At 38.9% G+C, this 576,716-nt stretch overlaps 2 protein-coding genes and 1 pseudogene across 5 annotated transcripts; 1 reads left to right on the top strand and 2 right to left on the bottom strand.

The window, feature by feature from the left end:
- Positions 1 to 44,259: 44,259 nt before the first annotated feature.
- Positions 44,260 to 96,944, bottom strand: LOC136857010 (acid sphingomyelinase-like phosphodiesterase 3b). The gene is made up of 5 exons (XM_067135351.2): positions 96,720 to 96,944; positions 63,417 to 63,602; positions 58,274 to 58,463; positions 52,525 to 52,652; positions 44,260 to 44,637 (listed from the first exon to the last, which is right to left on the bottom strand). Exons 1-5 carry the CDS (start codon positions 96,942 to 96,944, stop codon positions 44,260 to 44,262), a joined length of 1,107 nt encoding a protein of 368 aa, XP_066991452.2.
- A 186,449-nt stretch (positions 96,945 to 283,393) lies between these two features.
- On the top strand, positions 283,394 to 551,434 carry Prp5 (pre-mRNA processing factor 5). Of its 4 annotated transcripts, none has more exons than XM_067136315.2 (19): positions 283,394 to 283,529; positions 283,891 to 283,974; positions 298,964 to 299,023; positions 306,518 to 306,613; positions 317,739 to 317,892; positions 334,437 to 334,563; positions 358,310 to 358,446; positions 365,792 to 365,971; positions 396,516 to 396,701; positions 412,753 to 413,029; positions 417,887 to 418,087; positions 436,501 to 436,703; positions 469,310 to 469,698; positions 498,170 to 498,320; positions 498,811 to 498,922; positions 509,278 to 509,406; positions 529,013 to 529,179; positions 534,932 to 535,105; positions 550,925 to 551,434. In XM_067136315.2, exons 1-19 carry the CDS (start codon positions 283,513 to 283,515, stop codon positions 551,165 to 551,167), a joined length of 3,087 nt encoding a protein of 1,028 aa, XP_066992416.2. In that variant the 5' UTR covers positions 283,394 to 283,512; the 3' UTR covers positions 551,168 to 551,434. The 4 variants fall into 4 exon arrangements, with proteins under 4 accessions (XP_066992416.2, XP_066992415.2, XP_066992414.2 ...); XM_067136314.2 differs by having other exon boundaries at positions 509,278 to 509,415; positions 529,016 to 529,179; XM_067136313.2 differs by having other exon boundaries at positions 509,278 to 509,415.
- LOC136858480 (transcription initiation factor TFIID subunit 5 pseudogene) lies at positions 537,095 to 541,301 on the bottom strand (annotated as a pseudogene).
- Positions 551,435 to 576,716: the final 25,282 nt, after the last annotated feature.

Below are 576,716 nucleotides of genomic sequence, written 5' to 3'. Positions count from 1 at the left end.
TAGTAATTTACATGGAAATATGTCCTCAAGGATTTTCAGTTATAATTTGGCAGTATCGTGTTGAGATCACCGGGTGAAAAATATAATTAGAAAGACGTGAAACGATACCGGAGTAGCTTAGAGGAGAGATCCGTCTTTTATGCTCGCAAAGGACCCACCAAGCTGGCCCTAGCAGTATAATTACTTATATAGAAGAATGAAAACGGAGGCATTTTAAATCTCAGATTTGTGAACATTTTATTTGTTTCTATTCGCCGGCTTGGTCAGCCGGGTCAGCTGTCATGAAGACTATTTTCTCTTGCCTGCAATAGATTCCGCACCATGTGTGCCCACAAGGCCACCACCCTCGTTGAAAATTAAAAACAGCGTAATTTGAAATTGTCGTGACATGCGACCATAACCTTATTTTTGTCGCAATTTAGCAAAACTCTAGAGACCTGTGTTTCGCGAAGGCTTAGCGGAAGTGTAATAGAATGCACGATTTTAAAGGAAGTTTTAAAAATTGCATTTCAGTTGTAAATCTCTAGTTTTAAAGGAAATGAATCACAGTTCAAAATACCGATTTAATTTTCATCCATTCTGTGAGAAGAGACCACTGGCGTTCTAACTTCTCGCTCAGTAATTTCATGATTATTTATATTTTAGCAATATAAATTATTGATAGTATTTTCACGACTAATACAACATTACAACAAAACAACTTGCCACAATCCATGAATTAATAGGCCTATATATGTGCTACAATGAAATGCGTTCATAGTTCTAAAAGATACAAGGAACAAACGAACTTACCTCCTTCCAGCAAGCTTGACAGACTACCCTTTCCATCCGTAGTGAAATTGGGATCCCCTGTGATCCAGTTCTTCAGCCAGTAGGACTTCGACGGTTTTTCTTTGGGCATTGCCGCCAACACACTTCTTCTTCTTCTTCTTTCACTTCGCAATAAATCACTACACGTTCTGAACATAAAGCGTGCACGTACAACAGTTCGCATCGAAAGGGAGGTTCAAGGCATATAGGTTGTGCAACATAGTTTGACGTTGACTGGTTCTCGCATATATCTTAGGAGATTGGAGGGGTTGAAGGCTTCAAAGTCAAATTGTTCCTTGTTTCTCCTGGTAGAAATTTCCGTAGAACTGTTTCTGGTGACTTCTGAGAATTTCCATTTTTGTTCGTAGGGTAAATAGATATTGAGAAAGGAGCAGATAATTCTGTCGAGCACACCTACAACATAATGCACTGGAAGAAAATCATTATTTTTAAATACAGCCAAAAGGCATCAAATAGGCAATTATACTCCAAATAGGCACAAATCCCTGCAATAGGCATTTATAGGCACAATAAAACCAACGAAATATAGCAAAAACCTAAAACAGATATGTCAAAAGCCTGCGTTTCTGAACACAGGAATAAAATAGGCAAATAGGCAAATTCCCGTTTCTAGTTATGATATATGAAAAGTGATTATGTTGTTGATATAATGGAATTGATTAAGCGATATATATTTGAGAATGGATTTATATGAAGCGATTGGAGTAAAGTAATAATAAGATATGTTGCAATAAGACGTAATAAGGGAAGGTAAATGTTTATATATTCAGATATGAATCAAATAGGTGAAGCAAGTACATTGAAAGAGATACATCGAGGGAATGACGTAAGACAAGGTATGCATGACAAACCCATATGCGTTGATGAGTATAAATTGTTTCTGCAATGTCAAATACAGCTGTTGTTGTAGGGAAATACTTATAGCAAATGGCATTGTGGTAATGCACGTAACGGGAGATGAAATGAGTGTGTAGCGGTATTGAATAACGTAGATAGATAATATCGAGGTATCATAATTGCAATTTGTAGGAGTCACTTAGATAAACTTGTCATGATAATATAAGCTTCGTGAAAGATCAAACGCATATCGAAAGGAAATTAATAAGGTTAATTAAGAACTACTTTAGTTAGAAATGTGATATAGATTATTTTATATTTTGAAATATGATTCATGATTATTTTTATATACGTAAATAAGTAGTATAATAGGAGAGTTCGGCCGCCACCACCTCCTCCGGGCTCCCAGGGCTCCCTCCACCACCCGCGGGAAATTTGAATTTTGGCGCGAGATTTGAATTTGTAAACAAAGCCACGTGCTTTTTGACAGCTGTCATCGACAACAACGCATCGCTAACCTCACTGCTGCCATCTTGACGGGCCTAAAGCTCAGTAGTGCCAACTTAACCTAACTAGCGTGAGGTAAACAAAGCCACGTGTTTTTTAACAGCCACGTGCTTTTTGACAGCTGTCATCGACAACAACGCATCGCTAACCTCAGTACTGCCATCTTGACGGGCCTAAATCTCCGTAGTGCCAACTTAACCTAACTAGCGCGAGGTAAACAAAGCCACGTGTTTTTGACAGCCACGTGATTTTGACAGATAACAACGCATCGCTAACCTCAGTACTGACATCTTGACGGGCCTAAACCTCAGTAGTACCAACTTAACCTAACTAGCGCGTGGTAAACAAAGCCACGTGCTTTTTGACAACCACGTGCTTTTTTGACAGCTGTCATCCGCCATCTTTAAACCACAGAGCACTGTGCTGCCCTCTTTATCGTAGTAGATGTAAAATTCGTCACCTGTCATCGGCAGTGCTGCCATCTTGGCGGGCCTAAACCTTAGTGCTACCAACTTAACCTCACTAGCGTGAGATAAACAAATCCACGTGCAGCTGCCATCCGCCATCTTTAATCTATAGAGCACAGTGCTGCCCTCTTTAGCTACTTACCTTTGAAATGTGGTACGTCACAGCTGTCATTCGCCATCTTGCATCCGAAACATCAGTGCTGCACTCTTTAGCTAGATACCTTTGAAATGTAGTGGTGGTGATTTGAAAAATTCTTTATGCTCTTGTTTGGAAACAAAGCCACGTGCTTTTTTGACAGCTGTCATCCGCCATCTTTAATCCAGAGAGCACCGTGCTGCCCTCTTTAGCTACTTACCTTTGAAATGTGGTACGTCACAGCTGTCATCCACCATCTTGCATCTAATGCAATAGTCTGTGCTATTTTCAACAGTTTTCTTCGTACTAATCAGGCCCGCTAATTTCCACCCATGTCTATATGACAAACGGAAGCGCGGTAAACATTCCTCATTGTAGATCAATGACATGAGTTTGATAATATTGTTACGCTGTTGCAAGATCACATCGATATTATTTAAGACAACGAAATCTTAGATATGTCGGTCCATAGTTTTGAAGATTCGGAAAAAATATACCTGTCTAACGGTTTTTATTCAGAAGTTGTTTTTACTGGAATGATTTGCACTTTTAACTTTTTAGGTTCATAGTTATTTAACGAAAGTACTTCATGTATTAAATTATTATCTTTGTGAGGCGCCCAGAAATCCAACAGTAAACAGTTAGATGGACCAGTGTGAGGTAAAAATGTCAAATCCAGAAATATACGGAAAAGGTCTTTTGTCATTTTTCCATATTTTGACCACTGCACAATTAAATTAGGAGCTTTAAATACACTCTGCTTGACAGCTTGACCTGGTACGATAAACAGATAGGGAAGGAGATATCCCATGAATGATGAAATTGACATAACTTTGAATGAATGTGTCTGTGAGCTTTGTGATTGTGTAACACCACACACTATCTTCTTACCACGGCGATGAAGTGTTCTCCCGGAATGCGATTCTTTATTGATGCCAGAATGATCTGCATTATACACGCTGTCAGCACCATACAGCTCTATAAGCAACATTGTCTCTTATCTCCAGGAATGCACTACGGTATATTGTTAGTAGTTTAATCTTCTTATTATGCCTTTTCTCTTGTGACAAAGTGCGTAATTTTTTCATGATCCTATGTGAAAACGCTGCTTGAAATTCCATACCCATGCTGCACTTGCTGTAATATATATGTACTAAATACTAAAAGGGTGTCTCAACTTCCTTGATTAAAACGGAGACCTGGAAATTTTTTTCTTTAAAGTTATTATATAAAGCATTCACTACGCTAAGGGGTTCATTTTTATAGGTAGAAGCTTACTTCGGAGAAACCTCTACACGATGCCTCACTGCACTCACAGTGTTGTCTCCCTCTCCACTCTCTCCACCTCTCACTCTCTCACCCATTCTCCTTACATCGCACCAGCAGTTCATAATAACTTCACTCCGATTGGACATTGACAACCCCACCCGCACATTGTTACTGCCCTGTAACTCGTATATACATGCACGATATGATATAATATTCGAGGGTTTTACATATTTCAATGTGCTCATTCGGATGGTGTGTAAATCGGTTTCAAGTTTTCTTAACATTGATAGTCCCTTGTTAGTAGAATCGGGGAACCTCCGTTGGATATACGGCACCAAATACTGGCCAAAAATATCTCCTAAAAAATTAGCACTCGCTGCCAACACGCTTGTCCCCAAGTTGCAGCTACTTTATGAACATCACTTAACACGACATCATAGATCCCGCCGAATGCCAGCATTATATTACGCCTATGACTCGCTGCATTTGTATAGAGACTCCTTACTGAGAAGTCTAACAATAATTCCTTATATATTTTCTTTTCCCATCCTATTTCACAAGCCTCACATCATTATTCCGTCTGCTACTAACTACAGCAGTGCAAGAAGCGCTCCAGATAGTACAGAGATCGTTACGAAAAATGAGGTTTACCGTTTCAGAGGGCGGCGTCGATATATATACGGATGGCTAAAAGACCAAGCATAGTTTTGGAGCATTATTTGTGTCAAACTTACATGTCACTGCGCAATACAGATTACCCAATAAGTTTTCTATTTTCACTGCTGAATTATTTGCCATTTGGCAAGCCCTCCGCTTTACCAAAGGACATGCTTTCCCTAAAGCTACGATTTATACAGATGCACTGAGTGTCTTACAATTCCTATCTTCCCTAACCCTATCACCAAATTGGTTCATTTATAATGTCGGGGTTTATCTTTTTTTGCTAGGGGCTTTACGTCGCACCGACACATATAGGTCTTATGGCGACGATGGGACAGGAAAGGCCTAGGAGTTGGAAGGAAGCGGCCGTGGCCTTAATTAAGGTACAGCCCCAGCATTTGCCTGGTGTGAAAATGGGAAACCACGGAAAACCATCTTCAGGGCTGCCGATAGTGGGATTCGAACCTACTCTCTCCCGGATGCAAGCTCACAGCCGCGCGCCTCTACGCGCACGGCCAACTCGCCCGGTCGGGGTTTATCTAAGCTTAGTTTGGGTGCCTGGACATACTGGTATACTTGGCAATTTAAAGGAATATTGTTTAGCAACGCATGCTGCTAGGCTATCTACACTTTCCCTTCTCGTGGCAACTCCCCCAAAAGATCATATTGCAATCACAAAAGATGCAGCATATAATGCTTGGCAATAGGAGTGGCAAAATACACTCAAAATCAAAGGACTATTTTATTATAATTTACAACCCCATATCCCTCAGAAATCTTGGTTCATGAGAGGATCTTATTCCCGCCGACATATTACCAATATCATTCGCTTACGTTTAAATCATGCTCTCACACCCAATATAAGTACAGTTTTCATATTACTAACTGCACATGTGGTGAGAGTGATGGAGATACCGATCATTTTCTTTTTCAATGTCCATTGACCCCTTCCGCTCGCCAGAAAATTTTTCAATGTCTCGTGCATCTTAAACACCCTTTCCCTACCCGAGTTTCCTGTTTGTTACTTAATCCTACCCCTGATATGATTGCTGTGATCAATGCGTTTCTTAATGATTCTAAACTTGCTTTATGACAAGATGTGGCGTTATAACCTTTTAGTACGACCATACACTCATGCGTCCACTGGTGTTTTCTGTACAAGATTTGTTTGTCCGATACACAAATTGTAGTGCTATGCGTGAGTGACCACCATGGTTAATAAGTGTCGAGTAGATATTCGTATATTCATATCGAGTGTTTTTCTTATAAACCATGATTTTTACTGGACAAAGTATTAGAGCCCATAACCATCAAGAAGAAAAAGAAAATCGGACATCCGTTTTTCAAACTTCGCCAGACGTTCGTTCACGGCCATCAGGGTCACAGCACTTCACTACTGTTCAACCTGACAATTAAAATGATACACTGGCTTACCCTTGTAATATAATATGATGGTTTACCTGCTGATTTGAAAGGTGGATTGCGGAGCTCGTTTACTCGTGCTGTGAAGCACGCGCCATCGTAGGCTGAGCATATAAACACACACAATATATGAACTATGTACATCATCAATATAGGATTACAGAGAATTATTTCTGACTGTATTTACAGAGTACTTACATTTACATAAGCTTTTACATATTGTATTAACCCTTTTGGCACCAGGCAATAAACACACTTCGTTCTACATCAGCTCCAAATATATGTTGGCAGAATAGTTACTTTCGGTCATGCATACACAATAATTAATAAACATATAAATTTTCAAATGTGAGAAGTATTTGGTATACAAGTATCTATTTAAATAACTCCACCATTGTCCAGTCCCAAATCCGGAATGGGAAAACAGGAGGGTTAACTGGCTTGGCAACCAGCTGTAAAAATGACTAACGCCGAGTGTCGAGCGGCGGTAAATAACTCCGTCCCCCAATGGGACCAATGGCTTCAGGCGGATGAGCCTCTTTGGGTGGGATGATTGTCCCCTCAGTGTAGGAAATGACACTGGAACCCATCATCTGTGTTTTTGGCCCAACGGCACATCGGACGGAGGAACGTTTTTTTGTGGTTCTCAGGGGTCGTGGAGGTAGATGAGGTCATGCCAGATGGACTGGCTGTGAAGGCGGAACTCAGTGGTATTTTGAGTCTGTGGTAGTCCGTTGCAGTCGTGGTATAAGAACCTGCACGTCGCATTTCATTTGTGCCGCAGGGTATGCTTCCGAGATCGCAGTGTGTGGGTCACTTCCTTGCAAGCTGCGATCCACCTTAACAAAACACCGCTTGTGGCAATTTTTCCTGCTGTCACTTCCTTCAACTCAAGTCCAACGGCGATGGGATAATGATGGTGGAGGCAGACTTTCGATTGTTTAAAATTATTAGGGAGATGTCCTGTTGCTTGAGGTAATATAGGTTTTTACTGGTACCGATAATAATAACTTGAGTTTTATTTGGGTTTATTAGTAAGCTGTTTTTATTTGCATAGTCAATAAGATGTTGAAGGTCGGAATTTATTTTAGTAATTGCAGTATCAATATCACTCGGTTTTGAATGATAGTAAGTCTGTACATCATCCGCGTACGGTACACTTGCAATTTTCAGAATTTGACCTTTTTTGATATAACATTAATTTGGATGATGAATAACAGTGGTCCGGGGACCGACTGCTGAGGGACACTTTTAGGGCCTTGCTTTGCCATCCTGAACTCACATGTCCAACTGTACCACGTTCCCGGCGATTTTCAAGGTAAGGGGAAAGAAACCGAAGTGACACACTTATAAAATTTAACTCTCGAAGTTTCTGCAGTAGTAACTGAGGGTTGACAGTGTTGAAGGCACTACTGAGATCCAATAATGTCATTACAGTCACGTCCCTTTGGTCCATTGCACGTCTTAATACATCTTTATTGAATTTTTACAATTTTACCCCTGCAATACAAGGCTATCAACAAGAATAACACCGACATCCTCTACTTTAATTGATCATATATACTGAAACTTTACCACTAATAATAACTATTTATATAATGTAATAAGTGACCTTAGTAATCATAATATTCTAATTCTAGAAGTAACAACTCAAATTAAAGAGTGTACTTCATTCAGTAGTGACGCAAATGTACAAACAAACATGAAAATAAATTACACTACCGGTAAGCTAAATTACTTTTTTCACAAAAAAATACATGCACAAATCTATCTACTGGCGTGAACGAAGCATACGACCAGCTTTGAGCTTTTATTAGTAAGGGACTTAGAGTAGCTAGTTCAAATATTGGGCAGAAACCACGACGAAAACATACACATAAGCGATGGGTAACACAAAAATTCCTAGAAGTGGTAAAAAGAAGAAATATCCGATACGCAAAAACTAAAGCTACCGGTATAAATCCTTCGGCTGAAACAATAGAAGACTACACAAGAGGATTTATGGACGTAATTAAAATGAAAATATTGCTACAAATGTCATATTATAATCATGTAATTAGAAAAGAGGATACTATTAAAGAAATGTGGAAGGCAGTAAACCAGATACTGTACTTAGTAGAACTAATAATAAACCAAAAGTTATAGAACTTGTGTATGAAAATGATCAACACACTTCTAGTCAAGATATTTGTAAATCTTTACAACACACTTTTTGTTATTGTAGTTGAAAACTTGGTTAAAATTCTTGGTCCATGTAACCCATCTATGCTGTCTAATCATACGATCTGCAACTCTCTATACTTAAGGTCAACAACTGAAGGAAGTTGCAGAAATCATAAAAGCACTAGCCGACAAGAATAACTACACGGATTATGGAATAAATAATATCCTCCTCAAGAGGTATGTAAATCGTCTGGCCCCCTTGCTTAATGAGATACGGTAATTAATTTGTCATTGCAAACAGGGGTAATACCAGATAAATGTAAAATTGCAAGAATGGTACCAGTTCTTAAGAAAGGAACACAATCTGATCCCAGTAATTACAGGGCGCTGAATAGTATCTTCACTAGCAAAAGTACTTGAAGTAGTAATAATAAAACAAGTCTTGAATTTCCTAATAAAAACACATTTCTTCTTCAGATTTCAGTATGGCTTCCTACCTAAACATAGTACACTTTCAATTGCTTTTGACATAGTGTCCCTTATACAGAATGTGTTAGATAATAATAAAATAGCAGCTGGAATGTTCATCTAAGTTCATCTAAGTCCACCTAAGTTTAGTTTATTTTGTATATCTTCTTTTTTCATATAAAATAATGATATCATGTAAATCAATATTTGTAAAACATTCCATGGTATATATATCTTATCTGTTAACTGAAACTGAAAGCTGCCAAGGTGTGGTTGTAAAGGGCAGAGCCACTAGCCCACTGGGACATTCTGTAACCAAAAAATGAATAAATGAATAAATAAATAAATAAATAAATAAATAAATAAATAAATAAATAAATAAATAAATAAATATGTAAAGCTACCTTTCCTAAAGCCGAATTGAAAGGGGTTGAGGAGGGAATGCTTGGAAAATTATTCAATAAGTTGTATATGAACTAGACGTTCAAGCACGTTGAATAAGGGTGGTAGGATAGACACTGGACGATCATCTGAAGGAGAACCTAATTTGAAGCTCTTCGGGACGGGTCTAATCAGTGCATCTTTCCAAACATCTGGGAACACTCCGTTTGTCAGGCAATAGTTAAATATATGGGTTAATATTGGCAGAACAGCGCCTAAGATATCCTTAATCAGCGATATAGGAATACCATCATCACCTGTGGCATTAGATGTTATAGAGTATACCACAGTTTTATCATCATTCGAGCTGACATTTCTAAAAGAGAATTGCTCATACACAGACAGATGTTGAAACAAGGTTAGTGAATTTTTCGGGAAGGAGGTAGAGGCTATTCTATTTTTTTTTTGCCAATTGCTTTACGTCGCACCGACACAGATAGGTCTTATGGCGACGATGGAATAGGAAAGGCTTAGGAATGGGAAGTAAGCGGCTGTGGCCTTAATTAAAGTACAGCCCCAGCATTTGCCTGGTGAGAAAATGGGAAACTACGAAAAACCATCTTCAGGGCTGCCGACAGTGGGGTTCGAACCCACTGTCTCCGGATGCAAGCTCACAGCTGCGCGCTCCTAACCGCACGGCCAACTCGCCCGGTGAGGTTATTCTTGGCCGTGTGAAGTGATCATTTAAAGCCTCTAGTGATATGCTTGGTACCTGTTGCTCTACGGATTTACCTATACCTACCATACTCAACTTACTCCATTTTCGACGTGGGCTGTTATTATTCACCATTTTCTGAAAATTTTTATATTTAGAATTCCTGATTAACTGCTTGGTTCTTTTCTTCAGAATCTTGTACCGCTCGAAATCATCTGTGCTATGCGTCTGTCTGTATTGTCTGTACAGTTTGTCACGACTGGCAAAAACAGATCTCATCTCGGTCGTTAGCTTAACGGAGGAATGTCGGGTAGTTCTTACCTGTTTCTTTGGTGCGAGCTTGTCAAACATTTCCAGTGCCAGTGAATTGAATTTGTTTACTTTAGAGTTAATGTTCTAAAATTACGTATACTATCCCAAGGCAAGTTGTATTCATCGTGACGTAGTTTATTCCGGTCCATATGTTGTACCCTAAGTCTCGTATTGCAATGTAGCGTGGTTTGTACTTGAGTATTCGTGTAGAACAACACATGTACAATAGATCATGTGGAGAGATGCCAGGAGCAGGGATCTGTCCGTGCTTAATTACTTTTTGAGATTCATTTGTCAAAAGAAGATCAATCAAGAGTAATGAACGGATTATTAGAGTTAATGGGTAAAATCGTCATATTTGTAACGAGAAATAAATACAGTAATTTAGATTGTTCACGTCACTAGTCTGCTTTAAAAGGTCAGTGTTAAAGTCACCCATGATTATAATGTCATCATATGCCAATATATGAGATTTGCTAATGCCTCTTAAAAATCATCGGTCCGTCTTATTTCAGGTGGCTTGTATACAATCCCTATTAATATATTTTTATGTCAGTCTAATTCTACAAACATAAATTCCGGTCGCAATGTAAGTCCTGGGTAAGAAGTGGAAATTATCTTTCATTTTAGGTCTTGGCGTAATATTGAGCATCCGTCAAGGTTAGCTGCCGACAACGGCAAGTCTTTACGCATCCACCTTTCACTGATTCCAATAATATGTACATTGTTCACTTCAACAATAGCCTGTACCTCTTCCATATGAGCTAATAATGACTGGTCTATTTAGGTGGCAATAATGTAACGACCGCGGGTGGTTACTGAGCTGCTCTTGCAACACAAGTCCTGTTAAAGGTGGTAGGGACGAATGTGAAGAGGAGGGTAAGGGCTGTGGAGCAATGGCGTATACTGAGGGCTACGAAGGCTATCGGTTAGGCCCAAACCTCCATTGAGAACGATGGAAGTCTAAAGCACATTATAATGTAAGCATCTGACACATGGTTCCATTTTCAAAACTTGAAAACAGTGAGAAAAACGTCACACGTATTTCTGGGAGCTAAGCATCGGAGACTGATATCGCAACTCAGACTCTCGTCCCTCTCCAATCTACTACCCATAGCGGCTTGCTTCTGTATATTGGATAGGAGCATGGGCCGGGGGATAGGTGTGCTAGGCTTCGGTCCATCAGATCGCCACTACTAACTATCAACTATGCGTTACTCATCGTATATACAGTACTTCCTCATCTCATACTTCTGACTTATCATATAGATAACCGAGTGCTGGTATTTTACTCCCGTTTCCTTCTAGATCCTTGTAGGAAGACACTGCAGGGCTGCTGTTATAGGAGCAATACAGTTTTATTTTTATAGGTCCAACTGCTAAAATGAAATACAATCTTTCAGGTTCTCTTTTGTTGGTTGGAATCGAACCCGTGATCATGGGTCAGACAGCACCACTGATCTCCCGAGGAAGCTAATAAACCAGTGAACGATGGGTAAGACCGCTGTAAAATTCAGCATTTGTATTTAATAATAATAATAATAATAATAATAATAATAATAATAATAATAATAATAATAATAATAATGTGCCAGTGCATTTTACGTCATGTAAAAAAATGTCGCCTAATGGTTGAATGAAGTTACGCGAAATGCATTTAGGCAGAGCGAAGGTGAACACGAGTATGATTTAGAAGCTAATTCGGGCCTAACTTCGAGAAGAAGAGCGTGATCAATGTGGCAGTGGAGAAAAAGACAAAAAAGCAAGCTAGATTGTTGAAAAAACGGATTGCAAGACTACAACATCGACAAGATATTGTGACCGTACGCTTTGTGCCAGCTAGTCGAATGTAGGGCACTGTGTCATGAGTCTGATTCTTTGGCGGCATCGCACGTGCTTGTTCTTGGGGAAGGCGGCGAGCAGTTTCTAACCTGAGGTTGAGCTCTAGCTAGCTCAGAAAATAAAAATAGAAATAAAAGAGGAAGAGAGAACAAAATAGCTGGAATATGTTCGTGTGCAGTTGTACTGGATTAAAATTAATGCAAAAATTATTAATAACATCGACGGCGTGATATGTGTATTTATGAAGGTGTATGAAAGTGAAAATGTACTGAACAGTGTTAATGATATCACGTGTGAATTGCAATATTTAGTAACTGAATTTATATTTAATTCGAATGGTATACTGGCAGAAAGTAATCTGAATTCAATTAAAGGAACTGACAGGAATTCAGTACTTGAATTGGCTCGTACTTCCTACGATCAGTGGAGCACTGCCTTACTTAAAGCGAGTCATACACACGCTCATTCTTACTTCATTGCAGTTATTCTTCGACTACACTTGGGACATCGATCTACGTGAACGTCAGTGGAGATACAGTCATCGCCAGGGATAGTGGACGCAGATCCAGTGCTAAGCCTATGCTGAAATTGTGCCAGCCTATACGACCACCATTAGAATTCAACCAACAGACGTCGAAAAGATATAATTAAATAATTAAAGTACGTGATTTTCTATAACAACTTGCAGGATTGAGCCTAGGACATTTTCTAATTTATTCTATACAAGTTTAAGCAAAATCATCGGGAAATGTAAAGCGGAAGAGGACCTCAACAGCATTCATCGTAAGAAGATGGGAGCTCGTGCCGGATTCTACATGAATTACTAAGTCAACGGACCGTCGCCAACAGCGGAGAGATGCAAAGATTTCAACCCTAGAATGTTCGATTGAGGAAGCCAGGGGCTCAACATGAAGACTACAGTATAAGTTAAGTCCACAACGTCTTATTTATATCTGTTCTTTGTAGCACTTTAGTTCTATTTTATTCTTTTGATGTGGTCTTGTAGCCTAGTAGTTGATTTCTTTCTTATGAAATTTCATTGATTGTTTCCTAATATTTGAATTAGGACATGAAATCTAATTCGTGTACTTGATTCAGATTCCTGACCACGTGTTACTGAGTTCTGAAATGATAGATCAGTTGAAGTTATCCATGTGTTATCTTAACCATCCTTTCTTATTGTACGGATTTCATTGCATTAGTGAGTTAATCTGAGTCGTAGGAATTTATTGAGATAATATTTTTCCAATATATTTCGTTAATTTCCGTGATATTTGGACTTACATTCGTACCTCGTGGTAATTGTAGTATGTCATCTGGATAAGAATTCCGGAATGAGATTATGGATTTATTAGGAGTACGTGAGCAGTGATATATAATTCCTAATGGTTTATTTAATCATCGAGACGAATTTAATGGGAGTAAGGCTTGTTCTTGGACGATAACATGTTTTTACGTAATTTTCTGACTACACATTTTGATATACGGTTGTGATGAATATTAGTCGTCGTGATAATGTTGTAATTGTACTGCGAATTTGTGTGGAATTAGTACATGTGATGTGACTATTCTGATAGTGTATTGTCACGTGTTTGTGCGACGATATTTTTAATACATGGTATTGATCATGGTAAGAAATAGATAATGGTTCTTCGAGATTATATAAGGTGTAGTCGCTTTGATAAAGTCTTCTGATGTTGATAATAACAAGTATATGTCGACAGATGTACTCCAGAATTCCGTCTTAATATTTCTGGGAATAAGCTTATCCTGATATAACTTCTGGAAATCATTAATTCAAAGCTTCAAATGTTTGTGTGAATCTTACTGGAAAGGTGATAAACATGGAAGTATATTCTCAAATAAATATCCAGATTGTTAACTGTAGTTCGATACCAGGCGAGCTCACTTTAATCGCCAGAATCCGTCCTCACGTGGAAACTTCGCATTTTCAATGATACTTCTAAATGGATCTAATGGAGAGTGATAACGTTAATTAGTACATGGACGCGATGTAAATATTGTAAATATTTATTCTTTAGAAATGTTTCTGTAGATAGTTGGTAGAAATTTTCAATGATACTTCTAAATGGATCTAATGGAGAGTGATAACGTTAATTAGTACATGGACGCGATGTAAATATTGTAAATATTTCTTCTTTAGAAATTTTTCTGTAGATAGTTGGTAGAAATAGTCAGATTTTCTAGTGATAAGTTATTTCTTGTGTATTTCAGATGGATGTTTTATGTTAACAGAGGGGAAAATCTGTGACATTTTAGTTACATTTAATTTACAATTTTTACAGCATTCCAACGTCGATGAATTATTTTGATTTAATGATTTTGTTTTGAGGATTAATAATTTCGATTTCTTATTAGATGACCACGTAATAATAACGTTAGATTTTAGTTCTCACGAGGAGATGAGTGATAAAGACTTTGAGCAGACATACTCGACGTCTCGAATTAATTTTTACTTAATTTAAAACACATTCAAGATACATTTAATGATAAATATTTAAAAAACGTAACTTCATTAACATTTTTATATGAGAAGCAATAGACTTTATAAAATTTGAATATTTATATCTCACACATTCCATTAAACATTAATGTGTTTTTCAGACTGTTCGAGGAATTTGATACACCACCCTCATTTTTCAAGATTCAAAAATGTCAAATAATTAAATTATATGATTAACCAACGAAACATGTAAAATACTGAAAATAACTCTGTTAGAATTGTAGGGCAAAAAAGGGTCACGTGTACCACCCCATTTGTTTGAATTATTTTTATGTCACGTCAAGAATCATCAGTAATTTCACTTAAAGTTTCCCATAATCATAGATTATCAGGATGGCAAAAGTTTTATTTTGAATAAATTATGTTATAATATTCATTGAATATCAACTATTCTTATTTCCGAACCTCATGTTAAATCCTGCCACTTGGATTTATTCAGTCAGTAATCTTGTCGAACTGAACACCCCTGGGGTGTCTCTTGTTCACCGGCTAGACCTAGTTACGGGCCCAATATATTCAAGAAGAACAGAAAATAGACATTTATCACGGAAAAACAAGCAGATTGTTAAAAACTGATCATCTTGGAAATAAAATACAGATAGGGAACAATACCAAGATTCCCATGATAAAATTCAGAGCAGTCTTATGTAGAACATCAGAGTCAGAAAAGCAATATATCATACATATGTTGTACAAGGATATCGATATGAATTCCCGTATTTCATCTGTATATTTATTTTTTTAACATCACTTCAAGCACGACGATCGTCATGGATTCCAGTTAAATGTGCAGTGGGTGGCCCTAGAGATGTGTTCGACACCGCAGGTTCGGTTCCGCCTGAGAGGGAAGGAGAAGACAACGGGTCGTTGGTTTACCGAGCGGCCGAGAGAATAACAGCCCAGGTATGAATGGCAGCTGAGTTGCCCCAAACCGGAGAATGATTGAGCTAGGTTCCCATAAATTACAATTCTTACTTGAAATAAAACATATAAAAATATCTAACCTAAACATATAAAAAATATCTAACCTAAAAACAGAATATGTAGTTGTAGTATGGATATATTTCAATGTAAAGTAAATTTAAATTAAGCTCTCGCATATTAACCTAAATCAGAGTCTATTAATAAGAATGGAGCAGTTTTCAATGTCTATAGAATGCATACGATGCTGTAGATATGCACATGTCGCCTTGATAATATTGAATAGGTAAAGTTCACTACGTCAAAAAACCGCAGTGTTTGAGAACAAGATATTATAATGTATAAGACAACCTAATGCTTAGCATGAAAAGCATATGTATGGTTAAGTATGGATATGCAGGCAGATATGTGTTTTCGTTGTCATTGAAAAGCAAGGGGTAATGTGTTGGTAAACTCGGGAGTTAGATGTCCTCGGAATGGAATAATATATGACCCAGTGTAAATTAAATAGCTATAGTTATGTATGCCTCGTCGAGTGAGATGTATTATGAGAAGAGATTGAGACATTTAAGAAGAAATGAGCATATACAGAGAGGATTAAAATTGAAATATGTAAGCCGTGAGTTGTACTAAATCAAGTGAACAATCGTCGAAGAGAATTAGCATTAGCAATGCACAGAAGAAATAGTTTGGGATACGAGATGTAAGTAGCTTAAGATTGGGTCATGTACAGACTACATTGAAGTACTAAGGAATTTCATCGAGGGAACGTAGAAGTACATGAGGACATATCTGACCGAGCATAGTGAATGCTAAGCCCGTTCCAACTTATATTGTGGGCATTTCTATGCAATAAATATTAACATGTTAGGTGCACCTATATCGAACATCTCATGTGTGTCTAATATTATAATATACTGAGAAAAAGGTTGAAATAATTTAATGTTGTTGTGCGATAGTCGTAGTCAAGCTGTTCATTGAATTTAAAGAGCTGTATACAGGCAACGGAGTTTTATACTACATTGATGTTGGATCACGATTTTAAAATAAAAGCTGTAATCAAATAAGAATTGGTAGACTTAGAAGTCAGTTAGAAATTTTCATTTTTGGAGAATATGATATGATTGAAATATCCCAGTAAATTAAGATCAGGTTAGTATATGCAATATTTTGCTGTTTAGGGAAGAAGTGGAACGTAGCACGACATTTCAAAGGTAGTCATAAGGAATAGTTATGAGGACAGGAAGATAAGTTATGGTCTAGTATACTGAATCAAATTAGGGAATGTTCAAACAGTTTTGTTTCGAATAATCTACATATTAGTGGATACATGTCGGAAAGGAAGTGAAGCTAATCATTACGAAATAGGTATTGTATGTTGGTTGGCTAATCTTAAAGAAAGTGGATGGTCATACTACTGTATTGTAAATAATATTTCCCATGAAATTTATTTGACCATTAAGTATTATGAAATGATTTTATATCACAGTAAATTTTCTCTTTCCAAGATATTCTAGTTATTTAATAAACCATTTTAGTTAAAATTTACCATGTGGCAAGGTTATTTCTTGATAGATATTGTAAGTTAAGGATGTAGATTGCGTTTTCTTTTTATCTGTCGCATCGTATGGTACATGAGTGGAGACGGTCCACCCGAGATATTGATAGGTCACAGTTGTGCAACACCGTACCCTTTCTCTGACTCCACGTTAAGCTTAGATTCGTCAAGATATACTCTGAGATCACCATGAGTAGTCGGAGTTTTCTTTCACTCTCCTACTGGACGCGGTAGTCGGATGCAATAATAATAATAATAATAATAATAATAATAATAATAATAATAATAATAATAATAATAATAATAATAATTGCATGGCATCTGTGTAGGGTTGGTGGTCTCCTAATGAGGATAAAATGAATGGCGAAGACGTCATAAACACCCAGTCTCCAAGCCAGGGGAATTAACAATATGATGAGGTTGATTCTGAAAATTGATCCGGAACCATCGGACCAAAGGCAAGTATTCTATCCATTTAGCCACAAAGCCGGACTTTAATTTGCTAAACCTTCAGCTACCATCTCCACTGATCAGGGGTTGAGCATTGGCAGCAGCAGAGGCCAGGGCAATAGCTTGTGAAGTAGATTTCATAACACAGCAGGCTTCTCCGTTGGCTATTGGCTGCAGCTCAAAACGCTGAAGGCTTGACGTTCACCAAGGTAGTTAGAGTAAGAGGTAGGGATCACGCGCAGGTCTCCCCACCAAGCTTGGCCGTCGATGACGTCACTTGAACCCTCAGCGCCTTGTCCTCTATATGAGGTAGGCTAATACACAGCTGTAAGCTATTCTGTTTTAGCCACAAGTTAGAGATAACTTCATTGATATTTTAACATCACCTAAGAAAATGCATTCCACGTCACTATTACAGTAGAGTAATAATAGGAGATAATAATAGGAGATCAAATACAGTGTGAATCCAGCAACGTTTGTGAAGTATTTCGATCTGTATAAAAGGATGTACCAATGCTAAGACTGTGATAGCAGTGGAATGGCCATTCCATATGTTCATGTTCTCAACACCTATGATAACAATAATAAGGGGCTCTAATTGTTACAGACTCGAACATAAAGCTTGATGACTGCAAGAAATACGTCCGTTGTTACAAGCAGTATTGGGAAACTATATACACCGTCAACAACACAAACAGCAAATGTTAGGAAACTGTCCACAATACAAACAGTACAGTAAATGTTTTCCTGCAAGTGCCAAGAAATGACAAATTCCACGTTAACATTAGATAGGCCATATTCATGAGCCTGTATATCAACATTCTTAGCACTGGTTTCATATACAACATAATAAATTGCCTTTCATAAAAAAAAATAACGGGTATGTTATACACAAAGAATAATGCTGATATTAAAAAAATATATAACAAAACACACTTATCCATAGCATCAGTGGAATTTCTTTGCTTTTCTTCTTTCTTTATCGGTGTTGTATTAACAGAAACCCGGTCTCTTCAATGTCTTACTTTTGTTTAAAGCGTCCATTCGAATAAAAGAACGGCTTCTCACGAAGCAACTTGCAAGCTCATAAATTTCGGAGAATTTCTTTTTCAGGATATCCGTAAGGTTTGTGATGATGTTAGAACCCTCTTTCAGTTCTTTCCCGTGGTAAAATTGAAACTACCGAGCTCGATAGCTGTAGTCGCTTAAGTGCGGCCAGTATCCGGTATTCGGGAAATTGGGTTCGAACCCCACTGTCGGCAGCCCTGAAGATGGTTTTCCGTGGTTTCCCATTTTCACACCAGGCAAATGCTGGGGCTGTATCTTAATTAAGGCCACGGACGCTTCCTTCCCATATCTAGCCCTTTCCTGTCACATCGTCTCTATAGGACCTATCTGTGTCGGTGCGACGTAAAGCAACTTGCAAAAAAAAAAAAAGATCTTTTTGAAATTTAATTTCCACCCCTTGTAGTTTGACCTGTTTTCTCTCCGCAATTACTTTCTATATCGAGGTTCTTCTTTATCCTAAAAGCTATATAGCCAGTGAAGTCTTCAAGCAGATCCTTGGTTTCACGACTCCCCTCGAGCTGTTTTACTAGATCTTCAAGGGCTTTAACGAACCTTTGCTCATCCTCCGATAAAAAATAGGATGTTGTGGGCTCAACGCTGGCTTTAGACTGGCACACGATATCCGAGTTTTGATCGAGTTCATCAGTACATATTTGGGCGTAATATTTCATAATCTTCCGGAGAACAGTTGGAATTTCTTATCGCCTTGGAAGCATTGAGGCTAGAAGCAATGATTTCACCTTTCGCGTCACAGCTGTCGGAAGAGGATCGTCATAAAGCCTTCCGAACCCTCGAAGCTGAGAAAGATAGCTTTCGATAATGTCTTGATTACTTCTGTCACCATTTATTTACGTCAGTGGTTTTAGGGAATTCATGAAAGTGTATGTTTCGTTCCTTCGCGTGCCTGCTATGACTTGTGCAGCCTGCAATGGCATGACAAAGCATACTGAAAAGTGTACATTATTACTGCTTTTTACGTTTTATCTCATAAAATAAACACACACGGTTTCTTATACACCACAGATATGTTACTATCGTGTATTATTAGCACCTAGCATCTGCGTGCACAGCAATTCTTACTCGAACTACCTCTACCTCACTCAGAGCAGATTCAACGCGAGGGTCCTGCGTGACGTCACAGCTCTGCTTTGCCACTGCGCACCTCTCTCGTGATCCCTACCTTGTATTCTACGTACCTTGGACGTTCACTAAACCTACCGTCGAAAAGGGTAGCTAAGTCTACTGGTAGCCCACGTCTTGATCCCAGCATAAACCACTGACAATCAATCAATCAATCAATCAATCAATCAATCAATCAATCAATCAATCAATCAATCAATCAATCAATCAATCAATCAATCAATCAATCAATCAATCAATCAATCAATCAATCAATCAATCAATCAATCAATTTATCACAACTGATCTACCTTTAGGATAGTGGTCCAGGTGGCACATCCCCTAGTCGTTTCTTAAATAATTGCAATTAATTTGGAAATTTATTGAGCATCTCCCTTGGTAAATTATTCCAATCGCCAACACCTCTTTCTATAAACGAATATTTGCCCCAATTTTTCCTCTTGAATTCCAACTTTATCTTCATACTTGTTTCCTCCTTTAAAAACACCACTCAAGCTCATTCGTCTGCTTATATCATTCCACGCCATCTCTCTACTGACAGCTCAAAACATACCACGTAGTCGAGCATCTCGTCTTCTTACTCCCAAGTCTTCCCAGCCCGAAGTTTGTAACATTTTCGTAACACTACACCTTTGTCGGAAAACACCCAGAATGAATCGTGCTGTTTTCCTTTGAATCATTTCCAGTTCTCGTATCAGGTAGTCCTGGTGAGGATCCCATACACTGGGGTCTTGCCAGAGACTTACACGTCTTCTCCTTACATCCCTACTACACCCCCTAAATACTTTCATAACCACGTGGAGAGATCTGTAACCTTTCGTGACAACTTCCTAAATATGATTTCGCAATATCCCTTGCCCTGTACTATTCCTTAGCATCTAGTCAAACAATCAGCAGTAACAACGTTAATGTTACGGGGAATTACCTCCAGGAGACCCAATATGAATGCTAGTCCAGATGTGATGCTCGCCATGTCAGTAAAGTTTGTAGGAGCTTTAATATACTTTAACATGCCTTGTGGGTGAGGGCAGTAAAATAACACCCACGATATCTCCTGCCTGTCGCAAGAGGCGCCTGAAAAGGGCTCCAGAGACTCTTAACTTGGGAGCGTGGGTTGGCGACCACGGGGTCTTAAACTGAGCCTTGGCATGGCTTGTGCCAGGCTCTTCCACTTTCATCTGTCCTACCAGACCTCAGTTGATCAACTCTTGTTCATTTCAGACCCCGACGGTATTGGGTCACGAGGCCTAGGGAGTCTTTCGTCTTTCATTTTCATGCCCGTAGTGGACTTGTCTTTCTTTGGTCGATACCTTCCTTCTTATAATTGTCGGTTCCCTTCTACTCCCCTCCCCCCCCTCTGATTAGTGTTATCGGAGGATGATTGCCCAGTTGTACGTCCTCTTAAAACAACATTCACCACCACCGCTGTGACAACAATGGTGCGGCACCACGTTCTCTATGCGGTCCGTCCTTAATGTTATAAGTGGCGGCTGCAATAATATCCTACTTTGAAGGGGGTATGCGAAGTAGCTCCTTTGGGAAGAGCTTTCGCATTACTGGCCATCCGCATGGGCGTTTGCAAGACTACTTTTTATTTCTTTATTTTCTCTCGACCGCGCGTCAACATTTCTTTTTTATTATCTTCTCCATTTTCTACCTTCGGGGGTGACAGTGGCTCTTGAGTGGCAGTGGTCTAGTGCCGGGGATGTCTTGGTACGACCACGACAGAGTAACCAGTGCCGAAAGGAGATATGGGATTGCCTGGTGGGTTTAGGGAGGTTTCTCAGAACTTCTCCTTTACGGAGGGGTGGAAGTAGCTGGCAGAAGTCTAGCCTTTGCACCTCAAGTTATTCTATACTCTTGTATTAGGCTATGTTCCTGTGTTTGTACTCGCTTGTCGGTCATTTGTCCAAACAGGTAGGTCACCATGGGCTGTGAGGCAGGGCTGAGCCTCACGGCACACCCCCCACCCCCGCTCAAAATAAAGACACATACTAACACAGCTCTATTCTATTTATCTCAACTAGAAAAAGGCAAACCTTGTCGAGCTGGGCTGAGCGATGATCGTCCGACCAAGCTTCCAGTGATTTCCATCTCTTCGGATCGTTGATGAAGCACGAGGATGAACGTCATGACGTGGCTTCAGAAACTGGAAGCAGATTTCTATCTTGCCAAGAGGAACAAGAGCTTGGATAAGAATAGTGAGTAAGTTGAATAGCAATGTGTACTACTATGTATTCTTTTATCTTCCTGTAAAATAAAGTTTCTCCGTGCAAGATCTTGTTTCCTTTTGTAAAGGTACATTGTAGGCCTACTTATAACACATGGTGCCCGTCATCATTGAAGGGTCTGCCTTACAAAGGCTGCACCACTCTTAGTAATAAGCCATACAAAATACACCCGGGGGTGTACAAAATTTCCTGTACTTGCGGCAAGGTATACATTGGGCGGTTACGTAGCGCATTCCTATCTACGAAATATCACTGTAATATTTGTCCCAAATGGAACATAATAATTGCTTCTACACAAATAAAGTTGAAAGTCTGCGGTGAAAATAAGAAATATCACGAAATATTTTACTTGCAGAGAATGATATAGATACATACTTTACTACCTTACAACTGTTTTTTTCTGCTACGTCGCAGCGCTTCCGTATGTGTTTTGTTTGTCTAACACTTTCATGTGAGATGTATTTGCTCAATGAAGTTGTTTGCGTTAATTAGGTGTCGTTTTCTTCATGTTACTCATTCGTTTTGTGCCCTAACTCATTCATTAAATGGTATATTTATTGGTCCAGGGATCGTGCTATTTTGCTGTTTGAACTGCCCGTGCATGTCATATGGACAAAGATAATGAGAATTCACAGACATAGCACTGCTATTCATCGGTGATAACCCTGGACCTCAAGAAGGAAACAAAAGACGGCACGAGCAGCGGAATACAACATAAAGGAGTCCTGTCTACATTCCTTAAGTATGTATACGTATTTCTCTAGATATCTCTCTAGTAACGACGATGTTTCTTAATTTAACGCAGGTTTTTCACTTCATTTGTGTAAAAAGAATTATTATGTTCCATTTGGGACAAATATTCCAGTGACATTTCGTAGATAGGTATGCGCTACATGAACCATTGGCCATACATTCCGGTTCCATTGATACTCGTATCAAGGAACACCAACGTAATATCCGTCTCAACCAGCCAGACAAATCAGCAAATAGCTGAGCGCGCCCTATCAACGGGTCATGATGTCACGTTCCAAGATGTTCGACTACTAATAACATGTTTTCATTCCTTCCTTGAAGAAGGAGGTGAGCCTCTTAGACGGTCACGCCGTCTCTCAGACCAGGAGATGCTTGGAGAAAGTGAGGGGGGTAGGCGTTCGTTGCTTATACCAGGAACTGTCTCGGCATTCACCTTAGTGCAGGAGAATGGAAAACCACGGAAAACAATTTTCAAGACAGCCGAAGGTGGGGACCAGCCCTTCTCCATCTCCCGAATTCATAGGCGTAGAGCCGTGGACATCCCTCCTCTGCTCAGTTGGCCGGTCGGAGTGCAGAGTTGTCGGACCACGGACCAGCCGTGGCCACTTGTGGGCCATGACTCACCCTGCATACGCCGACCAGATGTTCGAGCTCTTACCCACACTAAACACTACAGGTCTGGGATTATACAGGAAACTGTGGAAATACGTAAAAGTCCTGACAATTTCAACAGGGACACTCTCTGTCACTTAAGTAATACGTGGTTGCCAGCCATTAAGGATTCTTATAGGTAGTTCTCTTCCCTGTCCTTTCACTATTATTTCTTTCCGATTTTTTTCCAAATTCGTATTCTCTTCATCACGAGATGGTTCACACTGCGCACAGGGAGCCATCTAGTGGCGAACGAGAGTACCACTTACTATACATACGGTGAAGCATTCTTAACTTCAAGTGATTCAAGCCTTCATTCATTTTTAGAGAAGTCTTGCTCGTAAACAGACGAGAGTATCTTTTGAAGACGTAGAGCAAAGTTTCTTTTTTTTTTTTTTTGCCAGTGGCTTTACGTCGCACCGACACAGATAGGTCTTATGGCGACGATGGGATAGGAAAGGCCTAGGAGTTGGAAGGAAGCGGCCGTGGCCTTAATTAAGGTACAGCCCCAGCATTTGCCTGGTGTGAAAATAGGAAACCACGGAAAACCATCTTCAGGGCTGCCGACAGTGAGATTCGAACCCACTATCTCCCGGATGCAAGCTCACAGCCGCGCGCCTTTAACCGCACGGCTAACTCGCCCGGTAGAGCAAAGTTCTCTGTGAGAAAAAGCTTATTATCGTATCTACATACAAACTATTATTATCTATGTAATATCATCATCATCATTCATTGTGTAAAATTTGAATCACCAGTATACTGTATTTCTAGGAAAGTGTGTATTTGGTGTTTACTTACACTAATGCCTGTATTTCATGTACATCATCCTTTAACTGGTCAGTTTCATTTGTAAATGGTCTGAAGTTTCTATTGACTCAAGAGAAAGTATAACTTGGCAACCACCCTAGGCAAAATTTGAAAAGTTCCAACAATGCTTAGAATTAATGTATTGTCCAAAGAAATACAAGCACCATAAAGGGTTTGACAATGAAAGTCTCCCCAGGCCTCGGAAACCTAACACCGTCGGGACAGAAAAAGAACAACAGTTGACCATGGGAGGTCGGATAAGAAATATGAAAGTGAGTAGCCTGACAAAAATAACCGAAAGCAATGTCAGGCTCAAAAATGCTACAGAGATGAAAGCCTCTGGGACCCCTTTTAGTCACCTTTTACGCCAGGCTAGAGATACCGTGAGTGTATTCTACCGGCCCCATCCACAGGGGGAAGTAACAGTATTAATGCTATTATTATTCCTGTCCTATTGCTAAATGCATTAGTCAGCCCGTACCGTAGTTATGTCTAGTTTTACAGCTGAATATCCTGCCTGACGCCAACGCTGTGTGGTGGGACGTCATCAGTATTACGTGTTTCTGTGGTGGATGGTAGTGTGATGTGTTTAGTGCATATGAAGATAATAATAATAATAATAATAATAATAATAATAATAATAATAATAATAATAATAATAATAATAATAATAATAATAATACCAGGGGTTCCTCGGCTATTTAAACTACGCGCCTTCTCTAAGGCCATCTATGCCAACGGACTTGATTTTGTAAACTCACAAAGAATTTCGTCTTCTACAGTTAGATGGCTCGAACATCGATTTGCTAGCTCATTCTCACGCGCAAAGAAAAACGAACCTAGAACTTAGGAAATTTCATTTTTGTTATTAGTAAACCTTTTTCTGAAGACTGTTTTTTTTAATGTACCGAAGTTGTCAACACTTCAGCTGGTTCCTCCTCTACTGTAATCTAACAATCAGATGCTTGTAAATATGTTCTCTAGCCAATCAAAACCGGGGTTGTGTACAGGAATCCAGCTTATCAGCAAAGTGTAGTTCAATTTAATCGAGAAGCTTCCCCTTACAGAAGTACATAAGAAGGGCACTTTAGGGCCGTCTTGTCTGAATTGCTTCAGTGCCTGGGAGTGTGACTTGACGGAGGCCTAGGTGGCAGCATGAAGAATATCCAGCAATACAAGGTAATGGCAGAATTTTCCTAAACATTTGATAGCGCCTGCGGGTAGTTTGAGGGGAAGGTTTTTTATCCGTTTTCTTTTAATGTAATTTTGTGAACTGGTGGTTTAAATGTAGGATTTTCGGCGAAGTCTGAGGACTCTGTTTCTATTCCCTACCGGGAAATATGTAATGTAAGGGAAAGAAGAGTGGTGACTCTCTGCCGTCTCCCATTCAACCTTGCAATTGGGTGACCTAAGTTTTCAAACTCTAAATTTTGTAAATCTCGTCTTGGCCTTAAAGGTTCCTCCTTTAGTCACCCTCTTGTAGTATGGGATTAACCTCTGTATCTTTGGGCCGTAAGCCCACTTAGGTTTTTAGTAATTTCTATAAAGAGTGTTGGAGTTTCACCTCTTTGCCTTTTGTTAATGGCCAGTTATGTGCAACCTTTTCTCGTTTACTCTTAAGGCCATGTAGTATGGGTAATTGTGCCCCTGTTTATCCTGTATTATCCATAAGGCAACTGTTCTTCGTTACAGCTCAAAACGCTTAAAAGGCTTGACATTCACAAAACCAACCATCGCAAAGGGATAACCTAAGTCTAGTGGTAGCCCACGTCTTGGACTCAGCATACGCCACTGCTGTGGAGGGGAATGCAAGTCAATGGTATTACCGTTGTACCGATCAGGAAACATATGAAACTATGCATTAGGAGAACGTGCTCTTATGACAGAACCAGTAGTTCTCAGGTCCACCCGCTAGAGAGAGCTGTAATAGCTGTCCCTCGATATCTCGCTGAGTGTCGCGTATTGTCTCTACTGTATTTGGTCTAGGCAAATATTTGTGTATTTGTGTGTGAAGTTTTTGGTGTCATTTATGCGTTTTTAGTGAGTTGCCATAATTAAATAGTAGCGTGCCGGTATGTCATTCCTTGATATCTCCTCTCAACATGAGGGGAAAGGTATGTGCTGTGTTTGACTGCAGTAACTATGAAGTAGAGAAGAATGCGCGGTCTTTCTTCCGTTTCCCTCGTGACAAGAACATGTAAGTAATATTATGTTTGCATATATATTCCTCCGGTGACAAAGAGATGTTTATAGTACTTCATAACCTTCTGACCTGCTCGACCCATATTTTAACTGGCTTAAAATATAATACGCATATTTTATTTTATAGTGCAGCAGTTAACCTTCAAGACCGATGTGTTGTAGGTGTGATCTGTGGGTTTGATTTCATTCAGGAAAATACATATCCATATGAGTGTGGCTGGTTGTGTTCCAAGTTACCCCATTTGGAATGCCGTAATGCGTTGTCAAGCACTGAAGAAAATATGGGTGATTTAAGAAATGTACATATTTTGTTGAAACAATATGATGATGCAAATTTGCTTTACCCTAATGTAATGGCCTTATGGCAAGTATTGCTTATAGGGAAAGTTTGAATGTTTTTCAGGCTAAATTTATAGATTTTCTTTCTGTTAGTAGGCTTCAAGTTAAAAGGAAAATTGTCCAGCTCTTAAATGTAAATTCATGGAATCATGTGTGTAAGGAATGTGCCGATATTTTTGTTGACAAGTGTTTTAATATGATGATACAATGCTTTTAAATAAGAAAAAAAGAAAAATCTAGCCGTGAACGTTCAAGCAGGAATTCTAAAGCTAAAAATAATGCATAAATGAAAGATCAAGCCCTTTCACAGCAGTCCATTTCACATCTTGATGATATGTCTAATTTCAGTCTTTAAGTAATAACCTGTTAAATAATTCTTCATTCATTTATCCAGAATTGCTTTAGCAACTTTGAAGTTAATATCTGAGTAACACTTGCTTTCTCGACGTAATTTATTTATCCATTTCCGTATATATATTTCCATTGATATTTGAATTTAGCGCGAATTTTCAAGTCAAGCCACTAGGAGTGCCACTTGCGACTTTTCTCCCATTTTAACAAGGCTAAATCCGGAAGTGTCACGTAGTGTCTCTACTGTATTTGGTCTAGGCGAGCTTGAAAGTCTTTCATGCAATCTTCGAAAGCCGATATATTCTTCGCTACTTCCTTCACAGACATAATGGTTACTTTTTAAAGAAGATGGCACTTAAATGTACAACTTTGTTCACACGGATTAGCACATTTAGCTAATTAACTTGCAGTTTAAACAGGGTGTAGCAAGAGCAACTTTACTCTACCGTCTCATTTGCCGCCATCTTGAGCAGCAGGAGTGGATGAGGTAACTGCGGAAATGATAAAAGCAGCAGGACAGTGGCTGTATAGATTATTTAACTTAGAATAATCTGGAGGAAGAAAGAGATCCCAGAAGAGTGGGGAAAGGGTTTCATTATCCCGATATTTAAAAAAGGTGATAAAAAGGAATGTAATAACTACCGGTACAGAGGAATCACCCTTATTGTCCATGTAGCAGTGGCGGCTCGTTTGGGAGGCGCTAAGGCGCGCGCCCCCCACGGGGTTCCATTAAATTCGGGAATTTTAATCTTAAATGTTAACAAGATAAATATTTTATATTTTACTATAAGATTCTAATCAAGGACGCGAGTTGTACTGTACTGCGGCCCGATACGCTGCTGGCCCTACGCAGGAGGGCGCACTCTCATAGCGGACCAAATACTCCGAGTCTCGCTTGACTGGCCTTGAGGGAGCCAATCAGAGCCAGAGTGGAGATGTGCTGTTCCAGCGGAGATTCCGGCGCATTTCTGCCGCGGCCTATCGTTGTAGCCAACCTACCCGAAACATTGGTGATTTTATTTCTATTTAACAGGGGTCAGTTTGTGCCATTTTTCTCCTAAAAATAGGAAAACTATATAACAAGAACCCGCGGATATGTGGAAGTGATATCTCAGAAACCTTTTACTGCTTTCCTTGCCTGCTATTCTCCCGTTCTAGGAAAGGAGATAAATGGATCACCACAGGGGTGATATCAATAGTACCATGGACTTTGAAATGCTTGGTAAAGTCAATGTCGTGTCTTGTTTAAGTGATCACTACAGTGAAACTATTCGTAAACATTATTCGATAGTGGACAAGAACAGACAGATAATAATAATAATAATAATAATAATAATAATAATAATAATAATAATAATAATAATAATAATAATAATAATAATAATAATCAACATCATAATCAAAACAATTGCTTATGCATTGCGCCGTATAGTGTTCGAAGTGTGTATCTTGATAACATGGTTTGAAGAACTTGAGATATTTGTGGAATTATGAAAGTAAGGCGCGCCCCCCACTGCTGATATCCACGAGCCGCCACTGCCATGTAGCTAAGATATTTAAGAGGGTATTGGAAGGAAGACTGAGGAGAAAGCTAGAAGGAGAAATGGAAGAAGAACAGTATGGTTTTAGGAAAGACACATCAACGTTTGACCTGTTCTTTACATTAAGACATATGATGGAGAAAAGATGGGAGTTTGGAAAAGACATAGTACCATAGTGATGACATTTATTTTCTCCCACTTCAACAAGGCAATCCGGAAGTGTCGCGTATTGTCTCTACTGTATTTGGTCTAGGCTAGCTTGAAAGTCTTTCATGCAATCTTTGAAAGCCGATATCTTCTTCGCTACTTCCATAATCTCATCAGCCGGGCTGAGTGGCTCAGACGGTTAAGGCGCTGGCCTTCTGACCCCAACTTGGCAGGTTCGATCCTGGCTCAGTCCGGTGGTATTTGAAAGTGCTCAAATACGTCAGCCTCGTGTCGGTAGATTTACGGGCACGTAAAAGAACTCCTGCGGGACTAAATTCCGGCACCTCGGCGTCTCAGAAAACCGTAAAAGAGTAGTTAGTGGGACGTAAAACAAATATTATTATTATTATTATAATCTCATCCATACACATTCACATCCTACCTGGGCCTGATATTTCAATAGATCGCTTGTGATAAACACCAATAATGAAACATACAACTATCAAACGACTAAAAGTAGTAGATTTATATAGTGATGGGCAGTCTGAGACGAGATCTCGAGATTTCTCGGAATTTCTCGAGACTAGCGCAGGCATTATTTCTCGCGAGAAATCTCGAGAGCGTTGTCCCCACAATGTGCGACGAGCAGCGTGTCGTAAGCCTGCAGGTAGTCGGAGCTGAATGTTGTTTGTTCCGTATATGCGAATAACCAACCACGGACCTTCTCATTTTCGTAAATACATGTCAGCAAGCGACTAGGGCGTTCATTTATACCTAGGTCTATTTTGACGAAGTATAACATAATTATAAAGGATACGCATTCGGGCATTGTATGCACTGGTAGGTACACGAATGAGTGGTTTAAGCACTGAACCTGACGGCTACTGTAGGTACACGTACCTGGATACTGGAGGCGTGTATTATTCGAACTCGAGACGAGGCAAGATGCGCCTTGCTGCATATGCAACCACTATTACGCATGAGTGGAACGTGCAATCTAAATTGCAATAGAGTATTCGCGTCATAAATAGCTAGGTACTTCGATATATGACTGTGAACTGTATAGAATTGTACGCGACAACTTGAAGGCGGTGTCCGAAACGCAACGTAAGTCGTGGATGTCGGTTATTTTTAAGAGATGTCACATAGCACAGCCCACTGCGTTGCTTATTCAAAAGAAGTAAAATACATTGGCAGAAATACTTCTGGGATGATCCGGCACTTACGCATAATATCGATGAAGAGGAATCGTCACAGAACACCTCCGGCCTGGTCTGAATCACAAGAAACTACCCTGCCGACAACGATTGTGAGGCATCCAGGCAGGATTACAACCTAATAACAATTATTAACAAATTATATGGATCATTCAGCTAAGAAGTCAACCTGACATAACTCGTGAACAGTTTAAGATACTGGCAATCTGTATTCACTTTCGTTAATGGTAAGGAGCTCATAGTTCAACATGCAGTGCTTTCCTAGGATTTTGACAAAATTTATCATCACACACGTTTCCATGTGAAAACTGCTGATGATAACTATCAAACTTATACTCGTAGTTACTGGGACGTCGCACAGCTCGCAGCACACGAGAATCGGTCTCGAGAGCGTTTGCCCATCACCCCTGTTACACGTTCCACTCATGTGTAATGGGGGTTGCGTACGTAGCAAAGCACATCATCCCCGTCTCAAGTTCGAATAATGCACGCCTCTAATATCCAAGTAGGTGTACATCCTATCTACAGTTATTCACAAATTATGCATTGTTATTCACCTAAAATGTCCACCCCAAATAAGTCGTGAACAGTTTAAGATACTGACATTCTGTTTCCACTTTAGTTAACGGTATTAAGGGGTTCATAGTTGAACATGCAGTACTTTTCCAGGCTTTTGACAAAATGTATTGGCTCACACGTTTTCATAAGAGAACGTTATTTCACGCAATAACTGCCAATGATATACTATCAAGTTTACAGTCGTAGTTACTGGTACGTCGCACAGCTTGCGCTACAGGAGGATCGGTCTCGGGATTCTCGCGAGAGTCTCGAGATCTGCGACGTCAGTCTCGAGAGTCTCGAGCGAGAGCGTTGCCCATCACTAGATTTATACTGCACATGGATATAACTAAAGCTTTCTATGAGAAGACTGCAGTATAAGAAATAACCAATGACATAATAAGGTGGTAAAATTAATATATTCCTTGTGTGGTTGATACCCGACACAGGAGTGCAATAGATTTATTTAACTGTCTGGCTGCTCCTGGTACAGGAGCACAAAGGGTTAAATCTTCTATCTCCTCATATGTTCTTTTGATTTCTTCATCATCCGCTGAACTAGTAGGCATATAGATCTGCACTATTGTGGTGGGCATTGGCTTGGTGTCTATCTTGACAACAATAATCCTTTCACTATGCTGGTCGTAGTAACTTACCCACTGCTTTATTTTCTTATTCATTATTAAACAAACTACTGCATTTCACCTTTTTGGTTTTTGTGTTGATAATTCTGCAGTCAGCTGACTAAAAATCCTGCTTCTCCTGCCAACGTACTTCACTTATAACAACTACATCTAACTTTAGTCTATCCATCTCCCTTTTCAGATTCTCTAACTTGCCACAATAATTCAAATCTCTAACACTCCACGCTCCAACTTACAGAATGTCAGCATCCATCTTGCTGATGATTACCCCCTCTCATGTATTCCCCACCCAGAAATCCGAATAAGGGAATATTTTACCTGGAAGGAAGCCATCATCACTACATCATTCATACAGAGAGAGCTGCATGTCCTCGGGAGTTAGTTATGGTTGAAGTTTCCCATTGCTTTCAGCCATATAGCAGAATCAACAAAGCTAAGCCATGTTAATTATTATAACAAGGCCATATCAATCACCCTTGCAATTTCTGAAAGGCTGCTACCCCCATTTCGATAAACCATTCATTAGTCTGGTGTCTCAACAGATAGCCATCCGATATGGTTGCACCTGCAGCTCAGATGTTTATTTCACTGGGGCACATAAGCCTCTTCACCATGGCAAGGTTGCATAGTTCGCAGAGTAGAACATTTTAATATGACTTGTTATTTTTAGTGATTCAGTATATCATGATTTGTATTGAAAGGTGGATCTTCGGGAGACAATAGGTTCGAACCCCACTGTTGGCAGCCGTGAAAATGGTTTTCCGTGGTTTCCCATTTTCATACCAGGCAAATGCTGGGGCTGTACCTTAATTAAGGCCATGGCCGCTTCCTTCCCACTCCTAGCCCTTCCCTATCCCATCGTCGCCATAAGACCTATCTGTGTCGGTGCAACGTAAAGCAACTAGCAAAAAAAAAAATTTTAAAAATGAAAGGTGGATCTAATATGTCTCTTAAAAAGTGTTTCCACTGTTTCCCTGGGTTTCGCAGTATCAGAGTAAGATAATGAAAGACAATCTACCGTTAATCAAAACTATTTGAATTTATACTTGCTCTCGACTTTTTTTTTTTTCGATCTTCTATTTGGTGTTTCTCCTTCTGTCTTAGAATGAAGTAAAAAAAAAAAAAGTAGCCTTAAAGAGAACAGCTATATACTTATGGACAGTACAACATAACTGGTGTAGCTGCTTGAGTTTCCTTTCATAATGTATCACAGGAACAATAAACATCTTTGTGGGAATATTTATATTGGTTTCTTTGAATTTCCATAATTGGGGGACGTGATTAGCTCAGCAGCTTAGTTGCTTGCTTACCACTCAGAAGGCTGAGGCTCAAATTCCGGTCAACCCTGGGTTGAGATTTTCATCTTGAATATCACGTGGCATTGAGAAGGGCATCCGACCTTTATCTCCCAGCCCAGAAATAACTGGAATAAGCTGAAGAAAGGTTTTGAATTTCAATAATTATAAAAACCTATATACTTCTAAAAGTATGGTTCACCTGGAAGAACATGGGTTCATTTTCCCATCAGGAAGTCTACAAATTTCCACTTCCAGAGGAGTACATAGCCGTGAGGTTCACTCAGCCAACACCAAAACAAGTACCAGGTTAATTCCTGGGACAAAAGCAGCCAGGCATAGAACTAACTACTCTACCTCACCAAGCACTGATGTTACGGATAGTGGAAACCTTTACCTTCCATCCCTTTCAGGACCTTCATAGCCTGTACGGAGATGACTTTACTTTTGCTTTTATACTTCTGAAAATAATTACTTTTGGTGTTGAATATTAGGAAATACTCATAATCTTCCCCATCTGTCACCCCACATCTCTAATTTTGATGTGTGTTGGCCATGCAAAACTTTATTTGCTCACATTGGTCTATAGAAATGCACATGAAATGGGAGGAAACATCAGAAAACACATCACAGGACAAGAAAATGTAATGTAAAATCATTAGCTGCTGTTGTACTTCTGCAAATAAGTTTTGTATGCCATAACTAAAAAATATGTAATAAGAATTCATTCTAAGAACCAACGTCCCCATTTGGGATAATGCTGGTATTTTTTTTATAGTTCCTTCTTTTAAATGCTTGGGTTACAATCATCTCTTAATAAGGCCTAAACATGAATGGAAAGAGAGAAGAGTTGGAAATCTTGAGATGGAAGTGAATTCGGCTGGTAGAAAATATGATAACAAAGGGGCTTCATCACTGATTGGGTAGAGGGGGGACGGGCCACCATTTTCATCATTTGGCAAAGGAGTAGGATTTGGAATATTCACTTGACCATGTTATAACGATTGGCCTATTGTTGACTTGCAGAATACAGCACCATCACTGTTTCTTCCAAAGTCGCCCCCACATCATTTATAGCAAAAAGACCATTTGCATTTGACATAGCCATAAGCACAAAAGAAAAATATCCTTTGTAACTTAATTGAAATGAATGTATCCTGTTATTGTCGAAACACTTCACACAGATTTGTTTAAGATCGATAGATCCTAGAGTCCTGTTTTTGGTTTGACCATAAACAATGGTTGCATATAATGTTGTGTTATGTTGGCTACTATGCAGATTAGGTGCTAATCTGTAACAGTAACTAAAGGCAGCCTTACTTGCATGTTGGGTTCAAGAAGAATATTAATGTGTGGGAGCATTGTAAGAAAGAAAATCCACAGCCTGTTTCCAGTCATTCGGCTGGGTCAGGAATGGAATGAATGAAGCCCCAATCTAGCAGCAAGGATAGGAATTATGTTGGCTGCCGCATCCTGTCACACTCCTCTGGGGCAATGATTAATGAATGACAGGTGAGATGAAATGATATTGGAGAATGTTGCTGGAATGAAATATGAAAGGGTAAACCAGAGTACCCGGAGAAAAACCTGTCCCACCTCCGCTTTGTCCAGCACAAATCTCACATGGAGTGACCGGGATTTGAACCACGGAACCCAGTGGTAAGAGGCAATGCTACCTAAGCCACAGAGGCTTTATGGGAGCATTGTAAAGGGAGCCAAAAGAGACAAAAGAAGGAAAAGAATGCACAACAGCTAAAATCCATGGCAAGATACGGATGAAGTGCAAAAATCATGGTAGATTTGTTTTATAATACATGCCTATAATACTGAAGTGCATTATTTCAATCCGGGTTATATCAGTTAGTGGTATTTAAATGGAGATGCAATGTTTATTCTTATATTGGTATTTCCTTTTATTTTACACAAATTGTGATACTCTTACATGACCACATTTAAACCACCTTGTCAGTACAGAGACGGTCAAGTTATTTGCTGTAGCAAACCACCACCTTTTCTAAACAAGGCTATTAGAGAGTATATGCAGCTCAGAATAAAGCTGAGTAAGATAGGCAACTTTCACTGATTGTAGCAGTTTCACTGCCTGAGAGGAGATGACAAGAGGAGGCCTACATCTGTGGCAGTAACTTACAAGCTTCCAGTGAATGATTTCATGAGGCCAGTGTGTGCTAAATTTTTAGGGTTTGGGCAGAGCAGACTAAATACTATTGCTAAATCACTTCAGTCTGGTGAAGGATGTAGAGAGCAAAGACGTGGTGATCCCACAAAAGACAAATTTGCAGCAAAGAGGGCAAAAGTAATTGCCTTCATTTCTAATCTAAAGGTCAAAGAAAGTCACTATTCAAGGAAGAAAAGCCAACAACTGTATCTTTTATTGGAACTAACCATTAAAAAACTGTTCAGAATGTACAATACAAGTGTGCTGCAGAAATTACAAGTGAAGAAGTGTTTTTTTTCAGCAGATATTTAATACGAAAATTCAACCTAGGGTTTGGAACTCCTTCCAAAGATACTTGTAATTACTGTCTTCAAATGTGGCACAAATTAGTTACTGCAACAGTGAAGGAGAAATATAATTTCATTGCCAAGCTGGGCGGTCACAAACTCAGAGCTAAAACATTCCACATACTAATGCGTGATGATCCAGAAGGATCCATTGGCATATGTTCTGACATGCAGCAAGTACAGCCCCTTCCAAAATTGGCCATCAATGAAGCTTATTATTCATGGCAAATAAGTTGCTACGTGTTTTGCATTACAGATGTTAAAAACAAAACCCATCATTCTTATGTCTGGACAGATAATGATGATGATGATGATGATGCTAGTTATTTAAAGGGTCCTAATATCTAGGTCATCAGCCCCATGTCTGGACAGAGAATGAGGCCAGTAGGGGTGCAGTTGAGGTTGCTTCATGTCTTTACAGTTTCCTTGGAAAGTACACATTTCCTTTCACCAAGGAAAAATGGACACTGAGACTTTTTCAGATGGCTGTGGCGGCCAAAATAAAAATATGCATGTTATTCATGCTCTAGCATTTTACCTACTTAGGAAAGCTTCTCAGCAGTTAAAGAATGTCACATTTTTCTTCCCTATCAGGGGTCATTGATTCCTACTTGCAGATACAGTTTTTGATGTTGTTGAGAAAGAGCTCAATGAATACTCTGAGCTGTCGACACCTCAGGATTATCAAAATATTTATCAGTCAGTGGGAAAAGTTCTTTATCTACAAGAAGACTGAGATGTGAAAAATTCCAAGTCACTGAGTGAATATTTCAAGTAATTAGATGACATTAATGAAATGAAATGGGTTATGCTTAAGTATGAGAAAGATGTGAGACTTAAAATAGAGCCCACCTATCGGTTTGATGATCCTTCAAAGAAATTCATGCCATCCTGAAATGAGGGAAAATGATGGACATTGTGTCAGATCCATTAAAAATTGCATCCATGAGCAGAGTGAATGAAGCAAAGATTAATGATGTGAAAAACATCTTGAAGAAATGGTTTGGAGGCAACTGGAGACACAAAAAGTTTTACTCGCATCCAGGAACTGTTGTTGGTGACAATGAGCAAGATGTCAACAGAGAGGAATGTGACTGCTTGGAGCCAGACAAACTAGTCCATTTGTCATGGCTTTTGTAATATTGAACTTTCCGATAGCAATGGGACACCAGTATTAAAATATTACTACAACATGATAGAAACTTGAGACACGTTTCGGCATGATAGATGTCAACAGAGATGCACTGGGCATTGTAGTCAAGCTGGCTAACAAAATACTATGTATTCTATTCAAGGGCTTGCCAACATTTTATAGAATAATCTATCGGTTTCATTATATTTCACTTATTTGCTAACTGGAAAGCAGGTGGCAAAATTTACATTAGATGCCAATGACGAAGTTGCAGAATATGGTTTTCAAGTCTTTTTGTGGTGCACTGACACAGATAGGACTTATGGTGATGATGGGATAGCAAAGACACAATGAAATAAATTAAGTTTAAAGGTTCCACCTTTTCAATACAATACTATTCTGTTGGGCAAAATTATGTCACAACATATTTATTACAGTACCGGTTTTGACACATTCTTAGTGTCATCATCAGCCAATCTGATAAATCCAACAAAAGAGTAGCATTACAAAAATGTTGCAAAGGTTGGGCTGGGAAGACTTGGGAGAAAGGAGACGAGCTGCTCGATTAAGTGGTATGTATGTCTCGAATATTATTACAATATTTTTAAGTCCACCTGTTCAATACAATACAATATAATCAGCTATTTCATATGGTTAAAATTTTATACACAATACATAAAAGTCAATGGTACATGTTTCACCCTCCTTTATGGGCATCATCAGCCTATATCAATCTTAAAAATAATACATATGGAGTCTTCTAATCTTATAAATTATGAATAATGATTTTGTAAAACATTTAGTTTTAAACTCTCAAATATTCATGTTTAACCACGTTTTAATCTTAAAATACTGTTAATTTATTCTTTTTTTTAACACACTTTGGTGCATTATCGTTGTTTTAGATGTTATTGTATAATGTTTTACGAAATCATTATTCATAATTTATAAGATTAGAAGACTCCATATGTATTATTTTTAAGATTGATATAGGCTAATGATGCCCGTAAAGGAGGGTGAAACATGTACCATTGACTTTTATGTATTATGTATAAAATTTTAACCATATGAAATAGTGGATTATATTGTATTGTATTGAACAGGTGGACTTAAAAGTATTGTAATAATATTCAAGACATACGTCATCTTCAATACGGAACCAAAATGAGAATAGTTACTTGTAAGTGGTATGTTCCGAGCTGTCAGTGGAGGGATGGCGTGGAAGGACATCAGTAGATGAATAAGTTTGAGTGGTGTCTCTAAAAGTAGGAAAGATCACAATATGAAGATAAAATTGGAATTCAAGAGGACAAATTGGGGCAAATATTCGTTTATAGGAAGGGGAGTTAGGGATTGGAATAACTTACCAAGGGAAATGTTCAATAAATTTCCAATTTCTTTGCAATCATTTAAGAAAAGGCTAGGAAAACAACAGATAGAGAATCGGCCACCTGGGCAACTGCCCTAAATGCAGATCAGTAGTGATTGATTGTGTGAACACAATAAATATGACAATATGCACACACATGGTACAAGAACATATGATATAGATGTTGATTCCCATAGGGATAGCCAAGCAGGCATCAATTTTTGGTAAAGAGACAAAGTCTCTCATAGTGCATTGGCACTGCCGGTGGCTCCAAGTAGCCTATGCAGTGGCCTCCACGGTATACACTAGCCAGCGTCTTGGTAGGTGTGCTAGGTACCAACTGATGAGCCCAACCTAGCATATGAGGAATGAGTTAGCTGGAAAATTTACAATGTCCGATAATGGATCATTTATATTGGTATTAAGTATTCTACTTAAAAGAAAGTTCTAGAAAAAAAGAAAAAAAAGCAACAAAGTTTAAAAACATGAAACTTCTAGTTGTGAGATAATTTTGTGCAACAGAATTGTATTGTATTGAAAAGGTGGAACCTTTAAACTTAATATATTTCATTGTGATTCTCAGTTCAATACTGCTGCATGCCCCTAACTGCATGGCCAACTCGCTCGATGGTTTTCAAGTTTTTCAAATCGTAACTGATAATTACCAGGTTAATATTTCAATGTTTGAAACATTATGTGGGGGACATAGTACTTTTGAAGCATGAAATAATACCCTAGTCACCTTTTATATCACTTCTGACAATTGTCTCTGATTTTCTTATTGCAGCTGTGCATAAACTTCCTCGAAATGAATTACTAAACTGCTCCAATCTCATGAAAGACAAATTCACAAGAGAAATAAAATATGACACTTGTAATGATGGGCTTCCACAGCTCTTTTTAGAAATATGTCTATCGCAATTTTTAAGTAACAGTGTCACAAATCATTTACAGAATTGCAAGCGATTTATAAAACTCAGTAAGAAACCTCTCAACAGGAAGGTTTTAAAACTTCAGTGAAATCTTAACGGCGAAACCAAGAAAGCGGCTTAATTTCTATCTGTGAAACATATGCAGCCTTCATGTGGCAACTATTCATTTATTTACTTACTTTCAAAAACCTCAGCATACTGGAGTTGCATGTTCCATTTTAAGAAGGTAGTGTAGAAATTAAGATTTGTAATTATCGGTGTGAGGTATGAGGGGATTTAAGATGAAAATACTTAATTTCTATGAACTGTGCACTTTTGAAAGTTGAGGAAGTAGGGAGCTTAACTGCGAACCTGGTGAGTGATTGTCAAACAATTAGCTTGCCGACTACGGTCATCTGCTTATCCGCTGGCCATATTGTATTTTTCAGGTGAAGGACTGAACTTAGCCGAGTTGCTCCGAGTGGCTGCATATTGTCAGGAGGTAGACATAAGTGGAAGACTGTACCCTCAACCTACTGTTAATAATGACGGTGTGATTTTGCACTTTGAAAACCTTATAAACCTACATTATGAAAATGCACATAGCAACAATAATAGTTTCTTTTTAATTACATAGTATTTTGACAAATTAGATGTCTCATTATTGTTAGAACCTGATTACCAAATTGTGTGGTTCATACCATCCCACGTCCAGAATTTTTTTCCAATTTTCATGAAAACAAATTTGTACCTGAGAAGCAAAAATGCTTATGTCCAGTGTATTAAAGTAGGACATAAGCCCTTTTGCTTCTCAGGTATGGAAATTTTGAAGTGATTTGATTTTCAGTGGACTCTTGATACTCATCTAACATAGTTAATCTTCCATTTCAGTGTTTAGAGATAACTTTCATTGTTTGCTCGCAATCAGTTTTTTGCTGTTCCTGTAAAATTCTTTTCTGTGGACATAATATGGTTTTCAACAACGACTTAATAGTGCATCTTCATGAATTATAACGGGCTGTTGGACCACTGTGTAAGCCTGTATACGGTACTGTATGCACGACTACAAACTTAATATATGAAGAAAATATTTCTTCCACTTTCAACAACAACGAATAGCAACTTACCGACTTAAGGCTCTTAACAAAACTCAGTCTCAAACAGAAGTACTGCCTGAGTTTAGCACAACTACTACATCTCTTATGCTAAGCATTGCAGAAACAGGAAGTCTTTATACTTTCCTAATCCATTTGTCATGTCTCCATAAAGGAAGTTGTTGTTAAATATTTGCAGAATTTAAATAGACCTATGCAGCATTTTGGTGAAATAGGACATCAACAGAAGAGAAACAGAATCATATACTCTACTGGGGTATAATATAAAACCACTCAAAAACAAGAAAATAAAACATAAATGATTTAAAATATTTTAAATTCCACTGTGAATTTCTTTAAATGAGCCAATTAAGGAGAAAATAAAAGTCTAAGTAAACTGGGTTGGCTAAACCATCATCAAATGCAAGATGTAATTTTCCAAAGGTTTTGAAAGATAAAACATAAAATATTATCAGTACTTTCCTCATTTTTTTGGATTGGATAACTTTCTAGTCTGGACGGCTCTCTGTGTAGCATATCATCATTGCACCTGTGAAAACCACTATGTGATAATGTTGTGGGAGAAATTCTGACCCGCAGCACATAATTATAAAGAGTGAGAATTCTTTGAAATTATTTGCATAATATTGGACCTTAGACGACAAAAATTACTGGCCAAAGTTCTAAGCTGAAATGCTTTACATAGCTGTTTTAGCAGGCATAACAACTGAATATGATGTGTAATAGTGTACACCCATCGTAAAGTTGAGTGAGAAAACATCATTTATCTTGATGTTCTACCAAATGTCACAATGAAATGAACAGTAGCTTAGAGACCAATTGTCAACTGTCAAAATAAAATTGATTGTCTGTTAAGACTAAAGATCCCCCTCATTGAGTGTGACTGCCTGCCTGCTGAGAAGAATTGGGATTGATAACAAGAGTGCTCTTTTATACATTCATGTTTATACTTTTCTCTCCTTTCTGTAATTTTCTGTTACCACATATGTTTATACTCATCTTCCTATCCTCATTCTTAGTTCTATCGCAGAACATGGAACATATGTTTGTTTGCTATTTTTGCAAAACTTCATCCCGGTAAAATTACATGGATCTGATTAAAGGTCACTTCGAATTGATCAGCATTAATTTTAAAATGAAGGAAAGGAAATCTTTGAGTTGGTCACCTAGGAGCAATAGTTGATCATAGTGGACATGTAGAAGGGATCATCATCATCATCATCATCATTTTACAGTTCCAGTTTCCTGGGTACTGTTGGCGAGCATCTTCCATTCTGTCTTATTGAGATACGTTCTGTTGTTAATGACTTCCTCCACTGTCCTTGCCCAATCTGCAACGTCCATTTTCATGATGTCCATCCCATGGTTTCTTGGTCTTCCCACCATCCGTTTTCATGCCACATATCTCTCCAAGTTAACATAAGGTGTCCTCGTCGACTTCATCCTCATTACATGACCCAACCACCTCAATCTGAACTTGCTGACTTAATCTAACAATGATGTAACAATCCTAACTTCCTTTCTAACAATGTCATTCCTTAACTTGTCCAGTTTTGTTGTTTGAATTAAAGACCTCAGGAACTTTATCTCAGATGCCTGCAACCTTGATGAGTCCTTCTTAGTGAGGGTGCAGGTTTTGATACTATAGGTTAAGATTTGTATGAAGTACTGATTGAACATTACCAGCTTTGATCTTATTGGTACTTTGGGATCCCAGAAGAGTGTTTGTACTTGCTGGTAAAAGTTAGAGCTCTTCTGCGCTCTATTTGCCACCTCCTTTGTGGCTAGTGTATCTCGAGATATTACACTGCCAAGGTATGTAAAGTTTTTCACACTTTTCTAGTGGATGGTTTCCTAGCATGATGTTTGCTGGTCGTCCATCTCGGTTTATTGCCATCACGACTGTTTTGAGTTCGCTTATCTTAAGATTTAGGTAATTCCTGGAACTTAACTTTCCATTCATTGAGTCTCAACTGTACTTGTTCCTCAGTTTCTCCCCAGATCATAACATCATCAGCAAAAGCCACTGCATTTAGTTCACCACAGGTTTTCTTGATGTTCTTCATTATGTCATCCATGATGGTGATAAACAATAATGGGATAGTGTACTGTCTTGCTGGACTCCACTTTTAGTCTGGAACCAGGATGAGTGTCCGTCACCCAATCGCACACAGCTGGTACCATAGAGTGTTCATACAGCATCTGAACTTTCTCACCAGTCCCTCTGACACATTCCTTTTTCTCAGGCATTCCCATATCTTCTCTCTTGCAATGCTGTCATATGCCTTCTCAATATCAAAGAAAACCATAAAAAGATCTTTGCCTTTTTCCCAATATTTCTCCATTAACATACAGACACTGAAGATTAGGTCTGCTGTGGACCTGTTAGGCCTGAAGCCATACTCTTCCTCTTCTAACGGTGGCTCTAAGATGATATAAGGGATATAAGATAAATTGTGTTAAACTGATGGATGACAGTGATCCTGTAGCCATTACATTGAAACTGCAGTAAAATATTTTACTTGCAGTTGTAAATAGCACCATGTTGATAACAACTGAAGTTCTTTGTATAAGTCATTGTGCTTACAAAATAGCTTTTTACAGGAGCATCTTCCTTTCCATTATGACCATCTTCAGTTACAAACTGGCTACTCTGACTGAATACAGTAGTGGCAGTAACTTGACCATCTTAATCCTTCAACTTAATAATCATAGGATTTTTTCTGTGCGGGATTATTTTTTCATTACTTCAACTATGGATGATCATAGTTATAGAAATGGGAGCACTCAAGAGATATAAATGCTTGCCCCAAGATTGAGGGTGTACCAAAAATAAAACTTGAAACTAGAGTATAATACTGCATATTACACTGAATGTTCATTTTTTACATAAAGATCATCCTCAGTTTTAAATACCCTAATTAATTTTAAAAATGCATACATACATAAATACATATTTCTTATGGAGTTGAAATAGTGAAGATCTTTTAAAAAATGCCTAGTCCTGAGTTATGTAATAGTATTAAAATATTCTATAATTCTAAATGTAGGTTTTATTCAAACTTAGTGAATCAATATTATGAAAACACTTCTTTATGCATAGCTGCTTACCTGCATGGAAACATATGAAGATTCGCTGGAAGAAGTATTAGATATGGTATGCCACATTTGTCTTGGTGAGTTAGAAAGGAGAAAAGATGACAATTTAAATGATATCTTCCATGAAAGTGTTACTAACTAACTACAATATTCGGTACCAAGTCTCTCATTCTCAGGCCATGTATGACTTCATGGTATGGATGAGTGTGTTTGGGATACTAAGATTTTCCCATCCCTATGCATTCTAAATTCCCATTTATTTGTTGACAAGTGTTTCACTGTCAGAAACATCTGTAGACTATTTTTGTGCATTACCAAAATAAGTAAGATTGGCATTTCTAATATAGTAAGTGAGATTGAATCAAGGTGTAGTAAAGCTAATGCAGTGAGCTCGCAGTTGCGATCGGCAGTATTCTGTAAGAAGGAAGTCAGCTCCCAGATGAAACTATCTTTACATCGGTCTGTTTTCAGACCAACTTTGCTTTACAGGAGCGAAAGCTGGGTAGTCTCAGGATATCTTATTCATAAGTTAGAAGTAACAGACATGAAAGTAGCAAGAATGATTGCTGGTACAAACAGGTGGGAACAATGGCAGGATGGTACTTGGAATGAGGAGATAAAGGCTAATTTAGGAATGAACTCGATGGATGAAGCTGCACGCATAAACCGGCTTCAGTGGTGGGGTCATGTGAGGCGAATGGAGGAGGATAGGTTACCTAGGAGAATAATGGACTCTGTTATAGAGGGTAAGAGAAGTAGAGGGAGACCAAGACGACGATGGTTAGACTCGGTTTTTAACGATTTAAAGATAAGAGGTATAGAACTAAATGAGGCCACAACACTAGTTGCAAATCGAGGATTGTGGTGACGTTAAGTAAATTCTCAGAGGCTTGCAGACTGAACGCTGAAAGGCATAACAGTCTATAATGATAATGTATGTATGTATAATAATAATAATAATAATAATATAATATAATATAATATAATATAATATAATATAATATAATATAATATAATATAATATTTTATTATTATTATTTAATAAGTTAGAAGTAATAGGCATGAAAATAGCAAGAATGATTGCTGGTACAAACAGGTGGGAACCATGGCAGGAGGGTACTCGGAATGAGGAGATAAAGGCTAATTTAGGAATGAACTCGATGGATGAAGCTGTGCGCATAAACCGGCTTCGGTGGTGGGGTCATGTGAGGCGAATGGAGGAGGATAGGTTACCTAGGAGAATAATGGACTCTGCTATGGAGGGTAAGAGAAGTAGAGGGTGACCAAGACGACGATGGTTAGACTCAGTTTCTATCGATTTAAAGATAAGAGGTATAGAACTAAATGAGGCCACACCGCTAGTTGCAAATCGAGGATTATGGCGACGTTTAGTAAATTCACAGAGGCTTGCAGACTGAACGCTGAAAGGCATAACAGTCTATAATGATAATGTATGTATGTATGTATGTATGGCATTTCTTCAAATATAAGGTTTTGGAAGTTAAAAAATAAATAAATAATAAACACTTGCTTCACATACCTTAACCACTTCTTGATTATATACCATACCAATACATACATATCCTGCATTTCATTCACATGTGGTTGTTGTGTAAAATATTGTATATTTCTTATGGAGTTGAAATAGTGAAGATCTTTTAAAAAATGCCTAGTCCTGAGTTATGTAATAGTATTAAAATATTCTATAATTCTAAATGTAGGCTTGCTGCACTCGACTTCAGTGGGGTTCCTCTCCACTTGTATGATGAACTTGTAACATGTTTGGCTGAGATGCATTCAAAAAAACTGCTGTAATCCATATTCTGAAGGGCACAAGCATGATAGCGTGCGCACAGATGGTCACACTCCTTCTCCTTGTGAACATACATAGAGTTAGCCTCATAGTACCTTGCAAACAACTGCTCATTATCATTAAGACGAGACATGAGTAAGGTGAATGAATATAAAGAAATATTTGGAACGTTGTAGAAGGTGGTGAAAGTATAAGCGTTCTTCCATTCAGCATTCTGACGAATATTAGCAGAAGTTAGATTCAAGTAGAATTGGACATAGTCAAGAACCTAAAACAAAATTAAATTCAAGATTAGGGTAATTAGAACAAGCAATATTATACTACTACTTCTACTACTTGGTGGTTCATAACACTGGAATCTTACCAACTTTTTTCAGAGGGAGCTCAGTCTTTCATAGACGTCACCTGCTCAATGCAGGGTATAGCATCATGCACTGTTAACTGGCAGGTTATGGAAGATGAATCTCTCAGCAACCATCGTTTCATATATTTTCAAGTTAAGGGATCGAAGAAGCTTAATGATATCACGAAAACGGTGTGGAATTACAACTGGGAAATTTTTAAAATTGCAATCGAATGGATGTTACAAACTGTAGATATAGCACAACATGCTCTAAAAGATGTAATTTCTGTTCTTAAAGATGCTTATAGGACCAGCCGATTGAGGGGATCAACAAAATATAAAACACATGTCCCTTACTGGTGGAACAATGAAATAGACATGCAAAGGAAAGATTGCAATAGCAGGACGCAAATCCTTACAAGATCTAGGAAAAGAATCAGCCAGGTCAACTTAATACAATTAGAAGATGACTATAAGGCATCAAAGAGGCAACTAATGAAGCTAATAAAGGAATCTAAGAGAAATCTCTGGCAAAAGCTATGTGAAGATCTGGACAGTGATATCTGGGGGGGGATATAAGATAGTGACTGGTCGATTAATCAACAGGGTACCAGTTCAGCTCCCAGCTGATAGAAGGAAAGCCATAGCAATGGAGTTGTTTCCTTATACTAATGACATACTTGAAATGGAATCAGAAGAAGTAGCATGCAATATGAAGACTGGTAAGGCACCAAGTTTAGATGGCATCCCACCAGAAGCCATCAAGTATGCAGTTGAGGTGGCACCTGGTTGGATCTTATCAGTCTTCAATGATTTACTGAAAAGGCGTGAATTCCCCAATGAGTGGAAAGTAGCCAAGCTAGTGCTGTTATTGGAGGCAGGGAAACTATCATTAGATCCATCAGCGTACAGGCCATTTTGCTTATTAAACACCTTGAGCAAGCTTTACGAAGGATTGATTAAAACGAGACTGAAGAAAGAAATTGAACAATAGGGAGGACTTTCTTTGAACCAGTTTGGATTTAGAAAAGGCAGAACCACAACCCAAGCTATTGAGAGGGTGATTCAAATACAGGCAGAAAACAGTGAGAAATGGGCTGTTTTGATAACTTTGTAGGAAAAACATTTCTCGGTATCTACAACAAATAATTGCTAAGTACTTCAAAGGACGAAGAATACAACACAATGATTTAGAAAACCTTGAAATGAGTGGTGGCGTTCCACAGCGATCTCTCCTAGGACCCACCTTGTGGAACATTCTATATGATGGCGTCCTACACCTGCAGCAGACAAAAGGGACAACATCTATCAGTTATGCAGATGACCTTGAAATAGTGGTAATAGCAGAGAATGTAGAGGAACTGACCTTCTGAGTAAATGAATCACTGAGATGAGTTAACCTTTCGATGGTAAATAATAAATTGAGACTGGTTCCACATAAGACTGAGGCTGTAATTTTGAAAGGTTCCAGGAATTGGAAGAATGTTCGCTTCTTATTAAATGATACAGCTTGCATCCGGGAGATAGTAGGTTCGAATCCCACTATTGGCAGCCCAGAAGTTGGTTTTCCGTGGTTTCCCATTTTCACACCAGGCAAATGTTGGGGCTGTACCTTAATTAAGGCCACGGCCGCTTCCTTCCAACTCCTAGGCCTTTCCTATCCCATCGTCGCCATAAGACCTATCTGTGTCGGTGCGACGTAAAGCCCCTAGCAAAAAAAAAATAAATGATACAGTGATTATCCCAGGGAAGTCTGTACGATACCTTAGGGTTCTTATTGACAGGAATTGCACATTTGGTGCACATGTGAAGGCAGTAACTCAAAAGGCAGAGAAGAAGAAGGCATCGGCATTAGCTAGATTTATGCCTAACGTCGGGGGACCAAGAACAGTTAAGAGGTACCGGGCGAGTTGGCCGTGCGCGTAGAGGCGCGCGGCTGTGAGCTTGCATCCGGGAGATAGTAGGTTCGAATCCCACTATCGGCAGCCCTGAAAATGGTTTTCCGTGGTTTCCCATTTTCACACCAGGCAAATGCTGGGGCTGTACCTTAATTAAGGCCACGGCCGCTTCCTTCCAACTCCTAGGCCTTTCCTATCCCATCGTCGCCATAAGACCTATCTGTGTCGGTGCGACGTAAAGCCCATAGCAAAAAAAAAAAACAGTTAAGAGGCAGATTATGTGTTCTGCAGTATATTCCATTTTGCTTTATGCTGCACCTATCTGGCACAATGCACTCAGGAGGAAGATTCACCAAAGAGCTATGGAAAGAGTACAGAGGAAAATGCTGCTCAGAGTTATCTGTGCATATCGAACTGTTTCGACAGCAGCATTACAAGTTGTAGCTGCCAGTATTCCCATTGACCTCCTCATAATAGAGAGAAAACTTTGGCATGAAAGGGGTGTGGCTATATCTGCTGAAGAAAAGAAAGCCTTGAGGAACCAGCTCTTACTAACTGGCAAGGCCAATGGGATGGCACAACCAATGTTGGCCAATGGACATAAAAGCTAATACCCGACATAGGAGGCTGGCTTAAATGTAGACATCGGCAGGTAGATTACTATCTGTCGCAGATCCTGACAGAACATGGAAGATTTGGTGTATACGTCATGAAGATGGGAAAGACGCAGGGAGATGGTTGTTGGTACTGTTCTGAAAGGGATACAGTAGAACATACTTTCTTCTACTGTGTCCGATGGGAAGAAGAACGAAGGAAAGTCTGCCAACAACTTGGCTGACGACTCACGCCAGGGAATCTGGTTCAGATCATGTTGGAGAGCCCGCTTGCCTGGAACACAGTAAAGGTAATGGCAACATGCATTATGGGGACGAAGGAGAAAGAAGAGAAAGGAAGAACTTAATAATATAGATCACTCCATTCTGATGGTACTACCATGGTACTAATGTTGCATGAGATGGACTGAAGTTTTAATGTACGGGTGTACTAATCGGAGTAATAAAATCAAGGATATATCGTATTTTAAATAAGTATTATTGAATGATAGCCGAGATCACTTTTTTAATTTCTGTTTCTAATTAAATCCATTTCAATGCTTACACAGTGGACGTACTGATAGACACGGTAATTATTTATCGGATTATATTTCAGATTTCCTTTAAAGAACAAGGAATTGAAGGAACAATGGGTTGTGAAGACGAAAAGGTATAAATGGTATTCCAACAAATACAGTCGCTTACACTCTGTACATTTCGAAGATAAGTACATGTATGAAACAAATGACCAACGGCGGTTACTGGCAAATGCCGTTCTAAACCTATTCAATTTTCCTTGACGTTTAACAAAGAAAATGGTGCGCCTACTGCCAAGGAAACGTAACCACGAAAAGTTACCTATTTCGGTCAAACGTACACCAAGCATGGTAAATACAGCATTTTACTGCTATTTGTGAAATTTATGCAGCCTTTATTGTAGATGCCAGTTGCATTGGTATTTAAAACTAGGCTACACTTCATAACGGACAACTTTCAAGTTTAGCTTTCAGCTAGTAATCCCAGTATGATACGGTAATCGGAAAAAATGATATGCACCCTATATTGTAATAAACAATTACATAAAACAGTTATAGTGGTACAGTACTCATGGACCGCCTCTGTGGTGTAGTGATTAGCGTGAGTATAGCTGCCACCCCCGGAGGCCTGGGTTCGATTCCCGGCTCTGCCACGAAATTTGAAAAGTGGTACGAAGGCTGGAACGGGCTCCACTCAGCTTCGGGAGGTCAACTGAGTAGAGGTGGATTCGACTCCCAGCTCAGCTGTCCTAGAAATGGTTTTCCGTGGTTTACCACTTCTCCTCCAAGTAAATGCCGGGATGGTACCTAACTTAAGGCCACGGCCTTGCCTCTTCGTTGTCTGTCCCTTCCAAACTTCCCATCAATCCACATGGTTCCTGTTCAGCATAGCAGGTGTGGCCGGCTGGACGAGTTAGTGGTCGTCCCCCACCCCTCGCAGTTTTATCCCCGACCCAAAGTCGCACGCTGCAGGGTACTGTAGAAGTGGGATCCCTCGCTGAGTCTGAGGGAAAACCAACCCTGGATAGTAAACAGATAAATAAATACATAAATACAGTACTCACGGGGAAGCAATACCTTTTAAAGTATGATCAGAATGAGGGTGTAGACTATTGTTGGTCCCTTTCATTTTAAGGATTTCTGCCACAGTTTTTATTGTAATTTACACTTAACCACAACAACCAAGCAGAGTAACGCTCTTGTTCCGATTTCGAGGCCTATTCGTATGTAAAATGCAACGATTTCGAACTACCCTACGATCAGCTGATCGTGATGTTGGCCTCGTGCCGCAATGTGATAACGCAGTCTATGATTTTTAATGCTTTAAAGCTTTTGGCTAACGGTCTTTAATTCAGCCCAAGTGATCCTATAATACGTATTTTCTACACTTTTCTCTATTCAAGAGCCATGCTCCTTTGCTTGTGTGACCACAGGAACCACGGCGGATGTTTGTTCTATTAGCTTCATCCAGGCAGTGCTTCCGCCTCTCTATGGTATTCTAGCTCGTTGACATGGCATCATCAGTGACTGTCAGGAATTGATTAACTGCCTAGACGATAATACCTTTTTGAATCAGGTATGAAAATAAGGTTTCTGAATTTTGGTAAATTTGATCGATTTTACTTGAAACCTTTTGTGTTAGCACCGGTGTATATTATTCTAACATTTATTGGTGTATTTAAATTGAGATTTTTATCGGCCGATTTCTTCCGTATTTTCTAACATCGCGATAATAAGTACTTCGTAGTATATTTATCTCGTATCATTTTGTGTGATGAATAATCGGTGAGTTGTAAGTTCGATTTTTGTCTGCGGATTTCATTTGTATTGTGTATCATCGCATTGACATTAAAAACATTTCTTCCATGTTTTTAAAAACTCACGTGTCGTGCAATCAGCTGTTGTTGCGGCAGCAACATCGCTTCGTGCGCCATTGCAGTGTGACCAACATTGTGTGCAGCTGTCATGTGCAACAAACGAGCTAGAACAGCGCCTCCTAGAGAACAAGGCCTGGCAATACGAATGAGAGTACCTGATGACGTATGTTGAAAGAGGCCCATGCAGTGCCTCTAGGAGGTGCTGGTGAAGCTAATTGAACGAGCATCGCCATGTTTCCTGTGGTCACACAAGCAAGCGGTCGTTGCTCTCGAATGACGAAAAGCGTAGAAAATACGCATTTTAAAATCAGAATTAAAGACCGTTAGCCAAAAACTTAAAGCATTAACAATCACAGACTGCGAATACTGCCACTTCATCATGTTGCGGCACGAGGCCAACATCACGATCAGCTGTTTGTAGGGTTGTTCGAAATCGTCGAACTGTGCCGTACGAATTGGCCCCGAAACCGAACCAAGAGCGTTACCCTGCTTGGCTGCTGTGGTTAAGCGTAAATTACAATATAAACCGTGGACATACATATTTATGAGAGAAATCCTTAAAATGATAGGGACGTACAATCGGTTACAACCTCATTCTGATCATACTTTTAAAAAGTATTGCATGCCCTATGAGTACTGTATCTCTGCAGTATAATTGTTAATGTAATTATTTATTATAATATAAGGGACATATCATTTTTCCCATTACGCTGTGCGCGTAGAGGCGCGCGGCTGTGAACTTGCATCCGGGAGATAGTAGGTTCGAATCCCACTATCGGCAGCCCTGAAGATGGTTTTCCGTGGTTTCCCATTTTCACACCAGGCAAATGCTGGGGCTGTACCTTAATTAAGGCCACGGCCGCTTCCTTCCAACTCCTAGGCCTTTCCTTTCCCATCGTCGCCATAAGACCTATCTGTGTCGGTGCGACGTAAAGCCCCTAGCAAAAAAAAAAAAAAATTTTTCCCATTACCATATCATACTGGAATTACTAGCTGAAAGGTAACCTTGAAAGTTATCCATTATGAGGAGTAGCCTAATTTTAAATACCAATCCAACTGACATCTACAATAAGGGCTGCATAAATTTCACAAACAGCATTAAAATACTGTATTTACCATGCTTGGTGTAAGTTTGACCGAAATAGGCCTACTTCAAACCAATGACAAAGCACAAGAAGAGAGTAACACATAGCCTTCAGGACCACAATGGAAGGGGGCAGGGAGAAAGAACCTAAATATCAAACTTCAGTGATTTATATACTACGGTACCAATGGCATATGGCAACAAAAAAACTATCAAGGTCAAAAGATAAACAGGTACCAAGAAATCCTCACTTATCATAAGTCTGTAAAAAGCGAACATTATCAAGCACCATACTCAACAATTTGGTGACAAAATAATAATAATAATAATAATAATAATAATAATAATAATAATAATAATAATAATAATAATAATAATAATAATAATAATAATAATAATAATAATTTTTGTTTGTGGCTTAGTGTTGCACCGACACAGATAGGTTTCATGGCAACGATGGGAGAGGAAAGGCCTACGAGTTGGAAGGAAGCGGCTGTGGCCTTAATTAAGATACAGCCACAGCATTTGCCTAGTGTGAAAGTGGGAAACCATGGAAAACCATCCTCAGGGCTGCCAACAGTAGGATTCGAACCAACTATCTCACGGATGCAGGCTCACAGCCGCGCGCCTCTAACCGTACATTTAAAGTTAAGAACTTCAGAACTTAAGAACTTAAGAACCGTACAGCCAACTTCCCCAGTATAATAATAATAATAGTAATAATAATAATAATAATAACAACAACAACAACAACAATAAATGCCTGGCGGAGTGGCTCAGACGGCTGAGGAGCTGGCCTCTGGCCCCAACTTGGCAGGTTCTATCGTAGCTCAGTCCGGTGGATTTACTAGCACATAAAAGAACTCCTGCGGGACTATTTTCTGGCACCTCTGAGTCTCCGAAAACCGTAAGAGAGTAGTTAGTGGGACGTAAAGCCAATAACATGAATAATAATAATAAAGAAATGTTTGCGTAAAAATCAACAAAGGTAATATTTCACTACACTGCCATCTACTACATTAGTCTCAGTCTGAAGCACATCATAAAATGCACATATCACATTTGAAGTACAAATCACAGGAGGTTCCTCATCCATCACCTCAGGTGACGTTTCCTGGTTACGTTTCCTTGGAGGTGGGGGCTCTATTTTATTTGTTTGTAAATGTGAAGAAAATGAAATAGGGTTCGAATGGCATTTGCCAGTAATCGCCATTGGTCATTTGTTTCATACATGTACTTATCTTCGAAATGTACAGAGCATAAATGACTGTATTGAGTAGGATACCATTTATTTATTTCCGTCCTCACAATGCACTGTTGCGCTAATCCCTTGTTCTTAAAAGGAAATCTGAAATATAATCCGAAAATAGTTACCATGGCCATCAGTACCTTCGATGTGTAACCACTAAAATAGGTTTAATTACAAACAGAAATTACAAAAAGTGATCTCGGCTATCGTTCAGTAATGCTTGGGTACTTAAAATACGACATATCCTTTGTTTTATTACTCCAATTGGTAAAGCCATATGCTGAGCATACGGCTGGCATTTTTGAAAGCAAGAATCTATCTTTTGACTTCTTAAAACTTACGAAATTAAATTTCCATGCACAATCTCCGTGTCACCTCAACATATGTTCTCACGCGAACTTGCTTTGTTTTGACAACCGTTAACGTGGCTGCCCTTTATCAACTTGCTTCCGCAGGGAGCACTGATGTCAGGCATACAGCCCCTCTATGTTATTCTAGCTCGTTGTGTGCAAACGTACGCCGGCCCACTTTGATCCATGGAGTATTTTCTGCAGTAGATTAACCATAATACTTACCTCAAGAGTATCCCTGTCGTACATATACAGTCTCATTGCTGGGTTATTGTAAGTAGTAACGTCAGGAGCTAATTCTGTATTTCGTGGACCAACACTGGGAGCCAGAAATAACCATGACACTGGTCTCTCTAGAAACAAGGTAAGTATGTATTTAGTTACACTGAATAAGTGTAAAATAAACATTTGATTTTCAAATTTTAAATAATTAACGTACTTTGTGCCTGTAACCTATGAATAGCATTTTATGTATATTTGAAGTGAAGTAAATACTGCTAAACAAACCTTATATTTCAGAATTCTATTTTCATTTTTAAAATACGCAAGATTTAAAATGTAAACTCACTGCTATTTATTAAATTGACCTTCTAAATTGGAATAAGCTGTTCAGTGTTATGGTTATCAGTCTGCTCAAGAATCTTTTTTTCTATATCTAAGTTTATTAATACTGTAGTCAATAAATCATAATCTTAAAAAACGTTGATACACTACTGATTAATTAGAGGACTTATAAAGTTGTTTGTTGAGGTAGCATAGTATGTAGAGCCCAGCTTGATCCTACTTGATCATATAGCATAATACAACAATACCATGTTGATGGGTAGTAAGTGATGTGGCTCTTCACCAATTATTTTTATCAGATTTATTTTAGGTTCTTTTACCGAGCGAGTTGGTCGTGCGGTTAGAGGCACGCAGCTCTGAGTTTGGATTTGGGAGATAGTGGGTTTGAACCCTGCTGTCAGCACCCCTGAAGATTGATTTCCATGGTTTCCCATTTTCACACCAGGCAAATGTGTGAGCTGTACCTTAATTAAGATCACGACCACGTCCTTCCCACTCCAAGCCCTTTCCTGTCCCATTATTGCCATATGTTGCCAGGTATGTTGGTTTTACTATAAACATATTTCTGCACAGTGCCTGGCTTTTACTGTTATGGCAGTGAGCGCTGTGTGATTTCGGCCATGGTGACTGTAGAAATGAAGCAGTCTTCCTCTCACACTGCTGCTGCTAGCTCGATGCTTTCTATGACAACAGTGATGTCACCTGCTACAGTTCATGCTGCTGAGAGGCATGCAGTGAAACTGGTAAAGTAAATAATAATAATAATAATAATAATAATAATAATAATAATAATAATAATAATAATAATAATAATAATAATAATAATAATAATAATAATAATAATAATAATAATAATAATAATAATAATAATAATAATAATAATAATAATAATAATAATAATAATAATAATAATAATAATAATAATAATAATAATAATAATAATAATAATAATAATGTGTGGCTATTTCTAGCTGAGTGCAGCCCTTGTAAGGCAAACCCTCTGATGAGGGTGGGCGGCATCTGCCATTTGTAGGTAACTGAGTATTATTGTGGTGGAGGATAGTACGTGTGATGTGTGAGTTGCAGGGATGTTGGGGACAGCACAAACAGCCAGCCCCCGGGGCACTGGAATTAACCAATGGAGGTTAAAATCCCCAACCCAGCCAGAAATCAAACTCAGGGCCCTCTTAACCGAAGGCCAGTACGCTGACCATTCAGCCAATGAGTTGGGGTAAAGTAAATGAGAGAGATATGTTTCTTTATCTGGTGTGAGCTGGAACATGCTTCTTTCTGTTGTGAATATGATCCTGTTTATGATATAGTGTGTTTTATTACAAATAACATTTTCACACTGGAAAGATGAGGATAAGAAGGAATTAGGGGTTGGAATAAGTTATCGCAGGAAATGTTTGATATATTTCCAAGTTCTTTGAAATCACTTAAAAAGAAAAAAAAAAAGACTAGGTACATAACTTTTGTGGGCATTAGAGAAGTTAAGGGAGACCAAAAGAGGAGGGACTCTAACGAGGAGGGTGGTCTTGCGGCCCTGGTCATGGGCGACTCAATTCTTAGGTATGTGGGAAAAGTGTGAGGAGGAAAGGGGACCACGGTAGAGTGTTATCCAGGAATTAGGTAAATCAGATGTTGAGGAAAATGGAACGGATGGAGGGGGTAATTAGAAGGTGGTAATTTTCCACGATGGTACCAATAACATAAGGCAGGCAGAAATAGGTACTAACATAGACAGGGATATGTGAAATCTAGTTATGGCAGCATGGAAGTAGTTTAAGGAAGCAGAGATTGTTATCAGTGGAATACTGTGTAGGAGGGATACTGACTGGAGAGTGATTGGAGATTTAAATGACTATGGAATGGGTATATGGGAAATTTGGAGTGAGATTTGTGGATCCTAATTAGTGAGTAGGAGATAGGGATCTACGTTCAGATGGCATTCAGTTGAACCAAAAAAATAAATGGTACGAGGGCAGATTGGGAAGTAACGCATAATAATTTTTTTCCCAAACAGTTTAATATGTTCCAAAACCAAACAAATCACAAATGAACTCACATCTTTGACCTACTTTTCTACACAGTCACCAAGTTTCTCAACATGTTTCTTCCATCATAGTACCAGTTTCAATATGCCCTGTTCATAGAAGTCCAATTGGTTGAAGTATAGCCATCTGTGGACTGCTGATTTCACTTCCCCATCTGTCACAAAGTGTTGGCCAGCCAGGAATTTCTTCATGAGACCAAAGAGATGAAAGTCCGATGGTGCCAGGTCCGGACTGTATGGTGGATGTTGGAGACCTCCCACTCAAATTTGGCGAGTTTCTCACAAACAGGAGCAGCAACATGAGGACGGACATTATCATGAAGAAGTTTGACACCATCAGCATTAATGTTGGGCGTTTGTCACAAAGGGTTCGACACAACGTAACCAAAGCTTTAATATAGGCTGCAGTATTCACAGTGGTCCCATGTTCAGTGAAGTCCACCAATAACACACCAAACTGTCACAAATATCTTCAATCAATTTCAGTCGGTTGCCCTTTTTGAACAGTGGGATGATGACTCCTTTACTCCAATCTTCTGGAATTTTGATACTTTCCCAAATCACTGATAACACTCTATATAGCCAATTCAAGCCTGGTATTCCAGCTGCCTTTATCATGTCTGAGCTGAGATCATCAAAGCCTGCGGACTTCCCATTTCGCATGCTCTTTAGTGCTGTTTCTACCTCAAGCCATCATGTCAAACACAAATAAAGGATAGGAAATCGGAACCATAGTTTGACAAAGAATGCTATGATTAATGGAAGAAGACTGAAAGCACTACATCAAACCAAAATCACAATTAAAAAACATGATTTATCATGATACGCCCAAAAAAGAAAGTTATACAAAATTTTAATTAAACAGAAATAAGCAAACCACATAGATCTAGATGCCAGAAGACAAGCAGAAAACACTCACAAAGATCCTTTCATAGCACTCAGAAAACCAAGATCACCTACAATAAAAGGAATCTCCATGGACACATGGGAAAATCTTTTTGACACCATTCTAGACTTAAGTTATTGAAGACATGTATTGTAACAACAATTTAAATATGCTTTTATTTTTACTATTTAACTTTCATTCCTTACAAGGCTGAAGATGTCCCAAAGAAGGATGACATTTTTTATTGTATTTTTATAATTTGCTTTACGTCCCACCGACACAGATAGGTCTTATGGTGATGATGGGATATGAAGGGCTAGGAGTGGGAAGGAAGCAGCTGTGGCCTTACTTAAGGTACAGCCCCAATGTTTGCCTAGTGTGAAAATAGGAAACCATGGAAAACCATCTTCAGGGCTGCCGACAGTGGGGTTTGAACCTACTCTCTCTGTATGCAAGCTCACAGCTGCGTGCCCCTAACCGCAAGGCTAACTCACCTGGTGATGAAACATGTACCTGTAACTTTGTTTTAAGATTAAACTTTGTGTCTATTATAAAGGTAGAACTTTTTACTGATAATATCATAAAACTGTTCAAAGTTCAAAATTTCCTATGGTGCAGTGTACGACATTGTTCATGACACGCTGAAATTTCGTAAAGTTCAAGCTCGCTGGGTGCCTATGAACCGGACAGACAACCACAAGGGCCAGTGAATGATGACAAGTATGGATCACTTAATGCATTACGCTGCAGAAGAGTATGACTTTCTGAAAGGAATCATCATGGGTGATAAGCCATGGGCATACCAATACAAGCTCAAAACCAAGCAGGCCTCTAGGGAGTGGAAACATGCTGGTTCCCCAGTAAAAAAAAAAAAAAAAAAAAAAAAAAAAAGCCCAAACAACTCAGTCTGCTAGGAAAGTGTCGGATCAATAAAATTATTAGAACAGTCAATTTCTTATGCACCCCCCTGTGGGTGGGGGATACAGACAAAGAATACACCCCCGGTATCCCCTGCCTGTCATGAGAGGCAACTAAAAGGGGCAACCAAAGGATGATTGAATTAGAACCATGAGACTACTTGTATTTAGTACCATCACGCAGGAAACACCACGGGTCGCTTTTACTTGCGCGTAGTACCACTATGTTAGATACACAATACGTTTGTGATTAGTAGCAACAGTGTGTGCTGTCACCTTTTACAGTACCGGTACCTGTGATTAGTGCCACTATATGAGTGACACCATGGGTGAGCAACATCATGGTTTTGCCTTACCTATGTTTAGTACCCACTATATGAGGAACACCGCGGAATAGTACGAGTCCCTGTGGTTGCTACACTTATGTGATGAACACTATAGGTTTGCGTTGCCTGTAAATGGTAGACGAAACCCCTTTAGACTACAAGCATCACCGATTCAGTATTGTGCTTTAGAAGCAGTCCCTTGGTCAGTAATACTATTATTTAATGCTAGTTTCTGGGAATGTGGGACATTGCGGGTCGGATCCACTGATTGTTTTAACTTCATATCCATCCATACATTCTTTGTTCTCACGTTTTGAATTCTGGTCAGAGGAGGATTTTGGACTTTTAAATTGTCAGTTCATTTCGTCTCATATTTTACCATTAGGGGCTGATGACCTAGATGTTAGGCCCCTTTAAACAACAATCATCATCATCATCATTGTCATCAATTTCTTATGCAGTTGAAGTGAGCACAATTTTTATCTAGATCATCACGAATTTCACAGTACATGAAGTAAGAGGACACAAAGTCCGGCCCCACAGAGTAGGGGGCAACGCGTCCGCCTGTCACCCGGCCGCCCCGGGTTCGATTCCCGGCTGGGTCAGGGGTTTTTAATTGTAAATGATTAATATCCCTGGCCTGGGGACTGGGTGTTTGTGTCATCCTTAACGTTCCTTTCCTCACATTCAATACTCTACACTTCCTCCATTCCAATTACACGCAGGTTCAAATCACATGCTGCAAGTAGGGGCAAGAGATCTCTATAGGTCGACACCCCGAACAAATAGCATTAATTGTACAAAAAAAAAGAAAGAAAGTTCATGGGAAGAAGAACAATGCTGGTAATAAAATTATGCTTGAGGGATTGGAGGGGATGATAAATAAACTAGTGTCATAAAGCAGCTGGCATAGACAAAATTAGACCTGAAATGTGAAATATAGTAGTGGGAAGGCAAGGATGAAATGTTTTCATGGAGTAATAGGATTAACATATGCTGCAGAAATTAATATATGAAAATGACACTTTATGTGTATGTTTAAAAAAGAGTTGTAGGAGGTGTAATTAGCGAGGGATAAGCTGAAGAAAGATTTATACACAGCCCACTTCATTGAGGGAATAACACAAGGAAGAAGTTTAATATTGACTTGTGTGCTTCCGCTTTCCACCTGGCATTTTATCCTGCTTTCTTAACAAGATTTGTATGAGAGAGATAATGTACATACCATGTTTGCTAAAAAAAATCCGGAATGCATCGGAGTGGTGATGTCCTCCAAATTGACCTCTGATCACATCCTTATACTTTCGCACCATGTTGATGTAAACTCTGTTATGACGTGGATGAAACCAGTGCACACCTGGTACACGATATGCATTTTCAAACACTCCAGGTGGAGTTGACATTACAAGGTACACCTAGGCACAGATATATATACATTTTTGAGAAATTTTTCTCAGCTGGCTCTACAGAATTACATTTATAAACACACATCTATATATATAAAATAAGAGTTTTGTCTGTACATTGCTCAGAATTTGAAAATAATGGTATTTCTGTATCGGTCATGTCCATAGTAACAAGAAAATGCACTTTTTACTTTTCCGTAATTCCTGTCTGTCTGTCTGTCTGTCTGTCTGTCTGTCTGTCTGTCTGTCTGTCTGTCTGTCTGTCTGTCTGTCTGTCTGTACATGCATCACGAGAAAACGGTTGAAGATAATTTAATGAAAATCGGTATGTGAAGTCGGGGGACGAGCCTCTACAATCTAGGCTATAAATCATTTTACTCACGCTGAGTGAAATGGTAGTTTAGGGGAAGGCCTAAAATTGAATTCTCAACTATTTATGTTATTAGTGGTCTAATGAAAATCGGTATTGAAGTCGAGAGATGAGCCTCTACAATGTAGGCTATAAATCATTTTACTCACGCTCAGTGAAATGGTAGTTTAGGGGAAGTCCTAAAATTGAATTCTCAACTATTTTTATTAGTGATCGTATTTTAAAGAAAATGGGTGTGCAAAGTTGGGGAATAAGTTGCTACAATCTAGGCTATCAATAATTGTATTTACACTGAGAAAAATGGTAGTTTAGGGGAAGGCCTAAAATGTAATTCTCAAATATCTCTTATTAGAGATGTAACCAATGAATGCTACATAACTAAGGTTATATAGTGTTAAATTTCCTATTGTTCATGTCTTATACATTGTTACCGTACTGGCTATGATCACAAAGATATTCATGAATTTGGATTTTTGTTACTAAGTCCATATCAGCGCCGCGTAACGAGAAAATGGGTAAAAAGTATTTAATGAAAATCGGTATGTAAAGTCGGAGAATAAGAAACCACAGTTTACGGTATAAAATATTTCACAAATCACAGAGTCGAAAGAAAACTAAATGTGAAGGCCTACAATATATAAAGCTCATAACATTGATCAACAATAACATTACATTGACCATTGTTTTTCGTGATGTGCTTTGTGTCTTTTGTTGCCCCTCATCTCCGGTAGATAGGATTACTGCTGCATACAGAGTATTTTTTATTTGATTTACGTCGCACCGACATAGATAGGTTTTATGGCGACGATGGGATAGGAAAGGGCTCGGAGTGCCTTAGGCCTTAATTAAGGTACAGGCCCAGCATTTGACTGGTGTGAAAGTGGTAAACCACGGAATACCATCTTCAGTGCTGCCGACAGTGGGGTTCGAATCCACTATCTCTCGGATGCAAGTTCACAGCTGTGCACCACTAACCACACGGTCAACTCGCTCAGTCGTACAGAGTGTAACAGCCTGCCTGAATATTGATGGGAAGTAGCTGGGGAGTTAGATAACTTTCTTCTTTAGCATGCCTTTCCCTGGTTTATACATTTTCTGATACTACTGGCACGTAGCGCAATCAATCGCTACTCTGAGGCACTGATTGGAATTAACAGTGTGCATATTTAGCGGAATAATGGCAGATGAGTGTTCATGGCAATCTGCGGCCTGGTCATCCCAGCTCTGGAACTTTGGACTATTAGATTGGCACCACAATCTAACCGCAGCACTGTTCGTTAAAAGTGATAAAACGTGCGGCTTTCCATTTGATCAAGTATTTTATATGATAGCATTGCTTTTAATCGCTACATTCATACTTACGTTTTTGTAATGACCTATGTTGATTTCAGTTAGGAAAACCACAAAGTCAGTCTTTTTGAGAGTCCCATCGCGAAGCACGGGTACATCAGCTAGTATTGATATATTATTCTGTTGCAGAGCTGCTCATCAACACGATCTGACCTCAAATAAATGAGATACCCCCTTCTCCTCGTAGTAATTTGGAACTTTATCCTCCTTATAAAATGGCTCATGGGGGCTCTTTTTAGCACAGATAAAAGGAATTGGTGGAAATTGGTGGTTAATGTACAACAATATTATCAGCCTTCATAGAACAAGAACAGTGAATGTTTGATATTATTAGTGTTTCTTTTCTTTTATTGGATCTGCCTTGTCAGTACCTAAATATACGATCACAAATTGTTGTCTACATTAATTCTAAGAGTAAGTTACATGTTCCAAGAACTTTCAGTTCTCTTCATCAGCTCACATATTATAAAACCTCTTGACATATCTAGACCTTAAAAATGATATAATCATGAAATGTGCTTAACCCGCGAGGGATCGCGTCAAAAAAGTTACGTGATGGGTCGTGCACGGTCGATTTGACTGGGGAGTATAAAATACCAGTTTTTCTAGCAAAACACATTGTATTATTGAAGAGAAATATATCTATGAAACTCACAAAACACTTCTATACTGACAATAAAGACAGCAGACGGCGAACATGAGGAGTAGTGCACGGTGTAAAGGACCATGTAATAAGGCAATGCCAGGAGTTGCGCACAGTGGAAACAACCAGGCTTACAGAAAAAGCTTTCCACTGACTGACTGGTGATGAAAGTGGGGAACAGTGAACGTAAGCACATGTAGTGGACGAGTTCACTGAGAAGTACAGGAAGGGACGAAGCTTTATAACGTGAAACTATTTTGAAAGAATAAAAAATGTATGCACCTGGTCTAATAGACTGTGACATAACCCCTCGCTGGTTAAAATATAATCTAAAAACTATGGTTTTAAGATTCTTAAACCCCTGTAGATGGGGGATGCACATGAAGAATACATCCACGGTATCGCCTGCCAGTCGTAAGAGGTGACTAAAGGGGAGACCAAGGAATGATTGAATTTGAACCATGAAACTGCTTGTGATTAGTACCATCATGCGGGGACAGCCATGGGTCGCCTTTACTTGCGAGTAGTACCACTATGTTAGGTATACAATAGGTTTGTGATTAATAGCAACAGAGAGTGGTTCACTGTGGGTTTCCAGTACCTGTGATTAGTACCACTATATGCAGAATGTAATGGGCTTACATTGCCTGTGATTTGTACCCACTATGTGAGGAACACCACGGGATGGTACGAGTCCCTGTGTTTAGTACACCTATGTAAGGTGCACCATGGCTTTGCGTTGCCAACGAGTGGCGCCATTATGTGAGTAACACCATAGGTCTGCGTTTCCTGTACGACGTACAATACTTGTAAGTAGTACCTTAATGTTTGGAACACCGTGAGTTTACACCACCTTTCATTAGTACTGCAACTTGAGAAATACCATGGTTCCACTTTACTAGCAATAAGTGCCATTATGAGGGACCGTTGACTTGGATATTGAACGCTTTAGACGATGAGCATCATCGATTCAGGATTGTGCTTTGGAAGCAGTCCCTTGGTCAGTAATATAGTTTCTGGGGAGGTGAGGCATTGTGGGTTGGATCCACTGTTTTTTAAAATTCATATTCATCAATTCATTTTTCATCATCACGTTTTGAATTCTGGTCAGTGGATGAATTTCAGACTTTTAAATTGTCATTGCATTTAGACTCATTTCGTACCATTAGGGGCCAATGACCTGCATGTTAGGCCCCTTTAAACAACAAGCATCATCATCTAAGATTCTTAGGCTTCACAAACACAATGAATCAAGAATGTGATGAATGGTTTGTGATGACCTTATAGAACATTATTATAGTTGTTATGTTACATATTTGATTATATCACAAATTAAAATTGTAAAAAACACAGGTAGGTCTGTTCACAAACAATGAATCACCAGTTTGATGTACAATATAATGTGATGAACTTCAGGCAAGTTCTGTTGGTTATCTATATTCCATTTACATTTGGCTTTACAATAAAAAACAAACAAGTCTATTGACGAAGTCTAAAAACATCCATCTTAACCATATTTAAATCATATAGTGCCTCAAAAGTCCATTATCAATTGATGCAACATACTGACTAATTTGTCTAATGACCTTGTTTTTACTGGTAACAAACAAAGCATGTCCAGTAGTGTTTCAGTTTGCACTTATTTTTAATGCTTGTCAGGATGTATGAAATTCCTCTGTACATTCAAATGAGGCAGCTGTTGTGAGTTGTGTGAAACTAACAGCCATCACTGAGAGATATCCTCCAAAAAAAATGCTTGAGAAATGTAGACAACAATTTGTGATTTACTGATAGAGTGCCGTAAAGTCTGTCATACGACTCACAACAGCCACAAATTTCATACACCACCTAACTTCTGCCTTAATTGCCCTAATTCCACCTAAATGGTACTGTTATATTGGATATAAGATTCTATATTCAATGATACACTTATCATGGTTTGGAATTTAATTCAGAAGTTGATATGAAGCAAATTATAAAATTTGTACATATTCGATCCCCACATAACTTTTTCCTTGGGGATCATAGGGCAACCTTCTTTGTGGAACCATCATCTCGATACTGCATGCAAGCTATCTGAGTTGATATTTATATGGTCTTTAATGTAATTTTATTTCAGACACTTAATTTAGAGGAAATTCATAAATAAATAGAATGTATGAAAGTTTAAAAGTAATTTATTAAATGTTGAAACTTGTATAACTTCAAATTTTGCCATCTCTGACACCTTGCCCAATGATAAAAGAAATACAGACAATAAAAAATGGTGGTTGAGATTTACCAACATGTGAGCAGAACCTCATTTCTGTAAACTTTAAACAATGGTTGACATAATGCCATTTGGTGGATTGAGTTAACTGGCTCCTACAATTTTTTTTTTTTTTTGACCACCATGAAAGTTCAGAATATGAAACTTACAGGAAGCACTTCACAAGTTCTGAACAGTCATTTACTATTTTCAATTGTGATGTAGTTCAGTTTTTCAGTAAAGTATCATCAAAAGTATGCAAAAGAGAAACCAACACTAAACATTTAATGGTTCTAGAGTCTTAGGCATACATAAATCAGTGATGATGGTAATAGCACTAGCATAGCTTACCTTCTGGTCTTGTTTGCGGGCATTTATTAGCTGATATTCTAACCAGGTCCATTGATCTCCAGGATCTAGTTGCTGAGAAGCAATGTGACTTTCCAAGAAGAAAATAGTATTAAGCACAATAATACGCAATTTGTAAGGAGCATGAACCCGTGAGTAATATCCAGTTTGTGAAAAGCTGTTATGGGCCTGCAAAAACGGACAGAAAAGTTTTGAGATTATCCAGCTAAAGAGAGATGTTTAACATACTCATGTTACTGCCTGAATACTGTATTTGTATTTTAGTTATGTTGAAAAATATTTTACTCTTGAGGTTAACACTTGGAAAATGTCTTTCAGTTAATGGTTTTATGCCTGTTCAGTGATACTTAAAGTAAACATCAGACTTTGATTACAAATAGTAGATCTACAATATAGGATTTCATCTCCAAGTTTAATATTAGAAACAAAGTGACTCAAGATTCAGGGGACATGGTGGTGGTGGAGGTTGTTATATTAAGAGGCCAAACAACAGCACAGATGGTGGAGTATGCTATTGAAACATAGGGAATGTCATTTGTTACTACCAAGTCTCATGCTCATCCATACCATGGCCCCTGGAAAATATCTTTTTGCAAAGTCTGATAAGAAATTAACTGGAATGACCTATTGCAGTCATTGAAAGAATTTGATTATGGAATGTGTTGACAATGTAGCTAGGACACTGGGTGATGCCATGAAGAACAAGACATTGGTGAATAGAGGAGACTAGAAGAGGCTTAACAACAGTACTCGGAAAACTGACACTGATGATGATTATAATGTTGAATGTGTTAAATTTATACCAGTCTGAAACTTTAACAAACCTTTTAGATCAGTTCAACATTTGCAGACTAGACATTACAGCAATCCAAGAAAAGAATAGATAAAGTTGCTTTAGAAAGGAAAGATTACACATGTGTCACATCTGTCAGAACAACTCACGTTTGGGACAAGATTTATTGTCAGTAAGAAAATAAAGCACTTTATCATGGTTTTTCAGGTCAAATATCAGAGATTGTGCAGAATGTGAATTAGAGGGAAGTTTTCCAATTATAGCTTTGTCTGCATGCTTACTCCAATGGAAGAAAAAAAGCGAATGAAGACTATTTTTTGTGGTAAGTTGGATGAAAGAGATGCAGTGAACACACAAGAGGGGACTGCAAAGTAACTGTTGAATATATGAATGCTAAGATTGGAAAGAAAGGCATCTATAAACCTGCCTGCAGAGTCCAATGATAATGGGATTTGCTTCATTAAGTAACATAGTAGTGGGTATTACAATGTTTGTTCTCAATATAGAAAAGTCCAGGTAGAAATGTTTTAAAATAAATTGATCATGTCCTTATAAATACCAGGCACTTCCCTAACTTGATGGATGTTAGCAGTTACAAGGGGTCCATTGTAACTCTGACCAGAAGTATATATCATTAGAAAGGTACTACAGGCCCCAGGAAAGAGGTTCAGTTGCAACAGACTGAAGAAGCCATATGTTTCCCTCAGATACGTTGGTGTATTTAATCAAAGCATGATAGGCCCCTCTCACAGTGAGAATGGTAGCAAGGCCTGGAAGATTCACAAGGATGTACAAGTAAGCCCCGTTATCCGCGATTTCGCATATACGCTATTTTGGTTTTAAGTCTGGTGCTGCCATCGTTAACAGTACATGGAAGCTGTAATGCCTTAAGGCGGGTACAGATATGCGTGCCGAACTCTGTAACGTACACTACGTTGCGCGCCAAGGTTAAACGGAGCAAGCGCATCTCTACGCGTATGTTCTGTCGTATTTGTCGAGACGTGAATCGTCAGTTTTGGTCAGTAGAGCTGTGAAGTTACACTTGACAGGTTTCCTATTTTAAAATGCTGGGTAAAAGGAAAGAAAGTGTACCTGTCAAAGGAAAGAAATGTGTACCAAAGTTGTATTCGTTACAAACGAAGTTAAAAGTTTTGGATCGCTATGAGAAAGGAGAGCGTATTGTTGATATTCAGCGTGCTTTGGGACTTACTGAACCCACTGTGAGAACTATTCGTGACAATGCGAAATCAATTCAAAAAACTGCTCAATCTTCTACTAACTTAAGTGTGACTAGAATGACCAAATCTCGCTCGGAAGTGATGGAAATAATGGATTGGATTGAGCATCACAACCTACCCCAACCAACACATGCCTCTCTCTGGAGCTGCTATTGAAGCTAAAGCCAAGAGCTTGTATGCAGAATTTAGTTTATTATTGTGTTTCAGTGTTAAAAAATTAAGTTTATGTAAAATTTGCATTAAAATGCATTTCAGAAACATAATGGCTATTGTTTCTTTGCAAAAATAGTAAGAATCTCTGCTATTTTAAACTTAACATGCGAATAAACAGAAACCTAACCCTATATTTACATATAAAATGACTCTCGATTTACGCGAATTCAGTATGCGTGACAATTCCGCGGAACGTAACTATCGCGTATAACGAGGTCTACCTGTACCAAAAAATGCTGCAGATACAACCCTAGGAAGAAAAGACAGGCAGAACTACAATAACTGGTTCGATGAGAAATTTGAGCAGGTGACAGTTTTTAAAATTATTGCCTAAATGAGAATGTAACAGAAGAACCAACATAGGAAGTTGTAGAAGTATACCATGTGGTTCGAAGGGAAACAAAGGAGATTACATAAGATGAAAAAGAGGGAGTATGAAAAGACTGAACTGGATGAGCTGAAGCAGATGAGAGTCCATAATGAAACTTGAGCTTTCTGTCAGAAATTAAACAAGAGCTGTAAGGACTTTCAGCCAAAACAATCTTGTGTAGAGATATAAAAGGCAGGATTCTAGCAGTGATGAAATTATAGTTCAAAAGTTGGGCCCATCTGATCTGTTGTCAAATATCAATTTGTCAGACCCTCAAGAGACTCTGCAGCCTCTGTAAGGCTTTCAGAAAACCCAGAAGTAGAAGTGCCAGTGTCAATCGTCAAGGATCCGATGAAGCAGTTCCTGAATGGTAAAATGTGGATTTTATATGTACAACTCATAAGAAAGGTGATATCATAGTCTGAGGGGGCAACAGGCTGCTAATGGACAACTATAGACCCATTAACCTTACGTTCATTGTATGCAAACAAATGGAACACCTCATTTCATAATATCTAAGGAAAAAATAGGAGAAGGCTGGGAACATGGTTTTAGAAAAAGTTTCTCCTGCGAGAGCCAGATGTTGTCGCTCTTTCAAGATTTTAGTGATTGATGGTTATGAATTTCATGTTTTTGGTCCGTATTGAACTGAGAATAATATATAAGTAATAATAATAACAACGTAAACGTTTCCACCTTTTCAATACTACAATATATTCACAAAATTATAAATTACACGGTACTAGTTTCGACCCATCTAGGGGTCATCATCAGGCGTATTGGAGCAAAGATCATTTGTGGCGAAATCCTAAGAAAATGTTTTTTTTTTTGATCCTATAAACAAATGATCTTTGCTCCAATACGGCTGATGATGACCCCTAGATGGGTCGAAACTAGTACCGTGTAATTTATAATTTTGTGAATATATTGTAGTATTGAAAAGGTGGAAACGTTTACGTTGTTATTATTATTACTTATATAAGATTTTAGTGAGTCATTAGACAAAGGTGTGCAAGTTGATGCTATTGTAATTGATTTTGCTAAAGCATTTGATGTAGTGCCGCATGACATTCTGATCCGAAAATTGGTGGAAACAAACATAAAAGGGTGGTTCTGTGAATCCGGGAATTTTTGACAGCCTGCTCTCGAAAATGCAGTCTCATAAGAATGAGCAAGGGGACTTTCAATACTGTCTTGGATCGGACGGTCTGGTAGAGAGTGAGTCATGCAAGTACCTAGGAATCTACGTAAAGAGAGATCTAAAATGAAAAACCCATGTAGGAAGTGTAAATACTGCGTACAAGTCCTTACACTTAGTGATGAGGGTGTTAAAGGCCAGCAGTTTCCAGGCAAAGGTGCAGGGCTATATAACACTCATTAGGCCAGTCCTGGAATATGGAGCAGCTGTATAGGATCCATACCAAACTAGGACTCGTTAAAGAACTTGAGATCGTACAGCGAAAGGCTGCAAGATTCGTGCTTAACGATTTCAATCCTAGAAGTAGTATGATAAAAAAACTTGGGTGGGAGACACTGGAGATTTTTAAAATATTTTCTTTAGATATTTGTTCGTGGTGTCGACCTCTGTAGATATTTTGCCATTACATTGGAGATTAGAAGGAAACAAACATAGTTGTGTGCCATGTATAATATCTACATGAATAAGCCAGCTTGGGGAGAGTTGAACAGTTGACTAGAAGAGCCCTGTTACATAAACAGGACAGATCATGCACATAAAGTAAAAGATAGATCACAGAAAACTAATTATGGTAAATATTTGTTTGTAAATCGGGTAATTAATGAATGGAATGCATTACCTGCAGCTGTCTTAGAGCCTTTTCCCAAACATGTAAGAAGATTCAATTATAGACTCTAGCATTCTGTAAATTGTGTGTAAATTTCTATGTGATGTTGTCACATACTGTAAACTATAGTATTAAGGCATCTGAATTATTTAAGATATGTGTGAATTTTTATATGAACGTGCTGTATTTACAAAGATAAGATGACAGTAATTGAACTGCTCAGTCTACTGTAAAATTTTGAAATACTTAAGGTACATGTGAATTTGTATATGACTGTGTTCTAATGTAAAGCTAGTAGTAAGCTGTAGTGTTAAACACTGAAAATACTTAAGTTGTGTGTGAATCTGTATATGATGATGCTGGATTTAGAATGTTAAACTAGTACGGTAGTATTTCTTGTAATATTTTCTTTCCATGGAATTGCTTGTTGTACTTCTGTTGTTGTTGTGTAATAATGTTTAAACTTTACTTTATTATCATACTACTGTAAGTGATCGTTGACACTGGGATATTTCCTAATTGCGATGTATTTTTAAATAATAATAATTTTTTTAATTTACTGGTATTTATTTCTTAATTTTACATTTTATGGCATATAGTGGACCACTCTAGTCAATTATACAAAGGATTTCTTGATTTCCTATCAGCCCAATATTTTTTCATTCATAATAATAATCTTCTTCTTCTTTACCTGCCACTTTTTCTCGGACCTGTGGGGTCGCGGGTGCGAACTGCGTCGCACATGTGAATTTGGCCCTGTTTAATGGCCAGATGCCCTTCCTGATGCCAACCCTATATGGAGGGAGGTAATCACTATTGCAAATTTCTGTGGTGGTTGGTAGTGTGGTATATTGTCTGAATATGATGAGGAGAGTGTTGAGATGGACATATACACCCAGTCCCCAAGCCAGAAGAATTAATCAGAAGCGATTAAAATCCCTGACCCGGCCGGGAATCGAGCCGAGGACCCTCTGAACCGAAGGCCAGTACGCTGACCATTCAGCAATGAGTTGGACAATAATGATGATAATAATAATAAATGGATATAAATTATAGAGGAATAAGTTAGTTATGCATTGCCTATAAAATTTTCCAACATTCTGTTGTGCTATTTGTAGAAGATGCAACTGAAGACTATCAGTGAGGTGGTGGTGGTGGTAGTGGTGGTGGTGGTGGTAGTGATTTTGTCAAGGAAGAATAACAGTTGATCAATTGATCAGATTTTCACAGATACCAGTACTTGTGAAATGCAACGCATCTCTTTACTGATTTTTTTATCAGCCTATGCCATGACAGAATAGATACCGTAGAAGTCACCTGTACACAGCAATGGAAGAATTGCAGATTCCAAGACAATTGATTCCATTATAAAGAGTTTTCATGAAAAATATCCAGCATCAGATTAAGATTCAGAATTTATTGTCAAGCCCTATCTATAAACGTAGGAAATGGAGTTTGACTATGGAATTCCTTGACTTGCCTTCTGTTCAACATTGCTTTTGTGAAGGTCCATAGAGATACTGGCACTAAATACCAGAGGAACAATTCTATACATCTGTTTAGCATATTCAGATGGTATTCATAAGAAGAAAACAAGTCATGCAAGAAGCCTATTTATTAAGAAATGACAGCAAGAAAGATGCATCTACAAATTAATGAAGCTAATACCAGGTATATGACCATAACCAAAAAGTATTGTATGAATGAAATTGGTTCCTATAGGTTTGAAGTTGTATATAGTTTCACCTACCTTGAATTAGAAGTTAACGCAAAATGTCAGTACTGAGAAGCAGATACTCTCTGTGAATAGAGGCCTTCATAGTATTGGGAAACATCTGAAGTACCGATTATTAACCAGGAGAACTAATACAGTCATCATCACCAGTATCTAAAGGCTGTGCCTTGTCTAGGCAACCATTCTTTCCTGTCCTCAGCTCCTCGTTTCATTTTATAATAAGAACCATAATGGAGACTCTGTGCCAAGTCTTGAAGGAATTTTTCCTTGATCATCCTCGGCCTTTCCTCCCCATGATTTTTCCTTCCAGCAGATAGGTGAGAAAGGTAGGCCTATTGTGTCACAAGAAGTATCGTTAACATCATTTCTCTCTTCCATTGAATTTTTTGTAGAACGCTTTTGATTGTTCTCTGTTCAATCCATTTAATCCTTAGCATTCGTCTCCAGACCCACATCTCAAACGCTTCCAGTCGTTTTCAATCCTGATCTCTGATTGTCCAAGATTCACAATCATACAAAAAGAAATCACAAATTTCTTCCTAATTCCAACATCTAAATTTGCACTGATTAAAAGATTTCTCTCATTACTAAACACCTGTTTGGCAAGTGCTATTCACCTTTTGATCTAATACAGTAAATGTATAATATTCTTGTGAGACCAGTGTTATCCTATACTTCTGAGACTCAAATATTGAGAAAATCTGATGAGACACACTATGAATAGTTCAAAGAATCAGACATTTTACAACCATAAAAGTCCAAAAGCTGGAATGGTCTGGTAGTTGTTGGGTGTGAACAGCAACAAATTGATTAAGAAGATCTTCAATATAACATGCCAGAAGGTACTAGGAAAGTTGGGAGACCTAAACTCAACAGTGTGTGTGTGTGGCATGACATACGGCTCTTGGAAGTTTGTAATTTGAAGAATTGTGCTGTACATAGAGATAGAGTGAAATGGCAGAAACAAGTGAAGAAGGTCAGGACCCATACAAGGCTGTTGAGCTAATGATGGTGATGATGAAACAGTAGCATTGTCAGTGTCTGGGCATTAGGATCACATTTGATAACATTTCTTATGCTTATGTGGTATTTGAAAATCCACAGCCTATTTCCAGTCATTTGACCGGGTCAGGAATGGAATGAATGAAGCCCCCATCTAGCGACGAGGATAGGAATTCTGCCAGGTACCGAAGCCTGTCGCACTGCTCTGGGGCAATGATTAATGACTGACAGATGAAATGTAATGATATTGGAGAGCATTGCTGGAATGAAAAATGACAGGCAAAACCAAAGTACCCAAGAAAAAACTGTCCCGCCTCTGCTTTGTTGAGCACAAATCTCACATGGAGTGACTGGGATTTGAACCAAAGAACCCAGCGACGTGGAGCCTGCGCACTGCCACCTGAGCCACGGAGGCTTCAGTGGTACTTACTGTTGTTAATTCTTATGTAAAAAATATAAATATGTACACATAGCTGTGAATAAAATGTTTACTATTACTAATTATGATGAAGCAAATATTTAAAAAATATTTATCTGATGTACTTTGTAAGTATGACTTGATATGGAATTCAAATCATTACAGAAAAATAAATATTGAGCAAATAGCTGTGTGGTTGGGTCATGTAGCTAGCTATCAGCTTGTGTTCGGGAGCGGATTCGAACCCTGCTCTCAGCAGCCCTAAAAATGATTTTCCGTGGTTTCCCATTTTCTCACCAGGCAAATGCCAGGGTTGTACCTTAATTAAGTCCATGGTCACTTCCTTCCCACTCCTAGCCCTTTCCTATCCCATTGTTGCCAAAGGACCTATCTGTGTTGGTGCTGCATAAAAAAATGTACTCCTCAATAGAAAAAGAAGTCATAACAATAGTGTCTTGTTTTAGGATACTGAATAAAAATATGGAGGTAATTTACCAACTTCTCAAAAACCTTTTCTTTTTATCAAACCTTACCCATCTAATAACAGGTCATCTTTATTTTCCCTTTTCAGATGCACTGGTTTAGGATAAACAAGATTCTTGCCATTCTACACTATTTCTTTACCACCTGTAATCTACAACTGTATTCCAGTCTTTGTACTGTTGTTTTGTGCTCTTCATAACCAAATTCATCCATCATAATCTGGATCTTCCTTGGCCTCTCATTTCCTTAATTTGTAATTCCACCGTTCCTTCACTCATCTGTTTATTATGTCTATAACATCTGAGTACAATTTTTCATTTTATCATCCCTCCCTCTCATCTACAGTGAAATATTTCTTAAAAATTTCATTTTTGCAGTCTGTGTTTTCATCTGTCAGTTCTTAGCTGCATATACAGTTGAACCTGACTTGTACATATATCAAGGGGAAGAGAAAAAACTACTTGTAACTCAGAATTACTTAGAAATCAGACTTAAACAATACATCACATATTTACTGAAAAACCAATGGAATAGACCTACATGTGTAAATCCTTGCAAATAATAAATACATTAAAACAGAAAATATTATTTTGAACTTGGTCCAGCCTTAAAGAAATCAGATAGTTTGGCTTGTTTCACTTTTCTCGCATTAAGAGTATAAACCTCCTTTTGCAAACTTAATAATGATTTCAAAGCATCTTCACTACAAATTTTCGCACTGATGTAACGCCTACACACATCGATTGCACTTAACACTTCACTCAGTTCAGGTGTTTTAAGATGCAAGTCATTATCTGCATCTCCATCACTGTCACTGTCGCTTGTAGCTGGTCCAATCACCACAGCGTTGTTGGCGTACCTCATCAATAATCTCTTCATCCGGTAGTTCTCCACATACAACCAGATTATCATCGAAATGCACAAAAGTATCGAATTCTACACCCTCCGGTAGCGTTAGCTCATTGCCAGACAAAACTTCGTCCCCATAATCATCATTAAAGGCAGCCTCTTCTAGTAAGACACCAGCTTTGTGGAAATAGTTGCTGATTGTGGAGGATGACACCTGCTTCCAGGCAGCCGAAATAAAGTCAATGGCTTGTAGCAAATTAATGGAGGGAGGTTCATTTCCTGCATCAGTCAGTGTTATTAAATGTTGAACCAGCATTTTTCTATAATGAACTTTGAAATTTTCAGTGATGCCCATATCAAGTGGTTGTAGAACACTGGTACAGTCAGGAGGGAAAAATTCCACTCAGACATTCTCTAGAACGATTTGAGTCGGATCTGCTGCACATCGATCCATAATAAGAAGGATCTTCTTCTGTTTCTTTTTCATTTTAATGACCAGGTTTTTCAACCACTGTTCCATTAGAAGCATAGTCATCCAAGGATTTCTGTTGAATTCATATTCCATAGGTTTTGTTTTTGCACCCTTCTTCGATTTTCCTATCAAAAGTGGAGGAAGTTTGTCAGATCCATCTGCATTGGTGGCGAATTTTACTTTTCTTCCCTCCATGGCATGAGTCACCTTTTTCAGCTAATGTTTTATTAGGAAGGAGATTGTAGAATAGGCCAGTCTCATCACAATTGTAGATGTTTGGAGGCTGATAATCGCTTATGATACCCGGCAGAACCTCTTCTTTCCAGTGTTGCACCGTGACGTCATCCACAGCTTTTGAGTCAGCACAAATTTTTCTCCCTGTGATTCCATGACGATCTTTAAATCCTTGCAATCATCCTGATGAAGCCTTGAAATCAGCAGTGATACTCATCATTTTAGCTAAATTATCTCCTTTGCCTTCATCATGTCTCCCATAAGTGGTAGATCTGCAGCCCGCTTTTGCTGGAACCATATGAAAAGTGCTTTCTCCAAATCTATGCACCTTCCTTCTTGCTGACGGCTGCGCTTTGCTGATTTTGAACTCATCCAAAATAGCGTTTCTTTTACTGATAACTGTACATAGCACGGTATAAGTGATCCCTAAGTCTGAAGCAATTTCAGTTTTTGTTTTGTGTATAAATTTTACTTTTTCAGAGTAAACACCAGACACTGGCACCGTGGACATTTTACTTCTCCGTTGTTCCCACAAAAGAAATTCTCACATTCAAACAAATTTACTGTATTTTTTTCTTTCCGCACTGAAACCGCCCACATTGCTTGTAATGTATCTTATCTTTGGCAGAATTGTGAAGGTCAAAAATGACGAATGTAGAGAAGGAGCAAGGTAGAGAGCGAAGGGGCCTCGCTCTGTTCACCTTTATTAAGCTGCCTGTAAGTAAAAGTCAACAATGTCACTTGGCGAAATCCTTTGTGTTCTGTTTCAGCACCGAAACCCGACCGCTCTACTTCCACCTACGCCGACAAAGAGGAAAGGGGAAAATTTGTAAATACAGTAGTTTCTTTAAAAAAAGCACGTGCTCATCACAATTATGCAAAACTCAGTTATATTTTACTGACACTTAATACGTATAACAACGAATTATGTTTAAACGGATTACGTATAAATAAGGATTAATTAACACGCTTTTAAATCACATTTTGCCGGGACCTAAAGGAAATTACGTTCAAATACGAATCACTCAGAACAGAGTTACGTATAAAACAGGTTCAACTGTATCATCATAGTATGCAACAGGCCTTGTACATACACTGTAATGGAGAATATTTCCAAGTAATATTCTTCTGGTGATTTCCATAGGCAGACTTCAAATCTCCCTTAATTCTCTACCCAAATACTTGACATTCTCAATTTAGGATAGTCTGCTTTTGTGGGTCCTGTACTTCACTCTTCCTTCCTTTTTGTCCCTATTGTCTAGCTTTTATTTTAATTCTCATCTCTCAATATTCAATCAGTCTATTTATTTACTACTAGCTGCAGTACCCATTGTTGATGGGACAGTCATATAAAATGTGCGAAGTTATCTAACTTCCCAGCTACTTTCTGCCAATATTCAGACATGCTGTTTTACTCGGGGCGCAGCCGTAATCCCATCTATCGGAGATGAGTGGCAGGAGAAGAGACAAATCACATCACAATAATGGTCAATGTAATGTTATTGTTGATCAGTTTTATGAACTTTCAATATTATAGGCCTTCATATTTAGTTTTCTTCTGACTCTGGGATATTAGGGCATCTAATATAAAGGAACTCCTTCCGTCCTTCCTTCTTTCATGACCCCTTGTTTTATTCTTCAAACGATAGTTCTTTTACGCTTTTTTCTCATTTTTTATAATCATCTTCACATTTTTTCTTGTCAATATGAACCGATGACCACACAATTTTACAACTTAAGGCAATCATGACAAAAACCATCACCAGTTAACACGATCACACAGTATCACAGTATTTCCATGTTAACAATACTTGGTGTTCATATGAACTAAGCAACAAAAGTCTCAATTCATTATTCTATTATCATAGTCAGTACAGTAAAACTGTATGACATACATGATTGGAACTTCTATTCTCTATAACTTTATAGGTATTTAAAATATTAAATATCAGGCACCTTCCCCTAAACTACCATTTCACCCAGCGTGAATAAATATTATTTATAACCTAGACCGTATCATCTTATTTCCAGACTTTACATACCGAATTTAATTAAATTCTATTCACCCATTTTCTTGTGGTTTGGCTTTGATATGGACTTAGCAAAAAAAAATCTAAGTGTTCATGAATATCTTTGTTATCATAGCCAGTATGGTAAAAATAATAGCATAAATGATCAGAAATTTAATTCTGTATAACTTTAGTTATGTAGTATTTATCGATAAGTCATTATTAATCAATTTATTGATTTATTAATATTAAGTGGGAGGACTATGTGACCAACACGGCAGTTTTTGACAAAGCGTAGCTAAATAGCATTGAGGCAACAATCATCGCTCATCAACTGAGATGGTTAGGCCATGTTCACCACATGCGTGATACCAGGCTTCCCCGCCAAATTCTTTATGGTGAACTTTGCTCTGGCAGTAGACCTAATGGAGCTGAAACACATCATGAAGACAACTGGTATAGATATACAGACATGAGAAGAATGTGCTGTGGACCATTCACTGTGGCAGAACACTACATCCACTGCTGTCAACTTGTTTGAAAGAGAACACCGCAGACATCAAGAAGCCAATCAAAATAACAATTAAGTGAAAGGTTCCACCTGATCGATACTTTTTATTATTTAGCCTTTGGCTAAATTTTATGTCATTAAAAACTTACAGTACATGTTTCGATTGCTTAGCAATCATCATCAGCTGTTTTACTTAAAGCTTAGGTGAAAAAACATAAAACATTTCATAATTAAAATTAAAATGTGTTGGTAAGGGACACTTAATTGGTGAGGGAGGGGGGGTGGGATGGGGTGGGGGGTTGTGTTTGTTAGTTAAGATTAAAATTATACAAATTAAAAACTATTTCTAAACTAAAACATCTTTAATTTCATTCTTTGTCACTTCACTGGGTTCTTTATTAAGTTCGACAGTTTTCCGCTTAAGCTCTTGCACACTTGTCTTCATTGTATAGTGTTCCTTCTTTTTCTAGACCTTTCTTACTGTCCAGTGAAGAAGATTATGTAGATTGTTGTCGAATTGTTCAGTTTTCATTTAGTTGGATAGTTTGGAGTACGACCCTTGTCCAATTATTCGTTGTACGAATTTAATTTGGAATCATTAAGTTGGAAAGTTTGGTGTGCAACCCCTGTCCAATGTTTACGAGTTTGTATCTGTCTCCACCATCCTCGACCTTGCAATTACTATGGTCTGTCTAGCACTTCCATACTTGTCCTACTTACAAGGGAACATCACCAACTGTAATATTCTGATTGGATTCAAATTTGATAGACACATTGTAATACACTCTCCATTCATATCAACAAAATATTAGGTGTAGACCCTCTTTTGTTTCTCATAAAAGGCCTTCTTTACTTGGCATATAAACTGTAAACTCTTTATTTGTCATATAATATATAAACAGGCTGGTAATTTGCATCTATAGTTTATCATGGTTTGGGTCACTTGCAGTCGGTTCTTTTAAAAAAGTTATTAAGTTTGTAAGTCAGGTTGTATTCTCTGACAGAGTATGAACTCCAAAATATGAACGCAGTAAGCAGGCATTCATTTATTGTAGTCGGGCTGAGTGGCTCAGACGTTGGCAGGTTCGATCCTGGCTCAGTTCGGTGCTATTTGAAGGTGCTCAAATATGTCAGCTTTGTGTTGGTAGATTTACTGGCACATTAAAGAACTCCTGCAGGACTAAATTCTGGCACCTCAGCGTCTCCACAAACCTAAAAGTAGTTAGTGGGTCATAAAGCAAATAACATTATCATTTGATTGTATGTATAATAAATATCACCCACAATCTTGTAAATATCATGATCCAATACAGTTAAATACAACCTGTGTCTGAAAAGTCTGGTGAATGGTCTCGTGAAATAAAGACAACGTAAGTTACACACAAAACTCCTTTACTGGCCTTCAAAGTAATCTCCGTCAGCTATAACACACTTTTGACATCGACTGTAAAGCTGCTGGAAGCTGGCAGCAAACACTTCTTTTGGAATCTCACGGCCCTTGTCACGCGTTGTTGGATACCTGCTACACTGTCGAACCGGTGGCCTTTCAGGGCTAATTTAAGATAGGGGAACAAAAAAATCTGCCGGCGCCAAATCCGGACAATACAGAGGGCATGGAAGAACAGTCACCTGGCGTTCAGTGAGAAACTGGGTCACGCAGATTGCGGTGTGTGGACGGGCATTGCCGTAGAGGAGCTTCCACTGTCCACTCCGGTATAGTTCAGGCCGAACCCATCTGATGTGTTGCAGCAGCCATTTCAAAACTTCCTCGTAGAATTCTGTGTTGACAGGTGTACCCTGGGCTACAAATTCATGATGAATGACACCATTGCTGTAGAAAAAGATGTTCAGCATTTTCTTAATCTTGGACTTTGTGCGCCGACTTTTCTTGGGAGGCGGAGAAGTTGCTGAAAACCACGCCATTGACTGTCTCTTGGTCTCTGAATCATACTGGTAGCACCACGACTCGTCTCATGTAATGATGGATTTCAACATCTCTGGATTTTGGTCACAAACATCAATGAAATCTCTGGACGTTTCCATCCGAGTTTGCTTCTGCTCGTCTGTCAGGTTGTGCGATACAAACTGGGCACAAATCTTCCACTTTTTCAAATGTTCGTGAACATCACTTTGCGGGTGAATTCAAATGAGTTTTGCACGGCAGTGTTGCTAAATCTGCATGTGACTTCAGATAGGCTTGAGAGCCATGTCAAGAAAACAGCATCCTTGCCTACACCCACTTCATCTGCTATCATTTGTAAGGACAGTCGCCGATCATTCGCAAGCATCTGTCGCACTCGTTCGATGTTGTCTGAAGATGTGCTTGTGGTTGGTTGACCCGAATGCGCCTCATCCTCAACACCTTCCTTTCCATCTCGAAAGCATTTAAACCAGTCTAAAGTGCACTTTTTACTTACTGCTTGAGCATGGTAAACTTGCACTAACATTGCATGCGTTTCTGTTGCCGTTCATGTTAACACATTGCTAGATTTTGCACTCCATTGTGCAATGACATGAGTTCTCACACTGACTCCGTGCAATGTGTTGCAGCGTTCAACTCCGTTTAACTGTGTTGAGTTGACTGGTAGGGGGCACTTGGTGTCATGTCTCGCAATGCATATGCACGAGCGCATTGTCCGAACTGACACAGTGTACAACCTAGGCGATCATTCACCAAACTTTTCAGACACAGGTTGTATACAGGATGGTCGGAAACGACATGAACCATGTATATGAGTGTTAGGGGGTTGGTCGTACTGATAAATAATATGAAAGAAATATTCGGTATCTCACACCGTTGTCATTTTATCAACTACCAATCACATCACTTTGTGGGTGAATTCAAATGAGTTTTGCACGGCAGCGTTGCACGTGACTTCAAGAAAACAGCATCAAACACACCCTTGCTTTCTGCCAGTGTCACTGCAGCATACTTGCTTTGGAGCGATCCTGTCAGCTCGTAAGTCTGTACTCAAATTTCTTCCCTGGCGAAGTTTTATTCTTTGACCTGTGCTCTCGTGCCTGTCTTAAGCCACGTACAGATTTAGCAACACTGCCGTGCAAAGCCCATTTCAATTCGCCTGTGAAGTGATCTGATTGGCTAACTTCAGCAGCTGATAAAATGACGATGGTGCGAGATATGGAATTATTTATTTCAAATCATTTATCAGTATGACCATCCCTCTAATGCTCATGTACCTTGTTCACGTTGTTTCCGACCGCTTCATATGTAGGAATGCAAATAATTTGTATACAAATATGTTAACTATTGCTATCCCTTGGGCCTGTTTCCTGATATAGGGTTGGGGATGAGGTGAGATGAAATTATATAGCATGTTTATTTTACAGCCGGATGCCCTTCCTGATGCCAATCTCACTTGAGGAGCTAATGCAGGTGAAATTAATGGTGGTGAATGAAACTGAAAAGGAGATGGAAGAAACTGATTGTGGTCGACAAATTGGAACTGTCAAGTCATTTGCCTGGAAGTGAAAATGGGACAGCTGACGGTAGGGTTTGAACCCATCGTCTTCCAAATGCAAAACTTGGCTTCATGGCCATAGCGCATTAACGCTGCACTCTGTGCAAATGTAAATATCTTGCATAAAAGCTGCTTTGTAAATTTATATGGTGGTAGTGGAAGTAGTGTCTACTGATGTTGGATTAATACAGTTTCCATTGTATCAGTTTGAAATTAATATGGCCTAGCTAATGATAAAAATACAGTATAACCAATGAGGCAAAGTTAATAAAACTAAAAAAAAGAAAGATTGAAACATAAAAACAAAATATAATAAAAAGCAAAACTGAAATAAAACAAACTTACAGAATAATAAAATTTAAAAAAAAAACCAGCCAATCACTGTACTGACTGTGCTACAACAACACGCTTGGAATTGTCATTTACTTTGTGGTATACACACTACAGACAGTTTGTCTACCAAATAAAGATGGCCTTTAATAGGAACTGAAGAGAGTCTACACCTAATATTCGGTTAATTATGAGTGGATGGAGTATAACAATGTACATATCCAGTTCGAATCGAATTGGTGGGTCACAGTGTGATGTTTCCTTGTCAGCTACTGAAAGAAAGGGTAAAGGGCTTTTGTTGAGGATATCTAGCAAGCAATTCTTCCTCATTTCACTGTATCATGTCACAGTATTGAAGTTTTAAGCATTAATAGCACATTTTAAGACAGAGAATTTCCTGGCTTAAAGACCTACACTGTTGGTCCATAGAAATCTTTTGAGTCACTGTCTAGCGAGTTATCACAATCAATTGGAACGCCAATCTTTGTAGGGAGATGGCATCCTAAGAAAAAGGAGAAGAAGAACATTTTACTATACCAGTACTTAATCAATGGGATACAACCTAAAATATCATTTGTTGGATGGTACAACTGATTCAATGTCATATATTTGGAGTGGTCTTGTTTTTTTACTTTTTATTTTTACAATCTGTATTGCATCGCACCGAGACACAGATAGGTCTTATAGTGACGTGGAATAGGAAAGGGCTAGGAGTGCGAAGGAAGCAGCCATGATATTTATTAAGGTATAGCCCCAGCATTTGCCTGGTGTGAAAATGGGAAACCACGGAAAACCCTCTTCAAGGCTGCCAACAGTGGGGCTCGAATCCACTATCTCCTGGATGCAAGCTCACAGCTGTGCGGCCCCAAACTGCACAGCCAACTCGCCCGGTAAAGAGTGGTCTTGTTCTCATGATGTAAAAAGGTTAATACAGTCCATGTGTTTCGCAGGATATGCTTTCTGTGTATCATTATAATATAGGAGGCAGATAGAGGAATATCAACCATCACAACTAATGCATATTACTGGATTGCATTTATCTTCTAAAATTATGAGGGGCGATGGTTCACCTGCTATAGAATAAAGAGAATTATGATTTTAATGTTAACATTGATGCTTTCACACCTCATACGTATAGACATGATATTGGCTTTTGGGCTTATGCCATGTCAAGAAAACCAGGTGAAACTCTTTACGTTTCACAGAGAACTTTGTTCTGTGTCTTCAAAGGAAAATCTTGACTGTTCACATCTGAAGATGCGGAATGAAGTTCTGTGCGATGTAAAGTGTTTCACCTTGTTTTCTTGATACAACATAAGCCCAAAAGCCAATTTCATGTCTACAGAATTATGATTTGTTTCATATTTAAAATATCTGATATTTTCACTAAGAGAAATAAGAATACAATATTGAAATTTTTCTTTATTACCTCCTCAAAAAGCCATGACCCAAAGAGATCAGCTAGTTGTGCATAGAAAGAGGGCTGCTTAGGGTTTGTAGGGTGATGTCCAAATGGCCAGTAGTCATTGAAGCCTAGGCAAGGATATACCATCATGTCAGGCAGGTTTTGCTTTAACTCTGAGACAACATATTCGAAGGCTTTATAAATGGATTGCAATGATGTTCCAGCTTTGTTGAAACAATGGTTGCTCCTGAAATCAAGAGTTTTTATGTACACTACCTCTTAAATAAATGTAATCAATTCGTAGAGATTTAAATTTTATAATACTGATGTAGATTTTCATAGTAGCATCTATGCAATACTGCTTAGGATCATTTTTTGTTTTCAAAATTTTACGAATAGTTCATTTCAAGGAACATCTTGACTGATTGGATGTAAGACAGACCTAAATTAAAGTTAACTAAATTATAAATTAATGATGCATTGCTCATCTTGGAGAAAGTTAACTAAAGCACCTTCTTCAATTGGTCTATATCAGGAATATATGAACTCCCTCTCACAGAAGATTTGTGTCTGAATTTATGAGAAGGCTTCCCAGTTCATTTGGAATTCTCTACATTGACAGATCTTTGACATGGTTTAAATTTCTTTAAATTAACTTTTTTTTTCATGGCCATTTTTATGTACTTAAAATGCGATCTCTCTGAATTGTAAATTTATTTTTATTCAGCATATGGCACATCACTATTTCCAAAATGAAAGAAAGGCCTCTGGAGAGGCCTTATGCAGGACTTTCAAGTTGATGCCAAGAATCCAGGATCCCTTGGACCAAAGGCCAGCATGCTAACCAGTTAGCCATGGAGTAGGTACTCAGAATTAATGTAATAATATTAAAATAAATGATTAAATAATCATACCCACATACTCACTTGAGATATATTGTAGTCAATTGTATCAACCAGCGAGTTCAGTAAAGCATCCTTTATAGCAGGACCTTAGGGTGTATGCACCATTGCATTGCACTGTGCAAAAGACGACTTCACTTGGTTGACCAGAGTGCAGACCCCCTCTCCTCGATTTGGAGCAATAGCGCTGTCTCTCTCTTTCCCCACGCCTGTCTCCCTCTTCCTCACATGCTCCGTAGCGCTCCAAATCCGAGCCGAGTTGAGCCGAGCTTAGCCCAGAGACGAAGCGTTGGTCCGAGCTGAGCCGAGCCGAGTGGGATCGATGCACTTTGCACAGGAACTCTGCGCCTCAGTTTGCACGCGTGAGATTTTGGGTGTTTGAGAGGCCATGCTTTATAGGATCTCAGGGAAACTCTTGGACAGTGTGACAGATGGTTCGTCTTTCATTCCACAATCACACGCTGAAGAAGGCACCCCAAATTGAAAGCACATTGGCTCATCTGCCATGGCTGGTGCAAATCCTGTTTGTTTTAATCCTAAACTTGCAAGGTACGGTAAGTCATAATCACATAATCAGGTGGTTTCTCCACATTGCATTTGAGTGTTCTGCAACCATATTCCTTCCATTTCTCTTTTAATAATAATAGTTTTACGTCCCACTAACTACATACACAGTTTTCAGAGATAATGAGGTGCCAGAATTTTGTCCCACAGGAGTTCATGTATGTACCAGTAAATCTGTGAACACGAGGCTGACATATTTGAGCACCTTCAAATACCACCGGTCTGAGCCGGGATTGAAACACCAACTTGAGCTCAGAAGGCCAGTTCTCTACTGCCTGAATTACTCAGCCCAGCCCATTTCTCTTTTAGATCAATGCTTCGATCAGATAGAAATTTGGCTGATGCCAGTGGAGGTTGCCATGACTGGAGCCTATCTCTATTGAGATCTGCTATGTCCAAATAACATGTGAATTGAGAAAGCTACATGATTTTGCAATGTTCTGAAATTAAAACTTGTTCTCTTCAAACCAGTAGTGGAATATGATGTAGTATTGGAAGCCAATAGGAATAGGTTTATTTTTATCATACTCATAGCCCTATTTAATTGGACATCCACCAAACTCGAGTAGGGGGTATTCAGCCATATAGGGGCATAGTATTCCACAATGGAGTAAACCAAACCAAGTGTGGATCATCTTAATGTTGAAGCTGAGGACCCCCATGTCGTGCTGCACATTGTCAAGATGATGATGTTCATTGTATTTACTTTAGTTGCAGCCCTGGTGAGGTGTTCGACTAAATGACTAGGTGACTCCTAAATACTGTATGTTGGATGTTTGTTATGAGCAAGTAATAATAATAGTTTTACGTCCCACTAACTATATTCACAGTTTTCAGAGATGATGAGGTGCCAGAATTTTGTCCCATAGGAGTTTATTTATGTACCGGTAAATTGTCAAATCATATTTCTAGTTCCCTATTGATATTTTTGTTATTAAAATGAAAGTAGAGTACTTTGGTTTTTGAGGGACTAGACTGCAGTCTCCATTTCTGAAAATACTTACCGTACTCATGACAGCTAGCATGGTTTCATTTTTGCTAGTTGCTTTACGTTGCACCGACACAGATAGGTCTTATGGCGACGATGGGACAAGGAAGGGCTAGGAGTGGGAAGGAAGCGGCCATGGCCTTAATTAAGGTACAGCCCCAGCATTTTCCTGGTGTGAAAATGGGAAACCATTTTCAGGGCTGCCAACAGTGGGGTTCGAACCTACTATACGCAAGTACTGGATACTAGCCACACTTAAGCGACTGAAGCTATCGAGCTTGGTAGCATGGTTTCATTGACCTCACATGTTTGAAGCCAACTGGCTAAGGTACAATCATCTGTAAACAAAATTTGCTTGATGTGGTTGCAGGCATATTAGCGATGTACAGGGTAAACAGTAATGGGGCAAGAACAGAATTGTGTGGGAGTCCACTATTACTTTTCTTCAGTGTATTCATGCTGATATCTAGGATGACCTAGAAAGTTCTATTGCTCAACATATCATCTATGAGGGTTGCCATCTTCAGTCAGGAAACTCAATAAAGAAATTTTTGGATATCCCCTTGCCATAAACTGTATCATAACCAACAGAAAGGTCGATGAAAACAACCGGTTTTGAGTTTATTTTGGAACCCAGCTTCTATACATGTTGTCAGGATGAGGACTTGGCCCTAATTGATTGAAATCCTTCTTGCTCAATTAGTTCTGCCTCAAGTACTGCAGAGTCAGTTCTGTTTATATACCAATCTTTCAAAGAGCTTGTAAACCATACTCAGTAGAGTGGTATCTTTGATTTTCCAGGTTTAATGATGGCTATAATTTTGGCTTTCTTCAATGCATTTGGTATGCAGCCAGACTGGATTAATAATGAAGTCATCTGATGGCATAAACTCTCGGTGTACACCATGAATCCCAGAAGCCTTGTCAAGATGTTAGTTCCTTAATGGCACAGGTAACTTCATGATAAGTAAGAGATTTTGCTAGATGTGTTCACAATCTATGATTCTATGCTGTTTGTTGTGATGCAGTGGATCACAGCAATAGGTTTTGAACCAGTTCCACCCAACCTGTGTAGGAGACTCCATGCTTTTCTGCTAGATTTTTTAAAATCCAAGTTTTCAGCTGTCCACCAGTGGCGTATACTGAGGGCTACCAAGGCTATAAGTGAAGCCCAAACCTCAAATGTGAGCGATGGAAATCTAAAGCACATTATATTGTAAGCATCTGACACACTGTTCCATTTGCAAACCTTGAAAGCAATGAGAAAACACGTCGCACGTATTTCTGAGAACAAGGCTTCGGAGACTGATATTGCAGCCCAGACTCTTGTCCCTTCCCATCAACTCGCCTCACGTGGCTTGCTGCTGTCTGCCTACTGGTGCGGGGACCGGCGGAGGATAGCTGTGCTAGGCTTCGGTCCGTCAAATCGCCACTGCTAACTATCACCATGCGTTACTCATCGTATATACTTCCTCACCTCATCCTTCTGTCTTAAATATATAGATAACGGAGTGCTGGTATTTCACTCCCATTTACTTCTACATCCTTGTAGGAAGACTCTGCAGGGCTGCTGTTATAGGAATAATATAGTTTTCTTTTTATTGGTAGATCTGCTAAAATGAAACGCAATCTTTCAGCTTTAGTGTTCTCTTTTGTTGGTTGGAATCAAACCCGTGATCATGGGTCGGACACCACCACTGATCTTCCGAGGAAGATAATTAACTATTGAACGATGGGTATGACCGCTGTAAAATTCAACATTGTTATTTAACGATTATGATGATGATGTTAATAATAATAATAATAATAATAATAGTGCACGGCATCTACATAGGCTTGGTGGTGACCTAATAAGGATAAAATGAATGGCGAAGACGTCATAAACACCCAGTTCCCAAGCCAGGGGAATTAACAGTATGGGGGGGGGGTTGATTCTGAAAACTGAACCGGGGCCGTCGGACCAAAGGCAAGCATTCTATCCATTTGGCCTCAAAGCTGGACTTCAATTTCCTAAACCTTAGGCTACCAACTCGATTGATCAGGTGTTGAGTATTGGCGGTGGCAGAGGCCAGGGCAGTAGCTTGTGAAGCAGCCTTGACAACACAGCGGGCAGCTCCGTTGGCTGTTGGATGCAGCTCAAAATGCTTAAGGCTTGATGTTCCCTAAACCAACTATCGCAAAGGGGTAGCCTAAGTCTAGTGGTAGCCCACGTCTTGATACCAGCATACGCCACTGCTGTCCACATTGAACTCATATCTGTCAGCATGTAAACTGTGCAGCAGCTCATCTGCTATATCCTTCTCAGCTTTCAAGCAATTGATTGTAAGGCTCCTCGCTCTATTCATTCCATCCAGGGATGTACTTCATACTGATAACTGTACCAAAATATCTCTCATAATTATGAGGAGTCAGAAGAATCCAACCCAGTATGTTGAACAGCTCCATAGAACACTTGGTCCAGTCTGCCATCTTAAAGTTTCATTGTGGCCACAGAGTAGAGGTGAAAAAGTATACATGCATTCATATTTCAACTACAGTAATACAGGTCAGTGCTGTATATGAGGAAGTCTGTCAGAACTTTGCGAGTAGCTGGTAGTGTTAAATTGTTTTTATTTGGAGTGACTCAATATAGGACAGGATTATAATCCCGATTCTAAGTAGCCAGTCTAAATTGTAATACTACTTACTCACCGTTCATCTGCCAGTAAACTACAAAATTCTCTACATCATATTACATCGCTTCATTCTACTCTACATAAACCATATTTCTCTCTGGCTGCAAGCCAACTAACTGCTTCATACTCCACATGGTCTCGGCTGTGATGTCATAATGCCTTGCGCATTGTCTGTGCCCAAAGAGATCCAGTATCTTCTATCAAGTGGTAATTGGTTTAGTGGAAGTGTGTCCTTCCTTTCTTCTGCGATGAAATGTACAACTGAAGCCCAGCAATATGACCTTAGAATTAAGTCACATTCCTACAGCTGGAGAGAGAGGAGGTTACACTGTATTTCTCTGAGTGCATTCTGGACTTTGCCATGCTAGCACCTGAACTTAATTTTTTTGCTGACCATGAGACATGGGGACTCCTTTGAAGTCTCTTAATTTTTCATTATTTTAAAAATTTTTGTTGAACAATTTTCATTCCTTGTCCTGAAGGGGGTGAGGCAGGCCACCTAAAGGCCAGGTGATCTGGGCTGGTGAAGGAAGAAGTGTGGATAGAAGGAAATGGATGAGGGAGTGTGAGAGTTTTTGATTGTATTTTATTTATTTATTATTTCTCTTTTTATCGGCAGTGGGGGGGAGGAGTTGGATATTACACTGAATGTTACGTTTGTTACAATGTACATTATTTTTGACTGGTTATGTTCAGCATGCATAATGTGCCATTTCACTGTTCTATAGTTGCTGTATTTGGAACAAAAATGGCGCTTCGGCTATTAACGGATCAGTATAAAAGCAATTAACAGCGGTACGAGCTAAAGAGACAATAAATTCAACCGGCAATCACGGAAAGAACCACTTTTAGAAGGCGGTGCGAAAGAATGACGAGAGCGGATTATTTAAATTGATTATTGAAAAAAAGTCTTCCATTAGAAAAAAAATATCAATTGAGCACTGCATCGTAGAAAGACGGAATCGCGTAAAGAAACCAACTATTTAATCGGAGTCTTTAATCAACTGTTGGAGATAAGATCAAATTTACGATAACCCGCAAGACATCAGCTGTGATTGACATATACGTGAGATTAAAGACCAGCTGATAAGAAACGTCAAGTTGGAGCTGTACTACGTCACGGTTGGGCTCGGAACATTTTATTTGCCCGATACTGCACAACGTCAAGAGAGCTGAATTAAACGGAAAATAGAGTGCAATTCTAAAAGCACGTAAATTTCACGACGTTTCGGCGAGCAAGGCAGTTTGAAATAAGACAATATTTAGAGTCTTGTAGGCAAATTAGACGGACCAGAAAACAAATATATTGACCACATTAGCATTACTAAGCAAATTACCATGTATAAATCAACTAATGCCTTGTGTTATTCTGTCCTTGACGCAATGAAGACCAACATGATGTTCTAAGAAGCTGAGGCAAAGACTACTCTGGCTATGGTGACGCTTGACGAGATGGATGATCCAGGAGGACAGTAGTCAGCTGTGATGACGAGATGAACCCTTATTACTTAAGCCGAACCATGGAGCGAGGCCTGTCATCCCATGACGATCAACAGCGAGATGGAAGTCAAAAATCCAATAAGCAAAGATAAGTCCCCATTTGAGTCGTGTCGTAAGTAGAAAACCTTATTCTTTTGGTTAATATATAATGTGCGTAGTTAATATACGAGTGTGCTCTCAAGGAAATAGGTATTCATCCAAAGTTACCGTAAATTCCAAACATAGGCGTTAAAATACCAGTGAATGCCGTTCGTAAGTTTGTCAATATGATAGTGGAGAAGTGATTGATATTTTTCATAATTCGTTGTCAGTGAAGTGCTAGAGTATTAAGAGGAAGCTAATATTTATATGCGTGATGGCTTTAACAAATAGCAAGCGTAAAGATCGTATTTAGGGAGTGTTACAATGAAATATAGTGGCACAATTTTAAGGTTACGATGTGCTGTTTCTTTGATACTATGACAGTAATAATAATGATTTATATACGTGTTGGTTATGGCACATATGTTGCTTTTTGATGAAACAAGTGCTTTGAATATAAATGCTACGCGATAATGGTAGAGTAAAATGGTGAATGTAATTAGCATATGAGTTGCTAGTGTATTTTGATGGTGATAGTTACTGTTATTTAGGAAGTTGGTCATAGTATTTCTTCGAGAGATGGTAGTATGTGTAGGTTGCACATGCTAAGGTATAGGTATTGAAACGTACTGTTTCTGATTGCTATTTTATTCCCTAATATATATATGATACAGATTAGGATACGATCTTAATGCCATCACTATAGAATTAATTGAGTAAGTAGGATCTTCAGAAGAGCCGAGAGGTCACTTACGTCAATATTTAGGCCTTCACTGACATATCTACGACTGTTTTCATATATTCTCACTTACGGCAATTCAACTTATGATTTTATGGGAGCAATGTAAGATATCACTGGTAACTTAGACTTTCATATGTGGATTTTAGATGAGGATAGAGTCTTCCTATGTGTCAATTTTTCCACCCATGGTATTATTCGTTGGAATATTAATTGTAATACACTTGGTAATGTTATGTTAAGTCATATACGCACTTTAACTGAATTTTAACCATGAATTAAAATAATAATTGAATGATTTAGCCATATAAGCCTTACGATGGAATTAATTTGAGAATGCTTACGACTTAAAGTGGACTTAGATTTGCTTATATGGAGGCCAACTAGCACGAAATATGAAACGTTGAATAATTTGGAACCTCAAATAGAGAAAATCCCTAATGATCAGACATTAATCTTTTCACACGAATTTTCTACTGTGCGTGGGCATTGATGTGAAGTGTTTTAACCGAATGATATGCATTTCTGTAACTGCATGTGAATTTAGGTTCAGAAGAGTGAATTTTGATAATTTTGAGAAGCAACTTAGCTTAATATTGAGAGATTCCAAATCTTAATTAATTAATTAATTAATTAATTGAATAATTATTGACCATTTTCTTTGCGTTTTCCGCATTTTTAATTGCAATTTGAACATTGTATATAGTAGGTATATAGCTTATTTTACTTAAATCTTTTGGATGCATCCAATCATTACAATCGTTCTAATTATTACAATTATTACAATTATCCAAGTTTCACAATTATGTTGAATAATTTTACTTGATTATATGATTTATTTATTTTTCTTTTCATTTGAATCCCTTGGATACTACTTAATTATAATACAAATCTTTGACAGGCCAGAACTAGGATACAGATGAATGAGGCCTAATTTCATTTATTTGTTTGAGATTTTCCTAAACCTATTTTCTTCAAGGCAACGTCATTATAGTATTTAGATGCTGATTGCATAGGAAACCAGTCATAATGTAAATTATTTTTCAAGATAATCTACGTTTATTTCAACTCATACGTAGACAAATTTATGAATAAAAACTGAGTAGTGGAAACATTAAATTCTTTCAATGTCTACTTAGAATAAGTACTAGATATAAGCTTATAATGACTAATTTGATTGCGATTATGATGATGACATGTACTGAATTCTTGACAAGCCACGAGAATCTGAATTTTACGATAAATTCCGGTATCATACATGTACGGTAACCGACTAATAGCGAGTTGAAGACGTTCATCTACGTAGGTTGGGATTTACCGTAGGTCATCGGTGTTCTTTCTCACGCGGAACTCACAACCCAGGAATATTTGGCAGATGAAATTATTATTAAGAGCTAGTCTGGATACTCGTGTATCCCACCTGGACGCGGCTTGGTGCAATACATACATATAACTTAATAACTATAACTACGTTATTCACCAAATCAAGATGAAACAAGATTCTTGCAAGTAACAAGTGGAAAATTGAGTTACCTGGATTAAGGCTCATGCTGGGAACTACGGTACCTTAACGAACTTGCGGATCATCTGGCCAAGGAAGCAGCGCACGACAGTGGAATTAGTGAGTGTTACAGTAAATTTTTTTTTTTGCTAGGGGCTTTACGTCGCACCGACACAGATAGGTCTTATGGCGACGATACAGCAAAATTCCTAGAAGTGTTTTTATTAAGAAATTGAGAGATAAGAGCTTAAGAAAATGGCAGAGTGAATGGGATCAAACGACAAAGGCTTCAGTAACAAAATCATATTTTCCCAGTGTAACAGACTTTTCCAACATATTTATTTAACGCCAAATTTCACTGCAATGGTAACAGGTCGAAAAATTAAAAGCTTATTTTCATCATTTTAAAATTTTAGATACTCCCATATGTCCATGTAATAATGATCGAACTGTTGACCATTTATTATTTCATTGTGAATTACTTAAGAGAGAAAGAAGCGTTTTAATTAAAGATATTTCAGGTATGTACAGGGTCATGGCCAGTGAGCAAATTTACAAGAGGTTAGTCAAAAAATATTTTAAACAGTTCTTACATTTCACAAACTCAATAGTATTTGAACAACTGTGAATAAAAGGATGTATTTTTGTTTACTTATGTACAACGTAACAGCCATCGAATTAAGAATGTCTTGTCTTGTCTTGAGGATATTTATTTGGGATTCAATATATTATTTCCCAGTCACAAGTCCAAGGTAATATTTCACTTGTATCACATCAGGCCGGTCTCCACTGTTTAACATTTAACACCAACATGTTAAATTTAACATGCTACAGTTGACATGTATATTGTGATTGTGTCTTCCAATTGACTTTGCATGTTAACTCAGAATGTTGAGTTAACACTTTTAACATGTTGGCGTGTTTTCCGCTCCAAGTGGAAAACATGTCAAGTCAATTCGTTGTTCGTGCGATGTCGGCACAGCTTCGGCAACTTCCATGATGTTTCCATGCCAACACATAACGTAAACGACACAAACGACGTGCTCCTCATATAGTAGGATTATAATTACAATACTCCGCAACACTCCTTCTCTTTGTTATAAGCTACAAATACAGTACACGCACGTGTGTCGTTCTCTCTGCACTATACTAAAATGTAGAGTCAGAAATGGAGTAGAGCAAGGAGATTACTCTGGACTTAATTAATGATATAATAGGAAGGCCTTATTTGTGGGATGTCTCATCAGAGGAATACAGATATAAAGCGAAGAAAGCCGACAGTTTCCTGGAACTCGAAAATATCTATAATTGTTCCCGCGAGTAAATCGAAAAAAAATTAGCGTCCCTCCGCTCCCAGTACAGTCGAGAATTGCAGAAAGTTCAGAAAATTCGGTAGTCGGGAGCGGACGAAGTTTATACTTCAAAGTGGTTTGCTTTTGAAGCAATGAGCAGAGTGAGGGGAGAAAATGTGCCTAATAAAACTGCATTTCTAAATCATAAGAAGAAGCAACAGTGGCAATAACAAAGGCCAATTCCTCTTCATCTGAGTCCATTGTCCTTATTTAAAAATACTAGACACCATCTAAATGTATTACCATAAACTGATATGATGAACTACCTGTATATAAACAAAGGATGTCAAGTTTAACATGTTTATTAAGTGTGGACACAATGTTAAATGAAACAGTTTTTGACATTTAACATTTAACATGCTAATGGTGTCACCAGTTAACATTTAACACTTTTAACATTTAACATGTTGTTGTTAAATGTTAATCAGTGGAGACCGGCCTATCAACACACATTTACATAATTAATTATCGTTTTAGACACAAATACACTTAGATAGACAAACTGAAAAAGGTACTATTGTGTCTTTTGTGTGTAGATCCATGAAAGTATGACACTATATACGCAGTTCGAATACACAGATATTTTATGGTTCTTTAGCAGCATTAACGTAATACACTGTACAAGATTAGGACTAAGGAAAACTCTTGGGGCGAGATACACTCACCAGGAACGTATAGAAATGCCACTTCGCAAACATGTCGGAAAAAACAACTGAAAATCTAGAGCGTAACTACAATTTGATATGAGTGTTATCAAGGTACTCGTTTAAAATAGCAATAATAATAGGTGAAGGTTGAGACAGCAAGACTGATAGTCGTGTAGGTAAAGGTACGTGTTCTTTAATTAATGTCTGCATTAAAATTGCCTGGTGGTGTGCATATTGGGGGCATTGGAAAAATAAATGGTCGGTGTCGCCATAATGTTCTCCACAGGAACAAGTTGGGTCATTCGTAATGTGAAATCGAGATAAGTATACAGGGGTTAATGAATGATTAAAGCGTAATCTAATTATATTAGTGATGTGACGTCGTGTGTACTTACCGTTTGCAAACCACAGGAGTGTGGGAATATTCGGTTGAATTTGGTAATAATATTGGCCTATCGTACCAGCTGATATACGCCATTGTGTGTACCATGCGTGTTGAGCTTCATGTTTAATACATGGAAGGAAATCTGAGACTGGAATTTTGATTTGTAATAAGTTCGTGGTATCTCCACTAGCCTCTTTGGCTGCTATATCGGCCATGTCGTTGCCTACGTGCTGACTTTAATCCATAATCATGTTATAACAAAGCCAGATGTTTCCAGTTGATAAAGGAGATGTTTAACTTCGTAGACATATGTATTTTGACTGTGGGAGAAAGATTATAGAGCTTGTAGCACACTTTGAGAATCGCTAAATATATTTATTTTTCTGGAATGCAATTGTTGGACATATAATAGAGCTTGATATATGGCATATACCGTAGTTCTGCTGTAAAGATAGTTAAATTATTAGGCAACGGATATTTAAAGCTAGTTTGTGTTTGTGGATCAAAAAATGCTGCTCCAACTCCAGTACATGACTTTGACCCATCGGTAAAAATGTGATAATCTGGTGAAGTAATTAAACTTTTAAATTTCTTATGAGGGTATGGTATGAGGTTAGGTGCATGCATTGTTTGATTCGAAGAATCAAAAGGTACAATGATAATTGATGGACGGAATGTTTGAATATCGTAGCTATATGAGTACATATTTAAGCGTGGTGTTCGTAATATAATCTCAGCAATATGGTGCATTTCAGCATATGCCATATATATGGCGGGGTACTGATGAATAGGTGGAGGTCGCTGTTGATAGTATTCATATAATAATTTTAATTTGGGGACGATAAGAGAGTTCGATCTGCTAATATGTTTAAGTAGAAATTTTTTCGAAATTTTTATCCTTCGAATGGGCAGCGGTTCTTCTGTATTTTCCACTAATAAAGCGTTAGTAGGTGTTGTTCGGAGGGTACCCACGCTGATACGTAATGCAGAAAATTGTAAATGATCTAAGGCTAATAAACTGTTTTTAGAGGCTAAATCGATAATATGTGCACTATAATCAAGTGTGGAACGGATAGTTGCACGATATAATTGTAATGCTGACAAGGGGTCAGCTCCCCATGTACGTTTCGTTACCGTTCGTAATATGGTGATATAGTGATCAGATTTCCTAATTAAAGACTGTATTTGGGGTTGCCATGTAAGTCTTTGGTCTCTATAGACGCCTAAATATAAGTGTTGTGGGACAAAGGGGATGCTATAAGTATCAAAAGTAATAGGACTTCTATCAAAGGTTCGTTTATTAGTAAAAATCATCGCTGCACACTTAGATAAAGAAAGAGAAAGTCCGTGGGTCGTTAACCATCGAAAAACTAAACTCAAAACATGATATATTGTGGCTCTACAATTGTCAGTGTTTGGGTGGGAATAATAAATGATATAGTCATCCGCAAAGGCTAGAATTCGAGCATGCGGTGTCACAATAGATTTTAGATCTTTCATATAAAGAGCAAACAAAATTCCACTTAATATCGATCCATGTGGTAATCCCTGTGATGTATATCGGCTTTCAATTGTGTGTTGAATTGATTTGATGGTTAACCGACGGTTGGTGAATAGTTGATTTAAAATAGAAAGAAATCTGATGGGGAATCCATAAATAATTAATTTCTCCCAGAGGATATGCAATAACACAGCATCATAGGTGCCTTTAATATCTAAAAAGACTGCAACGGTAGATTGTCTCCTCCATTTTGCGAATAAAATATCGAGTAGGAAAATAATGATAGGTTCCTGTGTACTATGAACACGTCTAAAAGCGAATTGATACTTAGGTAATAACGAGTGATGTTCTAATAACCATGCCATTCGTTTCATGAGGATTTTACAGAAAACTTTTCGTATACATGATCCCAGTACAATGCCACGAAAATTTTCAGGGTCTGTAGGTCGTTTTGTGGGTTTCAAAATAGGGGTTATGAAAAAATCGTTCCATGTTATTGGTACTTGTAACGACTCAAGAATACCATTGTAATATTGTAGTAAATAAAGTTGGACGTGGGGGGGGAAGGGCCTTTAGCATAAGATAAGTAATGGCGTCAGGTCCTGGTGATGAACTATTAACGGTGCATAATACAGATTGAAGTTCATTATATGTAATTGGGTTTAATAATGAAGTAAATTGACGAGAATTGTCCATTGAGTTAGGTAGAAAGGGAGGATTTACTGATACTGGGGTGAGGGGATATAGAAAGTCTTCTCAAACTTGTCGCGGATATGAAAAATGAGTTTGGTATTGGAATGTTCTAGTTATTATGCGGATAACGTTCCAGAATTTCGCGGCTGGTAACTGGGGAGTTAGAGTAGAAATAAAGGATTGCCAAGCTTTTCGTTTTTTGGCATTAAAGACAAGCTTTGTTTTTGCTATATGATTTCGTAACTGGAAATAATGATGCTGGGTCATGGATTGGCGATATTGTTTAAATAATTGTTTTCTCTTATGAATGAGATCGTGGCATTCTTTATCCCACCATTTTATTTCGTACTCCTGTTCGTTATCTTAAGCGGTCTACACGGATGAAACATATTTAAATATTGGGTTAAATAAGGGAGTAATAGGTGACTCGTGTTCCTGCTGTAGAATGTGATTGAGATAGGATTGATAATTTAAAATATTGAAATTTTTATAGGACCGGACATTACTTGTGAAGGAAGGTGGCGTATACTGGGAAGTTATTGGCCGATTACCATATGTTATAACAATTGGGAAGTGGTCACTGGTGTAGGTGTCGGATAATGTGTGCCAGGTGGTTATAGGAACCATATTTGTACGGCATAATGTAAGGTCCACGGCACTGGGTGGGGATCCAGGCGGAGTTAAACGGGTTGGGGAACCATCATTTAAAATAAACAGATTCTGATGATTGGAGGTAATAAGTAAATTGGAGCCTTTTATCGTGTGAATTGTACACCCCCACTCGGTGTGGTGGCAATTGAAATCACCGAGAATAAAAAGGTGTTGGAATTGTGCGAATTGCTGGAAAAATTGCGTCCATTGATTTTGAGTAACGTAAATGCGAGGGGGGGGGGCAATAAATATTTATAAAACAAGTATTATGGTGAATGATCCCTACTGCATACGTGTGTGGAATAATATATTGCAAAGATAGTTGTGTGAAGTGTAGTGAATCTTGTACACATGTGGCTACTCCATCAAAACAATTACCATCGTATCGGAATACTTGATAACCTCTTATTAATCTGGAAGAAAAATATGGTTGAAACCACGTTTCTTGTAAGAAAACAATATTAGCTTGCGTTTCATTTATGAGAATTTGTAATTCATGTCGTTTAGAGGTGGCACTTCGACAATTCCATTGTAATAATTGAATCATACTAGAATGTTCATTATATGATCTCTGAGTTTATATAGAACATGGTGTATCTGTGGCTCATGGCTCATACTTTGGAGTAACATTACCAGCAATTGCTGGATTTCCTGATGAAGTCGTTCCTTCGTAGGAGGATGGTTTATGCCTTGTGGGGCTGCAGAAAGTGGCTGCCCATTAGATTGTGACGAACTTGATGGGTCTGGTAATTGCATAGGTTGCTGCATTGTACTTGTTGATGGGATAGAATTGACTGGAACCAAATGCTCATTTCGCAGTATGGCCAAATATCCCTGCTTATCAAAGCCGGGCTCAGGTGCAGAAGGGGAGATTGCATGATGACTTGAGTAAACTTACGTTTACGGGGATTAGATGTCGGGGGGGATGGAGGATGCGATGGCAACGGAGGGAATTGATTTTCCTGTTGCTCAGAATGATAAATTGGAAGGGCGGTTCGAGCTTTAGCTTCGGTAAAAGACAGATATTCGGTGCTCATTAACCGTTTAATTTGAACCTGATACTTGTGTTCAGGACAGATTGAGGAACCCGTTACATGATTTTTCTTACAGTAAACACATTGCGTGAATTGCTCAGTACAAGCCTGGGTTTCATGCTGCTGAGAACATTTTCCACAACGTGCATTTTTGGCCTGACATTGTCGTATTACATGTCCATAGCGCTGGCATTTGCGGCAGCGGATTGGCGAAAACATATAGGGTTCAACTTCCACATAAACCTTATACAAGGCAACATGGGATGGAAGCGTTTGTGCCCTGAAAACTATTTTAATAGAACCCGTGGGGATGTATTGGGTTTCTCCATCTTGAATTGCGCGACAATTAAGTCGTTGAACGCTCTTAACTGGTACTTCAGATACCAAGTATTGTAGAATTTCTTCATTAGTTAAACCTTTTTCTACTCCCCGAATTATTCCTACTCGCAACACTTGCGAAGATGGAATATAGGCTTTAATTTTTAGGGTTTCAAGAATAGGGCTGCTCAAAAAGTCATTGGCTTGAGAAGCCGTATGGAAAGTGACTTGAAGTCTATTTCGTCCCTTACGTTGGATCGATTTGACGTTTAACTTAGTTTCATAGAATCGACGACCAAGTGCCATAGGGTGTAAACTACCGGTGTTTTGTTCGTTACTGGATTCCACGAATACAACATATGGTCCATGGTGAAAGCGATTATAATATTCCCGGGGGGGGGGAACTACTTTTGCCACCTCGGGTTGTTTGTTAAGTTGTTCTGTATTAGGACGATCTGACACTTCCATATTACGACGCTGAGAATCAGTCTCAGTTGACTGAGAGCCTTGCATTTGTCTCATATTACTAGGTGAATCAGTTATGGATTCCTCATCCATGGGTATGACAATCTTACGTTCCACTCGTAATTTAGACCCGGACAATACTAACGTTCCTCCACTGTCGGCCTCCATGGTTCACCACTGCTTCACTACACATAAGCGAACACAATTGATTACCACTGCCGCGCACAACTGACCCGCACAAACAAGGTAGTATACCGCACGACGATTCAAGTAGAACTGATGAAATTAAGAATGTAATTACATTTGTAATATGATTACTCAGGCCGTTGCCTACGAGATACACAAGGCCGGGAAATACAGCACTCTAGAGGCGGAAAACTATCGATAGTGCTAGTTTGCCGCCTCTACACCACTCTAAACTTGTCCTCGAGATACTTCCGACAAGCGCCGCTAGAGTTCTCTTTACTATTCTGTCTCGCCCGCTCATTGCAACACGTTGGTTTGCGAAAAACTATAAAATTTAATTAAAACTAGTAATTTCAGAGGACACCAAACTGATATAAGATAAAAAATAGACTAAGAGCAATGGTATGACGTATTTTTCTAGAACGTAGGCCTTTGTCTCACACTATTGTACCATTACGTTACAATTGACATCAGTTGACATGAAGATAGATCGGAAGAAAAATGGCGCAGATCAGTTTCAAGCGTTAAGAATGCACGGAATAACTTTCTGTGACAAGTTGACCGCAACTAGGAGGCAGTCCCTGGCGAGATGGAAAGGAAACTATGAGAAATGAACCATTGTACGTAAAAAAATTGGAAAAACGTTCTATTATTATCTACCTTGGCAATAAGATTTCATCAGAAACGAACTGTGAATTGCAATTACCTAACCAGAAGAACAACTATTATAATCAATACAACCATATTAGAGTCCATACGAAGGAAGAATCTAGAAACAAACTACTGAAAAATACGTAAAAACGGCAGGGAAGCACTTATAATACATTTCAAATACTGTGCCGAAGAAGAGGTATCGGAATGCGGCAATCGTGAATAAGGCCTAAACTGCCTTAGTAAACGGCCAGAGTTCCTCAAATAATCCGTATAACCCATCTATAAGATTCAAAAAACATTATTCAGGCAACAGATTTTACCAAGAAAGAACCAATTTATAAGAATATAATTAATTCTGAGCTTAAGCTAGAGAGGATAAGAAATATAAATACAATTAGACAAAGTCCTTGGAAGAGCTATATATACGGAGAATTAAGATGTATTCTGTTAAATTAATAATATCTTTTCGTTGCATGGAAATTGGATACGAAATGGAGCGAGCGTAAAGCGATGGAGGAAGGCTGACCAGATCATCGTAAGCTGAAGCCTGGCGACCTAGAGATCCAGAATGGCGTAATCCAGTGGAAGGCTAGACGTTCCGAGATGCCGTGAGGAGGAAGAAGAAACCAACATCGGACATAAAATGGCTTGAGATAAGTAACATTTTAAGAAATTTAACTATAAATTATTTCATTTAGTGTAGTATAATTGTAGGAATGCTGAAGTGCCAAAGATATGACCTGTTTGTGCCAATATGTGAATTCTAAGGCATATGCCGGAGAAAATAACCACAGATACTTATTATTTATGTGAAGTAATATACTGCCGTGCTCATAAGTTTGATCTGAGGTTAATGTGAGCAGTATCGGGAAGTGAATAAGGATGTTTTTGAACCAATATGTTTAAGAGTACGTCGTATATTAAGCTAGGCAAGGCTAAGATATGAAAGTGCAGTGTAATAATAATAAACCTAGGCTACCCAATGACCAGATTGAATAACTAGGCCAATATCGTCCATATTTACGATGAGTTGGAATAAACAGTAGCAGCTTGCGATGTTATGAAAAGATATTAAGGTAAAAGAAGTGTTTTACTGCGACGTAGTAGTCATTATGAAGAAGTTGAGTAGAGATATTGATTGAATGCGGAGGAATCGCAGTAATTAGAAGCATGAATGATAATATGTTGTTGGAGATTTGAGATGTTGAATAGTAAATGATTGAAGGAAATAGGTGCGAATTTATGCTTAGCCACAGTTATGTTGTGATTGAAAATGAGGCAAGCAGAGGAATTAAGGCCTAGATACGTGAATATTAAGTGTAGTAAAGAGGTTAGATGGTCGATTGGTCGAACGTAAATGAAATATGGAGATAGGTTAAGCGTAATTTACATGTATTTGAAGTGTATATGGGAAAGAGATACAGTCGCCTAGTAATATATTTGTCTCACATAGTGAATATACAGTATTGGAGCACGCGTTAACCTGAAAATGGTAAAATTGGTAGGCAGTAGAAAGAGTCATTTTAATTGAAAATACACATAATATTTAATTGATCTGTACGATTCTGGCAGGTTATGATGATTGAAGAACATGGAGATGGCACTCGTAAATGAAGATATATCATTTTATTTTGGCACATATTTTTAATATATAAGGATGTTGGAATTAATATTAATGGTTAGGATTAATTTTCTTTTAGATACTTGAAGCCATAATTGGAAAGAGTTACTTATCTCATGCCATAAACAAGTCAAAGACGCAATTCCCAAACCAATCCCAAAGAATACTGCAAATAGACCTAAAGGAAAGAAAGACCACTCCCTCCTTTAATAAAGAGTAAATCCTAATTGTCCCCATGATGAAATAAAATGATGAAATGTGGTCACGCAGCAAAATAATAATTGCCTAAATGAATTAAAGATACCTGCCCAATTTTAATTATGTCAATTCATTAATTTGAGCTGTCAAAAAAGGTAATATGTGATATTCGAATTTATTTTCCTCTATTACCAGAGATGGTCATTATTTTGTTAGTTATAGTATTGGCATGCTAATAAATTAGTTTTAAAATCATTCAAGCGTTTATTTTCAAAGGTAGAGATAGGAAGATTAGTTGTAAGGATATATTTAGACTGGTATTTCGGAAATCATGATATTCAGAGGCTCATATTGATTCTACGGTAGGATTTTGGAGAAAAATGAGTGACTTATTGAAATATACACCCTCTTCAACGGAACTTGCGAAAGTAAATAGCATTCTTGAATATGTATAGATGTTTTTACCCTGAGATATTGACTTAATATTGACATGCAACCACCACGCTTGATCTGTATATCCATCCCCAATTTTGGATAGTTAATTAGTACCAATTAAGTGGGAATATTGCGCGGGCAACATCATATTAATTTAGTACCACGACATGAGGTGAGTTGAATGGAAGTACAGCGCGATGGTTATACCTATACTTTTATCAGTCCAATGTGGAACTTGGTAAGAATTAGGGCTGCGATACCACCAAAGGTTGCACTATGTTATGACGAAATAAGTAATTCACGAAAACTTAGTGATCAATTAAGACAAATACATATAAGCAGCATTAATGTTCAAATGATCACAAGGAACGATTCATTTAATCTCATAGAATATTATCTATAATGTATGACGTACCGATACATAAGATTAGCTTACCTGAGATGCAGAAATTTATCACAATTTCAGCACTTTGCGGTTCAGGGGTTTCCTTCTGAAATTCTTGAACGCATCATCCTGATCGAAAATTTTTGGTGAAGTTCAGATATCTTAAAACGTTTTTCTGATTTCATTGCCCGTATCCTACTTCTCAATTTAAATATTGTTTCCCTTAACCTGGTATTTGACTTTCTCGTCAATAAATATTTCGATTTAAAAGAGCTACTCGTAGCCTTTCCCTTACATAGAAACGAGACTTGTACCCCTTTTTCGTTTGTGACTGGTGCAGAACCGTTATTTGTTGAAGATATATCATTATCTGAATCAGAAATTCTACTGAATTTTGATGGTACGTCATTTCTGGGAGCTGGATCCTTCCTGCGCTTGTTACTTTTGAACAAGTTACTTTTGACACACAAAAAACAGAAGGAACTTTGTTGGGAAGGATTCGCTTGATTGGTGTGCTTACACTAAAATCTGACTTATTAAAATGCAAGCTACACACTCGAGAAGAATTGTTAGGTACCCAAAGAGATCCTACTTTATCACCTTGCCTGAAAATAGCTTGCCTCCACTTCTCTCTTAAACCGCGCTCCGAAGGGAAACTATGAAACGTCACATTTTCTTGCTTTTTAGCAGTATCGGAAGTACACATAGGTACACAACAGTTCACCATCTTCTCAACCTCACATACACACACCGACAGAAAAAATACTGACAATAAATTGCACAAAATCAACACAACGTCACTATTAGTCCGCACATCACAATGTTAAAAGTCCACCAAGAACAGAACGGAAACCTGACATCTAGCGGCCAAGCCGTGAACACGGTCGGGCCGCTTTTTCAGCGGCAAATTGCTTCCTATTTCCCGGCCTTGTGTATCTCGTAGGCAACGCTCAGGCATGTATTACCAAAAGCCTACTAGATACTATAAGGCCTGGACAGAGAGCCAATTTCTTGGATTAAAAGCGGGGTAATAGTTTTTCTCTTTTCCGCCGTTAGGTTCGCGTTTATGTTCTGTTGTTTGGCGCGAATTTTATGATTACGTGTGTTACTGCAACATGTTTTATGAGAAGAAATAACATATTAAACTTCATTTTATAAGGAAAGGCCTTACCTAACATGAAATATAAAGAGTTTTGTCGTGTTCTAATTTGTTTGGTCTCATGATTTGCATTATATGGATGGTTGCTGAGATGCACATAACATTTGTTTAGTTGTGTGCTTCCAAATTACCGTGAAGGTGGTGGTGATTATTGTTTTAAGAGGAAGTACAACTAGGCAACAATCCTCTATATAACACTAATCAGAGAGAGAAACTGGAAGGGACCAGACACTTCGAAAAATGAAAGTATCGGCCAGAGGAAAACAAGGGCTCAGAGCGTGAAAATGAAAGACTCCCTAGCCCTCGGAAACCTAATAGCGTCGGGATAGGCAAAGAACCAGAGTTGACCAGAGTTGAGGAGCCTGGCACAAGTAAGTGGAAGAAATGCAAGGACTCAGCTAAGGGCCCCGTGGTCGCCAACCCACGATCCAAATTTCAGGGCCCCTAGGTCCAATTGCCGACAAATTTCTCTTTCCATTCTGTAGGTTAAGGTGGTTTATTGTTGCGTGTCTAACTACACATCTGACACAGCGAAGAAATATACACAAATGTAAATTTTCATCTTTTTCCTAAAGATCCGAGTTTAGGGGACAGATGGAGGCTTGCTATTTCTCGACAGGGCAGCAGAAAAGGATCTCTTTGGGTTCCTAATGACAACTCCAGAATATGTAGCTTGCACTTAGTCGAATCAGATTACAGTGTAAGTACAGTGAGCGGAATTCTGCTCCCCGACAAGGTGCCGGCGCAAATTCGTCTTCTTCTTAAAAATGTATCAATATTTACAACGCGGGCGTTAGGATATCTCGGAAAATGTAACCTTGTCCGAAAGCTGAAATTCCTTACCGCTCCAAAGTTTAAAGAGACGTTTCAGTGCCGCGACTGTGATCAAGCACACATCACATACGTTATACTTAACAAAATTTTTCAGGCTTGTTCTTGACACTAATGCAAAGAAAGTGACTGAAGACTGTGATTTATTAAACAAATTCAACAGTAAGCCTCGTAGCAGAAAAGTGTTGAAATTATAGAAATAGGGAAAAATCGTGTGAGTACTTCTATTTAGGCCTATTTCCCTATTCTTTATTCTTGTGTAATAATCAAGGGCTAAATGAAAGAAATATATGAAGTGTAGTGTGTTCTAAGTTGTATTCTATATTTATATCTGATTCACACCGGGCATAATGATAATAAAATGTATTATTTCGCGTTATTGTATGAATCTTCAGTATAAGGATATAGACAGAACATGAGAACAACAGAACATAAACGCGATCCAAGTGGCCATTGCATGAACTACTTTGTTCGCGCAGAAATGTGTCGGCTTGTCCAGGCCTTCTATTATAGCGTAGGCAACGGTAATACTGTCATGTAATGGGGCATGCTGAGAACAAATTGTAAAAACACCATACGTACATACATACATACATACATACATACATACATACATACATACATACATACATACATACATACATACATACATACATACATACATACATACATACCGGTACTGTACCAGGAAAAGTTGTAGGAATAAGGAGCATGAGAATGGTCTTAAGTAATGTTCAGTTCTTAGGAGCCGGTATAGAGAAAGGAGTTCGCAGACTGAAATAATAGATGTCATTTTGCAAAATTTAAATCAAATACAGTAGAGACAATACGCGTCACTGAGCGAGATATCGAGGGACAGCTATTGGAGCTCTCTCTAGCGAGTAGACCTGAAAACTACTGATTCTGTCATAAGAGTGGTGGTGGTGATTATTGTTTTAAGAGGAAGTACAACTGGGCAACCATCCTCTATATAACACTAATCAGAGGGAAAAAATGGAAGGGATCCGGCACTTCGAAAAAATGATGATATCGGCCAAAGGAAGACAAGGCACACGAAGGGCGTGAAAATGAAAGACTCCCTAGCCCTCGCAAACCTAATAGCGTCGGGGTCGGAAAAGAACAAGAGTTGACCAAGAGAGGTCGGATAGGATAGATGAAAGTGAGGAGCCTGGCACAAGTAAGTGGAAGCAATACCAGGACTCAGCTGAGGGCCCCGTGGTCGCCAAACCACGCTCCAAAATTCAGAGCCCCTGAGGCCCATTCATTCGCCTCTTACGACAGGCAGGGGTTACAGTGGGTGTTATTCTACCGCCCCCACCCACAAGGGGAAGCACGTGTATTTTTGAGTGAAGTTTTTGGTGTTATTTATGCGTTTTCAGTGAGTTGACATAATTAAATAGTAGCGTGTGTCATTCCTTGATATCTCCTCTCAACATGAGGGGAAAGGTATGTGCTGTGTTTGGCTGCTGTAACTATGAAGTAGAAAATAATGCGCGGTCGTTCTTCAGGTTCCCTCGTGTCAAGAAAATATAAGTAATATTGTGTTTGCATATATATTCTTCCAGTGACAGAGATCTTTATAGTACTTCATAATCTTCTGACCTGCTCGACCCATATTTTAACTGGCTTAAAATGTAACACGCATATTTTATTGTATAGTGCAGCAGTTAACCTTCAATACCGATGTGTTGTTGTAGGTGTGATCTGTGGGATTTGAAATGTCACAGACGTGATTTGGATAAGGTGTACAAGAAAGAAGGGACGTTACGCTTATGTAAGAATTATAAGATGTATTCAGATCATTTCTAGGCCAGCGACTTTAAAAATCCTCGACTATACAGCCAAGGGTATGTTACATTTTTACTCTAATTGTACGTAAATATGCCTCAGAGCATCACTATCGACAACATTTTCATACTTTTCTTTATCCCTCTTCTCAGATTAAAGCCTGGATTTTATAGATTTTCTTTCTCTTAGTAGGCTTCATGTTAAGAGGAAAATTGTCCAGCTATTAAATGTTAATTCATTGCATCATATGTGTAAGGAATGTGCCGATATTTTTTATTGACAAGTGTCATAATGTGATGATACAATGTTTTTAAATTAAAAAACCCAATCCAATCGTAAGAGTTCAGGCAGGAATGCTAAAGCAAAAAAAGTAATGCATAAATGAAAGATCAAGCCATTTCACAGCAGTTCATTTCACATCTTGTTTATATGTCTAATTTCAGTCTTTGAATAATAACCTTTTAAACAATTCTTCATTCATTTATCCAGAATTGCTTTAGCAACTTCGAAGTTAATATCTCAATAACACTTTCTTATCCATTTCCGTATATACATTTCCATTGATATTTGAATTTAGCGCGATTTTTTCAGGTCAAGTCACTAGGATAGCCACCGTCGAATTGTCTCCCATTTTAGCAAGGCTAAATCCGTAAGTGTCGCGTATTGTCTCTACTGTATTTGCTTAAACAACTTCACTATTATCTCGCAGTGAAAATTAGAAATTAATTGTAAATCTCCTCTGTTAGATTTATTCTTGAATGTTTCAATAAATATTGTGAATCATAATAAATTCTTGCGATGAATGAAAGTTGAAAATAAACTAATTTCTTCCATTAATTTTGTAAAGTAAATATCGCTTCGTAATTCTCTAGAATTTTCGAGAATAATCACTTGTAGTGCCTAAGGTCTTTCTAGAACAATCACTTGTAATGCCTGCAGTCTTTCTAAATTAATCACTTCACATCGTTATTTGAAATACCGTACCTACAGTCTTTCTAAAATATTACTTTAAATTTCCTAAAGTCTTTTTAACTTAGTTCTTGAAATTAAATTAGCACTTGAAGTTAAATTAGCACTTGAAAAGAATAAAGTGACTTTTCATGAAGTTCGTAACAGGCTAGTGTTATTTAGCATATGTGAATGATCTCAAAGTAATCACTGTCTTTAACGGTTCAAAAAGTGTAATGTTAAATGCACTCATATCCCCTGAATATTCATGACGCTGGAACTGGGAATGCAGTTCTATGAACAGCATCTGGAACTCCTTAGATGTCGTGAGCACCACGTCGTACCATGTTCCATCTCCCACGCTGTACCACGGTCAAACCCACACTGTACCACGTTCAATCTCGCGCTGTACCACGTACCATCTCCCACGTCGAGTCAGGTGTTAGGTTGATATGAGGGTTAAACACTAGGTCAAGATTTCTGGTGTCACTTATTAATTGTGAAGACATGAGAATTTTCAATTGACGGTAAATAGTGAGTGTTAAAATAGCACGATCTGATCAAGTGAATATTAGTAAATCACTCGTAAATAGTACTTAGAATTGCACTTTCAATCACAGCCTGTCATGTAAGAATTCGAAATAATAATCACACTTTGAGGTAATTATGGCTTTGAGTAAAAGTAAAGCACAGTTTGAAACAATCATGGTTTCGAAACGTATAACACTGTTCGAAAGATTCTACCTTTAGAAGCACAGTTTAAGGTAATCACAATTTCGAAGCACAATTCAAGTCGCAATAGTTTCGAAACACTATTCAAGTAATTCATACTATTTACACATGAGAATAATGTTATTATCAGTCAAAAACACATTGTACTTGCTTTAAAATTAAACCTGAAGATTAAAGCTTATCGGAATATCAAGTGCCAGTTCAGACCATTTACTACACACGTAAGGTGTATTCAAATGTTCCTAATTAGGCATAACACAAATACTAAGGGTATAATATGTGTTATTTCCCGTCATTCGAGGTAATATTTCATGAAATTGCCACAAAATGTCCTTAAGATTCACTAGTTTATTTGATACCACTGTTCAAAAACAAGTAATATTGGGAAAAAGTTGTCCACTCTCGGATACGAAAAATGCTAAGTTCCGAGTTCCGAAATATCCTAAGTTCCGATATATCACTGTCAAATGTTAAACACTCATTCTAGCATACGCTGACATTTTATAGGTTCTGAGATATTAACGAGAAATATTAGAGTTCGTCTTGGCACACGCCGGATTTTTCTAAGTCCTTAGCACTGCAGAAATTTTCTAAGTACGACGACTACTTTCGCGTAACGCGACTAAGTTCTCAGGTTCGACACCTGCACAGGGGGACCGTACAATGACCCGTCATAGTTGAGTTGCAAATTGCAACTGATTGTATCTCTTCTTCTTGAGAATTTTTCAATCCCCGCCCGAAGGGCGAAGCGGGCCCCCTAGAGAGTTACGCTCTCTCTCGGGCCGGGAGATTTGAAGAGAGTAGGTCGGTGTGGTAGATGAGAAAGATGGGTAATGGGGCTACGTTGTTAGGAATGAGCTTGGCTGCGGAGATGAAAGAAAGCGAGGAGTTACACAGGAGTACAGAGAGGGAAGTTGCGAGAGGGGACAAGGTGGTGTAGTGTAGAAACCATGTGTGAAAGGTCAGTCGTGAGTTGTCGTAGATGGTCTAGTGCAGATGGGAAGACTGAGAATGAACAAAGGGCGTAAGTGGACGTACGTGTTGTGTACGGTGAAAAGGAGGTGTGGAATGATGATTTCTAGCGTAGGGAAGGGAACGAGAAGGTTCGACAGTATGGCGACGACCGTAGAGGATGACTCTACGGGAGACAAGGGGGTCAACTGCTGGTGAGCTGGAGACGGATTAGGTAGGTTGGGCCGTGGGTGTTAAAGATGCGAAACGCCATCCAGATGGGTATGGCATGGCGACGAAATTGATGGTGAACTTCCGCGGGCGAGATGAAGGCGTCGACGCCGCGAACGACGCAACTGAACAGTGCTGGTGGAGTTGATGTCGATGGCGTTGGGAGGTCGGCGGCTGCTGCAAGTGCGATTGAAGATGGCGGTAACACTGTTGATGGCGGTAACGGAGGTTGACGGACTGTTGTTGGTGACACCGTGGATGGCGGCAACGAAGGTTGACTAGCTGCTGCTGGTGTGGTTGAAGATGGTGATGACATAGTTGATGCCGATACAGATGAGGCTGGCGTAGACAGGAGGTAGATGCGATGGGGTTCGTGGAGGATTGATGTTGAAAGGAAGGTTGACATAACAAGCGATGGATGGGACGATGTAGTAGTGGTGATAGAATGGGAAGAGTAGGTGTGATAATAGGACGCTATGGTGGTGGTGACGGTGGTGGTAGGCATGGTGCGGGAAAGTACTACGTAGGCTAACGTCCAACGAGGATTCAGCCTATATGCTTTGTTGTGTTCGCGGGAGCAGATAGTAAAGATGTGTAGCCACCCGGCCGATCAAAAATAGCAGGAGAGTATTCTGCGACGAGTTGTGAAGTCCACTTGAGAGACGTCGATGAAAGACTGTTGTATCTCTCCAGTCTCCGCTCTTTTATACTCGAAGTCGAGGCTGGCTGCCTGCTCCTCATGGAAAATGTGTTTTCTTTCCAACTCAATATCTTGAGAATCCGTACGCCGATTTACTTGAAGCTTTGGCAAGGTTACATTTAAATTATGGGCTTCACATTGATGTACTTTATTACTTTGTATCTGAAAGGGTTTAGAAGATATAACAACATTCTAGTACATTCTAGACTAGTGAGCCGGCTGCACGTGGAGATTACGTCATCCTGAATGCTTCCTGCCTGTGACGTAGCGCGCTCCCTCTCTCTCACGCATAGCTTGCAGCTCCTCGAACCTTTACCTCGCACACTGTATGCATGCTCGCTTGTTGTTTAAAAGGGCCTAACATCGAAAGTCATCGGCCCACGCTGTATTCAAGTGTTTGCGCCTTCACGTCGCAAATAATTTGCGAATTAAGTACACAATGTTCCAGGCCGTAGGCATTCCTGGTACAATACATAATACATATTTTATACAAGAAGCTTGGTGTTGCCAATTTTACATATTTGTTATTATTATTTTAATTTTTTTAGCCAGCATAAGACTACTTAGTCAGGCTTATGGAGGTTTTTCTTCTTTTCGTCAGCCCAATACTGTTTCGTCCTTTCTGAATGTAATTTTCTTTCTGCTTCTGAAATCACTCTTCCTATTCTCTGCTTGTTGATTTTTGTCTGTAGTCTAGTGTGTTTAACTTTCAATATATTGAGTGTAATTGTTTTGTATTTTAAATCTTCTATTGTAGTATGCAACTCTCTCATGTCTTCTTTACGTTCTGTAATCTTACTCTTACCCTTCCATAATTTTTCTATTATTTTTCTACTGATTCAATTTTCTGGAAACCGTATTAGATGGCCTAAGAATGATACTCGTTTCTATTTTATTGTGCTAGTCACAGGTCCCATCTCTTTATAAACAGTCTCATTGGAAGCTAGCCTCCAGACTACGTTTACTTGATAATTTTTATTTAAACATGTTCTCACTATTCTCCTCTAACTTGAGTACTCTATCTATTGCAATTGTGTTTGTTGTTTTGAATAATGTTTCACTTGCGTATGTAATTTGTGGCTGGGTGACTCTTTTGTAGTGTTTCAATTTGTTTGCTATTGAGAGACACTTCTTATTATATGTATCGTATTCTTGGTAACATGCTGTTCTGTAACCAGTTTATCTATTCTATTTTGCCATGCTGGTTTCTCGTTTAGGTTATATGTGATTATTTCACCTAAATATTTTAATTTTTCTACAATTTTTATTTCTTGGTCTCGCAGCTTAATTTTGTTTGCAAGCTGAAGTTGAGTTAGCATAATTTCGGTTTTTTCAAATGAAATTTTCAAACCAATATTTTTAGCTAATTCCTGTAAAGATTTTATTTGTTGTTTTGTTTCCTGAGTATCATTGGCCAGAAGAGCTAGATCATCACCAAATCCTAGACAGTTCAAATGTATATTACCCTTCTGGGTTTCAATTTTAATATTTTTCGAGTTGTTCTTGTACCATTCCCTCACAACGAACTCTAGTGCAAGTTAGAAAGAAGAGGTGACAATCCGTCACTCTGCCTTAAACCAGTTGTTATCAAGAATGGTTCAGAAAGTTTTCCTCTGAACTTAATTTTAGAAACTGTATTACTTAGAGTAAGTTCAGTCAATTTGGTTAGCTTTGGGCGAAGTCCGAAATGTCTTAAAATTTTTAATAATGATGATCTGTGGATGGAGTCGTAAGCTTTCTTGAAATCTATAAACGTTATTGAAAGGGGCTTGTTTCGTTTTCTCTAATATGCCATGACTAGCTTCAAAGTTATTATTTGTTCAGAGCAGCTTCTCCAAGATGTGAAGCCTCCCCGGTATTCACCTAACTGTTCATCAAGTTGTTCTTTAATCAGATTATATAGCATCTTAGAGAAAATCTTATACTTGCAGTCAAGGATGGAAATGCCTCTATAGAGGGGTTCTCAAATTACCTACTTCAGTTTGTAACACAGTGTTATTTTAATTATGTGTAATTCAGTGATGTAAATCTGTGTAACTAAAGATGTCCCGTAGAAGGACGAAACATGTACTACAGTTTTAATGTGTTTTAATAAGTCTGTTGAATTCGTGTTCCTATGTATAAATAATAATTTCATGTGGCTGTTTCTAGCCGGATGCAGCCCTTGTAAGGCAGACCCTCCAATGAGGGTGGGCGGCATCTGCCATGTGTAGGTAAATGCGTGTTATTGTGGTGGAGGATAGAGTTGTGTGTGGTGTGTGAGTTACAGGGACCTTGGGGACAGCACAAACACCCAGTCCCTGGGCCATTGTATTTAACCAATGAAGGTTATCGAACCCGGAACCTGGACCATCTAAACCAAAGCCAGTACGCTGAACATTCAGCCAATGAATCTGTTAGGATTTGTATTGAAAAGGTGGTTATAATACATCTCTTAATAAGTGAATAGCAAAAGGTTGTCTAATACAGATTCTGTTCTATGTTTGAGTGCTATGGTAAGTTCTTGTTTTGAAATATAGATCTGCACTGACGGGAAGAAAATACCTAAGACATTATAAATACGGTATTGAAGAAATTATGTTCAGCTGTCCATTTAATGCAGCTTCGGCACTTTATCTTATCTTTCTTAACGGGAATGATTGTCTCTTATATTTTTGTAAGAAAATAATGCACTAAAAGTGGTTCGTGGCACTGGCCCTGTGATCTTCACTGTCTAATCTTTCTGATAGGCTGGAAATTACAGGACCCAAGGACTGGGAGCTGGGACTGATGAGGAGAGAGCCTATTTATCTGAAGACAGCAGTGTGTGAAGATGTTTTCATGTTTTTCCTCATCTTCTGTACCTGTTGCTCCCTCTTCCGGTGCCTACCTGTCATAGTGTTTATCTGGTTATTTGTTCATCTTCATGCTCCTATCTTTCTGTACACAACTTAAGTTGTTGCTTGTTTGTTCCAATTCAATAGTTATAACTGGGGCTTGGAAGTTGAAGACCTATAAATTGCCAAAAAAAAACCTGTAAAAAGACTTAAAAGTATACACAAACGGGTCTAAACACTGGCAAAAAGGACGTAAATATGCGATCCAAATTTATTCATAATCTTCGAATTAATTACATATTTAATGAAGAATATAATATTTCAAAATGTAAAATGTGAGTGAAATATTTCTTCTTTCAGACAATATATATTTTAGAATAACATTAATTTAGAAAGGAATTTCACCTTTGTTAAACAAAGTACTTGTAGAATTTACAATGAAATATTTTTTCCACCTGGAATGAATTCAGCGAACCTGCAATGAACATCCTGTAGAAAGAATTTGAAATAAGTATACCATAACCGGAATCATATTTGGCTAAACCACACTAGGGTTACATAAATTGGAATTCGGAAACCATACCTCAGTTGGCTCTTCAGTATAGCACAATAATCATCTCCAGGTTCTTAGGGGTAAAGAATCGCCGGTTTCAGACAGCACGTTGCGAAACATCGAGAAACTTCTGTCCTCATCTGGATGTTAAGGATTCATACTTGAATCATGTGGGATCTTCTACTTCAGAAACACTCATAAAAATGTTCTCCTTTCAGTATTTCACTTATCTTGCACATAATTTGATACCCCTTGTTGGAAATTGATAGGCACTACTCGAAAGCCTTCTTTGGACTGTGTTATGTGTTATATCTTTATTTTATTATCATTGTGTCACAAGTGTTGTTATCTTACGTTCTTAGATATTTTGATAATAAGAAAAGGAACGAGTTACTAGTTATGTTTTCTCACTGCCTGCTCGATCTGCATCCGATGGCTGCTTATACTGCCTGCTCATTCCATATTCAAACGTGTAACACGACTTACAAACAATCTGCCGCTAGATCGCAGCACCAGACGTCCCCAGTTATCGCGTGAATACAGCTAGATAAGCATACAAGCAAAATTTATAATCTGAAAGTAACAGAAAAATTAAAGAATTGTACGCATAAAGTGGTGCTCTAGAGAGTGATAGCTTCATGACTTTTCGAGAAAGAGATTTCGACGAAAAAGAAAACATGGAAACTTTGTCTGTATGGTACTTCCCTACATTACTAAGTAGAGGTTTCACGAATTTGGCCACCACAGTTTCTGACACAAGTTCCTGGTGCTTATTGTTACTACAACACTTTAAAATCTTACAGAGGCACAAAGAGGATACGGTAGAACATAATTTTTTATAGTCTGGAGCAGACTTGCAGATTTCTTGCAGTACAGTAGAGCCGCCTCAACAAATTTCTGTAGCCCCATAATTAGGCCAATAAATCGTTGCTGGGGATAGCGGAGGCCTCCTCTATCGACTGTCTTATTAAGTTCATCAATGGGGATGCATTAAGTGAGGTGGAATCATTACTCAAGCAAGTGCTGCATTGTTTTTTCTTCGATTTCGCGCACTAAATAACCATACACTAATGCATGGGAAGCGGTTTCCAAAGTGACACACACTGACTCAGGGTGCTCACGAACATTTTCCAGTAAATCAAGTACATACTCAGCGGTCATCAGTGGTTCTGTTTTGTCAAGTCCGGGAGAGGATATTGAGGCAGAAAATTTTGAATTTTGCTTGTGGTTAACGTTAGCACCACCGGTGGGCAGTAAAATACCGGATTTTAGAATTATCTTTATGGAATTCTGAGTTGCCCGGGAGTCAGTCATGTCATTGCACCCTCCTCCCATTCTTATAGAACTAAATATGGCTTCAACTGGATCTCCTGAAAAAGCCCGTGTTATGGAATGAAATACCACGGCATTCTGGCTTCCCTTTCTTTGATTTGCAGAAAGGCACGCAGCAGTGCACCATTTTCACTGTAAACAAATACAGTACTACCCTATTTTCCGCTGATTTCATTCCGACAGTTCAGGAGCCGGTTGGTGCTGCCACCTGCTGTGGGTATTTGTAAACGGAGTGTTTCATTTACTGCCATGTTGAAATGTTGTAATGAGCAGGCAGTATAGGCTCCGTGCGTATAGCACTGTGCTGCTGCGGGTGGATACTACGTGAACTACTTAGAGTCATCTTCATCAAGAGCTCGCCATAAGAAGCTGGAATGTGTGTGACGTTTACATGCATTTATTCAATTATTTTCCAGTGCTGTCTTCAGATGATAATTTTAATGTCACAACATTACGAGAGAATGATGTGCTTGTTCTGGGCTGCATTAATAGATACAGTAATACAGAGCTTTCATTCACGACCTCACGAAAATGATTTGAAAATACGGTGGATGTTAGTAAATCGCAGGAAGTGATTCCGGATTTGTACATTTACAGTATTTAATACACAGTTACTCTTAACACAATGCAAAGGTTAACAATTACAAACAAATTATTGAAGAAGTTGGATGTCAACACCAACATCTACAAGACTATGCAGAAGACGGTGGTCATTGCCACGACTGGAACTGTACGGAAATTTATGGGTTCAAATTCTACGTAGAACTGTAGTTTACATTAAGGTTTATTCAGCTTTGATTTCCTAAAATCTGTACAATTGCTTGAATATCATTACCACGAAAGTGTACAAAATAATAATAATAATAATAATAATAATAATAATAATAATAATAATAATAATAATAATAATAATAATAATAATAATAATAATAATAATAATAATAATAACGTACCGTACTACAGATCACAATGTGAAATTTTAGAGTATTCTGTCACAACCTCACGAAATGGATTTAAAAAGGCAGTGGACAAATATACTGTAATTATAGAAATTGGCCTCCCTTACACAATATCAATAGCTCACAGAAATACCGCATTTTACATAAGTAAAGTTCTGTTTTCGCCTCAAGGTGGTGCAACTCTTTTCAAGCAACCCCTAATGAACATGTGCTGCATGTACCCTCATGTCAATCTTAAATTTCTGTCTGTATCGGGAATCAAACCCGGGCCCCTGACGTTATATTGCAGAGGTGGTCGCGATCATATTATAAATACAGATACAATCATTTATTGGCAACGTTAAGATATTCTGATATTTTCAACTGGTCCAGCATCAAACCTGTGCCTTTTTATCGGAAAAAGTTCCTCTATAAGCTCTTCTCCTTGTTGTATTTCTCTTTCCGCGCTTTTTAGATGAGAGGTCCAGACAATTCACAGGGTTCATCGGTACACAAGGTGACATGTTCTGAGTAAACTGTATAAATAACAGCAGAAGTATGCTTGCATTTCATGGAAATATTTTTATTATTTTACCAAGGCCTCCCTCTCAACTTTAACCTACGCTAACATGATATCGTATTAGAGATGGGCCAAATATATTTTTCTGAAGACAGCATTATTGAATGTGTACATGAAAATTAATTTCGTTATCACCACAAATAATACATAAAATACTATGTTGCCACTATCGTGAAATGGTACTCTCTCTAGTGAACTAACGTTTTTCTCCTATCATATTTGCAGTTATTCGCTCTATTGCCATTTCCTGCGAACAGTTTTTCTTGTAAATTTAATACATGACCACTTTCTTGAAGTTTGGAATAATTTGGCCGATTGTTGTTGCATAAAACACTCTGTAATCCCACTGTTATTATTTAGTCGGCAACGACAGAGATATGTGCGCGGTGATCGCATTAACTTACAATGTTCGCCACTCGCAGCGTAGCGATGCATTTTTCCCGGCAGCGCACGGAGCCTAGAAGCAGCCATCGGATGCAGATCGAGCAGGCAGTGGTTTTCTTGACTGCTGTCCCCGGTGCTGTCCCATTATCACGACATAAAATGGTGCCGGAAACACGGGAAGAACTACACTCCAGCACGAATGGGCAATATACGTCGTGGACTAGAGAATAAATACCGGTAGTAATTGGTTTACTACACGTTCCATAAATAGAATACGGGAAAATTGTTGCCGTGGAGATAAAACATATCACGCCAAGTCATCACCGTACGGTAACATTTGTCAGATGAGTATTTATGTTCCTGTTAATATCTGAGATTCTTAAGGAACTTGCAAAATATCGCATAAGGCATAGTAAGATAAAAAAGGGAGCATAGATAGCATGTGTAGTGCAAACGCGTAGATGGTTTATTGGTTAAGGTCGAAAGGTAGCCATATTGTTTATTTACGTCACTTGGATAAGACAACACACGACTGAGTGACCAGTGCTGCCATCTCCTGGCTTTCCTTGAACTACGTCACAATACCTCAGAGTACGATCAATAATAGATGAAGTAACGAAATATTTCCCACGTTATCACGAAGTCCCTATCAATTACACGATTTTACTGTAGCAAGTTCACGTCTAGAGGCCCAGTATGAAAGGCGCTAACGCAAACACACGACTACACCAATGAGAAAAGAAAACGTGCTAGGGAAAGGGCAAACATCACACGTCTCGTGGAGGAAGCACGGGAGTTTACTGAGTCTACCTCTCCCGAGGATTACGTGTACTGTAAGGATAGGTTACAAGAGACTTTGGATAAATTAAGGGTCCTGGACGATAAAGTTCACGACCTCCTGGATGACACCGCGTATGCCGATGACATAAGTACATGTGAGGAATACATAGAGAACGCCAAGCGCGCTATCATTCGCATTTCACTTGGGTTGGAGAAAAGACTTGAAAGCGCGATGTCGAATCTTATACTCACGAACTCACAGACGGTACCAACACGTGCCTCAGCGGTTCCCTCAAGCACGTTAAGACTCCCCCAATAAGACTAGAACCCTTCTCAGGTAATATGAAAACATGGGCACGTTTTTGGGAACAGTTAGAACAGTCAATCGGTAAGGGCACGTCACTCTCTACTATTAATAAACATATATTTCTGCGGGGTTATTTAGAGGGGGAACCGAAGCACTTGATTGAGGGCATCGCAGTAACGGCCGAGACATATGAAGAGACTAAGAAAATTCTTGAAGCTCGCTACGGCGACAAGAATAGTATCATACAGGCCCACTTGGACTACATAGAATGTATTAAGCCCATCGAGTTTGCCACACCGGACGCACTTAATTCTACGTTTATTGACTGCAATCCCCGCATTCAAGCTCTGCGCGCTCTCGGGGAAGATGTGAACGCCTATGGCCGAGTACTTACCCCGAAGATTATCCGAGCATTTCCAGACGATATATGCCGTCGCTAGATCATTCACGCAAAGCGAAAAGAACTTTCGGAGGGTAATATCCTCAAACTAATGGAGTTTCTCGGTGAGGAAGTTGACGGGGCGCTTACTACACAAAAGATTCGCGGTGAAACCTCCATATCATCAAGCTACCCCCTACTTCTGCAGCTCTTCACGTCCGTGCCGATCCTAAAGGCTTAACAGGAAAAGAGGTTAAGGGGCCGGAACCATTTTGCGCTTTTTGTGAATCAAGAGATCACTGGGCTCAGGACTGTAAGAAAATCACAAACGTTACGGAGCGAAAGGAGAGACTGAAGAGAGCTCACCGATGCTTCCTGTGCCTCAATCGAGGGCATACAGCGTTCAATTGTCGAAAGAAAGTAAAGGCACAATGTGCTAACCGCGAGAAGTTGCACCGTAAGTCCTTTTGCTACAACGGGAGGAGTCACAAGACCTCAGAAGATCAGGCCAACACAGCCTCTGTAGGAAAAAATAGATATCACCACACGAGGTTTCACATTCTTGCAGACAGCTCAAGTAAGAATCACTGGACCTACAGGGCTAAGCCGACATACTCGATGCATTCTAGACAGTGGAAGTCAGACAACATTTATATCAAGATCACTGAGAGACGACCTACAGCTACTAACCACCGACAAAAGAGAACTGACTGTTTGCACATTTGAGTCCAAGACTAACACATCTTGTAAGCGCAGAGTCGTCAGGTTCAGTATGTAAGGATTCTACACCAACTTTACGGTTTCCATCAACGCTTACGAAAGTGCACACTCACTCTCACCTCAACCAGCAGCTCCATAAGACATCAAAACTTGAGCGCACGTACGCAAATTGCAGTTAGCAGACCCTAGGTCTGATTCGAAAGAAAACCTGCCCGTGGAGATCTTAATTGGCAGTGACCAATGTTGGAAAATAGTGACGGACGTTTCACCGATTCGAATATCTGAATCGATCGTTCTGATTCCGACAATTTTTGGATGGATCTTAAATGGAAGCCGATCAGGGACTTGTGTGAATTCTACTGTTGTGAACTTCATTCGACAAGTTAGCTCACCTTTGGATGATGAACTAAGAAAATTCTGGGATCTAAAGACAATGGGAATAGTAGCAAAACAAAATCGAGACATAACTGAGAAAGACTCTGCTATTCTTCAAGAATTCAAGGCAACCTATCGCGTTGAAGGTCGCCGGAGAGTGGTATGCCTACCAAGAAAGCAGGATGTTCTTCCTTCAAGTAACAAGATAACTGCGGAAATTCGATTTGATACCTTGATCAAAAGACTTCAAAACAATGACACTCTAAAGAGGTGTACTACAACCAAATGCGGATCATATCATGAAAGGACAAATAGAAGTCACACCTACTGGAGATCCAAAGAACACCACGTTTTATCTCCCCCACCAAGCTGTAAAAAAGGAGAAACTGGGAAAAACAAAATGGATAATAGTGTTTGACGCGTCTTCTCACGAAACCAACTCGCCGTCTCTCAACGACGCTTCAGAGGCAGGTCCAAATCTGCTACCGGAGACATGGGCTATTCTACTACGATTCAGGCTACAACCCATGGCCATCATTACTGATATTACGCAGGCATTTCTTCAGCTGGTCTTGCACGAGGATGACAGGGACTTGACCAGATTCTTGTGGTACAGGGTCACCCAGGATAGTAACGGAAGTTACCATATGACAGACGAGGTAGTGACCTATCGGTTCACTAGGCTCCCATTCGGCCTGACTTGCAGTCCGTTCTTGCTTTCTTCAACACCGAGGGAACTCGCTGACAGATACAAGACGACATTTCCTATTGAAGCACCCCTCATAGATGACAATACCTTTACGGATGACTTCGCATCCGGCGCAGAGAATTATAATGTTGTGATTGCCCTGTATTACGAACTTACTGCACTGATGAAATTGATGAACTTCCACCTAGCGAAATGGGCCACTAATTCAGACTCGCTAAAGGCCATCTGGAGAGCCGAAGGTCAAGAGGTCAACGTAGAGACGCAGATACTAGGGGTGTACTGGAATACAGAAACGAATAACCTTTACATTAACCCAGAGGAGATCACAAAGGCTTTCCTGAAGGACTAATCACCAACAGGAAGTTATTACAGATTACGGCTAGATTCTATGATCCACTCGGACTGTTATCTCCCGTATCCCTTCTCGCTAAGCTGTTATTCCAGGATACGTGGAGCAGGGGAAATGAGTGGGACGAGTTGCTACCTCTTGATATCGGAGCATCATGGAACACTTGGGCATCCTTCTTATCCTCTCTTTCACGGGTACAAATTCCGCGGTGGCTAGCTACTTCAACGGAGCGCAACGTTCAGATCCACGTATTTTGTGATGCTTCAGAAAGGGCATATGGGACGGTTTTGTACATTCGCACGAACGCGGGAAGCAACGTACTCGTCCATCTAGCCCGTAGCAAGAACAGGCTCACACCTGTCAAGAAGGTAACCTTGCCACGGCTCGAACTACTAGCAGCGCTAGTGGGAGCGCAATTGCTGTCCTATATCTGCGCAGACACAGGCCACGATATCTCTCAGGCAATACTATGGACGGATTCTACTGTCACCTTGGGTTGGATTCACAGTGACCCAAACAAATGGAAAACCTTCGTTTGCAACAATGTAATGGAGATCCAGTCGTACTCAACTCCAAGTCAGTGAAGGCATTGCCCTGGACATGAGAACCCGGCTGACCACCTTACACGAGGACTTCGTGGTGACCAGATACGGAATGAGAGCAAGTGGTATGGACCCACATGGCTTGCACATCGTGAGGAATGTTGGACATCCGATGCTCAAACTCCAAGCGAGCAACTTCCCGAGGAGAAGAAGAGAAACATAAAACATATAATGACAACGACCACATATTCCAGCGTTATCGACAGTTCCAAGTTCAGTTCCTACTGGAAACTGATGCGTATTACTGGTTGGATTCTTCCATTTACACACAACACCCGCAATCGAGAGAAGCGTACAGGAGAACTAACATCGGTGGAGCTCGCAAAGGCAGGTACAAACTGCATAGGACCTGTTCAACCAGAATGATTTTCATTAGAACTTCAAGCACTCCAAGACGGTCGACCAATTCCTGAAGAATCCAAAATAGGACCCTTCAACCCCTTCATTGAAGGCGGACTCCTCCGCCTCGGGGGTCGATTGCACTGTGCGGATCTCCCTAAGGAGCGACGGCATCCGAAACTTCTAGACGGCTCTCATCGATTCACGCATCTACTCATTCGGCAAACACATATCAGATTACATCATTTGGAGTTAGGGTAATACTACCGGAGCTCCGGAAAGAGTCCTGGATCCTTAGAGATCGTCAAACTGTTAAGAGGGTCTTGCACGCCTGCCTCCCATGCAGAATCATGAAGAACCCTAGAGGGCAGCAAATCGAAGCTCCGCTACCTGCGGATAGGGTGAGACCGTCAAAACCCTTTGCAATTACTGAGATAGACTTCGCCGGTCCCCTCTACATCAAAGTTGGCATGACGATGGAAAAGGTTTACATAGCACTATTCACTTATGCTGTTACACGTGTGGTGCATTTAGAGTTATGCTCCAGTATGATCACTGACACATTCCTTATGACCCTTCAAAGGTTTGCTGGTAGGCGTGGACTGCCATATACCATATACACGGACAATGCAAGGACATTTCATGGCACCAATGCAGAACTGTCGGAACTATGGAAGGCACTGTCATCCTCGGAGACCTATCGATTCCTCGCCAAAGACGTGATAACTGGGAAGTTTATCGCCCCACGGGCCGCTTGGTGGGGAGGATGGTGGGAGAGAATGGTAGGCACAGTTAAGTTATGCCTAGGAAATGTACTGGGACTATCAAGACTTACAGAAGAACAGCTTAACACCACTCTAGTCAACATTGAAGCTGCGGTAAATTCAAGACCGATCTCCCATGGAGATGACGCTGAACCCCTGACGCCGGCACACTTTCTTGTTGGTGAAGGACTCATGACCGTGCCCACAGGACCAGAACCGACTGCAAGACTTGACTTGATAAGAGAATTCAGACTGAGACAAAAGCTGTCAGACGATTTCTGGAGAAGATGGACTCAAGAGCTTTTTTTTTTGCTAGGGGCTTTACGTCGCACCGACACAGATAGGTCTTATGGCGACGATGGGATAGGAAAGGCCTAGGAGTTGGAAGGAAGTGGCCGTGGCCTTAATTAAGGTACAGCCCCAGCATTTGCCTGGTGTGAAAATGGGAAACCACGGAAAACCATCTTCAGGGCTGCCGATAGTGGGATTCGAACCTACTATCTCCTGGATGCAAGCTCACAGCCGCGCGCCTCTACGCGCACGGCCAACTCGCCCGGTCAAGAGCTTTCATGAAGCTCGAGGTGTATCTGGGCGATCCACTGAGTTCCATCCCGGAGATCTGGCATTGTTTCAAGAAGATGGACGATCACGCCAATTATGGAAAAGGGCAAGAATATAGAAGTTATTAGAAGGAAGGGACCAGAAGATAAGGACTGTGATTCTTCGAACCCCACAGGGACACAAAATAGCCCGACCAATTAAGCTGGTCACCCCCCTAGAGGTTGACCAGGGTGGGGATAATGTTGGAAATTGATAGACACTACTCGAGAAAATTCTTTGGACTGTGTTATGTGTTATATCTTTATTTTATAATCATTGTGTCACAAGTGTTGTATCTTAGGTTCTTAGATATTTTGATAATAAGAAAAGGAACGAGTTACTAGTTATGTTTTCTTGACTGCTCTCCCAATATCACGACAACCCTGGTTTTTTTAACACTAGTTTCTTCATTTCATTTTCTCTTTTTAGATGTGGTTCAAATATGTATTTATTAGAGAAAGGCTGTTTAAGAGGTGAAGGATGAACTAACGATGATTCAGATTGAGAATGGGCAGCAAAAATGTAGTCAAAGGAAGGTGAAGTTGCAAAAATGCCTTTAAGACCTAAAAAGGCTAAAAAAAGGGCCAATGGCAAAAAGGTAAAAAGGACAATTAAAACCCACCATTTTATTGCCTATTATGGCCCAGATCAGAGATGCCAACTATTACGATTCATTCGTAATAATTACGAATTACCCATCGTAATTACGCCTTTACGAATGACACACCACAAATTAAAATTTGTTGTTGATTTTTCAATGTTAAGAGTATGAAGTGTTAAAAAATCTACACAAGGAATGCCATTTCAGCTTGAATTCTCAGATTATTATTTTCGGATTTCTCAGTAATCATTTGTACCCTGCCCTTTCCTGTCCCTCATTTAAGAATACTTCGAGTTTTCACGCGCCGAACGCAGTGCGTGCTTCCAGTATGGGTAAAAAACCACATGTGAAGTGGTGTATCTTGCTGAGTTGTCTTTTTTTCGTCACATGCTCAGACTTCCATGCAAGAATATAAGTTCTTTTGTCTTTGTTTTGGTGGCAAAGTGGTGGAGGTGGTGACAAACTCCGTTTCATTGTGAATACTGTGTTCGTGACCGTTGAAGAAGTATTCATTGCGATTTTGGTTACCAAATTTGCATATATTGCTCTTCTAGGATATAAGCTAATCGCGTGTTAACGAAATGCGAATAGTTTTAAATAAACAATGAAGCGATTTCTCGTGAAGGAAATTACGTGTGGTGACGTTACCGTGACTAGTGACGCTAGTAAGAAACCAAACATTTAGGGAGGAATACTCGAAAGAATGGCCCTGTTTACTGCGTTCCTCGAAATCTCCTTCACACATGTTTTGTAGTGTGTGTAACCGCGATTTTTCATGGTGGGCGAGACGACTGTCATAAACACGTGGCTAGCAAAATTCATACGGATACAATTAAGCTGAGAGACACAAACAAGAATTTAACCATTCTTTCTAAATCCTCGGAAAATGAAAGCTCAGTAATAAACGCAGAGTTGTTGTTTACGACTTTTCTTGTTGAACACAACTTGCCTTTAGCCTGCAGTGACCATGCGGGACTTTTGTTCAAGAAAATGTTTCCCGATTCGAAAATAGCTTCGAAGTACGGTTGTGCGAGAACAAAAACGGGAGCGCTAGTTAAAACTTTGGCTTCAACAGTTGAGGGAACGGTAACAGAGTTAGTGAAGCCCTTTGCCCTTGTAAGTAGTATAATTGGATGGTTCGGGCGCCTCCGCCGCCGCCCGCCTCCTCCTCCGCCGCCTCCGCCGCCGCCGCCGCCCGCGGGAAATTTGAATTTTGGCGGGCAATTTGAATTTTGGCGCGAGATTTGAATTTGTAAACAAAGCCACGTGCTTTTTGACAGCTGTCATCGACAACAACGCATCGCTAACCTCACTGCTGCCATCTTGACGGGCCTAAACCTCACTAGTGCCAACTTAACCTAACTAGCATGTGGTAAACAAAGCCACGTGTTTTTTGACAGCCACGTGCTTTTTGACAGACAACAACGCATCGCTAACCTCAGTACTGCCATCTTGACGGGCCTAAACCTCAGTAGTGCCAACTTAACCTAACTAGCGCGAGGTAAACAAAGCCACGTGCTTTTTGACAGCCACGTGCTTTTCGACAGATTTGTAAACAAACCCACGTGCTTTTTGACAGCTGTCATCGACAACAACGCATCGCTAACCTCAGTACTGCCATCTTGACGGACCTAAACCTTAGTGGTACCAACTTAACCTAACTAGCGCGAGGTAAACAAAGCCACGTGCTTTTTGACAGCCACGTGCTTTTTTGACAGCTGTCATCCGCCATCTTTAAACTACAGAGCACCGTGCTGCCCTCTTTCGTCACCTTTCATCGGCAGTGCTGCCATCTTGACGGGCCTAAACCTTAGTGCTACCAACTTAACCTCACTAGCTCGAGATAAACAAATCCACGTGCTTTTTGACAGCCACGTGCTTTTTTGATAGCTGTCATCCGCCATCTTTAATCTATAGAGCACAGTGCTGCCCTCTTTAGCTACTTACCTTTGAAATGTGGTGGCGGATAATTTGAAAAATGCTTTTCGACAAGCAGCCATCATTAATCCAGAGAGAACAGTGCTGCCCTCTATGTGGTGGCGGCAAATTGAAAAATTCTACGTGCTCTTGTTTGAAAACAAACTCACGTGCTTTTTTGACAGCTGTCATCCGCCATCTTTAATCTATAGAGCACAGTGCTGCCCTCTTTAGCTACTTACCTTTGAAATGTGGTGGCGGATAATTTGAAAAATGCTTTTTGACAGCAGCCATCTTTGTGCACCGTGCTGCCCTCTTTAGCTAGATACCTTTGAAATGTCGTGGCAGACAATTCCACGTGACAGCAGCCATCTTTAATCAAGAGAGCACCGTGCTGCCCTCTATGTGGTGGTGGTAATTTGAAAAATTCTACATTCTCTTGTTTGGAAACAAACCCATGCGCTTTTTTGACAGCTGTCATCCGCCATCTTTAATCCAGAGAGCACCGTGCTGCCCTCTTTAGCTACTTACCTTTGAAATGTGGTGGCGACAAATTCCACGTGCTCTTGTTTGGAAACAAAGCCATGTGCTTTCTTGACAGCTGACATCCGCCATCTTTAATCTGTAGAGCACAGTGCTGCCCTCTTTATCGCAGTAGATGTAAATTCGTCACAGCTGTCATCCGCAGTGCTGCCATCTTAACGGGCTTAAACCTTAGTGCTACCAACTTAACCTTACTAGCGCGAGATAAACAAATCCACGTGCTTTCTGACAGCTGTCATCCACCATCTTTAATCCATAGAGCACAGTGGTGCCCTCTTTAGCTACTTACCTTTGAAATGTGGTGGCGGATAATTTGAAAAATGCTTTTTGATAGCAGCCATCTTTGAGCACCGTGCTGCCCTCTTTGTGGTGGCAGGCAATTCCACGTGACAGCAGTCATCTTTAATCATGAGAGCACCGTGCTGCCCTCTATGTGGTGGCGGCAATTTGAAAAATTCTACATGCTCTTGTTTGGAAACAAACTCACGTGCTTTTTTTCTGACAGCTGTCATCCGCCATCTTGCATCACAAACCTCAGTGCTGCGCTCTTTAGCTAGATATCTTTGAAATGTGGTGGCGGCAATTTGAAAAAATCTATGTGCTCTTGTTTAGTAAACAAAGCCACGTGCTTTTTATAACAGCTGTCATCCACCATCTTTAATCAATAGAGCACTGTGCTGCTATCATGCAGGCAATTTCATCACCTGTCATCCGCCATCTTTAATCTACAGAGCACCGTGCTGCTCTCTGTAGTAGCGGGCAATTTGAAAAGTTCTGTTAGCTGTCATCCGCCATCTTTAATCAAGAGAGCACCGTGCTGCCATCTATGTGGTGGCGGCAAATTCTACGTGCTCTTGTTTAGTAAACAAACTCACGTGCTTTTTGTCAGCTGTCATCCGCCATCTTTAATCTATAGAGCTCAGTGCTACACTCTTTAGTTGAAATATGGTGGCGGATAATTTAAAAAGAAAAATTCTACATCAGTCCTCTCTCGACGCTAATTGCACAAGATGGTGGCTATACATGACTCCTTAAAGGTGCTTATGCAAGATGATCGCTATACATAGACGCCCTTGGGATGCTTGCGCAAGATGGCGGTTATACAAGGCTCCTTATGAGGGATGCTTGCGCGAGATGGTGGTTGCTCTTATGAGGCGGCTTAAGGATCCATGACTAGAGACGCCCTAAGGATGCTTGCGCAAGATGGCGGATGCAAGATGGCGGCTATACATAGCTCCTTATGAGACAGCCAGTACAACATGTGATCAGAACATTGATTGATGTGTTCAGAACACAAAATAAGTAGAATCGAACACTGTACTCGATACAACATGTGATTAAAACATTGTGTGGTGTGTTCAGAACACTACATAAGTAGAATCGAACGCTGTATTAGGGGATACCTTTGTTTAGATTGAAACATAACAAGACTAGAATTGAACACTGCACATTGATTGATGTATTCAGAACACAAAATAAGTAGAATCGAACACTGTACTCGATGTCGTTACATGTGATTAAAACATTGGCTGGTGTGTTCAGAACACTACATAAGTAGAATCGAACGCTGTACAACATGTTAGGGGGTACCTTTGTTTAGATTGAAACATAACAAGACTAGAATTGAACACTGCACTCGATGTCGGAAGATCAGATTGAAACATAACAAGACTAGAATTGAACACTGCACATTGATTGATGTGTTCAGAACACAAAATAAGTAGAATCGAACACTGTACTCGATGTCGTTACATGTGATTAAAACATTGTCTGGTGTGTTCAGAACACTACATAAGTAGAATCGAACGCTGTACAACATGTTAGGGGATACCTTTGTTCTAAGAAGATCAGATTGAAACATAACAAGACTAGAATTGAACACTGCACTCGATGTCGTTACATGCGATCAGAACAATGATTGATGTGTTCAGATCACTAAACAAGTAGAACCGAACACTGCACAACATGTTAGGGGATACCTTTGTTCTAAGAAGATCAGCTTGAAACATAACAAGACTAGAATTGAACACTGCACTCGATACAACATGTAATCAGAACATTGATTGATGTGTTCAGATCACTAAACAAGTAGAACCGAACACTGTACAACATGTTAGGGGATACCTTTGTTCTAAGAAGATCAGCTTGAAACATAACAAGACTAGAATTGAACACTGCACTCGATACAACATGTAATCAGAACATTGATTGTTGTGTTCAGATCACGAAACAAGTAGAACCGAACACTGTACAACATGTTAGGGGATACCTTTGTTTAGATTGAAACTAACAAGACTAGAATCGAACACTGCACTCGATGTCGTTACATGTGATCCGATACAACATGTTAGGGGATACCTTTGTTTAGATTGAAACATAGCAAGCCTAGACTCGAACATTGTTTGATGTGTTCAGTACAACTTCAATGATTAACACACACTGTGCACATAACGCATAGCTAAAAACACACTGTGCACATATCGCATACCTAACACTTCAAATGATTTGCTTAGTACGAAAATAAAAAATCTATACCACGTAGCTAACTCGTTCATCACACTGCTAAGACGCTTAGTAATTGTGAATACACTCATACGAAAATCAAGAAAGCACACTGCGTAGCCAACTCGCTCGGCTCACTCGCTTAGTAATTGCAACACACACGGATAAGAATGTTCCGAGATACTTACATGTTTTTTAAGGGGGGGTGAAAGATCATAAATTATATGTACACATGTTGTCCCCTCCAAGTTGTAAGATGAAATAGACGCAGTACTGCGAGTTTCCGCTCTAGCTGGCGGACGGAAGTAGCATGATATCTCAGCAAAAAATAATACGCGTGAGCTTGCAAGTCAGACACAATGATGGATACCGCGATTCAAATCCTGGTAACTTATGCCGTCGGGAAGGGTATCCGGCGAGCATCTAGCTGTAAATCCCCGATTCTCGACAGATTCTTAATCCCAGTTCTTTGACGTCAGGAAGGGCAACCGGTCGAAAACAATAGTGTATGATGTAAGAGGTTAGATACTACCAGTTTTGTGTCAGGAAGGACAACTAGTCTTAAAACAAAACGGATTCTTAATCCGAGTTCTTTGACGTCAGGAAGGGCAACCGGTCGAAAACTATAGTGTATGATGTAAGAGGCTAGATACTACCAGTTTTGCGTCAGGAAGGGCAACTCAACAAATTCTTGCGATTTAAAATCTTAGTCAGGAAGGGCATCCGGCTGTAGTGATACAGCGATTTACAATCTAGCTGTAAAACCCCCGATTCTCGACAGATTCTTAATCCGAGTTCTTTGACGTCAGGAAGGGCAACCGATCGAAAACAATAGTGTATGATGTAAGAGGTTAGATACTACCAGTTTTGTGTCAGGAAGGGCAACTCAACAAATTCTTGCGATTTAAAATCTCAGTCAGGAAGGGCATCCGGCTGTAGTGATACTGCGATTTAAAATCTAGCTGTAAAACCCCCGATTCTCGACAGATTCTTAATCCGAGTTCTTTGACGTCAGGAAGGGCAACCGGTCGAAAACAATTATCGAACACGCATCGCGAAGGCAAGAGTGTGCAGCGATATGCTTGTTTAGACTTACAGATTACGAAAGAAACATAACAAGACTTGAGTCTTAAAACAAATTCTTGCGATTTAAAATCTTAGTCAGGATGGGCATCCGGTTGTAAAACAATAGTTCGTGATACTGCGATTTAAAATCTAGCAGTAAAACCCCCGATTCTCGACAGATTCTTAATCCGAGTTCTTTGACGTCAGGAAGGGCAACCGGTTGAAAACAATTATCGAACACGCATCGTAAAGGCACGAGTGTGCAGCGATATGCTTGTTTAGACTTGCAGATTACGAAAGAAACATAACAAGACTTGAGTCTTAAAACAAATTCTTGCGATTTAAAATCTTAGTCAGGAAGGGCATCCAGCAGTAAAACAATAGTTCGTGATTTAAAATCTAAGAAGTGAATCTAGCTGTAAAACCCCCGATTCTCGACAGATTCTTAATCCGAGTTCTTTGACGTCGGGAAGGGCAACCGGTCGAAAACAATTATCGAACACGCATCGCGAAGGCAAGAGTGTGCAGCGATATGCTTGTTTAGACTTGCAGATTACGAAAGAAACATAACAAGACTTGAGTCTTAAAATAAATTCTTGCGATTTAAAATCTTAGTCAGGAAGGGCATCCGGTAGTAAAACAATAGTTCGTGATACTGCGATTTAAAATCTAGCAGTAAAACCCCCGATTCTCGACAGATTCTTAATCCGAGTTCTTTGACGACAGGAAGGGCAACTAGTTGAAAACAATTATCGAACACGCATCGTGAAGGCAAGAGTGTGCAGCGATATGCTTGTTTAGACTTGCAGATTACGAAAGAAACATAACAAGACTTGAGTCTTAAAACAAATTCTTGTGATTTAAAATCTTATTCAGGAAGGGCATCCAGCAGTAAAACAATAGTTCGTGATTTAAAATCTAAGAAGTGAATCTAGCTGTAAAACCCCCGATTCTCGACAGATTCTTAATCCGAGTTCTTTGACGTCGGGAAGGGCAACCGGTCGAAAACAATTATCGAACACGCATCGCGAAGGCAAGAGTGAGCAGCGATATGCTTGTTTAGACTTGCAGATTACGAAAGAAACATAACAAGACTTGAGTCTTAAAATAAATTCTTGCGATTTAAAATCTTAGTCAGGAAGGGCATCCGGTAGTAAAACAATAGTTCGTGATACTGCGATTTAAAATCTAGCAGTAAAACCCCCGATTCTCGACAGATTCTTAATCCGAGTTCTTTGACGTCAGGAAGGGCAACTAGTTGAAAACAATTATCGAACACGCATCGTGAAGGCAAGAGTGTGCAGCGATATGCTTGTTTAGACTTTCAGATTACGAAAGAAACATAACAAGACTTGAGTCTTAAAACAAATTCTTGCGATTTAAAATCTTAGTCAGGAAGGGCATCCAGCAGTAAAACAATAGTTCGTGATTTAAAATCTAAGAAGTGCATCTAGCTGTATATCCCCCGACTCTCGACAGATTCTTAATCCGAGTTCTTTGACGTCAGGAAGGGCAACTAGTTGAAAACAATTATCGAACACGCATCGTGAAGGCAAGAGTGTGCAGCGATATGCTTGTTTAGACTTGCAGATTACGAAAGAAACATAACAAGACTTGAGTCTTAAAACAAATTCTTGCGATTTAAAATCTTAGTCAGGAAGGGCATCCGGTAGTAAAACAATAGTTCGTGATACTGCGATTTAAAATCTAGCTGTAAATCCCCCGATTCTCGACAGATTCTTAATCCGAGTTCTTTGACGTCAGGAAGGGCAACCGGTTGAAAACAATTATCGAACACGCATCGCGAAGGCAAGAGTGTGCAGCGATATGCTTGTTTAGACTTGCAGATTACGAAAGAAACATAACAAGACTTGAGTCTTAAAACAAATTCTTGCGATTTAAAATCTTAGTCAGGAAGGGCATCCAGCAGTAAAACAATAGTTCGTGATTTTAAATCTAAGAAGTGCATCTAGCTGAAAATCCCCCGATTCTCGACAGATCCTTAATCCGAGTTCTTTGACGTCAGGAAGGGCAACCGGTCGAAAACAATTATCGAACACGCATCGCGAAGGCAAGAGTGTGCAGCGATATGCTTGTTTAGACTTGCAGATTACGAAAGAAACATAACAAGACTTGAGTCTTAAAACAAATTCTTGCGATTTAAAATCTTAGTCAGGAAGGGCATCCGGTAGTAAAACAATAGTTCGTGATACTGCGAATTAAAATCTAGCTGTAAAACCCCCGATTCTCGACAGATTCTAAATCCGAGTTGTCAGGAATGGCAACCGGTCGAAAACAATAGCGTATGATGTAAGAGCTTAGATACTGCCAATTTTGCATCAGGAAGGACAACTAGTCTTAAAACAAAACAGATTCTTAATCCGAGTTGTCAGGAAGGGCAACCGTTTGAAAACTATAGTGTAAGAGGTTAGATACTGCTAGTTTTGTGTCAGGAAGGACAACTCAACAAATTCTTGCGATTTAAACACATTTTTATTCCCAAGAGAATCGAACCCGAGACTACCGGGTGAGAGGCATGCATACTGTAGGCTATGGGTTTGTTCTACTGTCCATGAAGTCGTATCAGCGCAGAGCGAGCAGCGGAATGCATGTGTTGGCTGAAATTGTACACGTATCTTCCGGCTCGACCTTGAACGAGGACACTGCGTGCTGATAAGCGATTTGTAACTCACGAACGTCTTCTTAGCTGAGTACCATTCAGCCCATGTAAGCTCTTAACATATTATGATTGTACGGAGAGGTTAAAACACAGTACCAATTAAGGTTGTAAAATATTCTGTTCTGTAAAACTGAAATAGTCCTCCTCTGTGGTGTAGTAGTTAGTGTGATTAGCTGCTACCACCCGGAGGTCCGAGTTCGATTCCCGGCTCTGCCACGGAATGTGTAGCATTTAGCCTACGTAAGTTCCTAACGTAAACTATCATGATTGTACGGAGAGGTTAAAACACACACACACACACACAGTACGAGCATATAGCACACCCCTATCGAAAGAGCCTGCACGGTGCCGGCATGTAGGCTTCTCCTGATGAAGGAGCCTGCACAAGGTTTAACGCCCCCTATCAACAGCCCTTACTTAATGCTGGCTTTCTTGCACACCCCGCCTCTTAGATCATACACCATAGTTTTACGACCGGCTGCCCTTTCTGACTGAGATTTTAAATCGCAAGAATTTGTTGAGTTGCCCTTCCTGACACAAAACTGGTAGTATCTAACCTCTTACGTCATACACTGTTGTTTTCGACCGGTTGCCCTTCCTGACGTCAAAGAACTCGGATTAAGTTTCGACCGGTTGCATTTCCTGACGTCAAAGAACTCGGATTAAGAATCTGTCGAGAATCGGGGGTTTTACAGCTAGATTGTAAATCGCTGTATCACTACAGCCGGATGCCCTTCCTGACTAAGATTTTAAATCGCAAGAATTTGTTGAGTTGCCCTTCCTGACGCAAAACTAGTAGTATCTAGCCTCTTACATCATACACTATAGTTTTCGACCGGTTGCCCTTCCTGACGTCAAAGAACTCGGATTAAGAATCTGTTTTGTTTTAAGACTAGTTGTCCTTCCTGACACAAAACTGGTAGTATCTAACCTCTTACATCATACACTATTGTTTTCGACCGGTTGCCCTTCCTGACGTCAAAGAACTGGGATTAAGAATCTGTCGAGAATCGGGGATTTACAGCTAGATGCTCGCCGGATACCCTTCCCGACGGCATAAGTTACCAGGATTTGAATCGCGGTATCCATCATTGTGTCTGACTTGCAAGCTCACGCGTATTATTTTTTGCTGAGATATCATGCTACTTCCGTTCGCCAGCTAGAGCGGAAACTCGCAGTACTGCGTCTATTTCATCTTACAACTTGGAGGAGACAACATGTGTACATATAATTTATGATCTTTCACCCCCCTTAAAAAACATGTAAGTATCTCGGAACATTCTTATCCGTGTGTGTTGCAATTAAGCGAGTGAGCCGAGCGAGTTGGCTACGCAGTGTGCTTTCTTGATTTTCGTATGAGTGTATTCACAATTACTAAGCGTCTTAGCAGTGTGATGAACGAGTTAGCTACGCGGTATAGATTTTTTTATTTTCGTACTAAGCAAATCATTTGAAGTGTTAGGTATGCGATATGTGCACAGTGTGTTTTTAGCTATGCGATATGTGCACAGTGTGTGTTAATCATTGAAGTTGTACTGAACACATCAAACAATGTTCGATTCTAGGCTTGCTATGTTTCAATCTAAACAAAGGTATCCCCTAACATGTTGTATCGGATCACATGTAACGACATCGAGTGCAGTGTTCGATTCTAGTCTTGTTAGTTTCAATCTAAACAAAGGTATCCCCTAACATGTTGTACAGTGTTCGGTTCTTAGGATAAAGGTATCCCCTAACATGTTGTATCGGATCACATGTAACGACATCGAGTGCAGTGTTCGATTCTAGTCTTGTTAGTTTCAATCTAAACAAAGGTATCCCCTAACATGTTGTACAGTGTTCGGTTCTACTTGTTTCGTGACCTGAACACATCAATCAATGTTCTGATTACATGTTGTATCGAGTGCAGTGTTCAATTCTAGTCTTGTTATGTTTCAAGCTGATCTTCTTAGAACAAAGGTATCCCCTAACATGTTGTACAGTGTTCGGTTCTACTTGTTTAGTGATCTGAACACATCAATCAATGTTCTGATTACATGTTGTATCGAGTGCAGTGTTCAATTCTAGTCTTGTTATGTTTCAAGCTGATCTTCTTAGAACAAAGGTATCCCCTAACATGTTGTGCAGTGTTCGGTTCTACTTGTTTAGTGATCTGTACACATCAATCATTGTTCTGATCGCATGTAACGACATCGAGTGCAGTGTTCAATTCTAGTCTTGTTATGTTTCAATCTGATCTTCTTAGAACAAAGGTATCCCCTAACATGTTGTACAGCGTTCGATTCTACTTATGTAGTGTTCTGAACACACCAGACAATGTTTTAATCACATGTAACGACATCGAGTACAGTGTTCGATTCTACTTATTTTGTGTTCTGAACACATCAATCAATGTGCAGTGTTCAATTCTAGTCTTGTTATGTTTCAATCTGATCTTCCGACATCGAGTGCAGTGTTCAATTCTAGTCTTGTTATGTTTCAATCTAAACAAAGGTACCCCCTAACATGTTGTACAGCGTTCGATTCTACTTATGTAGTGTTCTGAACACACCAGCCAATGTTTTAATCACATGTAACGACATCGAGTACAGTGTTCGATTCTACTTATTTTGTGTTCTGAACACATCAATCAATGTGCAGTGTTCAATTCTAGTCTTGTTATGTTTCAATCTAAACAAAGGTATCCCCTAATACAGCGTTCGATTCTACTTATGTAGTGTTCTGAACACACCACACAATGTTTTAATCACATGTTGTATCGAGTACAGTGTTCGATTCTACTTATTTTGTGTTCTGAACACATCAATCAATGTTCTGATCACATGTTGTACTGGCTGTCTCATAAGGAGCTATGTATAGCCGCCATCTTGCATCCGCCATCTTGCGCAAGCATCCTTAGGGCGTCTCTAGTCATGGATCCTTAAGCCGCCTCATAAGAGCAACCACCATCTCGCGCAAGCATCCCTCATAAGGAGCCTTGTATAACCGCCATCTTGCGCAAGCATCCCAAGGGCGTCTATGTATAGCGATCATCTTGCATAAGCACCTTTAAGGAGTCATGTATAGCCACCATCTTGTGCAATTAGCGTCGAGAGAGGACTGATGTAGAATTTTTCTTTTTAAATTATCCGCCACCATATTTCAACTAAAGAGTGTAGCACTGAGCTCTATAGATTAAAGATGGCGGATGACAGCTGACAAAAGGCACGTGAGTTTGTTTACTAAACAAGAGCACGTAGAATTTGCCGCCACCACATAGATGGCAGCACGGTGCTCTCTTGATTAAAGATGGCGGATGACAGCTAACAGAACTTTTCAAATTGCCCGCTACTACAGAGAGCAGCACGGTGCTCTGTAGATTAAAGATGGCGGATGACAGGTGATGAAATTGCCTGCATGATAGCAGCACAGTGCTCTATTGATTAAAGATGGTGGATGACAGCTGTCATAAAAAGCACGTGGCTTTGTTTACTAAACAAGAGCACATAGATTTTTTCAAATTGCCGCCACCACATTTCAAGGGTATCTAGCTAAAGAGCGCAGCACTGAGGTTTGTGATGCAAGATGGCGGATGACAGCTGTCAGAAAAAAAGCACGTGAGTTTGTTTCCAAACAAGAGCATGTAGAATTTTTCAAATTGCCGCCACCACATAGAGGGCAGCACGGTGCTCTCATGATTAAAGATGGCTGCTGTCACGTGGAATTGCCTGCCACCACAAAGAGGGCAGCACGGTGCTCAAAGATGGCTGCTATCAAAAAGCATTTTTCAAATTATCCGCCACCACATTTCAAAGGTAAGTAGCTAAAGAGGGCACCACTGTGCTCTATGGATTAAAGATGGTGGATGACAGCTGTCAAAAAGCACGTGGATTTGTTTATCTCGCGCTAGTAAGGTTAAGTTGGTAGCACTAAGGTTTAAGCCCGTTAAGATGGCAGCACTGCGGATGACAGCTGTGACGAATTTACATCTACTGCGATAAAGAGAGCAGCACTGTGCTCTATAGATTAAAGATGGCGGATGTCAGCTGTCAAGAAAGCACATGGCTTTGTTTCCAAACAAGAGCACGTGGAATTTGTCGCCACCACATTTCAAAGGTAAGTAGCTAAAGAGGGCAGCACGGTGCTCTCTGGATTAAAGATGGCGGATGACAGCTGTCAAAAAAGCGCATGGGTTTGTTTCCAAACAAGAGAATGTAGAATTTTTCAAATTACCACCACCACATAGAGGGCAGCACGGTGCTCTCTTGATTAAAGATGGCTGCTGTCACGTGGAATTGTCTGCCACGACATTTCAAAGGTATCTAGCTAAAGAGGGCAGCACGGTGCACAAAGATGGCTGCTGTCAAAAAGCATTTTTCAAATTATCCGCCACCCACATTTTAAAGGTAAGTAGCTAAAGAGGGCAGCACTGTGCTCTATAGATTAAAGATGGCGGATGACAGCTGTCAAAAAAGCACGTGAGTTTGTTTTCAAACAAGAGCACGTAGAATTTTTCAATTTGCCGCCACCACATAGAGGGCAGCACTGTTCTCTCTGGATTAAAGATGGCTGCTTGTCGAAAAGCATTTTTCAAATTATCCGCCACCACATTTCAAAGGTAAGTAGCTAAAGAGGGCAGCACTGTGCTCTATAGATTAAAGATGGCGGATGACAGCTATCAAAAAAGCACGTGGCTGTCAAAAAGCACGTGGATTTGTTTATCTCGAGCTAGTGAGGTTAAGTTGGTAGCACTAAGGTTTAGGCCCGTCAAGATGGCAGCACTGCCGATGAAAGGTGACGAAAGAGGGCAGCACGGTGCTCTGTAGTTTAAAGATGGCGGATGACAGCTGTCAAAAAAGCACGTGGCTGTCAAAAAGCACGTGGCTTTGTTTACCTCGCGCTAGTTAGGTTAAGTTGGTACCACTAAGGTTTAGGTCCGTCAAGATGGCAGTACTGAGGTTAGCGATGCGTTGTTGTCGATGACAGCTGTCAAAAAGCACGTGGGTTTGTTTACAAATCTGTCGAAAAGCACGTGGCTGTCAAAAAGCACGTGGCTTTGTTTACCTCGCGCTAGTTAGGTTAAGTTGGCACTACTGAGGTTTAGGCCCGTCAAGATGGCAGTACTGAGGTTAGCGATGCGTTGTTGTCTGTCAAAAAGCACGTGGCTGTCAAAAAACACGTGGCTTTGTTTACCACATGCTAGTTAGGTTAAGTTGGCACTAGTGAGGTTTAGGCCCGTCAAGATGGCAGCAGTGAGGTTAGCGATGCGTTGTTGTCGATGACAGCTGTCAAAAAGCACGTGGCTTTGTTTACAAATTCAAATCTCGCGCCAAAATTCAAATTGCCCGCCAAAATTCAAATTTCCCGCGGGCGGCGGCGGCGGCGGAGGCGGCGGAGGAGGAGGAGGCGGGCGGCGGCGGAGGCGCCCGAACCATCCAATTATACTACTCTTGTATTTATTTATTTATTTATTTAATCGCGTCATAATCATACATTATATATTACAATGAAAATGAATGTCGTACGGCTTTTAGTGTCGGGATATTCCAAGACGGGTTCGGCTCGCCAGGTGCAGGTCCTTCTATTTGACTCCCTTAGGCGACCTGCGCGTCGTGATGAGGATGAAATGATGAAGACCACACATACACCCAGCCCCCGTGCCATAGAAATTAACCAATTAAGGTTAAAATCCCCGACCCGGCCGGGAATCGAACCCGGAACCCTCTGAACCGAAGGCCAGTACGCTGACCGTTCAGCCAACGATTATCTTTCAATAATATCAGGACAATAACAAATCTGGTACTATAACCATTAGTCATTTCTGATGATGGCAGGTAACGATGTGATTAAGCTCTACGTAAATACAAATGTAATTAAATGTGGTGTGACCAATATGCGACTAATTCACATACTTCCTTGGTAGCGTCTATCACATTCTGGAGAGAGCTAGTAGTTGGACACAAGTTACAAACAAGGAGATGGCTCATTGTCTGTTCTTCACCACATTCACATAGAGTGGAGTCACAGACAAAATCCCACCTTCTCATGTTGGTCTTTGTTCTTCCAACTCCTGAACGCAACCTGTTGAGCACCTTCCATGTTGACCAGCTCTGCTCGTGGTCTAGAGAAAGTCTTTCGGAAGGCGTCATCCATCCTGAAAGGTGGCTGGAACTGGAATGCCATGAATTCACTCTGAAATTCGATGATGGTTCAGTGAGGCTTTCAGTCGTATGGAGAAAGCTTTACCTTGACTTGAGGCGTTGGGTTGTTGGGTGGTACCCATATAAAGTATGGGTCGTCAGGTTCAGTGCTTTAGATTTATCCAGTCTGGATGCACACTCACAGCGAATATCTGGAGGTGGAATACCTGCTAGACAATGAACTTTACCAAGTGGTGCAGATCTTAAACATCCTGTAATGAGCCTGCAGGTCTCATTTAAGGCAACATTCACTTGATTAACATGACTAGATCTACACCAGACAGGGCAAGCGTATTCTGCTGCTGAATAACAAAGAGCTATTGCCGAAGTTCTTAAAAGGCCAGGATGCGCCCCCCAGGTTGAATCCGGTAATTTCCGGATAATATTGTTCCTTGCAAATACCTTCTTTTTGTGTTTGGACAGTGTGTTCTATAGGTTAGTGCTAGGTCAAGAGTTACTCCTAGATAATCGGTTGAGGAGCAATGTCCTAATGTTTTACCTTCCCAAATTACTTGCAATTTTCTTGCTATCTGTCGATTTTTCAGGTGGAAGGCACAGACTTGTGTTTTTGATGAGTTTGGCTTTAGTTGGTTCTCTTGGTAATAACCACTTAGAATTTGTAGAGCATGGGAGAGCTTCTCTTCAGCAAGTTCAAACGTTTCCTCTTGAGCTGCCAGAGCGATATCATCTGCATAAATAAAGCTCTTTGTCCCTTATGGGCGAGGCTTATCATTGGTGTAGATGTTGAAGAGCTAGCACACTCACTTGTGGAAGGCCATTCTTTAATTTCCTCCATCTACTCCTCTGGCCTTGGAATTCAACAAAAACGTTCTGTTCTGTAGAAAGCACTCAATCATTTGGGCGAGTTTATAGTCCTTAGTTATACTATGCACTTTACGAAGCAGTATATGGTATCGTAGGCTGATGTCATGTCAACAAAAACTACTCCAGTGACTTTGTTGTTTTCATAGCCGTCTTCGATATATTGTGTGAGGTGCAGTACTTGGGAAGTACAACTTCTCGCTGGTCGAAAGCCGACTTGTTCTTGTAAGAGTAATGGGTCTATCACTTCAGATAGTACAATGTCCAGAATCATTCTTTCTAAGATTTTATATAAATGGCACCACAAAGAGATTGGTCGCTAGTTCTTCGGATCACTTGCGTTCTTGCCCGGTTAAAGTATTGCTATAACTCTTGCTTTTCTCTACAGTTTAGGAATTTTGCAACATTTGATGCAGTTGTTGAATAAGTCCGAGAGCCATTGCTTACTGACAGGACCAAATCTTTTGAGTTGCTCAATACAAATGTCATCAGGACCTGCCGCCTTACCATTTTTTCGTTTATTCAGCGCTCTATGTAGATCTTCCATAGCAAACCCGTTAGATAGATTGCTGTTTCCTTGATTAGTCGGCTTTTCTTCTTTTTGTTTTGATCCTCTCCAAGATTTATTTGATTTGCCGCTCTCCACGAGCTGACTAGCTATTTGATTTGCAGAAACGTTACTATGTACTAAGGTCTTAGTTGTATCATTACTGAGGTGTCTAAGTAACCTCCACGAGTTGTAACTTTTTTTTCCATATCCAGCTCTTCCATTAATTTAATCCGTTGGTTGCATTTGGATTCTGAAATGGAGGAAATAACACGCTGTCCGCTGTGGATAGTTTCGTCACTGAAAGGGTCTTTTCTGAAAAGGTCTTGATATTCCTTCAGCAAAGTCGATGTTTCAGAGATAAGACCTCAAGGTAACTGGTCCTACATCCTCTAGGATTAGTTTTTCTGGAGCAATACGGGACTACTTCCAAGAACTCTTCATATGCCTCTGGAACGGGATTAATTGTTGTAATCCTCTCATCAAGCATTGTGGTGAATTTTTTCCAGTCTGCCTTCTTGAAGTGCATGGTGTGTGGGCGGATTTCTGGTACCAAATGACACATAACTGGGCGGTGTTGTGTGTGAGGAATCGGTGTATGATTTTATGCTTTGATTAGCTAATTTCTCGGTCACAAACATAAGAATAGGGTTGTATCCACGTTGCCATCTACCACTATTAAAAGATGGAGGAAGTTTATTATCATGGATCAAGGATAGTCGATGCAGTTCTGCCCACTCTAATACGGCAACTCCACTTGAATCATATTTAGAATAGCCCCAAACACTGCTATGACTATTGAAATCGTCAACAATAACAGATGGTTTCCGACTGCTGAAATTCGCAGGAGGATTAAAAGAGAATACCTCATTTGGAGGCTTGTAAACAGAGGAAATTAAAAGGTTACGAACTTCTACAGTAATTATTTCAACGTTATTTTGTTCTGTGATGAAAGTCGTAAGAATCTTAATATCTAGTTTGGCAAACATAGCACTACCATACTGGCCGTGAGGTCTTTCGGCCACTAATTTCATTCCTCGGATCTTAAGGCGCCGTTGATGAATGACCATATGTGTTTCCTGAACACATAATAAATCACATTTGTGGGTATAACAAATATTGTGCAATAGCTCTTCTTTAGGCGTTGATAATCCTTCTATGTTTACAGAAATAATTGTAACGATTGGCTCTGATACGAGCCTTTTCCGATTGTTGGAAAACGTCTTACTCATCTTATATGAATTGCATTGTTTCTGGAATGCTGACGTTCAGTTAGGTAACGGAAATTTAATTCCGACTACCTATGCAGGGGCAACACGGGCAGGAATCAGCTTCACCCCCACCCTTTGCCCTGGCAACAGACGACAGTAACGATGTGAATAATGAAAAGCTCTACCCATTAGTTGTGACGTTTTTCGATGGGGAATCTACGCAAATTTCAACGATAATTCTTAAGATTCGGGAATCCAATGACATTACAGGCAAGAGAATATTCAATATTTTGGATGATGAAATGAAAAAGAGAGGGATTCCGTGGGATAACTGCGTAGGTTTTGCATGTGATAATGCAACTACTTTGACTGGTGTTTCCAAAGGTGTGAGCTCCTTTATTACATACATATATTACATACATTATCATTATAGACTGTTATGCCTTTCAGCGTTCAGTCTGCAAGCCTCTGTGAATTTACTAACCGTCGCCACAACCCTCGATTTGCAGCTAGTGTTGTGGCCTCATATAGTTCTATACCTCTTATCTTTAAATCATTAGAAACCGAGTCTAACCATCGTCGTCTTGGTCTCCCTTTACTTCTCTTACCCTCCATAGCAGAGTCATTATTCTTCTAGGTAACCTATCCTCCTCCATTCGCCTCACATGACCCCACCACCGAAGCCGGTTTATGCGTACAGATTCATCCATCGAGTTCATTCCTAAATTAGCCTTTATCTCCTCATTCCGAGTACCCTCCTGCCATTGTTCCCACCTGTTTATACCAGCAATCATTCTTGCTACTTTCATGTCTGTTACTTCTAACTTATGAATAAGATATCCTGAGTCCACCCAGCTTTCGCTCCCGTAAGGCAAAGTTGGTCTGAAAACAGACCGATGTAAAGATAGTTTCGTCTGGGAGCTGACTTCCTTCTTACAGAATACTGTTGATCGCAACTGCGAGCTCACTGCATTAAATTTACTACACCTTGATTCAATCTCACTTACTATATTACCATCCTGGGAGAACACACAACTTAAATACTTGAAATTATCGACCTGTTCTAGCTTTGTATCACCAATCTGACATTCAGTTCTGTTGAATTTCTTACCTACTGACATCAATTTAGTCTTCGAGAGGCTAATTTTCATACCATACTCATTGCAACTATTTTCAAGTTCCAAGATATTAGACTGCAGGCTTTCGGCACAATCTGCCATTAAGACAAGGTCATCAGCATAGGCCAAACTGCTTAGGTACTACATTTCCACCTAACTCAATCCCTTCCTGCCACTTTATACCTTACAGCAGATGATCCATGTAAACTACGAACAGCAAAGGTGAAAGATTACAGCCTTGTCTAACCCCTGTAAGTACCCTGAACTGGAACTCATTCTACCATCAATTCTCACTGAAGCGCAATTGTCAACTTAAATACCTTTGATTGATTTTAATAATCTACCTTTAATTTCATAGTCCCCCAGTATAGTGAACATCTTTTCCCTCGGTACCCTGTCGTATGCTTTCTCTAGGTCTCCTCTAAACCCAACTGCCTGTTCCTCCCGTAGCATTTTTCAATTACCTGGCGCATACTGTAAATCTGATCCTAACAGCCTCTCTGTGGTCTGAACCACACTGGATTTCATCCAACTTCCTCTCAATGACTGATCGCACCCTCCCTTCCAAGATGCCAGTGAATACTTTGGCTAGTATACTAATCAATGAGATACCTCAATAGTTGTTGCAATCTTTCCTGTTCCCTTGCTTATAGAGAGGTGCAATTACTGCTTTTGTCCAATCTGAAGGTACCTTACCAACACTCCACGCTAATTTTACTACTCTATGAAGCCATTTCAACCCTGCCTTCCCACTATACTTCACCATTTCAGGTCTAATTTCACCTATTCCTGCTGCCTTATGACAATGAATTTTATTTACCATTCTTTCCACTTCCTCAAGCATAATTTCACCAACATCATTTAACTCCTCCCCATAAGCTTGGCTGTTTGAAACACCACCAGAATGATTTCCTTTTGCATTGAGAAGATGTTCAAAATATTCCCTCCACCTCTCCAGTGACTCCCTGGGATCTATTATGAGTTCACCTGAATTACTCAAAACACTGTTCATTTCCTTTTTCCCTCCCTTCCTAAGATTCTTTATTACTGTCCAGAAAGGTTTCCCTGCGGCTTGACCTAGCCTTTCCAGGTTATTACCAAAATCTTCCCATGACTTCTTTTTGGATTCAACAACTATTTGTTTCGCTTTGTTCCTTTCATCTACGTACAAATCCCTGTCTGCCTCGGCCCTTGTTTGGAGCCATTTCTGATAAGCCTTCTTTTTACGTTTACAGGCTGCTCTCACTTCATCATTCCACCAAGATGTTCGCGTTTCCCTATCTTTACACACAGTTGTTCATAGGAATTCCCATGCTGTTTCTACTACAGCATCCCTGTATACCACCCATTCACTTTCTATATCCTGAACCTGCTTACTGTCTACTGTTCGAAACTTCTCACTAATCATATCCATGTACTTCTGTCTAATTTCCTCGTCCTGGATATTTTCTACCCTTATTCGTTTGCAGACAGATTTCACTTTCTCTACCCTAGGCCTAGAGATACTTAGTTCACTACAGATCAGATAGTGGTCTGTATCATCGAAAAATCCGCAAAAAACTCGTACATTCCTAACAGATTTCCTGAATTCAAAGTCTGTTAAGATATAGTCTATTATGGATCTGGTACCCCTAGCCTCCCATGTGTAGCGGTGAATAGCCTTATGCTTGAAGAATGTATTCGTAACAGCTAAACCCATACTAGCACAGAAGTCCAGCAAACGCTTCCAATTCCCATTAGCTTCCTTATCTTCCTTACATTTATCAATCACCCTTTCGTATCCTTCAGTTCTATTCCCAACTCTCGCATTGAAATCACCCATTAGCACTATTGTACCCTTGCTGTTGACCCTGACCACGATGTCACTCAATGCTTCATAAAACTTGTCAACTTCATCATCATCTGCACCCTCACATGGTGAATACACGGACACAATACTTGTCCTAATTCCTCCAATTGTCAAATCTACCCACATCATTCGCTCATTTACGTGCCTAACAGAAACTATGTCGCGTGCAATGGTATTCCTGATAAAGAGCCCTACCCCAGACTCTGCCCTTCCCTTTCTAATACCCGTAAAGTACACTTTATAATCTCCTATCTCTTCCTTGTTATCTCCCCTTACCCGAATATCACTTACTCCTAGCACATCCAGATGATCCTCTTTGCTGACTCAGCCAGTTGTACCCTCCTTCTTCCATAAGCCCCATTAATATTGATAGCTCCCCATCGAATTCCATTTCGTTCGCCAAGTTGTTTCCAAGGAGTCCCTCGCCTGTCAAATAGGTGTGGGACTCCATTACTTCCATAGGTCCGAGGCTTGCTTAAAATGTTCTGAGCTCGGTAAATTCATGAAGCAGGATGCTACCCTACTTGCACATAGTCCAAGTGAGGATCTCTCCTCTAACGTGTTATGGACCACTGGTGAATTGTATAGTCCTAGCCGCCTGAGCACAAAGAGGGCCATGACTCAGAATATGTCCGAGATGCCCACTCTCATTCCATAGCAACTGGTATCCCGACTCTCAGGACCACTTTTTTTTTTTTTTCAAAATGGCGCCCGGTAATGACGACGTAGTGTTTTATTCTCCGAGTAAATTAACCGTAAAATGTGACGAAAAGTGCGGAAAATGTCGAAAATTAGTGAAAAATGGAATGTTGTGTGATTCATGTGATCGATGGTGGCATTATAAGTGCGGAAATTGCCCTAGAGACGTAAAAACTAATGAAAATGTTGACTGGATTTGTGAGCAGTGTGTTCGGAATGTTGTTGGGGACGGCGTTGACGAAGCACCGAAAACAGTCGATGAGGAATATAAAAGTGCATTAGAAATTATAAACATTCTAAAAAAGGACAATGAGACTCTTAAAGTTGAAAATCAAGAATTAAAAGAAAGACTGCGATCGCTAGAATTTGGGACTGACCATTCTTCGAGTGATATACCGGTACAAGTAACAAACTCGAGCACGTGGTGTCAAGTAGTTCGTGGATGGCCGGCTAAGAAGAAATCTACAACTGAATTTCCGGAAATAAACATTAGAAATAGGTTTTCTGCCCTAAATAATTTAATCCTGGAAGAAAGTGATCGCGCGCGTGAAACCAAATCATCGCGATCCGTTGCCGTGCCGAGTTTGAAATTTAGGCCTAGAATTCAGATTCAAGACTCAGTTAGGCCTAAATCAGCGAAGGTAGCTGTGTTTGGTGATAGCCAAGGAAGGGGAATTGCGGGAGTGATTAACGACGAGAATATAGCAGCAACCGGAGAAATATATCCAGGAGCTTCTATCAGCAGGGTTGTGGAAAACGTAGAAGCAGCAACTAGGAACTTCGGGAGCGGCGATGCAGTGCTTATCATCGGTGGGACGAACGACGTAGCTCGCGACGACGCCAAGAATGTAAGATCACAACTTAAACATACACTAGGGAAGCTGACCCACACTAACGTTTTTGTAGTGAATGTGCCCCACAGGCATGATTTGAGTAGAGATTCGTGTGTGAACATTGAAGTGGACAAGGTCAATACAGATATTGTTAAAATTTGTAAACATTTTCGGAATACTCAGGTTATTGAATGCAGCAGTTTTGAGAGATACTGTTATACAAAACATGGCCTCCATCTAAACAATTCAGGTAAACGAAAGATAGGAAATATTGTTCTAGATTTTATTAATCTTAAGATATGTACTGTAAAACAGGCAACTCCCTTGAGTTATAATACTGACCAGGAAAACTAGCAGAAAGAGCCAGCTATACTTCAAGCTGGCTCAGTCAACTAGAAAAAGAAACTCAGGATAGTAAGGAATTTCAAGTTACCCAATTGCAACAGTCAAGTTTTAGGGAGGAAGGGGTTCTGAGATTGCTCTTGGTAAACTGTCAAAGTGTAGTAAATAAACAATTAAAATTCGGTACATTGATGGAATCTTATGAGACTGATGTGGTGATAGGAGTGGAATCGTGGTTGAAAGAAGGGGTGGGTAATAGAGAAGTATTTCCAGAAGGGTACACAGTCTATCGTAGAGACCGAGGAGATAAAAAGGGAGGGGGGGGTGTTTATTCTGGTGAAGGAAACTTACTGTTCACATGAATGGTTTACCGATGAAAGGGATGAAATATTAGGGATAAAATTAGTTTGTGATAATATGAAGGAGGTGGGAATTATAGGAACATACAGACCTGGAAGAGAGGAAAGAGACATGGAAATCTTTGAAAAAATAATAGATTATACTCGTAAAAACAATAATAATGATATGGTAATAATTGGGGGAGATCTAAATTTGCCTGAAGTTGAATGGAAAGGAGCTGCAAGTGAAGCCCATGAACAGAAACTGGCAAATAAGTTAATTTGGGAGGGAGGATTTACACAAGTAGTGCAAGAACCGACTCGTCTCAATAACTTACTAGATGTATTCTTGGTTAAACCATGGGAAATTGTTGATAAAACTGAGGTAATTGAAGGAATAGGAGACCATAAGGCTGTAATAATGGATGTAGGACTCGTACCAAAAAGGATTAATAAGAGGGTTACACAAGACAAGAAATTGTACAGAAAAACTAAAGTTGATGAATTTGGGACTTACCTTAACTCACAATTCAGTTGTTGGATAAGTGAAGGGAGTAACGTGGATACACTTTGGGCTAAATTTAAAGGAATTATTTGGGAAGGAGAGAAGAGATTTGTACCTGTTAAGAAGGGTAAAATGACCTCAGACCCTGTTTATTATACAAGGGAAATAAGAAAATTAAAAAGAAAATGTAGAATAGTAAACAGGAAAATCAAAGAGGGTAGGGAGAGTAGAGAAACTAGAAAACAGCTAATGAGGGAACTGAATAGAGTGAAAAAGGAAGCAAAAGAGAATTATATGAATGGCATACTTCAAGAGGGTAATGACCACAAAGGGAAATGGAAAAAGCTGTATTCATATATCAGGAATCAAAAAGGAAAAGGAATCCAAATTCCTACAATGGTGGGAGAAGGGGGTGAACACTATTTAACAGATACTGAGAAAGCAAACCTATTTAGTAGGGAATTTAGAGATTCAGTAGATGATTGTCAAGAGTTGGAAACCGAAACAGAAGATAGAGAGGGAGAGAGACAGAGGGAAACAAGAAGCTTCTCATTCACAAACGAAGATATTTTCAGAGAAATCCAACTGCTTCAGCAAGGAAAAGCAGCAGGAAGTGATCAAATTACTGGGGAGGTATTAAAGACAATGGGGTGGTACATAGTGCCTTATTTAAAATTTCTCTTTGACTATGTCATAAATAATAGTGTAATACCAAAGGAATGGAAGGAATCTATAATAATACCAATTTATAAAGGAAAGGGTGATAAAAGGAAACCAGAGAACTACAGACCAATCAGCCTGACCAGTATAGTTTGTAAAATTCTGGAGAGTTTAATATCGAAGTACATCAGAGGGATATGTGATGATAAAAATTGGTTCATGAGGAGCCAGTATGGATTTAGAAAGAAATTTTCTTGTGAGGCACAACTGGTGGGATTTCAGCAGGACATATCAGATCAGTTGGATTCAGGAGGTCAGTTAGATTGCATAGCCATAGATCTTTCCAAAGCCTTTGATAGAGTGGAACATGGAATATTATTAAAGAAATTGGAGGGAATAGGATTGGACGTAAGGGTTACACGTTGGATAAAAGCATTTCTAAATTCAAGGGTTCAGAAAGTCAAAGTAGGAAATAATGTATCTCAGGAAGAGAAAGTTTGGAAGGGAATTGCACAGGGTAGTATAATCGGTCCGTTACTTTTCTTAATATACGCAAATGATTTAGGGAACAATATAACATCAAAAATAAGATTGTATGCAGATGACATAATTGTTTATAGAGAAATAAACAACATTGAGGATTGTTCAGAATTACAAAGGGACCTTGAAAGTATCCAACAATGGGTTGAAGAAAATAATATGAAGGTTAATGGAGGCAAATCAACTGTTACAAGTTTTACAAACAGGAGCTTTAAAACTGAATTTGAATATACTTTGGATGAGGTAGTTATCCCAAAAGATGGCAAGTGCAAATACTTAGGTGTGAGATTTGAAAGTAATTTGCACTGGAAGGGTCATATTGATGACATTGTTGGGAAAGCATACAGATCATTACATGTCATAATGAGGCTACTTAAAGGATGCAACAAAGAATTAAAAGAAAAAAGTTACTTGAGTATGGTTCGTCCATTATTGGAATATGCAAACAGTGTTTGGGATCCTCACCAAGTATACCTAATAAAAGAAATAGATAGTGTGCAGAGGAAAGCAGCAAGATTTGTAACAGGGGATTTCAGGAGAAAGAGTAGTGTATCAGAAATGTTAAAGGAACTTGGGTGGGAATCTTTAAGTAAGAGAAGGGAGAAAACTAGACTTACAGGATTATATAGAGCCTATACAGGAGAAGAAGCATGGGGAGATATCCGTGAGAGGCTTCAGTTGGAAAATAATTATATCGGCAGGACTGACCACAAATATAAAATTAGAAGGAATTTTAGCAGAAGCGATTGGGGTAAATTTTCATTCATTGGGAAGGGTGTGAAGGAGTGGAACAGTTTACCAGGGGTAGTGTTTGATCCTTTTCCAAAATCTGTACAGATATTCAAGAAGAGAATAAACAGCAACAGAGAAAATAAATGAAGTGTTAGAGGGCATTCGACCAGTGCAGGTTATTGTATATAAAAAAAAGTGTGTGAATAAATTAATTCCATCCCCTGGTCTAAGGAGTTTGGACAGCCAAAGTAGGGGACTGCCTGTAGGGGTGAAGTACAGTGGGGACTTCGAGGGCCCTGGGACCGCTACGGTAGCTGTGAAGGCCCTTCAGGAACTCTGAAAAGTGGTGGCAAAAGGGGCTCTGGTTAAGACGCAGCAGGTCGTTATGCTACTTAGGATCCAGAACGGGTAAAAAAAAAAGTAAATAAATAAATGCAATGTAAATATTAATGTTATACCAGTTGTATAGTATCATTTGAAGTAATTCCACATACTGTATATCAGTTGACTATATTTGTAAGTAGGACAGGATATATTATAAGTAGAATTTTGTAAACAATATAAATTTATTAAGGATGAGCTGTGTGTTTAATAGAAAACATTGTTAGCGTAAATTGTATAATATTGTATTATAGGAAAAATTTTCTTCTCTTGTTAATTTAATATTTAGTGCTTGACAATAATGTATTTTAGTGTACCATTTGCCACCGAGGTAGACACCTCATTTGCAAATAAAGAGATTTTGATTTGATTTTGACTTACCAGGCCACTCAGCCGTTGTCCATGGTTCAATCAATCAATCAATCAATACTGATCTGCATTTAGGGCAGTCGCCCAGGTGGCAGATTCCCTATCTGTTGCTTTCCTAGCCTTTTCCTAAATGATTTCAAAGAAATTGGAAATTTATTGAACATCTCCCTTGGTAAGTTATTCCAATCACTAACTCCCTTTCCTATAAATGAATATTTGCCCCAGTTTGTCCTCTTGAATTCCAACTTCATCTTCATATTGTGATCTTTCCTACTTTTATAAACGCCATTCAAAATTATTCGTCTACTAATGTCATTCCATGCCATCTCTCCGCTGACAGCTCGGAACATACCCAGAAATCTGTTCTATTGGTGGAAAAATATCTAATTCCCTCCATGGGAACTTAGAATTTCCACATACCATTTAGTCGAGCAGCTCTTCTTCTTTCTCTCAATTCTTCCCAACACAAACATTGCAACATTTTTGTAACGCTACTCTTTTGTCGGAAATCACCCAGAACAAATCGAGCTGCTTTTCTTTGGATTTTTTCCAGTTCTTGAATCAGGTAATCCTGGTGAGGGTCCCATACACTGGAACCATGCTCTAGTTGGGGTCTTACCAGAGACTTATATGCACTCTCCTTTACATCCTTACTACAACCCCTAAACACCCTCATAACCATGTGCAGAGATCTGTACCCTTTATTTATAATCCCATTTATGTGATACCCCAATGAAGATCTTTCTTTATATTAACACCTAGATACTTACAATGATCCCCAAAAGGAACTTTCACCTCATCAACGCAGTAATTAAAACTGAGAGGACTTTTCCTATTTGTGAAACTCACAACCTGACTTTTAACCACGTTTATCAACATACCATTGCCTGCTGTCCATCTCAACATTTTCGAGGTCACGTTGCAGTTGCTCACAATCTTGCAACTTATTTATCACTCTATAGAGAATAACATCATCCGCAAAAAGCCTTACCTCTGATTCCACTCCCTTACTCATATCATTTATATATATAAGAAAACATAAAGGTCCGATAATACTGCCTTGAGGAATTCCCCTCTTAATTATTACAAGGTCAGATAAAGCTTCACCTACTCTAATTCTCTGAGATCTATTTTCTAGAAATATAGCAACCCATTCAATCACTCTTTTGTCTAGTCCAATTGCACTCATTTTTGCCAGTAGTCTCCCATGATCCACCCTATCAAATGCTTTAGACAGGTCAATCGCGATACAGTCCATTTAACCTCCAGAATCCAAGATATCTGCTATATCTTGCTGGAATCCTACAAGTTGAGCTTCAGTGGAATAACCTTTCCTAAAACCGAATTGCCTTCTATCGAACCAGTTATTAATTTCACAAACATGTCTAATATAATCAGAAAGAATGCCTTCCCAAAGCTTACATACAATGCATGTCAAAGTTACTGGCCTGTAATTTTCAGCTTTATGTCTATCACCCTTTCCTTTATACACAGGGGCTACTATAGCAACTCTCCATTCATCTGGTATAGTTCCTCCGACCAAACAATAATCAAATAAGTACTTCAGATATGGTACTATATCCCAACCCATTGTCTTTAGTATATCCCCAGAAATCTGATCAATTCCAGCCGCTTTTCTAGTTTTCAACTTTTGTATCTTATTGTAAATGTCATTGTATCATATGTAAATTTTATTACTTCTCTGGCCTTAGTTTCCTCCTCTATCTCGACATCATCCTTGTAACCAACAATCTTTACATACTGCTGACTGAATACTTCTGCCTTTTGAAGATCCTCACCTACACACTCCCCTTGTTCATTAATTATTCCTTGGAATGTCCTTCTTGGAACCTATTTCTGCCTTAAAATACCTATACTTACCCTTCCATTTTTCACTAAAATTTGTATGACTGCCAATTATGCTTGCCATCATGTTATCCTTAGCTGCCTTCTTTGCTAGATTCAATTTTCTAGTGAGTTCCTTCAATTTCTCCTTACTTCCACAGCCATTTCTAACCCTGTTTCTTTCCAGTCTGCACCTCCTTCTTAGTCTCTTTATTTCTCTATTATAATAAGGTGGGTCTTTACCATTCCTTACCACCCTTAAAGGTACAAACCTGTTTTCGCATTCCTCAACAATTTCTTTAAACCCATCCCAGAGTCTGTTTACATTTTTATTTACCGTTTTCCACCGATCATAGTTACTTTTTAGAAACTGCCTCATGCCTGCTTTATCAGCCAAACAGTCCTACTTTTAAGACCTTCCTTTCAATCACATTTATTTTGAACTACGACAAAAACAGCTTCATGATCACTGATACCATCTATTACTTCAGTTTCCCTATACAGCTCATCTGGTTTTATCAGCACGACATCCAGGATATTTTTCCCTCTGGTTGGTTCCATCACTTTCTGAATCAGCTGTCCTTCCCATATTAACTTATTTGCCATTTGTTGGTCATGCTTCCAGTCGTTCGCATTTCCTTCCCAATTGACATCTGGCAAATTTAGATCTCCCGCTACAATCACATATCTTTCCATGTCGTTTCCCACATAGCCGACTATCCTATCGGTAGACCTCGGTTATCTTCGACATCCATATCAGCAACCTTTGAAACACAAACTATGAATCGCTTATTCATCGCTGTGCGACATCTGGCGTACACTTTGCAAACTAGTACTGTTGTTGTTTACACAGCAAAGCCAAACTATATAATTCATGCTAGTAACAAGATTCGCATTGAGAAATGTTATATAATGTTAAATAATGTATGTGTGACACAATTGTTGACGTAAGATAATAAATGTTTAGAAAATTCATATCGATCGATCATATTATCGATTCATTTCAGATTTCATTTCCATCCAGTTGGCAGTATAACCGGAACTGGCAGCACCCCTTCCTTGCTCCTCACCCCATAAAAATCGGGCTCAAGAAATAGTGCGCGTATAGTAAACACCAGTGGACTGGACTGGTTACGGTAGGGCCCGGACAAAACCATTGCTCTAGATTGGTTAGGGTACGGGTAGACAAAACCATTGGTCTGGTTAGGTTAGGGTAAGGCCTGGACAAGACCAGTGATATGGGGGCAAGCAAAGAGGGTCTAGGGGCGTAAGCCTCCAGGTTAGATGCAACCTTAGGTCTCTAGTTTCAGTGTGCAAACACCGTTCATCTGCACTGGTTAGGGTAGGGTTAGAGTGATACCGGTACATTCTATGCGGGCTAACAGTGGAAAGTTGAATTAGAACAGCAATACATTTTTTCATCATTGAGATTTGCATGGGGCGATTACAGCACATTCTATAGGGTATAGTGGTGGAAAGATGAATTATAAGCCTAACTTTTTTTTTTCAAAACACACATTGTACCAGAGTGATAACGGAACAATCTATCTGGCCTAGGGTAATAGCAGAGCATTCTATGTTCGATTCAACACGTCCCCACCAATATCAGTCGACTGTTGATTCCTTGATATAGATGTTGATTCCCATAGGGAACCTGAAATTATTGTCCCGAATGCCAATAACAGACCATTTATATTGGTATTATAAATTTACTCATTTGGGACAAAAATTTCAGGCTCCCTACGGCAATCAACATCTATATCATCTGATGGCCAAGCAGGCATCAATTTTTGGTAATGAGACAAAGTCTCTCATAGTGCATTGGCACTGCCGGTGGCTCTAAGTAGCCTACGCAGTGACCTCCACGGCATGCACTAGCCATGCATCTTGGTGGGTGTGCTAGGTACCAACTGATGAGCCCAAACTAGCACACGAGGGTGAAACGCTGGCAAACAGGAATGAGTTAGCTGGAAAATTTATAATGTCCAATAACGGACCATTTATATTGATATTATTGTTGATTCCTTATCGCTGCTACGGTGCAGTACCCTCCACTAAATTAAGGTAAGTAAAATTATTCCTATCCTGTATTCCACATTGTTCCCTTTACATGTTCTATTTACTTTTGCTTTTATTCTGCCGAGGTGTGGTAATAGAATCTAATTATTATGATTGACGGGAATGATGTCGCATCCGACATTACACTGGCCAATAGGAGTGCAAGTAGCTACTTCAGCAATGGACAATGGCGAGTGCTGCTCTCTAACTAGGACGTGACTACAGTAACCCACAAACATGAACCATTCTTTATTTGTAAAGAAAATTCTAGTATTCGTGTGTAAGGCTGAAATTGTCATCTTTTGCACTTAGCTGTTCAAAATGGGTGCAGTGCTCGTGTAAATGTTAATATTGAACAGTGTTTAATTGATGTTTATAACTATTTGCTGAAGAGCTCAAAGACGCAAAATGCTTTAAAGGTATGTCGGGAAGTCTTTGGTGAAAAGCATCGCATCATTTTGAAGTATGTTTCTACCAGGTGGTTATCTCTTCTACAGTGTGAATCGAGGGTCTTAGAACAGTGGAACACTTTAAAAATCAGATTCTGACAAGGCCGACTCAATATTTCTGAAAGTTTAGGAACAATTTGTAAATCCATCTATTAAACTTTATCTTTTTTTTCTGAGCTCTGTTCTTCCACTTTTCAACTCCTTATATGTATCCCTCCAACAAGAGACACCACTTACTCATAAACTTCATTCAAAGTTAAATGAATTTTTTAGTGACCTTATTGTTCGCTTTGTGAGATCATCCTCTGTTCCAAAGTCCGATACTAATTTGCTTGATGTGAAATTTTGTTCTAAGTTACAGAAAAGTGACAGTGAGTTGGTCTTTGGGGCAAACACAAGGGCTGATATAAGGGCATTTTCTCTAGTTGAAACTACATTGAAAAACTTTTATTCTGATGTGAGATAGTTTTGTGCAAAAACATGTGAGTATATTATCAACAAATGGCCAATTAGGGATACGTTTCTCGAGCATGCTGGAGTTGTTGATATTTTCCATAGGATTTCCAAGAGTTTTTGTCAGCAGATTTGATGATTGACCGGTTGTCTAAACTTCTGTCATCAGAAAAAATTGATTCTTTGGAAACAGAGTTTAGTCGTTCCCAATTTGGCGGATTCCCTTTTGACGAGGATGAAAGGACCAACAGACTTTGGTTCGAAATATCGAAGATTACTGATGCTTCAGGTATAAGGATGTACGCTTCACTGAGTAAGCTAATGATGGCTATTCTTGTAGTACCCCATAGTAACGCTCCAGTGGAAAGAGTTTTTAGCTTGGTGAGGAAGAACAAGACTGAATTCCATGTTAATATGAACACCGAACTGTTGAGTGCTTTGTTAGTGCAGAGGATGCACATGATATCAAAAGAAAAAGCATGTCATCAGTGTACCTTTGCGAAACAGGAACTAAAAGCTGCTATGGGGCAACTACAATAATCAGCGAAAGAAAGCATCCTTCAACCTCCACTCAGACATGTACTGCAGATCACCTGTTACTCTAGCAGTTAAGAAACATACACTGTTTATATGCCAGTCTTTGAATGTGTTACATCTGGTTGAATTGTATGTTGTTCATTGATTTTTCAATGTTGTATAAGTTAGTGAGATCTCGAAAAAATCTACGGTCGCCCTCCCTCCTCCGATGCCCTAAAGGCTGCATTACTAACTGCTTTTCTTGAAATTTGGCATCTCTGTATTATGTTGGGCCTCATCTTCGGACACTCAAGGAAAAAAGGATTTTTCTTTAACTACTTGTATCTTATTCGTAAAAGCATATTGTCTTAGCGCTTTATTTCCACTTCCTAGCAATTTTCCTAGAGCTACCGTACTGTACATGCATAATTTTATGACATTTAGTAAACTCACCCAGTCCACAAGATAAAGTCTGGTTCATTCCTGCCCTTTTCACGCATAGTTGAAATTGCAGAAGAAATTAACTGGGCGGGACTGTCACATATGTATTCACCAAACATGCCAGGGCTCTGCTTTGCATAATATGCTGGATTCTTGTGACAACCTGATAAGAAAATAATTATACAGTACTAATAGTTGCAAACAGATGGAGCAGACCCTCTTAGAACATGCAGTCTTGCAAGAAAAAACATCAAATTTATGTTGAGTGAGTTGTAATATTTAACTGTTGTTAAATAAATATTACCCATTAATAGAATATTTTACATCCAACAGAAATATTTCTATAAAAATTCATATAATTTTATCATCATCAGTTTAAAGTACAAACTTCTCCTCTATTTTATGGCAGGAGTAATGAATGTTCTGTATGTTGTTTATTTGTGGGGGAAGCCTAGATATTTTTAATGGTGGAATAACCTTTAAGTTTTAAGTTTTCAAAAATGACTTTCATGGCCGCAGATCTTAAGATATTGGGAATAGAACCAGCTTTTGGATGGTTAGGCCGTGTGCATTTTCAGAGTTTCTCCTAGTCGTGCCATTTGGGCTCATAAGTTGGATTGGCACGCCTCTCCAGGACTTTACTTAGCAGTTGCAGACCAACTGCATGGTCCCGCCATGTTAGCAATAAGGGATTGATAACCTGCTAAAGGAGATGTGAATGATCCATTTTCAAAAGTACACTGAAGAAAATGGAAATTGGAACACCCAGAAGGAGGTGTGCTACTTTGCTGCAATTCAACATGCAGGACGAGTGTTCGGTTGTGATTCGATTATTATACTTTCTGGTCCTTCTGATCGCAAGTTTAGACAACAATCAGTACAGGATATGCCCACCACGAGCTGCAATACATTGATGAATTCGTCGAGGCATGGAGTCAATAAGGCCCTGGATCGCTTCCCGAGGAATTGTGGCCAATGCTTGCTGTACTGCATGGGTCAGTTGTTCCAGAGTTGTGGGTGGCTGAGGACGGTTGGCCAGTTGTCAACCCATCGACACTTCACTGCACAGACTGCAAGTCAACTACGCTACACCAGAATCCGTATACTGGAATTGATTCCTTCGCGACCAATCACGTGGCGAGACCTGTAGAAATAATCCAATGAGTCTGAAACTTTGATCGTTTATATACCTACATGGCATCGTTCCACATCTTGAAAATAAACACAAACGACCAATGCCTTCATGGTGTTGCAATTTCCATTTTCTTAAGTGCCATAAAGACAATGGTTTGGGATATAGTACCATATCTGAAGTAACTTGATTATTGTTTGGTTGAAGGAGGTATACCAAATGAATGGAGAGTTGCTACAGGAGCCTCTATGTATAAAGGAAATGGTGATAGACATAAAGCTGAAAATTACAGGCTAGTAAGTTTGACATGCGTTGTATGTAAGCTTTGGGAAGGCATTCTTTCTGATTATATTAGACATGTTTGCAATATTAATAACTGGTTCGATAGAAGGCAGTTCGGTTTTAGGAGCGGTTACTCCACTGAAGCTCTTGTAGGATTCCCGCAAGATAAAGCAGATATCTTCTATTCAGGAGGTCAAATGGACTGTATCGCGATTGACCTGTCTAAAGCATTTGATAGGGTGGATCATGGGAGACTACTGGCAAAAACGAATGCAATTGGACTTGATAAAAGAGTGACTGAATGGGTTGCTATATTTCGAGAAGGTAGATTTCAGAGAATAATAGATTAGGCGAAGCTTTATCTACCCCTGTAATTATTAAGAGGGGAATTCCTCAAGGCAGTATTATTTGACTTTTATGTTTTCTTATATGTATAAAAGATATGAGTAAAGCAGTGGAATCCGACGTAAGGCTTTTTGCGGATGATGTTATTCTGTATAGAGTAGCAAATAAGTTACAAGATTGTGAGCAACTGCAAAATGACCTCGATAATGTTGTGAGGTGGACAGTAGGGAATGGTATGATAATAAACGGCGTTAAAATTCAGGTTGTGAGTTTCACAAATAGGAAAAGTCATCTCACTTTTAATTACTGCGTTGATGGGGTGAAATATCCTTTTTTTGGTAGTTGCTTTACGTCGTACCAACACAGATAGGTCTTATGGCGACGATGGGACAGGGAAGGGATAGGAGTGGGAAGGAAGCGGCTTTGGCCTTAATTAAGGTACAGCCCCAGCATTTGCCTGGTGTGAAAATGGGAAACCACGAAAAACCATTTTCAGGGCTGCCGACAGTTCCTTTTGGCGATCATTGTTAGTATCTGGTGGTTAATATGAGGAAAGTTCTTCATTGGGGTAATCACATAAATGGGATTGCAAATAAAGGATACAGATCTCTGCACATGGTTATGAGGGTGTTTAGGGGTTATAGTAAGGATGTAAAGGTGAGGTCATATAAGTCTCTGGTAAGACCCTAACTAGAGTATGGTTCCAGTGTATGGGACTCTCACCAGGATTACTTGATTCAAGAAATGGAAAAATCCAAAGAAAAGCAGCTCGATTCGTTCTGTGTGATTTCCGACAAAAGAGTAGCGTTACAGAATTGTTGCAAAGTTTGCTCTGGGAAGAACTGGGAAAAGAAGACAAGTTGCTCGACTAAGTGGTTTGTACCGAGCTGTCAGCGGAGAGATGGCATGGTATGACTTTAGTAGACGAATTTGAGTGGCGTCTTTAAAGTAGGGAAGATCCTCCAAGAGGACAAATTGAGGCAAATATTCATTTATAGGAAGGGGAGTTAAGGATTGGAATAACCAAGGGAGATGTTCAATAAATTTCCAATCTTATTGAAATCATTTAAGAAAATGCTAGGAAAACAACAGATAGGGAATCTGCCACCAGGTCTACTGCCCTAAATGCAGACCAGGATTGTTTGATTATTATTATCCACACATTTTCTAAAACTCAGCTTGTTGTTCTCTTTTTAGTATAACGTATATGATTATAGTTGATTATATGTGGTGCGTACTGGTTGGCGAAGCGTTTTCATACGTGTAAAAGTGCATTTCCCTATGATGTTAAGTGTATCATGTTAAATTACCGCCGTTTGTATAATGTGTACGTGATATATTTTTGTTAGCCAACGGCAACGGAAACACACGCAATGTTCGTGCCAGTTTACCACGCTCAAGCAGTGAGTAAAACGTGCGGTTTGACTGGTTTAAACGCTTTCGAGATGGAAAGGAAGGTGTTGAGGTCGAGGCGTGTTCGGGTCGACCAACCAAAAGCACATCTCCAGACAACATCGAACGAGTGGGTCAGATACTTGCGAATGATCGGCGACTGTCCTTACGAATTAGCCCTGAAAGGCCACCGGTTCGACAGTGTAGCAGGTATCCAACAATGCGTGACAAGTGTTCTCCGGGAGATTCCAAAGGAAGCGTTTGCTGCCACCTTCCAACAGCTTTAGAATCGATGTCAAGGGGTAAATTTCACACAGTGTTCATAGATTTTTCCAAGGCCTTCGATAATCTTAAAAGAAACATTATATCGTCGAAGCTTGATTCTCTTGTTGAGGACAAGGCTCTCACTATTCTGATCCATAACATGTTGATAAATAATGCTGTCATCATTTCAGACAATATAACTTCATCGAGAGAAATCACGCAGACAAATGGCGCTTTACAGGGCGACCCTCTCAGTCCTTTATTTTTTAATGTAGCTATCTATGATGTGGATCAAGCGATAAAAGAGGTGTCAAACGAAGTAACCATGTATTTATATGCTGATGATATGGTTCTAGGATCACACGATATTAAAGAGTTACAAAAAGCACTTGATGCACTGGAGAAGTGGACAGACACAAATGAATTGCAAGTAAACATTGAAAGGACTGTCTACATGATTTTCAGGAAGGGTGGACGAACATCCTCAAGTGACAAAGTGACATATAAAGCTGAAACACTAAACGACGTGAACAGTTTTAAATATCTGGGCTTGACGATGCAGACGACAGTAAACTCCTTTAGATTTCATATAAGACTACGTGCTGCGGCAGCTATGAAAGCAATATTTGACATCAAGAATTTAAATAGATTATCTCTTAAGACAGCCATGACATTGTTTGACGCAAAAATAATCCCTATTTTAACATATGGACAGGAAATCATTTGGGATAAGCTAACAAAGAATGACCTACACACTCTAGAAAAAGTCAAAGCCCTATTCTCAAAAGACAACTCTCTGTGTGTCTAGATTCACTAGATCAAGACTGGTTTATGAACTCGCAAAGGAGCCTTTTTTAATTGAAGATTTGAGATTCAAGCTTGCTGTGCCTTATACAGTCCAATGGAAGAAACTCTTGGATGAAAGAGTGGCCAAAAGGAATGATATTTGTCCTGAATTCTATTCGACTGAAGCAATGACGAATAGAACATGGACCAATACAAACCAGGATCTCCGACATTTTATCAATTATATGGAAATTCATGAAACCACTATAAACTCTCCAAAACTAGGATCTTTCATGAACCGGATGATAGTTGTGTGTGTGCACTGTGTAATTTGACTTGTAGTAAAGGAATTTTTGTGTGTAACCTGCGTTGTCTTTATTTCATGAGACCATTCACCGAACTTTTCAGACACAGGTTGTATATTTGATACCCCACAGTGTCTCCAGGTCTCGTTCAAGTATACATCCGTCTTTTGTGGTGTTTGAACAAAGTATTATCAAGGACTAAATTATGATCGGTGCAGAATTCAAACAGCCGACTTCCTTTTTCATTCCTTTGGCCCAATCCAAATTCTCCTACTGTATTACCTTCTCTTCCTTGGCCTACTACTGCATTCCAGTCTCCCGTCACAATTAAATTATCGTTACCTTTGACATGTTGTACTAAATCTTCCATCTCTCCATATTTTCTTTCGATTTCTTCATTATCTGCTGAACTAGTCGGCATATAGGCCTGCACTATTTCGGTGGGGATTGGTTTGGTGTCTACCTTGATAACAATAATCCTTTCACTGTGTTGGTCATAGTAGCTTACACGCTACTCTATTTTCTTATTCATTGTTAGACCAACTCCTGCATTATTTACCCTGTTTGGTTTTGTGTTGATAATTATGTAGTCGCCTGACCAAAAATTTTGATCTTCCTGCCAACGTACTTCACTTATACCAACTACATCTAACTTTAGTCTATCCCTCTCCCTTTTCATATTTTTTAACCTTACACAGCGATTCAAACTTCTAACGTTCAACGCTCCGAGTCCCAGAATGTCAGTATCCATCGTCTTGATGATTGCCCCTTCTCGTATAGTCCCCACCCGGAGATCCAAATGGGGGACTATTTTATCTCCGGAATATTTTACTCGGGAGGAAGTCATCATCAGAACATCATTCATACAGAGAGAGCTGCATGTCCTCGGGAGTTAGTTACGGCCGTAGAGCAACACAATACCCATCTTTAATAAAGTATGGGAAGTCCTCCCTCTGTTTGGGCTAATTATCACCTATCCATCTTCCAATATCTGTGAATATATTCTGGACAAATGGATTCACATGATTGTCAAAATGATCAAGAATCAAACTTTACGTGCCAGTTGTGAGTTTGTCGGATATTCAACCCACTCACTCCTATTTGGGATGTACTGCTCCATCTATGATTTACAAGCTGTCTGAGAAAACACTTTAATGTAGTAATGTCATTGTTTGGGAGATAAGGACTGTAGAGATGGAAAGTATAGAATTCAGCTCAGTCTAGTTAAATGATTTGTTAATATAATCTCACATATTTGATATATACTTACTTGAATCAGGGTCTCCATCTTCTTGGCAATAATTATTGTCATAGTTTAGGTCTGTGATATGCCAGAACAAACCTGTAAAAGAAGATAATTCATTTTCTATTGTTCCCTTAAAATAGATTCCACATGACAGTTCATGGAGTCATTATATTAATAGCTGATAAGAGGAAAAATGTTAAGATTCTCCTTCACAACTAACACACATATCTCAATAACTAAATATAAGTATTTAAAAAATGGTAGGCCACAGGCATCTGGAGCTATCCTGATCAGTGGCGGCTCGTGACAAAATTTTAGGTGCTTCAAAATAAAATGTGTGTTCACGTCTCAGATATAGCAAAGTAAGATGCAAATCAGTACAAAATAACTTAAATCATTTCACTAAACGTTCCTTGTACAGTTGCTTCTCAACTCATAATTTGGTAGAACCCCTATAACAGGGGATGCATTTTTCCTAGACTAATCAGTGAGTGGACAACAAAACTAAAATTACTACTGCCGGGCTGAGTGGCTCAGACGGATTTCTGACCCCCAAGTTGGCAGGTTCAATACATAGCTCGACAAAAGTAAAATTCAAAGCAACTTTGCTACAATGCTGTATTGTAGCGAATATTAAAAGATGCGAACACTATTCTTGGATTTACATAGCACGAAATTCACCTAAGTGTGACAACACGCATATAAATAGTGCGTGCAATTACCACATTTACCAGTACTCAAATTGAAACTATTCCCCACCCACAATGTAAAGCAAACTTCTTCCCGTGTGTTCAGAATTACCTACTAGCGAAATCTTTCGGCGGTGTAATGCAATAGTAACTTCTGGGAGCAGTGGCCAACAGTAACAGGCGAGGTGGCGGACCCTTATGGTCAACTATAATACTCTCACTTGTTTGAGGGTAATTGTAGACTCAAAGGCACATACATTACCGTGCTCCTCGCTTATGGAGATATCTATGCATAAACCATGACGTCATCTCCATGCGCATGAGTATAGTCTTCAGGGTCGTAGCAAAACCTCCAGTGTGCTCCCTGCATTGTCAGTCGAAGCGAACAGCTGTCAGTGTACCGGAGCTTCAATATAAGTCGAATACTTTCGATCGATTGATGAAATCAGGCAAAAACAAGAAAACAATTTTGAATTATCCATGAATGCGTGAATATGCGTTAGAACTGGGTGTTCACGTGTTCATGTGCTCCTGAGAGCCCTCCGCCACTGATCCTGCTGAAGTGCTAGAAGACGAGTGACAGAATTGAGTAAAAGAATATAATAGTATTTTCAGCATTAGTTCTGAATAACTAGAAATATCAAAGGCACAAAGGGTATGCTGTGTTTCATAGTTAATTGTAATCCAAATTATTTTTGATTCGCTAGTGAGTGGTTGACTGTTCCAAGAGCTCTGTATTATCTCAGTGATAAAGTAGTTAATAATTGTAGAAATTTAGCAAATTTTGTGTGTGTGTGTGTGTGTGTGTGTGTGTGTGATACATATAGTTCCACAAATATTAGTGTTTAGTGTTCGTTTGTAGTAATCTGCGATTAGTGGTACTTATTTCAAATACAGTAGAGACAATACGCGACACTGAGCGAGATATCGAGGGACAGCTATTGGAGCTCGCTCTAACGGATTGACCTGAACAGTACTGATTCTCTCATAAGAGCACGTGTATTTTTGTGTGAAGTTTATGGTGTTATTTATGCGTTTTCAGTGAGCTGACATAATTAAATAGTAGCGTGTGTCATTCCTTGATATCTCCTATCAACATGAGGGGAAAGGTATGTGCTGTGTTTGGCTGCAGTAATTACGAAGTAGAGAAAAATGCGCGGTCGTTCTTCAGGTTCCCTCGTGATAAGAACATGTAAGTAATATTGTGTTTGCATATATATTCTTCCAGTGACAGAGATTTTTATAGTACTTCATAATCTTCTGACCTGCTCGACCCATATTTTAACTGGCTTAAAATGTAATACGCATATTTTATTCTATAGTGCAGCAGTTAACCTTCAATGCCGATGTGTTGTTGTAGGTGTGATATGTGGGTTTTGAAATGTCACAGAAGTGATTTAGATAAGGTGTACAAGAAAGAAGGAACGTAACGCTTATATAAGAATTATAAGATCTGTTCAGATCATTTCCATGCCAGCGACTTTAAAAATCCTCGACTATACAGCCAAGGGTATGTTAAATTTTTACTCTAATTGTACGTAAATATTCGTCAAAGCATCACTATCGACAACATTTTCATACTTTTCTTTCTCAGATTAAAGCCGGAATTTTATAATTTTTCTTTCTGCTAGTAGGCTTCATGTTAAGGGGAAAATTGTCCAGATTTTAAATGTTAATTCATTGCATCATGTGTGTAAGGAATGTGGCGATATTTTTATTGACAAGTGTCTTAATGTGATCATACAATGTTTTTAAATGAGAAAAAAGACAAATCCAACCGTAAACGTTCAGGCAGGAATGCTAAAGCTAAAAAAGTAACGCATAAATGAAAGATCAAGTCATTTCACAGCAGCCCATTTCATATCTTGTTTATGTGTCTAATTTCAGTCTTTGAATAATAACCTTTTTAATAATTCTTCATTCATTTATCCAGAATTGCTTTTGCAACTTCGAAGTTATTATCTCAATACCACTTTCTTTCTAGACGTAATTTATTTATCCACTTCCGTATATACATTTCCATTGATATTTGAATTTAGCGCGATTTGTTCAGGTCAAGTCACTAGGAGCGCAACCGTCGAATTGTCTCCCATTTTAGCAAGGCGAAATCCGTAAGTGTCGCGTATTGTCTCTACTGTATTTGCTTATTTACAATTTTCACACTGAGTAGTTCCGTAAGCGTTCGCTAGATTACAACCGGTAATTTAGGACTGCGTGAAAGAAGAAGTATCTATTTCTTGATAATATTATTATTAAAATATCTGTAGATTTGTTGATAAAATACTTACAAAGACAGGATATTAAAAAGAGTCGTAACTTCGGCAGCGGTTTTAGTCTATTAGTGCTGGCATTTGATAGGGTACCAATATTTCAAATAGCAGTTCAACGGTTCCACCTATCACGAAAGTAATAACTTCTTTAAATAACGCGATACTGTTGTAAATTGTGTTTAAAGAAAGAATTTCAACAGAATATACAGCATTTCACGGGCGAAATATTTAACAGTCGTATTGTTATTTATTATTGTCGCTCTTCGTATTCAAATATTGGCATTGTTGGCTACAGTCGTGAACAAAGAGTGTAGTATATCAAGAAAATATAAATAAAAATCAACTCATTCTTGTATTCCGATCATTTGTAGTTCTCAGTAGGCAGTTATAGTATCCATAATTTATATTTCACACCTTCGATCTTTCAGTATTTATGAGCGGTAAGCTAATAATCCCTCCTCTGCGAACCATATGACCTTGACGCGGTGGGGAGGCTTGCGTGTCCCAATGATGCAGATAGCCGGGCCGCAGGTGCAACCATATCGGATGGGTATCTGTTGAGAGACCAGACTAACGGGAAATGGGAAACTACAGCCGTAACTACCTCCCGAGGACATACAGCTCTCTCTCTATGAATGATGTACTGATGATGGCTTCCTCCCGGATAAAATATTCCGGAGGTAAACTAGTCCCCCATTCGGATCTCCGAGTGGGGACTACACGAGAGGGGGCGATCATCAGGAAGATTGATACTGACATTCTACGAGTCGGAGCGTGGAATGTTAGAAGTTTGAATCGTTGTGGTAAGTTAGAGAATCTGAAAAGGGAGATGGATAGGCTAAAGTTAGATGTAGTTGGTATAAGTGAAGTACGTTGGCAGGAAGAACAGGATTTTTGGTCAGGCGACTACCGAATTATCAACACGAAATCAAACAGGGGAAATGCAGGAGTTGGTTTAATAATGAATAAGAAAATAGGGCAGCGGATAAGCTACTACGACCAGCATAGTGAAAGAATTATTGTCGTCAAGATAGACACCAAACCAATGCCCACCACAATAGTGCAGGTCTATATGCCTACTAGTTCAGCGGATGATGAAGGAACTGAAAGAATATATGAGGAGATAGAAGATTTAATACAATATGTAAAAGGTGACGAGAATCTAATTGTGATGGGAGACTGGAATGCAGTGGTAGGCAAAGGAAGAGAAGGTAGTACAGTAGGAGAATTTGGATTAGGACAAAGGAACGAAAGAGGAAGTCGGCTGGTTGAATTCTGCACTGATCATAATTTAGTCCTTGCCAATACTTGGTTCAAACACCACAGACGACGGCTTTATACGTGGACGAGACCTGGCGACACTGGAATGTATCACATAGACTTCATTATGATTAGGCAGAGATTCAGAAACCAGGTGTTGGATTGCAAAACTTTCCCAGGAGCAGACGTGGACTCTGACCACAACTTGTTGGTCATGAAATGCCATCTGAAGTTGAAGAAATTGAAGAAAGGAAAGAATGCAAAAAGATGGGATCTAGACAAGTTGAAAGAAAAGAGTGTGAGGGATTGTTTCAAGGAACATGTTGCACAAGGACTAAATGAAAAAACTGAAGGAAACACAATAGAAGAAGAGTGGAGAGTCATGAAAAATGAAGTCAGTAGGGCTGCTGAAGAAATGTTAGGGAGGAAGAAAAGATCAACTAAGAATCAGTGGATAACTCAGGAGATACTAGACCTGTTTGATGAACGACGAAAATACAAGAATGCTAAAAATGAAGAGGGCAGAAAAGAATACAGGCGATTAAAGAATCAAGTGGATAGAAAGTGCAAGGTAGCTAAGGAAGAATGGCTGAAGGCGAAGTGCAAGGATGTTGAAGGCTGTATGGTCCTGGGAAAGGTAGATGCTGCATACAGGAAAATCAAGGAAACCTTTGGAGAAAGGAAATCTAGGTGCATGAATATTAAGAGCTCAGATGGAAAGCCACTTCTAGGGAAAGAAGACAAAACAGAAAGATGGCAGGAACATAACCAACAGTTGTATCAAGGTAACGATGTAGATAATTTGGTTCTGGAGCATGAAGAGGCTGTTGATGCTGATGAAATGGGAGACCCAATTTTGAGGTCAGAGTTTGACAGAGCTGTGAGTGACCTAAATATGAACAAGGCACCTGGAATCGATGATATTCCTTCTGAATTACTGACTACCTTAGGAGAAACCAGCATGGTAGGGTTATTTCATTTAGTGTGCAGGATGTATGAGACAGGAGAGGTCCCATCCGATTTTCGGCAGAATGTTGTTATACCTATTACCAAGAAAGCCGGTGCTGACAGGTGTGAAAACTACCTCACCATTAGTTTAGTATCTCATGCCTGCAAAATTTTAACACGTATTATTTACAGAAGAATGGAAAAACAAGTTGAAGCTGAGCTGGGAGAAGATCAATTTGGCTTCAGAAGAAATGTAGGAACACGTGAAGCAATCCTGACTTTACGACTGATCTTAGAGGATCGAATCAAGAAGGACAAGCCCACGTACATGGCATTCGTAGATCTGGAAAAGGCATTCGATAATGTTGAATGGAACAAGCTATTTATGATTCTGAAGATGATAGGGACCAAATACCGAGAACGAAGAATTATCTACAACCTGTATAAAAATCAGTCTGCAGTGATAAGAATCGAGGGCTTTGAAAAAGAAGCAGCAATCCAGAAAGGAGTGATGCAAGGCTGCAGTTTGTCGCCTCTCCTTTTCAATGTTTACATAGAACAGGCAGTAAAGGAAATCAAAGAGAAATTTGGAAAGGGAATCACAGTCCAAGGAGAGGAAATCAAAACCTTAAGATTTGCCGATGATATTGTTATTTTATCTGAGACTGCAGAAGATCTCGAGAAGTTGCTGAATGGTATGGATGAAGTCTTGGGTAAGGAGTACAAGATGAAAATAAATTGTGACGTGAAAATTGGAACTAATATACTGGACATAACTGAATTATAACATCAAAACATTTACGAGATTTTTTTAAAATTTATCTGGCATGTCTGCTTGCGTATCGAGCCGTTATCTACATTATCGACCATTGTTGGAACTGCTGCCTAACTCTGGAATTTACCATCAGCTTTTAATTCAAAACTATATCCCTAATTGTTACGTATTTGCTGGACATTTGGCTGGACTAATGTGATTCGCTGAATTGCCGTTTGATTTTTGCGCGCCTTAGCGGTGCGCGCTTTGAATCATGGGAATTTTGCCACTTCCGCCTTCTCTGTGAGAGAGTGGAGTCGCTCTCTTGTGGTTGAGTCAAAGAGAATGAGGGTTGAGTATTCAACATGGCTACGTTAAGCCGAGCTGCTGAAGTGACATCGTTGCGGTATCGCAGCGCTTTAATAATGGAGCTAGACTCTGGAGGATAACTTCATCAACCTCAGGGCTATGTCCTTTAATTTTTTTAAATATTTCTCAGTGTGCTCCAGCCTTAATTCCTTGTTATTGGTGTAAGAAGGAAACTTCATATGAGTGTTTACCGTTAACTAGGTGGGATGAACAAAATGTATTGTAAGTTGGATTCTTAACTCTACCCAAGTAAGTACTGTAAAGCATATATTATTAAAGTGACCTCGTACGGCCAAGGGGCACATCTTCGAAACGTCTGTTTGTTAATAAAAAAACTGTAAACGTCTGGTAACAAAATTTACTGTAACGGATAGGATTTAAATTTGTAAAAGTATGTAACAAAGTTTTACGGGAACTTGGAATCGCTAGGTATGCGTGTATGAAGTTGTAGTTCGTGGGTGTTGTTTAAACTTACTGTGTTGTGGTTCGTATCTTGTTTGCCTTCCCATTCTTGGTGATGTTATTATTATTATTTCCGTCGTGACCATTATTATTATTATTATTATTATTATTATTATTATTATTATTATTATTATTATTATTATTATTATTATTATTATTATTATTATTATTATTATTATTATTCTATGTGTATTTTCCTCCCTATTTTTCTTCTTTGTTTGGAATTGCCTTCCTACTGTGTTGTTTTTGCGTTTGCTGGCTGACAATTTGTAATTTGTATGAGATCGTTATTTGCATTGTCGGGACGTTAATTAAATGACACCTCATGTATGCATCTTAGCGTTATCCAAAGCCCCCTCCATTCTAAATTATCTAAGCTGTTGGCGTACTGTTTAAAAATAGGTAAATGTAATTTCCTACTATAACCCATGGGAGTAATAATAATAATAATAATAATAATAATAATAATAATAATAATAATAATAATAATAATAATAATAATAATAATAATAATAATTAATAATTAATTAATTAATTAATTATTAATTTAATTAATAATTTATTATTATTATTATTATTATTATTATTATTATTATTATTATTATTATTATTATTATTATTATTAGTAAGGTTGAATCTGTGAAAAATTGAAATTTGCTGGTCGACATCTAATTTAATGTATGCCATTCTCTTAACGTTTGTCACATCTATCCATTGTTTGAGTTCCTTGCCTTTGTGGATTGTTACGTAATGGTCATCTTTTTTTATCTTATCTGATGACACGTTATTAATTTTGGTGGCTTTGATAATTATTATGAGATGATGGCTTGGCGTCGGTAAATGTTGCTCCGGGGGTGTGTGCTTCGTGTTCTGTTGTTGCGTGGGCACGCACTGTGTATCTTTTCCTTTGATATTTTCTTATTTGGTTGGGATCATTATCTACCTTGTTTATTATTATTTAATCTGGTTTCCTTTAATTGTGTAGTTTTTATTCGCGGTTGGAGCCACTGATGTTTTATTATTATACTCCTTGGTGTGTGTTTTTTTGGGGGGGGGCGTGTGTCCTCTTATTTGTAGTGTAGCAAATTTCAGTTTGAAACAGATTTTATATCGCGGGCCCGCATATCGGTTGCAACCAAATTTTAAGATTTAATTTTGAATCTTTCTGTACATAAGGTAACGAGTTTATTTATGAATTTCAAACTTTGATTTTCGTGGAAGGCAATGTTAATTTAATGTAAGCTTCATTTCATCTTAATTTCAATTTTATTTTAAAATACTGTTTCTCTCATTTAGTTTAATTGCATTTTAAATTTTTGGAAAAAGAAATATATATATTTATTGTTCTTATTTTATACCATTTTCAAATTAAATTTACATAGTAAATTTTCTTCATTTTAAATTTATCTCGTGTGTCATTTAGTAGCTAGCAATATTTACCTGGCAACCTGTCAAAGTTATGTAAGACCCTGGCCTTTTAATTCTCGCCTTTGCCCTCCACGCTTTATATTTTATGCTACTGCCCTTACGGTAAGTATTGTGCTTGTTTTCTTCTTGATGTTTGTGCTTTTCATTTGGATGTTTTGTTTACTAATTGGTAAGGTTGCATAAATAAGTCCAAAACAAAAGTAATTGAGTGCAGTCGAACGAAGGCAGGTGATGTAGGAAATATTAGATTAGGAAACGAAGTCTTAAAGGAAGTAGATGAATATTGTTACTTGGGTAGTAAAATAACTAACGATGGCGGAAGTAAGGAAGAACTTTCTTAAGAAAAGAAATTTGCTCACTTCAAACATTGATATCGGAATTAGAAAGATGTTTTCGAAGACTTTCGTGTGGAGCGTGGCATTGTATGGAAGTGAAACATGGACGATAAGTAGCCCAGAAAGAAAGAGAATAGAAGCTTTTGAAATGTGGTGTTACAGAAGAATGCTGAAGGTGAGATGGATATATCGAATCACGAATGAAGAGATACTGAATCGAATTGGTGAGAGGAGATCGATTTGGCTAAATTTGACGAGAAGAAGAGATAGAATGATAGGACACATCTTAAGACACCCAGGACTTGTTCAGTTGGTTTTTGAAGGAAGTGTAGGGGGTAAGAACGGTAGGGGTAGACCAAGGTATGAATATGACAAACAGATTAGAGCAGATATAGGATGCAATAGTTACGTAGAAATGAAAAGGTTAGCACAGGATAGGGTGGCATGGAGTGCTGCATCTAACCAGTCTATGGACTGATGACTCAAACAACAACAACAAGCTAATAATCAAGTCCCTACCTCTCAATAATTGCAATTCAAGTACCTGGCGTAGTTTAGACAGAAATACTTTTGAGAAATTATTGTAAACAACCTCATATTTTTCAGCATTTAAGGATATTTTTATTCTCCGTCCCGTGGAGTAGGGAACATAATAGTAATCCACCATCTATATATTAAAAATAACAGTTTTGTCTGTACATTGCTCAGAATTTGAAAAGAATGGTATTTCTGTACCGGTCCTGTCCATAGTAACAAAGAAATGCACTTTTTACTTTTCCGTAATGTCTCTGTCTGTCTGTCTGTCTGTCTGTCTGTCTGTCTGTCTGTCTGTCTGTCTGTCTGTCTGTCTGTCTGTCTGTCTGAACACACATCACGAGAAAACGGCTGAAGAGAATTTAATGAAAATCGGCATGTGAGGTCGGGGGATGAGCCACTACAATCTAGACTATAAATCATTTTACTCACGCTGAGTGAAGTGGTAGTTTAGGGGAAGGCCTAAAATTAAATTCTGAAATATTTATATTATTAGTAGTCCTATCGATAAATACTACATAACTAAAGTTATATTTAATTAAATTTCCGATCATTTATGTCATATATTGTTACCGTACCGGCTCTGATAACACAGATATTCATGAATTTGTACTTTTGTTGACACGTCCGTATCAACGCCGAGCCACGAGGAAATGGGTTAACAGAATTTAACGAAAGTCGGTATATAAGTCGGGGAATAAGAAGGGGAATAAGAAACTACAGTCTAAGTTATAAACAATTTTATTCGCCCTGTATGAACTTGTAGTTTAGGGGAAGGCGACTAAAATTAAATTTTTAAATACTTATGTTATTGGTCCTATAGAAAAGTATTACATAACAAAAGTTATAGAGAATACAATTTCCGACCATTTCTGTTTTATTCAACTTTATCGTACCGACTATGATAAGAATGGTATTTCAGAGTCGGAAGAAAACTAAATGTGAAGGCCTACAATATTGAAAGCGCATAACATTGATCAACAAAAACATTACATTGACCATTGTTTGTGGTGATGTTCTTTGTCTCGTATGCTGTCGCTCAGCTCCGATAGATGAGATTACTGCTGCGTACCGAGTATAACAGCCTGACTGAATATTAGCGGGAAATAGCTGGAAAGTTAGAAAACTTTCTTCTTTAGCATGTCATTTCCCTGGTTCATACATTTTCTGATACTTTACTGCTGGTACGTAACTCACTGGTTCATCATAGAATTCAAGCTATTCGATCACTATTCTGGCGCGCTGTTTTGTATGAGCAGAGTGCACTCTTATGGCAGAGGCTCACTTAGTAGTAGTAGTAGTAGTAGTAGTAGTAGTAGTAGTAGTAGGTAGTAGTAGTATGACCTGGTCTAGAATTACAATTTAGGCATATTGCAAATTATAGCACCACAATTCACTAAATAACTCAAAATTCAATCCTGAAAAGAGCCGTTTCTTAAAAAGAGCTTCTTCCTCTTCACTTGTATTAAATTCTACATTCACTTTATTCAAAATTAACAGTGAAGAGGGGGTTTCCCCTCTGGCTTGGAGGAAAAAATTGCCTTCAAATCAGATAGATTTCTCCGCTGCCGGTGTAGTGAATTGAGATTTTCCGACTCATCGGGTACTCCTAGGAAACAGATTAGTAAAAGGGCATAGTTTTTACCCTTGTACTCTCCATTATTCGACCCCCCTTCCGAAAAAGTCTAAGAGTGTTCACGGATCACGGCTGTCTGCGGCTTGGTCATTCCAGCTCTGGAACTTTGGACTGTTAGATCGGCAGCGTAGTACTGTTCGTTAAATGTGAGAAAATGTGTGGTTTTTCATTTGATCGAGTATTTAATGTGAAATCATTGCTTTTACTCGCGCCATTCCTACTGACGTCTTTGTAATGACCTATGTTCATTTCAGTTGGGAAAACCACTCAGACAGTCTTTCTGAGGATGTAAAAAGGCAGGTGGAGAATGAGTGTCTGCCATTATATGCAATTCCACAACCTGAATGTGACTGATGGAAGGCAAGCTGGTCTACCATTACAATGAATATACCCTGACGCAGTCTATGAGAAAAGACGTTTGGTGATTTTTCCGTCGTGTTTCCAGGGTAACGTTAAGAGCTATGCAATTTAATACAATCTTGCTCACAACGTGTACTCCGTCGCGTTTCCAGGGTAACGTTATACCGTCGTGTTTCTAGGGTAACGTTAAGAGCTATGCAATTTAATACAATCTTGCTCACAACGTGTACTCTACCTAACCTGAAATTCTGTATACAATGTAGAATTCCGTAACGAAGCACGGGTACATCAGCTAGTCTGTAATAATCGCATAACCACATTTCAGTTGAGAATTGTAATGTAGATACGGTTCATTAGATAGTATCTTGCCTCTTATATTCATGTGTATTTTGTGCAAACTTCGGGTTTCCTTTCTATTACAGCATAGTAGGATAAAGTAGTACTATTATTAATCTGTCTACGTGTTTAAATTTGTTGGTAATCTTTGAGTACCGGTAGTTCTTGCGAATATCTAATTTAGGCCTAATTGAAATGTTCATTTCTATTTGTGCTTAGTAATAACTTATTGTAATTAGGATTCGTCTGAAAGTAGTATAAACCTTATTGTAGTGTAGTATAGTAACTTATTAGAAATTAAGAGTGTCCATTCTATTATTTTGAGTGGTTTTGCGAATTTCGAACTTTAGTGGTATTTTGCTTTCCTGTTTGTGCTTGGTAATAACCTGTTTTAATTAGAATACGTCTGAACGTAGTTTTTAGAATTATTGTGGTGTATTGTAGTATCTGAAATTAGACTGAACGTAGTTTAAATTATTGTTGTGTATTATAATATTAGAAAATAGTGTGCTTATTCCACTACTGTGAAATATTTGTGTGGTATAGTACCGTACCTGTGGTATCTGTAGTAATTCTCTTACAAGAATTCTGTTGTATGAATGAAGGTAGACATAACTGCAGTTAAGAATTGTGCAATTCTTGTGTATTATTCCTTGTTTCCAGTAATTAACAGCAAATTTCATCCTGTTAGGGCGTTGTAGGAATAAAAGTCGTACAATTAAGTAGTATTGTAGTGTAGTAGTAGCCTATATTAATTAACATATTGCCGTGTGATCTTTGTGAACTAGACAAAATTCCTTTCCTTTCATTTTTTATTGTGCACAGAACAAGTTATCTTATTTTTCCTTTTCTTTTCATTATTCAGTAAAGAATGGCTAAGGAGTGCAAGTGTAGGAACTGTGGGTGTGGCCAGGGATTAAGGAGTTGAGGGAGGAGTTGGAGAGCTTGAGGGAGATAATTAGTATTCTCTCAGAGGACAGGAAGGAAAGTAGACCTCCCTCAAACAATGTACAGGATACAGTAGGTGTAAAAGAGGGATGGGAAGGAAATGGGAGAATTATAGGTGGTCTAATGTTTTAAGGGGAAGGAGATTACAGGCTAAGGGCTCCATTCAGGATCAGAATTCAGGACAGGTGTCTGTGAGAAATCGGTGCAGAGTCACTGCAGGTAGAACAACCGAGGGAAGATGAGCAGGGAACTGTAGCTGAGAAGTGTGGAAGTAGGAAAAAGGGAAGAGGTAGGAAGGGGAGTAGTGGAGAGGAAAATACAGGTGGAACAGGGTCATGGGAAGGAGAAAAGGGAGAAGGAAGTAGCTTCTGCAGCTGACAGGAAAGATAGGGCTGACAAGGAGGAGAGGGGATTAAATGACGTGGGTAGGGTTGAGGCTCTGGTCATGGGGGATTCCATCGTTAGACATATCGGGAATTGTGTGGAGGAAAGGGGAAAGGATACCAGGGAAGAGTGTTATCCAGGAATTCGGTAAAGGCAGATGTTGAGGAAAGTAGAAGAGAAGGAGGGAAAGGAGAAGGTGTCAGTGTTTCACGTTGGTAATAGCAACGTAAGACAAGTAGGTATAAGTACCAACATAGTTGGGGATGTGTGGGACCTGGTAAATGCAGTAGGGTAAAGTTTAAGGAAGCAGAGATTGTTATCAGTGGAATACATTGTAGGAGGAATACTGACTGGAAGATGATTGGGGATTTAAATGTACTATGGGGTGAGTATGTGGGAAACTGGGAGTGAGATTTCTAGATCCTAATGGGTGCGTAGGAGATACGGATCTGCGCTCAGATGGCCTTCACATAAACCACAGTGATAGGCCTACATATAAGTTAGGAAATTTGATTAGAAGGGTTATAGAGAGGTACATTTAAGGAAACAGGGTGGCCTATGGAGCGGTGTTAGGGGAACAGGGAAATTGAAATCAAGTAGGAATGACATAAAAATGTTAGTGCTCAACTGTAGTTCTATTTAAAGAAAGGAATAGAATTAAGTAATTTAACTGATAATACTTACCAGATATTATAATAGGAGTTGAATCATGGCTGAGAAATGATATAATAGATGCAGAAACTTTCTCATGGAACTGGAGTGTGTATTGTAGAGATAGGATAGGAAAGGTGGGAGGGGGAGTATTAATTCTGGTGAAAGAAGAATATAGCTATAACTTTAACAACTTCGGCGTAAATTCTGTCTGGACCAGTGGCTTTGCCATACTTCTTAAGTTTAATGGCTTTCAATACTTCACTCTTTGTTATTTCAGGACTGGCTTCATTGATTCTTTCGTCAGGTGGTGGAGGACCATCTCTGTCATCATTTGTACGTAGTGTTGTAAGCTATGGGTCAGGAATATGGACTCTGCGAAAAGCAGAATTGTTGAAACTCAAGGCCTTTGAGATGTGGTGCTGGTGTCGACTTTTAAGAATACCTTGGACTTATGGATCCACAAATAAGAACATTCTCCAAAGAGCAAATGAGACACGCGCCTTGGTTGAAACCTTATGCAGGTGCAGAATAGCTTCCTTTGCCATTTGGTTCGTCATTCTGACTGATGCACCATCCTCTTTGAAGGAAAACTGAAAGGTAGGAGAAAAGGAAGACCTAGAATGGAATTTATAGACGGTAATAAGGACAAGCACACCTATTGCCACTTGAAGCTGTTGGCAAAAGAAAGGAACCGTTTGGAAGACATGCATGTTACCACCAACGTTAGAGTTGAGCAGAATAGGAAGACGACAGTTAGCTTGCCTTTTGTGGCATGATGAAAGACAGCAGTAAGGAATCGATGAGGGTTTTAATTTGTTGTTTTGGAAAAATATTTATGGTTTGGGCTTTTGAACTTTAAAGAATCTGTTTTGGAAATACTTTTCTTGTAACGGTATCATGTATCTGTGAGTTTTAATATTTTAAATTTGCTGTTAAATCGTGAAACAGCGTGTACCGACACGTGCCGTTTTTGAAGCATATTTCCTGTTGCGTAAAATATTTTTCTGGATCAGCGAGAATTAAGAAACTTTGATTGGTGAAAATAAAATAAGATATGATTGGTGAATATGAAAGTCGAGGATAAATTCCGTATCCTGATTGGTTATTTTGGTGGTTGCACTATTTACTGTTTCTCGATCTCACCCGCTCCTTCCGTGGGAGCGAGGTAGTCTCCACGTCTTTTAACCTTGACCATCCTTGAGAGCGGTCGTGTTCCTGCATCGGCCCCAGCATGGGATACCTGTCTCGGGGTAAGCACTATTTCTCCTTTTTTTCAGACATCTTCATTTAAATTTATCCTCGGGATTCACATTCACCATTAAAATTATCGAAATGACTTAGCTTTTCAGTTAAGCACGAGCAATCTTGTTTATGGAGGCAATTCCATTTTCTTAGGTGTTTCTATGATGTTTTGGTTCGTCCTTTCATTAGTTCGTTTATTCAGGGTAATTACCATTTACTATTTGTTGAATCCCAACGAATACGTTCCATTTACCTCATAGGGTCCATGCCGTTTTCCCATAGACGACCACAGTTACAAGCCGGAGTCACGTAAGTTTGGCGGGATCTATCCGTGTATGTTGATGTCTAGTGAACTTCGTCTTGTGTTTCGTTTAATTTTTCAGGGCTAGTTTCGAGTATATATAACAAGATAAATGATAGAACAAGCATACGTATAACCTATTATCGAAATAATTTCAAGGCTTAGCAGGGCTGAGTAGCTTGGACTGTAGAGCTGGTTTTCTAAGCCCTGCTCAGTCCAGTGGTATTTGAAGGTGCTCAGATACGTCAGCCTCGTATCAGTAGATTTACTGGCACGTTAAGGAACTCCTCCAGGACAAAATTCCGGCATCTCGGTGTCTCACAAAAACCATAAAAGTTGTTAGTCGGACTTAAATCAATAAGGTTATTATTTGTGAAGTTGCGGATTGAATTTGGCTTATTAATAAAATGTTACATGTATTTGCAGATCCCAGAAAATGTTGTGTTTCCATGTATCGTAACAACTATAGCATTAAAAAGGTTTTGTTACTTCGTTTAGTTTTCCTTCAGACGAGGAATTAAAACAAAAATGGATTTGTCATTAATAACGAGATAATTGGGAACCTGGGAAGGATTCAGTCGTATGCATAAAACATGTCACACACGAAAATTTTTCAACGGGGGATAACATTTGTGATAGTAAAGTCAACGTAACTATGCTACCACCTAAACATAATGAGTTTCTCCCTGATGCATGTCCAATTATTTTCCCAAATTTGCCAAATTATTTGTCAACGAAAAATGTTAAAATAAAAGATCCCGAAGGTAGGAGCCTCGGAATATAGAGTATGGTATACAAGAAAATGGATGATGTGCCAAATGTAATCCATTTGCTCAAAATTCATCGGGATATGAATGTCACTGTATATGTTATCAGGTGTTGGTACATCCGGGAGATAGTGGGTTCGAATCCCACTGTCGGCAGCTCTGAAGATGGTTTTCCGTGGTTTCCCATTTTCACACCAGGCAAATGCTGGAGATGTATCTTAATTAAGGCCACGGCCGCTTCCTTCCAACTCATAGGCCTTTCCTATCCCATCGTCGCCATAAGACCTATCTGTGTCGGTGCGACGTAAAGCAAATAGCAAAAAAAAGGTGTTGGTAAAAATGACATGTTTATCAGAAGGTAAATATCGAAGAGGTCTCAACTAAATGCGTATTTATTAAAGTAGATAGGAGCCACTTCTTATAGTGCTAGTGTTAAATGTGTGCAAAACAATCTATTAAAATGCTTCACAATCTCATAGAGTATCGTGAGGTAAGCAGTGAAGGCACTCTCTTTGTCCTGCCTCATATTTTTAAGGGAACAATTCGAACTTTGCACTAAAAGGGCCGGGCTGAGTGGCTCAAACGGTTGAGGCGCTGGCCTTCTGACCCCAACTTGGCAGGTTCGATCCTGGCTCAGTCCAGTAGTATTTGAAGGTGCTCAAATGCACCAGTCCTTCGTGTCGGTAGATTTACTGGCACGTGAAACAACTCAAGAGGGACTAAATTCCGCAAAATTGGGGTCTCCGAAAACTGTAAAAGTAGTTAGTGGGACGTAGAGCAAATATTATTATTATTATTATTATTATTATTTTTTTTTGCTAGGGGTTTTACGTCGCACCGACACAGATAGGTCTTATGGCGACGATATTATTATTATTATTATTATTATTATTATTATTATTGTTATTTGCACTATAAAAAAGAAGAGTTATGCTCTACTCAAAAAGCTTCGTTTGGAACTGTGAAAGCATATTATTTACTGTCAAGAAAGTTTAGTTAGTACTTATCGCTTATTGGTTGTAACTACAACGTTACTGCACTTCAAGTCCTAGAAAGTGAGATGAAGGTTAAGATTAAGGGTGTTTTAGGGTTGCGGTGGTAGTAGTGGTGGTATGGAAAATGGGGTTTGGCTGTAGCTAATTACCTACAGTAGAAATGTCTGATTCCATCAAGACAGTTGTTATTGGGCTCAATATGGAAATAATAAACAAGTTAGGCTTACATTTATCATGTGATTTCTTTTTGTGGGCATTTTGAGATGTCAGGGGTAATATGCTGTAAATTTCTGGGTATACACTAAGGACAATATCCAGAAGGATAAGCTGTGACACTTGTTTAGGTCTCCTGCAGAGTAATGAAACATGTGATTCCTATTTTGAAGAACTTCAGAGGTGGGTTAGTGGTGCCATCACATTGTGTTGTGTGCGCTGCAGAACAGTGGTATACGAAGACTACCTGTTCTCTCTATTCTGAACTGCTTTAGGAAGAGATGACAATGAACAGTACTTTTTTTGAACGCCGCCATTGTGGGCGAGACAATAATGGTGCGATAGATTGTTTATTGTCTACATTTTCCAGTGTCGTGTTAAATAAGTGCTGAAAGCAGATGATCACGAGTTATGTCAGCAGTGAGGATAAAAACACTAAGCGGAGGAAGCTGTCAAGTGCTGTGTTTTTATTCGTGTAAAATGTGTATTTCTAACTTCAGTGAATGCATTTACTGATGTATGCGTGTTTCTTAATAGACCTCGTGCGCATGATGGGTGCTACGCTCTGGCGGCAAGTCACTTAAACAATCAGGGGGAGTCGCCGTCGAGTGCCTGTGCCTGTGTTGGTCTTGTTTATACTGTTTGTACTGTTCTCGAAACAGTAGAAAAAATGTTCTGTGGTGGACTGCAACTTTACGTATATTAACTGTCCTCCTGGCAGTACGTTTTTTTGTGTTTCCAAATAAAAAGCAGCATGAAATTAGAAGAAATGCCTGGATTGCGGCACTGAAACAACAGACTAGTTATGGTAAACCATAGGAACCCACGAATAACTCGCGTGTTTGTAGTCGGCATTTTGTGAATGGGAATGCCTTCGAGAGATCCTGACAGTCCTGGTTATGTACCGAGATTGTTTGTAAAACCGTTTGTTTCGACTGAACGTCAGCAAGAAGAGGAGCACCGAGTGACTACTAGATACAAGAGGCGAAAACGGAGACGTAAGAATGCTGAAACTAGTACCACGGAAGATTTTCAAAATCATACAGTGATTCAAGCACGCAGACTGAAGTGATGCGCACCAATGGTAACAAAACCAGTGTGAACGTGTTATTTTCTGCTCTGAAAAATAATTGTGAAGCGGAAGTTCAAACAAATTTTCCAATGCCTCGATTGAATATACAGACGACGACTGACACTTACTTTAAGAGAGATTGTGGTGTTCACGTGGACTTAGTGGACACCAAATATATATTTCATGGATACAGGCCAGTGAAAGACAAGGAACAACATCATCTTGAAATAGCAGGTTGTTAAGTTTGCAGTGCTTTTTTATTCTCTTATCCTTGTTACCCTCTCTCCATCAGAATTGCACATTTACCGAAGAAAACGTGCTGCTTCTACTGCTAATAAAATGTAAACTCGGTATTAGTTTCGCCACTCTAGGAGCAATTTTTAACTGTCATACGACTTCAGCATCTGCTATTTTTAAATTCGCTCTGCATCATATTTTTGAGAAAACAAAGGAGTGGATTTTCTGGCCACAATGATCCACTATCAAAAGCACAATGCCTAATGCTCTTGAAAAACACTTGAAAATTGCACGTGCATTATAGATTGCAGTGAAGTGCCATGTGAAAGACCTAACAGTGCTCATCAAAGAATTTTAATGTTTTCTCATTATAAGAAATAATTTACAGTCAAATTTCTTGTTGTCATTACTCCATCAGGTTACATTTCTTTTATAAGCAGTACTTCTCAAGTGCCTTCCGTTCGTTAGTTCTGCCATATCTCACTGCAGGAATATTTAAATTCTTAGATTAAAGAAACGCTAATGTCAGCCTTTCGTAATCTCCATTCTGTAGAGTTTTGATCTGGTGTACATTCTGGCTGGCCGAAATGCCTAACTTCCTTTGCTGGAACCAGGAAGGACATAAAGATTGTTCCCCTGTCTCAACTGCAATTTGAGGCTTCTGTCAATTTGTTACTTTAACATTTTCACAACAAAATTTTTATATTATATTATTTGGCAACATGCACTCATTTGTGGAAGGTAGAGATATGTTACCTCCAGGCAAATTATTCACAAGATAGCATCTTAATAGTTTATTAACTGTTTGTTTGCCCAACTGGTTAAGACACTGAAATAAGAAGTCCATTAGCTCTACGACGCTTCCAACGATGTTTTGAACTATGCAAGTAGAGGTACAGAAAGATTCACCTTCACACTCTGCTTTCAAGATTTTCGAGAAAGCACAGTCTATGACCTTAACTTTTACTTAAGGATTCAACATTTTCACTTTCCGACGCGTAATAAATTGGCCGCTTATCTGATGGTCAGTTTAGTATTTCTTCTGCATTTTCTCTTTAAAATACTCTGCAATAATGTTTTAAGGTTCCTCCCATTGTTGCAGAGAGGAAGTCTGGGAAGAATCCCTCTCAGTATTGATATAAATACACAATGCAGAAATATGTTTACAGCATTGTGAAAGTCCGACTTTGCAATCGCACTCATCTGATCTAACCTTTCTGCCGCAATCAATCTGTAGAAAGATTAATCTTGTGTAAATTAACTGTAAAAACAATTAAAACTGCAATAGATACAAATACTGTGCTACGTTATTATATAGAAACAGAAAACAGATGCTTACTTTAATTTTAACAGCATAAGGCGGCTGATGAATGTTTGTTTCCCTCAAACACAAGCAGGTTATTTCTTCTCCAAACGCTTCCCTTGTTTGTAGTATGCGATGACTGTCTCAGTTTTTTTTTTTTTTTCACCCTTCTTTAAAGGAGCTCTGAAATACGATGCATCCCACTGAACTTAACGAAATTCTACACAAATATCTAGAGTCGACATCTAAACATTCAATTTTTCCCTGCGCTTGTAGTTGCACAAGCTACTACCGTCCCCCTGAAAGATTACACAAGTCACCGCTACGAGCGCCAGCAACTAAAATCACATGATGCGCACGAGCTCTATACCATTTAATGAAGTGTGTGCATTTATCATAATCGAGCCGAACATGTCCTTGGACACTCCCGGCACTAAAAGCCATACGCCATTTCATCGTGTTGGTCTAAATGTAGTGAATATGGGTGGAGTCATTCAAAATCTGACACGCTCCCTTTTTTCTCGGCCTCCGCTTGGCAGATAGATAGAGCGCTGCCAAGCGTACCTTACGGCTTTAACTGTAGATGGGTCTGCGTTTTCCACATACATTCTATAGTTGTCATGTTTCCCAACCTGTTGTTTACGTTTTATGGTACCCCGCTTCTATGAACCTCAACGAGCTAGAAAGAGGACTACAGAGTGGCTATTGGACCGCCATATTTGAATCTACTTGAAAGCCACGTCCACTATATTGTAAGCGATCAAATCGAGTGGGCGTGTGATGAAGCAAGTACAGAAGCTGCGGGAATAAATACAGTTTCACAGTTTTCTTTATTAGAGAAGCAGTCAAAGATGCATAATGCCTGTTTAAAGGGACATTAAAAATACAAGGTACAGACTACATACTTACATTTTTTTTGCTATTGGCTTTACGACGCATCGACACAGATAAGTAGGGATGGGCTGCGAACGGAGTCGCGAAGAGTCGAGACTGCTACCTCTGGAACCGACACTCTCGACTCCAGTGTCGACTCCACTGATGCACTAACGCCATCTAACAACCATTGTCGGAACTGCTTGGAATTATAGTTCCCTGTTCCTCCCTTGGTAACTTGCGATACGATGAATACAAGATTATTAGTAGCCAGCAAACATGAAATATTGTTTCGGGATTTTATTATCGTTAGTGTTAATGTTGTAGGTCTATTTTGGCGACGATGATAATGATGACGATAATAGTAGTGGTAATTATAATCTGACAGTATACGTTTACATAATCGTCAATATTAGCTTAAGCGCGTTTAGCTCCACGGTGTAGGGGTCAACGCGTCCGCCTGTCACGCGGCAGTCCCGGGTTCGTTTCTCGGCCGGGTTAGATTTTTAATTTTAAATTATTAATACCCCTGGCCTAGGGCATAAAACAGAACAAAAGAAGCGAGTACTTACAGTATGATTTTACAACAAATATTTTACCATACATTGTGCGTCATGATAGCCGCCTCCGCAGTCTAGGGAAGCCCCGGGATCGATTCCGGCCAGGTCAGGGATTTTTACCTCTATCTCAGGTTTCGTGATAAGGGACCGGGTCTAGAAAGCCAAGAATAACGGTCGAGAGGATTCGTCGTGCTGAACACACGTCACCTCGTAATCTACTGGCCTTCGAGCTGGGCAGAGGTCACTTGGTAGGCCAAGGCCTACCAAGGCTGTCGCGAAAAGGGCCTTTTGTGTATACTACTACTACTACTAATAATAATATATTCTGACAGAATAATCTTCAATAATCGCCAACGTGACCTTATACATAATACAAACAAATTTCATGTACTAATGGAATATTAAAACACATGTTTCAACAATTTTTTTTATAATATTAATAATGTATTATGACAGAATCGTAAGTAATCCCCAATATGAAATTCAATTACATAATAACAAAACACCGGCGAACGTATTACGTATGACAACAATTTCTTATCAGTTAATGCGTATAATAATAATAATAATAATAATAATAATAATAATAATAATAATAATAATAATAATAATAATAATAATAATAATGCACCAAGACCTAACGTGGTCCTTGAATTATAATGAAAACCGACAACCTGTTTTCCAGTCAGTGAATGAAGTCCCCATCCTGCGGCGAGGATAGGAATTGTACCGGCTGCCGAGGCCTGTCGCACTCCTCTGGGGAATTGATGAATGACTGACAGATGAAATGAAATGATGTTGGAGAGTGTTGCTAGAATAAAAGATAACAGGGACAACCGGAGTACCTGGAGAAAAAAAAAAGTCTCACGCGGAGTGACCAGGATTTGAACCACGGAATCCTGCGGTGCGAGGCCGACGCGCTGCCGCCTGAGCCACGAAGCCTTTTAATGGTTTAATCGATGTTCAAATTATGTTAGAGGATTTACCGATATTAGATTTGTTTTCATCGTTCATGTGCAATTCATAATGATTTACCATCGATATCTGTTTATCAACTTCCTGATCACGACAAATAAAGACGTGAAATTAAATGTCCGTGGTCTGCTATGCCGATACTTTCTGACTTGACACGTGTCAACTACACCATTATGCTCGTCGTCTTCGTTAACAATATCGTACTTCACTCTACAGTACTCTTAAAAAAACCTAATGGGCAAATGAACAGCAACATGTATGATTTTTCACGTTATTTCCCGCGCCTCGACACGCAAGCGGCCCCGGAGTGAGAGTCAAGTTCGCTTGGAGTCGTGAGGCTTCATGCGAAGCGACCGCGCGGCCCCGCAATGCGCATCAGGGTAACTTGGAGTCGAGAGGCTTCATGCGAACCGAGACCGGTGTTCGGAGTCGATGGAGTCGACGCTCTCGATTCCAGGCTTCAGTCGCGCTCATCCCTACAGATAAGTCTTATGGCGACGATGGGACAGGAAAGGACTAGGAATGGGAAGGAATCGGCCGTGGCCTTAATTAAGGTACAGCCGCAGCATTTGCCTGGTGTGAAAATAGGAAAACACAGAAAACCATCTTCAGGGCTGCCAATAGTGGGGTTCGAACCCACTATCACCCGAATACTGGATACTGGCCGCACTTATGCGACTGCAGCTATAGAGCTCCGTCTTTCATATTGTATAAAGAAAGAAAATTAGTGCATTTCCAGTACGGTAGCCCTAATTACAAAACATATCACAATAGTACATTGCCATTAAACAAATTTAGACCTACATACAGGGAATGAAAATATAGAATAGAAAACCTTGAACAAAGTAATATAACAACATCGAGAAATAATGCATATAACTTTAATGAAAATGAAAACCTACAACCTGGTTTCCAGTCATTGACCGGGTCAGGAATGTAATGAATAAAGCAGATATAGACTGTTAGTGCGATGGGGTCGCCACTCCCAACGTGATTTATTAATGACTGATGGATGCTATGAAATGAGAATGGAGAGTGTTGCTGGAATGAAAGATGACAGGGAAAACCGGAGTACCCGGAGAAAAACCTGTCCCGCCTCCGCTTTGTCCAGCACAAATCTCACATGGTGTGACCGGGATTTGACCACGGTATCCAGCGGTGAGAGGCCGACGCGCTGCCGTCTGAGCCATGGAGGCTCCGATAACTTTAATAATAATAATAATAATAATAATAATAATAATAATAATAATAATAATAATAATAATAATAATAATAATAAATCCTGGTATTTTGCCAGTTACCTGGATTTGGCATTTGTATGGATTTAGCCTGATTCTACGACCGGATGCCCTTCCTGAGGACGACGCCAACCCTGAGTGGAGTGATGTATTTACTATTACGTGTTTCTGTGGTGGTTTGTAGTATGTTCTGTTGTGTGTAGATGAAGATTGTTATCCAGACGCCGATCCAGAGGAATTAACTGTCAACTACCCGGTAAAAATCCTCAACTCGGTCGAATCCGGGGCCCTCTGAACCAAAGGCCAGCACGCTGATCATTCAGCCAAGGAGCCGGACACAAAGCAACTTGGCAGGTTCGATCCTAGCTCAATACGATGGTATCTGACGGTGCTCAAATCCCTCAGCCTCGTGTCAGTAGATTTACTGGCACGCAAAAGAACTCGTGCGGGTCTACATTCAGGCACCTTGGCTTATCAGAAAAAGTAGTTAGTAGGACGTAAAACTAATAATAATTTACGAAAAATAAGTATTTGTTCGCATTACTTCTTTTTCAAAATGCTGGGGAAAAGTGCTCTGTAGGATACAATGTAATCTATATATATAAAATAACTTGTCCTGACTGACTGACTGATTCATCATCGCAGAGCCAAAACTACTGGACGTAACGAAATGAAATTTTGGGGATATATTCATATTAAGATGTAGGTGCTCGCTAAGAGAGGATTTTTGGATATTCCTTCGCTAAGGGGGTGAAAAGAGGGGTGAAATTTTAAAATGAGTGTGTCTATATCTCGAAAGTTTAAAAGTTTACAGATGTAAAAATTGGTATTTAGAATCTTCTTTAAAAATAAGGAAACACGTATTTTTTTGTTTTCAGAAAATCCCAATAGGAGGGGTGAAAAGGGGTGAAAATGGGGAAAATGGGTTGAATGCCCTTAATCAGTATACCAGTACTTATATCTCAGAAACTGAAGATATTACAGACCTGAAAATTGGTACTTTTGATCTCTTTTAAAAATAAAGAAACACGTATTTTTTTGTTTTTGAAAAATCCAATTAATGGGAGGGTGAAAATGGGGTGAATTTTTAAAATGAGTGAATCTATATCTCCAAACTTTTAAAGTTTGCAGATGTAAAAATTGGTATTTAGAATCTTCATTAAACATAAAGAAACACGTATTTTTTTGTTTTCGGAAAATCGCAATAGGAGGGGTGAAAAGGGGTGAAAAAGGGGTCGAAAGCCTTTGATCAGGCTACATATATTTCAGAAACTGAAGATATTACAGACCTGAAAATTGGTGTTTGGGATTTCCTTTAAAATAAAGAAACACGTATTTTTTTGTTTTTGGAAAATCCAATTAATGGGTGGGTGAAAAGGGGGTGATTTTTTAAAATGAGTGTATCTATATCTCAAAACTGTTACAGTTTATAGATGTAAAAATTGGTATTTAGAATCTCCTTTAAAAATAAAGAAACACGTATTCTTTTGTTTTCGGAAAATCCCAATAGGAAGGGTGTAAAAGGGTGAATAATGGGTTGAATGCCTTTAATGAGGCTACTTATATTTCAGAACCCGAAGATATTACAGACCTGAAAATTGGTATTTGGGATCTACTTTAAATGTAAAGAAACACGTATTTTTTCGTTTTTGGAAAATCCAAATACTGGGGGGGAGGGGGGTGAAAAGGGGGGTGAATTTTTAAATGAGTGCGTCTACATCGTAAAACTTTAAAATTTACAGATGTAAAAATTGGTAGTTAGAATCTCCTCTAAAAATAAAGGAACACGCATTTTTTTGTTCCCTGTAAATCCCAATAGGAGGGGTGTAAAAGGGTAAAAAATGGGTGGAATTCCTTTAATGAGGATACATATATCTCAGAAACGGAAGATATTACAGAACTGAAAATTTGTATATGGGATCACCTTTAAAAATAAAGAAACACGTATTTTTTTAGTTTTTGGAAAATCCTATTAATGGCGGTTAAACAGAAGTGACAAATTGGGGTGAATTTTTTGAAAGATTATCTTGGGAACGTAAAATGTTACAGACTTAAAAAGTGGGTGTTTGGAATCTCCTGTAAATGTAAAGAAACATAGGTGATTTGTTTTTGGAAACTCCACTTAAGGGGAACCCAAAAGGGGTGAAATTTTAAAATGAGAATTTTTACAGTATATCTAAAAAACTTAACATGTTACAGAAGTGAAAAATGGTATTTTTATCTCTATTAAACATAAAGAAACGTGTATTTTTAATTTTCGGAAATACCACTTGAGTGGAGGGGGGGGGTGGTGAAAGTGACTGAAAATGGTGTTGAATTCTTTTAATTAGGCTACTGATATCTTAAAAATGAAGATGTTACAGACGTGAAATTTGATATTTGCAATCTGCTTTAAAAGTAAAGAAACACGTATTCTCGGAAAATCCAATGAAGCGGGGGGAGGGGGGTGAAAGAATTGAAAAAATAATTGACTTTAATTGTATGAGAATATATACATCTAATAAAAACTAAAGTTGTTACAGACGTGAAAATTCGTATTTGGATCTCCTTTAAAAACAAAGAAAAACGCGTTTTGGGGCGGAAGGCATCTTGGGGGGCGGGAGTGTAAAGGAGTTGAACTCCTTTCATGAGGACACATAAATCAAAAACTGAAGAAGTTAGAGTCGTGATAATTGGTATTTAGAAGATCCTTCACTATTAAAGAAACAAGTATTTTTTGCGGGAAAATTCACTTAGGGGGGGGGGGGGGGGGGAGTAGTTTGAAATGAAGTGACAAAAGTAAGTTATATTTATGGGGATACTTATATCTCAAAACTGAAGGTAATAGACGTGAACATTGGTGTTTGTAATCTCCCTTAAACATAAAGAAACACGCCTTCTTTTAATTTTTTTTTTGGGGGGGGGGGGTGGCAGTAAAAACTAACGGCGGTGGGGTGTAAAAGGAGGTGAGGCCAATTGATTTTACTGTTCTTAATGTACTTATAAGGATCCTCCGTTGCTCAGGCGGCAGCGCGCCGGCCTCTCACAGCTGGGTTCCGTGGTTCAAATCCCGGTCACTCCATGTGACATTCGTGCTGGACAAAACGGAGGCGGAACAGGTTTTTCTCCGGCTACTCCGGTTTTCCCTGTCATCATTCATCCCAGCAACACATAATAGTAATAATAATAATAATAATAATAATAATAATAATGTTCCGGACCGTCGTCAAATGTGCGGACCGCGCTGGAAACGGCTCCTGGACGGGTAGTGACTAAGAATGCAGCCGGCCGCGGGTTCAGTGCAGCCAAGGCTCCCAATAAGACACCACGCCGGATCTCCTGAAGGATTTTATCCAGATTAAAAATGATTATAGGAATATACGGTATGTCAAAGATTTACGGACCCAACTGACCGGGGAGAATACCTGAGCCTAGCCCGGGAAGTACGAGATCGATTTCTGGAAAGGAAGATTGAAAAATGGGAGGAAACGTGCCGTAATCTAATAGAAAACGAGTCAGATCGGGAATTTTGGTGGATTCTCGCTGAAGACGTGTCAGATCGCGAATTTCGGCGGATTATATATCTAAAACAATAAGCATTCAATTATAAATTTCAGTATAATACCGTAGCGAAGCACGGGTACCATGCTAGTAATAAATAGTGTTATTAGTTTTTCGTCCTACCAACTACTTGGTACGGTTTTCGGAGACGCTGAAGTGGCGGACATATGTCCCGCCGGAGTTCCCTTACGTGCTAGTAAATCTACTGATAGAAGGGTGACGTATCTGAGCACCTTCAAATACCAAATATGCCAACTTAGCTCAGAATACTAGCGCTCTACCGTCTGAGCCACTCAGCCAGGCATGGTACAGTTTATCGTGTCTGGCTGTCTGGTCAGTTCCTACAACAAAATAAAAGTAGGCCTACCCTACACATGCTGGATTGTGCTACACAGGCAACGTAATTCTGCTAATCGCCCATAACTGTGTACTTTAGTAAAAAAAATCTTATTTGAAATATGATTACATTCTTCGTGTTTTTTCTACAATTTATGCATTAGCTTGCCACACACGTAGAGAGCATAATCTATTTGATCTAATCTATTAAAAGTAACGCATCGTAAGCGGAAGAATGGCGCTTAAAATATGGAGTCGCTATTTCGCCTTGGCACCGCCCAGAGCGCTGTAGCAGCCATTTTAGCCACTCTATAGTCCTCTTTCTAGCTCGTTGATGAACCTTGAGTTTGTTTTCTGTTCTTACTGTGTTCATAAATTCATAAAATTTATTATTATTATTTGATATTATTGTGTAACCCAGCCGTTTTATACCGTAAAACGTTTTAATTAGATCTAAGAATTGTTTTAGTCCGATTTTACACATTATTATATTTTTTAAGTCCTAGATTTTAAATGGTGTATTACATACACTTGTATCCTCCACTTCAGTATTTACATTAAAGGTGTCTCTGTGGATTCGTGGCAGAGTGTTGACCTCCACATCCCAAGATAGCAGGTTCAAACCTGGCAGAGGCAATCAGATTTTTCAAGGTCGGAAACAAGGCCACTCAACATAGGTTATGCTAAGAAAGCAACACACAATTACGATCGTTGCACCCTCTAGCGTAAGAAGCTTAGTATGATAGTTGATGCATGCATAATCGATAGGTAATATGTACACGCTTTTAAAAATCGCTATTCTTAATGCTGCTGTGTTCACAAGATTTTTAAACATTGCTATTCCGCGCCTACGTCGTTAAGTTAGTGCACATAGGTCATACTAAGATAGCATTACGCAATTGCGGTCGTTGTACATTCTAGCGGAAGAAGTTTAGTACTATTGTTGTTGCATGCATAATCGATAGGTGATGTGTACACGCTCTAGCAGTTAAAAATAAAAAACTTACTGCTGCTATGTGCGCGAGATTTTTAAACATCGTTATTCTTACTGCTGCTGTGTTCACAAGATTTTTAAACATGGCTATTCTTAATGCTGCTCTTAACGACGTAGAGCACGGAATTCAAAATCTTCATGCTTTTGACAAGTTCTAACTACGTTGGCGTGGATTTTGGACTTCAGGTGATGACGCAGAATACAACGTGACCGTGACGTTACAAATACGCTAGTGCACATAGGTCATACTAAGATAGCATTACGCAATTGCGGTCGTTGTGCATTCTAGCGGAAGAAGTTTAGTACTATTGTTGATGCATGCACAATCGATAGGTGATGTGTACACGCTCTAACACGCTCACTTTTAAGGACAATAGAGCATCGCTAACCTCACTGCTGCCATCTTCACGACGCTAAACCTCATAGGCACGTCGTGGCGCGGAATTTAAAATCCAACAACAGAACATCGCTAACCTCACTGCTGCCATCTTGAAAATTTCAGTGTTCCAAACACTAAAAAAACTATCAAGCAGATACTGATTTCTGTTAGTAAAACGCAACTCAGTACACCACTAATAGGTCGGGGATTTTATTCTTTACTAGGTAATTCTAATAAGACGTGACCCGTAGGTTCCATTCTCTGTTATGTGTAGCATGAATTTGTTCGGTTCTGAACAAAAAGTTTTAACTCATAATCATTAGCACGGTAACATTTTCGTTTAAGACGAGGCAGTTATCAACTTTTCTGTGTACTTGTAGTAAGAATAATACAAGTGTTAAACAGTTTAGGTTGTAACTATTCATAATAGGAGGACTATAACAAAACCATAAGTCTGGTAGATCATTCAATGCAGTTATTTATTGAAGAATAACCACATATATACACAACACGAATAGATTACACTGCTGTAGGATACATTGTAAACAGTCATTGATCATGAACAATAGAAGTTACACATCGTCGCGAGTATGAAGTTAGAAGTTAGAAGAGATAATCCAATAGAGATTAATTTGCTATATTTAACAAAGTAGAAGCGTTCTTGCAAAATAACAATCGATGAGGGTGTTGCTGCTGTCAGTACTGTAATGTACCAACTTCAGATAATTCCTTCTGGGAGTAGTAGTTCGCGATAAGGTAGAAGAGGAGGAGCCCTTTTGCCCATTAGCCCTTTAGCTACTTAGTCTTAGGAAGAAGAAGAGGAGCCCTTTTGCCCATTAGCCCTTTAGCTACTTAGCCTTAAGGGAAGGAGGAGGAGGAACTGTAACTAATTGATGAATACTGATAAATAAAATCATGAATAAAAATATATAAATAAAATTACTCAAAAACTTAATAAAATTAATAAGCATAATTAACCGAAATGTCCGTAGTATGGGCGCCAGAGTTCACCAGAATGGATCCCTCGAATTTAGATAAGAGCATGATAAACTTTATATCCCAGGGCGTGTACATAATGCTGCGTACTGGTACATCTGCTGCAGGCCTTACCTAACCTCCTGAAAACGACTAATTAGGTAGGAACTGCACCTAGGTTCATCAATAACACTGATTCTAAAATAGCTAACTATATTCTTAACAAATTCCGTGCATGAGCACCTCATCAACATACAACATTATACATATAATACACACATAAAATATTGCTAGAAGACTCCATATTTACAACAACAACAATAATGAAAACCGTGGGAAAACGAAAGCGAGAACTAAGCTACCATTTGTAGATGGTCCGATGAACAATGTACATGTATGAAGATAAACACCCTTCACTGTCTCTATATCAATTCGATTTACCGATTCTCATAATCGGCAGTTATCACATCACACAGATACTGTACCTTGTACTACTGTGTTCACATATTTTAACACTTGTTGTAAAGATTTATACACACGTCTGTCGATCCTCAACATATAAATTTATGGAAAGTCTGAGATAGCTTTCACCAACATTAATGCTAGGCCGCAACAAGTGCTACAATACTTAGTGCGCAAGCACTCTCCACAATCAGCCACTTTCCACAAACATAACAAGACTACGCTCCACGAACGTTTGAAGTCCAGTCCATTGCAGCCGTGTCACTCCAGTACCGTGTATCAGCACCACTTCCTTCCCGTACAGTGCGTCAGTTGTATTTCCTTCATACAGTGTTACTGCTTGTAGTTGTAGTAGTTCCTTCTCGTTCCTTTACAATCACTCTCACAATCACCCTTACAATGTTCCTTTACAATGTCTCATACAATCATCCTGGTTGCTGCCGTATGATCAACCTTTATAGACATCAACACCCCCCTCCTCTCAGATGATACGTCTGGATTGGTGCTTGCCAGCCAATTATGAGTGATCTCAAATCAAGACCAAGCCCTGAACTACTTCTACCTCCCAGGACAATAACAAACTCTGGGGTATATTCCATGAGTCACTAAATTTTCCCAATACAACAACAAGCTCATCTCATCAGGCTGGGATATATACATGACTCATGAATTTCCCGACACAAGTACATCACAACAAGCACTGGGGCAGCCATATGACTCATTCAAATTACCAGAGTTATTAAAGCAATGTTTTCCCACTCATGCAAAACAAATTACTCATACCTACATATGTGGATATCTTCCAGCTTATAAATATAAATGACAAAACATACAAATGAAATACCGATAATAATAATAATAATAATAATAATAATAATAATAATAATAATAATAAATCGAATATTGACAATAATATCTCTACCTTCTACATATAATTCGGGGGTGTGATATATGTACTATCACAGAACCCTTTAGCCCATTATCCCTTTACCCCATTGGCCCTTTAGATTCTTAGCCTTAGGAGGAGGACGAGGAGGAGGAGAAGGAGACCTTTAGCCCATTAGTCCTTTAGCCCTTTAGCTCTTTTGCCCATTAGCCCGTTAGCCCTTTAGCCCATTAGCCCTTTAGCCCTAGGAGGAGGAGTAGGAGGAAGAGTCCTTTCATCCCTTTGCCCTTCTGATAAGACGTGACCCCTGGGATCCATTCCCTATCATGTGTGTAGCACGAATATTATTTCGGTTCATCATTTTACAATAAACTTGATAGTAGCCCTCTCCTGCACAAGCTACATGCTTGTAACCCATGTAACAGATTGAAATAATATGTTTCCGCACTGAAATTTCAAGTTACATGTTTATCCGATAATTTGTTCGACTGCTAGTGGCTTAAATGTAACCAATGTATTTCTTATAGCACTAGGCGTTCTGTTTAATTTCACTTCCCGTGTTTGCGATAAGAGAACAGTGTTTGAATCTGTGTTTTTTCTATTGTAACTAAATCAGAGTTCGAAATCCATACAGATTTTTCTGTTGCATGTGTTCGAATCCCGCAAAATTTATTTCCTTATGAAAAAGGTATCCCCTGCAAAGTAGTAAAATCATTTTATCTGCAGTGATTAAGAAGAAGAATGTCGGATGGAGATATACAACATTTGCAATTCTATGTGTGCGCGCTGATTGCATGAGAGAGCGATTGTATGAACAGAGAGATTAATCTTGTAATGTTTTAACACTGATAGCCAACATATTTCGTCTTGTTCTACAATCAATTCTAGTGAGTGCTAATTGTAACTTGTCTTGACGATGCACAGTAGCGATAAAATTTTTCTGTTAATAGTCAACAAGTTTTGTCATACATACAGCATATCAATTCTATATTTTTACAATTGAATTCTGTAACCAGATTTAACCTGTTTTGTCCTGTCGGATACAGCATTTGCTTATCCTACAATATTTTTGTATACTGAAAAAGTATTACCTTCTCCTTACCGCCTCCTCCTCCTACCGCTTTCTCCTCAATCGAAAAACTTATGCGACGAGGATAACACTACATACCGTAAGTATATTTGTTTGTAATGTAACGTTTAGTTCAGGAAAGCATCTGTCTGTAAGAGGAGGGATAGAGCTAACCTCAGTAACTGTAAGGAGGAGTCCTTTTGCCAGGAGAAGGAGCAGCCCATTTGCCTTTTTGCTAGGACGAGGATCCCATTTGCCCTTTTGCCAGGAAGAACAGCCCTCTTGTCCTACAGATGAGGAGGAGGTGTTCTTTTTGCCGATTTGCCCTTTTGCTAGGAGGAGGTGCACTTTTGCCGGGAGGAGGATGAGGATGAGGAGGGTGAGGAAGAGGCCCTAACAGCTTATGTATAGCGGCCACCTTGTGCAGTAGCCTCTAAGCTAGCTTTCTTCATAAGAGCCTGTGTACAGCCTGCCAGCTTACGCAGTAGAATGCATGTTTAAACTTGTTTGAGAGAGACATAAAGCTATGCCTTGACAGAGGACGAGGAGATCATAACATCCTATGTATAACCGCCATCTTGTACAGTAGCTCTAAGCTTGCTTTCTTCATAAACATGTGGCTTTAAAGAGAACGTTGAATTTCAAATCGCCCGCCGCCACGTGCCTAAGGTGGCATCCATGAGGATTTAGCCCCGTCATGATGGCAGCACGATGCTCTCTTGTTTAAGCTTGTGGCATGGCTAAGTCCCGTTAAGATCAATTTAAATTCCGCCCTATAAATTTTACTTCCTTCACGACAGCAGTAAGCCATATGCATGTAGTTAAAGACAGTGGATGACAGCTGTCAAAAAGCACGTGAAATGTTTCAAATTGCCCGCCACTACATGCTTAAATTTGCAGGCATGTGGATATAGCGCCTGCCAGCACTGAATTTTATTGTTTAAAAATGATCGCTGACAGCTGACAAAAAAGTCCGTGGAATTTCAAATTGCCTGCCAGCACGTGCCTACGGTAGTAGCCGTGAGGTTTAGAGCCGTCAAGATGGCAGCATGGTACTCTGCTGATTAACGATGGCTGCTGTCAGCTGGTCAGATGTCAAAAAGCACGTGGCTTTGTTTACAAACAAGAGCACGTGGATTTTCAAATTGCCCGCCACCACGTGCGTAAGGTAGTAGCCGTCAGGTTTAGTGTTGTAAAGATGGCAGCATGGTGCTCTGTTGATTAAAGATAGCTGCTGTCAGCTTGTCAGCTGTCAAAAAGCATGTGACTTTGTTTACAAACAAGAGCACGTGGAATTTCAAATTGCCTGCCACCACATGCCAAAAGTAGTAGCCGTGATGTTTAGTGCTGTAAAGGTGGGAGCACGATGCTCTGAGCCTATGTATAGCAGCCATCTTGCACAAACGGCCATAGCCGTCATAATTCTCCACAAGAAGCCTTGCATAGCTGCCATCTTGCACAAACGCCTCTAGGGCGTCTCATAAGAGCCCATGTATAGCAGCCATCTTGTGCAATTTGATAGCCGCCATCTTGCGCAAGCGCCCTTAAGCCGTTTCATAAGGAGCTGTGTATAGCCCCATCATGTATAATTAGATAGCCGACATCTTGCGCAAGCGTCCCTAGGGGTCTCATAACATCCTATGTATAGCAGCCATCTTGTGCAATTAGACAGCCACAACCTTGCGCAATCGCACTTAAGGCGTCTCATTAGGAGCTTGAATAGCCGCTATATTGTGCAATTGGCGTCGGAAAGGGCATCCGGCCGTAAAACTGAGGTTAGGCTCCTCCATACAGTTAGGTGTGCTGTCTTGCGCGTAAAAGTAAGGTTAAGCCCCTCCAAGATAGCGTCTGTGAGATTAAGCTCGCTCTCCGAGGCGTCAGGAACGGCATCTGGCCGTAAAACTGAGGTTAGGCCCCTCCATGAGATTAGGCTTGCTCTCTTACGCGTAGAAAGTAAGGTTAAGCCCCTCCAAGGTAGCGGATGTGAGGTTAAGCATGCAGTCTTAGCCAGCATAGCAATGATTTTTCCTGAGGTCAATGCGGTGGAGGCCTCTGCCGAGAGCGTGTGGAGGTGGAGGCAGCCGAAGCGCAGTCAATGAGGAGGAGGCCTCTCACGAGAGCCGGTGGAGGAGGCCACAGAATCATCCACTTATACTACTGATGGCGTCAAATTAAAACGTCTGCATATGGAAGTTATTATTGTTGGTATTTATTGCTTACTTTATTTTATTTTGCCACATGTTTTATAATACAATTTTTGTTAAGTTTGCCGAATTAATACTTTGTTTAATACTTTGACATTTATGTGAAATAGGCCTATTTTCTCTCGTTTTACAGAATGGCTGCGGAGTAAGGGGCAAATTAATGAAGACGTTTTAACTACGCTCGTTTTTATTTCACGAGTCTTATGGTTTGTTTTACCTCTGCATCTGTCTTTTGTCGATGTACGTTGTTAGAGAAAATGGCAGAAGCAAGATTGTCTTTGGAGAAACGAGTGCAGAATTTATTCAGTATCACATAGACTCGAGCGGTAAGCTTCATTTTTACAAAGGTCTACCAGTCTCTTGCCTTTCTCATTCCTTCTTTCTAATACAAATTGTCCAACATATGGGCGTTCAGAACTATCACGAACTATGGCGTTTCATTATCTCATGAACCGAGCTCGATAGCTGTAGTCGCTTAAGTGCGGCCAGTATCCAGTATTCGGGAGATAGTAGGTTCGAACCCCACTGTCGGCAGCCCTGAAAATGGTTTTCCGTGGTTTCCCATTTTCACACAAGGCAAATGCTGGGGCTGTACTTTAATTAAGGCAACGGCTGCTTCCTTTCCACTCCTATCCCTTCCCTGTTCCATCGTCGCCATAAGACCTATCTGTGTCGGTGCGACGTAAAGCAACTAGCAAAAAAATAAATAAAATTATCTCATGATGATGACATTGTAATATCCTGCAAAGTCGCCATCTAGATCAGAATTCCAAGCTAGGCTCCGAACCCTCAGCTAGCACTGAACTGTGCCCCATAAGAACAATAATAGCAGGTATCTTGTCCAATTAGTTTAAGTCTGAAAGTTTAAGCCTGGACACTTACGCGATTAGGTTCCCCGGGCATCGAAATTAGGTCTGTGAGGTTGGCAAGACTTCTTCCCGCGCTGTCGCCACTCTACTTTTCAAATTGTAAACCTGGCAGCTTCAACAACTCTCTCGCCACGTTTAGCCTTGCCCACTTTTAAAATATCCCATGCTGTGACGTCACAGTCCTTTTTCAAGCTATCTACTCAAGATATATTTGTTTTTCACGTAACCATTATACAATGTATTTTCGCTACAAACCCACTGTCAAACCTCGTTTACCAGAATGATGAGCGATATTATCCAGCACAAACACGGCGCCTTTAATAGAGTTCAGCAACGGTTGTTCCGTAAGCCAATTCTCATAAATTTCGCCAGTCATTTCCTCGTGGCCGTCTGACGTGCTTTTGTGGCAGAAAAATTCTAGTTCATCATTTGGAGTACAACATATTCATTACACGCATGAAATAACGCAAATTGCGGTCCTCGGCCTTCGCATGTAAGTCCCGAACTCATCCCCTCGATAGGGAGTTACAGTGTAATTTTCACTATCGTATACTTACGTTCTTTTGTCACTGTCTGTCCAACATTTACCCAGGATTCATCTGTGTAAATTAAAGCTTTATTTTGTTCCCTTAGACATGCTTTTGTCCCATAGATATCTGCGCATCCCATTAACTATTTCATCGGTTCCAATGAAAACTGCTTTATTACCACGTCTTAAGTATTGAAAATCTGTAGCTTTCGCCGATTCACTGACTACACTGCTCACATTCACTGTCTTTAAAAAATAATCCAGGACACTCATTATAGTACTGCGAACTTTTTGCCTTAGTTTACGTATGAAACGTGTCTTCTTAATTTTAAGATTCATTGCACACTATTCTACCGTTGTTAGTAAACCTGATTTTTATTTTATCAATACTAAATTACTGACAAAGAGAACACTGCATGCGACTGACTGGAGACTTAAATGCGTACAGTTTGGGAGATCCCTATTGGCAGATCAGCCAGCCAGACCGCCAAGTCACATGCGAACCAAAGCAAATGACACTTTCTTAGAGATTAGAGCGCGCTCTTAACCTCACATGACCTTTTTTTAAAATTTAATGCTCGCTTTCAATGTGCAGTCATTTACTTAGCATGGTGCTTAGCAGTCCAAAGGGAAGAGCCCTGAGTTTCATCCTCAGTCCTGTAAAGCGCAAACTTTTATCTGTTCTGAACACAAAGTTTTAATCTCTAAGTGATGACAACATTACAGTAGGCAATTGAGAGTCTCTACATTTCAAATCTCTAAGCTCGAAATGTTACAATAAAAATTCAGTGTTCCAAACACCAAAAAACGAATAGCGCGTTACGCTTCAGCGCACACTTTAGCATCTTTGACTCTGCAGTCGCTCAGCTTCAAGAACTTGAAGTAGCTTTCTCAAGTTATGTCCTTAACGATAAACTACATGTATTAAGCCTAACACCATCTCCCTAGTGTTATCAGTACAATGTGTAGCGGCTCCCTCTGAATAAAGCACATATATTAAACCTTACACCATCTTCCTAGTCCCGTGTCACTACCTTGTCCCAAGTTCAGCTCTAATCCCTAGTCTATAACCTCTTTCTTCTAGGTCTATGATTAGGAGGAGGATAAGGAGGAGGAAGTCTAAGTCCTTCAGGAGGAGAAATAGGTTTTCGTACGCTACTAGGTTTATGTGGAGGAGGAGGACCAGCATCAGGAGGTAGTTTAATGCTACTAGTTCTGTAAGGAGGATCGAGGAGGAAGAAATCTAATGACATTAGGATGAGGAGTATGTTGTCATACGCTACTAGGTTTATGAGGAGGAGAAGGACGATATTTAGATTAATGAGATAAGGAAGTAGTAGAAAAGTCGCATAAAGAGCGCTCAGTAAAAAGGTTACTTGTAACATGTTATATCTTGCATAAGAAAGACTGATTTCAAAGGGAATCGTTGACACTCGTATTCAGGTGACAATCAGTTCTACTTATATTATCGGTTGCAGTCTGACAACTACTCATCATAACTACCTAAGTGACCGCATTTATATTCAAACATATATTATTTTTAAGTGTGATATTTGTGCTGAGATTGTTTCAAGGCGAGACAATTTTCAGCGACATAAAGCTGTTAAGCATAACTTCAGAATATTCGCATGCAATCAGTGTACTGCCACATTCAAAAGGCGTGATAATATCGCACGTCATGTGAATTCTAAACACATTTGCTCAAGTAATCCACCAGTAGAACGGTTAGAAACTCTGTTGAATGTCGGCAGCGTAATATAAAGCGTGATCTAAACGGTACAACATCGTGTCAGCCTACTACAAGTGCTGTTACTACGAACACACCTCTAGATGAAGAGAAGATGCAAGAGGAAGAAGAGCAGGAGAAGAACTCAACGTTTCTTCACCATCGGAGCTGTTTCATTCTACTTTATTTCCTGAGCCTACTACACGTTCTGTCGCTATGCAAACATACCAAGAAGAAGAAAAGCAAGATACGGTAGTAGTAGAAGAAGAATAATTAGAAAAATATTTCAGCGCCTCTTCGCTGTTAAAGCGAGTTAAGTTTGTAACTACAGATAGCATTGCAAAAGCACGTACTACATCGAAACAAGTTCTACCGCTTCCTACACATCAACTGTCTCAATGTTAACAACAAGACTCTGTTAGCCCATATCGGTGTAAGGTACTGTAAAGACCCATCTTACTCACAGAACGTTTAAAACGCTTGCGAGCTTATCAAGGTGCGCAACGATAACGGTGTTGTGTTTTGAATTTGCTGTACAGCGCAACTGAATGTGTAAGGCCAACCACTGCCTTCTAAATTAACCCCCTAAAGGGAATTTTAGTTTTCACTAGTTGGCGGAGATCGAGGGAGCCATCTCGGAATTGCTTGGGACGCTCCCTATGAAGTGTCATCCCCCTGGTTGCGCGCGAAGGGAACTTGAGCGTACGGTAAGTAATAGTGCTTGTTAGAGAAAAATTGGTTGAGATTCTTTCGCATTGAACGAGATTTTTGATCCAGTTTTTTTTGAGAGTATGGAGTGAAATTATAATTATACGCGTTCTTAGTGTGAAGAAATAGTATTATGATCATGAACTTACTTCACATTGAACTACCTAGCTGTTGCGAGTAAACGTGTGTGTGTTTGTGCTTCTTACCTCTTGTTTGGAATAAATAAATTCAAAATATAAACTGTGTGCATTATTCTGTCTTTTACTTCTTCCTTTCCTTCTCCTGTTTTCCATTCCCATACATAAAAGTCGTGGAAAGGGTTCAACGAATGAGCGAAAGAATGAGGTTAGGTTAGATCGTGATTTAGGCAAGTATGGGCGTTTTGGGCTTATATGAACTACATTAACATTTTCAGTATTAATGTTGCATTTATTATTTAATATGTGGAAATTTACATTAAAATGCGAACGGTGAAACAACGATACAATCTAGCGTTATAACAGGATTGCCAACATATAAATACGGTAATGACAAGTTACTTTTCAAGTAAAAGACACGAGAGAAGCTTGTGACACAGCTTTCCTACCGAAATGCAATCATTGTCTCTATCACAATTGAAATTTTAACAAAGTAACAACTGTCATTATCAAGTTTATTACGAGGTATTATCGTGGTATTTATTTCCTTATGTTGGCGGAGAAACAGGGGCCACTACAGCTTCCACCTGTTTTCTAAGTGAACGTTATTATACAGGAGTGACGGATCTATTTCTTAATTAATCCTCTAAAAGGGAATTTTAATTTTCACTAGTTGGCGGAGATTGAGGGGCCCATCTCGGAATTGCTTGGGACGCTCCCTATGAAGTTTCAGCCCCCTGGGGAGTGCTTCTGGTTGGGCACTCAGATCCTTGAGGTCTTCTGCAGCGCATGCGCATAGAGCAAATAACAGATCACGAGAAATATCCACGCTTTACATCAGTGTAGCTAATTAACCAATTCTGTAACTAAAGTAAATTAATAATATTTTAGTCTTGTTTATTTAAAAAAATGCGTTGATATTGCTCCTGCAGGGATTTAGTTGTTTTCAGATGTTTGAATTATTAAAATAAGTTATCTTAAATGAGGTTACCGTGTTTCTATATCCGATATAAGGTATATCAGATAACCAAGTGACCAATAATTAGCAATAGTAACATTTTGTTCCGGCACTTAGACGCGTTCTATTTTGCTCGAGGTGCTACTGATTAATTAGTTACAATAACACTGGGTCAGTGGCGGTGGGCCCTTAGGGGCACAGGGGCACGTGCCCTGTCAAGTTTTGCACTCAGAATTTCAAGAAATAATTGATAATTTAGTTGGGCTACAGACGAACAACAGAATTATTTCTACAAATATTATCACGGCAAAATGTTATATTCATAACTAGATTGCGGATTTTGGTAGGTATTTGAAACCACTATGTCTTTAAGCACGAAGAGAGGATACCTTTTGTATTTAAAGAGACAAGCTGTTGCTGTCAGCGCGACAATGACTGCAGGAGCCTTGCGAGGTGAGTGGCAGGCGAAATGTGCAGCTGTGGGCACTAGACCGTCTTGTGCCCGAACGACGCGCCTGCGCATTAAAACACAGTATTTGAAGATGGTGAACGTCCATGACAGCTGTGGGCCTGTGTGGTTGAGCGGGCGACGGGGAGTGCTTCTGGCTGGGTACTCAGATCCTTGAGGCCTTCTGCAGCGCATGCGCATAGAGCAAATAACAGATCACGAGAAATATCCGCACTTTACAAACATCAGTGTAGCAAATTCACCAATTCTGTAAATAAAGTAAATCAGATAATACTTTCCTTTTGTTTATTTAAAAATGCGTTCACATCGCTCAGGCAGGGATTTAGTTGTTTTCAGATATTTGCATTACTAAAATAAGTTATCTTAAATGAGCTTACCGTGTTTCTATATCTGATATAACTTATATCAGATAACCAAGTGACCAATAATTAGCAACAGTAACATTTTGTTCCCGCACTTACACGCGTGCTCTTTTGCTCGAGGTGCTACTGATAAGTTAGTTACAATAAAACTGGGTGTGACGTGAATTCTCTTTAGTGTTATATTTTGTGTATTTGCGTGCTTGTTTATTTCAAAATGAATAAAGTCAGTGAGTTAATTGGAAAGCAATTAAATTTTGAGAACAGAATTTGTGCCAATAGTTTAGGACCACCGCGACCTGATATGATTATTGTGCAGCAGGCGGAAGAAAAAAACAGGAATTTCAACAGAAAATTTAATAGTGGTATGTATGCTAAAGCGAAGTGGTTATGTGGATGTGTAGAGAGAGAAATTAATTTTTTTGCTTTCCTTGCATTCTATTCGGCGGCGACGATGCGTGGAGCACAACGGGTGTCAAAGATTTAAAGCATTTGAACGAAAAACTGAAAAAACCCCAGTGAATCAAAAACATTTAAACAACGAAATGGATCTCGCATTTCTAGGTGAGCTGGACGTAAGGATGCAACTTGATAATGGGTACAGACTTTCACTTCGTAAACAGCATGAACAGGTCGAGAAAAATAAATATATTCTATCTCGTCTGACTGATTGTGTGAAATTCTGCTGTATGATTGAACTTGCGCTCCGCGGCCATGATGAATCAACCGATTCAAACAATCCTGGAATATTTCGCGGTTTTGTTGACTTTGTAGCTAGCTTGGATATCGCAATGAAAGAACATTTAGAATCTGCAACAGTTCTTAAGGGTACGACGAAGACGATACAGAACGATATACTAGATGCTATGCTCGAAGTATGTCATACTTTTATAATGAAAGTAATTAGTGCTGCTAATTACTTGGCAATCCAAGCAGATGAAACAACCTACAATGCAACGAAAATGCAGGTGGTGCTTAAATTTCGCTATCATATAAATGGCGAAATACACGAGCGGTTTGGGGGTTTCTTTCTGGCATCGAGTCATACAGCTGAAGGTATAAGCTCTGTGATTTTACTGAAATAAGTAAGTTGGGTATTGACAAAACCCCTAAAAAACTAATTTGTCAAACGTTTGATGGGGCTAGTGTAATGAAGCGGTGCGCAGACTGGTGTACAAGCACGCATGAAGGAATATGTAATGAAGGTAATTTTGTTCATTGTTATGCTCGTGTAGGAAATTTCATTATGCAAAACGCCACGTCCGATATAAAAGAAGTGAAGTTATTTTTCAGTGATATTCAGGGAATTTCCTCCTTTTTCAGTCGCTCTAGTAAATGCACCGAACTACTATATACAGTTGTAATGCGCCGTTTGCCGAAAGCAGCTCCAACGCGTTGTAGCTTTCAGACCCGCATTGTCAATACAGTGTTTGAAAACAGAGACGTCCTCACTGAATGCTTCCAAACAATATGCGAAGTAGAGACAGATCAAAACATTGTAGGACAAGCTTCTGGATTTATCATATTACTGAACGACGCTGACTTCATATATTGGCTGAATTTCTTTCATAGAGTGATGCCTCATGTTGATATACTGTTATCCCAAATTCAGATGCGTAATATTGACCCCGTGTTGGTATCTGAATTCCTACCGAACTTTGTTCGTAACATCAGAAGCATTCGTTCTGATTTAGGGGAAAGTGATGACTACGAAGCTCCAGTTCCTCCTGAGCGGCAGCGAACTTTCCAGCAACGAAAACGAATCGCTGCTTTAGAAACATGTGATACTATTTTACTACACTCAGAAGAAATATTTCGTTTCGCAGGCCATTTAGCAGCTGCCAACCTTTTTTCGGGTATCAAGTTTTGGAGAATTTTGTACTCGCTTTCCGGAAAACGATTTCGCGTCAATCGTAAACATCTACCCGAAAGGCTCAGGACCGAACTTGAAGTGTTATATTCCAGGGTAGACGTGCGTGCGGCAGATGGTGCTGCGGCGCTTTTGCTACCTGTCCAGCGCAACAGTATGCAAGACACGTTCAATGAATGCGTTAGGTTACTGAGCATCATTGTTACAATCCCGACGTCGACAGTGGAAAGTGAAAGGTATTTCTCTACTCTAAATCGAATAAATACCTTCTTGTGGAATATGATGAGCCAAGACAGACTAACGGCCCTGGCGATGCTTTCAATTGAAATTAAAATGGTACGTTCGATTCCCGACTTCAAACAGCGAGTTATCGAGGTATTTGCTCAAGCAAAGAATCGACGAATGGACTTGATCTATAAATAAGAGGGTTAGTGTATTCATTATTACTTGACCTGTAGGGGAACAGGTTATAAATAAAATGTGGATTAGCTTATCCCTGGTTATTTAGCTCAGTGAAATATCACTTGACCGGAAATGGAGAGGTCACGGGTTTGTGTCCCGGTTCCTTTGACCCCACCTTTAACTGTCTTTTTCCTTGATGTTAATATCTAACTGGCACCAACTGTAAAAGGGATAAGCTGATTTACAAGTCTGTTGTTAGTGTAATTATCCACATATGCGTTAATGTTACATTTTACAACTGACACCTTAAGTTTCTACTTGACTGTCCATATTATTTTATAAGTTGCGCCCCGCCGGATAATTTGGCCACGGGCCGCCACTGCACTGGGTGTGACGTGAATTTTCTTCAGTGTTATATTTTGTGTATTTGTGTGCTTTTTTATTTCCAAATGAATAAAGTCAGTGAGTTATTTGGAAAGCAATTAAATTTTGAGACCAGTGTTCGTGCCCAGAGTTTAGGACCACCGCGACCTGCTTAGTAGTGACATACGGTACCGGTATCGTAATTAGGATACATCTGGAAGTAGTTTAAAATAACTGTAGTGTACTGTACAGTAGTATACGAGTAATATCCTATTAGAATTTAGTGTGATTATTTTATTATTGTAAAATATTTGTGTAGTACTGGTGTAGTAGAGGTATAAGTAGAAACTCTCTCTAAAATACTGTTGTAATTAGGATAGGCTTAATTGCAGTTTGGAATTGTGTAGTTCTTGTGTATTACTTTCGATACTCAGTAATTAACAGCAGTTTTTATCCTGTTAGGGGTTGTAGGATTAAAAGAAAAGAGCACGACTAAGTAGTATTGTAGTGTAGTCGTATATTAATTACCTTATTGTTGTGTACTATCCCAGACAATATATACCACCGTTCATTTATTTTTGCAAATAAGTTAGTTTATATTTCATTTCATTTCCCCCCCCCCCGTAAAGAATGGCTAAGAAGCGCGAGTGTACTTACTGTGGGTGTGGCGAGGCATTGAGGGGTATGAGGGAGGAGTTGGAACGTTTGAGGGAGATAATTAGTATTCTCACAGAAGACAGGAAGGAAGATAGGACTCCCTCAAACAATGTACAGGTTACAGTAGGTGTACAAGAGGGAGGGGAAGGAAAGGGAGGAGTTGTAGAAGATAGGTGGTCTAATGTTCTAAGCTGAAGGAGATTGCAGGCTAAGGGCCCTATTCAGGATCAGAATTCAGGACAGGTGTCTGTGCGAAATCGATACAAGTCACTCCAGGTAGAACAACAGAGGAAAGGTGAGGGGCAGGGAACTGTTGCTGAGATGTGTGGAAGTAGGAGGAAGGGAAAAGGTAGGAAAGGGAAATGTAGAGTAGAGGATAGGAATAGACAGGTGGAACAGGGTCATGGGAAGCAGAAAAGGGAGGAGAAAGTAGCTTCTGCAGCTATCAAGAAAGATAGGGCTGACCAGGAGGGGAGGGGATCAAATGAGGTGGGTAGGGTTGAGGCTCGGGTCATGGTGGATTCCATCGTTAGACACGTGGGGAAAGTGTGTGGAGGAAAGGGAACCACGGTAGAATGTTATCCAGGAATTAGGTTGAGGCAGATGTTGAGGAAAGTAGAAGAGAGGGAGGAGGGGAAGGAGAAGGTGGTAGTGTTTTACGTTGGTACCAACAACGTAAGGGAAGCTGATATAAGTACCAACATGGTTGGAGATGTGTGGGATCTGGTAAATGCAGCACGGGTGAAGTTTAAGAAAGCAGAGATTGTTATTAGTGGAATACTGTGTAGGAGGGATACTGACTGGAGGGTGATTGGGATTTAAATGAGACTATGGAGTGGGTATGTGGGAAACTGGGATTGAAATTTCTAGATCCTAATGGGTGGGTAGGAGATAGGGATCTGCGCTCGGATGGCCTTCATTTAAACCGCAGTGGTACGTATAAGTTAGAAAATTTGTTTGGAAGGTTAATAGGGAAGTACATTCAGGGAAACGGGATGGCCTAGGGAGCGGTGATAAGGGAACAGGGAACTGGAAATCAAGTAGGGATGACATAAAATTGTTCGTGTTAAACTGTAGAAGTATTGTAAAGAAAGGAATAGAATTAAGTAATAGATATATATTTACCAGATCTTGTAATAGGAGTTGAATCATGGCTGAGAAATGATATAATGGATGCAGAAATTTTCACACGGCACTGGAGTGTGTATCGTAGAAATAGGATAAGAATGGTGGGAGGGGGACTTTTCATTCTGGTGAAAGAAGAATTTGTAAGCTACGAAAAAGTTAAAGATGAGACACATGAAATTCTAGGTGTAAGGCTCATTTCTAAAGATAATAGGCAACTTGATATATTTGGAGTGTACAGATCGGGAAAGGGTAGCACTGACGCGGATTCGGAATTATTTGATAGGATAGTCAGCTATGTGGGAAACGACATGGAAAGAAATGTGATTGTAGCGGGAGATCTGAATTTGCCAGATGTCAATTGGGAAGGAAATGCGAACGACAGGAAGCATGACCAACAAATGGCAAATAAGTTCATATGGGAAGGACAGCTGATTCAGAAAGTGATGGAACCAACCAGAGGGAAAAATAACCTGGATGTCGTGCTGATAAAACCAGATGAGCTCTATAGGGAAACTGAAGTAATAGATGGTATTAGTGATCATGAAGCTGTTTTTGTGGTAGTTAAAAATAAATGTGATAGAAAGGAAGGTCTTAAAAGTAGGAATGTTAGGCAGTACCATATGGCTGATAAACCAGGCATGAAGCAGTTTCTAAAAACTAACTATGATCGGTAGAAAACAGTAAATAAAAATGTAAACAGACTCTGGGATGGGTTTAAAGAAATTGTTGAGGAATGCGGAAACACGTTTGTATCTTTAAGGGTGGTAAGGAATGGTAAAGACCCACCTTATTATAATAGAGAAATAAAGAGACTAAGAAAGAGGTGCAGACTAGAAAGAAATAGAGTTAGAAATGGATGTGGAAGTAAGGAGAAATTGAAGGAACTTATTAGAAAATTGAATCTAGCAAAGAAGGCAGCTAAGGACGACATGATGGCAAGCATCATTGGCAGTCATACAAATTTTAGTTAAAAATGGAAGGGTATGTATAGGTATTTTAAGGCAGAAACAGGTACCAAGAAGGACATTCCAGGAATAATTAATGAACAAGGGGAATGTGTATGTGAGGATCTTCAAAAGGCAGAAGTATTCCGTCAGCAGTATGTAAAGATTGTTGGTTACAAGGATAATGTCGAGATAGAGGAGGAGACTAAGGCCAAAGAAGTAATAAAATTTACATATGATAACAATGACATTTACAATAAGATACAAAAGTTGAAAACTAGAAAAGCGGCTGGAATGGATCAGATTTCTGGGGATATATTAAAGACAATGGGTTGGGATATAGTACCATATCTGAAGTACTTATTTGATTATTGTTTGGTCGGAGGAGCTATACCAGATGAATGGAGAGTTGCTATAGTAGCCCCTGTGTATAAAGGAAATGGTGATAGACATACAGCTGAAAATTGAAGGCCAGTAAGTTTGACATGCATTGTATGTAAGCTTTGGGAAGGCATTCTTTCTGATGATATTAGACATGTTTGTGAAATTAATAACTGGTTCGATAGAAGGCAATTCGGTTTTAGGAAAGGTTATTCCACTGAAGCTCAACTTGTAGGATTCCAGCAAGATATAGCAGATATCTTGGATTCTGGAGGTTAAATGGACTGTATCGCGATTGACCTGTCTAAAGCATTTGATAGGGTGGATCATGGGAGACTACTGGCAAAAATTAGTGCAATTGGACTAGACAAAAGAGTGACTGAATGGGTTGCTATATTTCTAGAAAATTGATCTCAGAGAATTAGAGTAGGTGAAGCTTTATCTGACCCTGTAATAATTAAGAGGGAAATTCCTCAAGGTAGTATTATCGGACCTTTTTTTATAAATATAAATGATATGAGTAAAGGAGTGGAATCGAAGGTAAGGCTTTTTGCGGATGATGTTCTTCTCTATAGAGTGATAAAATAAGTTACAAGATTGTGAGCAACTGCAACGTGACCTCGAAAATGTTGTGAGACAGACAGCAGGCAATGGTATGTTGATAAACGGGGTTAAAAGTCAGATTGTGAGTTTCACAAATAGGTAAAGTCCTCTCAGTTTTAATTACTGCGTTGATGGGGTGAAAGTTCCTTTTGGGGATCATTGTAAGTATCTAGGTGTTAATATAAGGAAAGATCTTCATTGGGGTAATCACATAAATGGGATTGTAAATAAAGGGTACAGATCTCTGCAGATGGTCATGAGGGTGTTTAGGGGTTGTAGTAAGGATGTAAAGGAGAGTGCTTTTAAGTCTCTGGTAAGACCCCAACTAGAGTATGGTTCCAGTGTATGGGACCCTCACCAGGATTACCTGATTCAAGAACTGGAAAAAATCCAAAGAAAAGCAGCTCGATTTGTTCTGGGTGATTTCCGACAAAAGAGTAGCGTTACAAAAATGTTGCAATGTTTGGGTTGGGAAGAATTGAGAGAAAGAAGAAGAGCTGCTCGACTAAGTGGTATGTTCCGAGCTGTCAGCGGAGAGATGGCGTGGAATGACATTAGTAGACGAATAAGTTTGAATGGCGTTTATAAAAGTAGGAAAGATCACTTGGAATTCAAGAGGACAAACTGGGGCAAATATTCATTTATAGGAAGGGGAGTTAGGGATTGGAATAACTTACCAAGGGAGATGTTCAATAAATTTCCAATTTCTTTGAAATCATTTCTGAAAAGGCTAGAAAAGCAACAGGTAGGGAATCTGCCACCTGGGCGACTGCTCTAAATGCAGATCAGTATTGATTGATTGATTGATTGATTGATTGACTGATTGATTGATTGATTGATTGATTGATTGATTGATTGATTGATTGATTGATGATTGTTTTGCATCGGACGGAAGGAAAAAACAAGAATTTCAACAGAAAATTTAATAGTGGTATGTCTGCTAAAGTGAAATGGTTATGTTGATGCGAAGAGAGAAATTCTATTCGGTGGTGACGATTCGTTGAGCACAATAGGTATCATATATTTAAAGCATTTGAACAAAAAACTGATAAAACACAGTGAATCGAAAAAATATTTAAACAACGAAATGGATTTCACACTTCTAGGTGTCCGGCTCAACGGCTAAATGGTTAGCGTGCTGGCCTTTGGTCACAGGGGTCCCGCGTTCGATTCCCAGCAGGGTCGGGAATTTTAACCATCATCGGTTAATTACCCTAGCACGGGGCCTGGGTGTATGTGTCGCCTTCATCATCACTTCATCCTCATCACGACGCGCAGGTCGCCTACGGGAGTCAAATCAAAAGACCTGCACCTGGCGAGCCCAACATGTCCTCGGACACTCCCGGCACTAAAAGCCATACGCCATTCCAGGTGAGCTGGACATAAGAATGCAACTTGATAGTGGGTACAGACTTTCACTTCGTAAACAGCATGAACAGGTCGACAAAAATAGATATATTTTATCTCGTCTGAATGATTGTGTGAAATTCTGCGGTGTACCTGAACTTGACATCCACGACCATTATGAATAAACCGATTCAAACATTCCTGGAATATTTTGCGGTTTAGTTCACTTTGTAGCTAGCTTGAATATCAGTAGTATAAGTGGACAGTTCGGGCGCCAGCGCCACCTACGGCCTTTCGCAGAGGCTTGCTCCTCCCCGCCCTCAAGCCCTCGGATGAGGCCTCCTCCACCCGCAGGAAATTTGAATTTTGGTGGGAGATTCGAATTTTGCCGCGAAATTTGAAATTGAAAACAAAGCCATGTGCTTTTTTGACAGCTGCCATCCGCCATCTTGCATCGCTAACCTCAGTCCTGCCATCTTGACGGGCCTAAACCTCAGTGCTGCCAACTAAACCCCACTAGCGCGAGATTTAAATTTGTAAACAAAACCATTCGCTTTTTTGACAGCTGCCATCCGAGATCTTGCATCGCTAACCTCAGTTCTGCCATCCTAACGACAGCAAACCTCAACAACAACACATCGCTAACCTCAGTGCTACCATCTTTACGGCACTAAAACTTATAGGCACGTGGTGGCGGAGAATTTCCACGTGACAGCTGTCATCCACTATCTTGCATCGCTAAGATCAGTGCTGCCCTCTTTATGGCACTGCGGGTAATTTGAAAAATTCCGTCAGCTGTCATCCACCATCTTGCATTGCTAACCTCAGTGCTACCATCTTTACGGCACTAAACCTCACAGGCACGTGGTGGTGGGCAATTTCCACGTGACAGCTGTTATCCGCCATCTTTAATCAACAGAGCGAACAAAGCTAAGTGCTTTTCTGACAGCTGTCATCCACCATCCTGCATCGCAAACCTCAGTGCTGCTATCTTTAGCTACTACCTTTGAAATGTGCTGGCGGATAATTTGAAAAATTCTACGTGTTTTTGGCAGCTGTCATTCGCCATCTTGCATCGCTTACCTCAGTGCTGCTCTCTTCACGGTATTAAACCTTATCGTGGTGGTGGTGGTGATGGTGGTAGTGGGAAATTTAAAATCCACATGCTTTTTGACAGCTGTCATCCGCCATCGTGCATCGCTTACCTCAGTGCTGCTATCTTTACGGTACTAAACCTTATCGTGGTGGTAGTGGGAAATTTAAAATCTACATGCTTTTTGACAGCTGTCAGCCGCCATCTTATATCAAGAGAGCACCGTGCTGCTATCTTTACGGCACTGCGGGTAATTTGAAAAATTCCGTCAGCTGTCATCCACCATTTTGAATCAACAAAGCATCGTGCTGCTATCTTTAGCTACATACATTTAACATGTGGTGGCGGCAATTTGAAATTTTATCCAGCTGCCATCTTTAATTAACTGAGTACCGTGCTCCTATTTTGGCTACTACTTTTGAAATGCGGTGGCGGGTAATTTGAAAAATTCAGTTAGCTATCATCAATAAACAGTAAAACTTTAGTGCATTCGAGAACCTAACCTCTCATCTACCATCTTGAAGGTGACTATCCTTAGTTTACAAGATGGCCTTTCCAATGCTAATTAGCGCTTAGAGGCTACTACACAAGATGGCGGCGGCTGTTATGGCTACCTCTTCCACTTCCACTCCTCCTCTACCTCCTCTACATCCTCCTCATCCTCTGTCAAGGCATAGCTTTATCGAACATGCATCGCCAAGGCAAGAGTGAGCAGCGATAACGTCATTGTGCATGTTTAGACTTGTGGATTACAAAAGAAACATAATAAGACTAGAATCGAACACTGCACTCGATGTTGTTAACTTCAACATGTGACTAGAACATTGATTGATGTGTTGAAAACACTAAATAAGCGATCTATTCTAGAATCGAACAGTGTACTCGATACAACATGTGTTTAGAACATGTCACGTGATACCTTTGTTCTAAGAAGATTAGATTACAAAATAAACATAACAAGACTAGAATCAAACACTGCACTCGATGTCGTTAACCTCAACATGCGATCAGAACATTGATTGATGTGTTCAGATCACTAAACAAGTGATAGACTAGAATCGAACACTGTACTCGATACAACATGTGTTTAGAACATGTTAGGGGATATCTTTGTTTTAAGAAGATCAGATTAAAACATAACAAGACTAGAATCGAACACTGCACTCGATCTCGTTAACCTCAACATGCGATTAGAACATTGACTGATGTGTTCAGATCACTAAACAAGTGATCAAGACTAGAATCGAAAACTGTACTTGATATAACATGTGTTTAGAACATGTCAGGGATATACATTTTTTCTAAGGGCCGGTTCTACCATCTGCTGGTAAAGTGGCTGGCACCTGCCCGGGAGGTAAACTACCTGGAGGTGTAAATCGGCTGGTACTTTGGCTTGCGTCCAACCACCTCCGCGCAAGCGCTAGGTAGCTACCAGGAGCTAGACACCGATATACGAAGTTGGCTAGACTGATTTTCAGCGACTTCTCGCTTTCGAGTGTGGTGCTATCTATCGTCAGATGCATGAAACTCATTTCGACTGTCTTATTTCCCTCTGCTTGCGTTTGCTTATTATCACCAAAAAGCCTAATAAGGGGAGATTTAAGAGTTATGGACAACGATTTATGTCAAGCTTTCGTGATTTTAATCTATGATCTTCAATATCAATACCTAATCGGGATTAAAATCTTGAGATTGCATTTTCTTACGCCCGTTAAAACCTATCATGTAAGGCAGCGTTTTGAAAAGTATTCTCGTAGTAGATTGGTCGAGTCGCTCGCTCCATAATAGAAGGTACGCAGGTTTTCATCATATTTGTAATTTATATTTTAAAATGTATTTTTCGGTCCCTGCCGTTGTTCTTAACTCTCTTTCACGCGCTTCCATATACGTAGGCCTATGTACATACACATCTTCTTTACGGACTTATTGCCTTTGAGCATTCTATCTGCAGGCTTCTGTGAATTGATTAAGTATCTCCACGATGCTCTATTTGCAAATAGTTCTGTGACCTCGTTTAGTTCAACATGCTTCCATTTATTGATAAAGTATTTCATTCTAATGTTTAACTTTATGAAGATAAAGTTGGAAGGTACTGTAAGTGTAAAGAACTAATCGGGATAAATATCCATTCATAGGAAGAGGAATTCGGGAATGGAATAGTTTCCAATTTCTTCGAAATAATCTACAAGAAGACTATGTAAACAACTAATAGGGAATCTGCTACCTGGGCGACAGTCCTATGTGCTATTAATCATAACATCACTTTCTATAAGTAGCATGCATATAAAGCAATTTCCTAGTAGACATAATATTGCGATTAAATATTTCAATGAAATATATTATTAACAAAAGAACGTATGAACAGAGGCATACAGATTAACACAAGGCCAATAATGGAAATAAAAAAGATTCGTCATAATAAAGACTCGAACCTGCATACCTCGTACTACGAAGTGAGCACGTTGGCCATTACGCTACAAGAACACTCGAATAGGTACAGTACGGTACATACTATATATTAATTTATATCTCGTGTCTGAAAACTGAAAAAGTAGAAAACTAAAGCCCATTAGAAATGATTTACAAATAGATTTTGATTTTATATCCTTTTAAAGTTTCTTTACGAAAGCTTGACTTATATAATGTGTTCCCTAAGCTACCGATGCGAGAGGCTGGTGTGACCGTTGCAACACAAGGGAAGCATTAATGTTCAAGATCCTTCAATACAATATCGGCCACTGTTACAGCATCATGCTTTTTTCAGTATACTAAGCTAATTTAAGTTGTATGTCACCAGAAATACAGCTAATAATGTTCAACTTTCAAAACTTGCCCGGCAGGTAAAGTCTTATCGAGCCCTCGAAGTGGCCGATAAATTACGCGCCCGGTAACTACGATTTATGCTGCCGATAGCGCTACCTGGGGGTGGTCGAACGGAAACATCCTTTTACGCGGACGGCAAATTACGCGCTACTTTACCAGTAGATGGTAGAACCGGCCCTAAGAAGATTATATTACAAAAGAAACATAACAAGACTAGAATCGGACACTGCACTCGATGTCGTTAACCTCAACATGTGGTCAGAACATTGATTGATGTGTTCAGATCGCTAAATAAGTTATCAAGACTAGAATCGAACACTGTACCCGATACAACATGTGTTTAGAACATGTTAGGAGATAGCTTTATTTTTTAAGAAGATCAGATTAAAACATAACAAGACTAGAATCGAACACTGCACTCGATGCTGTTAACCTCAACATGCGAACAGAACATTGATTGAGGTGTTCAGAGCAAAAGTACAAATCCAATGATTTCCCTAGTACGAAAATCAAAAACGATAGAAACACGCTTTGCACATATCGCGTAGCTAACTCGCTCAGTAAACGATATAGCGAAAATACAAATTCAATGATTTGCCTAGCATGAATATCAAAAACGATAGAAACACACTATGCACATATCGCGTAGCTAACTCGCTCAGTAAACGATATAGCGAAAAATACAACTTCAATGATTTGCCTAGTGCGAAAATCAAAAAACTATAGAAACACACTGTGCAATTACTGCGTAGGTAACTCGCTCAGTAAACGATATAGCAACACTTCAATGATTTGCCTAATGCGAAAATCTAAAACTACTAAAAACCTTTCGGCATATCCAACTCACTCGGTTACACATACCACGCAGCTAACAAGCTCAGTAATTGCAAATACACGGGTAAACGACTAAAACACTAATATCCGTTATGTAAAAAACATACTGTGTAGCCAACTCGCTCGGTCACTCCCTTAGTAACTGCAAATACATCACAACACGACTAGAACACTGATATACGCATACACGTTACTCTTTCTTACGAAACACACGGACAAGAATGTTGCGAGGTACTCTACCTGACATACTAACATGTTAAAAATGGGAGGATGAAAATAATAAATCATAATTTTCTTGTATGCATGTTGTCTCCTCCAAGTTGTAAGACCAAATGGACGCAGTACTGTGAGTTTCTGCTACGGCTTGCTTAAACGTGAACGGAAGTGACATGTTATATCAGCAAAAAAAGCATGACCTTGTTCCTGCATACACGCAATTCAAACACTTACAAAAATAAAATGATGGATACCGCGATTCAAATCCTCGCAACTTATTACCTTTTCTGTCAGGAAGGGCATCCGGCCAGATCCTTATGTTTCATGTGATTACACGTTGTCAGGAAGACTGACGATCACGCAGGAAAGGGCTAGGAGCAGCTAGCTACCGCGTAGCGTTTGCTATCTTCAGGGCTGCTGACAGTAGGAGTTCGAACCCGTTATCTCCTGAAAAGTAACAAAGTAGCGAGAATAATTGCTGGTACAAGATGTTGATGATTTATCTGTCGGATGGGGACGTTAAGGCTTGTGCAGGTTGCTTCGATAGGAGTAGGCTCTGTGTCGGCACCGGGTTTTACTAGCTCCCCACTGTCGTTTATTACATCTTCAGAGAGGTGGTAGTATACAATTTCGAATACTTAAAGGATGTGCGAAAAGCATGCGTTAAATTCCAAAGAGTATGGGCATGTAATGATGTTGTTGGTGATTCGTCTTTCGGATGGGGACTTAAGCCTCGAGCAGGCCCCTTGGTGCAATTCGATAGGAGTAGGCTATGTGCCGGCACCGAGTTTTACCCTCTCCGTACAATCATAATATTTTATCTCAGGAACTACACCAGCTAAATGCTAGAAAGCAATACTAAGAGAATTACCGATTAGCGATGCGAGATGGTGGATGGCAGCTGTCACGTGGAAATTGCCCGCCACCACGTTTCTATAAATTTTAGTGCCGTAAAGATGGTAGCACTGCGGTTAGCGATGCGTTCTTGTTGAGGTTTAGTGCCTTAAGATGGCAGCAATGAGGTTAGCGATGGAAGATGGCGGATGGCAGCTCTCAAAAAAGCACGTGGCTTTGTTTACAAATTCAAATCTCGCGCTAGTGAGGTTTAGTTGGCAGCACTGTGGTTTAGACCCGTCAAGATGGCAGGACTGAGGTTAGCGATGCAAGATAGCGGATGCCAGCTGTCAAGAAAGCACGCGGCTTTGATACAAATTCAAATCTCGCGGCAAAATTCAAATCTCCCGCCAAAATTCAAATTTCCCGCGGGAAGTGGAGGCCACTCCCGTGGGCCTGAGGAGGAGGAGGAGGAGGGGGGCTCTGCGGTGGGCAGTAGGTGGCGGTGGGGCCCGAACTGTCCACTTATACTACTGATATCGCAATGAAAGATCATTTAGAATCTGCAACAGTTTTTAACTGTACGTCGAAGACGATACAGAACGATATACCAGATGCTATGCTCGAAGTTTGTCATACTTTTATTATGAAAGTAATTAGTGCTGTTAATTACTTAGCCATCCAAGCCGATGAAACAACCTACAATGCAATGAAAATGCAGGTGGTGCTTTTATTTCGCTGTCATATAAATGGCGAAATGCATGAGCGGTTTCGGGGTCTCTTTCTGGCATCGAGTCATACAGCTGAAGGTATAAGCTCTGTGATTTTTAGTGAACTAAGTAAGTTTGGTATTGACAAAACCCCTAAAAAATTAATTTGTCAAACATTTGATGGGCTAGTGTAATGAAGCGGTGCGCAGACTGGTGTACAAGCACGCGTAATGGAAGTGTATAATGAAGCTAATTTTGTTCACTGTTATGCTCATGTAGGAAATTTGATTATGCAAAAAGCCACGTCCGATATAAGAGAAGTGAAGATATTTTTCAATGATACTCAGGGAATTTCCTCCTTTTTCAGTCACTCTAGTAAACGCACCGAACTACTATATATACAGTTGTAATGCGCCGTTTGCCGAAAGCAGCTCCAACGCGTTGGAGCTTTCAGACCCGCATTGTCAATACAGTGTTTGAAAACAGAGACGTCCTCATTGAATGCTTCCAAACAATATGCGAAGTAGAGACAGATCAAAACATTGTAGGACAAGCTTCCGAATTTATCATATTACTGAACGACGCTGACTTCATATATTGGCTGAATTTCTTCCATAGAGTGATGCCTCATGTTGATATACTGTTATCCCAAAATCAGATGCGTAATATTGACCCTGTCTTGGTATCTGAATTCCTAGCGAACTTTGTTCGTAGCATCAGAAGCATTCGCTCTGATTTAGAGGAAAGTAATGACTACGAAGCTCCAGTTCCTCCTAAGCGGCAGCGAACTTTCCAGCAATGAAAACGAATCGCTGCTTTGGAAACATGTGATACTATTTTACTACACTCAGAAGAAAGATTTCGTTTCACAGACCATTTAACAGCTGTCTACCTCTTTTCGGGTATCAAGTTTTGGAGAATTTTGTACTCGCCTTCCGGAAAACGATTTCGCGTCAACCGTAAACACGTACTCGAAAGCGAACAAAGCCAGGCTCACGACCGAACTTGGAAGTATTATAATCCAGGGTAGACGTGCGTGCGGCAGATTGTGCTGCGGCGCTTTTGCTACCTGTCCAGCGCAACAGTATGCAAGACACGTTCAATGAATGCGTTAGGTTACCGAGCATTATTGTTACAATCCCGATGTCGACAGTGGAAAGTGAAAGGTATTTCTCTACACTAAATCGAATAAAGACCTTCTTGAGGAATACAATGAGCCAAGACAGACTAACGGCCCTGGCGATGCTTTCAATTGAAATTAAAATGGTACGTTCGATTCCCGACTTCAACCAGTGAGTTATCGAATTATTTGCTCAAGCAAAGGCTCGAAGAATGGACTTGATCTATAAATAAGAGGGTTAGTGTATTAATTATTACTTGACTTGTAGGGGAACGGGTTATAAATAAAATGTGGATTAGCTTATCCCTGGCCATTTAGCTCAGTGAAATAGCACTTGACTGGAAATGGAGAGGTTATGTGTTCGTGTCCCGGTTATTTGACCCCACATTTCACTGTTTTTTTTTCTTGGTGTTAATATCTAACTGGCACCAACTGTAAACGGGATAAGCTGATTTACAAGTCTGTTGTTAGTGTTTTTATTCACATACGCATTAGTGTTATATTTTGCAACCGATACCTTAAGTTCCTACTTGACTTTCCATATTATTTTATAAGTTGTGCCCCGCCGGATAATTTGGCCACGGGCCGCCACAGGGCTAGGGTGCAAAACCAAAATTTTGCTGTTGATTCCCCAACGTTTAAGGTGAACTTGCAATTTATCCGATTCCTTAAACACAGCCATGGAACAGATTTTTCAGCTTAAAACACAGGCAGCGTATGCAGACCTACATCTCTTTTGAGACTTAAAATTCTAATATCAATCTGGCAACCAGAGTGGGAGAAGACAAAAAGATATAGTAAATATGTTAAAATATCTTGGAGAAGTGATATCACCAAACTTGTCAGATAGGTAGATAAATTCCCGATGAACAAAATAGAAATGGCTTACCACTTAACCAAGGACGTCTACAACACAAGGTCCGTATCGTTCAAAGCAAAGCTGAGGCATTACTGCAGTGTCATTCGTCCAGAGGTCTTATACGCTTCAGAATGTCTTGCAATGGACAAAAAAAAATCCTGATCGAGAAACTGGAGGCCAAGGGAAGGACGATTTTAAGAAAGATCTTAGGTCCCGTCAAAAACAACGGGGAGTACAGAAGCCGGCATAACGACGAACTATACACCTACGAAGGTAAGCTTACCGATACCGTCCGGAAAAGAAGTATTACATTTTATGGGCATGTGACATTAATGCACCAAAAAGAGACTAATCAACCGCCTCGTTACCTTCTCTCAGCCGAAGAAAATCAAAGGGGCTTGGTTCATTAGGTGGATAGAGACCTTGAAGAAATGGGAAGTTTTTTGCTAGTCGCACCGACACAGATAGGTCTTATGGCAACGATGGGATAGGAAATGCCTAGTTGTTGGAAGGAAGAGGCCATGGCCTTTATTAAGGTAAAGCCCCAGCATTTGCCTGGTGTGAAAATGGGAAACCACGGAAAAACATTTTCAGGTTTGCCAACAGTGGGATTCGAACCCACCATCTCCCGGATCCAAGCTCACAGCCTTGCGCCCCTAACCGCACGGCCAACTCGCCCGGTGTCAAAATGGGAATCACACATAATGATATTCAGGAGCGTGTCCCACTTAAGAAGAAACTTCAAGCGTTCCAGGGCTACCGAGAGAAGCCAAAATTAAAAACAGGAAAGGCATGGACGAAGGAGAAGAAAGAACGACACCGAGAATGCATGCGGAAATACTGGTTAGACATTGAAGGCATAAGTAGCCAGTTGAAATGACGTGGTCCAAAGCTGGCCGAAATGAATGAATGAATGAATGGCATATCACTTCCGGAGTAATTCCTGCAAATCTCTAGGAATTTGTTTCACAAAAAGCTCTTTTCGGGCAGTGGGTAACTCCAACGGAACGCCTGGCATGTTTAGAGGATAAACAACTGGCTCCACACAGGTATCTTAAAATCATGGCTATTGTGAATAAAGAAACGTTAAGTATGTGCGGCGTAATATAGGCAAGGGATCGCCAGTTCGAATGTCTGTTGTGTACACATAACGATCATATGGCTGAAAATCCTGTATCATTTCATGTTACATGTCTCTGGGCTAGACCATGCCTAATCTTCCCGTGATACTACTGTCATTTAACTGATTTTATCGAACACAATTTTATTGTGTATGCTGTAGTTTCTGATATTCTAGCTTATTTGGTGAATAGTCAACGTTAAGGTCTTTGATTCAGAGGTTTCTGCATTCGTTTCTTGGAAAGATTGGGGAATTTTAACTGCGTCTGCTTAATTCCTCTGACTTGGGAACTGGATGTTTTTTGACCCGGTATTTTACTCTTCCTACATACAAACAACACAATACACATAACTAAAACAACATAACTAAAAACTATCGCATAAACACAAGGTAGCTTATAATTGCCTTCACATAATGTTCGAACAAGAAACGACATCCGTCCGTAAATCGGGACGAAATTCTCATGTGCGACACAATTCACATCCGTGATTCCCTCAGGCTGTTAAAAAACGGTGGATGATGACAATCATACTGTAGGTTGTAATACTTTGATTTGAATAGTAAATATTTATGGGTCAGCAGGAATGAGATCATTAAAAATGGCTACGTCCTCAGACCGTATGTTTTCCATTCACGGATACAGAAGTGGTATCAATATTCCAATACACAGATCTCACCAGCTAACAGCTATGCAAACATTCAAAATCCTATATCCATTTCAGAAAAACTCTTACCTTGCGTTCGTTCGTAATCAAATTTCTTTTTCGAAGCATCCCTCTAGCCATTCTATCATGTGCAGACTTAATTTCTTCAGTATTAATACACCGTACGTCTACTCTAGCCTATTTGCCTACCGTGACAATATAGCAACTGGACTACGCTGAAATAAGATTTCTTACATAACATAAAATATTTTAATTACTCTATACAAAATTATTTTAAATAACGCAAGTAAAACACAAACAACGGATTAATTTGAAATCCAAAACGTTCAATGCATGGGAATAACGCATTATCACATGATATTTGTCGAAATTATTATTACTATAAGGTCTTTAATGGTGACGCCAGTACGTAGAAAATGAGTATGAACATTGACAACGACTTCCAAATAAATTTGTTAACCACAAAACTCAATACTGAAGTTATTACAATTAAACATATATAATTTATTTTTTATTACGGAGGGAAGGATGTTATTATTTCTGCCTGAAAGTACAGCTCTTAAATTTTTGGTAACCAATATTATAACGTTGCAGAATTTGAATTCCTACCTGTATTCTTACCTATATTTCTTTCATTTTCAATTTCTTTTCCTTCCATCAACCTTGTTGTAACCACCAAGAAAATCACAGCCATAAAGCACATATTCTTGCTCGTATGTGTCAAGACCCCTTTCACTCTCACGTGACAGTGTGATAAAGTGTTAAACTTTTTATTGTAGTTTTGTGACGTCATCATTTCCACCACTCAAAGTTGCGTTAGGAGAAAGGATCATATATAAAAAGAACAAATGCATCGATTATGGAATACACTTAAAATTGTTGTATATGTTTATGCATTAAGTATGACCTCAAACGTTTTAATTGATCACCAAGTACAAATTGTATTAAATAGGGCCTCGACTGAACTATATTAATTCTCAGATTAATAATACGGTATGTTTCATGCATGTACCACAATCATATTCTTCTACAGATTAGATGGAGATAGTAAAGTAGGTAGTCATTTTATTTTTTACAATTAGCTTTACGTCGCACTGACACAGATATGTCTTATGGCGACGACATCTTTAATTTCAGGCGTAAAGGAAGTAATATTAATGATAAGCAGGGACAGCTTATTTATCACCAAGTTCCACCTACAGTTTATTTTGTAAGAAAGCTATAGTAACTTTAAGCAACTTCTGCTCCCTATACGGATCAGTGGTAGAGTGTCAGGGCTCTAACTCAGCAGGCGTAATCGGATTTTTGAAGAGCGGAGGTAAGTCCATCCAACACTCTACGTCGAACGTTGTCGGCATATAAAAGCTCTCTGGTGACAAATTTGGTGTTTACCCGACAAAATTAATTAAAATTGTCACACCTTATTCAAGTATGTCCACATGCAAGATAGGGGCGACCAAGTCAAAATTGTATGACAGAGGGCCTCGACTGATCTACATTAATGTTCAGATTAATAATACGGTACTCTTCATATCTGTACCATAATGGTTACGGGGGTTAAATTATAAGAGGTTTGTAATACGTAGGGCCTACTTCAGTTACGTAGACATTTTAAGAATGAACACTGGCAGCTACGTTTTTCACACAACGATTTCAGGAGTTCCTTATAAGTCAGAACACACTTTATGAGCATCCTCACAAGTAATACTTTAACAGAGCGTACGAGACATTCCCACCAGCCATTGGACGAACATACTGTAAGGGGATGGAATTTCCACTGAGTCTCTGGAAATGAGCTTGAGTTTTCATCTTATGATCATCCAATTCTTTAAGTGCATTATTTCGCTGCTCCAACGAAGTTAGTCCCATTGTCACAGTAAATGAAAGTGAGACGACCTCTCCGGTTTCTAACTATTTTTATATCTCGATAGCTGCAGTCGCTTAAGTGCGGCCAGTATCCAGTATTCTGGAGATAGTGTGTTCGAACCCCACTGTCGGCAGCCCTGAAGATGGTTTTCCGTGGTTTCCCAATTTCACACCAGGCTGTAACTTAATTAAGGTCACGCCCTTCCTTTCCAATCCTAGCCCTTTCCAGTCCCATCGTCGCCATAAGACATATCTGTGTCCGTGCGAGGCAAAGCCAATAGCAGAAGATATAAGAAACCATTCCAAATGAATAGCACTGTACACTGTAGAGGGTAATACACACCTTCGAGCTATTTTTCAGAAACAATAGGTCGGCTAAATCCACCCCGACTCTTTCAAACACGACCGCATCCTTGATACGATCTGAAGCAATGGAGCGGTTTCTTTTTCAACTTGTCCAGCTCTATGTCATTTTCTTTGAAGGCAATGTGATAGAACCCCCCTAATAGCTTTTCTACTTTATATTATTCAGAATTTCTTCGGAGGAATGTAACCAAGAAAAGAATTACAACACGGCAGTGAACATTGTGTTGTTCCATGATCAGGGAGTCATCCACTTCATGCTGCTTTGGCAATAAAGTCGGATATCTAAAGTTCAACGGGTTGTTTTCCATTGTAATTTTGGTGTATACACTTATTCGCTCCTGCTCACCTCGAATGATCTTTATACCACTGAGTGTGTCATCTTCTTGCGGAAAACATAGGTGGTTCAGACTTGATTTCAACTCCTAATGTATCCCGTCTTCTGTTCCACTTCAAGCCGTGAAATTCTGTGATACAGTAACAATCAGTTGTACCCTCACAATCAACTGGCTCAATATCTGAGGCACATTCCCCCATTACTGTTTCTCAACTTCTTAGTTCCTTATTTTCACCTTTAATACTCCGCCACTGAATCAAAGAACGCTACACGATTGTCAACAGGCTTCGTGTTCATCAATGTTTCCGAAATTGATATATATCTCTTATGGGAACATTCATAAAGACAGACACTCACTCCTTCACTCTCTCACAATGAGGATATCGAAATTCTCACTGTTAATATGCCGAATTTCTCCAGAACATCTTTGTATAAACCTGCAGGTGTAGATTACTTTCTCACTGAGCTGAACAGTTTTAACACCCACGTCATTAACTTCATAATGGGTGACTTCATTTGCCGAGGTATTGCTGGGGACGAAAACGGAATAGAAGAGAACAGGGTACGGTTTGAGTCCTGGGCAGTCACAATGGATTTACTGTTGTTCATGATACAAAACTTTTTGGTTCTTTAACAGTGCCAGATTGAGTCATGGTCTAAATCAGAAAATATCTTTATTTCTTTAAGGATTGCAGCCCAATGTAAGATGCGCTTTGGTGACCCGATACTCCGAACTCAATACAGACCTATTCGGTGCAGATTGCAGTCTGATTGGATGAGGTTAATGCAGACCTTCACGAAGCTGTCGATGCTATCCCGCGACTCCCTCAGAGATTCAATGCCTTCATAACTTTCATCAAAGTAATTTCCAAAAGTAGTATCACAAGAGGCTGCCGAACCAAGTACATCCAGGGATTAACAAAAGATTCGAACCCCTCCTGGAGAGGTACGAGCACCTTTATGAAGAAGACCCGTTTGACGTGGAAACTATAGAATTCGGAGAACAAATAACGGAGGCGATCACACAGGAAATGAAATCAAAGTGGCGCAAACTTGTCGGAAGCCTAGACATAAACTTAACTAGTAGGCGTGCCTAGAAGACCCTGGAGAACATCAGCGGTGAATCATCTAAACCACAGAGTAATATCAGTGAAGTGACTCCAGATCAAATTACCAATTAATATTTTTGTCACCATGAGAGAATATGACAGGTGCAACATGACTTCGCGTTCATCGTGTAGGTGCTACTGTCAGCCACTGACGGCCTGATACCCAAAAAATTTGCCGGTAACGTCGATTCGAGAAAGAGGAAGCAACAAATCAACAAACAAATCTAACGGTTCGTCCCAAGAACTTTCAAGTGGATCCTAGAGGTGCCGTGATCATGCTGGATAATTCCGCTTATCATTCTCGTAAGTGGGAAGGTTTCCCGGTGTCTTTGTATCGAAAATACGACATTGTATAATGGTAGCTAGGGAGAGTACCAGACCTAGTAATGATTGGCTGTTGCCGGTCACGTGACTGTGACGTCACAGCATGGGAGTTTTGAATGATTTTGTCACGCAAGTAAGGATACATAATGCGAGGAGAAATGTCAAAACGACGGCAGTTCTGAAACCAGGCAAAGACCCAGCTGACCATAAAAGCTATGGGCGGGTCTCGCTTCTCTGTCATTTATTTAAATAGAACTAATGCTACTGCTGCATTGCACTGTCTATTGACGCCAAAATAATGAGAGAACATGAGGGTTTCAGACCAGATAAATCGTGTGTTGAGACGATCTTGAAAGGAAACTCGTGACCGGAGTAGTTTTTATCGACCTTTTATCATAGAAAGTTATTAAAGAAACTATATTGTGTCCCGGAATACTGTCATGTGGTCTTGATACATGGTTAAACAACAGAACGCGTGCGGATATCTCGAGAATTATGGAGAGACATATCCCCTGCTTAGATGAAGAAATATTAGAATATGAGATTTTAGAAATTGTAAGAAATGGTAATGAACTTAATCATTTCCCAATATGGAATAGTCCCTATAAAAAGTCATTCCCCCCTTTGTATCTTGCACCTATCTTTCTCTATAAGTTGGTACATACAGTAGTGTCATAACCAACTAACCCGCAAATAAGTGACCGGTCGCAGCGTTTTATTACAATATCCAAAAACTAAATAAGTAGCTTTTAGTTTGACACCCGTACTCTATAGAGTTCCTTCTACCTTTTTGACACCCTGTGAGTAGGGGCGGTAGAATAACATCCATGGTACATTTCGGTTCAAAATAATATCCCCACCTAAAAATTTTACTTAATGCGTGTCAAAATAAGAACAAAGAGCCTATATTCCATTATTTTACTAAACTTTTTTTAAAAAGTTAAATTAAGTTGTACAGAACATGGTGCATCAAATCAGCTTGCATTTATATTGTGTGTGTCCACCTCGTGCCACTTTAAATGCTTGAACTCGATGAGTCATTGAGTCGACAAGTTTTTGAAATGAAATATACATCAGTTAGTTACAAAAATTGATACTAGATGGCACTTACGTAATTGGATGTTTCATTATATATTGGAGTTCTGTGCACCCCAGTTATCTCTAGTTTGTCTTTCCTCCGATTTTCTGTCAGCTGTTGTTTGTTAAGCTGAAGAATTGTCTGAAAACCTAATTCCGTAAGTATCCAGACAGTTTTTATATTTATCTATTGTGCTATTTAAATCATACATAACTATTACTTTGTGTTTCCATTGTTATTCAGACAAATATTTGATTTCACAGGTTATGGGAAAGAGAAAAGGCTTTTCTCTAAGGAAGTAAGGGATAGTTTTGGGACTCAAAGCAGAAGGATTTTAGAATAGGGAAGTTGATAAGAAATTATCAGTTGAACACAAAACTATGTGTAATATACTGAAGAAACATTCTGACTGGAAATCAAGTTTGATTTAGAAATGTGGTCAAAAGAAAATCTCCAACTCAGATTGTGCAGGGCAATGAAAATGATGGCGAAGCAAGACAGAAAACTGAGTTCAAGGCAGATTGCTTTTAAGACTGAGCAGGATGTGGTGTTGGTGGTGATTATTGTTTTAAGAGGAAGTACAACTAGGCAACTTCCCATCATACAGTGCTAAGACGCCTTTCTGAACTCAACCTGAAGAAGAAGAAACCTCCAAAGAAAGCCGCCCTAACACAGAAGCATGTTGAAGAAAGAAAAACTTTTGTCGATCTGTACCGACACCTGACATCCGAGGACTGGAAGAGGGTGAATTTTTCGGATGAGAAGAAATTTAATGTGTGTGGCAATGACAGTGGTTAGAAACTGTGGATGGAACCAGGAGAGGAATGATTAAAGGACGATTGTGTAGTGTAAACGAAGTCTTTCAGTGAAAGTATAATGTTGTGGGGAGCAATTACAACTAAAGAAGTGGGAAGAAGGTTTGCACAGGTTCAATTACATGGTTAAAATACTTTGATATCCTTAAAATGAGGTATTAAATACAGCAAGGGATAATTTCAGTGGAGAAAATCTTGGGCCTTTCATTTTCTGTGATGACAATGCTAGTTGTCACCGTGCCAGGTATGTCCAGGAATGTTGCGCAGATCTGGGTATTGAGCGGTTATGATGGGCCCCAAATTTTCTCGACATGAACCCTGTTGAGAATTTGTGGGCAATTATGTCTCAAAAAGTAAGTAAATATTGTTGTACAAATATAGTAAAGTTAATTCAGGAAATTGTTCAAGTCTGGTACCATAAAATTCCACCTGGTGCATGTGAAAAATTTGTTGAGTCAATGACACACCGAGTTCAGGTCCTTAAAAAGGCACGAGGTGGACAAATTATTAATGTAAGTTGACTTTGATGTAATATGTTCTGTACAACTTAATTTTTAAACTTTTAAACTAAAAAAGTTTAGTAAACCAATGAAATATAGCCTCTTTGTTGTTGTTTTGACATGCATTAAGTAAAATAAAATTTGCATGTGGGGATATTTTTTTGACCGAACTGTATTCCCTGCCTGTCGTAATAGGCGACTAAAAATGGCCCCAGGGGATCTCAACTGGGGAATATGAGTTGGCAACCATGGGCCTCAGAGCTGAGTTTTGGAATTGCTTCCACTTACTTCTGCCAGGCTCTTCACTTTCATCTATCCTATCAGACCTCCCTTGGTCCTTTCCGACCCCAACAGTATTAGACTATTCGATGTCTAGGAAGTCTTTCATTTCACGCCCTTTGTGGCCTTTGTCTTTCTTTGGCCGATACCTTCATGTTTCGACGTGTCAGATCCCTTCCATTTTTCTCTCCGATTAGTGCTATGTAAAGGATGATTGCCTAGTTGTACTTCCTCTTAAAACAATAACCACCACCACCACCACTCTCCCGTTGATATCAACGAGCTAGTAGGTTGATATATATGCATTTACTCTCTGAGAAGAATTTCGCACAATGTGCATGGAATAATTAATTTTCACAGAACTTTCTTAGAGAGGAACCGCGTCGGTTACTTCTAGCTCGTTGGTTACACCCAACGAGCTAGAAAGAGGACTATAGAGTGGCTATTGGACCGCCATATTTGAATCTACTTGAAAGCCACGTCCACCATATTGTAAGCGATCAAATCGAGTGGGCGTGTGATGAAGCAAGTACAGAAGCTGCGGGAATAAATACAGTTTCACAAAACACTCAAAGATGCATAATGCCTGTTTAAAAGGACATTAAAAATACAAGGTACAGACTACATACTTACATTTTTTTTTTTTTTGCTATTGGCTTTACGACGCATCGACACAGATAAGTCTTATGGCGACGATGGGGCAGGAAAGGGCTACGAATAGGAAGGAATCGGCCGTGGCCGTAATTAAGGTACAGCCGCAGCATTTGCCTGGTGTGAAAATGGGAAATCACAGGAAACCATCTTCAGGGCTGCCGATAGTGGAGTTCTAACCCACTATCACCCGAATACTGGATACTGGCCGCACTTAAGCGACTGCAGCTATCGAGCTCCGTCTTACATATTGTATAAAGAAAGAAAATTAGTGCATTTCCAGTACGGCAGCCCTAATTACAAAACATATCACAATAGTACATTGCCATTAAACAAATTTTGACCTACATACAGGGAATGAAAATACAGAACAGAAAACCTTGAACAAAGTAATATAACAACATCGAGAAATAATTCATATAACTTTAATGAATATGAAAACCTACAACCTGGTTTCCAGTCATTGACCGGGTCAGGAATGTAATGAATGAACCAGATGTAGGCTGTTAGTGCGATGGGGTCGCCACTCCCAAAGTGATTTACTAATGACTGATGGATGCTATGAAATGAGAATGGAGAGTGTTGCTGGAATGAAAGATGACAGGGAAAACCAGAGTACCCGGAGAAAAACCTGTCCCGCCTCCGCTTTGTCCAGCACAAATCTCACATGGTGTGACCGGGATTTGAACCACGGTATCCAGCTGTGAGAGGCCGACGCGCTGCCGTCTGAGCCACGAGGCAGCTATAACTTTAATAATAATAATAATAGTAATAAATCCTGGTTTTTTGCCAGTTACCTGGATTTGGCATTTGTATGGATTTAGCCTAATTCTACGACCGGATACCCTTCCGGACGACGACGCCAACCCTAGGTGGAGTGATGTATTTACTATTACGTGTTTCTGTGGTGGTTTGTAGTATGTTCTGTTGTGTGTAGATGAAGAAGGTTTTCCAGTCGCCGATCCAGAGGAATTAACTGTCAACTACCCGGTAAAAATCCTCAACTCGGTCGAATCCGGGGCCCTCTGAACCAAAGGCCAGCACGCTGATCATTCAGCCAAGGAGCCGGACACAAAGCAACTTGGCAGGTTCGAGCCTAGCTCAATACGATGGTATCTGACGGTGCTCAAATCCCTCAGCCTCGTGTCAGTAGATTTACTGGCACGCAAAAGAACTCCTGCGGGACTACATTCAGGCAACACGGCTTATCAGAAAAAGTAGTTAGTAGGACGTAAAACTAATAATAATTTACGAAAAATAAGTATTTGTTCACATTACTTCTTTTTCAAAATGCTGGGGAAATGTGCTCTGTAGGATACAATGTAATAATAAATAGTGTTATTAGTTTTTCGTCCTACCAACTACTTAGTACGGTTTTCGGAGACGTTGAAGTGGCGGACATATGTCCCGCCGGAGTTCCCTTACGTGCTAGTAAATCTACTGATAGAAGGGTGACGTATCTGAGCACCTTCAAATACCAAATATGCCAACTTAGCTCAGAAATCCAGCGCTCTACCGTCTGAGTCACTCAGCCAGGCAGGATACAGTTTATCATGTCTGGCTGTCTGGTCAGTTCCTACAAGAAAATAAAAGTAGGCCTACCCTACACGTGCTGGATTGTGCTACACAGGCAACGTAATTCTGCTAATCGCCCATAACTGTGTACTTTAGTAAAAAAAAATCTTATTTAAAATATGATTACATTCGTCGTGTTTTCCCTACAATTTATGCATTAGCTTGCCACACACGTAGAGAGCATAATTTATTCGATCTAATCTATTAAAAGTAACGCATCGTAAGCGGAAGAAAGGCGCTTAAACTATGGAGTCGCTATTTCGTCTTGGCACCACCCAGAGCGCTGTAGAAGTCATGTTAGCCACTCTATAGTCCTCTTTCTAGCTCGTTGGTTACACCACACAAGACCAACTACAATCCTCAGACCTCAAGGCAGGTTTCGATTAATGGCAATATGGCCGTGGGTGCGGGCCAGGCGTAGGTTAAATGTGATTGTAGATACGAGTTTAAAGCAGTAATTGTGAAATAGATATTTCGAGTGGGCATATGATCGTACTTCGTGATTTTCAATACTGATACGGAAGTATTTGTGTCTCCAGTCGCTTTTACGTGGAAGCTTAAATTACTATAGTAGGAACTTATATTAGTCCGTTGAGAAAAGTGGAAGACACTGTCGAGCAAATAGCCAAAATTCTAGCACTTACTGACAAGGACAAAAATGTAATACTAGCTGGAGATTTTAATTGTCGTCTGGATAAACAGACTAGCAAAACAGATATCGTATTAGAAATGCTGTTCACGGAAGGATACCGTCTAATCAATAAAAGCGAAGAAGTCACCTACTTGGCTCCAAACGGTTCCAGTACCATTGATTTAATTTTCTACCGAGGAAGAAATATTAAATTGATAAGACATCAGATTATGAGAAATCAAGGTATTGCCGCACAAAGGAAACATCTACCAGTATCGACAAATTTCTTAATCAGACAAGAGGTTCCACACGAAACAGAGAATATAAGCATAAGATCAAGAAATATAGACGAAAACAAACTCAGGGAAAACAGCCAAAGAATAGAAGAGACCCATCAGCTCATCGAGGAAGGTAATCTCGAAACAGCTCTAGATGCCATCAATGGAATAATAAGGGATTCTTTGTTCCACAAGAAACCTCGGAAGTCCAAAGAATGGTTTGACGAAGAATGCTACATAGAAAGAAGAAAAACGCTCAACTTACTACATATAGCCAGAAAACTTAAAACTGTAATCACCTTACAAGCGTACGCGATACAACGAAGAAACTATAAACAATTACTGAAATCGAAAAGGAACAACTATACCGAAATGCAGGCACAACAGAAAGCCCAAGAAGCTTTAAGAGATCCTTTTGTAGCTCTAAAGAGGAAAAGGATGAATCCAACGAATCAAATAAACATGAATAATTGGGAAACCCACTTTAATAATGTACTAAATACAGGAAGACGAACATTAGCACTAGAAGTCGCAAAATGTTCTACAAAAAATCTAGAAATAACAATAGATGAAGTGACGAGAACAATTCAAGATACTAAAAAATACAAAGCAGCCGGTCCGGATGGAATTTACAACGAGAATCTAAAAGACACTCTACAATTGCTAGCACCTTATTGGACCAAACTATTCAATAAATGTCTAGAAACAGGTAGAATTCCGGAAAGTTGGAGGACGTCCTATATAAAAATCTTATACAAGGGAAAAGGAGAACCTGATGACGAAAACTCGTATAGAGGGATAGCGCTAGAGAACAACATCATGAAAGTATATACAAAAATCATTAATCAAAAACTTAACGAACTAATAGATGATCATCTCCCAGAAGAACAATTCGGTTTCAGGAAAGGCAGAGGAACTCTACAAGCTGTCGCTAATTTATTAGATGAGGTGCAAGAAGCACTTAGGCACCCAAAAGGAAAATTTTATGCTATATTCATTGACTTCAGCAAGGCTTTCGACATGCTCAACAGATCAAAATTAATGGAAAAATTAGACGGCATGATTGGAGCAGACAACGAACTTAAGATTATAATAAATAACCTTCTAGCCTATAATAGCGTGAGAATAGATGATGGGGTATCACTCTCTTCCCCCATCACTCAAACAAACGGTGTGTTACAAGGAGACCCCATTAGCCCTACGCTTTTTAACGTAGCTACAAAAGACATCACAAGAATAACAGATAATTTGACAACAGTGCTGTATGCCTACGCAGATGACATGATAATAGGTTCGAGAAACAGAGAAGACCTTCAGATCGCAGTAGACAGACTACAGGAATGGGCCGAAACAAACGACTTCCAGGTTAATAAGAACAAAACAGTCTGTATGGTCTTCAGAAAAGGAGGAAGAATAGCAGCGACAGATAGAATTTCATATGCAGGGGTAGATTTAACTACAGTAAATAATTTTCGCTACCTTGGCATCACTCTACAAACGTCAGGATCCTCATTCAAAATACATGTGAGGGAAAGAGCAGCAGCAGCAGCAATAAGAGGAATTTACGATATACAAGACCCAACCAGAATATCAATAGGTTCAGCAATGAAACTTTTTCATGCAAAGATACTACCCATTCTGACATATGGCATAGATTTAATCTGGGACAAATTATCAACATCTGACATAACTACCCTTGAAAAAGTGAAAGCTACCTTCCTGAAAAGAATATTAGGTATTTCTAAGACATCTCCATCTAGACTAGCTTATGAACTAGCTCAGGAGCCTTTTCTTATCGAGGACCTTAGATATCTTTCTGTGCCATCGACACCCCAAGCCACTGCTCACCTAAATCTGAGGTTAACCAAAAGAGAAGAAATCTGGCCGGAGTTCTACGTGACGGATGCTATGACAAACAGAGACTGGATGGGCCCAAATAAGATCATGCGCAGCGCTATCAACAGGCTGGCAGTACATGGTTTCCATCATAAGCTATGCGTAAAAGAGACATATCACGATCCAAGCGACGAATGCGTGTGCAAACTGTGTGAGAAAATATGTGAACGATACCACTTCAATAAGTGTAGCAAAAGAGAAAAGTCCTTACATGAATATAGTAAAGAGTAGAAAATTTACATATGGCCATTGGCTGCAATAAAACTTTATTATTAATTCGTGTTTCAACGTGGTACCGTACAGGTTATGGTTTGTTTATCATTGTGTTTGAGAAGTGGTGTTATAATTATTGGCGTTTACTTAGAATGGAGTATGCTGTATTGTGTACCTCTCTGCAGGTCAAATTACGGAAATTCTTCGCGTATGTCTGCTCTCTCCATTTCGAGAGAAATGGATTCGGTGCGTTGATAGGGAAAATTTTGCTGTAAAAAATGAACTTGTCTTGTGCATCAAATATTTTACTCTAAGTTCATTGTCCGCAAAGATATTATATTTCCCGTTGAGAATAGTGAACCTATTCGCTTCCCTAGGAAATATCTCAAATTGTCCACTGAGACCTGTCTCTCGCATAACATTTATTTACCTCGAGGAGGAAGGTGCCCTAAAAAACATGAACAGCAACTTCCACTGAGAGACGAAGTAGCATTTAAACATTGGTGTGAATATGATACAGATATTTTCAGCCTTTTAAGACAAAAATATGAGTCCATTCAACGTGATTGCAAAATATTATAATGTTCTCAAGACCTACAGTAGATATTCCATCAATATGAAAGTGACGAGTGACCTAGAAGTGCAAGTGCATTTTAAAATTATTGCTTTACTAGCAGAAAAATTAAAGTTGATATTAGGATGTTACGGGCAAGGCAACCTCAATTGTGAGAGATAGAGAAAATGTGAAATTCTGGTTAGTCGCCTTGGTAATTACAGAGGGAGTAGTATTGAAATGAGTGACATAATCTTTATTTTGGGGAACTTTCTGAAAAATAGAGCCCATGTTTTAGCCTTGTATTCACCTTTGAAAGTAACATTAATTGTTCAAGTGATGTGTGGAAGTGTGATGTTTCTTCGTCAAAAATTATAAAGGACTGTGTAAAAATTCTGGCCAGTAATTTTATCAACAATTATACAATCTCAAATGAAAAATTGCCAAGAAACTTCAAAAGAGGAGTTGTAGGATGTGTGTAGTGCTATTTTTAGTCAACTTCAATATTTTGGTGAATGACGCATAATAGGATAGCCTAATGCGTCACAGTGTTAATGTTCGGAAAACTACTTATTTGTTTGGTGCTGTGTCGATTTTTTCCTAAGTCCGTATTCGTGTTTTCAACGAAGTGACATTTGTTAGGCGTTGATAACTTGTTGTTTATTGTAATGCTTTTTTCTGTTGCCAGTTATTCAACGTCACACTAACACATCAAAAGTTCTCGGTGACGGAAGGATAGGAAAGAGGTAGGAGTGGGAAGGAAGCGGTCGTGGTCTTAATTAAGGTACAGCCTCAGCATTCGCCTGGTGTGAAAATGCGAAGCCACGGGACAGCATCTTCAGGGCTACGACGATGGGATTCGAACCCCTCCCATCTTCCGAATGCAAGATCACAGCTACTCAACCCTGACCGCGCGGCCCTGAAGATGGTTTTCAGTGGTTTCACATTTTCAAACCAGGCAAATGCCGGGGCTGTGCCTTAATTAAGGCCGCGGCCGCTACCTTCCCACTCGTATCCCTTTCCTTCCATCCATCGCCAAAACCTTTCGATGTGATAGTAGACGTTAAACAAGAAAAAAATCCTCTAGATAAAGAGCACGTAAAATTACTATTTCTCTTTTACGTATCAAATGCTGTTTTTTAAAATCCTTCAATAAATATTTTCGTACTGCAATATTCTCACGACCATCATTAGGTTACTCCTCGCCACGCCAGCTTTGGCCTGGTACGGCAGCCATGTTTTTTCTGTATTGTGGTCTGAGTATTGTAGTTGGTCTTGCACCACATTACGTGATATCTGTTACATGGCCGCCTGTATAGTTCACACAGACACTGTATATCCGGGACGTGGTACTTTTTCACGTTACACACTCTATGGTGAAACCCATGAACCGCAAAGCGGGTCACTACATGTCGCAGATCGTAGTTTGAATCCATTCAGTCAGATGACATCATTGCTTCGGTCGCATAGAAATGGTCCCATATTTCCTTCCGTTTCTCTTGCAGCTCGTGCAATAATTGTTTATAGGCCTCTGTAGATGGTAGGTGCAACAGCATGCGAAGTTCTTCAGCGTAGTATTCCTGCCGAGCCAGGACATACACCAGGCAGGGAGGAGCGAATTTTGAAAGATTCATAGCATTTTTCAAATACCTTCCTTTGACACTTTCTAATAGTTTCAGGTCTTTCTTCTTCAGGTAGTCCCATATACACTCCAAAGCATATGTCAGGACTGGTGTCACTTACAGCTTAAATAGGTCCATAGCCTTTTTGGGCGAAAGTTTACTAGTATTCTTCACGTCACTCATTGAAGCTACTACGGACGCTACCTTCTCCTTCACATGTAGTAAAGATATCGCCATGGGTTTGGAATGTCAGACCCAGATACTTGAAACAATGAGGCTGTTTGCTGTTTGCAAGTTTGTCCCTTATAATTTGTTTACTTGGTTTGAAGCTAGTCTTCCTCCCTTTCTGAAGGTCATCATGACCGTTTTCACTTTATTCATTCTTAGCCTAAACTCTTTAGACCATTTCAGTAATTTGTCGAAAGCTACTTGTAACTGACACTCACGACTCGAATGTCGACTCCACTGATGCACCATCGCCACCTAATAACTGTTTTCAGAACTGCTTGGAACTATAGTTTCACGTTCCTCCTTTGGTAACTTGTGATACGATGAATACAAGATGATTATTAGCCAGCAAACATTAAATATTGTTTTGGGTTATTATCATCGTTATTGTTAATGTTATAGGTCTATTTTGGCGATGATGATAATGATGGTGACGATAATAGTAGGTAAAGGTAATAATAATCTGACAGTATACTTTTAAATAAATGTCAATATTAACTCCAATGACGTTGTTATTGTGTATCAATAGTTGATCATCAGAGTGAAACACCTTCCAGGCAGCACTCGCCTCCAGCAATGTGTTCCTGGGGCGCTGGGGATGACTTCCGGTAGAGAGAGTCTCGGAGAGTTGTAGATAACATGGTGTGATACACTTATTCTCTTGGGATACACGCATGATCCGAATAAAGCTAAGATGCCTCACGAACATCATGTAATTAAATTGTTAATTTTTCAGAGTACATAATCGATGTTAATAAACCAATATGAATTATATTTCATGCATTATTAAATCCGAGTGATTATTTGTGCCAGCTCAACTTCATGGAAACCATTATACAGTCCACTCAGTAACTTGTACCAGACCACAAACATTTTGGTCATCACCGGACCAGGATCTTTAATAATCGTGCGTAATTTGTGAAAATGCGGAGTAAATTGACGACAGTTACTCGCGCTTCCTTCATCGTAAAAGTTTAGCACAAGGCTGCGTGTATTTTGTTACTGAAATCACATCAAATTACTGCAAGTGGTCCAAAACTGGCATGGCTCACGAGCACGTTAGTGTCTGAAAGCTTCAATGTGACTACCCAACACGACAACGCAGTGTATGGGGTCCAGGGTTTATCTTATCAATACGACTACAAGACGAAGAATGCAGGGAAAATAAGTATTATACAGGTCAGATTTTCCTTTTCTTACTTGTTATCCTTTCCATTCCGAGATGGATGAGCAGCAACTACAAAGGTTAGTAAAGCAAAGAACCAGTATTAAGGCTCGAATAACAAGGATAAGCACATTCGTTGACTCATTCAGCAGTGAACACAACTTGCAGGAAATCGGAGTGCGCTATGATACACAAAGTTATTTAGACAGTAAATATGACGCCATTCAGTCTCAGCTAGAGGTGGAAGATGTAGCCACTGACCAGAGTAAGGATAGGGAGAATACGGAAACAATCATATATAGTTTGAAGGCTAGGATGCAAGAATTATTATTCCCATCACAAGCTCATAGTGCAAGTAGTCCCAGTTCAGATCACAGTGCCTTAAATAATAGCTCAAATTTGAGGTTGCCTGCGGTCAAGTTGCCGACATTCAGTGGGAACTACGAAGACTGTTTATCGTTTTCAGATAACTTCAAGGCCATAGTTCATAATAATGCAAGTTTGGGAACAATTGAAAAATTTCATTATTTGTTAGGAGCACTGCAAGGTCAAGCCAAGGCATTAATTCAAAACTTACCTACTACAGAAACCAATTACAGTGTTGTATGGGACTTGCTCTGCAGTAGATTTCAGAACAAACGGTTAATTGCGTCAACACACATCAGAGAGATTTTGAATATTAAGCCTATAAAAAGAGAATCAGCTGATGAACTTAGGCAATTCAAAAACACATTTCCAGTAATTTGCAAGCCTTGAAAGCCCTTCAGTTAGACAATCCATTGGAAAATGTTATCTTAGCACAGCATGCAGTAGACCAGTTAGATCATGAAACAAGGAGAGGTTGGGAATTTGAGATAGATTCTATGGAAAATCCAACACTTCAGCACCTTTTCGAACATTTAGAGCATAAATGTCAAGCATTAGAAAGCATACAATCCAGTTCCAGTCAAGGTCAATCAGGACCTGCTGTTTCTAACACTCACATGTCTAAGGGGAAATCTCATACCTTCTCACATATGACTCGCACTGAAGGACACTGCCCTTGTTGTAATCACAAGCATAAAATGTTTGCATGTGAAATATTTAAGAAACTAGACACTAATCAAAGGATACAGTGTGTACGTGATTGCCTAAAATCAGATCATGCAGTTAAGGAGTGAACTTCTAGTCATTGTCGCAAGTGTAATAAACCTCATAATACATTGTTGCACATAGACACGTACACCTTCCGTGGTAGCAGCATTAAAAGTAGAGATCTAGATCTAATGATGTACTCATTGTCAGCGTGCACACAGCAAGAAAAGTACCCAGCTCAAGTCATAATGATACACCTCATGTATTATTGTCAACTGTTGTTGTTAACATTAGAGACCACAATGGAAAATTTCACAAGGTACGAGGACTTCTAGACAGTGGCAGTCAAACCCATCTAATATCTGCAGACATCGTCAACAGACTTCAGTTAAGAACCAAGAGAAATAACACAATTGTGCTAGGGATTAATCAGGCCTCTTAGTCAATTACACACAGCGTTGACGTTGAGATACATTCCATTGCAACCTCATTCAAGGCTGGGATTAATTGTTTAGTATTTCCAGTCATAACAGGACAGATGCCCACAATGCCACTGGATTACAAGTCTTGGAAAATTCCTGATCACATTACATTAGCAGATCCTAAGTTTTATCACCCGGCTATCATTGATATAATTACTGGGGCGGAACTATTTCTTTACATTTTGATAATGGAAAGAAAGACTCGCACAGGTGATTTTCATGTACTTCAAAACACTGAGTTAGATTGGATAGTTTCTGGCAAGTTTCAACACCATACTGTAAATGAAAAGCCTGTGACATCATGTTTCATAAGAAGTAAGGAAAACCTCGGTCATCAGCTACGTCAGTTTTGGGAAATTGAAGAATTGAACACAACCCAGAACAGTGGAAGAACAACAATGCGAGCAACATTTTAAGAACAACACAACAAGAGACAGTAAGGGGAGGTTTATAGTCAGGCTACCTCTAAAGGAGGATCATCAAGAGTTGGGAAAGTCATACGACCAAGCAGTCCGGAGATTCCACCAACTACAGTACAAACTTAACAAGCATCCTGATTTACACAAATGTTATGTACAGTTCATGACCGAATATTAGGAACTAGGTCACATGAAACAAGCACAAATCACTAACGATGAGGACACACTTCAGTTCTATCTGCCATATCATGCAGTATTCAAAGAAGAGAGCTCCACCACCGCAACTAGAGTTGTATTTGATGGATCGGCAAAACGCAGCACAGGTGTTTCACTACTGGTAGGACCAACTGTACAACAGGATCTGTACTCAATTGTCCTGCGATTTAGAACACAACATTGTATTCACAGCAGACATTACAAAGATGTATAGACAAATCAGAATTCACAGAGATGACACAAAATTACAGCGAATATTATGAAGAAAATCCTCACAAGAGCTCCTGAAAACCTATGAGCTATTAACGTTGACATATGACACTGCCTCAGCGCCATATTTAGCAACACAGTGTCTGAATCAGCTTGCTGAAGACGAAGCACACATTTATCCACAGGCATGTCAGATTTTGCAGACGGATTTTTATGTAGATGATGCATTGTGTGGAGCATCCGACATCACAGAAGCACTGCAGCTACAGAAAGAACTAATAGCATTACTGAGCAAGGGAGGTTTTCCCATCAGAAAATGGTGTGCTAATCATCCTGCCATTCTCGAAGGCGTTCCACCCACAGACAGGGAAATGAATTTGCCATTTCACTTTGATAATGATAACACTGTGAAAGCTTTAGGATTGTCATGGCACCCAACATCAGACACCTTTTTAATTGCCAACAAGGTTAAACACATCTCACAACAAGAGGAAGTAACTAAACGTACAGCAACCTCAGTTGTAGCATCTATATTTGACCCATTAGGATTGATCAGTCCATTAGTTATACTATACAAGATATTTTTGTAGGACTTATGGTTACATCAACTTCACTGGGATGACCCACTGCGAGATCCATTAGCATCAGTCTGGGCAAAATTACAAATGCAGCTAGCACACATTGACAATATACAAGTAGAACGCCACGTATTAATTGAGGGTGACTTAGCAAATATTCAAGTTCATGGATTTTCAGACGCTTCCGAGCGAGCTTATGGCGCATGCATCTACCTTCGGTCAGTGAACCAGGAGGGTGAAGTATCAGTCAAACTGTTATGCTCTAAATCGCGCGTATCTTCGGTTATACGAGTCACTCTTCCTCGTCTAGAACTTCTCGATGCAGCATTATTAGCTCAGTTGGTACCACTGATGTCTATACCTGGATGGCTGGTAGCTTGGGTAGCAGTAAGCCGAATAGAAGATGACTGGCGTCGTAAGATGGCAGCGAGCGCATGGTGCAATAGACCACGAGGAGCACGCTTGCTTTGTTTATGCTTAGTTCAGTGACGCCAGGCCTCTTGATTGTAGTTTCACGAGTGTTCTGTGCTGTGTTATTGCAAAGTAAATAGTAGTGTATTTTACGAATTTAGGTTCGTTGCCTTGTAGTATGCTTGTGAATTACAAGATTAAATTTAAATATGTATGTGTTTATCTGAAATATGAATGAAGAAACATTCTACGGGGTATTAACATACCGCAGTATTCAGCTTATGGATGTACAAACAGAACCGATCAGCAGAAGGAGAAATCATTTCATCGGGGAGTTTTAATAATAATGTTATTTGCTTTACGTCCCACTAACTACTTTTTTAAGGTCTTCGGAGACGCCGAGGTGCCGGAATTTAGTCCCGCAGGAGTTCTTTTACGTGCCAGTAAATCTACCGACACGGGGCTGTCGTATTTGAGCACCTTCAAATACCACCGGACTGAGCCAGGATCGAACCTGCCAAGTTGGGGTTAGAAGGCCAGCGCCTTAACCGTCTGAGCCACTCAGCCCTGCTCGGGGAGTTTTATACTGTACATAAGAATCTTCCTAGGGTAGTGTTTTGAGTTTTAGGTTTATTGTATCTTATTTCGCATATTCCGGGAGCAAAATGGCAATTAATTTTTGCAGGTTTCCTTTCTCGAGACCCGAACATCTAAGATTATCGATTAGGAGTATCAGGCGCGAGAATTGGGAGCCTTCTAAAACAGCTGTTCTCTGCTCGGATCACTTAGAGGAAGACTGTTTTGATAGAAATGGACAAACTGTACACCTTAGAAGTGATGTACAGCCAACTGTTTTCAATTTTACTGAACATTAACTGCAAGTAAAGATTTACTTATATATTTTTTTATTTCTCATAATTAAACTGACGGTTTCGATGAAATAATTGACGTGACCTTATAACAATCTTAGAAAATGAAGTCTGGAGGAATTCTAGACCTTATTTACATCAGTAATAATTATGGGTTTCAGACACTGGAGTGGTGGGAGAAGGAAAAGTGTGGTGGGTATTTGGGGCTATTCCATTATACTATTCGTGGTATTTGGGACTCTTTTAACTGGTGTTATTTATTTCTGATGATGACTATCAATATCGCTTTGCTAGCTGAATTTAATTAAAGAGGTCTGTAATAGTACATTAAGCTGCCGGTAATGTGATATATTGACTAGTTTTGAATATTTGCTGGTTTTATAAATGTGTACATTTGCTTCAATGATATTTTAATTTGATAATATGCGCGTTATTTCTTGGAAACAGGAAACAGAAATTCATTATCAAGCACCGATTACGATATGTCGAATCTAGGCCTGTATATTGAGCTACGTTTATAGGTACATCATTTTAAGAATGCATAATTTCGTGGCATACATGTATATAATTTACAGCAATGTTTCCAGAAAATGGTTTTCACTCGTATTGTGTTACCGATCGCTAATTGCATGTATTCAGCACCTAAGTTAATATTTGCCGGCCGTTATTATACACTCATGTTTATTGCTATCCCGGAGATTTACTGACCTCGGAATGACGTGTCAGTGATCCCAATGTCCTTATGCCTTGAGTGAACATGTCTCTATATTTTTAATTATTCCAATGCGCCATTAATTGCGACTTAAAATTGACTATATTATCATTGCTTCCCGATAAGGAGAGCTCGAGGTTGGGTACGCCAACATGGCGAACCGCGCGTTCAACTTGGCGTACTTTCTCCTGCAGCGGAGACCTGCCATCAGCGATCCATGTATAGAGATCAGTGGTTGGTACACAAAACCATGCCAGTCTTAAACTTGGCCATTAATGAAACACATTCGTGGACAGACTCCACTATCGTACTGTCATGGTTAGCATCACCAGCATCACGTTGGAAGACCTTTGTAGCAAATAGGGTAGCTCACATTCTACAGTCAACGAACACTAGTGACTGGCATCATGTACCATCACAAGATAATCCAGCGGACTTAATTTCTCGAGACGTCAGACCAGCAGATCTGAAAAACTCAACCATTTGGTTGTCAGGACCCGCCTGGTTGTCCACTTCTGAATTACATTGGCCGCAGAACAACAATGTTGAGGATTCGCTCACCATAGCAGAGCAGCGACAATCATCCACACTATTAGTAGTGTCACAAGCTGGAACTATTATTGAAAAATTCTAATCATTAATAAGACTGCAACGAGTAATAGCTTATTTTTACAGATTTTTCATAACACTAAGCATGCCAGGGACAAGAAAATTGGACCTTTAAATGTTGAAGAATTGGAACATTCATTAGAAGTCTGCATTCGTATTGCACAAAATGCAACCTTCTCAGAAGAGATCGGAGACCTGAAAAACATAGGCGTAGTCTCAAAGAAGAGCCAGATAAGGAACCTATGTCCCTTCTTACACAACAATATTCTAAGGGTCGGAGGCAGATTGAAGAATGCATCGATTCCGTTTTTATCCAAACATCCAATACGGTTGCCATCAAAACAAATGTTCTTACAGAGCTGATCATAACACATGAACATCTTCAACAGTCCCACGCAGGACCTGGATTGTTATTGGCTTGTCTTCGGGAAAGATATTGGATCCTGAATGGTAGCAATGTGATAAGACATCAGATACACACATGCATGAGATGTCACAGATTAAGAGTAGTAACTGCGCAGCAAATCATGGCCGACCTACCCAAGCATCGTGTGCAACCAACTCGACCATTCAGCACTTGTGGTATTGATTATGGTGTCCCTATTATTTTACGCCCCATCAGCAAAGGGAGCAAGGTGCGAATAAGGGCATATATAACATTACTCGTTTGTTTTTCTACTAAGGCAATTCACCTTGAGGTAGAAAGTAGCCTCACCAGCAAAGCATTTCTAGCTGCCCTGTGGCGATTCATAGCGAGAAGGGGGAAACCCGTTGACATATACAGCGATACAATAACAATTTCGTGTGGCTGTTTCTAGCCGAGTGCAGCCCTTGTAAGGCAGACCCCCGATGAGGGTGGGCGGTATCTGTCATGTGTAGGGAATTGCGTGTTATTGTGGTGGAGGATAGTGTTATGTGTGGCGTGTGAGTTGCAGGGGTGTTGGGGACTGCACAAACACCCAGCCCCGGGCCACTGGAATTACCAATGAAGGTTAAAATCCCTGACCCGGCCGGGAATCGAACCCGGGACCCTCTGAACCGAAGGCCAGTACGCTGACCATTCAGCCAACGAGTATATACAGCGATAATGCGACAACATTTACCGGAGGTGACAAGGAACTGCAAGATCTTCATCAGCTCATGTCATCAAACCATTTCCAGGAGGAAGTTACAGACAGCATGAGTAATAAAGGTATTAACTGTCATTTCATACCTCCACTAACCCCGTATTTCTATGGAATCTGGGAAGTAGGCATTAAATCAGTAAAATATCATTTGCGCAGAGTTGTAGGTAATTCAGCTCTTACATATGAAGAAATGTGTACTGTGCTTACACAAATTGAAGGTTGCTTAAATTCAAGACCGCTCACACCCCTGTCGTATGATCCCACAGATCCTAAGGCTTTAACACCAGGACATTTTTTGATCGGCACCAATCTATCCTCAATCCCTGAACCCAGTCTGACACTTGTTCCCAGCAATCAATTAACATATTGGAAACGTCTTCAGCAGATAGTGCAGCATTTCTGGTCCAGATGGTACATGGAGCACCTTACTCAGTTGCAGCAGAGGCCTAAGTGGGTCAGTCAGCAACCCAACCTTAGGATTGGAACTGTGGTCGCAGTCAAGGACGATAACCTGCCACCACTGCAGTGGAAGTTTGCAGAAGTCCAAGAACTTCATCCTGGGGACGATGGACTTGTCAGAGTAGCGACTGTAAGAATGACAAATGGTCAATTCAAGCGACCCATTGTGAAACTCAGTCCTTTACCTATTGAATGAACTATCTGCGTAACTGTCAGTGACAGTCTTTATTTGAGTGTTTTGTGTTTTCTTGTGACATTATTTCAGTGTGTAAACACTTGTAGTGTTTCTCTTTGTTTTGATTGTGAACAATCAACAGTGGGGAGAATGTTATTGTGTATCAATAGTTGCTCATCAGAGTGCAACACCTTCTAGGCACCATTCGCCTCCAGCAATGTGTTCCTGGGGCGCTGGGGGTGACTTCCGGTAGAAAGAGTCTCACCTCCTAGATAATAAGGCCTCACAACTGTTCGGCATGTCTACCGTGACGTCACTACGCGGAGGCAATCTTGAACCTTCTCAGTGTTAAGAAAGCAATGAGTGTGGCTATGTGTCGGTGCAATTATGTAGACGTGTTTTAATTATTTTAATTGTACCAGTTGCGAATCGTTGTGTACAATGGTGCTAAAGTGTTGTGTGCCCAACTGCAAGGGAAATCACGATAATGATATCAAAGTCCATGTGTTTAAGTTCCCGAAAGATGAGGTTATGCAGCAGAGATGGTTACGTGCAATTCCAAGAGAAGATTACAGAGTTACTAATTACTTGGTGGTGAGTAACTGTACTTTTACATTCTCACTTAATCATAATGTATATAGGCCTATTAGGTATTAAACTACACGCAGCAACTGGTGTGTTTACTCTCGTAAGATATGAGGTTATGTTAGCTTACAGTCAAGGGATACATTATTATTATTATTATTATTATTATTATTATTATTATTATTATTATTATTATTATTATTATTATTATTATTATTATTATTATTATTATTATTATTATTATTATTATTATTATTATTATTATTATTACCCGAATTAGATTTATTATACTAATTGAACTACATGCCTACATATGTAGATGTACTGTTGTGAAGGAAATGCAAGTAATTTTTCTGTACATGGATACATTAAAGCAACCACATTGCATAGCATAGGCCTATATAATAATTGAAGAGGACATGACCTCAAAAGTGTATTCTAAAGGGGTTTTATTGCAGTGTAACTTTTCGAATGTAGACAAAATTACCAACACAAATGAAGTACATTCTTTAGTTACAAAATTCCATAGCTACATTACAGGGAATGAGTGTAACAGTGTGCAGAAAGATACAACGAATAAGTTAATTCTAGGCCTAGTGGGTGAAATGACCACTGAGGAAGATGACCCCACGTTTAATTTAATAAAATCACAGTTAAAACTTTCCTTAGTTCCTAAACACAAAAGGGAATGTGATAATGATTTTCTTGTTATTTGTTCAATCTTCCAACTGATTTCTCCTCATGCTTACAAATTTATGAGACATAGAAGTACTTTAATTTTGCCACATGTTAATACTTTGAAAAGAGTATGTTCCAGTCTGAATGGTAGCCCAATATTAGAACAGAACCCTACATATTTTCTGGAATATATAAAACAGAAAGTTCAAGGTTTTCAACAGAATGACAGATTTGTAACATTGCTGGTAGATGAAATTCACATTAAACCATACATGGACTTCAAGGGAGGGAACATTGTAGGCTCATGTGCTAACACTACCAATCTTGCTACATCAGCACATGTATTTATGATCCAGAGCATTTTATCATCAAAGAAGGAAGTAGTTCATATTCTCCCTGTGTCCAAGTTAACAGGTGATGATTTACACAGTATCATGTCAAAGGTTATTGTTGGTTTGGAATCTATGGGATTTAATGTTTTGGCTGTTGTGACTGATAATAATGCTCTCAACACCAAAGCAATGTCAAAATTTTCAAATCCACCTCAACTTAAAACTGAGTATTGCAATCCTGGAAATCCTAACAAGTCTCTTTTTTATCTCATTGACACTGTGCATTTATTTAAATGCATCAGAAATAATTGGCTCAACCAGAAAACTAATGGTTTGGAATTTGTGTATTCTGACTTTGATGATTTTTCTAAAGTTAAAGTTGCATCTTTCAAAGCTATAAGGGACTTGTTTGAGGCTGGAATGACCTTATAAAGCATGGGTGTGGTTTGACTGTCAAAGATCTATGGCCTTCAAGTTTTGAAAGACAAAATGTGAAATATGTGTGTCAGCTGTTTAATGACCATATAGTAAATGCTTTACTAGTTGTAGGAGAAAAGCACGATTTAATATCATATGAGAGCACAGCTGAATTTGTAAAAGTAATCACTACCTGGTGGTATATTGTTAATGTAAAGACCCCTTTCAAAGGTGTAAGAGTTAATGATAAATTTCAACAGCCTCTCACCAACAAACCTGGTGATTAATGGAAGGGTTTTTTAATGAAGTTTGTTCAGTGGTTAGATCACTGGGATAATCTAGGTCTGAAATGTGGCAAATTGTCTAGTCAAACGTATAGGGCTCTTACTCAAACAACTCGCTGCCTTATACAGCTAACAGAGTTTTGTTCTGAAGTACTGAAATGGTCATATTTTCTTCCTGGAAAGTTTCAGACGTATGCATTAGAGGCACGATTTGGTGAATACAGGCAACTTGCAGGTGGCCATTACCATGTATCTGTTAGACAGATGTTTGAAATTGAGAAAAAAATAAGAATCTTGAATTCAATTGAACTGCCCATTTCTAATGGTAGGAAAATTGTTGTAATTGATATTGTTGATGAAGATATACTGTTAGATCATGATTATTGTGCAGTTTCCTAATTTCAAACATTTACAGGCGAGCTCAATGTAACAGACTCAGATCTTGACAGCACATCTCGTGTTGCAAGTATTTTAACATACATAGAAGGTTATTGTTGTCATTCTCTTCTCAAGGAATTAAATTGTAATTACTGTGCACATTTCTTAGTTTTGAAAGATGTTACTGTTAGAAATAGTCATCATAATGTTATTGACAGCCTCAATAGGGGCAATTTGAAATATCCTGCAGAAACAGCTGTACACTTAGTTACATACACATATGTCATCATAAAAAAGATGTTGAGGCCAGAAAGTGAGAGAAAATTTCTTAGCTTAAATAACCATAAGAAGTATGTAAGTGGTGTGACCCCGCAAATTGTTCTCTCAGCTGATGAATGTATAGACGACAGGAATGAATGTAGGGAGCACACTTCAGAATATTTGTATTACAACATTATTTGGAAGTGTACAACTATTCTAATAAATAACTACTGCAGGAACAAGACTAATGAATCCATAAAACATTGTACAAATTCAAGAAAGTCTGTAATTTTCTCAAAATAGGTGTGTACAGTATTCATGTAATAGGCAAAATTGTCGAAGTCGTTTTGCATTACTAGCATGCTTGATATATGATGATGTATATCTTATTAACTTTAATGCCAATGTGTTATAATTTGGACCTAGGCCTACCTACAGACCAGGTGAATGTTATGCTCCTCTTCCTTAACATTATAAACTCAGTGTCTTTCTAAATTTTCGCAAAATGGAAGTTTGTAAATAAATGTGAAGTTAGTGTATCATATTTTTGTAGTACAGTCTACATGTTAGGCCTAAACTAATGTTATGCGTTCTCTTTTTATTTTAAAATCATTTACTGTCTATTCAGTGCCTATTTCAATTGAAATATGTTTGTGAATTTCAGTTCTGTGTGTTAGCAAGTCAGCCTGGAGTAAGTTAACATTGTAAATGCTGCCGTGATTTAAAACAATGTGTTGTTTATCTTTAATGACAGAGTCTCTAAGATACGGTAATAACGGCAATATAATTCAATGTCCCTTAAAATTTTAACTTTCATTGTTGGTAAATAAGTTATTCCACAAGCTAAAAGTATTAAAATCATGTTTGTGTGTGACCATGCTTTGCGTTTCTTCGGATTGCGATCGCCTCCGTAGCGTGACGTCACAGCGCAGTTGTGAGGCCTTATTATCTAGGAGGTGTTGCTCAGAGACTTGTAGATAACATGGTGTGATACACTTATTCTCTTTGGATACGATACACACATGATCCGAGTACTGCTAAGATACCTCGCGAACATCATGCAGTTCAAGTGTTCATTTTTTCAGAGTACATAATCAATGTTAATAAACCAATATGAATTATATTTCATGCATTATTAAGGTTCGAGTGATTATTTGTGCCAGCTCAACTTCATGGAAACCATTATACAGTCCACTCAATAACTTGTACCAGACCACAAACAGACGTAAAACAAACAAAAAAAAAAAGGCGAGTGCTTAGAGTATGATTTTACAACAAATATGTTACCAATTATTGTGAATCATATAAGCCACCTCCGCAGTCTATGGAGGCCCCGGGATCGATTCCGGCCAGGCCAGGGATTTTTACCCGTATCTCAGTTTTCGTAATGATGGTGAAAATGCGCGAATTACATACGGGCGTCATTGGTATAGTTCATTCGTGAAACGTCTTTTGGGGGGACGACTATTATTCAGTCCAATCAATCAATCAATCAATCAATCAATCAATCAATCAATCAATCAATCAATCAATCAATCAATCAATCAATCAATCAATCAATCAATCAATCAATCAATCAATCAATCAATCAATCAATTAATCAATCAATCAGTCAATCAATCACTACTGATCTGCATTTACGGCAGTCGCCCAGGTGGCAGATTCCCTTTCGGGCAGAGACGTTTTACGTAATAACTTGTACCAATATTTTATTGAATGATGAAGTGTTACCTGTCCATCATCTACAACATCTACGCGGATATTAGAAGCGGACAGTAAATTATTTTCCATGGCAAGTTGCCAAGTGAGTATTCAGAATAAGGTTTTTTAACAAAAACATACCCTTTACACAGGCTATCGGATTAGTAAAAGGTGAAATCAATAGAAAGATTGAACACATTCATAACTGGTAAAACATACATATTCAAGCTCTACGAAAATGATAGCGAAATTGGAACCTACGAAGAAAAACTAACTGCGATAACAAGAAATTTCTGTGGACAAAAGAATTCTTGTTAGTATAAAAAGTATGCAACCAATTTACACACTGAATATAAGAAATGGGGCAGATAAAGGGAGTTTAAAGCGAGGTAACATGATCTAGCAAGGACAAAGAGTAAATAACATCTTGGAACAATTTTCTCCTAAGGCTGAACTTAAAACTGATTTCCAAATTTACAGAACAAATTGTCAGAACATTCCACATATCATACCAAGATTCTCATTTTCCAATGGGAAAAGGAGACTGTGAGAGGAAGGCTTCTGCTTTTGTATGATAAAAGTTATTTTTTGAAGATTTGCCGCACTAAAGCAGAAAACATTACTTTCCAGATTTCACATTCTTGTTACAGTAAATATATATATATATATATATATCCTACACAGATCATGGATATATACTGCTCCAATGCTGGAACTTTTGAAGCTACATAAATATCACTACGAGAAGAGGCAGAAACTAGATGAAGAAAGCTCAACTCATGCAAGAGGCTGTCTTAGAACAAAAATGGTGAAATTGTATCCATTGTAAAAAGAAAAAGAAACAAGTCTTAGAACATAATGGAAGGAATATAAATTGGATAGGTGTGTTCAATTTGGAGATTATCATAAATCACCTTTGTGCTCAAGACTAACCACCGGTTAAGCTACATTCATTCTTCAGCAATCTATCTACCTCGTTCACAGATCACTGAAGACTTGCCCCACGGCATTTCTAATATTATAATTAATTATGAAGGTCAAGAAAAGTAATGTGTTTAAGAATTACAGAGGTGTTTCACATGAAATGTTCTTACACCTACTTTAAAAACTTTTTAATCACACAGCTTACCAGCACTCACCATTCAAGTCATGCAGGGTGAAATAAAACATACTTTTAATTTCCTCCCCAGCGTTTATTCTACAAATCGTGGCATGCTGTTCAGAAGATTCTCTCGCGCGCTCTTGAGATTCTATAATTATGGCACTTCTTTCTACTCCCAGAGTATATGTTTCACAATTGAATGTAGTATAAGAGGCTATTATTCTTCATTGTCGTACTGTATAGCCATCAACACGTGTGGAAGATAACATTGGCGTTGTTTATTAAGGCTTCGTTCACAGTATTTATTTTTAATGCTTTCATCTGAGTTCGAAATATGTTAGTATTTTACCCATATTAGATTTGTTTTCATCTTTTATGTGCAATTCATAATAATTTACCATCGACATTTGTTTATCAGTTTCTTGATCACGACAAATAAAGACGTGAAATGAAATACCCGTGGTCCACTATGTTGATACACTCTGACTTGGCACGTTTTATTTTATTTAAACTACACCATTACGCTCGTTGTCTTCGTTAAAGATACTGTACTTCATTCTACAATTCTCTTAAAAGTCCCAATGGGAAAATGAGCGGAAACATGTACAATATTTCATGTTATTTTCCGCGCTTCGACATGCTAGCGGCCTTGCAACGAGTGTCAAGTTACCTTGGAGTCGCGAGGCTTCATGTGAAGCGACCGTGCACCCCCGCAATATATATTTAAAAGGAGCACTCAAATGAGTATTAATTTTGTTGTGTTAATTTACATTTTTGCTGTATTCTGTTAGATATTTTTATCTATTTTTGCACTTTAGCAGATGGTAGCGGCCGCACACTTCCTTACACAGTGTACAAACATAGTCATTTGTTGGATTGTGGAATTTTGTCCTTGCGCATATTTTGTGGTGGAAGCCATGTATCGCATATCTTGTTATGACATGTCTTTGTTCTTGAAGTTGTTTGGTCCAGTTACGGTCGATACTGACGTCTTGCCGTAGAATTCGGGGTCTATTCAACACCTTCTCTAGATAATGCGGCCTAACAACAGGGTGGTGACGTCACGCTAAGGAGGCGATGGCAATGCAGAGAAACGCGGAACATGGTTAAACACAGACATGATTATAATATTTATTGCCAATGGAATAATTTATTTACTATCAAATAGCGTTAAAATTTTAAAGGATATTAAATTATACTGTCGTTATTACCGTAGGTATTTTATTGACTCTGCCATTAAAGATAAACAGCAAACAGTTGTAAAACACGACAGCATTTTGCAATGTTAACTTACTTACGCCAAATTGCTAACAGCACAACAGGATGTTACAAACACATTTCAATTTAAATAAGCATTACATGATCTTAAAAGAAAACTAACACGTATAATATTAGCATAGGCCTAACATCTAAGCTGATGTACCATCACTGGCAGTATTTGCACATGAGCCTACAATGTTTCCTACCTTGAAGTTAATGTATGGTTTAATGAGAATTTCACCTACCATCTATGTTACCAACTTGTCATTCTGTTCGAAACCTTGAACTTTATGTTTTATGTAATCCAGAAAGTATGTAAAATTCTGTCCTAATATTGGACTACCATTCAGACTGGAGCCTACTCTTTAAAGTATTGACATGTGGTAAAATTAAACTGCTACTATGTCTCATAAATTTGTAAAAGCCGGGCTGAGTGGCTCAAACGGTTGAGGCGCTGGCCTTCTGATCCCAACTTGGCAGGTTCGATCCTGGCTCAGTCCGGTGATATTTGAAGGTGCTCAAATATGTCAGCCTCGTGTCGGTAGATTTACTGGCACGTAAAAGAACTCCTGCGGGACAAAATTCCGGCATCTCGGCGTCTCCGAAGACGTAAAAGTAGTTAGTGGGACGTAAAGCAAGTAGCATTATTATTATTATTATTATTATTATTATTATTATTATTATTATTATTATTATTAAATTTGTAAAAATCGCACGGCGCAACAACCCTGAAGGGCTTAGCCTTGGCCCAGCTCAGCCCGAAGGCTTGTAGATAACGAGGTGTCTTTTGTTCGGCAGGACGAATCATCTCGGCCGTTATTCTTGGCTTTCTAGACCGGGACCGCTATCTCACCGTCAGAGAGCTCGCAAATTCAATCACGTAGGCTGAGTGGACCTCGAACCAGCCCTCAGATCTAGGTAAAAATCCCTCACTTGGCCGGGAATCGAACACGGGGCCTCGGGGTAAGAGGCAGGCATTATATCCCTTCCCCACGGGGTCGGCCATAAATTTGTAAACATGAGGAGATATCAGACAGAAGGTTGAACAAATGACAATAAAATCATACTCCTTTATGAACTAAGAAATGTTTTAACTGTGACTATTAAATGAACTGTGGGGACATCATCATCGGTGTTCAATTCACCAACTAGGACTAGAATTAACTTATTTCTTGAATTTTCTACACATTGTTACACTCATTCCTTGTAATGCAGCTATGATGTTTTGTAGCTAAAGAATATACCGCATTTGTATTAGTAATTTTGTCCACATATACATTAGAATTATTTACACTTTAATAAAACCCGTTTAGAATAAAGGTCATGTCCTATTAGATGATTACATATGCTATGCAGTATGGTTGCCTTGATGTATCGACGTACAGAAAAATTACTTAAGTTCCCTTCATCACAGTACAATAACCAAGGTGAGAACATGTTTATTGTACTTTTCAACTGTGTAAGATTTTGGATTGAAATTCTGTGTATGAGATATGTACTATCTTCAATGGCTCTGTTTATTGCTCCTCTTTCTTTTCTACTTTTTTGCCTGGTTCTTCTCTTCACCTGCCATAATGTGACGATAAATATGATGGGCAGTTGGGAAAGATATAAGGCACTGCAGTCTCTGACAGTCATGGTCTTGGAAGAGGAGTAGTTAAAAGTTTTTCCTGGGGATCAGTACCAGTTTCTTCCCATAAAACACCGCTGACTTTGAATAATGTCTGTGGTATACCTGTAAAATAATGTATCACCGTGAGCGAAATTCGTGCATTTACAGAGTGAATCGGCCTACACCAGCAGCTCTTGTAGGTGGTACGTTTTAATGCATATAATAGTAAAAGTAATAATACAGTTGAAATAATGTATCCCATGATTTGAGCTAACATAACCTCATATCACTGAAGAGTAAATATGCCTACATATCACGAACTGTTGCGTGTAGTTAAATACATCAAAGGCCTATGCTCAATTAGATTGTGTGAAAATGTAATAATAATAATAATAATAATAATAATAATAATAATAATAATAATAATAATAATAATAATAATAATAATAATAATAATAATAATAATAATAATAATAATAATAATAATAATAATAATAATAATAATAGTTAGTCACCATTGAGTTATTAGTAAGTCTGTAGTATTGTCTTGGAATTGCACGTAAACATATTTGCCGCATAACCTTGTCTTTCGGAAACTTAATGCATGCACTTCGTTATCACTGTCGCAATTCTCCTTACAGTTGAGTACGCAACACATCAGTACCATTACGTACAACGGTATTAGCAAATGGCACCATTAAACGAATTAAAACTCTTCTAATTTCAGCGTTACATGGCCAAACTCATTGCTGTGTTATTACTGAAAAGGTTCAAGCTTGCCTCCCGATGCTGACGTCACAGTATATTCCCAGAACGGTTGTGAGGCCATATATCTAGGAGGTGTTGGTCTATATCCGCGCGTTTCTTAAGAAGATTTTTTCCGAAACTCTTGCAATGGACCGGTAGTCGGCAATGGTAGATTGAGTCGTAGATCTTCAATGATGTAGGTTTCCCGTGCCAATATATAAACAAGTCTGGAGGGTGCCAGTTTACCTACTCTTTAGGGCCTTCTTGAGGAATCTTCCTTTGACTCTTTCTATCCCCTCCAAGTCACCGATTGTCAGGTTGTCCCATATTATTTCGATTCCGTATGTGACAATTGGGGTTTATTGCGGTCTTGTATAAAGTCATGTCTGTATTAATGGATAGCACAGATAAATTCTTGATATTGTAAATGGCTCTGATTGCTGCTGTTGTTCTGTCTATAACGTGATTATTGAAGGATATCATGCTCGTTTGGAACGTGATGCCTAAGTTTTTCATTTCTTGACTATTTCTAGTGTTTTAATTTCTAAAGCGTCGTTCTTGGCCGTCTTACCACCTTTTCTGCACACCATCTGTACTGTCTTTTCCTGGTTAATCTGATTTTTTTTATCTGAATCCCAAGCTTCTGACTTCGTCAATGTCGTCTGTAGTTCTGCCTTTGAGCTCGATCCCAGTGCCATATTATCAGGGTACATTATTAGAGTATTCTCAGGAGAGTCCGTCATTATTCGTATGATATCTGTCGTTGCTACGTTGAATAGAAGTGGACTTAGTGGGTCTCCTTGAGGTACCCCATTTTTAATTACTTTCCCGGATGAGGATGATCCATCTTCAATTTTGATTAGGTTGTTGTCTAGTATGGTCTCAACGATTCTCGCGAGCGAGTTGTCACCAATCGTTTGTTTTAATTTCCCTATCAGGATATCTGTATCGATAATTCAAAAGCCTTCTTATAGTCAACAAAGAGGACATAGTACTTCCACTTTGGGGGCCTCAGTGCCTCTTCTACTTTCCCTGTTACGTACGCTGCGGCTTGTATCGTGCTTTTTCCTTTGTGGATGCCTAGTTGGCACTCTGGTATGAATGGGTCTATTTCGTTATTCAGATGATTCGCTACATTAGTTGCAAATGTTTTGTATAGATTGCTTTCTAGTGCTATACCTCTATATGAGTCAGGGCTGTCAGTTTCTTCTTTCCCTTTGTAGAGAATCTTCAGCGTTGCCGTTCTCCAAGCTTCCGGTATTTTGCCTAAATTTAGACATTTTTGAATAGTTCTGTCCAAAGCTGTAGTAAGTAGTCTTGTGCACTTTTTTAAGTGTTCTATATAGGTATATGTTGTCCGGTCTTGCTGTCTTCCCTTTTTTCCTTCGCTGATTGCCATCTATACTTCCCCCGTGTACTTTCATGTTCTGGATTGACAGAGTGGTTTGCTTGCTTGCCTGCTGTCTCTGTTCAGAAGCCCTGAGAAGTGTTTTTCCCATGTTTTCATTGGTATTTCTCTCGCTCTTCACGTTTTCTTTTTATTGAGGGCAGCGAATAGGTCTGTTTCTGTTTCGACTACAAGATTCATGGCTTCTGTTTCCAGAAATTCAGCTCTCCTTTCTTTTATAAGTTTTCCGTAATTCCTTCTTTTAATGGCGTATGTTTACGAGTAATCAGCGGTTTCCATTTTTCTGACTGACTGACTGACTGACTGTAACGTACGTAAAGTGTCTTTTCGTGCAAAATAGCACTGTCTGTCAAACCATTTTTTGTGCTCTCCTTTCTTTCGCAGGCAAAGCGGCTTCCTGTATCAGATTAGTAGCGATTTCTACTGCTTCATCTAGGTGTCCTCGAGCAGGAAGTGCTCTTGCTTTCTGTGAAATCCATTACGCGTAAGGGAAGGAACCGTTTGCAAGTGACATTTAACTCGGCCACACAGGCCAATTTTTTTCTGCGCCATTCTATTCTTGACACTCTAAAGTTGAAAGCGTACATCCCATCTTATAATGTATTACATGTAGTCCTTTTCCGTGATGTAGATAAAGAACTCACAGAAAATGATATCATAGCACATATTCAATCAACTGTGCCCATTAAAGCGGTACAAAAGCTCAAACGTCGCGTGGTAAATAATAATCAAATCGAATGCCTTCCTACAGGGTCTATTAAATTCATTGCAATTTTGCGTTCGGCTTGTCTGTCCTGCAGTTGCGGCTCCGGAATGCGCATCAGGTTAACTTGGAGTCGCGAGGCTTCATGCGAACCGAGTCCGGGGCTCGGAGTCGATGGCGTCGACACTCTCGATTCCAGGCTTCAGTCGCGCCCATCCCTGGTTAGAACCATGTCGTCCGCATATATATATATATAGATAGCGACGTTCCAGTTGCATGCGGGCAAGAAACCAGGTAGGTTGTAGGCTTGTGCGCCGCGTGTAATAAGAGTACTAAATTTACAGGTGTGATTAAATACGTATTTCTAATTTAGTATCGGTTGCTAATTATTCATGTGTACGATGGCCACCTCCAGTAGGGGAGGCGGATAAATTCCTAGTAATCAATTACCAGTGAGTCAGGAAGTGGAGGTAGCAATGGAAGGTGAATCGCTTCAAATCTGTACAATTCAACAACTTAATAACGACCAAACACCTCCTCAACAGCGTAGTCAACCCGGTAACGCCTCTAATGTGCAAGTGGAGAGGGAATTCTATACCCCATCCCACTATGGATCTTTCATCGTGATTGTTGAATACACAGATAATCAGAATCTAGGACAGTTACACCCTATAGCCCTCGGTCTACACTTGCATGATAATGCTCTAAATGTGAAATCCATTACACGTAAGGGAAGGAATCGTTTGCAAGTGACATTTAACTCGGCCACACAAACAAATGATATTCTGCGGCATTCTATTCTTGACACTCTATAAAGTTGAAAGCGTACATCCCGTCTTCTAATGTATTAGGTATTGGCCTTATCCGTGATGAAGATAAAGAACTCACAGAAAATTATATTGTAACATATATTCCATCAACTGTGCCCATCAAATCGGTACGAAGACTCAAACGTCGAGTGGTAAATAATGGTCAATTCAAATACCTTCCTACCGAGTCCGTTAAAGTCATTTTCCGCACCCAGAATCTGCCAAAACAATGTCTCTTTTTAGTGTTTTTCTACATGTTGAACCGTTTATTTTCGCACCAATTATCTATCGAAAATGCCAACAGAATGGTCACACAGTGAAACAGTGTAAAGCACAGTTTTTCAGATGCAGAAAATGTTCACTTACGCATACTACTAATTAGTGTGTGGAACGCTTTTAGAAATGTGCACATTGCAAGGATGACAATTCAGCCAGATCATTCGTATGTCCGGAGCATAAATACCAACAGGAAGTGAAAAAATTTTAAATACCGAATATCTTTTTTTGAGGAGGCTAAAGCGAAAGTAGCGCTACCAATTTATTATCCACAGCAGCACCCACAACACTTCCCACCCATTTCTCAAAACGACCCTTCCCCACCCTTTCTTACAGAAAAAGAAAGTTCACTCAAGTCGTAATGCAATCTCCTAGACACGGACCTGCCCCAGCTTAGATAAGGACGGATACATGGCAATATTACGAAACGAGAGAATTCCCTCACAGGGACACCACTACCTCTACCTCTACCGCTCCACAAAATGCGAGTATTAGTAATCCGGCACCACATCAGGCAAATTTTCTACATCAGCAAAAGAACTGCCTACAGAAAAAATTCAAAAAGTTAAATTTCTCCTAATACAAAATGCAGGAGGAGAAGCGCATATTTCACATGTTATCTATCAGTTACGGGATCGTATAGCAAATATATTGGCATTATATGATTCGCATTTTGCGGTGGAATGCAAGGAGCATTGTTTTTAAAAAGACGAGTTGCAATTATTAATCCGAGAAACTTTTTCTAAGACAATAATCATTCAGGTAATATGGTTTTCAAATACTGCGACATTTCATCTCCCGGGTTTCAATCTTGAACGTAAAGATGGACCAGGTAGTGCTGGTGTAGTGATCTTCATTCAAAATAATTTATCATACCACATTTTACCTCCAACTTTTCAGAACCCCCATACATCTAGCATAGGAATTACGCACAATTATATTCACTTGATTAATATATACTGTCCTTCAGAGGTTTACAACACCGCAAATCAATGGGCACATTTTTTTGTCAATTTGTTGCTTTAGATCGCGTTATCATATTCGGAGACTTTAATTGCCACCATCATTTATGGGGAAGCGTGCATGATACTACAAGGGGATTGCATCTCCTTTCAGAGTCTCAGCAGCATGATTTTATAATATTAAACGATGGATCTCAATCGCGAATATCCCCACCCGGTGCACCTCCCTGTGCCTTGGATTTAACCTTTTGTCTGTCCCTTATGGCTCCCATAACCACATGGACACGCATTCTAGCGATCATTATCCAATACATATTACACACGGTATCAGAAAAGCCCGCTTAACGCAGAGAGTGACTCAGCCCGGCCAGTCTAACCTAGTCAGCGTTCGGGGACGAACGTATTGTGTGGAGGTGCCAGGAGAGTCAGCGTGGAATGTGAACGGTGTGTGGTATAGTAATTCGAGTGGGAAGAGGAAGATGATTGGAATGGAGCAATATCGTGCAGCTATTGGGAGATGGCAGAGGAAAGAGGGAAAGGAGATAGCTAGAAATAAAGGAGGTATAATGGAAGCAAGAATGATGGATGAGATGATATTAGCGGCAGCGGTGATATTGGTACTACTAACTATAGGAGGTGTAGAGGTAAACCCTGGCCCGACTTCTAGTGGCAACATGAACTGGGAAGACGTGGAAGTCATAAAAAAATTGGTGAAAGAAGTGGTGGAAGAAGTATGCCCGTTTGAGCAGATTATGATGAAGGAGCAAATGAAGGAATTTGAGCATATACGACGGTGGATACAGGGAAAAACAGACGAGATAATGAGCAAAGTGGAATCCAACGAGAGAGAGATTATAACACTCAAGACAAGAATAAGGGAGATGGAAGGAGAGGTGGTGAAGCTGCGATCGGAAATTGAAGACTGTAACCGAGAACGGAGGAAGAAACACCTATTTATATATGGAGTACCGGAAGATAAAGTAATGACAACATACAAAGTAGTGGAGATTATCCAGAAAATGATGAGAATTAACTTTAGCGAAGTTGACATTGATGATGTGGAAAGGATAGGCAAAAAAAGGGGTGACAGACCGATAAAAATGAAGCTGTTTTCCACCTTGATGGCGGAAGCAGTGTTAAAAGGTGCAGACAACATACGTAGCACAAAAATTTGGAACAAAGAAGACATTGGCAGAGAAGGGGTAAAGAACATTAACACACTGAAGAAACATTTGGCCAGGGCTAAATTACAAGGGTTGAGAGCCTATATTAAGGCTCAAAAATTAGTTGTGACTAACGGTATATGGACCAGAGTGTGGACTGCGAAGAAATTACGAGAGATGGAAAATGACAGCAAAGACGAAATGGTAGTGGGGAAAAGTGTGGAAGTAAGACAAACCAGAGACAGTAAAGTGGGCGAAGACGGACATGGAGGTAAAGAAAGAACCAAGGACAATAAAGCACCGGATCCAAGCTCGCAGCAAGAAAGAAATAAAGGGATGGATGCGATAGCTGAAGTATTCGAAGTAGCGAACAGGGAGGTATTAGCAGAGATGAGGAGGGAAATAAGGGAGACCAGGGCAATATTGAAGGAGTCCAGAACGGAGGCCAGTGGGAAAGAAGAAAGAAGAAAACAGGGAGCGATTGTGGGAGTAGAAACGCAGGATGTAACAAGAGCACGCAAACGAAGCGAAAATACGACTGGGAGTCAGGAAGAAGAAGCAAGAGGTGCCCTAGTGAAAGGGAGAAGTTTGAGCCTAAGAGAGATATGGGGCAAAAAGAACAGAGAAGACGAAGACATAGTGACAAGAAGTAAAAAAGGTAATCTGTAGTTGGAAGTAAATTGCTGCGTTCTGGAGAACAGTGGAGTGTGTGCATGTTATACATAGCCATGACAAGAGCGGTTAAATGACAAGTGGGTCTGAAGAGGCATGATACCAGATGGTGAAGTGTGTAGTGAATGAGGAAGAGAGTGTGTGTAACTAGGACAGGTGCTAAGGAGAAAGTGAATATATGGAGATGATTGGAATATGAGCTGGGGCTCTAGTAGCCTAGTGATATGTGAGTTAATATGGTTTCATCTTAGTTGACGAATTGCTTGGGCTTTAAAGGTAACTAATATAGTGAAATACTAGATGCTGAAGTGTGATTACCAGTAGAGAATCTTAAGATGTAGTAAATGGCTCTCAGGCATTACAGTGGAGGTAACACGTAGTCAGGTGTGCAACATAAGTAGAATATAAGAAAGGTCAGTGTTCAAGAGAGAATGCGCTGAATGAGATCCCGGCCGGAAGCGATATACTCTGTGGCCTAAGTGCTGATTCAGCCCGACACAGCATTGTACTCTGCCCAGTTATATGTTGCCAGTTTTAGTTTCCCATTACTAGTATTGCCATATTGTCAAATAGATGGAATTACCTTATAGCAGTAGTTATATTAGTTTTCGTTTTATCCCTTTTTATCAATAGCAATATTGAGATCGTTGATATCTGAAAAGACATCAGTGAAGCATTGACATTTGATTATTATTATTTTCAATACTATCAGTTTTCGTTTTATCCCTGTTCTTAACAGCAATATTGAGATTTTTTGAGGTTTGGTTTATATATGAAAAGACAACAGTGACTTATTGACAATTGATTATTATCATTTCCAGTAACTTTTTTTTTTGGTGTTAGTGATTTTACTATACGAGCTTTATGATATGTGTACAGCAACTTAAGCAGACTAGGCTAAGCATTATTATTTTTCTTCCGTAAAGGATCAATAAGGCTTCATTGCTGTAGATCTGGTAGAAAAATAAAGATTACGATTACGATTACGACTCAGCCCAATAGCAATGTCCGCTCATTTCGCAACTTCGATAAGCAAACTTATTGTACATTCCTTCACAATCAACTCAGTAATCTACAGAATTCTCCCCTCACGTACGTTTTACTTAATTCTATCCTTAATAACTATATACATATTTTTCATCATTGCAAGCTTTGTGTTCCCACGTATTTACGCCCTTTTCTGTATATACATTGGTGGGATAATAAGTGCCACCAATTAGTATTAAGTCGAAAAATTTTAGTTCAAAAGTATCGAAAAGAAATGACATTACAAAATTATTTAAGTTTGAAGCGACATATTGCTAGAGTGAAACAAATATTTCATGAAAAAAGACGGATAGCCTGGAGAGCCTTTATATTATCTCTGAATTTACACATATCCACTGCCTGTTTGTGGAACGCAATTAGAACTCTTACGCGTGCTGCCCAAAATAGCACATATTCACCCGTACCTAGAGATATTCTACAGTAGCTCCCTTTCTCAATTACCTTTACCCAGGTTATACCGTCCCATTTCCTTTTCATCTTACTGTTTCCAAACTTACTCAGTATACCATATTGCAACAACCTATTCACCTCAATGAATTAACTCACACACTTGCATCTACTACTAGTTCTGCTTTCATATTTCAATGATATTTCAACTTCCGATCATATTCCCACACAGTGGAACGCATTTCATTTAATACCGATACTTAAACCTAGTAAGACGCCTACTGACCCTCCCCCCGCATAATAGAGGAATTCTACTGGGTTCGTGCGTAAGGAATACCTTCTTAAAAAATCTTAAACCGCTTGGTCTGGAATATGGAATATTGTAACCTTATTCCGAAATGACAATATGCATTCTTCAAAGGACGAAGCACGCAAGACCCAAATAATATCCTCATCGTTGACCTTTTGTTAGCTCGACATCGAAAACATAGCAGATCGCCCTTTTCTTGGATATGAAAGGTGCATATGACTCAGTACCGTTACATTTGCTATGGAAACAAGTTGCTTCAGAAGGCTGTCCGAATAGGTTTATATCGCTCTTATATCAGTTACTTACATATTGCACCATTATCATTCAATCGCCACATGCTCCCTTGGCCGGTCGACATTCTTCGCATGGCTTACCGCAGGGAGACGTTTTAAGTGGTGTTCTGTTTGCATTGTATATGTGCGAATTAGAACGGATGATCTCACCATACGAGAGAGTCTTGGCTTATGCCGATGATTTCGCAATATATATTTCACATGAGAGCATGCCTGAGTGCAGGATGATCATAGACAGAGTAATGCGTGACGTAATTAGGTGGTTAGATAACCACGGTTTAAATCTATCAATTCTCAAATTCACAGCAATGATTTTTTACTCATAAGAGGACGCATTATCACTCTCCATTAATTCTTGATGAATTTGTAGTTCCATTCTCTCCCCAACATACCTATTTTGTATCATACTGGATCATAAGCTTACGTGGAAACAGCATAACACTGCGATTTGGAAAAAAAAGGACGGTTACATCAAAATCCTTCGGACAGTTACGCGTAGAAGCAGGGGAGCAGATACATTATCGGCCTTATCGCTTTACCGTGCTACGGTGCGTTCTATATTGGATAATTGTGCATTTTTTATAGATATGGCTGCACCTTCAACTTTAGCACATTTGAATACTACTCAATATCAAGCGCTACGAGTGTGTATAGGAGCACTAAGAACTTGTCCCCCGAATGCTTTACTGGTCGAAAAGGGTGAATATCCACTGTGGATACGAAGATCTCTGTCTTGTAAGTACATCCTAAGGAAATTTGCTTTGGCACAGTCACCATTAATTCCAAAATTGCAACTCCTGCACGAGTACTATACACACCATCCTCCGCGAGGTAAACGAACTCCTGCCATATATCAAATATACAAAATGTTGAGCACACAGAGAGATACGATTTTACGTTTGCCTGAACTTCCAATGTATTCCTTTCCAACCCAATATCATTCTATCCTCTGTAACAATTTTTTGCCATCAGCACAAAATTCTTTTTGTCGCCCATCTGAGTCAAAAAGAGTCAAAAAATTTCTTTCTCTGCTATTGAGGAAAGCATTTATACTGACGGATCCAAGTCCGAGCACGGTGTCGGAGTGCAATTCTTTATTTCTAATTTCAATACAATTGAAATGTTTCATTTACCAAACAATTTCTCCATATTCTCTGCGGAATTATTTGCTATTAGAGAGGCTCTTATTCACATCCAAGCAAAATTCTTATAAGAGAGTAACTATATACACGGATGCTAAAAGTGTACTACAAGATTTAACCTCTCACAAGACCTCCTAATTTTGGTATCTATATAACGTGAAATACTTGTATCAACTTGAACGCTCTGGAGTGTTCTTAACAGTAGTGCGGATACCCGGTCATTCCGGTGTTCATTGCAATGAGTGAGCTGATTCTGCGGCTAAGGTAGCGGATAATCAACTCACTGAACCAATTCTAGTAGCACTTCCTCCCCACGACTTCCTTCCTGTAATCCAAGATGCTGCCTATCTTTCGTGGCAAGATGAATGGCAGCATTCTACTTGTACGAAAGGCAATTTTTTATCATATCCAGCCTACAATTCCTCATAAACCCTGCTATTTTTATGGTTCATATACTCGTCGGCATATCACTAATATCCCCCTGTGGGTGAGGGCGGTAGAATAATACCCACAGTATCCCCTGCCTGTCGTAAGAGGCGACTAAAAGGGGCCCCAGGGGCACTGAACTTTGGAGCGTGGGTTGGCGACCACGGGGCACTTGGCTGAGTCCTGGCAATGCTTCCACTTATTTCTGCCAGGCTTCTTAGTGGTGGTGGTGATTTTTGTTTTAAGAGGAAGTACAACGAGCCTTCATCTATCCTATCCGACCTCTCTTGGTCAACTGTTCTTCTTTTCCGACCTCGACGCTATTAGGTTTGCGAGGACTAGGAAGTCTTTCACTTTCACGCCCTTCGTGGCCCCTGTCTTTCTTTGACCGATATCTTCATTTTTCGAAGTGTCAGATCCCTTCCATTTTTCTCTTGCCCACTGGAGACAGTAATCACATTTTGTTTCAGTGTTCAGAATTTGCTTCTTCTCGTCGCCAATTGATGACTCGTCTAGTGAATTTGTCTATTCTTTCCTACTAGTGTCTCATGCTTACTATCAGCACTCACTCCTACCTTAATCGATATATTACATAAGTTTATTGATCACTCAAAGTTACAGTTGTAATGATAAGCTGTTCATAGATTCTTATTTCTATACTATGTTTCTTATTTCCACTGTGAACTGTGTTCGGTTATATAGGTGTGAATAACTTCAAGACCTGTAACTGCGTGTGCGGTACTTATATTATTCGGCACTATCGGATGTTTTACATATCTCACGTTGTAAATAGAAGGTATACAAAGGACTTACGTTTTACTGACACGGGTTTTTAATACACAGACATAGTGAATGGGTGATATTCATAGAACCCAACCCCCAGGCCCCTCAAGAAGCAGCAGCAGCAGAAGAAGGAGAATATAGCGATGTTATTCAATTCAAGACCAACTACAATATATATCACCTTAATGCACCTATCGATATTATCTAACATGGCGCCGCGATAGGTTTGTGCAAATGTAAACATTAGCACGTGCGTTTAGTTCTTTCTGTTTGTTTGGTTTGATCAGGAGACGTTAGTGTAGTGATGTTTTTTATTGAAATTTGGGTTTAAAACTAAGATGGTATGTTAGAACATGTCGATCGTATTTTGTGCCTAGATGTAGTTCATTTCAAAGCAGGTGCACACTCACATTCAGCTGAAGTGTACGTAATGCATCGTGATGATTTCGTAGTTATAATTCATTAGGCTGCATGAAAACATTCGAGGATAAATTTGTAATTAGATAAGATGTTTTCCGTGTACTTGATGAGCTATTTTTTCCGGATAAGGCCAAAACTCTGTGGTGGTGCCTATCCTAGTACATTTAGCAATTACTATGCCTTTTGAGGTTTTCAAAGTGAGGTTATGTTGTCTGTGAATGAAGATTATGTTCTCTTTGCGAAATTAGAGAACAAGGCATCAACTGATATACTGTCACTTACAATACTTATTTATGTTGTCAACGATTTGAGTGTTAATGTGCATTATACAAAAATGCATATGCCACCAGGGAATTTCAGATCGATTCATATATTGAGGAACAAAGATTATCTGGAGTGAAACAGATGTAGTATAACAGGTGAATCATTATCAGAATGATTAATTGTTATGAGAGAATTGAAATTCGTGACAGGGGTAGGTTTCCAATAGATTTTTTGAACGGAGTAAGTTATTATACTTAAAGGTGTATGGTAATAAAAAGGTCATTCAAATAAATGCATTTCTAAAACAAGCACTGATTTGTAGGAAGAAGGATGACGGACTGGAATAATTTACCACGGATGCCAACTACTACATCTACACAAATTTGATAAAATTCCAACTTCTTTGAAGTCATTTAAGACAATACTATGTAAACAATTGATACGTAATCTGCCACTAGGACGACAGCCTTAAATTCAGATCATTGGTGATTGATTGAACTGAATTTAAACTGCCACTCTTTAACGCATCAGATATTCCCGCCAGGACTCTTATTTTAGAATGCAATCCCATCTTACCTATTTCCTCAACAATACTACTTGACAGGAAAGACTTATATTTTGAAACTTCCACATTGCTTGTCCAGATATATACATTTCTAGATAGCATTAGCTCTATTAACCAAAGTAAAGTAATATGTAAATACGTTATTATTACGACTTAGCAATTCAACACGATAATCAGAAGGTTATGTTTATGTAACACAGGCATGTTTGCATTCAACCGATGCGTCGGCCATGTTGATTTTGTATTAAGGTCTGATACTATTGTAGATGGTTTTGTTCAATTCCGTAATTTACCCCTGATTATCATCCTGATATCTGGTTTCTTATATATAAACTCTCTCAAGTTACGAATCCTGCTTCTGTTTACATGATTTTTATATTGACATTGAGCCAAAGAGGAGCGGCCCACAGAGAACACTTCCAACGTTGTATTCATAATTTACTACATCAGCTCAATCAGTTATTGTGTGATCAACCCATTGTATTACCTGAGCTATGTCAACTTCGCGAAAGTTTAAGGGTAATGTTTTCCATTGATGGTGCACGTCCTACAATGGAATGTCAGGAGTCTATGCAATAAGTAAAATGAGTTATACATTTTATTGCAAGAAACATTTCCATAAATTATTATGTAAGAAATATGGTTTTCGCCTACAACTAATTTCTATGTTAAAGATTTTCAAATTGAACGAAAAGACGGAAATGCTTCTGAAGGAGTAGCCCTGTTGATTCATATCTCGCTCTCTTATATCCTGTCGCAATTTCACTATCAAATACCTAATACCCATGCCCTTGGCATTATACATCATAACACATATATCATCAATTTATACCGTCCACCTGACGTTTACATCTCATATGCTCAATGGATGACATTTTTTCAACAGTTCCCATCTGATGGTAAGCTACGTATTACCAGAGAATCTAGTGTTGACACCACACAAAGATCTCAGTTCTTAAATTCGGTTCACCAATATGATCTAGTCATTCTCAATGATGACTCTCCAACCAGATTAAATCCACCAGGTTCGCCACCCAGTGCGGTTGATCCATCCATTTGTAGCTATAATATTGCGTCCATGACCACATGGAGAATCTTAGGTGATAATCATACTAGTGATCACTTCACCATGATCATTACCTATGGTCTTAGATGTCCGCCTCCTCCTCCTCGCCTTGCTGCTTCTGGATGTATTCGGACATTACGTCATTTTGATTCCAAGTGTTTCACAACCTACATGATATAGCGACTGGAGTCCATTCATGATGATGACCTACTTTATAATTCCTTACTACAAATTATATCTTCTTATCTTGATATTCATCATCCGATGAAAGCATCATCTTACAGATCTACTTATGTCCAATATGGTTTACGGTGGTGGGACTCAGAATGGCATCAGCTTGTCCTCAAAAGACCGCCACCTGTTTCGCATTTACCGCAAAACTTTATCTCCATCTCATTTTTTCGTTTGAAGCGTCACATTCTTTATACTCGCCAGATACTTAATCAAAAGCGCCGCCAAGCTTGGAAACTGTTCATCTCCTCCTTCAATGAACGTCTTTCTGCCTCCCACTTATGGAATGCAGTCCGGGGTCTTACTAGAGTCTCTACGCATATACCACGTCATACCATAGCTCATAAAATTTTAACTGAATTTCTCACATCATTAACTCCCAATTATGTGGTGCCATCTCTCACCCCCTCAATATTTTCCCCGTCTACTCATTTTTCGGTACTTCTACAGCCCATAGACATCAATGAGTTCACAACAATACTTCAACACTGTAACTCTTCTTCTGCTGGTCCCGATTACATCTCGTATGCCATGCTGAAGGCCTTGCCTGCCAGAGCACAAACGGTGTTATTACATTTATTCAACGATGTTTTACGCTCCACCATTCCTCCCAAAGAATGGAATGACTTTGTTGATCCCCGTGCCCAAACCTCGCCTCCCTCTGCCTGATTCTCTCACAACTTACGTGGAATTGTCCTTGGCTCATGTATTTGGAAAATCTTTATAAAAATACTGTTACAGAGATTACTCTGGGCGCTAGAGTATTACTCTCTTATGCCGAATTATCAATATTCTTATTGTGAAGGCAGGAGTTCTCAAGATGCTATCAATATGTTAATTATAGATATCCTATTAGCTAAATCTTGGAAGCAAAGTACAGTTGCTGTTTTCCTTGATATCCGTGTTGCTTTTGATCCTGTTCCCCTTCTTGCACTGTGGGACATTTTAGTTCGAAAAGTTCTCCCTATTACTTTTGTAACTAAATAATGTTCTACATAACACTGCTGCATACATCAAACTATTAAAGGCCATCACACGTCTTTCATGGGGATCGGATCCTTCTACAGCTAAGCTGCTCTTTCGTGCTACAATACGTGCAAGTTTTGACTATGGTGCACATTTCATTGATCTAGCATACCCGTCTTCACTACGATCCCTGAACACCGTACAGTATCGTGCACTCCGCATCTGTTTTAGCGCCTTATCCACCACTCCAACAAATACACTATTGGTATAAGCAGGAAAAACTCCCCTGCAGATTTGACGTCAGCTCCTTGCCTCCAAGTATGTTCTCAAACGATTTATGGTAGTTTCGTATACCTTGACACCCAAACTTCAACTACTGTCTAATTAATTTCAACAACCCACAATGAGCAATCGCAGATTTCCCGCAATACTTTGGGCTTATCAATCTGTATCCGCATTTACAACCTCTATTATCCGCAACCCTGTACTTCTTCATTATACTGTCTCTTAAGATGTGCTCCAATATATACTTTTAATCATTATATATCGAACTTCTTTTGCCATGTTACCATATCGACTTCGAGTTTTTCACTCTTTTTTCAAAAAATTCCGTATCTCCTATTCCATTGCCGGACATAACTTTTATACTGATAGGTCAAAAATGCCTGTGGTGTTGGAGCAGCCTTTTAACATGAACAGTCTCAACATGTTGAGTCATATCATTTATCTTCATATTTTTCTATCATTTCGGCCGAACTCTTTGCCTTACGTCTAGCATTACTGTTTATAAAAATTATCAATTCAATCCGCAAACATCTATACCGATTCTCTTAGTGTGTTACAATCCTTAAAGTCAACCAACTATACACTAAACTGGTATATATAATGTGAAACATATCTTATACGAATTAAAACAATTAGGTTTTATTATTACGCTTATTTGGATTCCTGCACATAAAGGCATTCCTGGTAATGAACAGGCTGATAGGTTAGCTAAAGATGCCTCTCTGTTAACTACACCTCCGCTAAATGTTGCTGCACCTGCATCAGATTTTTCTACCTTGTTAAATCGACAAGTGCAAAGCTCATGGCAAAATTTATGGACCGAACCTGCAGTACATAAAGGGGCCTTTTACTATCGTCTTTAACCCATCTTACCCACAAAACAATGGTATTATATTGCTACATACACCCGTCGACACATTATTAATATCATTCGACTTCGTTTTATTCATGCATTAACACCCCAGTAAAAATTTCGATTTCATCTCCTTGAACACTCAATTTGTGTATGTGGTTCCTCAGATGCCGATGCTAATCATTTGATCTTTCAATGTCCTGCGTACATCTCTCCCCGCCGTCACTTATATTCAAGATTAAACGGTTTAAAAACCCTCTTCCAACGTGCGTCGCGTGTTTTGTATACACAACCACTCGCGCAATCCTGGGAATTCTCAATCAATATTTAGATGACTCAAATATACTGTTATAATGTCCTTTTCCTCGGCTGCTTGTGTAACTGTTCTATCTCCTAACGTCCACATTAGAGGAGACGAAATTTAATACCTGGGGACACATGAATATAAAATAAACTACATGTGGCTTGCCCGCAAATTGCCACTCAAATAGAATCAGTTAACATTCCATGGTTTCCCATTTCTCTATGTAATGTTTGGGCGCCAGTGTTACAGTTTTAAACAAAACTGTAAAGCACAATTTATATTTATTAGCATAGAGACTTATACTTAAATCACAGGGGTAGGATTTTAAGTAATTAACCATTAAGTATCGCTTAAGAAAGAAAATTAACGCAATATAAAATACAAATGAATAGGAAAAGTTCCTTTAAGCTTGAAGGGAAGTTAGGATTTACGTTAATGAATTTTCTGTTGCTTGCTTTATCTAATTGAAGCACACCAATTGCAGCTTCCGTTGAGGTCATCTGTGTTCCGTGGTTACTCGCTCCCCTCTTCTCGTTGTAGAATTGGCTCATGGACATCCTTCCTTCCTTCTGTGATGTGATTTGGGCTATCTGGACTAGCACTCCCTAATTGCCTAGTCTTTAAATTAGACATTGGCCCTATATTTGTGAAAATTGATCAGCGTTGATCGTAGGAGGAGAAAATTCAGAGATATGAATTTTTTCATGTTAGCAGAAAACTCAATCCAACTTAGCCAATCTAATGATACTATACAGACTTGTACCAACTTCCGTGGACTTGAAACTAAGCATAGTTCTTCGTCCAGAATAATTACCGAATATCTCACAAGCCATAAGCTTGTTTCGTCTCACCCTGATCCGACAGCATCACAGCAGCTAAGTACTGGGTCGATACGACAACACACTGTACGAAAATAACTATGTCTCGAAGCGAACACTCACTGTATCAAAAATCAATAAAGTAGTTTACGTTCTGGTAGTGATGTGTGTGAGTCGAGGATTGCTCCGCACTAGATAATATATCACCGGGCTCTCAACACTCTTGATAATAGCTCAATACCAAAAACCTATACAACGAAGCATCTGATTCGTAGATCGCATTATCATTCCCTCTTCTCTTTGTTCACGAGTAACCAGTAGGCGTGTTGATGATGTAGTCTGCCTGGCTTGCTAGCCTTGCACGCGGGTAGCTATGTAGTGCCTCTCGCTCATGAGTAAACCCCGTGAGTCATGCAACTTTCCCGCTTCAAGAATAACTTTTCCGTGTACACACGTATGAGATGAAATGACAACAACCCTGTCTCAACATTTACTATGTTTATATTACATAATGAATTCCTATTCTACATAATATAATAATTTAAATAATAAATAATGTTCTAATATATACAATATGATTCCAAAAAGCCTTACTTAAAATGATTGAAGTTAAAATAAATATGTCCTATAAATAATTGCCGATGGCGGATAGTATTGATATCGAGTGATATCGCTTAAAAGTATGGCTGGAGAAGCCTGGAAGGTTACATACGCCCTCCTGTTATTTACAGATATAACATATATGAAAATAACACACTACACCAATACGGCTTATATATATATATATATATATATATATACATCGTTACCGTACATCTTACAAACACTTGATAAAAACATACATAATCAAACCTTGTATCTCGCTGTAGAGTGTCTGTTTCAATGATACCATATAACATTAGTAATAATTCCTGCCGATTTTCTTCCGAAAGTTTGTCCGCAACACTCATAATATTTACAACATAACAAAAGGTAAATAACACTATCTTTACACTTCACCATCAAAGTGTTCTGTAATTCCAGGTTATTATAATATATACACCACACACACACGTCATCACACGTGGCTTACGTCTCTTAGATCGCAGCAAGCAATTTCATTTTTTCATTGCAAAAAATATACTTACTTAGAAAATTATTGCATTAATTTCCTTCTGCAGTTTCAAAAATAATTCCCAAGTTATTCATGGCTTCTACAATAATGTCAGATCTAGGTTCACAACCTATACATGAATTCACGTTTTCTAACTCAAGTACATCTAGTGTTATCAAAACAACACCTGGGAGATATTACACTTAATTCGCAGAAATATATCGTCTCAGAGAGCGAATATTATAAGTGTCCAACTTGACTCGATCACCATCTTTCAATCTGTATGCACAAGGACCAACCCGACAATGAATCTGGAATGGACCCTGATACAACAAAAATAATTCCTTCGTCACCTTCTCTTCACTGGACGAGAGCATGGGAACACGTAACAGAACAGAATTTCCTACCTGAAATTCGTCTAACACCTGACGTTTCCTCCCCCTGTGGGTGGGGGCGGTAGAATAACACCCACGGTATCCCCTGCCTATCGGAAGAGGCGACTAAAAGGGTCCCCAGGGGCTCTGAACTTTGGAGCGTAGGTTGGCGACCACGGGGCCATTAGCTGAGTCCTGGCATTGCTTCCACTTACTTGTGACAGGCTCCTCACTTTCATCTATCCTATCCGACCTCCCTTGGTCAACACTTGTTCTTTTCCGACCCCGACGGTATTACGTATGGAGGCCTGGGGAGTCTTTCATTTTCATGCCCTTCGTGGCCGTTGTCTTCCTTTGGCCGATACCTTCATTTTTCGAAGTGTCGGATCCCTTCCATTTTTCTCTCTGATTAGTGTTATATAGAGGACGGTTGCCTAGTTGCACTTCCTCTTAAAACAATAATCACCACTACCTGACGTTTCTGCTGTTTGCTACGATTCTTAGCCGCTTTAATCAAATTCTCTCTCACTAATCTGACATAAATCATAGAGTACTGCTGAGGTTCCTGTGTAATACCTAGTATTTTGTCAGCTCATTCCTTGGATTGCTGCCAAAATGAACTTCTAATGGAGTGAATTTCGTACTTTCATGCTGTACCATGTTAATCCATTTCTCAATCAACGCTAAAGAACCAACCCACGCAGTGTGCTTGTCATCAACTAAAGATCTATACATCCTACCTAATTCCTTCATCGTGCGTTCACACATATTCCCTTGTGGGTTCCTAATTGAGGAAAAATCATATGTGATGCCTAACTCTGTCATCACAGCCTTCCACTTCTTCGAGGTAAATTGAGATCCGCTATCCGATAATAACCTCCTAGGCTACCTAATTCCTGAACATACTTGTCACTAATAATCTTACTACAACTAAGACCTGTCGCTTTAGGCACGATCAATAAAAGATTGACACACAGACTACTCGAAACTTCAATAATACCATCCTCTAACATGGCTTCTATTTGATTGTCTACTGCTTTAGCATACTTATGTGGTATCGGATATCTCGGTCCAGCGAATATACTTTGATCCAGCACTGAAAATGAGTGTTCATACACATGTGTTTTGCCAAGTTTCAATGAAAATACTTCCTTGTGTTTTCTCAACACATACAAAAATCGGTCCCTCTGACCTTCTTCCAAATTGCTACTAGCTACCGCTTCTCTCAAAGCATCATCTTGGTTCTCCTCTAACCACACTTCACATAACTTAAAATTCGCTCTTTCTTCTTCATTTTTTGAAACCTCATTGGCACATCACATGTTACAAACCTCCACTTTCGTCTGAACTTCGGCATCCCACGTGACTTTAATATCCTCATTATCCCACCTTAAGTATACCATCGCCTCATTGTAATCTAGCCGAGCTGGGTATAAATTTAGCCAGTCAGATCCCAAGATAACATCAAATATAAGATTCGGAATAAAAAGACATACCTGAATTTTCGACTTCCCGTTGATACAAATAGGTATGGCAACTTGTTTACATATTTGCTTGGACCGTTTACCTACAGCAGTTATGATATATGTGGATTTCACAGTCATTCCTTCAACCTCAATATTCTCCCTTTTTCTGTCCTCATACCACTTCGAACTTACACATGACCTTTGACTACCTGAATCCAATAAAGCTTGATACTGCGCCCTCCATAATACGATCGTAATAACGGGGTTATCACTTTTACTAGCAACTTCAACTTGATCCACTTCCACCTCCCGTAATAACTCATCTCTGACATCGAGATCATAATTCATGTGCGTAATTACACAATTTCTCGCAACATGTACTGAAGACTGTTAATCTGATCTCTCATTACCGTCTACTATCAGTTTAAATTACTTTGTCTCCTTGTATCCTGATTTCGGCTTGTGCCTTCCTCAACATTACGTTCCCTCTGAACATTCCTATTTTGCTGGTGAGACATATTACCTATATTTTGTTGTCTCGGTTGAAACTGACCACGGTGATTGTGTTCTTGTCTTCTGGGTGGTGTTTGATAGTTTGTGTACTACTATTATTTCCTAACGCATCGAAACTTGCTAGCAATCTTTCCATTTCCTGAAGAGACTCTATCTGTTGCATACAGCTAGCTTCGCGGATTTTGTTGGGAAAATGTCTGAGTAATAATTTCACAATATCTCTCTTCGCCGACATTCCATCTACGTTTTTAAAAATCATAACGTGGACCAAAAATATTCTGTCATAGAGACCCCTTTGTGTGGCCTAAATTTCCCAAAAACAATGCGTTCTCTTTCCCTGCTTCGTAAAACCTCACTCCAGAATTTCTCCGTGAAATATTTCTGGTATTCCACCATACTGGTCATGCTGCTCTTATACACCGCAAACCATGATTTATTTTCCCCAACAAAAGCATTACCAATTATTTCTGATGCTTCTTCCCATTCTATGACTCCTTCTTCTATTCGTTTTTCAAAGCGTTTTTTCACAGTGTTTAAAACATCTAAAGGGTTTGTTTGCCTTCCATTAAATTTTGGCAGTTCTGTTTCACATATGAAATTTGTACCATGGCACTGACTTCCTACATTACCTTGCTTTTCTCTGATTTCTTTACGTATTTGTGCCTCCGACCTATCAATACGTTCATTTATTCTTTTCACTTGAGTTTCTACGTCACTCACCAACATTTCATTACATATTTTAGCATTGATCTCTACCTTACCACACAGATCATCGTATTGTAGTTGTGCTTGTTCTCTAACTTTAGTAACTTCTTCTACTTGTTCCTGAATTTTACGATTAATTCCTGTGATCTGCTGGTCTACTTCGCTCCTAACTTTACAATTTTCTTTCTCTACCAACTCCAAGACTTCGCTTCTATGTTCAGTTAACTTTCTTTCTACCTCATGTTGGCTACGTCTCATCTCCTGTTCTGCTAACTGATTCTCAAAAAGTTTCTGCTGCTCTAGTGCTTCAGTTAATCTTCGATTTAAAGCATCCATCTTAGTATTAACTTTTCTGCTAATTTTCGTCTGTTCTATTTCTCTGCTAATTTCGGTTTTCGTTCTCTCTCCCGCCTTCCTGATTTCATTCCTTTCCTTCCTAATTCCATCTATCCCTTTCATTTCCTTCCTAATTTCATCTGTTTCTTTCCTAATTTCATTCGTTTCCTTCTTAATTTCATCTATCTCTTTCGTTTGCTCTAATATCCCTTGCATCATCAAAACAGTTGTTGAATATTCATTTCACTATTCGTATTACTTTCTTTCTCGCCCTCCATCCTAGCTACATCAGATTCTGCGCTATTTTCCATGCTCCCACCACTCTCTACCGTTTTATCTACTTCAATGCTTTCATCTTTCCTAGAATTCAGTGTCTCGCCTCCCTTTACTAAGTTTCCGCTACGTAATTTCATGTCCTTTTCACCTTGTGCAGCCATGATTCCCCCAAAATCACACATATAAATTATACTCACTTAACCCTCAAAAACACAGACTCTACTGCTTTCTTTCCACGAATACTTAATGGTTTTCTAGCTCCACGTTGGTGTGACAAATGTAACTGTTCTATCTCCTAACTTCCACATTAGAGGAGACGAAAGTTAATACCTGGGGACACATGAATATACACAGACTGACAGAGCAAATGCACCAAGAAGGAGTGGTTCGAAAGGGATGAAAGTTGGGGAAAAACAGAGACGGCACGGACGAATAATTGATGTTTATTTCAAACCGATATGCAGGTTACACAATGCGCACAGCATCGACTCAATAGGATGTAGGACCACCGCGAGCGGCGATGCACGCAGAAACACGTCGAGGTACAGAGTCAATAAGAGTGCGGATGGTGTCCTGAGGGATGGTTCTCCATTCTCTGTCAACCATTTGCCACAGTTGGTCGTCCGTACGAGTCTGAGGCAGAGTTTGCAAACGGCGTCCAATGAGATCCCACACGTGTTCGATTGGTGAGAGATCCGGAGAGTACGCTGGCCACGGAAGCATCTGTACACCTCGTAGAGCCTGTTGGGAGATGTGAGCAGTGTGTGGGCGGGCATTATCCTGCTGAAACAGAGCATTGGGCAGCCCCTGAAGGTACGGGAGTGCCACCGGCCGCAGCACATGCTGCACGTAGCGGTGGGCATTTAACGTGCCTTGAATACGCACTAGAGGTGACTTGGAATCATACGCAATAGCGCCCCAAACCATGATGCTGCGTTGTCTAGCGGTAGGGCGCTCCACAGTTACTGCCGGATTTGACCTTTCTCCACGCCGACGCCACACTCGTCTGCGGTGACTATCACTGACAGAACAGAAGCGTGACTCATCGGAGAACACGACGTTCCGCCATTCCCTCATCCAAGTCGCTCTAGCCCGGCACCATGCCAGTCGTGCACGTCTATGCTGTGGAGTCAATGGTAGTCTTCTGAGCGGACGTCGGGAGTGCAGGCCTCCTTCAACCAATAGACGGGAAATTGTTCTGGTCGATATTGGAACAGCCAGGGTGTCTTGCACATGCTGAAGAATGGCGGTTGACGTGGCGTGCGGGGCTGCCACCGCTTGGCGGCGGATGCGCCGATCCTCGCGTGCTGACGTCACTCGTGCTGCGCCGGGACCCCTCGCACGTGCCACATGTCCCTGCGCCAACCATCTTCGCCACAGGCGCTGCACCGTGGACACATCCCTATGGGTATCCGCTGCGATTTGACGAAGCGACTAACCTGCCCTTCTCAGCCCGATCACCATACCCCTCGTAAAGTCGTCTGTCTGCTGGAAATGCCTCCGTTGACGGCGGCCTGGCATTCTTAGCTATACACGTGTCCTGTGGCACACGACAACACGTTCTACAATGACTGTCGGCTGAGAAATGACGGTACGAAGTGGGCCATTTCGCCAACGCCGTGTCCCATTTATCGTTCGCTACGTGCGCAGCACAGCGGCGCATTTCACATCATGAGCATACCTCAGTGACGTCAGTCTACCCTGCAATTGGCATAAAGTTCTGACCACTCCTTCTTGGTGTTGCATTTGCTTTGTCAGTCAGTGTAAAATAAACTATATGTGGCTTGCCCGAAAATTACCACGCAAATAGAATCAATTAACATTACATGGTTTCCCATTTCTCAAAACTGTAAAGCACAATTTATATTTATTAGCGTAGAGACTTATACTTAAATCACAGGGGTAGGATTTTAAATAATTAACCATTAAGTATCTTTAAGAAAGAAAATTAACGCAATATAAAATACAAACGAATTTATTATACAAAAAATGAGATGAATAGGTAAAGTTCCTTTAAGCTTGGAGGGAAGTTAGAATTTACGTTAATGAATTTACTGTTGCTTGCTTTATCTAATTGAATCTCACAAATTGCAGCTTCCGTTGAGGTCATCTGTGTTCCGTTGTTACTCGCTCCCCTCTTCTCGTTGTAGAATTGGCTCCATGGACATCCCTCTTTCCTTCTGTGATGTGATTTGGGCTATCTGGACTAGCACTCCCTAATTGCCTAGTCTTTAAATTAGACATTGGCCCTATACTTGTGAAAATTGATCAGCGTTGATCGTAGGAGGAGAAAATTCAGAGATATGAATTTTTTCATGTTAGCAGAAAACTCAATCCAACTTAGCTAATCTAATGACACTATACAGACTTGTACCAACTTCCGTGGACTTGAACTAAACATAGTTCTTCGTCCAGAATAATTACCGAATATCTCACAAGCCATAAGCTTGTTTCGTCTCACCCTGATCCGACAGCATCACAGCAGCTAAGTACCGTGTCGAAGCGACAACACAATGTACGAAAATAACTAAGTCTCAAAGCGAGCACTCACTGTCTCAAAAATCAATAAAGTAGTTGACGTTCTGGTAGTGATGTGTGTGAGTCGAGGATTGCTCCGCACTAGATAATATATCACCGGGCTCTCACCACTCTTGATAATAACTCAATACCAAAAATCTATACAACGAAGCATCTGATTCGTAGTTCGCATTATCATCTCCCTCCTCTCGTTGTTCACAAGTAACCAGTAGGCGTGTTGATGATGTAGTCTGCCTGGCTTGCTAGCGTTGCACGCGGGTAGCTGTGTAGTGCCTCTTGCTCATGAGTAAACCCCGTTAGTCATGCAACTTCCCCGCTTCTTGAATAATTGTTCCGTGTACACAAGTATGAGATGAAATGACAACAACTCTGTCTCAACATTGACCATATTTACAGTACATAATGAATTCCTATCCTACATAATATAATAATTATAATAATAAGTGGTGTTCTAATATATACAATATTATTCCAAAAAGCCTTACTTACAAATGATTGAAGTTAAAATAAATATGGCATATAAATAATTGCCGATGGCGGATAATCTTGATATCGAGTGATATCGATAAATGTATGGCTAGAGAAGCCTGGACGGTTACACTTGTATGCCACGCATTCCTTTCTATTTATTATGTCTGCCATGGTTTAAAAAATAAAACAATCGTATTACAATCTTCGTCTTGTTTCTCTTAATTGTTAATGATCCTCCCCCGTATGAACATACCTATCTTCTGTCACTCTTACATCTTACGGGCCGTGCCCCCTGCAGTAGTCGTCTTACTTACATCATTTGTTTTGCAGTGCTAGGTCAACTATTACTAGTAGCTACATTTATTTGAAGTCTCTGCGTCGTTCTACTTGGTACGTACTTTCGCGTTCCATTCCAATAGTTCCCATTCATCCACTCCTTATCTAACCTTTATATGTTAATCCGTTCATGTTTGCCTTGTAACAAGTCGCCGAAAAGGATCACTTTGGCGTGAAGATTTGCACCTTGTGTCCTCGTGTTTTTCCTGTGTAGGGTTAGAGACTAGGTTAGGTAGGTTTCCCTTCTTCAGATTTTCACTGTAATACTGCATGGTGTACTCCTCCTGTGTTAGCGGTAGATGCATGATCCCCACATCTCTCTGTTTATATCTCACCATAGTGTTGTACATAAGGAAATGCTGATCCCTCCTTTCGTGTATAACTTTCTATGTGGATTGAGATAGTGTTCTGATAATGAACTTTCATAGTTATCGACATGATACTGTATAGGCCTTTGGGCTTATGCCGTGTCAAGAAAATAAGGCGAAATTCTTTACGTTTCGCAGAGAACTGTGCTCTGCGTCATCAGAAGAAATCTCGACTGTCCACGAGAAAGGCTTCATAGAGTCCTGCATCCCAGACAAACTACCAAGCAAAGCTTACAAAAGAAAGAAGTGAAAGGAACTGCCTACTTGCCTTACATTCACAACACCACAGATCGAATTACCAAGGTCCTCCACAAACACAATATAAAAACCATGTTTGGCACCGCCACTAAAATTGCGCACAGTCTGAGTAAAACCAAGGACAAATTTTCCCCACTTTTACACCCTGGGGTATACGAAATACCCTGTACTTGAGGTAAGGTATACCTCGGCCAAACATGCCGGTCAATCAGTACCTGTATCAAGCAACATGAACGTAATATTCGTCTCAACCAACCAGACAAATCGGCAATAGCTGAGCACGCTCTATCGTCGGGTCATGATGTCATGTTTCAAGATGCTCGAGCTCTTACCCACACTAGACACTACAGGTCCAGTATTATACGGGAAACTGTGGAAATACGTAGAAATATTAACAATTTCAGCAGGGACAGCGGATATCAATTAAGTAATACCTGGTTGCCAGCCATTAAGAATGTATGTAGGTAGTTCCTTTCCCTGTCCCTTCACTATTGTTATTTTGTCTCGGTGTTTTTCAAATTCGTACGTTTCTCATCGCCAGATGTTTCATTCCAGGCTTGTGTCAATGTCATACACCTATCTATCTCATAATATGTTACGTACACATGTTATGTGAACCTCTTAAGGCAGGTTTCCAGTGATTAACGTTGAACAACAACATGTAAAATGTTAAAAGTGTTAAATGTTAACTGGTGACACCATCAACATGTTAAATGTTTCATTTAACATTGTGTCCACACTTAATAAACATGTTAAACTTGACTTTCTTTGTTTATATATAAGCCCTAAGTAGTTCATCATATCAATTTGTGGTAATACATTTAGGTGGTGTATATTATTTTCAAATAAGGACAATGGACTCAGATGAAGAGGATTTGGCCCTTTGATATTGCCACTGTTGCTTCTTGTTATGACTTAAAAAATGCAGTTTTAATAGACACATTTCCTCCTTTCATCCTGCTCATTCCTTCAAAAGCAATCCACTTTGAAGTATAAACTTCGTCCGCTCCCGCACCCGACTTCTGATTTTTTTCAATACTCGACTGTACTGGGAGCGGAGGGACGCTAGTGTTTTTTCATTGCACTCGCGGGAACAATTATAGATAATTTAGAGTTCCCGGAAACTGTCGGCCTTCTTCGCTTTATATCTGTATTCCTTTGATGAGACGTCCCACAAACAAGGCCTTCCTGTTATATAATTAATTAAGTCCAAAGTAATCTTGCTCCACTCCATTTCTGACTATAAATATTAGTATAGTGCAGAGAGAACGACACACGTGCGCGTACCGGTACCGGTACTGTATTTGTAGCTTATGTTATAACAAAGAGAATGAGTGTTGCGGAGTGTTATAACTATAATCCTACTTCACGAGAAGCACGTCGCACAGTGCGTAATTTCAGGAATCTAGCCGGCCAAAAATCGTATCTCGGAAAGTAATGGACCGATTTACATAAAACTTAGTATGTAACTGCTATTATTGGAGATAATTATGTGTGTGGTCAATCAAGTACAAAGAACACATTACCACGCCAGGAATAGAATTAGTAATCTTTGTAATTTTTAAAATTTTTCGTTATAGCTTTAAGATATTAAATAGATGTTAATAGTGGGACATGCTGTTTTAGAATGTTTAAAAACAGATACAGGAATACATGTACTTGCCAAACAATTTATTCATTAGATGCAGTTACATCAGAATCGCTATCGTCACTTTCATTATATCCTTCAGCAGAACCAGATACAGGAGGCTCGGACAGTAAGTTGAGCACTTCTCGTGAAAACGAAATCAACTTTCTCCTCCTTGATTTCCCTAAGCTGGTAATATAAGGGTCCGATGATATAGGCAGCCTATGGAAAAGGTCAGTATTTGTTTCTTTCTGGAAGGTTTCCTATTATCTTTATTCCTGGTCTCCTGGGCTTCCTCGGAGAGGTGTCCAATAGGTATAATACAGTGCCATGACCCAAGAGTTTGCGCAAAGTTACAGGCATGTAGTTGTATTTTTGTAAGTAGAGTCACGAGCGAGACATCGGGAAGTGCGGACGTGTGAATGAGCTGAGATGCGAAATATGGGAATAACGATACAGCAATACAGGCTAAGAATTGGAAGATGGCAGGGTGCAAGGCAGTGTTGGAAGGAAGGTGGAGTTGAGAGAGGAAGAGAAATTAGTGGTTATAAAGGACTGTTGGAGATTATGTTGTGTGCGACGGTTATTGCGACGCTGCTGGTGGTAGGAGGTATAGAAAAAAATCCGGGTCCAAACCAGGGACCGTTCGGCTGGGAGGAGCTTGAAGAGATAAAGAGAGTGGTGAAGGAAGTAAGCAAAGGAGAAGAAATTAAGGAAATGATGCAGGAACACCAGGCAACCCAAATGAAGGAGATGAAGGACTTAAAATGTTTTATAAAAGAAGAAATTGGAGGTGTAAATGACAAGTTAGCGGAGATAGAAGATGAGGTAGGGAGCTTGAAAAAGAAGGTGGTGGTACTGGAAGAGGAATTAACAGCAATGAAGAGAGAAGTGAGGTTAGCGAGGAACGAATCAGCAAGAAAAAATGTGTTTGTGTATGGTGTACCTGAGGAAGGAACAGAATCAAAAGTGGAATTAGTATTGAAAGTGGTGGACATAGTTTCGAACAAAATGAAGATAAACTTTTCTGAAGTTGATATAGATGATATATATAGAGTGGGAAGGAACGAACAAGGGACATAGGCCGGTGAAGTTAAGATTAATATCAACCCTGATGGCTGATATACTTCTGAGGAATGCTGGAAATTTGAAAGGATCGAACATTTATTTGAAGGCTGAGATAAAGAGAGAAGACAGGATGAGGTCGGATGTCTATAAGCGGCATATGTGGCGTGCTAGAGCGCAGGGATTGCGAGTCAAGATAGTGGGGAGGTGTCTGGTTACTTCAGGCAGAAATTGGTCGCGATCGTGGACACAGGAGGAACTGCTGAAGATGGAAAAATGTGAGGAGGAAATGAGTTGCAGAAATCGAGAGCCGGGCGACATCAGTACGGAGAAGGAAGAGAGAAGAGGGGACTGTGGTGTCAGCGGGCAGGTAGCGAAGACAGCAGAGTCCTTGGTGAGTCAGAACAGCCCAGGAAGGAGTGAATCAACAAGTAGGACACTAGACCGGAGTGAAGTGGATACAGGTAGTGAAGAGGTGACGGGAGGATAGTGACTCAACCTCCCCGAATAGGAATAATGCAGAAATAAACCTGGAGAGAAAGCAGGCGTTAAATAAGGCGAGATCCTTAAGTTTAAAAGATCTATGGGGTGGGAAAAAAGGCTCTGGCACGGAAAAGGGGAAGGATGGGGCTGAGAAGAAAGAGAGGGATGGGGTGGAGCCAAAAGGAAGAATCACGAGAAGTAAGGGGGGAAGTGGTGAAATGCAGAAGTATAGGGAGGGAGGGGGAGGAAATAAATAACTAGATATGGTGATAGGGATGCTGAATATTGAGGGGTTGATGGGGAAGTTAGGGAATAAGGAAATTGTGGATTTAGTGAAAGATTTTGAGATTATTGCTCTAGTAGAGACGTGGTTAGGGAAGGGGGTTGAAATTACATGGGACGGTTATAGAGTAGTTAACGTGTTAAGGAAAAAAATAGGGAAGAGGGGCCGAAACCCAGGGGGCATAGTAGTTTTAATAAGAAATGAGATAGCTGAATGGGTGGAGACGTTACAGGCTAGGGTAGAAGAGGTAGTGTGGTTGAGAGTAAAAATGGGGAAGGGGGAAGCGGAAGCAATTTGTCTGGCACTGCTTTATAACCATCCGAGCGATTCATTGTATGCAAATAAACATTTTTTGACGAACTGATTGAAGAAATAAACACAATTAAAGGAATGTATGTAGAAGATGGGATTATTTTATTGGGGGATTGGAATGCGAGAGTGAGCAATAGAGTACCGGTATACGGGAAAGAAGTAGAAGTAGACGGGGTACTGCAAAGGAAGAGTAAGGATAATGTTGTAAATAGTTATGGAGAAAGGTTATTAGAGTTATGTGCTCTAGAACATTTATTTATTTTAAATGGGTGGATGAAGGGGGATAGTGTGGGAGATTTGACGTATATTACAACAAATGGAGGGAGTGTGGTGGACATAGGGATAAGCTCTGAGATAGCGTTAAGGAGAATAATAAGTTTTGAGGTGTTAGAATATGGGTTGACAGAACATATGCCTATCAAAATAAAATTGAGAACGTTGGTCACTGATGAGAAGGGAAAGATGGAGGAAAGTAAGGAGAGGTATGGGAATGGAGGATGGAAGTATGTATGGGATGATAATACTAAAGAGAAATTAAGACGGCATTTGAAAGAGGAGGGAGATATATTAAGGGTAGGAATTGAAAGGGCGGTAGAAGGGAATGATATGGATAACGTGCTAAAATTAATTGAACTCCCTGTATGGAGGGTGGGGAAGAAAGTGAGGAGAAGGGTAGAGGGAAAAAAGAATAAAATGAATGGATGGTTTGATGAAGACTGTAGGAGAAAACGTGAGGTTGTAATGAGAGCCCTAGCGGAGTTTAGGAAGGAGGGTGTGCAAGAAAAAAGGAAGGAATATTGTAAATTGAGAAGGGAATATAAGGAGGTATTGAATGAGAAGAAAAGAGGATGGAAGGAGGCGGAAGCTGAAAAAATAAATATATATTGCAGAGAGAAGAAATTTGAGAGGATTTGGGAGTCAATAAACAAGATCAGAAGAACGAAACCGGAGGGGAAGGGGGATAAAATAGGAGAAAACGAGTGGGTTAGGCATTTTAAAAGGCTTTTAGAAGGGGGAGAGGAAATTGGGTAGAGAAATAGACAAGTCACAAATTGGAAGGGAACTGGAAGTAGGCATTACAATATTGGATGGGGAGATAACAAGGCAGGAGGTAATTACAGTATTAAAAATGCTAGACCCAAGGCTGCAGGAGGTGTGAATGGTATTTCCAATAGTGTATGGAAAGAGGTAGGGGCAAATGAACCGATGTTGAGAGGGATTGTGAAATTCTTTAATAGGTTGCTGGAAACGGGGAAATTTCCTAGAGAATGGAGGAAGGGGGTATTATGCCCTATTTATAAAAATAAAGGAGCTAGTAGTGATCCAAACAACTATAGAGGAATTACTCTCCTAGACTCGCTGTCAAAGGTGTACACAGGAGTTTTGGCGAATAGGATAACAAATTGGGCGGAACAGTACGGTAGGATATCCGAGTTCCAAAATGGATTTAGGAAAGGACGTAATACAGTTGATAATGTTTGGATTCTGGACACTTTGATTACAAAGTATGTGAGGATAGCAGGGCGTAAATTATTTATAGCAGCGATTGATTTAGAAAAAGCCTTTGATACGGTCAGTAGGGAGGCGCTATTTTTGAGATTAGGGGAGGTTGGAATGTCGAAAAAAATGAGGGTGGCAATTGAAACTATTTATGAGGAAGTATTTGTGATGATTAAATTGCAGGATGGAAGGTTGAGTAAGTGTTTTGAATCGAAAAGCGGGGTGAGACAGGGATGTAAGCTATCCCCGAAATTATTTATATTATTTATAAATAATATTTTAGAGGGTCATGGTGGAGACGCATGGCAATGCCCTTGGGTAGGGAAAATGGAGGTTCCGGGGTTGCTATTCGCGGATGACCTATTGATTTTGGCTTTGACGGCAAATGGGTTGCAAAAAGGGTTGGACAAGGTAGTTGAATATACTAGGAAATGGTCTCTCAGAGTAAATGTAAGAAAGACTCAGATAATGGTGTGTAGGAAAAGGGGTGGGAGAAAGAATAAGGAAGTCTGGAGGCTGGAGCAGGAAGAAATTAAACCAGGGGGAAAAATTGAGTAACTAGGTGTAATCATTAGTAAGAATGCTTCTTGGGAAATCAGTGTAAGAAGGCAAAACTTAAAGGAAGAGGAGCGCTTGCGGTAGTATAAGTATTAGAAAAGAAATTTCCAGACGTTACATACAAAATTCAGAAAACGGTGTTTAAATCACTGGTAATGGGCAAAATGCTATTTGGGGTTGAAGTATGGGGAATGGAGGAAGACAGGAGTGAACTAAACCAGGTGGTGGCGAAATTTAGCAAGATCATGATGGACCTACCGAATTGTACAGCCAATGCCGGGGCCAGATTAGTCTGTAAAGAATCGATAGAGGTTGAAATAGCTAAGAGGGTGTTCAAGTACTGGATTAGATTGGAGGAAGGGAAGGGTGGGGCGTTAGTACAAGAAACGTTTAATTTTCAGAAAGGTATGACGAATGAAGGTTACTGGGTGAATAAGTGCAAAAAATGGTTACAAAAGATTGGATTGGGGGTATATGGAGAGGTCTGGGGGGATGGTAGGAATAAATGGGTCTGGGAAAGGATAAAAGGAAGACTACTAGATATTGAAAGACAGAGCTTAATAGGGGAATGTAGAGAGAGAGTCTCTTTATCAGTATTAAATAAATTGGTGGAAGTAATAAACCCGAAAACGGAGTTTGAGGGTAGAAGGGATAAGAGAGGTTTGTATTGGTGGGTATTGGGTGTACCGAGGAATAGGGGGTGGGTAGGTAGTGAGAATAGGGATAGATCTGTGTTATGTGGAGAGAAGTGGGAGGACCTGCATATTTTTAATCAATGCCGACCTTTGGCGGAGATAAAGATCAAACTACTAAGTAAGAAGGAGCTGCATATGGTAGGGGAAAGCTATGAGATAACATCCTGGTTATGTAGAGAGTGGGAGAAAGGAACGAATATAGCGAAATTCTTAAATGTGGCCAGAGCTATATTTATAAAGAAATTGAGGGAGTGACAGGGGTTGTGCAGATAATGTGGTTCGTGCTGAGGGAGAAAGGGGGAAGGCATTCTGCTCAGAGGAATGGATATCCGCCCTGAGCAAATGCGGGAAGGGTATCATGGTAATCATGATATCAGATGAAGGGGCTGTAGTGTTAGGGGAAAGGGGGAGAACACCTTGCCCTGTGGAAAGATGATCCGCCTGGGGCAAAGGGAAAGCCTGAGAAAATTAGGTAAGCGTTGAGAAAAGGGGAGTTTGAGCAGGTTTGAGGGTAGTGTAAAGCTTAGGTGGAAGTAAAAAAAAAACAAGAAAAAAGCGAGTTAACTGAGTGAACTAATGGACTTGGAATGGAGTACTGTCTGTTGGTGTGTAAATGAGGAGTAAAAAATGGATTGTTTAAGTGTATTTGTGTGAGGAGGGAGTATAAAGGAGGTATATGTGATATAATTGTGATAGATTAAGTGGGAATGTAGTTAAGGAGAAAATGTTGGCAGTATGGAAATTATGAAAGTAGGTCATAAAAAAATTAAAAAAATTTAAATGGTGTAGATGCCTTGATGAGGGGTGTAAAAATTGAGGGATTCTTCATGTTTATGTATTAAGTTTAATAGGATGGAAGAAATGGGATCTAACAGTTTGATGTAATTGAGGTGTTGTAGACTGAGAAGACGGAGTGAACTAATGGATTTGGAATGGAAACTGTTTGTTTGTGTAAAAAAAAAATGTGTTAATTGTTTTAGGTGCGTTGATGAGGGATTTTAAATGGTTGTTAGCTGATGTTTAAGTCTTAAGTTTTATAAGGTGAGATGTAGATAGCGGGAGTAGTGCGTGAGAGGTGAGGGTGACGTATCAAGGGAAGAGGGAGGGGTGGGGGACTTGACTCCACTCCAAAGAAGTTAGACTTGAGCATGTCTGCACGGAAATGAAAAGGATAGGGAAGGTAGTGTGCTGACAATGGACAAGAGTATGTGTGACGTACATAGCGGAAGTGTGTTGCAGGCCACCTGTTGGGTCTGATTTCAGCCAGGGTGGCTTGTAACACATGATAAGGAAAGGAACACAGTGTTTGTCAGCGAGGGTCGGTGAGATACGATACCAGTTCTCACGTGGCAAGGCTGGTGGCTGCTGTAGACGGGTTTGTGGGCGTGTGTTCCATGCCGGGGCTGTTGCAGCGACCAGTCTAATTAATTTTTTTAATTATTATTATTTTTAGGTGGTAGTCAGGGGTTGGGCTTTGGGTAGTTAGTAGTGCGGGATCGTCCTGCATGTGTGCTGGCTATCCGCGTACGTGTGGGATGATACTGAGTAGATGTAGAGGTAGTAAATGTAGTTAAGTAGTTTTAAGAGAGATGTAGTTGCTATTATTGCTTGTTTTCCTTTGTTTCGCTCTGTCTGTCTTTATTGCCTGTAAGCCGATGGTGTACACTAGGGTGGGCAATAAAGATATGTATGTATGTATGTATGTATGTATGTATTTTTGTAAGTATAATTGTATAGTTTCCTTTGCTTACATGCCAATGTTACTTTATCAATGGCATACCCTCACGAAAGAGTTTCTACGATGGCACGTAGATGGTTTATTAAATTTATAACTACTCCAGTAATATCCGCAGAAGTGGAAGCCTCTCTGAAGAATCTTCTAGCAGTTTCCATCATTGGTACTGCCAACACTTTGCTTCGGATATCAACCAATAGACGCGTTTCCTCCCTGAACTTCTGTAGTGAAGTCATCTACAGTATTTATTTATTGCGTGTGTATTTTAGGCTCTAAATCAGTGCGTAAATGTATTGTGTTGAATGAGAGTTATGCGATAAACCTACGTGTGTGATTTATTTCTTTAACATTAATACTGTGATCTTTTGTAGTAATCTGCAGTATTTATTTACTGCGTCTGTTTTCTATCCTTTATTGTCTGGATAAATTTATTAAATGCAATTAAATACATCACCCGCCCCTCAAGTCCATAAAAAAATATTTGTCTATTTTCTCTCGCACTTTGCCTTATATTTCAGTGCTGATGTTTCATATGTGCCATAGTTTACCTCTGATTCTGTACGAACCGAAAGTGGCCCCTGTAAACCCCACGTCCCCTTCAGTTCGTAAAAGTAATTTTTAGATTAGTTTCTTCAGCCTTTTGTCTTGAACTTACATACTGAATTTCACAAATATATGTGCCTCCGTTTTCCCGTGATGGCGTTCAGCGGAGCGTTCGATTAGGCAACCCTGTTGTCATAAGAGCAATACTGTTTTCTTAACATGGAATGAGCTATAGTACTGGCAGGCTCATCTTGACATTGTTGTGTTACACGTCCTTCTGCAAGGCTCATTCTCTGCTTGAACCAACTTTTATTGTCCTTCAGCAATTTGTCCCTTTTTCTACCATATTTTATCCAGCGTGATCCAATTTTAGCACAAAAATACTGACAGATTTCCTTACTGACTTGGATATATCCTGGGAACAATCCTCAAAGCCTAAATGTTCAATTACAACATTCGCAATATCACTGTTCCGCTTATATTCCCTGCTGTTTCTCAACAGCACGAAAACCGACCTCCTGGTTACAGAGTACATGGCTTCTGAAAAAATGAATTTCTCTCATGGTCGTGCCTGGTCGCAGCAAGAAGTCACAGTTTTCTATTCTTTGAAGTATAGATAACTCATCCAAAAGACTTTTATTGCGGAAATCAAAGGCAATACATTTTGAAAGTCAGCTCGAATTTGTATAATTAGATCGCGCTTGGACACCGTGTACCTGAATTTTAAGTGCATATTTCGGACAACAATATAGTAATTTTCAGAAAATGCTACATACTGTATAAAAATACATACCTTCATCTAATATAATCATATGCAAGCTAAAGAAATATTTAGTTCAGATGGATTTACTGAGCGCTCACATAATAATAACTGCGCGCTCGCCTCGCCAGAATATGATGCCCTAACGGAGGAGAGCCACTTTAAGCCTTCGGTGAGAATAAATAATCAGACAGCGCGACTTTTCAATACTTAATTATTGTACACAAGGGTCTTATAAACACGATTCACAGAAAATACGCACCAAAGACAAGGGTTGAAAATATTATTTTTGGCCGGCTGGATGCTAGAAATTACCCACTGTGCGTCGTTTGGCTATCTGTTAACATGGAAACGGCAAGGAATTTGCCGAAGCTGGGCCAACATCTCACGAACAACGAATTGACTTGACATGTTTTCCACTTGGAGCGGAAAACACGCCAACATGTTAAAAGTGTTAACCTCAACATTCTGAGTTAACATGCAAAGTCAATTGGAAGACAGAATGACAATATACATGTCAATTGTAACATGTTAAATTTAACATGTTGGTGTTAAATATAATCAGTGGAGACCGGCCTTTAGACTGATTCTGATGGATCGGTCAGCTTCCAATTCGAACGCTAGCGCTATGCCACTTCCTAGGAGCCATCTGGTGGCGAAAGAACGTACCATTTCCACTTCTATTATAACATCTAAATTTAGAGAGTCATTGTTTAAGATGCCTTTCTTGTGGACAGTCAATATTTCTTCTGATGACGCAGAGCACAGTTCCCTGCGGAACGTAAAGAATTTCACCTTATTTCCTTGACACGGCATAAGCCCAAAAGCCTATACAGTGTCATGTCTATAAGCAAATACAGTAAAGACTGTATTTGGTATATGCACGGGCCGAGAAAGCTTAAATGGCAACTTTCATAGTTATTGTTACTTGGTAAAATAACGTGCCCAATAACCTTCCAAGAAGGATAAGAAGAATAAGATGCCTAAGGGGATGCATTGAACGTCATGGCGTTATGTTTTGCAAGGTTGCACCTGTACGAAGTGTAGTGAATTTTGGATCGTTTCGTGAAATACTGATATTAATGACTGAGTAGTTTGCGTTATGGTTCGAAATAGTGGGTATGTGTTTTCGAAATACTATGATTCACTTGAAACTTGTCATATCATTCCCCTTAAAATATGTACCACCACCATCGTACTGAAGTGTGTTCCCAGTGCGTTAGAATGTTTTCATTTTAATTTTGCGGAGAATGATGAGTTTATCTACTCTCAACACCGACAAGGTTTAATGAGAGATATTTTGGAGATTATCATGTTTTTCTTAAACTGTGTTTACTTCTGTTTCTGTGTTAAATATTTTCATACTTCGGTGTTGATGATGGGAGGTGGTGATTGTTTTAACTTGGGAAACGTTATGGTGATATTAAATGTTCGTGGTGTTCAGTTCAACTATATGTTTCTTTGTTTCTTGTTTGTGCAGCCATCATCGCAAGCGTTCTCGCAGTTCATCTCCGAGTCCAGATAGAAAAAGAAATAGAAGATCGAGGTCTAGGAGCCGTGAAAGGTAAAAGAGGGATTTTCAAAAGGAAAATTGAAGGGAACAGCCCATTTCATAAAATGACATACCTGACAATGAACATCATTACAGAGTAGTGTTGACACTACCTGGATCATCCTTTGTAAGACTCTGGGTTGGTTGGAATGAATTTAGAGAACTATTTAAGAGCAATTGGTTAAACTCTTGGATGGTGGTTCCCAATTCACTGTTGTAGTGAATGTTGGGTTACACAGTCATTAAAACTATGATAATTCATGTGAAATGTCAAGTTATTGGTTTGTATTCAGCTGAGTGTTGTGAGGCATAAGGGGTTAGATGTCTGCACGGTAGTTGTAGCGATATCAATGTCATGCCATCTTTCCTCTCACTGTCATCTCGCTGCACTGTTCTCCACCTGTTGCACTGATGATTTTACATGGCTGTCAATGTAATGAATGCATAGTACACAAACTGCAGTGTGGACAAATATTTCTATGACTTCTCCAGGGTTCCATAATGATCTCCAGTGGTTTAGAGACTGGTTAGTGTCTAGTATACCGAGAAGCACTTTTAGTAACAGGGTTAGGTTAGTGCTTAGTGAGCTCATGCTCTCCTTTAGTGGATTTTCCAGAAAAATGCATGTTTCTTTATTTTTAGAGGAGATTCCAAATATCAGTTTTTACATTTATGACATGTAAAGTTTTTGAGATATGCTCATTTGAACATTCGCCACCTTTTTCACTTCTTTTCCCCCTGTTAATTGGATTTTCCAAAAACAAAGTTATAAGTGTTTGTTTATTTTTAAAGGAGATTCCTTGTACCAATTTTCACACCTGTAACATCTTCAGTTTTTATGTTATAAGTCTGTATGTCTGTCTGCCTTAGGTCATCAGTCGAGAGGCTATCCTCATAAAAATGATCCAACTCCTTTTTCACTTATTTTTGCCCCCACCGGGCAAGTTGGCCGTGCAGTTAGGAGCGCGCAGCTGTGAGCTCGCATCTGGGAGATAGTGGGTTCGAATCCCACTGTCGGCAGCCCTGAAGATGGTTTCCTGTGGTTTCTCATTTTCACACCAGGCAAATGCTGGGGCTGTACCTTAATTAAGGCCACGGCTGCTTCCTTCCCATTCCTAGGCCTTTCCCATCATCGCCATAAGACCTAGCCTATCTGTGTCAGTGCGAAGTAAAGCAAAATATAAATAAATAAATAAATAAATAAATTTTTGCCCCTCCCTCCTCCCCGTCAAGTGGATTTTTTGAAGCCAAGAGGCTATCCTCATAAAAATGATTCAACCCCTTTTTCATTTATTTTTGCCCCTCCCCCCTTGGTCAAGTGGATTTTTTGAAAACAAAATATGGGTATGTTTAATTTTAAAGGCGATTGCAAATACCAATTTTCACATCAAACCTAAGTTATTGAGATATGCTATCTGCACACTTTTTAGCGATAGATTTACACCCTAGTGCTGAATCGGTTGACTTCGGTTATCTTTCGAGATTCGTATTGGCAACCTATGAAACACAAACTAAGAATCGCTTATTATCGCTGTGCGACATCTGGTGTACACTTTACGTACTCGTACTGTTGTTGTTTACACAGCAAAGCCAAACTATAGAATTCATGCTAGGAACACATTTTGCATCGGGGAATATTATATAGTATTATATATTGTGTGTGTGACACAGTTGTTGGCGTTAAGATAATAAAGGTTTAGAAAATTCATATCGATCGATAATATTATCGATTCAATTCAGATTTCATTTCCATTCAGTTGGCAGTATTTACCGGAACCGGCAGTGCTCCCTTCTTACTCCTCACCGAATACAAAAATCTATCACTAAAAAGTGCGCGTACAGTACTAATTTTTAACCCCCCCACCCCTCCCCTGTTTTTTCACCCCCGTAGCGAAGGAATATCCAAAAATCCTCCCTTAGTGAGCACCTGCAATGCAATATAAATGTAGGCCTATCCCCAAAATTTCATTTCTTTATATTCAGTAGTTTTGGCTCGGCGGTGATGAGTCAGTCAGATATACCACCACCTTGTCGAAAGTTGGGACGAGTTTGATGAAAGATGAATATCATTTGCTATTGGGCAATGAAGAAGATGCCGACATATGGTTGTTCAGGCAAATAGTCACATAGAGCATTGTTGTTAATTTTGACCATTTAAAAATATATTAGCAACATTCAGTTCCTGTATTTTGAAATAATAAGTTGTCCTTAAAATAAAAATGAGTTTTCTTTGCATCACATTATACAGTATTAACCTCTGAGATTTTAAGTGAGCCTTGATTCAACATAATAAAAGTGTCCTTTTAATCTTTAAAGTCTCCTACTTCCAACAGTATGTTTTATAGAACATAGGGCATTTCACATGTTGTGCTGGTTTTGTTGGCCCACTGTATGTATTTACTTTTACAGCAGATTACAAAACGTGTCACATGTCATTTTACCTTTATCAACATTAACTACCATTGATTGAAATTTTTAACGGAATGGCAATGTTCCCACTGAATTCGATATCGATATGTGCGTTTACCAACTGTGACAATTGAATTAGCCAAGGCTCTTATTAAAATGCCATGGAATGTCACTGAAAGCCAGGTCTGTCTAAGATAGTGGATTGTCACTAAGAGGAATCCCATCAAAAGTTTGGAGCTTGAGTGACAATATTAGTTAATCCACTAACAGCAGTAGAGCTTTGAGCCGCAGGAGTTTCCTGGTGGTCTTACGTGCGATGCGTTTAGTACAAGTTCTTCCCCCAGTGTATAGGTGGTGCATTAATCATTGTCTGACAGTAACCACTGGGGATCGTTAGGGGAGGGCCTATGGTTGTGTGCCCCCCTCCCAGATGCTTTATACTGTAACTTAATATCAGTTAACATCCAGACTGCAGTTAGTGTTAGTCTTAGGTTGGACACCAGGTAAAAACAGCAGTCATTAGTGTGCTGAGCAGAGATAACAGTGTAAGAACGGAGTGAGAGAGAAGACGTAAAGACAACTACCACCAAAATATTGTATAGGCCTGGAAATGATCTGAGTACGCTGAAAATGAAAGAAAATACATTAAGACTACATTGCTACTTTTGACAGTACGAATGCGGCATATTTGGTGGGAACTTGGAACAGCTGAGCTGTGTTGCTGTGTGTTATGTCAGGTGATTCATACAATGAACAATACCTTCAGTCAATCAATCAATCAATCAATCAGTACTGATCTGCATTTAGGGCAGTCGCCCAGGTGGCAGATTCCCTATCTGTTGCTTTCCTAGCCTTTTCCTAAATGATTTCAAAGAAATTGGAAATTTATTGAACATCTCCCTTGGTGAGTTATTCCAATCCCTAACTCCCCTTCCTATAAATGAATATTTGCCCCAGTTTGTCCTCTTGTATTCCAACTTTATCTTCATATTGTGATCTTTCCTACTTTTATAAACACCGTTCAAACTTATTCGTCTACTAATGTCATTCCACGCCATGTCTCCGCTGACAGCTCGGAACATACCACTTATTGTATTTATTGTATTTATTGTATTGAAAAAGTGGCAGTTGGCAAAACTAAACGAATTGTATCACAAGTAGATCTTCAATACGGACAAGGAAAATGAAGTTTATAACCTGCAACATACCACTTAGGGCCGTTTTCCCCAAATGAGTTTAAACTAGGTTTATTTTAATCTGGTTTAAGTCTGAGTTTAAACTAACATTCATTTTCCCCATATTGGTTTAAACTTTGTATCAAGTTTAAACCTGGCTCAGAGTTAAACCTTCTATATTGTTGGTTTAAACTGCTGTTTATATTCAACTTTCTTGACATTTTATTAACGTATCTGTGATTTTCCTAATAGAAGGGTTAGTTTTGACTACCAGTACTGCAGCACTTTAATGAAAAACGTACTAAAATTATAACCTAGTATTAGCATTAGAAAAATGGGAGAATTTATTGAAGTCTTTGGTTAAATAGGAAATAATTTTGATGTGCAAGAGAGGTTAAGAAGCCGCGTTCCAACAAAAGTTTACAATCTTGGAAAATCGGATGTAACGGAGTTCTTTGATGGATTTATAATTCATAAGCGAACAGCAAGGATTGTCTAGTATCGAAGAAGGATTCATTTAAAACGTCAACTGCACGAAATAATGCTATTTCGCTAGAAGCAATGATTCTGGTTGCTTTAAGATATGATGCAGCAGGCATTTTTTTCATTAACAACGGGGACCACAGACCTTAAATTGCAGTCTCCTTATAATATTATATACTGTAAAATACTGTTCGTGGTATGAATACTGTAATGTGAAGCATAAAAATATTCCTACTTAAGTCGTGTAATACGTCCGCTCTTCATGCGGTACCTGGTGGTTGTGGTCGCTAAAGCGTGAAGTCAGCGTCGTCCGAATCCGTGACAAGGCGGTTCGAATCTAATTTGTCGAAAATATTTTTACCATCAGAATGTTGACCGGCACGGTAGGAGAGGCGGTGGTATACAATTTCTAATCGCTAGATTATATATTTGTAGGATCAGAAAAACAATAAAGTATTTCATGCTTGCTAGTAAACTTGTAATAGAATAGATTATAGTTAAGAATGTTTCATCGTATCTATTGCCAGCATACCAGCAATAGAAATATTAATGCTATAGGGAGAAGAGTATTATGCATACAGTACGACATATCGCGAACTTGGTTATGTTATAAACGAATATGGAATCAAGTAATACATCTCCAAATTATACATCCTCAGTGGTCTGTCTGCTGGATCCAAGGTTTGTGAGATTGATCCCGGCCGAGGGCGATGGATTTTGATAGGAGATAGATCCCGAGCATGCTTGGAATTTTACTTGAAATTCACATAAATGTTGATTTTCTGAGGAAAGGAATACCATAGGCCTATTGCTGAAAGACCAGGATTTTAATATTTCAACGTTCCCGTGTGTTCCGTAAGACAATACAGACATCAAAAGACACGTATTAGGCCCACGGTACTTGTTTATGGTAAAGCATGACAGAGAAAAATAAGAAATAAAAGTGCGTTCCAATAAATTGTAGACAGCAATAGGTAGAATTATATGATACAACACTTCGCACAAATGTAAACAATTTATTTATCAGTAAAGCTAATATCCCGCCGAATTTGTTCTTTATTCACTACGTACGATAGCATTAATTCGCCACAAACAGCTGATATTATTACAAAAATGTCGGTCATTGAATTACTTGGCTCTGATTGGCCAATTCCAATCGACCATGCCTTCGACTATTCCTTCAGTGCAGCCAACGTTAGCACCAACGACAGCTCGCCCGTTTAAACTAAACGAGTGTCAGAAATTGGTGGAGAAAATGGACGCAACTTTAAACTAGGTACTAAAGTTAAACGGGTTTAATTTATACCAGGTTTAACTCGATTTGGAGAAAATGGCCCTTAGTCGAGCAGCTCTTCTTCTTTCTCTCAATTCTTCCCAATCCAAACATTGCAACATTTTTGTAACGCTACTCTTTAGTAGGAAATCACCCAGAACAAATCGAGCTGCCTTTATTTGGATTTTTTCCAGTTCTTGAATCAGGTAATCCTGGTGAGGGTCCCATACACTGGAACCATACTCTAGTTGGGGTCTTACCAGAGACTTATATGCACTCTCCTTTACATCCTTACTGCAACCCCTAAACACCCTCATAAGATAGATAGATAACTCTTTATTGCCATCCTAGTTTGCACCATCGGTTACAGGCAATAAAGAACATAAAATACACATGAACCCAAAAAAAACCAAACAAAACAATATAAACCAAACAAAACAATATAAACTAACATACTATTATATATAATGTAAAGCTCTAACTGTCTACACTAAAACTATTAACTATGAACCCAAAAAAACCACACAAAATAATATAAACCAAACAAAACAATTTACTAACTACTCTATTTATTTAGTGGTATCCATGCCGGCGGAATCCAGCCTAGCACTGCACCAACTTGTCTAAAACTATTGAGATGCCTCTGGTATGCGAGGAACTCCTCTGCATGTAAGGGCATCCTCTACCTTAATTCTAATGTACTAACCCCTATCTACTCTCTACAGCTAACTAAACATAAAGAAAAAGAAACCTTGGCTGCATGCCGCATTCCCTGTGAGGAGAGAGCCATCCCACCCTGGCCGCTATCAGCCACTCCTCCCGGGTTAGATATTACCCCCACCTATAACTCGTACTTCTCTCCTCATTTTACGTGGCGAATCGTAGAGGCGGATGCCGGTCCATCATACGATCCGTCACGCATTTATCTACTGCTCCGCCTATAATCGTGTCGTCTTACTTCAATTCCTGCCACCATCTTGATTCACTTGTTATTCTGTGAGCGGACATGTTTCCTCTTTCACCTAGGGATGGGACTGTACCATCCCACCCGTCTGTCTCTTATACCCCTCCCCCCTTCCATTCCCAATCTTCCCTTCTTACTCTTCCTTGCCTCTGTCAATCTCTCTTATAATACTTATTCGCTAACTTTTACAGATAATCATCCACTATACCGTATAGTTAATATTTATACACTATATACAAACGTACTTGTTGACAATTTCCAGTTCCTTGTTCATCGCTTTTCTTTCTTATTCTTGCGTCTCTTAGACTAAAGCTACTTCCTAATTGCATTTTTTTTTTTTTAAATAGTTTAACTTACATATTAAACCACCGATTTGCCACAAATCAAATCTGTCTTTTCCTTGTTTCCTCACATCACTTATCAATCCTTTCCATCTCTAAACAGTCCAACAGTTCCTCTTCCTCACGGCCACTCATTACTTATTAAAATTTTAAACCAGTGTTTAAAATTATCTACTATTATGTTATCCAAACACCTTTTCTTGTCCACTAACCCTATCGTTAATATTCAAACACTGTTTACAAATGTATTTGTTGACAATTCTCTAGCTCCTACGACTCTTAGACTATAACTAAAAACTACTCTCTAATTTTTTTTTTTTTGAACATACATCTTAAACCATCGAATTGCCAACAATCAAACCTGGCTTTCCCTTATTCCTTCTCTTTCTTACGCTTATTTCCGTTTCTAAACAGTCCAACAGTTCCTCTTACTCACAGCCCTCGTTACTTTATTATCCCTTTTTTTTTTTTTTTTCTAACCTTCACTACCACCACCGTTCTCTCACACATGCAATCCTCTCCAAATATATACGAATCTTCTTTTCATCATACAATCAGATTGTACTCCGAACTCCTCTTATTGTCATAAATTTTTATATAACCTAGCAGTTTCGTCTACCTCCTTCCTCTCCTTCCTCTGTAACCCTCTTTTACCCCTTATTCTCTTAATTTCTTTATAAATCTCATTCTAACCATATTTAAATATTTTGAAATATTTGTTCCTCTTCCCCATTCTCTGGCCAGCCATACCGTCATCTTTTCAATTTTTTCTACTTTTTCTATCTTTTTTACTCAACGCTTTCTTTATCAACTCTTCTAACTCCCTACATTCGATGAATATATGTAGGTCCGACCATCTTTCTCCACACAGAGTACATCTACCTGCATTTTCTGTACCTATCCACCCTCTGTTTCTAGGAATTCCAAAAATCCACCAGTATAGACCTCTTTTGCCCTTCCGGTCCTCAACTTCGATTTTCGGGTTCATGATTTCTAACAATTTGTTTAATACTGATAGTGAGGCTCTTTCTCTACATTCCATTATTAAACTCTGTCTCTCTATATCGGCAACTCTCCTTATAACCCTTCTCCATACCCATTCTTTCTTCTCTCTCCACCTCTCATATCCTATATCTCCTACCCCAGTTTTCGTAATTTATTTTTGCACTAATTTACCCAATACCTCTCGTTCTCCATATTTTTCTGGAACCTATATGTGTCTTGTACTAAATCCCCTCCCTTCCCTTCTTCCAATCTCATCCAGTACTTCATCACCCTCTTGGCTATAGTAGTGTCTATCGATTCTTTACATACTAATCTAGCCCCCACATTTGCAGTACAATTTGGGACTCTCATAATAATCTTACTAAATTTCGCCACCACCTGGTTTAGTTCTTTTCTATTTTCCTCTAATCCCCATATTTCTACCCCATATAAAATTTTTCCTTTGACCATTGATTGGAACACCAATTTCTGTATTTTGTACTTTATATCCGGAAATTTATTTTCTAATATCCCCACTACTGCCAGTGCTCCCCTCCCTTTATATCTGGCTCTTCTAATCTGATTTTCCCACGTGCTGTTACTACTAATTATAACTCCTAAATACTCCATTTTTTTTTCTGGTCTGATTTCTTGCTGCTCGACTGTCCAGAATTTCTTTTCTTTTTTAGCTTTCCTCTTCCTACGTATCATTATCTGCGTCTTCCGTACATTTATCTTGAGTGCCCATCTTCTAGTATATTCCACTACCTCATTTAGCCCATCTTGCAACCCCTTTGCTGTTAATGCCAAGATCAATAAATCGTCTGCAAATAGCAGCCCCGGTATCTCCCTCTTCCCAATCCAAGGGCATTGCCATCTCTCGCCTCCATGTCTATCCAATATATTATTTATAAACAGTAGAAATAATATCGGTGATAGCTTACAACTCTGCCTCACACCCCTTTTCGATTCCATACACTTACTCAACCCACCCCCTTTTAGTTTAATCATCACCAATACTTTCTCATATATTCCTTCTATTGCCAGCCTCATTTTTTCCGATAACCCAACCTCTCTTAATCTAGTAAATAACGCCTCTCTATTCACTGCATCGAAGGCTTTCTCTAAATCTACTGCTGCTACATATAATCTCTTCCCTGCTATTTTCACATACTTCGTAATTAAAGTATCCAAAATCCATATATTATCCACAGTATTTTTCTCTTTTCGAAATCCATTTTGATAGTCCGAAATCCTTCCATATTTCTCTGCCCAATTTATAATCCTATTAGCTAAAATTCCTGTATATACCTTCGACAGCGAGTCCAGGAGTGTTATTCCTCTATAGTTGTTTGGATCACTTCGACTTCCTTTGTTCTTATATATAGGACAAAGTACTCCTTTTCTCCACTCGCTAGGGAATTTATTCGTTTCCCATATCTTGTTAAAAAATTTCACCATCACTTTCAACATTACTTCATTTGCTCCTACTTCCTTCCATATCCTGTTAGTGATACCATTTGCCCCACCCGCTGTTTTGGTTTTTACTTTACTTATAAACACCCTAACTATTTCCTGACTTGTTATCTCCTCATCTAGTAACTGTACTCCCGTTTGTACTTCCTTTACAATATACGTCTTTTCCATACCCCCCTGACCTTCTCCCCTCCCACCCAAAAGCTCTGCAAAATATCCTATCCACTCATTTTCTGTTATCATTGTTCCTCCCCCTGTCGATCTAGTTCTCTTTATCTTATTTGTAGTTTCCCAAACCCTATCAAACCTTTTCTCTTTGCAATACCTGTTCACTCTCTCAGCTTCCACCTCTTTCCAGCACCTTTTTTTCTCATTTAGTAACTTCTTGTAATCTCTTCTTAATTTACAATATTCCTCTTTTCCCTTGTTCCCCTCCTTTCTTGAAGTCCGCTAGAGCTGTCATTACAACCACTCGTTTCCTCTTACACTCTTCATCAAACCACCCCGTGCCTATGTTTCTGTTTATCTCTTCCCTTATTCTCACTTTCTTACCCACCTTCCATACTGGGCGTTCTATTAGTTTTAAAACTTCATCCACATCCCCTACTTCCAACATCCTTTCACTTTCAACCCTTATACTTTCTTCACTCTCTTTTAACTCTGTTCTCAATCTCTCGATCGTAGTATCATTCCAAATGTACTTCCATCCCTCCTTATACCTGTCTCTTTTTCCTACCCTTCTCTTCACTCCATCATACTCCCCTCTTAATTTTATCTTGATGGGCATATGTTCTGTTATCACACATTCTGTCACCTCAAAACTTATTATCTTCTTTAGAGCTATTTCCGTGCTAACTCCTATATCTACTACACTCCCGCCCTTCGATGTGATGAATGTCAGTTCACCATTACTATCTCCCTTCATCCATCCATTTAAAATATATAATTTTGAACACCCTCATAACCATGTGCAGAGGTCTGTACCCTTTATTTACAATCCCATTTATGTGATAACCCCAATCAAGATCTTTCCTTATATTAACACCTAGATGCTTACAATGATCCCCAAAAGGAACTTTCACCCCATCAACGCAGTAATTAAAACTGAGAGGACTTTTCCTATTTGTGAAACTCACAACTTGACTTTTAACCTCGTTTATCAACATACCATTGCCTGCTGTCCATCTCACAACATTTTCGAGGTCACGTTGCAGTTGCTCACAATCTTGTAACTTATTTATCACTCTATAGAGAATAACCTTGTAAGTACTGTAGACCATCATTGAGACATACAATTTGCACAGTGTTAATATGCTTACATCAGTAAATCTATAAATGCACGTCTTTATATGAATAATGCTTTACACTTCAAAACTATACAAACTACATTGGTATAAGTTTTCACTACCTATAACATGCTTAAAAAAATTTTAAAAGCATAAAACAGTCTGCAAGTAATATATTCTATTTGAAGAATGTGTAGTTATTCACAAGACAGGGTATAGAGTGCTGAATATCCTTATTTAGCTCACTATGTAGCTATGTGTTTACTCATACTATGTAACTATAAATTTTTACAAATTATACATTACTTTCACACGTATCACTTCACGAATTACAAGTGATTAAGCTCATTATTTCATCTGTATTTAATTTCAGTGTATTAACAATTTTACAATTGTTTTATTGATATCCACCTTTTCAATACTTCACAATCCTTGTGACTAGGATATACTTATTCTACTTAGGTTGTTGTGGTACATGTTTTGCTTGTCCTAGCAAGCATTATCAGCCACTCAATTCTCTAAATTAGTCAGAGCTCTGAACCAGATGTTACATAAGTAAGATTCTCCCATAAGAACTAATTGTTTAGAATAATTTATGTATGATTATTTGATACATTTTGATACAATTAATTCTTATGGGACAATCTTTCTTATGTAACATCTGGTTTAGAGCTCTGACTAATTTAGAGAATTGAGTGGCTGATGATGCTTGCTAGGACAAGCAAAACAGGTAACACAACAACCTAAGTAGAATAATTATATCCTAGTCACAAGGATTGTGAAGTATTAAAAATTTTAATCACTTCACGAAGTCGAAGTAGTTACTTTTACACGATTCTTTGAGAGCATAGACATTAAGATACGAGAGACAACAAAACATTTTAACATGACTGAGTTAGGAAAAAGGGTAAGGGAATGTTTCTTTGGGGTTTAACCCAACAATTGGCGGAGTGCTGTGAATCATGTACAAAAGGAAATAAGGAAGGCAATGGAGCGAGAGGGTATTTCAGATATTGCGGTGGAGATGTCATGATCATTTTTATAGGCAATTCATCCAATTCAAGATCCTATGAATGACAAAACATACAATGACAACATGGACCACTAGGTGTCAAATATCAGCCAGTAGGAACTAGCCGCCAGCCGTATTTGGCTGCTTCTACCAAGTATGTCATGTTCATTCTCTCAAAATAAGCACTATAGTGACCTGAAGCAGCTACAGCTGCTTGCCTATTGAATGGCTGTCAAAACATATTTAAAAATTTAATTAGGTAATGAAAAATGAGGGAATAGTAAGGAATAGAGTATGTTTTTCATATATTACTGAAGGCAGTGATTACATCCTAACATGTATTAAAATGTACTTTGCATACTGCACATGTCAACAATGGATTCAAATGCAAAATTGGTTTTAGACATAACACACAATCAGACCTGACACAGTTTGCAACAAAACACTGTTCTTTTCATACTGAAGCATACTGAACGCAATTACCATTAATATTACTTGTCGACATAATATGGGCTTTTGGGCTTATGCGTGTCAAGAAAACAAGGTGAAACTCTTTGTTTTGCAGAGAACTTTGCTCCGCGTCTTCAAAAGAAAATCTTGACTGTTCATGAGGAAGACTTCTACAATAATGAGGGTTTGAATTTAAGAATGCATTACCATTGGAGCTATAATGGTACGCTCATTCGCCACCAGGTGGCTCTCTCTATGCTGGCGCAGCGCTCCAAGTGGGAGCTGACGACAATATTAAACTCCAATTAAGATGTTCCATCTCACCGTGTGTGCGTGAGAAGTAACAAAGAGGACATTAGACGAATCAGGGATGAATGTGGTAGAAGAAATAAATAGAAACTAATAAAATAAAATGCAACAAAAGACACCAGGATAAAATAGAACAGAGCTGAAGAATGGAAGGGAAGTATGTGGAGAAAATCAGAGGATGATAATGAAGTGAGACGGTGTGTGAAGGGGTTGGGCATAACTGGTGTACACATGTTATGAAATTATGACAACACATAGCTTGGAATGAACCATCTGGTTTCCTCCACATGCTTTCTTTCCATTCTTCAGCTCTGTTCTGTTTTATCCTGTGTCTTTTGTTGCATTTTATTTTATTGGTTTCTAGTTATTTCTTCTACCACATTCATCCCTGATTCGTCTAATGTCCTCATTGTTACTTCTCACACACACACGGTGTGATGGAACATCTTAATTGGAGCTTAATGTTGTCGTCAGTTCCCACTTGGAACGCTCTGCCAGTATAGAGCGAGCCACCTGATGACAAATGAGCGTACCACTACAGCTCCAACTGTAAAGCATTCTTAAATTCAAACCCTCATTATTGTAGAAGTCTTCATCGTGAACAGTCGAGATTTCCTTTTGAAGACGCGGAGCAAAGTTCTCTGCGAAACATAACGAGTTTCACCTTATTTTCTTGACACGGCATAAGCCTAAAAGCTCATATCATTTTCTACAAGTATGGGTTGTGAAAGCATCAATATTAACAAGGAATGTTACTGTTTAAAATATGGAGCACAGAATCAGAGTTAAGGGTGCAAGAGTGACATAACACTGTTTCTCATCATGTTATATATAAGAAGAACAAGAAAAGCAACACAAAATAGGATGAACATAATGGCAGGCCAGTTTTGGAAGAGGGAGCACAGAAAGAGGAGACAAGTAATATCTCCACATCATCGTACACTGTCTGTACCTACAAACAGATAGGCTTTCACCTCATCAATCCCAGTTCATCTACCTATATCTCTTCTCAGCCCTGACAAGCCTATTTCTGCTTCCCAGCTTCATCGGGACGAAGGGCATCAACACTCATTAGGGGCCATCTTGACAGATCTTCGGTCTTGATGCGATAAGTGTAGGATATCACAAACTATCCACTTCATGTCTGTATCGATATGCAAATCTAAGAATCAAAAAATTGTTTAACCACCTAATTGATACCTTTATTTGCCATTGGCAATTGTATAAAATCATTCGTAGTAGGTCTACATGTTTCATCTGCTTCACAGACATCGTCAGCTACATTCAATTATGCTTAGGTACAAAAAGATGAAAGTATACACAATATATTGTTCTCATAACAGCCTTCCTGAGAAACTTATTACTTTGTCTAATGTGGGAAGGACGATGGTGGGGGTTGGAAGAGGGAGGAATGCTTAAAATGTGTAATTAAAAACTTATCCTTAAGTAAAATACTGTTAAAACATTTGTTTAGCTTCCAATTAAAAGATAAAATGTCTCTTTAAGTCTCTTTCATGCTTCTGCTCAAAAGCGGTTTTGAAAGCAATTGGGTAGTTTCTAACATGATCTGCAACCGAAAAAAATAAAAAAGGTTTTTCCATAAATGTTGGCATTTAGAATTTTTTTAAAATGCTATTTGTTCGGGGCGTTGACCTATAGAGATCTTTAGCACCATATGATATGAACCTGCGTGTAATAGGAGTTGCAGAAGTGTAAGTGTTGAATGTGAGGAAAGGAACGTTAAGGACGGCACAAACACCCAGTCCCCAGGCCAGGGATATTAATCATTTACAATTAAAAACCCCTGACCCAGCCGGGAATCGAACCCGGGGCTGACAGGCGGACGCGTTGCCCCCTACACCGCGGGGCCGGACATTAATGTCTTTACTTCCCGCTCTCTTGGGTGTGTTGGTCTGTGCCTATGCTCTCTGTCCTTGATCTGGTATAGTAGTGATGTGTTGTACGCCTAGTCTGCTTGCTAGCACGGAAGCTGGACAAATGTTTTAATAGTATTTTAGTTAAGGATAAGTTTTTAATTGCACATTTTAAGCATTCCTCCTCCCTCCATACCACCACCACCATTGTCCTTCACCCATTAGACAAAGTAATAAGTTTCTCAGAAGAAGAGCTCAAGGCTGTTATGAGAACAGTATATTGTGTATACTTTCATCTTTTCGTCGCTAAGCATAATTGAATGTAGCTGATGATGTCTGTGAATTAGACAAAACATGTAGGCCTACTACGAATGATTCTATACAATTGCCAAAGGCAAATAAAGGTATCGATTAGGTGGTTAAACAATTCTTAGATTGTCATATCGATACGGACAAGAAGTGGATAGTTTGTAATATCCTACACTTATCGCATCAAGACTGAAGATCTGTCAAGATGGCCCCTCAGTGAGTGTTAATGCCCCTCGTTCTAATGAATCTGGGAACCAGAAACAAGTTAATTTGGGGTTGAAAAGAGATGGGTGTAGAAGAAGTGAGATTGATGAGGAGAAACCGTATCTTTTGTAGACGGCAGTGTGTGAAGATGTGGAGACGGTACTTGTCTCCTGTGACCTGCTGTTATGTTCATTCTATTATCCTATTTTGTGTTCCTTTTCTTGTTTCTTCTATCTATCGATTTATGTATGACCTGCTTTGTCACTTGTTTGTTCCTTTCCATTATACTATTTCTGTATGCTTTCTGTCTGTATTGTACATAACTTGCATAACCACCAGAGTTAAATAATTTTACAATAATATGTTCTGTAAACTATGTTTTCTGTATATGCTCTATCACCATCTTGGATTTGTTCACATGTATTTTGAATGACAACTTGTAAATCTTCTAGATTCATGACACGGCTGAATGCAACATACAATTTTCCAAGAGTAAACACAGACTTAGGAAGGTAGGTGCCAAGTTTATTCAAATTCTGACTAGTATATGCTGATAAGCCCAATTTTTCCTTTACAGAAACATCCACCACCATCACCACTCTTAAATTTTACAGAACTTCTATTTAATTTATAATTTCTGTTCCACCTTCTTGCTGACTGGCTGGCTGGAGAATACCAAGCTGTGAGGGGTGCATACTTACCAAGAGGCTACATACAGCTTTTTGTGTGGTAGAAACAGTCACTCCTCAGATCCACACCAGCTACCTCCCTAGAATCTGCCCCTGGGCCTTAATTATACCCATTACAAAGCAGACATTGACAGAGAACTGGAGTCCTTTAAACTGAAAGGGCTAATCTGCAGGATGAGAAGTATGCATGATATAAAATCTGTTTCGCCTTGACCAAGCCTGTAAAGGTGGTAACGTCCATGAGCTGTTCATGTAGGGATTTAATCTGCAGTCTGGTAATTACACAGTTTAGAAGAATGTTTCTTAACATTATAACTGGAGCTCACACTTAGAGCCATCATGCAGCAGGTGCGCCAGCGAAGAGAAGAGGCAGCTACTATCAACCTTAATGTGCAAAAGTCAACCAAAAAATATTCCGTAATGCTCTTACAGTTTTAAATAATCCGTACAGTAGCCAAAAAAAAAAAAAAAAAAAACACAACAGCGAAATAAGCATAACACATTATTCCACTTAATTTCAAATTATGTAACCAGAAAGCAATGCAGTAGTCAATCATCAAATCAGTGGCAACGTAATCTAGAGAAGGGCTTGATTACAAACCTCAAAACAGAAGCTATAATCACTGCACAAATAGTGGATGTGTAGTTTGTAAGCCATGGAAACGTCAAACTCCAACCATGAACCATGATATGACTTAGCAGAAAACGATCAGATGCACGTGTCTGCAGGTCCTGCTGTGGAAGTGGGGAGACCTGTGAGTAACAGATACAAAAGTCTGGGCATTTGAACTTCCTACATCAAAGATAGTTGGAGATACAGTGATTAGTGAGTGAGTAAACAAACATTTCAAGTTTTTAGCATTTTTTTCATTTTGAGTTAAATTGAATGAGGCATTTTGCAACCTCATAGGTACTGTAGTTTTTTCATAGTTTTGCTTAAGCAGTGGAATTACATAAATAGAATACAGATAAATCAGGGGCAGTATAGCGCAGGATACTTTGACTAAAACTGCTAAAAAAACAAAACATATCACAGCAATAAAATTGATGGTCTACTATACTGTACCTAGTGAGACCATGCATATTCTTTACTGTCTGTTTTTGATCTTTACTATACCTGAATCCTGTAATTTTATTTCCTTTGGCATGTGTTTGGAGGTAATTATGCTTGTAAAATACCTCTTTCATTGAAGTTACACTTGGGCATTGCATGATTTTTGTTGTGTAACCCTGTTATGATTTTAATTTTTAAAACTATTTATTATTCAGTTCTTGGGAAATGTCCACTCCATGTGAGAAATGTTTTTGGAGGAGTGAGTAGTTTTAAAGGTTGTAACCCCTTGTAAAACCTCTTAGGGTTTGAATTTATAAATCCCTTCCTTTTTTTGAGGTCCACAAAGAAGAGCAACTATAAAGGGAACTTTCAGTGTGTATCTACACCAAATGGTTTGAGAGAAATGAATATACAGTGTTTGTTTTCAGTTCTTAACATTTAAACACCAGAGTGGTGGAATATCTTGGAAACCCATTTCTAAAATATTAATGAGCTATCATCTTGTAAAATTTCAACTTTGTACGTTGAATGGTCAGAGGAATGATAATTTTGATTTTTGGATCTTAACGCCATTTAACCCTCTTAGGGGTGGAATGTTTTAAAACCATTTTTTTATTTAACTTCTGGTACATAAAATGGTTTCCCATTTTCACACACGCAAATGCTGGGGCCACGCTCGCTTCCTTCCCACTCCTTGCACTTTCCTATCCCATCATTGTCATAAATATCTATCTGTGTCTGTGCGACATAAAGCGACATAATGTGAAATTCCAACTTCGTATGTTAGATGGTTTTAGAGGAATGAGCATTTTTTGTTTTCGGGCATGTTTTAAGACCATTTCTTATTTAACATATAGAATTAAGAAGAAACCGTCATGTGAAATTTTAACTTTGGACATCAAATGGTTCAACTCCCTAAAACCATTTCTTATTATTTCAACATCGTATGTCAGATAGTTGAGGAGAAATAAATGTTTTTGTTTTTGGAGCTTACCCATATTTAAACTCCTTAGGGGTGGAATGTTTGAGGGCTGAGCAAGTGGCTGCGCAGTTTGGGTCACGTTGCTATCGGCTTCCGTTTGGGAGATAGTGGATTCGAACCCAACTGTTGGAAGTCCTCAAGATGATTTTCTATGGTTTCCCATTTTTACACACGCAAATGCTGGGGCCACGGTCGCTTCCTTCCCACTCCTTGCACTTTCCTATCCCATCATTGTCATTAAGATCTATCTGTGTCTGTGCGACATAAAGCAAATTAAAAAAAGAAAGAATATTTGAGGATATCTCGCATTTAACATATAGATCATAAAGGAGGGATCACCATGTGAAATTTTATCTTTGTAAGTCAGACTATTTTGGAGGAATTGTTGTTTTTGAGTCTTCACCTCCACTTAAAACCCTTCCTAATTTAATGCAAAGTCATAAAAGAGAAATCATTATGTGAAATTTCAACTTTGTACGACAAAAAATGATTTCAGAGGAATGCAAATTTTTGTCTTTGGGTTTTCACTGCCGTACGGGTGGAATTTTCTCAAACCTTTTCTTCTTGAGCACCTAAGATATAAGTGTAACCATCGTGTGACATTTTAAACTTCTTATATTAAAGGGTGTCATAGATACAGTGATTAGTCAGCGAGTGGTGTTTGGCTCCCACATTCATTTTCATTTGTAAAGAAACCTTTCAAGTTTTTTTGATGTGAAGCTTCCACGGTATGTAGAGTTATTTAGTTCTTTTGGGTTGAACCATGTTGTTGTTTTTTCTACATTCTGTTCTGTACGGAATGTACAGAAAAGCAAAACGTGGTTCAACGTGGATGAACTAAATATTTCAAGTTTTTAGCATATTTCTTGAGTTAATAACAAATTGAATGTGACATTTTGCAACCTCGCAGGTGCTGTAGTTTTTTCATGATTTTGCATGAGCAATGGAGTTTTATGTATATATTATAATATGGTTGAACCAAAGGCAGTATAGTGCAGGAGACTTAGACTAAAACTGTTTAAAAAAAAAACAGATCACAGCCTATTGTACAAAGCCGGAGGAACTAGCATTTGTTGAGAAAAAAATAATTATCTACTTTTACATAACAATGTTAGCCAGTTATCACCCTCATCACCTATACCAAACCTCACAAATATTACCTGTAATCACTTCTCCAATCAATATGGCATGAGGGCGAGTCCTGCTTTTTGTGGTTTAGGTCACATACATTGCTTTACAGAGTACGAGAAAGTAATCGGTCACTGTCAGTAATCGTTTCCTGAGAATAATGTGTATAGAGGTCATTTTGTGACCTGAACAAACAATAATCTAACCGATCACATACAGTGATTTCCAGTTGATCAGGGCTGAACTTGTCACTAACAGCAATCATCCGAAATTGGGATGTTGGTTGAGTGGTAAGTGTCACGTAGATGTGAGCTTGACATTCTGGAGATGGTTGGTTTGAATCCCACCATAGGCAGCCTTGACGATGGTTTTCCATGATTTCCCATTTTCACGTCAGGCTGGAGAACTTGATTAAAGCCATGATTGTTACCTTCCAATCCTTGCTTTGCCAAAAACCTGAGAATTAGTACGACATAAAACTACTAGGAAAAATAAAAAACAAAACAGAAATATCCCCTGAATTGGTACTCCTGATTGAAGCAGTGAGGCTGAAATTTGGTGTCAGTTTATCAGTCGGCAATTACCATGGGTTGTCGGATTAGTGATCTGCTTCCAATATACTGTACTGTATATGCAAAGGGAAGCAAGACCGCTTGTCTTCGGCATCAGCATATATTCCTAGTGAACAAAGACATAAAGGATTAGTTTTGTATGGATGTGAGCAAATATTAATTGATAATCATCGGTGTATTGTGGTCAGGCTTCACAATAAATTGTGACAATGCTTATTAAAACCAGTAATAAAAAAGTACTGGAATACTGTCCATGGTATTATACAAATCTGTACATATAACTTGGAGCTAATATTTGAACAATTGACATTAAAATCCAGTGTTTAAATTATTTCTCTAGTCTGCATTAATATGTTTATGGTATGTCAGTATTTAGAGTACCAGTACGCAGGATTTTAAGGAAGATCACAAGAATTGTTCTCTTGGAAAAAGAATAGGAAAGTTTTTAAGACCATGACAAAGGGGAACTGTTGCAGTATTGTACAAGTTTTTAGTGCAAGTGCTTATTTTAGTTTAAAATAGTGTTATAACAAATTTTATGGATTTTGAAACTTTTTTGAAGATCGCTGATGAAGAGAACTGGTCGGTTTTTGAAACATGTTCGATGAAATATGTAATAAGTAAGTTATGTATGTAATTGTATTGATAGGGCAGACCTATTCAAAGCCCTGTTTCACAGGATTTCCGTAAGTGACACTAGTCAATATAGATCAAATAGAGCCAATAATATGGTCAAGTTTATTAACACTGAACTACAGGTATGACATAAAATTATGCATCGCGTGATGCAGCTGTTGCAACAGTGTGTGAAGTAGATACAACAACCACAATAATAATAATAATAATAATAATAATAATTGGCTTATATTTTCCATTTTAGCCAGTTAGCACCCTCATCACCTGTACTATAATTTAATTACAATTCTTTCTTTTTCTACTGCTTTGCCCACACCTGTGGCGTCGCAGGTGCGAACTGCGTAGCACATGTGGATTTGGCCCTGTTTTACGGCCAGATGCCCTTCCTGATGCCAACCCTATATGGAGGGGTGTAATCACTATTGCTTGTTTCTTTGGTGGTTAGTAATGTAGTGTGTTGTCTGAATGTGAAGAGGAGTGTGTTGGAACATACACAAAATTCCAGTCCCCGAGCCAGAAGAATGAATCAAAAGTGATTAAAATCCCCGACCCAGCCGGGAATCGAACCCGGGACCCTCTGAACCAAAGGGTAGTACGCTGACCATTCAGCAGAGTCAGACTGTAAATTTAATTACAATTAATTAATGAAATTTTATTTCACCAGAGCATTTCTAAGGATGTTTGTCTACTGATAGTATCATTTGCAATAGAGCAAGAGTTTGAACATGTAGGTATGCTAACTAAATAATGGTAATAATCACATAACATAAATAATTACGTGCATGTCCAGAACCCGAAATTAAACCTGTGCTTGCATTGCCTTATTTCTTATATCTGAGAACATTTCTTGATCGTATTTGCTTTAAGGCGCCAGAGTGCTGAGTTCATTAACCTCCAGAAACATTTCACTATGAAGGCAAATACTGTATGGCTACAACAAGGAAGCTCGTTGACAGATTGGCGACAGTGAGACATCACGACCTACCGGGCGAGTTAGCCGTGCGGTTAGGGTCGCGCAGCTGTGAGCTTGCATCCGGGAGATAGTGGGTTCGAACCCCACTGTCAGCAGCCCTGAAGATTGTTTTCCGTGGTTCCCCATTTTCACACCAGGCAAATGCTGAGGCTGTACCTTAATTAAGGCTACGGCTGCTTTCTTCCCACTCCTAGGCATTTCCTGTCCCATTGTCGCCATAAGACCTATCTGTGTCGGTGCGACGTAAAGCAAATAGCAATATCACGACCTGCCTTCACTCGCAGGCTGTCTCTGTGATGTAGCCTACAGCTCACTTCAGGTAAATTTACTTGTAACTGACAACAGATGCAAGGACTTTATCACAAAATTCCATAAATATTCTTTCTCAACCTACAGTACAGAATGCCAATGTCCTATTTATATGAGAAAATGAAACACACACACACAGATAGGCAAATGCGGTGATCATAAAATATAATTTAAATCTAAATCCATCTACTTACATTATGATCAATGTCTCACAGCTTCATTTACTACCCACCTTATACTTTGTCCTGGATGCTTTGTTTATAAGTATGAAGATATACAGTATTAAGCACCATCTACTATTCCTTTCTCCTGACAACTTCACCACTCCTTTTCACATTTTCAGCCGTACCTTGAAAATATTCCTTGCTTATTGATAATATAAAATAAGCCACCTATACAAACTAATACTGAACAGATGAAAACAATTTGCACTATACATACAGCGAAAATCAATATAATTAATGAAAAATGAAACAATATATTTGCAATGAAACACTATACACCCTGAAAAATGATTGAGCCGAGCTGAGTGGCTCAGACGGTTGAGGCACCGGCCTTCTGACCCCAACTTGGCAGGTTCGATCCTGGCTCAGTCCGGTGGTATTTGAAGGTGCTCAAGTGTGTCAGCCTCGTGTCTGTAGATTTACTGGCACGTAAAAGAACTTCTGCAGGAGTAAATTCCGGCACCTCTGCATCTCCAAAAACTGTAAAAGTAGTTCATTCGATGTAAAGCAAATAACATTATTACTTCTTACTTAGATCTGATGTTCTCCCCAGTTGTATCCCACGACCAAGAGTCTGAAGCTCCAGGACACTGCCCTTGAGTCGGTAGAGGTGGGATCCCTCGCTGAGTCCGAGGGAAAAACCGAAGCTGGAGGGTAAACAGATGATGATGATGATGATGACTTAGATCTGATGAATAATTCGCAGTAGTTACGTGGAGTCGTACCACATGTTGACTGTTCTACACTCCCGCTCTGAATTGTAGCCCGAAATGACAAGCATGGTCAGCTGTTCCATTTGGCAAGCTGCATTTGGAAGGGTAAAACTGGAAGATATCAGAATTATTTTACACCTTCTTCAGCATCGTATGGCACAATGAATGCACAACATATTTTGATAGGACTTTATTATAAATATCTATTATAACTATATTATAATACATGCATTTGGACATAAACAAGGAAGCGCCAAAAGAAGTAAAGCCCATAGGACTTGTAGTATTTTCTTAACCCTGGGTGCTCTACAGATGAATCAATGATATGGCTGATAACATGAAAGACACACCTGCCAGTTTCATGAGATGTATCATATTTGTACTTCAAATGGACGAATTGACTGATGTTGCTGATACATTATATTGTCTTAGTTTAGGTGTACTGTTGGTGGATTTATGGGGGACTTCATGATGCATCCTGTATTATACTTACTGTTAAGTTGTAATGAATAATGAAGGTGAGAAGGGAAGGTCACTAAATTCATGAATATATTTTCGGGAATCTTAACTGGCCAGTTTTTAAGAAATGCATTAGTTTTTTATGGAACACCTTTGTGATGTATTACCTATATATCAAACACCTTAAATTGCTCATGTCTAACTGTTCCTCTACATTCTGATTTGGACGAGGTTCTCAGTGAATATCATGTGCTTATTTGTTCCTAGGACCAAGTCTCGATATAGACGTAGCCGATCTCGTGACAGGGATCGTGATGGAGACAGAGACAGACATAGACGATCACACAGCAGAGAGAGAAAAAGGTAAGCAGCAATATCAATTCTTTCAGTTTTATGTTGTTTGGATCTAGCATTATGTGATAAATTAAAAAAAAATGGGTTTGATACATATTGTAATGACATTATTTTTTAGTGATGAAAGTACCACTTAACTTGTATTTGAACGATGCTTACCTTGTTGATATCTTAGTACATGTAGTGAGACATCGTAAGGTGTGTTCTGAGTGTTATTGAATATTTATAACTCATCATCATCCATTCCCCTTGTCCTGCTCCTGCTGAGTTGGGTTATTCATAGCACCTATGCTCTCTCTCCAACCACCATTTGTTGTTGACACGCTAGCAAGTGGTTGGCTGTTCCATGAGCTCTGTAATATCTTAGTAATAAAGTAATTAATACTTATTGAAATTTGGTTAATTTCGTGTGTGATTCATTTAGTGCTATGAATATTGGTTCTTAGTGGTTGTTGGTCGTAATTAAGATAAGTGATACTTATTCAAATTTTTGTTTTGAGTAATTCCATTAGTATTCAGCAAATTACATAGGTTAGGTTTTATTCTGTTTTGATTTTGAGTTTGGGAGGGAAGAAATAATATTCACATTTTAAATTTAAATAACATTAGGTTTATTTATGGTATACTTTCAAAGACAGGATATTATAAAGAGTTGTACCTTTTGCAGCTTTTACATTCTTGCAGGTAATAGACACTGTACTTTGTACGTGTAAGTAATAATTTCTTTAATTAAATAATACGATACTCTTGTAAATTTTGTTTAAAGAAAGAAATCAAGAGAATATTCAGTATTTCCCTGGAGGAATAGTTAACTGTCATTCTGTTGTTTTTGATTATTGCTGCACTTCATATTGAAATATTGCATTGTTGGCATACGGACAAAGGGTATAGTGTAGTCGAGAAAACAAACATCATCATAATAATAATCAGCTGATTCTTGTATTCGATGACTGTATACTTTGCTCTCTCAATCTTTCAGCATTTAAGGACAGTTTTAATTTTGGTTAGCTTGTAAGAATAAAAAGAAAATAGATTTTCTAATAAGCATTTATGTTTAACTACATTTCTGTTTTTTCTGTTAACTATTGTAATTAGGATATGTCTAAATACTGTACAGTTTAGAATTATTGCAGTGAAGTTATTTTATTTGAAATTATTGTGCTTGCTTTATTATTGTATAATCTTCATGTAGTGTGGGGGGGGGGGGATCAGGAATTTAATTCTTGATAGAATTCTATTATTTCAGTTCACCTGTTGTAATTAGGATAGGCTTAAGTGCAGTTTGGTATTGTAGTGAAGCTGTTTTTATTAGATACTGGCAGATCTTACTTGTTTTTTCTGTTCGTGTGTAGTTGTAGTAATAATTAAAATAAAATGATCTGTCTGTATATACGTTGTAGTATAACTACATTCAAAAGAGCCAGCTCAACTAAGTTTTAGACAACGCCCTTTATCGATGCAATGAGAAAAAAAAGAGCTGGAAAATAATGCTCGAAGTAAGTTTTTGTTGTAATGTGGACTGGCCTAGTTTCATCAACATGTTAAGATTCTTGCGTTTCTTCCAACTTTTCCTGAGAAATGTTACCTAACATGATGTTAATTTTATGTTATAATTTATTAACATAAAATTACAATACTAGTTTCGATCCATGGATCATCCTCTGTTGTTTATATTAACAATTAAAAATAGTACACACAATCATTAGAAACCACTTCTTGAGTTTGTCGTAAAAATCTAATAACCATCCATGTTTCTGCTGAATTAAAACTCTCTTCTTGAACTTTTAAAAATTCACTGTCATAAAATCTACTGAACTGTTAGTTTAATTTGTTACACTGTTGATTGAAAGAGAACAATCGCAGTCATTAAAAACCATTTTCTTTGAGTTGTTGTTAAATAATACAGTCTTAAAATCTAATAAAATGTCTGTTTTATTTCACGGACATCCCTATCGGTTGAGTTCGTTGGAACTATGCCACGGGGCATAAACCATTAAACATACAGGAACAACAAAACTTATAGTTGTCGGCACTATTGTAGAACCATCAGGAATACCAATACAAGCATACAATGTTGCTCAGTGACAGTCGAGTACTGAAAAATTTGTCCGTGACAGGCTCGTTTTTTAGATTTACTATCCTAAAATCTATTAGCCAATTATTTCATTTATTCTTGTTGTGCCACATTAAAATCTCAATAAAATGGGGTATCATGAAATTAGTTGCACTAGTATAAATGAGGTATATCTTTTATTTTGGCCACACAAATTTAGTGTTGAAAAGTTGTTTAACAGCTAGTTGTACTCTTGATAGTAAGGCTAGGAGGGAACATCTTCAAATAGGTGGTCGATTGCATAATGAATATAGCCTTAGTTGTATGAAACACCTCCTTGTAGAGTATGTGTATTGTGTGATGTTTGGAAAGACAAAAAGAGAAATGATAAAAAGTGTTTTTATTTAATGTGTTAAGGCGACACTCCGGAGATACTTATAGTTATGAATTTCATTGGTTCCGTATTGAAGTGGGATTACAGTTATTAAATTAAATTCTTTCAAGGTCCACCTATTCAATACAATGACGTTTTCTTGTGATTCAATCACATGTCAAATGGTACTAGTTTCAGCATCTACAGTGTGTGCCATCATCAGCCTTAAGTACAAATTAAACAATATATATATTCCTAAAATATCTAAAACACATTTTAATACATTATAAAATACAATTACTGTAGTGATACATGAGATAAGTTAAAATTATGTTACAATTGATTACTGTGATATAAAATTCTTAAAATTCCAGCTGTTTGTTACATAGTTCAGTTTGTGTACATCCGGGATAAGTGAATTTATGCTGTTGTATGCTGTCTGTGCGAGTGACATTTATTCCCTTGATATTAGGTGGTTCCGGGGAAGTTTACTTTGATCATGTAAGATAGTGATATAAATAAAGATGAATTCCCACTTCAATTTAAACCTTGAGCAGCATGTTAACATGTTGTTACACAGACGGAACTGAAACTAGTACCATTTGACATGTGATTGAATCACAATAAAACGTCACTGTATTGAATAGGTGGACCTTGAAAGAATTTAATTTAATTACTGTACGTAGCTCGACAAGACTACAACAGGTGGACCTCTAGGATTGTTCACTGGAGACCATGGGGACACAAGAGAGGCATTGGAAGACCCCTGAAGAGATGGCTCGACGACATAAAGCTGTTGGCTGGAACACGCTGGTTCCAAGTGGCTCAAGACCGAAGACGATGGAAGCACATGGAAGAGGTCTATATCCAGCAGTGGATTGGAATAGGCTAGAAAAGAAGAAGAAGAAGAGACTCTGGAGATAAGTCAAAATTTTGGTCATTTTGGCAAATTTTTTGTAATGACTAAAATTGAAAGGATTGAGTTTCTTCTTTCTTGTCACAAAGTCATTCCTTTGAATTCAAAAATTTATCACTTTAACAATGCTTTGTTTGCCAGTCTGCACACAGCAGAAATTGGCTTGGCATCTGCTGAACTGCTTTGTTAAGTAATGATGTCATTGTCATGTTTCCATTCAATAAATATGCCCCCCTAGATATATTTATGCATAATCCAGCTGTAAGATCTACCATATTTCTGAATGAATTAATAACGCCTGTTACGGACTAATATTTCAGTACTCGACTGTCATTGAGCAACATTGTTTGCTTGTATTGGTATTCCTGATGGTACTACAGTAGTGCCGACAACTATAAGTTTTGTTATTCTTGTATGTTTAATCTTTTTCGCGAGTTCTGTGGTGGTAGCCAGTCTATTTACTTTTGTGAAGTACATGCTTAAGTACCGGTAATCTCTTGTAGTTGTGTATCAAGATACTATTATTATTGAAAGATAGTGTGCTCTAATAATTGACAGCTTGTATCCAAGGGAATAATCAATATGCTTAAACATAAATCAGCCTTAGTTAAGCGATGAATTGCTGATCTTTTGATAGGAAAGAGATGGGGGGGGATCAGCTATTACCGAACAGGTGTCTCCATTGAAGAAACCAGGGACAAAAAGTCATGAAATGTTATCGGAATTAGATTGTTCTCATCAGGAAAGTGTTGCATCATTTTCAAGCCATGTAAGTCCTGCACCTACAGCCAACAATCATGACATGACAGAAACTGCAATCCCCATAACTTCGACTCAGGAAAAGTTGTGATAAACAAAATGCAGGTGAATCATTTTCCGTTCTTTGGAGAAGAAGAAGAAACAACAAGCTTCCAGAGTTACCATTATTCATACAGAAGCTGCTAAGAAAGAATAGGAAGGAAAAACATACGGTTCTCGTAACTTTAGTAATGAATCGGAAGAAAATGTCACTTGAACTTGGCTTTAATTTTCTCGCCAATTGTAATTTTACATTTAAATCCCATTTTTCTCCCATAATATTCTGTCAAATGTAACAAAATTTGTATATTATATGTATCATAGCTATATTAGGAAACCTGCGTATGGAATTTTTGATTGCAGAATATTTTCAAGCAGTAGGGATTTTTAAGTCCAAAGTTTTAGAACATAAAAATTACACAAACTTTAGTACGATATATCTCCTTATATAAATGATGTACAGAAATATATATATATATATATATATACGTAGTGCTCTTTAAAGAAGTATTATCTACCTAATTACAAATTTCCATTGACATGTTAAATTTCATAAAGAATGAAATTAAAATTCAAAAAATTTTTTTGGAAAAACTATTAATTGTATATGAAAGAAATGTTTGTGATATCTCTACTTTTATGTAGCTGACATTTCCACAAAGTTTCATGAAAATCCATGCATTAGATAAAAATATCTGTTTATCTCAGGAGTGTCACCTTAAGCTTGAAAAGGTATTAGTTAAGTAACGATGAATCTGACTCATCTAATGACAATGTAAACAGAGAATTTATTCCTTATTATTTGTGTGCCTCATTAATTTTTTTAAACAGTTTTGTTTCCGATTTCCCAGCGGTTAGTTTATAATCATTTTTGGTTTATTTTTGAATTAGTACTGTATGTTCTTGGTTGGAGTGGGGAAACATCTCGCTTACGTAGCGAGTTTGAACAAGATTGGAGTTTTGAGAAGGCAGTAGAACTGTGGAAATCCGTTGACAGTGCTAGGAGTGAAAAATGTACCTTCACTGTTGGAAAATTTAATTTCACCCACTCAATCAGAAAAGCATGGTCTCATTCTAAAACAGGATTCAGCATCTATGCTTTTGAGAAAGCATGTCTGTAGAATGTAGAAACCATAACTAACCACCTTATTTCCATATCCAGGACAGTTGGATACAGCAGGTTCACCAGACAGATCCTATCAAAATTTGGCAGTTAAAACGAAATGTTTATCTGCACCAATATTGTTCACAACCAATCTCTCTGGAAGATGTACATGGGCTGGATTCTCTTCAGAATGGTAAAGCAGTAGGATTTGATGGGATCCATCCAGACCTCAAGAACTGTGGTCCAGCAACCAAGTGATTGCTTGCATCCTTCTTTAAGAATATACTCCAATCAGGACATCTGCCTCTGCTATTCAAGGTGACCAGAATTATAGTATTATTGAAGCCAAGGAAGGATCCAAGCCTACCTCAAAGCTACAGACCTATCATTTTACTCTGTGTCACCTATAAACTTGCAAAAGGGCTTAAACTAAACAGCATAGCTCCTGTTATTGAACTTCTCATTCCTGTTGAACAAGCTAGATTCCTTCCGAAGTGTGACTGCTCCCATCAAGTCCTTGCCGTAATTTCTTGCCTCGAGAGTGGCTTTAAGAACAAATGTAGAAATGTCTGTCTTGCTGGAGCTTTCAGCAGCCTGTTATACTGCCTGGAGAGAAGGACTTCTTAATCTTATCTAGACAGTTCCGTGGCCAAAAAAAAATAATCCATTATTGTTATTCACAACATGCTGATTAACAGGATATTCCTGGTCTTTATCAAAAATGTGAGGAGCAGTTCTGTAAACTAAATAACAGACTACTGGAAGGTTCAGTTTATCACATACTCTTTTTAACTTTTACAGTATACTAATGATCTGCCCCAAACTGTATTGTGGATGATATAAATCTCATAGCTCAAAATGCCACCATGAGTGAAGCAGAGGATATACTTGGCTGAAGACTACTAATAAGAGTGGCGACTCCAGCCAAGTCCATCTAAATCTGAAGTAGCCATGTTTTACCTGAGCAACTCTTACAGGCAAACTATCAGCCTAGGGTTAAGTTCGGGAACCACTATCTGAAGCTCAATGGCACTCTAAAAAAGGTGTGACAGTGGGCAAATTCCTGACTATTAGAAGTCACCTTGGAAAAAAAAAAAAAAAAAAAAAAAAAGAGCTGCAAAATTAAAAACTCACAAAAATTTATTGAGATGGCTAGTTGGGACATCATGGCATCCTGATGCTAACACCTTAAAATAACTGCCTTGGCCCTAATTTAATCTCCGGTTGAATATTGCACAGGTGTGTGATTGAACACCACCACCACTGCTGCCGCCGCCTTGTCTTCTTACAGTGCAGGATGATGAAGAACAAAGATCTTCCTATACACCAGGACATAATACAGCCCACTACAGCTAGGTTGAAATCTTGAAAACCAGCATGGAGAATGGCTGAAAAATTACATACCCAGTTTTACGGTGTACAACAAAATATACTGTAACTGCTCGAGTCTTCTCCTTATTGGATGGTTTTAAGAAAATCATTTGCAGTAAAACCTTTGATTGTGAACAACTCGGTCTGTGAGTGTTTTGCAAGATGCGCAAATAATTTTAATGAATTCTAACTTGATAAGTGAGCAAGGCTTTGCACTGCGAGTAATACTTTTCTGTCTGCTGAATATCATGTAACCACACCTGAGTAGTTCATTTTCCCCTCCCCTCTCACTGCAGGATTGTGGGTAATCTCTTCCCATGCTCGAGATCAGTTAGTGAGCCTTGCTCGCATTGTCAGCATCCTTACAAGCGTTTAGATATTATGCTGTGGTCTGTTTGCGTTCTTGGGCGTGACTTCGATGGGTTTGCTGATGAATACAAGCTGCTGGTTGTCGATGAAATTGTGTCCTTGGAGAAGACTATGGAACTGGTGGTGAGTGAAACCAGCATTCAGGAGTTGGTGGAAGAACCTGACCAGGAGCTGACCACTGGCAAACTGAAAAAGGAAGCAAAAGAGAATTATATGAATGGCATACTTCAAGAGGGTAATGATCACAAAGGGAAATGGAAAAAGCTGTATTCATATATCAGGGATCATAAGGAATCCAAATTCCTACAATGGTGGGAGAAGGGGGTGAACACTATTTAACAGATACTGAAAAAGCAAACCTATTTAGTAGGGAATTCAGAGATTCAGTAGATGATTGTCAGGAGTTGGAAACCGTAACAGAAGATAGAGAGGGAGAGAGACAGAGGGAAACAAGAAGGTTCTCATTCACAAATGAAGATATTTTCAGAGAAATCCAACTGCTTCAGCAAGGAAAAGCAGCAGGAAGTGATCAAATTACTGGGGAGGTATTAAAGACAATGGGGTGGTACATAGTGCCTTATTTAAAATTTCTCTTTGACTATGTCATAAATAATAGTGTAATACCAAAGGAATGGAAGGAATCTATAATAATACCAATTTATAAAGGAAAGGGTGATAAAAGGAAACCAGAGAACTACAGACCAATCAGCCTGACCAGTATAGTTTGTAAAATACTGGAGAGTTTAATATCAAAGTACATCAGAGGGATATGTGATGATAAAAAATGGTTCATGCGGAGCCAGTATGGATTTAGAAAGAAATTTTCTTGTGAGGCACAACTGGTGGGATTTCAGCAGGACATATCAGATCAATTGGGTTCAGGAGATCAGTTAGATTGCATAGCCATAGATCTTTCCAAAGCCTTTGATACAGTGGAACATGGAATATTATTAAAGAAATTGGAGGGAATAGGATTGGACGTAAGGGTTACACGTTGGATAAAAACATTTCTAAATTCAAGGGTTCAGAAAGTCAAAGTAGGAAATAATGTATCTCAGGATGAGAATGTTTGGAAATGAATTGCACAGGGTAGTATAATCGGTCCGTTACTTTTCTTAATATACGTAAATGATTTAGGGAACAATATAACATCAAAAATAAGATTGTATGCAGATGAATAATTGTTTATAGGGAAATAAATACCATTGAGGATTGTTCAGAATTACAAAGGGACCTTGAGAGTACCCAACAATGGGTTGAAGAGAATAACATGAAGGTTAATGGAGGTAAGTCAACTGTTACAACATTTACAAACAGGAGTTTTAAAACTGAATTTGAATATACTTTGGATAGGGTAGTTATCCCAAAAGATGGCAAGTGCAAATACTTAGGTGTAAGATTTGAAAGTAATTTGCACTGGAAGGGTCATGTGGATGACATTGTTGGGAAAGCATACAGATCATTACATGTCATAATGAGGCAACTTAAAGGATGCAACAAAGAATTAAAAGAGAAAAGTTACTTAAGTATGGTTCGTCCATTATTGGAATATGCAAACAGTGTTTGGGATCCTCACCAAGAATACCTAATAAAAGAAATAGATAGTGTGCAGAGGAAAGCAGCAAGATTTGTAACAGGGGATTTCAGGAGAAAGAGTAGTGTTTCAGAAATTTTAAAGGAACTTGGGTGGGAAACTTTAAGTAAGAGAAGGGAGAAAACTAGACTTATAGGATTATATAGAGCCTATACAAGAGAAGAAGCATGGGGAGATATCCGTGAGAGGCTTCAGTTGGAAAATAATTATATCGGCAGGACTGACCACAAATATAAAAATAGAAGGAATTTTAGCAGAAGCGATTGGGGTAAATTTTCATTCATTGTGAAGGAGTGGAACAGTTTACCAGGGGTAGTGTTTGATCCTTTTCCAAAATCTGTACAGATATTCAAGAAGAGAATAAACAGCAACAGAAAAAAATAAATGAAGTGTTAGAGGGCATTCGACCAGTGCAGGTTATTGTAAATTTAAAAAAATAAAAAAATGTGTGTGATTAAATTAATTCCATCCCCTGGTCTAAGGAGTTGGACAGCCAAAGTAGGGGACTTGTAGGGGTGAAGTACAGTAGGGACTTCGAGGGCTCTGGGACCGCTACGGTAGCTGTGAAGGGCCTTCAGGAACTCTGAAAATTGGTGGCAAAAGGGGCTCTGGTTAAGACGCAGCAGGTCGTTATGCTACTTACGTTCCAGAATGGGTTAAACAAAAAAGTAAATAAATGCAATGTAAAGTTTAATCTTATACCAGTTGTATAGTATCATTTGAAGTAATTCCACATACTGTATATCAGTTGACTAATTTGTAAGTAGTACAGGAGATATTATAAGTAGAATTTTGTAAACAATATAAATTTATTAAGGATGAGCTGTGTGTTTAATAGAAAAAATTGTTAGCGTAAATTGTATTGTATTATAGGAAAATCTTCTTCTATTGTTAATTTAATATTTAGTGCTTGACAATAATGTATTTTAGTGTACCATTTGCCACCGAGGTAGACACCTCATTTGCAAATAAAGAGATTTTGATTTTTTTGATTTGATTTGATATTGTGAGGAACACCAGGGGGTTATGGAAAAAGTCTCCTCTGAGGGGGAGAATAAAAAGACAGAGGAATCTTTCACTTCAAATGAGAGTTGGGAGATATGTAAAATATGGGAAACACTGCAAAATTTTGTAGGTAAACATCACCCAAGTAAGACTGTAGCATTCTAAGCAATGAATCTATTTGACAGTGCAATGTTACATTTCAGAGAAATCCTCAAAAAGAGGCAAAAGCAACAGTCATTGGACAGGTTCCTTGTTAGAGTTGCATGCAAAGGAAAATATTCCAGTAAGCCAGCAGATAGCAGTGATTCACTAGTTATAGTCAAAGTTGTGTTACACAGTAATCCTTCTCTTCGTCGCATATCTCATGTCCCTCACACTAGTCAAAATTCTGTTATAAGGTAAAGTGCATGTCAATTTCTTTCTTTTTTTTTTTTAAACCGTATATCTTATCGGTATATATTTTTGAATTGTGGAACACATCATCTGCATTTCAATTATTTCTTATGGCAAAATTCACTTTGATGTACAGTACAAATGCTTTGGATGACAAGCACATTTACAGAATGAATTATGCTTGCAATCTAGGCTTTACTAAACTACCATTCTGTACATTTTTGGAAGCAATATTTTCCCTTTATCCTGAAATTTCATCAATATAAATTAGGAGAAAGTATTGAAATTTCATCAATATAAATTAGGAGAAAGTATACCTATGAATTATGCAAAGCCATCAGAAAATACTAGAAAATGCTGACTATAGTGGTGGCAGAAACTGTGTGTGCAATAATAGTCTCTCTCTATCTGCTATCAACTCCATGCCTCTACCATACTGTAATGAACTTGATCCTGTTGCTACAATTCCTGTGATACTGTATGTATATGCATTGCTGGGCTGAGTGGCTTTCTGAACCCAAGTTGATGGGTTCGATTCTGGCTTAGCTCGGTGAAATTCCAAGGTGCTCAAATACATCAGCTCGTGTTGATAGATTTACCAGAATGTAAAAGAAATCCTTTTGAGACAAAATTCCGACACCTTGGTGTGTCTAAACACCATTCAAAAGTAGATAATGGGATGTAAAAGAAATACATTTATTATTCTTTGTACTTTGCATTTATTTTTTATTTGTGAGGTGTATACTACCCCTTCTTAGTGCCCATAATTGACTATTTCACTCATAACTGCCAATTTCAAAGTTACTACATTTTTGGGGTTTACTGTAGGAACTTCAAAGTTTTGTAATTTTTCATTTTATGTGCCTGTTAAGAGTCCCTTGATATATAAGCAGGAAGCAACAAGAGATGCTGGAAATTGTATATTTGGGAACTGTTACCAGCATCGCTACATCTGATATTTTCTCTGTTTTTGGCCCTTATAATGACTGATTTTTTTCCTAATGTTTTTCTTAATTTTGTTTGTAATTTTCTTGCACTTTTCACATCAATAGCTTTGTTAGTTGCTAGTTATCTTTGAATGTTTTTCTTTTTGAAACTATGATTGTAATTGCAAAGTTAATATTTTTTAACTGAAATGTTCATTTTTTTGATTATAGGGCAGACAGCAAAGCCAAAGGTCTTTCCTCATCATCAAAGAACAAAAATAAATCTATAAGAGACAGGTCAAATTCTCCGACCAAAGACAGAGACAAGAAAGACAACAAGGATGATAAAGATGAAGAAGCATTTGATCCTACCAACCTAGACAAAGTAAAGTGACACTTCAGAATAAATTTATTTCATTTCCATAGTAGTGCTTTAAAATTGATTTCCCATGTTGGATAATTATTTAATTTACCTCTATCTTTAACCACAAACTAAAATATATTGCGTTCTTCATTTGATGTAATTTCCTTAGAACTTATACTAGTACCGAGCAAGTGGCCGAGTAGTTAGGGTCGTGCGGCTGTGAGCTTGCAGCTGGGAGACAGTGGGTTCGAACTCCACTGTCGACAGCCCTGAAGATGGTTTTCCGTCGTTTCCCATTTTCACACCAGACAAATACTGGGGTTGTACCTTAATTAAGGCCATGGCCACTTCCTTCCAACTCCTAGCCCTTCCCTGTCCCATCATCGCCATAAGACCTGTCTGTGTTGGTGCGACGTAAAAAAAAAGAAATTACTAATGCAACAGTGTACAGACGGATGGGTTGTATGTGATTTAGGAAATTATTATTTGAAATAAAATAGAGGATTCATTGTGCAATTGTGCTGTATCAGAAGCCACCACTGCCATGTAGTTGCCCGGTTGCCACTGTGTTGATTGTTCTTATATCTCCTTGTTGATTTCTGTTGTATAGATGTGTTCCTCATTTGTCACATGTCTGTCTGACTGCCATGATACTTACTCTATTGATTATACAGTACGCATCTGTTGCATTTCTCAGCTTTATCTCTGTTCTATACTGTATTTCCTGGCATAATTTTCCCCTTTTTTAAAATTTAGAGGGTAAATCTTGAGGGGGGAAAATACGGTGATATTACCCAATGACTACAAAAAAAATCATTTATAAAACTGAGATACATAATTTCAAAAATTCATTTATTTATCAAATTAATATTTAAAAACAAACAACTAAAATATCACAAAATTTGAACAGTTGTGTGACTTCTCTTCAAAAACTGTGCCATGTTTAAGTTCAAAAGTTACCGAGCTCGTAGCTGCAGTCGCTTAAGTGCAACCAGTATCCAGTATTCGGGAGATAGTAGGTTTGAACCCCACTGTCGGCAGCCCTGAAAATGGTTTTCCGTGATTTCCCATTTTCACACCAGGCAAATGCTGGGGCTGTACCTTAATTAAGGCCATGGCTGTTTCCTTCCCACTCCTAGCTCTTCCCTGTCCCATCGTCGCCATAAGACCTATCTGTGTCGGTGCGACGTAAAGCAAAAAAAAAAAGTTCAAAAGCAGCAGCATTACAGGTAAACTTGATCTTTGGGTCAACCCTAGCAACACAAACATCTATATATATAAAATAACTTGTCCTGACTGACTGACTGACTGATTCATCATCGCCGAGCCAAAACTACTGGACATAAAGAAACAAAATTTTGGGGATACATTCATATTAAGATGTAGGTGCTCGCTAAGAGAGGATTTCTGGATATTCCGTTGCTAAGGGGGTGAAAAGGGGGGTGAAATTTTAAAATGAGTGTATCTATATCTCAAAACTTTAAATGTGTACAGATGTAAAAATTGGCGTCTAGAATCATCTTTAAAAATAAAGAAACACTTATTTTTTTGTTTTCAGAAAATCCCAATAGGAGGGGAGAAAGAGGGTGAAAAAGGGGTTGAATGCCTTTAATCAGGATACCGGTACTTATATCGCAGAAACTGAAGATATTATAGACCTGAAAATTGGTACTTTTGATCTCTTTTAAAAATTAAGAAACACGTATTTTTTTGTTTTTGGAAAATCCAATTAATGGGAGGGTGAAAAGGGGGGTGAATTTTTAAAATGAGCGTATCTATATCTCAAAACTTTGAAAGTTTACAGATGTAAAAATTGGTTTTTAGAATCTTCATTAAAAATAAAGAAATACATATTATTTTGTTTTTGGAAAATCCCAATAGGAGGGGTGAAAAAGGGGTTGAATGCCTTTAATGAGGATACTTATATCTCAGAAACTGAAGATATTACAGACCTGAAAATTGGTGTTCGGGATCTCCTTTAAAAATAAAGAAATACATATTTTTTGTTTTAGGAAAATCCAATTAATGGGGGTTGAAAAGGGGGTGAAATTTTAAAATGAGTGTATCTATATCTCAAAACATTTAAAGTTTATAGATGTAAAAATTTGTATTTAGAATCTCCTTTAAAAATAAAGAAACCCCCTTTTTTTGGTTTTTGTGGAAAATCCCAGTAGGAAAGGTGTTAAAGGGTGAAAAAAAGGGTTGAATGCCTTTAATGAGGCTACTTATATTTCAGAACCTGAAGATATTATAGACTTGAAAATTGGTATTTGGGATCTACTTCAAAAATAAAGAACCAGGTATTTTTTCATTTTTGGAAAATCCAAATAATGGGGGGTGAAAAGGGGGGTGAATTTCTAAAATGAGTAAATCTACGTCTTAAAACTTTAAAAGTTTACAGATGAAAACATTGGTATTTAGAATCTCCTTTAAAAATAAGGAAACATGTATTTTTTGTTTTTGGAAAATCCCAATAGGAGAGGTGAAACAGGGGTTGAATGCCTTTAATGAGGATACTTAAATCTCAGAAACTGAAGATATTACAGACCTTAAAATTGGTATTTGGGATCTCCTTTAAAAATAAAGAAACTTTTTTTTTTTTTTTGCTTTTGGAAAATCGAAATAGTGTGTGGGGGGGGGGGGGGGGTGAAAAGGGGTTGGATTTTTAAAATGAGTGTATCTACATCTCAAAACTTTAGAAGTTTGCACATGTAAATATTGATATTTAGAATCTGCTTTAAAAATAAAGGAACACTCATTTTTTTTTTCTGTAAATCCCAATAGGAGGGGTTAAAAGGGTGAATAATGGGTTGAATGCCTTTAATGAGGATACATATATCTCAGAAACTGAAGATATTACAGAACTGAAAATTTGTATATGGGATCTCCTTTAAAAATAAAGAAACACGTATTTTTTGTTTTTGGAAAATCCAATTAATGGCGGTTAAACAGGAGTGACAATAATTTGGGGTGAATTATTTGAAAGACTACATCTACAGAATATCTGAGAAACGTAGAATGTTACAGACGTAAAAAGTGGTATATGGAATCTCCTGTAAATGTAAAGAAGCATAGGTGATTTGTTTTTGGAAACTCCTCTTAAGGAGAACTAAAAAGGAGGTAAAATTTAAAAATGAGAATTTATACAGTATATCTCAAACAACTTAACATGTTACAGAAGTGAAAAATGGTATTTTTATCTCTATAAAACATAAAGAAACTTGTATTTTTAGTTTTCGGAAATACCACTTGGATGGACGGGTGGGGGTGGGGGGGGTAATTGTGACTGAAAATGGTGTTGAATTCTTTTAATTAGGCTACTGTTATCTCAAAAATGAAGATGTTGCAGATGTGAAATTTGATATTTGGAATCTGCTTTAAAAGTAAAGAAACACCTATTCTCGGAAAATCGAATGAATGCAGTGGGGGGGGAGGTGAAAGAATTTAAAATTAATTGACTTAATTGTATGAGAATACTTACATCTAATAAAAACTAAAGTTGTTAAGGCCTACAGACATAAAAATTGGTATTTGGTTCTTTAAAAACAAAGAAAAACCCGTTTTGGAGGGAGGGAATCATCTTGGGGGGCGGGAGTGAAAAGGAATTGAATTCCTTTCATGAGGACACATAAATAAAAAACTGAAGAAGTTGGAGTCGTGATAATTGGTATTTAGAAGATCCTTTACTATTAAAGAAACAAGTATTTTTTGCCAGAAAATTCACTTGGGAGGGGCAGGAGTGTGAAAGTGAAAAAAAGTGAATTATTTTAATCTCAAAACTGAAGGTAATAGACGTGAACATTAGTGTTTGGAATGTCCTTTAACATAAAAAACACGCCATCTTTTAGTTTGGGAGGGGGGTTGGTTGGCTAAAAAACTTAACGGCAGGGGGGTGTAAAAGGAGGTGAGACCAATTGATTTTACTGTTCAAAATGTATTTATAAGGAGCCTCCGTTGCTCAGGCGGCAGCGCGCCGGCCTCTCACAGCTGGGTTCCGTGGTTCAAATCCCGGTCTCTCCATGTGACATTCGTGCTGGACAAAACAAAGGCGGGACAGGTTTTTCTCTGGATACTCCGGTTTTCCCTGTCATCATTCACTCCAACAACACTGTCCAATATAATTTCATTTCATTTGTCATCCATTAATCATTGCCCCAGAGGAGTGCGACAGGTTTCAGCTGCCGGCACAATACCTATTTTCGCCGCTATATGGGGGCTTTATTCATTCCATTCCCGACCCTGTCGAATGACTGGAAACAGGCTGTAGATTTTAGATGTACTTATTCTGATCATAAACCGATCATTTTTAATCTTTCCTGGGTTCGTTTTCAAGAGCCATCTTTTCCTTCGGAGAACGTTCTTAGATTACAGTAGATTCTCCTGGCATATAAATAAAAATTTAAACACATTTGAAATAAACGATAGGAATGAGATTGACCGTCCAATTTTTCACTTTCATAATAAGGTCAATAATGCACGGAAGTATGTCATTCGTATCGCCAGAAATCCAGCACACTTGCCTACGCGCGACAATGGTGTTGGTCACATTTTCAACAATGACAATGGCAGCAGATGAAATTTACCGGCAAGTAGTGGTCTTGCATCTTGCTGTGGGGTCCAGAACATCTGTAATAATAATAATAATGTTCTGGACCTTCGTCAAATGTGCGGACCGCGCTGAAAACGGTTCCTGGACGGGTAATGACAAGAATGCAGTCCGGCCGCGGGTTCAGTATCGCCAAGGCACCCAAGACGACACCACGCTGGATTTCCTGAAGGATTTGATCCATATTAAAAATGCTTATGGGAAAAGTTGGTAAAGATCTAGGGACCCAACTGACCGGGTGGAATACCTGGACCTAGGCCGGGAAGTACGAAATCGATTGCTGGAAAGAAAGATTGAAAAATGGGAGGAAACTTGTCGTAATCTATTAGAAAACAAATCAGAACGCGAATTTTGGCAGATTCTCTCAGAAAACGTGTCAGATCGCGAATTTCAGCGGATTATATATATAAAAAAATAAGCATTCAATTATAAATTTCAGTATAATACCGTAATTGTTTGATGTCATATCTCTTAATGCTGACCCTTTTTGTCAGTTCAAAGGAAGCAGATGCCATCCATTCCCCCATAAAACCAGCAGAGATGATCTTTAAATGGTTTATTCATCAAGATGTCTAATGGCTGTTAGCCCGCCTGGTCATATGACGGGAGCGGTGTTGAGATGGGACATCTTTTTTTAACGCGCTCTGCTTAATGGCCAAGTAAACTGTCCAGAACAAGCATGCATTTTTTTATAAGGTAAAGATCCAGGACATCTATCCCACACACCCTTTAGCCAGTCTTTCGTTACACCAGCTGACATCCATCCTTGTTCCTGCACTCAAACGGCAATGCGAGCTGGAAGATTGCACGTCGGCAGAGTTTTTCTTTTAAAAACAACGAAGGGTTGTAGCTTTCTACCATATGCTGTAACTGCTGACAGGACGGTACACCACAAGTTCTCCACGCTTGTTTTAATTAATTTGCTGGATGCACTCTTCATATGCACTGTCGTACTTAGTGGCATATAAAAATAAACGGGAGTTTGGTCTGCATTTCCAGTTTCAGAAAGAAGAAAATCATTTTCTTGTCTAAGTTTGATGATGAACTTATGAAATTATTATAGCCTGTTGGTCACAGTCGTTACAGTGTGAAGTCTATATGGTCTGACATCGTGGTTAGCCACTTCGAGTCCCGTTGGTCGAAAAATATTTTCACTATCAGAAGGTTGGCCGGCATTGTACTGGGGGTATACAATTTCTAATCTCTAGATTGCGTGCCAAAAGCCTGGATTAAATTACAAACTTCTCTACAGTGCTCATATGGAGTGAGAGTGTATAACACTGTTAAGGTTGATTCGTTCTTCGGATGGTAACGTAAAGCCATGAGCAGACTTCTTGGGTCTGTTCGACAGGAGTAGGCTATGATGGGGTTGACATCAGGAAAGGCATCTGGTCGTGCAAGCTCGCTATGAAGGTTCACTAATTTCACCCTGTAGAGAAATGGGACGAGGGTTGGACATACAACATAGAATGCTGAATTGACATTTTGTTGCTGTTTGAATATTCTCATTTAGAAGATTGGAATCTTTATCTTTGAATGTGAAAGATAAAAAGAAAGCACAGGAACACAGAAAACAGACAAGGGATGAGACAGTACACGTGGTAGAAGGCTATAAACACGGAACAAACACCAAGAAGGATAGGAGCCCAGTAGATCAATGTATGTAGTGGCAAGGGACTCACGTAAATGAAATCCCAACACCAGGAAGACATTAGTTTAGAGGAATACAATATAGGATAAGCAGTTGTCTCGGTAACATATTTATTTGATTAAAGTTTTCAGGTCACAGGTTCAAATATGCGCGAGAAAATACGTGACATGGTGGTACATTAATAAACACTGTAGTTGCCACGTACATGTGCTATATGTCATTTTGTGGGATTGGGTTCCATGCCTGTTGCACCTGGTCAGTCAAATCAACAACGGATAATGCTTGATTTGTTGCCCTATAATGTCCTGTACTTGCTTCTGTACATGCGCGATGAGAGAAAGGTCCGGTATCTCGCAGACCAAGGCAACTGGTCGACACACTGTAAAGCATGTTGGGTGACAGCAGCAGTATAGGGATGAGCATGATCCTGATGGAAAACACCCCCTTGAATACTGCAAACGAATGACAGCACAATCCGTTTGGTCACCAGCCTGACGTACAAATCTGCTGTCAAGGTTCTTGGGATAGTGACGAGAGTGCTCCTACTGTTGCAGGAAATTGCTCCCTGGACCATAACACATCCAGTGTGTTGACGCTGCAGACAGTTTGGTCCCAAGCTCTCACATGGCCTCCTCTTTACCAACCTGCGGCCTTCATTGGTATCAAGTCAGAAACGGCTCTCATCTGAGAACACAACAGATCTCCACTCCGTCCTCCTTTGAGCTCTAGCTTGACGCCACTGAAGTCGCTGATAGCAGTGATTGGGAGTTAGTGTCATGAATGCTACAGGATGTCTGGCTCGAAGCTATCCCACACATAATCGATTTGTTACAGTTTGTTGTTTCACTCTGGTTCCAGTTGAAGCTCTAATGGCCGTAGATGCAGTACAATCCACCACAGCCATTTGGCAGATGTGGATGTCTTCCTTCTCCGCAGTGGCCCATGTGCGGCTGGATCCTGTTCTTCTCGAGACATTGCCTTCCCATGACTATTGTTGCCAACACCGATGCACCAAGGATACATCCCTGCCAAGTCTTTCCGGAATATTGCAGAAAGAACATCCACCTTCTCATAGCCCTAATATATGGCCTCGTTCAAACTCAGAAGGTGCTTATACTGCCTTCTCTAGTTCCTGAAAGGCACCTTCTCATAGCCCTAATATATGGCCTCGTTCAAACTCAGAAGGTGCTTATACTGCCTTCTCTAGTTCCTGAAAGGCATGTTTTACTCACACCTCCCTCACAACATCAACACAGGACGAGGACTAATGCTTACGAAGTGTACAGTGCGTATTTAAAGCAAACTTGCTTTGCAAGGTGATAGTGGCACTGCTAGCACCATTCTTCATCACCTAGCACGCAAATCTGAATAGGCGTCATCTTTCATATGTGCAGATACGCCTCTCAAATTTCGTTTAATGTAGCACAATTCCTTCTTGGTGTTGGGATTTGATTTTGCACCAGTGTAGGTCCTTTATTTCCGTGATCAAGGTTGCAGGATTAAATTCTGGTGCAGTCGGCATTTGAGAGTGCTTAAATATGAGAAATGCATCCCAGATTGATCTACTGATATGTTAAGAAATCCTTCTTCAGGGCAAAATTTTGGCAGTGGTGGTGGCGATTGAAGTTTTCATTTGCTTGTGAGCGTATTTATTTTTTGTAAAAATATTTTTTATTCTTAACTGACATGAAAATGCAAATATGTAAGTACTATCAGGTTTATCATGTCATTCATACCTGATTTCAGAAGGTCAGCTTGAGGTATCTATATAATCTTGAAAAAAATAAATCCTTAACTGCTGGTTTTAATGCAAAAATGGCACAAGGCACAACACCAAGTAGGCCCGATTAAGATCACTAACTGAGCTGTAATTCACATTCTACCCTACTTCATAATTCACGATGACTTCTGATATAAATATAGAACTGGAAAATTCACTAATAAACATGTAAAGTAACTATCTAACTAGTATTTACGATGCAATTTTATACGCATGATGTTGAGTCTTCCCTGACAGTTTAGAAACTTTCACTTGTGTGATACATTTCAAAGCATATATCAGGGTGTAAGAATGGCTTTTCTGTGCAAGTTTTACAATAATAAATAGTCTCTTTTCTTACTTTTTGGGCCTTACAGACAACACAGGCTACAGAACCCTTTTTCTCCCTGCGAGCCATGAAATGACGTCCTTGAAGCCTCTCCTGAGGGGGTTCAACAGCTTTTCTTCCTCATCTAATCTCATCTGCAATTCTCCCCTTAACAGCAACCCTGTCATGGACTGAAAAGAGAACAAGCTGCTTCCTAAATTTATTACTTTCTATCAAATTATGTTGATTAATCACACCAGTAAGAACTAATTCCTCATTGTTTGTGTCTGCTCTGTCACTTAGGTTATTTTTGCACTCATTTGCAAGGATTTCACTTTCTTCGCTTTTCTACACATTATTACTCAATTCCAGGTATTCGTCATCACTATTTAATAATTGTGACTCTATTTCACTCTCGTTTTGAATATATTTCCACGACATAATGTCTAGAAAAGGCAAACACGAACTTTCACATTGTCGACAAACGTATATGATGTACACCAGCGTAGAAAGCACACTGCAGAACAAACACATTTCTTTTTTTAGATTCCAAATCCCTGTGTTTAGCCTAAATAAAGTTCATGTCTATACGCTTCTGGCATCTATCCTCTAATTTTTCATTCCTAAGAGGAAACATGTGGTCGCAAAAGCACGTTAGCATGTTAGGAAACATTCCAGGAACTGATTTTCTTGCAGTGTGTTCAAAATGGACTGCAATTCAGCTTGAATTTGCCTCCACCATCTGGAATCTTCATTCTTTCAGTTGCATTTTCAGTTTAGAGAATTGGAGGAAGTCGCAGGGTGCAAGGTCGTGTGAATAGGGAGGATATGGCACCAGGGTCATAGGGCAGATTGCAGAAACGATGACTAGTTTTAAGCCTTGGACAACGTTTACCTAAACAACGTGTAAGTCGAGTACGATCTTCCATTGCATAAACAATATTCAGCCGATGTTTAACTAGACATCGTTAAAAGTTTCAATATTGGTTTGAAAATGGAGATAGAAGTATCTTTAATGCAACTCTTTGCTTGTCGCAACCAATGAAATTCGTCGGTGCGCGCATCGAACTCCAGTCAGCTGTTTGTCTTTCTACACATTACTCAAATATGGCTAAGCATGAGCATGACTTGCCCACAGATAAGAGTATCGCTTTTGGTGGAAAATAAATCTCATAATATTATCGACACTAAAGCGACACGCCACAGTAGGGGCAAGTGTAGCTTTGATTATTGCGTTGTTACAGTGAGTGTAATCTATTCATAAATATGGTAACTTTGACGAAAGGAAGATGAACCGATAGAAATGTGTAACCAAGTGTGTTGTACCGGCCGTATAGATGTAGCTTGCATTCTGGAGATCGTAGGTTTGAAACGCATCATCGGCAGCCCTGAAGATTGTTTTCCATAGTTTCCCTAGTTTTACACCAGGCAAATACTAGGGCTGTTATTATGACCACGGCTCTTTTTCCCCAGTCCTCCTCTTTAAACAGTTATCACCACCATCACCACCAGTTGCCATTTCCTGTCTGATAGTTGCCAAAAACTTATACGATTATATATTTAAAAACCACATACAACCTACTTTTTAGTTTTCACTATTATGTGTGTTTACTTGGCTGAAAATAAAAGTGAATCCCTCCCTGTTGATGTGTGTGACAGCCCTCGGCTGATCAGGACACATAATTCTGATATGTGTGTAGTCGAAGTGACCTATAATTCCATATAAATTACCTCATGTCATCATCATCATCATCATCATCATCATCACTGGCACGACAGCCCTTTGTGGGCCTTGGCCTTCTGAATAAGTTTTCCCCATTCTTTTCTGTTAAGTACAGAGCTCCTCCAATTCTTGATTCCAATTATCTTTACATCCTCTCTCACCCCTTCTTCCCACCTTAACTTTGGTCTGCCAACTTTCCTGATTCCTTCTGGCACTGCATTAAATATCTTCTTTATCATTCTGTCATTAGCACGCAGCAGATGTCCTGCCCACTCCACCCTTCTGATCTTCATGCAGTTAACAATGTTTGGTTCGTTATATAAATGATACAATTCATGATTATATCTTCTTCTCCAGACACCATTTTCTTCCACTGGTCCAAAAATTTGCCTCAAAATCCTTCTTTCAAATATACCGAGCTGTCTTTCATCAAATTTTGAGTGTGTCCAGGTCTCAGCACCATATGTTAATACAGGCTTTACTAAAACTTTATACATCAGGACTTTAGTTTTCCTGAACAGCAGCTTAGACTTCAGATGTTTTCTGAGGCCATGATAGCACTTGTTAGCAAACAGTGTACGTTTTTGGGTTTCAGAACTAACATTGTTTTTGGAATTAACTTCTGACCCAAGGTAGGTAAAGCTACTCACAACATCAAACTTATACGAGCCAATTTCTATGAATGTAGACCCACTAAGGTAGTCTTTCTTGGTTACGGAAGAGGTCGATGTGGAAGAAAGAAGTAATGAAGAAATGGTGGACTTCTATAAGCGAAAGTATAAGCTCTCATCCATCTCTGTAATTGGCTTGATGTTAAGGGGCCCATAGACGTGCAATATTATTGCGCAATATTGGGGTTTGTGCAATAAAATTGATAGTGTGTGTTTAATATTAGAGGGTTGTGCAATATATTGTACGAAATCAAGAAAGTTTGAAATATATTGCGCAAATCGCAAAATACTGTGCTGTGTGTGGGCAATATTGTGCAATATCCCGTCCTCTCGCCAGTTGATATCGACAAGCATTGGAGAAGGTATCGTGATGGCACGCAAAAAGGAAGAGAAAAAGTTTATTTTGGAGTTTATCGAAGTGAACCATGGCCTTCCGGCTCTGTGGGACGTTAAGAGCAAAGCGAGGAGTTCATCATACAATTCACCATTCATGCGCAAAAAGTTTTGAAAATCATTTGGTTCCCATTTTCTCAGTTCATTGAGTAAATTTTCATGAGTGTACTTTTCTCTGTCTAGAAACCACTGTTTGGCCCTTGTAATTCTTTTCCGTTTCTGCTTTTTTGGGACTTACGCCCACGGCGATCAAAACGCAGCAAAGATCAGTGTCACTCAATATAATCACCAAATAAAATACCGGCATGGACTGACTATATATTGCAACGCATATTGTACGTCTATGTCCGCTTTGCACAATATATTGCACAACTATCAATATTATCTATACACGATTCTATTTATTGCACAAACTCGATTTTTGTGCAATAATATTGTACGTCTATAGGCAGCTAACAATATATTGTACAATCCATTTTGCGCAATAAGATTGTACGTTTATGGGCCCCTTTAAGTGCTCGAGGAACCGTACCTACATTTTTTTGTCAACTTCTGCAATACCTTTGGGCTGAATAGAGATTTCATCTATAACATCGCGATTACCACACAAGAAGTCCATCATGATCTCAAGAACCATGCTTGCGGACCTCAAAAAAAATTTTGACGTACCTCACTCGATTGCCTACACTTAACATCATACGATCACATTATCTACTGTGTCTATATCCATTATTGTTGTTAAGGTACTCTTTGTCCTTGGGCAATCTGCAGCTGTTGCAGGAAGATTGTATAATAATAATAATAATTTCCTTCATTAATCTGTAAATTCATCTTTCTTGCTGCTTTTTCGAGGCTTGTGAAAGCTTCTTTCAGTGCTCTTGGTGTTCTTGCGATTAAATCAATATCATCTGCATATGCCAAAATTTGAACTGATTTATATAAGATGGTTCCCCTTGTGTTGATACTAGCATCTCTAACAACTTTCTCCAAAGCAATATTGAACAAAAGGCATGGTAATGAATCTCTTTGCCTAACTCCGTTCTTGGTCGTTACAGCACCTGATAACATATTCTGGATCTTAATTTGATTCCGAGTATTTTCCATAGTAGCTTTCACAAGGGCGATCAGTTTCTTAGGGATCTCAAACTCTTCCATTGCTACATAGAGTTACTTCAATCAATGCTGTCATAGGCTGATCTGAAGTCAGTGAAGAGATGGTGTGTATCAATCCCAAATTCTTTACATTTTTCAAGTATCTGGCAGATTGTGAAGATCTGATTATTAGTAGATCTTCCTTGGCGAAATCCGCATTGATAGTCACCAACCGCATTTTCCACGTAAGGCACCAATCTGCTAAAGAGAATATTGGAAAATATTTTATAAGCAATGGATAATAAGCAGATACCTCTATAGTTAGAACACATCATGATATTACCTTTCTTATGTATTGGGCAGATGCTACTTACGTTCCATTCATCAGGGACTGTTTCAGTTACCCATATCGTGGCCACTAGTTTGTCAAAGTGTTTAACAAATTCATTTCCAGCCTTTTTTACAAGCTCTGATTGTATTAAATCCATTCCAGGGTTTTTTTAATTCTTGAACTTCTTAATGGCAAGCTCAACTTTCTCAGTAGTAGGTATTCGTTACTTCTATGTCTGATTTTCTTGTATTTACAGGAGGTAAGGTTTTTGGTCATCACCTGGACTTTCATTCAATAGTTCATCAAAATATTAGGCCCATCTTACTAGTATTGCCTCCTCACTGCCCAGTATTATGCCATCTTTATCTGTACACAAACTTGTTCTAGGCTGGGAATCCTTACGACTTTTATTAAACTTCTGATAGAAAGCTCTCACAACATTCATCCCTTTCAACCGTTCTATTTCTTCTAATTCTTTCCTCTCATGCTGTCTCTTTTTCTTCTTGTGCAATCTCTTTTCTTCTCTTCTGGAAGTTCTATACTCTTATACTGCTTTTCGGGTCTGGTTCCTCCGTTGCATTCTCTCGTATGCTTCATTTTTTAAGGTTGTTGCTCGTGCACACTCTTCATCAAACCAATTGTTGTGCCAGACTTTCTCTTCCCTTCTTAAAACTTCATTTGCAGTTTAATAGTGCATCTTTAAGATTCTTCCAGATTTCATCAATACTCTCACTATTAGGCAAATCGGTCAGGTCTCAGTAAGCAAGCTAGCATATCTGAAAGCAGTTTCGAGCTCCTTCAGCCGAGCACTGTTGAATTCTTGCCTTGGATCCATGTACCTTTCTTGCATTGGATATTCGGCTTCTAATATTTGCTACCACAAGGTAGTGGTCAGAGTCAATATTTCCCCCCCCCATAACTTCTAACATCCATCAAGTTAGAGAAGTGTCTTGCATCTATTAGGAGGTGGTCAATTTGGTTAAAAGTACTTTCACCTGGAGACTTCCATGTCATTTTATGTGCCGGATATTGAATACGTTGCGCTGATCATCAGGAGCTACTGGCTCACTTAACTGTTCACCTCTTCTCGTAAACATTTTGAGACGGTGCCGAACTTTGCGGGTGTTACTATTCAGAAGATTGCGCCTCACTTGATATAAGCGACTGATCTACTTCTTCTAGATTTTACGATTTAAAATCCCACAGTGCCAATCCCCATTATTTTATATCGCCTCTTCAACTGTTTTGTGAAAGATTCATTCTTTAATTTCTTATTTACCTATGCATTGTTTTTGTATTTTATTCGGCTGATGATGACCCGGATTGGGGTCGAAACCGGTACCGCTTCCGCTTATAATTAAATAGGAATGTAAATCTACACTCCTTATTTATTTGTATTGAATAGGTTGAACGATGTTATTTGTTATTTCAATTTAATTGTCATTTTATGTATGTCATCGTGATTAAAAGTTGTACTTCCCACTACCATATTTCTCGAGGATGCAAAATGTATAAGCCTGATTCCATTATCATTAGAAATGTCATGCAAATTGTATTTTCCAAAACAAGGTCTGTATTCGTCTTCCTTTCCTATCTTCGCATTCATAGCCCCGAAGATTATTTTACAGTCTGCTCTTGGGCACTCATTATAAATTTCATCCAATTCATCGTAAAATGAATTTTTTTCTTCATCGCTCTTATCGTCAGTTGGAGCATGTGCACAGATAAGACTGTAATTGAAGAACTTCCTTCTAATTCTAAGTCTGCTCAGTCTATTTAATTTTGCCTGAAAATCCATGATAAGATGTTTTATCTGCTTATTGACAATAAAACCAGAACCAAGCATGTGATCCTTCATGTGGGAACTATAGAATACCATGTGATTTTTTTTCTGCATCATTACTTCACCAACCCATCTCACTTCTTGAATAGCAGTAATATGTAGTCAATATGTAGCTGGTCGAGTAACTTTCTTAGGTTTCCAGCTTGGTAAAGAGTTAAAACATTCCACGAACCAATTCTCAAGTCCTTTACACATTTGCAAGGTCATAGTAAGAAGGTCAGGGCGGCTATTTCTTCTTCAGATTTCATAACGAGAGCTTTTTACAGATTGGGTTGTTGGCCCAATGCCAACCCCCAGCAGTCCTGGAGGGCTGATGTTTTCTTTCGGAAGTTGTTCCCCTTAGCTGGTGGGTCCCCATTTTGAAGCGTTGGGAACTCGCTTTTTCGCCCTTACTACATGACTTAGCCGTGTACACGCAGTGTACCCGTTGCCCAGGGCCACGGTGTGGACGTGCATGTATCGGACTTGGTAGGAATAAATGGCATTTCCTTTGCTTTATTAGTACACTTCCACCAGCAAGAAGTGAACCCACAGGACCACATACTACACCTTCAACCCCCAAATTACCCCATGTATATAATAAAATATATTGGTTGCTAAGAATTGTATTCAAGTTGACAGTTACTGGACTGTCCCTTTGTCGGTCTCTTGAAAAGCGAAACCATATTTCACTATCTCCCCGTACATGTCAAATGAATTGCTGTGATTTAGCAGCGGGCGATCCACAGAGAGTCCATCGGGCTAACCTTTCTTCCCGGAATCGTCTCAACATGATAATACAAATTACATGTTTCATGGTACATAACTTCTGATTGTGATTCACTCCTCTCATTTGAGGTTAAACAGTGCTCTCGGCAGTGTTTAAACATGACCGGTTGAACATTGGTTTTAGACAGTGTCTGAGTGATAAATAACATCTCTGCAATGTAGCAGCCATACCTAGGCATTGTTTAACCGTACACACCGTCTAAACACCGTTTCTGCAATCGGCCCATAATGCTTTGGCCAAAATCCGTTGAGCCAAGAGAATAGTATGGGCAACGCCACGTATTTTTTTTTGCCACTGATCAGTTTGTTTCCTCCTCATATCCTCCTGTAGTCATTTCAGAACTTCGTTGTGGAAAGTAGCTCAACCAGGTAGAATGAACTCCATGTGAACAATTCCTTTCTGATTAAAAAAAGTATTAAATGCGAGGAACATACAATACCATTTATCCACTCTTTTTCAGTGACTGTGTATGTACTTGCTGTGATTATGTTAAGTGAAATATTGCAAGTGTTTTTTTTGACTTGCCTCACTTTTTTCGGTTGAGTTCTTTCCATTGACAGGATCGTTGTTTGGTTTCCGGTGTAAACCTAGGAAAGAAAGGTGGGGTCATTGGCAGCTTGTTCTTTGAGGTCTGAGCAATCCCAAAGTCTTTGTTACTTTCCGTCATCCCTCAGTGGCTGCATGTGAAAATCTTCTGTTAGAATTTTGTTGCAGGTTCCTTGACTGATTCCCACTAGTGCACTGACTAATCAGTGGTTCAATGACTGTCTTTGTGGATAGTCTGATGCACTTATGCAGTCTTTGTAGTATTGAAGTGGACATGTGTGAGTGGGTCACACATCAACAAGCTTGAAGCAGAATTTGATCTAAACATGCTTTTGACGTAAATTCTCCATTTTGCTATACGCAGGGAGCATGTAGTTAGACACAAATGTAGTGTCATTCCTTTTGCACAGAAGCAGCTGGTTTTCAGGACACTCGCTCATCTTAGCATAGCAATACTGCTTTTGGTTGGTAACAATGCTCCATATGGGCACAGGAAGTACAGTACAATTTGGAAAATAAGTGATGAGGTCTTGTATAAGAATTGTATATGAACAATAATATCCATATGTTATCTATCTGTACCTTAATTAAGGCCACGGCCGCTTCCTTCGAACTCCTAGGCCTTTCCTATCCCATCGTCGCCATAAGACCTATCTGTGTCGGTGCGACGTAAAGCCCCTAGTAAAAAAAGTTAACTTTCGTAATTGTTGGAAACAACATTACCTTCTGTGATTTTATTCCATTATGGTTAATTTTGAGATAATTGTCATGTATTAGTGTTATAAATATCTCTGTAGTAACCTATTTGCATTGGAAATGATTTATCTGCATGTATCTGGTATTCTTTTTGTAGGAAGAGGAACAGAAGAGACTTGAGCTGGAAATGCAGAAGAGGAGAGAGAGGATTGAAAGATGGAGAGCAGAAAGGAAGAAAAAAGAGTTGGAAATTACTAAGAAAGAGATAAAGGGCAATGTACTTGGTGAGTGTTGCCTTTTTCTATCGACACCCAATTTCCTGGTTAATGTAATGTATAGATGCTCCAAATGAGAATGAGCGCATGGTATTGTTTAAGTTCCATGCAGGTTCACTTTTCTCAGAAACAATCAAACCTATACTGTAGATACATTTCTATGAGATTCTACAGGATTTGTATCTATATGGGAGGTGAATTATATTTTGATAGTAATTAAAATTAAGTCTGATGAAATATTAAATATGAGGGACATAAAATACCACTTGTCCATTTTTTTTTTTTTAGTGACTATATATTGAAACAGGAACGCCCATACTTCAATTTTTCGGAGAGCATGAATAACGTCAAGGCGAGTACGCCTCATGCTTAGAGAGTGTGAGAGAAGGGTAGTGAAATAAACTTATGATTAAAGTGGAACTTGCAGTTTATTCAAGAGATAAGCAAGGGAATTATATCACCTTTTACAGATGTATTGTGAGATTACCCTTGAAGGTGTGGAGGCGACGTTGTTCAGCGGCGTCGGCGTCGTCCCACGTCGTCGGTGTTGTCTCTGCACTGGACGTTGACGGCGACTCGAACCCGAGGCAGATTGTGCAGCGTGAAACAGTTGTTAAGGAGCGGTGAAATGAAGAACTTCCGCACAGAATGTCGAGGGGATCTGGTGCGACATTTTTCTACCGCACTGCGAATTAAGGGGAAGCACTTTTGAATAGTTTCCACAGTAAACGGTGTTGGACGCACTTTTGAAACAAAGAAGAAATCAAAGTCACAGTTCCATGAGAATAATGCAGTAGGCACTATCGTACTTGAAATAATAAACAATGAAAGCAATCTGGAACCTTCCGAGATGCAATAATTAAGCACTTCGCTCAATCTCAAAAAAAAAAAAAAAAGAAATTAAATTCTTTGGATACAGTCTCTGCACTGTATGCAATGAGTTCAGCACGCCCACTCTCGTTAAAATAAATTATAGCTTCTACGAAAATATAAAGAAACAGTTTATGACAGTCCAAGTTCTGTTACGTCGTAATTTCTCTGAGGCAAGGTTATCACTGAGGCGTAATTTTTGACAGTTTTATGAGGGGATTTGACATAGTCTTTGAATGAAATGAAGGTTGGCACAGTTTATGATAGGAGATATTAACACTGTTTTCACGCGGAGTGATAGACACAGCCTTTGAGGGGGAAAAAAAAGTAAGCACTGTTCTTTACAAAATAATGTGACACTGTTCGTAAAAGAATTGTTCAGTTGCTAGGGCACAATTTTACGAGACAGCTTAACACGGTAGAGGAAACAACTATAGCGCAGTTTCAAACGTACAGTCTTTTTAAATTCACAATCCACGAACGAAATACAATTGCACAGCCCTACAGACTGATAGAAACAAAAATAAGCTTTCGTTCACGCGCAAAGTCAAAGTCCACGGAGAAGGCTTTCAACATTAACACTTTCGAACCCATGTACTCATCCGGACAGAGTAACAAACCGTATAGCGAGGCGACGATGTGCTTGCTCGCACACACACACACTCACTGCATACTGCACACTGCTTTACTCCAGGCTGGCGAATCCCTTTTATTGCCGAAGGTCGGACGGCGTGGTTGTACATCTGGGCATCTAGAAAAATTTACTGTATATCTCGGCCATCCTTCCGCCGATTTACATGAAATTTTGGCTAGCAGCATTTATTGTTCAGGTCTACAAGGTGACGTTCTCGAAATTATGATATTACATTCTGTTCATGATGAAATGCCATAGAACAAGAGAGAACCTTCGGTGTGACGTCACTTGGCCTTGGCTGGCACTCTGGAGCAGTGCTAGCTTGCACGCTGTCTCCCACAATGCCTGCGCGCTCGGCGCACATTTTGAATGCATACAGCCGGGTGTTAGCGAGTTCCTTTCAAGAAATATATGAACGTGAATGCTCGCAGGGCATTCCCGTTTCAATATATACTTACTGTGATTATGTTAAGTGAAATATAATTTTTTCTGTCTAATTGATCCACTGTATTGTTACCTTTTTTTCTGTATAAGTTTTTTTTCTGTAGAATATGTTGCTGTTTGGAAAGGATTTGAAGTAGAATATTGTAATTTTGACTATTGTCTGATGAGAGATGTAATAAAAATTAATGTAATTCCATTTCTATAAAATATGTACGTATGTACATACATACATACGTACATACATACATACATACATACATACATACATACATACATACATACATACATACAATCTTTGCCCCCTCCACCCCCAAAATACTGTGTGCACTATTTTTCCAAAAAGACAGAAATAGGTGGGCAAATTTTTCTTCAATTTTTTTTACCGAGTTCTTATCAAAGATAAAAGATGGAATTGTGACTACCTATTGTGTTTTCATTGTCTTTCTGTAAAACAGTTACTGCATTTTTTTTCTTTTATAATATGTGAAGTCATCTCTTTTCAGTTTTGACTCAGTTAATACATAATGGTTAGGTTCTTTGCTGAAACTAAGTTTGTGTAATAAATTTATAAACTACCGGAAAAAGGAAAACATATGGTAACAGTATTATACTATTATCTATATATTAAAAGAGTTCACAAGAAACAGCTTTGGCAAATCCGTCCATTCTGTTCTTCTGGACCGATTTGCTTCAGTTTTGTTTTGTTCTCTCCGGAATTATCTGCCGGTGAATCATGAGACATTGATAGGTCTCGGAGATCAGCCAGCTTTGAGTAATCATGAAATCAAATCATTAAATGGTCACTTCAATAATTGCAGGTGAAGGCTTACCCTAACCCGCAATACATTCTGAACTTATAGTAGGTTGCTAAGTGACTAACACTTATTACGAGGCATGTTTTTTAAGTAAGAACCGTTTTGATATTCCACTGATGGAGCGCTGCGGTCGGTATTCCGTGCATGTTACAAACCATTACTCTCGTCATTATTCCGTATTGAATAGGTGGTATTAAAATTACTCCTTGTATAAACTTTGTGATTCCGTGCATGTGCGCTGTTGTACCTGCATGAATTGGCAAGGCTGAGGTGCCGTTACGGCAATAGTCGCCCTTATGTACGTTTGTTGGCAAGCATTTGAAATGGCCTCGCCGATGGAGAGTCCCGCCGACTGTGAAGTTCGGTCTGTTATTCGTTTTCTGAGTGCAAAAGGTTTGAAAGCTATCGATATTCATCGTGAGATCTGTGCAGTTTACGGACCAAACATTATGAGCGATGGAATGGTTAGGAAATGGGTTCGAGCATTTAAAGGTGGCCGCAAAGATGTGCATGATGAAGAATGGAGTAGGCGACCTTCAGTCGTTAGTGAAGATTTGGTGTAGGCAGTTGACCGAGCAGTGAGAGAAAACAGACGCTTTACGATTACGTTGTTATCTGACATGTTTCCTCAAGTTTCTTGAAGTGTTCTTTATGAAATTGTGAGTGAACAATTAAATTACCGAAAGGTGTGCTCACGCTGGGTACCGAAAATGTTGACAGAGCACAAAAGCAAACGTTTGGGCAGTTCCTTAACTTTCCTGGAGCGTTACCACGAGGAAGGTGATGATTTTTTGAGTCAAATTGTAACGGGGGATGAAACCCGGGTGGCCTACGTTACACCTGAATCAAAACAGCAGTCTATGGAATGGCGACATTCAACTTCACCCAAGAAAGTGTGGTTTAAGCAAACAATGTCAGCCCGGAAAATCATGTGTACCGTGTTTCGGGACAGAAAGGGGGTGTTACTGGTGCACTTTTTGCCCCATGGTGAGACAATCAATTCAGCAACGTATTGTGAGACCTTAAACAAATTGCGCCGCTCAATTCAGAACAAAAGGCGTGGCATGCTCAGTAAGGGTGTCCTTTTGCTTCATGACAACGCCTGCCCACATGCGGCTCATCGAACCCAAGACCTCATTTTGCTGGGAACAACTCGGATCACCCTCCATACAGTCCCGATCTTGCGCCGAGTGATTACCACTTGTTCCTGCATTTGAAGAAACATATGGCCGGCAAATGCCATGACGACGATGATGGTATCAAGATGGCTGTGTTGCAGTGGCTGACAAATCAGGCGGCCAACTTCTATAAAGATGGTATGCAAAAGCTCGTTGTACGATATGACAAGTGCCTCATTATTGGTGGGAATTATATTGAAAAGTAGATTAATGTTCAGGCTTTCATATAAAAATAAAACACTTAAAAAATCTCTGTTTTTCATTTATTTCAAAACGATACTTACTTAAAAAACACACCTCGTAATATTCATCCTTAGTAATGTCGTTGCATGCAGCCATGCTTGATTACTGTAGTTACTTGCATATTAGACCCCTTTTTCCCCCCACATTTATAGCCAAAAAATGGAGGAGAAGGTGAGGGGGGGGGGGTCCAATATGCGATAACCTCAAATTTTGTGTAGTGAACACATGACTTCTAGGCTATAAAGAGCTATAAATTGTACATGTAAACATTCAACACTATTCTTTAACAAACTTCTGAATGTATTCTGAGTTTTACTGGCTATTTTTGTTGAAAGGCAGTATTTCTAAATTAAAAAAGAATAAATGGTGAACATGCGACTTTTAGGCCTACATATAAAGTAAAAATAGTCAGTTTTAGGTACTCTTACATCACGTTCTTCGTTTCATCTCAATAACTCCTCTGATGAGGTCGATGTCAGGAAGGGCATCCAGTCGTAGAAACCTGCTACGAAGATTCATCTCACTTCATACTTGACCCCGGAGAGAAAAGGGATAAAGGTATCGTATTATGCAATAATAATACAAAAGAACGTAATGGCAGTCATTTGTGTCTGTCAGTTAAACAGTAGGCTTACCACACGGTGAAACCCAATCACTGCTTTAATTTAAATTATAGTTGTCTTGTGCTGCCAACTTCCCTGCTACCAGCGTTTCGTCATTCCAAATGACATCATCTTCATGACAATCGCGAATAGGCTGAGACAGTATTAAGTAGTGTGATCCTCCCTTTATAACCTTTTTGGACTGGACTTGTGCCATGGAAAATTTGTGTCAATCGGCTTTCCGCCAACATACCCTTTTTTAAGCTAATGTATGCTGCGCGCCATTGTCCTGGCTTCGTGTGGTTGCGCGTAACTGCGCATGCGCCCACCTGCTACCAAGAGACTTGCCTCCACCTCGCTTCTGACGCGAGAGCCAGTTCGCTTGGGGCAGCCATCATGAACGTGAGTGAGTGTGATTGTGTGCTACGCCATGCAGTGGTAGATCATCTTTAAACCGCCGTAATCATTTCATTAACGGGGATATTCCCCCGTAGAACTAGTTGGAGACCTCCTACCATTTCCTCGGATTATATTTTTGCAACTATATTTCTCCTGGATTCTTGCTAACAAGGTCTTGTTTGCTGGCCGCGTGACTGCATTCTTTTTCAACAATGGCCAGGTTTGGATTTCTCACAATTTCTTCACCACCAAAGGTATGTACCAGTGTTTGAAACATCTTAAGCGTCATCCAGAAGAGGATTTTGGTATTTTCGGCGATTTCAGGAAATATGATGATGATAATAATAATAATAATAATAATATTAATAATAATGATTTAAACTTCGTCGTTAAATTGGTACTTATTGGCGTGTGCGGTTATGAAGGTCTGAAAAACAGTTTCGGCAACTAATCACATTAATGTGGAAGGTCCACAGTGAACTGAATTGGGATATCTAATTTAAAATTAAAATGAGTTTTTTTGGCACCTTAAATTGTAACTTTCCTTGTGAACCAAGGTACAGTCTCCAAGATAGCGGGCTTAACTTTCTTTGGGGTTTCTGTTTGCCTTCCTGTGATTTGTTTTCCCCTTCGTTGGGTATGTTTTCTTCCCCCCCCCCCCGGGGTTTTCTGTGAATTAATTTCTCTTGCCGGTTTTCCTCCTTGTTTTTTGGAGGCGTTGCTTTTGTTTGGTTGTTACCTTGGCAACGGTTTTGTGTGGGTATTGTTGTCGGGACTTTGATGTAGTCTGGCGCATGGAGCCTGTGTGGATCTTGAATTATATATTTCTGAGTTGAGTGTATCGTTTACTGTTTTAAAAGTTTATTAATTAATTTTGGCCACCCTTTAAGGTTGTGTTACCTTTTCTTGGCCCGGGTGGTTGTGTATTTCTACGTAAAATTTCTATATATCTTGGAAACTGTCCTCGGTGGAAATTGAACGAATTAATTATGGTAATCATGAGAAGCGGCCGCGTTGAAAATCAATTTAACTGAAAACCTTGTTAACTGAGTATGGTATTTTTAATTAATTAATTATCCGTGATCGATCACATTTTATTTTAACCTTATTCAAAGTAGTATTTATGTAAGGAGGTCAACTTGTTTTCTGTTGTTTTCAAATCACATTAGGGTACGGAGGTCATCCTTTTCTTTTCTTTGGTTGTTTTCATAATAATTATAATTTATTATCTGTTAAAGAATATCTATTTTCCTTAATTGTTAATTACTAATTAATTAATTTTTTTTAAAACTCTACCTGGTATTTTCTGATTCATTTTATTAATTGTTATTTACTTTTCCCCCTTTTCAACTTTACGTTGGATTTATTTACTGATTATGGTTTTACTTCTTAAAATAAACATAGGTTTTATCAGCTTAAAGATTTAATTTGTTACCTCCAATTTACCTTTCAATTAAAGTTCTTTAATTCCATTTAAGTGTTGGTTTTCATTCGCCACGTTCGGTGGAGCACTGTCACCGATTTTCTTGAGTATTAGCTTCCACGGCCTTAAGTCGTCTTCCTCCGCTGCTTCCGGTAAGTGTGGTAACTTCATCCTTTGGTAATTTCTATGGTTTCTTGTTATTTTATTGTGCTCGGACCTTTGTTGTCGTTTTTCTTGTGCCCATCGTTCTCCCTCGTGTTCGCTTAAACTCCTATTTTGTGGCGGACACGCTAGCAACCTTCTCACCGGGGTCTCTACCTCTTTCTTTATATCTATCTATCTATCTCTATCTCTCTCTCTCTCTTTCTCTCTCTCTCTCTCGCTCCTTTTCCCTCTCTCTTCTCCTTTCACTCTGGTGGGTAAGGTTATTAACCCATCATCCCTAGGTCGTACCGGGGACCTAGAGGGTGGTGCCGGTTAGAATGCAACTTAAAAAATAATTTTGTCCCCGAGTATAGAGTCCAAACAGTGAGAATCAATTCGCAAATGGTTTCTGGAGATGATCTCTGTTATTCCCAGTTGGTGTATGTATAGCAGAAGCCATCCCTTCTGAATAAAGCCATGCTGTAAAATGCGTACTACCCACCAGGTGATAACTAGCGTATGTTACGAGTTGTGCTTCCGAATACATGGTGACTGGAAGCATTCTTAGGATAACTGCGGCTGTTGAAAGCCAGATTCTTGTTCTTAACTATATTTCATGCTTGTTCTCTACATTTATCACATCAGGATTTACCTAAACAGCTATAATTGAGATAAGACACACTGCATTGTTTAGGTTAGGTATGCTATTAAGTGCCTGAATTGTGTCAAAATTCCACGATGGAAAGAATAAAAATAAATAGCAGGAAAGCTTTTTGCATTTATGGATATCTACAATTGTGGCGGCAATGTGTTTTATTAACGTGATGTTTAATTTTGCACGTTTGTTGCCTCCATATTTTTTATTAACGCATAGTAGGCTATGTTCTGTTTGGCGTCTTCAAAAATCGTCAAAGTAGTTAGTGAGGACGTAAAATCAATACATTATTATTGTTGTTATTTAGGTACGTTGGCGAGTAAAACAGTCATTATGATCGGATTGTTTTCATCGCGTTTTAAACCTACTTCTATCCAAAGATTATATTGGTTATATAAGGTTATATTGGCCTGAGTTACGAGATTAAATGATCACTTTGTTAATGATCTTGCCTGCTATATTAATAGCAACAACTGTGAATATTTCTTAACTAAAGTAAACTCGTTTCTTCATCTCGAGGTGATAAAGCCCCCATTGGAGGGGAGCTGCATGTACCATTTTTACTGCATATCAACTTTCCTGCCATTCTTAAATCTCTGGCAGTACGGTACCTGGAATTGAACTCAGGCTCCCAAGAACGGCAGCTAATTGTGCTAACCATTACGCTAGTGGACATTCTTAACTGCATAAAACAGGCACATAGCAAGACGTGCGTGCTTTAATTGTGCAGGTTGGACACAAAACTATTCACAAATTTGTGTTATGTCATCGGTGCTGCAGTAAGTCTTATACCCGCTCGAAGCGGAATCGTTGTTCTTCTCTGACAAATTACATGGGGAGGTCTTGTATGCGAGATTTATTTTTTTCATTTTCTTTGTCCCAAAAAGCCAGGGGTTGGGGGGGGGGGGGGTTGTCTAATACACGAGTAAATATGGTACAACCTGTCAAGCCAGAGAGTATACACTTTCCTCTGATCACGGAAGAATACTATTCCTTGCTAGATACTTCTTGATTTTTTAACCTTTCCCAGCTTCCATATATATTCAACAGATGACAGAGCATTCCTAATAAGTTACATGCTGCTAAGAGAAAAAAGTCTACATACAAACAGACCCCATCATGACATATACCTTAGACATTATCTGGGAACACGTATCGAAGGATAACCTAGCTACACTAGAAAGAGTGAAGGCCATGTGCTGAAAAAGTTCTCTGGCAGGAAAAAAACAGTCCTCCGATATTAACTTACGAGTTCACGAGACAACCGTTGTATATATAATAACTGCGATTAAAAATACCATTGCCTTCTATGACACAATAAGCTTTACATCAACAACTGCAGGATAGAAAAGCGAATATGTGGATAGATACAGACGGCATGATGACTGCAGAATGGATGAATTCTGACTACAAGCTTTGGTATACCATAATATGCTTCTTATTAAATATTCATAAAACCATTGAAAAGTACAGGCAAAACAATATGATTATGACAAGACATACCCAGATGAGTTACCTGATCTATTTATAACGGATGCTGTGGAGCAGCACGGGTCGTCTAGTATTATTTTAATTAACTTGTTCCTATTTCAAGTATAATGCTGTTACCTTGTTGTTGTTTTTTTTTTCAGGTAGTTTATACATTTATTACTCGAACTTAGTTTTGGTAGATTGAAAAACCTAACAGTTAAAAAAAAAACAAATTAATGCTATCATCCAGAGAGAGAGAGAGAGACAGCGGAGAGGGGGGGGGGGGGGGGGTTGGTTTGCAGTTTTAGCTCTCACTGTTATTTGTGTCATTAGTATGAAGATTGGTTTGCACCGTAACACTCCATGCAACGGTGTCCTGTGCTAACCTCTTCATCTGTATGTAACTATTGCATTCTACAGGAAAGCAGGCAGGACATGACCCAACTATGCCAGGACAGGTAGTAGTAGTAGTAGAGAGAGAGAGAGAGGGAGAGAGAGAGAGAGAGAGAGAGTGTGTGTGTAAGGTGACAGACAGTCACATGCATTCAGTCCTGTAAGAACATTTCTTCGTTGTCCTCTCTCTCTGACAGTTAGCAGTGTTATGCAGTGGTGGGGAAGATGTTTGAACTATTTCTTGCCTGCTGACCGGTACATGTGTACTATGATCTGTTTGTCCTATGTCTTGGCCCCTTAAAACAACAATCATCTGTCATCAACAGATTTTTGTGCCGTGAGGCAATGCACAGAAATTAAATATGCACAGCAGGGACTGGTAACCTAGAAGTGGCTGATGACCTAGGTGTTAGGCTCCTTTAAGCAATAATAATAATAATAATAATAATAATAATAATAATAATCACCACCACTTCAATGATCATCTGAGAAGTTCTCACATTTTTAAATGATCAACACTTGAAACAGTTGCAATCCAACATAATTTTCTTGAAAAGGCAATTATGATATACACAAGAACCTCGTTTATCCGGATTAAGTGGGACCGAAACTGATCCGGATGATCGAAAATCCGGATAATCCGGAAAAACTAAAAAAATAAATACAGTACATGTTATATAATACAGTAGAAGTCCGTCATAGCGAGAATTCACAACAACGGAAATTTTACTCGCTTTAGCGGATTGTCGTTATATCCGATTTTTGTATAAAAGTTGTAATAAACCCCATACACATTAATATCGGTATGAAATGGCAAACAGTATGTTTAAAAGTTGCGTTTCAGCGGATGATATCCACACTACGACTTGCTTGTTATCTTTCAAAATCCGATGCTACGTAAAAGTGTATGTTTAATTTCATTCTGAAAAAATTACATTTTCGTATTTCTCCGAATCCAAGATGAAAACCACTTTTTCCTTTAAAAAAAAAGTGCTTTGTAAAAATCATATGAATGCTTTTGTTGTACAGTACGCATTTTAATACTATTTTTATACGCCGAATATTGGTTTTATTATGCCACATTTTTCTTTTGCGGCTGCACAATTATTCTTTATTTCCGCTGGTTTAATTACCATTAACTTATAATTGGCATCATAATACCGAAGAGAACCTGTTGAAAATCTCCCGGCAATACTATTCCATGCGTCTCTACAATACAGCGATCTGTCAGGAAATTATTCTTGCTGTCTGTAAAAACTGTTACGGTACTTCTACTCAGCGTCAGATATAACCGGCTACCGCTACATGCACGTCTCGCTTGCCGGGTTCGGCCAACTTCAGCAGCTAGCTAGGCCTAATTGCGGATGTTGAAGGTCAACGAACGAGTTTATTGCGCCACGGTATGGCCTTTCCGCTCTTGCGTTTTTCGTGCACATGCTTCACAATTTCATTTTCAACTTCTTTAAACCGTCCTTGTTGCGGACCACCGAATGCATTTTTTGGACCTTTGTCTTCGCACTGACGCCAAATATTGGCTTTAGTTAGGCCTACGTCATATTTTCTTGCGGCTGCACAATTATTCTGCATTTCCGAGTGTTTAATAACCATTACCGGTAACTTAAAATTGGCATAATATCCTATTTTGGTCATCGACGAGCACCCGTTCAAAATTTGCCACCAATACCTGTTTCACGTATCTTTACGACTATCCACCATGAAAATATTCTTGCCGTGTATAAAACTTAATTTTACTAAGAGTCAGGTACAGTAGACGCATTATAACTCTGACACTGAGTAGCTGCGGCCTTTCTGAGAATTTGAAGGCTCGTATGTTTTGATGCTATTCTGCAGATTTGAGAAACGTTTTTATTGAGGCTAATAGAATGTCATTCTTTCTTCACTATTTGCCGAGATCCAGTGACGTTACATACAGGCACTGTACAAAAGCGATGTATAATAAAGAGGCGATCGTTTATTGTCAACGAATTTTGTGTGTGCGTGCGCGTGCGGGGGTGAAAAAAAGCAGAGTGGCTACCGCGAGAGTTGCCAGCGGTATTCATTACTGTTAGGCCGCGAATGCAAGACAACCCTTGATTTTTCGCATGAGATTCTGAGGGGGAAAAAAAGTCTTCTGTGATTCGAAGGAATACGGTATCACTCCAAAGTTTTCTTCTTCAAATGGTGTTACCTAACCTAACTGTATATCTATCATGAAAACATATTTGAAACGCATGTACAGAAATGACTTAACCTTGCTAAAAATTTACATTTGAATATAGCCTTTCCGAAATTTAACTAGACGCGAGAAAATATCCTCTGAAATCAGTGATGTACTCTGCCATATCTTGAGGTGTATCACATTCTTACTTAATTTCAGTGTATAATATTAAAATTAAGAGATCGTTTACTTCAGCCGTTATTTTTAATGAGTTAACAACTGCTTTCACAATGAAGTATTTATTTATTTTCCACCTAGTCGATACAATGATTGCCTAAGGCAATTTTTATTGGTCAAAAGTGGTACATGTTTCGTATATTATCAACATCTTCAGCCACATAACACAGTTTAGATGAAAAATATAAAATTGACAAAGTAATGCTTTAGAGGAAGTGTCCTTGAAATTAACATAAGATTGACAAGATTAAAACAAACAAATAACTCAAGAGAAAATATATAAATTATTTCTACAATAGAAAGCAGTCGTCAAGGAAACACTTGTACAATATTCCATAGAGAAATTGTCCTAATAAATATTCTTTTCTTAATAATCCATGAAAAAAGATCAATTTATAAATTAAAAATTATACATTTTATAAGTAATTATCGAAATGAAGAAATCCTGATATCACAGTGCGGCTCTTATTATTAATGTAGATGAAAATATAACTAATTCCTAGTTGTCAAATCTTATTAAGCCTGCTTTCCTTTGGAACAGTAACTCCTGTCATTCTTTCACAGTTTTGCGCCGGGTGTAATATTGATGATGCGTTCTTCCTTGTTCTTGCACCTGAGGAGGAGGAGGAGCGGGGGATATAGGTGTGTCAAGAACTTCCTTGCTGTCACCTATAGCTTCAACTGAGGAGGAACAAGTTGTAGGGCTATCTGTAGGTGGAGAAATTCCAATTCTTTTTTCTTGATCCTTCTCAAGCATTTTCAAATATACTAGAATTTGATAATATAATGGATTCTTATATTCTACAGCCTCATTAAGGTTATCATTTTTCTTTACAAGTTGGTCTAGATGAATGTACAGGTCTTCATATGTGTTCATTAAGCTGCCCTTTTTTTAACTTTTTTATGATGGTCAGGTCTTGTTCTATGTTTGTAAATTTATGACCTGTGGCAGTCATGTGTGATCCCATTGCTGAGAATCTTCTATGTTTTTCAGCATTCACATGTTCCAAATATCTAACTTTAAAATTGCGGCCAGATTGTCCTATGTATGTGTTCTTACATTCAAAGCATGTGAGTTTATATATACCGGAATCAAAAAATTTATCTTTTTCCGAGAGATTTATTGTATCATGGTTGAAAATATTATGTTTCATGTTGTTATTGGTGGAAAATGCAATTTTGAAATTTTTTCTTTTAAATAAATTTGTTATTACATGAATGTTTGGATTATTATATGTGAACTTGATATATTTTTCAGTTTTACTAGGTTCGACTGCTAATTTAGATTGTTGCTTCTCCGAAAATTTATTAATTATTTTATCAATCATGTTATTGTTGAAACCATTCAAGAGGGCTTGTTGTCGGATAAACAACAGTTCTTTATTCCTTTCAGATTTGGATAAAGGAATACTAAACGCTCTGTTAATGTAACTATAATATGCTGATCTTTTCTGTGCCTCAGGGTGTAACGAGTTGTTCTTGATAGTGGTCAGTGTGAAAGTGGATTTTCTGTGTATTTTGAAAGAAAATCCTTTTTCTTCTCTTGTTGTGACTATGTCCAGAAAATTCAGTGATTTTTCAACTTCTTCTTCTAAAGTGAATTTTATATTGGAATCCAAATTATTCAATATATTTAAAACTTTATTGCTATCGGTGAGTCTGTTATCTATTATAGCGTAAACATCGTCCACATAACGTGTCCAAAAATCCAAACCCTCTATTTGATTAATAATTTTCGTGTGTTCCAAATAGTCTAAGTATATATTAGCCAATATTCCTGATGCTGGGGCTCCCATTGAAAGTCCTTTTTGTTGGTAAATTTTATTATTAAACGTAAAATAATTTTGATTTAACACGAATTTTAAAACATTAATAAAATCTTCAATTTCTGGTATGCTTACTAATTTGTTCTTCGTTAAATTCTTCTTAATGATTCTGATAGTGTCTTCTATTGGAATGTTTGTATACATGTTGGTTATGTCAAACGAACATGTCGTGTGAGATGATCCAAGTTTAAAATCTTTAACTAGATTGCAAAAATCCACTGAGTTTTTGATAGGTGTTTTACAATGAAATACGTATTTACTTGATAAGAAATTATGTATAAATCTAGAAGTTTTATAAATGGGGCTATTTTTGAAATTTATGATAGGTCTAATCGGTTCTCCCTGTTTATGTAATTTCGATAGTGCTCTTGCAGTCGGGAGTCTAGGGTTCATATTTATTAATGTTTGCACATCATGTTCATTAAACAAGAAAGACGTGCTTTTTAATAGTTTTTTAAGATCCCTCTGAATACGTGATGTCGGGTCTTTATCAACTGTACTAAACGAATTGTTATTAAAAAATGTTTCTGTTTTTTCAATATAAACATTTCTATCCGGTATATATAAACTCACATGCTTTGAATGTAAGAACACATACATAGGACAATCTGGCCGCAATTTTAAAGTTAGATATTTGGAACATGTGAATGCTGAAAAACATAGAAGATTCTCAGCAATGGGATCACACATGACTGCCACAGTTCATAAATTTACAAACATAGAACAAGACCTGACCATCATAAAAAAGTTAAAAAAGGGCAGCTTAATGAACACATATGAAGACCTGTACATTCATCTAGACCAACTTGTAAAGAAAAATGATAACCTTAATGAGGCTGTAGAATATAAGAATCCATTATATTATCAAATTCTAGTATATTTGAAAATGCTTGAGAAGGATCAAGAAAAAAGAATTGGAATTTCTCCACCTACAGATAGCCCTACAACTTGTTCCTCCTCAGTTGAAGCTATAGGTGACAGCAAGGAAGTTCTTGACACACCTATATCCCCCGCTCCTCCTCCTCCTCCTCAGGTGCAAGAACAAGGAAGAACGCATCATCAATATTACACCCGGCGCAAAACTGTGAAAGAATGACAGGAGTTACTGTTCCAAAGGAAAGCAGGCTTAATAAGATTTGACAACTAGGAATTAGTTATATTTTCATCTACATTAATAATAAGAGCCGCACTGTGATATCAGGATTTCTTCATTTCGATAATTACTTATAAAATGTATAATTTTTAATTTATAAATTGATCTTTTTTCATGGATTATTAAGAAAAGAATATTTATTAGGACAATTTCTCTATGGAATATTGTACAAGTGTTTCCTTGACGACTGCTTTCTATTGTAGAAATAATTTATATATTTTCTCTTGAGTTATTTGTTTGTTTTAATCTTGTCAATCTTATGTTAATTTCAAGGACACTTCCTCTAAAGCATTACTTTGTCAATTTTATATTTTTCATCTAAACTGTGTTATGTGGCTGAAGATGTTGATAATATACGAAACATGTACCACTTTTGACCAATAAAAATTGCCTTAGGCAATCATTGTATCGACTAGGTGGAAAATAAATAAATACTTCATTGTGAATCTATTGAAGTGCGATACGGACCATGAAGCTGATTTTATGTAATTAACAACTGCTATCGGCCACGTTATTTACGCATTTGTTACGAAAACTTGTTATTCTCTTTCATTCGAATTTTCTTTAGAGAATAGCAGTTGTTGGGTATTACTAATCGACTCCAACATCGCCTTTGAATGCCGACGAGAGAGCTCGCAAATGCACATAGTGTGAAAACTATACCGTACCAAAGATGATCGATCGCATTTTGTGCCAAACGTTTCGGTTTCCTTATTCAAACAGCGTCACCTATCCTAACTTAACCGTCTTATACATATGATGAAAACATACTTTAAGCGCCACTAGAGAAATGATACTGGTAACTTTCTCGCTATAAATTTACACGATAATAACCTTTCCGTTTTTACCACACGCGAGAAAATATAAACTAACCTGTGAAATCAATTATGCACTCTGCCATATTTCGAGGTGTATCCCATTTTTACTTAATTGCAGTATTTTGCATTAAAATTAAGCGATCGTTTAGTCAGCTTTTATTTTCAATGAGTTAAGAACTGTTATCGGACATGTTATTTATGCATTTATTACGAAAATATGTTCTCTTTTATTTCGAGTTTTCTTTACGGAACAGCAGTCGTCGGGTGTTACTAATAGACTCTGACATCGCCTTTGAATGTCGACGAGAGAACTCGCTAGTGGACGTAGCAAGGAAACAATACGAAGATAATCAATTGCATGCATCATAATTGCTGGGGTGCATAAATATCCATAACGGAAAAAATCGCGCGTGCTTAATCGCTTGTAATAACGGAGGCATCAGTGATAGGGCTCTCACTGTAACCGAAGGATAATACACAGTTTAATATAGGAATTTTGAAGGGACATCAAAATACTGTTAGTATAACGGGGTTCTCGTTATAACCTACTCACTATAGTGGACTTCTACTGTATATTAACACAAGTTGTACAGTAATACCTTTTTTCAATTGTACAAAATAATATAAGAAACCTTTTCTTACATTTACAACTCTGTTTTATGCACTAAAATAATGTGTGAGCTTTTTCCGTTTTATATTTGTATAGTATTTCTGCGCAGGACGATACAAAGACATTTTACTAACATCAATTCTGTCGTGTGGTTTCAGTCTGGAATTCTAAATAGGCCATCAATTTGCCCAGCTGCATTGTTGCATCTCCATGAGTCATTGTTTCTTGTGATGGAGCGCCGGTTTTATTTTCCATTTCACCATCACTCTCGCCATTACCTGCCGGGGAACAAGAGGCAATATTTTATTCATCTGTCATTATGCCATAGCCTGAATTAGTCGTTTTTCAACCAGTCATTTACGTCCTTCACGTCTACGTCAGAGCATCATGGAATGTCTGCAAATGTGTCAAGGAATTCAGAAGAGTCCGCGGTTTCCCATTCTCAATTCTAGGCGAATGTCGGGATGGTACCTTTGATAGACCGCGGCCCACTTGCTTCCAATTCCTGTCCTTAACTATCCATGGTGGAAAAGACATTCAAGAAGAATCGACCCCGTAAAAGAAATACTTTACAAGTAGAAATACATTTTTATTGTTTTCGATCCGGATAAACCAGAGATCCGGATTATTGAGGGCCGGATAAACGAGGTTCTTGTGTACGTATGGAAATACATTTTTTACTGCAAACAGTTGCAAAAATATAAAAGTTTATACAGTAGAACCTCGATAATTCGAAATCGGTTAATTCAAAGACCCGTCTGATTCAAAGCAGCTCTCATTCCCGGAAACATGAGATACGGTTTTGCATGATATTTAAATTGTTTAATTCGAAAAAAATGAAGAGCCTTTCCAACATCCATGTATTTTGACGTCTTTCAATACCTTATAAAATACGACGTAATCTTCTTCGAATATACAACAGCTAAGAAGAAGCCAGCATTCAACCTACTCTTCTTCTTTATTACATCATTTAGTGCACAGTGGTCTTTTATAATATACGGCGCACCGAACTTTACATAACTTCCGCTCAGTGCTTCGTCAATTGGAAGAGTTATTATTTTTAATATATCTCTACTCAAATTCCCACATCGTATGTACTGTACTTGTGTTTACATTGTTTATGTTTTTCTTCGATATTTACGCTTTAATTTACTTCAGGCTGATGATGACCTATTACTAGGTCGAAACTAGTCCCTATGTAATTTTCATTTTGTATTGAAAAGGTGGACCAATAATAATATATTATTTTACTCTATTGTAATCACAGTTCAATACGGATCTATCATTATGAAACTTATTTCTTTTAATTCGAAATACGGATAATTTTTAATTCGAAGTACAATGTCGGCCCCATTACCGAAATTCAGACTTTGAATTCAAAACTGCCTTTCATTTGAAAACAGTAGTATGTTACAGAGTAATTTAAATTCAAAATTTATCTGCGTAATGATAGAATGCGTCTTGCAGAACGTTCAGGGGTAGCTTTCTGCACTTTCACACACATCGGTGTGTCTACAGTGTGCTTCATAATTGCTAAGTTAGAGTGAAATCGGAATTCTTTTGTATTCAACATTTTTAAGGAACGCTGTAATATCACGCAGCAGGCAGTGTGTGGAGAAACAGAATCTGCGAACACTGGCGATGCCGACAGTTGACGAAAAGCGTGGCTCATACAATCAGTTTGTTACGGTAGGCACTGAACAATATTGTCATTACCAATGAAACTGCATTCCTTTCTTTTAATGCCGAGTCCAAACGGTCTTATGGTTTTAAAAGTGAAAGTGCAAGCCGGGAAATCGTACAAGGGTGGGGGTCATTGTACTGTGTTGCAATGCACACGGGAGGCACACGGAAGCGAGAGAATTCCTCCCCTCATCATAGTAAAGTTTGATAAGCCACAATGTTTTAAGGGCATCGGGCACTTTCTGGGCAAGTACAAGTCACCTAAAAATGCAAACGGTAGAGTAATAAAAAAAACATGCATTTGCACAGGGGAACTGACATAATTTATCCTCATTTTGAATTGTGTGATTTTTTTTTCTTTTGTTGCGTGAGTTTATGTTTGTCAGTGATTTATCCGAGTGCATTATTTGAACATTGTAAATGCACCTTGTTAGATACATTTTGGAAATAGTTTTTTCCATGGCATTTGAAAGGTTTAAACTGTGAATCAGGGTGATTGCATGCATTAACGGGTCTTAGAATAATTTGTGATGCGGCAAGTTTTACATTTCTGAAGTACAAGAGAAGTGCCTTGGTGGGAAATTGTATAAGGATAGAGTGACTGTATTGTGTTGTTATGCAGAAGGAAGTGAGAGACTTTCTCCTCTCGTCATAGGGAAGTTCGATTAGCCACAATGTTTTAAGGGCATCAGGTACTTTCTGAGCAAGTACAGGACATCTATAATGCATACAGTACAGTAATCCAATGAATAAAGCACTTGCACATGGAAACCAGCATAGATTTCTCCTCATCTTTGAATCGTGCTTTCTTTCTTTCTTTCTTTCTTTCTTTCTTTCTTTCTTTCTTTCTTTCGTTTTGAGATGTTATGTTTGTCAGTGAGTTATCCAAGTGCATTATTTGAATACTCTAAATGCAAATTCTTGGATGCATTTTGGAAATAGTTTTTTTCCTTTTCATGGCATTTGAAAGGTTTAAACTGGGAATCAAGGTTAACTGCATGCAGTAACGGGCCTTAGAATATTTTGTAGCTCGGCAAGGGTTGACACTTCTGAATTACGAATTGGCGGTTAATTCGAAATCACGTAATTCGAAGTCCGAGTTTTGAGTCCCAACGACTTCGAATTAACGAGGTTTTACTGTAATCACCTTTCTACTTGTTGTGAAACGTGGCAGAAATTCTAAACTAGCCTTTATGCTGAGTGCACAAAATCGAATGCATGATTCCAAATGTTCATCAGTTAACCTAGTTCTATACTTATATTTAATGAATTTCGTGGTTGGAATTAAAGATTCACAAAGGTACGTTGACACAAAATAAATCTTCAAATGAAATTTAAAGTCTGTCAGTAAAGGATATTTCTCTTGTAGAACCACAAGACCAACATTGCAGTGGTTCAGCAAAATTTTAAACTGTTAATAAAGGGATGTAGTACAGCCTCACTACAGCATATGCATGTGAAGGAAATATTTTCAGCTGTTACAGAACCTAGTCACCCACGAACAAGTGAAAGTCAAAATCAAAACAAACTTCTCGTAGTGCGTGCATGGGAATTTACCAAGGTAGATTTGAATCTTTTGTGGGAATATTTCTTCTCTCTTTAAAGCTCGCAATATACTAAATTTACTCTCACAAACTACTAGTAGATAGCAATCAATTTGTTGCCGGCCCCTGATGTATAGTAACTGGTGCAGAAGGAAGGAAAGCTTTGAAATACTGCATTACACTAGAATGTTGAAGGTGATAAGAGAAGATTAGATATACCAAAAAAAAAAAAAAAAAAAAGACTGAAGCATATTGTTGATAGAACATGTTGGTGAAATTTAACTGGAAGAAGAGAGAGACTAGTAGAACATATCTTGAGGCACCCAGGACTCGTTCTGTTGATTTACAAGGAAAGTGGTCGGTGAGGGTAAGACATATGACAAACACTTTAAGAGTAGATGTAGGATCGAAGAGTTACATATAGATGAAAAGGTTAGCACAAGACGGTGTGGCAGGGAGTGCTATATGAACCCAAATGACCCAAACAAAAATAGTAAGCATTAAAATGTGAACCGAATCCCCCAGCTCTTCAGATGACTGCATTGCCTTAATGGTGGTTTTGATTGATTAGAAGCTATACTTATCAATGTTGACTTATTAATAGCTTGAATGTGCAGTTGGTTGAACACAATAGATAATATAAATGAGAAGTTAAGACATACGAGCAGTGTTGCCAACTTATATTTTCAAGATCTGCTAATTAGTACTAAAAATCCGCTAAAATTCCGCCAAGAAATCCGATCTCAAATAATGAGCAATAAAAATGAGCAATAATAATGCCTCACCTGGTCTGTGAGTTTCACTGGGATTAGCCCCCTGCCTGCGACCCAGCGAGCTAAAACTTGTAGGCGTTTTAGTGGCGGGTGCAAACTAGGTGAATCCCCTACCTCAGGGGCCACACACAGAACAGGCCAGTTCAAACAGTCTTCCTTCATAGCATAAATATAAATGCTACTCTCTCACAGTTTCATTATGTCATCTTTCGTCAACTAAGAGATAAGCACTCTTTTCTCCACGCATTACAAATTTATGATACCATGATCTCATAACATCAAATCCAAATAACGTGTTTTCTTCACGTGACTGCTAGCTCCTGACAAGAAATATGGAATAGCTCAGAACTGGAGTACAAATTTTTCTAAAAAAGTAAAATGGATAAAACACTGAATTCTGCTATAATAAATCTAGAATTCCGCCAAAAAATCCGCTGTCCGCTAAATGATATATTTCTCTGCTGACAGTCTTCTGATTCCGCCAAATTTAGCGGAAAATCCGCTAAGTTGGCAACACTGCATAAGAGCTGAAATTCCTGGGTGAAGGTGATTTTATGTTGAATACTGATTAATGTCTGTTGAAGCCTTCAGTTCTATGCAGAAAACAGTGTGTAAAGGTATGGAGTCTTTTGTGTTTCCTTGTATGTCTCTGTATGTATATTAACCCATTCAAGTCACAATAAGTGGCCACATTGTTGACTGTAGAATCAGATTTAATTTGTCTGCCCATAGTTTGAACATATCTATCACACAAAAACATGCATAAAATAAAAACAAATGCAGTTAATTCACTAAAATTTAGCATTCATGCCCTTGAAAGTTATAACCTGCCCATTCCTCATTCCTTTAGTGACTGCTGGCTGCGGTACAAAGGTTTCATCTGAAATAATTTCAAAAAGAGAGGATCTGTGTACTCTAAAACCATTGCAGTTTCGGACGTTGGCGGACTATACATTTTTCGTAACTATCTCTGAAACACCACTGTATCCTTGAAATAGATTTATATCAGGATTATTTACTTTTTCCTCCCATTTCCAATCACTATGGTTCTTTTGTATCACCGGCCGTGCGCGGCACTTTCACTCTCACTGTTGCTATCACTGTCCTCTAACTCGGATTTTATTTTCCAAAAGTCATTATTGGCATAATCACCATCTAAAACAATGTTCACAAGCGCTTTCAATCTCTTGTCGACATGACCATGAAACCGATTTTACTGCATAATGAATACTGAATACCGACGAAAATAAACTGTTATTCAACAATCCCAGTGTCACACAGAAGTACAGGCAACATTGTTTACCAACAGTACATGCCTGTAGTTCCCTACAGTGTGTATTGTTAAATATTATATTGCGAAGAGAATCCAATATGCGAAGATAAGCGAGACACTGCGTCATTGCGAGCTGACTACTATCAAAGGGTAGAGAAGGGTCCACCTATTCAATACCATAAGCTTGTATATTGTCTTATTAAGCTGCGCCTAGTGTAGACGCTCCCCCACCCCTGAGTAATTGCGGAGTGAGGGCCCTCGCTGCGAGCCGGAGGTCAGTCGGTTTTTGTCCGCGCATCAAAGGGTTTCGCTCATTGAAGTTCTCTCAATGTAAACGTGGTCCCCCTAGTTGCGCGAGGGATGAATCAAGAACAGTGCTTGCAGCTCATCGAGCTCTGCAAAAATAGATTTTATGTGGAATCCAAAAAAGAGAACTATTTCAATCCCAATAAAAGATAAGATGCGTGGAAGGAAATTAGTTCTCTACAGTGAAAGCGAAGATGAAAATGCTACTGGGATCATATCGAAGTGAAAGATCGAAAGAAAATAAGAGCAGAGTTACTGGATTATCATAGGTTATAAACTTCATGGTTCTGATCCGTATTGAATTGCAAGTACAATGTAATTAATAAATTAATGTAGTAATTGATGTAGTAATGGTCCACCTTTATATTATAGTATTGAAAGGTGGACCATTACTACATTAATTTAATAATTACATTGTTACTGGATTAGGTAAACTATTGGTTTATAATGCAAAATTGTGTCATTTCATTACTTTTTTGACCTACCGGTACCTATTTTGAAGCATTCTTGGGTCATTGTGAAGAACTTCCACTAGTGGGCAGACAACGCCACATTCAGAAGGCACAAGCCCTGAACATTTGGATTCGTCATTTTTAGATGGGCTATTGCACTTGCGACTAATTTTACTTGGTTTGTGATTTATGTTTTCTTCCATTATTTTATCTTTATTTTACATTTTCACCCATTTTTTGTATTGATCCACAACAATTAACAAATATATCAAACGCTATTTTTTAAATGGGTGCGATTTGGATACGAAATGTATTTCTAAATTAATTTAATATTGTATGATTTTTAGTTATTAGCATTCCTATTTGTTCATTTGCCTTTTTTGAAGTACATATATAATACAGAGTCGATTTACTGTTTTAAATGCGATTAATTATTATCCTTACCTTCACATAATCCTGAAGTGTTTCAATCAACGCATCACAAACTTCTGGGACGTATTTTGATATTGTGCACTTCGATATTTTAAATAAATACTGCAAACTTGTGTACGAATCACCAGTTGCTAAGAAACGCAGTGTGACAGCCAAACTTTCTCTCACTGTTTCTACTTCTCTGAATGTTGTGTCTTGTTTTTCAACTTTTTGACTGATCAGTGAAACGAGTTGTTCAAAATATTGGGTACTCATGCGGACGAAGTTCTTAATTGTATCATCAATGGGTTCCTGTACCATTTCTCTCATAAGGCTGTTTCCATTTTGGCTTCTCCCAAGGAATAGTTGTTTGCTCCACCATTGTCGAGGGCGCCGATTTTTCTTCTTCCCTTTCTTGATCAAAAATGACATTGATATCATGGAAAACGTGGCTGCAACGGCTGGAGGGACAAAACAAGTTTCCATATTGGCTGCAAAACAAGAACAGAAGCGTTCAGGCTTGTCGAAGGCGGTTCGCCCCACTCGCGCTATTTTTCGCTCTGAATTGTGCTCTGTTTTGGGTAGTGCGAAATTTCACTCGAAGCGAGTAAGTTTCACCCGAGCGACTTTCGCGAGGGAGTTTCGCTAGTGTAAACGCAGCTTAAAACTGGGACTAGTTTCGACCCGATATATATTGGGTCATCTTCAGCCATGCTACAACTGGAAGACATATGCACACATATAACCAATAATAAATTAAACACTTTGGTATGCCACAATTTACAATGGTATTGAATAGGTGGAACCTTCTCTACCCTTTGATAGTGATCAGTTGTCAATACGGACCATAATGAAACTCATAACTTATGATTGCGAGCTGAGCTCGTCATTTGATTCATGCACCAAAACACCGTGCGCGACCACAGCTCGTAATATAACGTGAATGGGTTAATAAGCAAAGTAATGGTAAGGAACAACCAAGCTCAAAATGAGTCATAGAAGGAAGATAGGAACATTGAAAGGAATACAAATGAAAAGGAAATTGATGTTTTCTTTCTTTCAGTGCTGACCTGTCATTGAATTTATCATACTGTGTGTTCCTTTTGTGTTCCTATCTTTTTGTATTTGATTTAATAAGAACCAAAGTTATGTTTCCATATTCATCTTTGTTTAGCTTTAATGTGAGCATTTTCATATACTGGGGCTTGATTTATATTATGCTCTTCTTTATTCTCCTTTAGCTAATCTACAGTTGCCCATGAAAAAGTGGACTTTAGAAGATGACAGTGATGAAGAAGAAGCTGACAAAACAGAAAATAAGGAAAACAAAGATGATGAAGTGGCTGAGGAAGTAGATCCATTGGATGCTTTTATGCAGGTACAGTATTGTCTGTGTAGCTGGAACAGATCAGTCGAACTTGCATGCTCTTCTTTCTATGCGGTGCGTAATTTTTCTAAAACTGTGGTTTTATTATTGTACTGTTTTATGACTCATTTTCAGTGCATCATGCTTCAGTTGTTGTGCAGTTATTAATAAGGCCTGAGTCTGACTACAAACACTAGGATGACAGGTGGTGTGGTTTTATTTGAAATGTTGTAATCTGTGGTCATTTGCTCTCTTATCTTTTTTAACTTGTGTTTGTTACATTCTTCTTTGATTCTTCTCTGTAGCTGAAAAACCACTGCTGTAATCTATGAGTTGTACCTTCCTGCCCAATTGGTCTGAAAACTGATTTGAATGACTGAGGTGGGCTGTAACTGAGTCTCAAGTAATACAAGGTGTCCGCATTAAAGGTATAATAATATAAAATTTAATAACTTGAGAAGTAGTGCAGATATTTACTTGCGGTTTGTTTCTACAAATAGGGTATCTCAAAATGTTTGTTGACATACCTAATAAACCTCGTTATGCGCACCATTAGTGGCGCTACAGACATCTAATGGGTATTCCACTTCTCTCCAAGTGTTCTGCAACATAGTACGCATAACATTTGCGATAGCTGCACAAATGCGATGATGCAGATCTGGTAGATCACGAACTGGTGTTTGGTATACACCTTGATTCTTGACAAACCCCCACAGGAAAAAATCAAGTGGCGTAATGTCGGTGCTAGTAGGGGGCCAAGCAATTGATGGACTACCTCTCCCAATCCAGCGATGTGGGAACTCACGATTCAAGAAATCCCTCACAACTTTTGCATAATGGCATGATGCGCCATCTTGCTGAAAGATCACGTCACGAGGAAGTTGTGGCACAACATACTGCTCCAACATTTCTAGGTAATGTGTTCCATTAACTGTAGGCTCCGTGAAGAAGAATGGACCAATAACCCCGTCCTTCAACAATCCACACCACACATTCACTTTCGGAGAGCCCCGTTCCAACTCTTATCACTATGTGGGGGGGGAGTTCAGATCTCCATATGCGCCAATTGTGCTTGTTTACCGTGCCAGAAATATGGAATGTAGCCTCGTCCGAGAAACAGACCGAATCGAGGAGTGCCTCGTTTCCATCAATTTTTGCCAGAATTGTCTCCGCGAATGCCTTCCTTAGCAGTCTGTCCTGAGGTTTGATTTTCTGACAAAGCTGCAGTTTGCACGCCCGTAGGCGCAACCTTTTGTGGATGACATCGGCCGAACGAGGTAACTGTAACTGCCTACTTACTTGTCAAATTGACTAATGAGGGCTCCGCTTGAAGGACTCTTGGATTAAATCAACAGTAGCCTCTGAAACTGCGTGATTGGCGTGGTGGCCTGACATCAGCAGCAAGGTATCACATTCTCGAAGGCGCCTATCCCACTTAATGATTGTTACGTGAGTGGGAACATCATCAGTTGGTAACAGTCCATACTCACGCCGAAATCTATGTTGTACTAGTGTAACGGATTTTATCTCCGCGAGCAAAAGCACACAGAACACCTTCTCCTGTGGAGTCCACATGGTTATTGGCACGCTTCTTGTGAACAATGCAGTTACGCGCATGCGCATGTGGTACTACTGCCACCGCAAGCGAACACAGAAAACATTTTGAGTTACCCTAGTTGTAGAAACAAACTGCCAATAAATATCTCCATTATTTCTCAAGTTATTAAATTTTATACAGTACAAGTCCGTTATAGCGAGAATTCATAATGGCGAAAAATTTACTCGCTATAGCGGATTGTCGTTATATCCGATATTTTTGTAAAAGTCGGGAAAACCCCCATGCACATTAAATTCAGTATGAAATGGCGATCAGTTTGTTCAAAATTCGAGTTTTTGCGGGTAATATCCACACTGCGGCTTACTTGTTTGTTGTTTTTCGAAATCCGATATACGTGAAAGTGTGTGTTTAATTTAATTCTGAAAATATGTATATATTACCGTATTTCTCCGAATCCAAGACGACTCCCACTTTTTCCTTAAAAAAAAAAAATCAGGCTTTAAAAGTGCTTTGTAAAATCATATTAATGTCTTTTCTTATACAGTACGCATTTTTAGACTGTAGACGCCGAACACTGGCTTTAGTTATGCCGTATTTTTTGCGGCTGTACAATTATGCTTTATTTCAGTGGATTTAATAACCATTAACTTAAAATTGGCATCATAATATCGAAGGGAACTCGTTGAAAATTTGCTGGCAATACACATTCCACGCGTCTCTACAATACGACGATCCACCAGGAAAGTATTCTGGCTTACTATAAAACTGTTACCGGTACTTTCATTGAGCGTCAGATATAACTGGCTGCCGCTACACGCACGTCTTGCTTGCCAGATTCGGCCAACTTCAGCGGCTAGCGATGTATAGGTCTTAATCGCGAACTTTGAAAGTCAACGAACGAGTTTATTGCGCCGCGGTATGGCATTTCCGCCCATGCATTTTTGTGCACATACCTCACAATTTCATCTTCAACTTCTTTAAAGCGTCCTTGTTGCGGGCCACTGAATGCATTTTTTGTGCAGTACGCATTTTTAAGCTATCTTTGTCTTCACGGAAACGCCGAATATGGGCTTTAATTAGGCCTATGCCGTATTTTCTTGTGGCTGCACAATTATTATACATTTCCGAGTGTTTAATAGCCATTAACTTAAAATTGGCATCATAACATCCACGAGAAAATTGTCTGGCAATACCTGTTCCACGTATCTTTACAATACGACGATCCATCACGATAATTCTCCGGCTGTCTATAAAACTTAATTTTACTAAGCGTCAGGCGCACGCGATTGGGTGGGTGGGTGGGGGTTAAAAGAAACAGTGTGGTTTGGTTACTGCGGTAGTTGCCAGTGGTGTTCATTACTATCAGGCCGCGAATGCAAAACGACCCTTGATTTTTCACACGATATTCTGAGAAAAAAACGTCGTCTTGGATTCGAAGAATTACGGTACCGGTATCATTCCAGAGGCTTCTGTGGCAAACATTTAAGTTTTCTTTTTCAAACGGCATCACCTAACTTAACCGTATATGTATCATGGAAACCTATTTGAAACGCATGTAGAGAAATGATAACCTCCTCGCTAAAAATTGACATGGGAATAGCTTTCCGAAATTTAACTAGACGCGAGAAAATATAAACTATCCTCTGAAATCAGTGACAGTACCCTGCCATATCTTGAGGTGTATCACTTTCTTAAGCCCCATTCACAATTCAAACGTAACGTAAACTTAACATTAACTTAGCGGCCATCTTATCTAATGGAACCATTCACAATGCGCCGACGTAAACTTAACTGCGAGTCCGTAAAATTAAGGGATTGCAAACTCCAAGCTCTTGCGGTTAATTTTACGTTAACTTTAAGAACCAGCCAATCAGAGCAGATTGGCACAATATAATGACTTCTTTCGACGAAACGCTTGTACTTCTCTTTCAAAATAATCTTTGTGTGTATGTATGATAGAAGGAAAAAGGAATTACAAATACGCTGTACCGAAAAAATAATAGGTGGAAATAAATATCTTGTAGCAATGAAATCTGAGGGTAAATGGGGGGAGAGAAGCTCGCAGCGCTGGCGAACGGACGAGACAATCCCTGTCATAAATAAAACAGTGTCCTGTATATTTCGTAACGTTATGACGGACTACTAGTTTACGAAAACGATATCATCCATACAAATAGATCCAAACATCTCATCGGGGTGTGATAGATAGGGTCATAGATGTCGGTACAGGAGACCTTACATATCTTTTTATTAGAAAAGAGGAAGCGAATCGTAAGAAAGGCGAACAGTTCAGGTTTCATCCGCATGTCCAAAACGAACTGATGAGGGTCATTTCTTACAGTAGATTACCGAAATCGCCCTGAGTTAACCTTCTTTGATTCAAGGGATGAACCCATTTTCTGCACCGTTGTTTAGATCGCTTTTTCAGGTACCGTAGGCCTACACAGCTCCCAGGAGCAAAGCAATAGTTGTTTGAAGTAATATGAATTCCGCTACCACGTTGTTTGATTCCATCGAGGTATTGAAATATAAAACTGCGAGATAGCCCAATACCCGACTTCCGTGCTAATAACATGGCAGTGTTTTGACTGGCTGCTGTGTACTCTTTACGTTAATGTTACGTTCCTCCATTGTGAATACCAAAATTTTACATTAATTTTATGGTTACGTTACGTCGCTAAGTTTACGGTTATGTTTGCATTGTGAATAAGGCTTTACTTAATTTCAGTTTACGGTATACCATTAAAATTAAGAGATCGTTTACTTCAGCCTATATGTTATCGGCCACGTTATTTACGCATTTATTACGAAAACGTCTTATCCTCTTTGATTTCAAATTTTTTTTGAGAACAGCAGTCGACGGGTATTACTAATCGACTCCAATATCGCCTTCGAATGTTGACGAGAGAGCTCGCAAATGCACATAGCGCGAAAACTACACTGTGCCGAAGATGATCGATCGCATTTTGTGACAAACGTTTCAGATTTGTTCTTCAAATATTGTCGCATATCCTAACTTATCTGTACTACATGTATGATGAAAACACACTTCAAGCGGGAGTAGAGAAATTATAACCTTCTCGCTGTAAATTTACATGATAGCATTTCCGCAATTTAACGGATGCGAGAAAATATAAAGCGAACCTCGTAATCAATGACACCCTCCACCATATCTTGAGGTGTAGGCCTATCTCATTCTTACTTAATTGCGGTATTTAGCATTAAAATTAAGCAGTCGTTTATTCAGCGTTTGTCTTTAACGAGTTAAAAACGGCTATCGGATGCGTTATTTACGCATTTATTATGAAAACATGTTGTCCTCTTTCATTTTCCTCGCGGAAGAGCAGTCGACGGGTATTACTAATCGACTCCGACATTTCCTTCGAATATCGATGAGAGAGCTCGCTGGTGGGCATAGCGAGAAAGTGATACGGTACCGAAGATGCTCGATCGCATGTAGTATAATGACTGGGTGCATAAATATTGGCAACCGGAAAAAATCGAGCGCGCATAATCGCTCGTAATAACGGATGCGACAGCGATAGGGTTCTTGCTGTAACCGAAGGATAATACACAGTTTAATATAGGAATTTTGAAGGGACGGACAAAAATTATTGTTATAACGGGGTTCTCGTTATATGCCGCACTCGTTATAGCGGACTTCTACTGTATTATTATACCTTTAACCCCCGGACACCTTGTATAATTGTGTAGAAAAGTGGATTGAAGTCCCACTCCTTTCATGCAAGAGGTGATTTCTCACCTCAGCTCCATACAAATGCTGTGGGTTCCTAACATGTTGGTATTCCACTTTCAGTCTCAAGTACAACAGTACTGACTCCATAGCTACGTAGGTTATGAACTTCAAACATGTGAAGTGAGACTGGTGGCCAGAGTGTCCAAAGGGCTGTACCTTAATTAAGGCCACGACTGCTTCCTTCCAACTCCTAGGCCTTTCCTATCCCATCGTCACCATAAGACCTATCTGTGTCGGTGGGACATAAAGCCATTAGAAAAAAAAAAAAAAAAAAAAAAGAAAAAAAAAGTGAGTGGTGACACACTACCTCTCTGCCTGTCCTGGGCAGCTGTGTCAGTTGTGTTCTGGAGTCTATTGGCTGTACTCCTCTTTGGTATACCTATGTATACCTGACCAGAATTGCACGGGATTCTGTAGACTCTTGTGGTGGTGTGTAGGTGGCGCTTATCTTTTGTGGATCTGAGTAGGTCCTGGATTTTAGTCGGCCTGTAAATGGTCTTCATGCCGTGTGCCTTCAGAACTTTCCCAGTCCAGTTCTTTCCTTTTCTTTTAAAAAATGTATGGCAGGAAGGCAGTGGCCAGCAGTCTTTCCTTTTCCTGCCTGGTCTATTTCCTTATTGTTGGCGCGTTGGGTCCCTGTTAGGTGGTGGAGCTCCTAGTTGAGGTGGGATGGCTTGTGTCTCTCAAGGGCTAGACGCGAGGGTGCATGAATTCCTTAAGGCTGCCGCAGTCCTGTATCCGCCACTGCATTAAGGTAAGTTTCATATACAATTATTGCTGTTATGTATTTCACAGTGTTTCCTTTACATGGTGTTTTTATTTGTGCCTTTATTCTGGCGGGGTCGATAACACAGTTTAATTATCATCATTGATGGCACTGACATCACATTCTTTTCACGTTGGCCAGTAGTATTGCAAGTAGCTACTTTAACAATGGAGAATGGCGGGTACTGCTCTTTATTAGGTTACAAAAGTAAATGTACTTCTGGGGGTGGGCTGGTGGGTTCCTAAACATTGCAATGAACACATCTCTCCTCTCAAAATAAATTCCAAGTAAGATTTGCATAATTTCCACTTCCTTTTAATGTTACAAACTTTGGGTTGCACGATGTCAACTTTTGCCGTAGTAAGTGAGATTGAATCAAGGTGCAGCAAAGCTAATACAGTGACTTTGCAGTTGCGATAGGTAGTATTATGTAAGAAGAAAGTCAGCTCCAGGACAAAATTATCTTTACACCTGTCTGTTTTCAGACTAACTTTGCTTTACAGGAGGGAAAGTGGGTGGTCGCAGGATATCTTATTCATAAATTAGAAGTAACAGTCATGAAAGTAGTGAGAATGATTGCTGGTTAAAACAGATGGGAACAAAGGCAGTAGGGTGCTCAGAATGAGGAGATAAAGATTAAGTTAGGAATGAACTTGATTGATGAAGCTGTACACAGAAACTGACTTTGGTGTTGAGGTCATGTCAGGTGGATGGAGGAGGATAGGTTACCTAGGAGAATAATGGACTCTGTCATGGAGGGTTAGAGAAGTAGAGGGAGACTAAGAAGACGATGGACTCGGTTTCTTATGATTTAAAGATAAGAGGTACAGAACTAAACGAGGCCACAGAACTGGTTGCAATTAGAGGATTGTGGCACCGTTTAGTAAATTCTCAGAGTACTGCAGACTGAACACTGAAGGGCATTACAGTCTTTAATGAAGATGTATGTATGTAACAGAAATTCATTTAGTGGTGAATCATCATATAGTTAGAAACGGTTCTAGTGGATGATGTTTTGAATTTAAAAAATAAAGGTTATCAGTACTTGACCCAGTAAATAAACTCTTGGTTGCTGTGGCCTGAGTCTAACCATCATCTTCTTGGTCTCTCTCTATTTCTCTTACCCTCCATGACAGAGTCCATTATTCTCCTAGGTAACCTATCCTCCTCCATTCACCTCACATGACCCCAACACCAAAGTCAGTTTCTGTGTACAGCTTCATCAATCAAGTTCATTTCCGAATTTTGTGTAATGAAGAATGTTTTGTGATTTTAGGGTGTGCAAGAAGAAGTAAGAAAAGTGAACAAGCTTGATGCAAAGAAGAATGAAGGAAAAAATTCTACCAGTAGTATTACAACCAATAGTTCAGGCGTAGTCATTGTAACAGGTGTTGCCAAGAAGAAAGTTGATAAGCGGAAAGGAGAACTCATAGAACAGAACCAAGATGGACTAGAGGTAAGAAGAATTTATTGATGAATGACTTGTGTACCTAACATTGGGTATTGGTGATTTCCTACACAAGATTTTGCATGTTGGGAGACAGTGTGGAATTTTTCCTGTAATATTTATGATTGGAGAGAGATCATCATAGTTAAATTCAGGTAAAATTAGGCAAGTTACAAAATACCAAAGAACATGCTGATCGGAATCTGTACTTTCTTTAAAAAAAAAAAAAAAACTAGATTAAGATTCAGATGACCAGTTTTAGGGGGAAAACACTTATATTCTGGTGCAGGTATCCAGACTTCCAGTGGTATCCATTTATGAAAAAATCTTGTTTTTGATATGGAAATAGATGAAAAGGTGGTCAGATAAAACCTTGTAAGGGAGTGACAAAAAAAAGTCACATTTGTGGCAAAGCAGAAAGATCGTAGAATTAAGAGAGGAGAAAAAGAATTGTAGTGGAACTTCGATTATCTGGGTTTTTTTTAGAGACCACGGAAGAAACTTACAATGTAAAAATTCAAAAATATGGGAACGAATTAAAACCATCAAAAATTTTGCTAAACATCATAATAATGAAATACAATAGAAGACTGTTCTAGCGAGAATTCACAACGGCAAAAAATGTATTCGCTATAGTGAATTGTTGTTATGTCAGACCTAACTTAACTGTATGTGTATGATGAAAACATATTATAAGCTACAGGAGAGTAATAATGATCTTTTCACAGTAAATTTACTAGGAAATACCTTCCTGAAATTAAACCTGGTGTGAGAATACATAAACTAACCTCTGAAATCATTGATGCGCACTGCCGTATCTTGAGAAGTATCACATTCTTATTTAATTTCTATACCTAATACTAAAACTGAAGGATAGTTTACTTCAGCCCTTGTTTGTGTTGAGTTAACAGCAGCGGTTATCTATTACCAAACCAAACCCCATGGCACATAACGCCCTTGAAAGGGCTTTGGCCTGCCCAGCAACCACTGCTCAACCTGAAGGCCTGCAGATTACAAGGGGCTGTGTGGTCAGCACAACGCATCCTCTCGGCCGTTATTCTGGGCTTTCGAGACCCGCAGTGTAGGAGTAGCATGCCTGCCTCTCGCCCAGAGGCCCCGGGTTCGATTCCTGGCCAGGTCAAGGATTTTTCTTTCGACCTGAGGGCTGGTTCGAGGACAACTCAGCCTATGGTGATTAGAATTGAGGCGCTATCTGACGGTGAGATGGCGGCCCCGGCCTTAACAAGGGAGTCGAAAGTCGCTTGCTCAGTCTTATGCCTGCAACAGTTTTCTGTATTACAAACTTCTCCACTCACTGGATAGTCACCAGATCCCGTTAGATCAATATGTTGCACATAAAGATTATTTCATTTTAAAACGCGTGCATCTTCTTTTTCTGTCGGCCAACACTACGAGTTACTTACAGCCCCTAGATCAGATCAGATATAATTTAACATCAATCTGTTCTATCATAATTTTTCACCAATTGCTTTTAATTGTACACAAGTGTTCAACAAATTATTTATATATCTTCAAGACAGTGATTTATATTTATTGAAGTATACCAACAGATCATAAGAATTTTCAAGTGTTGTGTTATATCCTCAAGACAGTGACTTATTTTAGTGGATATTGAATATGGGATCAGAGCAATTTTCAAGTATTATGCTATCTATTTTTGTTATGTGTATGGCCAGTTAGCTTTTTTTAGGTGTTTAAAGCTCTTATGGCTAATGATAGCCTAATATCAATAGGCCAAACCTAATACCAAGATTAAAATAAATTGAAGTACTAATTTTATATTGTATTGATTAGGTGGATTACCTCGTTTGTCTACAATAATTAAATTGTCATCAATACTGAACATGAAAATTATATTGATAGCAGTGTATTCGGCGAAAGTTTTACCGACATCATACTTTTGCCAGAACTCCTCCCATTCGTCTTCATTGTCATCTTCTTCTTGTTCTTCATTTAAGGAACCAAACCACACTTGACGAAGCAGTTCGTGATTGTTGAGGAAGGAATAGCATCTCAGGCAACTGCCATACTCCTAATAACATCCATCACTACACGTTCCACTTTTGTATTTCTTCTGCCAGAATATTTCTAGCTACTTCACAGAGAAAGTAACGCACTAGACGCTTTCTATAGACATATTTCAGAGATTTAATGATACTTTGATCTAGGGGCTGTAAGTAGCTTGTAGTGTTGGCCGACAGAAAGAGAAGATGCACGTGTTTCAAAATTAAATTGTTCATGCAGCACACTGATCTAATGAAAGACGTATTTTTCTTTCCTGTTCATACACGAAGTAGTACATTACAAGCTCGCATGTCAAACACAACTCAGCTACTCCAACAACAATAAACATAACATCATTGCACAGCTACAAATGGGAAAGGAGCCACTACTTTGAAACCAATGTCATCCAAATTTACGGAAGCCAAAAAGACAACATGAATTGGTTCTAATAAAAGGAGCAACACACACAGCAGAGCTGAACATATTTTACTTGAATTTCATCCATACATTTGGCAACTTTTTTAAAAATTGAAAGTGTTTTATCTCACATACGCATAGGAAGACAAAACTTTTATCCATGCAATTTTACAAACTCCAAGAATAGCAGCTGAAGTGTACAACTGTGAATAAGACTTAAATACGGAAGTTAGTCGATGTATTGACCACCAAGCAAGAACGAATGTTCATATGCATGAAGTGTTTTTATATATTGTTTTTATCTTGTACATATATATGTTAGTTTAGGAAAAGACGTGTTTTATACACTAGTTTTAAGACCTTCAACATTTAGACATACAGTTGCAATATTGTACAGAATGACATACACGCCAGTTCACGCTAAGGCGTGCCCCATTTGTATGTAACTAAATGTACATTATCATCATATGGCATTCCTTCAACACCACAATCTTAATCAAAGCTTCATTATATAAATATGTATGTATGGTTCAGCTGAAGATGACCTTGAATATGAGGTCGAAACCGGTCCTGTAGTTTAATATATACAATAAATAAGTATTGATTGGTGGAAATCCTCTCCTATTTTTAATTGTGCAATTGTCAATACGGAAATGAAGATTATAGACTACGAAGTCCATTAGGGCTCGGCATAAAGAAAAATGCAATATCGCCATTGACAATATTGTTCCGTGCGTACAAATTGATGCTTTGAGCCACATCTCACCAACTGTCAGCATCACCATGTTCAAGGATTCTCCTCCGCACACTGCCTGCTACGTGCTGTTGTGGTATTCCTTAAAATGCTGAAGCCACCCATTTGGACATTACAACTCCAGTCCCATTTTTAACGCCAGTTCATTCACTTTCTCCTTAACCTTGCTCGAACATATCAAAACCACTCCACTTCCAAATCGGAGTGTTTAGCTCCTCAAATGAGCATTCACTTTGCAGTATTTGCACCTTTTTTTTTTTGAGCTTCTGTGCTCTCAGGATTTTAAAATAATGTTGAAAATCGTGGACATAGGAATTCCAAATTCTTTATGTATTTCAGTTTTTGTTTGTTATCTTTTGTCAACCTCGCTTATAATTTTTATCTTCTTGCTCATAGTCTTGGAAGAATACTAACTCTTAGTCATCTCGCAACATAAAAACAAACACGTTTATTGCGAACTAAAATACTGTCGCTAACAATAAAAGAAAATCCAGTATTAATAAAATATAACTATGAACTATGTGACTGTGCACTAAAACTTAAGTAAAATGAGTAACTGCAAATTCACTTGAACTTTCCAATTCTGAAGCATGCTGTAGACACACCGAAGTGAGTGAAAGTGCAGAAAGCTGCTGCTTCACATTCAGAAAGGTGTGTTCTGTCATGATATGGAGAAATTTTGAATCTAAGTTACTCTGTAAAATATTATTAAAATAAAATTAAAGACTATTTTGAAATAAAGGTCTGAATTTCGGTAATGGAACTGACATTGTTCTTCGAATTATAAATTACCTGTATTTCAAATTAATTTAAATAACATGCAAAACAGCACCTCATGTTTCCAGTAATGAGAGTTTCTTTGAAATCTAAGTCGTACGAATTCTAAATGTACTTAATAGAAACATTACGAGGATATCATCGGGGTATAAGATTTGCATTAAAGTTTTACAGTGGTTGAAATTGCCTCATTGGGGAATTTTTGTGTTTAATTTTTTTATGTGATTTCCAGTTATGCTTTATTATATATTCATGGTAATATTATGCATATTCAACATCATCATCATCATCATCGTCGTCGTCATTTCCCCTTATGCAGCTCCTGCTGGGTCAGGGTATTTATGGCACTTCTCCATCTTCCTCTTTCCTTTCACCATTCCTCTTCCATAATCTTGTCTCAGTCTAAATTTCGTTTCCTTATGCCACTCTTCACTGATTTAATCCACCTTGTTCTAGGTCTTCCTCTTGCTCTCTTGCCCTCGCACTTTGCCTCCAGCATCTGTCTTGGAATTCTATTCTCCTCCATCCTGTTTACATGTCCAAACCATTAAGCTTTCCTATCCCAACTTCCCTCCTAACATCTTCATTTCTCACTCAGTCTTTTTGCAACCTTACCAAAAAGTACACAAAACAACAAATGAAAACAAAACACAATACTTACCGTAAGGGCAGTAGCACAAAATACGAAGCGTGGAGGGCAAAAACATGAAGCAAAAAAAGGGCAGGATCTTATCATTAACGGTTGACAGGTTACCAGGTCAATATTACTAACTACTAAATAACACACGAGATAAAATTTAAAATAAATAAATAATATTTACTTAGTAAATAAAATTTGAAAATTAGAATAATGTAAGAACAGCTCTCTCTCTCTCTCTCTCTCTCTCTATATATATATATATATATATATATTCCATTTTCTAAAAAAAAATTTAAAACGCAATTAAAATAAAAGGGAGAAACAGTATTTTAAATTGAAATTTAAATTAAGATGAAATGAAGCTGACATTAACATAGGCTTCCACCAAAAATTAAGTTGGAAAACAGAACATTAAATTAGTCAGTTACATTACCTTAATTATTTCATGGAAATTCTTTTAAAATATAAAATAGAGTATTACAGTATGCGGGCCCTTGATATAAATACTGTTTAAAATTGAAATTTGCTACACTACTAACAAATACGAGGACACACGCAAAAAGCACACACAATAACACACGTACAATAGGCTAATAAATGAAATGAAATGTCGTATGGCTTTTACTGCCGGGATATCCCAGGACGGGTTCGGCTCGGCAGGTGCAGGTCTTTCTATTTGACACCCGTAGGCGACCTGCGCGTCGTGATGAAGATGAAATTATGATGAAGACAACACATACACCGAGACCCCATGCCACTGGAATTAACCAATTAAGGTTAAAATCCTCGACCCGGCCGGGAATCGAACCCGGGACCCTATGAACTGAAGGCCAGTACGCTGACCATTCAACCAACGAGTCGGACGGCTAATAAATCAGTGGCTCCAACCGCGAATGAAATCTAAATAAACTAACGAAACCAATAATAAATTATAATAAACAAAGGAGGAAAACTATCCCAACAAAATAAAAATATCAATGGAAAAGATACAATATACGTTCCCACGTAACACGTTCAGTACCTGCTTCTGAGCGGGACCCTTGAATGCCTGGACCAGTCATTTTCATGCCCGGCCCTCTTGACACGCATCAGTTAATAAAATTTACAATTACTCCTAAACTATGAATGTTAGAAAAATGATACTTCGTGCTTACCTCTAGTAAATATTTAGGGTGTGATATCTGGTGTCACAGGTTTCAAAATACATCTAATTTTATATCGCCTATCTGTATTTTCGGCATAATGATTACTGTCACTGAAGTGAAGAAATGAAAGAATATGAAGGAAGCGTATTCGGAACATTGTTTTAGAAAATATCGGAGTATGGAAAACAGGGTCTTCGGTCCATTATATTTTTATATCAGGATTTTGGACTAATCGGTTTCCACGATTGCATGATCGAATTATTTGTGAAAGGCCGGGGCGCCGCACTTATAACTTGACTCGCGTATAGATTGTTCTGCTCACACACATACTGATAAAATTCGTCATTCATGAAAATACTCACGTAACTCAAAATATCCTGCTTATTTTCTATTTGAACATTTATAACTGAATTCTCCGTAAATAGTGGAACAGGTGGACAATAACTAGGATGATATGTATCAGGCACTTCACCTTCCTCTATAGGCCTATCGGATTCGAGAATCGGAATTTCCTCGTCACTCTCACTTTCACTATCTGAGTCTATTCGAGGAATAAGTTCATCACCAGAATAATCATTGTGAACAATATCTAATAATTAATCTTCCGTAAGAAACTTTGTTTTATAAGCCATTATACTGCACTCGGTAAGAACGACACGCACTGCATTGAAATCTCAAGTACCGACTTGACGCGCGAGGAAGTGCTGAGATATTCCCGCTAAAACAGCTAAGATAACATGAGCCCACTCAACGCCAGGGTTATCTCAAAAAGGTAAACCAACTTCCTGCTACAACCAGTAACGCTGACTAAGGTGTAAGACTGCATAGATGACGAATATAAACAGCATTGCTTCGCGCGGAACATTAAACGTCTTACGCCGTCCGCGGCCCGCCGCATAGGAGCAAGCTTAAACGTCTTACGCCGTCCACGGTCCGCAATGAGTTAATAACAGAACACGGAAGCACACAACAGGAGTGACATTTACCATTGCCAAGCCATCATCCCATTATAATCATCAAAGCCACCAAAATTTAATCATCGAGTCCATCAGATAAGATAAGAAAGGGATGACATTACGTAATAATCCACAAAGGCAAGGAACTCAAACAATGGGTAGTATGTGACAAGTAAACGTTAAGAGAATGGCATACATTAAATTAAATGTCAACCAGCAAATTTCAATTTTTCACAGACTCGACCTTACTAAAAATCATAATAATAATTATTACTCCCATGGGTTATAATACGAAATTACATTTACCTTTTTTTTAAACAGTACGCCAACAGCTTAGATAATTTAGAACGGAGGGGGCTTTGGATAACGCTAAGATGCATACATGAGGTGTCATTTAATTAACGTCCCGACAATGCAAATAACGATCTCATACAAGTGGTCAGCCAGCAAACGCAAAAGCAACACAGTTAGAAGGCAAATCCAAACAATGAAGAAAAATTAGAGAGGAAAATACACATAGAAAAATAATAATAATAATAATAGTCACGACAGTGATAATAAAAATAAAAACATCACTAAGAATGGGTAGGCAAACAAAGGTACTAACCACAACACAGGAAGGTTAAACGACTCACACAAAATACAACCTCATAGACACATAAGTAGCGATACCCAATTCCCACATAATAATTTAGTTACATACTTTTATCATTTTAGTGCATTACGGTACAATGAATTTTGCTTCCAGATGTTTACAGTTCTGAATTAACGAAGTTTTGGAGTATGTAGTCCTTGGCTGTACGAGATCCCTAGAAAAATGTATGCTTTTCAGTACTTACTTGAGTAAAGTTAAGATATCAAACTTACAATACATTTTGCACTTCCCATCTAGTTAACGGTAAACACTCACACAAAGTTTTCTTCTTACACCAATAAAAAGGAATTTAGGCTGGAGCACACTGAGAAATATTTAAAAAGTAAAGGGCATAGCCTTAATGTTCAGTCAATTATCCCCTGGAGTCAGGCTCCATTACAAAGCCGCTCCTGTAATGCAAAGATGTCTCTTTAAAGGTTCTCCTTAACACAGCCATGTTGAAAGCTTCAACGCAACAGGCCGACTGCCTCGCTCTCCGCAGAGAAACCGGAAGCTCACAGTACCCAGCATTCAAAGCTGCACACTGCGTCTGCCTGCACGGCAGTCGATGAAACTTGAACGAATCAGATTAATTCACCAAATACGTAATAATAGGAGAAATAGTTTGAATTAAGTGTGCATGGCAAGTTCCACAACTAGATGACAGTTTCCAACAATGAACGATAGATAACGTCTCGTTTCACAAGTACACATGCCAGAGACACAAATAAATATTCATAGGTGTTTTCAAGGAGTAATTCCATTATGCCAAATAAATGTTAGTTCCCATTTTCTCATCACACTTTTCTATCATTCTTCTTAGGAATTTCATCTCACTGGTTTGAATTCTACTCTTGCCTGCTAGTCTAAGTCCAAGTCTCAGCTGCATAAGTCAGTATGGGTACATAGTACATTTTAATATTATCTCCTTACTTTTCCTTGGTACTTCTTTGCTCCAAACAAGTATTATGCATATTATTTAATATTATTTAATTCCTCCTTGCAGTCATAACATGCGATAAGCAAATAATGCATGACAAATAAAGTCTAACTGGCTTTCTGAATATGAAAGAAATTATGACCAAAATGTAAACAAACGATGCCAGGATGACGAAAGGAACAAAAACAGACGGGTATAATATTATAAGCCAATGCTCTCTCACTCTTAATGGAATTGGTAGAAAAATTATATGTACACAAAAAATATTGCCAGTGGCATCCAAGTCTGAAAAGGAAAACCATTAAACCAAGAATGCATGCACATGCAGACAGACATATATGATACTCTCCTCCTGGAATTGAAGATACATTCATCATTTCACGCAGCAAAATAAATAATTTAAATTACACATGATAAATTTCATCTTCAGTTCCATATTAACTTGTATGTTGTATGTTGGGTATTCAACCCGAAGGCTGGTTTGATCCTCTGCAGCTCCGCCAACAGCTGTCATAAATAGCCTAGGTGTCACTGAAGAGGTGTACTAGGGAAATGAGGAGTGAGGTAGTTTCCCATTGCTTTCCTCACCGAGCAAGCCGTTGCTATTACATATCAGTTTGCCAAGCCCACTGAAATGCATGCAGCAACCGACCATATGAGCGATATTTTCACACCATTTATAACAGGGACTGGCTGCATAAGGAATGGTATTACTAGCATCACTCATACCTCAGTCACTTTCATATTGTCAAAGCCAAGGATGAGACTGAGACAGACAGGTCAATGAAAGTAACAAAATTGATATAGCCCATACCAGAAGACATAGTGCACTATAAACACTACATCTTGCCAGCAAAGGCATCCATATTAACTTAAATATTTAAAATATATATAATACATACATTTTTACTCTGTCTGGCTGGTCCAGTCTGCTACGGTAATAGAGTAGACCGTACAACCAGCGACTCTGTATCGAGTGTCAGGCATCAAGAAATAACTTGACCCCCTAAGAAGACCAACAGCTTCAGGCGGATGAGTTCTGTTAGGTGGGGTGATTATCCCCTCTGGAACCCATCAAGCAGCATCCGTTCCGAGGTTGCAGAATGCTTCTGTAAATGTGCTATATTTTAATATGACCTATATTTTTAATATGACTTGTTTGTTTGCAAGAGCCCAAAGGCTCTTTCGGACCTGTTGTTCAAAATAAATTGATGAGAAATACCGTAATGTAGTAATTTTCTGCTGAAAATCGGGAAAGCTGTCGACACACTTGTACAAAGAGTACCTTAACATGTTGAAGCAATGTGTTGGAGAAAGGAGATTTGTTTGTGGACTCATGGGGAGGACAAACCAATCCCACTATTTATGACTAGATATTTCAATATACTGAAGGGTTGCCAACCTGCACTCTAAAAATTATCCCTCCCAAGTGCGCTCTGTTAGTTCAACCCTGTGATATCTTTTTTTATAGACACGTTAAGCTACTGTGCCCGTTTGCATCTCGTAGACCGTTTGCAAAATGGCGGCGTAGGAAGGTATGGCTCATGCGATCTATGAGATACTATGAATTTCTAGATAGTACGATGTCATAGAAGGCCACACGTCTCGGAATGAAACAATTTGGAAGGCACTACGGGACAGTAGAGAGTCAAGGTGATTGTTTAAAAAAAAATATAGCAGCGAAGGGATTGTTAAAAAACTTCTTAAAAATTTGCATCGCAAGAGGGAAGACGCATCTGCCAAACGAGCTTCATATCGGAAGAATATGTAAGAATTGAGAAGAAAATATTGAAGAATAAGGATTGTCGTTCAAAAACTGATGGAATAATTCACCAGCGTGAGCAATCGTCTTACGTTTGGTAAAGAAGGACCAACTGTAACAGAGGAGAAATAATTTCAAACGGGAAGAAGCTCAGTTCAAGAAGGAGGAGAGTAAATTTCGAGTTCTACAGAAAAAGCTGATATATAAATTCTTATATATGGAGAACTTAATGCCGACCAAAGAAAAATTTACATCCCAAAGAACAAGGAAAAGAATATCAACTGAAGAGATATCATCGTAAAAATGGAAAATATAATGACAGGTTCCTTCTCCAAAATGAATATCTTTGCTGCCTACAGAACTGAAATGATGTGTGCCTGCTAAAAATGCAAGATGGACCGAACTGGGGGAAGGTACATCCCAACCAGATGACCAGCACATGACGAGGAAGGCGATGTCCAACCTGATGTCCAGACCATGGTGAGGGAGAATCTCAACCCACCAGAAGGCGGTTCTGAACGGGAGGACGGAGGATGACCAGACCCGGATTTCAACCGCGGGTCTAACCACATCCAAGCACTGGAGCGACAACTGGACCAGATATAACATCAAACGAGCTAAGTCTTTACATTTTTTTTTTAGTTGCGTAGTTTTTTTGATCTGCATGCACACTCTAAGTTCGGCATGTGCTGATTAGTTGGTAATATTAACCGTTTAATTAAGAATGCAAGTGAATTATACAAGTGAAGTGTGAGATATTTAAGGCTATAATATGATATGGCAATGTAGAATAGATTTTTATTACATTATATACGCGCTACCGCACTTGGTCAGAATAAGTAGAATGTGGCATGAGTAAATGAATGAAGTGTTTGTATTAAGAGCTGATAGCAATGAGTTAACAGATATTGTGGAACTTCGATAGATCTCGTTTTAATTTGCACAATGTTTACGTCACGTTTGGCACGCGCGTCAGATATGAATGTATTTGAGTTACGTACTCTTTGCTCTGTAACATGAGGGCATTGAACTCTGTTTTGGGTTTGAATATACATGGTTATTGAAATGCATTTAATAGAAAAGCAATTCTGAGATACTTAGCATAGCATTATAAGAGTAATCGGCGATATGTTTGTGGTAGAGATTATGCAAATGAAGTGATAGTTGTGTATTGTAATGAAGTTGTAATATGGTTATTCGACGGAATGTATTTATGAATATTGAAACGTGGATGTTTATTTATGTGCTTCGGTGTGGATAAGAATGCTATTTGCTGAGGAAACGCTATGTTACATTTATATGAGGTGAGATTTCGTGTCAAATGAAAAGAGTACGTGAAAGGGAGCACATTCGCGTGGATGACCTAATTGAGGTAAGATTGATGTGTACTATAATAGAATTGAGATTCGTGACAGAATCATATGACAGTTGTAGATGCTGTATGTTAAATACGAGAGTACGTTGATATATTATTTAACTATGTTCATGGCCAAATGCAATCATGATATTCTTTGATGCGGTAACACATTTCCAAACATGAATGCGTATTATTTTCATTCTGACTGACCATATGAACTCGGTAGCTTGCAAGGATGAGAAATACTATGTAATATGAGAAAGGGAAAGCACATTGAGCCGGAAATAGATGTGTGTGTGGGTCAGAAACTGCGTACATAGTTAGATAGATAATTTGTTTCTTTTGACAAAGAGATTATTTGAATTGACGTTTCTTGAAATATATAATTAATAGGTAAATGGTAGGCTAGGAGCCAGATGTCACAGGCACTAGGGAAGTATTGCCTTAGCCCCTAAGCTGTTATTGAAGCGTATTTAAGAAGAAGGACCAAACCATATGAGTTCAAATTTATGAATGCAGAGTTATGAGATCAGATTTATGAGTTAAAAGTTAAGCTAGGATTTATTTTCAGACATATATCCAAAGATATGCTCAAATTTATATTTACATTCTGACTTTAATCTATTTAGTTATTTTTGCGCTTCATTCTGGTAAACTAAACGTTTTATTAAGATGTAATTGATTTGAATGTGATGAGAATAAGTAATATAATTAACATGACAGTATTTACGTCAACCTAATGAAGTATTTCAATGGAGGATTGTGATTGCTCAGTGATCAATTGTGAATAGTAAGATTCATTTTTGATCTCATTTCGGAATGTGAATGTTAACATGAACAGGGATATGAATCTCAACATGAATATGAACATGAATATGAGTATGAATATGTGTAAATAGCTTAACGTTGCAATTACTTTTCTTTTATTTGAGCCAGCGTTGACTCTGAACTATTATTCAGGTATAACAACATAAAAATACTACCCAAATTCACACTACTTTTTCGTAGGTCGATATTTTATTTAAATAAATATTATTTTATTATTTTTCTAGAACAAATGTGTTATGAATTGCTTCTCTTACGCTTAGTTTATTAGTTAGTTGTTAAGTTGAGTAATTGATTGAATTGATGCATGGTAAGAATTTTTCGAGGTTTTCGGTAGTCAGTACTTTCTTAGGTGAATTAATTCTTCGGTGATACGTCTTCGGTGGACCGGTATTCTTCTGAACTCACGTAAAACGCAACTTAATGTAAAATCTCAGATTTTACTTCACTGATGGATACCCTGAGAAGAAATTGAGCCGCTGGGAAAATAATTTGCTGACCGTGCTACCACGGGGCACACTACTAATTAAGCTTATCCAACATGCATCTTGTTTGATTGTGGAAAACTGAACTCCCGCAAAGGTTGTATAAGAATTCACTCTATAGTTCATCATAAACTTTCTGCTCCCATTTTTAAAAACGTTATTATACCCACGGTATGCCGCGATAGTGACTGATACACGAGAAACTTTCTTAAATGTTAATCAAGTATGTTTCCCACAAGATCTCTTGAAGAATCCATGCAATTGTGAAAATTCCACATTTATCATTTGTGCGAGATGCCGTGCCCCATTGTGTTTCTCTTGTTTTTACAAGTTTTACCCTGGATCATGCACAGACACTTAAAAAGCAATTGTAAATGAAAGTTACTGTTTTGTTTTAACAGTGAACAATTTATGTTTGTCAAAACTGATTTTAATACTATAGGTTTTTTCTGCTCTGATGGCGGGCGGCCTACATGCTGTCAGGGGAAGTGGGGGGCATGGGGCCGACCAGTTCAGCACGACACGAGAGGCCGTTAAGGGAAAAAGACAGCGGCCACTACTACAACATTGCCAGGAGTGCCCGCGCGTACGTTAAAGTTGTACTGAAATCTACATAACTATGAAATAGAGAGCTTCTTATGTTATAGTTCATGTATGGCCTGTGGATGAGTTTTATTATTTATATTGCGCTGTTCCCGTGTCCAGGCTGAGCTGCAAAGAAATCCCGACTAGCTCATTTCAACATGAAAATTTCTAACTTCGAATATTCTTGAAGTTGTGGGTCCCGAAAGTAAAAGACGTTGGGTGTGCTCGACGACTGGAGATTCGCTTAAATTAATCTGATGGACGTCTCCATCTTGCAAATCAATCATTTTCACTTCATGAAATTCCGTAATATATAACCTACGGTTGTCTATAACTACTTACTTGTCCTAAAATATCATAAGCAAGTCAGTAAGTTTGACTATGATCATTTACTAAGTTAAAAGAATCTTGAAAGTAAAATAAAAATTGAATTTTTTTGGAAATAAGTCTTTCTCTTCTCCTAATGTTAATTAATTAATGAGGAAAATGTTCAAAGATCTTTGATTCAAAATAAACATTAAATATTTACAGTCATTTTGTTGGAAATAGAAAACAATCTTTAGATGCTTTGTAACATTCTATCAGATTAAATTAAGATCACATTTCGGTTCATTTCTTGTCTGTTTGAATGAAAATATTTCCATAGACTCTCTTAAAAATCATAACGTTTTGCAGATCTATCTGGAAAATTATCGGGCATTTGTTTTTTGCCTAGATTTAAATATCACTGTTTTGTATATTAATGATTTCATATCATAGCTAATCAGTTATATAAGAAAAATATTAATCTTCTGATTTTACATCGAGGATTTCCGTTTCGGTGGTTCTCATATGCGGACACATCAGGAAGAAAAGATAAATGACAAGTCATTCAACATCATTGCGTTCTTTAAAATGATTAAAATTACCATTACCAATAGCTCATGTGGATATTGTTTCTCTTAAAAATTCCATAAATTAAGTGCCAATTATTAAATCACGTACAACATGTTAACATGTGATCAGTAACTTACTACACCTTACTCATAATTATTTCTGAAAATATGTGATATGTCATCTAAGAAGACTTTCACAACCGATATTTTTAGCAACTAATTATGGGTAACCTCTTCATTAACATCATTGAGACGAATAAGTATGCATTATATCAAATAGCTTAATATGATAATAGTGGAAACTCTCCTCACTTAGCACGCAGAGCAGCAGCGACAGCATGTAGTGCTACTATCTAGCGGCTCGCAGGGAACACTAACACAACGCGCTATTCAAACACTACACATTTCGACTTCCAACCCAACAAAATACAGATTTTAAGACGTTTGCGTCGTTCTTGTAACATAATATAGGGAAGGAAAAGGGTTGATGTTGATCTGAATGAACCAGTGATAAGAATAAAACAAATGTCTTATCAAATTAAACATTAGATCGTCATGTTATGACTAGGGCAAATCACATATGCAATATCTTTTTAAACTTGGTATTTTTACAGGCAATATTTTTCACTGTTGAGTCATTGGTTCTATTCACATATGCCTTTATAAGGACTTTGAAGTACTTGTCAGTCAGTAATTTTGCACAGCTGTTACATATGCCTACAATACATTCATTCAATGACAAAAACCTGTCAGTCAATTTTCTTCTAATCCCATCTGTGCTTTCTAACAGAAACTTACAAAAACTATCTTCAAATGTTCTTGATATTTTAGCACCTAACTTTCCCCCACAAATATTCGGAAACATCATTTTAGAATTGTCATACTGTTTCATTTCTATGTGCAAGTTTCCCATGCTATAATCATTATCATAAGATGACAATACATCACTACACTCAGCATGGGGAAATTTGCTACATGCCCAGCCCATGACATAATGGTCTGCATTTTCCTGTATTACATCATGGTCATAATCAGTTACCTGATCACTTAACTCACACTGTTGAGTGACATTAGCATCAAAATTGCACTTCATCACATCATTATGAGTCAGTAGAAAATCGATTAAATGCATAGGTTTAATCATAACAATACTTTAAAGAAAGTATGTTCTCATAAATAGAAAAAAAATACAGACACGTAAAAACATTAACAGGTAGGCCTATACTCACAGCACTTTGTTGTTAGGAAATCTGTAAAATGACTTGCGATCACTTTGTCTTCTGTAATTAAAACACCCATACATAGCACAAATAACTCCTCTTCCTGCCATTTCCAAAATCGTGATACATAACAAGCACAAAACTATCTGAAATACGAATAAGACACTTCTGGCATGCACAGCTGACAGCAGTAGCAAGAGTAGTTAGCCTCTCAAACAGCTAGATGGCACGCAGAAGCGGTGTCGCCAGTTTCTCGCAGGAGTTTCCACTATTATCATATTAAGCAATTTGATTATATCTCTATTACAGGAAACATGACTGAGGTCAAGAATTTGGGTTAATGTTGGTTTATTCTGCTCAATTTTCCTCATACGGATTCATTTTGATGATCTACCAGTACCTATCCGATATATGTAAGCTGTATTGATCATATTTAACATTGGATGTGGAATACCGAAGAATTAACATATATCATGGAATTAAATACACTACCGGTCAAAAGTTTTCGATCACCTATCACAACCATGGATTTGTGGTTAAAACAGAGATGTAGTTTAAAATAATCTATCATAGCCCTGTTCTGATAATAAAACAAGCATAAACATGTAAAGACGGAATGACTCTGTTGTGTATTTGACCGGTTCTCCGCATGGAGGGTCGCTGATGAGTAACCGCAACAACACTTATGTGTCTTTACCCTTACGTGTCTTTACCCAAGACGTGTCCACTCGAATAGGCCTCATTCCTTCGGCTGTCTGTGTAGCAAGAGCAGTGTGTTTGTGTATCTGAGCAGGTGCATACCATATTACCTCCAAATGGGATGGAAGCAGGAGATTGGAACTGAAAAACGTGCTGTAATTGTAGCTCTGCATCACGAATGGTATTCTAGTGGGACAATAGCAACAAAAGTTGGAGTAGCCCAATCTACAGTGATGTGTACTGCCCCCGTTTTGCCGGGCAGCTCAGCCGGTAAGCAAAAGTTCCCAGAGGCGGAACGTTCGCTTACAGGCAACGCTAAATTATAGGGGTCAGGGACAATCTAAGGTCTGACGACAAATGAAAACAGAGAAAAGAAATGGGTTTTAACATTTATTAAATAAAATATCAGCACTTTCCAGATTCTATAAATATTTTCAAAATCTTGAAATAAAAATATCTATCTCTCCCCTGCTGGAATGCACCCGCAGTTCTCCATTAAATTTCATTCTGTAAAGATACAGAACTAAGTCTTAATAAATCGTCTTTAGGAAATGAAATAAATTATTATTTGAGAAAATCCTATCTCAAAATATCAAAAATCTGAATTACTTTCCTTTTTTAAATTTTTTAAATTATTATTTAAATTAGCAATACTCTGCGATTCATTTAACCGTGAGTCAAATTTTTACCTCACACCAAAAAAAATCAAATAAATCATTTCCATTAATTAAATATTATTCTAATTAATTATTTAAGCTTCAAATTATATAATAAAATTATTTTGAAATCAAATATCCAACTCATTTGATTCTTATTTTTATGTCAATTGACCTAGTGTTGTGCACAACTCACAATAAAAACTCAAAATTCTCGCATTGTAGCGTTAAACATTTTACATTTTGTGAGCTTAGTTCATTGACGCGATCCTTGCTTAAGTATTTTCCCTCGAAGCAAAGATCCTAATCTATCTTATTCCGTCATAAAATTACTTAAAGATTCACAATTGAGCCAAATATGCTCGCCACAAAACAACAAAATAATCGAAACTTTACGCGCTCAGCGTACACATAACATGACGAAATATAACCATGGAGATCACAATTATAAACAAAATCAGTCATTCATCCATCTCACATTCAACCTTTGGTCCACGGTAATATTATTAAATAAATTTATCGAATCCCATCTCTTGATTTTTATTTTTAAATTTTATTTGAAATATGAAAGTTTCTCTCGATGACAATATCAGACAAGGGCTACCATTACGATCGTCTGACGTGTGATTGTGACAGGATTATCACTTTTCCAACGAAATAGATTCCACAACGATGTTCCAGGATAATTTTACAGTAGAAATCATCTCTAAAAATTCCATAGAACTGCCTACAGTCACAGATAAATAAACATTCGCGCATACGGTCTATGAGTCACGACTACGTTATTTTTAATATCTTATTATCCCAAATTATTGATCAACATGTGCTGCATAAGAAGAAATTATGTTCAAAGACACACTCTCTTCCTTAACTGACTCATGTAATGGACACACAAATAAAATCCTATCTTAAGATCCATTTACAAGTCTCAAAAATACCAATAACAGTAAATGCAAAATTTGTGGACATTCAAGCCACGACCAATATTCCAGGCCAACATCTACTTCAATATAGCACACATTAATCACTTATAAGCACAGTAATAATTACACTCATGACCTTTAAACATTCTGTTAGACCGTAAAAATGTCAATTATTATTATTATTATTATTATTATTATTATTATTATTATTATTATTATACGCGCGCGGTCGCGTCATCGCAGGCTATGGTTTAATGAAATCATAGATGACTCTATTCTATCTCGAATCTATGGTAAACCACAAAACATCAAGGAAAAATCCTAAATTCACAGAACACGTCGATATTCTGTCCCAAATAATTCAAAAATTATTCCATCATTAATTTATAAATTAATAACTATTATCGCGTGGGTCAAATATTTTTAACACTTTCCTAGCCTTATCATGGGACAGTGAGAACATGTCACGAAGCACTCACTCAAATAGAACAAATTATAGGTCCCAAATACACTCTCACTCACATCAAATCTACCAACACCAGTGAAAGAAGAGTGAAATTCCTAACTACAAAGACTATTAGAAATGATTTCAAATATTCAAGCAAGGACTACGTCTACATAATTATTACAACAGAAAATAGAGGAAAATATAATTTAAAATCTTAGCTGTAGTAGACTTGGCTTCTGGACTCGGTTGATGATCAATGAATATTTAACCAAACTCCATCTCCGATGTTATTCTCTCCCGGGCTGAATTTTGCCTCACATTTTAATGATACATGGCTGCAGCAGGCGAGGACTTAGGACAAATACAAACTCCGTCGTAATGCTGAAGTTCCATTCTTCCAAGATATTTCAGAACTGCTAGGGATCTTGCGTCTTCTGGTGTAAGCTGAAACTAAAAGATCTGTCTTAGAAATAATTTATAACACACACTCGATTCTTCAAGATGGCACAGTTTTTACCTACTTTATAAAATTTTCTTCAGATTTATAAAGGTAAGGAAATCTGAACTGCTGCGTTTCCAATATTTTGGCGTCACAAAATTTCCTCAGAAGCAGAAAATTTATCGTCTTTCCTCAAATGAATGCTGGTAACATTCCACGTCGGATACGTCGTTCCCGGTAACACATGTGCTCGAACAATTATTCTCGTAGACAACTGAGCAACTGAGCAGAACAGAATGCAAATGAGCAAAGAGAAAGATTTCCCCAAGTACATGGGTATTTATTTCTTCAAGACGTAGGTGTGTTTGTTAATTAATTTTTATTGGCTGAGATTTTGCGATCGGGCTAACATTGCGGTCCAATTGGTTAAATATCATGACGTCAAAATCTCAAAGTATTGATCGCTTTTAATCTGGTCGGGTTCCTGTCCACGTGCCACCCCTCTGATGTCTTCAACAAGGCACAAAAAAAAACCCAGACTCGCTTACACGGCACGGGAAAAACCTGTTTCCCTGTGGGCTAGCAGACAGTGCAGAGTTGAAATCACCTTCCTGGACGATAATTTTATGCATCGTTCCACTCAAGTAATAAAATATTCTTTCCATACAAACCAATAACCAATTTTCAAGGGTGCAGTACATTGCAGCGGTTCTAGCAAACCGGTCCCAATGCAAGTGTTTCGCGATCTGGAAGACCCCGTGTAACATCATACAGGGAAGATCAGTTCATATGTGTACAGAGTAAATGTCAGAGGACTTCTCACAATTCAAGTAAATTAACCTCTTATTTATGATGGATAACATTACGAACACATAATTAGGTTACCAATGTTCTAATACATCCTAGCCAAAGAATTGGCAGATGACTACCTATTATCCTCCTACATCGTCATGTGTATGCGATTTCACATATAAATCCACTCTTCTTAAGCTAAATCATCGTTTGCATTGCACAATTATTTATTACACTAAGAAATGGCACTTTAAAAAAATCTAATTTACTTACTGCGTAAACATTATCAGACTTATCTTTTCTTCCCTTCGCTCCATCGATGTTGCGGTTAGATGTCCTGGGACGTCTACTAGCTAGGTCTGGCTGCTACATTCCGCTGGTCTCTGGGAATTTGTGGGCAGGTCATCCATCCTTCTCCGTCAACTCAGGTCATCTTCCCCGGACATTCGGCCTCTGTCTTCTTAGCCCATGTTGCTGTACATATCTTGCGCAGATATAACAAAAATATTAACAGACATGGTCAGTTTCTCATTTTAGTATGTTCAAAGCCTTCTAAAATTCATATATGTGCTGAAAAGATTGCTTCTCTAAGTTCAATTCAGTTATCGTCTTCCAGATTACCAATGTGTCTACCTAACTTCAATTGTATAATTTGATTTATAATTTTATATATCGCAATTAATTCCCGTGGCATTCTTATTTCTTGCCAGCGATCTTAAAATAATACCCGCTGCTCCTGTTCGGTATTTCTTGACGTAATCTGTTGCGTAATGTATTTCAATAAGGCACTTTAATTACTTGGTTTTATTATGCGAGTCAACGCAATAAATGAAAATGCAATAGTATAATGTATATCTTTCGGCTTCTTTCAGTGCATTACTTCAAATTATTTTAAATTCAGATCTGCTGCTTGTAATATCCTCTTATTCTCGCAGTTATAATGTCGCTCCGTGTAGATTGCATTGATTTTTCTTGAAGAATATAATAATAATAATAATAATAATAATGCCATAACAATCCTATGTCCTTTATTTTTCTCACCGCCTCCTTGTTTGATAATTCTCAGCTCATTTACGCTATAAATATTATTTTCTCGACATCGATGATTGAAATTGCGTGCCATGTCTATTCTTCTTGCGGCATAGCGTCCATTTTTGTTCCAAACTGTTCATTTATGACAGTGAAATGGCACAATATTTATTTACTTATTTTATTTTGTAATAATTTATTTTCATTATTTTATTATATCTTCAGTGTAGTATGATACGAGTTAATAATGCATATGACAAGTATATATTTTGTTTCCACCCATTCAGTACAAGAATGTTTATGCGAATTACATCACATATCGTTTATTTGTAAACGTTTATTTGTAAACGATATGTGATGTAACTCGCATAAACCTCCTTGTATTGAATAGGTGGAACCAAAATATATACTTAATTTATTGTAATCTCAGTTCAATACGACCAATATGAAATTCGTATTTCTCAACAGCATATAACAAGTGCATTGACAACAGACTGAAAAACAATTCGTTCAAAAGTACAGTTACACTTTTTCTTACGTTTTTATTTTCTTACTTTACCTTACCTTACCTTATTCCAGCTGAAGTATCCGTGTCACAGCACTCCGACACTTGTCATCGTCACCAGAGCTGTCATTGGAAAATTCCTCGTCATTCGACTCCTCACTGTGGATGTCATCTCGCAGATTTATGATGATATCATCCATGATTGTGTCCAATACCACGTCCATTTTGTAATCGTCCTCTTGAAATTTTTCAGCCTGTGGCACTGACACACAAACCTTCCACTCCTGTTCTGTTACTTTATCCAGCTCCTCTTCCATTAAAGATTGGAAATCAGCTAGTTTGAACGTTTTGTTCCCTTTCCCTACAGCAGTTTTAATGTTTCCCCAAACCAGCTCTATAGAGTTACATTGACAATGATAGGGTGACAGGCGAACAACGATATGACCCCTTCTGTCAGCGTACATTTTTGCCTTTGGCTTGACTAGTTTCACAAAAGACAACATTTCGACTCTGTTGTGATTGCTGTCATGGGGAATATTCCTAGCAGATAACCACGATATAGTATCAGCTTTTCGTGTGTTCATTGTAGGGATTTGTTCTAGATGTACCGAATGGTAGCTGGCATTGTCCATTACGATCACTGCATTTTTTATATTCCTTTTGTCAAGAGCGTCTAAAAACTTCAACAAACACTTTTTAAAAACCATAGCGTTCATATCAGTGTGGTAGTCATCACTAGTCGATTTTACCTTTGGCTTGAAAACCAATTTACATTCTTGTAGAAAACTATTGTGACTGGAACCTACGTGACAAACAATAATTTGTCCACCTTTCCCCACAGGAACTTTTAAACCTCCTGTACCCTTTTTATCTTGCCAGATTTTTGTTGGAGCGTAATTCTGATGAATGTAAGTTTCATCTACATCTATATATATAAAATAAGAGTTTTGTCTGTACATTGCTCAGAATTTGAAAATAATGGTATTTCTGTATCAGTCATGTCCATAGTAACAAGAAAATGCACTTTTTACTTTTCCGTAATTTCTGTCTGTCTGTCTGTCTGTCTGTCTGTCTGTCTGTCTGTCTGTCTGTCTGTCTGTCTGTATGTATGTATGTATGTATGTATGTATGTATGTACACGCATCACGAGAAAACGGTTGAAGAGAATTTAATGAAAATCGGTATGTGAAGTCAGGGGATGAGCCTCTACAATCTAGGCTATAAATCATTTTACTCACGCTGAGTGAAATGGTAGTTTAGGGGAAGGCCTAAAATTGAATTCTCAACTATTTATGTTATTAGTGGTCTAATGAAAATCAGTATTGAAGTCGAGAGATGAGCCTCTACAATGTAGGCTATAAATCATTTTACTCACGCTTAGTGAAATGGTAGTTTAGGGGAAGGCCTAAAATTGAATTCTCAGCTATTTTTATTAGTGATCGTATTTTAAAGAAAATGGGTGTGCAAAGTTGGGGAATAAGTTGCTACAATCTAGGCTATCAATAATTGTATTCACGCTGAGAAAAATGGTGGTTTAGGGGAAGGCCTAAAATGTAATTCTCAAATATTTCTTATTAGAGATGTAACCGATGAATGCTACATAACTAAGGTTATATAGTATTAAAGTTCCTGTTATTCATGTCTTATACAATGTTACCGTACTGGCTATGATCACAAAGATATTCATGAATTTGGATTTTTGTTACTGAGTCCACATCAGCGCCGAGTAACGAGAAAATGGGTAAACTATTTAATGAAAATCGGTATATAAAGTCGGAGAATAAGAAGCTACAGTTTACGGTATAAAATATTTTGCAAATCACAGAGTCGAAAGAAAACTAAATGTGTAGGCGTACAATATAGAAAGCTCATAACATTGATCAACAATAACATTACATTGACCATTGTTTGTCGTGATGTGCTTTGTGTCTTCTGTTGCCCCTCATCTCCGGTAGATAGGATTACTGCTGCGTACAGAGTATTTTTTATTTGATTTCCGTCGCACCAACATAGATAGGTTTTATGGCGACGATGGAATAGGAAAGGTTAGGAGTGCCTTAAGCCTTAATTAAGGTACAGGCCCAGCATTTGACCGGTGTGAAAGTGGGAAACCACGGAATACCATCTTCAGCGCTGCCGACAATGGGGTTCGAAACCACTATCTCTCCGATGCAAGCGCACAGTTGCGCACCGCTAACCACACGGTCAACTCGCCCAGTCGTACAGAGTGTAACAGCCTGCCTGAATATTGATGGGAAGTAGCTGGGGAGTTAGATAACTTTCTTCTTTAGCATGCCATTCCCCTGGTTTATAAATTTTCTGATACTACTGGTACGTAACACACTGGATCATCATAGCATTCGGGCTATTCAATCCCTACTCTGAGGCACTGATTGGAATGAACAGTGTGCATATTTAGCGGAATAATGACAGATGAATGTTCATGGCAATCTGCGACCTGGTCATCCCAGCTCTAGAACTTTGTACTATTAGATTGGCACCGCAATCTAACCGCAGTACTGTTCGTTAAAAGTAATAAAACGTGCGGCTTTCCATTTGATCGAGTATTTTGTATGATAGCATTGTTTTTAATCGCTACATTCATACTTGCGTTTTTGTAATGACCCATGTTGATTTCAGTTAGGAATACCACAAAGTCAGTCTTTCTGAGAATCCCGTAGCGAAGCACGGGTACATCAACTAGTAAAATATATAGGGCAAAGGATCCTTGTTCCTCAGAAGATGCATTTTTTTCGAAAACGTTACTTTGGCTGTTCCTATATCGGCTCTTTCCATTAAAAATCTTCTCCCATCATTGCTTCTTTTATACTTGAACTCCATAGACTTCAGTATCCTCCTCAATGAAGTAACTCCCCATTAACATTTTGTATCTCTTTCTAAATCACCATGTAATTTATTCAGTTTCAGGTATTCACCCTTTACATAATAACTGAGGAGAGTTCTTCTTATTACATCTTTATGGAATACATTGATTGCCTTTGTTATGCAGTTCCTTTTGATTCGTTTGCAAGGTGATTGAAATGAGATGGAACCAGATGACTGAGTACTGTCTTTACCTTCCTTTACTAAATGCTGAATGGTTCGTGTACTAACTAGACAAGCTTCCAATACTCTCTGCTGTACTTTATACACAGTCACTAAAGGGCCATTATTTTCTGCTTCCTTTTGAAAATATTCATGAACATTGCTGATCATTTTTCTACGCTGGCTCCTATCTCCTTCATCTTTGCCATTGGAAGATATATAGTGCAGTTACTACATACAACAACATAGAGCAATGCAAGTAGAAACAATATAATAGAAACAAACTAAAGTCACATCACATACCACGAACGCACTAATAAAAAAATGCAGTAAAGTATGCGGCAAGAATGACTTGTAAAACAAGAATAATACCAATATAAATGTTCCGTTATTGGACATGATAAATTTTCCAGCGAACTCATTCCTGGTTGCCAGCGTTTTGCCCCCGTGTGCTAAGTTGGGCTCATCAGTTGGTACCTAGCACACCCACCAAGATGCTGGCTAGTGCATACCGTGGAGGCCACTGCGTAGGCTACTTGGAGCTACCGGCAGTGCCAATGCACTATGAGAGACTTTGTCTCATTACCAAAAATTGATGCCTGCTTGGCCATCAGATGTTATAGATGTTGATTCTCATAGGGAACCTGAATTTCCGTCCCGAATGAGTAAATTTATAATACCAGTATAAATGGTCCGTTATTGGACATTATAAATTTTCCAGCATAACTCATTCCTAGGTATGCACTAGCCAGCGTCTTGGTGGGTGTGCTAGGTACCGACTGATGAGCCCAACTTAGCACATGGGGGCGAAACGCTGGCAACCAGGAATGAGTTAGCTGGAAAATTTATAGTGTCCAATAACGGACCATTTATATTGGTATAAATTTACTCATTCGGGATGGAAATTCGGGTTCCCTATGGGAATCAACATCTATATCAAACAAGAATAATCCTAAAACAAACTCGTCAGACAAGCTCTGTGTAATACACACACTCACACTGTAAGATTACTCGGCAACTACAGCAGTTCGTAGAGCGAAGTGAGCGCGGCAAACTCCCTGGGCGACTGAGTAGTTCTCAGTGCCACCACTGGGCGATCTTTTGTCTGATTGGCAGTGACATACTGCCCACACTCCACTTCCCCTGACAGCATGTAGGCTGCCCACCATCAGAGCAGAAAAGACCTGTAGCAATGTGAGATAGGCTAGCGTTATTTTATATATTTTGAAAACTTGACAATTGCCTTTTTGGTCCAAAACATAAAGAAAATGTGTAAAAATAACACTTGTGTTGTGACTCCAATTATTATGTGCTCCTCCACTCAAAAAGAAATAATCTGACAGTTTTTGTTAAATAATTCATTCAGTTGTGGCTTGCAATAAAAATAATATGGCTGAGCACCGCGAAAGTCATAAAGGGCGAAGAAAAAAGAGGGAAAAGTGGGAGGGTAAAAAGCTGGTGGCAGCACGACTTGGAACTAGCCATCTTCATAACTGAAGTGGAGAACCTTAACCACTTGACACCGTGCCACTGTCTCTCATTTGTTGGTACCTGGCATGCTAAACATTATTCAGCATACGAGATCTCCATGCAAACTTATGATGGGCACGTCTGGTTACATCACACACAAACGTTGCACAACCAATGCAGTCAGACACTGACTAACTGCTGCTCTTGTTCGCAACACGAGGAAAATGGGGATCAGGAAATGTTAGAAGGAAAAAAAGTTAGTTGATAGAAGCGTGATTCAAACTCACCACCTTCATAACTGAAGTGGAGAACCTTAAACACTTGACACTGCACCACAATCTCTTGCTTGATGGTACCTGGCATGCAAAATTTCTCGTAACCTTTTTCGACATTTTCAAAATAACTTTTTAGAAAATTTTTCAGAGTTGCGCACTGTTTCTTTGTCAGTATGTTTTTGTGATGTAGTACTACCAACCTACAAAGTTTGAACAAAATCGGTAGTGCAGACATTGTGACCTCCCCTTGTCAGTGTAACCTCAGTAACCACACACATCTGAACTCTCCCCCCCCTTCTCTCTCTTCATGACACTAAATTAATTCAGGTAGTAAAACCACATTTCACACTATTTTTCATTAGCTCTTAATGAATCCCACATGAGATTATTCTGACGCACCATACGTCTGGAGTATAGGTCAGGTTATCTTATATGTACGAAATTCTATGAATTTAGGCGGCAGCTCGAGAAACAAGACCATTATGTAGGTTATTGTTTTTCACTGAAAATAAAGTCATAGGAAGTACTCTTTACTTTATAACTACACATTTATTACTTCCAAAGTATTTACATGCAATCACTCCAATACACGTCAAGACAAATAAACCACAGCCAGTTAGCACTCCCCCTGTCTCCCCTGAAGAAAGAAGTTACTTTTTCACCTCACCTCCCACAGACAAGCGTGTAAGCAAACCAGAAAGCATGTAATCTGGTCTCAGTTTAGCAGTTGGTATGGCAGAAGCTGGTTAATGTAAGTACTTACTGAAAACTTTAAGAAAGTTACGGAAGGGCTAACTTGTACTGTACATTAATGAAATGCTTCACTTGTTCACTTGTTTCATTGTCACCAATTCACAATTATCAAGTTAATGCATCGTAAACAAATTTGTACGTACTATATATGCATAGTTTAAAAGTGATTTGATAGAATCCAACTGTATTCTTGTAGAACGAAACATGTCATTCTACTTATAGTTGTCATTTTACATTGTGTTATAGTGTATTAAATGCTACATTTTGTGTTTTGACAAACTGAAAAAACTTAAAAGTTATAACTAAGTCGACACTGAAATAGAATGATTTCTTTCTTTAAAAAAAAAAAAATCTTCTCTAGCGCAATCTCTTCCAGCTGACCACAATGTGATTCAGGTTGTATAGTTGGATCAGTGATCATTCCATTCCATTCTTGCTTTGTGGTTTAAAGTCTATGATATCGGTTCAACTGGTACATCCATTTGCCGCAAATCTAGGCACTTCCTCGTAAAGCATATGGCCTCATTCTTTGAGAGTGGAGGGCATCATGCGATGAATCTTGTGGTGTTGATTATTTTTTAAAACATCTATGAATGGACAAGCACCCAGGTGATAGGCTTTGTGCTTTTTGTGGCCTCCCTGATAGAGGGTGTTTTCCTGCTACTTGCCCAGTAAGGAGCAAACCGTGGCAACACTAGCTGTCATCTTGATTGCTTCACACCATTCTGAACATGAAAGCCTGTGGTGATCCAGCATCGTCATATTAGCTGGTGTGTATTCCTTAAATAATGTGACACCCTTTCCCTTATGGGACAGCTCACTCCACTGCAAAAATTCACATTCTTGCAATTCGGTATGAACCTTCCTTATATCAGGAAATTGATCGCAACTTTGATGATTACATAAGTTGCTTCAGTGCCAAGTTGATTCAAGCAGTCATAACTCTCCACTGTTACGTCCCTTGTGCCATTTACATAGGGTTGTAACAATAAGGTATGGTCAAACTTTATGGACACATTCCTCACAGTAAAAGAAGAAAATATGTTGTGGACATGTGTCTGGAAATGCTTTATTTCCATGTTAGAACTCATTTTCTACAACTCTACGTTAATCATGGGGGGAAACACTCAGGAACAGGACGTACCAGCATACCACGTGAAGCTCTTTCTTACACGATATGTTCAAAATGCTCTGTGCCTGCAATACTCCAGGGATACGTCGATGCATCTGGCATTCAATGTGATGCCAGGTTGATGCATGTATCAATGCTGATCTTATTTTTAGACCTTATATAAGGATTGTTCTCTTTACTCGAAACCTGACAGATGTTTATACGTTGAAGTCAAGCTTCCCAAGGGGCGCAGAACAGACCAGGGCCTTTGTATTTTCTTGCTGTTTATAACATATGATCTCGCATATCGGTCAGTTATTGAAGGGCCTCTTTCATGGTTATTGTTATTATTGCATTGGATAGAAACCTTTGTTGTGGAAGTTTGTGTATAGGAGTTGACTGTAATGGATATATGAGTGTTGGAGTGATTGAACAGTTTAGAATTTGAAATTTATGGTCTGTTTGCAGCATTGGTGAGTTAACAAGAATTTCTCTATCGTCTTGTAGTTTTTTTTTAGTTTAGTTCGAGGATCAAATAACAGTTCATTGGAGTGGTTTATGCCTAGATAATATATTGGTCCTCCATGGGCTTGTATTTTTATATCTTGTTGAGTTATATTTAGGCTAAATATTTCCCTTTCTTGAGGCCTCCGTGGTTCAGGCGGCAGAGCGGCGGCCTCTCACCGCTGGATACCGTGGTTCAAATCCCGGTCACTCCATGTGAGACTTGTGCTGGACAAAGCAGAGGCAGGACAGGTTTTTCTCTGGGTACTCCGGTTTTCCCTGTCATATTTCATTCCAGCAACATTCTCCGTTAACATTTCATCTATCAGTCATTTGTCATTGCACCAGAGGAGTGCGACAGGCTTCGGCAGCCGGCACATTTCCTATCCTCGCCGCTAGACAAATCTGTAGATGTATGCATCAAGAAAGGGAAATGTAAATGAAAATCCACCGCCTGTTTCCAGTCATTCGACAGGGTCTGGGATGGAATGAATGAAGCCTGTCGAATGACTGGAAACAGGCTGTGGATTTTCATTTTCATTTCCCTTTCTTGATGCATACATCTACAGATTTAGAAACATTGCTGTCGAGGCCTATTTCTTAAGAATGTTGTACGTCAATTTTAGTCGGTTGATCTGCTGCTTCCACACTGTTACTGATGATCACCATGTCATTTGCAAAACTCATGGTCATCTCATTTTTTATTTTCCTTTGATTAGATGCAAACCATATCAGCTATGGATTCTACACATAATTTGATCTGTTGCTAAATTGTACAGAGCAGGAATCACAATTAGAATTGAGGAAAGGTTCAACCTATTTGGTACTAAGTATCTCGTATAAGATGTTTACAACATGTTATTTATTGTTTCTAGTACTGGTTTCGACGCATAGTGGCGTCATCTTCATCTAGAAGTTACAAAGTGGCAGGGTACATAACATAAAACTGTGTGCATAATACATGCAATGCACAAATGGTTAACAATTTTTTTACATTTAGAGCTAAATGAACAATGGATAGAATATGATGGAGTAATGTAACGCATAATATGCATTACAGTCTAATATGGTACATTGGTGTTATACAATAAAATTGGTCTGATGAATGAGAGTAAAAATCAGTGGAGAACCTTGCAGTACACCACATTTAAATCAATCGTTTCAGTTATCCGGTCTTGTGTTTCGATTTGCATTCTATTTTCTCATAAATTCATAATATTCATCAATTTTTTGGAAATGTCTGTTGAATTGAGAACCTTCATTGTAAAAAGCCCCACATTGTAAAAAGATTTTCTGATATCTAAAAACACCAAGTAGGTGTCATGTTTGCTTACTTTAGCCAAACGCAAAATCACTTATAATATAAATGTGTTTAGATGTGTACCTGGAATCCTCTCTGGTTTTGATTGAAACAAATGTATTGAAGAAACTTTTGGTCTGGCACTCTTTCAGTTACCCTTTGAATTATTCTACAGATTATTGGACGCCATTTATCTGGATAATCAGTGTCTCTGTCTTTGCGAATGAGAACTGTCCGGGCTCTTTTAAGAGCAACAGTGCAAAGTTGGTTTGCAGCATTCTAAACACAGTCAGTGAAATAATTTTATTGGCAATTCCGTTCCATACAGTGATGTGATCAAGACTGCTGGCCATTGTCTACCCTAATTCTCTTTATTGCAGCATTCACTTCTTGTTTAGAAATATCATCATTAAAAATTCTGTTTTGCTTATGTACAGCTTCGCTTACTATTGAATGGTTTTATGGTGTCACCGTGTCATTGGGGTTTGTAAAGAGGTTCGAAAAAATGCACGTAAGCATTTTCTGACTAGAGTGAATAAGGGTGCTTCGCATCCAAATACTGTGTGAATAGCCTTGTTACATAAGAAATAAATTGACCTTTTCAATATAATATATCAAGCAAATAATACTACATCAGTCTTGGGACTAGTTTCAGCCACTTAGTGGCAATCTTCAGCCAAATAAAATTAAGCAGTTTATGTGATAACTGAAACATATGATCAAACATCAGAGATTTACTTCTTTGTCTGAGGTCCTAAGTCAAGTTAAAGGCATCATATTATGACAAGAAGATCATAACCATAATTTTTGTTATTGTATGTATTGTAATGTTAACCATAATTTGTTATTATTTTTTTTATTTCGTTAGGTCCATCTATGGACCACGGTGCTTGTGTTTTAGCTGTTTCTTGATGCCATCATCGTCGTTTGCCACAATTGGTGTTCTTAGCGTTATTATATGTTATTATATGTATTGTAATGCTATAATTATTCCTGTAACGTTGTCTTTGTCTGGTATAGCATGTATATATATATATATATATATATAGTATACTATGTATTTTTTATATGCAGTTCTAACTCTTTTCTTCTCATTCAGTTAATAATTAGAGGTTGTTATGTATAGAACCCTTAAAGTTCACCCATAAAGAAAATTTGTTCAGTATCAGATTTTTTGACATTTGTTGATTTGTCCTGTTCTTTCCAGTATTCCTCTGAAGAAGAAGAGGAAGATCTGAATGCTACTGCAGCTGGTATTGCTAACAAACAAAAGAAGGAACTTGCAAAAGTAGATCACAGTAGTGTGGTGTACACGCCATTCCGTAAGAACTTCTATGTTGAGGTACCTGAAATTGCTCGGATGACTTCTGAGGAGGTGGAAGCATATAAAGAGGTTAGAAGCTAGATACTTTAAACAACAATTTGTTAAAAACTGCACAATAGACACCACTTTAATAGAATACTCTCAACATTAATACAAGTACTAGAAAGTAATAAGGAAGTATCAGATCAAGTCATATGTACCTTAATTTCTATCATAAGGCAGATTTGTAATATTTGACAACATAATATATTTATAAATGTATTGATATTCAAATTCAAATACAGCAGAGTTTCTGCAATTTGTAAAATACGGTGTTCAGAAGTTGCATAATTTCAAAGCTTTTGTGAATAGTATTTCTATGAAGAGGCTATTTTATTAATTTCTTTTTTTTATTCTGTAGCTTTGACTGCCATATATTCATAGTGTGAGTGATCTAGAATTTCATTAAGTTTAAGCAAATTAAGTAGGGTCGATTGCAGAAATGATGACTAGTTTTGAACCGTAGACACTGTCTACCTAAATGTTCAAGTTATGCACTATATTTCATTGCATAAATAGAGCCTATTACAGAAATGGTATTTAGTTGATCTTTACAGTTAAAAAGTGCCTAAATATGGCTACCATATTTCAAAAACATTATTTATCACTTAGATACTGTCAAAAGTTGATGTTAAAGTGATTTTTAAACAGTGCTTAGGAGACTGTTAAACTCAAATTTTAGGAGCAGATCAAAATCAGAGCTTATGTAATATGAAACATGAAACATATAATTTGTGTTGCTATGTTGAGACGATTCCAGTGAGAAATGTTAGACTGTAGGTTGTCTGTTGCGAGATTGCAGCAATTAGTTTGAAATGTGCGGGGAGGCACAGTTTGAATTTATTTCTCTTTTCAAGAGACAATAAGAGACTTCTTTCTTGAGCATGACACGAGGGACAGTCTGGTACCTGTCAACCTGACTATGGTTCTTGACAACTGATACATTTCTTTTCCTTGGAATAATTTCCCAGGAATAATAGGTTCCATCTACTACATCAATATCAGAATAACGTGTCTTGATCATCGGAAAGCTGTCACATACATTAGTCAACTAGGAGGGATTCTATTAAATTATATTCTGTCAAGCAAGTACATATATAGTGACACTACAAAGTTGATTGTGTGTGTATGTGTTTTATTTTTTTATATTTGCAGATTACCATCACACTAACTCTAATACCGTTTTCAGCAGTGATGAAATAGGAAAAGGCAAGGACTGGGAAGGAAGCGGCCATGGCCTTAATAACAACCCCACTATTTTGCCTAGTGTAAAAATGAAACAACTACAGAAAACCCTCTACAGGGCGGCTGATGGTAGGGCTCGAACCCACAATCTCCAGAATGCAAGCTTACCTCTGCACGACCTGTACTGCATAGTGACTTCCTTGGTTACAGAGTACTGTAGGTTGCTCCCACCTTATTGCTGCCATCTCCTTCGATCCTTCTGTAAACAAATACCACATACGTTTAGCCATGTTGTGTGAACTGTAAGACGCGACAGCTGACTAGCCTTTGGTGTACATACCAGTGATTTCATTGGTTGTGGCAGGCAGAGAGTGGTATGGAAGATACTTCTATTTCCATTTTTGAACCAATATTAAACTTGAAGGAACACTGGCTGAACATTGATTATGCAGTGGAAAATTGTGTGGAACTTAAGACGTTGTGTAGATAGACATTGTCTAAGGATTAAAACTAGCCATAATTTCCCAGTCAGTCCATAGTGTTCAGCTGGAGTTTAGCAATATTTTGTTTAAGTTTCAATATTGGTTCAAAAACAGAAATAGAAGTATCTTCCTTACTACTCTTTGCCTGTCACAACTAAAGAAACTTATCCGTAGGGGCGCCAAACCTTTAGTCAACTGTCTGCTGTCTTACGATGGTTGAACATGCGTAAATATTGTTCACAGAATGTAGCTTTCTCTAAAATAATGAGATTTCATGATAAAGCAACGCACCACCATACGAGGATGTGTAGCTTTGATTAGTGTTGTTGTTATAGCTAGTGTAAATAACAGTGGCAAAGGAATAAAAACTATGCTGGAACCGAAGGAGTTGGCTAGTATAGGTCTATAGATGATGGGTTCAAATTCCATCGTTGGCAGCCCTAAGGATGGTTTTCTGTGGTTTCCCTATTTTTACACCAGGCAAATAGTGGAAATCTGCCTTAATTAAGACCTTGACAGTTTCCGTCTCATTCCTTGCCTTTTCCTATCTTATCATTGCCAAAAACCTATTCTAGTTAGTGCGATGATAATCTGCTAAAAATTAAAAAAAACCCTTATTGTTGTGTGGCTGTTGTGTGTGTTTACTTGGCAATAGATCCAGATAGGTAGATTGAGTGGGACATTAAAGGAATGAAATGAGGCAAGGCAGCTGGAATTGACGAAGTGAGCATAGAAATGATAATAGCAGCAGAAGCAGTTGGTCTACATTGGTTGTATAGACTCTTCAGAGTGGTATGGAGAGTAAAGAATGTCCCAAAAGAGTGGACTAAAGGGGTCATTATACCAATTTTCAAGAAAGGAGACAGGAAACAATGTGAAAATTACAGAGGAGTGACACTGATACCTCATACAGTTGAGATCCTTGAAAGAATCTTGGATAAACGAATAAGAGACAGAGTAGAGGGAAAATTGGCAGAACACCAGTATGGATTCAGAAGAGGCAAGTCCACATTTGACCCAATATTTACATTGCCTCAAATGATGGAAAGGTTTTGGAAATATAGAAAGGACATGATAACAATGTTCCTAGATATTGAAAAGGCATATGACAGTGTTCCAACGAATTTAGTATGGAAAACATTGTCAGAGGCACAGATTGGAAATGAAACAATGCAGATGGTAATAGCATTGTATCAAAATTGCGAAAGCTGTGTTAGAACCAAAGTTGGTCAAACTGAATGGTTCAGAGTTGAGACAGGCTTAAGACAGGTAAGTGTATTGTCTCTCTTATTCTTCATTATCATTATGGATAGAATTCTCCATAACATCAAGGAGAAGATGATGGGCGAGCAAGTAAGGTCTATGCTCTTTGCTGATGACATTGTAGTTTGGGGAGATAATGAAGAGGAAGTACAGACACAAGTTGATTTATGGAATGAGGAGGTAAGAAATTTTGGAATGACGATTAGTACTGCAAAAAGCAAGACTTTGATCATGACGAGAGGTAACAGACAATCCAGGAGAGTGATCAAAATAGGAAATGAACCTCTTAAAGTAGTGAAAATTTTTTAATATTTGGACAGCGTGATGTCACAAGATGGAAATTTGGATGGAGAAATTAATTTAAGTGTACAGCAGTCTGCAAGTTTCTACCAGTGTGTGAGAGACATTGTATGGAACAAAGATGTGCCAATGAAGTGCAAGAAGGTTTTATACTCGTCTTATAATAAACCTATGGTTCAGGATCCTGGACATTGACTAAGCAGAACCAAAGTAAGATACAAGCAGCCGAAATGAGGTTCTTGAGGAGCATACAGGGAAAGACAAGACGAGATAGAATACAAAATGAGGAAATAACGAGAAGCATGGGAGTATGTAAACTTCAAGAAGAGATTGATATAGCAAAGCTAAAATGGTTTGGACACATGATGAGAATGCCAGGAGAGAGAATACCAAAGAGAACATTCATGGATACAGGGGCCTAGGGAACGGCCTAGAATGAGGTGGAGGAGCTCCGTTGTGGACTATTGCAAATAGGAGTCCATAGCAATAAAGTACTAGAAGAGGAATGGTGGAAAGATTGGAGGGCTTGGTACACTACCCTACCCAGAGAGAATCTGGAAAAGGGAATGGATGAAGAAGAAGATCAAATATAATACAGTTTCTTCCGGTCACTGTATACGACTGCCCTCTGACCGAAATGAGTTATTCTGATACAGTATGAATGTATTCAATTGGACCTGTTATTCCAGGGAAATGATCTCCAGAAAGAATAAAATAATGATGTTCCAGAGCGTAATTGATAAAATGTTATGAGGTAGTGCAGTCTAAGCACATTCAGGAGAGCTAGCACTGGTTGGAAGATGTAGCACAGTAACTCAAGGCCACGGTGGGGAGGGGAGTGTTGACGGGCCTTTAGTGTGAAAACCGCATGTTGAATGTGGAGCAGTCATGTTAGCAAGCTGAATGGTTCCTCCCCTCATTCCCTTCCCTAGCGCATCTTCAGGATCGAGTCAGGGTGGTGTGCAGACAGGCGGAGAAGCGTGTACCTTCCCCTGTGCACGTGTTTATTTTATTCTAGATCTCCCATCCTGTAATTATATTAAATCTATAAAACGAAGATTGTTTGCTTAGAAAGGATGGAGAAACCAGTATTGATCGTAGGTAGCTCATCATTACTCTTCAGTACATTGATGGTGGTCACAATACCTGTCTACTTTACTTCACACAGTCGCCACAATGACATTCATGGTATCACTATTCATGGTACAGTTTACTTAAAAGTGCTCTGGTCGCTAAGAATTATTGTGGGGTTGACAAGTACAATGGCCTGCCCCTTGAATCGTGCTCAAGAAAATGTTCCCACATCACTCAACAAGTCCTTTATATTTCCTCTTGAAAAGCAAAATAACATTTTAAATTGTACCTCTATGCTGATTTTGAACTTTGCTCCAAACTTGCAGCAGACGTCCTATGAGAGACCATCAGACTAATCTTTCTCTCCAGAATCTTCTCAACGTAATGCATTTTACATGTTTCATAGTAGGCCTACCTAAAATTTGATGTTAAATAGTATTCGCAACAGTGTATAAACATTGCCTCTTAAACATCATCTTTAGACAGTGTCTGTTATTTATTTATCTTATGGCTTTTTCTGCCGGCAGTGTCCATGGACATGTTTGATCACCTGGTGCAGGTCTTTCTGTTTGTCGCCTATGGGCGACCTGCACATCTGGATGTGAAATGATGATTATAATGAGGAAGGGAGAGGATGAAACCCGTGTTGGCACGTAGCCTACTCCTGTAGCTTAACAGCAAGTGGTCTACTCAGAGCTTTATGACCCCTTCCGAGGGACGAATCATTGTCAACATCATCATATTCTGCACTCCATGTGAACGCTGCGGAAAGGTTTGGAATTGAATCCAGGCAAAGGCACGCAATCTAGTGATTAGAAATTGTGTACCACCACCTCTCCTACCCTGCTGGCCAACATACTGATGGTGACATTTTTTTTCGACCACTGGGACTCGAGCAAACTAACCACAGTGTCAGAGCATTAAGGCTCAACGCCTTAATGATCATGTCCATCAGATGGGCAGTGTCTAATTGATAAATAATGTCTTCGCAATGCACCACCATATTTAAGCGTTATTTAATTGTAGACCTTGTCTAAATACTGGTTCTGCAATTGGCCTTTACTGTCTGGATTATCATATTCCTGATATTGACTATGCTGTGGATGTTGATACAGCATACACTCTACAAAGGGTTTACAACTTGTTTGATGGTTTAGTGACCACATGGATGTCTGGTTTTGCTTCCACTTCCCTCTCTTTTATCTATCCTAACTGTCCTTCCTTGTTCTCCTGACCCTGATAGTGTTATTTTCAGTTTCCTTCCTTTAATGTCCTTCCTTTACCTTTAGCTGATATCCTTATTCTTGAGGGATGGGAACTTCTCCTTTTTTAGCTATGATTAATTTTATGAGGGAGTGATAATCTCATTGTTTTGACCCTTAAAATAACAGTCTTCACTACAAGGCAGCACACACAGCAGATGTGATGATTAAAGTCTTCAGAGGAAAATAGCTAGAGACCCATACTCTCTCAACAATCTGAGGACACTTACCGTATTTACTTGTGTATTAGACCCCCTCGCGTACTAGACCCCCCCTGGCTTTTCGAGACGAAGAAAATGAAAAAAATAAATCTTGCATATATGATCCCCCAACGTAATTCGTCAGAGAAGAACAATGATTCCGCTTCAAAACGGGTACAAGTCTTATTGCAGCTCTGATGACATCACACAAATTTGTGAATAGTTTCGTCCATACGACCTACGCAATAAAAACGCGTCAAATCTATGCGGTACCTACATCGGTGTTTCGTAGTTAAGAAATGTCCGCCTCCGTAGCATAGGTCTACTGCAGCTCTGATGACGTCGCACAAATACTGTAGGTGAATAGGCCTAGTTTCGTGTCCGACCCGCGCATTGCAAGCATGCATCAGTAATGCTATATGTCTGTGTTTGGTAATTAATAATAATCCGCCAGTGTAATGGTTAGCACAATTAGTTGCTGTTCTACCGGGCGAGTTGGCCGTGCGCGTAGAGGCGCGCGGCTGTGAGCTTGCATCCGGGAGATAGTAGGTTCGAATCCCACTATCGGCAGCCCTGAAGATGGTTTTCCGTGGTTTCCCATTTTCACACCAGGCAAATGCTGGAGCTGTACCTTAATTAAGGCCACGGCCGCTTCCTTCCAACTCCTAGGCCTTTCCTATCCCATCGTCGCCATAAGACCTATCTGTGTCGGTGCGACGTAAAGCCCTAGCAAAAAAAAAAAAAAAAAAAAATTGCTGTTTTCGGGAGTCTGACTTTGATTCCCGGTACCTTACTGCCAGACATTTACGAATGGCAGGAAGGTTGATATGCAGTAAAGGCAGTACATGTAACCCTCCTCCACTGGGGGTGTGTCTAAAATGAGCTGTACTACCTCGGGATGAGGAAACGAGTTTACTTTAGTTGAGAAATATTCACGGTTGTTGCTGTTTATACACCAGGCGAGAACATTAACAAAGTGGCCGTTTAATATTTCGTAATACCAATATAAATGGTCCGTTATTAGACATTATAAATTTTCCAGCTAACTCATTCCTGGTTGGCAGCGTTTCGCCCCCATGTGCTAGGCTGGGCTCATTAGTTGGTACCTAGCACACCTACCAAGACGCTGGCTAGTGCATACCGTGGAGGCCACTGCGGAGGCTAATTGTAGCCACTGGCAGTGCCAATGCACTATGAGAGACTTTGTCTCATTATCAAAAATTGATGCCTGCTTGGCCATCAGATGATATAGATGTTGATTCCCATAGGAAATCTGAAAAAATTGTTCCGAATGAGTAAATTTATAATACCAATAACACCAATAATACCAATAATACCAATAATACCAATTATGATAACATCCTTATCCCTTTTTTCTACGGGGTCGAGTATGAAGTGAGACGAATCTTCGTAGCAAGTTTTTACGGCCATATGCCCTTCCTGACATCAGCTTCACCAGAGGAATTAATGAGATGTAACGAATGACGTTGTATGAGTAACTGAAACGGACTTTTGTATGTACCCTAGGTCTAAAAGTCCTCGTGTTCACGCTTTATTGTCTTTTTACGTTTAGAAATACTGCCTTCTGACGAAAATAGCCAGTGTAACTTAAATACATTCTAAGTTTGTTAAATAATAATATAGAATGTTTACACGTACAATTTATAGCTCTTTATAGCCTAGAAGTCGTGTGTTCACTGCACAAAATTTTGAGATTATCGCATATTGGACCCCCCTTTACTATTTTTGGCTGTAAAAGTGGGGAAAAAAGGGGTGTAATACGCGAGTAAATACGGTAATAGGACAATACAGTCCTCTTTCCAGTCTTCTCAGATTGAGGTTTTAGTTTTATGCAGGTTAGCCCTGTGAAATCTCATGTTGGATTCGACCTACATTGCTAAGAAATACTCCGAATTCTGTACTGGACCTAGTGTAACATTACCTAATGATTCTGTTCATCATAAATTATGTGAAAATGGCAGATGAGCTTAACTTATTAACTAACTCTTTCCCGCGGATTGCGTAGTAAAGTGTACCGGACTCGTATGTTGTCTTCCGCGGTTTGCGTGGTAGAGCATACTTTAGTTTCCAACTGTCTTCTCCTGCCATCTGTGGGCCAAACATATAACTTCTTGGCACCAATGAATCTCTTTTCTTCCTAGATACAAATGACATGCATAGCTTGCTAAAATACCACCTTTTTTTATAGGTTATCTTAGGAAAAACTGACAGCTGACTGAATGTAAACACATTGTAGCAACATGGCTGCATATAGAGAGTTGAATGAAGATTATATTCTTAATGAATTGGATCAGTGTGTTGATAAATGCAGTGATAGTGAGTTCAAAATTTGTAGTGAGGATAATGAAAGTGATGTGGAAGCAGTAGGCACGGAAGATGCACCTGAAGGAACTCAGAATGCATTGGATGGGACGGGAGATGCTTATTCAGGTACTGTCTGGCCTACTTGGACAAACAATATTAGTTTCATTCCCCCAGCTAATTTTCTTTCGGGCTATGGACCTGTGCATAATCTTCCAACTGGTGGCAATGAATTTGAATACAGTAAAACCTAGTTAATTCGAAGTCATTGGGACTCAAAAATTGGATTTTGAATTACATGATTTCGAATTAACCGCCAGTTCGTAATTCAGAAGTGCCAGCCCTTGCCGCCTTACAAAATTTTCTAAGGCCCGTTACTGTATGCAGTTAACCTTGATTCACAGATTAAACCTTTCAAATGCCATGGAAAAAAATCTAATTCCAAAATGCATCCAGGAAGGTGTATTTAGAGTATTCAAAACATGCACTTGGATAACTCATTGACAAACATAACCTCTTGTAATGAAAGAAAGAAAAAAGAAAGCGAGATTTGAAGATGAGGAGAAATCTGTGCTGGCTCCCATGTGCAAGTGCTTTATTCATTGGATTACTGTACTGTATGCATTTTTGATGCCCTGTACTTGCACAGAAAGTACCCGATGCCCTTAAAACATCGTGGCTAATCAAACTGTTCTATTATGAGGGGAGAAAGTTTCTCACTTCCTTCTGCATGACAACACAGTACAGTCACTCTATCCCTGTACGATTTCCCGCCATGGCACTTCTCTCGTACTTCAGAAATGTAAACACTGGCTGCGTCACAAAGTATTCTAAGACCCATTAATGCATGCAATCATCCTGATTCACAGTTTAAACCTTTCAAATGCCACGGAAAAAGCTATTTCCGAAATGTATCCAACAAGGTGCATTTACAATGTTCAAATAATACACTTGGAAAAATCAATGACAAACATAACCTCATGCAACGAAAGAAAAAAAATCACGATTCAAAGATGAGGATAAATTATGCTGGTTCCCCTGTGCAAATCCATTATTGTTTGGATTACTCTACCTTTTGCATTTTTAGATGCGTTGTACGTGCGCGGAAAGTGCCCGACGCCCTTAAAACATTGTGGCTTATCGAACTTTCCTATGACGAGGGGAGGAATTCTCTTGCTTCCATGTGCATTGCAGCACAGTAAAATGACCCCCCACCCTTGTACGATTTCCCTGCTGGCACTTTGTCCTTTAAAACCATAAGACCGTTTGGGCTCAGCATTAAAAGAAAGCAATGCAGTTTCATCGACAATGACAATATTGTTCGGTGCCTACAAATTGATTATATGAGCCACGCTTTTTCGTCAACTGTCGGCATCGCCAGTTTTCACAGATTCTGTTTCTCCGCACACTGTCTGCTGCATGATATCACGGCGTTCCTTAAAACGTTGAATACAAAAGAATTCCAATTTCACTCAAACTTCGCAATTATGAAGCACACTGTTGAATTTAAATTTTGAATTTAAATTACTCTGTAACATACTATTGTTTTAAAATGTAAAGGCAGTTTCGAATTAAAATCTGAATTTCGATAATGGGGCCGACATTGTACTTCGAATTACGAATTATCCATATTTCGAATTAAACAATTTAAATAACATGCAAAACTGTATCTCATGTTTCCGTGATTAAGAGCTTCTTCGAATTAGGTGCGATTTTGAATTATCGATGTTCTGTGGTATTTTGAGGACGTGATTGGTGGTGTTTTCTCAAAATTACCTAATACTACTAATTTATATGTGACCTATAAGAGACATAGTGGTTCAGCAATAGAGAAAGATTGGAAAAACACTACACCTGAGGAAATACAGTAGAACCTCGATAATTCAAAATCTTGCCTAATTTGAAGCAGCTCTCGTTCTCGGAAACATGAAATACGGTTTTGCATGTTATTTAAATCGTTTAATTCGATATACGGATAATTCGTAATTCGAAGAACAATGTCAATCCTATTACCAAAATTCAGACTTTTAATTTGAAACTGCCTTTACATTTTGAATAAAATAATATTTTACAGAGTCATTTAAATTCAAAATTTCTCTGCATTATGAAAGAACGCGTCTTCCGGAACGTGTAGGAGTAACTTTGCGCACTTTCACCTACTTCGGCATGTCTACAGTGTGCTTCATATCCGCTATGTTCGAGCGGAATCGTAATTATTTTGTATGTGGCATTTTAAGGAACACCACAATATTACATAGCAGGCAGTATGCGGAGAGGTAGAATCCACTAACACTGGCGATGCCGACAGTTGGCGAAAAAGCGTGCCTTATAGCCTATAATCAATTTGTTCACAGCAAAAATCATTGTCATTGCTGATGAAACTGCATTGTTTGTTTGTTTTATTTTTTTAAATGCTTAGGTCAAACGGACTTCTGGTTTTGAAGGAGAGAATTGCCAGCCAGGAAGAAATGTTCTGTGTTGCTATGCAGTGCACACGGAAGCGAGAGACTTCCTTCCGCCATCATAGGAAAGTTTGAAAAGCCACGATGTTTTAAGGGCATCGGGCACTTTCCATGCCAGTACAAGGCATCTAAAAATGCAAACAGTACAGTAATCCAAAAGATAAAGCATTTGCACAGGGGAGCCAGCATAATTTTTTCTCGTCTTGGAATCGTGTTTTTCTTCCTTTTGTTGCGTGAGGTTATATTTCCCTTTGTTTTATACAAGTGCATTATTTGAATAATGTAAATGCACCTTGTTGGATACATTTCTGAAGTAGTGTTTTTCATGGCCTTTGAAAAGTTTAAACTGTTTAGTTTAAGCCAGTATAGATTTCTCCTCATCTTTGAATCATGTTTTCTCTCTTTTGATTTCATTGTGTGGGGTTATGACAGGGGTGCCAGTATAGATTTCTCCTCGTCTTTGAATCATGTTTTCTCTCTTTTGATTTCTTTGTGTGGGGTTATGTTTGCCGGTGAGTTATCCAAGTGCATTATTTGAATACCGTAAATGCACCTTGTTGGATACATTTTGGAAATAGTTTTTTTCCATATCATTTGAGAGCTCTAAAACTGTGAATCAAGGTTAATTGCATGAAGTAACGGATCTTAGAATATATTGTGATGCCACAGGGGTTGGCATTTCCGAAATACGTGTTGGCGGTTAATTCAAAATCACGTAATTCGAAGTCTGATTTTTGCGTCCTAACGACTTTGAATTAACAAGGTTTTACTGTAAAGGCGTTTAAAGTTATTCTTATGTTTTTTTTAACAACAGTAAAACATTGATTATCCGTCCCTCGATTAACCGTTCTGTGGATTATCAGTCGCAATAAAAATCTAGATTCTTTTAAAAGCAATGTACAGTTGCTCCAAAACTCAATGAGCGTACTCTTGATGTCAATAATAATAATAATAATAATAATTTTTTATTATTATTTTACATCCCACTAACCTCTTTGATGGTTTTCGGAGATGCCGAGGTGCAGAAATTTTGTCTTGCAGGAGTTCTTTTACGTGGTAGTAAATCTACCAACATGAGGCTGAAGTATTTGAGCACCTTCAATTACCACCGGACTGAGCTAAGATCGAACCTGCCAAGTTGGGGTCACAAGGCCAACGCCTCAACTGTCTGAGCCACTCAGTTCGGCTCTTGACGTCAAGGTATCTCGATACAATATTCTGTTTTGGAGCGACTGTACATTGACTTTCCGACTCCTGAGTCCGCGATCATAACATACAGTAACTACTGTACTTACACGCTCATAGACTGGCAATCGGCATTGGAGACATGACTTCATACATTTTTTAACTATATAATTCTGTGTTGTGTAAAGTTATTTAAATTTTAACTGTTGTGAAAGAAGAGGTGTGCTATTTAAATTCAACAGTCACAAACTTTATTATCCATTCCATTGTTGACGAATAATGTACTGTAATGCGCCCTCTCCCAGCCCATAGAGCGTAGAGTACGGTATGCTGGTCATTTCTACTTCAGAATGATACCTACAACTTATTTGGTAGCGTGTAACATCTCCGAGTACCGTACGTAGATCTTTCACATCGTTCTCTGTCAAGGTTAAATATTTTCACCACAGGCTACTGTATCGTAAATATTTCACAATGCACAGGAATTGGAAACCAGTCTAGTGGCCCGTCATAGTCAACCTCCGCTATTAGTAGGCAGGTAGGTTGCATTCTGTACTGTAGTGCAAAGTAAGGAAATGTGAGAGTGACTGATAAAGTTGAACATTTATTTTCTGTTCTAACAGCCGAGAAATGTTGAGATCGAAATCTGCAGTAAAAGAAAGAAAAAAAGGTGTAGTTTTAACCATACAAAATAAAGTTAATATAATCGAGCAGTTAAAGAAAGGTGTACTAGTCTCAAATTTAGCATCAGAGTTCGGTGTGGGTATGACAACAGTGCGGGAACTAATGAAGAATAAAGACGAAGCGTTGCAGTTTGCGGCAAGTTCTGACAGTTCGCATGGACTCGTTAAAAGAAAAACAATGGAAGCATAATCTTTAAAAGAACTGAATGCTGCGTTATTCACATGGTTTCAGCAAAAGAGAGACGAAGGTGTACATATTAGTGGTCCTATGATAACAAGGCAGGCACAAATTTTTCATGAAAAGATGGGGCTCTCAGTGTCCTCACCAGCGTCCAATGGTTGGCTACAGAGATTTAAGGACAGAGATGGCATTTGAGAATTAAACATCGAAGGAAAAAAGCTTGTGGTGACAGCAGTACAGCAGAAAACTTTATATAAGAGTTTAAGCGCATAATTGAGAGATAAAATTTAATTCCAAGTTAAGTGTACAGTGCCGATGATACTGGACTTTATTGGAAGTGGTAAAACACTAGCAGCTACTGAAGAGAAATCAGCTCCTGGTCACAAATCTAGTAAAGCATGCATTACCATCTTGTGCTGTGCGAACGCTAGTGGTGACCATAAATTAAAATTAGCTGTTTTTGGTAAAGCAAAAAATTCGCTTTCTTTCAAAGGAACAGTGATGAAATATTTCCCAGTAGATTATTGTCATAGCAAATCTGCATGGATGACATGCGATATTTTCAGGACTCTGTTCCATAATATGTTTGTTCCGCGGGTTTGAGATTTCTTGGCATCTAAAGGCTTGCCATTAAAGGCCATCATTTTTCTTGATAATGCACCCTCTCAGCCTGTTAATACAGAGTTGAAATCAGAGGATGGAAACATTTTTGTTTTCTATTTGCCACCTAATGTAACTTCATTAATTCAGCCAATAGACCAAGGCGTCGTCGCAACCTTTAAGGCGCATTATAAGGGGGAATTGCTAGGCCTCTTACTTTCCGAAGAAACGTCGATGGTTGAGTTCTGGAAAAAACTCAATCTTAAAGAAGCGCTTTATCTTGCCCCAAAATCATGGGATCTTGTAACCGCTCAGAACATCACTCGATCGTGGAGAATATTGTACGTTGATGTCGAAGAGCTCGCCGATGATTTTCGTAGGTTCACTGATGAAGATGAAAATGAGGGATTGATGATCAAGGATATTCTGAAGACTTTTGAAAATAACATTCATTTTAGAGAAATGGATGAAAGTAACATTGAGGAGTGGCTTCCTACTGACGATGTATTGCCTGGGCATCACATTTCAACTGATGACGAAATAGTAAATAAAAGCACGAACGTGAACTCTGCAGTCAGCTGCGAAGTGACGAGTGAAAGTGAGGGGGATGGGGAAGAAGAGTGCATCACAAACAATCGCGTACCGCTCAGACTGCACTGGAGTCGGCTGAAACGTTAATGGAATTCTTGGAGCAAGAGGACAATACGGATTTTTCAGACATTCTTGTAATTAGAAAGCTCATAATGGACATAAAGAAGAAATAAGTTGTGGGAGAGTGCAAAAAAAAAAGTAATGGATTTTTTTAAAGCAGCTTAAATGACACCAGGTACATTAATTATTTATGGTCTGCTGGTAATTTAAGTGAATATTTAGTATGTATTGTTATAGCTTGGACTACATTTTGGTTTTAAAGAGGGTTTAATGCACTGAATTTTAAGGTTATACGGTATATATTTTATGTACTTTAAAGTCCATTAAAATTAGTAGTATGGATTATCCAGGTTTTTTAATTAACCGTTCACCCCTTTCCGGGCATTAGAATGGATAATTGAGGTTTTACTGTATTTATTTCATTTATTTGTTTAGATGTACTGTATATGGTTTGACAAAATCGTCGCTGAAACTCCTAACCCCGTTTTGTAGTTTGTTGCTGCCATTTCACAAACACATGTCTGGGCAAACCTTGAACCATTTGTTAATAATCAACCCCCAAAACCAGCAAACACCACTTACTGTAGTTCAGAATGAAACTGTAGAAGGAGGAGGTAAGCGGACAATGAATGCACTAATGGTTGCCAATTTTTACAGAAATATACTTTATGTTTACTTTTTAATTTTACTTTAGATGACAGTTAACAAATAATAAATTACAAGATTTTACTTTTAATTACCTTTCTTTTACATTTGCACGATTGACGAATGAATGAACTCTGACCTCCCACGATGCCATGTTTCATAGATTGCGTGAAGGTGAATCAGTAAATTTTCATGCATCCACTAACAGTACTGTTTGCTACTATGACCCAGCAAATTGGAAAGTACGCTACAGAATTCTATTCTGGAAGTCTAGAGAACACAGCATACGACTGTTAATTCACTTCCTTGTGATCTGAATGTACTATTGAACTAATTGGCCTATGCATAAAATATCAAATATACTACATTACATAAAAAAGAGTAAAATGACATATTGCTTCATAAATACAATAATAATATAATAACTGAAATTATAAATAATTTATAATTTAATGTTAAAAACTTGGGATAAGTATTAGTAAATGATGAATCACAGCTGCTATGATTTACTTCCAGTAATAGAAACATTGATGATAGTATGAAGTGGAGAGCGAAGAATAATCGGAAAAAGAAGAAGACAATGAAAAGAAGGTGACGAACTGCTGTTGTTCTATGGATTCATCCCATGGAGATATTTTGAACACACTTGTTTAGATCTTCTGTGATTTGATATCCTGACCTCCAGCAGGAGGAAGTTCCATTCACAGCTAGCCACAAGAGCGAAGGAGTTGTTGTAGGTTGAGGATTTGTGTTTACCAGTAGTGAACAGTATCGTGTTCAGTGTTGTGGTATTTTTATCATGATGTTCTGAAAGGCTGTGAAATCATTCATATAGGTAGGTTGGGTATTGTAGGGCAGTGGTTAATGTGATCAGAAAATTTGAAGTTACACATGAATCTCATGCAGGCGTTCTGTGCCCATTGTAGTTTATCTCCGAGTCTGTTTTGTGTCTTTGTAAACCGCACCACAGTAGTCAAATATTAGAGAATGAGTATTTTGACTAATTTCTTCTTCAGACTGAATGGAAAAGTAAACATGAAAATTATTTAATGTATCGTGACCAAACCTCATCTACATACAGATATTGTCTTGTCCGGCCAAGAGCACTGTTCCCACATTCTTTACGCTCAGGCAAAGAGGCTAAACTTGATTTTGAAGTCATATGTCAGGGAAGGAGATGCAGTTCTTGATAGAAAACTTACAGAATGTGTTAATCTTTCTTTCTCAATCTGCATCAGTGTGAGCATTCTTTATGCCTTCTGTTGTAAGGTAAGGTAAATTATGGAGGCTTTTGTTATTGTCAAAAAAAAAAGATGAAAAGAAAAGATGTTGCTGAAAAAGTAAAAAAGGAAAGCAATGTCTTATAGATCCATGCATCCACTAACAGTACAGCTCGTTAGTTAAATGCACATAGTATAGAGAATTCACTACATTGTACTGTATTATTATTTTGCAGTAGAAAGAATAGATATTCCCTTTGTATAATTTATGCTTGTAATATTTGACTTCTAAACTGTATTGTATTTTGTAGCTCTGTGGAGGTGATTTTTTGCTTATATAACTGATGTATTTGTGTTATTTTGCAGGAACTTGAAGGAATTAGAGTGAAGGGCAAGGGCTGTCCAAAACCTATTAAAACTTGGGCACAATGTGGAGTGAGCAAAAAGGAACTTGATATTCTGAAGAAACACAGCTATGAGAAGCCCACTCCAATTCAAGCTCAAGCCATACCTGCAATCATGACAGGCCGTGATTTAATAGGGATAGCAAAAACTGGTAGTGGCAAGACCTTAGCATTTGTGTTGCCTATGTTAAGACACATAATGGATCAACCTCCTTTGGAGGACACAGAGGGACCTATTGGTGAGTGGATTGTGATATTAGATGTCTTTCTAGTGATTTTGAGAATTAACAAATTTTGTTTCCTATGTGGTCGTAAATTAAGTCTGTTTTGTTCTTAACATCATCTGTGATAATTTGTATTCCTGTAGACGCTGTTTAAGTGCTGTCGATAAATTTTTATGGCCAAGGCCAACTGAGAGCCTATGGTTTTGAAGTCTCAAAAATTTTCACTCTTTGTCAAAGGGAAATAAATATTTTAAAGATTAAAAATTTTAAAAACATTAAAATTACCACACAGGATAATCTGATAGCTGTAGACGATATAAATAATTATTTAGAGGATGACAACGAATACACAACACATAATGGAAAGTTTAGAACTAGAGGGATGCAAATATTCCCTAGGAGATATCACTGACAACTTAAATGAAGCTCTCAAAATCACTACAAAACCTTGACCATGACAGACTGAATATCCCATCATCAAACTGCCAATATTAAATTATAGTCTTAACCTGTCTGGTGGCCATGATTGTTAAGGCGCCGATGTATATGGTCTGACACAATGATTAGTTGGTTTGAGTCCTATTGGTCAGAAAAAAAATTTTGCCATCAGAATGTTGGCTGGCAGGGTAGGACAGGTGGTGGTATACAATTTCTAATCACTAGATTGCGTACTAAAAAGCTGGATTCAATTCCAAACCTCTCTGTAGTGGTCATATGGAATGAGGGCATGTGACGCTGTTGATGATGATGATGCTTCATTCGTCGGATGTAGACGTTAACTCCTTGTGCTATTCGACAGGAGTAGGCTATATGTCGGCACCGGGTATTACCCTCTACCTTTCTACTATCATATAACACATCATTCACTTAACCCCTTAAGTGGATATGACGTCTTTAGACGTTTTCGTGCTGGGCTTCTACAGTGGGTATGCCACGAACCTGCTACGCTGGCGTAGCAGGGGGAGAGGTGATACTCCCACGTGGCGCATCCCAGGTGGCGGATAGGGGGGTCCTAACCGGCTTGCCGGCGGACTTGAGGGAAATAAAATACCTCTCGCGGACCAAACACACTACCCCCTGCGGGTGGGGGACGCACATGTAGAATACACCCGCAGTATCCCCTGCCTGTTCATGAGAGGCGACTAAAAGGGGCGACCAAGGGATGACGGAATTAGAACCATGAAACTACTTTTGATTAGTACCAACACGCGGGGAAAACCAGGGGTCGCCTTTTCTTGCGAGTAGTACCACTATTATTTATTTTATTTATTTATCGTGTCAGAAGTACAAAGTAAGAGAGACAAAAATTAAACCAAAAAATTTTAAACATTGGTTTACCAAAAATTGGCCACGACAAGCGCATTTGGAGTTGCTCTCATTAGATCTTTAATGGTACAAGTGGTTGGAGAAGATGGACACAGTAGAAGATGTTCGTTAGTCTGCTTAGTACCACACTTGCAGTAAACTGTCTCCACAGGAAGGCCCCATTTCTGTAGGTTGGTCTTGCATCTCGTGGTACTGGAGCGTAATCGATTGAGAGCCTTCCATGTTGTCCACTTTTCAGAATGTCCAGGAGGAAGTTCTTCCTTTGGAACCATCCATTCTCTCAAATGTTGACATTTTTCCCGCCACATTGAGATTCTTGCTTGTAGTAGTACCACTATGTTAGGTACACAATAGGTTTGTGCTTAGTAGCAGCAGCGAGAGGGTCACTGTGGGTTTCCAGTACCCGTGAGTCGTACCCATGTGAGCAACACCACGGGTCTGGGCGTTGCCTGTGCTTAGTACCACTATATGAGCGACACCGTGGGTCTGCGTTGCCTGTGATTAGTACTCACTATGTGAGGAGCACCACGGGAATACCGGCACCCGTGATTAGTACACCTTGGTGAGGAACCCCATCGGTTTGCGTTGGCTATGAGTGGCGCCATTGTGTGAGAGCACCATAGGTCTGCGTTACCTGTACGGCGTACAATACTTGTGAGTAGTACCATCATGTGTGGAACACCATGAGTCTTCGCTACTTTTGATTAGTACCCCAACATGACAAATACCATGGTTCTACTTTACTCGCGACATGTACCATTCTGACGGGCCTTAGATCTGGATTTTGGACCCCTATCGACATCAAGCATCCTCGATTCAAGATTGTGCTTTATGAGTGGTCCCTTGGTCAGTCATACATTAATTATGATCTTTTTTGAGTTGGATCCACTGTTTTTTGTTTGCTCGTTTTTTGTTGTTTTTTGTTTTTTGGTTCATGTCCATCCATTCCTTCTTCATGACATTTTTATTTTATTTTGGTCAGTGGATGAATTTGATTTTTTTTGTTATTTCATTTCGTACCATTAGGGGCTGATGACCTGGATGTTAGCCCCCTTTAAACAACAAGCATCATCATCATCACAGTGGGTATGACGGCATTAGTATATTGTAAAATTTATCGCTTATTTATCTTGAGTGTGAAGGCATAATTATCACGTTGCCATGGAATCTATCGCATTAGTTGATATGTTTTCCACGAGATCACGCTGTGTATTGTTTTTTAGAGCTGTCACAGCTTCGTGATATGTATTTGTTTTGGCGCCTTGCAGCCATTTATGTCGTGAAGCATGGCTTCCAAACGTAAAGTAGATTGGCTTGATTGTGCGGGTATTTTGACAGTTTTAGAAGCGGAGAGTGATGTTGAGGTATCTTCTTTATCTGGTGATGATGAGTGGATTCATACTGATGAAGAGGACAGTGAAAGTGATCCTGATAGTGAAAGTGAAGTTGTTCCAGATGAACCAAATTACGCGGACGACGTTCAAAGTGTAACTCAGCCGGCTCACTTCGTTGCGAATGGTGCCCCAAGGTCAAGGTTTGCTTTTACAGGTGTAAACAAGATAAATATAGATTTTAGTGACATGTACAATGTCGCAGAATACTTCAGCGCGTTCGTAGGTGATTATATATTTCAGTTATTACCTGAACAGACTACCTTTATCGCGTATTTTTCTTGAGGATGTAGGCATATGGCGTTGCCATGGAATCTATCGCATTGGTTGATACGTTTTCCATGAGATCACGCTGTGTATTGTTTTTAGAGCTGTCATAGCTTCGCGAAATGTATTTGTTTTGGTGCCTTGCATGAAGTTCCTGCACAGCCATTTATGTCGCGAAGCATGGCTTCCGAACGTAAAGTAGATCGGCTTGATTGTGCAGGTATTTCAACAGTTTCATAATGTTGTTATCCCATTGTTGAATAATAATAATTACTATCGTATTAGATTAAACTAATTGTGTACATATTTATGAAGGAAATACAGTATTTAAATATCATGACACGGAAGGTAAGAGACATAGATGGAGACCAGGACGATGATGGTTAGATTCAGTTTCTGATGATTTTAACATAAGACATACGGAACCAAATGAGGCAACAGAGCTAGTTTGAAATACAGGACTGTGGTGGCATTTAGTAAATTCATAGGGGCTTGCAGACTGAACGGTCTATATAATATGTGTATGATATGTCTCAGTGAAAGGTACAATTTTGGCCTCATATTCGCAAGGATTGCTTTCCCTTGAAGTAGTTCACCTTCTCCGTATTGTTAAAATTATGCCTCTGCATGTAAATCGCAGAGAACTCTGATAGTATGTTCTGTGACCATCCTTCAAAGTTAATGTCAGGATCTTCCTGTTATATGATAGTTCTTGTTATTGTTAATGTATGACATAAACAGAACTTGACATCAACTCATAGCTTGTCAGATGGTGTCATTTCAAATTATTTTCCAGTAACCAAGGCTATACAACCAGCATGTTTCTGGATACATATATAAATGTTTCTTCATTTGGTGATTTACGTGACGTAGTGAAAACTCTTAATACTTCACCTGTTCTCAGTATTCATTTTTAATGAATTGCATATGCTGCTGATCACACACAGATATTTTTGCAAAGGAAAGCAGTTATGATATTTCAGTAATTGGATTATCACTCTGAAGCACACATCTCCAGTGTTTTACGTTCTTCAGCCTGCTGAGGGGTTTAAAACTGCTGGCTTTTTTATCCCGAGGTAGGGGGGTTCCAACCCAGCTAGCTCAGTGGGTGGTATTTGAATATGCTCAAATATGCCAGCCTCGGTAGATTTACTGGCACTTCAGAGTTACTATGGGACAAAATTTAGCATCTTCATGTTTCCAAAAACTGTAAAAATAGTTAGTGGATAGGAAAAATAAAATAAAAAAGTAGTTAAGTTATTTTTTCTCTGGTATCTAGTTTCCATTAGATCACTTTCCTGTTACCTATTTGGGAGAAGGAAGACAGTGTGAGTTAACCATTCGCCTAGGGTCGTGCAGCTGTGAGCTTGCATTCTGGAGATGGTGGGTTTGAATCCCATTGCTGGCAGCCCCGAGGATGTTGTTTCTGTGGTTTCCCATTTTCACACTAGGCATGTGCTGGGCTGTATTTTAATTAAGGCCATGGCTGTTTCCTTCTTGCTCTGAAGGAGTTATGTTTATTTACCAAGTTTTCTTCCCACTATTATATACTTGGTTGCTTGTCGTGTACAAAATCCTAATTTCATTGCTCTCAGTGAGGACACATGGTGTGAATGGATGTATAAAGACTTTTAATGTACATATTTCAATGTGTAACTACACCAGTTTTACTTAATATGTCCTTACTCATTTATTTGTGATTTGTTTTATGGGTTAAATAAATGTTGTGAATAATCTCTATACAACACGTAATTAGTATTGAATAGGTTGAACCTTATAAATCTCATCTCTGTGATCTCAGTGAGGAAGACCAAGATCTATTCGTTGGAAATTGTCAGTCTTAGGTTTGGTTATAGTGACATGTTAAGCTTGTTCTGTCCTGTGGTAGCTCTGATCATGACCCCAACTCGAGAACTGTGTATGCAGATCGGCAAGGAGTGCAAGAAGTTCACCAAGGCGTTGAACCTGCGTGCTGTCTGCGTCTATGGTGGCACAGGCATATCGGAGCAGATAGCAGAGTTGAAACGTGGTGCTGAAGTGATTGTCTGCACTCCTGGGCGCATGATTGATCTTCTTGCTGCTAATAGCGGTGAGTATGAGTACATACATATATTTTAGTTATGGCCCTGTTATACCTCCCAGTGTTCCTGGTTTTGAAACCTTTGTGAATAATCTAATCACTATACACCACTATATTGCTACTAGCACGTGTCCTTTCCTCCTTACATGCTACTTACCTTGGGATCATTAAAAACAAAGTCAAACCACCTATTTCTAAGTCTCTTTCTGCCACTCTTCCCTTCCATGAGCAATCCATTGTTCAATTATGTAACTGTTTCTGTCACCCCATCATTGAATTTGGTTAATACACACAGCTTCATCTATTCGATTCGTTCTTATCCTTTAATTCTTCATTGCGAATGCCTTCCTCCGATTGTGCCTGCCTGTTTGTAACAGCAGTAATTCTTGCCATTTTCATTTCTATACTTCCAGCTTTTGAATAAGATACTCAGAGTTACCAGGATTTAACTACCATACAGTAAAGTTGATCTGAAAACAGAGTGTTGCAAGGATAATTTTGTCTGCAAACTTACTTCTTTCTTACAGAATTTCATTGATCACAGCTGCAGACCAATTGTATTAAATTTCCTACCCCTTATACCTTAATACGGTTCGAAGAAAACTAATTCTAAGTACAGTAAAACCTCGTTAATTCGAAGTCGTTGGGACTAAAAAATCGAACTTCAAATTACGTGATTTCGAATTAACTGCCAATTCGTAATTCAGAAGTGCCAACCCTTGCCGCATTACAAAATATTCTAAGGCCCGTTACTGCATGCAGTTAACCTGATTCACAGTTTAAACATTTCAAATGCCATAGAAAAAAAAATGATTTCCAAAATACATCCAAGAGTATTCAAATAATGCACTTGGATAACTCACTAACAAACATAACCTCTCGCAACGATGGGGAAAAAAAAGCAGGATTCAAAGACGAGGAGAAATCTATGCTGGCTCCCATGTGCAAGTGCTTTATTCGTGGGATTACTGTACTGTATGCATTTTAGATGCCCTGTACTTGCACAGAAAGTACCCGATGCCCTTAAAACATTGTGGCTAATCGAACTTTCGTATGACGAGGGGGGAAAGTCTCTCACTTCCTTCTGCAAGACAACACAATACAGTCAGTCACTCTATCATTGTTCCTTGTACGAATTCCTGCCATAGATTTCTCTCATACTTCAGAAATGTAAACACTTGCCGCGTCACAAAGTATTTTAAGACCCATTAATGCATGCAATCACCTTGATTCACAGTTCATACCTTTCAAATGCCATGGAAAAAACTATTTCCGAAATGTATCCAACAAGGTGCATTTACAGTGTTCAAATAATGCAATTCGATAAATCACTGACAAACATAACCTCACGCAACAAAAGAAAAATCACACGATTTAAAGACGAGGATAAATTATGCTGATTCCCCTGTGCAAATGCATTTTTTTTTTTTATTACTCTACCGTTAGCAGTTTTAGATGCCTTATACTTGCACACAAAGTGCCAATGCCCTTAAAACATTGTGGCTTATTGAACTTTCCTATGACGAGGGGAGGAATTCTTTCGCTTCCGTGTGCATTGCAACACAGTACAATGACCCCCACCTTTGTATGATTTTCCGCCTTGATGCTTTAAAACCATAAGACCGTTTGGGCTTGGCGTTAAAAGAAAGCAATGCAGTTTCATCGGCAATGACAATATTGTTCGGTGCCTACGAATTGATTATATGAGTCACGCTTTTTTGTCAACTGTCGGCATCACCAGTGTTCGTGGATTCGGTTTCTCCTTACACTGCCTGTTACATGATATTACGGCATTCCTTAAAACGTTGAATACAAAAGAATTCAGATTACACTCGAACCTAGCAGTTCTGGAGCACACTGTAGAAACACCAAAGTGTGTGAAAATGCAGAAAGCAACCCCTGCACGTTCCGGAAGACGCTTTCTATTGTGACATGGTTGAATTTAAATTACTCTGTAAAATACTATTGTTTTAAATGTAAAGGTAGTTTCGAATTTAAGTCTAAATTTCGGTAATGGGGCGGACATTGTACTTCGAATTAAGAATTATCTGTGTTTTGAATTAAACAATTTAAATAACATGCAAAACATTATCTCATGTTTTCAGGAACGAGAGCCTCTTCGAATTAGGCAGGATTTTGAATTAACCGTTTTCGAATCGTGCTTGAAATGATCCATCTGTTTTCGTATTCATTTCCTGGCATTCATTCGTGTTATGTATTTCCCAACCAACTTCACCTTAGTCTTGAAAATGTTCATATTCTTTTCAAGTTCTGCAATACTAAGTTGAATGTTTTCTTCACTGTCTGTCATTGAAATCAAACCATTGGCTTACACTGAACTGCTTGTCACATTTTCACTTGGCTGAATTTTACATTTTTCATTAAATGATCGCTACAAATGAGCAGTAAGGGGGAAAGACTACAGTTTATTGAGATTGAAATCTATCATCAACTCTCATTGCAGCCTGATTGTCAACACTAATGCCTTAGATTGCGTGTAGTAACTTATTTTTGATCTCGTAATTCTTCTGTATGGTCAACATCTTCCCATGAGGTATTTTGTCATTTTGCTTCTCTAGATGTACAACACATGAACATAACTGCCAGTTTTTATGTATAATTTTTCATTTGTTTAAAACATACTGAAAATTTGGTCTTGACAGCCAGACTCTTAGGTCTTTCTGCATTCTGTCTGCAAGCGTCTGTGAATGAATTAAGGTCTTCCACAATGTTCTGTGTGTAACTAGCACTGATTATGTTCCATTCTAGCCCTCTTACCGTGGCATCATTAAAAACTGAGTCCAGTCATCACCACCTTAGTCCTCCTATGCTTCCTGTACTCTCCATGACAGTCCATTATTTTCCTTAATAATACACTGTCCTCGTTCATACTCGGACCTTCATTTATTCATTCCTTAATTAGCATTTAATTCTTTATTGTGATTGCCTTTCTGTCATATTTCCCATACTCTGGTACCAACTATCGTTCTTTCTACTGTCATGTCTGTAACCTCCAGCTTGTTATTCTCACCATTGACTGCACTGTCTTTTTTTGCTCTTTCCAAAATGCTTGTAGACTTGTACATGGAACACTAATCACACACACACCTCAAAATAGTAGCAATCTTTCCTACAGTAGAAGTCCGCTATAGCGAGTACGGCATATAGCGAGAACTCTGTTGTAACAACAGCTTTTGTCCTTCTCTTGAAAATTCCTATAATAAACTGTGTATTATCCTAGTTTATTAGCTTCATGTCCCATATTGATGATTCCAATGATTACAATTGTAAGGCTGGATTTTCCCACCTAATCAATACTTTTATTTATATTAAAGTACTTAAAACATTTTTCAGTACCGGTTTTGGCCCTTATAATAGGCCATCTTCAGCTGCTGAACAACCTTGATTTTTTTTTAAATAACATAGAGTGTTAAACACTACTCATTCTAAGTTTAGGACGACTTATTTCTAAGTTTAAATGATTTATTTAATCTATGGTGATTTTATACAATATATATACAAGACAAAATCAAACTTTAAAGTCCATCCTTCTCAGCCATTCAGTTAAACCGGGTGTGAGAGCGAACAAATCGTCAGGAGTGCCATGTTACGAATGAAGACAGCGTTGGACCAGGTGCTCAATCGTCTGTTCTTCCAGATTACAATCACACATTGGTGAACTGATCCAACCCCACTAGTACCTGAAATAATGGCAACAACCATGTCCAGTCCTTAACCTGTTGATACGGCACCAGAGGTTCCTCGGTAGGTCAAAACCGTTTGGCTTCTTTGTGGGATCAAGATGCTGGACACTTGTTCCCAATGTTTTTCTTGACCACTCATGCTTCCAGCTTTCATTTAGGTCAAATCCATCTGCAATGAGTTGCCCTGCAGTGACACTTGCTGGTCTTCTTGATTGCAGTCGCTGCAGTGACGGATGATGGAATTCTTGGTGCAGTGGCAAAGAGGGTGATGCAAAGATTTTCTTAGCTTACCTTAGTAGAGCTTGCTTCCGCCTTAGGATGTGATTCAGCACAGGTAACCAGTGACACGGAGTTGATTTGATGGTACCAGTAATGCAGCGCATTGTATCATTCAATTTTGTGTCTATCTTCTTCACGTGTACACTTTCCAACCAGACAGGAGCACAGTACTCAGCAGCTAAGTAGACAAGGCTGATGCCAGTTAAACGTAGACAATCAGCAGAGGCTCCCCAGGAGGTACCACAGAGCTGATGCAGTATGTTGTTTCTTGCGGCGACTTTGTGAGAAAGCTTAGTGATGTGCTCTTTGAAGTTCAAAGTTCTATCTAAAGTGACTTCAGGATATTTTGGGAAAGGATTGTACCTCAGCTTTCGTCCATTGAGCAGAACTCTAGGTTTGTAGTTTGCAGCACGATTCGCTAGATGGAAACAAGAGACTTCAGTTTTTGTTGTGCTGGGGATCAATCTCCAGGTCTTAAAGAAAGTTGACATCTTCTTGAGGTCCTCCGTAAGAATTTGTTCACCGTCTTCAAAGTTATTACTTTGTTGCTACCAGTGCAATGTCGTCAGCATATATGAACTTAGTTGACGTTGTGGTTGGTAAATCATGAATGACCGAGCTCAATAGCTGCAGTCGCTTAAGTGCGGCCCGTATTCAGTATTCAGGAGATAGTGGGTTCGAACCCCACTGTCGGCAGCCCTAAAGATGGTTTTTCGTGGTTTCCCATTTTCACACCAGGCAAATGCTGGGGCTGTGCCTCTTAATTAAGGCCACGGCTGCTTCCTTCCCACTCCTAGCCCTTTCCTGTCCCATCGTCGCCATAAGACCTATCTGTGTCGGTGCGACTTAAAGCAGCTTGCAAAAAAAAAAAAAACATGAATGTACAAATTGAATAACAATGATGCCAAAACAGATCCCTGTGGTAGAACGTTATTTAGTTTTCGTTTGTGGCTTTTAGTGTTGCCTAGAAATACTTGGAATTCTCTTTCGCTAAGCATGCTATATATTAGATTCACGATTCCTCGACTTGGTACAACTTGCAGTAGTTTGTAGATCAGTCCCTGTCCCCAAACAGTGTTATATGCACCAGTCAGGTCAATGAAAACAGCTGTTGATTTTAATTGTTCTTAAAAACCAGCTTTGATATGTGTAGTTAGAGCAAGAATTTGTTCAGTGCTGCTGCGTCCATGTCTGAATCCAGCTTTTTCAGGAGGAGTAACAGCTTCAATGAACGGAGCTATTTTGGTTAGGAGGATTCATTGAAGAAGCTTGAATATGCAGCTAAGCAGTGCTATTGGTCGATAACTTTCAGGGCTGTTCTCAGGTTTGCCAGGTTTGAGAATGGCTATAACTTTTGACAGTTTGAACTGACTGGGCAATCTGTTCTTTTGGAGTATGTAAGTAAAGGGAGAAGTGAGCCAGTATATACACTGACTTAGCAAATGTCATGGGATAGTCACCTAATAGTGTGTGGGGCTTCCTCTGGCCCTGCGAACTGCTGTGAGACGCCGTGGAAGTGAGTTGACAAGTCCCTGGTAGTCCTCTGGACTTAGCTGACACCAAATCGTTTGCAGAGCGGCCGCCAATGCTGGTCTGTTCATGCGTGCAGGATCCATGGCACGGAGCCTGCGTTCCAGGACATCCCAGATATGCTCGTTAGGATTCATATCGGGGCTCCTGGGTGGCCATGACAGTCGTTGGACCTCCGCTGCATGTTCCTGGAACCATTCCCGGGCGATGTGGGAGCGATGTGGCGGCGCAGAACCGTCTGGGCGCTGGAAGGTCAAAAGTGGGTGGAGATGGTCTCCGAGCAGCTCAACATACCGCATACCATTCAAAGTCTCTTCCAGAACAACTAGGGGACCCATTCCATACCAGGAACATGCACCCCAGACCATAACAGAGACACCAGCGCCCTGGACCACACCTTCGAGGCAGGCGGGATCCATTGCTTCATGTGGTCTGCGCCATACACGGTGCCTCCCATCGGCATAGTGCAGTTGGAATCGTGATTCGTTGGACCATATCACATTACGCCATTGTTCCAGTGTCCATCCCTGATGACTGGTGACAAATGCGCGTCGTCGTGCCCGATGACATTGAGTTAACAGTGGCACCCGTGTGCGGCCCGGCGCCCATACCCCATAGAACCCATGTTCCTACGGATTGTCCACTGGGAGACGTGTCTAGCATGGCCTGTGTTGAATTGAGCTATGATTTGTTGCACGGTTGCCAGTCTGTCACTACTGACAATCCGTCTCAGATGTCGCCGGTCACGGTCATCGAGGGTGGCTGGATGGCCGGTCATTCGTCTGTTGTGGACGGTGACACCCGCATTCAGCCATTCACGATACACTCTGAACACGGTTGATCGTGTGAAGCCGAATTCCCGCACCACTTCCGAAATCGCACTTCCCATCCGTCGGGCACCGATCACAATACCCCGTTCGAACGGTGTCAGCTCATGACGACGTTCCATGTTACACCTGTCACATGCACAGCCACTGCTTACACGGTCAACACACCTGTGCATCATTGCTCCACTATCCCATGACATTTGCTCAGTCAGTGTACAATGCAGGCCCATGTTCTTAATAAATTCATTGTAGATATTGTCGGGCCCAGCAGCCTTGCCGATTTTCAGTTGTTTTATTGCATTTTCTACTTCCACTGTCGAAAAGGGCCTGGAAAGCGGCTCGTTTCTCGGGGCACTGCTCTTGAATTTAGAAAGGTTACATTTTACTATTCTGGTATGATTCTTGTCCCTCTTTGTCCTTGTGAGGTCCACGATCCTGTTGGCAATAATGTCAGTACTCAGTTTAGGATGTGGGGAAAGTTACGTCCGTAGGTATTACCTCAAATTACCCTACATGTGACCCCCGGGTGGTGCTAAACGAGTAACAGTGTTAAAGGTGATAGAGAATATGCCCAGTTTAAATGATACATTGTAGTGATAAAACATGCGTCAATGAGAATTGTTAGTCTATAATTATCTAATAGTTCGTTGTGAAGTGTCACTGGTCTTGATGTTCCTTTAACATTCTTTTACTGAGATTGATACCTGCAGTCGCTTAAGTGCGACCAGTATCCAGTATTTGGGAGATAGTAGGTTCGAACCCACTGTCGGCAGCCCTGAAAATGGTTTTCCGTGGTTTCCTATTTTCACACCAGGCAAATGCTGGGGCTGTGTCTTAATTAAGGCCACGGCTGCTCCCTTCCCACTCCTAGCCCTTTCCTGTCCCATCGTCGCCTTAAGACCTGTCTGTGTCTGTGCGATGTAATGCCACTAGAAAAAAAAATTATGAAAAATTGTATATAACGACAATCCGCTATAGTGAGTAAATTTTTTGTCGTTGTGAATTCTCGCTATAATGGACATCTGCTGTATTTTCTTACTTGTCAATTGGTGTGATTGCTACTTTTGTTCGTTCAGAAGGTGCCCTATTTAGTTCATGTTAATACTATTGGTCTTTGAAGCCATTTCTATATCAGTTCTTGTTTGGAGTAATTTTTATTACTCCTTCGTTTTAGACTACTATTTTCTTAACACTTTGCCGCTCCCCATTTAGAGGCAGATGCCCGGCCGTAATTACGGTGTTTTCGCACAGATTCCTATAAATCCCAAATAGGCACAGCAGCATAAATACCACCCTTTAAAGAAAATAACCAGAAGTCAAACAAATAAAGGTATAAATGTAATTTCTTTTGCATTTCGTTTCTAAATGATTAATGCATATAAATTTGTACTCACCCTAATTTTGAATATCCACATTTTGGTCCTGATGGTATTCCACAAAGTATCCTGTCCTGCACAATTTAAAGATAAAAATTTCGTGATGTTCCGTATTGAGCTGTATCACAATTAAATTGAAATAACAAATAATGTAGTTCTACCCATTCAATACAAGTAAATAAGAAATGTTGTGTTACATTCCTATTTAATTATAAGTGGAAGCGGTACCGGTTTCGACCCCCATCTGGGTCATCATCAGCCGAATAAAATGCAAAAGCAATGCATAGGTAAAAAAGAAATTAAAGAATGAGTCTTTAACAAAAACAGTGGAAGAAGCAATATAAGATAATGGGGATAGGCACTGCGCGATTTTAAATTGTAAAATCTAGAAGAAGTAGAAGGTCAATCACTTAAGGCGCAATTTTCTGAATAGTAGCACAACACATGCAAAGTTCGGCACTGTCTCAAAATGTTTATGAGAAGTGGAGAACAGTTAAGTGAGCCAGCCTGCATATAATAACAGGCGAGAAGTCACAACACAATTTAGTAAATATGAAGTCCCAGAACTGTGTAGAAATCGAAGATGAGTCGCTTGATTGAAGCAAAATTCTAGCTCCTGAAGATCAACGCAACATATTCAATGTCCGGCACTGTGCTTTCAAATGCCGACAGAACTCAGTGAATAGCTTAGTGATCCAGTCTGTAATTGTTTCGGTTGCGAAAATGTATATATCTATATATATAAAATACAATTTAATATAAATGAAGTATGTAACTAGAATCTTTTAGATTCTTTAGAACTATTCAGAAGATTGCTCCTTAAGTGACTGATGTACTTCTTCTCGATTTTACGATTTAAAATCGCGCAGTGCCTATCCCCATTATTTTATATTGATCTTCAACTGTTTTTGTTAAAGACTCATTCTTTAATTTCTTTTTTACCTATGCATTGTTTTTGCATTTTATTCGGCTGATGATGACCCAGATTGGGGTCGAAACCGGTACCGCTTCCGCTTATAATTAAATAGGAATGTAACACAACATTTCTTATTTACTTGTATTGAATAGGTTGAACTACGTTATTTGTTATTTCAATTTAATTGTCCTGCACAATGGTAGATCACATTGCTTACATTTGAATGTTGTGTTTGCCTCTCCCGGAAGCTGCCCTATTATTCATTTGTAAATACAAAGCACACTCTTTGGCACGACCAGGTACCTTCACAAGAGAATGAAATAATTTACGGGATGGACAGTCAATGGGTAAACTTCTTTTCCTGCCCGTATGTTTGTGGGACGTGAAGTTCTCGATCAGCTGTTGCACCAAATTGCGCCAGGAGTTCAGCTGTCTGTTTCCATGAGTTGAGAGAGCTGGTTGGTTACTCATATCATAAAGAATGAAGATAAAACAATCAATCCCATATAAATTAGAACTCCTACATATGCTCTTATTTCATCAGCCTGAGTGTCTTGCCAGGTAGTATAAACAGTGTCAGTTTTTCTTTGTAAATATTCAGCATGAATATTCGTCTGCTTTGCTACTAGCTCATAAAATTCCGATCCCACAAATAATTCATAAAAATCTTTTTCTGAACTCCTGGAAGGTAAATCATGATTTGGACCAGCATTGTTTCCCCATATTTTCAGTTCGTCAAATCGAATGTTGTGACTCCAGATATCACCAGTAACATTTCTTTGTAGGGCTGTCCCTCGATCTTCACACAGTATTTGTTCACATTATGATTCTTGGAATCATTATCACTACTACATTCATTAGAATATAATTCTGAACCACAACTAGAAAGCTCACTATCTCCACTAACTTCTAACATATCTTCAATTTTGCATTCTCTCATGCCTCTTGACAGTACTCCGCGATTAGACGGCATGATGTGAACTTGAACAAGAATAATCTCTAACTGAAAGGCGATGTTTATAAAGTAGGTCTGCATGGGAAATACACACAGGAAATACTGTCAACAAGAAGTGGGAAGGAATTGGCTGTGGCCTTAAGTAAGGTACAGCCCCAGCATTTGCCTGGTGTGAAAATGGGAAACCTCGGAAAACCATCTTTACGGCTGCTGACCGTTATTTTATATAGCGGTTTCCTACTTCCTTGACAGTCTTTCTCTATCCTAGTGGTAAATTCACCCCAACACTTCAAGAAGTTCACAACCAACTTCTTGTTCCGATATTCCTCTGCTCGCTCTTCAATTTCTACCTTGTTCTTCAGTATTCTTTTGATTACCGAGTTTTGATAGAGCATTCTATTGTATGTACATTTTATTTGTTACAAGTGGTTCATCTTTTTCAGTATAGGAGGCAGGAGAAAATAAGTGTTGCTATTCGTCAGTGGCTGAAGTTACCCTGTATGGCCAAAGTTATCCTACTTAAATGGCAGGGACACTGGGGTAGGGTGGAGAAAGTGAAAGACTTTGTGTAAAGTTGGGAATGTAGAGGGGAGCCTGTTCGTTTGTCTCAAGTTCGTTACCAGAGGGACTAAGCGTGGTTGAATTCATTTTCTTCACTTTCAATTTATATTTTCTATGTAACTTACGTTGTTCTCAGTTATATTGGAGATGATTATGACAATAATGGGAATGGAAATAACAGTTTGCAGCGATGCATATGATAATGGCAATATAGCATTAATGTAAGTGGAAATAAATACAACAAAAATAAGGCACTGGGCCCAGTTTACTGCTGCTAACACCAATCTACCACTACGGCAACCAGAAGGAAACTACATTACTAATTACGTTCTAAGAGAGAGTTAAAATTAAAAATTATTACATACTACAAGGATAACTATAAAATTAAACTACAATAGAATGTTACAAAAATGTTGTGACCCTTCTACCCCCCCCCCCCCCCCCCCCCCCCCCCGCATAGATGATCACTTTAGTTCATTTAACTGTTCCATACACCAAAGCTCGAAATTGCTCCTTAAGGACTGCGAGCCTTGTTGCAGTCAGATCCTCTCTTATTGTGACCGCCGTCCCCTTAAGTCATCTTTTCTTGTGGAAGATTTCACTCTGCTTCCGGTAGGAAACGAATTTCACTATTAGAGGTTGTGGCTTTACGCCCAATCGTCTTCCTATGCGATGGCTCTTGTCAGTGTCCCGAAGGTCAAGGTCGACACCAAGATCTCTTGCAATGCTTATTGCAATGGCATCAGTATCTTCCCCTTCCTTTTCCGGAATGCCGAAAATACGGATACATTGCCGCCGCTGGTATTGCTCCAGTTCATCTTGCTTGTTTTAAAAGTCACTTTTGATTTTCACAAGTTCCCTGTCCTTAGCCTGAAGCTGATCTTGTAATAGTTTGACAGTTTCCTTGTACTCCACTCTTAGTTCCTTGAGCTGCGACATAAGGAACATAAGCTGCTTAACGAGTTTTTGTATGCTGGCGCCGTGCGGCGGGCTGGCTAGGGGAAGCTTCATCGAAAGCACGTATTATTGATCAACAGTAACATTACATTGACCATTGTTTGTTGTGATGTTCTTTGTCTCTTATGCTGTCACTCAACTCTGATAGATGGGATTACTGCTGCGTACCGAGTATAACAGCCTAACTGAATACATGCAGGAAATAGCTTGGGAGTTAGAAAATTTTCTTCTTTAGCATGCCATTCCTCAGGTTCATACATTTTCTGATACTGCTGGTATGTAACACACTGGTTCATCATAGCATCCTAGCTATTCGATCCCTACTCTGACACGCTGGTTGGAATGATCAGTGTGCACACTTACCGGAATAATGGCAGTGGCTCACTTATAACCTGGTCTAGAATTACAATTTCGGCCTATTCCAAATTTAGCACCACAATTCACTAAATAACTCTAAATTCAACGCTGAAAAGAGCCGTGTCTTCAGAGAAGCTTCATCCTTTTCACTTTTATTAAATTCGACATTCATTTTATTCCAAATTAGCAGTGAGGAAGGGGTTTCTCCTCTGGCTTGGAGGAAAAATTTGCCTCCAAGTCAGATAGTTTTTTCCGGCACCAGTGTAGTGAATTGTGATTTTCCGACTCATTGGGTACTCCTATTAAATAGATGAGTAAATGGGCATAGATTTTGCCCTGGGACTTCACACTGTTCGGCTCCCTCCCCCCTCTTCCCACTTCTCTGAAATTAAAGCGTGTTCATGGATCATGGCTGTCTGTGGCCTGGTCATTCCAGCTCTGGAACTTTGTACCGTTAGATCGGCAGCGTAGTACTGTTTGTTAAAAGTGAGAAAATGTGTGGTTTTTCATTTGATCGAGTATTTCACATTCCTACTGGTGTCATTGTAATGACATGTTGATTTCAGTTGGGAAAACCATTAAGACAGTCTTTCTGAGGTTGTAAAAAGTCAGGTGGAGAGTGAGTGTCTGCCATTGTAATGAAAACTCTCGAACTTGATTGTGACTGATGGTAGGCAAGAAGGCCCTTCCTGACCCATTCCTTCCCCCTCTTAACGATGTTCTATGCTTCTAGCAAACTCTAGCACTTGCTCCTTGCCACTCTCCACACACACATCAGGCCATTATAGGCGAGTCTCCTACTTAACTTTACAGTGTTTTGCCCTATTTCCAATATTTCATTTTAACTTTCTTTTCATACTTTAGGTTCCGAATTGGATCGAGAACTTTCTGGCCATATACCTACTTTCTCTTTGCCTGCAATATGATCCACTTCTTTGAGTACCTTATAAATGATGGCTTCTTTTCATGAGTTAGTGTTACAAGCCACCATCAAACTTACTTATCTTACTTTATAATCAATACTCTGTGGAAGGACTGCATACTACGACAGTTTTTGGATGTACATGTTTTATTTTCACCTAGTGATTAGCAGTGCTACGCTAGAGACTTTTTAACCATTTCAAATCGATCAAATCTTTAAACATTTGTTAATGTCTTCACTTTCATTTTATACTTTGACCAGCAAGCACAAAACTTGTTTACATTCTTTTAAGCATTGTATTTTTACTTCATCCTGTTAATGTAATTTACTTAGGCTCTATTATATGTACTATATACTTGTATATCTTTGTTCATACGACCTGTTTCAACTGATGATGGTGTCCATAGACATCGAAACCGGTACTGATTAAAAAATGTTGTGATCATATTAAAAACATAGCGTTGCTGCCGGGACAAAACCTCCTATGTGAAATATTTTAGCTTAGAAATTTGGCCGATAAGGTTCTGTCATCTAAGGTGTAATATTGTGTGAATATCGTCAAGGCATTCTCGCTCTTCATAATGTATGTGCTGCAGGTCAGTATATCTCCAAAAATATTATCACATAGGAGGTTTTGTCCTGGCAACGACGATATTATGTATTGAAAGAAGGTGGATCGATCAAATTTCCTTCTGTTGTATGTTATCTCCTTTCAATATGGACCAGATATTAAGTTTTTAATGTTGAATATGCCACAAAGTCGAACAATCAATTAGAATGGGACATAGAGTGTTATAGCAAGACCGACGAGTCGGTCTTGGTTATAGTACGCACTACCGCAAGTGAAAAACAACCATTTACTGAAAATTGCAATGCTTGCTATAACAGGTGATGGCAGAAAGCTTCCACCTTACGTTGTTCTAAACCAAAAAACAATGCCTAAAGTAAAATTTCTGCGAGGGTCCACATTCGTATCCAAGATAAAGGGCGGATAGACACGTCATTCGTACAAGATTGGATACGAATGGTTTGGGGAAATCTAGCGAGGTCCCTCCTTTGATGCTGGGTCATTCTCGTGTTGGACAGTTTTCCTTTTTGCTGGTATGTCATTAGTATGTACATACATGAATTGTACTTTTATTAGTTCATGTTTATTTCACTTCAGGTCGTATTGTCAGCACCGGGCGAGTTGGCCGTGTGGTTAGGGCCGCGCAGCTGTGAGCTTGCATCTGAGAGATAGTGGGTTCGAATCCCACTGTCGGCAGCCCGGAAGATGGTTTTCCGTGGTTTCTCATTTTCACACCGGACAAATGCTGGGGCTGTACCTTAATGAAGGCCACAGCTGTTTCCTTCCAATTCTTAGCCCTTTCCTATTCCATCGTCCCTATAAGACCTATCTGTGTCGGTGTGACGTAAAGCCACTAGCAAAAAAAAATGTATTGTCAGCTCGTAACAGGAAGAATATTTTCCAGTGTCGCTACTTCAGATCCACGCGTTCAACTTCCCTGATGTACTATACCCTATTTGACTTTTCAGAAAAAACCTCACGTCGGAAATGAGTTGAACCAATTGTATGTATGTTATATTTGATGTATCCTTTAAATGTAAATGAATTGTAAATTATTTTTAAATATCTAAATTCCTTGAATAATTTATGCATCCAAAGTTTTCGTTTATATTTTTAATAAAAAAGGATTAATTTTATGAGAAAATACAGTATATAAGAAAGTAATATGCTGAAGAGAAAATTAGGCCATATAAAACAAAAAATGAGCAATAGAAGGAAAAGGTAGAAATTGAAGAGCGAGCAGAGGAATATCGGAATAAGAAGTTGGTTGTAAATTGAAGAATCCAAGAAGAAAGAAAAAGTGCTGGGGTGAATTTACCACTAGGATAGGGAAAGACTGTCGAGGAAGGAGGAAACTGCTATATAAAGTAACTGTTGGCAGCCCTAAAGATGGTTTTCCGAGGTTTCCCATTTTCACACCAGGCAAATGCTGGGGCTGTACCTTAATTAAGGCCACAGCCACTTTCTTCCCATTCCCTGGCCCTTGCTGTCTCATCGTCGCCATAAGACCTATTTGCGACGTAAAAAAAATTGCCTTCTTCAAGTATGAAGTAGAATAAAGAGTATCTTGTATGACATTAGTTTTTGTGATAAATCATAATGTACTAAAACTGATAGGGTGGTTAAGGCACTGCGTAAATTGAGAGAATTTACTACTGTTAAGAATACCATAATGCATATTCCAGACATTTAAGTCAAGAGTACCTCCTGTGGGATTCATTAAGCGCTATACAAAAAGTATGCATTTTTGCTAAAAAAAAATTAAGAAGTGCAAATAGGATTGAGGGTGGGGGTAGGGGTTTTTTTTTTAAATGTGTGTGGTCATTGAAGTTGGCTTGGTTAACTTTTTTTGTGATGAAAATTTTGATAGCTTCCTTTTACTGTTCAAAGATTTGCTTTTATTTTTGATATGTAAAATTTTTAGATCTGTATTATGTCTGAAATGGTGAGTCGTCGTAAACATGCTCTCCAAATGCTGAATGTTGATTGTATCTAATCACATGTTTTGTGTTCTTTGTTCCTGGTGTGGAAATTACATTTTGTTTGGCATATACTGTGTATGTGGCACTGCAATTTGGTCCTTGACATTTGAGTTCATAAATTTCTGACTTGGAAAAAAGTTCTTTTTTATTCAGGTTGCATTTGCTGATGTGTCTTTGCAGTGTATTGTTCATTTAAAGGCTACTTTTAAACCTTGTTTTTTGAAAATATTAGCTATTGTTGTGTGTGTTCTAGTTCACGTAGCAAGTGTTTGAAAAACTGAAAAGCTTTATAAAGTTACATTTGAGTTGACGCTGTAAAGTATGGCTTCCTTCTTAACAAACAGAAAGTTTGGAAGACTTGGATTTTGCTAATAACTACAAAGCCAAGCCAAATGACTTTGTGATATAAGCAGCAGGTGCTAAGCTGAAGATCAATCCGAGAATGACCAAAGAGATGCATAAACCAGAATAGTACAAAATTGAGCTTGGAAAACCAAGAGATAAAAAAAAGTTCTTCTACTTGGGAAGTTTCACCACTACTTATGGAGGCACTGGAGAACACATAAAAAACGGTATCAACAAGTGAAGAGATTCCCTTTCGAGATATTATGAAGACTAGCTCAAACTTAGGACGTACTTGCCAAGGATTGCTTACCATGGCACTTTTTACCAGTGTGAAATTCTTTGAACAGGAACCTCACAGACATGAAGAGATTAAATGACAACACACTAACTTCAACTAACCCAACCACGCTCTCCCACATCCTTTAACCCTTTGGCACTCAGCCTATATGCAGGTGTTTGCTCGAAGACATTCAGACTAATTTTTGTGATTTTTCCAAAGCAAATTACAAAAATTCAACACGTAAAGAGTTTAACACACATTAAAATAAAATTAATCACACTAATACAGGAAGCTATGAGCATTTCAGAAATGAATATACTTTGGACGTATTGTTATTGGTTGAGCCCCAAAAAATTATTAAATTTCGAAAATAAATTTAAAACAATAATTTATTGTTTTCAATGACAGAAAAATTAGACATTGTTGCGTCCTCCTTCTTTACTCTTAGATGTGAATGAAAGAAAATTCTGAACAATTTGATATCAATATGATGTGTGTGCTGCAATTCACTCATGAAGCATTACACAAAGTTATTCAGTGTACATGTAACGGTCATCGATGTCAGGTCCTCGCGGTCCGATGTACGGTGAGCAGTTACGACCGTGTCACTTCCCACATAACGGGAATCACTTTCGGCAAAAGAAGGTCATTACTACAGTCTGAATCATCTGAAAATTCAAGGATATCGGCCTCATTCGGCCTTGAATATCGCCTACCCATTACGATAAAAAGATGACGCAAGCACGTGCAACAACGGAGTTATGAAAAGGAGTAAAATTGTAGTTTACGAAGTACATTGAACACACGATATACCAAAGAAACGAAATAAACTATAAACAAGACTCATAGCAAGATCAACTTGTTGTATTCATAAGCCAATCAAAACAGATCCACACAATAACAACTTCAAATAACCACAACATAAACATTCACGGTCAAGAGATTTCATTTGTCGAAAATAAAAATATTTTGTAGGGCTGGTGGATATATCTGTTGAGTTGAACACAAATTCAAAGCTTAAACTACCGTCATGATCAACTGTTACGATTTAACAGCTACACAAATGACCAAAATCCGTAAATAAGACAGAGCCGATGTATCGGCACCGTGAGCGTTTTCGCCATAACCTCTAGTGCCGATAGATCGGCGCGCTGAGTGCGAAAGGGTTAAGTGCAGTTTGTATGGGCTCATGTTTTATGCGGGAATCAGCGTGCTTAGTCACCTGAAATTTGTATGTAAAAATATAAACTGTGTACAGAAGTGGTTTGTTAGTTAGGAAAGGTTGTATAATTGGACACAAGGAATAACTGCTGCTGCTGTTAGTCTCTCTAGGACCCCCTGCGGGTGGGGGACGCACATGTAGAATACACCTGTGTCGTAAGAGGCGACTAAAAGGTGCCCAAGGGGCTCTCAGCTTGGGAGTGTGGATTGGCGACCACGGGGCCCTTAGCTGAGTCTTAGCATTGTTTCCACTTACTTGTGCCAGGCTCCTCACTTTCGTCTATCCTACCCGACATCCCTGGTCAACTCTTGTTCTTTACCGACCCCGACGGTATTAGAGCATTCGAGGCCTAGGAAGTCTTTCATTTTCACGCCCTTCATGGCCCTTGCCTTTCTTCGTCCATTACTTCATTTTTCGAAGTGACGGATCCCTTCTTTCCTCTTCTTTTTTCTCTCTCTTTACCCCCTGTGGGTGGGGGACGCAGACGAATAATACACCCACGGTATCCCCTGCCTGTCGTGAGAGGCGACTAAAAGGGGCGACCAAGGAATGATTGAATTAGAACCATGAAACTACTTTTGATTCGTACCATCAGGCGGGGAACCCCATGGGTAGCCTGTACTTGCGAGTAGTACCACCAAATTAGGTACGAAATAGGTTTGTGATTAGTAGCAGTAAAGAGGCTGGTTTGTGGGTTTCCAGTACCCGTGCGTCTTACCCATGTGAGCAACACCGCGGGTCTGGGCGTAGCCTGTGAGTTGTACCACTATATGAGTGGCACAGTGGGTCTGCGTTGCCTGTGATTAGTACCCACTATGTAAGGAATACCACGGGATAGTACGAGTCCCTGTGGTTAGTACACCTAGGTGAGGAACCTCATCGGTTTGCGTTGCCATTGTGTGAGAAACACCATAGGCCTGCGTTCCCTGTACGAAGTGCAATACTTGTGAGTAGTACCAACTTGTGTGGAACACCATGAACACCGTGAGTCTTCGCTACTTTTGATTAGTACCCCAACATGACAAATACCATGGTTCTACTTTACTCGCGATATGTACCATTCTGTGGGGCCTTAGACCTGGATTTTGTACCCCTTTAGACATCAAGCATCATTGTGCTTTTTCTAAGTGGTCCCTTGGTCAGTAATACTATTATTTACGATCATTTTTTGAGTCTGATCCACTGTTTTTGTTTGTTTGGCGGGGTTCATGTCCATCCATTCATTCTTCATGACAATTTTTATTTTATTTTGGTGAGTGGATGAATTTGAACTTTTTGTTGTCATTTCATTTCATACCATTGGGAGCCGATGACCTCGATGTTAAGCCCCTTTAAACAACAAGTATCATCATCAGTCTCTCTAGGTTCATATTTTATTTTATCCCTTTGATATTACGTCTCTAGGTTGAGGTAGCCATATTCTTGTGTTTCAAGCTTTTCTTTACCCAATCCCCCTTCCTTTTTTGAAGATTTAAATCTAAATTTTCCCCTTTGGATTGTCATGTTCCTTAAACTGAAACATCAAGTCATTTTATTTTAGTGCTCAAGTTAAATGATGTGTGTCTTGCACAGATTCTGCAAGAGTTTATATAAAGAGAATTACAATTTATGAGTGTACAATAATTATATTTTTCTTACCAGGTCGGGTAACCAATCTGAAGAGGGTTACGTATGTAGTCCTGGATGAAGCAGATCGGATGTTTGATATGGGATTTGAACCTCAGGTTATGAGAATTATAGAAAATATCAGACCTGATAGACAAACAGTAATGTTTAGTGCCACTTTTCCACGGCAGATGGAAGCCCTGGCTCGGCGTATTCTAACCAAACCTGTGGAAGTTCAAGTAAGAGATGTTATAGTTTATTAGGTATTTACAGTAATCATAACTAATACGATATTTAGTTGCATACTTTTCCCCCCTTTTTACTGAACTCTGTGAATATATCTAGATGTGTGAATAATGCACAATTTTCAGATGTATAATTTATTACAAGACTCTGAAAGGGCAACTTGAGTTAAAGTTGTAAAAGGTCTTTAAACTGTTTGAGGCATTAAAAAAAAAAAAAAAAAAAAAACACAACCCTCTTGGTGAAGAGGCACTGCGAATTCTATAATTATTCCATCTTAGCACTAAAACCTGCTGTATGTATGTTCTTTATTGAGTTGGTGAGGTTATAAAGTTTAGGTCAGACAATGGCAACCGAGTGAGTTGGCTGTGCGGTCAGGGTTACGTAGCTGTGAGCTTGCATTTGTGAGATGGTTGGTTTGAATTCCATCATTGGCAGCCCTGCTTTCCTATTTTCACACCAGGCTGTACCTTAATTACCTCCCCAACCGTAGCCATGTCCTGTCCTTGCATGTGATATGTTAGTGCAATGTTAAACAACTAGTAAAAAACAGGAAAAACGACCATGGCATTGATGTGTTTTTTAAGTTAATTGTCAAAGCTGTTGTCTGTAATGACTAAAGTCTGTTGGTGACTTTGGTAAACTTACTAGCTCATATGGAAAGTCTTTGAACAGTACTCGAGACCAGGGATCTTCAAATGGCAAACTCCAGTCTGGACCCCAATGTGTTTTTCCCGGACCTGCACGATTTATACGATGTCAAGAGTGAGTGAGTAAGTAAGAAAGAAAGGGGAAAATTTACAGTTAAAAAAGTAAAATTATCATAGAAAACAATATACAAATTATATATTCCCTGACCTAAAACACCATTTCTTCCCTAAAATAATGGCAGTACGGAAATTTGAAGATATGAGAGCGAACAGATTTAATATTTGCTCCAAATATACAACTAAAACCTGAAGAATAAAAACACAATATGTTAAAGAAACTCTGAACTCAATTGAAGAAGAATTCAAAATATCACATTCATGGAATTATTACAAAATTTTTAAAAAACATTTGCCTAAGTATGAAGCCCCAACTATTATTATTATTATTATTATTATTATTATTATTATTATTATTATTATTATTATTATTAATGACAACCTATAAACTATTTACACACCGAGCTCGATAGCTGCAGTCTCTTAAGTGCGGCCACTATCCAGTTTTCGGGAGATCGTGGGTTCGAACCCCACTGTCGGCAGCCCTGAAGATGGTTTTCCGTGGTTTCCCATTTTCACACAAGGCAAATGCTGGGGCTGTACCTTAATTAAGGCCACGGCCGCTTCCGTCCCACTCCTAGCCCCTTCCTTTCCTATCGCCGTCATAAGACCTATCTGTATCGGTGCGACGTAAAGCAAAATAACTAAACTATTTACACAACCATCGAACCTTATTATTACAAGATGGAAATGGTGAATTAGGCCACAACAATCACAATGCACAAATCCTTGCTAAATATTTCCAAACGCTCCTAAATTGTGAAGAACCAACAGAATTCCTTCACTTAGATGTCAGTGCACCGATAACAACCCCAACAGAGAATATAAACCCTCTTACAATAAAGGAAGTTTACACAGCACTGAATGACATGAATTTTAAAGCACCTGGAGAAGATCAGACCTTTACAGAAGTTTGGAAATATGCTGGAAGTTCAGCAATAATTGCCTTTCATCAACAACCAGTCAACATCTGGATTACAGAAAAATTCCCAGAACATTGGACATCAGCCATCACCCATCCACTATATGAAAAAGGGAACAAAACAGACCCTAATAACTACTGAGGTGTTTCACTCCTGGACATTACTTATAAAATTTCCTTTAGAATTATTTTCAATAGAATTCATTTACAACTTGACAATGAACTAGGAGAATATCAGACAGGTTTCAGGCCTTGGAGGAGTTGCCCTGACTGAATTCATCATCATCATCATCATCATCATCATCATTTCCCATTATCCAGCTGTAGCCAGGTAGGGGCAAATATGGTTCCTCTCCACTTTCTATGGTCTTTCCACCACTCCTCTTCCAACACTGTGTCCCCATCCAGGTTTCTTTCTCTAATACTGCATTGGATTGTGTCCTTCCATCTCAGTTGTGGTTGTTCACGGCCACTCCTTCCTTGCATTTGCATTTCCATCACCTTTTTTGGCATTCTTTCATCACTCATTCGCTTTATGTGCCCAAACCATCTTAATCGGCTCTATTCTATCATTCATTTTTTCCACTCCAATTTCTTCCTGGATTTTCTCATTCTTTATTTTGTCTCTTCTACTCTTCTGTATCATATTCCTCAAGACCTTCATTTTGGCTGCCTGTATTCGACTCGCATCCTTCTTTGTCATTGTCCAAGTTTCTGCTCCGTAAGTTTATGGGTACGTAATACATCTTGTACATAGTTTCCTTTGCTTCCATTGGCACTTCTTTGTCCCGTAACATGTTTCTTACACTATGATAGAAACCACTTCCAGCTTGAATCCTCTTACTAATTTCAGCATCGAGTCAAGCATTTTTCCATTAATTCACTCCCCAGGTACTTGAACGTCTCCACTACTTCCAGAGGCTGTCTGCAAGTCTAGTTTGACCTTTCCCTTCTTTCTCCCCTCTAGTCGTAACAAGGGTTCTTCGATCTTCCCATTCACCACATCCAACATTCATGTCATCATCTCCCCAAATCACAATATCATCTGCAAATAACATCATGTTCATTTCTCTTCCTCCATATGCTGCTTTTGCTATTCTCATGATGTCATCCATTACTATTGTAAACAGGATTGGCGATAGAACACTTCCCTGTCTCAGCCCACTAGTGATTTTGAACAAACTTGTCCTGCCAGCTTGTGTTTGCACGCAACTACAACATTCCTTTACATTGCCATGATCTTTTTTATTAATCCCTGTCCAATTCCTTTTTGCACCAGATTGTCCCAAACTTTAGTCCTGGGGACACTGTCATATGCCTTTTCAATGTCAATGAATGTAATCAGCATATCATTCCCATACTTCCGTTGCTTTTCCATTAGTTATATTTGTTGTCTCATAATGAAAATGGGCTCTATTGTTGACCTTTCACTTCTGAAATCAAACTGATTTTCCTGCATCTGATTTTCTACCCTCAACCTTATCCTTCTTCCCAGTTTCCTCTCTGTTATCTTAGCATGGGATATCAGAGTAATTCCGCTGTACTTCTTCAATACTTTCTTATCACCTTGAAAATGGGGATGATTATTCCTTTTTGCCAATCCTCAGGGACCTCCTTATTCTCCCAGACAATGCTGAGAACTCCGATATGTCCACTGCAGGCCTACAGCTCCAGCTGTTTTTGCCATCTCCACTGAAATTTCATCTATTCCAGCAGTTTTTCCATTCTTCATCTTTCTCACTGCCATTTCATTTTCATTCATTGTGATTTCTTTATCCTTTTCTTCATTAACTAATTGCCTTCCTGGTGGTCCATTGAATGACTGTCATTAGTTCTCCTGTTCAGCATCTTCTGAAAATACTCTCTCCATCTATTAATTTCTTTTGGGCGCGTAGAGGCGCGCGGCTGTGAGCTTGCATCCGGGAGATAGTAGGTTCGAATCCCACTATCGGCAGCCCTGAAAATGGTTTTCCGTGGTTTCTCATTTTCACACCAGGCAATTAAGGCCACGGCCGCTTCCCTCCAACTCCTAGGCCTTTCCTATCCCATCGTCGCCATAAGACCTATCTGTGTCGGTGCGATGTAAAACCCCTAACAAAAAAAAAAATTATTTTTGCTTTGTTAATATTATGCCACCTTCATCCTTCACAAATCTGGTGTTTGCTTGTTCTCTCTTTTTGTTTCTTAAGATACCAAATTAGGAGCATCAAACTGATAATGTCGTCGCCATAAGACCTATCTGTGTCGGTGCGACGTAAAGCCCCTAGCAAAAAAAAAAAAAAAACCAAACTGATAATGTACTGTATTATAACAGAAAAAGAAATAGAGACATGGTGATGACATATATCGACTTTGAGAAGGCCTATGATCGTATTCACAGGAAATCTTTATTACATTTTTTTTATGACACATGGGATTACATCCTAAATGAGTAAATATGATAAAATTTACAGAGACCAAATCAGAAGTAAAGTTCAGAGGTGAATTATCCGACCCATTCGAAGTAACTACTGGGTGACGGCAGGGTGATGGCTTATCACTATTACTGTTTAATTGTGCACTGGAAATGGTAATGCGAGAATGGTTTAGGAAATCCAAAAAACACCACCATCAAGAGAAATACATATTAATGGTACTAAAATTAAAATTGTAATACAATTCAAATATCTAGGTGAGTTAATAACAAATAATTTAAATGAAAAACTTTCAATTCAGTTAAGGGCAAACAAGTTAGCTAAAGTACAAAAATTAACATGGGAAAATTGCAAAAAGAAATGCTTATCCATTAATGCAAAAAATCAAACATTGCAATACAGTCATAAAGCCAGAAGCCACGTATGCCGCAGAAACATTACTCCATCTAAACAAACAATCCAAAACTGACATATTACGAAAGATAGAAAGACGAATTGGAAGAACTTTTATCAATAAAAGCTATCAAAAAGATGGGCAATGGCGAATAGTATCTAACAACATTGCATATCAGAAATTAGAACCTATTACTGATACCATGCACAAGAAAAGACTAAGGTAATTTGGCCACATCCTGAAAGTGCTAGATTCGCGACTTCTGAAACAGCTAGTGCAGTACAATCTTGCTTCAAAAAACACTACAACTGGATGCAGATGGATAAAAAATAATTAAGGAGGATTTGAAAGAAATTGGCCTTATACTGGATGACATTATGGATAAGAAAAAAGCAAACACAACACTTAAAAATATGACTTTCCACTATACACTCATAAAGAAGAAAATCCCAACTAGAATGTTCTCTACACAAGAAAGGGTAAGAATATCAACACGTATGAAGATGTGCTGGGAAGACCGTAAGGCTCGGACATTTCCTACGAAGAAATATACAAACCAAAGGGTTGCTTAAAGTGATCCAATGTGGTCTCAGAAGAAGAAGAAGAAGAAGAAGAAGAAGAGAGTGTTTATTTTGATTTTACTCGATAGTCTGCAGCCTCTTTTCTACCTCAGAATTTAGCTGTTGGTTGTCCTGCACACAAATTCAAATATAATGCGTTGTTTATATATTGGCGTAAGTTTTCAATTTTTGCGTCATATGAGTGACTACAAGAGACGTAAGGTGAACTCTGAAAATCATATCTTCAAGGCTGATGAGAACTGCAGTTCTTTTTCATTTTGCCTGAATGTACGGCTGTGTTGTGCAAGGTTTTCTCTGTACTGAATTTAGAAATTTAGGAGTGAGTTTTTGATATAAACACTGTTTTTTAAGAAGTTTGTTTTTTGCCAATTTTTGACACTTTAATCTTTAAGTTCTAATAGGTGTTTGATTGTTTTTTTTGCCTGGTTGGCTAAATTATGGAACATCTTCAGCTAAACGATTTAACAAAAATTGACAAGACAAAACACTTGTGATGATTATGATAATGATGATGAGATAAAATGTTCATTCATGTTGGGTTAAAATTTTCCAACAAGTCATTGTCGAAGTTAATGAATAAATCGATGTAAGGGGTCTTCTTTTTAGGCTGGAGAAGTATGTACTTGTTGAATCTTGAAGGTAAAATTAAGAATATAAAAGATTTTCTTAAAATATGATTATCGGGGGAACTCTTAAAAGCAGCCGTAGTTGAAGTTGAATTGAAAGTTAGACTGTTGAAATAAGTCTGAAACCTCTATGTTGATATACTGTGTTATTGAAGGAAAAATAATTATTGTTAAGGGTAAATTCTAGGAGTAGCATAAATTCTTCTATTTCATGGTTACTATCCGTATATCCTTATACACCTCACCAATATACATTCTTACAAGGTTTTCTCCTTTAAAATATCATCCTTCTTACTTAATTTCTTTCTCGTTTCAGACTTATTTCAACGGTCTAACTTTCAATTCAACTTCAACTACGGTTGTTTTCAAGAGTTCCCCCAACAATCATATTTTAAGAAAATCTTTTATATTCTTAATTTTACCTTCAAGATTCAACAAGTACATACTTCTCCAGCCTAGAAAGAAGACCCCTTACATCGATTTTATTCATTAACTTGGACATTGACTTGTTGGAAAATTTTAACCCAACATGAATGAACATTTTCTCTGATCATCATTATCATAATCATCACAAGTGTTTTATTTGTCTTGTCAATTTTTTAAAAATCTTTTAGCTGAAGATGTTCCATAATTGGAACAAAACATGTTCTATTTAGTATTATACTCAGAGATTAAGCTGGATTATGTTATGTAAATAATAAACTAGCTATAAGAAATTGACAAGTAATGGAAGGTGGGAATCTCCTTGTAACATAACCTTAGTTGTGTTCGGCCAATATGGGACAAAATATGAGATTTATAAGCTGTAATTTAGCCAACCAGGAGAAGAAAAAAAAAAACAAAAAAAAAAAAAACGATCAAACACCTATTTGAACTTAAAGATTAAAGTGTGAAAAATTGGCAAAGACATAAACTTCTTAAAACAGTGTTTATATCAAAAACTCACTCCTAAATTTATAAATTCAGTACAGAGAAAACCTTGCACAACAAAATGGCATAAAGCTACTCAGGAAAAAACTAACAACTTATGGTACAGAAATGAAATTAAATTTCTATACAGAAAAAAAGTCTTTTCTAAACTCTAAGTTATATAATGTTCATCTAGAAGCTTCCTCCCTTATGGCCCCTATTGAATGGGATTCCTTTTTGAGATATGGTAATACCAAAATTCAAAACATCTTAGATAAAAAACAAGAAACCTTGAACAAAACACTTCACAATCTTACTCTAAATCAAGAAAAGCATAAATCAGTCAAAAGAATCCCCCATTAGTATCGAACCCTATTCAACCTTTCACCCTCCAACTAAGAATCTGACGTTTTCAACGACAAAGGGTTACAGATCATCAGCTAAGGACCCAAACATAATTGGTCTAGTCCATATAACCAAGACCTACTGCAACCTAATATTGTAGTTAGTCTTGGTATGGCACTCCACAGCAACCGAGTAAGAAGCCCCAGTGTTACATGATTATGAACGAGCAGTAGAACACTAGAAGTTAAAAATACTCTGTTATGTCTTGTTTGTGATAACACTAAAATAGCTCAGTTTTGGCATGGAAATTAAATGACGTATGGCTTTTTTTTTAGTGCCGGGAGTGTCCGAGGACATGTTTGGTTCGCCAAGTGCAGGTCTTTTGATTTGACACCCATAGCTGACCTGTGCGTCATGATGAGGATGAAATGATGATGAAGACGACACATACACCCAGTCCCCGTGCCAGCGAAATTAACCAATGATCGTTAAAATTCCCGACCCTGCCGGGAATTGAACCCGAGACCCCTGTGACCAAAGGCCAGCACGCTAATCCTTTAGCCATGGAGCCGGACAATTTTGGCATTAATATTATTGTTAATGCCAGTAGCGTAGCCAGGATCAACTGATGGTGGGGGCGTTATAGTTACAAAATATTGATAGAACATGCTGAAGGTGCTTGTGTGTGTGTGTGTGTGTGTGTGTGTGTGTGTGTGTCATTATAAGGACACTGCTAAAAGTAAATTATGTTGATATGCAGATAGCAGTACTGGTACACTACAAAATCTTACATTAAAATACAGAAAGAAAACAATACAATTAATGTGAATAGTTTTACGGCTAATGGTAGCTTATGTTCAGATCACAATCTAAAATACAACTTTCGGGGATTATTTGAAAATAGATTCAAGAGATCTGTTCAATTTACAGTAATGTTTCTATGAATGTTCAAAAGAGCCAACCTGCTGGTTGTGCTTTCTCTGGTTTATTGTCAATTTCTGTTTATTTTCTTTTGTAAAATTCCAGGGGGAAGTGTCTAACCCCCAGTAAGCCCTTCTTGGCTATGACGCTGGTTAATGGCCTTAGGGGACTAAATTGAAATGTTAATCATATTAATTTTCTTGGTAGTATTCCCCACTTGGCTACTCATTCCTGCCACCCAGCTGACAAAAATTTCTGGGAAGAACACTGGAACATGTCGGAGAAATACAGACTTCCAGATTTCAATATGCCTGGAGCACTGTACAAACCTCGACACAAAATATAATATTACATAAAATCAGCTTCATGGTCCGTATCGCACTTCAATAGATTCACAATGAAGTATTTATTTATTTTCCACCTAGTCGATACAATGATTGCCTAAGGCAATTTTTATTGGTCAAAAGTGGTACATGTTTCGTATATTATCAACATCTTCAGCCATATAACACAGTTTAGATGAAAAATATAAAATTGACAAAGTAATGCTTTAGAGGAAGTGTCCTTGAAATTAACATAAGATTGACAAGATATACGAAACATGTACCACTTTTGACCAATAAAAATTGCCTTAGGCAATCATTGTATCGACTAGGTGGAAAATAAATAAATACTTCATTGTGAACAAAATATAATACTCGCTCCCAACTTTCTCTTGCCAAATTTTGTAAAAAAGAAAAATAATCTCCATAATGACCTTACTTGTATTCACAGAGGAAAATATGTGGATTAAAGTTTTTGTGCTTCAGGATAACTCACTCAGCTAACATATGTGAAAAGCACCATGTGATCCATTGGAATCTCTCTGATGTATTGATAGGCTGTCAGATACACTTTCTTAATAAATACTAACTCACTGTGCACATGTTCATGATAGAACCTCCTTTGAATGGGGTCCTTGGAGAACGTGCAGTGTGAATGTTTCTCAAGCCTCCCACAAACTCTTTTACCTTTCAACAGAATCTGAATATATCTGTAAATAGTACCAAGGTGCTTACTAAGTTTTTTTGGGAAATTCCAAATTGAATGTGAAATGCATAGTGTTCCCTTTTGAATGAAGGCTGTGCGGCGGGTTGTAAAGTTGCTTTGTGCGACCACCTCCTTAACCTTTAGACACTCAGGGTAACGATCTATCAGTACTGTGAATTATTTTGAATTGTCTACTTATTTACATGCTAGATGTCCTTAGCTACCAGGGAATATTTAGAGGATGGTTCTAACTTACATATTACTCATTTGGAATCACTGTTATCATATATCATATATTCTTTGACTTCAAACATGTTTCCTGTTTCCTTATTTGTTGACATCGTGAATGGCAGCAACATCAAACGGGTGCTCACTATTCTATGTGTTTATGCAATTTATTTGGTGATTTTAAACTGTACCTTAGGCAGTACGTATAGTTTATTTGTTCACTTCTTAAATAACTCAGTCTTGAAGTAATTTTAGTGAGTATTGTAAGTGTAGTATTACGTATAGTTCAGTATGGTACCATGAAGTTATGAGTGCACATGCCTGTGCAAGATGGTGAAGCAAAGTGTGTGTTTAGCGGACAGTGATATAATGGAATATCTAGATCATTATTAGAGTGATGGAGATAATCTTTCATCGGAATCTGCAAGTGTGGATGGTGATGTTGCAGAATCCTGCATTACCAGGTAGTGATGTGTGGACAGCGATATGGATAATGAAGATCATTGTCGTATATTAGTCCCAGAGAAAGCCATCACCCTTCCACATTAGTATCATGAACTGACAGGACCCAAACATATGCTGCCACAAAGATTCATCTCCCATTTCCTCGTTCAGTTTGTTTTTTTTACCTTGGCCCTTCTAACTTTGATGGTCAGGGAAACCAGTTGTTCTGCCCACCAGTTTCTGACTAGAAATAAGGACAAGCTATCTATTCCACTTAATAAGTGAAAGGACATAACAGTGACTGAATGACTGTAATTAGGGGCTTCCTGGCATGTTTATTGAACATGGGGATAAACAGAAAACCTGCAATTGCCTCATACGGTCTGTCCCAGTCGACTCCTTGGTTTGAGAATATGTTTTTATTTCACAGGTTCCAGCACAGTTTTAGATTTTTTCATTTAGTGGACAGTGGAAAGTGTGCTGCTCCTGGTGATAGCCTGTGACCTCTGTATCAGATACGAGCCTTCAGTTGAACATGCTAATAATATATACTGAGTGGCCAAAAGTCACGGGAAGGGGTGTCCCATTAGAAAATGTGCCGTGTATGACCCCTGAGCATTGCGACTAGCTGTGGCATAGCTGTATAGTCTGTCACAGACACCAGTGTCGTGAAGACGGCAGTACGTCGCAAGTTAACCAATCTTGAACGTGGGATGGTCATCGGCACACTGTGCATGGGTCACAGCATTGCAGTGATTACACGTGAATTCAGGTTTCCGAGGTCAACATTGTCGAGGGTGGATCTTCAATATCACAGAGCGAATGTACCACCCGCGTAAATCGCGCACGGGAATACCACAGATGTTTAATGAACGGACATCACATCGCCTCCACAGAACCATACTGGGCGTTTGCCGGGCTACTGTGAGTCAGATCACTGCCCAGTTGAATGTTGGGAGTCAGGAACCCATTTCTACCAGGACTGTAAGGAAGCAGCTGCACCGCATAGGCTTCACCAACGGACGACCAACTCGTGTCCCTTTGCTGACACCTCGACACAGAGTTCAATGATGTGCATAGGCCCGCGAACATCGGCAATGGACAATGGAACAGTGGCGGTGTGTTGTTTGGTCCGATGAATCCCAGTTATACCTAAGTAATGGGTGCGTGAGAGTGTGGCGTATGCCCCATGAAGCTATGGATCCTGCATGTCAACAAGGTTGTGTCCAGGTGGAATTCTGGTCTGTGCGGTGTTCTCATGGTCGCAATTAGGCTCCTTTGTCTGGCTGAAGGGAGCGCTGACAGGTACAAGTTATGTGGACATACTTTCATACCATCTGCATCCCTATCTGACCCTAGAGTACCCTGATGGAGATGCCATGTTTCATCTGGACAAGGCGCCATGTCACCGCAGGTGGTTGGAGGAGCACTCCAGTGAAGTTGCGACCATGGATTGGCCCTCCAGATCACCCGATCTTAATCCATTTGAGCATTTATGGGATGCTGCCGATGCCGGTGTACGCTCCATGAAACCCGCACCAACCACACAAGACCAATTTGGGAAGCAGTGCAAGATGCGTGGGTCCAGATCCCTCCAGAACAATTCCAATCCCTTGTAGAGTCGATGCCTCGCTGTACTGCTGCCGCTTTGAGTGCTCGCGGAGGAGCAACTCGTTATTAACATCACATTCAGTGTCTTCCCATGACTTTTGGACACTCAGTGTGTTTAGGCATCACTACATTTCATATGAAGAATTGAGCATTGATGAAAGCCCAGTAGGCACAAAAAACAAGACACATCTAATGCAATATTTGCCCAATTAGCATCATCATAAATGGAGAATAAAATTCTGGATACTTTGTGATTCAGTTTCTCATTCTTGCTTAAGATTCTTTACATACGGGAGGTGGGCTGGATCTCAAGAAGATGAAGACAGTATCACAAAATGTGGTCTTAGATATACTGTAGCCACTCGAGGTTATGAATTTCATTATTGGTTCCATATTGAATTAAGATTACATATAATTTTACAAAGTTTATTCCACCTACTTAATACTGTACAATAATTGCAATGTCTATAAATACATTACAATATGTTATCAAGGGACTAGTTTCGACCCTATGTGTGTCATCATCAGCCTAAATAAGATACACTTTGATTTGCTGATGTCCTAAGACCAAATAACATTGTGGAATAAAAATTAAAAGAGTGAACTGTGTGTGTGGTGCGGTAATATACATATTAAATGGTGGAGTGGATGAAATGTTGATAGATAAAATTATGTTGTACTAATCAATAAAAAATAAAATCTCAGGTTTACATATGTTGCAATTAGACTGTAAGAATAGTATCACAACGATTTTCTAACATTGATGATTGAAATATTGCCCGCATTTTTTGTGAATACTCTAAAATTGCACATTAAAAGTGTAAAATGCCAGTCTGAATACAAAGTCCAGATGCTTCTATTGAGTTGTATATTTCAAGTGCATCTTCAGGTAGAAAATTGAATGTTTGCATGTTGAACATTGGTTATAGTTAGCATTAAAATACTGGTCCAGATGTGTATAAAAATTCTCGATTATATTAAGCAGAGGGCCCTTGTTAGCTATTTCGAGAATGTCCCTGTCTTGTTCAATATTCGTGAATTTATGATTGTAATCGACCATATGTTGGCCGATAGCCGAAAATTTATTATATTTGACTGCATTGATGTGTTCGGAATATCTTATATTAAAACTTCTTCCAGTTTGTCCTACATAAGAAATATTAATGCATGAATTAATTTAAGTCTATAAACACCTGATTTTGCGTACCTGTTGACCTTGTTGATATGTGACGTATTACGTAGAATGTGTGAACTGTTGTTATTGGTTTTGAATGCTATTTTTACACCTTTTCTCTTGAAAATATTAGTGATCTTATTAATTTAGTTATTAAAAGTGAAAGTGAAAAAGGATTCGTATTTAGGTAGTTCTTTTTTGAGTGTTTGTTTTAGGACGAAATTTATGTTTATTGATTATACTTTCTATGAAGTGGCTATTGAAGCCGTTGAATTTGCTATACTGCGAATAGTATTCAATTCAATGGAAAGATCTTTCTTGACCATGGGTATGTTGAATGCTTGGTAAACTAGGCTATTATATGTTGCTCTTTTGTGAGGTTGGGGGTGAGTTGAATCTTGACGAATAGTAACTGCGGATTGGGTGGGTTTTCTATCAATTTTATAGGTTAAAGAAGCTGGATATCTTATGATGGTTAGAATTAGAAAGTTGATCTTTTGTTCTGTTTCTGATTCCAAAGTGAATTTGATGTGGGAGTCAATGTTATTTAGCCCTTGAATGGTGGTGGGAGTGTCAGTTGATATTTCATTTATAATTGCTAGAACATCGTCAACATACCTGCCCCAGAAGACGATATTATCCAATTTGTTGTTGATTTTGGTGTGTTCAAGGAAATCTAGGTAAATTTCCACAAGAATACCCGAGATTACAAAACAATAAGTTAAATTGTACAAGATCCACATTTTCAATACAAGATATGTTGTTGATTAAAATTACATCATCATTTATTAAATGGTACTGGTTTCAAAATCCATGGACGTCATTATCAGCCAAATAGGGTCATTATACAAAGATACACATTAAAGTTAAAACGCATAAAATTGACCCTCATAATTAAAAGTATCTATAACAAGTTAAAATATAAAGCATATTTATGCTAAATGTCCAGGTTTGAATATGTAATTAGTACAAGATTGACAACTTGTTAGTCACGAATAAAATGAATAACTGAAGCTGAGAAGCCTCGTAGAAATAAGTTCGATGTTTTTGACAGTCTTAAAATTTTTAGTTTTGTGTGCTTTGTACAGCATTGGCATCAATGTATATAGAGAAATGTATGTTAAGTGCGATGGAGTAATGTTAAATACATTGCAGGAAGTGGATGATGTTCCACTGTGAGCGTAAAAACAATACTAAGTCAGTAGATAATACATATAAAAACCATATTCGTAAATACGATGTTATGTTGCATTTTTCTGGATCTTGTGACCGGAACTGTATGTTGAAGAAGTTAAGATATTCTCGATCCAATGCGGGCCAGTAGTATGAAAGATAGAAATGAGTTAACTCGGATAGTGGAAATGGGGCAAGAAAGTAAAGCTTTATGAAGAGAGACACCTTTTGGTTGGTTGGTTGGCTGGCTGGCTGGCTGGTTGGCTGGTTGGCTGGCTGGCTGGCTGGTTGGTTGGTTGGTTGGTTGGTTGGTTGGTTGGTTGGTTGGTTGGTTGGTTGGTTCAAATTAAACGCTGCAATGAGAACATCAAACAGGATTTTTGGTTACTCAGAGATGTCATTTAAATTAAGGATCTCAATATCCTGGTCTATTCTGTAAAAATTTGTGCTTAGCATCATGAATATGCTGGCCTACCACGGAAAATCTATTATACCTAATTGCGTTCGTGTGTTCCGTGTACCTACTTATGCTACGCCCAGTTTGCCCAATATATGAGCTGCTACAGTCATTGCATCGAAATCTGTATACACCTGATTTTGAGAAAGGTTTAGAGCTATTAATCATGCTGGAATTGTGTAGAACGTCCAAATTTCTATTGTTCTGAAAGAGATGTTAACATCATGCTTCTTAAATATATTGGTGACGTTATATATGGTTTTATCAAAAGTGAAAGTCGAAAACAATTTTGGTTTGGATTTATCCTTTATTAAATTTGATTTTGAGTGATGCTTAAATTTATTGATTATGTGTTCAATAAAAGTGTTGTTATAACCATTGAACTTAGCAATAGCACGAAGGGTATTCAATTCCCTACTCAGATCCGTTTCAGACATGGGGACTTTAAATGCACTGTCCACTAAGCTGTTGTAAGTGGTGCGTTTTTGAGTCTGAGGATGCATTGAGTCTTGTTTAATTGTCGTTCCTGTTTGGGTGGGGTTCCTGAAAATTCTATATAAGACAGAAGAGGAAATTCTGGTGATTGTTAAATCTAAAAAAATTGATGGAGACATTAATTTCTGATTCTGATGTAAAATTGTTAGGATCAATGTTATTGAGATTTATGAGTGTCGTCGGTGCATCGGTGGAGCGTTCATCTAAGATGATAAATGTATCATCCACATATCTGCCCCACATCTGAATATTGTTGAATCTCACATCATTATCAATTGCCGTGTGTTCCAAGAAATCCAGGTATATTTTGGCCAAAATGCCAGAGGCCGGTGACCCGATAGCTAAACCATTCTGTTTATAAATTACATTATCAAAGATGGGAATTTAGAATTTTCCATTTGGAATTGCTAGGCGGGCAATAATTCCATTGTGGAGATTTATCTTCCGTATGCAGTTATCAGACTGTGCCTCTTATAAGGGCTTCTGATAAGTTCACCTGCATACACCCCAGCGTCAGTGGATAGGGTCTGACACATCCCACTCTGATGAGTCTAGTGTCAGACCTAAGACGTTGATTAATAGAGCAAACGCCTGAAAAGCCTTACATCTGATTGTTTTTGAAATAGTTATTGTTGATCAACAATTTTAAAATAGACATAAAATCAGATATTTCTAGTTTACTTAAAAGAGTATTGGAATTTAGATTCTTCTTGACAATAGAAAAAAGCTTCTTGGTTTTTATACTAGGATACATGTTAACAATGTCAAATGAGTGTAAAGTGTGGTAAGGTTGGAGTTTGAAACTGTCTAGTTTCTTAATCAACTCAAGTGTATACTTAATGGATTTGTTCGAAAGGAATGTGTAATGTTTTATAAGGAATTGTTGTATAAAATGGGACAGCTTATATAAGGGGCTTGGCCTATAATTTACATTGTTATGTAATCTCTATTCAATACAGACCAAACATGAAATTCTTGACTTCAAAAGAATACCTGAGGCCAGTTAACCCATTGCCAGACTGTTCTGTTGGAAAATGTTACCATTGAACATGAAAAAGTTTTTTTTACGATCAATTTAAGTAACGTAATAAAGTCTTGAATATCTAATTTAAAGATTAGATTTAGAGATTAGATTTAGAGATTAGATTAGAGATTCAAGACTTTATTACGTTACTTAAATTCGTTGTAAACAACAACTTTTTCATGTTCAATGGTATCATTTACCAACAGAACGGTCGGGAAATGGGTTCACCGGCCTCAGGTATTCTTGCGGAAATTTACCTCAATTTCCTTGAACACACCAAAATCAACAACAAATTCGATAATATCGTCTTCTGGGGCAGGTATGTTGATGATGTTCTAGCAATTATATATGAAAAATCAACTGACGCTCCCACCACCCTTCAAGGGCTGAATAGCATCGACTCCCACATCAAATTCACTTTGGAATCAGAAACACATCAAAAGATCAACTTTTTAGACTTAACTATCATAAGACATCCAGATTCTTTAACCTATAAAATTGATAGAAAACCCACCCAATCCGCAGTTATTATTCGTCAAGATTCAACTCGCCCCGAACCTCACAAAAGAGCAACATATAATAGCCTAGTTTACCAAGCATTCAACATACCCATGGTCAAGAAAGATCTTTCCATTGAATTGAATACTATTCGCAGTATAGCAAATTTCAACGGTTTCGGTAGCCACTTCATAGAGAGTATAATCAATAAACATAAATTTCGTCCTAAAACAACACTTAAAAAAAGAACTACCTAAATGCGAATCCTTTTCCACTTTCACTTTTAATAACGAAATTCATAAGATCACTAATATTTTCAAGAGAAAAGGCGTAAAAATAGGATTCAAAACCAATAATAACAGTTCACCCATTCTACATAACACGTCACATATCAACAAGGTCAACAGGTGCGCAAAATCAGGTGTTTACAGGCTCAAATGTAACTCATGCATTAATATATCTTATGTAGGGCAAACCGGAAGAAGTTTTAATATAAAATATTCCGTACACATCAATGCAGTCAAATATTATAAATTTTCGGCTATCGGCCAACATATGGTCGATTACAATCATAAATTCACAAATATTGAACAAGACATGGACATTCTCGAAATAGCAAACAAGGGCCCTCTGCTTAATATAATCGAGAATTTTTATATAGATCTGGACCAGTATTTTTAATGCTAACTCTGTAGATCTGGACCAGTATTTTAATGCTAACTCTAACCTTAACGAAATAACGGAAAAGTCCAATATTTTATTTGATTTATTCATTACCTATTTCAGGAAAAACAATTTAGCAGATCAAAAATATTTCTTTAATTAAAGGTCTTTCGTTGATACAATCACTATCATTCCCCCACCCTTCGGCCCCGCCTTAAGCCACCTCCTATCTCGTCGCCCCTCCCTTCGCATGCCACCCGCTCCACTGGGTTGCTCCTCCCATCACCAGCTTTCCTCCCCTCCTATTCCTTGCCATTCCCATTGCTCTAGTTGCACACCACCGGTCAAGTCGTTCACATTGCGTGCAAGGTGAGTATTCATTCTTTTTCTTTGTTTTTCACCATTTTCTTTAAAAAAATCTCACATGAATTCTAATTTTTTCATCATCAGGTTCTATTGGTTCCATCTTGGATTGGGAATTCTCCTCATATCACAAGAAGAATCCATTATATTATAAGAAGTCACATGGTTTTGCCTACATTTATTTTCTGAAATATTGGACCTTAAGCAAGACAGACACCCTCTGCACCAATGTTCAACACGCAAACATTCAATTTTCTACCTGAAGATGCACTTGAAATATGGAACTCAATAAAAGTATCTGGACTTTGTATTCAGACCGGCATTTTACACTTTTAATGTGCAACTTTAGAGTATTCAAAAAAAAAAAAAAAGGCAATATTTTAATCATTATTATAGAAAATTGTTGTGATACTATTCTTAATAATAATAATAATAATAATAATGTTATTTGTTTTACATCCCACTAACTACTTTTATGGTCTTCGGAGACGCTGAGGTGCCGGAATTTAGTCCCGCAGGAGTTCTTTTACGTGCCAGTAAATCTACTGACACAATTCTGTCGTATTTGAGCACCTTCAGATACCACCGGACTGAGCCAGGATCAAACCTGCCAAGTTGGGGTTAGAAGGCCAGCGCCTTAACCGTCTGAGCCACTCAGCCCGGCGATGCTATTCTTACAGTCTAATTGCAACGTTTGTAAATCTGAGATTTTATTTTTCATTGATCAGTACAACATAATTTTATCTATCAACATTTCATCCACTCCACCATTTTATAGGTATATTACCGCACTACATACACAGTCCACTCTTTTAATTTTTATTCCAGAATGTTATTTGGTCGTAGGACATTGGCAAATGAAAATGTATCTTATTTAGGCTGATGATGACCCACATAGGGTCGAAACTAGTCCCTTGATAACATATTGTAATGTATTTTTAGACATTGCAATTATTGTACAGTATTGAGTTGGTGGAATAAACTTGTGTAAAGTTATATATACTGTAGCCATGAAATTACTGAAACTGAGTAACTACTTACAGAAAGGGTACCATGTGTTTGTGGACAACATTATGTCGGTGCCACTTGTGAGGGACTTGTTCAAGTTAGGTATCTATATAACTAGCACAGTCCAAAGGAACAGAACATACATGCCTAAGTCTTTTCAAAAGAACAATAGGGAAAACTATCTACTGCTGTTCTGGACCTGTTTTGGCCTGTGTCTATAGAGAAAAGAAATCGCAAAGGACACCTCTCCAGTAAGACAACTGCAAATGCTAAAGAAGTGGAAGTAAACAGAGAGAATGAGAGAAAAATTGTGACCAAACCTTCAATTACTTACACTTATAAAAATTCATGGGTGGCATTGATACCTCCGACATATGTTGTATTCATAGGTTATAAACTTCATGGTTGTATGCCTACCTTGACGAACAAGTAACTGTTCGATACTGGAAGGAGGTAGCATTCAACATCATTGCCAGGATAGTACTCAGTTCTTATATTCTCTATCAGGAACACACTAAGGGTCAGGGAAAATCAAAATCAGAATCCAAGTTGATTTTCATGATGGATATTATTGAAGACTTTGGGAGTGAATGAATGTGAACCAAGGGTACTTCAGAAATGACTGACCACGAGGGTCTGCAGGGCTGAGAAAACGTACTAATAGGAGGGAATCCAGGTGTTGTGTATGTACCTCAGTAGAGAAGAAATAACGATCCAGGACCATTTGTACAAGATGCACTAAAGGATTGCATGGAGTGTGTTTTGGAAAACACAAGTGTATGTAGGTAAATGGCACATTACTGTAAATTTTTTAATATATCTTCAGAGCTAAAAAGCATATAATAATAATAATAATAATAATAATAATAATCTTCTTCTTCTTCCACCACTTTTCCCACATCTGTGTGGTCACGGGTTAATAATAATCTTCTTCCATCGCTTTCTCCCACATCTGTGTGGTCATGGGTGCGAACTGTGTCGCAAATGTGGATTTGGCACTGTTTTAGAGCCGGATGTCGTTCCTGACGCAAACCCTGTATGGAGGGATGTAATTACTATTGCATGTTTCTTTGGTGGTTGGTAGTGTGGTGTGTTGTCTGAATATGAAGAGGAAAGTGTTGGGACAAACATAAACACCCCATCCGCAGGCCAGAAGATTTAATCAGACACGATTAAAATCCCTGACTCGGCTGGGAATCGAACCCGGGACCCTCTGAACCGAAGGCCTCATTGCTCAGCGAGTGAGTCGGACAAATCATAATAATAACCCCACAACCTGGCCCAATGTCTGGGAAGTCGGGCTCTGCCTGTCACAAGACAGGACAAAGGGCGAGTGATAGAGGAGTAACACCTCTTTAAAAAACCTTGGTCTAGCTGACCCGGCTGGTAGTCCCATGTAAGGGTCCCTTGCCAGGGTTACGGTGAAGATCTCAATAGGTCTCGGTACGGTGGAAATGGCGGAAGAGGCATACTATCCTGCAAAATCCACACCGCGTCTGATTTGTTACAAGCAGCAATGTGGTCACCGTCTGATCCTCTAGTTGAGGTGGTTGCACTAAAATCTTCTCGAATTCAAAAATCGAGTCGTACACCAGTGGTCTCAATTGAGATCACCCCAGAAACCAAACCTCAACTTGGGCGCATGGTGGAACAGACGATCTTAGAATCATTACCCCAGGCACCAGTCGACAGACTGCCCTTACCTGATCATCAGATTCTGGGGGATCAGGGGCACCCATGTGAAGAATTGGAGCTTCTCAAGACCTTGACATACTCTCAAAACTAGACGTAAAAACAATATTGGCACAATTAATGTGAACACCCACACTAAAAAATCAAATTAAAACAATTCACCAATGTCCTGAAAAAATTTGACTTAAAAATCACCGCATTCTAGCAGACATTATTCATGGATGAAGGACACTTTGATACAGAGAATTTCAGAATCTGCAAAGGCAAACCTGCCATAAAAGTTAGAGACAAACTACCTCTCCTGGGAACCGGATTCGCTGTACACTATTCTGTGCTCGACTCAGTCATTGACTTTACTTCCCCCAACGAAAGAGTCTCTCTGCTTTCCGTTAAAACAGATAATAAAGCTTACACATTGATCAACATTCATGCCCCCACAAATCAACACAACAAGACTGGCCCTGAAACTGTGGAATATTTCTAGGAAACTCTAGAGGAAACAACGAACAAAATACCAAGGCATCATGTGAAAATCTTACTAGACGATTTTAACTCATAGCTAGGTAAAGAAAGAAAATTCAGAGATACCACAGGGCCCCATACCAAGCACAAGCATACCAACAAGAATGGTGAAAAATTGACTTTTACAGAAACTTCAAACTTAAAATCATCAGTACCCAATTTCAGAAACCTTCACAAAAATAAGCAACATGGAGGTCACCCAGTCTTCGACAGGATGAATACCAAATTACCCTGTCGCTTTTTCAAAGAAAAACACAAAAGAAATTCTTAATGTTAGAGGTTGCAAAGGAACCTTTGAATTGGACCATTATCTTCTCCAAATAAAGATGAAATTCCAACCCAATAGAAGACTAAAAGGCCTGCCTAAAATTATTAAACCAGATCCAGAGTACTTGAAACTCAACAAAGAAAAAATCACGATACTGTATAGGCTTTTGGACTTATGCCGTGTCAAGAAAATAAGGTGAAATTCTTTAGGTTTCGCAGAGAACTGTGCTTTGCATCATCTGAAGAAATCTTGACTGTCCACGAGAAAGGCTTCTTAAACAATGACTCTTTAACTTTAGACGTTATTTTAGAAGTGGAAATGGTACGTTCATTCGCCACTAGTTGGCTCCCACGACGTGGCACAGCGCTAGCGTTCGAAGTGGAAGCTGACTGAACTATCAGAATCAGTCTAAGGGGTTCACATAAGCTGCGTACATAACATATGACATTGACAGGTGTGTGACATTTACACAAGCCTGGAATGAAACATCTGGCGATGAGGAACGTACGAATTTGCAAAACATTGATTCGAAATAACAATAGTGAAGGGACAAGGAAGGGAACTACCTACATAAATTCTTAATGGCTGGCAACCAGGTATTACTTAATTGATATCCGGTGTCCCTGTTGAAATTTACGTATTTCCACAGTTTCCTGTATAATCCTGGACCTGTAGTGTCTAGTGTGGGTAAGAGCTCGAGCATCTTCTAACATGACATCATGACCCGACAGTGGAGCGTGCTTAGCTATTGCCGATTTGTCTGGTTGGTTGAGACGAATGTTACGTTCATGTTCCTTGATACGGGTACCAATGGACCGGCATGTTTGGCCGATGTATACCTTACTGCAAGTACAGGGAATTTCTTATACACCAGGATGTAAAAGTGGGGACAATTTGTCCTTGGTTTTACTCAGACTGTGAGAAATTTTAGTGGCGGTGCCAAACATGGTTTTTATATTGTGTTTGCGGAGGACCTTGGCAATTCGATCTGTGGTGTTGTGAATGTAAGGCAAGTAGGAACTTCCCTTCACTTTTTCCTTCTGTGAGCTTTACTTGGTTGTTTCTCTGGGATGCAATGCTCTATGAATCTGCAAATTGCTGTAACCATTACCCTTGAACGCAATTTTGAGCGTGTCTATCTCCACCTGCATATTTGATGGCTCACAAATTCGTCTCGCCCTCTTGGCGAGTGTCGTGAGAATGCCTTGTTTTTGTGCTAGATGGTGGTGAGAATCTGCATGAAGATAGCGATTTGTGTGGGTAGGCTTACGATAGACGGTATGTCCTAAGGAGCTGTCCGGTTTCTTTCTTACTAGAACATCCAAGAAAGGAAGGCATCCGTCCGACTCCATCTCCATAGTGAATTTTATTGAAGGATGTTGCTGATTTAGGTGGTTTAGAAATAGATGAAGTTTCTCAGGACCTTCTGTCCAGACCACAAATGCATCATCAACGTACCTCCACCATATCATAGATTTGACCGGCGCCGAAGCAATAGCCTCCTCCTCAAAATGCTCCATGAAGAAATTAGCCACTATGGGTGAAAGTGGACTTCCCATGGCCACTCCGTCCATTTGTTCGTAAAAATTCCCACCCCACAAGAAATAGCTTGAAGTCATGCCGTGGTAAAATAGCTTAGTAATGTCCTCAGGGAACAGGTGTTCAATGAGGGACATGATCGAGTCAATCGGCACTTTAGTGAACAAGGAGTCCGCATCAAAACTCACCAAAAGTGCATTAGGTTGAAGGGTTATGGTTGACAGCTTGCTGACGAAATACCGAGAGTCCCTGACGTATGAATCAGTACGTCCTATAAGTGGCTGAAGCAATTTGCTTAGGTATTTAGCCAGAGCATATGTAGGAAAACCTATCGCATTAACAATAGGTCTGAGGGGAACATCTTTTTTATGGATCTTAGGCAGTCCATATAATATAGGTGGCACTGCATCGCCCGGGGACAGATGTTTAACCTCCTCTTTTGGAATTGAAGATTGCCTTAAGAGCTTCACGGTGGCATTGGACACACGAGTGGTGGGGTCACATGAGCTCAGTCTGTAAACAGGCTCTGACAATATAGCCGTGATCTTATTCTTATGCTTGTCAGTTGTTCATAACCACTGTCGCATTACCCTTATCAGCTGAGAGAATGGTCAGTTCAGAATCATCTCTAAGTTCCTTCAGAGCTCTCCGTTTTGCCTCTTGTTAAATTGGGTGCAGGTACAACAGCGGACCTTATGAGTCTCACACATTTCTGTCTTAACTCCTCAGCCTCATCCATAGGTAGTTAGTGGATGGCTGCCTCAACGGAAGTAATTAACTCCTCAGTGGGAATTTTAGAGGGAGCGACAGCGAAATTAAGACCCCTAGCTAGAACTGCTGTTTGGTTCTCGTCCAAGGATTTCTTGGAAAGATTGATGACAGTTTTACTACATCCGGGTTCGTGCGAGAGACCAGCTGTTTCTGAGCTAGATGGAGGAACTTTGATTTCTGTCTGAATGACACCTTGTTGAGTTTTCGTTCAGCCTGTATAGCAGTAATGCGATCCCCCTGTTTCATTCCAGGCTTATGTAAATGTCACACACCTTTAAAGTATGAAGGCTTTCACGGCCGGTGTCAATATAATAAAATTCTTCCGGGCTGTTATGCCGTGGTCCACTCCTCTCGCTTCTCCCAGACATTTCGACTTGTCAATCTTATGTTAATTTTAAGGACACTTCCTCTAAAGCATTACTTTGTCAATTTTATACATTTTTCATCTAAACAGTGTTATGTGGCTGAAGATGTTGATAATATACGAAACATGTACCACTTTTGACCATTAAAAATTGCCTTAAGCAATCATTGTATCGACTAGGTGGAAAATAAATACTTAATTGTGAATCTACTGCTGCGGTAGTCGAAACGTCTGGGAGAAGCGAGAGGAGTGGACGACGGCATAACAGCCCGGAAGAATTTTATTATAATGTCACACACCTGTCAATGTCATATGTAACGTACACAGGTTATGTGAACCTCTTGGACTGATTCTGGTGGTTCAGTCAGCTTCTGCTTCGAAGCCTAGTGCTGTACCATGTCCTGGGAGCCATCTGGTGGCGAATGAACATACCATTTCCACTTCTATTATAACGTCTAAATTTAAAGAGTCATTGTTTAAGACAGACATCGTCAATTGAGAGTGAAATGCCTTCGGAGCCAGTTTGCTCCCCGCTCTTGAAGAACAAGAGCAGCTTAGCGAGCAAGTAGGGGAAGTGCACGACATAGTACGTACTGCAGGCCAGTGGTACATAGGTATAGCGCATCTTTCTGGACAAGTTAGATTGCGACATGATACGCGTGAACTCATGTGAGATGACAGTAGTGTGTTCCCGCCTTTACCCTCGCACCTCACTGCGTTCAAGTCTAGTCTGTTAATGTTGCATTTACTATGGTAGAGAGTCCAGCACAGCGTAGGCCATCGGCGCCAACAAGTTTCAAACCTTCTTGGGTAGGAGAGTATTTGATACTTCAAGAAAATAACACACAAAATGTTTAATATGTAATAAAATATTGAATCACATTAAAAAATTTAACCTGCAGCGCTGTTGTTCCTTGTGTCATGCCAACAAGTATGATAAATATGAAGGCCAGGAAAGGATAACATTACTAGAAAAAAAAAAAAAACGCATTTGAGGATGTAAGTACATTTCATATTACCCTACTCAACTCTGTTCATATTATAATGTTTGATAATTCCTCAGAAATGTTTTATTTATGTACCAGTATGTATTTCATTGCTGTTGTTCATATGGTAACATTTCCGAGTGGCAAGTACAGTTCTGCCACGGTGTGCAACCCGCCTGTCCGCTACTCTCTTGTCACGTGACCGAGAGTCGTTCTGAGCGGAGCAAGTAACACTGGCTCCCTAGAGCAACTGCGTGATGACATCTGGTTTAAGAAGCCTTTTTCGTGGACAGTCAAGATTTCTTATGATGATGCAGAGCACAGTTCTCTGCGAAAGGTAAAGAATTCCACCGTATTTTCTTGACACGGCATAAGCCCAAAAGCTTATACAGTATTATGTCTATAATTACGGGCCGTGAAAGCATCAATGGCAACAAAGAAAAAATCTTCATGCAAATTAATCGGGAGAAATCAACAGACTGGCAGTAAATAACAAAGAAAATTTAGGAAGTCATGAAACTAGGACAACCCCTTCGCACAAGGAAACATCGCTGGTGGAATGCAATTTGCGATCAGGCAATTGACTACCGCATAACTGCCTGGAAGAAGTTTTAAGCAGTCACAAGACAGAGGAAAACTGGGAGGACTTTCTTCAAATTCAAAAACATGCCTCAAAAATAATTCAGAAAGAAAAATGAGGATATGATAACAACCGACTGCAAAATTCAGCAGGATTTCACCAAAAATAATATACGATCTTTCTACAAGACTTAGAGAGAATCTACAGGGATATCAAGTGCCCAGCCTGTGCTTCAAAAAACCAGACGGATCATTGGAAACCAACACAAAAAAAACCTGCAAAATCTTATCCCAGTACTTCAACTCCCTTCTTAACTGCGAATCACCCCAAGAAAATCTTGTCTTCATCATTCCGGTGTTCACACACCTGGACTCAAAAGCCCCCGACCTCGAAGAAATTGAAGAGATCATCAAGCAGCTTAAAAACAACAAAGCACCAGGAGAAGATGGGATCATTGCTGAACTTTGGAAACTAAACAATCCTACACTAATGCAGAAACTTCGTAACATTTTTCAGACATATGGACTACAGAGCGTATACTAGAAGACTGGAAATGTGCTCTTATCCACCCCTTACACAAGAAGGGTGATAAGACGGACATCAATAATTACAGAGGAATCTCCTTGCCCCTGGTTGCTTACAAAATGCTCTCCAAAGCACTTTTAAACAGGATAGAACTGCAAGCGGATCCACTAATTGGTGACTACCATGCTGGATTCAGAAAAGGGTGATCATGTGCTGAACAGACCTGGAGTTTGAAGATGATACTACAAATGAGGAAATGCAGGAATACAGTAATTACATTTATCAACTTCAGAAAGGCATATGACTCAGTAGATCATGAAACCCTCTTCAAAATCAAGGAAGAATTCGGGATTGATGGAAAGACTCGAAACATCATTGAACAGACATGTACAGGAACAGTGTACAAAGTGAAATTCATGGACGAAATATCAGAGCCCTTTGAAAAAGAAGAAGACTGAATTGAAAACAAACATTAAATTAGCTTGGGAAAAAAATAGATCAGGTTAAAGAATTTTGTTATCAATTCAGTCATCATCTTTTTCAAAGGGCTTTGATATTTTGCCCATGAATTTCACTTTCGACACTGTTCCTGTAAGTGTCTGTTCAATGATGTTTCGAGCCTTTCTGTTTTGTTATCTGGGTAGTGTTATTACCAATGATAATCAGTGCCTGACAGAAGTCAAAAGAAGAATTGCTATGGCAAAACAAGTGTTTCAAAGCAGGAAAAATCTATTGTTAAATAAGCACATAGGATAATGAATATTGAATTTTCACGACCGCATTGTAATCGAAACCGACTTTCAACCTATTAGCTCGTGTTATGTACATTTAGTACGTGTTGAAGAGATGTTGAACAGAACAAAAATGGCCAACTGGACAACAGTGGGATCCGAACCCACATAGGAATTGAAACCAGGAAGAAATTTGTTAAAACCTTTGTTTGGAGTGTGCTGACTTACAGTTGTGAGAACTGGACTTTGGGAAAACAAGCACAATCCATACTAGAAGCTGCGGAAATGTGGTTCTGGAGAAGACTGACAGGGACGAGTTGAACAGAAAAAAAGACCTAATATCCAAATCTTGAATGACGTTAATGAGAAACTGACCTTAATTTATTCAGTAGAGCAGAGGAAAGCTAAATTTCTTGGACATGTCCTATGACGTGACACCTTTCTCCAGAATGTCTTCAAAGGAAAGGTCCTAAGGAAGAAGTTGGGAGGAAGACCACGTCTTTCATACCTTACGAACATAAAACTCAGCTGGGTTTTGCTTCCTATGTCACGATGAAAAGGACTGCTGAAGACCGTGGGATGTGGCTGCAGTGACAAGGCTTAGCCTTTAGATAATGGATGGATGGTTTGAAATAAAAACTGGAATCCGACAGGGGGACGGACTATCCCCTGTTTTTTCAATATTGTCCTAGAAAAGATCATTAGAGAATAGGAACCCCATGTAAAAGGCATTCAACTAGGTATCAAAAAAGAACCGAGTTATAGTCAAATGTCTCGCTTTCGTGGACAACATTACCATTATTACAACAGAACTGAAGCGATACACGCTGTGTTAAAACTACATTAAATTGCGCATAAAACTGGACTACAAATATCTTATGAAAAAACTCAATACAGTAAAACCTCGTTAATTCAAAGTCGTTGGGACTAAAAAATCGGACTTCAAATTACGTGATTTCAAATTAACCGCTAATTCGTAGTTCAGAAGTGCCAACCTTTGCCGCGTTACAAAATATTCTAAGGCCACTTAACCTTGTTTCACAGTTTGAACCAGTTTAAACCTTTAAAATGCCATGAAAAAAAAAAAAAAAAAAACCTATTTCCAAAATGCCTTCAAGAAGGTGCACTTGGATAACTCACTGATAGACATAACCTCTTGCAATGAAAGTAAGAAAGAAAGAAAAAGCACGATTCACAGACGAGGGAAAATCTATGCGGGCTCCATGTGCAATTGCTTTATTCATTGGATTACTGTACTGTATGCATGTTAGATGCCCTGTACTTACACAGAAAGTATCCGATGCCCTTAAAGCATTATGGTTAACCAAACTTTCCTATGACAAGGGGAGAAAGTCTCTTGCTTCCTTCTGCATCATTCTGCATGACAACACAATTCAGTCACTCTATCCCATCACCGTCTCGATCCTCCTATACTGCCTGCTCTATGCCACTAGTTTAACACAGGAAGTTGCGAATACCAATATTTCTTCAAGTCGCCGTTAAAGTGCAGTAGTAGACGCACAATCTTTGCAGTCAGTGTGAATGTTGCACTGTGTTATTGCTGCACTTATGTGTACAAAAAGCTGAGTTATTTCGTACAGTGATTAAACGTGCCTGTCCACTTCCGTTTGTACAAGTAGTATGTTGTATAGAAGTGTGAAATAAATTAAACATATTGTACTTATAGATATTTTCAAACTTCTTTTAAGGTGTACTTGTTTTCTTTCGTGTGTGCAAGTCGTCTTTTTGGTAGAACTGAAACGTCGAAATTTTTTCCCCGGAAATATTCAACTGTTGTGTACCATTTTGCAAATCTCGTCAAGGTGGTTTGAAGCCTGAAGAAATACAATTCCATAAAATACCGTCTAGAGGGGAATGAAGAGAAAAGTGGCAGTTGGCCATTTGGCTATATCTTCTTCTTATTATTTTTTTGCTCTTTGCTTTGCGTCGCACCGATACAGATAAGTCTTATGGCAACGATGGAATGAAAAAGGTTTAGGAATGGGAAGGAAGCGGCCGTGGCCTTAATTAGGGTAGAGCCCCAGCATTTTCCTGGTGTGAAAATGGGAAACCACGGAAAACCATCTTCAGGACTGCCGACAGCGAGGTTTGAACCCACTAACCGCACTGCCAACTCGCCCTCTGGCTATATCTAGGTAAGGTCCTAATGAAGGAAGTAGTTTGATATCTTCGGATTACTCTTGCCTCTGTCGCCTTTACACCTTAACACCTTATTTCAGAAAGTGATTAAAGCCGTGGAGGATAGTGGATACCCTGTGATAAGAATTGTGGCGGTCAATCACAAAAAGAAGTCTTCATGTTTAGACATTTTGGACAACCTCACATATCCAAATGATAATGCCCCAATAAATCTAGAAACAGAAAATCAAACTGATTTGCGGGTACTAGGGTCATATTGTTGAAAAGAGGATGGAGTGTGACATTTCCGTCAGCAACATCTCCCTACCTAAAGCTTCGACATCAATAAATGGAACTGATCATGCATCAGGACAGAGGAGGACATCGATGAGGCGGGCCTCTTAGACGGTGACACCGTCTCTCAGGCCGGGAGATTTGTTACAGTGAAGGAGATGCTCAGAGAAGGTGAGGGGGTTGACGGCCATGGCGTATACTAGGAACTGTCCCGGCATTCGCCTTAGTGTAGGAGAATGGAAAACCACGGAAGACCATTCTCAGAACAGCCGACGGTTAGGGCCAGCTGTGAGGTCCAGCCCTGTCCCGTCTCCCGAATGCAGAGGCGTAGCGCCATGGTAGAGCCATGGCCACCCCTCCTTTGCTTAGTTGGCCGGTCAGTCAGAGTACAGAGCTGTTGGACCACGGACCAGCCGTAGCCACTTGTGGGCCGAGACCCAGTCTGCATCTACCGACTCTGCTCTGGTAAAGCATTTGCAGGAGTTTGTCGTAGCTGCTGTGCCCTCCTGTCGGAAGTCCTTCAAACTTACGAGCGTGTTGGCAAGGACACAAAATGATAACCGCCCAGTGTATCACTCCAAGTCTTCGTCCAGGAAAATCTTTAAATTTTGACATTAAGTGACCAACTGTGACTTCATACAGGTAATTTTACCGATATTTAATATTACTGATGTAATTCACGGACTTCAGTGAACATATGACTATATGCATAGTGTTTTGTAGGCTGTCGTCATAATAATGCATTGAGAACTTTGTGCGTTTATGCCTGCCATCTAGCGGAGAAATTTTGTCACAGCCTATTCGCAAAAAGTCTCCCATAGAGCAGGCAGTATAGGATTATCGAGAGGCAGTGCTCTATCCTTGTACGATTTCCCACCATGGCACTTCTCTCGTACTTCAGAGATGTAAACACTTGCCGCGTCACAAAGTATTCTAGAAGACCCATTAATGCATACAATCACCTTGTCCGACTCGTTGGCTGAATGGTCAGCGTACTGGCCTTCGGTTCAGAGGGTCCCGGGTTCGATTCCCGGCCGGGTCGGGGATTTTAATCGCTTATGATTAATTCTTTTGGCTCGGGGACTGGGTGTATATGTCCGTCCCAACACTCTCCTCATCATATTCAGACAACACACTACACTACCAACCACCACAGAAACACGCAATAGTGCTTACATCCCTCCATAGAGGGTTGGCGTCAGGAAGGGCATCCGGCCGTAAAAACAGGGCCAAATCCATATGTGCGACGCAGTTCGCACCCGCGACCCCACAGGTGTGGGAAAAAGCGGCAGGAAAAGAAGAAGAAGAAGAAGAATGCATACAATCACCTTGATTCACATTATAAACTTTTCAAATGCCATGGAAAAAACTATTTCCAAAATGTATCCAACAAGGTGCATTTACAATGTTCAAATAATGCAATTCGATACATCACTGACAAACATAATTTCATGCAGCGAAAGAAAAAAATCACATGATTCAAAGGTGAGTATAAATTATGCTGGTTCCCCTGTGCAAATGCATGTTTTTTTGGATTACTCTACCGTTTGCATTTTTAGATGCCGTATACTTGCACAGAAAGTGCCCGGCGACCTTAAAACATTGCGGCTTATCGAACTTTCCTATGACGAGAGGAGGAATTCTCTTATTTCCATGTGCATTGCAACACAGTACAATGACCTCCACCCTTGTACGATTTCCCAGTTGGCACTTGATGTTTTAAAGCCATAAGACCGTTTGGACTTGGCGTTAAAAGGAAGCAATGACAATATTGTTCGGTGCCTACGCTTTTCCGTCAACTGTCAGCATCACCAGTGTTCGCGGATTCTGTTCCTCCGCACACTGCCTGCTGCGTGATATTACGGCGTTCCTTAAAACGTTGAATATAAAAGAATTCAGATTTCACTCGAACTTAGCAATAATTATGAAGCACACTGTAGACACACCGAAGTGTGTGAAAGTGCAGAAAGCTACCCCTGCACGTTCCGGAAGACGCATTCTATCATGGTGTGGATAAATTTTGAATTTAAATTACTCTGTAACATACTTTTGTTTTGAAATGTAAAGGCAGTTTCGAATTAAAAGTCTGAATTTCGGTAATGGGGCCGACATTGTACTTCGAATGACGAATTATCCATATTTCGAATTAAACAATTGGAATAACATGCAAAATCGTATCTCATATTTCCGGGAACGAGAGCTTCTTCGAATTAGGTGGGATTTTGAATGAACTGATTTCGAATTATCGAGGTTCTACTATATAAGGAAAGACGGCCAGAAAATAAATCCCCTCTAATCACACAATATGGTAAAATCGCACAAGTAAGTCATTTTAAATACCTTGGTGAAACTATACAGTCCTCGGGACTAAACCGGATTGCCAGTGAAGAAAGAATCACCAAGCTGCAGAAGGCTTACAAGTTAACGTGGGCTCACTACAAGAAGAAAAGCATTTCGATAGATGCAAAATTATGGCACTATAATAAAGTAATTCTTCCAGGAGCAACCGTTGCAGCTGAAACAATGGTGATTCTAAAATTAAGGACATAGAAAAACAGGAACAAAAAATTCTTCGGAAGATTTATGGGGAATTCATCTGGATGAAGAGACCCCAGAACGATCTCTATGAAAAGATAAACACCATTACAGATGAAATCAGAAAATGCTGAGCAAAGTTTTACACACACATTTACAGTATGGAAAACCCCAGAACGCCAAGGAAACTACTCAGCATCGTAACAAAGAGTAAATGCAGTATGGAATGGCTAAAAGAGGTTCAGAGGGACTTATATCAGTGAATCTCGAGAACTGCACAGTGCCGAAATAAAATCACAAATATAAAATTTGAGTCAAGAATATCATGACAACCTGGGGAAAAGTGGGGAGAGTAGTGGAAGAGGAAGCATTCAGAGAGGATGATGAGATTTTGGGAAGAAAAGATGCCCGAAGATATTATGTATTCAAGTTCAATTGCTCTCCTTAAGGGTAACAATCATGTAAATAATAATAATAATAATAATAATAATAATAATAATAATAATTGCTATGCTAAGAGAACATAAAACCAGAATCTTACTTATGTCAACAGTTGGTTCAGAAAGCCAGTAAAGTTTTGCCAAATTACTTCAAAATGTTCTTTTTAATCAAAATTTCAATTTTTTTTAAACATTTAAATCAGGTGGTATAGAGGCTCAGTTACTTTGCAGCATTATAAAGCGATTTGTTGTCTTTGTTGCTGTTAAATTTCATGTCAATATTTTCATTAGATTTGTTTCCATGATTTTTTAAAGAAATATGTGCATTTTGTAGTAAAAATGGCCAACAGTTTTCACACAATCATCACTAAAAGCTGTGCAAGTAAATAGGTTAGTATCCATTAATTGATGTTGTATGTTGTACAAACAGACCTTGCATAACAAGAAAGCAGTTGTCATGTTCGGTAGTGCCTTTAATTCAATCAGTGATATTCCCACTCTATAGGGTAAACATGTAATTGAAGGCTAATAGCTTAATGAAAAATTATTAAATTAGCATGTAAAAAAGTATGGGAACTTCCCCTTCCTAATTTTTAATCAGAATAATCTAGTGGGCTGAAGGAGTTTACTGTATGGTGTGGCTGCGTAGCCGTAAGCTTGCTTTTCGGTGATGATGGATTAGAACCCCTCCATTGGCAGCCCTGAAGAAGGTTTTCCATATTTTCCCTTCTTCACACCATGAAAATGCTGGGCTGTACCTTTATTAAGGCCATGGCTGCTTCCTTCCCAGTCCTAGCCCTTTCCTGTCTCATCATAATTTGGAACCTGCCTGGGTAGAGAAAAAACATATCTCTAGTATATAATTTAGTGAATGACATGAATTACTCGAGTAAATGTGGTACCAGTACTTTGATCCATGCTTTAGTATGGCTATACTCTTTTGTATTCAAGTTTTGTTTGCTATGTTAACTATTAGAATTTTTGTGTATTGCTTCTTGTCCATTCAAATTACTATTATTTGTCTGTCAGTTTATTCCAAAATATATATTGGGATCAGCTTTGTATTTAAATGTGTTTACCATTTTAGATTTAGTGCAGAATTCAGTATGTTGTGTTTGGTTCATGACATGTGGTAGAAATTGACTAAAATTAATGTTTTTGTTATTCCAGGTGGGTGGGAGGAGTGTTGTGTGCAAGGAGGTTGAACAGCACATCATTGTGATAGAAGAGGATCAGAAGTTTTTAAAACTTTTAGAACTGTTGGGACATTTTCATAGCCTGGGAAGTGTTATTGTGTTTGTGGACAAGCAAGAGAATGCAGATAGTCTACTCAAGGATCTAATGAAGGCATCTTATAACTGTATGTCTCTGCATGGAGGTGTTGACCAGTACGATCGTGACAGCACGATAGTTGACTTCAAGTCGGGCAAGGTGAAGTTATTGGTTGCAACATCTGTGGCAGCTCGTGGTCTTGATGTAAAACAACTTATTCTTGTTGTTAATTACGATTGCCCCAATCACTACGAGGACTATGTGCATCGTTGTGGACGGACCGGCAGGTCAGACTTTAAAAATTTCCGTAAAAGATTATGTGAACACATGGTATGATTGAGTGAAAGTAGGGGATGTTCATAGATAAAAGCCACAGTTTAATGATCAGGTGCCTTGTTTCAAGCATGAAAGGAAGAGTTTGTATTATATTCTTGATTTTTATCGTCTTACTATCTATCAACGATATAATCTTCAGTTGACAGTTTGAATCAAGTGATCGATTTCTTTTCTGTTCATATCCACAAACGATAGGTAGACAGATTCATTTATCATCAGAAGGATAAATCTCTACGACAGGTCATAGATATAATGTGAGAAATGAAATCATGTTACAGGTAGAAAGAACTTAAGTCTTACTTAACTGCTAAACATGGACAGTCATTGTAACCATGATCAGGACAATTACGCCTATACATACTAATAATAATAATAATAATAATAATAATAATAATAATAATAATAATAATAATAATGATGATGATGATGATGATGATGATAATAATAATAATAAAAATAAATGTTAATAAAAATGTGAATGAGGAAATAGGTAAATAATAATATAGACCCTTAATAATATGAATAAGGAAATAGTAAAATGATGCCGCGGCGGAGAATTCACATCAGAACATGGAAACGTGACGAGTATCTTTCGATACGCAATATTAAAGCAAATACAAGGGAACACTTACAGGCCTAAAAATGACAACTAAGAGAGGAGAGTGGAAGGTGTTGGAAGCCCTACGAGGTCCATGGGAACATATGGCGTTATGGGGGAGAAAAGACTTATAATAATACACCCAACAGACAAATAATTATTGAGAAAATGAACATAAAATTATAAATGGACAAATAAATGAACTGCGGATTAACTGATACTTGAGATACAAAACAAAAGATGTGTAAGGGAAACAATTAAGCTCTTTGGTCACGAACAAACTTTGACATAGAGATTCACATCAAAAGTTAAATTTACGGAATGAAAACTTTGACATAGAGGTTCACATTAAGGTTAAATTTACAGAAGGAAAGGAGGCAACCTCGAACGAAACAAAATTAATTACACTATTCAAGAAAGTGTTTCAGTTACTTACAATTACAACTAGACTGAGAAAAGAATGTCTGCCTCTGAAAACAACACGTTGCGGACTAGCATAATCGCTAAGTCATATAAATGCTCTATTTTGGAAAATGTGGAAAACTAGAGGAAACTCCGGCACAAAAGATGATATTCTACATAATTACTGAAGTTACATTAAGTGGGAATAGTCCGAAACACAAGAATGCATTTAAATAACATAAGGCAAAACAGCGCTTACCTTGGCCGGCTGAAGACCCATTGCGGGACATACGCGAAACGCATCCGCCCGCTGTAGTGCTCCAAATTCAAAGACGCGGACAAAGTAACTCGGACACGTGAGGAGCCACAAACAGGAAATAGAGTGATTACAAATAACCAATAGAAACACTTCAGTTTGCCACATTCACTAATTAAAAATCCTAATATACTGGCCAATAAAAACACTTGTATTTTGGGCAATGACGATGATCTAGAATAATCCTTTCTGCTGAATTCGCATATTAGCGGATATTACAAAACGACAGGAAAGGACCACTTACACGTGGCACACCCTGCCTCACAAGTCATGTATAAAAATCCACATCCCTTCCTATACTTAACAAAATAATACAACTTAAATCAGGAAATGTAAAAGAACATAAATCTTCTTCATAGTCCATTTCTTCTTGGGCCTAAATATTTAATAATTTTTAAATAAGAAAGTTAAATACAATAATTTGCTTTGCATAAATTCTTAAGTTTTTTAAATGTTTTTGTTTACCCAAAATGATGACAGGATAAAATTTACATAACATTACATAATAAGGACTTCTGTTGCTTCACTGATTTCTGTTCACTGCTGTTCAACAACGGCCACATCTTCCCCCCATTTAAACTCGAGCAACGCTCGAAACAATTACTTTTTAACTCATACTGAGGGGGTTGTGACCACACATCCTGTCCGACACTTGACACTACAACACTTCGTTCACTTCAGGAACGTCCATACAGGCCGAAGTTTCCCCAGGTGACCACCGGTATTGCTGTCTAATGAAGGCGCAGACTGCAGCTGATGCCCACGACCTCCACACACGTTCAGTCCCACTGAGGTCACCAGCGAAGCTTCCTTTCAGCTCACTCGTGCCGTGAACTGACTTACACCAGTGCACTCCATCGTCGGAATTTAGTGGCTAACAGGCACATAACAGCCTCGAAACCGGCACCATCATTTGAAAAAGGACCATGGTATCACAGCTACTGCAACAGAAACCAATCGGCAGCAGAAAACAGAAGACATCAGAAACGCCATCGTCCGACCATCCAGAAGAGCTTTCAAAATTATGAAGGGCTGAAGGATTTTTTATTTTTCTTCTTTAATTAACTAAATAATGAACACGAAACTGGTGACTCCACAAAGCTCCTCAGGGAAGTTCCCTCTCACAGTAACACAGTGATTCCCCAGCTCCCCCAGGCAAGCTCTATTTAAAATTTCAAAAGGAAAATGAACGTTAAAAGACTAAAAGAAAACTGCTGGAGTTTACTCTAGTACCCAAAACTTTTACAAAAATCCCTAACTAAGCATACGAATAAAATACTAATCTTACCCCTAAAATGCATTACATTAAATTATACATCACATGGTCACAGCGACCATGCTTATTACAACTAATATTCTTAAATAACCTATAAAATTGCCAATGTTCACCCCTAAAACTAAATTTTATTTATAACAAAATCCCTTATAACTACTAAATTAAATTACTGTGTGCATTCTTAATCACCCAACATTAAGTAAAGAAAACCAAACAAATAAAAGGAAAAATTTAGAATGTTGCAAGGGAACTCAAAACAGGGAAATAAGTACTAAATTACATTAGCTTGCAACCACCTTCAATGAATTGAGGTTAGTAAGTCGCTATTCATTTACCATGTCGTGTACTCATAAAATTTTTGCATAGATAAACTCACATTACGTATTATGAGTCACACCAATCAAATTAAAGCGCAATTAAGCCAGGAATACCAAATCAGAATCACATTACTTTACCAACAGGAACTCAAAAATCAAAAACGAAAGCGATGCAAGAGTGCGCATACAGAAATCCAACTCGCTGATATAAGAAATAAAAGGCACAAGTACAACCTTCATACCAGAGATTACCGGATAACCACATGACACACAAGACTACCAAGCTTATCTATCCTCCAACATACACACAGACAACATCAAACCACCAAAACAAGTGCAACGATCCCTGAATCAGCATAACCAACGAATTGTAAAAGGCACGGACGACTTCAATACTGACTCCATCACACAAATGCAGTACACACACACACAAAAAAAACACCTGTGCGATGAGACATCAAGTAGAACCCACAACAGAAAAAGGACAGTACATGACCTCAAGTACACTTGAACTTATCACACGACAATGAGACTCCTAGGGCAAATATCATACTCCCAGGAGAGGAATGGCCTCTCAGCACCTTAAGCCCTAAGTCTCAGCACACACATATGCCTACCCAAGGCATCCAAGAGAGACTCACAATTATTTACAAAATGGTAGGACAGATACTGCATGGCTACCCAAATTTAAAACCGTACTCAGTCTAGAGAATCCCATACTTTTGCAAATTGAGTACATAAATTTTGAAGACACAAACCCGTAATGCAAGAAGTCTTTTAACATCGATAAAAGCGAACAAAACAAAACAAGCAGAAAAATTAATTGACTAGCTTAGTTAAATAGCGATGCCATCAAAATTTCACCAGCGACAAATTTAAAATAACAGAAATGAAAATCTTGACAACCTGCAGACCTACTATGAATTTAACAATTTATAGCTCAGCATAAGGACACCGAAATGAACATTTTGCAGAGAATCTTCCTAGAATTCATTTTAACAATAACAAGAGACATAATTTTCCATCTAAGCACCTAATACCAAGAAAAAGATTACGAGGAATCTCATATCAGATAAACTAGATTTCAAACATGTCATGAGCACAAGTGCAGAGCCGTAACCCGTCAGATTTGCCCAAAATGAGCCTCAGCGAACCGCTGGTCTATTAATATGGTGAGCACGCCTCATCCTACAAGACTATCACAGTGAATGTAGTACCCTTTCTAGAAGTATAGGAACACACGGCTAAATAAATATACGTGACCAGGGAACAGACACACGATGGAAGAGCACAACACAAACTAGGAAATTTAGCAGCTGGTCTGGAACCCGGCCCTCAAAATAGTCCCATATCTACTCAGAAACAACACAGCAACAGTCCAAAAACATCTCCACATGACCGGAAATTTAAGTACATACCGAGCTAAAACACGACACCAAAATAATTTCAAAAGATCACACACGTGGAATAGTACCAAGTATAACACACCAGGCGACATGGGCGCCCGCAAGGGAGGGCAAGGGGGGGGGCGCTTGCCCCTCCCTGGAATTCTAAAAAGTTGATGTTCAATTGTTTAATATCATACCAGATTATTTCATAAACTGAACTTACTGACAGTCATCTAGCATCTGTAATATTCGCAAATTTCTGTAAAAAATTTAATGTTGCTGACGTTATATTGGTATTTATATTCAAGAAAATTGTTAATGTGCCCCCCTTGGAAAAGATCCTGCGGGCGCCCATGCCAGGCGACAAGAAATATAATTTAGAAAATAATTTGCCAAAACGCGAGATTTACGAACAGAAAAACACTCGAAGAAATAGACGAAAAATTACAAACCTTAACCACAAATTATTGCCAAAAATTTACAGAAACAAAAATTTCATACAACTCAATGAGACATCATGCTAAAACTTGACCAGAACACACTGATCACTCTGACAGTTCACACTACAATTTACGTGGTCTAGAAGGAAAACAAGCAGACGGACACGCGATAACTTCGGATGTCGGGAGTGCACTTCGCAGTGGGTCAAACGCTCAGCTGTTTTCAACACACTTCAGCTGTTCAAGAGATAAACATGAATTCAGACACGGAAGTACAGTACCAAATACAATAGAGACAATACTTAGCACGATATCACCACGTAGTTTGAAACAACCCGAAATTACACAAATGTTACAATCGTAACACAAATGGAAGAAAACTAGACATAATCAAACGTATTGAAATTTATCAAAGAAGACATTCGGAACGAGAACACAGCACACGAAATGTGAAGATATCACTTTACTACAAAACATGTGGTCAAGCGAAACCTTGCCACACGAGAAAATTTATTAAAATTAACGAACCCAAAAAGAACTTGTTACAAATAGTGACGCACCATTCCTCCAACTGTTAATTACAAGGTGAAACACAACAACACAAACTGCACGATGCCGCACAAAAAACACGTGGTGAGATGAACTCGCGCAAGAATCATGAGAAATAAATAAATAGGGATTAAGAATACACACGTAACACTTACAACCTATATTGAACTTAAGATTTAAAATTAATTTTTAGAAAAGTTAGCCAGGAATGATCATTGTAAATTTTCGCTCCTTTCATAACACACGCTCTCGTAACAATGTAACCATGATCGGGACAATTACGCCTACACATAATAATAATAATAATACAAAAGCAACAACAATAATAATAGATATAATAAAAATAAATGTTAATAAAATGTGAATGAGAAAATAGTAAATAATAATATAGACTCTTAATAATATGAATAAGGAAATCATAAAATGACGCCGTGACGGAGAGTTCACATCAGAACGTGGAAACGTGACGAGTATCTTTCGATACGCAATATTAAAGCAAATACAAGGGAACACTTACAGGCCTAAAAATGACAACTAAGAGAGGAGAGTGGAAGGTGTTGGAAGCCCTATGAGGTCCTTGGAACGTATGATGTTATGGGGGAGAAAAGACTTATAATAATACACCCAACAGACAAATAATTATTGAGAAAATGAACATACAATTATAAAAGAACAAATAAATGAACTGCGGATTAACTGATACTTGAGATACAAAACAAAAGATGTGTAAGGGAAACAATTAAGCTCTTCGGTCACGAACAAACTTTGACATAGAGATTCACATTAAAAGTTAAATTTACGGAATGAAAACTTTGACACAGAGGTTCACATTAAGGTTAAATTTACAGAAGGAAAGGAGGCAACCTCGAACGAAACAAAATTAATTACACTATTCACGAAAGTGTTTCAGTTACTTACAATTACAACTAGACTTAGAAAAGAAGGTCTGCCTCTGAAAACAACACGTTGCGGACTAGCATAATCGCTAAGTCATATAAATGCTCTATTTTGGAAAATGTGGAAAACTAGAGGAAACTCCGGCACAAAAGATGATATTCTACATAATTACTGAAGTTACATTAATTGGGAATAGTCTGAAACACAAGAATGCATTTATGTAACATAAGGCAAAACAGCACTTACCTTGGCCGGCTGAAGACCCATTGTGGGACGGACGCGAAACGCTTCCGCCCGCTGTAGTGCTCCAAATTCAAAGATGCGGACAAAGTAACTCGCACACGTGAGGAGTCACAAACAGGAAATAGAGTGATTACAAATAACCAGTAGCAAAACTCCAGTTTGCCACATTCACCAATTAAAAATCCTAATATACTGGCCAATAAAAACACTTGTATTTTGGGCAATGACGATGATCTAATAATCCTTTCTGCTGAATTCGCATATTAGCGGATATTATGAAACGACAGGAAAGGACCGCTTTCACGTGGCACACCCTGCCTCACAAGTCATGTATAAAAATCCACATCCCTTTCTATACTTAACAAAATAATACAATTTAAATCAGGAAATGTAAAGGAACATAAACATACAATAATTTGCTTTGCATAAATTCTTAAGTTTTTTTAATGTTTTTGTTTACCCAAAATGATGACAAGATAAAATTTACATAACATTACATAATAAGGACTTCTGTTGCTTCACTGATTTCTGTTCACTGCTGTTCAACAACGGCCACAGTCATCATCATCGGTTTGCCCTTCTAGTGAGCCGGGTAGGGTGTTTGAAAACGAGTGCCTTCTAAAGTTGCCTATTCAAAAACATTTCGTTGTCCAAGACAGATTCCCAATTCCATCCTCTTCTCTTCACGTCTTCCCTCAGTTGTTCCATCCATCTTCTTCTTGGTCTTCCAGCTGGTCTTCTACCTGTTATTCTCTTTTCCAAATAAGCACATGGTAACCTTGGGCTATTTATTTGTTTAACATGCCCAAACCATTTAAGCCTAGATGACCTAAGTCTTTCCTCCATCGATTCATTTAGACCTAGGTTAGATCGGATCTCATCATTTTTCACATGATCAAGTCGGGTCTTTAGGAGGGCAGTTGTAAGAAATTTCATTTCACAGGCTTGAATCCTACTACAATCCTTTGATGTTAGTGTGCAGGTTTCCAGAGAATATGTAAGGATGGGAATGAAATATGACTTGTACAGGGTCATTTTTGTTCTTTGTGGGACCTTCTCATCCCATAGTAGGTGTCTAACGATACTGTAAAAGTTAGAGCCTTTGGTTACTCTGTTTGTTATTTATATCTCAGCTGTGTTATTACTAGCCATTACGCTTCCTAAATAACTGAATTGGTGTACCACTTCAACTTGGTGGTCCTGTATTTTTATGTTGCGTTCTGTATTATGTCTGCTGATTTTCAATGCTACTGTTTTTGATGGGTTCAATTTCATTCCATAATCATCAAACTTCTTACACCATGCATTCAGATTATTTTGCACTCCCTTCTCTGTTTCATCCCACATTGCCACATCGTCTGCAAACACCAGAGCCTGAAGTTCTTTATTACCTTTTCCTTTTAGTTCCTTTAAAATGGTATCCATAACTGCTATGAATAGAAGAGGTGATAAGGCACTTCCCTGTTGTACTCCTTTGGTTGTATTGAACCATTCAGAGTGACCATCTCCAATTCTGACACAGCTTTTACAATTAGTATATAGCATTTGGATCTTCCTAATAAGGTACTCCGGTACACCAAGTTTTCTAAGACTTTTCCAAATAGTTGATCTAGGAACATTATCATATGCCTGTACAAGGTCCATAAACACAATAATTAGGTCTTTTCCTCTTTCCCAGTGTTTCTCTGCCAACATTCTCAAAGCAAATATCAGATCTGTTGTGCTTCTTCCAGTCCTAAAGCCATGTTGTTCCTCTTCTAAGATTGGTTCTAGTATATCCCTTACTCTGGCTTCAATGATCTTCTCCATAATTTTAAGGCCGTGTGATAAGAGGGTAATGCCTCTGTAATTTTCACTTTTCCTTCTACTCCCTTTGTTAAGGATAGGAACTATCACCCCTTTTGTCCAATCTTCAGGTATTTCGTTATCGTTCCATATTGTTCTGAGAACTCTATACGGCCACTGTATTCCTGGCAGACCGGCAGCTTTAATCATGTCAGCTGTAATTTTATCAGCTCCTGCTGATTTACCACTTCTCATCCTATGGAGAGCTAGCTCTAGTTTTGTCCATGTAATTGGGATATCTTCTTCTATTGTTTTTTGTCCTACATCCTCAACAGAGATCTCTTTAGGGCCATTTAGGAGCTTGTCAAAATACTGCCCCATTTTATCCGTGATGTCTTTCATATTGCGAACTATATTCCCATCTGCTGTCTCCAGAGCTGAAATTGCTTCTTTATCTGATCTTTTACTTTTTACTATTCCATATATCATTTTCATATTCCCTTTACTGTCTTCTTCCAGTTTAGTTGTAAATTCTTTCCAACTTTTCTCTTTTTCTTCCCGTACAATTCTCTTGACTTCCAACTTTCTGTATCTATATTCCTTTGCCATCTCTTCCAATTTATTGTTGTCTATTCGGTCGCTGTTGATTTTTCTGTCAGACTTAGCCACATCAAGAACTTTTTTGGCTTTATTCCTTTTCATTAAGGCTTCTTTCACTTTATCATTCCACCAAGATGTTCTTTTCTCTCTCACTCTTCTGCTTGTTCTTCCACATATTTTATCTGTACTACCAACCAGACTTGCCTTAAAATCATTCCATTCTTCATTACCTTTCTTTGTGTCTGTTATTGGAATTTTAGCTCTGATTTCCTCTTGAAACTGCTGTTTGACTTCCCCATCTTTCAATTTCCAGTCTTTAATTCGTGGTTTTTTCTTCTTGTTTACTTTAATAATAGGTTTGGTGACTCTTAGGTTTGTAATGAGGAGTCTATGCTCACTATCAAGGCTCTCACCAGGTATCACTTTTACATCATGCACCTTTTCTCCACTTGACCTATCTGTGATGATAAGGTCTATAACAGATCTATACTGACCATCCCAGCTGTATCTCGTTATCTTGTGGATATCCCGTTTCTGAAACCACGAGTTCTTCACCAGAAGTTGGTTTCGTGTACATAGATCAAGCAGAAGTTCACCCTCCTCATTTCTATTACCAAATCCATATGGATCAATAATGCCTTCATAACCTGACCTATCAGTTCCTACCTGGGCATTAAAATCCCCAATTATCATTATGTTCTCTTCATCAATGATGTCCTCTAGTTTTTCTAGGAAGCTTGCTTTTTGGTCATCGCTACAACCCTGCTGGGGAACATAAACTTGGATTACAGTTTGAGTTTCTCCATTTAGGCATATTTTAGCTTTGATTAATCTCTCATTGATGAAGGAGACATCTTCTGTTACACTATTAATGTCTTTATGGAGTATAAAACCAACTCCATTCCTCGCCACTGCAGGATTACCACTCCAGTATAATTTATATCTGTCCTCTTAACATTCTTGTGTTGCAACCTTTCCATTTGGTTTCACTTAGCCCTAGGATGTGAATATGCCTCAAACGTTTGTAGTTCTAGTTACTAGCAAGTCATGAGTCTTGCGCCACATGTAGATTACTGTTTGAAAGTCAGTGAATCTTCTAAATGGAATCCACCCTTCTAAGTTCACAGAATACTGTGTAAAAACACAAAATGCTATCTGCCTGTGCTTGTTAGTCAATAAACATGGCTGATGATTATGTAGATATTGTAAAGTGGTTAGATAGTGATAATGAGAATGATTTTTCTTCAGAGACCTCCACCAGAAAGGAAGAAACATCCTTCCAGGCCCTGCAAAGTGTGCAAGGTTCATAAAATAAGGTCTGAAATGAGGTGGCTGTGTAAAAAATGTGGTGTCCCCCTTCATCTGGAGAGCTGCTTCAAAAAATATCACACGATGATTCACTACTGAATACTGAAAAACAGTTAATGAACAGTTAGGCTGATCTGTGATGTATATAGCTTTGTAAAAATGCCACGTTTTGACCGATTCTCAGTAAACAAAATTAAAGCATAATTCCCGAAAATAAAGAGAGTTTTTTGTCCCTGCAGGTTAGACTATTAGTCATGTTCCAATGGGTTAATAATAAGAAAGGAAGTACAGTACACGTGAGGTTAATAATATACCCACAGTAAGGCACCGAGGGTGTGGTAATCATGTGTGTAGTCACTGACTTATCACAAGGGTGCCACAGTTTGAATCCCGGTCACTGCATTTGTGGTTTTTGAAACAAAAGTCGCATTCCTGTGGTTTGGATTCTATGTAAAACTGGAGGTCCAGTGGCTATGATCACGATATCAAAAATCATGTAAAACTGCAAGCTTGCTGGTAATACGATACCACAAATTTACAACAAGAGACACTGTATACAATATGCACACTTCATAAAATTATATTGAAACTAGCCATCCACTACAGTATAAGGAATAACATGTGGAGAAACTACACTGGGTAAAATATGCTTGCTGTAAACTACAGTAGAACTCCGCTATAGCGAGTACGGCATATAGAGAGAACTCCGTTGCAACGACAGATTTTGTCTGTTCCTTGAAAATTCCGATATTAAACTGTGCATTATCCTTCGGTTACACCCTATCACTGATGCGTCCGTTATTACAAGCGATTAAGCGTGCATTATTATTTCCACTATCAATATTTATGGACTCCAGTGATTACAGTGTATGCGAACGATCAACTTCGGTGTGGTTTTCATGCTATGTGCACTAGCAAGCTCTCTCGCTGACATTCAAACTCAAAGGGAATGTCATAGTTGTTCAGTAATACTCTTTGACTTGTTCTGTGAACACAATTCGAAAATGAATGAGAACATGTTTCTGTAATAAATATGTAAATAACCTGGCCGATAGTAGTAGTTAACTCGTTAGAAATAAGGGCTGAAATTGATTAATTTAATATTATATACTGAAATTAAATAAAAATGATACATCTCAAAATACGGCTTGCTGGGCTGAGTGGCTCAGGCGGTTGAGGCGCTAGACTTCTGACCTCAGCTGGGAGGTTCGATCCTGGCTCATTCCGGTGGTATTTGACGGTGCTCAAATACGTCAGCCTCGTGTTGGTAGATTTACTGGCGGGAATAAATTCCGGAACATCGCTGTCTCTGAAAACCGCAAAAGTAGTTATTGGGGCGTCAAATCAATAACATTTTTTTTTTAAAATATGGTGCAGAAAGGATGACCGATTTCAGAGGTCAATTTATTCAGTAAAACCTTGTTTGGACGTTTCTGCATGAGACAAGGAAAGGGGATGTGTTAAGTGAGAAAACATACTTTTGAATACACAAATTGGAATTGTCCAACAGGGATAAGTATTTTTTTTTTTTTTTCGACATGAGTACATTTTACATCGTGTATGTACAGGTACAGTGAAAGAGCTGGGTTGTCTACTGCTTCTAAAGATGAGAGAACAAATATGAAAATCTTCTCCACTGGGGTATATTAAATAACAGTGTATAAGGTGTGTAAAACACCAGACAACAAACATACAACATTTGCATTGGGGTCCATAAAAGTATGAGCACATTATTTGCAAATAACACCCTTTTTAAAACTAATGCCAGCTGAAGTCTTATTCCGTCCACATCGCTATTCCGATTATCCTGATAGTTACACCTCTTGAAATATTGTTTCAAGACTAGGGTCAACTATCTCATTTATTGGAATTATTTTCCTCATTAGGTTATTAAACATTGTTTAATAATGTATACAACATGCAAACTTCATAAAATTATATTGAAACTAGCTATCCACTACAGTACAAGGAATAACATGTGGAGAAACCACACCGGGTAAAATATATGTGCTGTAAACTACAGTAGAACTCCGCTATAGCGAGTTTTTGGAGGTTAAAACTTGGCCATGTTGAGAGGATTACTTTGACCGTCATCTCAAATGTGACAGCACTTCGATCCTTCAAAAGACTTGAGTCGAAATTCGAAGGTGCGAGTTGAAAGATACACGCCACTGTTGAAATCATTCACTACTGATCTGCATTTAGGGCAGTCGCCCTGATGGCAGATTCCCTGTCGTTTTCGTAACCTTTTCTTAAATGATTGCAAAGAAATTGGAAATTTATTGAACATCTCCCTTGGTTATTCCAGTCCCTAACTCCCCCTTCGTGGATGCTTGTCCTCTTCCTGGATTTTAATTTTGTCCTCATTAGTAAGCAAATATCACAACCTTTTCAGTATCTATAACTAAGCTAATGACCACGCTAGGCTTAGTCAACTTATCACGACTGTGTTCCTCATCCGTACATATATTCGCTACGTTTCACTGTATGACTAAACACGGAATAAATTTCTAAACTTCTGATAGGAATGCAAAATACAAGCACAAACAGGCTTTCTAGGTTATTCAGCAATATCAATGAAAATTGGAGGGTAACAGCTTCCTTCGTGAAGGTGTAATTTTTACCCTGTGAAGTTCAGGAATTCAAGGCCATTTGTTGTTTTCGCACAACATTCTCCGACTGGTCTCCCATGACAAGGGCTCTAATCTGTATTGGAAATCTGTTCCTTTCGCAAGAGATGAAAAAGAGCATTTTCAGGGCTAAGAAAAATGTTATCATGCTATGCGGTAATAGTGAAAATCTGTGACGCAGTGAGGTATTTTTATATAGATTTAATACGCCATAAATCGGGACTTCGAATTTATGCCATACTAAGGGAGAAATTGTTTTAATGAGGAAATACCTAACAAGGTTTCACTGTATTTTCTCATGCCTGCTTAAATTCCCTTGTAAATTTATTTTCAGGGCTACCTGCCGAAGCAACTAGCCCATAGCAAAAAGGTTATCATTACTGGCTCTTGAAATATATTTTTACGCTGCATGTAAGGTTAATGGCCGGTTTATGGTATACCACAGTTACTTGTGAGTAAAAATGCGCTTGTAACATTAACTGCGCTGTTAACTTTAATGAGTTTCAATGAACTTAAATCCAGATTTAAGCCCTGGTAATAAACAGTACAGTTATCGTCATGTTCAGTATCTCTTGTCTTCCAATAGATGTCTCTACACACATGTTTTTAGGGTTATTTTGGCAATACTTAGTTACTTTTAATAGCAGAAGTTTTCTACAATGAAAACTGGTTGGCAGATATGTACACAGTCATCTCAATCAATATGAATCAGCATGTAATAATCTCTCATAATTTGAATATACGTACAATCTAATAATGCAAAAATTAGATATATTTCCCCTTCTTTCTTATTCACAATACGCAGACATCATCTTAAATTTCACCTTGATCGTTGTCGTCAGTAAAATTATAAAAATACACTGCATTTACCAAACTGATCACTTTTCACTGCTCCAGAACAAAACAAGCATAAACGAAAATAATCTCCCAAATGAAAACGTGCAGCACACTTTGGAACTTATCATTCCGGCACTGAAGTTCTGCATTGATGGTGCGATAGCCATTTGTTCTCGCTGCAGCTGTTGCAGATGTAATTTGACATGTAATTTTACCTGATCTGGTACTTGATTTCAAGAATTACATTTTTCCGGGCTTTCATGGCACAACGTGAACAACACGAAAGGGTTACAAACTGCGATCGCCACTAGCCAAAAGAAAATAGCCATATCACTAAATTTGTCCCTTTTGTACTCCTGGAACTGAGAATTTGTTGTTCTTAATAACTGAAACAGACTAGAAATTTGAGATGTTTTACTTACACTGACCACACAACATGCATTGACAAAAATATTCTTGTAACTGCGTGAAGTCCACTTGAGAATTTCAATCGAACATAGCGAGCTAACTCCGACCTAGGGTGTGAAGTGTGTTGACACATAAGAAGGTAACATAAATTACAGCTCCCTGCAAGAATTTTAATTAAAGAAGTCCAGATGTTTTATGTTAATTGGGAGTCTACGAGACCTCATGTCACCGGATAAAGGATATAATAACATTAAAAAATGCATGGAAAATCTGTATTTGTTATTCAGCATGCTTATATTAAATGCATACCTGTACCTAAGATATTTATTATTTAGTACAAATATAAATATTAATGGTAAATACTCCATAATTTCAGATTGGGTGTTCACTAACTGTTGGTGGAACTCATGATTCAAAGCCTGACGAGAGAGATGTTAACATTATAGCTGCACTGAAAGATCAGTTTGAGCCTGATGAAAATCAGTTTGATTAGAGTTCTGTTTTATTTGATGATTCATTTCCCGTATTGGAAGATATATCTACGGTAGAGGCGTCGTGGTCCGAGGAGATTGTAACCGAAACAGCTGGGACAGATGACACCATACAAGTGAAATCAGTGACTAAAGCCTGTGATAATGTTGAAGTAAACGTACTGACTGAAATATTGTCGACTCCAGCACACCCAAGCATGTTAAAACTACAATGATTGACTCTATATTATAACCAGTTCATTATCACGTATTAATGTTTGCGAAACTAATATAAGACCTTGTATGAGTGGCGCCTCATATTGGTATTTGTTGGAATCAGTTCTAACATAGAGGTAACGACAGCACTAGCTGCAGTTACCAGTCGTTGCGCAGATAACTGTGAAGAAGCCGATAACTGTTGTTTCGGAAACTCATTTTCAACGTATCACCAGGTTAAGTCACTGATAACTACTCATCTACAGATAACTGTCATTCCAGAAACCAGCCATAAGTTAGGTTAAATGAAGCTGTTTGAATAAGAAAATGAAACGTTTTGCCACAGAAGCCAACCGCTCTAGGGACACCTTGACCTTGACATCGGTATGGGGGCTTGTTTGCTTGTTGATCCCGAGGGCTATGCCAGCTCAGGGTTATCCATGCTGGATTGGTCTCGGTGTAGAGCCAGACTAAGAAGGTGTCCCCTGAGTTGCCTGAGAAGTGTCTGTGCTCTTTATTCTTCATCACTATTTCTACCCTTCGATTCTCACCTTCTTAAATTTCATTCCTCTTCCTGTCTGGCCACCCTCTCTGCCTCGGGTAGAATAAGTTAGTACAGAGGTTTTATCCTCCCCAATCACAAGTTTCAGGTCGTGGTGAGGTGATGCATGGCTACTGGGAGTGTAGTTCTTAGTGACCCCCTCCAGATACCAGGTGCCCTCTGGAGTATATAGCCTTGCCTTCGGTACAACTCCTTGGCTCTGCCGAAGGTCGAATTCATATTTCCGGAGTACTCGTGGGACCAAAAGCAGAACCTCTCTCTTCTCTTTCAACTTTTTCAAAGGGTGGCACCCTTCAAAAAACTGCGTCTAAGATTGGCAAGAAACACAAGCGGTATACTCCAGTTCCAGTGGACTATGTATGTGACGAATGTCTTCTTCGATTCCTGGTTGCTTCCAGGGTCGATGGTAAGAGTTTTCTTGATGAATGTCCTTTCATGATCAGCAATTCCATCGAAGAAATTGTTGCTGGTGAAGTCGACGAGATGCGCAAGCTCCGCGGTGGATCCGTACTTATAAAGACATCTACGGCTGAACAATCCAGACGGCTGCTTAAAGCTAAGTTATGGTGACCCTTAACTCCTGCAAGGGAGTTATATTCCACAGGGATTTGGTTAAGTCTTCCGATGATACTATGATCCGGTACCTAGCACGTCGGGGTGTAACCAACGTGAAGAGGTTGAAGAGGCGTGTGGGTGATTTCATCCTTACCTTCGACGCCGAGATTGTACCTGAACGGATAAAAGTGTCAATGTATCGTCTGACTGTTCGTCCATGTATTCCGGCACCAATGAGGTGCTATAACTGTCAAAAGTTTGGCCACACCTCATTGCGATGTACAGGTTGGACGACCTGCAAATTGTGTGGGAAGTGTGAGCATGCTGGAGTTGACTACACACCACCACCTATGTGCGTCAACTGCCCGGGTGCGCATGCTCCAATCTCAAAGGAGTGCCCCACATTCAAGCAGGAGAAGAAGATCCAGGAGATAAAAACGCTGGAGAAGTTATTGTTTGTTTTTGATTTTGAAGTAAAGGAACTTGGTGCCTTCAATACTTTATTGCATTTGATATGTCTTAATGAAGCGATTTCACAACTTGATAACGGACATGACTGTTGCATGCGTAACCATTGTCAACAATACAAAATCATGTGACCAATTGGTAATAGGCTTGGAAAGTGCCAACTTCAATTAATGAAATACATTTGCAAAAATTAAAAGTCTCTTCATAACATCTTGCTCCTCTTGAAAGGAGTTCCTTCAACTATTGTAATCTTATACCTATTCTAAAAATACTTATTCTTAACATATGCATTAATACAAAACCCTATACATCATATTTTTATGATTAAAAGAAAATAGTATTGAAATTATATCTTTGATGAAAATAACACAAAGTTAGAAATATCACAGGAAATCTTCAATTCAGTTCTCATCATCCCCTTCAATGGGAAGAGGGCATATTTTTTTGATGCTTCGGGTGAAAGTTCCACCAGCCATCCGAACGGTGACAACCCTCACCTCACCATCTCGTCGAGGGTGAACTTGAACTATCCTACCTCTGGGCCACTCTAGAGGAGGGATGTTGTCCTCAATTAATATCACCAAAGAATCAACATCAATATGTCGATTGGTATTATGCCACTTGACGCGTTTTTTGAATTCTTGCAAGTATTCTCGCTGCCTTGTCTGCCACAACCGCTGCCGAATTTTCTGCAAATGCTGCCAACGTGACAAACAGTTATCGGGTTCTCTCAACAAATCCCTTTGCACAGGTTGCACGATCGAGTCACTTAGAAGAAAATGTGCTGGTGTTAGGACTTCTAAATCATTTGGATCATTTGGCAAGGGAGTAAGGGGATGTGAATTTAATACAGCCTCTATATCGCAAAGAATAGTGTAGGTTTCTTCGAAAGTCAGCACGTGTCCCTGTGTTTCAGTCAGCAAATGTCTTTTCATCATCTTTACAGCTACTTCCCACAATCCCCCAAAGTGGGGTGACCGGGGAGGAATGAAACTCCACTGTATCTGCTGCTGAGTGAGTGAGGAGGTAATGGTCGTTGACCCCTTTTCCAAAAAGGACTGGATATCTTGTAGTGCGTTGGCTGCTCCAATGAAATTCTTCCCATTATCAGAGAATAGCTGCTTGTACAAACCTCTTCTCGTCGTAAAGCGTTGCAAAGCAGCTAAGAAAGCTTCTGTCGTTAGCTCCGACACCAACTCCAAATGCACTGCCTTGGTACTGAAGCATGTAAATACAGCTACGTAACCCTTGTAAGTATGAATGCGGCCTCTTCTGTGGCTTTCTCTTACAGATATTGGACCTGCATAGTTCACTTCTGTGGTAACAAAGGGTCGAACAACTAACTTAACCCTTTCTTTTGGTAAATCTGCCACGCGTAGCTCCGGAACTGTAGGATGGTAACAAAAGCACTTCAGACACCTTTTGACAATCTTTTTCGCTTCTCTTCTGCCGCTGATAGGCCAATTTCGTTGTCGAGTTGCATGTAGCAGTTGCTCTGGGAGACAGTGCTTCAGATGACGATGTTCATTTTCCATGATCATTCTGGTGATGTGATGATTTGCTGGTAGAAGCACAGGATGTCTCTGTTCTGATGTTAGCTCTGAAAAACAAAGCCTTCCTCCAACCCTAATCAATCCGTCACTATCCAGAAACGGACTGAGTGACTTTAGAGAACTCTTCTTTGGGAGGTCTTGATTATTAATTAAGCAATGTAGTACTTGAGGGAATGCTTCTAATTGTGTCCATTTGACTACCTGTTTCCTTGCTTTACAAGTTTCTTGTATTTCTAGTGAACCTTTTTTTCCCTTCTGGCGGTTTGTGTTTGCAGTTATAAATGAATCTTTGATAATATGCTACTATATGGCATAATTTCGGAAATGACGAGAATTTATTCAGTAGAATGCTGGTTGATGTTGCTGTCAACGTAACTGCTGTAACCTTCAGCTCTGGTAGTTCTGTTACAAATTCTTCTGAATGCTCTGGTTGTTGACATTGTGTGCAAAGCCAAGAAGGTCCACTCCACCACAGCTTTTTATCTTCGAGTTCTGCTGAAGTAATTCCTCTTGAGAGAAGATCAGCTGGATTTTCAGTCGAAGGAACATGCTTCCAGGTGGATGCATCAGTGGCTTCTTGAATCTTTGCAATCCTGTTTGCCACAAATGTCTTGAGCACCCTTGGCTCAGTGTTGATCCATCCCAAAACAATTGTACTGTCACTCCATAATCTGATCTGACCAATTTTTTCTTTCAGAGCACTCACTGTTGTTTTGGCAAGTTGTTCAAGAAGAAGGGCTGCCTCCAATTCGAGTCTTGGCAACGAAATGGTTTTTAAAGGAGCTATTTTCATCTTCGCACAAAGTAAATTGGAAATGTAGAGACCATTTTGCGTTTGACAAACTGCATAAATGCATACTCCAAAAGCCTTCTCTGAAGCATCACTAAATCCAAACAAATCAAAAGAGCCAGAGCAATTCCTAGGAGTTATGTTTCTCATAATCCTGATGTTATTCAGTCTTTCTAATGACGTATAGTACTCGTTCCAAATCTGAAGGTGCTCTCGGGACAATGGCTGATACCATTCAAATCCATCTACTCATAAGTGTTGCATCAACAACTTCTCTTTGATCAGTACTGGACCCATGAGTCCTAGTGGATCAAAAATCTGTGCGAGTTTGGAGGTGACTTCTCTTTTGGATCTTGGTGACTGCTTTGCCAGCTCAACTCGAAACTGACGGCAATCTTGTGCTGAGTCCCAGATGAGTCCAAGAGTCTTACTAGCTTCATCTTTGTCTAAAACCAGTAAAGTCCCTTTGTCGCTTTTGCTCTCCAAATCCTGCAAGATTTCTTTACTGTTGGATCTCCATTTCCTCAAATGCATTCCAGCACTCTTGAGAATATTTTGTATTTGCCGCCGTAGCCCGATCACATCTTCTAGAATGTCTCCTCCACTTAAGCAGTATCCATATAAAAATCATCACAAATTGCCTTTGCTGCTGCTGGATATTCATTTTCATGAAGAGTAGCCAATTCATTTAGGCATCTCATGGCATGGTAAGGTGCTGATGCTGTTCCATATGTCACCGTATTCAGCTGATGAATCCTCACAGGGGCTGAAGATTCCTCTTTCCACAAAATCTGCTGTAATGCTCGATCTTCAGGATGGATGAGGATTTGCCGAAACATTTTTTCCACATCTGCCGTCATGACGTACTTATGGCTGCGAAATCTAAGTACAATGTGAAAAAGATCTTGCTGTAAATTAGGTCCTGTCATGAGCTTGTCGTTGAGTGATGTCCCGAGTGATGTTTTTGCAGAGGCATCAAATACCACTCTGACCATTGTGGTGTCACTATCTGGACGTACCACTGGTTGATGGGGTATGAAGTATGAATTTGGTACATCTTGATTGTTTCAATCAAGCTCATATGCCCTATTTTTTCATATTCATTCATGAAATCTGCATAAGCTGTCTTGAGTTCGGGGTGTCTGCTTAATCTCTTGACTAATGATTCTAATCTGTTTAGTGCATGTTTTCTTGGTTCTCCAAGGATGACATCTGCTTGGTAGGGAGCCTTACGATGAATCTACCTGTTGTATCTCTCGAAACGGTGTCCGTGAACAGTCTTTCACATATTCTTTCTTCTGATGTGTAATGTTGAATCTCCAGATTTGCTTCTTGTTTCCAAAATTTTTCCATCTGTTCTGATAATTGTGGATTGCTAATTTTCATGCACGTTGTTGTTGATCATTGTTTGTTCTCAGAAACTTAACCGCCTATAATTCAGCCTAATCGGGTGTTTTGCAGAGCTGGTTGTCCTTCAGCTTCATTCTTGGGTGGACCTATGACTATTTTCCAATAAAGTTCTGCACCAATTAACATGTCTATGTTTCCAGGCTTGTTGAATGTGGGATCTGCCAAGCAAATGCTCTTTGGAATAATAATTTTGTCCTTGATCTCCAACTGTGGAAATTGTGCTGTTATAGTTGGCAGAACTAGAAATTCTGCTTCAACCTCAAATCCGTCATTACTTGAAGCGAGGTGTACTTTGGTAATCCTTTTTGTTTCCACTTTGGAGCAATCTACTCCAATAATCTGCGTGTTTGTCTTGACATTCGGTAAACCAAGCTTCTTATACAGACTTTCTTTTATTCGATTCGACTGAGATCCTGGATCCAATAAGGCTCGGCATGTCATTCTTCTTTTTTTATTTTTTTTTTTTATTTTTTTATCATGTCGTTTACATATTTACAGGACTCTGTTTTATATATACATAACTCTTCTAATAACATTATTACTTGAGAAATATTAATCTTATAACTAAACCACATATATTACAGAAGTAGTAGTATTATTATCAACATATTAACACTTAAAATAAATTGAACTTCTAACTATCTCTTGCACACATTAAATAAATTATTATTATTATTATTATTATTATTATTATTATTATTATTATTATTATTATTATTATTATTATACAAAATCACACCAACCGTGAACGTCTTTCACATCAATTAAAGCTGTTGACAAAAGTATTTGCGATGTTATTCCTTTCACTAAGCTCACATTGAGCGAAGCAGGTGAATGCTTAGATTCGACACACAGGTTTGTGGGCACTTGATTCTCTTTAACATTTTGTTTCTGTTCGTCATCTTCCTCAGCATGTAAAAGTGTGTTGTGAAGAAGTCCACATTTCTTGCATTTTGATCCTCTGCAATTTCTTGCAATATGTCCTGGTTTCAAACAGTTATAACACTGTCCTTTTTCTTGGAGCAGTTTTCTTCTGTCTTCAACTGATCACTTAATTAATTCTTCACATGTAAAAATGAGGTGACTTCCACCACACAGATTACAGCTTGCCTGAGTCGTCGTCATAACAACTTTCTTGCTAGGTTGTTTGTCCTTCGGATTTGCCTTCATGTTCAATGCCTTGGTTTTGTTGTGATTTAACAGCATGTACGAGGACGGTTTGAAAATTTCTCGAAATCACCGCTAGATGTCAGTGCTAGAGCAATGAGGTTCCCGCGCAATAATAACACAAATAATAATTTTAAAAAAAAGTCTCTTTGCTGTTCTTTCCGCTTAGTGATTTCTAAACTGAGATTCGAGCCGTGATTAAATACTTTGTAAAGAAAGGTATGAAAGCAAAGGAAATTCATGCCGACTTTCAGAACATACTGGGGGACTCTGCTCCTTCATTTTCGACTGTTGCCAAGTGGACCAGCGAGTTTAAATTTGTTTGGGAGAGCTTGGATGATGATGGACGGCCAAAAAGTGTTACGACCCCAGAATTTATCGCAAAAGTGCATAAAATGGTCATGGAGGATCGTCGACTGAAAGTGCGGGAGATGGCTGAAGCTGTAGGGATGTCTTCTGAATGGGTATATTATATTTTAACCGAAGAATTGGGTATGAAAAAATTATCCGCAAGATGGGTGCCGCGGCTCTTGACATTGGACAATAAACGCACCAGATTGGAAATGTCCGAACGAAGTCTGGCCCGTTTTCAGTGCAACCAACAAGATTTTTTGCGCCAGTTTTTGACTACAGATGAAACTTGGGTCCACTACTATACCCCAGAGACAAAACAGCAGTCAGAGCAGTGGAAACATGCTGATTCACCACCACCAAAGAAAGCAAAGGCAGTGCGTTCGGCCGGAAAGGTCATGGCCTCAGTTTTCTGGGATGCAAAAGGCATTCTGCTGATAGATTATCTTCCTACTGGCCAAGCAATTACGGGGAAATACTATGCAAACCTCCTAGACCAACTACAGGAAAAGATACGCGAAACAAGGCCTGGTTTGGCAAGGAAAAAGGTCATCTTTCATCAGGACAACGCTCTGCCGCACACAAGTGTTATTGCCATGTTAAAACTTCATGAACTGGGGTATGAATTGTTGCCACATCCACCTTATTCACCCGATTTGGCACCATCAGACTCATCTATTCCCCAAGCTGAAAATTTTCCTCGGTGGACGGAGATTTTCTACAAGGGAAGAACTGACAGCCGAATTGGAGAGGTATTTTGCAGGCCTGGAGGAATCTCATTTTCGAGATGGGATCAAGGCATTGGAACATTGCTGGACCAAATGCATTAGTGTACAGGGAGACTATGTTGAAAAATAAAAGCAGTTCTACCGAGGTATTAATTCTAGTACATTCCGAGATCTTTTCAAACCACCTACGTATGATTGGGAATGCTCAGTTAAAAATTTCAAGAAATCATCCAATGTTGGCATCTTTTCTGGAGTGTTGCCTTTCACCCTTTCCTGCCAGTCTCTTTGCTCAGTGAAATCCAGCTGCTTCTTTGCTAGATGAGTAACCAATGTATCCCAATATTGTACCGGTTGCTTCATTGCTTTTAATGAAGCCATGTGAGTTTGAATATGAAATTGTAATTGCCTGACTGATTCAGATTTGTTCTCTTTAAAAACTGTAGGAAACTTGAAAAGTTGATCTAGACGTGTCTCGATTATCATATGTATCTAGAAGCAAGTTCCAAGCACTTGTGTAGTTTTCTTCTGAAATGGTAAAACCTTGAATGACTTTGCGTGCCTTGCCCTGCAGAAGACCGTTCAGATACTGATATTTTTGAATATTTGTTAGTTGAGTATCATTATGAATGGTTGACTCAAAACTGTTCTTAAAAAGCAACCATTTTGTGAATTCACGGTTAAATTTCAGTAATTTAATTTCTGGTAATTTCTGTATTCTTCTGTTATGATTTTGTGGAACTTCCTGTTGATGAATGGCGTTGTTTACTGCCATGTTCATTTGAGCTAGCAAATTATTTTGAACATCCTCTGCTTCATCTATTATCGTTTGCAGTTGTGTAACTGCGCTGAAATAAATAGATTCAAATAGCTCTCGCTCTCCCTCACATTCCCCTTCAAACTGTAGTGCAGCTATTTCATCAGTGATCTCTGTTTCCTCTATTTTAATTTGTACTTCTTCAAAAGAATTCCATAGCTCTTCACATTTTTAAATTCTAACCTTCGCCTCTGATTTTGACATGTCAGCTCTTTTTGATATTGATTTGATTTTGACATGTCAGCTCATGTCAGGTCTTGTTAATGTGCCTTTTACTCGACCCTGCGATTGTTTCAATTTGTTTCAGTTGCGAGATATTGAAATTAAGGTTATGCTGTGAAAGTTCGAAGGGATTGCGTGAAGGTTATGTATAAGTTCAAAAGAATTGTAATGCTGAACTGAGGTTATATGACAAAGGAATTTGGATCTTTTGTATTTATGACAACAGGAGGATCAATGGACTTCAATTATTATTTTCTTCTTATTATTATTATGTTGATTAGTGCATGTTTGTTACGAAAACATGCGCTAAGGGAAAGAGGCTAGAATCTAAGAGTACCGTATGTATAGCAAGGATGGTGTACATGTCAAAGAGACTCACGCTCTCACGGAGATTCTTGCATTGAGCGGTGAGAAGAACGTAAATCTTGAAATCTTGTCTACTTCTTTTTATGTATGTAACATCGAATCGTACTTGGCTGATTACTGATTTATGCTGCAATCCGTTGAAGTTGTTGGCATCAGCGTCTGATTTTCGTTATGAACGAGAATTCACTATCCGTGAAAGATTCCACGAATTCGAGATGTGTTGTATTTTTACTCCGCTGCTTAACATCAATTGCGACGCATTGTTTTCATTTCTGCATTTCACTTTTCATGATCTTGCTTGTACTGAACATCTCAGGTTATTGAGAGCCCCACATAGGGCGCCAATGTTTGTTTTTTGATTTTGAAGTAAAGGAACTTGGTGCCTTCAGTACTTTATTGCATTTGATATGTCTTAATGATGCGATATCACAACTTGATGATGGACATGACTGTTGCATGCATAACCATTGTCAACAATACAAAATCATCTGACGAATCGGTAATAGGCTTGGAAAGTGCCAACTTCAATTAATGAAATACATTTGCAAAAATTAGAAGTCTCTTCATAACAGCTATCTTATCCAGATGCCCGGAGGAAGTTGAAGTCTATGGCTGCTCCAGAGTTCTCCATCTCCTTCGCTGAAAATGTCGCAAACATGCGGATCACTCCACAGAGTTTCGTGGTAATACTGGGTCTTTATTTATGCTTGACAAGGACTTTCTCGCTCGACATTGGCCGCCAGTGACGGTTCAGTTGCCGGTTACCGCACGTGCGTACGTATGGCAGAATACGGTGCTCAAAATAATTATCATGCATTTTACTCACCATGTTTACAGTTTATGCTCAAAATCATTATCGTGCATTATCATGCATTTATCATGCATTTTACTCACCATTTTTACAGTTTATGCTGAAAATGTTCCCCATGCACTGCCAAACATAATCGGAATCTCCTAATGAAGTTTTCGGTTACTCTACAAAGTTCTTCAGCACTGATGGATGCAATTGCAGCTCTTATATTGTCTTTAAGTTTAGTGTGTGAGGGTTATTCCCATAAACTACATTTTTTAACATTCCCCACAAATAAAAATCAGATGCCGTTAAATCTGGGCTACGAAGGGGCCACACATTTTTACGTATGATCCTCGTACCAAACACGCTTTAGTAAGGAGATTACATTTACGTCTATTTTTATTGTTTACTGAACCTGTACGTTTGAATCCCTTAGCCAGTTGTTTTATTGTCCGATTGATAGGAATGGGGCTCCCTGGAAATTTCGCTCGAAACTTTTGTTTTGTCCTAGCACACGATTTTCTGCACGTAGTGTAAGTATTGTGCAGATATACACGTTCACGTAACAAATATTTCACATACATTACAGCACTATACACAATCACAATAAAACACTATACAATATGACATACAGTACGCAGTAGCTTCTTTGAACACCCTGCTATCTTGTAGCTGAGCTCTCAGCAACGGCAGGAAGTGCCGGAAACTGCGCGCGCCAGCGGCCGGTAGCGGCCTGTCATCGGTGGCGAAGGTTGAGCGAGAAAGTCCCTGCCAAGCATAAAGTCTGAGGCAATGGAAATATGCTGAAAACATGTGGACAAGTGGACTTCATACGAAAGTGTGCAGAGCTCCAGGTTTTGACAGGTGGTGGTTGTGATTAACGTTTTAAGAGGAAGTACAACTAGGCAACCATCCTCTATATAACACTAATCAGAGAGAAAAATGGAAGGGGGCCGACACTTCGAAAAATGAAGGTATCGGCCAAAGGAAGGCAAGGCCCGCGAAGGGCATGAAAATGAAAGACTCCCTAGTCATCGCAAACCTAATAGCTTCGGGGTCGGAAAAGAACAAGAGTTGACCAAGGGAGGTCGGATAGGATAGATGAAGGTGAGGAGCCTGGCACAAGTAAGTGGAAGCAATGCCAAATTTCAGAGCCCCTGGGGCCCCTTTTAGTCGCCTCTTACGACAGGCAGGGGATACCGTGGGTATTATTCTACCGCCCCTACCCACAGGGGGTCCAGGTTTTGACATTTCCAAATTTGTGTTGGTGGACTGTTGTTATTGTCACGACAATAATCTTTATCAATTATCACGCTGAAACTCCTCAAATGGGCTAATTAACTTATGTTACACTGCCATATTGTTGTAATGTCATAATATTTTATTTTTACCAGGTTTCAAATGGACTAACATTAAATTTTGTCTGAAATACATAGTGTTGTGCCTTCTTCTTCTTTTTTTTTTCTGCTGGTGAGTGTACTTATTGTAAATTCTTGCCTCAGCTGAGTCAGAAAATTAATACATCGAGGTATATAAAACATATTTGAAGTTGGCATATGTGGTAGACAATCCACGTTGACTAGCAGAGAAGTTATTATGTCATACCTAGTATGATATTCATCTGATATCACATATCAGTTATTCTACTCATTATTAATTTCTGGATCTACATTTTTAAGACATGAAACTAGTTCACCACACAGTGCTGTAGTAAGAATTTTTTAAAATTATCCTATTCTCTGGAAACTCCATGCAAAATTAATTGAAACAGTTAGAAAGCTCTCGAAGAGACTGATGCCATGGTTTGAAAGGCAGCCATTAATAAATAACTTTGAAACCTCTATGAAATCAGCTTCTATTAGTTGGAAACATTTTCTGATTATAAGTCCCTAAAATCATGTTGTATAGAATGGCACCAAGAAAAATGTTAGATGAATTTTAGACTTCCTTGTACTCCTGACCAATAATACTGTTGAGAATGGAGATCTGTGTTCGTATTGGATATTAGTGCGTTTATTGTTTGGAAACAGGGGTGGTGTCTCGTAAATTTATGTGGAGTCACCTAAAGGATAGTGGGATTACCTTAAATTCTGTGCTTATGGGAGTATTTGAAGATTCTCTTGCTATTTTGCGTCATTATCTCTATTCCAATTGAATCAATTAAACTTCGCAACTACCAGTTTTGATGTTTGAGTAGTAGGAAATTTTGAGTACATATTTCCAATATTTTAAAGTAATCACTTGTTCTACTTCTGTAAATACATTGTTACCATGGTAAGTGTACCCCTGCGTAGGTTTACAAACATCCCCACAGGGGAAGGAATGAAGGAAAAAGCGCACGGGCCTGGGCCTGTTTCAAGCTAACAGTCCTTTTAGCAAATAACCACATTTATTTTCAATACAAGTCCCCTTAGTGGGTTTTCCTTTAAACGTGTTAACACGTACAATATAGTTTAAATCTCGAGACAGCCTCAGGCTGTGAACTAAGTACATTCATACTGGGCATTGAGCCAGAACATTAAAAACAAAATTCAATCATTCAAACTGCCGTCCGTTCAAAAGCACTCAGTACATACAATAGCAGAGAATCTATTATCCTTAACCAGTAACATTCGAGGTGGCAGCTAATTTTCAAGGTGCCTGCCTGTATACAATAACATTAAAAGGCACGTCTTAGGACTGAATATTTCGGAATCCCAATAGTGAGATCCTCCCTTCGTTCTACCCCGCGCTAGTACATCAGTTTTATCTAGTAGAAGAGCTTACCTCCACACCATGGACAAGACAGGGTTCGAAACCCAAACGGACTAGCCGCCACAACTCAAGGCACCGAGTACATCAGCCGCTGCTGGCTATCAGGCAAGTCAAGTTCCTCACCTCCGTCCGTAGCTCGACAAGCGAGCTTCGGACCGGAGGGAGGGGAGGAAGGCCAGCCCAATTGGCTGGAAGAGCGGGGAGGCATGTTGCCATAGTAGCGCGGCGGCAGGACGAAGGGAGAAAATCAACGTCGAAAGAAGGTGCTAGTTAGTGACATTTATAAATCATAACCCGTAAAAGGCCGTACACAGCTAATAATAATAATAAATAATAAATGGAAAAAACAAACGTCAATGTTAAAGGCGCAACCAGGCAGCCAACAAAGCCCAAAGGGGGCAAGGGAATTGCCTAAAACATACGGCACAGTAAGAAATACTTTTTTCTTTCAGGATCCCTGTGGTCACTCATTTTGTATGAACTGATGCCATTTCCATGACTAAATAAAAATTGCCCCTTTGTAAAACCTCTTTTCAGAACATAATCCTGGCATTGTGGAGTGTCTTAGAATCAATCGTAGATGTAAAGGTAAGGGTGTATTCTGCCCGAAGGCAGGTCCGAACCTCCGCAGAGGGGTGCCTGAGCTGGAGTTTACATACGGTAGGGTAGCCAGTTCCTTTCTACTCCTTCATTTCCTTACCCCCCATCAACAGCGCGTGGTAACCCATCCAAATCTTGACTACGCCCAATGTTGCTTAACTTAGGAGATCTCACAGGATCCGGTGTTTCAACACGGCTACGAGTGTTGGCAATCGTAGATGAAGAGATCTTAATTTTAAAGATCTTCAGATGAAATAAAGATGATGTCAATTCTTGCAGAATTCACAATTTCAAGAAATTCACGGTGATATTCTCTTAGAGAGACAGAATTATTTTCACAAGTAACTTGTATCTTTGGTGGGTGTTATACATTTATCTTAGCTAAGGTTTACATGTTGTGAGAAGCTGGGATTTCTCCTTTTAAAATGGACATGTAATTGTATAATCAGTTCTTGATTTCAAGCAGTTCAGTATCAGAATGTTACAAAGTTAGTGAACTGAACAAAATTAGGATTTTATAAAGAGCTTTTTGAAAAGTCAAGGCGTTTAAGTAAATTGCCTAAGAGTTGTGTTGAGTGTGATGCAGATATCTTTTGGTTTATGTTTCAGAGCGGGAAACAAGGGCTTTGCATACACTTTTATCACACCTGAGCAGGAACGATATGCTGGTGATCTAGTGCGAGCTATGGAATTATGCCAGGTTCCAGTGCCAGAACCTCTGCGGATATTGTGGGATCGTTACAAGGCAAAGCAAGCTGCTGTGAGTTCTATTTTTACTTATAAAACTTTAAATCTTACAATGAAAATCCTGTCTTTACTGCATCAAAATGAGTGCAGAAGGTACAAGTTATTCCTCCATATGCAAATGACAGTTTGATATTATGTGTGTTGATAAAATTTTTGCTGCAAAATATTTTCAAGATTATGCTGAAATTTAAATTTGGCTTACATGACTTATTAAAAATTTGTTGGTCGGTGCTTTCTATTTGTAATCCTTTTCTTTTTATGTATACTGTGTATTGTATTCACTTATTCAAAGATAAATTCATGAGAATAATGATCTTGTTGATCACTGGGTGGATAAGTTCATTATTCCGTCAGTTCAACGTCTGGATTTTTAAAAGAATTTTCAAATGTATTTGTAAGCTTCTGTGACGGTTATGTATTTTTCTGTTGTCACTGTGATTTCCTCATTTGATTATTGATGTTTAATTGCAATGTATTTTGGGTAAAGCTTTGTTTATTCATAGGAAGGGAAGAAAGTACACACTGGTGGAGGTTTTAGCGGAAAAGGTTTTAAATTTGATGAAGCGGAGGCTATGATGGTCAGTGAGAAGAAGAAGTTCCAAAAAGCTGCTCTAGGTAAGTCATTTAAATTTACTTGGTTGTGGAAAATTCGACAATAATATTCATTTTTTTTTTTTAATTTGGTACATATCACATTGTAGTAAAAAGCGCAGTTTTACGTTGGATTTCAGAATTCATCGTCGTCATCATAATCATCATCATCATCATCATCTGGAGCAGTTTCCAACCACAGGCTGGGTCTCCTTGGAACATAAGCCTCTCCATCATTTTCTGTCCATCCACCACTTCTCTTACTGTCATTCAGTTCTCTCCTCTTGCCTCAATGCCCTCCTTTACACCTTTCAGCCATCTGTCCTTCGGTCTTCTTCTAGGTCTCCTTCCCTTCAACTCCATTTCTAACATCTTTCTTGGTACCGAGCTCAATAGCTGCAGTCGCTTAAGTGCAGCCATTATTCAGTATTCGGGAGATAGTGGGTTCGAACCCCACTGTTGGCAGCCCCCGAAGACGGTTTTCCGTGGTTTCCCATTTTCACACTAGTCAAATGCTGCGGCTGTACCTTAAATAAGGCCACTGCCACTTCCTTTCCACTCCTAGCCCTTTCCTTTCCTAACATCGCCAAAAGACCTATCTGTGTCGGTGTGATGTAAAGCAACTTGTACCGGGCGAGTTGGCCATGCGCGTAGAGGCGCGCGGCTGTGAGCTTGCATCCGGGAATAGTAGGTTCGAATCCCACTATCGGCAGCCCTGAAGATGGTTTTCCGTGGTTTCCCATTTTCACACCAGGCAAATGCTGGGGCTGTACCTTAATTAAGGCCACGGCCGCTTCCTTCCAACTCCTAGGCCTTTCCTATCCCATCGTCGCCATAAGACCTATCTGTGTCGGTGCGACGTAAAGCCCCTAGCAAAAAAAAAAAAAAAAAAAAAAAAAAAAAAAAAAAGCAACTTGTAAAAATTTTTTTTTAAAATTCTTGGTATCCTCTCTTTTCCCATTCTCTTATCACGTCCATACTACTGCAGCCTTGATTTTTCTATTTTCTCCTTTAGGGGAACCTCATTTACCATTTCCCAAACTCTCTCATTTCTTTCTCTGCCCAGTCTTGTTAAACCTACTCGATACCTCGGAAACTTCATTTCCACTGCTTGTATTTTACTTTTATCCCTCCCCTTCATCACCCACGTTTCTGGTCCATATGTCAAAATTGGCACAAAATAAGTCTTTTGGATAATTCCTAACTTGCCTGTTCCAATTCAGGTCAATCTTACACGAGATATACAGGACATAGTAGGACTATCAGTACAGTAGAACCTCAATTATATGTTCCTGGAAACTATGTTTTCCCGTATTATTCGTTCAAATTACGTGGACCGCGAGCATCCTAATTAAACCACGTTGTAAAAATCTAGCATTATCCGTCCCTCAAAGAAATGATTTCGCGGATCAACCGTCCAGAAATGTCAGTCCCATCAATGCTAAATCCTCGATCATGCGTCTTTCAAGAAGCTGAATCTCACTAAAGGACGGCTATGACATACTTACGGATATTGGTGTTAACGTCCCGCCATTGCAGTAATTTGAGCAAGCATTGTACTGGAAAAGCTACCATCTTAGCATCACATTCGGTTGGTATTGTTTAGAGAATCCTCGAAAATCACAAAGCAGAGAGTGTCCACAACAGTTGGGAGACGGAGCGCATTTCGACAGCTCTACCTGGAGATGGAACGAGTTTCTTCAATGGTCGTACTTGCAAAACATCTACATTATGTCCAGGTTTAGATGTTTTTGAGTGTATCGCCGAACAGTTTTTCGGTACTTTTCTCAGGGCACTGTATAGTCACTGGACTTTCAGGCAGGAACCGAAACTGCTCCTGCTTAAGTTAACACAAATTTAGTATTTTAATATTATCGTATACAATTTATGTTATTGAGACCAGAACAAATGTTGCCATGGGAGGTTTTGGGATTGCCTATTACTGTTTTGGTCCTAATATAAGACTGGGAATTTCTCGTTTTTGTGTTGAAATGTTATAAAAACCAAAACATTTAAAATTTTGGAAGTGTTAATGATAATTTTTCCCTTTCCATTTTTATTGTGATTAGTGACAGGCAGAATTGATTATAATGCATTCGAGAACTTGAGAATCGTTACATACATTCAAAACCATATTCTCGAGTTCAGAATAGTCGATGTAGGCCTAATTTACGTGGTACTGCGCAGTACAAGATTTCCATAAACTGACTACGAACAGTATAGCGGTGACCATATTACCATAGAAGATTAAAAAAAAGATTTCGCCATCATTTTGGGCGCTTTTGTGTCTAATGTGCGTTATTTTATTAGATTAGAGAATTAAAAACTACTTGTGGTCGATTGTTGTTTGGCTTCGCGTTATGGGTATTTGATTTTTTGAAGAGGTTGGCTAATCGAAGTTGCTGAACTGAAAGAAGTTTTCAGACGAAACTAACTGAGTTTCCCCGGTAAAACTGAATATAAAGTTTTGAGATTTTCAAGTAGCGTACCGGTAATTAACTTGACTGCCTCTCACCCAGAGGGCCTGGGTTTGATTCCTGGCCAGGTCAGGCATTTTACCTGGTGGTAATTGAGGAGCTATTTAATGGTGAGACGGCGACCCTGGTCTAGAGAGCCAGGAATAACAGCCGAGAGGATTCTTCACACTGACCATGCATCACCTCGTAATCTGCAGGCCTTCGGACTGAGCAGCGGTCGCTTGGTAGACGGAAGGCCCATTGGGGCTGTAGTTTAGTTTGGTTTAGGGGCGTTTGTAACATTATAAGTATACATATTTAATTTTTGTGATGTTTAGCCAAATTGTTGATGGTTCATTCGTTCCAGGATTTTCTGTTTTCCTGTGTTGTACGTTGTTTTTTTTCCCCGTTGTCCCTCCAAAAATGGAGAATCGAGGTTCCACTGTACTGGGACAAACAAGTGTATGAATATAAATTATTTATAGAAAGGTAGTAGAGTGCACTCTGTTCTTGAAATAGACTGGTTGGATTATATGGAGCACATCTGACATCTGAGTGTTTTTTTTTTCTGTACATAAAATCATTTTTGCATTTACTATAATTATGTTGTCCGCACAACCTAATATGTTTAAGTCTGTTTCAAGCACACTGCAGTTGTGAAAGTTAAAATTGCTGTTTCCTTGTCTTCTGCCGTCTGTACAAAATCATGCGAAAGCTAAATGGCCTGTTGGGATTTGTATTGATATTTTTTGTCATGATTGGATGTGATTATAGGCAATTGTCATGTACAGAACCCTAGTGAGATTCCTCTGTGACTAGTTTCATAGCTGGATATGTGGTTCGTTTTCATGTTTCATTATTAAATAATCATTTTTAAATTTTTTTTTCTCTCTTCCATGCTTTTGTTTAATTTTAGGTTTTACTGAGAGTGTTTGAATCCCACTGTTGCCAGGCCTGAATGTGGTTTTCAATTTTCATTCCACTAAAATACTGGGACTGTACACTGATAGTCATTAATAACCAGTGGTCAGAAATAATCATTTCAGGCAAGGAAATCTTTACAGCCCTCAGAACCGCCCAGTATCGGCTTACACTCTCTCATTGGTCAGAGCAAACACATGCATACAACTTGCATACAACTGGGGGTGAGGGGGGAGGAGAGAGAGAGAGAGATATATATGTCAACACATTGAGTATCAAATTCTCCTGTTTCTTTGTAATCCGTGTGTGCTAAAATGTTAGCGGTCTCTGCCATGACTTCGACAATTGGCATTGCAATCAACCATTGTAGGGAAGAATGACCCTTATTTTCATCAATATAGGCTCCTCTTCTTCTTTTTTTATGACCGCATAGGATCACTTCAGTCAGTCCATCTTTCAGGTCTCTTTGAAGGGATTGTTCGGGCTTTGCGGTCCTCCCAGTACTTCTTAAGATGCTCCGATCTTTGTGCCCTTTCCTTGGTTGAAAATGTGCATGTTGTTGGTTTGTTTCATGTAAGGGTAAAGCGAAGGTTTGTATTCTTGAGTTTTGTATTCAATTTTATCTAATTGTGGTGTCTTCTGTTGTAAGGCCTATTTCCTTCAGATCCTCTCTTACTTCTCTGATCCATATACTGTATATCCTGTTGTAGTATTTTTTTGAGATGAGATTGTGTTGTACTAGTTGTTTTAGAAGTCTCGAATCCTGCCTCCTCATGATATGTCCAAAGAATCCCAGTCTCATCTTACGCATAGTATCTGTAATGGGTTCTAGCTCTTTGTAAACGACTTTGTTAGGTATTATCTACCACTGTCCATCTTTCTGGTATTTTTTGTTGATGCAGGTTCTTCCAATCCTCCTTTCAATTTTCTGAAGTCTGTCAGTCTTTGATTGTTTCTTCAGGTGAAAAAATATAGGCTCTATTAAATTAAACCATTTTAATACTTTTGCAAGCACTGTCAAAAGAATGAATATATTTTTCACTAAAATATGCACAGATATCAAGTTTGAACATGAGAAATTAAGATGAAACATGGTTATCCTCACTAAAAATTTAATAAGGCATTTCAGGCTTCATTTAAAGACATACCCCTTTTACTGAAGTATCCTACCATGCTTTTTTCGTATGTTGTATTTCTCTGAATCCAAGACGACCTTGAATGTAAGACACCTCTCACTTTTTCCTTCAAAAAAATTAAAACAGGCTTAAAAAATGCTTTGTAAAATCATTTGAATGCTTTTCTTGTACAGTATGCATTTTTAGACTATCTCTGTCTTCACGCCAACTGATATAGATGTTGATTCCCATAGGGAACCTGAAATATAAATGTAAATGGTCCGTTATTGGACATTATAAATTTTCCAGCTAACTCATTCCTGGTTCAGCGTCTTGCCCCAGTGTGCTAAGTTGGGCTCACCAATTGGTAAATAGCACACCCACCAAGACGCATGGCGAGTGCATAACGTGGAGGCCACTGCATAGGCTATTTGGAACCACCGGCAGTGCCAATGCACTATGAGAGACTTTGTCTCATTACCAAAAATTGATGCCTGCCTGGCCATCAGATGATATAGATGTTGATACCCATAGGGAACCTGAAATATTTGTCCCGAATGAGTAAATTTACCAATATAAATCGTCCGTTATTGGACATTACAAATTTTCCAGCTAACTCATTCCTGTTTGCCAGCATTTCACCCCAACGCTGAATGTTGGCTGTAGTTAATGCCGATTTCATCTTCGACTTCTTTAAAGCATCCTTGTTGTGGGCCACTGAATGCATTTTTTATACAGTATGCAATTTTAAAGCCATCTTTATCTTTATGCTAACGCTGAATATTGGCTTTAGTTACGCCTATGCCGTATTTTCATGCGGCTGCACAATTATTCTTAATTTCCATGTGTTTAATAACCATTAACTTAAAATTGGCATAATAATATCGACGAGAACCTATTGAAAATTTGCTGGTGATACCTGTTCCACGTATCTTTACAATACGATGTTCCATCACGAAAATATTCCTGCTGTCCATAAAACTTAATTTTACCAACCATCAGATACAGTAGATGCATTATAACTCTGCCACTTAGTAGCCGTGGCCTTTCTAAGAATTCAGAGGCTCGCATATTTTGATGCCATTGTGTGAATTTGAGAAACGTTTTTGTAGAGGCTCAATAGAATGTCATTCTTTTTTAACTATTTTCTGAGATCCAGTGACATCACACAGAGGCATTGTACAACTGGTTGCCGCGGCTAGCGATGTACAAGTATAAGAAAGAGGCAGACGTTGATTGTCAATGAGTTTTGTGTATGTGTGCGCGGGGTATGAAAAGAAGTAGCGTGGTTACCATGGTAGCTGCCAGTGGTGTTTATTACTGTTGGGTTGCAAATGGAAGACGACCCTTGATTTTTCAGGTGAGATTCTGAGAAGAAAACGTCGTCTTGGATTTGGAGAAATACGGTAATTATGGTGACTGGGAGAGAAATTAAATGACATAAAGGATGTATAAAAATAAAAGTTGGAGTCAATGCTTGCGTTTACAAAGACTTGTAAGTGAATAATATTTTTTAAATTAAAAAAAATAGGTGAGTTGTAATAAATAAAAGTATGATATTCTCTTAATATCATAATAAACTGTCATAAAGAAACAAAGGAGCGTGCTTTTAAGAAAAAAGTTCATAAATAATAATAACGCTTCCTATGCACGAAAATATAAATGGCTTCTTCAATGAAAAAAAAAAATAGAAATATAAGATATACTGGTACTTGTATTTCTATTTTATGTATACTGTATTCTTTGCACTAGCCTCTCATATTCATTCTAGGATAAAAATTCTTTGACTGACTGTAATTATGGGAACATTGAGATTGTAAATAAATATATGGTAGTTCTAAATAAATCTGTAATATAGTAAGTGCTTTAATTGAACCCAGATCAAACATGCACGTTTCATCACGATGGAATTACAGTTAATTGTTTTCCTCGGTTAGGAAAAGCCAGTATAGCCAGAATGTTTAAATGTAGAAGCATATTACTCAGTTCCTGAGAACATGCCAATCGAGTTGGAGTAATCAGTGAGTATTTGGCATCACAAGCTACACCTGGAAGACGAACACACGTGACATTGTTCCCGCTTGTCTCTTCTCCATTCTCTCAAGGTTGGCAAAAATTTATGTCCACCTGGAATTCTTCTGATCATGAGTGTACCTTAATTAAGGCCATGGCTGCTACCTTCCCAATCCTAACACTTTCCCATCCTTGTATCACCAAGATTCTTTGATGTTTATACATCAACATTAAACTGCTGGCACTGACCGAACGCCTACTTGTGTGATACTAAACCAAGTGTTTAATTAGTGCTGTAGAGGAAATCACCAAAAACACAGAAGGACATGGGAAATACTACACCCTCTTTCGTACTTTGGACACCTTCAGATACCTTATGGATTTGGAAAATGCTACACCCTCTTTCTCACTTCTTAAAATCATCATATACTTGTAGATCATATTATAAACAAGCAGTAATTTGTCCTTCATGCATATTATAAACCAGCAGTGATTTGTCCTTCATGCATAGAGTACTCCTTATTTTGTATGTGCAGAGTTCATTTAATATGGTCTTTCTATCACATCTGTAGAAACAATAGTCATACAGCTTCTGGATAGTGTCCTGTTTTACAACCATTTTTCTTGCAAATGCACATGTAGATTGTTCAATATTTGTGCAAGTGGTTGTGTCCGCAGTGCAGACCTTGCCCCATCACTTCCCAAATTTGTTCCATTGGTGGCAAATCTGGTTACCTTGCAGGCTCAGGATGATGATCACACTTTATAGAGCTTGTTGGGTATAACAACCTTTATGGCACAAGCATCATTTTACTCCATGATGGCATTTGGTACATTGTGCAAAAATCGCAGGAAACAGGGCCTAGCACACCTACCAAGACACATGCTAGTGTATGTTGTAGAGGCCAAATCATGTGTCCAAATTGGCACAATGGAGGAAAATACTGGCAGCCAAGAATGAGTTAGCGGGAAAATTTATAATTTAGAATAACGGACCAATTATATTGGAATTATGAATTTACTCTTTCAGGACAAACATTTCAAGTTCCCTATGGGAATCAAAATCTATATCATCTGATGGTCTAGCAGGAATCAGTTTTTGTAAAAGAGACCATGACTCTTGTGGTGAATTGGCACAGCCTGAGGCTGCAAGTTGCCTGTGCAGTGACCTCCACTACATGCACTATCCATGCATCTTGGTAGGTGTGCTTGTTACCAACTGATGAGCCCCAGTTGGCACACTGGAATGAAATGCTGGCGACCAAGAATGAGTTAGTTGGAAAATGTATATAATTTCTAATGAAATGAAATGGCGTATGGCTTTTAGTGCCGGGAGTGCCCGAGGACATGTTCGGCTCGCCAGATGCAGGTCTTTTGATTTGACGCCCATAGGCGACCTGCACATCATGATGGGGATTAAATGATTAAATGCCGGGGCGAAATTAACCAATTATGGTTAAAATTCCTGACCATGCCAGGAATTGAACCCGAGACTCCTGTGACCAAAGGCCAGCACGCTAACCATTTAGCCATGGAGCCGGACGTAATTTCTAATAGTGGACCAATGACAGCCAAAACTGATTAGGATGCTTTTGTGGAAAGAAAGAAAAAGGTCATAAAGAGGGAACGTGCACATGTTTCATGTGTGGATTAGCATCTACTTTCTCAATAAACTTTTATTTTTCATCATTTTTAAACTGTCTAGCTTTATTCTTCTCTAGAACTGAATATTCTGCAAACCACTATGTGTAAGTACAGTATTATATATTTATGTACGTTGTTACACAATTCACTTACGAACGGAAAATTATGCACCAACACATCAGCTGTATACGTAGGTATAGCAGGCCTGATTTACATATGTCATTGCACAATTCACTTACAAACGTAAAATTAAGCACCAACACATCAGACGAGCTACTGTTGCGCAATCCACAAACAACCATAGCAAAGACTGGCTTGGGACTGGCGTTCCCTGCAGCTGTAGGCCAACACACAATCACGCTCTTGGGCTGGGAAATTATCTACCAAATTCTTACCCAGGCCTGTTGTCACTGGCCATGATGCTTGCAATGTGGCCGGGAACGTTAACTTAAATTTCTTACAGTGGGAGTGACATAAATGTGCTATCCAAGTTTCTTTAGTATGTATTTAATAGGACATGGCCTGGGACTTTGGAATAATGGCATAATAACCAGAGTACGCTAGAGATGGACGTTTTAACCAGTTTCGACTGTGTATTGGAATTACAGATAATCGGGAGTCATAATGGAAGACACCTCAAACCGTGACCCCTGGTGTCTGGGAAATATTACATTGAGGAATCAGTGCTGGATTGTTGCATTATTCTCCATGGTGCCAAGCCCTGATGTGACCATCCTCTGCATTAAGATTTAAATGGGACTCAAAATTGCAATGTCCATTGCACATTGACAGTGTACCGTACGATCCAACGGAGTCAAAGACAAACAACACAGAGGAAACTGTGCCTATCGTCAAGACTTAGATATGATGGATGGTTCTTGTTAAGATTGGCAAATGCAGTGAGTGTTTCATGGATTGTAGTGGTCTCCCTGGATGAGGCAACAAAGCAGTTTAGCAGATATGACCAGCTGTATGATAAGGTGACCATTTGGCGTCATTAATCCAACAATGCGACCCTGTTCGGATGGATCTAAATGGAATGGGGTATGATGCCAGGGTATAGGTATCTGGTTTGTAAGTTTGTAACATTCATAGTTCTAATTTTTCTGCCTGTTCTGTGGTCCTTTTATACAATTACTACCCAGTATATTATGGGTTTCAGTGAGATTTCTATGATTTCTCTTTAATCACTTAATTTCACCATGATACTCTATGTAGCACCGAGCGAGTGGCTGCATGGTTTGGATCACGTAGCTGTCAGCTTGCTTTTAAGTGATAATGGGTTCGAACCTCACTGTCGGCAGCAGTGAAAATGGTAAACCATTTTCCAGGCTCTACCTTAATCGAGGATACGGTTGCTTCCTTTCAACCCCTAGCTTTTTCCTATCCCATTGTCACCATAAGACCTATCTGTGTTGGTGCGACATAAAAAAAAAATTCAACAAACCAACCTCTACGTAGCTTTGATTTTATTACGGATGGATGTTTCCTTATGGATATGGCAATTTCCATATCCGTCAATACATGACAAAAGGTAGGAGAGTATTGACTGGCTAAAACTAACAGAAAGCTAAGCATTGATTGTATAAACATTATGAGAGCTGTAGATGCAAAACACAAAATTGACAAATATCACATAGGTAAAAATAGAAGATAAAAGGGAGATAAATATTAGATTTGTACAAAAGATGTACTTGAATCATATATATTACACAGAAGAAATTACGCAAAGTAGTGGAACATACATTGAAAGTCCTGAATAGGTAAAAGACCTGTAATTTCAAATGCCTTCTGAATTTGCAGTATTTTAGAAATGTTAAGTCTCATACCTGTTATAGATTCCACATAAAACTGGTGGTCCTGTGATGATGATCATGATATACAAACTAGCTTGATTGATTGCTTGAATTTGCAATAGGAATAAATCAGTTGGATTAATACCCCCCCAAAGTTTATACACAAACTGTATTTCTTACAGCAGATGTCTCCCTGGATTTGTTTAACTCAGTTCTTAGAATTACAGTCACAGTTCTCATTTAAGAAAACAAAATAGAGAACTTTGTCAATTTTTATTTTTCCTGTAATATATTTTGTCTCAAAATGTATATTTTGCATCTTCGTACATTGTATGATTAATTCTGTGAGGAGTAGACAAATCTAGCCATTATTCTTGGAGGTTAGAGGGTTGTATGAAAATGAAGATTTTTAATTATGTTTTGTTTCTTCTCAGGCTTGCAGGATTCAGATGATGAAGATTTGGAGAATGATATTGATCAGCAAATTGAGAGTATGCTAGCTCCCAAGAGAATAGTGAAGGAGATAAAAGCACCTATTGGTGGTATTAGCCCTGCCACACCAGGTAATTATAGTAAGTAAAAGTGGTTTTTTTTTTTTTTTCATGGTATGTTCATTAAACCCTTGAAGGTCACGGCATGTAGCGGTAAGTGCCACTGTGGTTACGGCGCAATATATTGCATGTCGGAATTTGAAGTTATATTATCTTCGTAACTGTATGTCTTTGGACAACGATTGAAAAACAGATAGCTTCCGACGTCTGTTGGCTATTTTCTGAAGTTGTGAGGTTATTGTTATCACCACGGGGAGTGCTGGAAATGAAATGTTTTTAAGCAGATGTCTTCAGCTTTAGCAAGTCAGTTGCAAACAGTTGAAAATGGCTGCGCCGTTGAGCTGACTTGCTTATAAGCGACGATACAGTTCGTGAAATTTTATGAATGATGAAAGTGATTGTTCAGTATTTGAAGAGAGTGATGAAGACGTTATAGGAGGTATATCTGGAAATAATTGAAGTGGTGAAGACTTAAATGAAAGCAAGGATGAGGTCGTACGGCCGTCACGTCCGAAGCGAACGAAGGTAAATAAAGCGCCTAGTAATCAAAGAGTTTGGGAAGACGAGACTATAACCAATTCACGCCAGTGATTGTTCAGTATTTGAAGAGAGTGATGAAGACGATGTAGGAGGTATATCTGGAAATAATTGAAGTGGTGAAGACTTAAATGAAAGTGAGGATGAGGTCTTACAGCTGCCACGTGCAAAGCGAATGAAGGTAAATAAAGCGCCCAGTAATCACAGAGTTTGGGAAGACGAGACTATAAGTAACCAATTCATGCCAACCGCTTTTAACTTTGATGACAGTAATTCAGGAATCGAAATGAAATGAAATGGCGTATGGCTTTTCGTGCCGGGAGTATTCAAGGACAAGTTCGGCTCGCCAGGTGCAGGTCTTTTGAATTGACGCCCGTAGGCGAGCTGCACGTCGTGATGGGGATGAAATGATGATGAAGACGACACATACACCCAGCCCCCGTGGCAGCGAAATGAACTCATTAAAGTTAAAATTCCCTACCCTGCCGGGAATCGAACCCGGGACCCCTGTGACCAAAGGCCAGTGCGCTAACCATTTAGCTATGGAGCCGGACATTCAGGAATTAAGGATGTTTCACTGATGAAACATTCCTCAGAAATTGATATTTTGTAAGGAGTGCAACAAAACTCTTTGCCTTGTACCTTGTTTTGAGGATTATCATACCAAAAACCAGGGGGTCTCTTCCCGCATCGCGCTCACTTGTTTCTCTCCCTGGCCGCCTTCTGCGTGACGTCATGTGATATGAGACAGCGCTCACCCGTCCTGCTGACACGTATTACCACTACAGTCTAAAATGGTCATAACTTCTGAACCATTCATGCAAATAATGTCCTGGCAAGTTTATTGTAATCCTTATAAAATACTGGAGGAGGTCAGACAATTTATTTTGATGAGGAACTCGAGGATAATATCGAAATATTTATTTAATTTTAAGGAGTTATATTTTATACCTCGGACTATAGAATAAAATCGCTTCTAGAGGGCAGCCGGTTGGAAATAGGTATATGCCATCATGGATATTTTTTGGAGAGGTTTCTATGCTCTAAAATTCGTACGCTTACACTTGGGGTCTATCATTGATGGTTCACGCACCGTAAGCCAAGAAAGCAAGTGACCGACCGACATTTTTGTCTCTTTCTATGTATTTACTGTATATCTCATCATCATCATCATCATCATCATCAGTTTTCCTTTCCAGTTGCCCGGGTGTGGTTTATGAGCTCTCGCCACTTCTGTCTGTCCATGTACCACTCTTCTCTCAAAACGACATCCCAGCTGACTCCTCTTGTTCCTATGTCCTCTTTCACTTGGTCCAGCCATCTCTTCCTAGGTCTTCCTACCGGTCGTTTTCCGGCCACGACTGTGTGTAGCAATTGTTTTGCTGTCCTTCCATCGTCCTTTCGTTTGATATGGCCAAACCATTTTAAATGGGCCCTTGTCACTTTTTCATTCAGGGATGGGTACACACCAGCTTCCTCCCTTATTCTTTCATTCCTTACCCTGTCCCTTTTTGTCTTCTGTACCATAGTTCGTAGGAACTTCATTTCTGCGGCTTGTAGTTTCCTATCCACTTGTTGGGTTGTTGCACAGGTTTCTAGGCCATATGTTGTTATGGGGGTGAAGTATAATTGAAATAGAATCTGCTTTGATCTTAAGGGAACATGCGGTTGTTAATCTCATGCTGTATTCTGTTATCACTTGAAATGATGCACCCAAGATATTTAAATTGGTCTAATGTTTCCAGCTGTGTACCTTCCAGCATTATTTTTCCTTTCTTCTTCTGCCTGTTGACAGACATAGTAACAGTTTTCAATTTATTTATTGTTAATCCGTGTACTTTCAAATGTTCATTCCAGGTGTTCTGCCTCTCTTGGACTTCCTTCTCTGTATTTCCCCAAATTACTACATCATCTGCAAATGCAAATGCATTGATGTCCATATTGTTCTTCTGCTTAATTTCTTTCATGACTTCATCCATGACAGTGATAAAAAGTAAGGGTGAGAGGGTACTGCCTTGTTGCACTCCTTTAGTGGTTTGGAACCAATCAGAATTACCGTTTCCTATCTGTACGCAAATGCAGCAGTTTTCGTAAAGCATTTTAACTTTCTGGATAAGCCCTTTGGGTACATTTTTCTTTCTTAAGCATTCCCATATAGTCTTCCTTGGAACACTATCAAATGCTTTTTCGAGATCTAAAAACACTAGTGTTAAGTCTTTGCCCTTCTCCCAATGCTTTTCTAACAGTATTCTAAGTGCAAATATGAGATCGGTAGTTGATCGGTGTTCTCTGAATCCATATTGTTCTTCCTGTAGTTGTGGTTCTATTATTTTCGTTTTTTTTTTTTTTTGCAAGTATTTTCTCAAATATTTTCAAACCATGAGACAATAAAGTGATCCCTCTATAATTGCTACATTTCTTCCGGCTTCCTTTTTTGAAGAGGGGTATTATTATTCCCTTCTTCCAATCATCTGGGACTTTCCTATCCTTCCATATTGCATTAATTACTCTATGAAGCCACTGTATTCCTATTGCACCAGTTGCTTTGATCATATCTGCACTGACTTCATCAAATCCTGTTGATCTTTCTTTGGGCATATTATTAACCCTTTGGAACTCAGCCTATATGCAGAGGTTTGTTCGAAGACACTCAGACTGATTTTTGTGATTTTCCAAAGCAAATTATAAAAATTCAACACGTAAACAGTTTAACACACATTAAAATAAAATAAATCACACTAATACAGGAAACTATGAGCATTTCAGAAATGAATATACCTAGGACGTATTGTTACTGGTTAAGCCCCAAAAAATTATTAAATTTCGAAAATAAATTTTAAAAAATAAATTATGGTTTTCAATGACAGAAAAATCAGACATTATTGCATCTTCCTTCTTTACTCTTAGACGTGAAAGAAAGAACATTTAATTCTGAATAATTTGATATCAATATGACATGTGTGCTGCAATTAACTCGTAAAGCATTGCACAAAGTTATTCAGTGTACACGTAACGGTTATCGATGTCAGGTCCTCGCGGTCCGATGCACGGTGAGCAGTTACGACCGTGTCACTTCCCACATAACGGGAATCACTTTCGGCAAAAGAAGGTCATTATTACTGTCTAAATCATCTGAAAATTCAAGGATATCAGCCTCATTCGGCCTTCAATATGACCTAGCCATTATGATAAAAAGATGACGCAAGCACATGCAACAACGGAGTTATGTAAAGGAGTAAAATTGTAGTTTACGAAGTACATCGAACACACGATATACCAAAGGTACGAAATAAACTATAAACAAAACTCATAGCAAGATCAACTTGTTGTATTCATAAGCCAATCAAAACAGATCCACGCAATAACATCTTCAAATAACCACGACATAAACATTCACGGTCAACAGATTTCATTTGTTGAAAATAAAAATATGTTGTAGGGCTGGTGGATATATCTGTTGAGTTAAATGCAAATTCAACCCTTCAAGGTACCGTCACAATCAACTGTTGAGATTTAACAGCTACGCAAATGACCAAAATCCATAAATAAGACAGAGCCGATGTATCGGCGCCATGAGCTTTCTCGCCATAACCTCTCGCCGATAGATCGGCGCGCTGAGTGCGAAAGGGTTAAGGGCAGTCTCTACTTCCTTCCATGTTGGCGGGCTCTCTTGGTCAGGCTCATCATTGCAGTTTAAACTGACCTGCGTGGTTACATCATTGGAGTCTTTCCCAGTACAGTTGTATAAATTATCAAAATAAGATTTCATGATCTTCCTTATTTCTGTCTCCTCCCTAACTATGTTACCATCTGGTTCCTCTATTGCTGTTATGTATTCATTGTCTCTTATATTTTGTATTCTTCGGTAAAGTAGTTTAGAATTAGCTTTGCTGTCTTGCTCTAGTTTATCTGTGAAATCAGTCCAAGCTTTCTGTTTTTCTTCGGCCACAATTTTCTTTACTCTCATGGATACATAATAATTTTATAGTGGTTCACTATGTGAACAGTGTTCGTGTTGTCAGTATCTGAAGTAGAACCACTGTTCTGATTAAAATCCAGTCAACATATTATGGAAACGTGTGTGGCGCTATAAATTGTCGGCATGGAAAAGAACTCCCGTGGGACAAAATTACGGCAACTCGAGTCTCAGAAAACCGTAAATGTTGTTAGTGAGACGTAACACAAATAACATTATTATTATTTTGCATATTATAAAGACAATAACGACAACAACCATCATAGCCAGTTAGTTTGGTGCTGTGATGGCATAACAATACTAACTCGTCAGCAATGCTTGGTTGTTGAAACACTTTGTAATAAACTCTTGAATATCTCCATTATTACAGCTTGTATGGTAAAAAGGTGTCAGGTATATATGACTGAATGAAAATCACGTTTTCTGTAATTATTGTTGTGTTAATAGCCGGGCTGAGTAGCAACTCAAATGGTAGAGCGCTGGCCTTCTTAGCCCAACTTGGCAGGTTCGATCCTGTCTCTCTCCGGTGGTGAAGGTGCTCAAATACATAGTTAGTGGGACGTAAAATCCAATAATAACATTATTATGTGCTAATAACTTATATATTATATATATTATATACTATGTGCTAATAGCATATATATTTCGAAGCTCGTGAAATAATACAGAATCCGTGATCCGATACACAGTAAATACGAAGAAAGAGACAAAAATGTCGTGCAAGAAGAGACCTGTTACTGGATCTCGGTTATTTCAAAAGGCGGCCTTACACATCCCAGTCATGAGTGGTTAAAAAACATAGCCCAGTTCGAAATTTCATTTGGTGTGTTTCACGGTAAGACTGTATCCAGATGCAGAAACTTAATGAAAACTCTTATTTCCATTATTAAGTCAAAATTTCCAGTCATCATCATCATCATCATCATTTCCCTTTATCCAGCTGTAGCCGGGTAGGGGCAAATATGGTTCCTCTCCACTTTCTTCGGTCTTTCCACCACTCCTCCTCCAACACTGTGTCCCAGTCCAGGTTTCTTTCTATAATGCTGCGTTGGATGGTATCCTTCCATCTCAATCGTGGTCGTCCACGGCCTCTCCTTCCTTGGACTTGCATTTCCATCACCTTTTTTGGCATTCTTTCGTCGCTCATTCGCTTTATGTGCCCAAACCATCTTAGTCGGCTCTTCTCTATTCTATCATTCATTTTTTCCACTCCAATTTCTTCCCGGATTTTCTCATTCCTTATTTTGTCTCGTCTACTCTTCTGTATCATACTCCTCAAGAATTTCATTTCAGCTGCCTGTATTAGACTCTCATCCTTCTTTGTCATTGTCCAAGTTTCTGCTCCGTAAGTTGTTATGGGTACGTAATACATCTTGTACATAGTATCCTTTGCTTCCATTGGCACATCTTTGTCCCATAACATATTTCTTACACTATGATAGAAACAACTTCCAGCTTGAATCCTTTTACTAATCTCAGCATCCAGTCGAGCATTCTCCATTAATTCACTCCCCAGGTATTTAAAAGTTTCCACTACTTCCAGGGGCTTGTCTGCAAGTCTAATCTGACCTTTCCCTTCTTTCTCCCCTCTCGTCATAACAAGGGTTTTACTCTTTTCTACACTTATTTTCAATCCACATTCTTCAATCTTCCCATTCACCACATTTCTTCCCTACCCTTTATTCTAGTTACCTTGCCAAAAAACAGTATTCCATGACAAAATAATTTGTCTCTACGTAAGGACCAGGACATTTATTAGGATATGGAATTTTAATGCAAAGAGTAAGGAGCTAGCACTGAGAAAATATACCAATAAGAAGGCTAAGCTTTGTTCTGGTTCATCAAGTAATTAAGTCTCCTGACACGTACATTTTAATAATTTAATATAATTCTATAAAGATGTCGGTATGATGTATATTTTTCTATGCCATTTGATATAAATATTTACTTCATCAGGAAATAAATTAATTATTTTGAGTTGCATGGCAATATTTTATTTCTTATCATGTTATATGTCACCGGGCGAGTTGGCCTTGCGTGTAGAGGCGCGCGGCTGTGAGCTTGCATCCGGGAGATAGTAGATTCGAATCCCACTATCGGCAGCCCTGAAAATAGTTTTCCGTGGTTTCCCATTTTCACACCAGGCAAATGCTGGGGCTGTACCTTAATTAAGGCCACGGCCGCTTCCTTCCAACTCCTAGGCCTTTCCTATCTCATCGTCGCCATAAGACCTATCTGTGTCGGTGCGACGTAAAGCCCCTAGCAAAAAAAAAAAAAAAAAAAAAAAAATTAATATGTCATGTATTTGATAGTTGATGTTCTACTTGCTCAGCATGTGACAAAATTTAACGCATTTTCGAGTTTTTAAATCTATTGGAAGTGCCGTTACTTATCGAATATCGGACTAAACCAGACTATTATTTGATGAAAGATGGAGAAGATGTTTCACGGGCAAGAGAACTCACAGGCTTGCTGTACTGCGATAGTGTACCTTACTCGCTATCGTTCATATCGCGTGACGTCATAGCGCTCCAACCAATGGAAGCTTCAACCGCCGGAGTAGCCTACCCTTTATTCTAGTTACCTTGCCAAAAAACATTACTAAAAATGATGTTTCATAATTTTTGTGCTTAAACTAGTTGTTTGATGTCTTGTTAACATACTGTGTTAAATTTATTAGTTTCATTAAAATATAATGCCTCTTGAGGGTTGTTTTACAAACATGTGCAAAAACCTAAATTTTGGGGTGTGCAGTAGGGCTAAGAAACCTGACTCTCAAAGGGTTAAGTAATTTGAACAGTGAGATAATGATCCACTTTTTGTCAGCACATACGTGGCTTTTGGTACCTTTGACTGTATGTGAGCATGTTGTGTATTGTGCTTATTGGTGTATTACATGGTAGAGAAGGGAAAGGGTGAAACCAGTTCTACTTTCATCCTACCCATGGGTAAGGCACCAATTAAACACCTGCATGCAACAAATAAATTGAACTTTCATTATAAAAATTTACTTCCTTACCATATTTACCCGATTGTAAGTCGACTTGTTTTACTTTTTTGTTGGATTCAGAAATGCCCCTCAGTTTAGGATCAGTATTGTTAACTTAGCCGTAAAGTAGACAACACCCTTTATCGACACAATAGGAGGAAGTTCTGAAAAATAATGCCAGAAGCTGCCATAAGTTAATTTTTCGGCATCATATAGGATTCAGGCCCGGTTTCTTCAACAGTTGAATACTTTACCTTACAGAGGGGCTAAGGACCAATTTTTGAAATTTTGAGATTTTGCCATAGAACATACATACATACATTACCCTGCAAAAGCGCCAAGTGATATTATCATTGTAATGCTTGCTTGCTATGACTACTAAGAAATGGTGCTAAAGGTATGTCACAAACCCATTTCCTTATAAAGAGGTCAAGTTACCATACACTTTATGTGCAAACTTCCCTCCTTTATTTGCTGTAACAGCTGTACTGTTCTGCTTCATGCAGATTTGTACTAAATGTTGAGGAGTTAGTTGTGTACATTATGGACTCGGACAAGGAACAGAGGAGAGCAAAAGGCTTTGGTAGTGAACAGGTTGAGAGGGTGAGCTCGGCAATCCTGTGTGTGTAAATGTGGTGATGATGACGAGCATCATATCATCGTCATCATCATCACATTTACACACACAGAATTGCCGAACTCACACTTATGCTTAAAGTAAACAGGACACACACTTAAACAGTTCGTGCTTATTCTCTTAGTTCTTCACTGTTTATCTACACTGATACACACAGTCTCTGATCACTTACACTGTAGACTCACTCAGCCGCTCAGTCACATTCGTTGGCGTTGTCACAGGCCACAGTTCGCAGCCCGCGCACGACATTCTCGCCGCTCAGGCTGATGTTCGCTCTCCACACACCCATACAACCCCGTTCGCAGCCGAATGGTACCCACTCTCCTCTTCACGTTGCACCAAAACACGACTCTTGCTTACAGCAGCTGGCCCCAAGAGACACACACAACGTCAGGCGACAGCTCCAACAGGCAAACATTCTGCAAGCTGGCGCACGCAGACGGACTGCACTCCTCACCCCCTTCGCTCATTCTCGGCTGAGTTCCAGCTGAGCTCCTAGCTAACTCGCTTGCATGTCGCTTCTGTCTTGTATACCTTCGAGATACATCGATGACTCAAATCCCATGGAAGTCTCTAGATACGGAAATTTTTTGGCCCACGGCCTACACGTTTCTACATCCCTTGGGACCACAGCAACGTAGCGGTCAATGATGGCACTTGCAGTGTTGAGTGACCAATGGGCGTTAGCCTCCCCCACGAGTTGGCTGAGCAGCAGGAAGCACAGCCCTTGCACGTCGACGTCACACAACTGATTGCCCCTCCCTTCAGCTCCATTCCATAAAACAGTGAACATACCACACTTGATCCCTCCTCGGGCCGACTTGCGTCGAGTCGCTCCACGTTATGGCGCCAGATGTTTTGTTCGGTTGTACACCACCTTCCCATTGGGGATCCCCTAGGTCTGGTCGATGGTGTCCTCGTTCCTGGTATTGACAATATGCTGGTCCTTGCATGGCAGCCGAAACTTTGGTGGCTTCCCTTCATCCTCACCCCATCTACTTCCAGGACCTGAGCGCCTTTGTAGTTCTCCGAGGTGATGCATGGGACTGGTTCGTTTGTTCCAGACTTGGCCCTACTGAAATTCCTCTTCTTCTGGGCTGTCAAACTCGATCCAGCACGGGGAACGAGTGTCCTGGTCAGGTGGTACTCTTGTTTGTTGGTCGTCTGTTTGGACTCCATTGGTGATCCATCTCCTAGAGGAGGGTCCCTCCAGTTGTGTCGTTGTGATCGCTGCCTCTATCTCCTTGGATATTGCCAGAAACTCCTTGTAGTTCTGCTTCCCCCCCCTGCTTCCCCCCCGATTATCCTACCTGGATGGATCTTGGCACTACAGAGCTTATCCCAGCTGTCGGCTGCCTCGCACTTGGTGTCACCTTGGAGCGGCTTGGCCACAATAACGTCTGGTTGCTTGGTCTCGGCATCGAATATCCGTGGCGTTCTATTGGCGCACTGAGTCCCCTCCTGCAGCTGGACTCGGTAGGCGGCTCTCGGTTAGTGGACCCCGCAGCTCCTGTCGAATTCTCCCGTAACTTTCTTGCAGGTCGAACATGGCTGAATGCTGCATCATATCTCCGTCTCTTGCCCCCCCCCCAGTCCAACGAACGGGTGTTCCGCTCTCTTCTCGGACATTGATCCGGTCTCAAACTGGGTCCGGCATGTTCCCCAGGAAGTTGTCCAGTCTTCCTGTTGGGTTTCTACCTTCACAACTCTGCAGTTGCCATCACTGCACCTTCGTGTCTCAGTAGCCGTCGTACTTTCATGCAGGGCACTCTGTTCCTCTGCTGGGTCTCGAACTCTGCCACCGTGAGCATCACTTCGGACCGCTTCCCATACGGTTCGTTCTTGTCCTGAACGATGTCGCTGTTCTGCTCGGTTTCAAGAGAGCGCACCTTGCTTTCTGATGTGAATTGTGTGCTCTTCTGTTCACTTAAGTCTGTTTTCATTTGATCTTGGTTAAATCTCAGTTCAAATCTCAGTTCACTGATGAGTTTGTCAAACCTACCGTAACAGATTATCCACTTGTTCGTCTCACTTGCTCATCCTACTTGTGATGCCAGTTGTTAGTGTTGGTGGGGTAAATACTGTAAATGAAGACAGAACCCAGTAGCGTTTTACTTCTAAAATGTATTGTCAATTACTAAAACTGCACATTTACACACACAGAATCGCCGAGCTTACGCTTATGCTTAACTAGCTGATGAACCTGTGCTTCGCTACGGAATTCTACATTTTATACAGAATTCTAGGTTAGGTAGTGTACACGTTGTGAATAGGATTGTATTAAAATGCATAGCTCTTAAAATGTTGCCCTAGAACATGACAGGGAAGTCACCAAACGTCTTTTCTCATATGAAGACTAGTTTAGGGAATTTTCATTGTAATGGCAGGCCTGCTTGCCTACAATCAGTCACAATCAGATTGGGGAGTTTTCATTATAATGGCAGTGAACATAGGTCATTAAAATTACGCCAGTAGGAATGGCGCGATTTAAAGCAATGCTTTCATATGAAATACTCGATCAAATGAAAAACCACACATATTCTCATTTTTAGCGAACAGTACTACGCTGCTGATCCAACAGTCTAAAGTTTCAGAACTGGTATGACCAAGCCGCAGACAGTCGTGATCCGTGAAAACACTTCGTCTTTTTTCAGCGGGGGTGTCTAATAGTGGAGAGCCCCAGGGCAAAAACTATGCCCTTTTACTAATCAGTTTCCTAGGAGTACCGATGAGTCGTCAAATCTGAATTCACTACACCAGCGGCGGGAAAATCTATCTGACTTGGAGGCAAATTTTTCCTCCAAGCCAGAGGAGAAACCTCCTCTGCACTGCTAGTTTGGAATCAAATGTATGTAGAATTTATTAAAAGTGAAGAGGAAGAAGGTTTTCTTAAGAAACAGCTCTCTTCAGGGTTGAATTTTGAGTTATTTAGTGAATTGTGGTGCGATAATTTGGAATAGGCCTAAATTGTTTTTCTAGACCATGTCGTCATACTACTACTACTACTACTACTACTACTACTACTACTACTACTACTACTACTATAGTCCTCTCTGTGTAAGGACGTACCCTAAGGGTGCAACCTTACCCTTTCTCCCCTGTAATATTAAAGTATTGATTTATAGTTACTTTTCTTGCTGTTGGGTGTTTTGCAGGTCTTTTTCAGTGTCGCTAACCATACAGTTTAGGGACCCTACTTGCCGATACGATGTCTTACATTTACCGTTAATCTGGCACATTGGCAACGTTCAATCACTGTTCTAGCGTGAATTGCGTGTTGACACCGCATCGCCGTTAAAGTCACTAGTGATACATTTGCGAGAATATTTAAAGCATATTTTCTTTTTCTTTGGGATTGTAAATCTATTTGGCTAATACCAGGTAAGTAGAATTATGGCATGTTCGGATAATGCATTTAATAACATAGTTTGTGTGAAATGATGAAAGTGCTCAAATACGCCAGTCTCATGTCTAGATCTACCGGTGCATGAAATAACTCTTGCGGGACGACATTTTGGCAGTAGAACATATTATTATTTTCAAATTCGCAGTGAACTTGAAAGTTGACCTAATTTCCGTTCACGGAGCTTGGCACATTAGTATTCCTATATGTTTCCTGATAAGCTTGAAGATATAACCAGCCTGCAGGCTGAAAATATGCCCAATAATCTCTCTCCTTACTGGTTACCGGTATTGAAGAGAGAAGAAAATGTTCGCGCAAAAGAAAGGGAAGTCATTGGATGTCTGGAACTTTCGAAAATCACACTGCAAAGACTTATTAAATGAATTGCATCGTTTAACACGCCCCTCTTTTCAAGAATATGGTTATAGTACGCCTATTGTATATCAAAATAAAGACAGATATATGTAACATTAATTTGAGTGAGAAAGTGTGTTTATTTCCTTAATTCCTCATTGAGCGTGGAAATCGACTTAATTATGAATATCTTGATTTATTTCATCTGAACTTTTATCATTTACTAGGGTAGGAAAACATTCATTATCGGTGTTTACATTGAGGTTAGTTTGTTGGTTATGTCTGGTGATTTTAATATGTAACCAGGCAGGTTGGCAGCAGTGATCAGCCATTACAAAAAAAAAAGAAAAAAGAAGAGCATCGGGCGGCGATATTTACTTTCTGGGGTATTGCTTTATGTGGCGATTACTACTACTACTACTACTACTACTACTACTACTACTACTACTGAGCCTCTGATTTAGGCCTAAGTGTGCACACTGCTCATTCAAAATAGTGCATCAGAGTAGGGATCGAATAGTCGGAATACTATGATGAATCACTGTGTTACGTACCAGCAGTATCAGAAAATGTATGAACCAGAGGAATGGCATGCTAAAGAAGAAAGTTTTCTAACTCCCCAGCTATTTCCCGCCAATATTCAGTCAGGTTCTTACACTCGGTACACAGCAGTAATCCCATCTATCGGAGTTGAGGCAAAGACCATCACAACAAACAATGACCAATGTAATGTTGTTGATCAATGTTATGCGCTTTCGATATTGTAGACCTTCACATTTAGTTTTCTTGCGACTCTGAAATACCACTCTTATCTTAGTCAGTACGGTAAAACTGAATAAAACATAAATGATAGGAAATTGTATTCTCTATAACTTTCATTAAGTAGCACTTTTCGATTGGACCAATAACATAGGTATTTAAAAATTAAATTTTAGGCATCTTCCCCTAAATCCAGAGTGAATAAAATTGTCTATAGCTTAGACTGTAGTTTCTTATTCCCCGACTCTATATACCGATTTTCATTAAATTCTGTTAACCCATTTTCTCGTGGCTCGGCATTGATATGGACTTAGCAACAAAAATACAAATTCATGAATATCTGAGTTATCATAGCCGGTACAATAAAAATGTATAAGACATACATGATCGGAAATTTATTCTATATAACTTTCGTTATGTAGTATTCATCGATAGGACCACTAATAATATAAATATTTTAGAATTAAATTTTAGGCCCCAAGAATCTGCTACGCTGGCGTAGCAGGGGGAGAGGTGATACTCCCACGTGGCGGGTCCTAGGTGGTGGATAGGGGGGTCCTAACAGGCTTGCCGGCGGACTTGAGGGAAATAAAATACCTCTCGCGGACCAAACACACACCCCCTGTGGGTGGGGGAGGCAGACGAAGATTTCACCCACGGTATACCCTGCCTGTCATAAGGGGCGACTAAGGGATGATCCGATTAGAACCATGAGACTACTTGTAATTAGTACCATCACGCAGGGAAAACTGTGGGTCGCATTTACTTGCGCGTAATACCACTATGTTAGGTACGCAATAGGTTTGTGATTAGTAGCGACAGTGTGTGAATCAGGAGGTGGGTTCTACAGTATCTGTGATTCGTACCCCTATATGAGCGACACCATGGTTCTGCCTTACCTATGCTCAGTTCCCGCTATGTGAGGAATTCCATGGGATAGTACAAGTCCCTGTGGTTAGTCCACTTATGTGAGGAACGCCATAGGTTTGCATTGCCTTTATAGGTTTGCGTTGCCTGTAAATAGCGCCGCACTGTGCGAAACACCATATGTCTGTGTTACATGTGCGCATAACACTACCTGTGAATAGTACCATAATGTGTGGAATACCACGAGTCTCCACTACTTTTGATTAGTACCGCAACATTACACATAGCATGGTTCTACTTTCCTAGCGATAAATACCATTATGAGGGGCCGATGACCTGGATTTTGGACCCGTTTCGACTATGAGCATAATCAATTCAGCATTGTACTATAGAAGCTGTCCCTTGGTCAGTACTACTATTGTTTTGTGCCAGCTTCTGTGCATGTGGGGCACTGTGGGTCGGATCCACTGATTGTTTTAAATTCATATCTGTCCATCCATTCATTCTTCGGCCACACGCTTCGAATTCTGGACAATGGAGGGTTTTGGACTTTTAAGTTGTCGTTTCATTTCGTACCATTCGGGGCCGATGACCTCGATATTAGGCCCCTTTAAACAACAAAAATCAATCATTCATCAATAAAATTTCAGGCCTTCCCCTAAACTACCATTTAACTCAGCGTGAATAAAATGATTTATAGTCTTAGATTGTAGTGGCTCATCTCCCGACTTTACATACCGATTTTCATTAAATTCTCCTCAGCCGTTTTCTTGTGATATGTGTACATAATACATACGTACATACAGACAGACAGACAGACAGACAGGCACGAGACAGAAATTACAGAAAAGTAAAAGTGCATTTCCTTGTTACTGTTGACATGACCAATACAGAAATACCATTCTTTTCAAATTCTGAGCAATGTACAGACAAAACTCTTATTTTATATATTTAGATGTATACAGGAGAGAGAGAGAGAGAGAGAGACGCACGCACACACACACACACACACAGAGTTTGCGCTTTCTCTCTTAGTTTCTCACTGTTTATCTACACTGATGCACACAGTCTCTGGTCACTTGTACTATAGAGTCACTCAGCTACTCAGTCACACTCATTGGCATCACAGACTACAGTTCGTGGCCCACGTACTGCGGTCTCGCCGCTCAGGATGATGTTCGCTGTCGACACTCCTATAGAACTCCGTTCACAGCCTATGCACGTTGGTACTCAGTGTCCTCTTAAACATGACTCTCGTCACAGCAGCTGGCTCTGAGAGAGAGAGTAGTCTAGTGGGTTCTACGAGGTTCTTCTGTATATGTTTGAAAATTTAAGTATCGTAGTTGGTCACAGATTCACCTGAGAGACAGTGTGTCTCTCTCTGCGAACTTTATGGACTAAAATACCATAACGTACAATAAACTAAAATATAACTATGAAGTATGTTACTGTACACTAAAACTTAAGTAAAATGAGTAACTGCAAGAATACCATAGAACTACTATTTCACTCAAGCTTAATAATTCTGAAGCACACTGTAGACACACCAAAGTGCAAGTGAAATTGTGGAAAACCACCCGTGCATGTTCCATAAGATATGTTCTATCATGTCGCAGAGAAATTTTGAATGGTTCGACTGCATCAAGGAAGATATGCGTCTTGTAGGCGTCACTGAAGCTGACGCCCTCGACCGCAGGAAGTGGAGGATGGCATTTTAAAAAGTGGGTGAGTTGGCCGTGCGGTTAGAGGCGCGTGACTGTGAGCTTGCTTCTGGGAGATAGTGGGTTTGAATCCCACTGTCGGCAGCCCTGAGAATGGTTTCCCATGGTTTCCCATTTTTACACCAGGCAAATGCTGGGGTTGTACCTTAATTAAGGTCGCTTCCTTCCAGCTCCTAGCCTTCCCTATCCCATCGTCGCCGTAAGATCTATCTGTGTCAGTGCGACGTCAAGCCACTAGAAGAAAAAAAAAAAAGAGCAGACACTGCATTAATGCAGGTCTAAATGCTTGGAAAGAAGAGGATTAATCTGTACGACACTATTAAAAACAATTTTGAATTAACAATTTAAATAATGTGCAAAACCGTACCTCATGTTTCTGGAAACGAGATATGCTTCAAATTAGATGGAATTTTTATTGAACAGATTTTGAATTATCGAGGTTCCACTGTATATGTTTGAAAATTTAAGTACCGTAGTTAGTCACAGATTCACTTGAATTCATCAGAAAGCTATGTGCACTCCCAAGGTGATTGCAGAGACTTCATAAAATATGACAATTTGGTGGGGGTAACTATTATGATGAAAGAAACTGATTTCTGTTTAAAATTCTAATCTGGTTGAAATATAGTACACAGTATTCCTACAAATTTGTACAATGATATAGTGAAAACCGCACTGGCCACTTTCAATTTTGAACACCAATATTTAACGCCGGAATTCTGCCAGGCGACGGCCTAGCGAGGAGGAGGGGAGAGGTAAAGCTGACCTTGAATCCTAGCAGTATGCGATGGCTCATGGCAACCAGGCCATAACCTGCCGTGCCATGTTGCATTTCCCACTTTTCACTTTCCCCTCCTCCCTTCACTCTCTTATCAGTTCGGTAGCAAAAAAAATAAAAAAAGGCCCTGGGAGGGGTGGAAGGTGAAGGCTTCCACTATCCGTAACCTTGGCACTTGATGGGGTAGAGTGGTTAGCTCTACGCCCGGCTGCCTTAGCCCCCAGGAATTAACCTCATACTCATTTTTTGTGTAGGCTGAGTGAACCTCAGGGTCATGTGCTCTTCCGGAAGTGGAAATCTCGTTTCTTAAATTTTATGACTTCCTGACGGGGATTCGAACCCACGTACTTCAGGACGAACCGGATGGGGATTCGAACCCACGTACTTCCGGGCGAACCGAGCACGCTTTTACCGCCTCGGTCAGGCATATCAGTTCGGTAGGGCGATGCAAAACAAACTTGATTTTTCAGATGAACAGGTCGCTAATTGTTCCGTCATCAAGCCATGTAAGTGTGACAATTTTATTTTGTCTGTTTTCTAATTTTACTGGCACAGACAAGAATTACTTTTAAAAACTTTAATTTATATTCAGATTATTTACAAATGTGGGAAATTGAAAACGACTGTGTTCAATTGGAACACCTTCTAAATTTTAATCCTTGGAATGTGGTAAGTTTATCTACAAAGCTGCTTTGCTGAAAGAGATTGCTGTGAAAGTCAAATAACACCTGGTGAAAGAGAATTGGGATTTGAACTGTACCGTAAGTAAAATCTTTGTTTACATTTTTTTTTTTTTTTTTCATGACTAAAGTAGATGTGTGCCAAGACTGAATCATGATCCTTGTTTACAGGGCTTATCGCAGAAAAAGTTGGTGATGTGCAGGTCGCCATTGAACATGAGGAAACATTAGTTTTGCCTGACATAACTGTTATTAAAAAAGATGAATTTGCAATATCCGACACTGTCAGTGGAAACCGGGCGAGTTGTCCTTGTGGTTATTAGCGTGCAGCTGTGAGCTTGCATCTGGGAGATAGTGGGCTGTGAGCAGCCCTGAAAATGGTTTTCCGTGGTTTCCCATTTTCACACCAGGCAAATGCTGGGGCTGTACCTTAATTAAGGCCACGGCCGATTCCTTCCCATTCCTAGGCGTTTCCTGTCCCATCGTCGCCATAAGACCTATCTGTGTCGGTGCGACTTAAAGCAACTATAAAAATATAAAAATAAAAAACTGGCAGTGAAAAAGATGCTACCACAACACCTGCAATAAGTATCACATAAATTGGCTGAACAATGGATGAAAAAAAAAATATCTTGTAAAGTCTTTCAGCACCAATTTCAAAAAACTATGGCACCAGTCGGACCTTTCTAGATGGAAGCTACAAGTAGAATCTGGCAGCACAAAGGCAGGAAAACTGAAATTTATCACCAAATAAACATTTGATGAATTTAAGAAGGTGAGGCTGAACAAGAACAAAAATGTCTATGATGTACACATTATAAAATGGGCCCTGAAGAATGCTTGGCATGTTCATGATGATACCTTCCTGCCTCAACTTTCTGCGTACGAAAGTTTAAAAATAAATTTAATATTGGTTGCCGGAACGTTACAAAATTTGTAACCAAAAGTTACACAGCCGATCAGCTTGACCTTGCATCCAGCGCAACAATTTTTGTAGGATACTTATCCGAATTCATAACCACTCACTCTCCAAAGTGCGTTTTTAACACAGACCAAAGCAGGTTTAACGAAGAATTAATACACAGCTATACAATTCAGCCCGTAATTTCTGACGATGAAGAACTGTTACCTAAATTGTTAGTTGTGTTAAAAGAAAAGGATGGTGAATTTGGCCCTATTGTTAAAAAAAGTTTGTTTACAGCAGATAATTTATTTGTTTTGCCTTCACCATCTGGGAAGTTAACTGAAAAGTTACTTCAAGAGTGGTTGCAAGACGTTTATTTTCAAAATGTACCAGATGACAGTGTTTTACTCTTGGATTCATGGACAGGCCAGAGTGAAGCAAATATATTAGTGTCAAAATCTGCCAAGAAAACTATTATTATTAAAACTGTTCCCGAGGAAACTACTGGAATGATTCAGTCGTTAGATGTTTTTTAATGACCTGATTATATTATGCAGTTTTGATATTAACATTCATTTGTGCAACAATATTTTAAAAACCCAATAATTGACCCACAACCATCTTCTCTGCGGTTTTGTAACCTGGGGATGTATAGTTGATACAAATCCGGTTATGTTGAACCGCAACTCTCTTGCTTTGTGAACCCTGTTCAGTTTTGTCTCAAGGATGGTGCTATCCAAAATACTTGCAATATGTGTACAAAAGAAAGTGTTGCAAGGTGCGTGTGGTGCAAGCAGTCTCTTTGTAATTACCACTTTTTTTGTAAACATCCACTATTGCAAGAATTACGAAGAGTAAAAGGGGAAAACAAAGAAAGGTCGGTTTATTTATTTACAGTAAGGCCAAGCGCAAAACATCAAATGACGTTGCATGTTATGTTCTAATCAAGATGGTAGAAGAGGATGGAAAAGTTTAAGGTGGGGAATACAACGCAGTACGATAGGTCGTTGCTTGGTCGCCATGAGCCATTGCGTGCTGCTAGGATTCAAGGTCAACGTTTCCTCTCCCTACCTCATCGCTAATGCCGTCACCCGGCAGGTTTCGGTGTTCAACATAGGCGTTCAAATTGAAAGTTGCCCGTGCGGTTTTCACTACGTCATTGTACAACTTTGTAGGAATATTATGTACTAAATTTCAACCAGATTAGAATTTTACACTAAAATTCATTCCCTTGTAAGTATATATATCAAATGAAAAGTCAAGACATTCTCTGTGGAGTCCGACACAGCAGATACAAATAGTTTTCTATAGTTCGATATTGTACCAGGAACTGAAACCTGCCAAAGATCGACTGAACAGAAATTAAAACATTTCAAACAGCTGTATGGAAGCTATAAATAATTCCCGCTCATATGTAGAAATAAAGCTAAGAACATCATTTGCAAAGTTGGGAAAATACCTTCTCACCAAAACAGGTATATTCTAGAATATCTATATCCTTATTGAAGATCAAAGCTTTGTTTTTAAGAGAAACCATTCATATAACAATAACTCTAAAACTCTTCATGCAAGAGCAGTATATGTCAAACACTGTGTAGGTCTGTACAACATATACAGTGGAAGTTGGTGACTAGATAAGAAGGCAGTATCTGTACAACATATTGGGGGGTTGAGTTATAACGAGGGGCTGCAGGGAAAGCCATACTGTGAATAGACCATTATTAAGCCACTTAGTTTAGTCACAGAGATTTGCATATCGAATGTTGAAAGTGATAAGATACAGTAATGAAATTGTATTGTATGTATTTGTTTGTTTTTATATTTTATTTTTATAAAGGTGATGTTCATTTGCACAAAAATACTCTCAAGAGATATGGTTTCATAACTTTTCATATAAAGTATTGACTATTGTGTATAAGGTAATTTTGACTTTGTGTAGTTCAGCATCAGTAAACTCTTGTGTATGACATATATGGTTGGTGTTGAGCTTCATTGTTTCTTGTTATTTTTCAGTAGTACCAGGTCAAGTCATACCTACAGCAACTGACAAGCTAGAACTGGCTCGCCGACTGGCTTCTCGTATTAACATGGCTAAGAACCTTGGCGCAGAGGCAAAGGGCTGTACACAGCAGGCTGCTGAGGCTATTCTGAAAGGAGGCGGTTCCCAGCCTCTCATAACGGTATGATAATATACTTGTAGTGTTAGTGTTGTGGTAGTTTAATACTGTAAAACCTTGCTGACATGAATCCAAGGGATTGGAAAATAGAGTTTGTGTTAAATGAGTACCCAAATTTAAGAGAATATCTATCACCATAAAGCACACTATTATAGAGTACGGATGCTTTGTACAGCATATTACACTACAGTAGAACCTCGATAATTCGAAATCGGTTAATTCAAAATTCAAGAAGCTCTCGTTCCCGGAAACATGAGATATAGTTTTGCATGTTTTCTCAATTGTTTAATTCGAAATACAGATAATTCAAAGTACAATGTCTGCCCCATTACCGAAATTCAGACTTTTAAATCGAAGCTGCCTTTACATTTAAAAACAGTAGTATGTTACAGAGCAATTTCAACTCGAAATTTATCTGTTCCGCGTCATAATAGAACACGCGTTGCGGAACGTGGAGGGGTAGCTTTCCGCACTTACACTCACTTCGGTGGGTCTACAGTGCACTTCATGATTGCTAAGATGAATGAAATCGGAATTCTTTTGTATTCAACCTTTTAAGGAACGCCGTAATATCACACAACAGGCAGTGTGCGGGAAAACAGAATCCGCGAACACTGGCGATGCCGACAGTTGACGAAAAAAACGTGGCTCATATAATAAATTCGTAGGCACCGAACAATATTGTCATTGCCGGTGAAACTGCATTGCTTTATTTTCAGGCGAGCCCAAACGGTCTTATGGTTTTAAAGGAGAAATTGCCAGCCGGGAAATCGTACAAGGGTGAGGGATGGGGGTCATAGTAGTGCGTTGCAATGCACATGGAAGCGAGATACTTTATCCCGTCGTCATAGGAAAGTTCGATAAGCTACAATGTTTTAAGGGCGTCGGTCAATTTCCATGCCAGTATTTTGTATGCAGACAGTACAGAAATCCAAAAAATAATGCATTTGCACAGGGGAACCGGCATAATTTATCCTCGTCTTTGAATTGTGCGATTTTTTTTCTTTCGTTGCGTAAGGTTATGTTTGTCATTGATGTATCCAAGTGCATTGTTTGAACATTGTAAATGCACCTTGTTGGATACATTTCGTAAATAGTTTTTTCCATGGCATTTGAAAGGTTTAAACTGTGAACCGAGGTGATTGCATGTATTAATGGGTCTTAGAATACTTTTTGATGCGGCAAGTGTTTACATTTCTGAAGCATGAGAGAAGTGCCATGGCGGGAAATCGTACAAGGATAGAGTCATAGGAAAGTTCGATTTTAAGGGCATCGGGTACTTTCTGTCTAAATACAAAGCATCTAAAATGCATACAGTGTAGTAATCCAATTAATAAAGCACTTGCACATGGGAGCCAGCATAGATTTCTCCTCGTCTTTGAATCGTGCTTTTTTTTTTCCTTTCGTTGTGTGAGGTTATGTTTACCAGTGAGATATCTGAGTGCATTATTTGAATACTGTAAATGCACCTTCTTGGATACATTTTGGAAATAGTTCTTTTTTCATGGCATTTGTAAGGTATAAACTGTGAAGCAAGGTTAACTGCATGCAGTAACGGGCCTTAGAAAATGTTGTAACGCGGCAAGGGTTGGTACTTCTGAATTGCGAATTGGCAATCACGTAATTCGAAGTCCGATTTTTGAGTCCCAACGACTTCGAATTAACGAGGTTTTACTGTATGTATTTAAATTGCGCATTCATATGCAGTTCCATTTAACTTCTGAACAGATTGAACAAAAATTGGGACGTGCGACGATTATGTGATGAAATTTTAAAATTCAGTTTTTTGATTGAAAACGAAGGATGCGACGATTATGAGGTGAAATACAGGAATTACATTTTTTTAAATATATTTCAAAATTTCCCCTTCCTAAAATTCTTCTGCTAGAAGATATGCCTTTACAAGTGCGATGAAACATGTACTTCATGCATGATGGAGCTCCTCCTCATTTCAGTGTTAATATCCGCTGGCTTCTAAGTAACAGATTCCATGACAGTTGGATAGGTATAGATGGATCGATTTCCTGGTCTCAGCGCGCTCTGGACCTAAACCTTCAGACTTATTTGTGGGGGCATTTGGAAGCTCTTGTGTACAAGATGCAGAGAGACTACATGTCCTTATTGTAGAAGGTCGCAGAACCATAAGCAATGCTCCAGTGATACATCAGCGTATCTGGGATTTAATTACATATAACTTATGTAGCTGAAAATGTCCTGTAGAAGAGGACGAAACATATACTACTATTTTAATGTGTTTGTTGATTTAGTAATTTAATATATCACAAATGATTGTATTGTATTGAAAAAGGTGGATAATACATCTCTACCAGTAAAACTCTGGGATTCAATGCGATGGCAGGTTGATGCATGTATCAATGCTAATTTTGAACATATCTTGTAAGAAAAAGTTAGATGTGGTATGTTCTATTCCTGTGATATGTTCTATTCCTGTGTGTTTCTCCACGATTAATGCACTATATAGAGTTATAAAGAAATGAGTTCTAACATAGAAATAAATTTGTTTCTAAATCTGTGTCCGTATAACACATTTTCTTCTTTGGCGTAGTGTAGTGTTGTAATTAGTGTGAATAGTCAGTGAAGGTAGTTGTGGTGATGATGATGATGATGATGATGATGATGATGATGATGATGATGATGATGATGATGATGATGATGATGTCGTCATCCGTCCAGTCTAATCTGACCATCGGCAATTCTATGAATTAGCTCTTGCCAAGTTGTCCTGTTCCATACTGCCTCCTTTAGTTGTTCCAGGGTGAGGGTTGTGCCTGTTTTAATGGTGTCTAACCAACGAGTCCTCTGGCGACCTTGTCTTCTTGTACCACTAATCATTCCTAGCATGATTGCTTTTTTTAATGCATCTGATAACGTAGCCAAAGCAAGCTAGTCTCAGCTTCATAATCTTACCCACCAATGACAAACGGAGCTTGATACGTTCTAAAACTGCCTTATTGGTGATTTTTGCAGTCCATGGTATTCGTAAGATTCTTCACCAACACCAGAGCTCAAAAGCGTCAACATTCCTTTTGTTTGCCTGTTTCAGCGTCCAACTCTCACATTGCAAACATTGGTTTTAAGTGAAAATGATTGGAACTCGGAGGAAAGGGATCAAGCGGAAAGGATTAACAAAGACAAAGTGGAAATTATAAGGAAAGTGGAGTCTTCTACACTTTCCCATGTTGCTCTGGTGAAGGAGCTGGAGATGCTGCAGTCTACTTTGAACGGCATCATAGCGAAGAAAGGAGATATGTCGGCTTTTGCAGTAAATACTTGAGCAAATTGCAAGAAAATTAAAGCTGGGAAGTACAATGAAGTAGAGCTAAATTGGTTCAGATAGCAGCAACGTTTAAATGTACCTTTGAGTGAGACTGTTGTGAATGGAAAAGCTAAAGAAATCGCATAAAGATTAAAGGTGCCTTTTACTGCGTTGAACAGGTGGCTCGATCACGTTGAGTTTGCAACCTTTACAAAACAATTAGTGGCGAAGCAATGAATGTAAGTGCAGAGGAAACGGAAGCATGGATGGAAACAATCCTGCCTGCTAAAATAAGCAGCTACAAACCTTGTGACATTTTTAATATTGATGGATTTGAACTTTTTTTAAAACCAGATTAACCCGAATAAATTATTAGTTTTGAAGGGCGACTTTGGCCATGGAGAAAATTAACTAAAGTGTGAGGTACAGCACTAGTTGGTGTGAATATGGAAGGAACTGAATAACTACCACTACTGATGATAGGTGTGGCTGCCACGTTGTTTAAAATATGTCGGTACTTCACCATATTAGTACACCAGCAACAAGTCAGCTTGGATGACAAGTTCCCTATTTGAAGAGTAGATGCCAAGACGGGGAGTTGGAACAGGAAGATTGTGGATTCTATGGACCACAGTCCTGCTCATCCCAAAGAGTGGCCCCATTTAAGGAACGGTAAGGTAGATTTTTTTCCACCAAATACATCGGGACTACAGCCCATGGACCAAGGATTCATTAAGGTATTGAAACAGAGCAGCCGAAAATAGTTGTGCGCTGTATGCTGCTAGGCTTGGAAGCAGGCAAATGCATCTACAAACCAAGCCATCTCATTTGGAATTATGCATTTCATTGTCTCATCATGGGATTCAATAGAGCCTGTAATAATCACAAATTGTTTGGTGGTTGTACCAACAGCAGCATTGTTATGGAAGTTGGTGATGAAGAGCCAGAGTGCTGGAAAATCATACAGGAGAGGATGGAGATAACCAGTAACTTCATTGTCCACTGCCATTGGTGATACAGTAATCACTTGCAAGGAGCAGACCATTGACCAGATCTGCAAGGAAATTCAGGCAGGAGGAGGAGATAATTTGGCTAGTGTGCCTTTGAACACTTTGACAGTAGCATGGGAAATGGAGAGGTTTATACAGCAAGAAAGCTGTAAAAACCTCAGTCAACCCTGGACAATTTATTTTCCAAGTAGGAACCTAGATTTTTGTATTCGGAAATTTATTTGATGTCTAATACAGTACAGTACTGCTTTTACATAACGTACAGTTACTAACCAGTCTTTTAATGTTCTTAGCATTTCTTAGCTCTTGTGCAAGGTTTTTATATAATATGTTCCTTCCTCTTATCAAATATTTTTATAATACAGTATGTTCAGTTATATTTCTTTATCTCTAAAAATACATATCGTGGTAGTCAAATTTAAATATTGTGGCTCTTCTTTTGGCAGCCCTTAACTTATATGTACATACATACACCGGTCTATTTGCTATCGTTCACAAATAAGGAAAACTGCCAGCTATGGGTTGGTGTTTTTTTTTATTGGCTTTACGTCGCACCAACACAGATATGTTTTTTGGCGATGATGGGACAGGAAAAGGCTAGGAGTGGGGGCGGCTGTGCCCTTAATTATGGTACAGCCCCAGCATTTGTCTGGTGTGAAAATGGGAAACCACGGAAAACCATCTTCAGGGCTGCCGACAGTGGGATTCGAACCTACTATCTCCCGAATACTGGATACTGGCCGCACTTAAGCAACTGCAGCTATCGAGCTCGGTACTATGGGTTTTAAGTGTATTTCAGGGTATAAGTTTTCAGGCATTACCTACTCTTTTTAAGAAGTTTCCTGCGTAAGAAGTTTTTTGAGTGGTCCCTTGAAAAACTTCTTAACAAATTTTTACTGTATGCCATAATATGCTGTGTAGTTATTACATCCCGACATGGTAGAATTGTACAATTGTTTGTTCTGTCAAGTTTTTGAAATAGACTATTAGAATGTTTATGATTGAGTTCTGAACAATGTGTGGCTATGACATTTGAAGTAACACTCATATTGTGTGATTAGCAGTATGGAGAGGTTTCAGATACTGTGCTGGTGATTAATGTGATGTTAATAGTTTGAATGTGTGATTTCATCACACTTTTTAGAGAAGCAGAAGATTTTGATTAATCTCTTTGCTTTGGGGGCACTATTGTATTCCTTTTTTAAATTGAGGAATGTCTCTACCATTTCTCCTCCAGATTTCTGTTATTTTTCCATCAGCTGTCTCATACTGAAGATGGGGTCTAGTGTTGATCTTCCATTTCTAAAGCCAAATTAGACTTCTTCTAATTGTCCTGCTACCATGCTGCTTCTCATTCTTTCTATTATCCTACTTTGCTACTTTTGAATGAGAGTATTTCTGTAAAATTGTATTGATTTTAATATTTAATGTTTATTTACTGTGCATGATAATTTCCTTTTAATTGTAGGCTAAGACTGTTGCTGAACAGTTAGCAGCAAAGTTGAACACGAAGCTCAACTACCAACCCAAAGAAGAGGATGATAAGGCAGAGGAAGAACAAGTTGAGACGTTCCGCAAATATGAAGAAGAGTTGGAAATTAATGACTTCCCTCAACAAGCTCGTTGGCGGGTCACCTCAAAGGTTAGTGTTCTTATGTAGTGATAATGAAGTTTGGAAATACAGTGAAACATTAATTCTCCATATTTGGATGAACCATGAGGGCGGGGTGTACTATACAGAAAAACAGAGATGAATTAAAACCAACAGAAATGTGGCTAACTACCACAATAATGAGATATTTGTACTGTAATTGTATATTCATATATATACATCTACATTATAGACTGTTATGTCTTCCAACATTCAGTCTGCAAGCCTCTGTGAATAGATTAAGCGTGGCACAATAGTCTCTTTGTAACTAGTTCTGTGGCCTTGTTTAGTTCTGTACCTCTTATCTTTAAATCCTTAGAAATTGAGTCTAACCATCGTCTTCTTGGTCTCTCTCTTCACTTCTCTTTCCCTCCATTATTCCATTATTCTCCTAGGTAATCTATTATCCATTCACCTCATTTGACCCAACTACCAAAGCCAGTTTATGTGTATAGCTTCATCAGTTGAGTTCATTCCTAACTTAGCCTTTATCTCCTCATTCCGAGTACACTCCTGCCATTGCTCCCACCTATTTGTACCAGTGATCATTCTCGCTACATTTATGTCTGTTACGTCTAACTTATGAATTAGATGTTCGGAGACTCAGAACTCAGATAGCCTTTTTAATATCATCATTCCACCAGGCAGTTTCTTTAGGTTTTCTTATTTGACTGTTGTCCACATACTTTTCTGCTGTACCAACCACAACCTTCTTTAGAGTATCCCATTCTTCATCTACTGATTTCAGTTCTTTTCTCGGCAGCAACCTGCGGACACCTTCCCTGAATTCTTCCTTTACACTTGGCTCGGTTAGTTGCCAAGGTTTTATTTTTGGGATTCTTTTGTTGCAGACTTTTGGAGGTCTTTTCTCTGCAATAACTGCAACCAACAGCCTATGGTCTCCACCAAAGTCTTCACTTGGAATGACCTTGACATCATTGACATTTTTCCATACATTTTGATCTATCAGAATATAATCTATTACTGTACCTATTTTATCATCCCAGCGATATCTTGTGATTTTATGGGAGTCCCTTTTCTTGAACCAAGTGTTACTCACTATCAGGTTGTTTCTCATGCATAGATCTAGCATATATTCTCCCTCTTCATTTCTGTTTCCCATTCCATGAGGGCCCAGTGTGGATTCATATCCTGTTCGTTGTGAGCCAACTGGTGAATTAAAATCACCCATTACAATTAGATTGTCATACTCAGTGTGTTCTTCCAAGTTATTAAGGAAGTTGGCCTTTTCCTCTTTTGGGCATCCTACCTGTGGAGCATAGACTTGGATCACATTGTACTTTTCCCTCCTAAGTTTACAGATAACTTAATTATCCTTTTACTAACAAACTCAATTTCACTACAAGGATCTATGTCTTTATGTATTAAAAAACCTACTCCATTCTTAGACTCTACTTCATTTCCAGACCAGTAGAGACTATAGTCCAATCTGACATTCATTTTTCCAGTTTTCTTCCACTTTGTTTCACTCAGGCCCATGATCAGAAGTTTCCTCCTTTCCATGAGGTCGACCAGCTCTTCAGTTTTGTTTGTCAATGTCAGGATATTTAATGTTCCCACTCTGATATATTGTCTTCGTTTGGTTTGTGTAGCTGGTGTAACATCGTAAACCGTCATTCGCACCAAACTGAAGCCGTTGTCGTGAATTCTTACATCCAAGGCTCATATTATTCTTGAAAGCAACTTCTTCAGTAATCCCTCTGTTGATCTGCTGAGCCTAACACAGATGGAGATTTTCTTTCAGGGTTTTCTCCCTTAGCCTTTGGTGTCCAGTCACCTCAACCTACAAGGCAGCAGGTTGTACTCACATTAATCTCTGAATACAGGGCTGCCTCTTCCGCCATCTCCATGGTACCCAAGTCCACCTTCTCCGCTGTAGAAGTCGTTGAGGTCTTCACTCGTAATCCTGAGCTGGGACCCTTACCAGATGTTACACACCGAGTCAGTATGCTCTGGGACTCACATAGGCAGGGACGCCACTCCTTGGGTAGGACTGCCTCTGAAAAGGGTCCCTACTTTATGGCCTGTCATGAGACGTACATGACCTCCTGTCACACAGTCCCACAGCCATACCGTGCGGTCACTGGAGCCAGTAGCAACATAGTTAGAATTTGGATGAAACTGTACACAATCAACATCTGAGAGGTGACCGGCAAATAAACGGAGAGGTTGATGCTGATCAGTAGCCCACAAGCGGACACTATTCTCATGACTGCAAAGTAGCAACCATGAGGTGCAAAACAAACATCCCAAACTGGAAAAATATGGCCCCTATAGCACACACGACATGTCCAAGTTTGCAGGCTCACAAGCATATTGTTGTATCTTCTGAGCATGACAGGAGCAATGTTCTATCAGGACTAAAAGCAACACTGTACACAAGTCTGCTATGTCCAGTCGAAGTTCCGCACATCTTGGCAGACTGATCATCCATAATTCGCACCCACACATCATCTGCCTCTCTATGTCCTGGAGCATTTCTGCTGACTTCATTGCTCTTAGTTTTTGTGGTACCATGGTCCACACCTTCACTATAGATTCCGAGAAACCAACAGCCAAGAGACTGGAATCTTCTGCAATCTCAGCACATGTCACAAGTTGGCTGGAGTTGAGTAAAGTATAGAAACAAATGGAGGGAAGAGTTTCAGGACCCAGCGTTACACGTTTACTAGCCTCATGGATAGCTTTCACTCTCTCCATCTTTCAGGTCAGGCAAGGGCATTCTATCAATAGGTAGAGCATTAGGATCTGTATTTGTAGAGGAGAGGATTTTTTTAGGTTTCTTTTTCTTTGGCTTATCAGTTCCTTCAGCATCTCACTCGTCTTCCTCCTCAACAGGCATATACAGTAGAAGTCCGCTATAGCGAGTACGGCATATAACGAGAACTCCGTTATAGCGACGACTTTTTTCTGTCCCTTCAAAATTCCTATATTAAACTGTGTATCGTCGTTCGGTTACAGCGAGAACCCTATCGCTGGCGCATCTGTTATTACGAGCGATTAAGCGCGCCCGATTTTTTCCGTTACCGATATTTATGCACCCCAGCATTGATATTGCATGCGATCGATTACCTTCGGCATCGTTTCCTGGCTATGTGCACTAGCTATTTCTCTCGTTGACATTTGAAGGCGATGTCAGAGTCGATTAGTAATATCCGTCGACAGCTGTTCCGTAAAGAAAATTCGAAATGAAAGAGAACATATGTTCGTAATAAATGCATAAATAACGTGTCCGATAACGGTCGTTAACTCATTAAAAATTAAGGCTGACTAAACGACCGCTTAATTTTGAGGCTAAATACTGCAATTAAGTAAGAATGGGATACACCTCAAGATATGACAGAGTGCTTAATTGATTTCATACGTTAGTTTGTATTTTGTCGCGTCTGGTTAAATTACGGAAAGGCTATTATGAAAATTTACAGTGAGAAAGGTATAATTTCTCTACCGGCGCTTGAAGTGTGGTTTCATCATACGTTTAGTACGGTTAAGTTAGGATACGTAACGCTATTTGAATAAGAAAACTGAAACGTTTGCAACAAAATGCGATCAGTCATCTTCGGTACGGTATAGTTTTTTCACTTTGTGCATTTGCAAGCTCTCTCGTTGACATTCAAAGGCGATGTTGGAGTTGATTAGTAATACCCATCGACTGCTGTTCTCTAAAGAAAATTCGAAATGAAAAAGAGGATAACACGTTTTCGTAATAAATGCGTAAATGACGTGGCCGATAGCAGTTGTTAACTCGTAAAATTAAAGACTGAATAAACGATATCTTAATTTTAATGTTATATACGGAAATTACGTAAGAATGTCATACACCTCAAGATATGGCAGAGTACATCACTGATTTCAGAGGATATTTCATATCTTCTCGCGTCTAGTTACGTCTATTTACATGTAAATTTTTCGCGAGGAGGTTATTTCTCTACATGCGTTTCAAATATGTTTTCATGATAGGCTACATATACGGTTAGATTAGGTGACGCTGTTTGAAGAAGAAAGCTCAGGTGTTTGCTACAGAAATCTCTCGAGTGATACCATATTTCTCCGGCTCCAAGACTTTTTTTTCTCAGAATCTTATGCGAAAACTCAAGGGTTGTTGCATTCGCGGCCTAACAGTAAGTTAATGGATATCACTGGCAACTACCGCGGTAACCACGCTGCTTCTTTTCACACGCGCACAGAACTCATTGACAATAAACGACCGCCTCTTTACTACACATCGCTACCGGTTGTACAGTGTACAGTGCCTGTGTGTTTCTCAAATCTGCAGAATGGCATCAAAACATGCGACCCTTCAAATTCTTAGAAAAGCCATGGCTACTCAGTGGCAGAGTCATAACGCGTCTATTGCACTTGACGCTTAGTAAAATTAAGTTTTATAGACAGCAGGAATATTTTCGTGATGGATAGTCGTATTGTAAAGATACGTGGAAAAGGCAAATTCTCAACAGGTTCCAGTCGATATTATGATGCCAAGTTTAAGTTAATGTTTATTAAACACTCTGAAATGTAGAATAATTGTGCAGCCGCAAGAAAATACGGCATAGGCGTAACTAAAGCCAATATTTGGCGTTAGCAAGAAGACAAAAAAAAAAAAAATTAAGAAAAAAATGCGTACCGGTACTGTACAAAAAATGCATTCAGTGGTCCGCAACAAGGACGCTTTAAAGAAGTCGATGATAAAATTGTGAGGTATGTGCACGAAAAACGCAAGGGCGATTGGCCATACCGTGGCGCAGTAAACTCGTTCGTTGACTTTCAACGTTCGCGATTAGGCCTATACTTCGCTAGCCGTTGAATTTGGCCACACCCGACAAGCGAGACGTTCGTGTAGCGGTAGCCGGTTATATCTGACGCTGCATAAAAGTAACAGTTTTATAGACAGCAAGAATAATTTCCTGATGGTTCGTTGTATTGTAGAGACGCATGGAATAGGTATTGCCGGAAAATTTTCAACGAGTTATCTTCGGTATTATGATGCCAATGTTAAGTTAATGGTCCTTAAACCCGCAGAAATAAAGAATAATTGTGCAGCCGCAACAAATGAAATACGGCGTGACGAAAGTCAATGTTCGACGTCTAAAAATGGGTAGGCTTGTATGATTTTACAAACTTTTTTTTTTTTTAGCCTGATTTAAATTTTTTGAAGGAAAAAGTGGGTTAATCTTGGATTCAGAGGAATACGGAACTATAATTTTTTTCAGAATGAAATTAAACATACACTTTCACGTAGTATCGGATTATGAAAAATAGCAAACAAGTAAGTCGTAGTGTGGATATCATCTGCGGAAATGTAAGTTTTGAACAAACTGATTGCCGTACCGACTTTAAAGTGCATGAAGGGTTTTCCGACTTTTATTAAAAAATCGGATATAACAACAATCCGTTATAGCGAGTGAATTTTTCGCTGTTATGAATTTTCGCTATAACAGACTTCTACTGTAATTGAGCTCTGGTTCCTTCAGCAGCCCGTAGTATACTTTAGTCTTGTTGTCCTGCCTTGTAGCCTCACCAACAACTGCTCCAAATGTAGCATCAATTTGTTGTTTGTTTCTGGCAACACCCTCATACATATCAAAGTAAAGACGTTCTTGAATTATGTTCAAGACCACACTATGCTTCTTCTCTTGTAAATGTCTCTTGAGAATTGAAAGAGTATCTCGTGACATGCGGATGATGAACTCACTTGACTTGAAAGTATCTGTCAGTTCATTTCCCTTCATGTGCTCCTTTTTGGTGACATGAGCCAGTCTGCGAATATCCTCCTGGTAGTACTCCTCCTGGTCTGGACCAAACTTCTCCATAAGTTTAATATTGCTTGTTTCTCATGATTATTATTGTAAACCAGTTCTAGGTACATGTGTACAAATACTGGGTATAGAATCATAACCAATTCATGCTTATATATATCCAGTCCACCTTCAACAAATCTCTTCAATTCAGTATATGAACCTTCATGTACTTCTGGATCCCCTTCACTTTTATATGCTGAAAGGACACTGCTAACTTCAGATTCAGATTATGGAGTTTCTTCAGGACCATCAACATCAGTTAAATTAGCTTCCTTCTTGAAGAGCTCTTCAGTACTCTTCATATTATATTTACGCAGAAACTGAAGAACAGGAAGCAAGGTATTTTTATCATTTGTAGAAGAAGCCATCTCCACTATTACAGTTATTATTTACCACTTTACGCAAGTATAAACACTCAAATTGAAGCACACTCGTTGAGCAATGGGAGAGTAAACAAATGATGTTGAGGTTGCATTCATCTGTTTCACCCATGCTGTCAGTTTTTGGAATTATCAGGGAGTAAAAAAATAAGGAGAGATGGCAACGACATGAAAGACTGCTAAACTGTTGATGGCTAAACACACTCGTTGCAACTATTGCAACTTTTAAATATCGTTCTCTTGACATTGTGGCATTTAACTGGCCATGGCTGAAAACTGGCTGAGGTAAATAGAGACCTTCACATCCCTTGAGGTTTATTGATCGTGATGCAAAATGCCAAGCAAATTGGAAATTGACGCCTTTTGAAAGAAAATGGAAGTGTGTTATCAGATGGTGTTAAGTCAATTTGAGGTGAAGGGATTTTGATTTACAGTAGATGTAAATCTGAAGCCCTAGGGAAAGAGTGGTGGATCCACTGAAAGGGGTGAAAAAGGGGGGGAAAATGATAGATTTTAGGAAAAAGGGGGTTGACAGAATGTCAAAACCACAGACTTACAATGCTTATAATTTATTTGAAAAATGTCTGACTAGAATATTGAATTGACTTAATTTTTGGCTGAAGTCAACAGATTGGTGAATAATTGAATAGATAGATTGAAAAGACAACACTGTTGCGAATTCATTCATTAGAGAAGCGCAAGTTGGGTTATGTAAATTACACAACAAAAAGGAATGAGAATTTGACGAAGAAGAAAAAGAGAGAGCAACTTGAGTTGCAAGTTTACCAAGTAAATTGGCAAAAATTTGAAATAGGAAGCAATATTGGTTACAGTCATCATCATCATTATCAATGTCCACTGCAGTCGCCTGGTTACAATATTGGCCATATGGAAGGATGAAGGGATACCTGAAGATTGGCAACAAGGAAGCATTGTACCATTGTTCAAAAAAAGGAAATAAGAAGAAATATGAAAATTATAGAGGTATAACCCTGTTATCACATGGGCTAAAAAGAATTGAGAAAGTCATAGACAAAAGACTGAGTGATGTAATAGAAACACAGTTAGAGGAAGAACAATATGGCTTTAGACCGAATAGATCAACAGTAGACTTGATATTTACAGTGCGAACGATACTGGAAAAACATCTGGAAAGGAACAAGGAAATCATCTTCGTATCTTTGGATTTGGAAAAAGCTTGTGATACCGTTAAGAGAAGACATGTATGGGAATGCCAACGGAAAAGGAATGTACCAAAATCATTAACAAGATAAAAATGTTGTATCATGAGAGTAAAAGCAGTCTGCAGGTGGGGAGTGGTGATTCTGAAACATTTTATACAAAAATGTCTCAAGCAAGGAAGTGCACTGTCACCATTATTGTTTATTATATTGATGGATGAAATCATAAAACGTGTAAAACAGAGTATCAGTAGTGATGAAGTGAATGCTTTGGTATTTGCAGATGATGTAGTGATTTGAGGAAAGGGAGAAAAGGAAGTAGAAAGGATACTGGACATTTGGAATGAAAATCTGAAGGAGTTTGGAATGGTAATTAGTAAAAAGAAAACTGTAGTCATGCACTGTGGAAAAGAGAAAAGGAGAAGCCAAGTGAACATAGACGGAGAGCGGTTAGAGAACGTAGAACAGTTTACATATCTGGGTAGCATTATTAATGGAAGTAATGAAATCAACCCTGAAATTAATAACAGACTGAGTACAACATTTTATCATCAAGTCAGAGAGCTTTTATGGGACAACAAAGTACCCAAGAGAACAAAATTAAAATATATAAACATTATTTCATACCAATTGTAACATACGGACTAGAAATGCTAGTAACTAATAAGAGACAAGATAATAAGATGGAAGCAGTAAAAATGAAGTTTTTAAGAATATCTGTTAAAAAGACAAGAAGAGATAGAATTCAAAGTATTAAAATAAGAGAAGAGCTAAATATAGAACCATTAGTACAGAACATACAGAAAGCAAGACTAAGATGGTTGGGACATGAAAAAGAATGGGAAAGGAATGGATAGCAAGAAGGGTATTGGAAGGAGAAGTTAAGGGAAAGAGACCAGTTGGAAGAGTGAGAAGGTGGATGGATCATATTTGGAAGGACATTAGAGAACCCGGATTGGATGTGGTGGAAGTAATGGAGCAGGGAAAGTGGAAGGACAGAAAGGAGTGGAGGAGGCTTGTTAACCACACCCGGCCGATTGGAGTGGACATTGATGATGATGATTGATTACAAAAAATATTTACATTAGTAATTACTCAGAGAAGCACAGCCTTCATAATATGAATAAAAGAAAAACTTCAAAACTGGTGAAGTGCCATAATAACTGGTTACTGGGTTACAAAACTTAACATTAGTGAGTACTCAAAGAGTTACAGCCCAGAAATGAAATGGCGTATGACTTTTAGTGCTGGGAGTGTCCGAGGACATGTTCGGCTCGCCAGATGCAGGGCTTTTGATTTGACGCCCGTAGGTGACCTGCACATCATGATGGGGACGAAATGGTGATGAGGACGACACGTACACCCAGAACCGTGCCATTGAAATTAACCGATGATGGTTGAAATTCCCGACCCTGCCAGGAATCTAACCCGGGACCCCTGTGACAATTTAGCCATGGAGCCATCAACCTTCATAATAGAGAAAAAATACAAAACTGGCAAAGTGGCATAACAGCTGCTTAACTGATTGCCAGGCAATCCATTAAAAGTTCTTTCCAATCATGAACACGTTGGTAAATCGAAATCTTCAAGTATAACTTTTCTTCTGATTAAAAGAATTGAGATTTAGTTATCCAAAGGCAAACCTTCCAGGGTTGTCAAGTAAATTGGAACTCATGGCAAAATGACCTTGACAGAGTAAGGAGGAGACCTGGCTCCAACTAATGGCAACTATGATGTAGTGTACACCTCGAGCATGGTGTGATGTGTTGGTGTTTGTCAAAGTTTAGAGTAACCAGCATAATGAATGATTGAAAAAATCGTAATCCAGAATGAAGTTTCAGCAGCGTAATTCTTAAGGTAGAACTGCAGGCAGGCAGGGCGGCCAGCCAAGAACAGATATCTTGAATGCAGAAGGGAGCCCCTTTTATTCAAAACAGGGTGAGACGAAGAAATTAGAGCTGAAATGCACTAGGGTAGAATTAATTTACAGAAATAAACAAAATATAGTTTTTAAAAAGTCAGACTTAAGCCTTAAGGTATGTATTCACGTTTCGGACCAAAATCTGTACTATTTTATCAATGTTTTTGAAATTTTTACAATGAAATACTTGCATTTACAGAAGATATTTACACTATAAAAATTTCACACGTACGGTACTGTTTCATAAATAACTGACAAAAACTCCAAAATTTTGCATAAATTTCCAAAAATCATAGCTTTCTGGAAAATAGTTCAATTCCAATTATGTTTGCGCATAATTCATCCTAATAATGCATATAATGTGATGAACTAAACAGAATTTAAGAATTCATTGATATCATATTTTTTATAATATATTTTTCATGGCGGTCAAAATTTTAGAATATTTAGATTTGTTTTTTCATTTGGTACCTTTTTATTATAGTCTTACTTATTATTATGTTTAATTCAAAACATTCTACTTTTAATAAGCTTCAATTTGACATATCAATGTATTCTATAACTTAAAATTTGATGACGTTATGATTTTTTGAAATATGAAGACTCTGGAGAAATTCACTGTGTGGAAAATTGAACTTGAATCTTGGAAGTTTATTTCGGGATTGAAATTACTTACTTTGGCTAATTAAAACCCTCCTGACGCATAAGAGCCGGCCCAGTCGTGTGGGGGTAGTGTGCCTACCTCTTACCCGAAGGCTCCGGGTTCGATTCCCGGCCAGGTCAGGGAATTTTACCTGGACCTGAGGGCTGGTTCGAGATCTACTCAGCCTACGTGATTAGAATTGAGGAGCTACCTGACGGTGAGATATCGGTCCCGGTCTAGAAAGCCAAGAATAACGGCAGAGAGGATGCTTCATGCTAACCATACGACACCTCGAAATCCGCAGGCCTTCGGGCTGAACAGCAGTCGCTTGGTAGGCCAACGCCCTTCAAGGCCTGTAGTGCCAGTGGGTTTGGTTTGGTTTGATGCATAAGTAGGTCCCTCTTATTGTAGTATTTTGTCCTCTTTGAATCGTTTTCTTCCTCAGATACTTTCAGTGGTAACTTCAGCCAGAATCTTGACATATTCAGTATATACTGCCGGTGCGGGCGGTGAAGGTAAATTCAAAATATACGAAAATTTTCTTGCTTCACTTCGCCCACAACCATTGAAGCGCATCCCATACACAATTCTTCTATTAGTTTCACGAATGTGACCAATTCTCCTTGATGTACACTGAGGTTCAGATTGAAAATCACTACTACTACACCCCAAACTAACAAAAAAGCCCAATTTGTTTACAGAAGTTTTTCAGCGATATTGATCCACATTTCATACAGACAGGACATACCAGCAAAGATAACATTTTTTCTACACACTCCACACTAAATATAATGTTAAAACTACCTCGAGAATCACCACAATTACTGTCATAATGCGAAGTAGAAAGTTTTAGACTCGGAAGCACTACTGTCATTGGGAAGTTTATTTTTACTGTTCTCATTTTGGACTACTGTCTCAGTAATATTTCGTTTATTCATTGTATACTTATTTCCATAGCAACGGCGCTTTCTTTTATAGCCACTATGTCTCTTACTACCAATTATTCACTTAGCAGAAGTTAGTTACTCGATATAAACACAAATTACACAGCACATGGCATTCATAGTTGGATTGCACAGCATTTATGCAAGATTCAACATTCCTTCTCCAGAGATATATCATATGACAATCAATGCTATCTTTTGGTTCACAAAGGTACTACATGGGGAAACACCAGTGCAATGTATTGAAATGTAATTATGTAGAAAAATCTGCTTGAGTATGGAAAGCTAGTGAATGTTAGCACCTGACCACGCCCCTGGAGCAGAGAAATCATGAACGCAGTGGTCCTTTTAAATGCAATTTACGGCCTTTCTGCATGTCTCCGGACAATGATACTTACATATTTGGAAACTAGAAATTCCAGGCTTTCATTTGACATCAAAAGCCAAATATTGATTATTTTGACCTAAATCGCAGTTTCAAACGTGAATACATACCTTAAAGGAATATTTGTATAAAATTTTCAATAAATAACTAAAGAATGTAAATAATATTAAATAAAATAGCCAATCAGTAGGCATAAAAGAGAAAAGAAAACGCGCAGGAATACCTTACGTTATCAAGAGCCAATACTAAACAAAATTGATGTTGAGGAATGCCTCCAGTCAGAAAATTGGGAAACAAACTAGGAGGGAGAGCTGCTTGCAAGCAGCGAGTGGCACAGTGAAACATAAACTGGCAAATGGAGCAGTATCGTCAAGAACAACTTGTAAACAGATGATTGAAGGAGGTCAAACAGAAACATGCAAGTAATACTTTAAATTTCCACAAGTATAACGTAAAGTAAAAATCTTTAATGGATAAGGTGTGAAAGTCAATTAGAAATACTAAATTGCCAGGATCTTTGTGTAAGCAGGAACACCATATGGAGGGATTCTTGTTTAGGTATAAATCAAAAGCCCTAGGGGGAAGAATGAAGGATCCACTGAGGGAAAAAAAGAAAGGAGATGGGGGGGGTGACAGTTACTTGAAAAATATCGAACTAGAATATGGAATTGTCTTAATTTTTTGGCTGAAGTCAACAGATTGGTGAATAATTGAATAGCTAAAAAGGCCAAAGCCTATCATTGAAAAGACAACACCGTTGTGAGATTATGCATTAGACACACTGGGTCATTGTGCTCTGGGACTGTCATAGGCAGGGGCGCCACTCCCTGGGTAAGGCTGCCTCCGAGGAGTGCCCCTACCTGCTAACTATGATCTTCTCTACTATTTATTTTTTCATCATGGAACTTTAGGTAAATCCTGATGTGATAAACGTAGAGAACAAGCATGAAATATACTTTCTTTCTTTTTAAAGGTTTACTTTCAAAAGCCACAGTTATCCAACGAATACTTCCAGTAACTATGTAGGCCTATTCCATTCAAAAGTACAACTCGTAACATTTGCTAGCGATCAGCTGGTGGGTTGCCACGCATTCTGCAACATGACTTTTTTTGAAAGGGGTGGCTTCTGCTACATATACACCAACTGGGAAAGTACAGAGACCATCTCTAGAAACCTTTTGCGAATAGATTATCACTGTTTGGACTGTATATAATCGGGAATGAAACTATTTTTAAGAGTTTCAGAAAAACCGGGATCTCGAATGCTCTCGATGGCAGGGAAGATGGCATCATTTCGGGTGACGACAACTTCGGTAGCAGGGAGGTTGGTGGCACAAGATGACGATAATTCAAATGAAAGCAGTGATTGGGTCTACTGTGTAGTAGGCCTACTGCTCAACTGACAGTGACAAATTACGGGCATCAAGTTCTTTTGTATTAATATTGCATAATATACAGTGAAACCTCGTCAGTGCATTCCTCATTAACACGATTTCCCGCTTAACATGTCATAAATTCGAAGTCCTGATTCTCATCATATTAAATCTATATAAAAATACTTCACTTATTGCATCACGAATTTTTGCTATTACCGCTTAGTACGATCACATTTTTCCTAGCCCTGAAAATTTTATTTGTCATTCCTTGTGAAACAAACGTAATTTCCAACTCGGGTAAGATCCATCGCCACAGTTGTGTGATTATGGAAAAAAGGCCTTAAATTCATGAACTTCACAGGATAAGTTGCACGTTCGGGGAGCAAGCTGTTAGCCTCAGGAATTTTGCTTGCTGGTTAGCAGCAAGATTGCTGAATAACACAGTGAGTCAATTTGTGCTTGTATTTTGCATTCCATTCAGAAGTTAGAAATTTATTTTGTGTTGAGTGGTACAGTGAAGTGTAGCAAATGTTTGTCGCATGATACGGTAGCCTATACCAGGATTAGGAACATGTAAACATACGCATCACATCACGAATTTTCGCTATTACCGTTTCCTACAAATACGATCACATTTTTTCCAGCCCTGAAAATCTTATTTTGTCATCCCTTGTGAAAGAAACTTGATTTACAACTCGGGTAAGAGCCATCCTCATGCTTGCGTGATTACGGAAAAAGTGAGCCTATTTGTGCTTGTATTCCATTCAGAAGTTAGATATTTATTTTGTGTTGAGTGGTACAGTGAAGTTTTTTCGCGTGTTACTGTAGCCTATATTTGGCTTAGGAACATAATCGTGTGAAATTGACTAGCGTAATGCATATCTGTCTTGTGATAGCCTAGGTATGGATACGGAAGAAGTGAAATTCCTTTCTAATAAAGACAACATTAAAATCTTTCAGAAAGTGGACTGGCATCCGCATCTTTAAGTGCACAGAGGTCGCAAACGTTGAACTCGCACCTTAGAGTTTCGACTCGATCGAAGTTTTTCAGAATGGCGGCCAAAGTCACTCTGTTCTATCGCTACATGGCCGAATATAATCTCCAATTCATTGTCTAAGAGTGTGACCAGAAAATAATGTTGTATAACCCACTGCTTCGAAATAAAAGGTTTCTACTAACATTTGTTTTAGAAAGAGTGTGATCTGCAATAATACTTGGATAGTTTTATTGGTCCCCATGCATATGTTTTCATATTTGTTGTTTGGTGTTTTTCACACTGTTCAGTGCACTTGTTATTTTATAAGCCCCAGCAGAAAAGGTTTTCATATTTGTTCTCTTGTTTTTCACACCTTTTATCTTGAAAAATGGTAGGTATAGTCTTAACTGTACCCGCGTATACACGACGTAAAATGCGTTCATGTCGGAAAAAATCGTATCTAGTGTTTCCATATCCCTGTTGGATAGTTTTTATTCATATATTCAGTAATACATTTTCTCGCTTAACACGTTCATATTTGTTGTCTCCTGCAGAAATGTTTTAACGAGGTTTTACTGTAATAACTAAAACTTCATGTCCAACCCTTACCCCTTTTCTCTGCGGGATCATGGCTGAAGTGAGAAGAATCTTCGTAGCAAGTTTTTACAACTGGGCGGTCTTTCTGATTGTCAGTCACATCAGAGAAGTTAATGAGATGAAACAAATGATATGATATATAAGAGTAAATAAAACTGATTATATTTACAGTATAAATGCAGGCCCAAAAGTTAAGTGTTCACCATTTGTTGCTTTCTTTATTTTTTTTAAATTTAGAAATACTGGATCACCAGTAAGACTCAGAATACAATCTTAAATTTGTTAAAGAATAGTGTAGAATACATACAAGTACAATTTAAGTTCTTTATAGCCAGAAGTCATTTGTACACTGCACGAAATTGGGGGCTATCACATATTGGCCCTCCATCCCCTTACTTTTTGTGGCAATAAAAGTGGAAGAAAAAGGGGAGGTCTAATCTGCAAGGAAATATGATAAATTCCTTTGATTGATTTTTAATAATCTGCCTGCCCTTAATCTTATAGTCCCCCAGTATTGCGAACATCTTTTCAGTCGGTACTCAGTCATATGCCTTCTCTAGACTTACGAAATATAAACATAACTGTCTATTTCTCTTGTAGCATTTTTCTATTACCTGGCGCATGCTGAAAATCTGATCCTGACAAGACCCTCTGTGGTCTGAAACCACACTAGTTTCCAGCCAACTTGCTCTCAACAACTGATCGCATCCTCCCTTCCAAAATGCCAGTGAACACCTTGCCTGGTACACTGTTCGGTGAAATCCCTTGATAGTTGTTGCAATCCTTCATGCTCCCTTGTTTATAGATAGGTGCAATTATCGCTTTTCCCTAATCAGAAGGTTAACATTCCATGCTAATCTTATTACTCTGTGTAGCCATTTCATCCCTGCCTTCCCACTGTATTTCACCATTTCAGGTGTAATTTCATCTATTCCTGCTGCTTTATGAGAACGGAGTTTATATACCAACGTTTCCACTTCTTCAGGTGTAATTTCAACATCATCATTGTCTTCCTCCCCATGAGCTAGGTTGTTCGCGACTTCAACAGAAAGGTTTCCTTTTACATTGAGAATATTTTCAAAATATTCCTTCCACGTGCCCAGTGATTCCCTGGGATCTGTTATGAGTTTACCTGATTCACCAAAAACACGATTTATTTCCACTTTTCCCTTCCTTGTTCACTTAGTGTGAAGATTGTAGTACATAATAGTCTCTTAAACCTGCTGAAATATATAAACAACTTCTGTAAGTCCTACTTTCACATCATTAATCACAAGGACTGGTTGCATTCGGAACAGTGTTACTAACACTGTCCATACCTCAGCCATCGATGACAGAGGATGGAGTAACTTCAGTGCCGCTTCAATTGTGTAGAAAGATAAATTCTGTTGTTAAACTGTGTCACTGAAGAAGTTTTTATTATTGGGTCAAACATGTCTATACATTGAATGGTTATTGTATAGTTGAGTTCTGTAACAAATCATTACACTGTTGAAGCTATTAAAAAAAAAATTGAAGAGGATTTTGTTGCAAATTTAGAAATTTTTGTATTTTGTTACTTAATGCCATGTTCTGTTATCATTTCAGGAGGCCTTGGCACAAATTAGCGAGTATTCAGAAGCAGGTATCACTGTGCGTGGAACATATTTTACTCCTGGAAAACCTGCTCCAGAAGGAGAGCGCAAGTTATATCTTGCCATTGAAAGTACAAATGAACTTGCTGTGTCGAAGGCAAAGATTGAGATCACACGGTTAATCAAGGAAGAATTACTGAAATTACAGAGTTCAGCTCACCACATAATGAACAAGGCTCGCTACAAAGTGGTGTGATATGATGGTTCTCCGATTGAGGTGTAGTTTTAGTGCAAAACTTAGTGAAACTATCAGTGCGTGCTCTTTTATGATGTTTATGGGACTAGTTCAGCTTGGATACAATGATTCATTGTATATTTTCACTCTGTGGCTGAACGTAAAATTTTTATATATCGTATTTATATTGAATTTTTGTCCACCATGGAACCAATATGTATGTCCTCTCCCTCTTCAAGAAGCCGATTTTCTTTTCTGTTCCAAATAGAATCGAGCCTTTTCTAGTAATTGGTGTGTACTAGAGTAGTAAGGTGTGTACTGCTGTACTAGCAAACACTCTTGTGTCAGTGCTTTTTTTTTTTCCTTACTTGGAATTTGTTGATTTCTAGTACAAGATCCTTAGGTTGCTGTATATTTTCAACTCAGGTATGTTTGGAACATCAGCAACTCAGCATCTGAGTAGCTGTTCTAGGAAACTTCTGAAGTTTTAGGAGTATTTCTGATATTTCTGGAACTTGCTCGTGTATGTTGTTGAGTTAATGAACATTCTTTGCTGTCTTGAGGAGAGACTGAAAGGGCTTAAAAAATAAAGTTTGAGATTAATACATTGGTACAAATGAGTGTACCTATTTTTTTTTTTCGTGTATTCTGCTGTGAGACATTGTTAGGAAAATGTGCAATAATAGTTTCTTCTCTCCCATATGGCATTTATACTGTCAGTACTTGATACAGAGGCCTGCTCTACTTCTAACTCCAGTTAATACTGTGATGAATAGTAAATACATTGCTCATTATGGCTTTTATTTGACTTAAATCATTTTACATATGTATTCACTATGCTCTCGCAACTTACTGTTTACCTGGAACTGAACACTAGAGAAGCGGGTTGATTCTTTGTTGTGACCTTGAATATTTTTGAGAACTGTTCTTACGGGTGTACATGCATACCCTTGACCTACGTATTTGTGGATGTGATTTGACTGCACTATGTTTGATTTACATTTTACAACATCTGGCAACCCTGCTCCTGAAGATCATGATCTCCTTGGAGGTGGTTATGCTAGCTGTATTGGTTTCAGGTGCTAAATCCCTATTCCTTGCTTGATCAAGTCTCTTCAACACGTAGAAGTTTGCTCACGTGTCCTTCCTGAGCAGTAGCCATTTTAGCAGTATCTTTCTAGAAAACCAATAGAATTCACCTGCACCAGCACCACCACTACTGCTGCTGCTGCTGCTGCTGTTCCTCTTCATCTACAAGGCTGTGAGGCTTAGCTGGTAGAAGCACTGGTCAGCCTAAGTTGGTGGGTTTGATCCTGGTTCAGTTTAGTGGTATTTAAAGGTGCTCAAATACACCAGCTTCTTATCAAGACATTTACTGGCATGTAGAAGAACTCACATGGAAAACATTCTGGCATATCTACATCTCCAAAAATCATAAAAATTGTTAATGAGTTAATTAGTTAAACCAATAACACCAGTATTCTATCATCCCCTCCACAATTGATCAATTTCTGAAAGGCAACCCTGCACTAAAAATGAGAAATCCCAAGATTCACATTCGAGTCCTTGCTATCCAGATGGGTGCAGAAAAAGATTCTGTCGGAGTGATCCACTCACATGAAAGTGCATCTCTTATTCCTTGGTTGTGAATAATTTTTTGTGGAGTGTTCTGCTGTACAAAGACCTGAATATCATGTTTTCAGTTGGCAATAAATGCACATCCTGTTGTTCAATCTCAGATCCTGACACTTAAAAATCCAAAGGCTAGCTGTAGAAGTTAACCACATTCGAGCAGCAGTTATGACACTTTTGTTTAAATGAAGTTTCCTTCCTTTTCAAAATGTGTTTTGTAATGGTCTTCTTTCTTTTTCTCCCAGTCACAAAGGAAACAAAACATTTGCCTTTCAAAATGTACTTGCAGTTTGTGGTGTGGGTTACTGTAGTCATGTCCTAGTTCATGAACCATGGGCAACGGCTGAGTGGCCTAGTAAATGGTCCTGAGAGTCGGGATACCAGTTGCTGTGTAATGGGAATGGGTATCTTGGACATATTCTGAATCATGGCCCTCCTTGTGCTCAGGTGGCTAGGTTATACAATCCACTGCTGGTCCCTAACCCACTTGAGGAGAGATCCTCACAGGGTAGCATCCTGCTTTACAGGAGTTATCGAGTTCAGAACATTTTAAGCTAACTCGGACTTATGGGAGTAACAGAGTCCCACCTCCATCTGACAAGCTAGGGACTCCTAGGAAACAACTTTGCAAACAAAATGGAATTTGATGGGGAGCTACCAGTTTTAATATGGCTTATGGAAGAAAGAAAGTACAACTGGCTGAGTCAGCAAAAGAGGATGTGTCTGGATGTGTTACGAGTTAATGATATTCGGGTAAGGGGAGATAATAAGGAAGAGATTATAAAGTGTTCTTGCAGGTGTTAAAAAGGGAAGGGCAGAGTGTGGGGTAGGACTGTTCATCAGTAATATTATTGCATACAACATATTTTCTGTTAGGCTTGTAAATGAGTGAATGATGTAGGTAAATTTGACAGTTTGACCGGGCGAGTTGGCCGTGCGCGTAGAGGCGCGCGGCTGTGAGCTTGCATCCGTGAGATAGTAGGTTCGAATCCCACTATCGGCAGCCCTGAAGATGGTTTTCCGTGGTTTCCCATTTTCACACCAGGCAAATGCTGGGGCCGTACCTTAATTAAGGCCACGGCCGCTTCCTTCCAACTCCTAGGCCTTTCCTATCCCATCGTCGCCATAAGACCTATCTGTGTCGGTGCGACGTAAAGCCCCTAGCAGAGAGAGAATTTGACAGTTTGAGGAATTAGTACGCGAGTTGACTCAGTCTATTACCAAGTGAGTGTGCAGATGATGATGAAGTTGACAAGTGTAATAAAGCAATGAGTGACATCATTGTCAGTGTCCACAGCAGGGATATGATAGTGCTAATGGGCAATTTCAGTGTGAGAGTTGGAAATAGAACTGAAGAATATGAGAAAGTGATGGGTAAACGTGGGGAATATATGGAAGATAACAGAAATGGGAACCATTTATTGGACTTCTATGCAGGTATAGGATTAGCAGTTACCAACACATTCTTCATAATAGACTATATCGTAACTGACTTTGAATGCAGGAAATCTGTTAGGAATGTACAGGTATTCAGGGGCTTTTTTGATGACACAGATCACTATGTGATCTGTAGTGAACTAAGTATCTCTAGGCGTAGGATAGAGACAGTGAAATCTGGCTGCAGATGAATAAGGGTTGAAAAGTTCTGGGATGAGGAAATTAGACAGAAGTACATGGATATTAGTAGTGAAAAGTTCCTAACAACAGACAGTAACCAGGTTCAGGATATACAGTAGAAGGAGAATGGGGGGCATACACGGATGCTGTGGTACACCAAGGGAATGTTTGGGAACAACCTTGTGCAAAGATGGGAAAAAGCGAACATCTTGGTGGAATGATGAAGGGAGAGCAGCTTAAAAAAAAGGGTGGAAGGGGGGCACATCAGAAATGGCTCCAACAAGGACTGATGCAAATGATGCAGACAGGAAATTGTACATAGATGAGAGAAACAGAGAGGAACAAATAATTGTTGAATCTAAGAAAAAGTCATCGGAAGATTTCGATAATAACCTGGAAAGGCTACATCAAGCAGCAGGGAAACCTTGCTGGACAGTAATATAGAATCTTAGAAAAAGAGGGAGAAAGGAAATGAATGGTGTTTTGAATAAATCAGGTAAAATCATGATACCATATTTACACGTGTATATTAGAAACCCTTGGCTTTTCGAGACAAAGAAAATGAAAAAAAAAATAAAAATCTTGCATACCAGACCCCCCTAACGTAATTCGTCAGACAAGAACAGCGATTCCGCTCGAAGTGGGTACAAGCCTTACTGCAGCTCCGATGACATCACACAAGTTTGTGAATGGTTTTGTCTGTATGACCCGCACAATGAAATCACATCAAATTCATGCGGCGTATCTATGTTTCGTTGTTAAGAAATGTCCGCCTCCGTAGTGTAGGCCTACTGCAGCTCAGTTGACGTCGCACAAATAGGTGAATAGTTTCGTACCTGACCCGTGCATTGCAAGCACGCATCAGTCATCCTGTACATCTGTGTTTTGTAGTTGAGAATGTCCACCATTGTAATGGTTAGCACAATTAATAATAACAATAATAATGTTATTTGCTTAACGTCCCACTAACTCCTTTTTTCATTTTTGGAGACGCCGAGGTGCCGGAATTTAGTCCCGCAGGAGTTCTTTTATGTGCCAGTAAATCTACCGACACGAGGTTGACGTATTTGAACACCTTCAAATACCACCGGACTGAGCCAGGATTGAACTTGCCAAGTTAGGGTCAGAAGGCCAGCGCCTCTCCCATCTGAGCCACTCAGCCTGGTGTTAGCACAATTAGCTGCAGTTCTTGGGGACCTGAGTTTTATTCCCGGTACTGTACTGCCAGAGATTTAAGACTGGCAGGAAGGTTGATATGCAGTAAAAATGGTGCATGCTGCTCCCCTCCATTGGGGGCGTGCCAAAAAAGAGCTGCACCACCTTGGGATGAGAGAATGAATTTACCTTAGCTAAGAAATATTCATGGTTGTTGCTGTTAATGTAGCAGGCGAGATCTTTAACAAAGTGATCATTTAATATTTCGTAACTTGAGCCAATAATTTATCATTATCTCAGTACACTTCGCAGTATAGGACATTGTTTTGCTTGTTTTTAACCTTTTTTTATAAATCTTGCTTTGGTCTTGCTGATCTACTGATGAGAAAGATGAATCTACAACAGTAGACAAAAACGAATAATCCATTTTTGTCTCGGTAAATGTGCAGTTAATTGGCATGTATTGTTGCAGGTGTTTTTTTAAAATAATTGTTATGTACTAATGCTAAGACGTAGGCAACAACTGCACAAAACCATGTTCTTTGGCGCAAAATACTGCAGAAGGTGTATCACTGTTTGAGCAGGCACGTCACAGACAAGAAATTGAAACCCGAAAAGCGGAAACTACATCAAATCCAACCACGTCCTTCACCCACCTTTAGATGTGACCTGTTTCATGCAAAGATTGGCTTGATCAGCCGTCAGCAACATCTTCACAGAGTCAACAGACTTTAAGAAGAATAGCAGGAGAAAAACGTAGTCTCAGAAACGAGTAGCGGCGGCCGCTGCCGACTAATTCGTAATATATATTGTTCCCTAGATCACAATCAAGCCTGTCAGTTTACATGTTGTGGATTTGAATACATTTCAGTTGTCTGCATTACAGTATTTACATCTTCATGTAAAGCGTGTAGACTTTATTTTAATACCATGCAAGAGCAATATCACAAAGAATATTTCAGACTGTGAAAGAGACATTACAGGCGTATCATAATCTTCCTAATGAAGGGACCTGTAGACGTGATGATGCTTTGGAGGGAGAATTTTTTTTTTTGCTAGTTGCTTTACGTCGCACCGACACAGATAGGTCTTATGGCATCAGAGGGAGAAGATGAGGATATATACCGAATGAAAAGAGGAATAAAAATAGCAGCATAGAGTCAGGACCAGATGAAAGTAGTGAAACAGAATCAGTGGTTTCGAATACCAAAGCTCCTGTTGTCACAGATCCTGTTCTAGGACACTGTCTTGCAAGTCTTGTGAGAGGTTCAACATATAAAAACATCGGAAGAGGGCAACCTCAAACTGCAAGATTCCATCTTCTTCTTAAGATGTCATCTCCAAACGGAGGTAGACGATCCACACGGCCAGCTCTGATCTTGACGTTGCAGCCATGCCATGTGAATTTATTGAAATATCTCTCAAGATCTTTAATGCAGTGGTTTCCTGTTGTCTTCTGCATCCTAATGTCGTTGACCAAACTGGTTCCTCTGCCTTTGGGAACAATTTCTAGTCCCCAGGACAGTAGAGTGCCCTTACCCATACCCGCTCATCCACTCTCAAAGAGACTGTAGGCACTTGGTATAGGAGATCTCCTTATACCGCGAGATAATCAGTACCTTCATTCGTTAGCCGCCTGCATAGAAAATACTATTTTTATATGCAGTCATTGCCCCCTCTCCACCACGGGGAGGTGAATGTCAGGATTTCACTGTCATTGAAACAAGGACCAAATGGCATTTCCTTGTTTCTCTGGTTCTTTAGAGAGGCAAGATTCCATATGCTGTATTTTCTCGCATAATTTACGCACTTTTTGACGAAAAATACAGGAGGAATTCAGTTATTTAAAAAAAATATTTACAATTCATTTACGCGTAAGATACATCAAATATAATATACACGCAATTGGTTCAACTCATTTGTGGTTAATCATTATTTGGTGTAAAATTCCAGCATGAGATTTTATTTCTGAAAAGTCAAGTAGGGAACATCAGGTAAGTTGAACACGTGCTTTTGAAGTACTGACACTGGAAAATATTCTTTCCGTTACGAGCTGACAATGCGACGTGAAGTGAAATAAACGTGTACTAGTAAAAGTACAATTCATGTAAGTAGCAATAATGACATGCCGCCAAAAAAAGAAAACTGTCCAACACGAGAAGGGCTGGGCATCGAAGGAGGACCCCCTGCTATATTTTCCCAAACTGTTTGTATCCAATCTTGTACTAGTGACTTGTCTATCCACCTTTGTCTTGGATACGAACGTGGATACCTCGTGAAAATTTTACTTTAGGCATTGGTATTCGTTTTTGAACAACATGAGGTGCAAGCTTTCTTCCATCGCCTGTTACAGCAACCATTGCCAAAGAGAATAGGATTGCAGTAAATCGTTCTTTTTCGCTTCTGGTTGCACGTACAATAACACTCGATGTCCCTTTCTTATCGTTTGTTCGACTTTGTGGCATACGGAAACTGATTGGCGTCTGACATGTGGTTCCTATTGGGAGAGCAAATATTCCTTCACTTCACGCTTCTCAATCACAAAGCGATGAAAATCAATTACTTTTTGGTTGAAATCATTCGGCATTTTGGAGTATAATGGTGTTCTTCGTTGAAGAGGAAGTCCATTTTTCTTCATAAAATTAATCATCAAGCCTTGACTAACCTTCAAATCCGAGACACTATTTCACGTCCTTTAAAATACAGCATTTCGTGAGAAACAGCATATCCAACGTTGCATAACAAAATCGCATGTTTAAGGAAATCCTTCCCTACTTTAGGAAACCAGTTGCTTTTTTTTCCGCGATATACTTTGCGAGACTTGTTGGTCGCTTGACGTGCACTTCTCTGTTACCACGGTAGCGCACGTTGCATTCGGACACTGAATACTTGCGGCCCACTGCCCTATTCCCGTATGTTTTGGCGTAACTGATCACCACGAGTTTATATGATGCAGTATTAGTCGAATACTTGCTCACTGTGGACTAACGAACGATTTTGAGATCAAATGAAATGCATATCCCGTACCCGAAACACTCATAAAATACGTGTGTACCAGACTGTAAAAGAGGGTTACTAGTCACTTCTACGCTGATTCTCTCACTCAAAAAGACTGGAAATAAAGATGTCAACTACTCGGCTAGCAGCCTTTGTATTGCAAAACCGGGCATTCCAAATACCGGGCAACGTGCTGTTATCATCTGGTAGGAAATACCACTGAACTACTTCAGTGAGCGTATTCAGAACTGCGTGATGGATGTTCGAAGAAGTGGGTGTGTCAAATATGTGAACATTTCATTTTCTCCACTTTGGACCCAAAAATACTGGGGTGCATAAATTGTGTTAGGGTGTTAATTATGCAAGAAAATACGATAGGTCATGACGAAGAGATTGTTGATGGAGCAGTTTGGAGAGTCATCCCACATGGATCAGGTACGTGTGCAGCAGGTCGATGCACCAATCAGTTCTTCGGCAGAACAGTGGGCCTACTCTTCATGCCAAGAGAAACATCTCTCAGAACAGTGTCTGCAGTGCAGGGCATAGATTAGAAGTGAGAATATTCTAATACATATAAAAAAGTGTACAGAAGTGGAAGCACGCTTGAAGTGAGAATATTATACATTGTCCATCACATTGGAAGAAATAGATGCCTCTGTGCTATACTGTATGCTCGTGGAGCTTATGGTACAAAATCAAGCCGGGCTCAGATCGTTGAGGTGCTGATCTTCTGATACGAACTTGGCAGGTTCCATCCTGACTCTGTCCAGTGGTATTTGAAGGTGCTTAAATATGTCAGCCTTGTGTTCGTAGATTTGCTGGCACATAAAAGAACTTCTGCAGGACAAAATTGAGACACCTCGGCATCTCCGAAAACCGTAAATAGTGGGACGTAAAGGAAATATTGTTATTGTTATTATTTTTATTATTATTTTTATTATTATTATTAAATAATACACAGTACGATACACAATCTGCTGATCAATAATAATAATAATAATAATATTTAGTACAAAATCAGTGGCACTTAAGAGTCTATGGAATAAGATCTGGGGCCCCCCTCCTTCTGTGAAACTGTGGCAATGGATGGATTTATAGATATCATGGAGTACCTCATGTTTTATATCAAAGCGCCACGCAAAGAGCACCCGAGTCTGACGGCAGATAAGTTTGCCCTTGCATCTGAAATATGGAATTTCATACAGAACTGCATCACCTGTTCCTAACCAGGTCTGAACATTTGTGTGGATGAACAGCTGTTCCCATCCAAATGCAGATGCCCAATTCTACAATGTTCTAGCAAGCCTGATAAATTTGTAAATTTCGAATCATGTTTTTGCTTGCTTTTAATGTAGATACCAAGTATGTGTGTAATGTTTTTGTATAGTACCTATGTAGGAAAAGACTATACACAATCTGCTGATCACTCTGTTGGGGAGAGTATAGTTTTCCATTTGTTGGATCCCTTCATAGTGACAGGCCTAAATTTCACTGAAGACAGTTTATTTAGGACGACAGCCCTACACTGAGATCAGTGGTGATTGATTGATGAAAAGTATAAGAGGTTTGTTTCAATGAGTGGTGGTACACCAGTTTTTATGAACGTGTGTGTTTATAGCAGCCGAGATCAAAGGAAGTGATGAAATAGGAGAAGAAATAAAGCTGTTTTCATCTTTAATCTGTTCATGGGAGTGTTGACTGTAAGCTTGTGGGATATATCCCGATTTTTATAGTTTTTACTGCATCCAGCAGGTATTAGAATTATGTTTCAATTATTCAGCATTTAATAATGATCATGCTTATTTACATTATTGCAAAAAAGTAAAAATAAAATAAATATGCTCTTCAGTATGTACAAGTTTTTGTTGATTTGTATGTTACTGGCTAGGAACTGATCACTTGCATGTTCAGGTAGGTAATACAGTACTGAAATCCTCATATGAAAGCCTGACTCAGTAGCGATTGGATGGTACAGTGTGATTCGCCATTATTAACTGAATACAAGTTAATCAATCAATCAATAAAACAATGCCTCATTTACAATTAAGGTCATTCTGCTGATAGCAAATTATTAAAAGGGAAGGTTATTCTTTTTCATTACTTCAAGTAGAAGTTACCCTTACTGTAATTGTTTTCTTTCCATAACGATTCACTACAGCAAACTAGATATATGCTATGTGCTTCATACTAGCCTAGACAATTGCTTGTGAAGCTGATTGGAAAGTTTCTCCTGAATGTCACTAGGGCATTAAAAAATTTCTTTTTTTGTCTAAGTGGTATTGGTACTCCCAGTCGTTCAGCTCATGGCTGACTTGATTCGTCGCTCTAGTCAGCTTCTTAATTGGCCGTGACAAATTGGTCTATGCTCTGTAATTAAATTAGTTTCATAACTTGACAAGTGGTGCTGTTCGCCAAGGATTGTGTGGTAGAAACAAATATTCCTCTGTAGAAAAGTTATTTATTGGCTTTGATTGCCAAATGATTTTAATTTAGTGCTGTAGTGGTGCATCATCATAGTTGTCTCCTTTACCGGCCTTGACAGAAACCGGTACCCGCTCTGCAATCTTCTATGTTGAGACCATAACATCATCACTGATCTCACAGTCCTGATTCACCGAGCTTGATAGCTGCAGTCGCTTAAGTGCGGCCAGTATCCAGTATTCGGGAGATAGTAGGTTCGAACCCCACTGTCGGCAGCCCTGAAAATGGTTTTCCGTGGTTTCCCCTTTTCACACCAGGCTGTACCTTAAGGCCACAGCTGCTTCCTTCCCACTCCTAGCCCTTCCCTGTCCCATCGTCGCCACAAGACCTATCTGTGTCAGTGCGACGTAAAGCAACTAGGAAAAAAAAAAAAAACAGTCCTGATTCATTCACTAGTTGAGCCAATAAAAGCATGTGAGGCTCACCTGAAAGGACATGGATATAATTCTCTGTCAGGAAGTAGAGAAATATAGAAACAAAACATTTTGGAGAAATATAAACAAAGTTTTCACTTGGTCAAAATGACAAAAAGTGTTTGCAATGAACCTGAAGTAAGGTTTTAGAAAGGAATCAAATATGTTGCGACTTCCATCACAGTGATATTGTTCAATTATTGTTTTTGCGTTATGCCCAATTAAAGAGCATGTTTGAACATGTTAGTTTGTTCTGACTGCTTCCCCTTCTGCTGCTTCTTCACTCAAACCTCTTCATGAATTCACTGTGGTGTTTTTTTCCATTCTTCTGTCCACTGTTTGTACTGGTCTTTTTAGCTTTTTCCACAAATGTTGTGATTTGCAACCAGAATTCCAAAGACTGATTTGTGGTGTTTTTTCCCATTCTTCTGTCTTAGCTGCGAATTGTGCGTCGGAATTATCTTTATTTTTATTATTATTATTATTGATTATTTTACTTTCAATGTTTGTAGTGGTCTTTTTTAGCTTTTTCCACAAATGTTGTGATTTGCAACCAGAATTCCAAAGACTTGATGACTTTTTATAGTGTCATCTATAGTGCTTATGTCTTGTAAGTCCTGCTTAATTTCTTCCAACTGGTTGATCTTGACATTCTTTGAAGTTGATTTTAGATTATTATTATTATTATTATTATTATTATTATTATTATTATAACATGAGTGAAAATAATCATACTTCTCTTGCACTACTCGCTAATGATATGGAAGAAGCTAAATTGCAAATAGAAGAACTTGATAACATAGCAAGAAAAGTTGGATTGCAAATTTCATATGAAAAAACAGAAATAATGCCAACCTTCCCTGTTACTGCACCAACCATTACCTTAGCCAATACCAAACAAATTAAAATTGTGAATAAGTTTAAATATCTTGGTGAAATTATAACTTGGAACTCCAATGAAAAATCGTCAATAGAAAGCAGAAAATTTAAGTTAAAAAAAGTACAACGAATTACATGGTCAACGTACAAGAAAAAATCTCTTTCAATAAATGCTAAACTTCAACATTACTGTTCCGTCATTAAACCTGAAGCGACTTTTGCTTGTGAAACACTATTTAAAATGAACACCAAAGCAACAACTAATACACTGCAAAAGGTTGACAGAAGGATACTCAGAACAATCAGGTGGATGGACAATGGAGATTATTGCCTAATGCAGTGGTTTATAGGGAAAGTGAATCTATATTAGATACGATGAGAAAAAGAAGAATTGCCTTTTTCTGTCATCTTTCTAGATTAAATTATAATAGGATAATAAAACAACTATTTAATTACTTTTGGAAAAGTAAAACAAAAAATAATTGGTTTAAAGAAGTTTAGAATGATTTAGATGAGCTGAATATTACAATGAAGCAAATTGAAAATAGAGAAGAAAAAAGGATTCTCAAGAACAAACAAATAAGATTGTCATTAAAAACTGTACAACACAAACAATATGTCATATCTGATGAAGAAAGGGCAGCCAGGAATGAAGAAGTTTTGGGAAAGGAAGGAGATGATGCGTGCTAAATCTTCAGTTAATTCTTTGTTAACATAAATGTATTTGGGTTTGATTCAAGTGCTCCAATGTGGGCGTAAACTATGTAAATAAATAATAATAGTGTAACTGTTCGACCCTAAGCTGCCCACTAGAGGAGACGAAAGTTAATACCTTGGGACACTTGAATATCAAATAAACTATATGTGGCTTGCCCGCAAATAGAAACAATTAACATTCCATGGTTTCCCATTTCTCTATGTGATGTATGGGCGCCAGCGTTACAGTTTTAAACAAAACTGTAAAGCAAAATTTATATTTACTAGCATAGAGACTTATACTTAAATCACAGGCGTAGGATTTTAAATAATTAACCATTAAGTATCGTTTGAGAAAGAAAATCAACGCAATATAAAATACAAATGAATTTATTATACAAAAAAATTAGATGATTTGTTAAAGTTCCTTAAAGCGTGGAGGGATTTAGAATTTACGTTCCTGAAATTACTAATTGCTTGCTTTATCTCATTGAAGCTCACCAATTGCAGTTTCCGTTGAAGTCATCTGGTTTCCGTGGTTACTCGTTCTCTTCTTCTCGATGTAGAATTGGCTCCATGGACATCCTTCCTTCTTTGATGTGGTACGGGCTATCTGGACTAGCACTCCCTAATTGCCTATTCTTTAAATTAGACATTGGCCCTATAATTGTAAAAACTGATCAGCTTTGATCGTATGAGGAGAAAATTCAGAGATATGAAATTTTCCATGTTAGTAGAAATCTCAATCCAACTGAGCTATACTATTTATACGGTACAGACTTGTACCAAATTCATGGACTTGAACTAAACATAGTTCTTCGTCCAGAAGATTTACTGAATATAACACAAGCCGTAAGCTTGTTTCGTCTCACGCAGATCCGATAACATAACCGCAGCTAAGTACTGTATCGAAGCGACAACACACTGTACAAAAATAACTATGTCTCTGAGAGACCACACACTGTCTCAAAATCAATAACGTCGTTCAAAGTAGATGTTCACATTTGAAGTTCTAATAGTAGTTAGGTTCTCAGCAGAAGTAGCGATGTGAGTTGGTATCTCGAGACTCCGTGAATCGAGGAATGCTCCGCGCTACATAATATATCACCGGGCTCTCCCCACTCTTGATAATAGCTCAATATCAATTCTCTATATAACGAAGCATCTGATTCGTAGATCGCATTATTGTCTCTCTTTCTTCTTGACAAGTCCAGTAGGCGTGGCGATGATGTAGTCTGCAAGCCTAGCCTTGCACGCAGGTCGCTGTATAGTCCCTTGCTCATCAGTTTAACCCAATGACTCATGTAATTTTCCCCTGCTATAAGAATAACCTTTTCCGTATACACAAATATGAGATGAAATGACAACAACTATGTCTCAACATATTGACCATATTTACAGTACATAATGAATTCCAATCCTACCTAATATAATAATTTAAATAATAAATGATGTTATAATATATGCAATATGATTGCAAAAACCCTATTTACAAATGCCTGACGTTGAATAAATATGATATTACGAATAATTGCCGACGGCGGATAAACTTGATATCGAGTGATATCGCATAAAATGATAGTATATTAAATTAGTCTGGCTGGAGAAGCCTGGACAGTTACAGTAGGTTAATATTTTCCATATTATGAAAAATCCTAGAGACTAATTGATTTTTGCCAAAATGAAAATGAAAATCCACAGCCTGTTTCCAATCACATGACTGGGTCAGGAATGAATGAAGCTCCCATCTAGCGGCAAGGACAGGAATTATACTGAATGCCAAAGCCTGTCGCACTGTGGGGCAGTGATTAATGACTGACCAATGAAATTAAATGATATTGGAAAGTGTTGCTGGAATGAAAGATGATGGGGAAAACTGGAGTACCCGGAGAAAAACCTGTCCCGTGTCTACTTTGACAAACACAAATCTCACATGGAGTGGCCGGGATTTGAACCACAGAACTCACCGGTGAGAGGTAGGTGCGCTGCCATCTGAGCCACAGAGGCTCTTGCCAAAATATTAAAAAATGAATATCCACAGCCTGTTTCCAGTCATTCGACCATGTCAGGAATGGAATGAATGAATGAAGCCCCTATGTAGCGGCGAGGATAGGAATTGTGCCGGCTGCCAAAGCCTGTCGCACTCCTTTGGGGCTTGCCAAAATAATGCTGTGTCAAATTGCAAAGAGATGGACTTTAATAGTCTAACAGACATTGCTTAATTGTGAGTAATAGTAGCAGTCGTTTTTGTTATCTATAGTATGTTAGGTCTGGTATTTAAGTAAATAGTAGGCAAGGATATTGTTCAATGTTCCGATGTTCGGAAAGTTGAGAACTTGAGATTAAGCATCAAGAGTTTTTTCTTCAACTGCTTTCTATATCATTTTTATATTCAGCCTATGGAACCTAGATAAAGTAATGTTGTCCACACGTAATGACTCTTTCCTTTAAGTCTGAGACCATAATAGTTACAAAAATTCCCTCTATGGATAAGAGGTAAGGTGTTGGCCTCCGGATCCCCAGATCGTGGGGTGAAACCCACCAGAGATAGTTAGAATTTTTGAAGAATGGAAAAAATGTCCATTCGACACTCCATGTCATTCATTTGGTGTTTACCTGGAAAAATTAAATAAAACTGTATTATAACGTCTAAATTCAAAAGCTCATTGTTTAAGAAACAAAGAATTTCACCTTATTTTCTTGACACGGCATAAGCCCAAAGGCCTATATCATGTCTATAAACATGGGCCGTGAAAGTATCAATATCAATTCACTTGGAGATCTGGTTTACTCTGACATCTGGTAGAATAACGGAATGTCAAAATTGACGTGAGGGCAGTCTTAGATAGCTGCAAATCAAAATGCTTGCTCACAGTAGTTACGTCTGTAGATTGTTGTTATTATTGTGTGTGTTGGGTATTCAGCCCGAAGGCTGGTTGGATCCTCAACAGGTTCACCATTAGCTGTCATAGATGGCCTAGGTGTCACTGAAGAGGCGTAGTAGGGAAATGAGGAGTGAGGTAGTTTCCCGTTGCTTTCCTCACCGAGCCAGAAGTTGCTATTGCGCATCAGTCTGCCAAGCCCACTGAAATGCCTGCACCAACCGACCCGACATTTTCACACCATTCATAGCAGGGACCGGCTGCATAAGGAATGGCATTACCAGCATCACTCATACCTCAGCCACTTTCATATTGTCAAAGCCAAGGAAGAGACTGAGACAGGTCAATGAAAGTAACAATTTTATTCTAGCCCATACCAGGAGACATAGCACACTGTAAACACTACATCTTGCCAGCAAAGGCTTATTATTATTATTATTATTATACCATCAGTATGGCCTCTCCTTAGTGGTAAGCAACTCTTTAAATGCCTGAGGGCAGTGTAGTAGCCATGTTTCCTTAATTTTAAAATGTCTTTCTTAAATTCGCTTGGTTTTGTAATATGTAGGTTTGCAGGATGTCTGCAGACAGAGTGTAATCACCCTAGTGGGTACCATGCAATTCTTAAGGATGTACAGTACAAGTGTGGATCCTTGTTTCCCTTGTTCACTTTGATTTTTGGTGACTAAGCATTTCTGATTTTCTAAATTTTTCTTCTTACTTTTCTGATATTAATTTATTTTCCATCTCAATTACCAACGTAGTATGGCTTATCCTCTGTATCACAGGGCCTTCTGCCTCATTAGGTTTTATGACAAGTCATGTCACAGTATTGCTTGAGTGAGTTCAGCATCCCAGCCTGTTTGTTTTTGGCTGTGTAGTATGAGCTTCTGCTCCTGCTTTTCTGAACCCTTTGGGCCCCAGCTTTTGTGTTGTTGCTTCTCCTCTAGTGAGGGTAGAGAGTGTCAAGTTGGGTAAAAGCTGATAAGCTTTTAAATGTAAAGATACGTGGATATGAACTCTAGGCCCATGTGGCCATTGTAAATCAAAGCTAAAGGTTTGAAGCTCAAGATTCTTTATTGTACCAAAGACTTACTTTCTTACCAAAGACGTGTATAAAGGCTCATACTCCCCTCTAAATTTATTTGTAATATGACTTTCTATTCTTATTGTTAATCTCTGTTTTCATTGTTGTTGTTTACTTTGAAAAGATAATAGAAACAAAACAAGAAACAAAAACTTAATTTTGTGAATACATTCAAAACTTAAAAGTTTTTGTTTGGTTATTTGTCTAGTGGCCTAGACCCTGCCATTTCTTTCCCTCTACTGGCCTACTCAACTATTATTATTACTACTACTACTACTATTATTATTATTATTATTTCATAATGTAAGTGTATTTTAAGTTCCAGTAATTTTTTTTTTTGGAAATGCTGCAGTGCTATTATTATTATTATTATTATTATTATTATTATTATTATTATTATTATTGCTGTTCTAACAAATTTGTGAGAAGAATCGTACTTCTTTATCAAACTGAGGATTTTCTTGCTAAGTGGTCTGTATGGAATATATTCTGACACAATCATCTTTTCAGTCACAGTTTTTGCTGTTTTAAAAACAATCTTACAAATTCCTTAGCTATAAAGCTGGCAAATTGCTCCTAGTTGAAATGTCATAAATTAGGCGCTGTAGATGGGGGCATCTACCTAATGCAGGGACAATGTAAGAACATGTTTTTCAACACATTTTTGCTTGGAAGATATGACACTGCTTTTCTACATAATGTTGAAGAATTGATAACTCTCTTACAATAAGACAATCCAGATGTTTCATACAATGAACTTTTCCTTCTACCGTCCGCACTATGAAGTCACCAATATACGCTAGGCTTGAAATGCTCGTAGTTGGCAGTGGCAATACAGAAAATGATACAAACTTTTAAATCATGTGTAGACCTAAGAATGATTTTAAAGTCCTTAAAACTTAAATATTATATAATACTGGTACCATAGTAAAACTTCATATGCTAGTATAAAAGTAACAGTGCGCAACTGTGAGCTTGCATTCGGGAGATAGGGGGTTCGAACCTCTCTGTTGGCAGCCATGAAGATGGTTTCCTGTGGTTTCCAGTTTTTACACCAGGCTATACCCAAGGCCGCACTAGATAGACAGGCCACAAGGCTCGGACCGTGACGTCACGCTAGTGGCTGGCGTTCATCATGGCAGTGTAGGGCCCGCTCTCACTTTCACTATGATATTGTTCATTTATTCAACCTTAACGATAAAATTGAACACTCCTTCAATTGTGGCTTTACTTAGGCTTGTATACTACACGAGTTTTATGCGGGGAGAAAACTGGAAGGGCAGTACATGTACATTTCTTTACGTAAAATTATGATGACATCTGTCACTTGTAACTCAACACGGTATCTTTAAAAGATTAGAACGCATAATACGTATACAAAAAGTTTTAATGTTACTAGGAAAATGCATGATGGCAATTCACAACAAAAGTCTGAAACCTTTCTTAGAAATTAAGCTGCAACTTAAAACTTACCTAACAATTCCTAAGGTTTCAGTTTGTACATTTTTATTTTCCTGAGGATTTCTTCTTCTCAGCGATGAGTTTATCTACGGTAACTTTTCTATTGTTATTCAATAATATATTACAAAAGATGTATATACATCTGTCAACGAAATGTTTAAAACTATTTATTTAATCACAGCATGTTTAAACATTTTCGTTTTCCAGAACATTGTTGACAAGCGAAGTCAGAATTTTTCTCTGAGAATCCTCATGTAAAAACATTAGTATACAGGTTTACATTTTGTAGCTCTAAAAGAGTCTGGTACGGCACCTTTTTATACAGGGCAGGAGCAAGCCAAGGCCGCACTAGATAGACTCAGACATTTTTTTGTCTGACTCAGAGTTGTCAAAGTCAGGATAAGTTGTCAGCTTGATTAAGCCAGTTATTAAGATTTTAAATAAATGACCAGTATCAAACAATTTTGTGTGTGTGTGTGTTTCGTCAAATGGATTTTGAAAAGTGGTTTGTAAATTGCTTTTGCACAGCTTTTCAAACATTTTCCTGTTATTATTAGAAATTATGCATGCTGCCTTATAAGCTATAGGACTATCTGTTAATACTTTAAAGACTTGCAAAGTTAGTTCTTCTAAGAAATGTCATATTAGGTTCTTACATGGAAACAAATCAACGTCTTTATTTTTTTAAAGACTGGATGACAACATAAAAGTTTGTGCAGTTGTAGCTAATGTAGTGTTATTTTCTCCGCTTTTACTACTAAAAGCAACTCCCTCTACCTTTCCTCCTAGCGGGCGATCTGGCCGTGCGGCTGTGAACGTGCATCGGGAGATAGTGGGTTCGAATCCCACTGTTGGCAGCCCTGAAGAAGGTTTTCCGTAGTTTCCCCATTTTCACACCAGGCAAATGCTGGGGCTGTACCTTAATTAAGGCCACGGCCGCTTCCCTCCAGCTGTTATGCCTCTCCTATCCCATCGTCGCCATAAGACCTATCTGTGTCGGTGCGACGTAAAGCCACTAGCAAAAACAAAAATAAAACCTTTCCTCCTTTATAGTTCAGCTCACGTTTTATGTAGACTCCATTCAACAAGTTACAAAATATGTCATGCTCCTTTAACAATTTTAGTTTCTTTTTTCAAGTAATTCCAATGTGAATCATCAATACCCGAATTTCCCTTGCCTAGTTTTGCAGTAAAAGACTGTGAATAACCAAGTGGGGCATTGTAAGAAACGTTGACTGTCTTATCTTCTTTTACGCCCCAGGAAATGCGAAAAATATTGAAGTGAACCATGTTATTAGAATACAGGAGTAAGATACTTTCTTTGCAAAGGCTATATTTAACTGTTCCTTAAAAAAATATATAATTTATCAGTAATGATACACTCATTAACTTCACTTTCAATTTCATCGATTATTTTGTGTACAGATTCTATTTTATCGTGGACAGTCACTTTTGAGTTACGAGCAGGTCTAAACAGGAAGTTATAAATACTTTTCTAATTTGACCATTTTAATATCTTGCCCCCATCACCTAATGCACGTATATCAGGGTTATAACTCATGAAAATATCATGTTTAATGGATTTAAAATCAAGAGCCTCGTTTAATGTTAAGGAAGTACCAATTTTCGGAATATTTTCCTCAGTCACATACATTTTGAAAATACAGACTTTGGCTGTTAAAGTTGACGGAAACTTTGTCCAAATCTAATTTGCGTTTAATACTGAAATTACCCTGAACGTCGTCGAAGTCATTGATCCTGTCATATTCTTCCTCAGCTTTCTTTCTTTCCTTCCTCTTCCCGTTTTTCAATTTCTTCTTGTCTTTGAATAGGATTTTTGCTCGTTGTTGGAAGATTTTTTATACAGATAGGCAGGCACATTTTAAAACTTAGGAATAGCATCGTTTGAGAGTTTTAAATGGTTAGGTTTTACAGTTAAAAGAGACTCATCAGGTCTTTTAACGGAATCGTCCCTAAGTACGAAACTTCGTCGAAGTGTTTTATGCACACAACTGAGCTTGCTTGCTGAAGGGATGAATTCGGTTCGATGGATAGCTATGATCCACTTTTGTTTCCGAAACACGCCAGTAGGAAATTTAAACACTGAAATATTAGGCTGTTTTGAACTGTAGTTTATTCTACAACCAGGTATACAACACGACGTGGCCATAATTCACAATGTTCACACACGTTTAAATCATTCAACACCATCGATAGCCTCACTGCTGCGAAGTTCAGATCAGCTTATAAGTCACTGGCGAGAAGTGAAGCGGCTGGCGACTAGTGTGACGTAGCGCCCGAAGTGGAGGGGGAGCCTTATGGCCTGTATATCTAGTTGGAAAGTACAAAGTGAAGACCCAAGTTTCAATGATACCTCTTGCTGGTTTTACAAGTTCCTTTACGTTGCACCGACAGGGTAAGTCTTATGGCAACGACGGGATAGAAAAGGGCTAGAAGTGGGAAGGAGGCTGTTCTAACAAATTTGTGAGAAGAATCGTACTTCTTTATCAAACTGAGGATTTTCTTGCTAAGTGGTCTGTATGGAATATATTCTGACACAATCATCTTTTCAGTCACAGTTTTTGCTGTTTTAAAAACAATCTTACAAATTCCTTAGCTATAAAGCTGGCAAATTGCTCCTAGTTGAAATGTCATAAATTAGGCGCTGTAGATGGGGGCATCTACCTAATGCAGGGACAATGTAAGAACATGTTTTTCAACACATTTTTGCTTGGAAGATATGACACTGCTTTTCTACATAATGTTGAAGAATTGATAACTCTCTTACAATAAGACTCGTTAAGGGGACCGGTTGGAGTTCAGGGAAATACAATCCAGATGTTTCATACAATGAACTTTTCCTTCTACCGTCCGCACTATGAAGCCACCAATATACGCTAGGCTTGAAATGCTCGTAGTTGGCAGTGGCAATACAGAAAATGATACAAACTTTTAAATCATGTGTAGACCTAAGAATGATTTTAAAGTCCTTAAAACTTAAATATTATATAATACTGGTACCATAGTAAAACTTCATATGCTAGTATAAAAGTAACAGTGCGCAACTGTGAGCTTGCATTCGGGAGATAGGGGGTTCGAACCTCTCTGTTGGCAGCCATGAAGATGGTTTCCTGTGGTTTCCAGTTTTTACACCAGGCTATACCTCACACTGGTGCTATACCTCAGTTAAGGCCTCCTTCCCACTTCTAGCCCTTTTCTATCCCGTCGTTGCCATAAGACTTACCCTGTCGGTGCAACGTAAAGGAACTTGTAAAACCAGCAAGAGGTATCATTGAAACTTGGGTCTTCACTTTGTACTTTCCTTAAGAGGCAAGCGCTCACCTGTCTCCTTGGCGGCATTCCGGGCAAACTTTCCAATTGCAGCTTTATAATAGGCTTCACACCAGGGGGGCTCATTCCCGACTCCCGCGCTTTGCTTCCAGCGTGACATCGCCTCATGCTGACGTCACGTGGAGGTCTCCTGTCGGCAGCTGTTGCGGTGAACGATAAGGAACTCGCTTTCAGTATAGGTATTTTTCGCGCTACGCAGTCTTGTAACATTTTCCGTATTGTGTTGATTGTTGTGTTAAAGATGAGTAAGGTTTCTAAATATAAAGTTAATTGTGCTATGGCACTATGTACTAATTGGGGGATCGGAAACAACTGTTGTCTTGTACCACAAATTTCCAAAACGTGAGGAGGGCAATAAATTACAAGGAGTCTGAAAAGATCGCGGTTTTGACAGTTGATGAAATGAATATAGACGGACGTATTTCGTACGATTCATCTGATGACCGCATACTAGGGCCTCATAGCAACGTCCAGGTAGCGATTGTTCGAGGGCTCTTTGCTGCATGGAAGCAACACATTTTTTTATGATTTCGACGAGACAACGACGTCAGAGTATTTAAGAAACATAATTAGTAAACTTGAGGCTTGTGACATTCATATTGTCGCAGTAATTTGTGACATGGGGGGACAAAAGTACCAAAGTGTGGAAGGAAGTAAACGTACACAAGAACAAGTTTTTTTGCCATTCCAGTGGATGAGAAAAGGAAGGAAGGTGTGGGTGTTCTGTGACGTACCCCCACCTCTTGAAATTATTGAGAACCACCACTTAGATGAAGGTTTGACGTTAGCTGATGGTTCAGAATTTCATAAGAAGACAATAGAACACCTGTTACAAACCCAAACAGGAGACCTATCAACTACACATCATATTAATGAGTCTCATCTGAGTGTAACAGACAGATCCCGTCAGAATGTGAGAGTGGCTGCGCAGTTATTTTCCAGACGCACAGCACTGGCAATGCGGTATACAGTACTTTAAACAAAGACGCTGAAAGCAACTTCATCGAGCTAGAATGACACCTTCGACGTGTTGAACTCCAGGGCGCCTAAAGATGAAAAGATTCCCCTTAGGATTGGATACGGCTTAAACTTATTTATTTATTCCTGACTTACATTTGTGGCGAAGTTAGGGCTCACGGCCCTCTCTTACACTTAACCACTATAAACAGAATTTAAAAATGTAAACATAAAAGTAATACATATAAATTCTAAAAAGAAATAATACTACAGACAGATTTCTAAGACTACCGGTAAGTTAGGCCTACATATCAGTACAGCAATTAATGTGATAATTACTAATAATAATAATAATTTAAGGAGACAGGAAAATATTCTGAAGCGCTTTCTAGAGGTGATAACACAAGTGAAGATTTGATGAACGGAAAATTTCACTTGCGTTTCAGAAGGGGTTCATAATATATATAAACTCTCTCTCAGGACTTTTTGAAGACATGGAACATGCAAATATGTCTTATATTTTAACTGCCAGATTAAACCAAGACTGCTTGGAGAATTTTTTTTAACGTGTCCATGGCCTAGGAGTTTTTTCAATAGCAATCCTTCCCCTTTGGAAGTTCGTAACAGAATTCGACTTCTGTTGAAATCCCTCTCTCCTGTAATGTGTCAGTGGAAGCTGAAAATAATTCATCGCCGAGTGATATGGGTATTTTTCATTCTGGTTCTGATAATGCCGAAGATTTCTTGAGCTTCGTAAGCAATGAACTATGTAAAGATGTTTTTGATGGGCCGTTAACACCTGTACCCGTAGATGAACAGGAAGAAACGTTGGAGTTGTTAAGGATAGAAGACTTGAGCCAGGACTTCGAAACTGAAGGCGTAAACCAAGTTGCAATTAAATACCTTGCAGGCTACTTGGCATTCAAGTGTCGCTCTGTTGATGACAGCTTGGGTGATAAAGGTGAAATGTTCGCCTTGCCACAGGAAGTGCCTTACGACTGGTTATCAATCATTTCAATCCAAAGAATGGTATCAAAAAGTTATGCAGTTTGGTAATTATCGCGAGCTTTATATTTCTAAATGTGAAAGAGTAATGCAGACTTTGACTTCTATAATAAAATCATAATTTCCAGAACTTTGACGAGAATATTATATCTCTCTATGTCAGAACTAGGACTTTTATTAGAGTACGTCACCTCAAGATAAAACATCATATAGATGTTAGAAGAAGTATTCAGCGAAAAAGAGTCGACTATGGGCAGCTTCAGCTTCTTCAATAACTTCCTAAGTCATCAAAACGTGAGTTTTAAGTACAATTAAACCAATAGCTATTCCAGTGTTTCTATGTATGTATTGTTCTTGCAGCCGGCTTTTAAGATGTAATTACTCAGAGTTAATTCTATTTACTATCAACAGTATTATATCACTGATTGCAGGTGGTATGTAAAGTGCCACCTTATTATAATAAGGCCAATCTATTAGCTATTTATAAGACATTAAACTTATTTTCCCTTATTATCGAGGTTTATGCTGCATGCAGGCAATGCAGGTGCGCGCTTCTAGCCCTCCCGACTACGTCACGCGCGATCAACCAATGAGAGCGCTGTGAGCGGGAATGGCCTACCTAATATACTCTATCTGGCTTCACAAGTGATTATGTAGGCCAGTGCAAAGAGCGTAGCGGAGATCTATGCAGTTGGTTGTGTTCATCCCACCGCCGTCTCCATCCTATATACTGCCTGCTCTATGCTATCCGGTTAACGTGCTTCTCAGCGTGAGCTTTTAGTGTCACGAAACTCCGCTAGGAGCGCCAGCTAACGCACCCAACAATCTCCGTACCCACGTTGTCGTGTTCTAGTGCGTTTGCATCGAGCATTTATGTGTGTGTCTCTGGTTATAAAATGATTAATTGTTGTGTTCCTCTCTGTATATCAAAGCAGAAAATCCAAATTCTTCAGGTGTGAGGATTTCTGTTATCCCCCCAAGTAAAGAACTTTAGGAAAATTGGCTTAACGCTAAATCAAGGCAAGGATCAACCAAGGGTAATCAATGGATTCTATCCGATTATTCTCGTGTTTGTAGCCTGAATTTTAGAGATGGAGATAAAAGATAAAACTAAAAGAAAAATATATTGAAGCCAGAGACGTGCCTAGTCGGTCTTCGAATTATCGCCATTACCTTCAAACCAGAAAAATAGCTCCACGGAAGACCAGACAGCGACAAGATATTTCTTCGGAAGAAATCTGTGATAAAACAAGCTCTTCAACCGCAGCAAATACATTGGATGACGAGTACGAAATTCATTTGAACAACGATGTATCAATCAAGTCAGTATTCCAACGAGTAAGAATGACAGCAGTGATTAGAAAATCAGATATTAGAGGCTCCGATCAAGAATTCTGAGACTGCGATAACAGCTGATGACTGACCGTAATGAAGTTAAAAGACTACTGAGACAATTCGAAGACAACCCAGAAATTGATCGCCTGAATAAAGTAAAGGAAGCAGCCAAATATAAAGGAAAAAGACCGGTTTTTAAAATGAAATTCATGATTTTCGCAAGACAAAGTCCGGACATTCAGAACAAATCATTTGGTACTATGTGGCGTGGTGAATAGTATCCCAAACGGGTACGAATATGGCAGGACTCCTGGTCTAGTGTCAGCTCCGTCACAAAGTAATCTGGGCAGGTAGCCTAAATGGAAAATGTTGATTGTGTTTGTCGGGATTTCCCAATTCGTGAAGGAAAGATTTAGAGATGAATGTAAAACTCTCAGACCAACAGAGAAGAGTGCAACAGTAATCGCCGATTAAATGGCTAATTACGTACGGCTCCTCTACGACCGAACCAGTGACAAGTTCGTTTGCGTGGTCAATGTTGAAGGTGTATGCGGCACAAATATAGTAAAATCTCCTGCTCTCGCGAATAAACTGTTGTTTTTTCTTGTAATCCGGCTTTCAAAGAAGTTCTCTAGTCCTGCTGCCTACTTCCTCGTTAAAGGCTTAGGAGTCTCCGATCCATTCCTTTTAGTTCAGAAATTATTACTCTAATGCCTTTCGGCAAAACAATCCAGATTGTGTGCATTTCTATTCACCAGCAGATAAAATACTTCCAATGGTTGAATGATGATTTCCTCGAGTACCTACGTCAAAATAATTCGCTTGGAATCAAAACGTGAGAAAACTGAAGTGTCTGACTAATGAGACGGCAGATGCTGTCTCGCTAACTGTGAAATCTATAGTGGAATGTGTGTCTTACCTGTTACAAAAACGGTTATTTTATGTTCTCACCAGATGATTTTCTGGGACGCAATAGAAGCCCTATTTAGTTCAGTGAGATTGGGTGGTGGATTTAATGACATGGCGAACGCACGCATTATGTGCTGTAAAACTTATCCTGAAATCTGGTCATGAACAAAAGGTCAGCGAAGTAGTGATAGACATTCTTTTTGCGTCCACTGTTGGTAAATAACAGTAAGAAAAGGACTGAAAAGGTGCTCCGTCACTTGTGTCAAGAAAATTCTGAAATGTGTATGTACCATGCAGCAGTGGAACGATTCTAATATATTTACTGTTCTCTAGTTAAGATTTTATATATTTTACGTTTCTATATCTTAAGCCAAGCTCAAATGTAAAATGTTAGTTTCTGTATATGCATTATCTTCTCAATTAGTAACATGTTAAGTGTTCTTTTTCATTTTATATTGGCTTTACGGACTAACCAACATGTGCTGTGGGTGCGGTGAGTGCTGCCATCTTTTTTTTTTTTTTTTTTTTTTTTACGGGGGGCCCCCGTAGCCTGCTCCCCCGCCGTGACCATCGACTCAATCTACATGGCCTCCGACATGCTATTAGTTTCTAAGAAGAAAAGAGATAGCTGGGTAGAGTGGGAAGTGATACTACAGGAGTATCTGCCTGTCCCCATGCTCAGCATGTTACCAGGCCAGATGTGGTGGTGGGTA

Source organism: Anabrus simplex, chromosome 1, assembly GCF_040414725.1.
Source record: "Anabrus simplex isolate iqAnaSimp1 chromosome 1, ASM4041472v1, whole genome shotgun sequence".
In the NCBI taxonomy this organism is placed as follows: domain Eukaryota; kingdom Metazoa; phylum Arthropoda; class Insecta; order Orthoptera; family Tettigoniidae; genus Anabrus; species Anabrus simplex.
Note: the sequence above shows the minus strand (reverse complement) of the source record. Positions and strands in the feature narration are given on the sequence as shown.

Bases quoted from the DNA above. Each gene is read 5' to 3' on its own strand.
- LOC136857010 (XM_067135351.2), bottom strand. From the start codon at position 96,944: ATGGAGGCCGACAGTGGAGGAACGTTAGTATTGTCCGGGTCTAAATTA. The intron at 63,603-96,719 runs GTAGTTCCCCCC...CCGTTTTTGCAG, and splicing joins AACAACCCGAGGTGGCAAAA to GCCCATAACAGCTTTTCACA. The intron at 52,653-58,273 runs GTATGTACATTA...CCTTGTTTCTAG, and splicing joins GATTTTTTTTAGCAAACATG to AGAGACCAGTGTCATGGTTA.
- Prp5 (XM_067136313.2), top strand. The intron at 299,024-306,517 runs GTAGGTGCCAAG...ATTTGTTCCTAG, and splicing joins GTAAACACAGACTTAGGAAG to GACCAAGTCTCGATATAGAC. The intron at 358,447-365,791 runs GTACAGTATTGT...TTGTGATTTTAG, and splicing joins CATTGGATGCTTTTATGCAG to GGTGTGCAAGAAGAAGTAAG.